This window comes from Scyliorhinus canicula, chromosome 6, assembly GCF_902713615.1.
Source record: "Scyliorhinus canicula chromosome 6, sScyCan1.1, whole genome shotgun sequence".
NCBI lineage: Eukaryota > Metazoa > Chordata > Chondrichthyes > Carcharhiniformes > Scyliorhinidae > Scyliorhinus > Scyliorhinus canicula.
In genome coordinates, this window is record NC_052151.1 from 172,565,713 (window position 1) to 173,018,790 (window position 453,078).

General features: G+C 45.6%; 3 protein-coding genes and 1 non-coding gene across 6 annotated transcripts in view; 2 read left to right on the forward strand and 2 right to left on the reverse strand.

Moving 5' to 3' along the window:
- The window catches only part of eloal (elongin A, like), a 178,526-nt gene extending 108,140 nt beyond the window's left edge, over positions 1-70,386 (forward strand). The window contains exons 2-12 of the mRNA XM_038801049.1: positions 1,547-1,651; positions 5,152-5,208; positions 12,711-12,823; positions 21,494-22,439; positions 30,972-31,077; positions 38,870-39,025; positions 39,962-40,059; positions 55,461-55,641; positions 57,191-57,314; positions 69,152-69,264; positions 70,047-70,386. Of these exons, the coding sequence (XP_038656977.1) occupies positions 1,547-1,651; positions 5,152-5,208; positions 12,711-12,823; positions 21,494-22,439; positions 30,972-31,077; positions 38,870-39,025; positions 39,962-40,059; positions 55,461-55,641; positions 57,191-57,314; positions 69,152-69,264; positions 70,047-70,108 (2,061 nt within the window). The 3' untranslated portion in view covers positions 70,109-70,386. The remainder of the gene's footprint in view (positions 1-1,546; positions 1,652-5,151; positions 5,209-12,710; positions 12,824-21,493; positions 22,440-30,971; positions 31,078-38,869; positions 39,026-39,961; positions 40,060-55,460; positions 55,642-57,190; positions 57,315-69,151; positions 69,265-70,046) is intronic.
- trnav-cac lies at positions 52,636-52,708 on the reverse strand. The gene has a single exon. It is a non-coding gene; the product is annotated as a tRNA-Val (tRNA).
- Positions 70,387-114,200: 43,814 nt separating the features above from the next.
- Positions 114,201-133,259, reverse strand: LOC119967653 (60S ribosomal protein L11-like). Its single transcript, XM_038800458.1, has 6 exons — positions 133,223-133,259; positions 125,684-125,828; positions 123,223-123,329; positions 120,681-120,812; positions 116,039-116,149; positions 114,201-114,275 (listed from the first exon to the last, which is right to left on the reverse strand). The coding sequence occupies exons 1-6, from the start codon at positions 133,226-133,228 to the stop codon at positions 114,246-114,248; spliced, it is 531 nt and encodes a 176-aa protein (XP_038656386.1). The 5' UTR covers positions 133,229-133,259; the 3' UTR covers positions 114,201-114,245.
- Positions 133,260-165,225: 31,966 nt separating this feature from the next.
- lrrc1 (leucine rich repeat containing 1) lies at positions 165,226-446,613 on the forward strand. Of its 3 annotated transcripts, XM_038800454.1 has the most exons (21): positions 165,227-166,548; positions 217,673-217,790; positions 252,882-252,960; positions 259,651-259,740; positions 286,207-286,263; positions 289,101-289,164; positions 307,278-307,352; positions 309,641-309,785; positions 312,431-312,549; positions 325,594-325,677; positions 350,852-350,967; positions 357,330-357,502; positions 363,331-363,467; positions 365,355-365,474; positions 411,888-412,100; positions 418,135-418,380; positions 421,732-421,821; positions 426,987-427,064; positions 434,596-434,877; positions 442,504-442,596; positions 445,670-446,613. In XM_038800454.1, exons 1-21 carry the CDS (start codon positions 166,390-166,392, stop codon positions 445,820-445,822), a joined length of 2,691 nt encoding a protein of 896 aa, XP_038656382.1. In that variant the 5' UTR covers positions 165,227-166,389; the 3' UTR covers positions 445,823-446,613. The 3 variants fall into 3 exon arrangements, with proteins under 3 accessions (XP_038656384.1, XP_038656382.1, XP_038656385.1); XM_038800456.1 differs by lacking the exon at positions 434,596-434,877 and having other exon boundaries at positions 165,226-166,548; XM_038800457.1 differs by lacking the exons at positions 411,888-412,100; positions 418,135-418,380; positions 421,732-421,821; ... (2 more) ...; positions 442,504-442,596; positions 445,670-446,613 and having other exon boundaries at positions 165,249-166,548; positions 365,355-367,046.
- The last annotated feature ends 6,465 nt before the right edge of the window (positions 446,614-453,078 follow it).

A 453,078-nucleotide genomic window follows, 5' to 3' on the forward strand; every position in this document is an offset into this window, starting at 1 on the left:
GAGCTAAATCAGCCCCTTCCTCTTAACAAGACATAATATAGAACATAAAAGCCAAGAAATTGTTCCAGAAATGTATATATTACTGGTTAGACTATTGTGGACAATTCTGAGCACCACATTTCAGTAAAGGCCAAGAAGGGTTCAAAAGGTTTACCAGGATGTCACCAGGGAGGGACGTGAGAGGTCAGAACAGTTACAAATGTTCTCCTTGGAACAGTGATGGGTAAAGGTGATGAGATAAGGGTTTTCAAGATGATTAGAAAGTTTGAATACAGAAAAAAAATAGACCCCGTGGTGAGTGGGTCAATACCACGAGGTCACAGATTGAAAATTATTTGCAAAAGACCTAGAGGGGAGATCAGGTGAAACATTTCCACTCCGTTGTCGGAATCTGAAGCTGAAAAGATAGTGAGAGCCGATTCCATAAATAATTTTTAAAAGGAGTGGGATGAGTATTTACTAAAGTTGTCTGATCAAGACATGTTGACCAAGTTTCTCAACATTCTTTTCAAACTAAAGTGTGCACGTGATATAGTGGTGTACGTGAAACTGGACCCGGGCCCCCGGGAGGCCATATTCAGGGTGTCGCACGAGCCAGGGTTGCAAACGGGCGCGGAGGCAGATGTTCTCGCCTTCGCCTCGTTGATCGCCTGAAGGCGAATCCTGATAGGTTGGGAACCTCTCCACCCTGTGCCCTGGCGTGGCAGGGGGACTGCTGTTTGAATTCTTGACTCTTGAGAACGTTAAATTTGAACTGAGGGGAAGAATGGAGGGGTTCTACAATTCATGGGCACTATTCATTATGCACTTTCAAGAACTGGATAACATTGAACTTTAGTTGGGGGGGGGGTGCTTGGGAGGGTTGGGGGGAGGGGGACCGTGTGTGTTAATGGTGACTATGGGTGATTCCTGATTCCTTTTTGTCATTTGTTTATGTGAACATGCGAGCTAATGATTGGGGTTTGGTGGGAGGATGGGATCGTTGTTATTGATATGGGGATTGACATTTGTTACTGATTATTGTTTATTGTTGGTGGGTGTAAATTTAGGAGAAAATGTGAAAAAGGAGGAGAATAAAAACATTTTTTTTTTAAAAAACATTATTTTCAAACCAATATGAGTGATTGGACCCAACTTCCCAAAACATCCACAAAGCCCTTCATGAAATAATTGACACAGAAGCTGAAAATAGTGGGAAGCTTGAAGTGGGTGACAAATGGACTGAAAGAATGTGAAGGGAAAAGGTATTTGTCAGAGTAGAGGGGAAATGGGTATTTGAGCGGAACACTTTTGGAATCTGTGCTGGGATCCCATCATTTCTAGTCTATATCCATTTGAACTCGGAACTACAGTTCTATGACACAGTACCAGAGTATTTGACCCAGTTGGTCCATGTTGATGTTTGTCTTCCACACGAGCAAGGGTCCTTATTGCATGCGCATGGTCTGGTAACACATCCTTTTATTCTCCCTTTCCTTCAACTACCTATTTTTGCTTCAGTCAATAACTCTGGTGAAAATCAATCCCTGTTGATTATACTCGACAGATGACACTGCATCATCACACAGATGGCACTGAATACAGGCAAGAAAAACAAGCTGATGGAAATAATGATTTCACAATTAAACTACAGATGTTCCACAACTATCCGGTGATCAGTGTGCAAGGTGTCTAATCATTCAGCTTCTGTGTCAATTATTTCATTCAGATCATTCTAATCATTCAGAGAAACAAACCGATGATCGGGTCCGTACATATAACAATCACCTGATCCCGGAGCAGCAGAAAATCAAGTTATGAGGAAGGACTAGAGAACCTTAACATCGAAAGGATCACTAATATCATATATGTAACTTCAATATTCATACAGATAAAGAAGTCAATGGGTGAATTCAGCGCAAGTTAGGATCGTAGAGTGAGGAGCTATATTTAACGTTACTTGATTTTGGCCTTGTGATCATACATATGAACACACAAATTAGGGTCACTCGGCCCTTTGAACCTACTCTGCTATTCAAGTAGATCATGCTGCATTGATTGGAACCGTAACCCCATATTCATGCCTACCCCCCGATTAACCTTTCACCCCATTGTTAGTCCAGAATCTATCAAGCTTCAAATTAAAAATATTCAAAGACTCTGCTTTCACTACCTTTTGAGAAAAAGAATTTCAAAGACTCATGACTCTCTGAGAAAAGATTACTCCACTACTCGGCTTTAAACGAGCGACCCCTATTATTTTTGAACAGTGAACCTATTTTTAGATCTCCCACAAGAGGAAATATCCTCTCCATATCCCCCCTGCCAAGAGCCCACAGGATCTTGGGTTTCAATCAAGTCACCTCGTGCTGTTCTAAATCCAACTGGGTACAAACCTAACATGCCCAACCTGTCCTCATAAGACAGCCTGCCCATTCCCGGTATTAGTCTAATAAAACTTCTCTGAACTGCTTCTATCAGATTTCCATCTTTCCTTAAATAAAGAGACCAGTACTGAACACTAGGGTATCCCAAAGTGGGAAAACCTTGCGTTCAACTGGATACATCCAGGGGTTCTGGGTAGGCCAGGCTGATTTATAGAATTTGAAAAATGGAGAAATTCCAGAACTGGAACGTGAGGAGCGGTGGAGTGTTTGGGTTGATAGGATTAGTTCTGCCTTGGCTATGCTCAAGGAAAGTACCCCCCCCCCCCCCCCGCCCCCTCCCCACCACAGTGAGAGCTAATTTTTTGTTTTGTTTAGCACCCTTTCCTTTTTCAGGCCCATGCAGGCTGTGTGTTATCGTGTTGAAGGCTGGGATTTGTTTGGCTCGAATTGATGCTCAGCAGTGCCCAGTCCCCTCCCCTCGTTCTGCAATTATATCACAGTGATCTGGTCTAGGCCTGGAGAAGAGTTTAATTTGCGCTGAGTGTGTTAGTCGACTTTCCCTTTAGCTCTGGGATTCTCCAGATATCCTTTCCTCCCTTGTTTTGAAGCTATGGATATGATGTGGGTCGGCAATGTTGCCTGCATCCTGTTTTGAGCAGGTCCCATATCCATAAAGGGGATTTTGTCCCTGATTTATCCGATCTTGCTTGTTCCCATTCTTGCGATGATTACTGTTTTACTCTGCACCTATTGTACATTGATACCTATGGCCTACTTTCCTCCTTTTGTTTGTTTTTGAGGCGATTTTTGTAAAAATTGAAAATTCCAATAGGCTTTTTAAGAAATATGTATTTTAGGAATACATGAAACAACTGTCCTGAAGCTGGGAATTAAATATTCTCCCCTTGTCTCAACAAAACCTTATGTGGTTCCTTTCTTTCCAATTTATTTCAAAGTCACACAATCTCAGAAATTGTCACTTGTATACCAAGAATTACAATAATTGTGGTTATGTGGGTTTGCTGGCAGGAAGTTCCCAGTCTTGTTCCTGTTCTCATTCTTTACAAACTATTTGAATATATTTACACCATCCAAAGACGTTTTAAAATGTGTTCAGAGGATGTGGGAGCCGTTGGCTGGGCCAGCATTTATTGGCTATCTCCATTCGCCCTTGAATGTGGTTTTTATTTTTCAAATGTGTCCAATTCGGGGTCAATTTAGCGTGGCCAACTCGCCTACCCTGCACATATTTGGGTTGTGGGGGTGAGACCCACGCAGACACTATGCAAACTTCATACGGATAGTGACCCGGCGCCGGGATCGACCCCAGGTCCTCAGCGCCGTGAGGCAGAAGAGCTAACCACTGCACCACCGTGCCGCTCCAAACTGCAAAGTTTTCTAGGGCATTGAAGAGTCGACCACGTTCTGTGGGTCTGGGGTCACATGTAGGTCAGACTAGGTGAGGACGGAACATTCTCTTCCCTAAAGGACATTAGTGATCAATAATTTCATGGTCATCAGTCGACTTTTAATTCCAGATTTATTGAATTCAAATTTCACCATCTGCCAGAGCATTACACTGGATCTCTTATTAGTGCGGTCTCAATACCACTGCCTCCCTCATGGACCTAAACCTCTGACAAGATTAAACCCTTTGCTGTAAAGGTTTGACCAACATCAGATTGAAAATGTGCATAATAAGGAAGCAAAAGTGAGAATATTGAAATCATAGCTGTAATAAGTCTCTGACAATCCTGTCCTTCTGAGCATGTCCACTTTGAATCCAGCTGATGCGTTTCATATACGCAAGAAATTACATTAGAAGTTGGGCAGGCAGATTCCAGAGTGGCTGCTGTATAGCTTCAGTACAGTACATTTAGAACAATTCGTAGTAAATGGAATGTACCCTGACTTATCTGGTGTCCTTGATGTTTTGTTGCTGTGAACATAACTCTAAGCTTTGAGACTGCACAGATTTCAGCAGCGTATGTTATGAACTTGCTTTTACAGATGATCAGAATTGAAACCAGCCCTGGCGAGGTCATGCTATTTTCTGCTGCGTGTGTAACTGCTGTCATTTCTAAGTTGTTCATTTATAGTATAGGGTAAATGGAGTAGACCAATCCAGCATTCCCATAGATAGGCACTGAGCTCATTGCAAACTCAGCCATTCCATACTTTCAACGGAACAGGGCGTCATTTATCGTACATTGTACTTTCACCAACAAAATTAGAGCTTTAAAATTAATTTTATTAAGCATCACTATTCTGTTTTAAAACTCGGTCTCAGAAACCATGCATTTGTGTTGTACTGTTTAATCCACCTTGTAAAAATGAAATTAAGTACTCCATGGGCAGCACAGCCACACAGTGGTTAGCACGGTTGCTTCATAGCGCAGGGGCCCAGGTTCAATTCCTGGCTTGGGTCACTGTCTGTGCGGAGTCTGCACGTTCACCCCGTGGCTGCGTGGGTTTCCTCCGGATGCTCCAGTTTCCTCCCACAAGTCCCAAAAGACTTGCTGTTAGATAATTTGGGCATTCTGAATTCTCTCTCTGTGTACCCGAGCAGGCGTCAGTGTGGCAACTAGGGGCTTTTCACAATGACCACTGCAGTGGTAATGTAAGCCCACTTGTGACAATAAAGATTATTATTCTTATTTAAGTATTATAACCTGCTGCAAATTGTTTTTCCTCTTTAACATCCATTCAGGTTCTTTTGAGTTAATATCAAGATAATGTGTTCTTTGAGTTCCTTCTAAAGCATCAATTTGTGGATCTCTTTTAGGTTCTGAAACTGTTGAAGCAATTGCAGGAGTTACATATCACGGTGGATATTCTGGTGGTAAGATGTGTAAAACAGTTTTCTCACTTGACACCGTTCTCTGTTCTAGTCAGCAATTCTTAATGTGAACCTGATTGTATTTGTGTAAATTTTTCTACTTTTGCACAAATATGTAAAAGAGATTATATTTCCTCAGTGTAAACTCCGATAATGAACCATTTAAGTTTCTCACTTGCTTGAGATACAGTTTTCAGTTGTTTGGTCAATGCTTCCAAGAGCAAGGAAATGATTGTACAATACTGTGGCATCAATTCTTCCAAAACGGTGCTATGTCTTTTCGTCCGACGTCATTTCGTCCAACGGCACTTCGTCCACGTCTTTTGGTCCAACGTCTTTTTGTCCGCACGTCTTTTGGTCCAACGTCTTTTTGTCCGATGATTTTTTTCGTCAAAGACTTTTTGTGACTTGACTTTTTGTAACTTGCTTAGTAGCACTCCACTCCACTCCCCACATTAACTTTTTGTAAATAGAAATCTTCTCTAATGCACATAGCAAGGTATAATATGCAATAAAGGATTTTTATTACCGGTCTCTTTCCTTTAACGAGCCTCGTTAAAGGATAGTTATTATCGTTCTCTTTCCTTTAACGAGCCTCGTTAAAGGATAGATATTATCGTTCTCTTTCTTAATTCGCCCATCCCGAAATGGCAAAGTTCATTGTGTCAACGAAGAGTAAAAGGAAGGTAGCTGATGGAAATAACTATATCTATGATTTTCATTCGAGCAGTGCAAACCTAGGAAAAGAATACTGGAGATGTGAGAAAAGAAGGCTATGTTCAGTGCGGATTCACACGGTAACGGAAAACAATGAGCCGAAAATTATTTATTTCTCTAATGAGCACCTTCATCCAGCTGATGTTGATTCGTTAAATGCTAGAAAAGCAGTTGCAGAAATAAAGCATGAAGCAGTGGAAAACATAGCAGCAAGTTCGCGTAGCATACTAGCGGCCAAGTTTACGCAGCTATCAGAAAATACCTGCTCTCAACTCCCTAGGTTGCCCGTCGTCTCAAGGACTATTCAAAGGTGCCGACAAAAAAATTCTGGATTTCCCGCTAATCCAGCGGCTAGACACGGTTTTGAAATACCTGACAAATATTGTAAACTTGACAATGGCGAACAGTTTCTGAGATACGATTCGGGCGCCGAGGACCAACAGCGCTTACTAGTATTCGCATCAGAAAGTGCTCTTCAGGATTTAGCATCATATCGTCATTGGGCATGCGATGGGACATTCAAGATTGTGCCACAACAGTGGTTTCAACTGTTCTGCATTCATGTACAAGTTAAAGGAAGCAGTTTTCCACGGGTCTTTGCATTACTGCCGAATAAAAGAAAGCAGACATACGAATTATTCTTTGACCAATTGAAAATTATGCAACCTAATGCAGATCCGATTGATATCATGGCAGATTTCGAAGTTGCAGTTCACAAGGCAATTAATTCATCATTCCTTAATTCATCTGTCGTGGCATGTTTGTTTCATTTGAGCCAATCTGTGTTTCGAAAAATTACCGATTTAGGCCTCAAAGAAAAATACAATACAGACTCTGAATTCTGTCTTAAAATTCGATGTTTTTCAGCATTAGCTTTCCTCCCCGTTGAAGATGTCGAAGAGGCTTAAGAAGATTTGATAGACGATGAAGAAATACCTGCTGAATTCATCGTTTACTTCGACTTGACTTACATAGGCATTGTGAGAGGACGTGGTGCCAGACGAAGGAGAGAAACACCTACATTCCCGACAGCTGTATGGAATGTTAATCAGCGTGTTCTACAAGATCTACCGAGAACAAATAATGCTGCTGAGGGGTTTCATTCTGCGATAAAGCGTTCGGCGGGTGGAGCTCATTTGAATATCTGGAGGTTAATCAAAACTCTGAAGGAAGAGGAAGGGTTCATAATAGGCAAAAAGGCTCAAATTCTTCGGGGAGATCAGTCGACTTCATGTACGCGATATAAAAAAATAACTGAACGCCTCAAAAGATTGGTCGTTGAATATGATTCTACAACAAAAATTGATTTCTTGAGGAATGTTGCTTACAATTTACATCAATTTTAAGTAATTTCGGGAATTTTAAGTAATTAGTAAACTTTTAGATTTTTTAACTGCATTTTTAGATTTTTTAACTGCATTTTTCAACTTGCATTTTACTTGCATTTTATCAATTACTTGCATTTTAGCAATTAAATTCACTTGCTGTATTGTACTTGCATTTTATCAATTAAATGGTTTTATACGGAGTTAATTTGTAATTGGATAATTGGACGAAGTGACGTTGGACGAAAAGACGGGCGGACAAAAAGACGTTGGACCAAAAGACGTGAACGAAGTGTCGTTGGACGAAGTGACGTCGGACGAAAAGACGCGACACCACTACTTTAAAGATGCTACAAACAAGAGTGGATGTTACTAGATTGGTGTTTGCTGAAACGTATCACCTTGCAGAATATGCGTAATTACAGGACAAAAGAATGTGAATTAAAACAGCCATGGCAAAACTTCAAAAACTTTTTTGACATTATCGTTGGTGACTTAGTTCACAAAACACCTTTCTTGGCAAAAACTGAACCAAAAATGTCTACACCGTATGAAAGAAACTACAGTACACTAGCTATCTTGTGTAGGTAAAATCCACTATTATTATTTGAGGGTTTCGTTGTGCTTTTACTTCAAGACAGGGCAAGGAAGCAGACATCAAGTCTAGCTCGACTGGAACAGGGAATGAACTGGGAAATGTTGGAGTTATCCTGCACAACACGCTAGCCAACTAAGTTAAGCGCATGCGCACGATTAGCTACAAGCTACTTAATACTAAAATGTCCTGTTGGTTATGTAAAGTATCAATCATACTTTTCCTACTAAGAGGCATATTGGAAAAAATAACTATGTTAAAGAATTACATGCCACAGAACAAAAAAAACCTTAAATATGAAGTTAATTAATGACTAAAAGGCAGTCAAAAAGCAGTTCCCAGTCACTGAGAAATTATTTCATTTAACCTCTGCAATCTGACACCGGTTGCTTCTGTTTTTGGTTCTCATTATAGTCACAATTCTCTTCTTTAACTTGGGACAGTGTATAGCATGTACTAAGTTACAACTTTCTTACCCCACCATCAATTGAAGCCTTTAAGTTGGTGGGGATCTCGTCCCTCTACTGCTGGCATTCACCCAGCAGCAGGTGTGGGTCTCTTGATGCAGGAAGCCCAAAACCTAAACCCTTTTGGAGTTGCTGCTGGGTTTCTAGGACAGGGTGAGGGTCCCTCATGCAAATACTTTCAATGCCTGTGTGAGAAGGAGGTGCTCACTGAGCACCACTTGCCTGACTTCGCCACCTCACGTGCTCCTTTTCTGCCATCATCCACCTGTGTCCTGAAACCATTGGCACTTCTGGACTTGGGAGTGAGTGCATTAACATTAGCAGCCACCACCTCTCTGTTGGTGTTACCGAGCAATGAAGAGAGGCCGGCAGCTCCCCACAGGCAGAACCTATGTCCCCAGAGCCCTTGATCATGGGAAAGGTCCGCCCTTGCCCTATTTTACGTGTATGATGGTTAGGTTTTGCCCCTTTGGTCCAAAGCCAGCTGCTCTTCCCAAGCATTTTACACTTGCAATGTGGCATTCCAAATTACCACAGACAACGTTTCATAATTTTAATTTTGGAAGAAATCTGTCCAATTTGCATTTGCATTAAATGATAATTACCTCCAGTCACCAGCTCCTCAAGAGTGTGTTTCGTTTCACTCTTCCTGTGTTTTTCTTTTGAGTCCTTGATGATTTCTCTGCATGTCCATCAGTACAAACAAGCAAGATAATATGGCTATGTTTGGAACAGTGAAAATATTCTAGTGCGTGTCAGATGTAAAGTTATGTGCACAGAAAATGTCAGAATACTAAAAACAAATTCGCATTTCAATAATGGAGCAAAATGACAACTGATTAGAATATCATGGCATTTCAGATCTGCTTGAACTTTTAACCTTGTGCATGAAAAATAATTGGAAGCTTTTAGAATGGGTGGAGATTTGTTTTATCTTGAGAGATCATGGAATAGGGTTGTCTATTTTACTGTAACTACACGCAGGTTTTAGTCCTATCCATCCTTTGTTGTCAGCAATCCATTCTTCAGGTTTTGACCCTATTGCTTATAAACCGAGCTCCCATCATAATTGGCTCTTGGACAAACCTGTTTCGACCAGCAAATAAAATTCTCCCTCCTTTCTTCAGCTTCACCTTGCTGAGAAAAGGCACCACAACTTTTAGACCTTTGTACTACTTTTCACCGCATTTCAGTAAGCAGTCACCTCTACTACTCGCCTTGTTGATGCGCATTGTTCTTTTTCATCCGTTTTGCCAGAAGCAGTGTTGCGTGTCAATCATTCATGCAGGAAATACTTGTTTGCTTACATTTTACGAGGCCATGTTCTACAATTTGTGTCTGATGTTGATGCATTCCTCCTATCTAACTGGTTGGCTTACTTTTGGCTGCTTGCTATCGGTTTTGGAGTCCGTGTTGAATCTTGTGGCTATAATGATTTCCATATGTATTAAACGAGTTCTAAACTAGTAAAGTGACTCTTCAAGACTATCTTATTTGTCAGAAACTAATCCTGTGGGAAAAGAGCATCTAATCCTAATTGCTAAAATGTCATATAACTTTTCTGCTCCACCTTTTTATGCTGCCAGTTTAAAGGAGGAATTGTATTCTGGTAAACATGGCTCTCTGCCTTGATTTTAAAATAAACTCATGATTGGGCGATATATCTTGATTCCTAAGGCTGGGAGAAGGCATCCTACTGCTTTCAGGCTTAGTCTCCTTTGTTTCAAACCACATCTGACCCTGGCACTTTCTGCTTTCAATTGGGTTGACCAACATTAATACTGGAAATGCAAAACGGTTTCCACCATCAAACAGCATGAACAGGTGTGCAGCTCATTGCTGACAGAAATTCTGATCAATACCAAAACCAAGCTAAGATCTTGATGACTATTTGGAGCTGTCAATCAAACTATGAACATGCAGCCCCTACCCCAACTGCAATAGGTTGTGAAAGCATAAATAATACTACATTGAAGGGCAGCACAGTGGCGCAGTGGGTTCGCCCTGTTGCCTCACGGCGCCGAGGTCCCAGGTTCGATCCCGGCTCTGGGTCACTGTCCGTGTGGAGTTTGCACATTCTCCCCGTCTTTGCGTGGGTTTCGGCCCCACAACCCAAAGATGTGCAGGCTAGGTAAATTGGCCACGCTAAATTGCCCCTTAATTGGAAAAAATGAATTGGGCACTCTAAATTTGAAAAAATAAAATAAAATACTACTACATTGATAGCACTCAGGCTTATGTCAACAAATCTTTTTAAAATAAATTTGGAGTACCCATTTTTCTTTTTCCAATTCAGGGGCAATGTAGTGAGGCAAATCCACCTACCCTGCACATCTTTGGGCTGTGGAGTTGAGAACCAAGCAGACATGGGGAAGAGTGTGCAAACTCCACAGGGACCTGGAGCCGGGATTGAACCCGGGTCCTTAGCACTGTGAGGCAGCAGTGCTAACCACTGTTTCACCATGCCGCCCCTATGTCAACACATCTAGTGAAATTGCAAGTACGACCTTTTGTTTTGTTGTTTTCAGCTGCCAGCTGGCTATAAGGGGCAGGAGATTTAAATTACTTCACCAAGGCTATCCACATTTTATGCACATCCATAATAATAATCTTTACAAGTAGGTTTACATTAATACTGCAATGAAGTTACTGTGAAAAGCCCCTAGTTGCCACATTCCGGTACCTGTACGGGTACACCGAGGGAGAATTCAGAATGTCCAAATTACCTAACCTGTGTTAGGACCTGTGGGAGGAAACTGGAGCACACGGAGGAAACCAATGCAGACACGGCGAGAGCATGCAGACTCCGCATAGACAGTGACCCAAGCCGGGAATCGAACCTGGGACCCTGGCACTGTGAAGCAACAGTGTTACCCACTGTGCTACCATGCTGCCCTGTTCACTCTTGACAATTCCAAATCCCCTGGTAGGTTCAGACCTTTTTCCCAAATGCATAAAGCCAGTGTATAGATGACCAAAATTGCTTCTGTTTAAATGCAGCTTCACTTTCAAATATTCCGTTACATCCATGAAGCGTGTATGTATGAAATGCGACCCGCTCCCGTTCTTCCCCCAGCGAAAATGATGGGTGCTGGTTTTGGGGGTGGGATTTCCAGATTTAGGGCTTTGGTGTCATTTTGAATAAGACGTGGGACCCATCTGACTTGGTGAAAATTCAGGCTTTAGTATCCGTTTTCGCAGTAAAGGTTAAGGATAAAATAGCAGAGATACGAGGAAAACTAAAAATAAATCTAGAGGATGAACAGGTGAGGTGCAGTATTGCAGCAAGGAAACTGGAGAAGAGGGTTTGGTGCAATGACACAATCTTGTTTAATCCCAGTCTTCATTGAGATAGAGTCTGTGGTGGTGACATGGTGGGCATACATCTCTGTCATAGCTGCACAGTCTCCTATCACTCGTCTGGGAAGAGGAGGCGGTGGGGGCGAGTGCACTCTGGAGGGATGATGACTATGTTCAAGAAGAGAGACCAGTCCGATTTGTGGTAACTATAGAGGAGTCTCTCTGCTGTCAGCATAGGGAAAATCATTGCAAGGGTCCTCCTCAGAATCCTCCTCCCAGTGACTGAGAAACTCCTCGAGTCGCTGTCCATTTTCACCCATTGAGAGCCAGCACAAGCATGATATTCATTGCGTGGCAAAATCAAGAAAAACACAAGGAATAGCACCAATCTCTCTATGTCACCTAATCCGACCTTGTGAAAGCCTTTGACTGTCAACTACGAAGGCTTTAAGGAGGTACTCCTCAAATTTGTCTGCTCTTATCACTGTACTCTGCCTAGTCCATCATGACCTGTAAGGAGCCACAGTGGTAATTTAAAATTATCGGTCAGGATAAAGTTTTTTTTTTACACAATAAATATGGAATATTTTGCTACAGGGAATGGTTAATGCCTGTACGCCATTGTATCTCTTTAAAGCTGCATATCTATTTGAAACATAGACATATACAGGCCTTGGAAGAAGGATTGGCCTTTCAGCTTATTGCACCACTGGTCAGTAAGATCATGGCTGATCTGGTAGTGGTCTCGGAGCTCCACTTTCCTGCCTGTCTGCCTTAACCCTGGACTCCCTTATCTATCAAAAATCTGTCTGACTCTGTCTTGAATAAATTAAATGACCCAGCCACCACTAGTCTCTCTGGGAATGAGAATTGTAGCTGCTAACGACTCTGAAAGAAAATAAATTCTCTTCACCTCCATCTTAATAGGGAAGCCTCTCATACTTAAACGGTTAGCCTGGTTCTAGACAAGACCATGTTTTTATTACATGGCCACTACTTTAAATTTGTAAAATTCTTGAATCCTGAATAAACGGTTTACCCATCCTTTGCTGAAGATTTTCAAGTTTTCCCAAATGACTTTGTTTTTGGTGATTATTGTAGGAAACCGGAATCGGAAAAACAGTAAATGGATTCAGGAAAAATGGGGTGGTTGGTCGCCTTGCCAAAGAGTTGGTGTGCCGGTGGAAAAAATTAATTCCTGAGGAAACCTCCAGGTAGGCTCTCAAATAGAATTTATAGAAGGGGTCTGAAATTGACGCACATGCAATACAAATGCAAATTCTTGTGCTCTGTGATGTGTTACCAAGTTGGTTGCTTCTACCACATGAATTCCAAACCATTTGCACATAGGTGTAAAGTGATTGTGAAAATGTCTGAATGCAAAAACCTAGGCTCTGAAATCCTTGTGGGCCAGAGGGGGTTTTGGTTTCTGCCAGGACTGGGTTAAGAATATGGGCAGAACCTGATTGCGCCAGGAATTTGACCTAAGACACTGACCCTCGGGGATCCAAAGGAAAGGGGTGGGGGTTGGGAGGGGAAGTGGGGTGTGGGGGTTGGTTGCAGCTCTTGGATGGGTGCAATTCTTGGGCTTTTCTGTTAGGCTCCAACAGAATTGATGTAAGCCATTTTCACGATGCCTCCAAACCGTGACTAGGTTATGGTAATTGACCCTGGATGACAGTGGACCATTTAGAACGAACAATTTTCTGGCCATTTATTTCTTCAGCCCAGGAGAGTCTGATGGCACAGCACAATTAGGCCATGTGCTCCTCTGCTCTTTGGCAGATGTTTAAGGCTGGTGCCACTGTACCAATTGCTATATCTTGGTCCTTCAAGGTAAGGTTCTTTTGGTGTCTCTGTCAGGATTGGGATGAATTCAACTGTCAAAACACATGTGTTAAATACTATTGGGTTTATAAGTCTGTTCATTAATATTTTGGAAGTGTTAGGATAAAAGGTAGTTTTTAAGGGATTTATAATTAAGGTATATTTTGAAGTGCGTATAATGTTTTTGTGCCTGGGAGGGTAAAGCCTATAATTAGATTCATGCTGGAGAAAGGTGTTTCTATGTGTGGGGGTTGACTCAGTTTCAACAGTTTTAAAAAAAATTGTGCTAGAAAGGGCATAAGCATGTGGGGGTTGCTTAGCAACTGGGACCCTGTAAGGTAGAGAATCATAGAATCCCTAAAGTGCAGAAGGAGGACATTCGGCCCCTCAAGTCTGCACCAACCCTTTGAAAGAGCTCCCTACCTGAGCATAGTCCCCCACCCTATTGCTGTAACCCCATAACCTAGCCTAACCTTTTGGACACTAAGGGGCAATTTAGCATGGCCTGTCCACCTAACCTCCACATCTTTAGGGAGGGAAACCGGCACACCCAGAGTAAACCCACACAGCCACGGGGAGAATGTGCAAGCTTCACAGTCGCTCAAGGTTGGAATTGAACCAGGGTCCCTAGCACTGAGACACCAGGGCTAGCCATTGTGCCATCACATAGATTTTAAGTTTTTTAGTTTTCACTGAATTTGTGGGCAGTTGGAGACAGGATCCCGGAGTGAACATCTTCATTCTGCTGGAAGAAAGACTGGACAGGGCAGTAGTTTCAAAGAGCCACGCTTCCTAAATTACAAGTTACAGTCCAGATAACCAAGGAATTGGGACAGAAAACGTTTCAAGACGACTGGAGTTAAGAGAACAGAGACCAAGGTATTGTTAGAATTCAAGAAAGAGTAAACAATGTCTTCTGAGTTAGAGACAATTGCAGTGATCATATTTAAAGTGGGACAGCTGACTTCAGAGATAGATTAAATGTAATTTTACTATACTATGAGAGTTAAAGCAAAGACATCCTAAAGGGATTGCTGTGAAATCCCGGACTAGATTTTTTGTTTAAAGTGGAGCATAAGCTTTGGTTTAAGTGTCATTTCTAGATTTCCGAATCCAAACCGCTAAGGGAATGCAGTATTATGAGATGAGAAGATTTTAAAACACGGAGTTTGGAAACTAGCCAAAATTCACCAATGCTTAAGTTGGGTTCAGAGCAGAGTGCTTGTACTTGAACACAGTAATCTTGTTTACTTAAAAGTAGTCTGATTTAACACCATGTCAATCCTAAAACCTGTGCATAATTGTTAAGCCAAGGGCGAGCAAAAAAGTATTGTATTATAATCCAATTTTTACATGCTTAATAAATATTTTTTTCGTGTTGAAATGAATTAGGAGTCCTAAGACTCTGTTCCTTTATGTTTTATAAAGACAAAAGTAGAAAGTTACGGTCTTTTGGCCATGGTTTCATTCTGGGATCTGCCTGTCCAGTTATAACACAGCTGGGATTGTAACAACACTTAATTAAGTCTCCTATTTTTTTGCTGCCCATTGGTGTCCAAATAACGTCTGCGAAAGGTGTTGCGGTGTCTCAGCATCGTTTTAAAAGAGATATTTGCAGTGAAGATCTGTGAATCAATGCCTTCATGGTTGGCATCAGAAGTACTGGATAGAATGGTTCAATTTAAATAATATTATTCTTTATTGTCACAAGTAGGCTGACATTAACACAGCAATGAAGTTTCTGTGAAAGGCCCCTAGTCGCCACATTCCGGCGCCTGTTCGGGTACATAGAGGGAGAATTCAGAATGTCCAAATTACCTAACAGCTCATCTTTCGGGACATTTGGGAGGAAACCCACCCACTTGGCAAGACGGTGACCCAAGCCAGGAATCGAACCTGGGACCCTGGAGCTGTGAAGCAACCGTGCTACCCGCTGTGCTGCCATGTTGCCCACTTTCCCCTTCCCTGGGTGAATGCAGCTTCAACAACTCTCAATATAATTTTTGATTATATTTCTGGAAATGTAGGGGTCCATCGTTTACCAATACTTCTCGCATATAATGGGCAGCAGGGTAGCATGGTGGTTAGCATAAATGCTTCACAGCTCCAGGGTCCCAGGTTCGAATCCCGGCTGGGTCACTGTCTGTGTGGAGTCTGCACATCCTCCCCCTGTGTGCGTGGGTTTCCTCCGGGTGCTCCGGTTTCCTCCCACAGTCCAAAGATGTGCGGGTTAGGTGGATTGGCCATGCTAAATTGCCCGTAGTGTCCTAATAAAAGTAAGGTTAAGGGGGGGTTGTTGGGTTACGGGTATAGGGTGGATACGTGGGTTTGAGTAGGGTGATCATGGCTCGGCACAACATTGAGGGCCGAAGGGCCTGTTCTGTGCTGTACTGTTCTATGTTCTATAACTGCCTAAATTAGTGAGGATGGGTCATATAAACATGTGGACAGATATGTGCTGTGGAAACTGAGGAACTAATTATTTGATGTTTTGAAACAAAGAATGTTTGTAGTATGGTGGTAAGCATATTGGGCGGCATTCACTGTTTCAGAAACAAAGTGTTGATGCTGGGACTGAATCGGTGGACTTCTAAGACAACTAAATTGGTGCTAGTCCCAGAGCAATTCATGATCCGTTAATGGGCTAGCAGCAACGGCATGTGGAACTCGATCGATTCCAATGAAAAACGGTGTCAGATTCGCCGGACTTGGGATTGCCACTCGAGAGGCTGATGAGCTGCAGCTGCATATTAGCACTCAATTCCCCCCACACACCATCCCAGCAAACAAGATGGCAGCACAGGGAGTGGCAGCCCGGTTTGCAGTCGCAGAGCTGGAGTCCTTGCTGGACACTGTGGAGGAGAGGCGGGCTACCCTGTTCTCCGGAGTGGGAAGAAGGCTGCTGTTGTGTTCTCTATTTTGCTTTACCAGGATGGCTCGGATGCGTAGTGTTGAATAAAGAACACAAAGCTTTGTTTACGAACAGAGCTATAAATTTATTACACTACTGACTAAGATTCCATCACATTCCTAAAGCAGAAGGTTTCTCTATTAAACTGTGCTATCTCTAACTCGCAGATTTTCTCAGGTACAATTGCTCTCTCTCTCATGCCTCACTATCTTATCCAGCTCTCGCATAACTCGTGACTCTCAGAATCCCTTAAATCACATGATAGATATAAATGACTGTTCTGTGGTTCCCTCCAGAGGCAAGAAGTATCATCATTAACTTGTTAACTCTTTACATCCCAGTCAACACACATATCATTACAGCTGCCACCCACTGCCATACTCCGGGCCATGGCGCAGGTGGCAGAGGAAGTGAGCGCGTGTGCCCACCACACTCACGACCGGACAGCAATGCTGCAAAAAACTGCACAAGCACCTCCAGGCGGTCAGGGTGAGTAAGCAGCACTGCGTCTCTGACCGTCTCTGTCTGTCCGTCTCAGGCCGTCTTTGTGTGTGTGTCTCGCTGTGTGTGTGCGTGTGTGTGTGTTTCTGTGTGTGAATCTGCCTGTGTGTGAATCTGCCTGTGTGTGAATCTGCCTGTGTGTGAATCTGCCTGTGTGTGAATCTGCCTGTGTGTGAATCTACCTGTGTGTGAATCTGCCTGTGTGTGAATCTGCCTGTGTGTGAATCTGCCTGTGTGTGAATCTGCCTGTGTGTGAATCTGCCTGTGTGTGAATCTGCCTGTGTGTGAATCTGCCTGTGTGTGAATCTGCCTGTGTGTGAATCTGCCTGTGTGTGAATCTGCCTGTGTGTGAATCTGCCTGGGTGTGAATCTGCCTGGGTGTGAATCTGCCTGGGTGTGAGTCTGCCTGGGTGTGAGTCTGCCTGGGTGTGAGTCTCTGTCTGCGTGTGAGTCTCTGTCTGCGTGTGAGTCTCTGTCTGCGTGTGAGTCTCTGTCTGCGTGTGTGAGTCTCTGTCTGCGTGTGTGTGTCTCTCTGTCTGCGTGTGTGTGTCTCTCTGTCTGCGTGTGTGTGTCTCTCTGTCTGCGTGTGTGTGTCTCTCTGTCTGCGTGTGTGTGTCTCTCTGTCTGCGTGTGTGTGTCTCTCTGTCTGCGTGTGTGTGTCTCTCTGTCTGCGTGTGTGTGTCTCTCTGTCTGCGTGTGTGTGTCTCTCTGTCTGCGTGTGTGTGTCTCTCTGTCTGCGTGTGTGTGTCTCTCTGTCTGCGTGTGTGTGTCTCTCTGTCTGCGTGTGTGTGTCTCTCTGTCTGCGTGTGTGTGTGTCTGTCTGTCTGCGTGTGTGTGTGTCTCTGTCTGTCTGCGTGTGTGTGTGTGTGTCTCTGTCTGTCTGCGTGTGTGTGTGTGTCTCTGTCTGTCTGCGTGTGTGTGTGTGTGTGTCTCTGTCTGTCTGCGTGTGTGTGTGTGTGTCTCTGTCTGTCTGCGTGTGTGTGTGTGTGTCTCTGTCTGTCTGCGTGTGTGTCTCTGTCTGTCTGCGTGTGTGTGTGTGTGTGTCTCTGTCTGTCTGCGTGTGTGTGTGTGTGTGTCTCTGTCTGCGTGTGTGTGTGTCTCTGTCTGTCTGCGTGTGTGTGTGTCTCTGTCTGTCTGCGTGTGTGTGTCTCTGTCTGTCTGCGTGTGTGTGTCTCTGTCTGTCTGCGTGTGTGTGTGTCTCTGTCTGTCTGCGTGTGTGTGTGTCTCTGTCTGTCTGAGTGTGTGTGTGTGTTTCTCTGTCTGTCTGCGTGTGTGTGTGTGTGTCTCTGTCTGTCTGTGTGTGCGTGTGTGTGTCTCTGTCTGTCTGTGTGTGCGTGTGTGTGTCTCTGTCTGTCTGTGTGTGCGTGTGTGTGTCTCTGTCTGTCTGTGTGTGATGGAACCATCAATTCTACGGACAGGTGCTTGTAGGATTAGAATAGCGGTTTTAATATAATTACAACAGAGCCAGCCTGTTAGCCGTTGAACTTTCGGTGAACTGGCTGGCTGACTCTGTGGCACGGATCTTTATACAGCAGCTCCAGGGAGAGGAGTTCTGGGCGGAGCCAAGGGGGGAGCCCAGTACAAACTCTCGAGTACTCCCAGAGCTACTCCCCTTGGTGGTCAGGTAGTGCAACTGCACTTACAATATTGATACATATATATACTTGGAACAGAGTGACATTGGTAACTTATAATACCGTGTGAATCTTATTCACCACAGTGTGTCTCTGTCTGTGTGTGTGTCTCTGTCTGTGTGTGTGTCTCTGTCTGTGTGTGTGTCTCTGTCTGTGTGTGTGTCTCTGTCTGTGTGTGTGTCTCTGTCTGTGTGTGTGTCTCTGTCTGTGTGTGTGTCTCTGTCTGTGTAATGAAAATGAAAATTGCTTATTGTCACGAGTAGGCTTCAATGAAGTTACTGTGAAAAGCCCCTAGTCGCCACATTCCGGCGCCTGTCCGGGGAGGCTGGTACGGGAATCGAACCGTGCTGCTGGCCTGCTTTAAAAACCAGTGATTTAGCTGAGTGAGCTAAACCAGCCCCTGTGTGTGTCTCTGTCTGTGTGTGTGTCTCTGTCTGTGTGTGTGTGTCTATGTGTGTCTGTCTGTGTGTGTGTGTCTGTGCGTGCATGCATACGTGTGTGTGTACATGTGTACCACCCTAGTGCCTGGGACTTCCCCCATCGTGGGCCGATAACCCCCTAGATCTGGGGCATCCTGGCAATGGCAGCAAACTCTGTTGCCCAGGCTTCCTGGTGGGTTCGGTCCACATGGAATTTGATATACTGTGGCCTATAGAGCCTCCATGACAGCGTGGATGCACCTGTGCCGTGGGGTATGTGAGATTCTGGACAGGTCCCCACTGAGTTCCTGGAAAACCCTTTGGCATTAAAAATCAGGGCGACCGCCACCTTGACTGCCGCCAGGTGCATGTGTCCTTCCCCATACCTGCATGGTGCCAGGTGCGCCATGATCTGGCAGATTATGCTGTATGGCGTCCCCTACTCAGTCAAAGTATTCGACTGCAAACCCGGTCTGGCGGGTCCTCAAAATGATGGGCACTCCAGTACACACAAGGCTTAATATAGCGCCTTCCTCCCACCTCCTCCTTGACCTGTTAATGGCCAGCTCTCGACCCTCACCGGCTGGCTCCTGTTTCTTTTGGGGGCAAGCTCAACTGTGGCAGGGTCCTCCCGGAGCAGCTCCTATTCATACAGTGCATCCCCCGGGGCTATGGCGACCAGGAGGAAGGCCACCATTGCTGGTTGAATTAGTCCATTTTCTGCACAGGGTGAAACACAGACATGCTAGCACGGTGCATATCCTCCATGTCCAGCAGGTGCATTGTGGCCCTGGCCTGCATTACAGCCCTTGCCCCCGCATGTCAGTGCGGTGTGCAGCAAGGTGGCTGCCTTGTAGGCCGCTGCAATGGCAGTCCGTGCCTGGACACTCCAGTCCCCGTGGGGTGTAGGTGGGGGAACTCCCTCAGCAGCCACGGCGCCCGTTTCCCAATTTTTTAAATCATAAGTGAACCAAGTCGTCGGTAACTCCTGCTGCTGTAGGAGGAGCATTGCTGGAGCCCTGGATAATACCGAGTCAGGTCTGTTAATGATATGCCAGCGGCGGTTACTGTATGTGTGGAGTAGAATGCGTTGATGCCGCTGTCAAGGCACCAGGCGACATTACATCATGGCGCTGGCCACTATTTTCGGCTCGCGTGCTATTCTCCGCCCGATTGAGTAACGCCATTCCAGCGTCGCTGGAGGCAGAATCCCGCGCATTGTCTTTTCACTTCTGAAAATTATTTGAAATTCTTCTCCCTTTGCTTTGAATCTTGTGTGCGAATTAAGTCTGCACTTAAGCCACTTCCCAATGTGAATGGCAGTATAATGTCAAATTGTGTAACATTTTGGGACTGAAAAGGTAAAACGTCATGCTTGTGCAGTCTGAGCTACTCTCGTGTTGTTTGTTGGAACATTGTTGAATCAGAGCTCACGGAATGTTTCTCTGCATGTAACTGTTATCCGACCTTGGGAGTACTTGAGATGGGAAAAGGGTTTACTTTTTCCCAGTGTAACTTGTATCAGCTTCATCGTCCTCGAATTCTGAAGCAGATGTTTTCAAGGATCTGGTTTTCCATGCAATAGCTAAACCGTGTGCCTCTGAAGCATACAGGGCAAGTTGACATCTCGATCTTAGGCTGACCGACAGAAAGCTGCTGCAATTTGGAATTAAATTGGCGCAATATTAGATAGGAATGAATGTGGCCTCAACATCCCTGGGCAAGGGAGTGGAAATATGAATCGGGATTTCAGCTTTTAATAATTATCCAGAGCCTGTACATCTCGTCAGGGTGATGGGCTGATAGAATTGGGCTCAGTCGTGATAGTTAGCCAAATCGAACAGCTTGCCTCATGCCCTGAGAATGTTCAAGCTGTGCAGCCCTGGATGAGTAGCAGTGTCTGGGCAGTTGTGACCCAAACACGAGTCTTGAGGTGAGAAAGGTTAAAGGCAAAATAGAAAGAAATCTACTTTTGACATCCGGTGTTGGCAGGAAACGCTGCCACGGTGAATATAGTGTAATCCGATGGTGTTTGAGAGAGGACTCCTCTGTGCACTGATTATCCTTAACTAATGCTAATGCGTTACGGAATTTTTGTCAGTTAAAAAAAAAAGAGAATTGCCAGAAGCTAGTTTGAACCAACCCAAACATATTTTAATTTGGTATTTGCACAGTTGACAGTTGAATTTAAACTCCTATTTGCACCACCCTGTTCCTAGCTCTACTTTATTATTTTAAGATGTACTTACCAGAAGAGCTGTTCCTCTGGTTCTATTTGAAGTGTGAGGCAATGCTATGTAAGTACATAGTTTTTGATTCAGATTGTTTACACTATACCTTCGCTATGGTAGAGCAATAACTAACTTTATGGAAATGGAGACAGTGAATTATGCATTCAGAGACTTCATTTTACTCGTATTTTTGCATATGATATTTTAATGTATATTTTACATGTTCACCACCCTTCACTGCACAAAGGACTGTTAAGATGATATACTGTGAACATATTCTTGTCATGAGGTTATTTTTGTGAGGTTTTTCTCTTTTCAATTGATCCTTAATTTTATTGGAATGTCATTTTTTTTCTTTAAGGAATAACAGTGAACAAAATGAAAGGATGAGGAATAATGACTATGGCCATTTTGGGAAAAAGGAAAACACGGACAAATCGTCTGGGCTCTCCAGTCATGAAGAGACTTTGCACGTGACTGATGTGAATAAGCCTGCAAAATGCAATGAGGGAGAAAGTCCACAGAAAAGAGAGGGGGCTATGTCTAATCAACAACCGTCTAAGAACAATTCCAATCAGTTAAAGACTGGTAAGCAGAAACCTTCATTGGGGGAGAGAGAAAAATACAGTAATTGTGCATCAAAAAACATATCTCTGCATGATGAACAATTGCCTAAAAATGTTCAGAAAAGTAACCAATCGAAACCATCAGATAAGGACCAAAATGACTTTTCTGGAAAAGGTGAAAAGCCTACAAGTGGCCTTAAAGTCAAAAGGTCAAATAAAAACCGGCACAAGAAGGATTCTTCACTGGAAAACCCTGCTACATCCTCTGTTATGAGTCAGGAAAATTGTCTTTTGGAAAAGGGCACTGGTGAGAATGGGAAAAAGAATAAAAGAAAATCCACGGATGAAACAGAAAATTCGAAATTATCGAGCAAGATGCAGAAATGGTCTTCAAAAGACAAAGAAAGGAGTGGAGCAGACAAATCGCAGGACATGCCTTGTATGGCAAAAGAGAGCATTAAAGCCTGTAAAGTGGAAGATGTATCTGAATTCGAAAAGGAAGAGTTTGAAAAACCAACTATGACATTTGAATCGTATCTAAACTATGAGGAACCAAAAAGAAAAGCAAAACGAATCCACACAAATAAGAATTTGTCTATTCCGGGAAAACACACGGATTCTAAGTTGAGCACAATAAAAAAAGAGAATGCCGGATCTCACAGTAAGGGAAGCAACAGAAGGAAAAATACAGACCGAAGACCGCAACATGAGGAAGATATTTGGCTTGCCACACCTAAAAAGGTATCTTTTTAAAGTAAATTGTAAGCCAAAGGTTTTGGAGGAGAAAGGAAGGAATCAACATTGAGGGATTTAAGAAAGAAACACTAGAGAATAGAGGCATGAAAGCATGATCATCAATTGTATAGAGATGACACTGATCACAAGTAGACCAGTATCAAAAGAGCATGCGCAGATGTGAACTTATCTAGCAAGGTTTCTGTTTGTGTTTCGAATGCTGGATGGCTAAATATCCATCAGTGTTTCACATCTGTTTTCCCTGCTTGCGTTTGGGGCCGAAAGTCAGTGGTTGGATGAGGTGTGACCTTGGAGGCATTTAAAGCTAAGATCAAAAATTTTTAAATCCAATTCTGGCACCTTGACTATCCCTGATTTTAATTGAACCAGTATCAAAGGCTGTGCCTTCAGCTGCCTTTGCTCCATGCTCTGGAATTCACTCCCAAAACCCCTTGATCTCGCTTTTTTCCTTCTTTTAGAAACTGACCTTGGAGCCAAGCTTTTGCCTTCTTTCCTAATATCTTCTTAAGTGGCTTAGTATCAAATTTTGCTTCAGAATTCTCTTGTGAGGTGCCTTGGGGTGTAATGTGATGTTAAATGTGTTGTAAAAATCAAAGTTGTTGTATTTGACATGGGGACAATGCAGAGCATGGCAAGAGCCAGATAGCAGAAGTGTGGAGCTTTAGACACGTAATGTAATGAGCAGCAACGTTCTGAATCCATTATAATTTATGGAATAGAATTGAGGATTTCGGCGATGGAATTGCTGGAGAAATCCGCGTTCGGGTGCCAAAGGCATGGATTAGAATTTCTGCATCGAATGCTTTGGAAGCTATTCTGGGATGGTTTACTAGACTGATATCAGGAATGGGAGTGTTGTCATATGAGGAAATGTTGGACAAGTTAGGCTTGTATCCACAAGTAAGAGAAAATTTGACCGAAACCTTTAAGATCTTGACCAGGTAGATCGGACGAGCTTGTTTTCTCTTGTGGGAGAATCTGCAATAAGGAATCACTATTTGAAAATAAGGGGTCGCTCATTTAAGACCGAGATGAGGGGAGATTATTCCAGAGAGCCATGAGTCTTTGGAACTCTCTTCCTCGAAAGGCAGTGGAAGCAGAATCTTTGAATATTTTGAAGCTGGATTAATTCTTGATTTGATAGCTATCAGAGGTGGGCAGGAATGTGAAGTTGAGGTTACAATCAGATCAGCCATGATATTATTGAACAGCGGAGCAGGTTCGAGGGGCTGAGTGGCCTATTCGTCCTAATTCATCTGTTACGTATCTTAAGAGAGGCCAATTATGTTTGAAGACTGTTATAACCTGCCTGCTTACCATTGGCTGGAGACTAATGACACTCCCACAATCCTGTGGGAGTATGATCTGCCCCAGTGAGGGGAGCGGAGAAATAATTAGCAGACTCCCTGCATAAATAGAGTTGGCCAGTTTGGAACCAGCAGAGAGAGAGAGAGGAGTGAGCTGCAAGGGAAGTTGCTGCTGTTGTATATATATGTTATTGTAAATAAATGTTATTTCTTTGTATCCTGAAGACTCGTGCTGGATTCTTCGTGGCCCTCACAAAAAAGACTTGGAGCGAGACAGTCTTATGGAAGGCAACTACGGGTGTGATTCTTCCAAAGGGGAATAAAGTCCCCGAGCGAGTGCGTTTAGAGTGTGCTTTCCGGCGCAAGCAGTGCCGAGAAACACATGGCTATTCAACGTGACTCGAGTTGTATATGGGGCTGAGGCACATAGCCCCATTTTGTACAGTGGGGAGTTCCGCTCACCAGAACTCCCCAGTGTAGCAAGTGATCAGGACACCATTTTTAAAAGGCATCCTGATCTAAAAGGCCCCTGAAACGATCCCCGACCTCCACCCCAGCCCAAACACACTATGGGAGGGTCCCCCAGGTTCCCCATATCCCTCTCTAGCACCTACGCCAGGCACCTCCGGCCCAATCGTGCGCAGGAAATGCCAGCTTGGCCTCTTAGTGCCAACCTGGCACACTGGCAGAGCCACCTGGATACCTTGGGAATGACAGGCTGGCACCCATATTGCAAAGACCGTGTTGAATCTCGCTAGGTATGGCGAGCCGGGTCAGTCCAGGGAGGGGGGTCACCCAGCGTTCATGGGCTGTGCTGCGCCGTGGCAAACTACTTTTCTGGCGTACCGTGGCCGTTGAATTGCGCCATAAGCCCCTCTGACCAACTCTTTACGATGCTGAACTTTTTTAACTTTCGCCCATTTGTAAATAGGCTCCTAGACAAAGTAAAAAGGCTCAAATTAATTCAAGTAATATATCTACATACATAGATGGCAATTAGTGCTGAGAGAGACTCTGGACTTGATCTGATCTAAGAGGAAGTTCTGGATGTTGGCCTGTCTCCAATCTACTTCTGTTTCTCCAATGTGGTTACCATGTTCAAGGGTGGAAAAACACATAACAGTTCCATTAGGCTTTAATTCAGATCTAAATTTAGATTATCTGGAGAGCAATAAAGAACATGGATTCTCCTAACTGCTAAATTGCATTTGAGGTGAACTTTTTTTTTTCTAGTTATTCTTTCATCTTTTTTCTAATCGTCCTTCTGAGTGGTTTGCTAAGCCATTTCGGAGACCAGGTAAGAGACAACCACATTGCTGTGGGTCGAATCCCAGAGAGGGTAGGGATGACAGATTGCCTTCCCCGCAATGCATTGAGCAGACTAGATTGTTTTGTATGACAATAGATAGTAAAACTAAGTTTGTATTTAAGATTTATTCTTTGAATTTAAATTTCACAAGCTGCCATGGTGGGATCTGAACTCACTTCCCCAGAGCATTATCTGGGTGGCTGGACTATTAGTTGCCGCAATATCGATTTCCTGTTGTACCAGACCTTTTTTAAGGTATGTTTTTTTAAAGTTTCACATGAAACACCGTAAATCAAGCTGAATGTATTCAACTGCCATCGTGATCATTGAGAATTTGATTTCAGTTTTTTGAAATTGGAAAATGAAAAGCTGGTCCAATTTAGTAATAAAAAAAAAGTTGTTGCGTTGTCAATGAAAACAACAACTGGGACTGTTTATTGCAGATTTTACCCAGCTTGGCCCGCATGCAACTCCAGTCCAAGCGACCACTCTTTACAAACCACTTGGTTATATTGAACCACCACAAAGAATTACAATGTTTGAAAAATGGACATTCCTAAAAGTTCAAGAAGATGTCTCCTCACCTCGGGGCAGTTAGGGATATGTAACAAATAATGGCCTTGCAAGCAAAACCCACATCCTGAAGAAAATGCATTATAAAAAAAAGCAAGCTGCAAAACTCTCAGCCACACCACACACTTGTTGCTATAGTGATTCTGAACAAATTTCTTCTTGCACACTAAATTGATGACTCAAGTCACCATCTCCCCATGTAGAGAATTACTATGTTAAAACACTTCCTGATTTTTAAATCTTCTCTGGGCCTTCTCTGCTCAAGTAGAAATAGTTCCAGTATCTTTCCTATGGTTAATTATAGCTTATCCCTGACATTATCCTTCTCAGCCTATATTGTGGTTTTCATTTCATCTTTTTTAAGGATACTCAAAGTACATGTAGTAACCATGAACTAATCTTTCCCTTGTACAAATTGGTCATTACCTCTCTTTTTTTAAACTCTATGCCCAAAGTTATGAAATCCAATATAGGCTTCTTCCACAGTTTTATTTTGTACTCCATTCGCTGTAGAGCTGTTAGTTGTCCAGAAATCATGATAGCAAGTCTTTCTTTCTATCTACCTACACTTGTAATTTCCCTGAGTTATGTATTTTTGAACCCTGAGGTCATAGTTCAGACAGTGAAGATGAAGATGCAAAGAAAGAAAAACTGAAAAAGGCTCTTGTTGCTGAAGAAGTTCTTTTGAAGCAAGTTGAACAAATTTTACAAATCGATGAGCGTAAACGAGGCTACAACAGCATCTTTGAAATAAAGGAACCCACTGAAGATGAAATAGAGGCATACAGAATGAAACGTCAAAGACCTGAAGATCCTATGGCTTCTTTCCTTGGGCAGTAATATTAGATGATTAGATAAATCATCTCAAGCAGCCATTTTGTGCTGCTTCACACATTACCTTTCCTCCATTGCAAGGTCAGAGTGGGATGTTTACTGACGATTGCACCATTCACAAGTCCTCAGATACGGAAGCAGCCTGTGGCTGTGTGCACCAAGGCTTGGATTGGTCAGTGCTAAGTAACATTACCTGGCATCTTTGTGGTATGAATGACCACCAACAAGAAGAGAGGATCAAACCATCTATCCTTGACATGCAAAATAGGCATTACCATTGCTAAATCCCAACCACTAACATCTTGGGGGCCAACATTGACAAGAAAAGAATGGGAAACATACTGAAATGACATGGAAGTAGCTAGAACAGACTTCAGGTAAGTGGAAGGGGATAGCGAGGAGAGAGGTGGAGTATAGGGTCTCCCTGTACATTGATGATCTCATACTTGATGTGACAGACCTGTCCCCACCATGGATGATCTAATGGAACTGCTGAGATGCCTTGGCTCTTTTTTCAGGGTACAAACTAAACTTGAGACTGTTTTCCAGTTAATCCCCTGGGGAGGAGAGTTAATATAGGGGGTGCTAAATTTTTATATAAGACCTATTCCAGCTTTAGGCATCTGGGGGTTCAAGTAGCCTGAGATTAGGCCCATCTCCGTAAACTGAACTAAATGAGGTTGATAGGCGGAGTCAGGGCCCATCTCCAAAGGTGGGATGATCTTCTCCTGTCCTTGGCGGGCAGGGTTCAGCCAGTCAAGATTAATATTTTGTCAAGATTTTTGTTTTTGTCCCAGTGTTTGCCGGTCTTTCCCCCTAAATTTTTGTTTGCGGGAGTTGAAAAGTTGGTCACTTCCTTTATATGGATGGGCAAGACCACGAGGATTCGAAGGACAGTCCTTCACAAGGATATACATCAGTGGGCTTGATGCTGCCGACCCTGATATTTCATTACTGGGCAGCAAATGCGGAGAAGCTGTTGGGTGAGTGCAGTGATCCGGAGCCACGTGGGTGCAGATGGAATCAAAGTTGTGTAGAGAGGGTCTGGTCTGAGGGAATTAGCAACAGTCTGCTCCCTTTCTCACCGACAAAGTATTCGACAAATCCAGTGGCTGTTTCCACTTGGAGACAAGTTCAACAGCATATAGAACATACAGTGCAGAAGGAGGCCATTCGGCCCATCGAGTCTGCACCGACCCACTTAAGTCCTCACTTCCACCCTATCCCCGTAACCCAATAACCCCTCCTAACCTTTTTTTGGTCACTAAGAGCAATTTATCATGGCCAATCCACCTAACCTGCACATCTTTGGACTGTGGGAGGAAACGGGAGCACCCGGAGGAAACCCACGCAGACACGGGGAGAATGTGCAGACTCCGCACAGACATTGACCCAGCGGGGTATCGAACCTGGGACCCTGGCATTGTGAAGCCACAGTGCTATCCACTTGAGCTACCGTGCTGCCCAAAGGGGAGCTCAGTTTAGTGAGCTCAGTTGGCTCTGATTTGTGTGAAACATCTGTTTGAGCCTGCGAGATTGGAAGCCATTTTCGCGGGGGAGGGGGTGGCAGGAGTTGAGGCGTTGGAGAGAATTGGGAATTGGTGATCTGTTCCTGGAGGGCTGGTTTGCCAGTTTGGAGGAACTGGGGAGAGGTTCGAGCTCTCGCAATCTGCCTTATTCAGATATTTATACTCAACTTTGCAAAACATGTTTCCCCAACATTCCCCATGGTGCCACCAACCTGTGTTTTAGAGAGGGTTCTTTGACTCGCAGGTTCGGAGGAAGGGAGCAGCTCCAGTATTTCTGGACCGATTATATCGGAGGATTGGTGGAGGGGGTTAAGGCCAGATGGGAGGAGGAACTAGGGCCCGTTCTGGATGATTTTAGGTGTGGAGTGAGGCCCTGCGGAGGGTGAACTCCACGTCCTTGTGCACGATGCTTGGTTTAATGCAACTCTCGAGTAGTGTTTAGGGTGCACCTGACTAGGTCCAGAATCAGTCGTTTGTTTAGCTTGAAGATAAGTACAAGCGTTGCTCAGGGAATCTGGCAAACCATGTGCACGTGTTTGGGTCCTGCCCCAAGCCCGTGGGTTTTTGGGTTTCCTCCTTTGGCACCATGTCGGCGATTCTGAAAGTTGAACTGGAGCCCTGTCCTTTAGTGGCCATATTTGGGGTGTCAGACTCGCCTGAGCTGTAGACGGGTGGAGGGCCGATGTCCTCTCTTTCGCCTCGCTGATTGCCCAGAGTCGAGTGCTGTTCAGGTAGAGCTCTGCTTCTCCACTCAATGCTTCAGTGTGGTTGGGAGATCCGATGGCGTTCCTATTCTTCGAGAAAGTCAAGTAAACCATGAGGGGTGCAATTGATGAGTTTTACCAGAGGTGGCAGCAATTATTGTGTATTGTGGTCACTGTTGTGCTAAAGGGGGAGGGATTAAGTTTTGTGAGGGATTAGGTTATGTTTTGGGGTTGTTTGTGTGTATTAGTGTTTTATTCTGTTTTGTTGTTTGTATTATTTTATATATAAAATAGCCAGAGTAGAGATGGAAAAATATTTGGGAGTGACACTTATCCAAATTAGTTATTGCGGACTAGGACTTCAAAACATCAAATGAATTATCTGTACAGATCCAAATTAGGATCTGCTGTCTTAATGTAGTATGACACTCAGCATAATGATGTGCAAGCCAGAGGCTCATTTTGAATATCAATGTCAATAGAAAAACGCAACTCTTCAAACTTGCAGTTATATATACTGTACCCGTATATGCTGTACCTCCATAACTTCTTAGAGGTGTATACATATTACTTGGTGAAATAGAAATGAGAAATGCAGTGTTAGTTGAAGTTGAAAAAAACTAATTTGGGAAAGAAAACCTAATTAGAAACTGATTTAAGCTTTGTGTAAAGGAGGCATCTGTGTTCCAGGGAGAGTGATTAATTCCTCGAATGATTTGAGAGTGACATATGAGGTATCTCTTTTTTTAAGATGAAATCTGAGAACACTTCCAAAAGCAAAAGATTAATACATGGATTTACGGAAGTCATTTGATGAGGTGCCACATCAGGAGGGGAGCGTTAAAAATTCTAATACAGTATTTCAGATCAATGCAGTCCTATGAACAGAGAAATGTTTAGGAGGGAAACAACAATAGGGAGGAATTGATGTTTCATATTACTGAATGTGGCCAGGAATCTGTAACAATACTCTTTTTTTTGTTTGACCATTTATGTAAATGACCTGGCCACCGGTCCACAAGGAATGATATTGAAACCTAAAAGATACAATAATTGGGTGACATAGTGAGCAGTCGAGAAATGTGAGGTGGTCCTTGTTTGGGGAGAAAGAGAGTGAAAGGTAACCATAAATTTTACTGACAGTAAAGAATTCTACTTTCTAATCAAAGGCTGTTTAGAAAAATATAAAAAGGGAATTGAGCAAGTGTTTGAAATCCAGAAACGTATAGAACAGAGCAGGGTAATGGAATTAGAGTTTGTAACTTTGGGCGATGAGCTAGCACCAGACAAAAATGGGCTGATTTGACCACCTTCCGTTTTATAATTTCTAGGATTCAGGATGGTATAACTTGTATGCTAAATAACAGTGTACACCAGCTTTCCTTTGTGTAATGGGAGTGTCCCTTTAAGAAATGTGTGTTTATCAAATGGCTTCAGTGATGTCATAATGTTGGTGGAGCTGGGCTGTGGCTCTGGCTTTTACTTTCATTTTGAGCTGGGAGCTGGCTGTGGAACTGAGTTTTACTTTTGGTTTACACAGTTGGAAGCTGGATTCAGACAAAGAAGGCTTCTCTTCTCTCTCTCCCTCTCTCTCTCTCCCTCTCTCTGCATGTTAAAAGGTGTCCAGATCACTTGATAATTTAAAAATGATAACTGTTTTCTGCAAAGAATTCAAACCTACTGTTTTGGTAAAAAGGGTTGTTCTGCTTTTATTGGATGTTGTTATCAAGTTGAAACAGCAGAAAGGGAAGTTATTAAGGGTTATTTATATATATATATATATATATAGTATTGTAGCTGTGTGGGGTATTTCTCTTTGTAGTTAATAAGTAGGCTTACTATGTGTGTTTATATAAATGTTAACTGAATTCATAGAATAAACTTTGTTTTTGATTTAAAGTGCTTAAGGCCTCTGTTGAATAACACCTGAAAGGTAGGCCCTTATGCTCCTCATAACCAAAATCTCTTAAACGTTGTGGGTCAGGTGAACTCTATGATACACTTTGGTGTTCTTTAAACCCTGGCCCATAACACTTGCTGCTGTTAATTTATGTCACTTGTTTCACCACAACCGTGTAACTGAGTTGAATATTCACCTGCTTCTTCCTCCTTTTACTGAATTGCTCCATGGCAATTTTTATACATGGTTCTGTGTGTGCTCGCCATTTGACTAAATTTCTCGGTAGAAGTTTTATTGTTCTGTTAACAAAAGAACAATGCGGTCAAAATGTATTTTACTTGGTTTCTTTTATATTCTACAGGGGAAAATTGATATAAATACTTTGTTAGATATCCCATTGCCTAAATTTCTCCCAGATGTGACTGATATGCCTTCTGATAGTCCACCTGCATCTCCCATCAAGAAATGTAAGTGACGTCGCAAAACATTTAAGTCGGCAATTTTCTCTTTCTCTGTCGTTTTTTTTCTTGTTCTCCTTTCATGGCAACCTTTCCAGCATCTGTTATCTAGCTTTTAAAGACTGATGTCTTCCACCAATGCTCCTAGCTGGGTATCATGTGAGTGAGTACAAGCAGCTCCGTGATACTGGACAAAGCACTGCCTTTACTTCCCCCTACAGTGAGGCACCAGGCCTCCATCTTGAGCTTTCTCGTGATTAGAGATCAAAATCTCGCTCATTTCTTTTGATTATTTGATATGCACTTCAAATGATCCTGCTGGATACTTCCATCAGGCTCCGAACTCGTGGAAGGTGACGGACATTTCAGTTGGGAATTTATTCGGAGAAAGATCAAAATTATCCAAACGTAAATGCTGAATATAAATGCTTTTTTTTATAATATCATCTGACTGGTCACCTCGGGCTGCAAAGTAAGAATGAAGTGACTAATTAACATTAGGGAGCTCTGTGCAATAACAGGGTAAAAAGTAAGAAACTTCTCAACACGCAGTGTTTCAATTATGTGGGTCAGCTGCAAGTAGGACAGTAGGCAGTGTTAACAAAGTACAGTGCAACTGGGAGCTGCCTGGCCCGATAAAGCTGGTTTGTGACTCGGGTGCATTTATAGGGTGAATGACCTGCCAAAGCCCAGCTGGTTACAGTGAGCTTGGAATTCGAATTAAGATCTTTTTAAAATGGCATTTGTTGACTGGGAATTATTCCACATGCTCATTGACCTGGAGATCAGCAGCTCGAGGAGTAAATCCATGGCCAGTGTGAAGAACGGGTTTCATGTCACTGGACGCTACAACCAGCATTATAACAGGAAGGGGATGTACCACTGGGATGGGCTGCACCTGAATGGTTACAGTCCAAACGGAAAGGATAAATAGGAACAGAGAAAATAATTAAAAACAATACAGTGGTAGGTGGCTCTTTGGAATAGAAGCAATAACCAAAAGAAAAAGAGGGGATGAGAAAAAAGTACTGTTAGAGATAAAGGTGATATAAGTGCGCAGAGTACAGAATACAGAGTACAGAATAATAAAATACTTGTTAAAGCAATGGAGGAATCATTAACAAAAAAAACTAAATGACATATTTGGTAATGCACAGAGCATCGGGAAAGAGTGAACCCCTTAGTGCTGTGGGGAGGGTTTAAGTTGATTTTGATGTGGGATGAACAGTAGGTGATCCCAAGGGAGAAAAAAAAATTAGGAGCAATGAACAAGGCAGGAAGTAAATGGAACAGAAAAGGCAAAACTGACTAGGAAGGTGTGAATGTAAGCTGTATTACAAATAGGTTTGATTAGTTAACGGGTGCAAGTTGCTGTGGGGTTGATCTAATGGCTATACTGAGGGCCTATCTTAAACATGGGCAGCAATGGGAGCTAAATATTCCTGGTTACAGGAAAAGACGGGGAAAGAAAAAGAAAGTGGGTGTGGTGGCAGTAATAATTCGAGGATAATATTACAGTTCCACAGAAGGACAATTAACTTCGAGTTCAAACTCTATTTGGATAAGCAACAAAGGAGCGGACATGTTTCTGGGTTTACTATAATCTCCTGAATCACAGAATTATTGCAGCACAGAAGGAGGCCACTCAGCCCGTCAAGTCTGTGCCAGCTCCACAAATAAGCAATTTACCTAGTACCATTCTCCCACTTTCTTCCGTACCCAGGCATGTTCTCCTTTTTCACATGATCAATTTCCCTCTTGAATACCTTGATTTGACCTTCCTCCACCACACTCAGGCAGCAGATCCAGATCTTTTTTTAAAAAAGTATTTTATTACAAACTTATTCAAACAGCTACAAACCATAAATAATCCAACATGCTCCCCCATCTCACAGTCTGTACAGGTTTTTCCAATTTCCTTCCCCCCCCCCCCCCCCCCCCAAAACCCGTGACAAGGTTCCTCGATCATGGCCCACCTTGCCTTGAAGACCTCCGCTAAGCCCCTCAGATCGTACTTGATTTTCTCCAAGTGAAGGAAGTCACACAGGTCCCCCAGCCAGGCCACCACACCGGGCATTCAGAGAGACGAAGGCCACGACATCACCTACATCAGCTCCAACTTCTCCGATATCCCGAAGATCGCCATCAATGGGTCCGGCCTGACCTCCTCCCCCACAATCTTTTGTTAGTGTCCCAGACACTCCCGTTCAGTATCCTCTAACTTCTCACAGCCCCAGACATTAGCACATGGTTCGCTAGTCTCCACCCACACTTCTCACACTCGTCTGCCACTCCCTGAAAGAACCCACTTATCCTCACCCGACTCCTATGCCCCTATGTACCATCTTAAACTGTATCAGGCTCATCCTCGCACACAGGGCTGTTGAGTTCACCCTCACTCAACATTCCCCAACTTCTCTCCCCTCCCAGCTTCTCCTCCTACTTCTCTTTAATCTTCACCTGTTCACCCCCCTGCTCAACCATCCATATATGTCCCCGATCCTGCCACATCCGGAAGCAGCAACTGTTCCAATAGGGGATACTTCGGCAGCAGAGAAACCCTGTTTGCATCTTCTGTAGAAAGTCCCTTACCTGTAAATATCTAAATTCACTTCCACTCGGGAGTTGTACCCTCTCCCTCGGCTCCTCTATGCTTGCAAACCCTTCATCCAGATTAAAATCTCTCGCTCTCACCAGCCCCACCTCTCCACTTCCTAAACACACTGTCCGTCCATCGTGGTTTTCACACAATGCCATTAACGCCAACATCCCCTCTGTCCTGAAATGCCTCCTCAACTGATTCCACACCTTCAATGTGGACTGTATAACTGGACTCTCCGTATATCTCCTTGGCACCAGCGGCATCGCCGCCATCACCATGCCCCCCCCCCCCCCCCCACCACCGCCTCACTTTCTCCATGTTCGCCGCCCAGTAATAATGCAAAGGTTTGTCAATGCCAAAACCCCTTCTGCTTCTGCCTCTGCGACAGGGTCCTCTTCACCCTTGGCACCTTCGCTGCCCACACAAACTCTGAAATAACTGTGTCCAACTTCCGAAAAAAGGCCTTTGGTATTAAAATCGGGAACGTCTGGAATATGAATAAGAACGTTGGAAGGACATTCATCTTCACCACTTAGACCAGAGGCAGAAGCAGCGTATCCCACCTCTTAAAATCCTCTCTAACCTCCTCCACCAGCTTTGTTAGGTTCAATTTATGCAGCGCCGGCCACTCTCCCATCACCTCGAACCCAAATACCTGAACCTATACCTGGCTGCCTTGAATGGTAACCTCCCCTAAGCTGGCTCTCCGGCCCAACTCGTTCACCTGGAACACCTCACTTTTCCCCATGTTCAGCTTCTAACCGGAGAAATCCCCAAACCTTGCTAATAGGCCCATTTATCCTCCCCATGCTCAACAGTGTGCCTGACACTACAACAGCAAGTCGTCTGCATATAGTGACACCCGGTGCTCCCTGCTCCCCCTCCTAATCCCTTGCCACTCTACTGACCCCCTAAAGACCATTGCCAAGGACTCTATTGCTTCCGTGAACAACAGCAGCGACGAGGGGCATCCCTGCCTCGTTCCCCTGTGCAACCCAAAACTTTGTAAATTCATCTCATTGGTTTGTTCGCTCACCACATTCAACAGGCGCACCATGCCACAAACTTCAGCCTGAACCCAAACCTTCCCAGGACCTCGAACAGGTACCGCCACTCCACCCGGTCGAATGCCTTCTCCACAGCCACTATCTCCAGTGCCCATCCTCTCAACAGGGTCATAATCACGTTCAACAATCGCCTTGTATGACTGAAGAGGTGTCTGAACTTTACGAAGCATGTTTGATCCTTCACAACCACCCCTGGGACACATCCTTCCATCCTCCCCGCCTCCAACTTGGCCAGCACTTTTATGTACGTGTTAACAATGATATGGACCTGTATGACCTACATTCTAATGGGTCTTTCCCCTTCTTTGGTGTTAGCGTAATTGTCACCTGTGTCATCATCTCCGGCAGTTCCCCCTTCTCCAGCGCCTCCCTAATCGCCCCCAGCAGATGCGGTGCCAATTCCACCGCAAAGGGCAGCGCAGTAGCACAAGTGGCTAGCACTGTGGCTTCACAGCGCCAGGGTCCCAGGTTCGATTCCCCGCTGGGTCACTGTCTCTGTGGAGTTTGCACGTTCTCCCCGTGTCTGCGTGGGTTTCCTCTGGGTGCTCCGGTTTCCTCCCACAGTCCAACGGCATGCAGTTTAGGTGGATTGGCCATGATAAAATTGCCCTTAGTGACGAAGAAGGTTAGGAGGGATTATTGGGTTACGGGGATAGGGTGGATGTGAGGGCTTAAATGGGTTGGCGCATACCCGGTGGGCTGAATGGCCTCCTTCTGCACTGTATTTTATGTGTTCTCTTTTTCCTCCCCCCTCCCCCATTTCTGTTGTGTTTCATCTAGTGGGATCCTGAACTTTTTGACGAATCGTCCATTTATGTTGCCACATTTGTCTCCCCCCTAATTAGTCCAGCCCTATCATCATGTCCAAAGTGTGTGTTCGGGTCACTGGGGGAATGTCTTTGTCTCTTTACGGAGAAAATCACACAGCTGCAAGCTTGTTCCTTTCAGGAGCTGGAGCTTCTCCGATAGATCCCCCAGGGTCGCAAATCAACCGTCCACGTACAGGTCGTTCACCCTCAAGACCCCACTGTCCTCCTTCCATATCCTAGCCGTGTGAACTTATGGTTATTGCCGATGGGGGCCAGCTATAATTTTGCTCACAAGTCTGTTGTGTGGCGCTGGATCAATGCCTTGAGGAAGGCCATACACCAGATCAACAGCATTGGCGTCATCTATAATCTCTCTCTGTTTCATCTTCAAAAAAAACCTCCCAAGTTAGTTGAACATTATTTGCCCCGAACAAATGCAGCTGGCTTTAACTAATTAACCCTCCTTTTGGGGGAGCCAGAGACCCAGGGTAATGCTCTGGGTTTGGATCCCACCAGGGCAATTGGTGGAATGTGAATTCAGTATTAAAAAAATCTGGAATGAAAAGTCTAATGATGACTGTGAAACTGTTGTCGATTGTCATAAAGACCCATTTGGTTCACTAATGTCCTTTTTGGGAAGGAAATCTGCTGTCCTTACCTGGTCTGGCTTGCATGTGACTCCAGACCCACAACAATGTGGTTGACTATGAAATAGCCGAGCAAACTGCTCAGTTGTATCAAATGATGGACTACCCAGCATCCACCTAGGAAACAATTACAGCAAACTCGACCTTGTCAACCCAGCAAAGGAAGATAGGGTCATGAGTTTTAACAGCACAGTAAGATGCCCTTCAGCCCAGAATCACAGCAAAATGCAGTGCAGAAGAGGCCCTTCAGCTCATTGAGTCAGCACCGACATATGTGAAACAACTGACCTACCTATCTAACCCCATGTGCCAGCTCTTGGCCCATAACCTTGAATGTTATGACAGACTCAGCTGCTCATCCAGGTACTTACTTAAAGAATTATCTTTAAAGATATTACCCCCCTCCCCGCTCCACCCACCCAATAGTCATCTATGTGTTTTATATGAAGGAGACCCAGCACAAATCCCTGTGGTACACCACTGGACACTGGCTTCCAGTCACTAAAGCAGCCATCAGTCATCACCCTCTGTCTCCTATATCTAAGCCGATTTTGTATCCACCGTATCACATTTCCATGTTATCCCATGTACTTCTGCCCATCGTGTGGGCTGGCCATCAAGCACCTATCTATTCTAATCCCATTTTCCAGCACTTTGTCCATAGCCTTGATTGTTGTGGTTGATCACTTCAGTCCCAAGACATCACTGCAGGAGCTCCACAGAGGCTCCTCAGATTAGTGTCCTTGACTGAACAATCTTTAGTTGCTTCATCAATGAGCATCCTTCCAGCATGAGGTCAGAAGTTGGGACATTCGCTGCTAATAGCACAGCACCATTCACGACTCCCTAGATACTGAAACAGTCCACATCCAAATGCAGAAAGACCTGGGGTGCAATTCAACGACCCCATTGCACCTGGCACGGATCCGGGCGAAACAGGTGAATCGTGCGTGAACTCATTAAATCTTTACAAATCCCTTCTTTAAGTCTCAGCTAGAGTATTGCATACAATTCTGTTTTAGAAGATAGACGTCAAGGCCTTGGAGAGATTACAGAGGAGGTTTATCAGGATGAGAGCAAAGATTCTGGCATTCACTTGCATGCAAAGATTAGTGAAATTGGACTTATTCTCCTGGGAGAATATTAAACATTAAAGGGGGATCTAATAGAGATGTTCAAAATACTGAGGTGTTTTCATAGAATAAGTAGAGGAAAACTGTTCTCTGGCAAGTGAGTCACTAATCAAATGCCCTAGATTTAAAATAATTGGTAAAAGCCAATGAGAAGGAAACTGAAGATCAACAAGAGAGTTGTAATGCACCTGAGGATTAATTGCAGGGTTATGGGGAAACTGCTGGGATCTGGGAGCAAATTGCGATTCTCTTGCAAAAAAGAAACAGCGCAGGTATGACCGGCCAAATGGCCTCCTGTTGTACTGTAAAGTTCTGTGAGCATGGCATTTGGGCAGGATAGTGACAGTTATCCAAACAAGGCCTGTCATTGAATGCATGTGACATAAGTATTAAAAGAAATGAGCTGGCAGCACAACATCAGCTTAAAGGATATTACGTGGCGGCTGTTAGAAAAAGTTAACCACAAACTCTGGTGATTGGGGGGCTAAATATTCCAAGCTATTGGACCTCAGAAGTGATCGGGAAATTGGGAAAGGAGAAGGAACAACTATATTTTGATTTTCTTCAAAAGCACAATTGCAATAGTAAAAAGAAATTCACTGTGGACGAAAAAGCAGTGGAAACATTATGGGTATAAAGTAAGAAATAGCAAAGGATGCACGAGATTGCTGAGAGCTGACTGTGGACCTCCTATTAATGTTGTTGGCAGTGTTGTGTATAAATATGAGCGGAAGATGCTAATTGATCAGTGGAACAGGCTCCCGTGAGTGAATGACATATTGGGCGAGATTCTCCGCAAATGCGGAGAATAGTAAAGGCTGCCGTGGGACAGGCCGTGACCCACGGCAGCCTTCACGTCCACTTCCGGGGCCGATTCTCCCCCCCGGGCGGGGCTCGGAGCGCGGCCCCGTGCGTCACGGCGGAGCGGCCTTGACGACGGTCGTCAAGGACGCACGTCAAGCGTCACGGTGGCTGACGCGGCCGATGACGTCAGCCACGCATGCGCAGGTTGACAACGCAAACCCGCGCTTGCGCAGTTGGCGTCTTTCTCCTCAGCCGCCCGGCAAGACGTGGCGGCTTGATCTTGCCGGGCGGCGGAGGGGAAAGAGTGCGTCTGTTTTGGACGCTGGCCCGACGATCGGTGGGCACCAATCGCGGGCCTGTCCCCTCCCGAGCACAGTCGTGGTGCTCCCGTGCCAATCGGGCCTCTAGATGCCCCAAACGGGCATGTGGCGCCCGTTTCACGACGGCAGCAAGCAGGTGTGTTTGCTGCCGTGTTGAAACGGGCGTGAAGGCCCGGCCGCTCGGTCCATCGGTCTTGGAGAATCGCCGCTCGCCGTAAAAAATGGCGAGCGGCAATTCGTGGCGTAGTTCGGGTGTGGTGGGGGGGGAGAATAGCGGGAGGGCGTGAAAAATGTCGGGAGGCCCTCCCGCTATTCTCCCACCCGGCGTGGGGGCGGAGAATCCCTTTGTTCCTAATCCCCACAGTTTGTTTGTTGAAGGTAATTTTCTGCCTCTGAAACTGATATTTTGTTTATACCAGCAGCAACGCCCAATGTTTCTGATGGTACCGTGGAGTTTACTGGTCGGAGGTTAAACTGTAAAATGCAAGTGTACTCTGGCTCAAAAACAACAAACATTTTGAAGATGATGTCCTTGTATGAACAGTGTATTCGAGTCCTCCAGAACAACATTGATTGTAAGGAATTGGGAAAATATTACTTTTTTATATCTTCAGATGGCAGTGGAGAAATAGCAAAGATGCAAATAGATCTCTCTCTAAACAATTTGTACATTTTTCTCTCCCTGAACACAATGTGATCAGGAAATAAGATAATGACATATTTCTTGTTTTGGGACAGTGGTTGTAATTAACAGACAACACCCTTAAGAGCCTACCTTCTTACAATCCCATTGAGCTGAACCGAAGTATATAATCTTATGTACTGCTAATATGCACCAGTAAAACGTTAATTTCACCCAGAAAATATTTTGTGAACTGGTGACTTTTGCAGCTAAGAGTTGTTTAATTACACATTACTGTTGTGTCATTCACCCTGGGGTAACACGGACTGCAACAGGATGCAGTTGGACTGTAAAGCATACACCAAACTTGGGTGTTGGTTTACTACGATTTATTGAACTTCTATAACAATGCACACAGCTGGCTGTGGATTAACACTCAACTACTCTAATTGTGCTAACTCTAACTAACTAGACCAGACTAGCTCTGATCCACATGTAGAAGGTGCTGACTGATATATACACCCTGACTGTCACTACAGTTGTCACCAGTGGAAAGAGGCGGAGTGCTGATGCTTTGTGTGTTTTATAGTTGGAAGCCCCCCTTTGGTGTTCTGTCTGGTGATTGGTTGTGTTCTGTCCTGTATGTTGATTGGCTAACCTGGGTGTCTGTCACTGCCTGTCTTTACCACATGATGTGCATGGGTGCATATTATGACAATTACTAAACAATAAATTGTATTTACGCTGAAGTAGAAGAAATGGTTAAAATGCATCCAGATTTTTTTTGTCTGAAGCAGTTACAGGTAATCTTTACAGTCAAGTGCTTGTATATCACAAAAATTTTGATTATCTCAACTTTTATTCTTTCTCTTTCCTGTCTCCCACCAAGCTATTCATGAAGTAGGTGGGGTGCCATTTGAAATTATCGAGCCAGTGCTTGAACGGTGTACTCCAGAACAGCTCTGTCGAATTGAGGAATGCAACCCGGTGAGAAAGCTCACGATGAGATCTCGGTTTATAATGACAAGTAAATAGCAACTGAGTAGAATGTTTTCATAGTTTGTTCTTAAAATAGGTCATCTGGAGCTCCTCGGGAACAAAGCAAACAATGTTCCATTTTTGTGTTGGATGTAATAATTTTTGCTTCATCTCTGGAGTTTGGAGTGTCAGTCTTCAGAAGAAATTTTGTCCTGAGTTTAGTCTTTTCTTCCAGGTTTCTGCAATTGTTGTGCTTAAACCACAGTGTGTCTTTAACCTGTATATGATGGATAAATGACCACAAGTTGGTTTGTACAATAATATACTTTTATTCACAAACACACAATTGTTACTGTTAATCAATCTCACACACACACATGCAAATTGAACTCTGAGCTAATACCCTCAAGAAAGACCTTAACTTAACTTCCAGGTGACTGGCAAGTACCGGGCAGATATGGGCTTATCTGGGATCTGTAGTCTGGCAGTGCTGGAAGTCTGTTGCTGGTTGTCTTTGTCCTTGGCTCTGCTCCTTCTGTCGATGGCATGGATGGTCTTCCTCTTGGCCAGTGAAGAGTCACTGTTGTTGTTGGCTGTCAAAAGCTGCAGCCGTGAGATCGAGTGGTGGGCTGCGCATCACCTTTTATCCCCGAGAGTTGTCGCACCCTTTTGGGTGGTCTCGGGTGAAAACCCAATCCATCGATCAGGGCTTAATCACTCTGATCAATAATGTCCGATTTCGATTCGCGACCTTGATGGCAGGGCAAGTCCCGACCGGCCATGGCAGTTGGGGTCTGAGGCATGTAGGCCTTCCCAAATAAGGAAAACCGACGCCACCAAGTCTGCCACTTCATGTTAATTTCCATTTTAAGCCCATTGTCCCTGGATAGCCTTTCAACAGTGTTTTTCCTGGAAACGTCTGAGCTGCAGCTTTTTGTTTATTGGCAAGCTGCAGCCTGTCTGTCCCTGAACTTGGTCACTTTTCCCAGTATCCTTTGCAGGAGCCTATTTTAGGTGGCCACATAATGGTTTAGTTTTAATCAAAAAATTTCTATCTTCCATGGTCCATTCACACCTTCATTTCAAAACAATTTATATTTGCACACTAAGTTCAGAAAAATAGTGAAGTAAAAAATTTGTGTTTAAATTGTGACAAGATTTTTATTTATTGGGTTAAATTTCCAACATCTGCCCTTAATGTTGTGGACCATGACTAGTTCATTTAAATTTATCTTGTTCCTCATAATTCTTACCTCAAGTGAACTTTAGTCTCCAAGATATTTTGTTCCTCTTCAACGCAGACTTTTTTTGATGTAAATAATTCTCTTATAATGCATCACCATATTTATGTGATATGTTTTGAAATGCAGTCACTTATTCTGAACAGAATTGCATCATCATAAGGCCATAAAACATAGAAGCAGATTTAGGCCATTTGGCCCATCGAGTCCGCTCTGCTATTCAATCATGGCTGCTTGTTTCTCATTCCCATTCGCCTACCTTCGCCCCATAACTGCTGATCCCCTAATTAATCAAAAACCTATCTATCTCTGTCTTAAAGACACTCAGTGACTTTCACCAGCTCTGGCTGAAGAAATTACTCCTCATTTCAGTTTTAAATTATCCCTCAGTCAGAGGCTGTGCCCTTGGGTTCCAGTCTGTTCTACTAGCGGAAACATCTTCCCTGTGTCCACTGTACCTAGGCCCCTCTGTACTCTGCAAGTTTAAATGAGATCCCGCGCCCCAAGCTTCTAAACTCCAACGAGTATAGACCCGAGCTGCAATCTACTGGCCACTTTAGGCCTGAAAGGCAACACGGCTGGCAGATGCCAGGAGATCCCTCTTCCCGAATCTACCCGGCTCGCCACGCTTTGCAAGATCGTTTCCAGTTTTTAAATCTCACTTGTCTTGATGTGGCACCGTTTATTTCAAATTAAGTCTACAATGGAATAATGACCACATCTCGGTGAATGCTTCATGTTGTACTTTATTTTCGGATGCTTTTAATCAAAGTTTATGTTCATGTTTTTTGAATGTTTGCTACCTTTTTGGGATTATTTTTAGCTTTTTATCTTTGCATGCACATGTTTGTCCTTTATCTGCTCAACCTATCTTTGATAAGCAATGACACCACTTAAGATCGTGTTTCAGATTTTAAATGAAGAAAATATCTTTTACAAAAGCTGTGTGCAAGTAGTTAAAAGTGCTGTATATTTACAGTGTGATCCTTACCAAGCTCCTCCACACAATGTCACCAGTCTGATGTGAAACTGTTCTTAATTCTTCAAAAACCTGCAACTCCTACTGTCTGGAAACATTTGGGAATGGCATCACCTGGCAGTTTCCATCCGAGTCGTTCACAATCCTAACTTGGAAACACATCGGCATTCTTTCATAGTCAGTGGACCAACTGACCTAACTACACTGTGAATACCCTCACTACTCGCTACAGAGATTTAGACGATGACTCACCACCACCTTCTTGAGGCCAGTTAGATGTTGACCATGCCAACAATGCCCATATCCTATGAACAAATTCTTACAGCACTCTCCATCATTACAAGAGCTAATTATAACCCAACAGGTTGTGTGATCTGAACAACCACAAAACCTTAATCAAAATCCAGAAAATGTTTCCATGGATGTTCAGTGCCAACTGTATTCGTAAATAACTGTCCATCATGCCTAACCTAAAAAAGTCACACCATTTGTATTTGGTCGAAAGTAGCTCAACTCCAAGTTTTTTATGGATGAATCTTATGTTTGATACAAGATTTCAAAGATAGCTGGCTCCTTAAGACTTGACTCTTTTCATGATTTGAAAGGGAAGGACCAATACAAAACAAGACAAAAGTACCAAGAACCCCCTCACCAACACCACCACCACACACTGAAAAAAATCCTAAATCTGTCACAGTCTTTGCCTTAATGCAGAATATGTAGACTGAACGCATATAATGGGGTGAATTCTCCGCCGCCGGGATTCACCGTTTCGCCGGCATCGCCCCCCCACCCCCAAGTTTCCCGGTGGTGTGGGGTGGCTACAATGGGGATATACCAGTGGCTAGTAGTGGTATTGGAGAATCCCGCTGCCAGCCACCACCAAGTAACGTACGGCTGGGAAGGTGGTCGATTAGCTCAGTTGGCAAGATTGCTGGTGCATATGTAGTTCAGAATAACACTAACATCCGAGGGTTTAATTCCCATTCTGGATGCGATGGATTTGGGACCTGCCTCATCGCCCTGCCACTGAGAGTGAAAGGCAAACCACGGCTGACAAAAACTGCCATGTATCAGCAAACACTGTCAAAGACCTGCCTTCGGGGAGAACACTTTTGGAATGTAATAATATACTGTTTGTACTTATTTCTACTGCTGTGTATGTTTTAGGAGCCACAATTTATCTCAAATAATGCTGTGAATTATCCTGTGTTCACTGAGTATTGGATTAAATGGGTACATGCATGTCCTTAATAAATAACTGGATAACCTGCACATCAAGGTGTAACAAGCTTACTTTTCAATTATGTTACTCTGCTATAAACTTGGGAATGAGCAACGAAAGTGCAAAGCAGTGTTTTGAAAAAGTGCAGTTTTGGTGTTTAGTTCTGTTTAGTGTTTTAAAAAGGAAGTGGGGATCACAACTTAATTGAACTTTTTGCAGCATTATTTTAAAGGAATACACACATGTAAGTGGGTCTGAAGTTGGATGTTTACATGCTCAAACACTGATAAGATTCCTCTGGTCACTTAGTTTCATGTAATGTCATAAATTTGAGTGTTCTGGGTGCTGCACCCCAATCTCTTCAGCTCTGTTGTTGGACAGGATGCTGCAGGAGAGCAAAACCGGTTTCCCTGCTGACTGCACATTGAGTCAACATTTTGTAAAGGCTTAAGTTAAATGGTTGTAACATTTGTGTTCAATAACAAGTTGCTTTTCAAAAGATATTAACATCAACATTTTTACAGTATGTCCTAAAGGACTTCTTACCTGCCAGATGTGGTTTGCTTTATACTAGCTAATGCCTTACATAGAATTATAAATCAACAGCACAAAAACACATTTCCAGCCCAATTAGTCTGTGCCCTACTGCTGTGTATGTTTTCATACACTTCATCTAAACCTATTATTATATGTTAATATACTCCTTTCTCCATCATGGTTAGCCTGCGTCTCCTTAAATTCAACTGTGCTCTTTGCGTCAACTACTTCCTGTGGGAGAGTATTTCATGTTCGTACCAACCTTTGGGTAAAGAGATTTCTTCTGAATTTTCTGATGACTAACTTCTACTTATGACCTTTTTATAGATTCACCCACAAGTGAAAACATTTGTTTTCCAATGCCAAACATTCCAAGCCCCTTCCTAATTTTAAAGATCTCCATTGAGTCACACATTGGCCTTCTCTTTTTTGCAAAATACATGCATATTCTGTCACATTCTTTGTCAGTGTTACCTACACCTACCCCACCACACTGTTGTTCGCAAGTTCTGAAAATGTACATTCAATTCCCAAAACCAATTTGAACCCAAAATGATCCTCTGAACACACATTCTATCGAATTGTTTTGAGTTGTGAGTGCCAGTGGCCCTACTGTCGATCTCCATGAAACACCACTTCCCACCTTTTTGCCAGTCTGTATTGTTGCCTATAACCCCTTTTCAAAGACCTGTTGCAAGTCAAAACATTGTTGAAAAGACATAAGACATAGGAGCAGATTTAGGCCATTCGTCCCATTGAGTCTGCTCTGCCATTTAATCATGGCTGATTATGTTTCTCTTCCCCATTCTCCAGTCTTCTCCCCATAACCCTTGCTCCCGTAATTAATCAAGAACCTATCTATCTCTGTCTTAAAGACACTCCATGACTTTTGCCACTCTCTGGCTGAAGAAATTCCACCTCCTCTCCTAAAGGATCCCCTCATTCAGTGGCTATGCCCTCCGGGTTCTAGTCTCTCCTAGTGAAAACATCTTCTCCACAACTACTCTCTCCAGGCCCCTCAATATTTTGCAAGTTTAAATTGGATCCCTCCTCCATCCTTCTAAACTCCATACGGTACTAACTCAGGCTGCGAACTACCAGCTGCATTAAGCCTGAAAGGCCACATGGTTGGTAGATGCCGGGAGATCGCTCACCCAGTTCGCGAAATCTAACAGGAAGAAGATTGTTTCTCTCCAGCTTTTAAATCTGACTTGTCTTGATGAGGCACCATTTATTTCAAATTAGATTTTTGTCTTAGACTATCTGGCACGGGGGATGGGGGCCGCCAAGCTAGCTGGGCGAGCTAGCTCTCAGAAGCGCAGTAGGGGGTGTGCATATATTTGGTTTAGTAAGGGGGTTGCGTTACAGGGTGCTGTTACTGGGGGGGGTGTGAAAGTTCTGCTGACGAGGGAGGGACTTGGGCTGAGGGACAGAGAGGAGGTTGGGCTGCCTGGGGATGTACCGGTGGAGGCGCGGAGCACGTGCTGGAGGCGGGCCCAAAAAAGGAGATGGCTGATCGGCGGGGGTTGTGGGGCATTGAGCCCCCCAACTAGGCTGATCACCTGGAATGTTCGAGGGTTAAATGGGCCGGTCAAAATGGCACGTGTGTTTGCGCATCTTCGGGGTTTGAAGGCAGACGTGGTAATGTCGCAGGAGACACACCTTAGAGTTACGGACCAGGTTAGACTGAGGAAAGGCTGGGTCAGTCAGGTCTTTCACTCGGGACTGGACTCAAAGACTAGAGGGGTCGTGATCCTGATAAGCGCGTGGTGTTTGAGGCCTGTAGAACAGTCTCTGGCGTGGGAGGTCAGCACATTATGGTCAGTGGGAAGCTAGAGGCTATGCAGGTGGCATTAGCAAATGTGTATGCACCAAATTGGGATGATGTGGAGTTTATAAAGAGGATGCTGGGGAAGATACCAGACCTGGACTTGCACAGTTTGGTCATGGGAGGGGACTTCAACACAGTTATGGACCCTGGCTTGGACCAGTCAAGATCAAAAACGAGCAGGGTGCCAGCAATGGCAAAGGAACTAAGAGGGTTCATGGAGCTGATTGGGGGGGGGGGGGGGGGGGGGGGGGGGGGGGGTGGATCCATGGAGATTTTGGCAGCCGAGGGTGAAGGAGTTCTCCTTCTACTCACACATGCATAAAGTGTATTTCCGGATTGATTTCTTTATTTTGAGCAGGGCCTTACTGGCTGGATGGTGGACATGGGGTACTCAGCGATTACAATCTCAGACTATGCTCCACTCTGGGGGTTGGATGTGGGACTTTTGGCGGATTAAGGGGTGTGCGAGTGGCTGAGGAAATGTATTCGGAGCTACCTGCAGGTCAATGACGCAGGGGAAATTTCAGCAGCGGTGGTGTGGGAAGCACTGAAGGCGGTGGTCAGGGGGGAGCTGACCTCGATTTGGGCCCAGAGGGAGAAGGTAGACACGGCAGAGACGGACCGACTGGTAAAGGAGTTACTACAGATTGATAGGAGGTATGCGGAGAGGAACAACATTCGCCACTCTCCAATCCTCTGGCACTATCCCTGTGGACAATGAGGACCCCAAAGGCTCTGCAATCTCATCCGTTGCCTCCCAAAGAATCCTTGGATATATCCCGGGGGACTTGTCAACCCTCTGGTTTTTCAAAATTGCTAATAGATCCTTCCTCAGAATATCTACCTCCTCCAGCCTACCTGCCTTATCACACTCTCATCCTCAAAAACATGGCCCCTCTCCTTGGTGAACACAAAGAAAAATATTCATTCAACGCCTCCTATTTCTTCTGACTCCATGCACAAGTTCCCACTACTGTCCTTGACCGGCCCTACCCTCACCCTGGTCATTCTTTTATTTCTCACAAGAGTTTTACAAAACGTTTTCTGGGATATTGGGGCTGGTGTTGAGGATGTTCAATGAGGTAAGGGATGGAGTGATGTTGCCCCGATGATGTCATAGGCAACGATTTCGCTGATTCTTAAGCAGGACAAGAACCCGGAGCTGTGTGGCTCCAACAGGTTGATCTCCCTGTTGAATGTAGATGCCAAGTTGCTGGCCAAAATCTTGTCCTCCAGGATCGAGGAATGTGTTCCGGACGTTATTGGGGAGGATCAGACGGGCTTTGTTAAGGCTAGGCAGTTGGTGGCTAATTTAAGAAGGCTGTTAAATATGATCATGATGCCCCCGGAAGGTAGGGAGGTGGAGGTAGTGATCGCAATGGATGCAGAAAAGGCTTTTGATCGGGTAGAATGGGATTATCTGTGGGAGGTACTTGGACGGTTCGGATTTGGGTGGGGCTTTATTGACTGGGTCAGGTTACTGTATCAGGCTCCAGTGGCAAGTGTACAGATGAATAGGACAACATCGGACTATTTTAGACTGCACCGGGGACGAGGCAGGGCTGCCCCCTCTCCCCACTGTTGTTTGCGCTGGCTATAGAGCCGTTGGCAATTGCTCTGAGAGCCTCGAGGGGCTGGAGAGGACTGGTTCTGGGGGATGGAGCACAGGATTTTGCTCTATGCGGATGACCTGCTTCTGTACGTTTCGGACCCAATAGAGGAAATCATGAGGACTCGTGGGGAATTTGGCCAGTTTTCGGGGTATAAGCTTAATATGGGAAAGAATGAGATATTTGTGGTCCAGGCGAGGGGACAGGAGAGGCGACTGGGAGAACTGCCGTTTAGGTTAGTAAAGGGAAGCTTGAAGTACCAAGGCAACCAAGTGGCGCGGGAATGAGACCGGGTGCATAAATTGAATCTGGCCCGGCTGGTGGACCAAATGAAGGATGACTTTCGGAGATGGGACGCGCTTCCGTTGTCTCTGGCTGGGAGGGTGCAAACTGGTAAAGGTGACGGTCCTCCCGAGGTTCCTATTTGTATTCCAGTGTCTCCCCATTTTTATTCCGCGGTCCTTTTTTAAGCGGGTCAACAGAGTGACCACGGCTTCGTCTGGGCGGGCAAGACCCCGGGAGTAAGGAAGGTAATGCTTGAGCGGAGCCAGGGAGAGGGCAGGATGGTGCTGCCAAATTTTAGCAACTATTACTGGGCAGCTAACATAGCCATGATCAGGAAGTGGGTGGTGGGGGAGGGGTCGGCATGGGTGTGCATGGAAGCGGCTTCATGTAAGGGCACCAGTTTGGGGGCATTGGTAACTGCGCCTCTGCAGTTACCGCCAGCACGGTACTCCACCAGTCCAGTGGTGGTGGCAGCCCTGAGAGTTTGGGGCCAGTGGAGGCGGCATGTGGGAGCAGAGGGAGCATCAGTCTGGGCCCCATTCTGTGATAATCACTGGTTTGCATTGGGGAGTATGGATGTGGGTTTCCGGTTATGGCGGAGAGCGGGGATTGAGAGGATGGGGGTTATGTTCATAGAGGGGAGCTTTCTGAGTCTGAGAGCGTTGGAGGAAAGGTTTGGGTTGGCGATGGGAAACAAATTCAGGTATCTGCAGGTGCGGGACTTCCTTTGTAAACAGGTGTCAACCTTCCCGCTCCTACCACTGAGGGGTATTCAGGACAGGTAGTTTCCAGGGGGTGGGTAGGAGCAGGGAGCGTCTCGGACATTTATAAGGAGCTTATGGGGTCTGAGGAGACGCAGACCGAGGAGTTGAAGCGCAAGTGGGAGGAGGAACTGGGAGGTGAGATAGAGGATGATCTATGGGTAGACGCGTTGATAGAGTCAACACGTCCGCAACATGTGCCAGGCTCAGCCTGATACAATTGAAGGTTGTTCACCGGGCTTGCATGACAGTGGCCCAGGTGAGCAGATTCTCTGGGGCGGAGGACAAGTACGCAAAATGTATGGGAGGACCAGCGAACCATGTCCACATGTTTTGGACATGTCCAAAGCTTCGGGGCTTTTGGCAGGGGTTTACGGATGTCATGTCCACGGTGTTAAAAACAAGGGTGGTGCTGAGTCCAGAGGTGGCGATTTGTGAGGTGTCAGAAGACCCGGGAATCCAGGAGGAGAAAGAGGCAGATGTTCTGGCCTTTGCTTCCCTGGTAGCCCGGAGACGGATACAATTAGCTTGGAGGGACTCAAAGCCCCCGAATTCGGAGACCTGGCTATCGGACATGGCTAGCTTTCTCTGTATGGAGAAAATCAAGTTCGCCTTGAGAGGGTCACTATTCGGGTTCACCCGGAGGTGGCAACCATTCGTCGACTTCTTTGTGGGAAATTAATCGTCAGCAGACGGGGGACGGGGTAGAAGTTTAGATTACAGTAGGGGGTCAATAAGGGAGGGACCTGTACAAAGGTAAATAGCTTTTGCACTATGTTTATGGTTTCATGTATAATGTTTATTTTGTTGTTACTATACCAAAAATACCTTAATAAAATGTTTATTTTTTAAAAAATGTTTGTCTTACACTCATCAGGCCAAATTCAGCAGAATATCAATAGTGGAGGGAACAATAATTTAGACTGCATGAGAAGGACATACAAAATAGGAGCAGAAATAGGGCATTTGGCCCCTCGAGTCTGTTCAGCCATTCAATAAGACCGGCATTTTCAAACTATGTGTCTCGACCAGTGGGTGGGTGGCGGGCCAGTGTGTATAAGGGTCGCAGAGTCATCGATCGCAGTGTTCCTGATCTGGGAAGAAGTGCCCAACGGTCGCAACCAGCTTTTTCAAATGTCGGCCATCCTGCATGTGCATGTCCCTGGAGCCCAGTGAGGCAAACTGCCTCCTCCTGACGTCAGCACGCTGACCCTGGAGCAGATTCTTTTTAAAAATTGATGTAGAGTCTCTCCAGAAGTGCCGGCAGAGAGCAGGGCACGTGAGAGATCCCTCCATTTTGTAGCTGCCAGCCGTGCCAGTGTGAGCGCCAGGACTTCTGGTGAACAATCAGTGAAGAGGAGCTGAAATCTGGAACAAAGCAGCATAAAGATGATTTGAGGTATGGGTTTATTAATTGTGTCAATGCAAATCAGGATCTCAAAAGCTCACTTATTATATGCAGGGAAGTACTGGCAAATGGAAGATTAAAAGCCTCAAAACTTTGAAGTCTAAGCATGGCGAGTTCGTTGACAAACCTCTTGATTTTATTTTCAACGGATGCAGTGAGAACTTAAATCATCAGCTGAAGTCCTCAGCAGAAATGTAACACTGAATGTTTTTGAGGAATGCACTGCCTAGGAGGGTGGTAGAGGGGGATGCCTCACGTTCTTTTAAAAAGTACCGGATGGGTACTTGGTATGCCACATCGCTAAAGGCTATGGGCCATGTACTGGCAAGTGGGATTCGGTGGTCAGGTCAGGGCATTTCATGAGTTGATGCAGATTCTATGGGCCAAAGGACCTCTTCTTCACTATCGTATATGTGAAGTGAGATCGTGAGGACCAAGCAGGCTCGCCTGTCACATTAAAGGTGAGCAAAAATGGCGGATCTCAAAGTACGGCTACATTGTTCCTGAGGTTCAGCTAGCATGGATCACGAAGGTCGGCCTGCGTAGTATGCGAAGGATGGCCGGTTGGTAAAAATGGCAAAACGTTTGAAAAATGCTGCAATAAGATCCTGGCTGATCTGTTTGTGCTTTAGAGTTGTATATTGCCAACTGCCTCGCACATGACGAGGATGCGTTCACCCTCTTCAAAGCTTCCTTCCACACCCCAGCCTCCCCCTCCCTCCTCAACCCACTCTCCCACTTGCACTTCACTACCCCTATCAGGGCTCCCTCCCAATCCATTAACTCCTTATAAATTTCCAAAACTTTACCCTCATCTACTCCTGTTTCTGACACCACCTTGTCCTGTAGCTCCTGGGGAAGCAGGTGAGGAAAGGACGATATCTGCAGATACTGGAACCCATTCCCAACGGGCAACTCAAATTTCTCCACCAAGATCTGAAAGTGGCCCCCAACAAATAGGTCCCCAAAATGCTCAATCCCCACCCGTTGCCACTCCCAATGCCCTCCAGAGCAAACCTATGATTCCCACAGACGTGTGTCCAAACAGAAGCCCCCTCCAGCCTCGGGTAATGCTGCCACTGCCTCCACACCCTCAGGACCGTCACCGGGCTTGTGGAGTACCTGGCTGGCAAGAACGGTAAAGGCGCCGTCAATAGTTCCCCCAAACTTTTATCTTTAACAGAGGCTGCATCTATCCGTCCTCACACCGACCTCTCCTCCACTACCCACTTCCCAACCATGGCTATATTCACTGCCCAATAGTAATTCATAAAATTTGGGAGAGCTAAACTGTGATGAATGTGATTCACACGGGATTATAATCTATATATCTGTGTCTATATTGTAAGTGCAGTTGCACTACCTGACCACCAGGGGGAGTAGCTCTGGGAATACTCGAGAGTTGTACTGGGCTTCTCCCTTGGCTCCGCCCAGGACTCCTCCCCGGGAGCTGCTGTATAAAGATCAGTGCCACAGGGTCAGCTGGCCAGTTCACCGAAACTTCAACGGCTAACAGGCTGGCTCTGTTGTAAGTATATTAAAACCGCTATTCTAATCCTACAAGCGCGTGTCTGTAGAATTGTTGGTTCCAACATTAACCTCTTCCCCCCCCCCCCCCCCCCCCACCACCACCACCACCACCTCGACCCCATTCCAGCAACACTTTCTTCACGCGTGGGGCATTACCCGCCCAGCCAAACCCCAAAATCATTGCATTCACCCTCCTTTTTTAAAAAAAAAAAGCTTTGGAATAAAGATTGGGAGATTCCGAAACTAGAACTTAGGGAGGACTCTCGTCTTCAGTCTTCACCAATTGCACCCGTCCTGCCAGTGGGAGCACATCCCACCTCCTAAGATCCCCCTTCATCTGTTCCACCAACCGGGTCAGATTCAGCTTGTGCAACTGCTCCCACGTCTGCGCCACCTGAATACCCAGATACCGAAAGCTCGCCCCCACCACTCTAAACGGCAACTCCCCAGTCTCTTCTGCCCCCTTGCTTGAATCGAAAAACCTCGCTCTTCACAGTTCTCCAATATACCCATAATCCCCCCAATACTTTCCAAAGGGGTTTGAAACAGCAGATCGTCCACGAGAACCGATGCTCCACCTCCTTCCGCACTATCCCACGCCAGTCCCTTGACGCTCTCAGCACCGTCGCAAATGGCTCTATAGCCAAGGCAAAGAGCAGTGGGGAGAGTGGGCATCTCTGCCCTGTTCCCCAAATGTTGCACCTTTTTCAATGAACAAAAGCTTGGGCGACAGTCATTCTCTCGGGGTTAATACGTTGACCACTCTGGTGCCAACCTGCCTAGTTTGAATTAAACAAAACTTGGATGTTAACTGTTTCCTGGGTGCATTCTCCATGGCAATGCCTCTACCAATCAGAGATTACTTGCCTACCAGACAGCACTCTTCTCATGTAGTAGAAACTGTTGTTCTCTTTACAACTGGTTTTCAAGCGAATCATTGATGAGTGAAAGAAAGGTTCGATTGCATGCCTCTTTTTTTTCGCAATACTTATTGTGGAATAACAAATCCCAGATATATATTGTATAATAGATTACACTGGTTACTTTTTCTGTTACTATTTCAACAAATGGCCTCATTTATGTACAACCTTCTAATGTAATAAAACATGCTAAAGGTTCATTGGAGCAATTTGATACCAAGTGCAAGCTAGATGACTAGCTTAAAGAAGCATTAATAATGTGTCTGCCCGGTTTCGAACCAGGGACCTTTCGCGTGTGAAGCGAACGTGATAACCACTACACTACAGAAACCGCTAAAGAAGCATTAATGAACATCTTTGCCTCTCTGCATCTCTATCCTCCTTAATGGGAGGGGGGCATTTCAAAACTTATGGGCCAGACATCTGAAAACATGGATGCCAAGGTCTGTATGCGGGACAGGTAAGAATTGGAGGGCTGCAGAGATCTGAATGTTTAGGGCTGGAGGGTTCTACCAGAATTGGGAGGGATTCCTAAATGAGGTAGATGATTCATGATCAATCACTACTGAAGCGAGATTGTAGTCAATTGAAGGCTTTAATGAACAAGTAGTTACCCCAGCAGCTCCGGTACAGAATGACTGCTGTGGGTGAAACGCAGACTCTTATGCTCCGCCTGCTGGGCAGAACCAGCAGGCAGGTTCTACCACTCATACTACAGTGTAAGGTACATCCCACCTAGGTACCGTGACACTTCTAATATAGCCTACCACAGTAGAGAATTTTAAAATTATGTTGCTAAACTGAGAGCCAACTGACTTGGGTGAGTGATGTAGCCACCTGGGTTGGCCACTTCCCGATTCCAAAATGGAGGCCCGCAAAGAATACAGGGAAAAGTGGTCAGGCACAGGGAAACAAGCAGGTGCAAGGTTTCCTGTGTATTAAGACTTGCAGAAACCCAGACCGAACCGAAACCAGCAACCATCTACATATTAATGAGCAATCCCCAGAAACAATTAGATACATTGAAACGATCGGGACCAAACCAGACTCCCCGGCGCCAGCGGGAGCCAGGACAAAGGAAGGCCAACGGACACATAGGAACCGCCCAGCGATCAGGGAACAGCTCCAGTATTGGAGAAATCGATCCAAACGATTGGGACTTGGTCCAATTGATTGGGACCAGGTCCGGGGACCGCCCAAAAGTGTGTGAAACCCTGGGGGACTATAAAACAGAGTCCCCAAATTCAATTCGTCCTTCTTGGCAGGGTCTCTCAGCAGCTCAAAACAACTCTTGACCGTGACTCTCAACAAGGAGAGACCTGCCTAGCAGCTGCACCAAACCAGTAAGTCTCCAGTCAACGCACGCTACGAGATAGGTGCTCCTAGCTACTAGTCCACACCAGCTTAAAGCCTGCAGACTCAGAATCGAACGAAAGGCCATTGTTCCCCTGACCTGGTGGGCCATTTCCAAAGCTAAGTATAGGCCTTTTAGTGTTAGAGATAGTCTAGTAAGTAGAGTTTTATGCATGAGTAGTGAATGACTGTGTGTATAGTAAATGTATTTTGATTTGAAACTTACTAACTGGTGTATTGAGTTATTGATCAGCACTTGGCTTTGAACCTCGTGGTGGTATCATAAAGATACCTGGCGACTCTAGAGCAAAGGTTATTAAAACAGAGAAATTAAGTAAAAGCACAATTAGCAACAGTGAGCATTGCGATTGGTGAATAGGGTTTGGTGTAAGTCAAGATATAGTCAACAGAATTTTCAAGGGGCCCAGCTTCTGGAGGGTGGAAAATGGGATACTGGTCAGGTTTAACATTGGCATAGTGGAGACTAGTGATGATAAGACCAAGGATGCACGTATCGGCAGCAGTTAGTTGAGGTAAGATCACAAGCAGGCGATATTATGAAATTGGGAGTAGGCAATTCTTGTAATGGAGTGGATATGTGGTTGGAAGCTCATCTCAAGGTCAAGTGGGACTCGAGCTAAAAACGGTCTGATACAGCCTGTAACAGTTGCCAGGGCGAGGGATGGAGACGGTGACTGATGACAACGGTTTGTGGTGAGGACTGAAGACAACAGCTTTGGTCTTCCCAATATAAATTGGTGGAAATCCCAATTTGGTCACCTAGTACTTGGATACTGACAATCATTATAATAAAATCAGAAACTGTGGAGGGATTAAAGAATTCAATTAGGTTAATCAAGCATGACCATTTGGAAATACACACAAACCTTTTATTTTCATTAGAGTTTTATAAGATATTTTGATTTCTTTTGAGTAAAGCTTCCATTACCTATTCCGACCACCAATGATGAGCTAATCTGTAATTCTCTGGTTTAGTTCTTTAAAGAGATTTAACAGATCTCCATTTGAATTTCCTTTTCGTCTTGCCAGGACAAAATGTTCAAGTTATAACATTTAATGCACTTATTAAACATAATTGTGGGTGAATCACCAAGAGAAGTTCTTCTTAAGATAAGTAAAACATTATGTAATTGATTAGCCAGGAACAGGGGATGGTTCTTGTTTTATTTGTTCTGAAACCCAAACAAACTTCTGTGAAATATTGTTTAACGAGTAATTTAGCTAATTGCTCAAGAAAATTTTTCTCCGACGGTGCTTGGCATAAAAGAGAGAACCATTTGATTGTTTTGTATTAAAGAACATTGCAATACTTAAAATTAATTTTAGTATTCCAAATGACTGAAGAACATGTACGTAAGGGACAGAGGGGAGAGAATAGATTACACAATAAACAATTGTGGCAGCTTAAAACGGCTGAAAGCCGCCATGACTTTAATTTTTTAAAGGTATTACTGAATATTAGTAATAAAACTTAATCAACTTTAAAGACAAACTGAACCATTCAAATCCATGATCCATTCTCTGGTAAAACTGATATCCTAATTCTGTATTTTAAAAGAAACATATTCTTTCAATCCTATATTTAGTATTTTAGTTTACAGGATGAGTCGCAATGATGAATGTAGTCCCAAGTGTAAAACTGGCATGTCAATCATTTGACCCTCTTTTTGATGAGCTCCATGGGTGCTTTGTTTGTTTACCTTAAATAGAGCTTTATTGAACAGACTGACCATTTCTGGATGAAGCACTGTAAAAAAGATTTCAAAAGTGAGGAGCCCGAGGAGTATGAATCATGGCGTGAGCTATATCTGAGACTTTATGACGAAAGAGAACTGAAATTGAAAATGCTGACGCAAAGCATTAGTTCTGCACATGCTAATAAGCCCAAAGGTCAGTGTGAACTTTGTACCCTTTTGAAGTAAAGGCCAACATTTGTATTGGCAAGCCTTTATGGTGTGGCAAAAGGTTCAAACTTAAATTGTTCATAAAGTATTGGAGGTCACTAGACAAGGACCCTTTGGAAATGGGTTCCTTACCTGAAGTTAAATGACATTTTGTATGGTGACAAAAGTGAGTTGCAGTGCTACTGCTTGAAGAATTTCAAACGTCACATTGTAATAGTCTGTCTTTGAAAGTGTGAGTCAAATTTTGAGAGGTATGATAGAGGGAAGCTGTGCAACAAACATGCATTAACTTCTATTTGAAGCCTGTGCCAAATTTCAAAAGTTCCGATGAGGCTCTGTCCACAGCATTAGTCTCTACCATAAAAAACAGGACATAAAAAACTGCGTAGGCAATTCTGGGAATTTTTCTATTACACCCTGTTGAATTTTTGTTCCCAATCTAAATTGAGACTTCACTTGTAACAAATCCAATTTGAAAACTGACGTGTTACTAAAACCATTTCAGTCCAGTAGCCAGAACAATGTAATTCAATAAGATGGCACATAAAAGATCAGTACCTGACATAAGAGCTCATGGAATTGGAGTAAATATGGTTGGAGGATTGTTTAATGGACAGGAAGCAGAGCAGAACATGTGTATTAAAGTGGATTTTGCAAGTGGCTGTTGTGACCAGTGGAGTACTGCGTAGATACTTGCTGGGCCATAGCTAGTTATAATCTGTAATCATGACTTTGACAAAGAGATTTAATGTTGTGTCCAAGTGTGCTGATGCATATTCACCTATTTTTGCAAACAGTGAAGAGGCTACCAGGAGGCTGCAGAAAGGAACAGGTTATGTTAGTGGGCAATAGGGTGGGGGCAGATGGTGTATAATATGGGGAAGTCTGAGGCTACTCGCTTTGGCAGTAAGATGGAAAAGTAGAATATTTTTGGGAAAGTGCAAAATGCTTCATCGTCGTGTATATTTAAGTCTGAGGTAAATGGATTCTTGGACTGAAGGAATCAAGCGGTATGGGGAGTAGTTGGGAAAGTGGGACAGCAGATCAGCAATGGTCATATTGAATGACAGAGCAGGCTTCAGGTAGGGGGGGGGGGGGGTATATGTTCTGTTTGTATTTGTATAATTTCCAGACCCATACCAGAGGCTTGACACTTTCGCTATTGTATCTATAGCGTGTGACTGTTGCTGTGTAGATGTGTATTTTGTTAAGGTCCCCACAATGCTTTTAATCTTGAACATCTACTTGATTCTTGTGACCGACATCATTACGTTTCTACTTCAGCAGAAAAGCACAGATGAATGCAAGTTTGGTTTGAAAATAATTTGACTTTGGACAAAAACCTGACTTACATGTGCCTGCAAATGGAGTGGGGAAGAGAACATGAAATTTCCATAGTCGGTTAAAATGTGTCACCATCATGTCATTAGCCCAGCAGCAGAGAATGATGTCAGTTTTATTGACTCAACAAACATTCAGTATGCTGTTGAAATGTGCCAAAAATGTAATGATTTGATCAATGACTTCATCTTCAGGTCGTCAAGTGAAGTTGGCATACTTGAGTACTTCTGCAAAACCACCAAGAGACATTCTGCGCCAACAAGGAATACATGGCACTGCTGGCTCTGCCCTTCAAAGTTCTCCCTTTGCCAAGCACAAGTAAGCATTTTTTCCTGTTGCATGTGCACTTTAACAGCTGGAACAGAAGACCTTAATTCTCATTTTGTAAATGGAAAATCTAATGTTGGAACAGCATTATGAAAGGATGGCCCTGTGTTTATATACCAGGAAGTAGGAGTGTGCAGGTTAACGCCATTTTTAATTTTTTTATTTTATAAATTTCGAGTACCCAATTAATTTTTTCCAATTAAGGGGCAATTTATCATGGCCAATCCACCTACCCTGAACCTCTTTTGGTTGTGGGAGCAAAACCCACGCAAACACGGGGAGAATGTGCACATGGACAGTGACCCAGAGCCGGGGTCGAACCGGGGACCTCGGCGCCGTGAGACAGCAGAGCTAACCTCTGCGCCACTGTGGTGCCCCTAGGTTAACACCATTTCTAATTTCAGTTTCAATTGTGAGTAACTCACCTCCTGACTTCCTCAAAGCTCCTCCACAGAAACCTGCTTGATTTAGTACCCCATCTACCAACTTCAAACATTCAATCCCTCACCACATAACTCTTGATTTGCAGCTCTGTTCTTTGTACTTTTAGGAGCTGGTTAATTTTGTATAAAAGATGCTCAAATATTTCAATATGTTAACAAATACAGCTCGTGATTACAGTCAGTGCTGTGTCATAATGTTTTTTTTTATTTGTTCATGGGACGTGGGCCTTGCAGGCTGTGCCAGCATTTATTGCCCAACCCTAATTGCCCTTGAGGGGGCAGCATTGCTGTGGGTCTGGAGTCACATGTAGGCCAGACCAGGTAAGGACGACAGATTTACTTCCCTAAAGGACATTAGTGAACCAGATGGGTTTTTACGACAATCGCCAATGATTTCATGGTCATCCTTAAATTTTTAATTCCAAATTTTTATTGAATTCAAATTTCACCATCTGAAGTTGCGAGATTTGAACCTGGGTCCCTAGAGCATTACTCTCTGGATTACTAGTCCAATGACAATACCACTATGCCACCACCTCCCCAGTTTTTGTGCACTTTTGTTCTCCTTATGGTAGTTAGTCAATGGACAGATTGGTGGGGGAGAGGGAGGAAAGATGTATGGCAGAATTTATTTGACCTACTTGTTATATATTGCTTAAATTCCTTTTTATAGGGTGGCACGGTAGCACAGTGGTTAGCATTGTTGCTTCACAGCTCCAGGGTCCCAGGTTCAATTCCCGTCTGGGTCACTGTCTGTGTGGAGTCTGCATGTTCTCCCCGTGTGTGTGTGTGGGTTTCCTCTGGGTGCTCCGGTTTCCTCCCACAGTCCAAAGATGTGCAGGTTAGGTGGATTGGTCATGCTAAATTGCTCTTAGTGTCCAAAATAATGGCTAGGTGGGGTTACTGGATTACGGTGTTAGGGTGGTGTGGGTTTAAGTGAGGTGCTCTTTCCAAGGGCCGGTGCAGAGTTGACGGGCAGAATGGCCTCCTTCTTGACTGTAAATTCTATGATTCTATAATTGTATGATTTATAGGTTTCTAATATACATGATGAACAGGAACTGTTCTGCGGATTGGTGCGGTGGAAGTTATTTCACCTGTTTAGAAGATGAAGTAACTTGAGTTTCATGGAATATGTTAAGTTATTTCATACGTTAGGAAAACAAAGGTAGTTTTAAAGGAATTAGATTTGCATTGGCAAACATTTGAAATCAGGTATACCCCAAGGCATTTTTTAAAGAAAATGAATGTGGCGATCCAGATTTTATATGGGCTGGGAAAGCCCCGAGGGTGAAGAAGGTGCTTCTTGAGCGGGGGCAAGGGGAGGGGGGCGTTGGCCCTTCCGAACTTCATTAATACTACTGGGCGGCTAATATTTTGATGGTGAGGAAGTGGGTAGTGGGGGAGGGGTCGTTGTGGGAGCGGGTAGAGGCGGCATTGTGTAAGGGCACGAGTCTGGAGGCTCTGTTGACGCACCTTTGTTGTTCTTACCAGCTCGGTACTCCACAAGCCCAGTGGTTAGTGGCAGCTCTGAGAGGGTGGGGGCAATGGAGGCAGCATGAGACTGGAGGTGGCGTCGGTGTGGTCACTGATCTGTGACAATCACCGGTTTGCTTTGGAGGGGGGCTGGATGGGGGCTTTAGGTGGTGGCAGCGGGCAGGGATTGAGAGATTTGAGGACCTTTTCATTGAGGAGGGTTTCCCGAGCCTGGAGGAGCAGGAGGAGGAGTTTGAGTTACCGGGTGGGAACAGATTTTGGTACCTGCAGGTACGGTACTTTGGCCGGAGGCAGGTTCCAAGCTTCCCTCGCTCCCTCTAAGGGGACTACAGGATAAGGTGATGTCAAAAACAGAGGTTGGGGAGAGGAGGGTACATCATGTACATATGTTTTGGGCGTATCCAAAGCCAAGGGGATTTTGGCAGGGATTCGCAGATGTCATGTCAGAGGTCCTAGAAGGGAGAGTAACTCCGAGTCCAGAGGTGGCAATATTTGGAATGTCGGAAGATCCGGGAGCTCGAGGTGGGGGGGGGAGAAAGGTTGACGACTTGTCCTTTGCCTCCCTGGTGGCCAGGAGACGGATTTTGCTGGGATGGAGGGACTCGGAGCCTCGAAAGTTGGGGGCGTGGGTCAGTGACATGGCAGAGTTTCTCTGGCTGGAGAAGATTAAGTTCTCCTTGAGGGGTTCAGTGCAGGGATTCACTCGGAAGTGGCAGCCGTTCACCAACTACTTTAAGGAAAACTGACCATCAACAGAAATGGAGGGGAATTGGGGGGGGGGGGGGGGGGGGGGGGGGGGTGGGGGTGGTTGAAGGGGAGGCATGGAAGTGGAGAATAAGGGCAGGGAATCTAATATGTGGGTAGTTAGGAGTTAGGATGGGGGGAAGTTGGGTATGTTACTCTGGTTTTTTTTTAGAAATGTGTTTTATTGGGTTTTTGAACATAGTATATTTACAGTTGTGTACACAGATTGAAATGTATATTAAAAAACTGGTAGGATATTGTACACCAGCACAAAAGCAGCAACTCTGTACAGTTAGCCATATTACGTTTAACATATAAGTAGGTGCATGTTTGTGGGGGGGGGGGCGGAAATTGGGGAGGTAAATATATATTTGGGTGCCGGAGAAACAATTACAGTAGTTATATCCAATGTAGAGGGCAATACGGGAATGGATCTGGTGTTGATGTTGTTACTTGCTTCTCCCAGACGGTTTTCGCTGCCGTTGTTGTTGCGTGTTCATCTCAGCTTCAGCTGTTTGTCCCTTCTTTCTCCAGTATTTTCTTGCTCTCTGTTCCTGTATTTGCTGAGTTTGTTGTTGTCTCTCTCCGGCTGTCATTCCCTCGCCTCCCCTCCCTCTCTGGTTCACCTCTATTGTTCCCTGCCTCCTCCTTCTTCCCTCTTTCCTCCCCCCCCCCCCCCCTTTCTCCTGTGGTTCACCTTTCTTTTCTCTTAGGTTTAGCTGTTTTCCCCCCCACACCCCCTCCCCCCACCATGGGACTTTCCCTCCATCTCACGCCTTAGCTACTTTCCCCTGATTCTTGGCAATTCTTCTGCATGTTTGTTGGCAACAAACGGGCCCCGGAACAGTTGGGTGAATGGCTCCCACGTTCTGTGGAGCCGTCGTCCGACCCTCGGATGGCAAATTTCATTTTCTCCATTTGGAGAGATTCTGAGAGGCCGGACAGCAAGTCTGCAGCTTTGGGTGGTGCGGCTGACCGCCAACTGAACAGGATTCTACGGCGGGCAATCAGGGAGGCAAAGGCAAGGGCTTCTGCCTCCTCCCCATGAATAGATCTGGCTGGTCTGATACCCCGAATTCCGCCACTTTCGGGCATGGCCCCACGCTCATCCCCACCACTTTGGACATTGCCTCGAAGAAGTCTGTCCAGTGCCCATCAAGTTTGGGGCATCCCGGAACATGTGGGCGTGGTTGGCCAGGCCTCCTTGGCACCACTCACGTCTGTCCTCCACCTCCGGGAAGAACCTACTCATTCGAGTTCTTGTTAAGTGGGCTCTATGTACCACTTTTAGCTGCGTCAGGTTGAGCCTTGCGCACGTGGGGGTGGAGTTGACCCGATGCAGTGCTTCGCTCCAGAGTCCCCATCCTATTTTAATCCCCAGGTCTTCCTCCCATTTCTTTCTTGTTGCGTCCAGTATGGTTTTGGCCCTTTCTACCAGTTGTTCATACATGTCGCTACAGTTTCCTCTGTCCAGGATGTTTGCGTCCAGTAACTCTTCCAGTAATGTGCGTCCTTGTCTCCTTTCATAGGAAGTTTTTGAGTTGCAGGTACCTTAGCTTGTTCCCCCTGGCTAGCTGGAATTTCTCCGTCGATTCGTCCAGTGTTGCGATCCTGCCGTCCGTATATAGGTCCCTGACTGTTCGTGTCCCTCCGTCATGCCCCCACTTTTTAAAGGTGGCATCAGTCAGCGCTGGTGTGAACCTATAGTTGTTGCAGATCGGAGCTTTGTCTGACATTTTGGTCAGGCCAAATTGCTGCCGTACACAGGGAGAATGTGCAAACTCCACATGGACAGTGACCCAGAGCCGGGATTGAACCTGGGACCTCAGTGCCGTGAGGCAGCAGGACTAACCCGCTGCACCACCATGCTGCCCTCGGCTTCTGGCTCCTTGATCCATCCCCTTATTCACTCAGCTGTTGCTGTACTGCGGGGTTTTTGCGTGTGTCGGACCGTTCTGTTATTTAGAATGTTAATATGCTAAATGTTAAAAATGTTAAATGTTCTAAATGCCTCAATAAAATGTTTCCTAAACGAAAAAAAAAGAAATAAGGTATAGTTTTAGCTAGGTATAGTTAAAAGTGGAGTGGAAAGAGTGGACTAAAAGAGACATTTGTAAAACCTGGACTAGATTTTGGAATGTAAACTACCAAAGGGAAACATCGAGAGAAGATTTTAAAGTGTATTTTGGGGAGTAGAGTTTGGAAACTCTCATGTGACATCATCTGGGGAGATTCTGAGGAGAAAACCACAGACACTAACTTGGTCAGAGTGTGTGTATTTTCTCACTCATTTTGTGTGTTAAAAAGGGTCTTTGTATTAATGAGACCATTGTAGATTAAGATGTACTTTTTAATTTGTGTTAACGATTGTACAGGTTTCAGGATTAAGCTAAGGGGAGTAAAGGCATATTGTATAATCCAATTTGTACATGTTCAATAAATATAAACCAGAACCTCGGCAGAATATTCATTTTCACCACTTGGACCCACCCCGCCAGCATTAAGTGCCTTGTATCCCAACTCTTAAGATCCTCCCTAGCCTCCTCCACCAACTTTGTTAAGTTCCAATTGTGGAACCCCATCCATTCACTCTTTACCGGAATCCCCAAATACCTAAACCTATCCCTCGTTACCGTAAATGGCATCCCCTCTAAATTAGCCCGCTGTACCAGCTCATTCACTGGGAATACCTCGCTTTTCCCTACATTCAGCTTGTACCCTGAGAACCCTCCAAACCTCCCCAGCAGGCCTATAATCCTTCCCATACTCTCCATAGGAGCCAAAACATACAGCAAGAGGTCATCGGCATAGAGCGACACCTCATGCTCCCTTTGTCCTCTCATAACCCCCCGCCACTCCGCCGAGCCCCTGTGACCCATCGTGAATGGCTCTATGGCCAGCGCAAACAGCAGCGGTGACAGCGGGCACCCCTGCCTTGTACCCCTGTGTAAGTCAAAGCTTTGTGAGCTCATATCATTCATCCTCACCCTCGCCCTTGGTGCCACATACGGCAACCGCACCCATGCCACAAATCTCGGCCCAAATCCAACCCTTGCCAAAACCTTGAATAAGTACCGCCACTCCGCCCCATCAAATGCCTTCTCCGGGTCCATGGACACCACCGTGTCCGGTCACAGAGCTCCCGACGAATTCGTCACCACATTCAGCAGCTGTGTTATATTACCCGTGAGCTGCCTGCCCTTCATGAAGCCTCTTTGATCTTCTGCCACCACCCTGGGGTCACACTCCTCCATCGTCCCCGCCAACAACTTAGCCAATACTTTCACATCTGTGTTCAATAGTGACATAGTGATATGACCGACATTCCACCGGGTCCTTCCCCTTTCTCGGGATCAGTATGATTACTGCCTGCGTCACCGTCTCCGGCAACTCCCCCTTCTCCAGTGCTTCAACAGATGTGGTGCCAGGTCCGTCGGAAATTCCTTATAAAATGGTCCTGTGACTCTGTACCTCCACTTTCTTTATGCGGCATTTGAGCATGGGTTCCATTCTGGGATCTTCCCATTCATTTATAACATCAACTGGGATTGTAACACACATGTCGATATCACTGAATAGGAATGACTTAACTCTAAAAATCCCATATCCTGAAACTTTGACCCCTTAATTTTGGCCCTTCCAGTCTGTCCAGTTTTGTCAACATTTTATATTTTTCTTTTTTTTTAATAAACATTTTATTGACGTATTTTGATATAATAACAACAACAAAATAAACAACATATATGAAACCATAGTGCAAAAGCTTCTCGTACAGGTCCCTCCCTTATTGACCCCTACTGTAATCTAAACTACTCCCCCCCCCCCCCCCCCCCCCCCCCTCTCCCTCCGGGGCGAACCCTAACAGTGACCCTCTCGAGGCAAACTTGATTTTCTCCAAACAGAGAAAGCTAGCCATGTCCGATAGCCAGGTCTCCGACTTCGGGGGCTTTGAGTCCCTCCAAGCTAATAGTATCCATCTCCGGGCTACCAGGGAAGCAAAGACCAGAACGTCTGCCTCTTTCTCCTCCTGAATTCCCGGGTCTTCCAACACCCTGAAAATCGCCACCTCTGAACTCAGCGCCACCCTTGTTTTTAACACCGTGGACATGACATCCGTAAACCCCTGCCAAAATCCCCTAAGCTTCGGACAGGGCCAGAACATGTGGACATGGTTCGCTGGTCCTCCTGCATATTTTGCACACCTGTCTTCCACCCCAAAGAATCTGCTCATCTGGGCCACGGTCATGTGAGCTCAGTAAACAACCTTAAATTGCATCAGGCTGAACCTGGCACATGTTGCGGACGTGTTGGCTCTACTCAACGCGTCCGCCCATAGACCATCCTCTATCTCAACTCCCAGCTCCTCCTCCCACTTGCGCTTCAGCTCCTCGGTCTGCGTCTCCTCCAACCCCATAAGTTCCTTATAAATGTCCGAGACGCTCCCTTCTCCTATCCACCCTCTGGAAACTACCCTGTCCTGAATCCCCCTTAGCGGGAAGCGCGAAGGTTGACACCTGTTAACGAAGGAAGTCCCGCACCTGCAGATACCTGAATTTGTTTCCCCCTCGCCAGCCCAAACTATTCCTCCAATGCCCTCAGACTCTGAAAGCTTCCCTCTATGAAATTATCCCCCATCCTCTCAATCCCCGCTCTCCGCCATAACCGGAACCCCCCGTCCATACTCCTCTGAGCAAACCAATGATTATCACAGATTGGGGCCCAAACAGATGTTCCCCCTGCTCCCACAGCCGCCTCCACTGGCCCCAAACTCTCAGAGCCGCCACCACCACTAGACTGGTGGAGTACGTTGCCGGCGGGAACGGCAGAGGCGCAGTTACCAACACCCCCAAACTGGTGCCCTTACGTGAAGCCGCCTCCATACGCACCCATGCCAACCCCTCCCCCACCACCCACTTCTTGATCATGGCTACATTAGCTGCCCAGTAATAGTTGCTAAAATTTGCCAGTGCCAACGCGCCCTCTCCCCGACTCCGCTCAAGCATTGCCTTCCTTACTCCCGGGGTCTTGCCCGCCTAGACACAGCCTGTGGTTACTCTGTCGACCTGCTTAAAAAAGGACCGCACAATAAAGACGGGGAGACACTGAAATACAAATAGGAATCTCGGGAGGACCGTCATCTTCACCGTTTGCATGGCAGCACGGTGGCGCAGTGGGTTAGCAGTGCTGCCTCACGGCGCTGAGGTCCCAGGTGCGATCCCGGCTCTGGGTCACTGTCCGTGTGGAGTATGCACATTCTCCCCGTGTTTGCGTGGGTTTCGCCCCCACAACCTAAAAACGTGCAGGCTAGGTGGATTGGCCATGCTAAGTTGCCCATTAATTGGAAAAATGAATTGGATACTCTAAATTTATAATAAAGCAAAAAAAAGATCTTCACTGTTTGCACCCTCCCAGCCAGAGACAACGGAAGCGCGTCCCATCTCCGAAAATCGTCCTTCATTTGGTCCACCAGCTGGGCCCAATTCAATTTATGCACCCGGTCCCATTCCCGCGCCACTTGGATGCCTTGGTACTTAAAGCTTCCCTTTACTAACCTAAACGGCAGCTCTCCCAGCCGCCTCTCCTGTCCCCTCGTCTGGACCACAAACATCTCACTCTTTCCCATATTAAGCTTATACCCGGAAAACTGGCCAAATTTCCCTAGAGTCCTCACGATTTCTTCCACCCCCTCTATTTGGTCCGAAACGTATAGACACCGCATAGAGTGAAACCCCCCCCCTTCCAGGACCAGTCCTGTCCAGCCCCTGGAGGCTCTCGGAGTAATTACCAACGGCTCTATAGCCAGCGCAAACAACAGTGGGGAAAGGGGGCATCCCTGACCCGTCCCCCAGTGCAGTCTAAAATAGTCCGATGTTGTCCTAAACGTCTGTACACCTGCCACAGGAGCCTGATACAATAATCTCACCCAGTCAATAAAGCCCCGCCAACATTTTATTTTTTTCAATGAGAACCCCTCTCATTCTTCTAATTTCCAATGGATACAGACCCAGTCAACCCAATCTCAACTAATACTACCATCCCAGGAATCAGTCTGGTGAACCTTTGCTCCACTTCCTCTATAGCAAGTATATCCTTAGATAAGGAGACCAAAGCTGCACACACTACTCCAGGTGCAGTCTCATAAGGCCCTGTACAGCTATCCTTGCCCTGTTCTCGAGCCCACTTGCAATGAAGGCCAAAAGACATTTGTCTTCTCTTTTTTTTCTTTTTTTATAAATTATTTTCTTTTACATTTAAGGGGCAATTTAGCATGGCCAATCCACCTAACCTACACATCTTTGGGTTGTGGGGGTGAAACCCACACAGACACGGGGAGAACGTGCAATCTCTACACGGACAGTGACCCAGTCATTTATCTTTCTAACTGCCTGCTGTATCTGCATTCCTGTAACAGTCTCCCCGAACAGGCGCCGGAATGTGGCGACTAGGGGCTTTTCACAGGAACTTCATTTGAAGCCTACTCGTGACAATAAGCGATTTTCATTTCATTTTCATTTCATTTCATGCTTGCTCCAATGATTGGTGTACAAGGACACCCAGATCCTTTTTGTACATTAACATATCCCAATCTATCTCCATTTAAATAATACTCTGCCATTCTATCCTGTCTACAGTGGATAACTTTTCATTTATCCACATTCTGCTGTATCAGCCCACTCACTTAACTTGTCTCAATCACCTTGAAGCCTCTTAACGTCCTCCTCACCACTCAGTGTCACCAGGATTTGTGTCGTCAGCAAACTTGGAAATATTGGAAATATTACTTTTGCTTTTCTCATCCAAATCATTGATCCATATTCTAAATAGCTGGTGCCCAAGCACAGACCCCTTTTGGACCCACTAGACACAGCCTGCCACTTTGAAAACCTGTTTATTACTACTCTTCCTGTCTGCAAACCAATTTTCAATCCATGCCAATATGTAACTCCCAATCCCATGTTATTTGCCATTGATGCTAAATGGCGGTGATCCCCTGAATGGTTTTGTTGGTAAATTTATTTGACTTTTCTGTGCTGAACTATTGAATCAAGTCCTCTAAATTGTTTTTGTGCATCATGGTGGTCCATACGAAGGTATGAATTAGGAGCAGAAGTAGGCCATTTGGCCTTGCAAGCCTTCTCCGCCATGATGAGATTATGGTTAATCTAATTGTGGCCTCAACTCTACTTTCCCTCCTTTGTTAGTCAAGAACCTATTTACGTCTGCATTAAAAATGTTCAATGACCCTACCTCCGCTGCTCTCTGGTGAAGAGAAATTCACAGCTCTCAGAGAAAAGAATTCACCTAATTTCCATCTTAATCGAGAGCCCTTATTTTGAAGTTGTGCCCCCTCCTGTATGGGGAACACATCCTATTAGCATCCACCCTCTCGAGACCCCTCAATATCTTGAGTTTCAATAAGATCACTTCTCGTTCTTTAAATACCAATGGGCACAAGTCTGACCATCTTCAATCTTTCCTTTTTTTTTAATGTACATTTAGAGTACCCAATTTTTTTTTTCCAATTAAGGGGCAATTTAGCGTGGCCAATTCCCCTACCCTGCATATCTTTGGGTTGTGGGGGTGAAACCCACGCAGACATGGGGAGAATGTGCAAACTCCACACGGACATTGACCCAGGGCCGGGATTCGAATCCGGGTCCTCAGCGCCGCAGTCCAACTGCTATCCACTGCGCCACATGCTGCCCCTATCTTCAATCTTTCCTTATAAGATAGCTATATCCTAGTCTTAGGTGTTCAAATTAAATATAGATTATTTGGCAATGCAGAATAAATGGTGGAAATTCTTAAATTGTCAATATAAAGAAAATCTGTACTGCAGTACATTGCCTTGGTATAAATTAGAAGGCGTAAGCCTTTGGTCTCTATATTGTATGGTTCCCAGTAAACTAGCGTCTTTTATCGTACTTTTTCTTGGTCATTTTCATTTAATATTGTTTGTTTTTTATTATCTTTATTTGTAAACTCAGATTTGATAAATAGGTTTTTATCATTGTATACATCCGTAATTAAGCCAAAGCCATGATGTTTGAAAAGGGGAGGTGCATGGTGTTTCAAAAGGATAATTAATGGTGTGGAATGCGGTTGTGATTTGGAGGACTAAGGCAGAACTTACACCAAGACGTTTGAGGGGACAAGATGTTGGCTGGCTTTCACAAAATATGGTGCGTCTGTCTAGATTGTTGAATTCTTGCATTGCATTGTTGCTATTGCGAACCAGCTTTATTAATCTTCTTTCTGCGAATGATGGGGTGGTGAAAACATTCAGACTTTGTTCATAATTTGAAAAATAGGCAAATTTATATGTACGTGATTCCATTTTGTTTTCAGCGGAGTGTGAGGATATGAAATGGTCGTATGTTTCTCCCTTCCATCAGTGATCTGCACTGAGCTCAGTCAACATTAAGAACTGTGTAAGGAAGACATTCCCCCACCCCCCTGTCTTGTTATGCTCTATGTGTAGCATAAGCGGCTTCCTTGATGTGCACTTGAAAAAGGAAGGTTCAGACGTGGAGATAACTTCAACACGTTTATTAAGCTATTTACAATTCTCTGACTCGGGTTTGCCACTACTGTTAATCCTTCTATAGCTACTCAGACTGACTAACCAGTCTGCTACAATCCACATGGTGTGATATTGAATCAACCCTGTGTCTCTACTCACTGACTGTCTCCACTGGAAAGAGGAAGATCATGTGTGTGGTGTCCTTTATATATGGGTTGGTGTAATGCCCTCTTGTGGTGGTGTCACCTCAGTGTGTATTGTGAATGCCCATTGGTCGTGTCCTATCTAACTGACCTATTGGTTGAATGTCTGTGTGTCATGTCTCTGGTGCTCCCTCGAGTGTCTAGCTAGTCTACATGTATTTACATTATCCCCTTGTGTATTTACAGCAATGCATATCACCACACCCCACCCCACCCACCACCCACCACACACACACACACACACACACACAACCCAAAGATGTGCAGGATAGGTGAATTGACCACGCTAAATTTCCCCTTATTTGGTGGGGGGGAAAAAGAAATGTGTAAAGAAGGATTGCTCACTTTTTCCACTAATTGCATTGGGCATGTTTGATTCATGTTCTCAGCTGCATGTGAAAAACTTTTCTCATCTAGGAAGACGTCCAGCTTAGCTGGAGGAAGTGTGTCCTCTGACAGAACTAAGGGCACCAGTGGCCATGTTGCTGGGAGCAGTCATTCAGGCCCAGAACCAAAGAGGCAAGTTAAAAGTAAGTAAAGTGTACCATTTTCTGAAAAGTACCATTAAATTTTTTTTAAACTGAGGAGATTAAATGATATTTCCCATTGTTCTAAAGCTTGCAGTACTTGATATTAACACAGGAAATAAGTTTGTGGCTTTAACAGACTTTGCTACTGTTTGATGGGGGGTTTTGGTGGAGAAGGGTTGGTGGTAATGAAAGGACAAAAGAAGTAACTCTTTCCTGAAGTACTGATCCATTGGTTGGTTAGGGAGCAGCATTGATACTGGACTAGTTTAGGTTGTGCAACTTAAAATTGTGGGGAGAGATGGAGCAGAGACCCAATTGGGATGGGAGGGGAAGAAAATTGGTACCCGAGTGAAAGTAAAATATTGTTATTTTGAATGGAAGGATTATGGGGGAAAAGCTACCCAGTAACTTTTGCTGTGGTGAATTATAGGAGAGAAATGGGAATAATGGTAGCATGTGACTCATGAGGAAATTTGTGACTAATGTTGCAATGGATTGTGAGGGGTGTTATCTTGAAAAATACATTTTCTTGGCGTGTGGGTGATAGACAAGACGGGTTATATTTTCACTTCTTGAATATTATAGCTTTAGAGGTGTTGATTTTCACAATTTAAGTTTAGCAGTGGAATTGTACATTAAGAAAATGTATTTCTTTTGATATTTTAGCACTTGTATAATGGAATATTTCTAAATGTAAAATGCATTCAAAACTACTGGCTGTTAAGATATCTTTGCAGCCAGGCATGGTTTTCTTTCTTTAAAAAATGTTTTTATTTTTCCAGAGGTTGCCCCAATGATGGCAAAATCCTTAAGGGCCTTTAAGAACAGGCTGGGTCCACGATAAATAGGATTGAGAACAGCTGCTTCATCTGACTACGTTGTATATAAGCTTATTGTTCAGAAGATGGAATGTTTACTTATTATTTTTGTACACAACTTTTTGACCAACAAGTGCATCTTGTACATATTTATTTTCTGGGAGAAAAATGATCATTTGCAAAATTCTGGAGCAAGTGTGGCATGAACTTAAATTAAAAGAAGTAAAGATGCAAGATTGAAATTGCAACGTTTTTCAAACAATTCAAATTGATGTATCACGTTCAGAATAAAAGCTAAAATGTGTTCTGTGCTATAGATTTTGTTACCCTCAGCGTGTTGTAGAATCTAATTCATTTGTTTAGCGAGCGTTTGCATTGTTTTGATGTGGCATTGTAACCAATTGGATGGAATTTTCCCAAAATTGCAGAGTGCTGAATCACGGGAGGAAAAACTTCTCGCCTGATTAAACACTCTGTGCAATTTCAAAGTGCTACTGGAACTCTTTTTTTTTTTGTTTCCCCCCCCCCCCCCCCCCCCCCCCCCCCCCATCGCAGGCATCGGACTCTCCCATCTTGGCACCCGACCCGCACAAGGGTGATTCCCTCTCCCCTAATTGAGGAGGATTGCCCCCTTGACACTGCCCTCTTGGCTGTGCCCCCAACAGTTCCAGTCGGTGACAATGCTGAGCCTTGTCCCTCAACTCCCGGGGCGTCTAGGCACAGTCGCGCTCCCAGTGTGGTCATCACAACTCAGCTTTGCTCTTGAAAGCCAGTAGAGATTTGTGCCAGCATGACATCACACCTCTGGGGCAGTGTGGGGAAGATACATCATGTCAGATCTATGGCATAAAGCCCTTTAATTATGTTAAAATATATTTAAATTCATGGAAATCCAATCCACGCGCTTGCTGAGAATGAACCTCATCACGTCACTGGTGCTGAGGAAGGTCTCAAACTGAGATTTCGCTGGTACCAATCCAGTCTTTGGCTGCTCACCGGATTTACTGTCCATAACGGGTTTGCACCCAAGGCGAACGGGGCTGCTAGATCCTGCCCAGCAAGATCCATGCTGGGTGTTGACAAAAAGATACATTTTGCACTGTGACAGGTATTTGTGGTTATTTTCCAGTTGAGGGACCCTTATTAGAAATAAATTTTCCTGCTGCTCGTAGTTTTCATAAGTGTTTGATTCTGAGGTTATTTGCTGATTGACTAATTAAGAGCAGGATTAGACCATTCAGCCCCTTGAGCCTGCTCTGCCATTTGAGAAGATCATGAGAAGATCGTGGCTAGTGTGATTGTGGCCTCAACTCTACTGTCTACCCCTTATACCTTCTGACTCCCTTGTCAATTAATAATCTAACTCAGCTTCAAAAATGTTCGATGACCTTGCCTCCACTGCTCTTTAGGGAAGAGAAGTCTACATATTAACGACCCTCTGAGAAAATATTTTCCTCATCTCCATTTAAATAGGAGATCCTTATTTTTAAACTGTCTCTTACTTTTAGTCCCTCCCACAAAGGGTAACATCCCTGCAGCGTCCGCCCTGTCAAGCCCCCTCAGGATCTTGTACGTTTCAAATCAGATCACCTCTTTCTTCTAAACTCCAATCGATACAGGCCCAATCTGTTCAACCTTACCTCCTAAGATAACTACCCCCAACCCACCCACCTCTCCCACCATCTCGAGAACACGTATCGTGAACGGTTTCTAATGCAATGATATATTTTCTCAAGTAAGGGGGACCAGAACTGTACACAATACTTCAGATGTGGTCTCTCCAACGGCCTGGACAATTGTAGCAAAACTTCCCTACTTTTGTGTTTTATTCCCTTTGTAATAAATAACAACCTTCCATTCGCCTTCTGATCACCTGCTGTACCTGAATGCTAACTTTCTGGGACACCCAGTTTCCTCTGCATCTCTTGTTCTACAATCTCTATCGTTTAAATAATGTGCTGCTTTTGTGGACACATTCTCCCACATTACACTCCATCTGCCAATTGTCTGTCCACTCACTTGACCTTTTACTCCTACAAAGCTAGCTAGCTGTGGTAATTGCTTTGCAAACCATCTTTGAGTGAATGGTTTAGTTATAACATTCATGACTAGCAGTTGTCTGATCATGCTTCCTGCCATTATGGCCAAATAGATATTTCATTGATGTTGGATGATCAAGGAATGCTTCTGTTGAAGCAGGGTTACAGCAAGGCAACTAGGCTTTCATTGCATACGTCTATGCTAACTAATGTTGCATTGAATTATTTTACGCAGATTGTATCTGTACCTCAGATACGATTTCATCCTTGAGTAGTGACGTGTGTTTCAGACTCAAAAATGGTAGCAGTTTGACAGCATCTGCTATTGCTGCTAGCCTTCCTGTAGTTTGCTGATTTCCACTGCTTCACAAGTGAACAATAGAGTTTCTGGATGCAACTTAATGGTCTTTCCCATTCGTTGAAGAGCCAGTGGGAACTCCACATTGCTTTTCTCAGGGATGCTGCCCAGGCAAGTGCCTGTTTGGAATTAAGTAGTGTAGGGCCTTCAGTCCAATAGTGAAGCCCTGAGAGCTGGCCAATTAGAGGCTGGCAGCTCTCCAGTAATGACAGTGCCACCAGAAATGGTGGACATTGCTGGTACTACAGAGTGGCCTTTAGTGGGGATTGCCGATAGACCGCTGGGGAGGAGCAAGATGAGTCTTGCAGGGCAGGCGGGGGTCACCTGTGATGGGATTTGAAAGCAAGGGCAGTGGGATGGATTCTTGTGATGTCCACCCTCTTCCCAATTTTGGGGTCACTCAAGCAGGCACAAGTTGTCTGTGTGTGAGAGATTCCCTAGTAGGACCCCAAAAGGGTTTATTGGGTGGGCCCCTTGAGTGGTGAGCCCCTGCCTGCTACTGGTTGAATATTACTGGTGGTGGGATGAAGTTCATTGGTGGCCACTCGATCTTACTGAGCGGGTTGGGAGAGAACTGAAATTCTTATACTCTTTTCCTCACTGTAGGTAATCATTTGAGTCATGCTGGATGAGAAAGGTATGTGTATTAATTCACACACAGAGTATGCCGTCAATTTAAATAACAGCAGAAGGCTTTTGTGGTTTTAAATAGAGCTTTTTATTCACTCATTCACCCAAATGGCGGGATTCTCCGATAATCGGCGCGATGGCCGGGACACGGCCCCAAAAACGGCGCAGATCACTCTGGCGTCTGGCCCCCCAAATGGTGCAAATTCTCCGGCCCAGAATGAGCTCGTTGCGGCATGACGCCATTTGCGATGGCACCACCCACCGTGGACGCGCGGCGTCATTCACGCTATACGGTGTCACAGCTCAAAAGACGCGCCCCCTTCCTCCCCCCCCGGAGATTCAACAAGATGGCCGCCCGCCGTGCAGCCTCGAGGTTCCAGGAGCGCGACATCGAGGCGCTCCTGGACGCAGAGGAGGGAGGCCCTGTACCCCGGACACAGCCGCAGGGTTGCCCCACGCCTCAGCAGGCGCCTGTGGAGGGAGGTGGTAGAGGCCGTCAGCGCTGTGGCTGTAACACCAAGGACAGGTGCACAGTGTCACAAGAAGGTGAATGACCTCGTCAGGGCAGCCAGGGTGAGTAACCCTCCCCACCCCGATGTGCGGCACACCCCCAGGTGCAACCAACCCTAATCCTAATGTGCTGCTGACCTATGCCAATATATGCACAACCGCTGTACTGCATGTATATCCCTGCCGAACCGTTGCCCTTTATCTCTGCCACTCATTCCCCCCCCCCCCCCAACAGGAGAAGCATGCACACAACAACAGGGAGCGTGAGAGGACCGGAGGGGGCCCAGCTGATGAGAGACCACTCATGAGGAAAGGGCCCTGGAACTGGCAGGCGGACCCGAGGACCAGGAGGTTGCCGATGCAGAGGTTGGGGGCCCACCACCAAGTGAGACCGCTCCACGGCCCGTCCCCATTCCCCCCATATCCCACTCCCCCCATATCCCCCCTCCCCCCATAAGAACTAGGAGCAGAAGTAGACCGTCCGGCCCTTCGAGCCTGCTCCGCCATTCTATAAGATCATGGCTGGTCTATTCGTGGTCTCAGAACCACTTACCCACATTCTCGCCATATCCCGGATTCCTTTATTTTTCAAAAAAACATCTACCCTATCTTTAAATATATTCAATGAAGTAGCGTCTACGACTCCTTTCGGTAGGGAATTCCATACTTTAACCACCCTCTGAGTGAAGAAGTTCCTTCTTGATTCAGTCCTAAATCTGCGCCCCCTAATCTTGAGGCTATGCCCTCTTGTCCTACTTTCACCTACCAGTGGAAACATCCTTTCTATTTCTATCTTATCCATTCCCTTCTAAATTTTATATGTTTCTATTAGATCCCCCCTCAACCTTCTGAATTCCAGTGAATATAATCCCAATCTACTCAGCCTCTCCTCATACGATAACCCCCTCAACTCCATAATCAGCCTAGTGAACCTCCTCTGCACCCCCTCTAGTGCTAGCACATCCTTTCTCAAGTGTGGAGACCAAAACTGCACATAGTACTCCAGGTGTGGCCTCACCAGCACCTTGTTCAACTGCAACATTACCTCTCTACTTTTAAACTCAATCCCCTTCACAACGAAGGACAAAATTCCATTTGCCTTCCTAATTACTTGTTGCACCTGCAGACCAACCTTCTGTGACTCATGCACAAGTACACCCAGGTCCCTCTGCATAGCAGCATGCTGCAGCTTTTTACCATTTAAGTAATAATCCGTTCTATTGTTACTCCCACCAAAATGCACAACTTCACACTTATTGACATTATACCCCATCTGCCAGACCTTTGCCCACTCACTCAATGTGTCAATGTTCCTCTGTAAGATTTTACAGTCCTCAGTACACTTTGCTCTGCCACACACCTTCGCATCATCTGCAAACTTGGATAACTTACACGTAGTTCCCAACTCCAAATCGTCTATATAAATTGTAAATAATTGTGGTCCCAACACCGATCCCTGAGGCACACCACTCGTCATTGATTGCCAGCCAGAATAGCATTAATTTATTCCCACTCTTTGTTTCCTGTTAGACAACCAATCCTCTATCCATGCTAGTACTCTACCCTTGCATCCTTATCTTATACAGCATACATGGTTAGACCCCCCCATATCCTCCCTCCCCTCATATCCGCCTCCCTCCCCCCATATCCCCCTCCCTCCCCCATATCCCCTATATTCCCCCTCCCTCCCCCATATCCCCCCATTTCCCCTGATCACCGCCTGCGTGTCTAACCATGTATGCTGTATTATGTATTGCAGGACCAAACGTCAATGTACCAATCCCTGCGGATGCCGTCCACCCGCAGGACGCCCCAGGGCAGCCAAGAGACCGGGACAGGCCTGGCCCCTCCGGCATGCGACACCCACACAACGCTCCAGGGCGGTCACGAGACTCGGACAGGCCCAGAGCAGCACGGAGACAGCGCCCCCGTCTCGTGCAAATGCAGCGACTCAGGCGTGTGACACCCAGCGATGAGGGGGGGGCAGCCACAGGCCCCCGTCGCAGCCGAGCCAGGACAGCCCTACCCAGGACAGCCCCTGCCCAGGACAGCCACTGCCCAGGACAGCCACTGCCCAGGACAGCCACTGCCCAGGACAGCCACTGCCCAGGACAGCCACTGCTCAGGACAGCCACTGCCCAGGACAGCCACTGCCCAGGACAGCCACTACCCAGGACAGCCACTGCCCAGGACAGCCACTACCCAGGACAGCCACTGCTCAGGACAGCCACTGCCCAGGACAGCCACTGCCCAGGACAGCCACTGCTCAGGACAGCCACTGCCCAGGACAGCCACTGCCCAGGACAGCCACTGCCCAGGACAGCCACTACCCAGGACAGCCACTGCCCAGGACAGCCACTACCCAGGACAGCCACTGCTCAGGACAGCCACTGCCCAGGACAGCCACTGCCCAGGACAGCCACTACCCTGGACAGCCACTGCTCAGGACAGCCACTGCTCAGGACAGCCACTGCCCAGGACAGCCACTACCCAGGACACCGAGTTGGGATGGCCAACTCCCTGAGCTCCATGGCTTGCAGACCCTTGTCGATACCAGGACAGGTCTCCAGGACTGGCAGTGCCAGGTATAGGGGGGCATTGGATGGCCAGTCCGTTCGCACCCCCGACCCATGTAGAGGCCCGGGGGCCATCGGGCACCCCGAGGGAGGAGGAGGTGCTGGGGCCCGTCCCGGGTCCCCCTGTAGGGGAGGTCCCGGAACACCGCGGCACCTCGGACTCCCCCTCTTCCGTCCCAGGTGCATCTGGTGGGCAACGGGCAGGACAGGATGGCAGCTCGCCATCCCAGTCGCCCGAGCCTTAGCCTGGCCCATTTAGGCCGGGCCGCCCCAGGAAACGGCCGCCAAAGGGAACCCGAGTCAGAGGGCAGGAATCACAGGAGTCTGCCTCCAGTTCTGCTGGACCATCTGGGGAACCACCTCGACGTAGTCATAGGGCCCGTAAGGCCAAACAATTAGACACTGAGTAAATTGGCATGGGTGCAGGGCACAGACGAGTTATAGGGACTAGGATACGTGTACGGACTGTTTGTCATTAAAATCTCTTTCACACATACTAATCTGCCTTTGTGCTCTGTCCGAAGCGTGCGGGGGTGTGGCATGGGCGTGTGGTATGAGGTGAGCGTCAGTGTGTGTGTGAGGGGTGGTATTACGTCGGCCCCAGGTGAGTGTGCCCCCCCTCCCCCCGGGTCGCCCTCACCATCCCCCTGGGCAGAGGACGGGAACGTGCGCTGCAGTGTCACGGCCGCATGTAGGGATGGTCCGGGTGGAGCGTTGTACTGTGGCCATGGGTCAGACATTGTCCAACAATGTAGAGCCAGGAGTTCATCGCAGAGCGGGTCATCATCATCCTCCATGGCCTGCAATAGACACGCTTCCACCGGCGATCGTGTGAGCCCTGCCCATTGTGCCGCAGGTGGATGTGCAATGGAGGGGTGGGGTGCCTGGGGGTGGCTGGTGGTGGGTGGGTGGCGGGGGGGGTGAGGGTGGTCGGCTAGTGCCATGATGTGCGGTCTGTGCCCATACTCGGCGATTCTCACCCCCTCCTAGTTAGTGAACCGGGTGGTTATCAGCCTGTCCCGTGACCGCTGGCCCAGCCGGTAACGGTGGGCAGCCTCCCGCCCATGTCCAGCTGGTCCGTCCAGACCATTGCCCACATCCTCCTCATCTGGGGCGGACTGCGCCTCGTCCTGCTGCTCCTCCACTCCCCCATTGACTGCATCAATACGTATGAGTCATGTACACTACCCGGGTATCGGTCGCAGACGTGCAGGATCATCATGTGGTGGTCGCAGACCATCTGAATGTTCATGGAATAGGTCCCCTTCCTATTGGTGAACACGGCCCTGTTATCTGCAGGTGGCCGCACGGCGACGTCCATCCCATCGATCGCGCCCTGGACCATGGGAAACCCGGCCACGGCAGTGAAGCCTGCTGCCCGGGCATCCTGGCTGGCTCAGTCCATAGGGAACTGGATGTAGCGATCCGCAATGGTATCCTGGCTCGCCCGGTCCATAGGGAACTGGATGTAACGGTCCGCAATGGCATATAAGGCGTTTGTCACTGCCCGGATGCACCGGTGCACCAATGCCTGTGAGATGCCGGACAGGTCCCCACTCGGCGCCTGGAATGACCCCGTGGCATAAACGTTCAGGGCCACCGTAACCTTGACGGCCATGGGGAGTGGGTGTCCTCCCCCAGTGCCATTCGGTGCCAGTTGTGCCATCAGGTGGCAGATGTGTGCCACAGTTCGCCGGCTCATCCGGAGTCTCCTCCTGCATGCCCGGTCTGTGAGGTCCTGGTACGACGAGCGGGGCCGGTACACACGGGGCCTCCTCCGGTGTCTCCGTCGCCGTGGCGCAACCACCTCCTCCTCCTCGTCCTGTCAGGCGGGCGGCCCTCCAGCCTGGGCGGCTGCCACCTGCCCCTCTGCGGCATGATCCTCTACGGCAGCCTGCGCCGCCTCCGTGGCACGCTCCTCCTCCTCCTCCTCCTCCACCCCCAGGGCAACCTGTACAAGTGTGGCTGCCGCCATGGCGACCAACATTGCTGGCTGATCAGCAAATATAACGGCCTGCAGGGGGTGGGGTGGGGGGGAATGACGACATTTCATCATTTCCCGTACCCCCCCCCCCCCCCATAGCCAGGTGCCATGGGCTGCATGGGTGCAACTGTTGGAGGCTGGCACATGGCCAGGTGGCCGACCGCCCTCCTCCTCTCCCCCTCCCCGGCACTCACCCTCTCCCCCCTCCCCGGCATTCACCCTCTCCCCGGCACTCACCCTCTTCCCCCCCTCCCCCCTCCCCGGCATTCACCCTCTCCCCGGCACTCACCCTCTTCTCCCCCTCCCCCCTCCCCGGCATTCACCCTCTCCCTGGCACTCGCCCTCTCCCCCCTCCCCGGCACTCGCCCTCTTCCCCCCTCCCTGCACTCACCCTCTTCCCCCCTCCCCGGCACTCACCCTCTTCCCCCCTCCCCGGCACTCGCCCTCTTCCCCCCTCCCCGGCACTCGCCCTCTTCCCCCCTCCCCGGCACTCACCCCCCTCCCCCCTCCCCGGCACTCACCCCCTCCCCCCTCCCCGGCACTCACCCCCTCCCCCGCCCAGGCCCTCGCCCTCTCCCTCCTCCCCGGCACTCGCCCTCTCCCCCCTCCCCGGCACTCGCCCTCTCCCCCCTCCCCGGCACTCGCCCTCTCCCCCCTCCCCGGCACTCGCCCTCTCCCCGTCACTCGCCCTCTCCCCGTCACTCACCCTCACCCCGTCACTCACCCCCTCCCCGTCACTCACCCCCTCCCCGGCACTCACCCCCTCCCCCCTCCCCGGCACACCCCTTCCCCCCTCCCCGGCACTCACCCCCTCCCCCTCCCCGGCACTCACCCCCTCCCCCCCCCAGGCCCTCGCCCTCTCCCTCCTCCCCGGCACTTGCCCTCTCCCCCCTCCCCGGCACTCGCCCTCTCCCCCCTCCCCGGCACTCGCCCTCTCCCCGTCACTCGCCCTCTCCCTGTCACTCACCCCCTCCCCGTCACTCACCCCCTCCCCGGCACTCACCCCCTCCCCCCTCCCCGGCACTCACCCCCCTCCCCGGCACTCACCCCCTCCCCCCTCCCCGGCACTCACCCCCTCCCCCCTCCCCGGCACTCACCCTCTCCCCCCCTCCCCGGCACTCACCCCCTCCCCCCTCCCCAGCACTCACCCTCTCCCCCCTCCCCCCTCCCCGGCACTCACCCTCTCCCCCCTCCCCGGCACTCACCCTCTACCCCCTCCCCGGCACTCACCCTCTCCCCCTCTCCCCGGCACTCACCCTCTCCCCCTCTCCCCGGCACTCACCCTCTCCCCCTCTCCCCGGCACTCACCCTCTCCCCCCTCCACGGCACTCACCCCCTCCCCGGCACACACCCCGTCCCCCCTCCCCGGCACTCACCCCCCTCCCCCCTCCCCGGCACTCACCCCCTCCCCGGCACTCACCCCCTCCCCCCTCCCCGGCACTCGCCCCCTCCCCCCTCCCCGGCACTCACCCCCTCCCCCCTCCCCGGCACTCACCCCCTCCCCCCTCCCCGGCACTCACCCTCTCCCCGGCACTCACCCCGGCACTCACCCTCTCCCCGGCACTCACCCTCTCCCCGGCACTCGCCCCCTCCCCGGCACTCACCCTCTCCCCGGCACTCGCCCCCTCCCCGGCACTCACCCCCTCCCCCCTCCCCGACACTCACCCCCTCCCCCCTCCCCGGCACTCACCCTCTCCCCGGCACTCACCCCGGCACTCACCCTCTCCCCGGCACTCACCCCCTCCCCGGCACTCACCCTCTCCCCCCCTCCCCGGCACTCACCCTCTCCCCCCTCCCCGGCACTCACCCTCTTCCCCCCTCCCCGGCACTCACCCTCTCCCCCCTCCCCGGCTCACCCTCTCCCCCCCCTCCCCGGCACTCACCCTCTTCCCCCCTCTCCCCGGCACACACCCTCTCCCCCCTCCCCCCTCCCCGGCACTCGTCCTCTTCCCCCCTCCCCGGCACACGCCCTCTCCCCCAACCCGGCACTCACCCTCCTCTCCCCGGCACACGCCCTCTCCCCCCTCCCCGGCACTCGTCCTCTTCCCCCCTCCCCGGCACTCGTCCTCTTCCCCCCTCCCCGGCACTCGTCCTCTTCCCCCCTCCCCGGCACTCGTCCTCTTCCCCCCCTCCCCGGCACTCACTCTCTCCCCCCTCCCCGGCACTCACCCTCTCCCTGGCACTCACCCTCTCCCCCTCCCCGGCACTCACCCTTCCCCCCCCCCTCCCCGGCACACGCTCTCTCCCCCCTCCCCGGCACTCGTCCTCTTCCCCCTCCCCGGCACTTGTCCTCTTCCCCCCCCCCTCCCCGGCACTCGCCCTCTTCCCCCCTCCCCGGCACTCATCCTCTTCCACCCCCCCCCCTCCCCGGCACCCGCCCTCTCCCCCCTCCCCGGCACTCGTCCTCTTCCGCCCCCCCCCCCCCTCCCCGGCACCCGCCCTCTCCCTCCTCCCCGGCACTCGTCCTCTTCCCCCCCCCCTCCCCGGCACTCACCCTCTCCCCCCTCCCCGGCTCTCGTCCTCTTCCCTCCCCCCTCCCCGGCACTCGTCCTCTCCCCCCTCCCTGGCACTCAACCTCGCCTCACCGCCCCCCTTACCCTCCCCCACACAGACTGCGGCTACGCCGTCACTTCTCCTGTGGCCACCCCATGCTGTGACCTACCTCCATGCTGCCCGGCGTCAACCATCAGCACTGGTTGATGCCGTTATATTAGGTGGTTTAATTTACGTCGACGTGACCCATGGTCACATCGGCGGGACTTCGGCTCATCTGGCCGGGAGAATTCAGGCACCCCCGGGGTCCATAGCGTCGCGCTGGTCCCCGCCATTCTCCGAGGCCGGCGGCGCGATTCACGCCTCGCCGACTTTTGGGGTGGTCGGAGATTTCGGAGGACGGCGGGGGCGGGATTTAAGCCAACCCCTGGCGATTCTCCGACCCGGCGGTGGGTAGGAGAATCTCTCCTTAAATAGTCTAAACACTACACATCACATGCAAGCACGCACACACGATACAGTTCAAGAGAAAAGTGCACTTTTAAAAGCTGTAACATGAAAAAAAAGTACATAATCACATGATTGGCTCATGTGGGGAAAACAGCTGTGTTGCTGGAAATGGTGGTGTTTGCACACTGAGAGGGTAGTTTAGGTGGCTTCAATAACTAGTTCTATATCGGGGATTATTGTAGGATTCCCTCGAAGAGACAGACACATGTTCACCACGTTGGAAAGTTAGTCACTCGTAGTTTCTTTTTACCAGGAGGTACGTTTCTTTAGAGGTAGAGTTGGAATAGGAATCAGGGAAAGAGACCATTTCAATGTAACAGTTTCCAGGTTTAAGTACAATTTGTATTTGGTCTCCCATGGTCCATCCAGAATGATCTGAAAGTCTGAAACCATGGAGACACAATGCAATAATGGATGAATAAAGAACTACACTGGAACTTGGACTAATACTTAATTATCTTGTGTTGCTAGGTCTGCTTGTTTAATGGTTATGGCAACTGCTACCACCAAGTCCACATCAATTAATGTCTTTTGGGTTTAATACACTCTGGACGCGCATGAGTGCTTATTGGAGTTCTCTATAGCATTTAATCCATTATCTCTTTCCATCGTTATTGCAAAATGAATTTCTTCTCCAGCTACAGTAGTGTCCACTCAGCAATTCACAATAATTTCTCCCAATCGCCCCCAAGGCTCAATATTACAATTTTAAAAAATAAATTTAAGAGTACCCAATTATTCTTTTCCAATTAAGGGGCAATTTAGCGTGGCCAATCTACCTAACCTGCACATCTTTGGGTTGTGGGGGTGAAACTCACATAGACACGGGGAGAATGTGCTAACTCCACACAGACAGTGACCCGGAGCCGGGCCAATATCATTATTCTGTGCAATGCAAACTGTTTTATTCTATTTAATAATCTCTGACGCTATTTACATTTTGGGTTATGCAGTTAGCCTTTTGTTTGAATGGATTTGTCATTAGACAATCACACCACTGTTTTGTGCAAACTGGCTCATCCAAGTCTTGCCGGCTTTTGGGTATGTTTTAACCTCAATGCTTTTTATAACACATACCATTCAGCTTGTCTTTCTATGCCTCCAACAGTGCTCATTGTTCTTGATGCAGACCAAATTCACAGGGGAAGCACAGTTTAATTTATTTTCTCCAAAAGCTACACTTTATTTTTCTGCTCAGTCACGTTTATAGGACTATACCGGTTTTACTGGTCTTTTGTTCCATTTGCATTCATCAGTGATTATTACCATGTTGGTATGTATTTTGAAGATGTTATCTTATATGGAGTTCTATTTGCCAACTGTGCACAGTCCACAGATGACATTTTTCTTATACTAAAAGGAATATGTTTATGTTTATTGTATTGCATGCAGACTAGATAGTCCAATTTAATAGAATGCATGTTTATTCGCCAAAAGGTGGCTGAATAATGTAATACTCTTCATGTGTTGGATAGTACTTTGATGTCTTTACTGCCTGATTGATGTGGGTTTTTTGATTTACATCAGTTTTATTAACCTTTTTGCCCTGAGGATTTTTTTATTATGTTAAAGCTACTATATAAATGCAGGAAATGTTTCAACAAATATCTCCAAAATATGATGGCTCTAAACTTTGATTATCCAGTTTATCTGCTTAGTTTTTCAAATAATGAGTTCACCTTGCGTTCAAACCACTATGACATATTTGGTAAATCTGGTTTTTCGTGCTCTGCTACCAGAAAAATGGAACCATCGCTCTTTTTAAAAACTCCACTAGTTTATTGATATTCTTCAGGGAAGTGAATTTGCCACTCTTAACTGGCCTTGTAAAGCGAAAAGTGCAGAGGATACTGGAAGTCTGCAGAGGGATTTGGATAGGTTAAGTGAATGGGCTAGGGTCTGGCAGATGGAATACAATGTTGACAAATGTGAGGTTATCCATTTTGGTAGGAATAACAGCAAACAGGATTATTATTTAAACGATAAAATATTAAAGCATGCTGCAGTGCCGACAGACCTGGGTGTGCAAGTGTATGAGTCACAGAAAGTTGGTTTACAGGTGCAACAGGTGATTAAGAAGGCAAATGGAATTTTGTCCTTCATTGCTAGAGGGATGGAGTTTAAGACTAGGGAGGTTATGCTGCAATTGTATAAGGTGTTAGTGAGGCCACACCTGGAGTATTGTGTTCAGTTTTGGTCTCCTTACTTGAGAAAGGACGTACTGGCACTGGAGGGTGTGCAGAGGAGATTCACTAAATTAATCCCAAAGCTGAAGGTGTTGGATTACGCGGAGAAGTTGAGTAGACTGGGACTGTACTCGTTGGAATTTAGAAGGATGAGGGGGGATCTTATAGAAACATATAAAATTATGAAGGGAATGGATAGGATAGATGCGGGCAGGTTGTTTCTACTGGCGGGGTGAAAGCAGAACTAGGGGGCATAGCCTCAAAATAAGGGGAAGTAGATTTAGGACTGAGTTTAGGAGGAACTTTTTCACCCAAAGGGTTGTGAATCTGTGGAATTCCTTGCCGAGTGAAGCAGTTGAGGCTCCTTCATTAAATGTTTTTAAGGTAAAGATAGATAGTTTTTTGAAGAATAAGGGATTAAGGGTTATGGTGTTCAGGCCGGAAAGTGGAGCTGAGTCCACAAAAGATCAGCCATGATCTCATTGAATGGTGGAGCAGGCTCGAGGGGCCAGATGGCCTACTCTTGCTCCTAGTTCTTATGTTCTTGTATACACAACTCCCAACTCCAGGATTAATACTCTAGGAAATCACTGATGAAAACATTCCCATTTGGAGGGCAAATATTCTTAAAAATTCGCTGTGAGAATAGCATGGAAGCCTCCTACCTCATCAGAATCTACATATCTTGCTCTATTTTCATCTCTTTTTTCTGTTGTTTAGATAACCAAAAAAGTCAAAATCAAATACTGCTTTACATACAATAACCACCGCAACCATTGGACCTGCTGTGATACACATTGCTGATGTATTGCATGTGATCTCTACTAGTATTTTGTACCCAGGTGGAATCCAGCACCATTCACAGCTCCTGCCTGTTATTACTGCTTTGCAGTGGACAAGGGTAGTTAATAGTTAATCATCTGAAGCAATAGATTAGCGTTAAGCTAGATGTTGGGGGAGAAAGTTTGAGGGTCGAGGAAAGAGTGCCTCAGTTGTCTGTGAAGCTTCAGACACTTACACCATTTTATGATTCAAACGTTTTATCCAGGCGCACTTATTTACAGGATGAACAAAGGACAGATACAAGTCCAACAATGCAATTTAAGTTTATTTTCAAACACAATTAAACAGTTATCCCTCCAAATTATCCCAACTATAATATGCCCAAGATTCTAACACTACCCATGCTAGATCGAGCTGTTGGTCCAATCCTCTGAGTTTCCGTCTTCTTAGGGACTTCGTATGCGAAGGCGGGTCTCGCACTCTGCTGCCTTCTGACCTCTAGTTTGCTGTTGAGTCTTCGCCGCTGCCTCTGCGTCGAGTCTTCACCAGGGAGGGTCTTTGGGTGCCCCGTTCTTATCCCCCTTTTTGTGCCATTCCAAAACCTTCTCAGGACCTCGGCCAATGAGGTCACAGGGCGGGGTCGCAACACTCAATTGAGTTGCCGATTACAACTCTGCAGGACACCAGGAGCCCATCCCCAGGCATCCATCTTCAGATGAATTGTCTGCATGTAATCTTATCCCATATAAGGTAACGGCAGGAAATTTGGGTGCCAGAAAGTCTGACTTCATCTGCGCAATTCACAACAATTGATCCATTTGAATGGGACCAATTATCTTCCGACGTCTTGTTCACAGGGCAGACCAAACTTCCCCCAGCTGTATGTGTCTGTCCACTGTATTTGAGTTTGGCTGTTTGACTTTCCCATCAGGCCCGTCTGTGGTTCTGACTGTGGATTTAATTTAGTGTCCAATTCTTAATTTAAAGTGTCTAAGTCTGTATAGGGCCTAAAATTCAGGCTGTTGGCCATTTTACTATAGTCTCCATGTATTAAAATATGGGAGCAAAGAGCACCCCTGTCACTGTGAATCCATGAAATCTGTCTTAAAATCAATGGGTTGGATAGTAAGTTTCTGCCAAAAGCACCCGGTATACATAATCACAGAATTGTTTCAGCAAAGCGGGAGATATTATTCAGTCTGCTGTATGAGAGCCGACTCCTGAATGAGACATTCGCCTCGTGCTATTCTCCTGCCTTCTCCCTGTAACCCTGCACATTCTTCTTTTTCAGACAATAATCCAATTCCTTCCTGAATGCCTTGATTGACCCTGCCTCCACCACTCTCTCTCTCGGGCAGCGAATTCCAGATCTTAACCACTTCCTGTGAGAAAAAGTTCTCCTTGTGCCGCCATTGCTTCTTTAGCCTTGAATCTTCTCCGTCCAGACCCCTCATGATTTTGAACACCTCTATAAAAATCTCCTCTCAATCTTCCCTTCTCTGTGGGGAACTGTCCCAACTTCTCTAATCTATCTACACATTGAAGTTCCTCATCCCTGAAACCATTCTACTGAATCTTCTCTGCACACTTTCTGAACCATTTGCATCTTTCCTAAAGTATGGTGCCCAGACCTGGACACACTACTCCAGCTGAGGGCACCATACCCTCCTTACTTTTGTACTCTACACCTTATTAATAAAACCTTGCGCACTGTATCCTTTAACGAATGCACTCTCATTCTGTGGCGTGGGCTCAAAGTGCTGAATGACCTCCTGCTCCTATTTTCTACGTGTCAATCTCTTCTACCACCTTCAATTACTTTTGCATTTATGCACCGGGCCACTCTGATACTGCACCCTCTTTAGAATTGCACCTTTTAAGGGCGGCACGGTGGCACAGTGGTTGGCACTGCTGCCTCACGGCGCTGAGGACCTGGGTTTGACCCTGATCCCAGGTCACTGTCCATGTGGAGTTTGCACATTCTCCCTGTGTCTGTGTGGATCTCACCCCCACAAATCCAAAAAGATGTGCAGGATAGTGGAATGGTCATGCTGAATTGCCCCTTAATTGGGAAAACAAATAATTGGGTACTCTAAATTTATATTTCAAAAAAGAATTGCAACTTTTATTTTTTATTGTCTCTCTCTCTCTTTGCCTTTCCTACTAAAATGAATCACTTTGTACTCGGCATTGAACTTAATCTACCACTTGTCTGCCAATTCTATGGATTTTTGAAGTTCTACACTTTCCTCCTCACAGTTCGGAATGTAACTTTGTCTTGTGAGGGAATCTGGATTTTTGGATTGTGTCTGTGTTTTTCTAAATTAGCACCTGTCGGGGGATGACCTTTGGTTGACGAAAGATTGTGATGTTTAAAGTACAGAATGTTCCCAGCTTGGATACATCAGAATGTGCCTCAGGGCAGGGTGGGATTGTGATGGGAGTTATTAACAGGTCACAGTGAGCAGTGGTTGTTCTGCAGCAGAAGGTTGCTAGTTTTGTGCTGTTGGGGAGATTGGGATTAGGAGAAACCCGGGGTAGTATCCGCCCAGTGAATCTCATGGCAGCCCATTGGCTCTGTGAAGTTGGCAGTCGGCGACAAAGGAAAGACTGTTCTGCTTTTGAGGGCTGGAATCATAATGTTATATGGGGGGGGGGGGGGGGGGGTACAGCCTCATGAACCCAGAGGGATGCAGACTTAAGTGAAAAGATTTAACAATTGGGAGATGTATGGTCATTTTGGGGCAGTCTGAGTTGGAGCAGTTTTCGAGAGAAATCAGAGGTTAGATCTTCAAAATAGAGGAGCTGAAATTCCTCTGGAGGAGGAATTGCATTTTATTTCAAAGTGCTGGCTCGGGTGGGAAAAGCAGAGCGCAACCCATCAGATGCCTTTCTGGCTTGGCTTTTCCCGCAATATTTTCAAGTAGTTCCTTGGAGGAGAGGTGGGGTGGGGCGGTGATGAGGAAATGAAGCCCCCCCCCCCCCCCCCCCGGTGCCTGGGCACTGAGGCATAACCCTCTCTGTCAGCGGCTGGACGTATCAGTGCATCGCCGGCGGGGACCATTCGCAAGGTCCCCATTGGTTCAGACCTGTCGTCAACTCCGCAAATGTAATGTCACGCCAGCAAGGGGGGGGGGGGGGGTTCCTTATGTAGGAGGTAACACAGTTGGGAAGTTTGCTGATTATATTTAAGTGTATGCTAATAGGGTTCCTGCACTTTCGGTGGGAACCCCATTATGAAATTGGTTGGGGGGGGGGGGACTTGCCAACAAGACAAGCCGTTTGTGGGGACGTCCCACCAGCTTTCCTGCCTGCCAAAAAGCGGGCAGAGAATCCTCACCGAAAGTTTTAAAGAACTTTTGTGTTTCACTGATATCTGGGTGGGTTGCTGAGAACATTCGGCAGACCTGGCTCTGGATGTTAGACTGTAGGATTGATGCGAGTGTTTGCTCTGCTGACTTTTGTGCAGAAAAATTCTCGTTTATTTAAAAGCATGCACTCTTGTGACTTTCCTCTCTTCGTAAATATCTGGGATTTCTAATTGTGTCCACCTTAAAACAAAAAGTTACTGATCGTCGAAGTTACCAATGGTAACAAATTTGGGAGTCTGGTCTGCAATTGTAACTATCTGCAGATTTTGAAATTGTGCCTTGTATATTCAGGTCTAGGACGTTAATATATATCAGGAAGTGCAAGGTCCCAACACCAACTCTGGGGGACTCTGCCACTGCATACATTCCTCCAGTATGTATCCATTAACCACCATTGTGTTTTTAAAATATATTTTCATTAAGGTATTGAGGGGGTGGAAAGGGGGGGGGGGGGGGGTGGGGGGGGGGAAGGGGTGTGTGTGTGTTTGGGGGCGAGGGGGGGTGGAAGGGAAAGGGGTGTGGGAGGGGGGGAAGGGGTGTGTGGGGTGGGGGGAAACACCGGCTTAATCGAGGTGTGTCCACAAGCCATGCTCGACACCACTTTTCAGAAGTGGAGACAGGACAGGGGGACGCTAGCGATCAGGGACTTTTACATGGGGGACAGATTTGCAATCCTGGACGAGCTGACGGAGAGACTGGAGCTCCAGCATTTACAAGTCAAATTTCTTTCTCCGCAAGGAAGGACAAGTTACCCTCAGGCCCCGAGAGAGACAATGTTGGAGGAACTGCTGGATGCGGACAGTATGGTGAAAGGGAGCTGTGGGGACATTTACGGACAACTTTTAGAAAGGGAGAGAGCACCTCTAGGTGGAGCAAGGCAGAAGTGGGAGGATGAAATAGGGACTCTGGAGTGAAGCACTAAGTAGGGTTACCTCCACCTCCTCTTGAGCAAAGCTAAGCATTATGCAGTTTAAAGTGCACAGAGCACACCTAAGCCTGAACCCGAATGAACAGGTTCTTCCCGGAGCTGGAGGACAAGTGTGAACGGTGCCATGGACTTATCAGGTTCTGGACAGCCTTCTTCCAGGCGATGTCCAAGGTTGTGGGAGTGAAGGTGGAGCCATGCCCACGAGTGACAGTCTTCGGGGTATTGGACCAGCCAGAACCACATATGGGGAAGTGGGCCAACACCCTTGCTTTTGCTTCCTGAATCGCATGCCAGAGAATCCCGCTTGGCTGGCGATCAGCAGCACCGCCCACAGCTGCAGACTGGCTGGCAGACCTGTCGGAATTTCTCCACCTGGAGATGATCAAATACACCATCTGAGAGTCGGGCGAGAGTTTCCACAAAGCTTGGGGGCAATTCATCAGTCTGTCCTAAGACCTGTTAGAAGCCAATAGCGGATAGGAAGGGAAGGAGGGGCGGGGGGACCAATGAGGGCAGACAGGACCACACAGAGCAGATAGGAACAAGGGGGGGGGGGGGCTGCAAAGGAATCCAGGGAAATATCAGTTGGGGATGCAGAAAAAGACTGAGGGGGCCAGAGCCCTCCCCACAAAGCCATGGGGCAACAGCAACAAACACGAAGCAAAAGAGAGTCTACAACATCTACGATGGAAGAAAGGGCCCAAGATGGTGCTCGAATAACAACACGTGGAGGGGGAGGGAGGGCAGATGAAAAGGGAGTATATAAATTGTACATAAGAAGTGTCTTACTCGCCTATTGTATAGTGTACAGATGTAAAATTCAATAAAAATCTATATTTTTAAAAGTTAGTTTTGTTCTTTAGTAAGGAAACCTGATGTAGGGATTTTCCCAGGATTTTTACAGGTTTTTCTGTTGCATTCTTATCATTAGTAAATGCTGCCAGAATTATTGAGCTTTTACGGTGGGTGATCCTGCCTGATCAGTAACATACGGTGCGACGGTCTCTGCACATCATTCACTGTCCACGCAGGAGGCAACATTTCACAATTAAGTGGGATGTCAACAAAACTGAGCATCTGCATATTTAGTCAACTGTAAAACCAAACATTTCTTTGGTGCATGAACCTTTTTGGCATTTGAATGGGAATTTGAATTTCACCTAATCTCAAAGCCATTCATGCATGTCCTGTGCTGATGTGCTGCATTGTTGACAGTAAGCCCACATTGCATTGTACGAGCCACAGCCCAGAAGAAGGTTTATTCAATTGGTTTCAGTTCTCAACTATTTGAACTGAACATTTGCATCTGGTCCCCATCATTTAATGAAAATCGACGTTACTGTTGATTCCAATCAGTTTAATAGTTCTGAAAGTAACCTTTCCATGGTTTTTCTGCCTTGTGTTCTAATTACTGGGACACTTCCCCTTTGCATTTTTAACAGGTTTTTTTTTTCAAACAAATGTTTAAACAATCCACACTCGCAATAGTTAACACACACACACTCATTGTAACTTGCATCCTAACCAATGTATCATTGAATTTTTTTAATTATTTTTTATGCAGCGATGAGTTATGAGCTGGAGTGCACCACCTGAACAGGTAGTGGGAGATAATTCACAAGTAACTTGGCTAATTGGTTAAAGAGTTGAGAAAGGAAATAGTGCGAATTATAGGTAGCAGTTTCAAAGGGCCGGCAGACACACGATGGATCGAATTCACACTGCCTGTGCTGCACCATTCTATGACTTTGTCCAAATAATTTAAAACTATTTTGAGGTCAATTGTGCAGTCAGAATTAGTAAGTCCGTTTTTTAAAGCTTGAAATCAGCTGCGTGCTTTTATATTTTATTTTGCTTTCGAAATAGTGTAAGTATTGCTTTAAATTATTGAAAGCGCCGTCTCTGGGTCACTGTCCGTGTGGAGTTTGCACATTCTCCCCGTGTTTGCGTGGGTTTCGCCCCCACAACCCAAAGATGTGCAAGGTAGGTGGATTGGCCACGCTAAATTGCCCCTTAATTGGAAAAAATTAATTGGGTACTCTTAAAAAATTTTTTTAATGATTGAAAGCTTGTAACTGTGTTTTCCTTCTTGGCTTCTCTGCAGCACTTATCACAGTCGATCACTTCATTCTCCTTCATTGTCCCTCCTCTGGTTTCCAGCTCATTAGCTCCATCGTTTTTGTGTCGTCGTCCCCCAAGGCCTTCATTTGGCTGATTCATTACATTTTACACTGCAGGTTGGTGTTTTCAGTATGGGGAGATTTTCAGTGTGTGCTGATGATGACATTTGAGTTTTATCCCATCCAAATTTAGCCCTGTCAGGAGTTGGAGCTCCCTGAACCTGCTGGGAGGCTGCCAGCGTTCACCTGCTGATCTCCCCAACATGGTGGTTGGCCAACCTCGCACATGGCAAAATGCCTACCAGGTGTTTGGGGGGGGGAGGGTGGGGGGGGGGGGGGGGGGGGGGGGAGAAGGGGGAAGGCATCGGGTTCCCCTCCCAATGCCTTGCTCCACCCGATGGGCTGGGGAAATTTTAATCCTATATATCAGCAAAACCTAGAGCCTATGGGAGAAATTTGGTAGGTTCAAAAATAAATAAGTATAACAATGAACTGCCATTTGTCTGTGAAGCCCAGAAAGACTATAACAATCTACTTGATTATTGATTACTTATTTATATCGCTAAAGGTATTATGGCCACAGTTGGGCAAAAGTAAACTAAATATTCACTGACAGCGGGGCAAAAGCTGAATACAATTCACTGATACATAGATTTACATATGTCTTCCACTTGACAGCAAATTGAAACCGATTTGCCAAAATCTTTTCATTGAAAAACAGGGTGGCACGATGATGCAGTGATTACAGGGGAATGTTGAGGAACTGGGTTTGATCCTGGCCCCGGGTCATTGTCTGTGTGGAGTTTGCACATTCTCCCAGTGTCTGTGTCCCCACACCCCAAAGTTTTTGTGTCGTTGATTGTTGGCAGGTTTGGTGGATTGGCCACACCAAGTTGCCCCTTTATTGGAAAATAAATTAGGTACTCTTCTTAAAAAAAAATATATAAAGAAAATGGGGAAAAACTTTTCATTGAAAAACTATGGGTTGGATTCTTCAGCCGCGCCCGCCACAAGATCGCCACGGACGGGATGCAGGCCCTGGAAAGGTCCATTGATTTTGGACAGGAATTTCCGGTCATGGGTGGATGCGGCCGAAGAATCCCGCTTTATATTTTTGTAGTGAGGTATGAGGACTATGTGTGGTTGTAGCTTCCCCTGGTGGCTCAATTCTGCATTGCACTGAAAAATAAAGGCTTTGTTCATTTAATCGTGCAACACGTTTAATCACGTAAGAACAGGAGTAGACCATGAAGCCTCTTTATGATCATGACTGATCTGTGGCCTAACTCCATGTTCCCACCTTGGCTGACATCTGTTAATACTTTTGATTAACAAAAAATCTATTGACCTCAGTTTTTAATCTAGCAAAAATTGCCATTCGTGGAAGACAGTTCTGGATGGAAAAGTGTCTCCTAATTTCCCTCCTGAAAGGTCTGGCTTTATTACTTATACTACGTTTACTAGTCCTCGGATCAACAACCATCAGAAATAGTTTTATCTCTGTTTACATTCTTGGTTCCCACATTCTATGTTTCAGACTGTGGTATTTTTCAAGGATAGGCTTGCAGACCATGAAGGTACAAAGAAACAAGAGCTTTGTTGGAAAGGTGTTTTCTCACAGGCTACTGGATTAGACTGACTTAGCCACTGACTAAAATGAATACACAACACTTTCCTCCACCTTTCTATTGGAGGTTCCTGCAATCGAACACAATATAACGTTAACAATATGAGCAATTAGTAAACACAATAGTCAATAGGGGCTGGTTTAGCTCACTGGGCTAAATCATTGGCTTTTAAAGCAGACCAAGCAGGCCAGCAGCACGGTTCGGTTCCCGTACCAGCCTCCCCGGACAGGCGCCGGAATGTGGCGACTAGGGGCTTTTCACAGTAACTTCATTGAAGCCTACTCGTGACAATAAGCGATTTTCATTTTCATTTCAATGAGGAAGACATTTCAGAGGACATTGATTTCTGTGTGATTGTTGGCAAACCTGAGGCATCTGCTTTTTTATGTTTACTGCAACCATTGGTGTTTGTCGTTTAATATGGACGTCATCCATAGTTATCTGGAGTCAGTGTTACATTCACATGTTCACTTGGTGTTGAAGTGCCCTCAACTGGTGTATTGTCTTCCACAGTTGTTTCTGGTATTGTCAGATTCTCAGGAATGTGTAGAAACTTGCCAAAGTTTGTTGCGGACTCGCGGTTGACTCTCTCTCTGGAAAACTAGTTCTAATTTCTAAAAGTTGATCAGTGTGTCTCCTCCACACTATATCATTCCGAATTTGAACATTGTAGGAGATCGATCCTGTCTGTGCTAGGGTGATGGGAGATATCTTACTGGTGGTATAGTTCTTTTCCATACACCTGAACGTTTTGGAAAAATATGGGGCGGGATTCTGTGGGAATTGGCGGGGTGGGTAATTCCGGCGCCGAGGAGTGGCGCGAACCACTCCGGCGTCAGGCCGCCCCAAAGGTGCGGAAACCTCCACACTTTCAGGGGATAGGCTGGCGGCGGGGTGGTTTGCGCCGCGCCAGCTGACGTGGAAGGGGCTTGGTGCCACACCAACCATTGCTGAAGGGCCTCCGCCGGCCGGCGCGAGTTGGCACATGCACAGGAGTGCCAGCATGTGCTGGCATCATCCCAGCGCATGCGCAGGGGGGGGGGTTCATCTCCGCGTTGGCCATTGCGGAGGACCACAGCGGCTGACGCGGACTAATAGAGTGCCCCAACGGCACAGGCATGCCCGCGGATCGGTGGGGCGCGATCGTGAGCCAGGCCACCGTGGGGGCACCTCCCGGGGCCAGGTCCCCCCGCACCCTCCTGAGCACCCCGCAGGCGGCGCAGCCAGGTCCCGCCGGTAAGTACCTACTCTAATTTACGCCGGCGGGACCGGCCAAAAACGGGCGGCCACTCGGCCCATCGCAGGCCGGGGAATCACCAGGGGGGCCGCTGCCAGCGGGCGCTGACCGGCACGTCGCGATTCCCGTCCCCACCAAATCCCTGGCGCCGGAGAAGCCGGCGGGGGCGGGATTCATGCCGCCCCCCCGGCGATTCTCCGACCCGGCGGGGGTTCAGAGACGCCCGTCCATGGTGTTTAGTCCTGTTCTCACGTCGCAAAACCTGACTTTGCCTTTTCCTCTCAACAATTTCTCTTGCCTTTGGCGGGTTCAGCAAATCAAATGCTGTGTGTAACTGACGTTTTACCATGAGTAACGCCAGAGAACTTTGGCTTGTCGAATGTGTTGTATTCCTGTGTGTAATCAGGAATTGGTGTAGTTGTTTAGACAATGATCCTAGCTCACGAGTTACCTTCAATGAATGCTTCATTGTCTGAGCAAACCTTGCAGCCAATCCGTTTGTGGCAGGATGGTAAGGAATAGATTAGATGAGTCCTTTATATAACTTGTGTATTTGTGGGCATTGTCGCTAACAAGTTCTTCAGGGTAACCAAATCTTGTAACAAATCTCACTCAGACTTTCTATTGTTATCTCTTCGGATGCAACCTTAATAATGGCAACTTCAGGCCATTTCAAGTGCGTGTCTACCACAATGAAGAACATTTGTCCTTCCAATGGTCCAGCTAAATCTATACAAACTCTTTGCCATGGTCCTTCTGACCATGCCCATGATGTAATGCGGCTAGTGGCGGTAGGCTTTGAACCTTTGCACAGGCCACACACATGCCTGCTTCTCCTCGATTTCGCTATTGAGCCCTGGGCACTAAAAATTGCTTCTGGCTATCTCCTTCATTCTTACTATCCCACAATGACCTTCATGAAGTTTAGTACATGCTCCCTTAACAATGGCGGAATGATTACCCTTATTCATTGGCAAGATTTTAGAGTCTGTTATTAAAGATGAGATCGCGAAGCACTTGAAAGTGCATGGCAAAATAGGACTGAGTCAACACTACTTTGTCAAAGGGAGGTCGTGTCTGACATCTGTTACAGTCCTTTGAGGAGGTAACAAGCAAGTTAGACAAAGGAGAATCAGTGGACATGATTTATTTAGATTTCCAGAAAGGCTTTGACAAGGTGCCGCATAGGAGACTGTTAAATAAGTTAAAAGCCCATGGTGTTAAGGGTAAGATCCTGGCATGGATAGAGGATTGGCTGACTGGCAGAAGGCAGAGAGTGGGGATAAAGGGGTCTTTTTCAGGATGGTAGCTGGTGACTAGTGGTGTGCCTCAGGGGTCTGTGCTGGGACCACAACTTTTTACAATATACATTAATGATCTGGAAAAAGGTACTGAAGGCACTGTTGCTAAATTTGCAGATGATACAAAGGTCTGTAGAGGGACAGGTAGTATTGAGGAAGCAGGTGGGCTGCAGAAGTATTTGGACAAGCTAGGAGAGTGGGCAATGAAGTGGCAAATGAAATACAATGTGGAAAAGTGAGAAGTTATGCACTTTGGAAGAAGGAATCTTACAATAGACTATTTCTAAATGGGGAAATGCTTCGGAAAGTAGAAGAACAAAGGGACTTGGGAGTCCTTGTTCATGATTCTCTTCAGGTTAATGTGCAGGTTCAGTCGGCAGTTAAGAAGGCAAATGCAATGTTAGCATTCATGTCAAGAGGGCTAGAATACAAGGCCAGGGATGTACTTCTCAGGCTGTGTAAGGCTCTGGTCAGACCCCATTTGGAGTATTGTGAGCAGTTTTGGGCCCCATATCTAAGGAAGGATGTGCTGGCCTTGGAAAGGGTCCAGAGGAGGCTCACAAGAATGATCACTGGAATGAAGAACTTGTCGTATGAGGAACGCTTGCGGACTCTGGGTCTGTACCCTTTGGAGTTTAGAAGGATGAGAGGGGATCTTACTGAAACGTGCAAGATAGTGCGAGGCCTGGATAGAGTGGACGTGGAGAGGATGTTTCCACTTGTAGGAAAAACTAGAACCAGAGAACACCATCTCAGATTAAAGGGACGATCTTTTAAAACAGAGATGAGGAGGAATTTTTTCAGCCAGACTTTGGTGAATCTGTGGAACTCTTTGCTCTGGAGGATAATTCACTGAGTGTTTTTAAGGCAGAGATAGATAGATTCTTGATTAATAAGGGGATCAGGGGTTATGTGGAGAAGGCAGGAGAATGGGGATGAGAAACATATCAGCCATGATTGAGTGGCGGAGCAGACTCGATGGGGCAAGTGGCCTAATTCTGCTCCCATGTCTTATGGTCTTATTCCCAGCCTGTATGGAGAGCTCAAATATTCGGGTAACATATGGCTTCTCCGGGTTTGCTCATGCGGTCTTACCACAAAGTACCATGTCCATAACTTCTGACAGAAGTGGATCATTTCTGTTATACTACTTACACTCCTATAACCGTAGATTAGGTTATCGACTTCTTTGAAATAAAAAACATTACTACTTGAACTATTCAATGGTGACTCGTTAGGTAAAGGTAATTTAAAGAGCCTATCAGTGTTCCCGTGGAGATTTCATTTATGATATTTTATCGTATATTTATGTGCTGACAATGCAAAGGCCATCTCTACATTTGGCTCGCTGCTGGAGCTGGAATACAGGTGTGCACCCCCAGTATCATTGTCATTGGTCGCTGATCTGTTAGCAAAGTAGTTTTCTTCTATATAGGGATTGGTTAAAAACGTTAGATTTTGGAAGTGATGCTTAGAGATTCCTTCTCTGTGCAAAGTTCATTTCTTCTTTGTTCAAGGACTTTCATGTAAGCACTTTTGGCTTCTCGTCACCATTGGGCATTGTGTGAGAAACCACTGCTCACACCCCATAAGGTGAGGCATCACATGCCAGTTGCAAAGGTAACTTTGGATCAACATTTAGCAGGATTTTTAGTAGTGCCTTAGTAGGACTTTAGTAGTGCCCATAGCTTGTACGGATTGTGTAAATGCGTGAAACTAGTTGCTAGATTAGGGACAAATTTTCCACAATAGTTTAATCAGCCCAAAAATGATCAAAGTTGATTTACGTTTTGAGGTGAAGTACCTCAGTTATGGCTTTAACTTTTGCACAGTCCCTTTGCACCTATGACATGCCCCAGATATTCAATAGAGGTTTTGAGGAATTCAGATTTATCCTTCTGTGCTCCCAGTCCGTAATCCTCTAGTCTCTGGAGTGTAGCATCTCAATTTTGAAGATGCTCTTTTCCATTCTTGCCAGTAACTTAAGATATCATCTAAATAGTGCTGGACCCCTTCTAGTTTGCTGAGAATTTGATCCATGGCATGCTGGAATAAAGCAGGTACGGACATGACGCCAAATGGAAACCCTTTGTGTGTCACAATCGTCGAAAATTGTTGTGAATCTGGATCCACGTTTTTCTGGAGATAAGCTTAACTATGATCAACTTTACTGAAAAGCTGGCCTCCATCCAATCCAGCAAATAAATCCTCAATTAAAGGCAGAGGGTACAGCTCTGCACACAGTATTGGTTTGGTATTAACTTTAAAATCATCACAAATTCGTACAGAAACATCTATTCATGTGGCCAAATCACTTTTATTAACCATTTTGAGACCCCTCTCTTGACCAGCCTCTCTCATTTTGCCTCGACCTTCGGCCTGATGGTGTACAGCACAGACCTTGGGCGGGATTCTCCGACCCCACAACGGGTTGGAGAATTGTTGGGGGGTGGCGTGAATCCCGTTCCGACGCCGGCTGCCGAATTTTCCGAAGCCGGTTTTCGGGCAGGGGGCAGGGATCAACGGCCCTCCGGCAATTCTCCGGGCCCCAATGGGCCGAGAGGCCACACGTTCCTGGCCAGTCCCGCCGTGAAATGGACATGGTCCATCCCGGCAGGACCTGCCTTGTTGGCCGTCCTCGGTGGGGGGGGGGGGGGGGGGGTGTAGGGGGGGGGGGGTGTTGGGGGGGTGTTGGGGGGGGGTGTTGGGGGGTGGGGGGGTGTGTTGGGGGGGGTGTTGGGGGGGGGTTGTTGGGGGGGGGGGTGTTGGGGGGGGGGCACCCACGGTGACCTGGCTCGCGATCAGGGCCCACCGATAGGCCTGTGCCGTGGGGGGACTGTTTCCCTCCGCGCCGGCCTTTGTAAGGCTCCGCTGTGGATGGCGCGGAGAACAAACCCCCTGCGCATGCGCAGGAAACACGCCGGCGGTTCAGCGTATGTGCCAGAACACGGCGACAGTCCTGCGCATATGCCAACTCGCGCCAGTTGGCGCGGTGCCAACCCCTCCAGCGTCAGCCTAGCCCCCGGAATTGCGGAGGATTCCGCAAATTCCGGGCGGCCCGACGCAGGAGTGGTTTGCGCCACTCTTGGCACCAGTACAGGTCACCCCGCCAATTGCGGGAGAATCCCGCCCCTTGCCTTTCAGCATCTTGTTTGGCTTTCGCCCTGAATCTTTAGCCTGACTGAGATCTTTCTCATTTTTCCCAGCTCTCCATTAAAGACAATGGCATGTTTCTTTAAAACCTTCAGTTAACCTGCTTCGGACTCTGACATGAGATTCAACTCGGCCCAGTTTAGTTTGATTCTCTCCAGCCAGGTTCTCCCCATTGGGGCTGGATAGTTACCTTTAATAACGTGCAGGGACAAGTCTGCTGTCTGTCCATTTAGCTGCACATTTAATTCGACATGGCCCCCTCAGGGGAACCACTTCCCCAGTATAGGTTTTCAGTATTGTCTTTTGAGGATTTTACAGCGATATGTCAGTTTCTGGTACCAATGAAATGGGTGTGCCAGTGTCGCGCTCCATTTATACCAGTTGTGCAGTAAAGGAGTGACCCAGGAACGGTTTGTTGCACCCGCAATAGCCAATCCATTCAACGACAGTTCATCACCTAACTGTGATTCTGGTGGTCCTTTTTTTTTTTTGCGCCTTTTTTTGTATTACGTTGCTCTTTTTCCCTCTCTTTGGTTTTCCATTTGATACACTTGGTTCTTGCTTTTTAGAAATCGTGTTTGGAATGTTTTTCATTCTCCAACTCCTACATTTTGCACATTTGCACCCTCCATCGTGGTGTGTGGTACTAAATGGGATAGATTTTGAACAGATCAAGTTACTCCAATCTGACATCCATGAGGAGCTGTGGGTCAGCAGCAACAGAATTGTATATAACAACAATCTGTAACCTCATGGCTCAGCCTATCCCCCAGTCTACCATTACCAGCAAGCCAGGGGATCAACACTGGTTCAATGAAGAATGCAGGAGGGCATGCCAGGAGTAGGCATACAGAAAAATGAGGTGTCAACCTGGTGAAGCTACAACACAGGAATACTTGAGCATATGATACTACAAGCTAAGTGATTTGGCAACTAATGGATCAGAAGCTCTGTCCTGCCACACCAAGTCATGAATGGTGGACAACTCTCTGCAGGAGGCCAGTACATCAGTGCGGAAGATAAGGCTGAAGCATTCGCAACAATCTTCAGCCACAAGTGCAAGTGGATGATCCATCTCGCTCTACTCTGGGGTGCCCCAGCATCACAGATGTAAGTTTTCATCCAGTTCAATTCACTCCACGTGGTATCAAGAAACGGCTAAGGCACCGGACACACGACTTCGGGTGGTGACATGTAGGAGGAGGTCGCAAGTTGGGTAGTTCCCGCCGGAGTCTTTGGCCTTTTTCATCCGATTTGTGGGGAGAATTAGTACAGAAACTCATCCCAATTGAGAGTTGTTTCTTAAAGAACCAAAGAAAGAAAATGGGAAAGAAAGGTGCGAACGCTACCCCGCCGGCAGAGCCAAGTGCATTACGGATTGCATTGGGAGGGAAGATAGCGGGGACAAGCTCTCCAGGTGGGGCTGCTCCTATCACAGTGGATACGCTGGCAGAGGTGATGGTGGCTGAATTTGAACAGCACCTCGGCAAACATTTTGAACAGCATGGAGGGAGGGGTGGAGGATGTTGGAGAGTCTCGAGAAAAGAGGCACTTGGAAGGATAGTGGAGTCTGTGCGGGAGCACGGTGAAAAGTTGAGGCATAGTGATCAGCCCGCCTCACTGGAAGCAGAGCTGCTGAAGATAGAGGACAGGAACAAGGGCCTGAGAGTGAAGGTCGAGGACCAGAAAAAAAGGACATGGTGGCGGGATTTTGATTGTGGGGCTGCCTGAGGGGGTTGAGAGCCCGAGGCCAACTCGATTATGCTTGTGAAGCTGTTGGGGGAGGGGGATGGTGTCCCCCCCGCTGCCCGTTTGAGCTGGATAGGACCAATCGGTCACACCGGCCGAAGCCACAGGTGAACGAGACATCAAGAGCTGTGATAGTCTGCTTTCAGAGCTACCAGATGAAGGAGAAGATACTGCGATGGGTCTTTCTCCGGATATAAGTTAAATTTGGAGAAAAGGGAGTGTTCTTCGGTTACCCCACTGGGGAAGGGAGCTAATCTGGGGGCATTGCCGTTTCATCTCGCAAGCACTCATTTTAGGTACTTGGGGGGGGGGAAGAGAGAGAGAGAGATAGCTCGGGATTGGGCTCAGCTTTGTTTATTAAATTTTACGGGTCTGGTGAGTAGGGTTAAGGCTGATCTACAGAGGCGAGATAACCTTCCTTCACCTTTGGCAGGCCGAGTTCAATCTGTGAAGATGAACATTTTATTCCAATGTCTACCAGTTGAATAATAATAATATAATAATCGCTTATTGTCACAAGTAGACTTCAAATGGAGTTACTGTGAAAAGCCCCGAGTCGCCACATTCCGGTGCCTGTTTGGGGAGGCTGGTACGGGAATTGAACCCTGCTGCTTGTTCTGCATTACAAGCCAGTTATTTAGCCCACTGTGCTAAACCAGCCCCAAAAGCGTTTTTTGTGTGGGTGGAGAGATTAATCTCGTCCTTTGTTTGGGCATAAAAATAATGGTCCTGCTGAGGGACCAGCAGTCGGTGGCGGACTTGGTGTTGCCGAGCCAGATATACTATTATTGGGCTGCGAATGTGGAAAAGGTGTTGGGCTGGTGTGGGGATCAGGAGACAGTTTGGGTGGAGTCAGGTTCATATAGGGGGTCAGGACTGCGGACATTGGTGACTGCCTCACTTCCGTTCTCTCCAGGGAAATATTCTGGTAATCGGTAGTGGCCACATTGAAAAAATGGAGTCAGTTTGGCAGCACTTTAAATTAGGAGCGATGTCCCGTGGAGGGCAGTAAGGCCAAATGGGAGGAGAAGTTGGGGGCGGAATTAGAGGAGGGGATGTGGCGTGAAGCCCTGTGAAGGGTGAACAATAGTACTGAAAACCTGAGCAGTAGGACTAGCCATGTCCCTAGCTAAGCTGCCAGTACAGCCACAATATTGGCATCTACCCAGCACTGTGGAATATTGCCCATGTATGTCCTATCCACAAAAAAGGACAAATCCAACTCCATCAGTTCACGCTGGAGAGTCAGCAAAGCGGTAGAAGAGGTCATCAACAATGCTATCAAATGGCACTTACTCTACCACTAACCTGCTAATGGATGTTCAATTTGGGTTCTGCCAGGGTCACTCAGCTTCTGGCCTCATTTAGCCATGGTCGAATCATGGTCAAAAGAGATGATCTCAAGTGATGAGATGAGAGTGAAGTGAAATCCCTTGTCATGAAGGCAGCATTTGACCAAGTGTGCCATTAAGGAACCCTGGGAGGAATCAAGTCAATGGGAATCTGGGGAAACTCTCTGTTGGTTGGAGTCAGACCTGGAACAAAGGAAGATGGTTGTAGTTGTTGGAGGTCAATCATCTCAGCCCCAGAACATCACTGCAGGAGTTCCTTAGAGGTGTGGTTTAGGCGCAACCATCTTCAGCTGCTTCATCAGTTACCTTCCTTCCAGCATATGATCATCGCATAATGTTCAGATTCATTTGTGATTCCATAGAATATAACGTTTTTCTTCTCCTCAGATACTGAAGCGGTCCACGTTCATATCCAACATTCAGGCTTGAATTGAGAAGTGACCAGTAACATTGTCCTACACAATGACCATCTCCAACAAGATAGAATTTCACAACATTCCCTTGATATCCCCCACTATCAATATTCTGGCGGTTACCATTGACCAGACACAAAACTGGACTAGCCATATAAACACTGTGGCTAAAAGTGTCATGATTATGGAGAAATAAACCATGGAATTACACCTAAAATATTAAACTAAAAAATGAAACTCAGCCTTTTTTAAAAGATGGCCATAAACCCCAAAGATAGCTGAGCATATGGGAATTAATACAGGGTCTTTCTCTAAGGGACAATAAAACCCCTTCCTCCAGCCAGGGAAAGTATTTTTAAAACATAAAGACTGATTACCATCTCTGATAAAGACAAACTGATATAACTACCATCTTAGCATAAAAGATTGTGTCTAATGCTCAGACAGACTAGTGGATTCCATTTTCCACTTGGAATATACAAAGAAGGGATTAACAGCTAGCCTAAAGAGCTGCCCTAGTGTATCTGTGTACTCTAAAGATGGGTAGCTGGACATTTCACACAGTAACCGAATCAGCCAGCAGTTCTCCTACAAAAATAGCCATTTTTTTGCAGGTATCCCTTGATTTTCTATCTCTGACTGAGGAAGTCAGCTCAGTCAACAAAACTATCACAACTGGAAAGGGAACTGCAATTTCTCTGCCGAACCACAGAACACTGGAATTAAAGCGACAACTCTATTGAAATCAAATCATAATGGCTGCACACTTCATAAGAACATAAGAACTAGGAACAGGAGTAGGCCATCTGGCCCTTTGAGCCTTTTCCGTCATTCAATGAGATCATGGCTGATCTTTTGTGGACTCGGCTCCACTTTCCCGCCCAAACACCATGACCCTTTATTCCTTTATTCTTCAAAAAACTATCTCTTTATCTTTATTATATACACCATAGAATCCCTACATTGCAGAGGGAGGCCATTTGGTCTATTGAGTCTGCACTGACCTTCTGAAAGGGCTCATTACTTAGGCCCACTCCCCTGCCCTATCCTTGTAATCCCTCCTAATTTATACATCTTTGGTCAGTAAGGGGCAATTTATCATGGCCAATTCGCCTAACCAGCACATCTTTAGACTGTGGGAGGAAACTGGAGCATGTGGAGGAAAGCTACGCAGACACGGGAAAAACCGCAACATCCTCAGCAAGTCAGTCACCCAAGGCTGGCGTTGTGAGACAGTAGTGCTAGCCACTATGCTGTCCCACGAGTCCAGGACTGCTCCATATATCCTTGAATCCCACCCCGCTGCTCTGACGCTGGCTGCCATATTCTCCGGTGCCGGTTTTTGGGCGGGGTCGGGGATCACGCCGCACCGGTCGGGGGCCGTTGGCTGTGTCGTCCCCCCGGCAATTCTCTGGGCCCCAATGGGCAGACCGGCCGTCAGTTTTTGGCCAGTCCTGCCGGCGTGAAATGGACATGGTCCCACACGGTGGGACTTGGTTGGCAGGCCGGCTGGTGCGGTCCTCGGGGGAGGGGGGGGCACGATGACCTGGCCCGCGATCGGGGCCCACCGATCTGTGGGCTGGCCTGTGCCATGGGGGCACTCCTTCCTTCCGCACCAGCCTCTGTAGGGCTCTGCCACGGCCGGCGCGGAGAACAAACCCACTGCGCATGCGCCAGAACATGCCAGCCCATCAGCGCCGGTTGGCGCAGTGCCAACCCCATCACCGCCGGCCTAGCCACCGGAAGTGTGGAGGATTCCGCAACTTCCAGGTGGCCCGATGCCAGAGTGATTTGCGCCGTTCTTGGCGCCGGCTTCGGGCCATCCCGCCGATTGCGGGAGAATCCCACCCATAAAGTTAGCAAAAAAAGTAATAAGCCTGAGGATTAGGAGCATTTAAACATTCAACAAAGAACTAAGAAATGGATAAATAAACTAGCAAGGGACATGAAAATGGACTTTAAAGCTTCTATAGGTATGTAGAAGGGAAAAGCTTAGTAAAGACAAATGTGCACCCATTGCAGGATTGCATGCAGAGAATAGAGAATTTATAATGGCAATAAGGAAATGGCAGACAAACTAAAAATACTTCGGCTAGAATTTTTGTATCTTGAAATGAAAATCGCTTATTGTCACGAGTAGGCTTCAATGAAGTTACTGTGAAAAGCCCCTGGTCGCCACATTCCAGCGCCTGTTCGGGGAGGCTGGTACGGGAATTGAACCATGTTGCTGGCCTGCCGTGGTCTGCTTTCAAAGCCAGCGATTTAGCCCAGTGTGCTTAACCAGCCCCTTGCACAGATGGTTGGGAAAACGATGGGAGAGGGTGGTCTTGTGTACCTTTAGGAATTGGGCAGGGGTCATGGTCACTTCATTAAAACTTCGGCCAAGTGAACCACCACATGAAGTGGCCCATGGAACATTGAGGTTCGAAATGGGAGGACAATCTTGTAACGATTTACCAGGACATTGGGGTCGGACGAGCGAGGAAGGGGTCGGCTTTAACAGGTTTAAGGCTGCCTTGTAGGAGACGGGGGTTTGGTTCGAGGTGGTGATGGAACCATCAATTCACCAGTCACGTATTTCTGATGTGAATCTAGGCTTTAATCGACTTACTTCAGAGCCAGCCTGTTACCTGTCGATGAACTCGTAGTGACCCAGGCTGACTCTGGACAAGGGTACTTATACAGCTGCACTAGGGGGAGGAGTCGTGGGCGGAACCAAGGGTGGAGCTCAGTACAAGTTCCTAAGTGTTCCAAGCGCTACTCCTCCTAGTGGTAGGACAGCACTACTGCGCTTACAACAACCGTGTAAATTAACATATATATTACATTCACCGCATTCACCCCCTTCAAAAAAATCAAGTCCGGCGGGGGTGGTGGTCTAGTGTATAAAGTCAGTCTGTCCGGTGGTCGAATTGTCCGCTGAGATCTGCGGAGCACCGGGGTTGCAGCCTCTTGCGGTGGCTGGATGGGTGTGGTGTGCTGGGGTACAATGGGGGACTCCAGGGAGGGTTGTATCCGAGCTTCATACTCTCCTGGTTCGACCGGGGACGCTGGGGGCTGGCCGGCGCGGGGGCGTGGAACTAGTGGAGCGAGCTCGTGGGCTCGGGAGCGCAAGGGGGCGGCAGCATGGGGTGTAGGGTGAGAGGTCCTTCTGTGGGGGTAGGGGGGACGCTGGATCCGGCGGGTGCCAGATCCCGGATGGATACAGTGTCCTGGCGGCCGTCAGGGAACTCGACGAATGCGTACTGGGGGTTAGAGTGGAGCAGGCGCACATTCTCAACAAGGGGGTCGGTTTTGTGCGCCCTGACGTGTTTCCTCAGGAGTACGGGGCCCGGTGTCCTCAGCCATGCCGGAAGTGAGACCCCCGTGGTAGTGCCTCTGAAAAAAATGAAGAGCCTCTCGTGAGGGGTCTGGTTGGTCGCCGTACACAAAAGGGACCTAATAGCGTGGAGCGCGTCTGGGAGGACTTCCTGCCACTGGGAGACTTGGAGCTTTCTAGACTGGAGGGTCAGTAGGACAGTCTTCCAGACCGTCGCGTTCTCCCTTTCCACCTGCCCGTTCCCCCTGGGGTTGTAGCTGGTAGTCCTGCTCGAGGCAATGCCCTTTTTGAGCAGGTACTGACGCAGCTCGTCGCTCATGAAGGACAAACCCAGTCGCTGTGTACGTAGCTGGGGAAACCAAACAGGGTGAAGATGCTATGCAGGGCCCTAATGACTGTGTGGGAGGTCATGTCGGGGTACGGGATATCGAATGGAAAACAGGAGAACTCATCTACGACGTTTAAGAAGTAAACGTTCTTGTTAGTTGAGGGGAGTGCCCCTTTGAAATCAATCGCGAGGCATTCAAAGGGCCTAGAAGCCTTGACCAGGTGGGCCCTGTCTGGTCTATAGAAGTGCGGTTTGCAATCCGCACAGATCGGGCAGTCCCTGGTTACCGCTTTTACCTCCTCGTTGGAGAAAGGCAGGTTTCGGGCCCTGATGTAGTGGGCAAGCCAGGTGACCCCCGGGTGGCAGAGGTCATTGTGGATGCTTTTTAATCGGTCGATCTGCGCGCTGGCGCATGTCCCGCGGGATAGGGCATCAGGAGGCTCGTTGAGCTTCCCGGGTCGATATTTGATATCGTAATTGTAGGTGGAGAGTTCGATCCTCCACCTCAGAATTTTTTAATTTTTTTATTTTGCCCCTTTGCGAGTTGTCGAACATGAAGGCAACCGATCTTTGGTTGGTGATGAGGGTGAACCTCCTACCTGCGAGGTAGTGCCTCCAGTGACGGATAGCCTCCACAATGGCTTGTGCTTCTTTCTCGACTGAAGAGTGTCAGAGTTCTGAAGCGGAGGGGGTACGGGAGAAAAATGCAACTGGTCTCCCTGCCTGATTTAAAGTGGCTGCAAGAGCTACCTCTGAGGCGTCGCTCTCTACCTGAAATGGGGTGGATTCATCCACCGCCCGCATGGCCGCTTTGGCGATGTCCTCCTTGATGCCGTCGAAGGCCTGGCGTGCCTCGGCTGACAGGGGAAATCGTGTGGCCCTAAAGAGTGGGCGGGCTTTGTCCGCATATTGAGGGACCCACTGGGCGTAGTAGGAAAAAATTCCCAAGCACCGTTTGAGGGCCTTGGGACAATGAGGGGGAGGCAGTTCTAAGAGGGGGTCCAGGTCGAGGCCCAGGACTCCGTTTTCCACGACATAGCCAAGGATGGCTAGTCTGGATGTGCGGAAAACGCATTTCTCCTTGTTGTATGTGAGATTCAGTTTCTGTGCCATCTGGAGAAAACGGTAGAGGTTGGCGTCGTGGTCCTGCTGGTCATAGCCGCAGATGGTGACATTGTCCAAGTACAGTAACGTGGCCCGCAGCCCGTACTGGTCCACCATTCGGTCCATTGCTCGTTGGAACACCGAGACCCCATTAGTGACGCCGAAAGGAACACGGAGGAAATGGAAGAGGCGGCCATCGGCCTCGAATGCCGTGTAGTGGCGGTCCTCCGGGCGGATTGGGAGCTGGTGGTATGCAGACTTCAGATCCACTGTGGAAAAGAGCCGGTACTGGGCGATCTGGTTTACCATGTCTGCAATCGTGGGGAGGGGATACGCGTCGAGGAGCGTAAATCTATTTATAGTCTGACTGTAGTCGACCACCATACGGAATTTTTCCCCGGTCTTAACGACCACCACCTGAGCTCTCCAGGGACTATTGCTGGCCTCTATAACCCCCTCACTGAGTAGCCTTCGGACCTCTGCTCTGACAAATACCCTATCCTGCAGGCTATACCGCCTGCTACGAGTGGTTATGGGTTTACAGTCCTTAGTGAGATTGGCAAAGAGAGGAGGGGGGGGGGAATTCGCAGCGTAGCGAGGCTGCAGATCGTGAGTGGGGGCAGGGGCCCTCCGAAGCTGAGGGTGAGGCTCTTGAGGTTACACTTGAAGTCGAGGCCTAATAAGAGTGGCGCGCAGAGTTCGGGCAAAACGTAGAGTTTGAACTTCGAGTAACTAGCGCCTTGGGTTGTGAGTGTCGCGGCGGTGCGCCCCTGGATCTGGACCGAGTGGGAGCCTGAAGCGAGCGCGATAGTTTGCTGCGCGGGGAAAACGGGGAGCGTCTTACCAGGTCTGGATGTATGAAGCTCTCTGTGCTCCTGGAGTCGAAGAGGCATGGCGTTTTGTACCCGTTGATATGGACCTCTGCCATCGAGTTATGTAGATTCTTTGGTCGTGATTGGTCCAGGGTGACTGCGCTGAGTTGCGGGTAGTCGGCGGCTCGATCAGCTGTGCTGGAGTGGCCCCGTGATGACTGCCCTCTGAGTTCATAGTTTAGTTCGAATTCCTCCGCTGAGTTGTCCGAGTGCGGAGATGCCGATCGGGCCCGTGGATCGCACGTGGCGGGCGGCGAGGAAGATGGCGACCAAGCTGGCGGCCCCCATGAGTCGCACGTGGCCGGCCGCGTGGTGGAGGTTTTCCAAGATGGCGGCCCCCATGGATCGCACGTGGCTGGAGGGGGCGGAGTCAGGGCATAGGCCGCAGCGTTTCGGGCCCCGCGGGGCTGCGAGTGAGGGGAGCGGTTACTGCGAGTCACTGGGGAGTTGGAAGCTGGGGCCCTTTTTGCGAGGCACTCTCTTGCGTAATGCCCTTTTCGCCCACAGCTGCTGCAGGTCGCGTTGCGGGCCGGGCAGTGCTGCCGCGGGTGCTGGATCTGGCCGCAGAAATGGCAGGCTGGAGCAGCAGTGGCTGGCTGGAGCAGCATAGTGGCTGGCTGGGGCAGCATGGTGGCTGGGCGGCCGCGTAGCACAGGCCTGGGGGAGTCACTGGTCGGGGGCCCATGATTGGGTCGCGGGGTCCGCGGGGAATGAGTTAAGGCTGCTGAAGGAGACCTCCATCGTGGTCGCAGCTTGCACAGTCGTTTCTAAGTCCTGGGCCCCCCTTTTCCAGCAGTCGTTGGCGCACATAGTTAGACCTGAGGCCCGCTACAAAAACATCGCGTACCGCTAATTCCCGGTGTTCAGCCGCGGTAACCGCTTGGTAATTACAGTCATTGGACAAATTGTTAAGTTCTCTTCGGAATTCGGCGAGTGATTCTGTAGGCCGCTGACGGCGAGTCGTGAACACATGGTGAGCGTAAACTTCAATAATGGGACTTACATACATTTTCTCGAGAACTGCTAGCGCCACAGTATATGAACTGGCCGAGTTTAGTTGCGTCGAGATTCTGTGGCTCACCCTCGCGTGCAGTAGACTTAGCTTCTGATCCTCTGTAGTTTCGGCTGTGCTTGCTTCGGCCAGGTAAGCCTTGAAGCACCGGATCCAGTGGGAGATTTTAGCCTCTGCATCCTGCGGGTTGAGTTCCAGGCGTCCAGGCTTGAAGGCCGATTCCATAATCGATCTTACTGTTCTTAAGTCGATTAAATTCATGGAACCATCAATTCACCAGACATGTGTTTCCGATGTGAATCTAGGCTTTAATCGACTTACTTCAGAGCCAGCCTGTTACCTGTCGATTAACTCGTAGGCTGACTCTGGACACGGGTGCTTATACAGCTGCACTAGGGGGAGGAGTTGTGGGCGGAACCAAGGGTGGAGCCCAATACAAGTTCCTAAGTGCTCCCAGTACTACTCCCCCTAGTGGTAGGACAGCACTACTGCACTTACAACAACAGTGTTAATTAACAAATATATTAACATATATTTCATTCACCACAGGTGGTAAATCATGCGCGACATATCACCATGAATGAAAAGACTTTTACTTTGACACACTGGAGGAGGCAGACACTTTCATTAAAAGGCAGGAACTTGGTTCTAGTTAACTGTGCTGTGTGGCCTTTGACTGCTGTAGGTTGGGAAGAATGTGGCGGTATCCTGTAGTTATTTGCTGGTAAAATATTGTTTCTGATTTTGGGAATTAAGGTGTTTTTTTGCTTCACGTGTGGTATATTTATTTGGGGGGGGGGGGGTCTAGCTACTATGAGAGGTCCTGTCTCATGTGTTATAGTTGGAATTATATAGCCCCTGTTGAAAATTCAATTTTATAGAGGGACTGTTTGATGAGGTATGTTTTATCTCTGGGATGGGCAATAACGTTTTCTTTTTCTCAATCCTGGGGTGGGCCTACCCCACTAACATTAAATTCAACTAGCAAACGGAAGTGAGATGGGGGAGGAGCTGCAGCCGTTGAACCAGTTTAACTTGGCTCGGTCTGTGTGAGGGATTGGGGCCTGGGGATAAGGGGTTTAGGTCATTTGTATGTTTTCAATATGTATATTTGGGTGGCATGTTATTTGGGGAAGGGGGAGGGGAGAAGTTAGTTCGCTGATGGTGACTACTGTATAAGATTTTCTTTGTTTCGGTCTGAGGGTGTGTTTGCCAGCCATATTGGGTTGGCCTTGGGGCTGTATGTCTTGAGTAAGTACTTGATAATGCCTTGCCATGGAAATGGCAGATTCCAGGATGTGGGTGGGTGGGGGGGGGGGGGGGGGGGTGTTGGAAATCCCCCCCAATTTGGTTGGTCAAATAAGGGGGTTGCGTGGCCTGGTAAAAAGGTTGAGTTTTTGCTCAAGAGTCCAAGTGCTGATGTGGTGTGTTTGCAGGAGACACGTGTTTAAAAACCCCACGGAGGTCAAGGAATAAGGACAATTCAATTCCACAGAATATGAACGTCCCTGTTAACGGGGGAAGGGCTCCTCCTTTACAAGGGGAGCCCTCACTAGTTTAAAAACTCTAACTTGAGTGCAGGTCAGGGAGGGTGACCGTTCAGGGAGTGGCGAGTGATTGTATTATAAATAAACCTCGTTCATTGTTTTCTACCTGCTGTTTCACACGTGCTGCTTGGGTGGATTCAACACTGGCATCAAGATAAAGTGGGACTTCAGTCAGCACCATGTACTATGCACCAGACCTACGTCGTCTAGGCCTCAGAAGGCTTTCAATCCACCAGCCAAATTTCTGCACATTGGGAAATTGGACGCAATACGTTGAGCGCATGCAATATTTATTTTGAACCAAGACAGTGATACTATTAACGGCTTGCAGGGGGCCAACATATAATCTTATCCGAAGCCTGACACATCCAGATATACCAGATTCGCAGTTGTTCGCCGCTTTAGTGGCCCTGGTTGGGGAACATTTTGACCCAAAGCCGCTGCTGATCGCCCGGCAGTTCCAGTTCCACGCGGCCACCCAGGCCCAGGCCGAATCCAAGAGTGACTTCCTGGCCTGATTGAGAAAGTTGGTGGAGACTTGTGAGTTCAGCGCCACACTCAATGAGTCCCTACGCAACTATTTAGTTTGTGGAATGCATGACACAACTATGCAGAGAAAACTTATGGCTGAAATCTTGCCTGAAACAGGGGAATTCATAACAGGGAACAAAGAAATGGCTGAGGAACTCGATTCGTACTTTGCTGGTCTTCAAAAAGGAAGACGTGAATAATGTATCAGAAGTTTTGAGAATCCCATGTTTCAGTGAGGAGCTGAAGGGAATTAGTATTAGTAAAGAAATGGTTTTGGGGAAATTAATGGGATCGAAGGCAGATAAATCTCCAGAGCCGGATTATCTTAATTCCAGAGTACTTCAGGAAGTGGCCCTAGAAATAATAAATTGGTGGTCATTTTCCAAAATTCTTGGTGGACTCTGGAATGGCTCCTACAGATTGGAGGGTAGCCAATATAACTGCACTATTCAAAAAGGGAGGTATAGAGAAAACAGGGAACTATAGACCAATGAGCCTAACGTAGGTAGTAGGGAAGTTGCGAGAGTCCATTATCAAGGATTTCATAGCAGTGTTTGGAAAGCAGTGGTATAATCAAAGTCAGCATGGACTTATGAAAGGGAAATTATGCTTAACGAATCTTCTAGAATTCTTTGAATATGTAACTAGTAAAGTTGACCAGGGAGAACCGGAGGATATGGTTTATTTACTTATAGAAGGATTTTGACAAGGTCTCACAGCAGATTACTATGTAAAGTTAAAGCAAATGGGATTGCTTCAAATGGTTAGAAATCTGGCTAGCAGACAGGAAGCAAGAGTTGGGATAAATAGGTATTTTCCGATTGGCAGGCAGTGACGAGTGGGGTACTGCAGGGATCTGTGTTAGGACCCCAACTGTTCACATTATATACTGATGCATTTGGATGAGGGAACCACGTAGTATCTACAACAGATGGTACAAAGTTGGGAGGGAGGGTGATCTGTGATGAGAATGCAGAGACACTTCTCGGCATTTGGACAGTGAGTGGGCATATGCAGTATAATGTGGATAATTGTGTGGTTATCCATTGTGGTAGCAAAAATAGGAAAGCTGATTATTTGAATGGGTGTAAATTGAGAGGCAGATACTCAGCAAGACCTTGGTGTCCTCATGCATCACTTGCTGAAAATAATTACGCAGGTACAGCAGGCAGTAAAGGCGGCAAATGGTATGTTGGCCTTCATAGCGAGAGGATTTGAGTGTATAGGAATAGGGATGTTTTACTGCAATCATATAGGGCATTAGAGAGGCCACACTTGGAGTATTGTGAGCAGTTTTGGTGTCCTTATGTGGGGCAGAATGTTCTTGCTATGGAGAGACAGCAGCAACGGTTTGCCAGAGTGATTCCTGGGATGGCAGGACTGTCATATGCGGAGAGAATAAATCGTAAATCGGTTAGGATTATATTCATTGGAGTTCAGTCGAATTAGTAGGATCTCATAGAAACTTACAAAATTCTAACAGGATTAGACAGGGTAGATTCAGAAAGAATGTTCCTGATGGTGGGGGAGTCCAGACCTAGGGGTCATAGTTTGAGGATAAGGGGGAAACCATCTACAACTGAGGCAAGAAGAAATGTCTTCGCCCAGAGTTGTGAATCTGTGGGATTCACTACCACAGAAAGCAGAGGCTAAAACATTGCATAATTTTAAGGAGTTAGATATAGCTCTTGGGGCTAAAGGAGCGGGATTAGGGTATTGAACTTAATGATCAACCACAATCACAATGAATGGCAGAGCAGATTCGAAGGGCTGCAAGTCTCCCCCTGCTTTTATTTTCTATGTGTTTTTTAAAATTCCCATCCTTGATTTCAAATCCCTCCCAAGGTCCTCAAATGCCTAAACTTCGATTTTAATCGTTCTACCATTGGTTTGTGCCTTCAACTCCCCGAGTCCTCAGGGTTCCCCAAATCTGCCTGTTTTGTCCTTTAAGGCTCCTCTTGGTAACCAAGCTTTTGGTCATCGGCCCTACTATCTCCTTTTTGTGTTGGTGTCATTGTTGGATTTATAATGTCCCTGTAAAGGATCATGGAACGTTTTATGTTAAAAGCACTGTATAAATACAAGCTGCTGTGTTAAGAAACTTCTTAAAAAGTCAAATCGTGGGTGTTAGTTGGGAAGAATCAGTATATATACACTAACAGGAACAGCAAAGTGCAAATCTGTGACGATCAATAAGAGGACAAAACAGGTGAAGAAAAGCTTTCCCAATATAGTGAGGTATAATTTTTAAGGACCTAAAAATGTGTTCAATGGAATACTACTGGAGACTTTATTATGTTTCCTTCCACCATTATCCATTACAGAGGAATATGTACCTAGTCCTTCCGTAGACCATGCCTCATGTGCCAAGCTTTCAGATAAGAGATTGTAAATGGTCAATTCCAAACATTGCAGACACTTAACTTATATCTCAAGTTGAACTTTACAAGTGATGGGTAATGTGTAGAAAAAGACGCTACACAAACATTTGTGGGGTGTCTACGATGAATGATTAGCTGTTTTAAAAGCATAAATGCAGCTCTACTATTACTATTTTTTATTACAATTTATTGCTAGTTTGTTTTAAGAAACACACTTAATAATAATCTTTATTAGTGTCACAACTAGGCTCACATTAACACTGCAATGAAGTTACTGAAAATCCCCTAGTCACCACACTGTTCGGGTACACTGAGGGAGAATTCAGAATGTCCAATGCACCTTACCAGCACGTGTTTCGGGACTTGTGGGATGAAACCAGAGCACCCGGAGGAAACCCACACAGACACTGGGAGAACAGAGACTCTGCACTGACCCATGCTGGAAATCGAACCTTGGGCCTTGTTGCTGTAAAGTAGCAGTGCTAACCACTTGCCACCCAAGGAATAAATGGAACCAATTGAGCAACACATCACTGAGCTTTCTTCACACTATGATTCTTTTTCAAGAATGCAGGGTTGTAAATGGATTTGGCTGCATCTCCAACAGTAACCTATTTATTTTACTATTAGGAACAACTTTACTGGTTGTTGTTACAAAAAATCTTTCACCTGCATTTTCTGAGTGGTAGCATTCACCAGCAGACGGCCTCTTTGCTCCCACCATTCAGTGTCATTCTGTGGCTCCTCATTTCTGGCTGAAATTTCGATCCCAGCTTCCCCAGAAATGCAGTGTACCTCAAATGGAGCTGCTTCTTCATCGTGCTGGATGTCGGAGGAAAGACGAGCCATAGCCTCACTTTTTAAAAATCTGACTGTCACGATCTGGCAGGAGTTTAAATGTCCCAAAGCTATGTGCAGCAGTGGCACAATGGTTAGCATTGCTGCTTATGATGCTGAGGATCCGGGTTCGAACCTGGAGTTTACACATTCTCCCAGTGTCTGTTTCACCCTCAAAACCCAAAGAGGGGCAGGATAGGTGGATTGGCCTCGCTAAATCGCCCCTTAATTGGAAAACATAATTGGATCCACTAAATTTTGAAAAACAAATGTCCCAAAGCTTCTTTAAAGAGCAACAGAGGGCATAGGGTGGGCAAGGGTGAAGAATAGTATTTGAGTAGGGTGGTGAGGCGAGGTCAGGGGGTGAGTTCAGGTGATTGGGGTGATACATTATCTTAGTTGCCCAGGAGTTAGATTAGGAATTTTCTATCTAACGTTTGCTGGGTAACTATCCAATGAGTAAATTGTAACTGTCTGAAGTCTCCAAATCTAACTCAGAATTGAGAGCTTCTTTGAGGATGCCCCAGAGCAGGAGAATTAGTCATCGGATGTTCAAATCCCCAAGCAATTCCCAGTAATTACGCTGGGATCTCCAAGGGATCCCATAGCATATCTTGTGGGCTAGGTGTGGCTCAGACTATCTGGAGAGTGGAAGACCTGGGTCTTTATGTTGCCAGCCACGAAAGACTGCACAAATAACCACAATCCCTGGATAACGGAGCATTCTCTAACTTAAGTCCACTATCAACATGATTTATATGGTGTCTTTAACATAGTAAAGCATGCCAGGGTATTTTCACTCAGCAGTTTTAAACCATTAAAGCATTACCATAAAGTTTTTTTTAAAGAAACTCTTGACATCGATAGTAGTTATAAATGACTTTTATTGTATGTTTCACGTGCTCTTCAAATTATTTTCCAGGCAGGAGGATACCATCATACTGGAAAAGAAGGAAACAAAGCATTAATAAAGAACTGCACTAAGCAAGTAGTATGTTTGCCAGGGTTTATATGCATCCTCAACATATTAATCCTCACATAACTGCTCTCAAATCTCTGGCTCAGTTCCAAAGTGCTATCCATAATGTTGAAGCTTATGCAATTACTTACAAAAATAGAAGCATGACCTCTATTTAAAAAATTGCACACAAAGTTTACAATATATTCCATCATATTGTTTCCATAATCAGCACCAGTACCAGAAATCCAATACAAGAGACACCACAGTAGACGGTAAAGCTATACTGGGGATCTTATCGAAACTTACAGGATACGGAGAGGCCTAGAGTGGATGTGGAGAGGATGTTTCCATCAGTAGGAAAACTAGAACCCAAGGCATCAGACTAAAGGAACAATCCTTTAAAACTGAGGTGAGGAGGAATTTCTTCAGCCAGAGGGTGGTGAATCTGTGGAACTCTTTGCCGCAGCAGGCTGTAGAGGCAAGTCACTGAGTGTCTTTAAGACACAGATAGATAGGTTCTTAATTAATTAGGGGATCAGAGGTTATGGGGAGAAGGCAGGAGAATGGGGTAAGGAAAACATACCAGCCATGATTGAATGGCAGAGCAGACTCGATGGGCCAAATGGCCTAATTATGCTCCTACGTCTTAAGGTCTATATACAGAGAAATATGCAGGTGAAATTAATGATGCCAAGTGAGTCCCCAATCTCAGACAGGGAAAATGGCAGCACTCCTATGTTAGTCAGTTCAGGAGCAAGTGAATTAGAATAGAGCAACCACATGTAGTACCCATGTAGGTGGTGCACACTGGGGACGGGGAAATTAATCTTTACTAAGTATTTAATTGTTAATAGCTTTATCCATGGGTAGCTGTTGAAAAAGTCACTCATTACCAATTAACAAAATGCTAAATATAGGTTTTCGTCCCAGATTAATTTTAGATCGTTTTTAAAATTGAACGTTTCACTTAATTTATGCCTCCAATATCTGGCTACTATTTTTTTGTCAGTCCTAGTATCTGCAGCTTTAACATTTGATTGCCGGCCAGATTGCAAAAAAGGTCAATGTGGTGCTTTGGATTAATAGGGGAGCAGTGATCCATTTATGGTCTGGTGTATTAAGTGATTTCTGTGACGTCAAAACCCACTGACAGCTGGAAACGCCGAACATTAAATTTTAATGACACTGCTGGAAAAACAATGCACACTGACACGGAGTCATGACAGCCACAACTGTTCACACATGTAGTTCTGGAATTCAAACGGAGGAACCATTTTGTCCTAAAACATCAATCCCAATAGGATTGTATTGATGAGCGAGGCCGTTCCTCCCCCCACCGGCCCACAAAGAGAGGTAAAATCGTAAACGCATAAAATGTAAATCGCACCAGTTGAATTCGAGATCACAATCAACAATCTTTTAGTTGATCCACTATTTTTGGGTGGGGGAAAAGTGAGCGGGCGGAATGCCACACTGAAAAATCATGCCAACTTAGATCAGGAATTGTCGGGTGTAAAAGTTTTGAAACCTTGTTAATATTTTTCCAGCAACACTGACGTCTGCAGTCTCCTTGGAGTCTAACTATTTTATGCAAAGTGAAGATGGAGGCAGAGATGGCAGACAAGTGTACATGATCCAGCTACAAATTGATGGACTGTACTTTCCGCACAACATACAGACCTCAAAGCCAGTCTGGATAAGGGGAAAAAAACCAGAGAGACAGCAAAATCAGACATTGCTTACTTTCTGCTGAAACCACCTCATTGATTCTTCCTTGGAAATTTTGTGTTTAGACCCAATGCGTCCCTTCTTCACCTTTTTATCAGAAATGCTGAAACCAGGCCGCCCCATGACCTGTGAATTACAAAATCATAAAACAGAAATATCACTGGGCAAGAAATAAATTTTCCTCCTTCCTTCTGTTCTATTGCTAAACTTTAAAGGGTTACTAAACAACCACCCATTAACTTGAGAATACATCCATCCATGAAATAGTAACTGTAATATATATATGGAATGGTATTTACCAGTGCAGATATAGAAAGCAACTATTTTACTTTAGTACAATGTTGAGTTGACTGTGCTAAACAGTAATGATGTCAATTTCAATTTGCCTTGAACAGCTCCTAAAAGGTCTTTACTGTGATACTCTTTAACTCATCATCTTAAACTGTTCCCACTGCTATAAGTAGTTACAAGACTGTAACAGCCAATACTTTGCCCTAGCTAAACCTTATTGCGGGAGCTGTCAATTTGAAGGGGGTCATGTGACCTGTTAAGACGTACTCCATGCTGTGGTATGAAGAGACAAAAGCCCTGTTCCCTTTTCACCAACACACCTTTATTTCTCCCGACAGACTCTGCACAAGACTCTACACATCACCTGATCCAGAGGCCACCTGAAGCCCCTTTTCATATCAGTGTCAATCATTGAACACAACATAAATGAGACAATCATTGAACACTTAACATAAATGAGACAACTAATTGCAATAACATTCACAGAAACAGTCGCCCTTCATTCACAATATCCAAAAGTTTGTGTGAACTAGCCCCTCTTTTCGTAAAACAGTCTGATAGTTGATAGCCACTGTTAACCCATTTAATTTTTGTTATTTCCCCCCTGTCCAACATCTGCTTCAAACTTGCAAGGTCTATCCGTAACCTCTTTTCATTGACACTTTTTGTAGAGTGCACATCTTCCCACAGGGATTTATTGTCAATGTGACAGTCAATAGGTATATTACTCAAATCCCCTAATCCCAAAATTTCTGTCAATATCTGATTTATATAAAAGGCCATATCCACCGCTTCCACTAAGCTTAACGTTTCAGCAGCCAAAGTGCTTTTGACCACTCTCCTTATTTTCTTTGTTTCCCACACAGGAGGGCAACATTTACCATTGTTCCCCAAAAGGAAAATTATAAAACCTCCTGCGCTTGAAATGCCATCACATAAATTTGCATAGGACGCATCACTATAAACTATGAGTTTCAAATGCTCTATCATAACGAGTTGGACAGTTGAAAGCATAATGGTATTGAGAGTCACATCGAGAACTTTTAAATTCCTTAACCTTGTTCCGATTTTCAGCATCCAAGGAGTCCAGATAACATTTTAACCAGTCAATCCCCCACACAGTAGATGTGCAGCCACTGTCCAATACAGCACAGTTGAAGGATTCTGCAACCAACACCCTCATTACCGGCGTAAAACTGCTTGTTAATAGCACAATGCCTTCTTTCTGGTCACTATCTTTTTCCTCTTCTGACTCTTCCGTGTCATGTGTCGCTTCAAATACTCTATCATAACGAGTTGGACGTTCAAAGCATAATGGTATTGAGAGTCACATCGAAAACATCGATTTATCATGCCCCGTGCATTTCTGGGGTTCACCCTCCTATTGTAGGTTTTAACTGGGTTTCTGTCTTCATAATTTCCTTGTCTCGGTCTCCTTTTATAGTCTTGAGGCCTGTTCGTAGCCATACGATTTTGCCATCCTGTTAGTAGTGTATCTTCCATATTCTGTCTTATTGCAGGCTGACCTATTTCGGTCATCAGAGCCATTGGAATCGAATGTTTCCCCAGAATTGTTTTTAAAGCTGTTGTCATCTGTTCGAATAAGGTATCGTTATCTGTAAACTGAACTCCTGTCAAAACCAGGAGCCTATCCATGTTGCTCACTCTAGCACAGTCAAGTAATTTAAAGGCAAACACAGACTGGAAATTCCAGCCTGTGTTTCTGCAGCCTTTTATATAGTCTGCCAAATTCCATTATATAGTCTTCCATAGATAAATCCTCCATTTTCTGAAACTTATCAAAATCCGACTATGCTACATACGCACTTAACAAGTCATCTTTCTTATAAATCTTTCCATATAAAGTAATAAAGTCGCCAGATCTTCTTCCGAGTCCAACTCTTCCAATTCCAGCTCAGAAAGCACTTTGTTTTGGATTTTACTGCCATATGGTAAAGAAAGAGCCAATGCAATACCTTGCTTTCTCTTTCCTAAACCAGTCACCTTAGTTCACATAACTACCGCACTTCTCCATTGGTCGTACGATTCCCTTTCAGAAAATAAGGGAGGATAGTCATATCCAGCCATCTTCATCCTGGGCTCAGCCATATATCCCCTTTTTTTCCACTCACTCCTTGGTTTGATCTGGAAAAATTGTATCTTTCAACTCTTCACACTTGCACAGCAACCATTCTCTGCTACCATTGTTAGACGTACTCCATGCTGTGGTATGAAGAGACAAAAGTCTTGTTCCCTTTTCATCGACACACCTTTATTTCTCCCAACAGACTCTGCACAAGACTCTACACATCACCTGATCCAGAGGCCACCTGAAGCCCCTTTTCATATCAGTGTCAATCATTGAACACTTACACTTAACATAAATGAGACAACCATTGAACACTTAACATAAATGAGACAACTAATTGCAATGTCTCTTAACCCATTACTTAACATGACCTGTTCTGAAGTCTGCCTGATAACAGGCCTGGAAAAAATGTTATCAAGTCCATTATAAAGATTGTAATAACAGAGCATTTAGAAATACATAATATAATCAAGCAGAGTCAGCATGGCTTCATGAAAGGGAAATTATGTCTGTCAAATTTATTAGAATTCTTTGTGGTGGTAACGAGCAATGCAGATAAAGGGGAACCAGTAGATGTAATATACTTGTATTTCTAAAAAGCATTCGAAAAGGTACCACACGAAAGGCTACTTAATAAGAGCCCATGATGATGGGGTAGTATTATAGCATGGCAGAGGATTGGCTCACTGATAGAAGGTAGAGTGTTGAGATAAGAGGATGGCAACCTGTAACGAGTGGAGTATCACAGGAATCAGCAGCCACAATTATTTACAATATGTATTAATCCCTTGGACAAGGAAAGTGAATGAACTAGTGGCAAGTTTGCGGTTGACACTAAAATAGTTGGAAAGGCAAGTGATGAGGATGACACAAAAAGTCTATGGAGGGATATAGACCAGTTAAGTGAATGGGCAAAAGCTTGCACAGACGGAATATAACGTCCGAAGTGTGAAGTTATGCACTTTGTTAGGAAGAACAAAGGAGCCACGTATTATTTAAATCGACTGCAGAAAGCTGCAGCACAGGATGCTCCTCATGCAAAAAAAAATCACAAAAAGCTACTGTGCAAGTTCTGCAGGTTATAGGCAAGGCAAATGGAATGTTGGCCTTTATTTCAAAGGGAGTGGAGTATAAACATAGGGAAGTCCTGCTGTAACTATACAAGACCACACCTGGAATACAGTGAACAGTTTTGGTCCCCTTATCCAAGATATACTGGAAGGCAGTCCAGAAAGGTCCACTAGGCTGATCCCAAGGATGGAGGAATTTTCTTTTGGGAAGTTGAGTAGGTTGGGCCTGGACTTATTAGAGTTTAGAAGAACAAGGTGACCTTATTGAGACATATAGGATTCTAAGGGGGCTGGACAGGGTAGATGTTGAGAGGATGCTTCCCCTTGTGGGAGAGTCTAGGATCAGAGGGCATAATCTCAGAGTAAGAGGTCACAATTAAGATAGAGATGAAGAGCAATTTCTTCTCTCAGAAGGTGGTGAATCTGTGGAATTCTTTACCCCAGGGAACCGTAGAGACTGGGTTGTTATGTTCAAGACGGCAGTGGACAAATTTTTAATCAGTAAGGGAATAAAGGGGTATGGGGATACGACAGGGGAATGAAGTTGCGGATTATCACATCAGATAAATCACAATCTCACTGAATGGCGAAGTAGACTCGATGGATCGCCAACTTCTGTGCTACATCGTACGGCTGTTATAGACAGCCCAGATTGTTTTGCTGGAAAGGTGCAAGATGTTCACACTGGAGATGATGGCAGCTGCCTCTGTGTCTACACTGATTATAGTGACAATCTTCAAAAGGATCTCCAAGATATCTCTGCAAAGCACAGTCTAAGATCTCAAGAGACGGCGCAGCTAGAGGCCTAGTCTCTGATTCACTGCACAAGAATGTGGGTTGGAGCTTGCACTTGGGATTGAAAAGACCAAATTAGTGAGGATTTGAAACAAGGCTGGAAGATTGGCCTCGTTTGCGCCAAAAGGGAAAAACCCTCTCCATGAAAGATAGTTCTGAGGTTAAAGTTTATCAGCCCCGGAAAAGGAAAAGAACTGAAATAAATTCTTGGGAGATGATAATCACTTTGGACTATAATCCAGGAAAACCATGCAACTACTTAAGGAACAGTATGAATGAAGTGTGAAGTGAGTTGTTCGGTTGCGTTGAAAAGTGATGTTCTGTAATTTAAAGTACATGTTGCCGATAAAAAGTGTTTAGTCAACAGAGTCCAATTTTGTTTTTACATTTACAAATCTCAGCAGTCACTCACCACATAGAAATCCAGACCATAAATTCCAATACTAGGATCGTACTTGATGCCCAGATCAATGTGTTCCTGGATCCCAAAGCCAAAGTTCCCAGTGTTACAGAAGTTGCTCTTCCTCAGTTCATATTCCCGAACCTGAACAAAATGTTATATTTATATTTAAAGCAAAATTTTAATGAATTATAAGCGAGAAGCTATGAGTGAATGGATCACTTTTACTTCTGCTCCCAGTGTCAACACCAAATAATCGTAGCTCACGTATAACATGGCCAAAGGCTATGTGCATATCTTTTTCTATTTACATATGCCTACCCAAAAGGTAAAGAGTTAAACATGCTGCCAATAGAATATCAAGCCACAAATACATGCTGGATCCCAGATATGAACTCTAATCTGATTCTTCTCAGCTAGTGTGGCTGTGGGGACGACATTGTTAGTCTCCAAGAAGCAAACACCCTACGTCTAACTATTATCTAGACATTCTACACAAAGAGTCAAGGAGTTGGTGACCGCTATGCAACTGTGTCTCAGTGGATTGTTTGTTGGGGCCGGGGGGGGGGGGGGGGGGGGGGGGGAATATAAAACAGATAGGAGAAAGGCTGAATATTCTATCTCAATAGATTTTTTTTTAAAATTACAATTAAGGGACAATTTAGCGTGGCCAATCCACCCACCCTGTCCATGGGCAGCACGGTAGCACAGTGGGTCCCAGGTTAGATTCCTGGCTTGGGTCACTGGCTGTGCGGAGTCTGCATGTTCTCCCCGTGTCCGCGTGGGTTTCCTCCCACAAGTCCCAAAAGACGTGTCGTTAGGTGAATTGGACATTCTGAATTTGCTCTCTTTGTACCCGAACAGGCGCTGGAATGTGGCGACTAGGGACTTTGTACAGTAACTTCATTGCAGTGTTAATGTAAGCCTACTTGTCACAACAATAGATTATTATATTATCTTTATGTTGTGGGGATAAGATCTTTGCAGACATAGGGGAGAAAGCCCAGACTTCACACGGACAGTGACCCAGGCCGGGAGTGAACCCGTGTTATCAGCGCTGTGAGACAGGACTACTAACCACTGCTCCACCCCTTATCTCAATAACTTTAAAAAGCACAATTGCTTATTAATTACATAGACGATCAATACCTGGATATATTCAGGCTTGGGCTGCTAAGTGGCAAGTAGCATTTGTGCCACAAAAGTGTCAGGCAATGACCATCTCCAACAGGAGGCAATTTAACCATTTCTCCTTGACATTCAATGGTATTCCCATTGCTCAATCTCCCTATAAACACCACAGGGGTTACCATTGGCCAGGAACTGAATTGGATGAGTCATATAAATACATTGGCTTCAAAGATCAAATTTGAAGCTGGGAATTTTGTCAGTAACTCATCTCCTGATTTCCCAAAGCCTGTTCACCATTTACAGAGCCTAAGTCATGTGATGGCATACTCCCCCATTTGTCTGGATGAGCGCAGCTCCAACAACACAAGAAGCCCAACACCACTCAGGACAAAACAACCCACTTGATTGACACACTATCTGTCATCTTCAACATCCATTCCCTTCACTGTTGATGCAAAGTGGCAGCAGTGTTCATCATCTCCAAGATGCACTGCAGCAACGGATCAAGATTCCTTCAACAGCACCTTCCAAACCTGCGACATCTACTACCTAGAAACATAGAATTTGCAGTGCAGAAGGGGGCCATTCGGCCCATCGAGTCTGCATGGCCCTTGGAAAGAGCACCCTACTTAAGCCCACGCCTCCACCCTATCTCCGTAACCCACTTAACCTTTTTGGACACCAAGGGCAATTTAGCATGGCGAATCTACCTAACCTGCACATCTTTGGACTGTGGGAGGAAACCGGAGCACCGGAGGAAACCCAAGCAGAAACCGGGAGAACGTGCAGACTCCACACAGACAGTGACCCAAGCCGGGAATCGAATCCGAGACTCTGCGCTAACCACTGTGCAGAAGCAACTGTGATAACCACTGTGCAGCCGGGCAAGGGCAGCAGATGCATGGGAACACCACAACTTTTCAAGTTCCCCTCCAAGCCACACCATCCTGACTTGAAAATGTATCACCATTCCTTCACTTTTCACTGTTGGGTCAAAATTCAGGAACTCCCTAACCACATGTGGCGATTCCTATGACATACGGACTGCAGCAGTTTAAGGCGGCTGATTACCCCACCTTTGCAAGGGGTATTAGAGATGCGCAATAAATGCAGATGTAGCCAGTGACGCCTACATCCCATGAACAAATTTTTTTAAAATTACTTAGAGAAGTGATGTCACTTTGGTCTGGATTCAAATTTGAATCCATTAGTGAAATCACTGCGCGTTCAGCCAACATGCAACAACCCAGTACAACACCACTGACAAATGCTCAAAGCTCATTAAAACTATTCATGAAGAATCATTGTTCTCACGCAACAGAAAGTACAATTGTTTGACTTGTCTTTGCTTCTCCCTCCTATTCCCCCAAGCAGTTGGATTTGGCCATCAAAAATGTAAATTGTGTATTTATAAACAACTCACCTTTAGACCCTTTTCTAAAATTTCCTCAGCTTTGGCTCCACGGATTGTGCAATGAACAGCAATCTTCTCATTTCTTCGAATCCCAAATGACCGCACAGTGTAGCGAGCTGTTGGAAAAAATAAGCGAGTTTGGATATTTGCTGCCTTGATGCTCTCAAAATGCTCAACCATCTTTTCCATCCAGAACAAGGAAGAGAAGTTATTAACCAAAGTACCCTAAAAAAACAGGGTTTATGAAAGAAACAACCTACTGAACTTCTCATTCACTAATAAACATCAAATACATTGGAAAATAATAGAATTTAAAAAAGAATTTAGAGTACCCAATTCATTTTTTCCAATGAAGGGGCAATTTAGCGTGGCCAATCCACCTAGCCTGCACATCTTTTGGTTGTGGGGGTGAAACCCATGCAAACACGGGGAGAATGTGCGAACTCCACACGGGCAGTGACCCAGGGCTGCGATCGAACCCGGGACCGGGGTGCCGTAAGGCAGCAGTGTTAACCACTGCGCCACCATGCTGCCCCTAATTGAAAATTTAGATACAAATAGATTTTGTTGAATTTAAGGTTGAATTGTAGAATCTTGAGCCATGTGTACCAGAAATGGACACTGCTAGAAATTTATAAAGATTTAGAATAGAAGGAGATGGTTGTGCAATGATAATGTAACTGGACAAGTAATCCAGAGGCTCAGGCTAAGCTCTGGGGAGATGGGTTCAAATTATAGCCTCAGTAATGATGACCATAAAACTATAAACTTTTGTAAAAACCCTGGAGTTTGCACATTCTTCCTGTGTCTGCGTGGGTTTCACCCCCACAAACAAAAGATGTGCAGATTAGGTGGATTGGCCACGCTAAATTGCCCTTAATTGGAAAAAAATAATTGGGTACTTTTAAATTTATTTATTTTTTTAAAACAAAAAACTTTTGTAAAAACCCATCTGGTTCATCAATGTCCATCAGGCGTGGAAATGTTCCATACTTACCCAGTCTGGCCTATATGTGTCTCCAGGACTGATGACTACTAACTGCCCTCTGAAATGGCCTAGCAGGCCACTTGGTTCAACGACAATGGGATGGGCAACAAATATTCTGGCCTTGCCCACAAATCCAACCAAGCCAAATCCCACCCTATCAGTCTACTCTCCATCATCAGCAAAGTGCTGGAAGGAATCATCAACAGAGCTGTCAAGCAGCAATTACTCAGCAATAACCTGCTCACGGACGCTCGGTTTGGGTTCCGCTAGGGTCACTCACTCCTGACCAAATTCCAGCCTTGTTTCAAACAGACAAAATGGCTGAATGCCAGGGGCGAGTGACTGCCCTTGACATCAAGGCAGCATTTGACCAAGTATGGCATCAAGGAGCCCTAGCTAAACTGAAGTCAATGGGAATCAGGTTGGTCATACCTGACACAAAGGAAGATGGTTGTGGTGGTTGGAGGTCAATCATCTTAGCTCCAGGACATCACTGCAGGAGTTCCTCAGGGTTGTGTCCTAGGCCCAACCATCTTCAGCTGCTTCATCAATGACCTCCCTGCCATAAAATCAGAAGTGGGGATGTTTGCGGATGACTGCAGAATGTTCAGCACCATTCGAGTCTCCTCATATAATGAAGCAGTCCATGTCCAAATGCAGCGAGACATGGACAATACAAAGTTTGGGGTGACAAGTGGCAAGTTACATTCAGGCCACCCAGGTGCCAGGCAATGACCATCTCCTACAATAGTCGATCTAACCACTGCCCCATGACATTCAGTGGCATTACCATCGCTGAATCCCCCACAATCAACATCCTGGGAGTTACCATTGATCAGCAACTGAACTGGTCTAGCCATGTTAATACTGTGGCTACCAAGGCAGGTAAAAGGTTAGGAATCCTACGGCGGTAACTCACCTCCTAACCATCTCAAAGCATGTCAACCAACTACGAGGAATAAGTCAGGAGTATAATGGGATATAGCCACTTGCCTGGATGAGTGCAGCTCCAACAACACAAGCTTGACACCATCCAGGACAAAGCAGCCGCTTGATTGCTCTCCCTTCCACAAACAATCAAACCCTCCACCACCGACAAACAGTAGCAGCCGTGTGCCCCATCTACAAGATGCATTGTAGTAACTCACTAAGATTCCTTAGACAGCAACTTCCAAATCCATAACCACTACCATCTAGGACAGAGCAGCAGATGCCTAGGAGCCCCACCACCTGGAGGTTCCCCTCCAAATCACTCACCACCCTGTATTGAAAGCTTTTCTTTCACTGTCGTTGGGGCAACATCCTGGAATTCCCACCCTAACAGCACTGTGTGTGTACCTACACCCTCAAGGACTGCAGCGGTTCAAAGCGCCAACTCAAAACCAACTGAAGGGCAACTAGCGATGGGCAATAAATGCTGGCCTAACTAGCGACGCCCACATGTGGTAAATAATTCTTTTTAGTTCTAAAGCGAGCACTAACCTTTAGAAAACACCGGGGTCTGGCCAGTGAGTTGCTCCAGTACTTTAGCAGCTCTGGTGAGTCTGTCACCACTTTCACCTACACAGATATTCAGACATAGCTTCCTAATGCGGAGCTCACGCATAGGATTTTCCTTCTTTTCACCCTGAAACAAACCAATAAAAACATCATGAGCCAGATATGACAAAGTCTGTTACAAACAGCACTATTCCACCCCAGTCCCCATAACCAAACCAATCAGAACGAGGACTCAGTCAAAGTAAAGGATTCACAGTCTCACAATGCCTCACCACATTGTGGCTATTCAAGGTAGCAGAATGTAGGAATTAGGGTCCCACAAGAATCAGAGCTGGAACCACCATTGCTCACAATATATATTAGTGATTACATTTTGAAATCAAAAACCATTTCTAAATTTGCAGACGATACCAAATTGGGTGGGGCAATCAACACTGCGACACTGCAATCAATTTAAAAGACAACACTAAAGAAATCATAGAGACCCCATTCCCGTAACCCGGCCTAACCTGCATACCTTTGGACTGTGGGAGGAAATTGGAGCAGCCGGAGGAAATCCACGCAGACATGGGGTGAAAGTGCAAACTCCACACAGGCAAGTGACCCAAGGGTGGAATTGAACCCGGGTCCCTGGCGATGTGACACAGTAGTGCCAACCACTGTGCCACCGTGCAGTTTTCTTTTAAAACGGACAGGTGTTACACCTCTTTGGATTGTATAAACTAATAAACTTGCAGAATAGACATGCAAAGTGACATGAATTGCAACAAAAATATCAATGACGTATTACACTTTTGACAAAAAAAGATCACTTGGAAAATAGAGGAAGAAAGGGTACAGGAACAAAGGAATCTGGGTTCATAAATACACCAAGTAACTAATTAAAACAGAAAATGCTGAAAAATCTCAGCACGTCTGGCAGCATCCACAGCGAGATAAACAGTTGATTTTGAGTCTGTATAACTTCTTCTGAAGAAGTCATACAAACTTGAAACGTCAACTCTTTGCTGCCAGACCTGCTGAGTTTTTCCAGCATTTTCTGCTTTTATTCCAGATTTCCAGCATCCACAGTATTTGGCTTTTATTACAACTTACCAGTTGTGAAACAGGTCAATAAAAGTCGCTAAAGCAAACAAAGCACTCAGAATGATTTCTAGAAGGACAGAATTGAAAATAATTATGCTAAACATAGATCGAACCTTGGCGCACAGAGAAGATTCAAGGAAAAGGCGTTAAAGGATGATAACACAATTGCAATATTCTAGCTGGGGCTCTTTTCTCTTGAAACGAGGTGACCTAATAGGGATCTTTGAAGTTTTGAGCAGAATAGTCAGGCAATGTTTCTACTTTTGAGGAAGAGCAAAACTAGAGGCTATCAATATAAAATGGTCACCAAGAAATCAAACGGGGAACTCCGAAGAAACCTCTTGGCACAGACAATGGTAATGATGTGCATTTCAGGTCTGTGGGTGTATGGGAACAGGGCAGTGCCAACTGGTGAGGAGGAAGTATCCAAACTGTCCACGTTATTTAGCTACTCTACGAAAGGAGCTTTCATGTGTTGGTTGCAAAATTCCTTACACTGCGTGAGATTACTGGGATAGGGCGAGGGTTCAATTGGGCCTAGGTTGTGTGCTCCCCGCTGCCTTGGGAAAGCAGAATCAAAGACCCCTCCCACCCGGCTTATTCACTCTTCCAACTTTTCCACCGGGAAGTAGTTACAAAAGTCTGAGAACACACACTAACAAATTGAATAATAGCTTCATCCCTGCTGTTACCAGACTCCTAAATGACCCTCTTATGGACTGATCTGATCTCTTCACACATCTTCTCTGCAGAGTAGTACTACACTCCTGTATTCTTCAACTGATGCCTGTGTCTATGTATTTGCATTGTGTATTTATGTATGCCCTATGTTTTTTTTTCATTTATGGAATGATCTGTCTGGAATGCATGCAGAACAATACTTTCACTGTACCTCAGTACACGTGACAATAAACAAATCCAAATCCTTCAGAGGGTCGGTGCAGGCCGGATGGGCCAAATGGCTTCCTTCTGCACTGTAGTGATTCTATGATTCCTCTATTCCATTAGTCCAAGATCTTCGAGAAATATACACACGCGAGAACTTTCTGGGTCAGTTTATTGTGCATTAATCGGAAAAGTAAAGTGTACAGTGGGCGAGAAAATTCCACTGACACCCAAAAAGCTTGATATCATCCAGGGCAAATCAGCCAACTTAATGGCACCCATCCACCAAGTTCAACATGAACTCCCTCCACCACCAACGTAGTAGCAGCAGTGTGTGTACTACCTACAAGATGCACTACTGTGACACACCAAGGCTTCTTTGACAACACCTTCCAAACCCGCAACCTCCACCACCGACAAGGATAGATGAATGGGAACACCACCACCGTTCAAATTCCCCTCCAAGCCACACTCCGTTCAGAATTCCCTAACTTCACAGACACGCAGACTATAATGGTTCACGGTGGTGGCCCACCACCACCTTCAAGAGCAATTGAGGCTGGGCAATAAATGCTTGTCTTGCGTTGACACCCACATCCCATAGAAAAATTGAAAAGCTGCCAGTTGCATTGAAATTGGAGTTCAATAGTTTAATAGTACAAGCGTGAACCAAGCTGAAAATAGAAAGTTCAGGAGGGGAACTAAAAAAGGAAATATGGGGCAAAGAGTGACAGAGAGAAAGAGCTTGCATTAAAAAAAAATCCAAAATAGTAAAACGGTAATGAGGGGTCAGGCCAAATGGGGACAAGCAGAGGGCATGTCTGAGACACTGGATTGAATACTTTTGCATCTGCCACTGCCATGAAAATGCTGCCAAAGCCAAGTGGAGATAGCTGAGACGGTGAATGGGCCACTAAATTGCTAAAGAGGAAGTATTCAAAAGGTTGGCTGTACCTAACGTTGTCAGGTGATCAGGACAAGATAGAATGCATTGTGCGAAACAAGAGTGGATACTCCAGAAGCACCAGCCATACTCTTTAATTCTCAGATATAGGGACAGTGCCAGAGGATTGAAGAATTGTAAATGTAACACACCGTAGTTCAAAAAAATGGGTCACGGACAAATCCAGCAATATCAGGTCATTCCGTTTAACCTCAGTGGTGCGAAAGCTCTTAGAAACAGTAACCAGGACAAAATTCAGTCACTTAAACAAGTGTGGATTAATTAAGGAAAGCCAATACTGATTTGTTGAAGTGTTTGATTTGAGTTTTTTTTAAAATCTGACTTTTTAAAGAATGCAGCCAGTGGCAATGCCCTGGAACTTGTTGCATACGAGGGAGCTGGAAGTGAAGACAAACAATGAATAATTTCAAAAGCAAGTTGAATGGGTCCTTGAGAGAAATAAACTTGCAGAGAACAAGTGAAAAGCCCCTAGTCGCCACATTCTGACGCCTGTTCGGGGAGGCTGGAACGGGAATTGAACCCGCGCTGCTGGCCTTGGTCTGCTTTACACGCCAGCTATTTAGCCCACTAAATCAGCCCAAGTGAATTGAGTGGCTTTTCGTTGTAAAAACTCTATAGGTAGAAAGGTTTAATAAGGCTAAAGGTGTAAGTGTGATGTATGCAGACTTGCAATAGACATTTCATAAAGTGCCACAAGACCAACATGGTTAAAGCCTATAGAATAAAAGTACAGTGGCAATATTGAAAATGAAGTTGGCCAAGTGACAGGAAAGAGGATGAGTGAAAAGTTGTTTTTTGACTTTTTCGGGTGGAGGCGGTGATGGTATACAATGGGGTTCCATGGGATCTATACTAGGACTAGTTTTACTTGATTTATATTCATGACCTAGACTTGGGGGTAAAGGCACAATTTCAAAATTTGCAGGTGACACAAAACTTGGAAGCATTGTGAACCATGCAAAAGATAGTGATCGACATTCAAGAAAACATAGGTTGATCAGTGGAATGCAACGACATGTGGCGAGATCAGCAAAAATGGAGCTGTCTCCTTTGAGGAGAGGAAATCATGAGGTGCCTGGACAGAGATGGGGAAATTGTTCCCATTCGTGGAAGAGTTGAGAAGCAGAAGATTGGTAAAAGAATCAACGACGACATGGGCAAAATCCTTTTGTGTAGCAAGTGGTTACAATCTGCAGTAATGCACTGAGTCTGTGGCAGCCAAATTCAATCAGGCCTTTAAATAGGGAATTGGATAAGCACCTGAACAGGCAAAGTTTTCAGGGCTACAGGGAAAGGGTGGGACCAACTCAAGTGCTCTCGCAGGGCTGCCATGTATACTGAATGATCTCCGTCCATGATTTTATAAGTCCCTAGTTTCCCCACAGTACACAGTTGCCACCAAACAATTCAAAACAAATAACATAGTACAAGACGGAACATAAATTGGTGATTTGTGTATAGGTTCTCTGCATAACACACCCCACCACAAGATAGGCTTTAACTGCCATGCAAGAAGCGCTCAGAGCCTGACTGCAATCTAATTCAAAATCACTACAAAATATGAGCTTTACCACTTGTGGAGTGAACAAATTTGGCAACTTCTTTAGAGAATCCATTCAGCAAAACAAAAATAAACCCAACTAAGAAACCATTCCTGTGCAATACAAAAAAACAACTTCTTAAATGCCTGTTATTGCAAAAACACAAGATGCAACAATGGGTTTTGGGGAAATATTCTTTTTAACATTTGATGCATTAACTACTTCTCAAACTTTTCCAATCAATTATATTTTCAACGCCAATCTTCTTATGAATAGGAGGCTATAATTTGCTATCTGGTCAAATGTGTAATTCAGACAGCCTTTGCGATGACAATAGGCATTGTCATTCAACAGAGACGGTGGCTGTTCGCAAAGAAAGGTTTGACAACAATGGCAAAGTTTCCTTTTCAATGCTAGCGAACATTTAAAAAAAAATTAGAGTACCCAATTTATTTTTTCCAATTTAGGGGCAATTTAACGTGGCCAATCCACCTACCCTGCACATTTTTGGGTTGTGGGGGCAAAACCTACGCAAACACGGGGAGAATGTGCAAACTCCACACAGACAGTGACTCAGAGCCAGTATTGAACCTGGGACCTCGGTGCCGTGAGGCCACAGTGTTAACCCACCGCCACCATGCTGCCTCCAGTGAATATTTTATAAGTGATAATAATTTAGATTACCCAATTAGTTTTTCCAATTAAGGGGCAATTTAGTGTGGCCAATCCACCTACTCTGCACATTTTTGGGTTGTGGGGGCGAAACCCACGTAGACGCGGGGAGAATGTGCAAACTCCACACGGACAGTGACCCAGAGCCGGAATCAAACCTGGGACCTCAGCGCCGTGAGGCAGCTGTGCTAACCACTAGGCCACCGTGCTGCCCATATAAGTGATAATAAAACATGTTGATTTTAGTAGTGGACTAAACACTTAGATGGAATTTTACTGCTGGCTGATTTTGCTGCATGAAAATTTCTTATCCAACAATGGTTTTTCATTGTAGTGAATTTAATTGGTTTTCTAGAATACTGAATTTAAAAGGTGTGTAATCAGCAACCTACGCGATCAATCACAGCAAATGTCAAAAAAGCTCATCTAATGATCGCCGTAGCCCGTCCTGCCAACATTGCAAACCACTTTTGAAGTGTCATTGTTGTACTTACAAAAGCTGAAGTTAACAGGCACAACAGGATCCCACTGAGATGAATATTGGCCAAAATATCAGAACTCCCTGCACTTGTGCAAATTGTTGTGGGATTTTTAATATCCACATGAACAATAAGAGCAAGACGAGGCTTCAGTTTAATACTGCATCTACAGATATTCTACAAGTCAGCACTTCCTCAGCATTGAACGGTTACCTTCGATTACATGCTTAATCCCAGAAATATCCAGCACAAGAAGCAAGAGTGTAAGTAGCAGTCGACGTTAAAAAAAATTCTTTTCAAGTTTGTTGCGGTCTGGGTGTTGCTCAGCAGTCCTGCCGTCATAATGATCAAACTTATACGAGAAAGCTTAATAAAACCAAAGCCATGTGAAGGTAAGTGGTAGTGATCAGACCTCTTTTCTACATTCTCTATAATGTATTTTCCCCAAGCTTGATTTTCAACTTTGAAGCAGTAGAAAACTGGGAGGTCAACTGCCCCATTACATGTTTCTTTCTTTGATGCTTTCTGCCCCTGAAGTTCAAGATCAGCCTCGCTGACTGCGGTACACTTCCGAGGATGGCAGCTGCTTTAATGCAAATCAGACAAATCTGGAATAGTAAATATCAACAGGCTGTGAGTGAGGGCTCAAAGAGTGGTGCCGAAATAGGGAAGGAGGCAGAGAGTTAGGAGTCAGCTTTGCTCAACTTCCCATCTGGGTCAGAGATTGAGGGTTCAAATGCCATCTCAGAAACTGGTTAACATTGAAGTTCTGTACGTTGACCACAACATCAATCTGTGAGATGCAAGCTATTTGCCGCTCAAGTGGAGTAAAGGATCGCTGAGCAAATCTGCAGTCAGGTGCGGGGAGTTCTCCCCATTTCCTGAAAAATGTCTTCCAGCCAAGATCACTAAAAAAATTGATGTAACCATTATATGTTGCTGTTTGAGAGAGCTTGTTGTGCACAAATTAGCTGTTACATTGTCCAAAACAAATGATTACTTCAGAAGTGCTTAATTGGGTAGTGAGCACTTTGGAAATTTCCAGAGATTGTAAAAGGCACCACATAAATCATAGAATTTACAGTGCAGCAGGCCATTCGGCCAATCGAGTCGACACCAGCCCTTAGAAACTTCGGCCCACGCCTCCTCCCTACCCACGTAACCGAGACCCCACCTAACCTTTTTGGACACTAAAGGGCAATGTATCATGGCGAATCCACCTACCCTGAACATCTTTGGACTGTATGAGTACCCAGGGAGAACGTGCAGACTCCGCACAGGCTGGGAATCAAACCTGGAACCCTGGAGCTGTGAAACAAGTGTGCTACCCATATGCAAGTTCTTATTTTCCTCTGAAAGTTCTCCTCTAGACCAATGTTATTAATGTTACAGATTTAATAAACCGAAAATCTCCAGTAAAATCAAATCTACCAGCCCGAGGACAAGGAATTGTATCATTTAGGCATTTCTTCAAACAGTTTCAACAAGTGCTTCCAGAGCAAAAGTGGATGTAATGAAAACACTGATAAACTCTGGGGAAGTGACTTATATCATTCTTGCACCGAAATACAAAAAAGTGTCAACAACAGGTTTGCAAGAATAAGCGCTGGGAGGCAGCGTGTGTTGGCCGGCCCTATGAGCTGACACAGGCCGCGGCCTTGTCCATCGTCCCCAAGTAGCAGTGAAGAGGCTGGCAGCTCAGGCCGCGGGCCTGCTCCACCCCGGTTCGCCGATAAATCTATTATCATCGCTGCCTCGGGTTATAATACATGGCAGGCTGATAGCTCCAACCCGTTCCCCGTCACCCCGGCCCACCGCTAACACACAGACAACTATTACGGCGGGCGATGGCGGCGGATTCAGTTTCAATCGCCGCCAGCAGCAGCAAACTCACCGCCATTCCCACAGCAGCTCAACAGCGAAAGACGGAATGGGATGATGGGTAATGATATCTCCGCCCATCACCACCGGCCCCGCCCACCACCACCGGCCCCGCCCACCACCACCGGCCCCGCCCACCACCACCGGCCCCGCCCACCACCACCGGCCCCGCCCACCACCACCGGCCCCGCCCACAGGCCCAACTGGCTCTCCGACATTCCAGCGCCCAGCCCAGTCCTCCCAGCGCACAGACCAGTCCTCCCAGCGCACAGACCAGTCCTCCCAGCGCCCAATCTAGTCCTCCCAGCGCACAGACCAGTCGTCCCAGCGCCCAGCCCTCCCAGCGCACAGATCAGTCCTCCCAGCGCGCAGACCAGTCCTCCCAGTACTCATCGCCCAGTCTTCCCAGCGCCAAGACCAGTCCTCCCAGCGCCAAGACCAGTCCTCCCAGCGCCCAATCTAGTCCTCCCAGCGCTCAGCCCAGTCCTCCCAGCACTCATCGCCCAGTCCTCCCAGCGCCAAGACCAGTTCTCCCAGCGCCCAAGCCATCTTCCCAGCACCAAGACCAGTCCTCCCAGCGCTCAGCCCAGTCCACCCAGCCCTCATTGCCCAGTCCTCCCTGCGCTCAGCCCAGCCCTCCGAGCGCCCAGCCCAGTCCTCCCAGCACTTATCGCCCTGTCCTCCCAGTGCACAGCCTAGTCATCCCAGCACTCATCACCCAGTCCTCCCAGCACTCATCGCCCAGTCCTCCCAGCACTCATCGCCCAGTCATCCCAGCACACAGCCCAGTCCTCCTAGTGCTCATCCCAGCACGGTCAGCAAGACATTCCAGCACTAACACCCTAGACCTCCTAGTGTCCAGAGATGTGCAGTTTGGATTATGGGATAAGGCGGGGTGGACATGGTTCGAGTGTTCTTTCTAAGGTCGATGGCAGCCTCGATGGGCCGAAGGCCTCCTTCTGCACTATAGGGATTCAAGGTAATTCTAAGTAATACAGTGGCAAGACAACTGGTGCATTTCACTCATGTGATGCTGTCATCAAGCCAAAAAGACATTCTACCTACGACACTGATCTGTAACGTGGTATATAAGTTTCAAGTCAGTGCAATGCCAGATATGTGGCCGCACAATCCAATGACCAGTGGATCATATCTTACAGCGCAACCCTACCCTTCATACTCACCCAACAATGGTTGCAAACTCAGAACATGATGCCAGATGGGATTCCATGATTTCATAGAATTTACAGTGTGGAAGGAGGCCATTCGGCCCACCGGCTCTTGGAAAGAGCACCCCACTTAAGCCTACACTTCCAACCTCTCCCCTTAACCCAGCAACCACACCAAAACTTATTGGACACGAAGGGCAATTTAGCATAGTCAGTCCACCTAACCTGCACATCTTTGGACGGTGGGAGGAAACCAGAGCACCGGAGGAAACCCACGCTCACACGGGGAGAACGTGCAGACTCCACACAGACAGTGACCCAAGCTAGGAATCGAACCTGGGACCTGGAGCTGTGAAGCAACTGTGTTAACCACTGTGCTACCGTGCTGTCCTTGATTGAGAAGCATTTGCTGAACAACCTTGAGTGTGCTAAGAAATTCACCAGCAGCTAATTTAAGATTATCAATCAGCCTCAACTTGTAGATCATTAGATTTGCTAGAAGTTACATATTCATATGCAGGGACTTGTCTTCTGCACGGGAAAGATATAAATCTGGGTGTTGCACCATTTTGAATTAACTAAAGAATGGGGGAACAATAGCTCCCTGGTGCATTGACCATGGCAACACCTCGACCAATCACAGCTGACTTGACGATCAATCAGTACCCCATTGCTCTTGCAGTATAATTGTTTCTTTTTAAACTTGGAATTCTTGAGTGTATTCTGTTGACAGCACGTCCCTTTCTTCTGCAATAATTAGGCTGGGAAAGGATTAAATTCAGTGACTTGAAAAAAGATCTGGCCAGGTGAAATGGAAGCAAACGTTTGGCAGGTAAAACAATAAGTGAGCAATGGGAAGCCTAAAAGGACGAGATAGTTCAGGTACTAACTCCACATTCCAAAGGTGGGGAGTGGGAATGCATCCACAGCTGGAACTCCTTAAATGATTACAGGTCGAGTATCCTTTTTCTGAAAACTGAACACATTAAAAAAAATACTTTTTTGAACCCCGTCGACCTTTAGCGCAGGAAGTCTCTGACCCAAGTCGATACGACCTGAGCCGACATGAACCTCACTGATCACACACGACCTTTAGCACGGAAAGTCTCCCAGTAGAGCGCAGCGACATCCAGAACCCTCTCCTCCAAGCAGAATTGCAAATGGCGCCATGGGTGGGAATTTATTACAGGTACTGGATTTATTATTCAGTGGTGCATCCTACATTTCAAGCCATTTTATTGACTTTAGACAATAACTAGCAGAGGCTTCAGCCATATTAACGTAAGTACATGTGGTATCCGAAAACCAGAATGATCTGAACTCCAAAATGCAATCGACCCCAAGGTTTTGAATAAAGGATACTCAACCTGTATAAAATTTGAGAATAAAATGAAACAAAGCGGCTTTTGAAAAATGTTCGGTTCATAGGATAAATTTAAGCTGACAACAGGAAGTGCAAGGAGAAATTAGAAAAGAGAAAAAGAGTGTGTGGAACAATATAAGCAGGTATAGAAGGGAACATAAATGTCCTTTGTAAACAAACAGAAAGCAAAATAATAGTCAAAGCCAGCATGGGGCCAATTAGGAAACATAAAGGATTGTCCTGTGGAGGAAGAGGGCACGGCTGCAGTTCTAAAGGAGCACTTTGCATCAATCTTCTAAAAGGAAGAATATGCTGTCAATGTCACAAGCAAGAGGGTGATACTGTGAACTACAATTTTCTGTCTGTTCACGGCAACAAGATTCTTCAGTCCAGCTCCAGTGAATGCGGTATTTGTACCAAATTCTCTGTCTTCACTAAAAACTGTCGTGGGGCAGACTCACAATGGAGAATCCTGGCCATAATCCAGACTGCATGACCTGGAAGGGTACGCAAATCAGATTAACCTGTAACTTTCAAAGGAATTTTGGATATGTACTTGGAAAGAAAGATTATGCAGGGCTCCCAGTATGGAGTGCAACTCATTGGCTCAATCATTGAGTAAATTTAAGGAGGAGATAGATAGATTTTTAATTAGTAATGGGTTGAAGGGTTATGGAGTATGGGCAGGAAGGTGGAGTTAAGGCCAGGATGAGATCAGCCATGATCGAACTGAGAGGGTGCGAAGGGCTGATTTGACGATTCCTGCTCCGAGTTCTTAGGTTCTTTCTTAGGGAGGTGGATATTAAAGTGGGTGCAGGGGTGTAGGTAGGAATTTACAAAGCAAGGAGCTGGAAATATTGGAGCGAAGAGTGGGCAGGCGACGGACATACAAGAGGCTAGAGTTAGAGAAACAGGGAGCTCCAGGTGGGGAGGCTGTGGACCTGGAGGGGATTGCATATATTTTAAAAATATCGAAAGAAGAACAAAATCACAGCTGATTATAGAAATAGCCTAAATCTCCATTCAGATGCCGCCTGTTTTGTTTTATTCCATTGACTTTGTGGAATAAGCTAGCAGAATAATTCATGGAAAACAGGAGCTGGATGATGTGGTGAGCAAATAATGTTGTATCAATCAGAAAGAATGTCCCTTTGGATCAAACAATCTTTTGCGTTCCATTTTTCCTTGTCTCTTTGGTGGGCAGTGAACATTTACATAGAACATAGAACAGTACAGCATAGAACAGGCCCTTCGGCCCTCGATGTTGTGCCGAGCAATGATCACCCTACTGAAGCCAACGTATCCACCCTATACCAGTAACCCCCCCCAATTAACCTTATTTTCCAGGACACTAAGGGTAATTTAGCATGGCCAATCCACCTAACCCGCACATCTTTGGACTGTGGGAGGAAACCGGAGCACCCGGAGGAAACCCACGCACACACGGGGAGGACGTGCAGACTCCGCACAGACAGTGACCCAGCCGGGAACTGAACCTGGGACCCTGGAGCTGTGAAGCATTTATGCTAACCACCATGCTACCATGCTAATTTAATGCAGCTTTCTTCATTGAAGGATTTTTATAGTCATATTAATTTTAATGACATTTCAAAATGCATCACCCAAGACTACTTTGTTCAGATTAAAATATGACACAAATGATTTTAACACGTCATTGTACTATCTGAGCATTAACAGGGGCTATACTGCATTATCTGGATTATGCTGTGGGGATATTTTGTTCTTTTTATAATATAGATATGTCATTTTTTAACATTAGTTTTTATTCATACATTTTGGTCAACAGAATTAACCTGAAACAATTTTTTGCACAGATTTTTGTTAACAAGACTATTGTACACAAGAACATTTCAATGATCTTTTCCCCTCACTTAAATTGAAAAATAAAATTGTAAAATAGCACCATGTTGATGGAGCCCAAGTATTTTGATTTTATGGCACTATTCCTACCTTGTACTCTAAATGATGGAAGAAAACAGAATGAAAATGTTATATTAATTTTATATTTATATGAATATAAACCAAGGTCTACTCTTACCAGTTAATACTGGTAAAGTATTATTTTGTTGTTTTTGCCCATCAATTTTCTAGCCTCCATTTCATTCTTGAAGGTACAGTCTATCTCGATGAGGTCTGGTTCCATATTCAGCAGCTTTTTTGTTATTTGTTCATGGGTCCTGTACGAAGGCAGAATTTAGTGCATTGCCTATCCATGATTATCCTAGAGAAGGTAGTATGAGCCACTTTCTTGAACTGCTGCAGTCCACGTTGTGTAGTTACACTCACAATTCTGTTAGGGAGTGAATTCTAGAAATTTGACCCAGTGACAATGAAGGAATGGTGATGCAGTTCCAAATGAAGCAGTACAGCTTGTAGACCCCAAGCCTGCTCTGACATTTAAACAATCATAGCTGATTCTCGACCTCAGTGCCACTTTCCCACCTGGTCCCCATATCCCTTAATTCCCTGATTGACCAAGTATCTGTCTATCTCAGCCTTAAATATTTTCAGCGATGGAGCATTCACTATTGTCCTCTCCCCCATTGCCCTATAAGGTAGTGCATTCTAAAGATTCACAACCCTTTGAGTGAAGAAAGGTACCCTCATCACAGTCCTAAATGAACCGCCCTGATTCTGAGACTGCGCCCACATGTTCTAGATTCCCTAGCCAGGGGAAAAACCTCTCAAGTATCAACCCTGTCAAGCCCATTCAGAATTTTGTATGCTTCAATGTGATTACCCCTCACTCTTAACTCCAGGGAATATAGACCCAGAAAAAGTTAGAAGAAGTAAAACCACTTCTAGCTTCTGGATAACTATTGTACAGGCCCATGGGAATTTGCTTCTGTGGCATAATGTTCCCTCAACACCGTTCACTAGACTTGTACACTTCGCTCCTATGCCTTCTCGCGAGACATCAACACTTGCTTCACCATGAGATCATGCAGGACGTTTGTGAATGGTTGAACTCAAACTCTTATGTAGCCAGCATTTTTAACCGGCAGCCCCACCCATTCCCATTTTGTGATGCCGCATAATAGAAATGAACTCTTGTGTATCTGAATAAAAACTGAAGCAGTTTGGCTTCCAAAGTAATTCTTCTTAAGTGGCATTATCCAGAAATCAAAACATTGGTGCTTTGGATGTTGTGGGGAGAAGGAAGGATAATTGTTCATCCGTCTTCTGCACTAGTGTTTGCTCCCAAGTGAAACTCCCCAGCAGTAACATAATAAAGGTTATATTGGCAAAACATTTAAAATGATTGTGTTTTGTTTAAACGCTGACAGCAGTCTGTGTTGTGCCTCGCAAAAGAAATACCTCCATGAAAAGCAACATTAAAAATGTAACCACTGAACACTTTGATCTCTTGAACAATTATCCCAAAATCTGTAGCCACGTGCAGTTTGAAAATTAAATCTCAATTTTCTTTTTTGTTTACAATTTTATTTTATAAGTTTAGAGTACCCAATTCTTTTTTTCCAATTAAGGGGCAATTTAGCGTGACCAACCTACCTACGCTGCACATAGGTAGATTGGATTTGTGGGGGTGAGACTCACGCAGACACTGGGAGAATGTGCAACCTCCACACAGACAGTGACCCGGGGCCGAGATCGAACATGGGTCCTCAACGCCGTGGACAACAGAACTAATCACTGCACCACTGTGTGGTCCAAATCTCAATTTTCAAGTGTCCATTTTGGTACTTTTAGGTATAGTGTAGAGTGCTGGAAGGACCTCAGGAGAACTTGACAATATCCAGAGATTCAAAAGGAAAAATATGAAGCAAACTTAGACAACTGGCATCAAGAGGAGGCTCCGACTATACTTTTTATGGTTGTGTACCTAGCCAAATAAGGGTTGGCCAAGCAATCCCTGGGAAGGTGGCAGCTCTTTCTTGTATATTTTATTTTTAATATTAAAGCTGAAGATTGAAACAGGCTTTGCCATTGCATCTTTGCGCTTTCCCAAATATAATTCTACAATTGAGATAAATGTCAGATGAAAACCGATCAGCATTTCAGTGCAAATTAAACGTCAAGAAGCCCAGTAGTTCCAACCCATCACTGTCCCACGAACCATCTGACACTGAGGAAGGTTAAGCAAAGTTTATTTCACTAAAGCCACATAAACATTAGGGGGGAACGCCTAGACTATTTCAAATACTATGAACAGAACTAAACTGAAGGGGTACTTCAAGATGAATTACTTCAACAGAAACTAACAAACCCCCTTAAGAATTTGTATTCCGTGCTTAAGATCACAATTTATAAATCAAAAGCACGTTCCTCAAATGACTTAACTAAGCACCTCCAGGACAGCTACGTTCAATTCTTTTGTCTAGTTAAGTTGCATTTCTGTGGAATTTTATAACCAAGTATAACATGAAACACATGTACATCAACAGACTTAGCAAGCAGTGTATTTTGCTCTGTGGGCCCATAGCCAGTAGAAATTGGATAGAGACTACCAACCTGGGGGGTAGGCACCGCAGGGCAGGGAAAAAGCTGCTCACTGCTGTAATTTTATGCTTCAATGACATAGTCCCTCATCCTGGGTACATGTGAAAAGTTGATTATATCATTTAAAAGCATCAGACAGTTTTTTTTTTGCCACAGCGCTGCCACACCATGGCTATTGCCACCCTAGATGACTGTCTAGTTCAACTCATGATTTCACTGTCCTGGTTGTTTGGAGGCTTGTGCACTCGCTCCTGCAACTCAGCCTCACCTCTGCATCTTCCTAACAATACATAGAACATAGAACAGTACAGCACAGAACAGGCCCTTCGGCCCTCAATGTTGTGCCGAGCCATGATAACCCTACTCAAACCCACATATCCACCCTATACCCATAACCCAACAACCCCCCCCCCCTTAACCTTACATTTATTAGGACACTACGGGCAATTTAGCATGGCCAATCCACCTAACCCGCACATCTTTGGACTGTGGGAGGAAACCGGAGCACCCGGAGGAAACCCACGCACACAGGGGGAGGACGTGCAGACTCCACACAGACAGTGACCCAGCCGGGAATCGAACCTGGGACCCTGGAGCTGTGAAGCATTTATGCTAACCACCATGCTACCCTGCTGCCCTGTGTTGCCTCCCTGATGGACTGTCTCCATTTATAATAATAATAATCTTTATTGTTGCAAGTAGGCTTACATTAACACTGCAATTAAGTTACTGTGAAAAACCCTTAGTCGCCACATTCCGCCGCCTGTTCGGTACATGGAGGGAGAATTCAGAATGTCCAATTCACCTAACCTGCACATCTTTGGACTGTGGGAGGAAACCGGAGCACCCGGAGGAAACCCACGCAGACACAGGGAGAACATGCAGACACCGCACAGACAGTGACCCAAGCCGGGAATCGAACCTGGGACCCTGGCGCTGTGAAGCAACAGTGCTAACCACTATGCTACTGTTCCGCATTTTTTGCTTGGTCACAGATCAGGAACTTCCATAAATTTTCAGAACAGCGTGACCTCTTCAGGAATGCTTTGAGAACATCCCAAAATTGTTTTCACTGTCCTCCTGGAGGTCTGCTCCTACGACTGAGATCTGAGCAGCGGAGTTGTTTCTCTGGTGTCAGGAATATGTCCTGACCAGTGAAGCTGGTTTTGAGTGGTTAGCAGCTCGATGCTAGACATGTTGGTATGGGAGAAGGTGCTGCTATTGGAATACCTTTCCTGTCATTGGATTTGGATGATCTTGTGAAGCCACCACTGATCGTAGTTCTCCGGTGCTTTGAGATGTCTACTGTCGGTTGCCAACATCCCCGAAGCATATAGGAGCACAGGGATCACTGCTGTCCAGTAAGTCATGACAGTTGTCTCCGGTTTGGTTTGGGATCCTGGTCCTCAAGTACTCTTTTGCTCGACTTCCGGTGGCTGTGATGGATCAGTAAGCCACACATCTGGGAGCTCCCGTTTTAAAGAGATTTTTCGGCTCTTTTGAGAGCCCAAAACGGAAATTTTTCGACGTCTCCCGGTGGGGGAAGGTGTGCTGAACGACTTTCCCTGCAGTCCATGACTCGAACTCGGAGTGGAAAGGGGGAAAAAACAGCAGCAGCTCCTCAGAAAAAACGGGGGAAGGGATCCAAGATGGCCGCCGACAGAGCTCCAGAGGAATGGAGACTCTGGGCCCAGGAACAACAAACTGATCTCCTGCGCTGCTTTAAAGAATTCAAGGATGAAGTACTGAGCTCTCTGCAGGAAACGAACAGAAGGCTGTCAGAGATTCAGTCCACCCAGGGTGCTGCCATCAAGAAGTTGCAGACGCAGGCCATTGAACGAGAGGAGGAGGCCGTGGTCCTCGTGAGTAAGGTGGAGGGGCACGAAGCACTCCACAAGAAGTGGCAGGAACGCTTTGAGGAGCTGGATCACCGCATGAGGCGGAAAAACCTGCGGATCTTGGGCCTTGCAGAGGGGCTGGAGGGATCGGACCTGACAGCCTATGTGGCTGTAATGCTGAATTCGCTAGTGGGGGCCGGATCTCTCCATCTGCCCTTGGAGCTGGAGGGAGCGCACAGGGTGCTGGCCAGGAGGCCCAAGGAAGATGAACCCCCGCGTGCGGTGCTGGTGAGGTTCCACCGGTTCAGTGATCGGGAGTGCGTGCTGCGCTGGGCCAAGAAGGTGAAGAGCAGCAATTGGGAGAATGGGGTAGTGCGGATCTACCAGGACTGGAGTGCGGAGGTGGCTAAGCGGCGGTCCGGATTTAATCGGACGAAAGACGTGCTTTATAGAAAAAAGATAAAGTTCGGAATGTTGCCGCCCGCGCGCCTGTGGGTAACTTATTCGGACCGGCATTATTATTTCGATTCCCCGGAGGAGGCGTGGGCCTTCGTGCGGACGGAGAAACTGGACTTGAACTAGGGGTTGGGGGTTGCGAGGTCGGCTGTAAGATATTAGTGCTGGATTCTGCTGTTGCTGTGTTCTCTTTTTCTTCTGTTGTTTTCTTCTTGTTTTAGTACTTTTGCAATTTTGATATGGTTATTTACGGGGGGGTTGTTCTGCTATGTTTTTGTTTTTGTGCTTGAGGCATTGTTTGGGCTGTGTATCTTGCGGGGAGGGTCGGGGGGGTATGTTGTATTCTATGCCGGAGTGGGGGTATGGAGTGGGGCTGATATTTGGGAGCTGCGTCAGAAGGGTGTGGTGGGGCAGTGCAAAAGCGCGGGCTTTCCTCTGGTTTCCCGTGCTGCGGGGCTGGGGGGTGGAGATGGTGACGGGGAGGCGGGGCCTTAACTGGTTCTTCCCCGCGCTGGAGCGGTGCCAGGAGGAGGGATAGATTGGGGGATGATCCCACTTCGGGAGGGGTCGGGCTATTGGCGGGAGTTTCCGGGGTCAGCAGAAGTTAGCTGACCCACGGAAGTACAATGGAGGACGGTTCGCGGCAGGGAGGGTTCCTAGCCTGGGGGGGAAGGGAGGGGGGGAAAGGGGAATACCGGGTTGCTGCTGGTAGGGTCAAGAAGGAGCTGGTGGGGGCTGGGGGGACAGAGGTGAGGGGTTGTCGCTATGGGGACGGGGTCGAGCAGGGGGTGCTGGCCTGGGGCGGGCAGTCAACGGGCTATGGCTAGCCGACGGGGGAGGGGGGCGGGACGCCCTCTGATCCGGTTGGTCACCTGGAATGTGAGAGGGTTGAATGGGCCGGTGAAGCGGTCGAGGGTACTGGCTCACCTGAAGGGGCTAAAGGCGGATGTGGCAATGCTTCAGGAGACCCACCTGAGGGTGGCGGACCAGGTCCGCCTGAGGAAGGGATGGGTGGGGCAGGTTTTCCACTCGGGGTTGGATGTGAGGAACTGGGGAGTGGCGATTCTGGTGGGGAAAAATGTGTTGTTTGAGGCATCGGAGGTGGTGGCGGATAAGGGGGGTAGGTATGTGATGGTTAGGGGCAGGCTACAAGGAGAGAAGGTGGTACTGGCTAGTGTGTATGCCCCAAATTGGGACGATGCGGGCTTTATGAGGCGTATGTTGGGACGGATCCCGGATCTGGAGGCGGGAGGTCTGATCATAGGGGGGGACCTTAATACGGTGTTGGATCCTTCACTGGATCGGTCCAGCTCTAGGACGGGTAGGAGGCCGGCGGCGGCCAAGGTACTGAGAGGGTTTATGGACCAGATGGGTGGGGTGGATCCATGGAGGTTTGTAAGGCCGAGGGCACGCGAGTACTCTTTCTTCTCCCACGTACATAGGGTCTACTCTCGGATAGATTTCTTCGTGGTGAGTAGGGGACTGATTCCGAGAGTGGAGGAGGCCGAGTATTCGGCCATTGCAATCTCCGACCACGCTCCGCATTGGATAGAGTTGGAGATGGGAGAGGTGCGAGACCAACGTCCGTTGTGGCGGTTGGATGTGGGGTTGTTGGCGGAGGAGGAGGTGTGTAGGAGGGTCCGGGCAAGTATTGAGGGGTACCTTGAGGTGAATGATACGGGGGAGGTTCAGGTGGGGATGGTCTGGGAAGCCCTGAAGGCAGTAATTCGTGGGGAGCTGATATCCATCCGGGCACACAGGGAGAGGAGCGAGAGGAGTGAGAGGGATAGACTGGTGGGAAAGATGCTGGAGGTGGACAGGAGGTATGCAGAGGCACCAGAGGAGGGACTGTTGGGGGAGAGGCGCAGCCTGCAGTCTAAATTTGATTTGCTGACCACTAGAAAGGCGGAGGCACAGTGGAGGAAGGCACAAGGGGCAGTGTACGAACATGGTGAAAAGGCGAGTAGGATGCTGGCTCATCAGCTGCGTAAGCGGGATGCGGCTAAGGAGATTGCTGGAGTGAGAGATAAGAGTGGGAATGTTGTGCGGAAGGGGGTAGAGGTGAATGAGGTCTTCAAGGATTTTTACGGGGAACTGTACCGGTCGGAGCCAACGGGGGAGAGGAGGGGAATGGAGAGGTTCCTTGACGGGCTTTCTTTCCCGAAGGTGCAGGAGGAGAAGGTGGAGGGGTTGGGTGCGCCGATTGAGCTGGAGGAGCTAGTTAAGGGGATCGGGCAGATGCAGTCAGGGAAGGCACCGGGGCCGGATGGGTTCCCGGTGGAATTTTATAAAAAGTTTGTGGATCTAGTGGGCCCCTTGCTGGTGTGAACACTCAATGAAGCGTGGGAGGGGGGGACTTTGCCCCCGACGATGTCACGGGCGCTGATCTCGTTAATTTTAAAGAAGGACAAGGACCCCCAGCAGTGTGGTTCATACAGGCCCATATCTCTCCTCAACGTGGACGCTAAGGTGCTGACAAAAATCCTGGCCACCAGGATAGAGGACTGTGTGCCAGGGGTTGTGCACGAGGACCAGACAGGTTTTGTGAAGGGAAGGCAGCTGAACACGAATGTGCGGAGATTGCTGAATGTCATTATGATGCCGGCGATTGAGGGGGAGGCAGAGATAGTGGTGGCACTGGATGCGGAGAAGGCCTTCGATAGAGTGGAGTGGGGGTACCTATGGGAGGTGTTGGGGAGGTTTGGATTTGGTGAAGGGTTCATTAGATGGGTAAGGCTGTTATATGAGGCCCCGATGGCGTGCGTGGCTACGAATAGGAGGAGGTCGGAGTACTTCCGGCTTTACCGAGGGACCAGGCAGGGTTGCCCCTTGTCCCCCTTGTTGTTTGCACTGGCAATCGAGCCGCTGGCGATGGCATTGAGAGATTCAGAGAGGTGGAGAGGCTTGGTGCGAGGTGGAGAGGAACATAGGGTGTCGTTGTATGCCGACGACCTGTTACTGTATGTGGCGGACCCGGTGGGAGGGATGCCGGGAGTGATGGAGTTACTAGCCGAGTTTGGGACCTTCTCAGGTTATAAATTAAACTTAGGCAAGAGCGAGGTGTTTGTGGTGCACCCTGGAGACCAGGAGGAAGGAATTGGTAGGCTCCCGCTTAGGCGGGCAGGGGAGAGCTTTAGGTACCTGGGGGTGCAAGTGGCCAAGGACTGGGGGACTCTCCACAAGCATAACTTTACCAGGCTGGTAGATCAGATGGAGGAGGAGTTCAGGAGGTGGGACATGCTGCCATTGTCGTTGGCGGGGAGGGTGCAGTCCGTCAAAATGACAGTGCTTCCGAGGTTCTTGTTCCTTTTTCAGTGCCTGCCCATATTTATCCCCAGGACCTTCTTTAGGAGAGTGACTAGCAGTATTCTGAGTTTTGTGTGGGCACATGGGACTCCGAGAGTGAGGAGGGTGTTCCTGGAGCGAGGAAGGGATGGAGGTGGGCTGGCACTGCCCAACCTTCTGGGGTACTATTGGGCAGCCAATGTGTCAATGGTGCGTAAATGGGTGATGGAGGGGGGAGGGGCGGCGTGGAAAAGAATGGAGATGGCGTCATGTAGAGGTACGAGCCTGGGTGCCATGGTAACGGCACCGTTGCCGCTCTCCCCTAAGAGGTTTACCACGAGCCCGGTGGTGGCGGCGACCCTAAGAATCTGGGAACAATGGAGACGGCATCGGGGGGAAACAGGGGCCTCGATGGAGGCTCCACTGGGTGGCAACCATCGGTTCATCCCGGGGAACACGGATGGGGGATTCAGGGGGTGGCAAAGGGCGGGCATCAGCAAATTGAGGGACCTGTTTATTGGCGGGAGGTTTGCGGGCCTGGGGGAACTGGAAGATAAATTTGGCCTTCCCCAGGGGAACATGTTCAGATACCTGCAGGTAAAGACGTTTGCTAGGCGACAGGTAGAGGGATTCCCTTTGCTGCCCTCGCAGGGGGCGATGGACAGAGTGCTTTCGGGGGTGTGGGTAGGAGAGGGGACGGTGTCTGACATCTATAAGGTAATGCAGGAGGTGGAGGAGTCGTCAGTGGAGGAGCTGAAGGCTAAATGGGAGGAGGAACTCGGGGAGCAGATAGAGGACGGGACTTGGGCGGATGCCTTGGACAGAGTCAACTCTTCCTCCTCATGTGCGAGGCTTAGTCTCATCCAATTTAAGGTGCTGCACCGGGCCCACATGTCCGGGACTAGGATGAGTAGGTTCTTCGGGGGTGAGGACAGGTGCACCAGATGTTCGGGGAGTCCTGCGAACCACGCCCATATGTTCTGGGCATGCCCAGCACTGGAAGAATTCTGGAAGGGGGTGGCGGGGACGGTGTCGAGGGTGGTTGGATCCAGGGTCAAACCAGGGTGGGGACTCGCGATTTTTGGAGTTGCGGTAGAGCCGGGAGTGCAGGAGGCGAAAGAGGCCGGTGTCCTGGCCTTTGCGTCCCTAGTAGCCCGTCGAAGGATTCTGTTACAATGGAAGGATGCAAGGCCCCCAAGTGTGGAGACCTGGATCAGTGACATGGCGGGATTTATAAAATTGGAAAAGGTCAAATTTGCCCTGAGAGGATCAATACAAGGGTTCTATAAACGATGGCAGCCTTTTTTGGACTTCCTGGCTCAGAGATAGGTAACTGGGTCAATAGCAGCAGCAACCCGGGGGGGGGGGTGCATTATTGTAGTGTTTATTCTGTAACTTTATAGTGTGTTAATATGCGTTGTTAAAATGCTGGGTTGTTCATGGGGATGGGGCGAATGTATATGATTGTTAATATTATTGTTATTTTCGGTATTTTACTAAGGTGCGTCAATGTTGTATAAAATCAAAATTTCTCAATAAAAATGATTAAAAAAAATAAAAAAAAGTACTCTTTTGCTCAGTTGGCCGAAGGCTGAGCTGGCACATTGATGATGGATTTTGCTGCCAATGTCTGCCTTCATCGAGAGAAGGCTCCCATGGTGAGGAAAATGGTCCACGTTTTCCAGGATCTTAACCTCAATCTTAATTGATAGGGGGACTTGATTCGATGTGGGGGTTGGTTGGACGAGAACCTTAGTTTTCCAGGTAATTAGTAAAAGGCCAATTTTCTCATATGCTTCGGAGGAGTCCACAGTGACCTGAAACTTAGTTTCTCAGTGAGCACGCACACACGTATCATCTATATACCTGTCTAAATGCAGAGTGGTTTGGATTTTGGATTAAAGGATGCATTGGTTGAATAGTTCCCTGTCTGTGTTGTAAATTAACTCCAATCCTGTGATTAGATTTTTGGGTGTGAGGTGCAGTATTGAAGCGAGAATTGGTGCAATGACACAAACTTATTTGACCCCAGTTTTGACTTACATGTAATTATGGAGTAGGGAGAGGATGGTGACTAATTTCTGAGGACAGCCAAATTTGAGGAAGATTTTTCATAAGTTGGATGGTTAACAGTTGGATAGGTGAGGTAAAAGAAAGGCTTGACACACTGGCTGGCGTTATTCCTTGCACCTTTCTTGAAGATCAATGCCTGCGATGGGCTGAAACTATACTGTGACTCTCAAAGGAATTCCTAGACAATTGAGGGGGAGGCAGTTGAGGAGGATCGTTTCATTGATCTTCCCTGAGCCAACAGCAGGAAGACTCCTCTGCTGCAGTTATTGCAATCAGACTTGTCTCCTTTCTTGAACATAGTCACAGCGTCCCTTGGATTCCCCCGGCAAGCACTCCTCTTCCCAGATGAGGGCTAAGAGGCTGTGAAGGAGTAAAACTCTCCCTTGTTTAAGAATTTCAGCAGGGATTCCATCTACAGCGGGGTCTTTATTGTTTTCCAATAAATATCGTTTTCAACTTCGCTCTGGACTGAAGTAGCACCAAGACTGAGCTGGACAGAGTATTAAGGAATGGAGTTGAGGACATTTGAGTTAAAGGCAGAGTCTGGGCCCAGAGTTCTTCAAAATGCTCTCTCAAGGAGCACTGACTGCTTCCCAATCCTCAAAGTGCACCTTTCCATCCGTACATCTGAGTGGGAGGCCCATGAGTGCCTGGGCCGTAGTTTGATTTGACAGTGCTGAAAAATCTGTTCATATTGTCGGTGTTCAGAAATAATTGAATGTCTGAACTTTTTCTACTTACCATTTGTTCTTTATGTTGTGTGTTTTGTGTTGTACCCCTATCTCCAGCCGCCTGTAAGAATGTTATTTTTCTCTTGCGCTGGGGGAGTTTGCCACTCAATGATAGCTCTGCGCTTAGCGGCTTATGCTCGATTAGTCCCTGGATCTCTTAGCTGTTTCCAGGACTCTAGGAAAAACTGATGGGGCCAGTCCTACCTTGAAGAAGTATACCCTCTGGTGGCCAATCCTGAAACTATTGAAAGCATCTTGGGAGGAGTTTGTGTCACTGATCATCAGATGATTTAGTTTGGTGGAATAAAAAGAGTGGTTAATAATAGAACGGGTGATGCCAACTGAATCTACCATGGAAAGAAAATAATTGAGTTTTTAAAAAATAAATGAATAAATATGTGTAATACATTACGTTTAATATAAATCAATTGATTTGAATGCTGTGAATCGAATGGACAAACAAAATTGTGACTATCACAAAATAACACAAGTACCATGATGTGTGCTGTCAACTATCATCAACAAGAACTCAGCACAGATATTGGAGTGAAATACCTCCAATCAGAATTACCTTGGAAATGTTTGCAAAAGTATTTCTTGTCTGCTTTGGTATTTGTCTCTTCCTTCATTTACAACAACAAACATTTGCATTTATATAGGGTGTTTAATGCAGTAAACTGTAGTAACCCCCACGAGAATGACCCTATTGATCTCCCATGGAATATGAGCTCCTCCGCCAAGGGGTGGAGGCCTAATAGAGGGGCTTGTTGAATTGGACAGTTAAAAGCCAGCCAAGATTGGAACCTGCATCTTAGGATGGTCTCGGCTGGATCTGGTGTACTGCTCACTGCATTGCAACCTTACTTTTCTTTAACTCAATAAACCCTGTGTTTAAATCGTTTCGCAATGCCTGTGAATATTATATTAACGATGGGCGAAAACAGAACTTCAGGCTGCAATACTGGATGTCAGCACCACAGTTGAATTTTGCTACAAGGGAGCAAGGTCAGAACAAGTTTTAAAATGCTGCTCTTCGGGAGGCTTGATGATTTTGATGCAGGTGTAGAAATTGACTGGGCCGAGTACGCTGAGCGGATGCATTACCTTTTTCAGGCAAATGCCATTACAGGAGAAGACCGACAAAAGGTGATACTTCTGACTTCCTGTTAAGCCCCAACTTTTAGCACCATTAAAAGCTTTACCTACCCTGCGGCCCCAGATTCAAAGACCTTGGATGAGCTGCTAGCACTTGTGGCGGACCATTATGACCCCAAACCGTCTGAGTTTGTACAGAGCTGCAGGTTCAACATGGCCGGATGTACCCCAAGGGAGTTGGTCATGGAATTCTTGATGCATCTATGCCAGCTGGCCGAGCATTGTGACTATGGGCCATTGCATCCAAAGGTGCTGAGGGACTGCCTCATGTGGCGGAAACAACATGGCGACCGAACATATGTTGCTGGTAGAACCTTCTTTGGACTTGAAAAAGACCATGGAGGTATCCCTCTGGCGTGTAAACGTGGAGAAGAGAGTCCAAATACTCACGGGCTCATTGATATGGAGGTGGATAGCATTGGATGCCCCCATTCCAACGAGCAATGCCCCCTAAGACTGTAGGACTCAGCCACTGCCTGAGCAGCATCGGAGCCAGATCCATTGGTCGAGGGCCTCTACAGCCCGGCAAGACACCTTCCCTGAGCTCGAGGAGGATGCTTCACAGGGGTGCTGCACTGTGGTCGGAGGAACCATGGGGACTAGGAATGCCAGAACTGTCAGCAAGTGCGTCGCCCTGATTGGGGGACATTCCCACCCAGAACCAGTGTTTTACACATAGCACAACTCGAGGAGGACGAGTACATGTAGCTAAACTGCATCGCCACACCAAAAGTAGTCCCTATCAAAAGCACCATCCAGGTGATGAAAATGACACAGGGGCTGCTGTCTCAGTTATAGGACAGTAAACCTACCATAATGTCCGTGTAGGGATCCTGAGGGACACTAAGGTGTTTGCCAATATATATGAGAGAACCGCTGGCCATCGCTGGCACAACAATGAATCCGATTGTCTATGGGCAGCAATCCATTTATTTGCTACTGATAGTGGTACAAAGGCCCGGAACTAGTCCAATTGGGCGCGACTGACTGCAGAGACTCCACCTGGATTGGCAGAAGATTTTTAAAATGGGCGTTGGGGGAGGGGAGAGGGTGGGGGGGGGGGGGGGGGGGGGGGGCGTTTGTCGTACGTAATCCTGGGGAAATTCTTGGAGGATTTCCAGGATGGCTTGGGGAAAATAAAGGGAGCCGTGGCCAAAGTCCACGTGGACCCAGAAGCACAGCCAAAGTATTTCAGGGCCCGCACAGTTCCCTATGCCTGTTGTTGAAAGTGGACGACGAGCTCAGTCGGCTGGTAAGCCTTTTTTAAAAAGCCATTTTATTGCCATTTTCAAAATTCATAAACAGTTATGTACATTGTTGGCCGTGTTTGTATTATACAGAAAGGTTTGTCTTGTCCTTCCCTTAATTTACCATATTTACATTCTGCCGCCCTCTGGCTCGGCATGGGGTCCCTCTCGCTCTCCCCCCTCCCAGTCCACCCCTCCCTGCCCCCTTGTGTACCCGCCCTGGTTGGTTTTGAGGGGCATGTTTCCTCCCACCTTTCTCTCCCCTTCCTCCCCCTCTTTCTTTTCTTCACTTCAACTTTGGCTGTGTTCCCCCTGTGATTGCGGGGGGGGGGGGGGGGGGGGGGGGCAGGGGTGATGTCCCCTCCCTCCCGCGTGGTTCCCTTTTGTGTCTCTCCAGCCTTTTTTCCCCCACCCCCTCCCCCAGGTTGTGTATTCCGATGGTCCCCGTCCCCGGTCTTTATTTTTTCTTTTTCCTCTCCCTTTTCTTTCCAAGTTTCCCATTTTCCCATCTTATTCATTGTTGCTGGCCATCGTACAGGTTCTGCAATAGGCTGATAAACTGCCCCCATGTGTTTAGAAAGCCTTCCTCTAACCCTTGCATGTTGTACTTAATCTTCTCCAGGTGGAGAGATTCCGAAAGGTCAGCGAGCCAGTCTGCAGCTGTGGGTGGTGCTGCTGATCGCCAGCTGAGCAGGATTCTCCGGCGTGCGATTAGGGAAGTGAAAGCCAGGGCGTCGGCACTCTTCCCCATGAGTAGCTCTGACTGCTCTGATACCCCGAAGATTGCCACTTTTGGGCATGGCTCCACCCTCACAAACTTGGACATTGCCGAGGATAAGGCTGTCCAGAACCCAGCAAGTTTGGGACATGCCCAGAACATGTGGGTGTTGGTCTGGCACCGTTCACATTTGTCCTCCACCTCCAGGAAGAACCTGCTCATTCGGGTTCTGGTCAGGTGAACTGCATGAGGCTAAGCCTTGCACAGGAGGAGGTGGAGCTAGCCCTGATCAGTGCTTTGCTCCAGAGTCCCCCGTTCCCCCCCCCCCCCCCCCCCCCCCCCCCCCCCCCCACACACACACTTCTGTCCCCAGTTCGTCCTATTTCCGTTTCCGTCTGGTGTCATCCAATGGTGTTCGGGCTCTGTCCAGTAGCTGTCCATACAGATGGGAGCCATGGGAGCCATCCTAGTCAGCCCGAAGCGCTGCCTTAATTGGGCCCACGTTTACAGTTACTACTGGGCTTGATGTATATTTTGCCGAGGGGTTGGGAGTGCGACTGTAGCCAGGGCATGGAGGGTCGTTCTCTTGCAGGGGGCCTCCTCCATCTGCACCCACTCTGAGTTGAGTTAGTTTACCCATCCCCTCACTCTTTCCGCCGCTGCTGCACAGTGGTAGTACTACAGGTTTGGTAATGCCAGGCCATCTTTGATTTTCTTCCTTTCAGTAACAGTTTGGGAACTCATGATGAAACTGTCTATGTTTTGGAAAAGGCTTTAGGGATGAAGATCGGTATGGATCTAAACAGGAAGTGGAACCTTGGCAGCAAGTTCACCTTGACTGTCTGCACTTTCCCCACCAGGGAGAGTGGGAGTGTGCCCGACCTCTGTAGGTCCTTTTTAACTTCCTCCACCAGGCAGGTCAGGTTCCACTTGTGGATCTGTGTCCAGTCTTTTCCTATTTGGATCCTCAGGTATCGGAATCTGTACTGTTTTAAATGGGAGTCCCTCCAGCTCTGCTCCTCCCCCGTTTGGGTTCACTGGGAATGCCTCACTTTTGCCCAGGTTGAGTTTGTAACCCGAGAAAGTTCTGAACTCTTTTAGGATTTGCAGAATTGCCTTCAGTCCTTCCTGCGGCATCGAGACATACAGGGGCAGGTCATCCGCATAAAGTGCTCTCTCTCTCCTCTCTGGGTGCCTTCCAGATTTCCGCGTCCTTCAGGGCCAGCGGTTTGATTGCTAGTGCAAACAGGAGCGGGGACAACGGGCATCCTTGCATTGTGCTCTTTGTAGCTGGAATTCGGCCGGTAAGCTTGGGGATTAATCTTCCTGTGGGGTTTGCAGAGTGGGCAGCACTTGTAGTCCTGGTACTGAAGCCAGACATAACTGTCCATTTGTGTGGCAATTACAAATTTACAGTGAAGGCCTCCCAGTTGGACGGGTACCTAATGCCGTGCATGGAGGACCTCTCTGCAAAGTTGGCTGGGGGTCACTTCTTCTCCAAATTAGACATGAAGCATGCATACCTCCAATTGAAATGAATGTGGTTTCCAGGAGATATGTGACCATCAATACCCACAGGGGTCTTTATGAATACACCAGGTTCCCATTCGGGGTATCGTCCACCTGTGCAATCTTCCAGCGGGTTATGGAGAGCATCCTCCAAAGGCTCCCAAGGGTGACAGTTTACTTAGCTGACGTCCTGATTACCGGAGTATCTGAGAAGGAACATCTAGATAATTTAGAGGAAGTCCTCCGTCATTTCTCTGAGTCAGGCGTCCACCTGAAAAGGGACATGTGTGAATTTCACTCGACAGAGGCTATGTACCTGAGGTACCGGGTCGACAAGGACAGCTTGTACCCGATGGAGGAGCAGGTTCAAGCTATCAAGCAGGCCCCCATGCCTGAGAATATAACTGAACTATGGTTGTCTCAGACTCGTAGATTATTACAGCATATTCATCCTGAACTTGGCAACCATACTAGCCCCACTACATGCACTCCTAAAAATGCATCAGAAATTAGCATGGTAGGTGCCGCAAGAAGAGACGTTTGCCAAGTTTTAGTGACAATTGACGTCCTACAGGTGCTCATACATTATGATTTTCAAGACTATTCCTAATCATGTTGATGCCTCCCCATATGCCAACAGGGTGGTGTTGTCCCATTGGATGGATGACGGGACAGAGTGAGCAATAGCCTATGTATCAAGGACTTTGACTGATGCAGAGCTTAGGGTACACTCAGATCGAAAAGAAAGGACTGGCCGTAATCTTCGCGGTCAAGAAGTTCCACCAATACTTTATGGGCGGCACTTTGCAAACTTAACAGACCACACACTGTTGCTCGGCCTGTTCAAGGAAGACAATGCAATCCAATCAGCCAGGATCCAACGATGGGCGCTATTATTAGCAGTATATGAGTATGCTTTCCAGTATCGCCCAGGGGCACAAATAGCGGATGCCCTGAGCAGGATCCATTGCTGACACACACTCTGTCCCGTCAGTGGCAGCCAAAGCTCTAATTGGCTCCAAATGTTATGGACACTTTGCTGGTTACTGCCTTCCAGGTTCGTGAGTGGACACAAAAGGAAGTTACGCCACATCATCCTACAAGGGAGACAGCAGGGGACACTGCCTGAGGAGCTGCAGGTTTTCATGACTGGGCTACAGGAGTTTAGCATTGAGGATGGCATTCCCCTGTGGGTTTCCTGCACACTGGCCCTGAGACAAGGCAGGAAAGCCATATCTCAGGACCTGCACAATGGCCACCTGGGAGTATCCAAAACAAAGAGGCTCACCAGAGGCTACATATGGCCAGGACTTGATAGTGACATCAAGAGGTTGGTGCATCAGTGCACTGCATGTGAAGAGCATCAAAAACTCTCGCTAGCAGTGTCTTTTCACCCCTGGGACATGCCAGGCTGGGCCTGGGTACAGTTACAAGCTGACCTTGCCAGACCTTTTCACAGCTCAATGTTCCTGCTACTCGTTGATGCCCACTCAAAGTTGTTGGACGTTTACCGGATGCCGTCCACCACTTCCTAGACAACCATTGAGAAATGACGCTCATCATTTATTACCCATTGCATCCCGGAGGTGCTTGTTACTGATTATGGCACCTTTTTTACTAGCGAGGAATTCTCGCACTTCATGCAGACAAATGATGTGAAACACATTTGGACCGTCCCGTACCACCCCTCTTCAAATGGCCTGGCTGAGTGGGTGGGGCATAAATAAATAAGTCATGTGGTCCATCGAGACAGAATTGACACGGTTCCTGTTCAGCTATCGGATCACACAACAAATCACGCCTAGGCTAGTGCCAGCAGAATTGCTGATGTGCCGAAGACTAAGGACCCGCCTTAGTCTGACATTTCCTAATATAGGCAGGAAAGTGGTGAGAAAATAAGAACTCCAGAAAAAGCAACAGGCCATGGACAAGGTATAGGTCCGAAATTTCAGAGACTGTGCCCAGTGGGTGCCAGGGATCGTAGAGGATAAGACTGGAGCGGTCTCTTATGTGGTAAAGACCAAGGAGCAGATGGTATGGAAGAACATGGTCCACCTTAAAGGCAGGAAGCCCATACCAGGACCGGCCCAGCTGGATGAGTCAGCTTCTCTTCCATTCAGACCATCATTCAGGGGCCCAGGAGCAACTTCCCAAGGGCCAGCGCACAGATATGTGTGAGAAAGAAGATTCAGTGTCAGACATGGAAGTATCCATAGTCTCGGATGACAGTTTGACCAGGGAGAGATCGCCAACAGCAGCACCCCAGACGATCGGCATGGAAGTGGCACTCCCCGACATGTCACACACCCCTCGACACAGCTGCCCAACTGCTGGAAACACAGCAGTGGGCGAAGCAAGGAAGGAGACCTCCTCCCCGTCAATGACATATAGACTTGCTGACTTCCGGGGGGGGGGGGGGGGGGGGGGGCGGAAGGATGTGACGACACTTCCACGAGATCCTATTGATCTCCCCATGGAGCTCTTGGAATTCGAGCTCCCCGTTGAGTGGAGGCCTAATAGGGGGGCTTGCTAAATTAGACTGCTAAAAGGCAGCCAAGATTGGAACCGGCATCTTTGGATGGTCCCAGCTGGAACTGGTGTACTGTTCACCACATTGCAGCCTTGCTTTCCTTGAACTGAATGAACCCCTCTGTTTAAACCTTCTTGGGGCTCCTCTAAATATTTTACGAACTATCCCATGAGATTCAAGGGCAGTGTTGTACCCTGCCACATAATGAAAAATGAAATGAAATGAAAATCACTTGTCACAAGTTGTTGCTCGTATGCTTTCCCTTAATTTGCTCTGTTTTAATTACCTTTGCTCAAGAGTCGCCAGGTATCTTTCTGATACCGCCACAAGGTTCAAAGCCAAGTACTGATCAATGACTCAATACACCAGTTAGTAAGTTTGAAATCAATAAACATTTATTTACACACAGTCAATTATTACTCATGCATAAACTCTACTCGCTAAACTACAACTACTACTAAAAGCCTATACTTAGCTTCGAGTGGCTCACCCAGTCAGAGGAACAATGGCCGTTGTCGTGTTCTGATACTGCTGGCTTCAAACTGGAACGGAATATTAGCTAGGAGCGTCTATCTCGTAGCGTGCGTTGACCTTAGACTTACTTGGTTGGTGCAGCTGCTAGGCAGGTCTCTTCTCGCTGAGAGCCAAGGCCGAGAGAGTGAACTGAACTTGGGGTTTCGCGCCCTTCTGGGCGGACCCCGGACTTGGTCCCAATTAATTGGATCATGTCCCAATCGTTCCTATTGATTTTCTCCAATACCGGAGTTGTTCCCTGATTGTTGGGCGGGCACTATGTGGCCGTTGGCCTGCCTTTGTTTTAGCTCCCACTGGCACCGGGGAGTCTTTCCTGGTCTCGGTTGTTTCAATGTTTCCTTTTTGTCTCCGGAGATAACTCATTAATATGTTAATGGCTATTGGTTTCAGTTCTGTCTGGGTTCTGCAAATCTTAATAAACAGGAAACCTTGCACCTGCTTGTTTTCCCTGGCGCTGTCCAATTTTCCCTGCACTCTTTGTGGGCATCCATTTTGGAATCGGGATGTGGCCACCCCAGGTGGCTACAAAATAGGCTTCAAATGAAGTTACTGTGAAAAGCCCTAGTCACCACATTGTGGCGCCTGTTCGGGGAGGCTGGTTTGGGAATGGAACCGTGCTGCTGGCCTGCCTTGGTCTGCTTTAAAAGCCAACTCTTTAGCCTTGTGCTAAACCAGCCAGATAATAAGGCGTAGGGTCATAGAGCGAAGTTTTAAGGAGAGCCTTGAAGGAGGAAAGAGAAAGGGACTGAGATGTTTAGGGGAGGAATTTTAGTGGTTGGGGGCTTGGCAACTGAAGGCATGGCCATCAATGATGGATCAATTAAAAATGTTCAAGAGGTCAGAATCAGAGAAGCACAGATAACTCAAAGGTTTGAGGGTCTGGAGGAGATTTCAGAGTTTAGATAGGGTGAGGCCATGGCCGGATTTGAAATGTGAATTTTATAATTGAAGATTTGCTTAATGGGGGTCAATGTACGTTAGTAGGCTTGGGGAGTTGGGTGAATAGAATTTGGTACTTGTAGGAGATGGGCACAGATATCAAGTTTAAAGAAGATACATTGCGGGCTGCTGGCCAGCAGGTATTGGAATAGCTAAGTTGAGGTGTTAAAAAGGCAGGGATGAGGGTTTTAGTAGCAGATGACCTGAGTCAGGGGGCTGAATTGAAAGATGACATGGAGGTTCAAATAGACGGTTTCAATGATGCCACACATATATAATCAGCAGCTCATTTTGGAGTCACCAGAGTTATAGACAGTCTGATTCAGCCACTCACCGTTTCAATTGATGTGAATGGAGACGATGACGAAAGAATTGAGTTTCTGGAGCTCCAGTCTTCTAAATATTTTAAACAAAAATTGGTGTAAACGTATGGCATGGTGGATAAATGCACTTTGCCTTATATGCATCCACCGACGTCCCAGACTCCATCATAATACCCGGATATGAACGGACAGGGGGTTTTGCAATAAGTTGCGGTCGGTACGTGGAGTTGAACCAGAATGGGGAGGTATGGCGGTAACATACTGAGAGGCATTGACGGCAGTGGTTCGGGTGGAGATTATCTTGTTCAAGGCGGAAGGAGATAGGAAAAGGAGAGAGGAATACAAAAAGGTTACTGGGCGAGATAGTTGAGGTTGACAGGGAGCATACGAGGGCCCCCACCATGGAGGGATTGGCAAAGAGAAAGCAGTTACAGGGTCAAGGCGAGCCGCATGGTAGTCTATCAGCTAAGGAGGAAGGCTGCATCTAGGGAAATCTTGAAGGTACGGACAGGGAAGGAGTGGTAGTGTCAGAGCCGGGGAAGATAAATGAGGTGTTCAGGGAATATTATGAGGAATTGGACAGGGTGGATCTGGCGGGGGGGGGGTGTGGGGAGGAGGAAGATGGGGATATGGGGCGGTTGTTGGATGGGTTGGAATTCCCACGGCTGGATGAGAAGAGGAGGCAGGTGCTCAAGGAGCCTCTCGGGCTGAGGGAGATAATGGAAAGCATAGGAGGGTTGTAGTATTGAAAGGCCCTGGGGCCAGATTGTTACCTGGCGGAATTTTATAAGGGGTTTGTGGCAGAACCACACCTACTAGTAGCCTTTAGCGAGGCATTGGAAAAGGGGAGCTGCTGAAGTCAATGACACAGGTGACGATCATGCTAATACCGAAGAAAGGGAAGGACCCATTAGAATATGGGTCACACAGGCCCAGATCACTGTTTAGTACTGATGTGAAAGTGCTGACTAAGTTAGTGGCGAGGAGGATGGAAGGAGGCGTTCTGGGGGTGGTTGCAGAGGACAAAACAGGCTTTCTGAAGGGCAGGCAACTATTGAATGTGATCATGACCCCATCGAGAGGACGGGCACTGGAGATAGTGGTGCCTATGGATGCGGAGAAGGCATTTGATTGGGTAAAGTGGTTGTACTTGTTCGGGTTCCTTGGAAGGTTTGGGCCAGCGTTTGTGGCATGGGTATAACTGCTGTACGTGGCTCCGGTGGCGACTGTATGGACCAATGAGATGAGTTCACAGAGTTTCGGGTTGCATAGGGGAACGAGGCAGGGGTGTCCGCAGCTGTTTGCGCAAGCAATAGAGCTTGGTGCGGCCTTTAGGGGGTCAGCAGATTGGCAGGGTTTAGGAGGGGGTGTAGGGAGCACCAGCAGTCGCTATATGCGGATAACCTGCTGTTTTACATGTCAGAGTCACTGGAGAGTATGGGGAGGATTATGAACCTAGCAGAGAGTTTGGGACTCGGGTTATAAGTTGAACATGGGGAAAAGTGATACTTTCACGGTGGATGAGTTGGGTCAGGGAACTAATTTAGGGGTGTTGCCATTTTGGGTAGCCAGGGATAGGTTTAGGTACCTGGGGATCCAGGTGACAGGGCAGTGGGAGACATTGCACAAGTGGAACTTAACAAAGTTGGTGGAGGAGTAAAGGAGGACTTTGGGAGGTGGCATACCCTACACCTGAGGCTGGCGGGGAAGGTTTGTGGTGTTGCTCGTTCTACTGTTAATGTGATTTAACACGCCTCCATTTAAAGGACATGTGCTTAACACTGGTTTGGCTCTGTATCTATGCTCAGGAGTCGCCAGGTGCCGTAAGAGACACCGTCACAAGTTATCAAGGTCAAGTTCAAAGCAATAAGTCTAAACACCGATCAGTAAGTCTAAACAATTAGTGTTTATTATAACAGATATAATAAATACTCATGCACACGCTAAAAGACTAATACTTATTTCTACTATTAAACGACTAAATACTTATCTAAGTAGGGACCAGCAAGGTCAGGAGACAAGGCCTTTGTTCCTTTCTGGTCTGCATCTTCTGTTCACTAATAGTCGGCAAGAGTATAAGCAATGCCTGGGTCACGTAGCGATCGTTGTTTTGGCACTTACTGATAGATGGCTGATGCTCAACGGCCGGTGATGAAAGACAGGATCTGGAGGCTGGGGTCGGAGTCAGGAAGCAACAGACCGAATCATGTGCTTGACCTTCTCTTTATAGGTCCCAGGAGGTTCAGGCCCCCTTGGGGTGGTTCCCTCATCGATTGGGTCTTTCCCGATCAATACGTTTTGAACTCCCCTATCCTGGAGTCGTTTCTCGATGGTTGGGGCGGTCCCTAGGGCTCATTGTTCTGTTTTCTCTGGCGACATCCTGGCTGGGTAGCTATAGAAAAGTATTGATTGATACTTAAAATGTTTCTATTGTATCTGGGACTGGGCCGGTATCATCTCATTAGTATGCAGATCGCTTTCCTATTTGCACCTTTGGCTGGGTTTCTGCAACTGCCTTGAAACCGGTTTTGTTCGTGCAAAATGCTAAATGCTTCTGCAAGATGTATGTCCTTACTATGGCTGTTTTTCCCTGTATTCCTTGCGGTTCTCCATTTTGTATACTGGTGTCCATTTTAGAGGGCTACAGTGGTGAAAATGAATGTCCTGCCCAAGATTCCTATTTATATTCCAGATGCTCCTGATTTTTATTCCAAAGGCCTTCTTTCGGAAGTTGGGCATAGTCATTTCAGGTTTACATGGGTGGGGAAGGTGCCAAGCATGCAGAGGGTGTTGCTGCAGAGGCGGGGGGGGGGGGGGGGGGGGGGGGGTTGGCATTACCGAACCTGCTCCACTACTATTGGGCAACGAATGTAGAGAAAGTGAGGTGGTGGTGGGAAAGAGAAGGGTTAGAATGAGTCAGGATAGAGGAAGAGTCCTGTCGAGGGTCCAGCCTGAGGGCCATGGTGACGACGGCACTGCCGCTGGCACCAAGGAGATACATGGAGAGCCCGGTTATACAGTCCAACAATGGAACCAGCTGAGGAGGCACTTTAGGATGGAGGGGATGTTGGTGTTCACATTGTTGTGTGAGAACCACAAGTTTAAGCCAGGGGAGGAGGATGGTATGTGCAGGAGGTGGGGGGAGGTGGGTTGTTGGGGGCGAGGGATTTGTATTTGGAACAGATTCGCAAGCCTAGAGGAGCTGTGGGAGAGGGTAGAGCTCCCGACGGGTATCTACAAGTAAGGAACTTTGTACACGGTCGGGACTGTTCATGACCATGTTTGAGGAATTGATTGTTGAGGGGCAGGGGTGGTGGGGGGGGGGGGGGGGGGGGTGTGTGTGTGGCTGGGTGAAAAAGAGGAAACACTTGTACAGACTGTAAAACTGTGAATTGGAGGACAGAGTCCTCCGGATTATTTATGTTTTTATACTTTTTGAAAAGGTGTGGAATAAAACACATTAAAAAATATACCTGGGTATGTTCTGACCGACAGGATAGAACCACCAGAGGCCACAGAGGTCACAGATGTCAAAGGGTCATGGCAATGGGAGTCTACAGTATTGACTCTGGAACCTGTTCAATCTCATGGCATCAGGTCAATAATGGAAATAAGGACACATCTTTATTGTAGATTGCGGGGACTTCAATGTCTATCATCAAGAGTAGCTTACTAGTACCATCCTTAACTGAGCTGGCCAAGTACTGAAGCAGTGAGACTTGGCTTGCACCTGAAAATAAGGGGCCCAGCATAAAATCTGTCTGCTAAAGATGGCATTGGTAGGAGTGATGACTGTCCTTGTAAAGGCAAAGCCTCATCTCCACTCTGCATCATATAGTGTGACACTGTCATCATGCTAAGTGGACTCAGGACAGATCTACAGTGAAAAACTTGGCAATCATGAGGTGCTGCATGAGCAGTAAAATTACATATCACCACAATTTGTAACCTCAAGGCCCAGCGCATCCGGCATTACTCCATCATTATCAAGCTTGGAATGTAGCAGAGCATGCAAGGGCCATAATCAAGCATACTTTAGAAGCATGAATCAGTCTAGTGAAACAACAGCACAGGACAATTTTTCATGCTAAATATCAAAAGCAGAATGTTATCGACGACATTAAGTGATTTCACAATAAATGGGTCAGGATAAAGCTCTATAGCTCTGCCCTATTTATTCCAAATTGGTGTTACATGGTCAAGTACCTAATGGGTAGGGCAGCACGGTGGCGCAGTGGGTTAGCCCTGCTGCCTCACGGCGCCGAGGTCCCAGGTTCGATCCCGGCTCTGGGTCACTGTCCGTGTGGAGTTTGCACATTCTCCCCGTGTCTGCGTGGGTTTCACCCCCACAACCCAAAGATGTGCAGGGTAGGTGGATTGGCCAGGCTAAATTGCCCCTTAATTGGAAAAATCTATTGGGTACTCTAAATTTATAAAAAAAAAAAAGTACCTAATGGGAGAAGCTGGCTCCATGAATAAAAGCATCTGCTGTCACAGCAGAACCCAGATGATGAGTGTGAAGCAAAAAGCTGATGTATTTGTAGGCATATTGAAACCAAAGTGGCAAATGGGCAGTCCTACTTCACCTCCTTACAAGGAGCCCAGTATCGTTGACACCATTGTCTACCTCACTTGGTTCAATCCATAGCCAATGCACACATGCAATAGACACAACAAAGGTGATGACGTCTGACAGCATTCTACCGGGTGACCTATGTGCATTAGCCAATTCCCTAAGCAAATGTCATAAGTAGGCTTACATTAACACTGTAATGAAGTTACTGTGGATATCCCCTAGTTGCCACACTACGGAGGTTCAGTGTTTAGGTACACTGAGGGAGAATTCAGAATGTCCAATTCACCTAACATGCACATCTTTCGGGACTTGTGGGAGGAAATCAGAGCACCCGGAGGAAACCCACGCAGACACAAGAAGAATGTGCAGACTCCGCACAGACAGTGACCCAAGTTGGAATCGAACGCAGGACCCGCTGTGAAGCAAGTGTTAAACACTGTGCTACCGTGCCACCCATAATGCTGGCTTCTACCCACTTAGGTAGAAACATGTTCAGGTGTATTCTATTTATAATAACAGGAGGAAACTAATCCAGCCTTATGAGCTAGCCTTCATCTTGTCAACAACAGTGATGAATGTCATCATACATGGTCTATCAAACGCCGCAAAAATCAATCATTTCATCAAGACTCAGCTTGAAGCATATAGCAGCAGCTCCTCGATTGGACTGATTCTATGGCTTAATGGGAATCCTGCTTCTTCCAAATGAAAAGGTAATGGGAGTTTAGAAACAGTCCTTATTCGTGAAGACTAGAACTCCACCTCTGTTTAATAACCAGCAGGATTCTCATGTCCATTCAGTGTGGGCAGGTCGCTCAATTGTTCTGTGGGTTGTGGGAGCATATCAAACATTCCTACCGATGTGGGACTGATTACCCTATCAGCTACTATAAAGGTGGTTAGTTCAAGGAAGGAGTATTCATAACCTTTCAGACTGCTAGACCACAAATCCTGCTTCATCTTGTTTTTAAAGGAAATAGTATGAACAGCCTTGCTCCAGATATTAGTGTTAGCACTCTTGACTCTGAGTCAGAAGGTTCACGTCTCATTTCAGAGATCTGGGCACAAATTGAGGTTGACACTGCAGTCCTGAGGGAGCACTGTCTGAGGTGCTGTGCATTGGATGAGATGATAAAGCTGGTTTCCTCTTCTACCTTCTACCTTCTCGGGGTGCTTTTTCGAGGAGCAGCTGGAGAGTTCGCCTAGGTCTCCTGCAAATAATGTGCTTATATATTACTTCTGTTGGACCTTGCTGTGTACAAATTAGCTGCAAGCATTTTCGACATCATGACAGTGATTGCATTTCAGAAGTACTTTATTGTATAGTTCTTTGGGAATGAGGTCATGAAAGTTGCTGCACAAAAGGGCATAAGTATAGCAAATGTAGTTCAATGTGGAGAAGTATGAAGTGGTGCACTTTGAAAGGACTAATATGGAAAGATACAGTTCTATAAATTATATGATTTTGAAAAGTGCTATTGAGCAGAGAGGCCTTGGTTCCCATACAGGCAAATACTTAAAGTTGGCAGGGGAATGGTGACAAGGTATTTTAAAAAAGGCTTGTGTGTTACTTGAGCTTAGAAATAAAGCAACAGGATATAAAAGCAAAGAGAGCTTGGTTATGTCTCAACTGGAGTACTGTGGACTATTCTGGTCACCACACTTCAAGGAAGAAATAAAGATCTGAGACTGGGTGTTACCAGGCTTGGGTGATTTCAACTACAGGAGGAGGTTGGATAAGTTAGGAATGTTCTCCTTGGAACAAAAAACATTAGGAGGTTTTTAAGATGACGAGAGATTTTGGTAAATTAGATAGAAAAAAAACTATTCCCTCTGGAGAGTGGGTCACTATCTAGAGGCCACAGATTCAAAATCATTAGTAAAAGATGCGGAGGGGAGATAAGTATGGGTGGCACGGTAGCACAGTGTTTAGCACTGTTACCTCACATGACCCGGAACCCAGGTTCAATTCCGGCCTCGTGACTCTGTGTGGAGTTTGCACATTCTCCCTGTGTCTGTGTGGGTTTCCACCGGGTGCTCCGGTTTCCTCCCACAGTTCAAAAGTGTGCAGGTCAGGCAGATTTGCCACGCTAAATTGCCCCTTCGGCAATCCAAAGGTTAGGTGGGGCTATTGGGGAGGCATGGGCCTAGGTAGGGTGCTCTTTCTAAGGGTTGGTGCAGACTCGATGCACAGAGTGACCTCCTTCTGCTCTATCGGGATGCCATGATAAGGAGAAACAGGTTTTTCATTCAGAGATTTGTTGGGACCTGGGATGGTCAACCTGGAAGGTGGTGGCAGCTGATTCGAAAGAGAATTGTCTGGTATTTGAGGATCTTACAGGGGTAAGGACAGAGGAAATGTGGAGTCAGCACAATTGCTCTTTCAAAGAGTCAGCACTGGTAGGTTGGACAGAATGAGCTTCTTCTGGGCTGCAATTATTTTTAATTTCAAGATGAGAGATAAGAAGAACTGCCCTTATCAACATTGGGTGGATAATGACATGAATGACTTCCAGTAAGTCTGTGTTCAGTTGAAAAATTCCCAGTGGTTGAAGGCCTGACTCACAGATAGGTGTGGTTGTTAAAAGGCAATCATCATTTTACAGTGAGCAACAATAAAAAAAGCAACAATCATATCTACATTTTCAATTTGGTGTGTTCTGGTGAGTTAAAGATCAGAATCAGAGTTTTAACTTCTTCATTTTCTAAACTTGTATTCTTACATTTGTGTTACACTTGTATAATAAATCACCCATTTGATGTTCTTTGTGAAGATTGACCGACTATAAGATTGCCCTTTCAAATTGTCCTTTCGTAAATGTCTCTGTCTTTTTTCGCTACTCACGGGGTTCTGCAAGAGTAATAAAAACAGAATGTGCTGGGAATGCACAAAGCCATATCCAGAGGATAGAGAAAACATAGGTTAATGCTTCAGCTGGAATCATTCCCCAGTGCCTGCCCCCTTGCCGATTGTGTTCTACAAGCAGCCACTGGGAGGCGCAAGAAAGCAGCCAGGAAAGCCTGGTGCTGTGGCGACAGGGAAACATTTTACTCAACATGCGGCCGGTGACCCACTGATGTTCAGAAAGGAACAGAGAAATAAACCAATGTCCAACATGATGCACTTTACTGGAAAATGTGTAAAGCATTTAAATGCAGCTTTTTTTTTCTGTCCAGGCACAACCTATAATGCCTGACTGCACACTATTGTGGATTAGCATACTGTCCATTATCTGGGGTTGCGAAGCAAGCTCTCTATTGTTTCGGATAGTTGTAAGGACCCGAACTTAAACAGGTCCTCAGTGGTGTCAATTTAGCATTAGGTCGGAGTCTTTCTCCGGAGTAAAATAGAGTTATTGTTGTGGGAAATAAATGGGGAAGGGGGAAGAGGATATTCGTGTCAAGCACTTCCGAATAGACGAACAGAAGTGGGAAGGCATCCTTCACTTCGAATAGAACAGGTTAACCTTTATATGCATACAGTCTGTACAAGTTGCAACCTCAAGAGGAGCATTGAAATCTGGCAATATTAAAACTGCGACAGTGAAAAAGAGGTGGGAGGTGTGTCGAATTGGAGGTTCGGAATTCCGGTAACCCTTTTTTGGGGGGTTCTTTATTTTTGCCAATAGCCAGGGTGAAGCGGTTCACTTCTCCGATCAACAACCCCCAAAACCAGCCGCCCCGAACAACAAAGCAGCTCCCCAGCGACCTACGCTCGCTTCATTCTTTCCAACCTTCCCCACTTCACTTCTAACACGGGCCGCTGGGAATGTTGACGTCAACTAGAAGGAGGGAGTGTGGGTTCCGGTTTAGGAACTGAAACCAGAGGAAACAGTGAAGGAGAGGGAGAGGGAGAGAGGAGAAAAAAAAGAGAAAAAATAAAAGAGAAATGTAGGACAAGGAGAATGGAAAACAACATAGAGCGGACAGAATAACCTGATACAAACTTCTGCTGGCTGGGATACCAAGATTTAAAGCAGCCAACAACAGAAGGAAGAGGATCGAGGCTGGCTTGGTTTTAAAAAAATACTTATTTAAATGTACATGTAATTGAATGTGTGGTTTTTCTCTGCTCCTCTCTTGTTTGTGCTGCGGGTGCAGACAGAAGGTTGGAGGCGGCCGGGTTCTAGAATCAGAACACTGAGTAGCGAGAGAGCGTTCCATTGGAACCCCGAGACACTTGCATTGGAATCCCGTCCCTCTCCGGAGCGTTCCATTGGAACCCTGAGCCCCGTCCCCTGGAGCCCGAGACATGTTCAACTGCATTCCTCTGTGGCGGTGCAACCGGCACGTCGAGGCCGTAGACAAGAGGCACTGCTCGCTCCTCGCCGTTCCCGACGAGGTCTATCGTTACAGCCGGAGCCTGGAAGAGCTGCTGCTCGACGCCAACCAGCTCCGAGAGCTGCCCAAAGTGAGTAAGAGCCCCCAATTTCACCCTTCAGTGGTGGGGGGGTTTTGCGCGTTTCATTTTCCTACTGAGCTGTATTATTATCTGCTCCCGGGGGGCACTTAACCTTAACACCCCAGGTTGCATTTTTATACCGCACTAAAATTCTCCTTGTGCAGGAAAGAAGTTGCTCCGGGCAAAAGAAGTTCTAAGTGGAGGGAAAACGATCGAAATATCAGTTCATGTTTTAAGGGATTTAGCGCTATCGCCCGCATTTGTCACTTACAAGAAATCCATTGGCCACTCAAAATGATTTGTGGGGTTGGTGGTTGTGGTAGAGGAAATCCTGAAATGTCAAAAGACCTGGTAAGGTTTAGTTTTAATTGGCAAATGGGATTGACGAGTTAGCTCTCTTGTCTGGCTTTTCACTTCGATTCTACATTGATTTGTACAATTAGTGGGGCGTCATTCGTTTTGCACATTGATGCAGAATCACTCGGTTACACGAGTAGAAATGATTTTGTATTTAATTACAGAATGGTCACTCGCTATGATGCCAGGAACTAGAGGTGTTGTTGTTCCAGGAACTAGATGATAACAGGCAGACCTGCTGCTACCTGACTTCTGGGACTGGGCGTGAACTTCATTCTGACCAATGGGATCAAATCTCTGTTCATTTGTTGTTTTTTAATATATTAATCTTTATTAGTGTCACTAATAAAGTGACTCGAGTTATATAGGCTTGCATTAATACTGCAATGAAATTACTGTGAAAATCCCCCAGTCACCACACTACGGCGCTTATTCGGGTACACTGTGGGATAATTCAGAATGTCCAATTCACCTAACAAGCACATCTTTCGGGACTTGTGGGAGAAAACAGGAGCACCCGGAGGAAACCCACGCGGACACAGGGAGAACGTGCAGACACCGCACAGTGACCCAAGCTGGTAATCGAACCCGGGTCCCTGGTGTTGTGAAGCAACAGTGCTAACCGCTGTGCTACCATTGCCACCCCATCACTGTTCATTTGTTGCAAAGAATCCATATACATTTCTTCACTCGCAGCCTCAGCCCTCAGCCTAGTTCCGAAGAACAGAGATCAAAGATGTATCTAGTTTGGCACGTTTTGCTCAGACGTCTCTGGGAGGGTTTGTATGGGAGAAGGTAACTTTAATGCAATAGGTTTATTCATAAGGCCAAGTGGGGGGAGATTTACTGTGCATTTAAAATATGTTTGATCTTGATGCTGTTTTCCCAAAATGTTCAATATCTCTGGACTGACGGCCTTGTGAGAAAATTTATCCTAACTGAAATGAATTTTAAATTTTAAACAAAAATGTTTAACTGTATTGAGGCTTCCAGTATACCATACCTCCAAATGAAGCCAACCAGTTTGCTGAAGTAAATTTGTGTTCCGGGCAATAGAAACCAGTTTGATTAATGTGGATGATGGTAAAGATGCCATTATATTTCCTCAATGATGCAAGTTTTAAAAAAAAATTACCTAGCAAAATATAATCAAATGTCAATGTGGATAGGGGCAGCACGGTGGCACAGTGATTGGCACTGCTATCTCAGGGCCCTGAGGATCCGGGTTCGATCCCGGCCCCAGCTGACTGTACATGTGGAGTTTGAACATTCTCCCTGTGACTACGTGGTGTCAGGGTAGGTGGATTGGCCATGCTAAATTGGCCCTTAACATGGATAAGGCCAAAGGTATTGCATTATTTGAAGAGGTAACAGAGATTGTAGACCGGTGTAATGCAGCAAATGGAAACACATGGAATTTAAAAAGCCTTCAATAAAGTATTGTGTGTGGCAGAATGGATAACAAGCTGACTACAAAACAGAAAAGAGGAAGTCTGGGCATTAAAAGTAGTTCCTCAGACAAGTGGAAATTAAGAAGAGGCATTCTCCAGGCATTTCTGCAGGGGCAACCATTATTCATCATTTGCCCAAATGATTTGGGAATGGGAAATCTGTCAATAATTGTTGAATGGCCCAAAATTGCCGCGTATAGTCAACAACGCGAAAGATTGTGACAAAATATATGAAAGGCTCATTGGCCTGAAGAATGGTCAGATCTGCCAGGATGCATTTGAATGGTGGAGCACATTTCAGGGGTTGAAGAGACCCCTAACCCTAACCCTAACCCTAATCCTTATCCTACCCGGCAGCACGGTAGCACAGTGGGTAGCATTGTTGCTTCACAGCACTAGGGTCCGAGGTTCGATTCCCGGCTTGGGTCACTGTCTTGTAGAGTCTGCATGTTCTTCCCGTGTCTGCGTGGGTTTCCTCCGGGTGCTTCGGTTTCCTCTCTCAAGTCCCAAAGACGTGCTGTTAGGTAACTTGGACATTCTGAATTCTCCCTCGGTGTACCCAAACGGGAATCGGAGTGTGGCGACTAGAGACTTTTTACAGTAACTTCATTGTAGTGTTAATGTAAGCCTACTTGTAACAATAAAGTTTATTATTATCATTATTATGTTCCTAGAATGGGTTCACAAATGGTAAATTTATTTCAATTTTGATCTAAGAGACGGTGCATTTTGGTAGGAAAATTCAGGAGGTCACCTTACTCCTTAGAAAAGAAGAGTGAAAATGGGGCAAAGTTGCAAAGTGATCTGTAGGCGGAGATTCACCAATCACTGAAAGTGGCAATTCGGGCAACAAAATAATTTAATTTGGTGCTTACTACGCTCCCGGTTACATTTATTTTCCCTTTGTCCCTGAGTCCATTGTGCCAAATAAATCTCTAGTATAATTTAGATGATAAGTAATTTTGGTTGAAGATGTAGGCTGATATGTTGTTAATTCCGTGTAATGCACAATATTTATTCTGGATCCAAGCCTCTTTAAAGCCACAAGGATTGAGCAGGGACTATTGAGAGTGCAATAGGTGTTTGGTGAGAAGACTTGTAGGTTGGGATTTGTAGGTTTGAGGACTTGTGAACCAAGAGAAGTTCAAGATTGTTGTGCATCTGTAACAAAGTATGTTTGTGAATCATGTAATGCCATTTTTTTTTACCTTTTGCATAGAATGCAGATCCATAAAGAGGTTGTGCAATAGTGAACGGCGGTGATAAGTTTAGGTATCATTTGTTTATTTAAACAAGGTCAGGGAGGGTATTGTTGCTCGTATTGATTCACGGATGCTTCTGTAACTATGTACGTTGTGACTCTGAAAATCCCTCAAGGGAATATGAGGCATAACATTTGCTTGCTGGTTTTTGTGTCAAATGCATCTATGGTCATATGGGCTATGTTGCTGGTGTGAGTATTTAGCTGAATGCTTCTAAATGAAAGCGAATGAGTTGTTGAAATTTTCCGTTCACTGTTGTATCGACAGCTGTTAAATAAAAAAAGAAACTCATTAGTTTGGGCATGTTTTAAAGTGATGCCATTAAGGTTCATTTCATTTTGTACAGATATATGAAGTGGCAGGACTGAATTAACTCACAGCAATTGTAAGCGAAAGAGGCGAGTGGGTGCACAAATATAAGAGTAAAGTCACTCCTCTTTTTCTCTCTCTCTCTAGCATTCTATCTCTGCCTTGGCTTAGGGCCAGGGCTACACTTGTCAAATTCAGTGAATGCTCCAGGAGATTGCCATGCTGTAGAAAATAGTGATCAGTGTTATATAATTATTAAAATGGTGACTAGAAAGGTAAATAATTCATACATGTTTGAAACAGTTAGATGAATTTGATAAACTGCATTTCCATTCAGAAATATATATACCCCTAGCAATACAACTGAAGTATATGCATAGGCAGATTTGTAAGACATTGTAGACTTGTTATCGGAGTCAAATTATACCGATAACTACACATTTGCATAAATACCAGGAAAATGCATGGATTTATTTTTTTTTATAAATTTAGATTCCCCAATTATTTTTTCTATTAAGGGGCAATTTACCGTGGCCAATCCACCTACTCTGCACATTTTTGGGTTGTGGGGGCGAAACCCATGCAGACACGGGGAGAATGTGCAAACTCCACACGGACAGTGACCCAGAGCCGGGATCGAACCTGGGACCTCAGCGCCGTGAGGCGGTTGTGCTAACCACTAGGCCACCGTGCTGCCCAGCATGGATTTATTTAAGATCACAGAGTATTTTAAAAGTGAATTAAAATTGTGGAGGAGGGAGATACCTTGCTCGGTTGACAGAACAAAAATTAAACTTTAAAAAAAAAAATTCATTTTATGGTTAGGCCAGCATTTATTGCCCATCCCTGGTTGCCCTTCAGAAGGTGGTGGTGAGTTGCTTTCTTGAGCCGCTGCAGTCCTTGAGGTGTAGGTACACCCACTGTGCTGTTAGGGAGGGAGTTCCAGGATGTTGCCCCAGCGACAGTGAAGGAGCGGCGATATATTTCCAAGTCAGAGTGGTGAGTGACTTGGAGGGGAACCTCCAGGTGGTGGGGTACCCAGATATCTGCTGCTCTTGTCCTTCTAGATGGTAGTAGTCGTGGGTTTGGAAGGTGCTGTTTAAGGAACTTTGGCGAGTTACTGCAGTGCATCTTGTAGATGGTACACACGACTGACACTGTTTGTCGTTGGTGGAGGGTTTGAATGCTTGTGGAAGGGGTGGCGATCAAGCGGGCTGCTTTGTCCTGGATACTGTCAAGCTTCTTGTGTGCTGTTGGTGCTGCACTCTTCCAGGCAAGTGGAAAGTATTCATTTCATTACACTCCTGACTTGTGACTTGTAGATGGTTGACAGGCTTTAGGAGGTCAGGAGGTGAGTTTCTCATCGTAGGATCCCTAGTCTTTGACCTGCCCTGGTGTTTGAAGAAATAAACTGAGCTAAAACAGAAAATGCTGGAACATAAACTGAGTTGTTTTTGCTGGATGCAACTATAATGGCTAAGATCAGTTGACCCACAAATAAAATGTCTATTTTAACCCCCCCCCCCCCCCCCCCCCACCCCGTGCTGCCCTGCTAAAAGTTTCCGATAAATGTCACTCAAGGCTAGATTATTGAATGGGAGTTCAGTATTCTGTTTCCACACTTCCTGACGTCCCTATAATAATGATTTCTGGGGCGGCATGTGGCACAGTGGTTAGCACTGCAGCCTATGGCGCTGAGGACCCGGGTTCGAATCTTGGCCCTGGGTCACTGTCCGTGTGGAGTTTGCACATTCTCCCCGTGTCTGCGTGGGTTTCACCCCCACAACCCGAAGATGTGCAAGTTAGGTGGATTGGCCACACTTAATGACCCCTTAATTGGAGAAAAAAATAATTGGGTACTCTAAATTATAAAAAAAAAGGATTTCCCCCATGCTATAAATGTTTTACGATTAAGCCACATATTGTGCGTGAATGAAACGTTTGATGCTGACGTTTTACTGTGGAAGTAAAAGGAAACCCTTAATTTCTCCAATGTCTTCTGAACTAGTGCACCCCTCGGTGCATCAAAAGCTTAATCATTCCTTAGCTTTATCTGGTCTTTTCCAGAAGTAATTATTCACCTATTGGAAAGGTTGACTCCTGAGGTGGAGGAAGTAAAAGTAAGAGGGAAAAATTGGGCCCAATAGTTGGTTCCATCAAATGCTGTGTAAAATTTCACCCATTGCTTCCTTTCCTCCTCCTCCTTTCCTTCTAATAATAATAATAACCTTTTTATTGCTGCAAGTATGAAGTTACTGTGAAAAGCCCCTAGTCACCACATTCCGGTACCTGTTCAGGTAAGCTGGTACCCACGCTGCTGGCCTTGTTCTGCATCACAAGCCAGCTGTCTAGCCCGCTGACCTAAACCAGCTAAAGGCAATAGGTCATGTGATGTATGAATAAATACATGCTGACAACCCTCTTATCATATTTCTCAAATATGTCTTATCCAGACAGTAAACATCTCTGGGATTGATGTTCAATTTTGTTGCATAATGCTCCTGTGAAGTGTCTTGAGGTGTTTTTTATATCTTCAAAAAGTTTTATATAATAATGCAAACTATTGTTATTGACAGTAGGTTACTTAATGGCGAAGCACGTGACAACTGAGCAATGACCCGCTTACTGATGCTCAGGTTGAGTTCTGCCAGGGCCACTCTGCTGCTGATTTCATTGCGGCCTTTGGTCAAACATGGTCAAAAGAGCTGGGCTCCAGAGGTGAGAGTGAATGCCCTTGACATCAAGGGCATTTGACTGAGTGTGGCATCAAGAAGCCCTATAAAAACTGGAATCTATGAGAATCTGGGGGGCATCAAGAAGCCTAGTAAGATTGGAGTCAGTAGGAATCTGGGGCATCAAGAAACCTGGGTCAAATGGGTATTTGGGAAGGGGGGGGCATGGAGGAAGATATTTCTGGTTATTAGTGGCCAATCATCTCAGTCCCAGGACATTAATGCGAATGTTCCTCAGATTCTGTCTTAGACCCAACTATTTTCAACTCCTTCATCAATGACCTTCCCTCCATCATAAGGTCAGAAGTGGGGACATTTGCTGATGAATGTTCAATATCCTTCGCGACTCCTCATAAATTAATGTCACCCATGTCCATATGCAGGAAGATCTGGACATCATTTAGGCTTGGGCTTATCAGTGGCAAGTAACATTCATGCCCCTCAATGTCAAGCAGTGACCACCTCTAATTTGTTGATGTACTTTGTCGATTATTCTTCTTGTCTACTGTGTAAGTTTCTTTGGCCGCCGAAAAATACTTTTCACTGTACTTCGGTACACATGACAATCAATCAATCAGGAGAGAACCTATCATCCTTTGACATATTATATGACATTACCCCCTACGATCAGAAATTGAACTGGACCAATTGTGGATACAAGCACAGGTCAGAGGCTTCTTCACCATCTACATGACAAGACAGGAGTGTGATTGAATATTCTCCGCTTACTTGGATGAGAGCAAATTGGCAGGAACTGGAAGCCAAGGTCACCGTTTGCCTGAATTGCTGAGCAGGACAGCTCCCTGTGCCATCTAACAGAGGCCGAGTTCAGGCCATAAACCAGCTGATCACCTCCATCTTGTGGTACTGGTTGGTCACTTTGATCCCTCCCCCTGAATTTGTCACCAATGTCCAGAGAATGCTTTTACAGTTCCTCTGAGACAAAAGTTTGTCAGGGAGCCGCTACTCAGGAATTCGCACCTCCACCAATGTCACTTCCGGTGATTGGCGGAGGGTCGGGCCATGGCGTCCGGGGTGACCATGGTCAGGGATCTGCTGGGTGGCGGAGGATTGGGCTGGATGACAATCTATGATTTAGTACGATGCATGGCAGTGAGTGTCTGGCTCGCGACTGATGCCATCCATGACCTTAAAACATGCTTGAGTGATGGCACTCAGTCTCAGTTGTGCCGTGGACTCCCATCTGAGCGAACCCCTGCTTGGACTGAATTCCACATTGGCCCAAAGGCCTGACCCCCATAACCCCACACCCCCCTCGTGATCCGGAACCTTGCAGCCTGAGCCGCCTCACGGAAATACTCTCCCTGCCCTTTCGTACTGCACGGAAGAGTTTCATGTCTGGGCTGTTGCTGCACACACTTCACTTCCTTACCATCGCCTGGACATGCCTTGGTATGTCTTGTTGCCGTCCAGCGGGGGTGTCCCCGGTTGATGTCCCGCTATGGAAGAGTCCTCCCTCTTAACATTGGGGACCTGGGGTAGAGGGTGTTGCATGCAGCAGTTCCAAACAACCGTACAATGCATTGGTTTACGGACTCCGATGATTCTTGCCCATTTTGGGGAAGGTCATACTCCCATAGGATTGTGGGATTGTCATTAGTCCCCAGCCAGTGGTAAGCAGGCAGGTTATAACAAGTACCCAATTCATTTTTTCCAATTAAGGGGCAATTTAGCGTGGCCAATCCACCTAGCCTGCACATCTTTGGGTTGTGGGGGTGAAACCCACGCAAACACGGGGAGAACGTGCACACTGCACACGGATAGTGACCCAGAGCGAGGATTAAATCTGGGACCTCGGCGTCGTGAGGCAGTGATGCTAACCACTGTGCCATCGTGCTGCCCTGGGTTTTATTGACCCTGTTGATCACATTTTGATTAATGTTTTAAGTCTCCTTTGTGATTTGATTTTTGTGTACAGCAGTTTCTATTTATCCCTTTCATTTATCCCCTAGTTAATTTGATCTCGTTTACTTGGCTCTTTTGTGCTATAAAATAGTTGGAAGTTAAATAGTTCTCATTGGGACACAGGAATTACAACCTGTTCAAAAAAGGGGAGAAAAGATTAACCTGGCATTTTGCAGATCAGTCATGTCAGAGTTGGATGCTTTTAGAAGTAATTTTCTCCTGGGTTAACAGGCGCCTGGACTAATCAATGAGAGGCTGTAAGGCACAGGTTTATTCTGGGAAAATCATGTTTCACCAACTTGATTTTTGTGTTTTCTGAGGTTATTGAAAAGCTGGATGATGGCAGTGCAGTTTGAGAGGCTGGATGACGGCAGTGCAGTTTATGTTGTGTATATGGACTTTTGAAAGGCATTTGAGAAAGTATTACCTATTAGCCGCCTTATTGAATTGAAGCCCATGGGATAAAACAAGCAGCGGCATGGATGCAAAATTAGCTGAGGAGTAGAAAACAGAGTAGTGGTAAATGGCTGTATTTCAGATTGGAGCGAGAGAGAGAGTTCCCAAAGGTTCAGTACAAGGATCGCAATTGCTTTTGGTTTATATTGGCTTGTACTTGGGGAAAATGGGCTCAATTTCAAAATTTTCAGATGGTATAAATCATGAAGTAGATGGTAATGGATTTCCAGAGGGAATAGACAAGCTAGTGGATTGGGAAGACACATGGTAAATGCCAATCAGTACAAGTATTAGGTGATACGTTTTACTGAGTGAAGAATGAAGAGTGACAATACAGGCTAAATAGTGCAATTTTAAAGGGATGCAGGAAGAGAGTGACCTGGGGTATTTTTGCACAAATCCTTTGGAGTGGCAGCACAGGTAAACAGATCAGTTGAGAAAGCAGATGGGATCCTGGGCTTTATAAATAAAGGCTTATACAAAAGCCAGGAAGGTTCCTTCAGCCTTTTGAAAACACAGGTTTGTCCTCCAGTTACGGTGTTGTGACCTTCTGGGCACAACACTTCAGGAAGGATGTAAAGGCCTTGTAGAGGTGCAGTTGAGATTTAATAGATTGGCTCCAGGAATGAAATACTGCAGTCATTTGGATAGACTGAAGAAGTTGACTTTGATCCCCTTGGAGCGATAGAGATGTTTAAAATCATGGAAGTATTTAGTCGGGGCTAAATAAAGATGAACTGTTCCCAATGGCTGAAGAGTCAGCAAAGGTTAAGGAACACCGATCGAAGGTGATTGACAAAAGAACCAGAGGGGACATGTGGAAAAATAATTTTCCTCAACGGGTGATTAGGATTTGCAATGCACTGCTTGATAGGATGGTGGATTCCAATTCAATGGTAGCTTTCAAAAGGCAATTGGATAAATAGTTGATGGAGGGAAAAAAGGCATGGAGTAGAACAAGAGTTGGGGGAGTGACATTAACTGGATTGCTCTTCCAAAGAGTAGGGACAGACACGATGGGCCGAATGGCCTCCTTCTTTGTAATCAAATTATCATTAATGCAGAGCAGTATAGGGAGTCAAATTCCAGCTTCCGAGCTTTCCATTCCTGATATCTTTCTGCCAATCTGGTAACAGTCTAGGATTTAATGGAACATCTAGTCATGGTTTTGCACTGTTACAATTCTAACTTTGTTTTTCCTTGAAATTTGTGACTTCACAAGGTGCTTGTGACAGAGTTAAACGGCATCCAGTGTGTTCCAACTAAAATGCAATTTAATTCATAATTTCATGGTACCTGCTTGAGCTCACCACGTGCTAGGTTGTTCCATATTAGGTGAATGAGTTGAGTGAGCAAAGGAGTTGTGGGAATGATGGCTGGCTGGCTGTCACCAGCACTTCATTTGTTCTGAGGTTATGTTCCAGGTCCTCATATAAAGTCACTGTACCCAGTTTGTGAATCATTCTCAGAAAAATTACACTTGAAGCAGGAAGTTTGTCAAACACAACAGGAAACACAATTTGTGCCAATAACATCTTGATGATAAACATGTCCACCACTTGACCAAAAAGGTGGGTGACTTGGAAATTGAAATTCAGCACTTGCTGCAAAGGTTATTGGATAGAATTTATGGCTTGGCTCTCTGGAACAGGGTTTCCCACACTGTGGGTCACGACCACTGGAGTCGAGACAAAACTTTGGAGTTGCAAGCTCCGAGGCAGTAATGGCAGTCATGGAGCTTGGGCTGAATACAAAAAGCTATAAGCCCCCTTCACAACCTTTGTGGTATTATCATAAATGTAAGAACTGCAAGGGTTAATGAAATGTCTAGAATAGCCACTAGAGGGAACTACCAAGTACATAAGGCATTGATGCTAAGCCTTGTGGGAGAGATTAGTGCAGGAGTTAACTAGAGGCATACAGAAGTACAGATAGTGTGAGTAAGAGCATATCATAGTTTATATCAGTATAAAGATTAGTTGTAGATGCGTGTTGTGTATCTATTAATAATCAACTGTGAGGGCAGCACGGTGGCGCAGTGGTTAGCATTGCTGCCTCACGGCACCGAGGTCCCAGGTTCGATCCCGGCTCTGGGTCACTGTTTGTGTGGAGTTTGCACATTCTCCCCGTGTTTGCGTGGATTTCACCCCCACAACCCAAAGATGTGCAGGCTAGGTGGATTGGGCTTGGTAAATTGCCCCTTAATTGGAACAAATGAATTGGGTACTCTAAACTTTAAAAAAATATATATCAACTGTGTATTCTTTAGCAGTATATGTCGAATTTAAATTAGTGGTGTTAATAAATTTATAGCTGGGGCAGCATGGTAGCGCAGTGGTTAGTTTTGCTGCCTCACGGCGCCGAGGTCCCAGGTTCGATCTCGGCTCTGGGTCACTGTCCGTGTGGAGTTTGCACATTCTCCCCGTGTTTGCGTGGGTTTCACCCCCACAACCCAAATGACGTGCAGGGTAGGTGGATTGAACATGCTAAATTGCCCCTTAATTGGAAAAATGAGTTGGATGCTCCAAATTTTAATTTTTTTTTATAGCTTTGTTCAAGTTCAAGCTATTTTGTGGTCTTTGTGAACACTGCACCAACCATCCTGAAATAAGCAACACAAAGAACACCGCAACCTTGTGGGTTGTTTTCTAATTTGCGGGCAGATTTTGGGCGTTGATTTGTACTGCGTCTTTGCTGTAAAAAGATCCGTATTTCAAAAAAGTGCGGTAGTTTAAATAACTTCCACCGCACTCAGTCTAAATCTACCCCACATAGCAGCTGCAGGCAAACCCCCTCCCCCTCCCCCCTCCCCCCACCCTGCTCAACAACTCAGTCTCAAATTTCCAAGGATCAATGTGAAGTTTGGGGCTTTTCACACCAGGGAAACAGTTTCGGAAGCACTGCTGTAGAATTTATCATGTTGGCGGGTGTGGGGTGAATTGTGGCCGGAATGCAATTTCTGCAGAATGGCATGGATACATTCAGACTTTGCTTTGATTACCTAAGGTAGATGACCGTAATTAAGCCATAAATGCAAATAAAACCAAATTATTTTTGAATTTCGAAGTTAATTATTTAAGGCTTGTCCTCAATTATGCCTTAATTTCATTTTAAGGAAGTGTAAAGGTTTGATTTTAATTTCCCAATTTGTTAACGCTTTATGGAGGAGAGTAGTATTTTACACCAACATTTATGCCATCTGTTGCAGGGGTCTCCTCCTGGCTCAGTGGGTAGAGATGGTGTTACAGTGTGCTGCTCCAGAAAGATCAGGAGTATGAATTGGTTAATGAGTTCATTGGGATGACCTTAGAGGCACTTCAATGACTCTAACCCCAAAGGATGGGTGGAGTAGAGCTAGGAAATCATTCAGGATTCCAATCTGGAGCTGCAGTACATGAATGATGACTTGACAACATGAGTAGGTTTGCATCTGCCCTAAATGAATAGCCCACCAACACTCACTACCTATGTTGATACAAGGTGTAGCCATTTAAGCACTGGAGCAACTTTTGCCTGCCATTATATCCTGCTATGTCATCAGGCTCATCCTGCCCTTCACAAAACTGCATGGCTTTCTTTCCTTTCAAGCCTCAATAACTGGAGCATTGCAGTAGTAACCAAGAGTTGCACAATAAAGTTCAAATTGATTTATTTGCAATAGCACTTTTTATTGATGCAATATTGCAACGTCATGCATTGAAACAGTAAGTGTCAACATAAATGTGAATATTGGGATACTAGTGTTGCGTGCTTCAGGGTTGGTATTGGCATGGAGAGTTGAGAGGGAGGTTGGGAAGAGGTAGCTGGATAGTGATACACAAGGATGATTATGACATGTGGGATGGTTTCATTGGATTATGTTGCTGCTCATAGAAGAAAAATCAGGAGTTCTGAGAGCAGTCCATCGTTGAGACGTTCCGGTCTTGTGGGAGGGCCCCCAGGTTCAGGAATTCTGTGACCAAGGTGTGGATGACTGCCCTTGACCTGGATAGGCCCGGTAAGAGGCTCTGCTTCAGGCGAACTATCAATAAACACACAATATGCGAGGAGGTTGTTCTTTCCTCAAAACCTGTTTCCAAATGGACATGTGTAAATACATTCACTGAGTTTTCCATTTCCTCTTCTATCCATGCTAGGCAAGTGCTTTCTCTGTAGGGTTTCTCACGGAGGGGTTATATAAGTTTTCGGTTTGAGGAAGTAAAATTTCAAATTAACAGATCCTGTGTATTCGCATATCCCTCTACTTTAATGGCTATATCCTCTAACTACGTTTTCAAGGGCAGTTAGGAATGGGCAATAATGCTGGCCTTGCTGGTGACTCAAATATCGTGTGAATTATTTTTGAAAAAGATGAAAGCTTCATATATTTTCTGAGCGAAAACATTTCGGATTCAAAAGGCCAATAAAGTGTCTCAAGCAATACCCTTGGCCCATGCTCCATTACTGCGAAGTGTTATGGGTCCTGTACACACTTGGGAAATAAGGGGCAGAATTCTCTGATCCTGAGGCTAAGTGTTGATGCCGTCGGAAACGCCATCGCGTTTCTCGGCAGCGTCAACATGGCCTCAGGATCAGCAATTCTGGCCCCTACAGGGGGCCAGCATGGCACTGGAGCAACACTCGCCGCTCCAGCACTGATCCCCCTGTCAACTGAGGGCCGCGGGGTCCGTGCATGCGCAGTGGGATCGGCACCACCGTACGCGTGCGCAGTGGCTCCCTTCTCCGCGCTGGCCCCGACGCAACATGGCGTAGGGCTACAGGGGCCGGCGCGGACGAAAGAAGGCCCCCAGCCCCCGAGAGGCTGCCCCGCTGATCGGTTGGCTACGATTCTGGGCCAGGCCACAGCGGATGCCCCCTGGGGTCGGAATCCCCTCCCCCCTCACAGGAGGCCCCCGGACCCTTCCATGGTGAGGTCCCGCCAGGTAAGACCACACGTGGCTGGCACTCCCGGGACTTGGGTGTTTTTGCTGTGGCTGCTCGGCCCATCCCAGGTCGAGAATCGGCAGAAGGGGGGCTGATAGAGCGGCCCCCAACTGGCGCCGCGCCGACCACACTGGCGCCGATTCTCTGCTCTGCGTAGAATCGCATCCTGGCGTCGGGGCGGCGTGGCATGATTCGGGCCGGTCGCGGCGATTCTCCGGTCCGGCCCCGGGCTGAGAGAAACCCGCCCAAGATATCTTTGCATGAAGCTGTGTTGGGAATGATAGTTTGGATTTGTTTGAGGAATTGTATATGTGGAATACAATAACTAAAACAATTGTGCAGTCTCTATTCTTTTTCTCTCCCCACTTATTTCCCTTTTGTGAGCTTGAGCTCCATTTGTAATAGGAAATGGGCTGGGGGTAGCCCATCGTAAGAATAGGCTGATTCCCACTCCTTTTTGTGTAAGTATGGTGAGTAAATGAGCTTTTCTGCCACTGGTGGCAATCTCAACCTTTCCCCTTGGCTGAGGTGTGGTGGTCCTCAGGTTAAATCATCACCAGTCACCTCTCCCCGTCAAAAGGGTAATCTGGGACTATGACAACCTAATGTCAATGCAGTCCCCCAATGATGATGCACTCGCTTTATGAAATGTACCCGACTGTACCTTCCCATTCCTTAGTGCAAATTTATCTCTATCTAAAACACATGTGCATTTCTGCAAAGGCACAGGCTGTTTGTACAGATAATCTACAGCTGTATTTTTAACCTTATTTTTATAAGTAGGTTCACTTTTCACCGATAAATTCACTGGAATTTTGATCCCTTGAAACGCACAATAATGGGAGAGTCAACGCTGGATCTTCCAAGGTTGTTTGGGAAGTTAGCTGGCACTGACCCAAGTGCATCGCTTGCAACATATTTTTCTCACTGTGACAGAGACCTCCCCATTGCAAATGCTCAAAGCCACTTTGCAACAAAGCTCTGCAGTTTAGAAAATGAACCGACAATCCACGTTTAAACTGAGCTGTTAGTAAGTTAATGACTTGTGAAAAACCCTGGAATTGCCACATCTATGAAATGGCAAAGTACCTACCTTCATTTAAATTACACTGTGAAATGATGACAACTGAAATTGTTGTTTTCAAAGGTTTAAATGTGTATCGATAGAACATCCTATCAGAATATGTCCATCAAGTCCAAGGGTTAAATACAGAACATAGAACATAGAGAACATAGGGAAATACAGCACAGAACAGGCCCTTCGGCCAACGATGTTGTGCCGAACTTTTGTCCTAGGTTAATCATAGATCATAGAATTTTGGACACTAAGGGCAATTTATCATGGCCAATCCACCTAACCTGCACATCTTTGGACTGTGGGAGGAAAACTGAGCACCCAGAGGAAACCCACGCACACACGGGGAGGATGTGCAGACTCCACACAGACAGTGACCCAAGCTGGAATCGAACCTGGGACCTTGGAGCTGTGAAGCAATTGTGCTATCCACAATGCTACCGTGCTGCCCTTAAGAACAAATTAATCTACACTCCATTATTGTACCATAACCCATGTACCTATCCAATAGCCGCTTTAAGGTCCCTAACGTTTCCGACTCAACTACTTCTACAGGCAGTGCATTCCATGCCCCCACTACTCTCTGGGTAAAGAACCTACCTCTGACATCCCCCCTATATCTTCCACCATTTACCTTAAATTTATGTCCCCGTGTAATGGTTTGTTCCACCCGGGGAAAAAGTCTCTGACTGTTTACTCTATCTATTCCCCTGATCATCTTATAAACCTCTATCAAGTCGCCCCTCATCCTTCTCTGTTCTAATGAGAAAAGGCCTAGCACCCTCAACCTTTCCTCGTAAGACCTACTCTCCATTCCGGGCAACATCCTGGTAAATCTCCTTTGCACCTTTTCCAAAGCTTCCACATCCTTCCTAAAATGAGGTGACCAGAACTGCACACAGTACTCCAAATGTGGCCTGACCAAGGTTTTGTACAGCTGCATCATCACCTCACGGCTTTTAAATTCAATCCCTCTGCTAATGAACACTAGCACACCATAGGCCTTCTTCACAGCTCTATCCCCTTGAGTGGCAACTTTCAAAGATCTATGAACATAGACCCCAAGATCTCTCTGCTCCTCTACATTGCCAAGAACCCTACCGTTAATCCTGTATTCCGCATTCATATTTGTCCTTCCAAAATGGACAACCTCACACTTGTCAGGGTTAAACTCCATCTGCCACTTCTCAGCCCAGCTCTGCATCCTATCTACCGTATGTCTCTTTGCAGCCGACAACAGCCCTCCTCACTATCCACAACTCCACCAATCTTCGTATCATCTGCAAATTTACTGACCCACCCTTCAATTCCCTCATCCAAGTCGTTAATGAAAATCACAAACAGCAGAGGACCCAGAACTGATCCCTGTGGTATGCCACTGGTAACTGGGCTCCAGGCTGAATATTTGCCATCCACCACCACTCTCTGACTTCTATCGGTTAGCCAGTTCGTTATCCAACTGGCCAAATTTCCCACTATCCCATGCCTCCTTACTTTCTGCATAAGCCTACCTAGGAGGTGTGTTTCATTTTAAAAATGTATTCTCGGGATGTGGGCGTCACATTTATTGCCCATCCCCGACTGCCCTTGAACTGAGTGGCTTGCTACGCCATTACAGAGGGCATTTAATAGTCATTGCTTTGGATCCGGGGTCACGTGTAGGCCAGGCCAGGTAAGGACGGCGGATTTCCTTCCCTAAAAGAAATGGTGAACCAGTTGGGTTTTTATGACAATAGTCATCATTAGACTTTTAATTCCAGATTTTGAAAATTAAACTAAAATTTTGCCATCTGGCATTGTGTGATTTTAAACCCAGATCCCTAGAGCATTACCCTGGGCCTCTGGATTGCTAGTGAAAATACCAAATGTGCCACCGCTGTCGCCCTCCTGTGTTGCTACCAGATTTACCCTGTTATCCCATTTAATTAAAAAAGCAAACAAAAATCAAAAGAACTGTCACACTGCTGTAGTCTTGAGTTGATTGTGCTAGTTTTTAAAAACATTTTTTGATCGCATTTTATTCTTTGGAATGCTGTTTGACACAATGGTTTTTCTGACGACCCACATTTCTCCCTGGCCAGCTGATGGGAGTGCTTCAGTGCGGCTGAAGGTGAATCCCCATGGCTCTCTCCTGGCACCAAGGCAAAGTGCCTTTGCGCTAAGCTTGTTGACCCATTTGGGAATATTTACTCACCATCTGTGTTTCATTGGAAGCTGGAATTTAAACCCACATTTCCTTGTTGATGGCTGTTTCACTGCACCCATATGCTGTGTGATTTTAATTGTTCACATGTTTGCCCTGATCAATTGTGCCTAGTGGGCTGTTTGAATTAGATTACTTGGGTTTTAATGCTTGCGCCAAGACCGTGGTCCACTAATTGGTAAAGTCTGATGAGGACACCGTGTACATTGCAAACTGAGAGCAATTCGTTTTGGTATCTTAAATGGGGAAATCTTATCTTGCAAAACACTTACAATGCAGAGGAAATGTGGAATCTTATTTACACGGGAGTGTAGAATTTGCTTCTAGATAGTGTTCAGTATTTGTGAGCTCTTGTACATGACTTGTATTTTAAACATACTGGCCACTAATTGTATGTCTCGGGACATGTAAGGCAGCAAATTTGAAAGTGTATCGGATGGAAACAGGCTGAGAGATTTTATAGAATTGGCAGATCCAACAAATATTTCAGTGAACTGGCAACAGACTACACTTCCCTGCTGGTTGTTTAGTCTGGAGACTGAACAGGACTCTTGTGGCATTGGTGTCACTTTACAGACTGTCTCCTTAAAACTAGGTAAGATACTCCACTTCCACAGGAGTCCTGTGTATGCTGTGTACCTGCTGGGGAGGGTGGTAGCGAGAAGCAGTGTATGTGTACGAAAGAACTTTGCCCATCGCTTCCATACTGCTAAACAGTAATGGCCATGGAATGGGAACATAACATTTTGAGGTAGAAATACTCCAATGTTTCTTCCTTAAAAATCCACATTAATGAGGAAAGCTGTCTCTTCTAAGACAAATCAAGAATTAATGTTGGGTTTTCTATTGCAATCTTTGCATGTGCCTGTGACAAACAAAACAATTTAAGAATGGTTTTGACACCATTTCTGGAATATTCCCAGCTCAGTTGTTGCTTTTATTTTAATGTGCACAACAAGGGGAACAAATGGAAATTAGAATAGCACACAGAATAGCTGTTGGAGGAGAAATCACAGCTGAGGCAGGGAGTGGGAAAGATGTTCAGGGACAAACTCCCAAAGGGAGCAAAAGAAATTGAGCTAGAAGGAGGATAGCCAAGGGCGCCCATCCAATCATGGCATGCTATGCACCAACAAAAGCAGACAGTGTTTAGAGTCTAAAATTAAAATCTTTAAAAAATATATTTTTATTCAACATTTTTGCACAAACAGTACCTGCCATCCCCTCCCCGGCAGCAACCAGGTTTCCCAAGTGCAAAATGAACAATCCACATCTCTGGTGGAACCCTTCATCTGTCCCTCTCAGTGCAAATTTGACTTTTTCCAAGGCCAACACTCCAACAGGCCCCCCCAGTCATGCTGAGGCACTAGAAGCTGACCTCTATCCCAACAGGACCCATCTGTGACGATCAGTGAGTCTGTCCCTGCTCCCATTTACAACTCCGGAACGCCCAACACCCCGAATGTGGCCTCAGGGGGATCTGGCTCCAATTCATGCAGAACCTCAGACGTGGTGCGAAAAAATGACCCCCCAATATCTCTCCAACTTCGGGTGGGGACCAAGACATATGGACATGGTTGGCAGGGCCCCTCCCACACCACTCACAACTATCTCCACACCCCCCCCCCCCCCCCTCAAACAGCTGGCTCATTCTCACCTTTGTTAAGTGCGTCCTATACATCTCTTTTAGCTGAATCAACCCCAGTCTCGCACATGAGGTTGAGGCATTGACCCTTCACAGAACTTCGCACCATAATCCTTCCTCCAGCCCATCCCCAACTATACCTCCCACTTCGCCTTAATCCCTTCCATAGACTCCTTATCCTTCTCCATAAATTGCTGAGGCAACCTCGCTCTCCAACCACCCCGACTGACAGCACCTCCAGCATCGAGGAACGAGGAGCCATCAGGAAACTCGGAAAAGTCTTTCTTGCAAAATCCCGCACCTGCACATACCTGAAGCCTTCCTCACGATGAAGCCCGTACTTCACCCCCAACTCCTCTAGACTTGCGAATCTCCCTTCCAGAAACACATCCTTCATCTCTTTCACCCCTTTCTCCTCCCATCCCCGGACTCTTGCATCCATCCTTCCCAGCTCAAACCCATGATACCCTCTTAACGGCATCATCCTCGACCCCTTCTTCAACTTGAATTGCTGTCAAAATTGCCCCCAGCTCCTCAGCGTGGCTACCACTACCGGATTCCCAAAACACTTCCCTGGGGCTAGTGGCAGTGGTGCTATTGCCAGCGCCCGCAACCCAGACCCTTACAGGACCTCTCCTCTATCCGCACCCACAAAGACTCGGACTCCTTCCTCCAGCCCCACACTTTATCAGCATTCGCCGCCCAGTGCAACAGAATTGGAAGCACCAAGCCCCTTGAGTGCCACCCACTCTGGAGCACTGCCTTCCTTATCCTTGCCACCTTCCCTCCCCACACAAACGACGAGACCAACCTATCCATCCCTCAAAAAATGCCTTAGGCAGACACTGGAACAGGTGCAGGAACAGAGACCGTGGCAAAATATAAATTTTGACTGCCTGTCAATGACAAAGTGAAACCATTCCACCTCCCCAGATCCTCCTTCACCGTCCCTACCAGGCTCGAGAAAAGTAGCTTACGGAGTTGCACCCCGTTCCACGCTACCTGCACCCAAAAGTACCTAAAGTGAGTTGTTGCCACCCTAAATAGCAACCCCTCCACCCAAAGGAGACATGATGAAACATTCACTCTTCCCTAAATTCAATTTAAAACCCCAAAAGGGCCCAAATTGCCCTGGCAACCCAATTATGTCCCTCAATGAAGAGGCCGGGTTTGGGATATACAGCAATAAGTCATTTGCGTACAGTGACAACCTATGCTCCACCCATTCTCACTGTCTCCTTCTATAAGCCCAAACCCTTCAGTGAAATTTCCAAGGGCTCAATCGCCAACGCGAACAAGAGGGCACATGGGGCACCCCGGCTTGTTTCCTGGAATAATGGGACGCACTCCGACTGCACCTCATCTGCCTGCTCACAAACTGTCGGATCCTTGGCTATCAATTTTACTCAGGCCACAACTTAGGCCCAATCCCAAACTTCTCCAGTACCACAAACAGGTACCCCTACTCCACTCTGTTAAATGCTTACTCAGCATCCAATGCCACCACCACTTCCCTCGCTTTACAGGAGAAAGCACCACATTCATCAGCCACTGCATGTTCGATGACAGCTGCCTGCCCTTGACTAACCCTGTCTGATCCTCGCTTCGGAAGACACCCCTCCAGCCTCACCACTAACACCTTCACCAATATCTTGGCATCCATATTCAGTCGAGAAATGGGTCTAACAGATCCACACTCCACCGGGTCCTTATCCTTTTTCAGTAGCAATGAAATTGATGCCTGCCTCATAGTCTCCGGTAACCCCCCTTTCGCAATCGCATCCTCAAACATTTACACCATTCAGTGGTGCCAACATGTCCTTAAAACTTTTATAAAACTCCACTGGAAACCCATCTGGCCCCGACACCGTACCTGATTACATCTTCCCTATCGCTACCGTTACTTCCTCCAACCCTAATGGCTCCTCTAACCCGGCCCTTACACCTCTCACAACTCGGGCCACTCCAGTCGCTCCAAAAACTCCCTCATCCCCGACACATCGTCCAGTGGCTCCGACTTGTATAACCACCTATAAAAATCCTCAAATGCCTTGTTCACCTGCCCCGGAGCCACCACCACCTCTCCTGTCCCATTCCTAATCCACACCTCTGGCTGCCGATGGAGCTGGCCCGCCAAAAATTGACTGGCTTTCTCACCGTACTCGTACATAACCCCACGCGCTCGTCTCAACTGCTGAACCACCCTTCCCATAGACAGATAGCTTGAACTCCTTCCTCCTCACCAACAGCTCCGGATCCTCCTGATATCTTCTGTCCACCATCAAAATCTCCTCTATGGGCTGCTGCCCCTCCTCCCGCACCTCCCTATCCACCTTCACCTTAAATGTGATAACCCTCCCACTACCGCCTTTAAAATAAAATAATTAATCAACCCCACAGGACGTCAGGATATATATATATATGCTGAACACAAAGGATATGTATTGTATACCACATCCACTGTTAATCTCACCAAAACTTAGAAAAGCCCTTTCTCACCTTCAACTCGAAGGCAATTGATAATAGTTGGATTTAGGACATTGAATGATTTCCACCAAAGCCAATTAGAGCTGGTAATTCATATAATTAATGGTTCTGTTGCTGTCATGATTTATGGTCCCAACGTGTAACTCCACCTTTGGCTATGAAGGGATTGATGAATCTATGGAGGCTCACTTCAGCAGATAATTAATTGTTCCGAGAGTGTGAACAAAAACCTGCCATCTGTCTTTTGTGCCAGTCTTGCCATCAACTCAGCTTTTTGTGTCAGAAGGCAATCATTTACCGATTGCACAAATGTTTTGACACGCAAAAGCAACTTAGACTTCTTTCAGAAAGAAACATTTTGAAATGCAGTTTGAGTGACTTGAGACGTGGTGTGATAAATATGGCTTGTTTGGGAATAAAAAGGTTGCTTAGGAAACGTGAGACGTTGGTTCCCAACACTTTCCACCTCTCCTTAGATGGGGATTATTCTTTACCCGGAAGCCAGTTGGTGAAAGGTAGAACTGAAGCCAACATTTACACACTTTGTTAGATAAATTTACAGTTACAAATTACAAGCGCAGACCTCCAACCACCCTGTGCCTATTTATCAGGACATGATTCTCCGGTCAATTAATTCCCACCGCCTGTCTACAATTAAACACAGTAAATATAAAATGAACATGGTTCTGTTCTAGATTGATTGATAAAGATTGATAGTCACATTTAAGTCAACAACTCCATTCTCGTTGTATCATATGAAGACAAGGATTGCAGATAGAGAACTAAGTGCCCGGTGATCTTTTCCCATCAAATAATTCCTTGTGTTCCAGTGAAAGCAGCACAGTTACATACCAACTGAGTGTTTCACAATATTTTTACCTGTGCAATGACAGAGGTGCCAACTTACATCTGCTTAATGAAACCTAACTCCATCCCTGTATCAACTCATCTGCTAAGACTCTCCTCATGCCTTCGCAACCTCTATATTTGACTATTCCAGAACATCCCTGGATAGTCTCCCATGTTCCCTCTGTAAAAGGGAGGACATCCAAACTTTGCCCTTGTCCTGCCTCGCACCACTTATCGTTCACACATTTAGGGAGGCTGGCAGCACAGTGGTTAGCACTGTTGGTTCACAGCGCCAGGGACCCAGGTTTGATTCCGGATTTAGGTCACTATCTGGCGGAGTCTGCACGTTGCCCTCATGTCTGCATTGATTTCCTTTGGGCGCTCCAGTTTCCTCCCACGAGTGCAGAAGACGACCTTGTTAGGTGAATTGGACATTCTGAATTCTCCCGCAGTGTACCCAAGCAGGTGCCTTAGTGTGGCGACGAGGAGATTTTCACAGTATCTTCAGTGTTAATGTATGCCGACTTGTGACAATAATAAACATTATTATTATTACTACCGCATTGCTTGTTGTCCAACATCAGCCTCTGTTTATGCAACGTCTTCCCAGCATTATTGGATTTCTCCTTGCCGTCGCCTCTTTCCCACCTCTGTAACCTCCTCCAGCCCCACAACCCACCAATATATTTGTGCGCCCCTAATTCTGGCTTCTAGAGTGCATCCAATTTTAATTCCTCCGCCCACCATTGGTGGCTGTGCCTTCAACTGCCAAACCTCTAAGCACGAATTCCTTCTCTAAATCTCTCCATTTGGCTGCCTCTCTAACCTCCTTTTAAGATGCTGCTTAAAACCTTGGTCTTTGACCAAGCTTTTGGTCTCTCTCTTAATATCACTGTGGTAATTATGCTTTATGATGGCCCTGTGAAGTGCTGTGGATATTTTATTACATTAAAGACACTATATAAATAAAGCTGTTGTTGTTGGTCACCGATTAACCTGTGTTCGAAGGAGAACAAACCAAATTTTGCCGATCTCTTGTCAAAACTGATGTCCCTCATCCCAGCTCAGTTATAGATGTATTGAGGGGGTGGCATGTGGCGCAGTGCTTAGCACTGGGACTGCGGGGCTGAGGACCCAGGTTCAATCCTGGCTCTGGGTCACTGTCCGTGTGGAACATAGAACATAGAACAGTACAGCACAGAACAGGCCCTTCGGCCCTCGATGTTGTGCCGAGCCATGATCACCCTACTCAAACCCACGTATCCACCCTATACCCCCAACAACCCCCCCCCTTAACCTTACTTTTTAGGACACTACGGGCAATTTAGCATGGCCAATCCACCTAACCCGCACATCTTTGGACTGTGGGAGGAAACCGGAGCACCCGGAGGAAACCCACGCACCCACGGGGAGGACGTGCAGACTCCGCACAGACAGTGACCCAGCCGGGAATCGAACCTGGGACCCTGGAGCTGTGAAGCATTTATGCTAACCACCATGCTACCGTGCTGCCCCGAGTTTGCACATTCTCCCCATGTCTGCGTGGGTTCACCTCCACACTCCAAAGATGTGGTGGTTAGGTGCATTGGCCACGCTAAATAGCCCCTTAATTGGAAAAGAACAATAATTGGCTACTCTAAATTTAATTTAAAAAATAGATGTATTGAGAAGAATGGCTGTTTTTAATTAGATCTCCAGAACAGATTATTTTTATAATAAAGGTAGTGAGTCAGTTTCATCATCTGGTCCTGGGCGCAAATAACTAGAAACAAATGTGCATTAACTGCACATTTTGGGCAATGGCCCATAACCATAGGACAGTCGGGAACTATAAATAACTTTTCACTATAATCTTTACTTTGCATACTGAAGCCTAGTGAAGAAGGTTTGGATTTTATACTTCAAAGAATAAAACACTGAAATGCTTCATGCAAGCCTTTTGCACACACATTGCACTAGACTATTTGGTATTTTCTCTTCAAGATCAATGCTTTCACTGCTCTGTGAAAAACTATTGGACTTGCTGGTAATTTTTGAAATCTTATTTGTGGAACAGAAGTGACATATTGTGGTTGCTGGAAATCTGAAACACAAAAACCCGGAAAATATTGGAAAGACAGGGCCAAGCAGCATGCATGGGGAGAGATGGTGCCTGGCATTATTTCTGAATCTATTCTGCAAATACTCATTCGCTGTAGTTATACATTCGGACAATATTAAATATTCCAGCCAGTTACGGGAGTTACCATTGTATTTCATGATTCTGTCAACTCAGTGGACATAACTGGAAGTTGTCCTGGTTTCAGGGGTGCAACAATTGAGAAATGTCCCAATGGGCATTTTGCCATAACTGCCTTCATTTGCTCTTTTCCCCATTCATAAAAAAAATAGGCCTGACCTTTATGTTCCTGGCAGCAAATGTGGTTCTTTTGTTGGTGCCTGGAAGCACTGCAGGCTCTTCAGTACTGTGTAGAGGACAAGTTTGGGGTGGGGGGGGGAGGGGGGGGGTGGGGGGAGGCGGGGGGAGGCGGGGAGTTCGGATAGCTTTGATTTTATTCCTCATACCGCCTGTTCTTAAGCAGAAGGTGTTTGAATTTTTTTTGTTTGAATAAGCGTATTTCTTGACCCTTTGATTTTTGTGTGATCTGATTTTTCCTGTTAACTCCACGGCAAACTCAACTTACGATTAGCCCATCAGGTTAGTTTATGGTGCACATTCAATTAAAAAAAAATACATGGAATGTCCGCAATGCACTCTGCGTTCGTACAGTAAAGGGAGGGATAGAGAAAAAGAGGTTATATAACACCATTCCCACCGAGAGAATGTATGTTGATTCACTTTGATTCTGGACACAGGATCCCATGTTCAATGAGGAATTCTTTTGCAGGCATCACTTGGCTGAAGATCGATGATTTAAGATTCACCTTTCCGGTGATATTGAAGTCACACAGTGAACTCGGCATACAGAGATAGAATCAGTTGTGTAGGCAACAGTACAAAATCATTCCAGCAGTGGCAGGTTAGGTGGGGGCCAGAGCTTATTTCTGTGTGGCCAGCCATCGGATGTTAAACAGCAGACCAGGGTATGCAACTCTGAGTGATATTAACCTGTTCATCAAGCCAGGTATTGGGTCATTGGGGCGGCACGGTAGCACAGTGGTTAGCACTATTGCTTCACAGTGCCAGGGACCCGGGTTCGATTCCCGCTTGGTCACTGTCTGTGTGGAGTCTGCAAGTTCTCCCTGTGTCTGCGTGGGTTTCCTCTAGGTACTCCGGTTTCCTCCCGCAAATCCCGTAAGACGTACTGTTAGGTAATTTGGACATTCTGAATTCTCCCTCTGTGTGCTGTAACTTGACGACTAGGGGATTTTCACAGTAACTTCATTGCAGTGTTAATGTAAGCCTGCTTGTGACACTAATAAAGATTATTCTTTTTTTAACACCCCAAGAACAATACCCACCCAACTTCAAGAACAACTACAAACAAAAGAAAAAAACAAAAAAAAACAAAAGAGCACCCAAACAACAAAAGGGAAAGAGATAGCACCCACCACATCCCACAAACCCATGTACACAGTTCTCCCTCCCGCCGATCCAAACCCCCCCCCCCCGGGTTGCTGCTACTGCCGGCCTATTTCCCTACCGATCCGCCAGGAAGTCCAGGAAAGGCTGCCACCGCCTAAAAAACCCATGTACTGATCCCCTCAGGGCAAATTTCACCTTCTCCAATTTAATGAACCCCGCCATATCCAAGATCCAGGCCTCCACGCTTGGGGGCTCGCATCCTTCCATTGGAGCAAGATCCTCCGCCGGGCTACTAGGGACGCAAAGGCCAGAACACCGGCCTCTTTCGCCTCCTGCACTCCCGGCTCCACTGCAACCCCAAAAATTGCGAGTCCCCAGCCTGGCTTGACCCTGGATCCCACCACCCTCGATACCGTCCTTGCTACCCCCTTCCAAAACTCCCCCAGCGCTGGGCACGCCCAAAACATATGGGCGTGGTTCGCTGGGTTCCCCGAGCACCTAGCACACCTGTCCTCGCCCCTGAAAATCCTACTCATCCTTGTCCCAGTCATGTGGCCCCTATGCAGCATCTTGAACTGTATGAGGCTAAGCCTCGCACAGGAAGAGGAGGAATTCACTCTCTCCAGGGCACCTGCCCATGTCCCCTCCTCAATCTCCTCACCCAACTCCTCTTCCCATTTACCCTTCAGTTCCTCCACCGAGGCCTCATCTACCTCCTGCATCACCCGGTATATGTCCGAAACTCTCCCTCCTTCAACCCACACCCCCGAGAGCAACCGATCCCGCACTCCTCGTGGGGGCAGCAAGGGGAACCCCTCCACCTGCAGCCTGGCAAACGCCCTCACCTGCATGAACCTAAACATGTTCCCCGGGGGGAGCCCAAACTTCCCCTCTAACTCCCCCAAGCTCGTGAACCTCCCCTCCACAAACAGGTCCCTCAACCTCCTAACCCCTGCCCTGTGCCAGCCCAGAAATCCGCCATCAATGCTCCCTGGGACAAACCGATGGTTCCCCTGTATCGGGGCCTACATCGAGCCCCCCACTTCTCCCCTATGCCATCTCCATTGCCCCAAATTTTGAGGGTAGCCGCCACCACCGGGCTCGTGGTATACCTCGTTGGAGGGAGCGGCAACGGCGCCGTTACCAGCGCCTCCAGGCTCGTGCCCACACGTGACGCCGCCTCCATCCTCTTCCATGCTGCCCCTTCCTCGTCCATTACCCACTTACGCACCATCGCTGCGTTGGCAGCCCAATAGTACCCACAGAGGTTGGGCAACGCCAACCCCCCCCTATCCCTGCCTCGTTCCAGGAACACCCTTCTCACCCTCGGAGCCCCATGCGCCCACACAAATCCCGTGACACTCCTGTTGACCCTCCTAAAAAAGGCCTTCGGGATAAGGATGTGAAGGCACTGGAACAGGAACAAAAACCTCTGGAGCACCGTCATCTTAACGGACTGCACCCTCCCCGCCAGTGACAGCGGTAACATATCCCACCTCTTAAATTCTAATAAAGATTATTCTTATGTGACTGTACTTCTCCACAGTGACTTTCACAAAAGATTGTTATGCATTGTCTAGAAATTGGCTGTGTGTCTCAGACTGATAATGTCTCAGCCATTATGTGGTTGAATAGGGGTGTCACTCGTTGAGGGTCTGGTGCTTGTGAAGTCATTGTATCTGTAGACACACTGACTCTGCTAACAAGCTTGGCTTATCAAATGCCAATTGCTTTTGTGCAGCTATCGTTGAAATTGGTCTGCGCAGTTCAAGTGGTCTGTTAGAAGTTCCTCAGACATAATGAGGTGTAACATTTCCAAAAGTGAGAAATGAAAACTTTGTTCTGGCGACTTGCTGACAACAAAATCAGCCATTTTAATTGTCTTTGTTCAGCAGAAAAGTCCAGTTTAAAAATAAGAAATAGCAATAAGGTAAGTTTCTTTCTTAAGGATATTTGCTGGTTAGGCCAACATTTATTGCCCATTCCTAATTGCCCTTGAGAGGGTGGTGGTGATCTGCCACTAAAAACCACTGCAGTCCTTGTACGTGAACACACAGTGCTGTGAGGGAGGGTGTTCCAGTATTTTGACCCAGTGACAGTGAAGGAACAGTGATATATTTCCAAGTCGGCGTGTGGATGACTTGGAGGGGAACCTCCAAGTGGTGGGTCACCCAGGTATCTGCTGCTCTTGTGTTTCTGGATGGAAGTGGTTGTGGGTTTGGAAGGTGCTGACTAAGGAGCATTGGTGAGTTCCTGCAATGCATCTTGTCGATGGTACAGCACTACTACTGTGTATCAATGGGAAGGGGTGAATGTTTATTCAATGGGTGCCAATCAAATGGGCTGCTTGTCCTGGAACAGTGTTGGATTCTGTTCCGTTCGATTAGATTTTCCGATTGTTTTGGTTGAGGAAGTTGCTGGTGCCTTTGTTTTGGCTGCTGTGTTTCCCACCTGCTTTTTATCTCTTTAACTTAGCCTTATCTTGTGTCATCAGACAAACTTGGTATCAATTGAGCGATGCCATTGCCTGGTTTATTTCTCCTATGTATCCTTTCCAATAACCAATGCCCACATCACCTACCATCTTCTGTAAAATTGGCATGTTCTTCAATGCTAAGGAACCTTCTTGTTCCACAGATTTAAAAAAATGGTTGGATCTGGTGTGAAGCCTAAGGACGAGTGACGAATGTTGGAACTTCCAGAGTATCTGACGTTTCAAAGTTTTCACCGCTTGAATTGCAAAAACGTCACCAATTCTACAGATATTAGTGTGCACTGGTGCAGCGCTTTGATTCTCATCAAGAATTTTTGGCGTACTGTGACCGAGGATTCGCTTTCAGGGCAAAGGAATCTAACTGAGAAAGCGGATTGTTAACTATCTCGAGGAATACCTGAAAGTCCTCCTCCATCATTTTAATTCTGTCATGGCATGTGTTATTTGAGCATCGACCAAGATATCTTCCTTGAAATATGCACTCAAAAATGTGCCTTTACTTCAGACAAAATGCCTAGTTCTTTGAGTACTACTTGAATCACTCTGGACGATGGGTACCGTCGTCTTTAGGCTCGAGTGTCATTGGCATTCTCTGGTAAGAGTGATTTACCTCCTTGTAGTATTAAAGAGAGGGAATAAAAATCCCCCTCCCTGTGCCATTGTTTATGGACCTAGTGCCATATTCTCGGACTACTCTGAACATTGTCGAGAATCCATCCAGAGCGTGTTTGAGTCACCCATTCATTCTTCCATCTGAGCAGATGGTGAAGCTAGGATTACATTGACCAGAAAATGTCATAGATAATCTTGTGGCTAATCTCCTACATGGTTGTGCAGGTAGAAATTTAGTTGGGAAAATCCCCATTGGAGAAATACGTTACCAGAAAAGGAATCCAAAAAGTTAAATAACTGGGGCAGCATACTCAAAAATTGTTCTGAGACAGGAATAGTTGTGTTTCTGTGGGCTATGGCGTTACTCATTCTTTAATCCTCTCCTTTATTGCGCTTACTCAGCCCATACTTACCAAATCTGGGAGTATGTACTCCATGTTATGTCCCTGAAACATTTCTGGCTAAGATTTGGTGACAAATGCCGGAGAATCCTAAGAAATGAAAATCGCATATTGTCACAAGTAAGCTTCAAATGAAGTTACTGTGGAAAGCCCCTATGCGCCACATTCCGGCGCCTGTTCGGGGAGGCTGGTACGGGAATATTGTTGACAAAAGGGAGCAGTCAGAAAATGTAACTTCCTCGGCTGAGGTCTACTTGCAATCCTTAGAAAATCATGGTATGTCAGAATTCCTGGATGATCTGGAAAACTGAGGCCAGAGGGAAAATGTCCAGGTTGTCGATTTGTCAGGATATATGGAGGGAAAAGCACACTATTAAATTTGTTGAGAGCTGTTGCCTTGTTTTCTTAAGCTGGGTGTATTTGGATAGCACGGTAGCATTGTGGATAGCACAAATGCTTCACAGCTCCAGGGTCCCAGGTTCGATTCCTGCTTGGGTCACTGTCTGTGCGGAGTCTGCACATCCTCCTTGTGTGTGCATGGGTTTCCTCCGGGTGCTCCGGTTTCCTCCCACAGTCCAAAGATGTGCAGGGTAGGTGGGGTGGCCATGATAAATTGCCCATAGTGTCCAAAATTGCCCTTAGTGTTAGGGTGGGGTTACTGGGTTATGGGGATAGGGTGGAGGTGTTGACCTTGGGTAGGGTGCTCTTTCCAAGAGCCGGTGCAGACTCGATGGGCCGAATGGCCTCCTTCTGCACTGTAAATTCTATAATGATTAAGTTGGACAGGGTACATCATACCCTGTCTTTGAGGCTAAGGGACAGTCAGCAGCCCGTAATGATGCATTTGCATAACTTCTGAGATTGCCAAAGAGTATTGGAAGCAGCGAGGTGTGATGGGGCCTTGCTCTATGAGGGAGTAAAGGTCACTTTCTTCCAAACTTTCTCGGCGACGAAGCAACAGAAGCACAGAGGCTTCGATGAAGTTGCAAAATGGCTCAAGGTTATCGGAATGCATTATGCTCTGCTTTATCCTGCTATACTGAGGATGGCATCTGACAACTCTGTGATGACATTTGACACCCGTCCTTGGCCTTTGTGAACTCCGTGGAAAACCAGAATCTGCTGTAACAATCTGCAGTTCACTGTAAACTCTAGACTCCATCCTTTGTCATTATAATTCTTTCCTGATTCTATGTTGTTATTTATCATGCTGTTAGGTATGTGTTTGTAATTCAGCACTACAGTGAATGCTTCATTTTTAAGGGACATCAGTTTGTTTTAAAAAAAATTTAGAGTACCCAATTCATTTTTTCCAATTAAGGAGCAATTTAGCGTGGCCAATCCACTCACTCTGCACATCTATGGGTTGTGGGGACGAAACCCACGCAGACACGGGGAGAATATGCAAACTCCACAGGGACAGTAACCCGGGGCCGGGATCGAACCTGAGTCCTCAGTGCCATAGGTGGCAGTCCATTTGTTTTGAATGGAAAAACCCCTCTGCATGTTCCTTCAAGTTAAGGAGTGCGCTATGTAGGTGGTATCACACCAGGGCTGTGTGATAGATATCCGTCTCTTTTGATCCATACATTTCACAAGGGCATTGGCTAGTCACCTTTATTATGGCATATCTTACCTTTTTTTTGAGGAGAAATGACTCCTTGATGTAATGATGGAAACATGGCCTGACAGATCCTCGTTTGCAGTGAGTAACACCCTCTTATACCTTTGTCTATTTTGTTTATTTTGGGGTTAAAGAGTTGTTGACTGATTCCTGCAAGGGTACAGGCAGGTGTCATATCCTAGGAAAAGACTTTATAATATATCACTGGTGCCTCTGGTATAACTGGAGATGGAGTATGTATGTTTTGGAGTCCAGCCCTATCAGAAAAATTCAAACTTAGCAAACCCAGGACATAGTCTGCATTTAGTTTTTTCAAGGGTTGAGTGGTAAGGACCTTTTGAAGAATCAGGGTAAACTTCAAACGCTACATTGTCAGGAACCAGTAACAAAATAAACAGCATCAGACATTCTGTTGGCCTAGATTCACCAAGTGTATGGGCGTGGCAGACAGCGCATGAACGTGACGTGCTGCTGCTAATAAAGAAGCAATGTTTTTTGGTCAGATTTACCATGGGTACCTCTACAGGTACCATTAAAGCAGGGAATCCTTCGGATTGTAGTCCAAATTGAAGATACAATGCTTTGTGCATGGTAGTACACTAATTAGCACTGTTGCTTCACAGCGCCAGGGTCCCAGGTCCAATTCCCGGCTTGGGTCACTGTCTGTGCAGAGTCTGCACACTCTCCGTGTGTCTGCGTGGGTTTCCTCCGGGTGCTCCAGTTTCCTCCCACAAGTCCAGAAAGACGCACTGGTAGGTAATTGGGACATTCTGAATTCTCCCTCTGTGTACCCGAACAGGTGCCGGAATGTGGCGACCAGGGACTTTTCACAGTAACGTCATTGCAGTGTTAATGTAAGCCTACTTGTGACAATAAAGATTACTTTTTTTTTAATATAATTTTTATTTGAATTTTTTACAGAAAATATAAAACATAACATTGGGCCTCACGGTAGCATGGTGGTTAGCATCAATGCTTCACAGCTCCAGGGTCCCAGGTTCGATTCCCAGCTGGGTCACTGTCTGTGTGGAGTCTGCACGTCCTCCCCGTGTGTGCGTGGGTTTCCTCCGGGTGCTCCGGTTTCCTCCCACAGTCCAAAGATGTGCGGGTTAGGTGGATTGGCCATGTTAAATTGCCCGTAGTGTAAGGTTAATGGGGGGATTGTTGGGTTACGGGTATACGGGTTACGTGGGTTTAAGTAGGGTGATCATTGCTCGGCACAACATCGAGGGCCGAAGGGCCTGTTCTGTGCTGTACTGTTCTATGTTCTATGTTCTATAACAACAATGAAATGCAACAAAATAACCCATAATAACTGTAACACCCCCAGACCGTATCGACGCATGTATCACATCCCCCCACCCCCCCCAACCCCAATGAACAACAAAAAAACTTAAAAATAAATTAAAATTAAATAAACAAACAAACATAGTCATTGTCCGCCCCCCCCCCCCCCCCCCCCCTCTTTCCCTCCCCCTCCCCCCCCCCCCCGGGTTGCTGCTGCTACTGTCCCTGTACCCTATCGTTGAGCCAGAAAGTCGAGAAAAGGTTGCCACCGCCTAAAGAATCCTTGTACCGACCCTCAGGGCGAATTTGACCTTCTCTAGCTTAATGAAACCCGCCATGTCATTGATCCAGGTCTCCACGCTTGGGGGCCTCACATCCTTCCATTGTAGCAAGATCCTTCGCCGGGCTACTAGGGACGCAAAGGCCAGCACACCGGCCTTTTTCTCCTCCTGCACTCCCGGCTCCACCCCAACAACAATAAAGATTACTAATATTATTATTTCCCTCCACTCTTCTCCCCTTTTCTTAACATTTTGACTACCACAGGGAGGCTTTCCCATCTTGTTCCTTTCCTTCTGGCTGTTATTCATGCATGAATATCAACAGTTAAGTGCTGGAGCTTTGGGTAATATCACAACTGAGTTAAATCCTGTATTTTCATCTGGCAGCCACATGCACACAGCTTTGGGGAGGGTGGTGCTGCTCTTTATTGTTCAGGAGCAGGAACTCTCCTCCCCTCCTGTTCCTTAATCCCACTGTTGATATTGCCTAAGATCAATTTCCTCAGCACAGATCAGGCACCACGCATGAGACTTTAAGGTCTGTGGGATTCTAAGACTAATGTGACAAGTAAATTCTAATCTATCGAGTTCCTTATCATCTTTGGCTGTGGCGATAAATTCTACCATATATTGGAATTGCTGTGTCCCATCTATCAACCCGGGCAGTTATTTCAACCAACCTACTTGACTGTAATTAATCTTCTTGACGGTCATTTCTGGCCTATGACCCATTCCATGGTATTCTGAGGGTACAAATCTTAATCCACATGGTTTATTCCTTCCAATCTTAGTGTTAGGTTACTGTATGGAAACTCATTACCACCAAAATGTCTTCTCTGTGACATGCCATGATGTGTCACTAATATCCAAATTAGGGTGACACGGTAGTACAGAGGTTAGCACTATGGCTTCAAAGCGCCAGGGTCCTAGGTTCGATTCCGGGCTTTGGTCACTGTGTGTGTGGAGTCTGCACATTCTCCCCGTGTCTGCGCAGGTTTCCTCCGGGTGCTCCGGTTTCCTCCCATAAGTCCCGAAAGACATGCGATTAGGTAATTTGGACAAACTAAATTCTCCCTCTGTATCCGTACAGGCGCCGGAATGTGGCGACTAGGGGCTTTCCACAGTGACTTCATTTCCGTGTTAATGTAAGCCTACTTGTGACAATAAAGATTATTGTTAAATTGGTTTACATATCTTCCTCGCTCTGTGCACTTGTATTATGGAGAAGGACTCGGAAGCTTTGTAATGCGACCATAAAATAAATGTTTGCATTTATATAGTACTTTCCATGAACTTGATGTTGCAAAGTGCTCTACAGCCAAATAAACAACAACTCTGAAATCTAATTGCTGTTGTATGCAAGAAACCTCAACCATGAACAAATAATGAAAAAAAAATTTAGAGTACCCAATTTTTTCCAATTAAGGGGCAAATTTAGCATGTCTGATCCACCTAAACTGCACATCCTCGGGTTTTGGGGGTGAAACCCATGCAGACACTGGGAGAATGTGCAAAATCCACACATACAGTGACTCAGGACCGGGATCGAACCTGGGTCCTCAGCGACGTAGGCAGCAGTGTTAACCACTGCTGCCATCCTCAACCATGAATAAGTAATGGCCATAATCCTTATCATCATTTTCCAATAGAAATCGCTCACTATCCAAAGGTGTGACCTTGTACACTAACGTTAGTTGAAAATCTCTTGCACATGATACAGATAAATGGTGGATACTTTCTGAAACAGCTGCCACTTCGACCCCAAAGGTTGACATTCTGGTATGAATTTATCAGGCATTTTCTAGGTTTTTGCACAGTATTTGAAAAGCAGTAATTTAAGTTTGTTGGAAGAGATTGCTGAGAATGTTGAATTGCAGAAGGAGACCCACACCTGCTGTCCATCCAGGACATGGTTGGATGTTGCTTTTGCCATGATGTTGCCCTATTGTAGATGTTGGCTATTAGTTGGACTATCTTGCTTCAACCGGTATGGTGTTCTTTTTTCAGTTTATTAAGCTGATCATGACAACAGCATATTTTTCTCTCTCGCTCTCTCCATGCTGTTGCTCATTATGCTTTCCCTTAATTTGCTCTGTTTTAATTACCTTTGCTCAAGAGTCGCCAGGTATCTTTCTGATACCGCCACAGGGTTCAAAACCGAATACTGATCAATGACTCGATACACCAGTTAGTAAGTTTGAAATCAATGCACATTTATTTACACACACAGTCAATTATTACTCATGCACAAACTCTACTCACTAAGCTACAACTACTACTAAAAGCCTATACTTAGCTTCGGGCACCCACTCAGTCAGAGGAACAATGGCCGTTGTCCGGTTCTGATACTGCTGGCTTAGAACTGGTATAGAATAGTAGCTAGGAGCATCTATCTCGTAGCGTGCGTTGACCTTTGACTTACTTGGCTGGTGCTTGGCGGGCCTCTCGTCGCTGAAAGCCAAAGGCCAAGGTGAAGATGGAGAAAATAAGAGAGCGAACTGACCTTGGGAACTCTGTTTTATAGCCCCCAGGGTTTTGCGCCCTTCTGGGCAGACCCTGGACTTGGTCCCAATCGTTTGTATCGATTCTCTCCAATAACGGGGTTGTTCCCCAATCGCTGGGTGGGCTCTAGGTAACCGTTGGCCTGCCTTTGTTTAAGTCTCCATTGGCGCCGGGGAGTCTGTCCTGGTACCGATTGTTTCAATGTTTCTTTTTGTCCCCAGAGATAGCTCATTACTATGCTAATGGCTTATAGTTTCAGTTCTGTCTGGGCTCTGCAACTTCCAATCCACAGGAAACCTTGCACCTGCTTGTGTTTCTAGTGCTGTCCATTTTTCCCTGCACTCTTTGCGAGTATCCATTTTGGAATCGGGACGTAGCCACCCCAGGTGGCTACAATACCCCCCCCCCCCCTCCCCTTCTCTCTCTCTCTCTCTCTCCATACTCCTCTCTGTATCTCCATACAAGATTACTGGTCTAATGTTTCTGCCCATATTGCACACTATTTTATCAGATGGCCAATTATGTGAAGTGTGCATAACTATGAAAAGGTTGCTTTTCATTTTGCTTTTTTTAACCAACAAATGCACAAAGGTATTTACTGAGATCACCAGGCTCAAAGAACTACTTCCATGAAAAATGCAATTTGCCACTTTCAGGTATCCAATGAGCCACTGCACTGCTGTAGGTATTGTGTCTGGAGCCGTTTGCTCAGTATCAGTCTTTTTTTTTGTAATAAATTTAGTACCAATTATTTTTTCCAATTAAGGGGCAATTTAGCGTGGCCAATCCATGTACGCCACACATCTTTAGGTTGTGGGGGTGAGACCCACGCAGACACGGGGAGAATGTGCAAACTCCACCTGGACGGTGACCCGGTACTGGGATTGAACCCAAGTCCTCGGCGCCGTAAGGCAGCAGGGCTAACTGCGCCACCATGCCGCCTGCCATAGACCTTTTGAGCATGAGTATGCTTTGAATTGTGAACTGATTGCGAACTAGATGTGATACAGGTACTGGACAAGCTGGAAAAGGTCTTCCTCTTCGTTGGTAGAAATGTTTGTGTTGTGGCATGTTCAACTTTTTAAAGCTTTCAATGTGAAATGGAAGAGCTTTGTCGACGAGACTGAAAGGTATCTTGCCTGCATCTGTGTGGACAGAGAGACCCTATATGATGCATGCAAATTACTCACCAATGTCCCATCTGTAGGAAACTGGGAAATGCAGCGTCACTCTGGTCAGGCGTCGTAAGCATGGATGCAAAGCATGTCTCGTGTCTAATTGGCATTCTTGTACAATCAGTCCTGTCCAGATATCTGGTTGAAATGTCAGACTGTTGGTGCATGGTATTGCGTTGAGATTTCTTCTCTGGATGAGATCACATGTTGCATCCTGGCACACAGTTGGAGCTTGTAGCAAATAGCTAAATGTATTTTGGTTGCAACTGTGTGAAGTCATTCAGCAGAAGTGGCACATAACCATCAGTAATGTATTTCCTTATTCAATCCTGTGTGGAATTCACTGCCTCTGTCAAAATTAAGATCGAAGAAAATAATTACATATTTTTAAAACTGTACTATACATTAATAGTACCAGCCGCAGCACTGTTTCAACACTGCAGTCTTTATCTTTCATAATTATCTGTTCTGCTTTGATTTTGGGTCTAAATTTAAAAAAAATATATATCTCTGGAAACCAATAATTGGCGTCCTCAAAGGAAATGGGTACGATGTCATTTGGGGGAAAAAAAATTGGGGGAGAAGGATGGGAGGAAACAAAGGAACGAATTACACGTTGAGTCTTTGGAGTAGATTTATTGTGGGCATTTTTCTGAAGTATTTCTTATTGGCCCTTTTAATTTTCAGAATCATCAATATGATAGCACTAGTTTTACAAGCATTATAATCCTGTATCTAAAATTGATGGGTTTAAATCTCCATAGTAGTAACATTAAACCTCCTGCAGAAGATGAAATACAGATATATTGACTACATTAGGGAGCTATAACCTTAAGACTAATGACCCAGAACAGTGTGTCGTACCACCAAAAGCGAAAGGTTCAGTCATTTTGCAAGGTCACTCCTATACTACACAATGCAGTGCATTACTTCATGGCCTCAAAGAACATCATTTGTTATACTTTGGTAAAATAACAAACCCAATAAGACATGACAAAGAATTAGGATTGATGAAGTGAATGAAGCTGGTTCTGTGGGGCAATTTTCTCCCAAGAATTGAATATAGGATACTCTTCAATGTTTGTACTAACGATGCTGCCTGTGTGTTTGTTTTCTTTCTGCCCCTGAATTAGAAAGCTGTTTTCTGCTGAAAGTTTCACTGTTAATGTTCCCAGTGCTTTAATTCACTGCCGTCGTTTTTAAACCCTTTTTCTATAGATTTGAGAGAAGACCTGTTTGAGTGATTTAATAATATGTTTCCAATATGCTTTGTGCAGTTGTACTTTTTTGAGTTTGAATAAGCAATATATAATCTTTCTCGGAAAGTAGAATGCAATGGAATCAGAAAACTTGAACAAACTGGTAAATCTTCTGCAGCACTGGTCCCAACTAGTCTGGGACAAGTCTTGCGGTTTTGATGTTTATCATGGTCTTGCTGAAGCCTAAATAACAGCAACCACAGTAGTGCCTTTAATGTAGAAAAACTCTAGCGAGCGCGTCATGTAAATGTAAGCAGACCAAAATGGATGCCAAGTAAAAGGAGGAGACATTCGATTGCGACTTGAAGCTTGACCAAAGAGCTGGGTTTTAAAGAAGGTGTTAAAAAAGAAACGGAAGACAGCGGTGTCGGGAAGGAATTCACAAGATTGGAATTTCAGCAAATGAAAACACAAAAACACCAATCTAAAAGAGTTTAGAGTCAGGAACAGAGGCCATGAGTGCATTTAAACCTAAGCTTGAGAATTGGTTAAAAATTGAGACATTGATGGACCAGGAAACAGTATAGGCCAGTGAACACAGCTGGTGAGCAGTGAAAGAAAGAAATTGGAAACACCTTGCATTTCTATGAATTTTCACAACCTCGGGATGTCCCAACATGGTTTGCAAGGAATAAAATACTTCAAAGCACTGTCAATGTGGTAATATAGGTACGATGATGGACGGATTGTGCACAGCAATATCCCACTACCAGCAATCAGACGATGACAGAGATAATCTGTTTCAGTGATGTTGGCTGAGGGATAAATATTGGCCAGGGCACCTGGGAGAACTCTCCTTTTGCAAAATAGTGCTCTATGATTTTTTAAATCACGAGAGGGCAGACTGGCTGGTTGTTTGATATCTCATTCCAACGACTTGCGACAGTGTAGCATTATGGAACATAGAACATACAGTGCAGAAAGAGGCCATTCGGCCCATTGAGTCTGCACAGACCCACTTAAGCCCTCACTTTCACCCTATCCCCGTCCTCTCAGCATTGCACTCGAGTGTCAACCTAGTTTATCCTCAAGGTCCTGAAGTGGAACTTGAACTCACAACATTCAACTTACTTGAAAGTTTTACCACTGAGGTGTGGATGACACCTAAAAAGTGCAAGAAAAGACATGGGTAGTGGAGTTCTGGATGAGCTGAAATTCATGAGGTTTAGAAGATGGGAGACTAGCATAGTGAATATTGAAATAAAGTCGAGAGATGACATGGGTAAACATTTTGACATCAGATGGGCAGAGATGGGCAGAGACTGGCAATTTAAACAAGTGGAAATAGCCATCTTGGTGACGGAAAACAAAAAGGGGTCAGAAACCTGAGGTACGATGTCCAGCATAGGAAAAGAAAGAAGGACAGAACTTGCATTTATATGGTGCCTGTCATATCACTGGGGGTAAATTAAAGTTTTGTCAGTGAACCGTGCAGCCAATTTGTGCACAGCCAGGTCCCATAAGAAGCAATGAGACAAGGTCAGCAGATAATTAATTCCGACAAAGGGTTGGTCATCATTGTAATGCAACAACCTAGTGATGCATAATCTACATGACTGAAAGGAGGTGAAATATTTGTAATATTACTTCCACATCCTCAAGATGCAAGCATTTTGAGTTTTTCCTTCTCTAAAACTTAGTCTGGTGCATTTGCTCAATTTGCAAATATTTCAGTATCTTTTAGTTAATTCCCCTTCCTTTGATCTTGCTTATTTACATGGTAGATATCCTACTGTGCAGCAGTGTTGCCTTGGGAGAGTGTCCCACTTGCCAAGCTTCGAATGGTACCTGAATGGAAAGTCTCCACAGTCTGGGATTGCCTGATTAGCCGACTGGTTGAATTGGAGGACAGCACTGAATACCTTGCATAAAAATTCTTACTCTAATCAAGATCAGAACTTTGATTTGATGACAACTTGTATAAAAAGACAAAAAAGCGTTTTTGAATCTTATCTATTTATTTCTCAATGCTGTTGGTTGTTTTGTGCATGGTCTCACAATTCACTCTGCGTATTGCACCTTGCCAGGACTCTGGAAACTCTAACTTTTGCAATGCGTCTCTCTTTCCCTGTCGCTTTCTTGCACGCGCTTACTCCGGCAAAATATCTCCTCTGGACGGAACTCCGCAGGTTCCTTTTTACATGGTTGTCGTGTGATGTGGGTTGTGGTGCAGTCTGAAGGCTGGAGTTTCCACTTGACTTCTATGGAAATAAAAATTCCATGATGCATCTCGCACGCACAGTTTTTCCGCACCAGATGAGAATCTGCAGCGCCAGGTGTAATTTTCAACTGGAGTCTCGGGTTGCATTCACAAGAGGAGGCCCATTTAAGGGAAACCTACGGCAGGCATTTTTTAATGGTAAATGACCAGTTTTGTGCAGGAGTAGTTGAGTGCCGTTTTAGAAAATAGCGTCATTCCATTAATTATGCATAAGTGGTGTTTGGAGTTGCACACTGGCTGGACTGAAGAAGAAATTTAAGAAGTTTGTGAAGATTTGCTGGTAGTGATAAAGTTTCAAAAATCAATTGTTCTGTTTGGTTTGCAAGCTGATCGTCTTATCACAGAATGATATAGTACAGGAGGGGAGTCCCTTTTACCCATCATGCCCTTTATGGAGCCATCCATCTAGTTTCACTCTCCTGCCCTTTCCCCATAGCTGTGCAACTTTTCCCCTTCAGGTATTTAAAATTCCCGTTTCAAAGTTACTATTCAATCTATTTCCACCAACCTTTTCAGGCATTCCAGATCATCATAACTGCTGCGTGTTTAAAAAAAAAAAAAAAATCCTCATGTCACCTCTGGTTTTATTGCCAATATCTTTAAATGTGTCCAGTAGTTTTTGACCATTATGCTCCTGGAAACAGTTTCTCCTTATTTATTCTATCTCAAATTCTACACAACTTAGAGGATGCCTCTCAAATCTCCTCCTAACTGCTTTGCCCTATGGAGAACAATCTTAATTCTCCAGTCCTTGCATAGAACTGGAATCCTTCGTCTGTGCTAGCATTCTGTTAAATCTCCTTTGCACACTCTTCGAGGCCCAGCATCCTTCTTGAAGTGTTGGTCTCTGAATTGGACACCGGATTTCAGCTGAGGCCTGTAGAGTGATTCATAACGCCTTTGCTTTTGCACTCCATTAATAAAGACAAGAACCTGTGTAGCTTCTCAACAAAGGTTTGTGCTCCTGCATATTTGTATAAAAATAAAATATATGAATATATAGCTATATATAATTGTACATAAATAAAATACTATGGAAGCTGGAAATCTGAAATCAAAAATAGAAAATGCTGGAAATACTCAACAGGCTTGGTTGCAGTCCGATGGAGTTGATGCTTCGGGTCAGTAATCTTTTATTCAGAACTGGGAAACCTTGCAGATTTAACTGGTTTTTAAGAAAGTACAAAGGCTGGGCAAGTGGGGAGGGGAGGAAAAAAACAATAGGTCTTGTCATAGAGTAGAAGGCAGCAGTGATTAAATGCCAGGTTTACAATGTCCCTTCTTATGCTTGCTATCAAAATTAATCACTTCGTACTGGGTTGAATTTCATCTGCTGTTATCACCAGCCTGACTACATCCCCCTCATTGTTTACTACATTTCAGTTTCAACTTTGAGAAGATGTACTGCATACCCAGGTTCACGTTATTTATACATACCAAACACAGGTCTCATCACCAATCCCTGGGGAACATGGCTGTGCATTTCCTTTCAGTCAGGAAAAACAACCACTTACCATTATTCTCACCTTTATGTACCTTTACAAATTCATTATTCATGCTCTTTAATCCCACGGGTTTTGATTTGATTTAATTTAATTTTTTTTAACTTTGAGTACCCAATTCATTTTTTCCAATTAAGGTGCAATTTAGTGTGGCCAATCTACCTCTCTTGCACATCTTTGGGTTGCGGGAGCAAAACCCACGCCAACGCGGGGAGAATGTGATCCAGAGCCGGGATCGATCAGTGCCGTGAGGCAGCAATGCTAACCACTACGCCACCGTGCTGCCCTGGGTTCTGATTTTATTAACAAGTCAAATATACCTCAGCAAATGCTTTTTGAAAATCCATGGGCTGAATTCTCCGTTCTGGAGACTGAATTCTCCGTTCTGGAGACTGAATTTTCTGTTCTGGAAACTATGTCCCCATGCTGGTGTAAAACTCCTGAAATCCGTGCAAAAACGTTAATCGAATTCCAAGCCCTGCAGGGGGCTAGCAGGGACCTGCAGTGAACCTCACAGCTTTTGATGCAGACACGGGCCCCTGCACTTCCAGGTTCGAGGCCGCGCATGCGCACGTCGGCGGCCTCCAGCCTCTGGAGAAAGACCTCTGGCAATGGCCCCCTGGCGGCGTGGCGTGCTCCACGGTGACGGCGATTTCCGGTGCCCGGAGAATCGCCGAACTGGCGGTGTGTCCGATTACAGTGTCAAATTCGGTTCTCTGCCCTGGCTCCAGCTGCGATTTCAGCGTCGGGCTGCGGAGACTCCAGCCCCATGTATGCATCAACCTTATTCCCCTCATCCATCCTCTGCATTACTTCATCAAAGAGCTTGGATCAATTTAGCCAATCCATGTTGACTTTAATTTATTAGTCCATATTTTGCCAAATGCTAATTTATTTTATACCTGGAAACTTTCCTCATTGACTGACCTGTGGTTGCCGGGTTTATCCTCTACCCTTGCTTTAAACAGAGGTGTAATATTTGGCACCACGCAGACATTGATCAAATGGCCACCTCCTGCACTATAGTGCATCTGTGATATGTTCACATTGAGAAATTATGCCTAGAACCGCCACAATTTCAACCCATATTCCCTCAATAACCGAGGGTGAATTCCATCTGGACTGGGTGACTTTTCTACCTGGAAGACTGCTTGCATTTTATCTACTTTTATCCTGTCCATTATCTTTGCTGCTTCCTCCATGACTGCTATATTGGCTGTATCCTCTTGTTCAACCGCTGCTGAGCCTTCTTGATTGATTCCCACTCAAGTTGAAAGAGTTTATATGTTAAGGTGTTGATAGATTTGTTTTCTGCCCCATGACAATGAACCCTTTCGTTAGATATAATTGCTGTAAATGTGATGTGATGGCCAGATTCCAGATACATGCCTTTGAAGTATAAAGTGATTATTGCAGCAGTTGAATAAATTCAAACTTATTACACTCTTGTCACCCCCACACCCTCTTTTATTGATTTTATTGTCTTTCGTTTAATCAAAAAAATAAGTTCCTGTATCTTGTCAACTTCTCATCCTAGAATCGTAGAATGTACAATGGAGAAGGAGACCATTTGTCCCATCGAGTCTGCACCAGCCCTTGGAAAGAGCACCCAACCCAAGCCCACACCTCCACCCCCGTAACCCAGTAACCCCACCTAACGTTTTTTGAACACTAAGGGAAATTTAGCATGACCAGTCCACCTAACCTGCACATCTTTAGACTGTGGGAGGAAACCCACGCAGACATGGGGAGAGCATGCAAACTCCGCACAGACAGTGACTCAAGTGGGAATCAAACCTGGGACCCTGGTGCTGTGAAGCAACAGTGCTAACTACTGTGCTATTGTGCCGGACCTGTACTTTTCTCTTAATGTTAGTACCTCTGCTTCCATCGGCTATAATCATTTTGAACTTCCATGACAAAGCTTCTAACTGAGGCTAATAATTGTGCAGCATTCAATAAAGTTATATCAACATTTGCAGCGATTTGTTGACTGCATTAATGTTTTTGAAGTAAACATTTCCACAAAAGAGTAAAAACAGCACTATTGTACTTTTCAACCTTTTATGCTAAGAATTTTCCTTTGGCTTTCACACGCGCTTTTCTGAATTTGATACCGCTATGTCTAATAAGGTGTCCTTTATATCAACAAAGTTTAATTCCATAGCCAACGCACAATCTGCAGAAGTAGACCATCTGCTGTCACAAATTATTTTGATTGCAAATGTTTTCCATTTGCCTGCTCCAAGCGTGATTGCAGCATAATCCACCAATGCGTGGAAACCGAATCAAATGCATACACGTTTTGAACAAAGTTTAAAACAAAATGTACAGATCCCCCACAGCGTTCGGCTGCAGCGTTACAGATGAAATTCAAGGGGTGAGTGTAACATGGGATGAATAATGCACAGAGAATGGCATTGTTCTGTCTGGCTGGGTGGCATTGTTCTGTTTTGCTGGGTGGCATTGTTCTGTCTTGCTTGTAAATATGAATATTTTCCCGCGATATTTGCGGCATTATGACAATTCTGCCCATGACAATTTTTGATGTCCAAACCTAAATTTGCAATGATTTCTAAAATAGATGTATCCAGACACTCAAAAGTGTGGGATTGTAACTGGACAAGACAAATAAATTGTTCTATAACTTCCCCATCGTCGGTCGCACATCTTAAAAATAATAATTGGACCACGTGACTCACATCTAGTGTTGAATCAGTAATTATTTAATAGTATTTGGCATCTTAGTGAATTAGTTTCTGACTGCTCTGCCGTTATGGTGGTGAAGTCATCATAGGTTCTGTGCCTTTAAAAGTTGGTCTTCCCTGAGCCGTAACATTGATAACTTTTCAAATGCTCTTTGAGAAGCTCATCAAATTCACTGAGATATTCCAGGCTAAAAAATTCTCTCTCCGAATTGACAATGATGATTCATCGTGTCCTCTTGGAGGTCGAGCCATAGAAGACAGTGGTTTGATTGTGGCAACAATGCATCTCAATACTTTCCTCCAATAGGAAGTCGCCTTTTCAAATTGAGCTGAAAATGCAGCATCAATTCTTCCAGATAAGCTACATCTTTGAATGAGCTTTGGAAGTTTCATGATCAGCAATATCTCTTCCAACATTTCTCCACTTACTACTCGTCGATGAATGCTTGTTTCCCTTTACTAGGGGCAGAGAATCAGTTGCAAACATAACAGTGGACTGCCATTGAGGTTTACCGAGAAATTCACCAGTTTCAAATTTTTGTCATCCCACTTCTCTTCAACCTCAGAAAATATGACTTATGAAGACTTCTGACCTCAAACTCTTTTCTCAACTCTTTTCTCAAATTTTCGATTTTACTTATGCCTGGGGCTGGTTTAGCACAGGGCTAAAGAGCTGGCTTTTAAAGCAGACCAAGGCAGGCCAGCAGCACAGTTCAATTCCTGTAGTAGCCTCCCCGAACAGGCGCCAGAATGTGGCGACTAGGGTCTTTTCACAGTAACTTCATTTGAAGCCTACTTGTGACAATAAGTGATTTTCATTTCATTTTCATTTCATGTCTTCTGGTTTATTTAGTATGGAATATTCTATATCATACCCAGAGGAACAGATTATGGCCGTGAGACAATGTCTTCTGGGTAGGTTTCTTCCCTCACTTCAACGCAAGAAGTATCTTGTGGTTCCATTGCCATTTCAGATTCCACTTCTTTTTCAGGCAATTTATATTCTCTGAAATCGGCAAGTCTAATTCATCAGAAAATTCACCCATTCTGTTGCAAACAAGGGTGGCAATGAGTCCAGAGGTGGCGATTTTTGGGGTGTTGGAAGATCCGGGAGTCCAGGAGGAGAAAGAGGCAGATTAGAACAGTACAGCACAGAACAGGCCCTTCAGCCCTCGATGTTGTGCCGAGCAATGATCACCCTACTCAAACTCACCTATCCACCCTATACCCGTAACCCAACAACTCCCCCTTAACCTTACTTTTTAGGACACTACGGGCAATTTAGCATGGCCAATCCACCTAACCCGCACATCTTTGGACTGTGGGAGGAAACCGGAGCACCCGGAGGAAACCCACGCACACACGGGGAGGACGTGCAGACTCCGCACAGACAGTGACCCAGCCGGGAACCGAACCTGGGACCCTGGAGCTGTGAAGCATTGATGCTAACCACTATGCTACCGTGATGCCCCTTGCTACCGTGCTGCCCCCAATGTTCTGGCGTTTTCTTCCCTGGTAGCCCGGAGACAGATATTATTAGCTAAGTCGGGGGCCTGGTTAACCGACATGGCGCGCTTTCACGGCCTGGAGCAGATTAAGTTTGCCTTGAGAGGGTCAGGAGATGGCAACCATTCATCGACTTCTTTGCGGAGAATTAATCGTCAGCAAGGGGAGGGGGGCGTGGGAGGGACGGGTGTCGGCTTTTGCACTATGTTTATTGTTCTTTGTACACTGTTTTCAAACTGTTGTTTGTAATGCCAAAAAATACCTCATTAAAATTATTTGTTTTTTAAAAAAAAAGAAAATTCACCCATTCATTTGGTGGATGTAGATGAATGTGCAGTTTGTTGCACTGTTCAATACTTTGAACTTTTAAAAGTAAAATGACAAACTTTTTTTTTGGCCTAGGTTAGTCCTCTTGCCTCGTCTTCAATTTGCTGTGTTTTTGAGTCAGAGTCATAGGGTTTTAATGAATATGAAAGGCTTTTTGCCTTTCTCAGCCCTGGGGGTCGAGTCATCCCTGCTCCACTCGCTGCTCGGCGATGGCTATCCAGTCCCGACTGGCTGGCTGGCTCACCTCTTGTCTCGTGGCTTTATTTGCCAATTCGCCTGGTCCCAGCACCTGGTGCATCTCACCTCAACAACCTTGCCTCGTGCTGGCTGCCTGACTATGGCCTGCTCAGCCCTCCAAAGCCCTAGTCTGATGGAACCTCCTCTGCTCTCCATGATGATAGCTTGCTTCTGAGTTCCAACCAGCTGGCTGGCTCACCCACCACTCCCCTCGCGGATTTTCCAGCCAAACCGCCCAGTCCCAGGGGTGCCTTGCAGCTCACCTTGATGACCTTGCCTCACTGCTGGCTGCCTGGCTATGGCCTACCCAGCCGCATTCATCCCCGGCCTGGGGACCGAATCGTCACTGCTTTCCCCACTCCCACAATGGCTTGCTTCTGAATCTCTGCTGGATTGCTCACCTCTCCCCTCCCGCGTGACTTGTTTTGCCAATTCGCAAAAAATTAGTTAAATGAATACAGATCTTCACCTTGATTGCTACCTCTCTCCCTCCTCGTCACGTCAACATTCTCCAGTGTTTTCCCGCTTTAAGGGGACATAAATCAATTGGAGTCTGACGCTGTTCTGCATTGCCTGCTGATATGCTCAAATTCCCCTATTGATCAAGGCCATGTGCCTAGGCACGGTATGTTTTATTATAAATCCACCTCTGGCTAAGAGAATCATAGAAATAGAGTTTACACTGCAGAAGGAGGCCATTTGGCCCATCTAGTCTGCACCGGCCTCTGGAAAGAGCACCCTACTTAAACCCACACCTCCACCCTAACCCAGTAACCCCACCTAACGTTTGTTCGGACACTAAGGGCAATTTAGCATGTCCAATCCACCTAACCCACACCCGTACGGGCTGGTTTAGCTCACTGAGCTAAATCGCTGGCTTTTAAAGCAGGCCAGCAGCACGGTTTGATTCCCGTACCAGCGTCCCCGGACAGGCGCCGGAATGTGGCGACTAGGGGCTTTTCACAGTAACTTCATTGAAGCCTACTCATGACAATAAGCGATTTTCATTTCATCTTTGGATTGTGGGAGGAAACGGGAGCATCCGGAGGACACCCACGCAGACACGGGGAGAACGTGCAGACTCCGCACAGACAGTGACCCAAGCCGGGAATCGATCCTGGGACCCTGGAGCTGTGAAGCAACTGTAAATAGAGTTTACATTGCAGAAGCAGGCCATTTGGCCCATCTAGTCTGCACCGGCCTCTGGAAAGAGCACCCTACTTAAACCCACACCTCCACCCTATCCCTGTAACCCAGTAACCCCACCTAGCCTTTTTGTAAGGGCAATTTACCATGGCCAATCCACCTAACCTGCACATCTTTGGATTGTGGGAGGAAACCTAACAATGGGCTGAATATCCTTGACCATCCAGAAATACCTTGTGCACCCACTATCCTTTGATTCAGCAAGAGCACTGCTGTGCCCCACTTTTTACTCACAAATGCCTGTCCCAGAACAATGGAGAGGGTAATTTTGGATAAATGAGTTAGCTCTTTGTAAAATGATATTGTACTCTGCAACGTCAGATTTACCGTCTTTTAAATTCTCTCAACACCAGTGAAAACTAATCTGATTAATGCCCACACAGCCTTGAAAAATATACTTCCCAAGGGACTTTGCACTCTGTGAGGCCCAGAGTCATCCTTTCACTGTTATCATGCTTCCTGTGTAGACAAACAATTCCATTGAAGCAGCTGGTGATTTTACATGCGTCTTTGCAGGATGCAAGTTTTCGAGCCACTTGACTGAATGTCTGCTTATCATCATGGATTTTACGTTACGTTACCTTGATTAACTCCATTTGGACCTTGCTTGGTTAGAGCACAGTCATGGTGTAATCTGTAAAATAATAAGTATTAATTAGTGAAAGAGAAGTGAAAAGAGATGTAGGTCATGTACCATTATACATGAACAAACAGAACCCCAAAGTTGAATGGGATGATAATTGGTTCTCATGCAGTGATTCGGGCAGAAAAATCCAGATGATGAATGGATGTTAATACTTTTTTTCATTTTGGCAGTTGTTTTAGTTAACACAGCCTGACATAAAGGATTAATTGTCTCCTTCATAGCTTTGAAACTAGATGCACCAAAAATCTGTTAAAAAGCACGGTTAATTCGCATTTGTCTGTTTTAAAAATAAAGTTTTGTTTTTGCTAACCCTGTGAAATCTCCAATGGTATTTCGTCCAGTTTTAACCGGTTTTGATGTTTAATGCTCTTGTATCTAAGTAATCAAAGCCTTCACAACAAAGCTGCCTTGCAGTATACCCAGTGGACTGAGCCAGACAATTTGCTTATTGGATGGAAAAGAGCAATGGGGACCGTTTGAATTGATTTTTATGCCAATTGAGTCTGCAGTGTATGTAGCAAGTGTGAAGAGATTTTGCTTGCCGAGGCAGTGCCGTATCTAGCTAGCTGATTCTTGGGCTCGTGACCTGATTCTTGAGTTCTTACACGTTATTTACTTTCAATCTGAGCACGAGGCAATACTTGGCAGCGATTTTTCCTTTGAAAGGCTTGAAACGTTTAATACAAAAAGCAAAATACTGCAGATGCTGGAAATCTATAATAATCTTTATTGTCACAAGTAGGCTTACATTAACACTGTGATGAAGTTACTGTGAAAATCCCCTCGTCGCCATATCCTGGCGCCTGTTCGGGTACACAGAGGGAGAATTCAGAATGTCCAATTCACCTAACAAGCATGTCTTTCGGGATTTGTGGGAGGCAACTGGAGCACCCGGAGGAAACCCACGCAGACACAGGGAGAGTGTGCAGACTCCGCACGGGCAGTGATCCAAGCCGGGAATTGAACCTGGGACCCATGCGTTGTGAAGCAACAGTGCTAACGACTGTGCTACTGATTAAAATAAAAAGAAATGTTGCAAATTCTCAGCCGACCGGGTTTGCATCTGTGGCAAGAGAAACAGTTCGACTGTTTCTGGGCTGTGACCACTCTAACTTCTTGTTCTTTTGAAATGTAACCAGGTTTTGAGCATGTGAAAAAGGGGGAGGGGTGATGTTGGAAGAAGAACAAAAGAGAAGGTCTGTATTAAGATGGAGGGCCAAAGAAATTAAAGGACAAAATAATCGGAATTGCTTGGCCAAAAGGAATGATAATAGGACAAGTAAAGAAACAAAAGATGTGTCCAGAGCAGGTGTGACTGGCAGGATATCAGCCATCCGGATACAAGAGAAACAAGATAAGTGCGAAATGAGAGAAAATAAAATTTGTAAGCATGTGGCTGGGATAGAAAGGTATTGGATTTCAGAAAACAGAGTTTGAAGAAAAATTAAAGGTAAGATGAAAACCAAATGATGTGGGTTGGATTTCACGGTTCTCTGTGTATCACTGCGTCATAAAATATTTGTAGCTGGCGTGCCAAGGGAGGGATGCCAATTCTCAACATACAGCAGGATGCATTATGAGGAATCAGTGAATTGCTTGTTGGGGAATATATTGGGCGCTCACTATGCCTCCTTTCAAGAAAATATTTGTGAATTAACAGATAACAACATGTAGTGATGCTTTTACACTTCTCCTGACTCCCTCCAAATTGCTATGCAGTTAAATCTATTGCGAATTGTGTGCAAGGTCTGACGTTCTTTTTATCGAGTAATGTATCATTATTGCTTTGATGTTTAGCATAATCAGGTGTGGTGGGGATGCAGTTGTCAAAGAGCTTGCTGAAACTTCAAAAGGGATCACCATCATGTCATTGCAAGAATGGTTGGATTTTCAGCTTCTGTTCTCCGTGGCATTCGAGGTGGAGTTGAATAGAGCTCCATAAGTTTGACAAGAGTCATTGAACTCTAGCTCTTTTCTCTCCCGACAGGTGCTGCCAGACCTGCTGAGATTTTCCAGCATTTTCTCTTTCGTTTCAGAGCTCCATAAATCATGTCCACAAACACTGGAGATGATATCAGAACAGAGTACCGTTAATGTCGTGCATTTGACTACTTGCACCTCACGTTTTATACCTTATGCTCTTGCTTCTGAAGATCATTATATTTATAAACCTATTTACACAGCTCTGTACAAAGTGTAATATTTGGTGCATTTTGAATTTACTAATATGCAGTTCTTCAGTGACCAGTTTATCATGATCAGGATTAATTATTAGGTTTTGTTTACATTAAATCATGATAACAGATAGTTAAATCTGTTTATAAGAGCTTACGGAAATAGGCTTGTTGTTCGTGTCAGGCAGGGGTGTTTAAGAAGACCTGAAAGGTAGCAATAGATTAATGGCATGTCTTTGATGCCATAAATATGGTTAATGAAAGCCAAATCTGTAATTGTACTGAGAGGCGACATTGAGTCTTGGTTTAATGTAATGTACGTTCTTGGAGCTTAATTAAAGGATCCGTGTTCTGCGTGTAGTTTGTACTAATTCTGATCCTGGCGTGCTTTATTTACCACTGGATGTTGAAAGTTGAAATTGTGCCATTTCCCATTGCCGACATCAAGAATGAAATCCAGGGAGACGCCTTTGAATTTGGGCATGCTGAAGAAATAAGTTTGAGGAATGCTGCTAATTATTTTGGGCATGTAAACAAATTATTAGCAAGCGTACATGTGACGGCTGCCAACTCTCATCAAACTGGAAATAGTGCTGGTAAAAATCCCCACAAGTGGTAGTATTAGCAATGTATGTTTTGTATGTGCTTATTTTAAGTGTAGCAGGGTTGCTGTGTTGTCATTTGGGAGGTATGACACCATGTAGGAGCATAATAGAATATATGGAATTTGTGGGTGGGTGCTGCTCGAGTTGGCAATGTACTATTGCCAGAAAGATCAAATCTGAACAGGTCTGACAGCATCTGTGGAGAGAGAACAGAGCTTAGGCTTCGAGTCTGGATAATACTTTGTCAGAGCTCTGATGAAGAGTCATCGAGGCGTGAAACACGAGCGTTGCTCTCTCTCCATTAATACTGCTGAGATTTTCCAGCATTTTTTGTTTTTGTTTCAGATTCCAGCATCTTCAGTAATTTGCTTTTATGCCATAAAGATAGTTGGGTGTCAATTGTGACACAGTTAGTAACTCCTGGGGCAGCAGGTTTGAGTCCCATTCCAGAGATGACTTCGCAAAAAGCTAAACTATGAAAATCCAGTGCTGTGCTGACGGATTCATAGAATTTACAGTGCAAAAGGGGGCCATTCAGCCAATCAAGTCCCCACCGGCTCTTCGAAAGAGCACCCAACTTTTTTTTTTAAATTTAGAGTACCCAATTATTTTTTTTTCCAATTAAGGGGCAATTTAGCATGGTCAATCCACCTGCTCTGCACACCTTTTGGGTTGTGGGGGTGAAACCCACGCAGACACGGGGAGAATGTGCAAACTCCACACGGACAGTGATCCAGGGTCGGGATTCAAACCTGGGTCCCCGGCACCGTAGGCAGAAATGCTAACCACTGTGCCACCGTGCTGCCCTAGAGCACCCAACTTAAGCCCACACCTCCATCCTATCTTTGTAACCCAGCAACCCCATCTAACCGAAGGGCAATTTAGCATGGCCAATCCACCTAACCTGCACATCTTTGGACTGTGGGATTGCTGCACTGTCAGACGTGCTGTTTTACAGATGAGTCATTAAATCGAGGCTTCAACCCCTCTGCCACGTGGACGTCACAGATCCCATGGCGCTATTTTGAAGATGAGCAAGGCGATCTTTACAATGAACTGGCCAACTGGGTTTTGAGCGTTTGGAAACAAAAGCATACTTTTATTTGGTTACAATTTTGTTTGTTTTTTTTCAAATTATTCATATCTTTTTTTCTTGTCATTTCAGCCATTTTTTCAACTTGTGAAGTTACGGAAACTTGGACTAAGTGACAACGAAATCCAACGACTTCCTCCAGAAATAGCAAACTTCATGCTGTTAGTCGAGTTGGATCTGTCCCGAAATGGTAATCTATAGGAGTGAGCTCTGTATTTTTAACAATATTGTGCTGTCGTCCACGTTCGTTGAACATTTGGACTGAGTTGGTCCTTTAATCTTTAATTTTCGATCTTCCCTGCTTCCTTGTCTTCATTCCATTCGTTTGTTCCCTGGTTTCTGTTTCTTCATGTAAAAAAAATATTTCGTGCAGTTCAGTTACAATGAGGTGACAAGACTGTTAGCTTTCCGTCTTTACTATTATTTAGCATTAGTAAAACATGTACACAACCTGAACTCCAAGGGTGAGGTAAAAGTGACTACTTTTGACATCAGGGAACTCTTTATCTAGCACAAAGGAAGACGGTTGCGGTAGGTTAAAGTGAATTATACCTGCTCCTGGACACTGGTTGCAGGACTTTATCAAGGCAGTATCCTAGGCTCAACCATTGGTGGGTGTAGGAGCAGACGAACATTGGGTTATATGTGCACAAATCATTGCCGTTGTCGGAGCGGGTTGAGAAAGTAGTTAATAAAGCATACAGGATCCTGGAACTTGTAAATAGGGGAATAGAGCAATGTTTTTTAAAGTGGGGGTCCCAGCCCCCACGGGTGGGTCGCAGGATGATGCAAAATGGGTCCAAAAGGTCTCCAAAAATGATCCCCAGGATCATTTTTCCCCCCTGGGTGAATTCTGGCTGCAGTGCAGTGTGTGGCCACATGAGGCTGATGTAGAGGCCAGTGCCGTGGACTTTCTGCCTCCCCGAGTCACTTTTATAGTCACCGTCACCGACAGCAACCACTCCCATTTCTGCAGCAGCTCATCAGCCAGGTTAGTCAGCAGTTGTATCTACAACTGCATCTCCCACCCAAAACCAAGTGACTGCTAACTGGAATATGCTTCCACAAGCACGCCAAGTCAGTAACTCATAGCAGGAATACTCCCTTACACTGGTTCAAGCAGATAATTCCTGTGTATCCTGTGGGGATCTCCCCACCTTTCAATTAGCCCATTGTCACAAAGCTGATTTATGTTTAATACCTAGGGCGACGGGTGTGGGTTTGGGAACTTCATCCATCCCAGTCAGTGGGGAAATGCATCTGTTCAAGTACAGCTCATGGGAAGTCACTCACCTGATGAAGGAGCTGTGCTCCGAAAGCTCGTGATTCTAAATAAACCTGTTGGACTTTAACCTGGTATTGTAGGACTTCTTGCTGTGCCCACCCCAGTCCAAAGCCAGCATCTCCACATCATGACTACTAAGGATGTGCAGGTTAGGTTACGGGACAGGGCAGGTTGTGCAGGAGAGTAGGACTAGGTAGAGTGCTCTTTCGAAGGGTCGGTGCAGACTCGATGGGCCGGAGGCCTCCTGCATTGTAGGGATTCTATGATTCTGTGATCTTCTACAGTGAGGACAAACACACATTACCTGTTCAAAACTTCTGCCATTTCCTTGTTTCCCATCATGAAATGAAATGAAAATCGCTTATTGTCACGAGTAGGCTTCAAATGAAGTTACTGTGAAAAACCCCTAGTCGCCACATTCCGGCGCCTGTTCGGAGAGGCTGGTATGGGAATTGTACCGTGCTGCTGGCCTGCCTTGGTCTACTTTAAAAGCCAGCGATTTAGCCCTGTGCTGAACCAGCCCCTTTCCAGTCTCATCCTCTGAGGAACCAACGCTCACTTTAGTTACATTTTTCCTATTTAATTCTTGTAGAAAATCTTACTATTTGTTTTCGTATTTCTCTCTAACCTTCTCTCATTTTTTAACTTCTTTCTCCTTATTTACTAATTCTTTGCTAATTTCAAAAATGTTTCTAATCTCTGATCTATGACTAAATCTTTTTTATAATTTGTTACTATCTTTAACTTCCTTAGTTGGCCAGAGGGGATGGGTGTGTCCTTTTCCTACAGTCTTTCTTTCTTACCAGAAATATGACTTTGCTGAGAGTTATGGAATATCTCTTTAAATATCTGTCACTGTTTCTCTACTGTCCTACCGTTTAACCTATTTTCAAGTTCACATTTGCCAACATTGTCCTTCTTTGTAATTGCCGTTATTTCAGTTCAAGACACGAGACACGGACCCACACTTCTCACCCTTCTCTCTTTCACTCTGCATGCGAAATCCAATCTTGTTATGATCACTGCTACTGAGAGGCTCTTTTACTAAACTGTAATTAATTAAACCTAGTGACAGTGTACACGGTGACGTTAAAGGTCCAAAGAAGACAAAATCTTTATTCTACCAGTATGTGAATGGGGAAGCAGCTCAAGAACGATTGTTCAATCAACAACATTTGCTGTACATATTTGTACATTTTCAATGTGCTTGTTGCTCAGGTATCCAGTTTGTCATATGACACAAATGATACTAGACAATTGCAATATCAATGCCTCGTTAGAAGACTAGACTGGTCTCTATTCGGAATAAACACTTCCTTTGTAAAGCGAATCACACCCATGTTAGAGTGACCCTATTTCTTTGTGAATGCAAATCAAATTTCTATTCACAGCAATGATCTCTTTTAACTCTTAACGAGTTTTCAGATTACATACATTATTACAGTTATGCCTCTTTGTGTAGCTAAATTGGTCTGAGCAGATATGTTTTTAGCCCTTTGAACCTCTCCAGCTTTTGTCACCGGTACACTGAACTCCCAGCCTGCTGTGTACCTATATACCTTTCGCATATCTGTCTAGTTGTCTAATTAATTTCTGTGCTAATGTAGAAGTCCCCATTATTTCTTCTTGTACATCCCATCCTACAGTGTAGTTATGTTAGGAAACCTATAAAACTACTCCCTCGAGCGACCTTTCGTCTTTGCTATTTCTTATCTCTACTTCACCCAATTCTACATCTTGATCTTTAAACTAAAATTTCTCTCACCATTGTACTGAAGACCTTCTAGGCTGGCATTGTAGTGATGACTGAGGGGGGAGGGGAGGGGAATGGGCAGCAGCAATTGCAGTGTAAAACAGCAGAGGGGAATTCTGCAGCAAATTGTGCTTGGAGACTGTTCCTAGATCCTCTAGCTGACAGTACCTCTGAGGCTGACGGCTAATGTGCTCTTGATGATTTACAGGGAGCTCCTTGATGATGCTAAGTCTCTCGAGTTGATTCAAAGAACAAAGAAAAGTACAGCACAGGAACAGGCCCTTAGGCCCTCCAAGCCTGTGCTGACCATGCTGTCCGTCTAAACTAAAATCTTCTACACTTCCTGGGTCCGTATCCCTCTATTCCCATCCTATTCATGTATTTGTCAAGATAAACATCTCTATTGTCCCTGCTTCCACCACCTCCTCCGGCAGCAAGTTCCAGGCACCCACTACCCTCTGTGTAAAAAAACTTGCCTCATACATCTCCTCTAAACCTTGCCCCTCGCACCTTAAACCTATGCCCCCTAGTAATTGACCCCTCTAACCTGGGAAAAAGCCTGTGACTATCCACTCTGATTATGCCCCTCATAATTTTGTAGACCTTTATCAGGTCGTCCCTCAACCTCCAATTCGAGAAGAACTGCAGCTGAAGCAGAGCTCCATTGACACTGATCTGAACCAAACAGTGGTCAACAGCACCAGTCTTCCTGAAACATTAAGGGGTTGGTTTAGAGCAGTGGCCTAAACAGCTGGCTTGTAATGCAGAACAATACCAGCAGCGCGGGTTCAATTCCCGTACCGGCCTTCCTGAACAGGCGCTGTAATGTGGCGACTAGGGGCTTTTACAGTAACTTCATTGAAGCCTATTTGTGACAATAAGTGATTGTTTTATTATTGACATGAATCAGTAGCTAGTGACACCAAGTGGGAAAAATGCCAGTCCACTTCAGCTATCTGTTGTGTTATTCTTGAAGGAGGAATTGGAGGTGACGTTAGTGAGGCAAAACAACTTTTGTGAATGCGCTTTGCCACTCTTTTGAAGTCTCTTTGTTTGAGTTGTTTTGTTGAAGTTCTTGATCGGAAGTTTCAAAGAAGCAAGGTATCTGGTGTATCTTTGTCGATGATGTCTCATGACTGTTTATTGCTCGCAAGAGTTGAGTGTTATCCAAATGAACTTATTTCTTGCAACTGTTTTGACTCTGGTTTGTGTTATGCAACACTGCAGAAACATGTACCTTTATTCTGGTTCCTTCTCCCTTGGACCAGTTTTTGACAGAACACCAAGGTTGATGGGATTGTTGGCTTTAAAAATGCTGGTTCTGCTCCCAAGTTCAGTATTATACATAGTTCTGGGCATCGCACATTAGCAAGGATGATAAGGCATCAGAAACAGAGTGGAAATAATTCACAAAAATGGTTTCAATGTTGAGTAACTTCAACCACATGGATAGATTGGAGAAGCCGGGTCTGTCCTGTTTGGAGAAGAGATGGCTGAAAGGAGATTTGTTCGAGGACTCTGGACAGGGTAGAGATGGAGACCCCGTTCTCAATGGTGGAAGGATCGAGAGCCAGAGGGCACAGATGTTGAGGTAATTGGCAAAAGAAGCAATAGCAACATGAGGACTTATTGTTTTCAATACAGCATGTGGTTAGGATTGGGAATACGCTGCCCAAGAGTGTGTTGAAGGCAGGTTCAATCAGGGCTTTCATTATCTGAAGAGGAAAGTTTTGCAAGATCACGGGGGAAGCGCAGGAGTGTGGCACGAGGTGAATTGCTCTTGCAGAGCGTCAGTAAAGACTCCACCTCCTTCTGCCTGTAACAATTACTGTAACAGCATTAAATAAGAGGACAGCAAGGTAGCACAAGTGTCTAGCACTGTGGCTTCACAGCACCAGGGTCCCAGGTCCGATTCCCCGCTGGGCCACTGTCTGTGCGGAGTCTGCACGTTCTCCCCATGTCTGAGTGGGTTTCCTCCGGGTGCTCTTTCCTCCCACAGTCCAAAGATGTGCAGGTTAGGTAGATTGGCCATGATAAATTGCCCTTAGTGACCAAAAAGGTGAGGAGGGGTTATTGGGTTACGGGGATAGGGTAGAAGTGAGGGCTTAAGTGGGTCGGTGCAGACTCGATGGACCGAATAGCCTCCTTCTGCACTGTATGTTCTATCTTTAATGCCTAAATAAAAATACTTTGAATTTCTTTTGTGTGGGAAAGTTTTTTGTGATTACACAAGCTAGATAGTAAAGAAAATTGTGAAGAGGGCATACGGAAGCTACAAAAGGATATAGATAACGTGAGTGGGCAAAGATCTAGCAAATGGAATATAATGTGGAAAAGGGGGAAATTCTCCATTTTGGCAGGAAGAATGAAAAAGAGGCCTACTTATCTAAACGGTGAGAATTGCAGAGGTCTGAGATTCAGAGAGATCTGGGTGTCCAAGTGCATGAATCAGAATTGGTTAGTATAGGGGTGGCACAGTGGTTAGCATTTCTGCCTACGGCGCTGAGGACCCGGGTTTGAATCCCGGCCCTGGGTCACTGTCCGTGTGGAGTTTGCATGTTCTCCTCGTGTCTGCGTGGGTTTCACCCCACAACCCAAAGATGTGCAGGGTAGGTGGATTGGCCACGCTAAATTGCCCCTTAATTGGAAAAAATAATTGGGTACTTTAAATTTTTTAAAAAAAGAAAAAAAAAAGAATTGGTTAGTATATAGGTAAGGCAAGTAATTCAGAAATCTAATAGAATGCTACTGTTTATTAGTAAGGACATTACAGGGCATTGGTGCGACCACACCTGGAGTATTGTGCAAATCAGAGTTTCCCAAATATTTCCCAAGCGTATTGACGGAACCCCGAGAAACATTCTAATTGTGTTCAGGCGTTGAACCACACAAAAAAGATTATTTCACAGTAGCTACAAAAATACCAAAACAAATTTATTAAAATATTTTGTATTTCTTGTAAGTGTACATTTACTATAATGAAAAAGTTATTATATTCAACAACTTTTATCTTTTTAAAAATATCCATTTATTGCGATTTTGCAATATTTTACAAAATCTGCAACACACAAACAAAAGCAGAAAGCTAGCTGTAGGTATTAATACAAAGAACAAAGAAAATTACAGCACAGGAACAGGCCCTTCGGCCCTCCCAGCCTGCGCCGATCCAGATCCTTTATCTAAACCTGTCTCCTATTTTCCAAAAGAACAAAGATAATTACAAATGTACAATACAAAATAATAATCATTATATACTTATAAACAAATCAACACTGGACGAATCAAGGACAAAATCCCCAACATATTCCCTTCATGGATGTAGGGCCCCACCAAAACAGGCTACAGGCAACACCGCAGATCGGGGGCCTCACGGTAGCATGGTGGTTAGCATCAATGCTTCACAGCTCCAGGGTCCCAGGTTCGATTCCTGGCTGGGTCACTGTCTGTGTGGAGTCTGCACGTCCTCCCCGTGTGTGCGTGGGTTTCCTCCGGGTGCTCTGGTTTCCTCCCACAGTCCAAAGATGTGCGGGTTAGGTGGATTGGCCATGCTAAATTGCCCGTAGTGTAAGGTTAATGGGGGGATTGTTGGGTTACGGGTATACGGGTTACGTGGGTTTAAGTAGGGTGATCATTGCTCGGCACAACATCGAGGGCCGAAGGGCCTGTTCTGTGCTGTACTGTTCTATATCATATCCATAGCTTGAAAACAGAGGAAAGAAAAGAATATCCTGAGAATCCCAGAACTAACAGGGCAAATTAAACTCTTCTCCAGGCCTAGAACAGATCACCGTAATATAATTACAGAATGAGGAGAGGACTGGGCACCACCGACCATCAATTCCAGCCAAACAAATCCCAATTTAACGCGACCAATCCACCTACCCTGCACATCTTTGGGTTGAGGGGGGGGTGAGACCCACGCAGACACGGGGAGAATGTGTAAACTCCACACGGATAGTGACCCAGGGCTGGGATCGAACCCGGGTCTTCTGCACCGTGAGGCATCAGTGCTAACCACTGTGCCACCCATTTGTCATCCGCTTCTAAAAAAGCTTTGCTGAGGCCGTCTACGATTTTCAGCTCCTGTGACAATAGTTTCATTAAGGGCTTTGTGGGTGTTACGGGAAGTTGAATGCAATCACCCCTATTGGTTTGAAAAGAATGTTGAGGAACTTGGTCAACGTGTCTTGATCAGACAACTTTAGTAAATACTCATCCCACTCCTTTTAAAAATTATTTATGGAATCGGCTCTCACTTCAGCTTCAGATTCCGACAACGGAGTGGAAATGTTTCACCTCATCTCCCCTCCAGATCTTTTACCAATAATTTTCAATCTGTGACCCCTAATTATTGACCCACTCACCATCTGTGACCTCTAATTATTCACCCACGAGGCAGCACGGTGGAGCAGTGGTTAGCATTGCTGCCTCCCGGCTCTGGGTCGTTGTCCATGCGGAGTTTGCACATTCTCCCCGTATTTGCATGGGTTTAGCCCCCACAACACAGGGTAGGTGGATTGGCCATGCTAAATTGCCCCTTAATGGGATAAAAAAATTGGTTACTCTAAATTTATTTTAAAAACATTATTGACCAACTCACCATCTGTGACCTCTAGTCGTTGACCCACTCAACGCAGGGTGTTTTTTCTGTATTCAACCTTTTTTTTTTAATAAACATTTTATTGGGGTATTTTTGGTATTGTAACAACAACAAAACAAACAATGTACATGAAACTAGAAACAGTGCAAAAACCGTCTCCCTTCCTTACAGGTCCCACCTTTATTAACCCCCTACTCTAAGCTAAACTTCTGCTGACGATTAATTTTCCGCAAAAAAGTCGATGATCAGTTGCAACCTGAAATGAAAATGAAAATCGCTTATTGTCACGAGTAGGCTTCAATTAAGTTACTGTGAAAAGCCCCTAGTCACCACATTCTGGCGCCTGTCCGGGCGCCCTCCGGGCGAACCCTAACAGTGACCCTCTCAAGGCGAACTTGATTTTCTCCAAACAGAGAAAGCTAGCCATGTCTGATAGCCAGGTCTCCGTCTTCGGGGGCTTTGAGTCCCTCCAAACTAATAGTATCCGTCTCCGGGCTACTAGGGAAGCAAAGGCTAGAATGTCTGCCTCTTTCTCCTCCTGGGTTTCCGGGTCTTCCGACACCCCGAAAATCACCACCTCTGGACTCAGTGCCACCCTTGTTTTTAACACTGTGGTCATGACATCTGCAAATTCTTGCCAAAATCCCCTAAACTTTGGACATGTCCAAAACATGTGGCATGTCCAAAACATGTGGACATGGTTCACTGGTCCTCCCGCACATCTTGCACACCTGTCTTCCACCCCAAAGAATCTGCTCATCCGCGCCACTGCCATGTGAGCCCGGTGCACAACCTTGAATTGTATCAGGCTGAGCCTGGCGCATGTTGCGGACGCATTGACTCTACTCAATGGGTTCGCTCATAGACCATCCTCTATCTCTCCTCCCAGCTCCTCCCCCCACTTGCGCTTCAGCTCCTTGGTCTGCGTCTCCTCTGACCTCATAAGTTCCTTATAAATGTCAGAGACGCTCCCTTCTCCAACCCACCCCCTGGAAATTACCCTGTCCTGAATCCCCCTTAGCGGTAGAAGCGGGAAGGTTGACACCTGTTTACGTAGGAAGTCCCGCACCTCCAGATACCGGAATTTGTTTCCCCTCGCCAACTCAAACTTCTTCTCCAGCGCCCTCATACTCGGAAAGCACCCCTCTATAAACATATCCCCCATCCTCTCAATCCCTGCTCTCCGCCATATCCGGAAACCCCCATCCATACTTCCCGGGGCAAACCGGTGATTAATACAGATTGGGGACCAGACCAATGCTCCCTCTGCTCCCACATGTCTCCTCCATTGCCCCCAAACTCTCAGGGCCATCACCACCACGGGGCTGGTGGGATACCGAGTCGGCGAGAATGGCAGAGGCGCAGTTACCAACACCCCCAGACTGGTGCCCTTACATGAAGCCGCCTCCATACGCTCCCATGCCGACCCCTCCCCCACCACCTACTTCCTGATCATGGCTATATTCGCCGCCCAGTAATAGTTACTAAACTTTGGCAGCACCAGTCCGCTCTCTCCCCCATTCCGCTCAATCATTACCTTCCTTACTCGCGGGGTCTTGCCCGCCCTGACGAAACCCGTAATCACTCTGTTGATCCGTTTAAAAAAGTACCGCGGAATAGAGATGGGGAGACACTGAAATACAAAAAGGAATCTTGGGTAGACCGTTATCTTCACCGTCTGCACCCTCCCAGCCAGTGACAATGGAAGCGCATCCCATATCCGAAAATGGTCCTTCATTTGGTCTATTAATCGGGCCAGATTTAATTTATGCAGCCGGTCCCATTCCCGCGCCACTTGAATGCCTAGGTACCTAAAGCTTCCCCCTACTAATCTAAATGGCAGCTCCCCCAATGACCCCTCCTGTCCCCTCGCCTGGACCGCAAACATCTCACTTTTCCCCATATTTAGTTTATACCCCAAAAACCGGCCAAATTCCCCGCGAGTCCTCATGATTTCTTCCATCCACTCTATTGGGTCTGATACATACAGAAGCAGGTCGTCTGCATAGAGCGAGACTCTGTGGCCCCCCCTCCCGGACCAGCCCCTTCCCGCCCCTTGAGGCTCTCAGCAATTGCCAACGGCTCTATAGCCAGCGTGAACAACAGTGGGGAGAGGGGGCATCCCTGTCTCATCCCCCGGTGCAGTCTAAAATAGTCCGATGTTGTCCTATTCATCCATACGCTTGCCGCAGGAGCCTTATACAGCAACCTGGCCCAGTCAATAAAGCCCATGCTCAATTCCAAACCGTCCCAGTACCTCCCACAGAAAATCCCATTCTGCCCGATCAAAAGCCTTTTCTGCATCCATTGCGGTCACTACCTCCACCTCCCTATCTTCCGGGGGCAGCATGATCACATTTAACAACCTTCTTACATTGGCCACCAACTGCCTACCCTGAACAAACCCCATCTGGTCCTCCTCAATAACGTCTGGAACACAATCCTCAATCCTGGAGGACAAAATTCTGGCCAGCAATTTAGCATCCACATTCAACAGGGATATCGGCCTGGAAGACCCACACAGCTCCGGGTTCTTGTCCCGCTTCAGAATTAGCGAAATCGTGGCCTGTGACATCGTCGGGGGCAGCACCCCTCTTTCCCTTGCCTCATTGAACATCCTCATCATCACCGGCACCAATATCCCAGAGAACGTTTTATAAAACTCCACTGGCTACCCGTCCGGCCCCGGGGCTTTACCCGACTGCATGGCTTTAAGACCCTCCACTATCTCTTCCAACCCGATCGGGGCCCCCAGCCCTTCTACCAGCTCCCCGTCCACCTTCGGGAAATTCAGTCCCTCCAAGAAGTGCCTCATCCCCTCTGGCCCCGTAGGGGGTTCCGACCTGTACAACCTACTGTAGGAATCCCGAAACGCCTTATTCACCCCTGCTGAATCTCCAACCAGGTTCCCATCTTCATCATTTACTTTCCCTATCTCCCTGGCTGCCTCCCTATTTCTAAGTTGCTGTGCAAGCATTCTGCTGGCCTTCTCTCCATGCAAGAGCTCGTCCCCCTTGCCTTTTGCAGCTGCTCCACCGCCCTCCCTGTGGTTAACAAGCCGAACTCCGCCTGTAGCCTCCGCCATTCCTTTAAAAGCCCTGCCTCTGGGGTCACCGCAGACCACCTATTGATCTGTAGTATCTCCTTTACCAGTCGGTCCGTCTCTGCCCTGTCCACCTTCTCCCTGTGGGCCCGTATTGAGATCAGCTCCCCTCTGATCACCGCCTTCAGTGCTTCCCAGACCACCGCTGCTGAAATTTCCCCCGTGTCGTTGACCTGCAGGTAGCTCTGAATACATTTCCTCAGCTGCTCGCACACCCCTTTGTCAGCCAAAAGTCCCACATCTAACCTCCATTGCGGGTGCTGGTTACTGTCTTTATTAACCTGCAGGTCAACCCAGTGCGGAGCATGGTCTGAGATTGTGATCGCTGAGTACCCTGTGTCCACCACCCCTGCCAGTAAGGCCCTGCTCAAAATAAAGAAATCAGTCCAGAAGTACACTTGATGCATGTGTGAGTAGAAGGAGAACTCCTTCACCCTTGGCTGCCCAAGCCATTGCTGGCACCCTGCCCGTTTTCGAGCTTGACTGGTCCAAGCCAGGGTCAATAACTGTGTTGGAGTCCCCTCCCATGACCAACGTGTGCGAGTCCAGGTCCGGTATCTTCCCCAGCATCCTCTTTATAAACTCCACATCATCCCAATTTGGCGCATACACATTTACTAATACCACCTGCACCCCCTCCAGTTTCCCACTGACCATAATGTACCGGCCTCTCACATCCGTAACTATTCTATTCTACCCGCCTCAAACACCACCCGCTTATTGATCAGGATCACGACCCCTCTAGTTTTTGAGTCTAGTCCCGAGTGAAAGACCTGACTGACCCAGCCTTTCCTCAATCTAATCTGGTCAGTTACTCGAAGGTGCGTCTCCTGCAACATCACCACGTCCGCCTTCAGTCCCCTAAGATGCGCGAACACACATGCCATCTTGACCGGCCCATTTAACCCTCGAACATTCCAGGTGATCAGCCTAGTTGGGGGGCTCAATGCCCTTCGCCGATCAGCCATCCCTTTTTTTGAGCCCGCCTCCAGCCCATGCTCCGCGCCTCCACCGGCCCGCCCCCAGGCAGCCTCCGCTCCCAACCTCCTCTCTGTCCCTCAGCCCAAGTCCCTCCTTCGTCAGCAGCACATTTACCCCCCTTTCCCCCCCCCCAGTAACAACACTGTAACCCAACCCCTTTAATAAACCGAACCCCCCACTGTGCTTCCGTGACCTAGCTCGCCCAGCTATCTTGGTGGCGTATTCAACCTTTTTAATCACTTTGAAAACCCTTATCTCATCACCTTTACCCATCACTGTTCCAAGGAGAATAATTGTAACTTTTCTGACCTCTCATGTCCCTCCCTGGTGACATCCTGGTAAACCTTTTGAACCCTTCTTGGCCTTTACTGAAATGTTGTGCTCAGAATTGTCCACAATCGTCCAACCAGTAATATATACATTTCTGGAACAATTTCTTGGCTTTTATGTTCTATATCATTGTTTATACACCCAAGAAACCCATGTTTTTTAAATTTGCTTTACCACCTTGCCCTGCTACCTGTAAGGACTTGTGTATATGGATTCAAGCCATTTAAGTTTACCAAGGGTTTAAGACATGGCAGGAGATCCCAGACCCGTGTCATGCTCCTCGTGTGCGATGTGGGAGCTCAGGGACACGTCCACTGTCCCTGGCTCCTTCACGTGCAAGAAGTGTGTTCAGTTGCAACTCTTGTTAGACCGCTTGACGGCTCTGGAGCTGCGGATGGACTCACTTTGGAGCATCCGCGATGCTGAGGAGGTCGTGGATAGCACGTTTAGCGAGTTGGTCACACCGCAGGTGAAGTTTACTGAGGGAGATAGAAAATGGGTGACCAAAAGAAAGAGCAAGAGTAGGAAGGCAGTGCAGGTGTCCCCTGCGGTCATCTCCCTGCAAAACAGATATAACACTTTGGATACTGTTGAGGGAGATGGCTCACCAGGGGAAGGCAGCAGCAGCCAGGTTCATGGCACCGTGGCTGGCTCTGCTGCACAGCAGGGCAGGAAGAAAAATGGCAGGGCTATAGTGATAGGGGACTCGATCGTAAGGGGAATAGACAGGCGGTTCTCTGGACGCAATCGAGACTCCAGGATGGTATGTTGCCTCCCTGGTGCAAGGGTCAAGGATGTCTCGGAGAGGCTGCAGGACATTCTGGGGGGGGGGGGGGGGGGGATGAACAGCCAGCTGTCGTGGTGCACATAGGCACCAACGATATAGGTAAAAAACGGGATGAGGTCCTACAAGCGGAATTCAGGGAGTTAGGAGTTAAACTAAAAAGTAGGACCTCAAAGGTAGTAATCTCAGGATTGCTACCAGTGCCACGAGCTAGTCAGAGTAGGAATTTCAGGATAGATAGGATGAATGCGTGGCTTGAGAGATGGTGCAAGAGGGAGGGATTCAAATTCCTGGGGCATTGGGACCGGTTCTGGGGGAGGTGGGACCAGTACAAACCGGACGGTCTGCACTTGGGCAGGACTGGAACCGATGTCCTAGGGGGGGTGTTTTCTAGAGCTGTTGGGGAGGGTTTAAACTAATGTGGCAGGGGGATGGGAACCAATGCTGGAAGTTGGAAGGTAGTAAAACAGGGACAGAAACAAAAGGAAGTAAGGGGAAAAGTGCAAGGCAAAGAAGACATAGTCAGAAATCCATAAGGGCGACAGTACAAGGTACAGTGACTGAGGGGAGCACAGTGAATAGGCCCAGTAATAACAAAAGGAATAAAACTGGAGATGTTAAGATTCAAAACAGAGGTAAAAAAACCAACATAAGTGTACTTTACCTGAATGCTCGTAGTATTCGGAATAAAGTAAATGAGTTGATGGCACAAATCATCGTAAATGACTATGATTTAGTGGCCATTACTGAAACATGGTTAAAGGATGGTCACGACTGGGAGTTAAATATCCGAGGGTATCAAACTATTCGGAAGGACAGAGTGGATGGTAAGGGAGGTGGTGTTGCTCTGTTATTTAAGGATGACATCCGGGCAATAGTAAGGGATGACATCGGTGCTATGGAGGATAAGGTTGAATCCATTTGGGTGGAAATCAGGAATAGTAAGGCGAAAAAGTCACTGATAGGAGTAGTCTATCGGCCACCAAATAGTAACGAGATGGTGGGGCAGGCAATAAACAAAGAAATAACTGATGCATGTAGAAATGGTACAGCAGTTAACATGGGGGATTTTAATCTACATGTCGATTGGTTTAACCAGGTCGGTCAAGGCAACCGTGAGGAGGAGTTTATAGAATGTATCCGCGATAGTTTCCTAGAACAGTATGTAATGGAACCTACGAGGGAACAAGCGGTCCTAGATCTTGTCCTGTGTAATGAGACAGGATTGATTCATGATCTCATAGTTAGGGATCCTCTCGGAAGGAGCGATCACAATATGGTGGAATTTAAAATACAAATGGAGGGTGAGAAAGTAAAATCAAATACTAGGGTTTTGTGTTTAAACAAAGGAGATTACAAGGGGATGAGAGAAGAACTAGCTAAGGTAGACTGGGAGCTAAGACTTTATGGTGGAACAGTTGAGGAACAGTGGAGAACCTTCCAAGCGATTTTTCACAGTGCTCATCAAAGGTTTATACCAACAAAAAGGAAGGACGGAAGAAAGAGGGAAAATCGACCGTGGATATCTAAGGAAATAAGGGAGAGTATCAAATTGAAGGAAAAAGCATATAAAGTGGCAAAGATTGCTGGGAGATTAGAGGACTGGGAAATCATTAGGGGGCAACAGAAAGCTACTAAAAAAGCTATAAAGAAGAGTAAGATAGAGTATGAGAGTAAACTTGCTCAGAATATAAAAACAGACAGTAAAAGTTTTTACAAATATATAAGACAAAAAAGAGTGGCTAAGGTAAATATCGGTCCTTTAGAGGATGAGAAGGGAGTTTTAATAATGGGAAATGAGGAAATGGCTGAGGAACTGAACAGGTTTTTTGGGTCGGTCTTCACAGTGGAAGACACAAATAACATGCCAGTGACTGATAGAAATGAGGCTATGACAGGTGAGGACCTTGAGACGATTGTTATCACTAAGGAGGGAGTGATGGGCAAGCTAATGGGGCTAAAGGTAGACAAGTCTCCTGGCCCTGATGGAATGCATCCCAGAGTGCTAAAAGAGATGGCTAGGGAAATTGCAGATGCACTAGTGATAATTTACCGAAATTCACTAGACTCTGGGGTGGTCCCGGTGGATTGGAAATTAGCAAACGTGACGCCACTGTTTAAAAAAGGAGGTAGGCAGAAAGCAGGAAATTATAGGCCAGTGAGTTTAACTTCGGTAATAGGGAAGATGCTGGAATCTATCATCAAGGAAGAAATTGCGAGGCATCTGGATAGAAATTGTCCCATTGGGCAGACGCAGCATGGGTTCGTAAAAGGCAGGTCATGCCTAACTAATTTAGTGGAATCTTTTGAGGACATGACCAGTGCAGTAGATAACGTGGAGCCGATGGATGTGGTATATCTGGATTTCCAGAAAGCCTTTGACAAGGTGCCACACAAAAGGTTGCTGCATAAGATAAAGATGCATGGCATTAAGAGTAAAGTAGCATGGATAGAGGATTGGTTAATTAATAGAAAGCAAAGAGTTGGGATAAATGGGTGTTTCTCTGGTTGGCAATCAGTAGCTAGTGGTGTCCCTCAGGGATCCGTGTTGGGCCCACAATTGTTCACAATTTACATTGATGATTTGGAGTTGGGGACCAAGGGCAATGTGTCCAAGTTTGCAGATGACACTAAGATGAGTGGTAAAGCGAAAAGTGCAGAGGATACTGGAAGTCTGCACAGGGATTTGGATAGGTTAAGTGAATGGGCTCGGGTCTGGCAGATGGAATACAATGTTGACAAATGTGAGGTTATCCATTTTGGTAGGAATAACAGCAAATGGGATTATTATTTAAACGATAAAATATTAAAGCATGCCGCTGTTCAGAGAGACTTGGGTGTGCTAGTGCATGAGTCACAGAAGGTTGGTTTACAAGTGCAACAGGTGATTAAGAAGGCAAATGGAATTTTGTCCTTCATTGCTAGAGGGATGGAGTTTAAGACTAGGGAGGTTATGTTGCAATTGTATAAGGTGTTAGTGCGGCCACACCTGGAGTATTGTGTTCAGTTTTGGTCTCCTTACTTGAGAAAGGACGTACTGGCGCTGGATGGTGTGCAGAGGAGATTCACTAGGTTAATCCCAGAGCTGAAGGGGTTGGATTATGAGGAGAGGTTGAGTAGACTGGGACTGTACTCGTTGGAATTTAGAAGGATGAGGGGGGATCTTATAGAAACATTTAAAATTATGAAGGGAATAGATAGGATAGATGCGGGCAGGTTGTTTCCACTGGCGGGTGACAGCAGAACTAGGGGGCATAGCCTCAAAATAAGGGGAAGTAGATTTAGAACTGAGTTTAGGAGGAACTTCTTCACCCAAAGGGTTGTGAATCTATGGAATTCCTTGCCCAGTGAAGCAGTTGAGGCTCCTTCATTACATGTTTTTAAGGTAAAGATAGATAGTTTTTTGAAGAATAAAGGGATTAAGGATTATGGTGTTTGGGCCGGAAAGTGGAGCTGAGTCCACAAAAGATCAGCCATGATCTAATTGAATGGCGGAGCAGGCTCGAGGGGCCAGATGGCCTACTCCTGCTCCTAGTTCTTATGTTCTTATGTTCTTATAAGCCATTCAAAATATGCTGCCTTTCCGTGTTAGTTCATCCAAACGGCATTACTTCCTCTGCGTTAATTGACATTTGCCATGCTTCTGCCCATTTCATTAAGTGTCTGTTATCTTGAAACCTGTGACTAATCTCAGCACAATCTACTGCTTTGCCAAATTTTTATCATTTGGAAAGTTTAGAATGCAGCGGTCCACACCCGAGTCCAGGTCATTTATAAAGAAACACGAGTATTGGACCCAAAACTAACCCTCAGAGAAGCTGAGTGCAAATCATTTTTTACTCTCAAACATCCCTCCACTTCCTTTGCTTCTGTCACAAAGCCAATTTGGTATGCGTACCGCCACTACTGCTCCGATGGGGTTGTGCTCGTGATCGGGGCCCACCAATCAGTGGTGTCTTTTCCAATCTGACTGTGTTCTAAGTCACTGAAATCAGCTTCCTCCTCGGTTGAGTGTATTTACTTTCAATATCTTCTGCCCTCTTTCTGTATTCCATCCAAATAATTTGTGGTTACTCTACTTGCCCAACTTCATTCCCCAGGGATATCCACATCGCCTCCTCCTTTGTTAGACTGAAGACATTTTGGTCACGAAAATTCTCCTTCCCTGCCCTTAGCACTGTTTTTACCCGTCTACGACTCTTAATATTGCTGCTCTATTTTCTTGTTGCACGCCTTTGAAATTGGAGGGCAGATTTGCTTGTCAATCACCTTGTCACTGTTTAGAACTGTATATATATCTCATATTTAATCACTTACTCCAGATAGATTTAGTCCTTGAATGATCTAATAAATCCTTTCAATTGAAAACTGTAACATTCTTAATCAAAATTGCCACATTTCTTTTTCCTTCTTGATCATTCCTGAGTACTTGGTAACCAGGAATATTAATGAACAGTCCCTGGTTTTGCTTATCTCGTGTCTCTATTACTGAATTCATTTCATTTCATTTCATTTCAGTTGAATCCATATCATAATCCCATGTAATGATTTGTGCCAGCAACTCAATCTTATGAGTTACACTGCGGACTTTGACACACTTGCAGTTTAATGCCTCCTTCATCATTTTTGCTGCTGTCTTCAATTTACTAATTTTCACGCTGCTTGTATCTCATAACTGCGCCTTTCTGGCTCCTCACCACCTGAACCAATGTTTAAATGCAACCCATCTCTCTTTTTTGCTAGTGTCCATCCCCCCCCCCCCCCCCCCCCCAATCTCTCCTTTTATACTGGTGTCCATCCCCCCCCCCCCCCCCTCCCCCCAACACACACATACATCTCTCTTTTGCACTGGTGCCCCTTCCTCCAGAACCTGTTTCAATGCCAAAGAATCTGAAACCCTTCCTTCCTGCACCATTTCTTCAGTTTTGCATCTATCATGTTTCTACATTTAATGGCACTGTCCTTCACCTGATTGTTGAAGGACTCACCTGATGAAAGGGCTGCGCTCCGAAAGCTAGTGATACCAAGCAAACCTGTTGGACTTGAACCTGGTGTTGTCAGACTTCTTACTGTACCACTGGCATCTCCACATCATGCCTTTCAAAGGTCAGTTCCTTAGAATGTTATAGGTCACTGCCTTAGGCTTCACTTTCTCTGAAAGCTAGTGATACCAAACAAACCTGTTGGACTTTAACCTGGTGTTGTAAGACTGCTTTGAAAGACAGAGGTACTAAAATAATAAAAAGGTAACTTAAGTGCTCTGGAAATTAGCTATAAATCTAAATCACAGTAGGATGCAGCATCAAGTGTGCATCAATGAAACAAATGTAATTTAACCAAACAGGAGTGACAACTCTTCAATTTTGTAGTTTTTTGCGTTAAGCTCACACTTTCATTGAACATTTGGACTCTCTGCCACCAGATCTCCCTGTTGCTCATTCACACTGTTTCCCCTCGGATTTGCTCTCATGTTGAGGAGTAGAGAATAAAACGCTTTATTCCAACATCAGCATCAAATGCTCTCACAGCTGGAGTAGTTAGCACTGCTGCCTCACGGCGCCAAGGTCCCAGGTTCGATCCCGCTTCTGGGTCACCGTCCGTGTGGAGTTTGCACATTTCCCCCGTCTTTGTGTGAGTTTCACCCCCACAACCCAAAGATGTGCAGGGTAGGTCGATTGGACACACTAAAATCTCCCTTAACTAGAAAAAATTAATTGGGCAGTCTAAATTTAAAAAAAAAATCCGTCACTCTGCCCTGCACAACAAAGTACATTAATGCTAATTTCCCAAAGGCAACAAACTGCATTTTCCACATCCGTCACCTTCAGGTATGTCAAGTGACTTCACCAATTAATGGAGAGCAGATTAGAAACTGAATTGGGGCCGTCTTAACTTATTTCACAGAAGACCTCAAATAGGCAAAGGAAACTTTTCATCCCATCGGTTTTGTATGCTTTGCAAACCAGGTTGTAGAATTGTGAGGCTGGTGTCTCAAACACTGCACCAGCCATAGCTTTAAAGAATATTCAAAATAAGAAGAGCTTGATTGTTTAAAGGAATGGCGTTGATGAAACTCCCTCGAGTCCTCGAATCGTGGTTTAAAGGTACACAGTTTGGACAATGTGACTTCAGAAGTTATTAAGATTCAAATAGAATTCCTACAGTGAAACAGGAGATCATTCAGCCCATCGATGTCTATGCCGACCCACCCAAAGAGCCCACTCCCCCGCTCTATCCCCATAACTCCACCCAAACTGCACATCTTTGGATTGTGGGAGAAAACCGGATCACCCGAAGAAAACCCACGCAGACATGGGAAGAAGGTGCAAACTCCACACAGTCACCCGTGCCGGAATTGAACCCGGGTCCCTGGCACTGTGTGGCAGCAGTGCTAGCTACCATGCCGCACATCATTGTGTTTTGTCTCAATAACTGTTAATACTGTAGCAAATAAATATCCCAAATCAGCTCTTTGCTACTAGTTACATTCTATTTAAGTAACAATACTGCACAACCTTACAGAAGAGGCTACTGAAAATCTTTTTCCACCACAGATCTGTTTGAGGCAGAAGTACTGCCAAAATTCTCAATCTATCCTCCCGCCTGTCCCTTGTAGTAAAGGTTTTTTTTTCCTTTGCCAACAACTTTTTGAACAGAACGTGGGAAATGCAGGCTGAACAGCAATTATATTTGGGATTTTGTACGGCTAATGCATTGTGTAACAGAAGAGCTCCATATTATTTGCAGAAACTGTTACCTTTGGGGAACTGGTGTAATTATTTTTGAATGCGAAGATGGTGTACAGTGAAAAACCAAATCTTCTTGAAAACTTTTTACTTTCTTGTGTGCGCGTGGAGTAAAGTCTATTGATGTACAGCAGTAGTCAACAAACTTCGCAACTGCTTTTCAATTGGAGTTAGGGAAGAGTGGAGTAGAAGTGCATGGTGGCACAGTGATTAGCACTGCTGCCTCATAGCACCAGGGACCCGGTTTGAATCGACATTGGGTAACTGTGTATTTGCACGTACTCTCCATGTCTGCGTGGGTATGTGCAAGTTAGGTGGATTGGCCACACTAAAGAAATGGCCCCTTAATCTCCAAAGGCTGGATGAGGTTACGGGAATAAGTCCTGAATGGGGCGTTCTTTCAGAAGGTCAGTGCAGACTGGATGGGCGAATGGCCTCCTTCTGTACTGTAGGGATGCTGTGATTCTAATCCCTACTTCACACAGCTCTTTCCCTTTTCAATAAAAAAAAACTTGTCCTGCAGCTTTATCACATCGAAGACAGGTTATGATTTTTAGATATGATGCAATTGAGTTATGTCCAGCAGAAAGTCAGTGTTCCACAATAATAATAATAATCGCTTACTATCACAAGTAGGCTTCAATGAAGTTACTGTGAAAAGCCCTTAGTCGCCACATTCCGGCACCTGTTCAGGGACCCGGCACGGGAATTGAACCGTGCTGCTGGTCTTGTTCTGCATTACAAAGCAGCTGCTTACTCCACTGTGCTAAACCAGCCCCTGTCTACATATATCTCAAGGATGTCTTGTGGAAAGAGAGATCTGTAGCTGCACTAATCAATCCCTTACCTGAGACACTTCAGAATGTCAAGATGTGACTTTGTTTTTCATAAATCAAGAAGTTAAGCATAATAAAGGAAAATTGTGGAAAGAAAATGTTAAGTGATGTGAAAATTCTGATTCATTAGGATTCCGTTAGCTGCCGGACTGCTTTAACTAGATCATTTTAAAATCTCATAGAACATAGAACATTACAGCGCAGTACAGGCCCTTCGGCCCACGATGTTGCACCGTCCTGTGAAACCCTTCTAAAGTCCCTCTACATAAAGTCCCTTATCGTCCATATGCCTATCCAATGACCATTTGAATATGTTTAGTGTTGGCGAGTCCACTACTGTTGCAGGCAGGGCATTCCACGCCCTTACTACTCTCTGAGTAAAGAACCTATCTCTGACATCTGTCCTATATCTAGCTCCCCTCAATTTAAAGCTATGTCCCCTCGTGCTGGACATCACCATCCGAGGAAAAAGGCTCTCAATGTCCACCCTATCTAATCCTCTGATCATCTTGTATGCCTCAATTAAGTCCCCCCTTAACCTTCTTCTCTCTAACGAAAACAGCCTCAAGTCCTTCAGCCTTTCCTCATATGATCTTCCCTCCATACCAGGCAACATTCTTGTAAATCTCCTCTGTACCCTTTCCAATGCTTCCACATCCTTTCTATAATGTGGCGACCAGAACTGCACACAATACTCCAAATGTGGCCACACCAGAGTTTTGTACAACTGCAACATGACCTCATGGCCCCGAAACTCAATTCCTCTACCAATAAAAGCTAACACACCGTACGCCTTCTTAACAACCCTCTAAACCCGGGTGGTTCAAGTCAAGTTTAAACTTTTGTTTTTTTGTTATTCTTTCACCGGACGTGGGTGTTGCTGACTTGGATAGCATTTATTGCCCATCCCTAGTTGTCCCTGAGAAGGTGCTGAGCTTCCTTTTGGAATTATTGCTCTCCATGTATAGTAGGAACACCCACAGTGCTGTTAGGATTTTGACCCGGTGACAGTCAACGAATGGATTGGATTGGATTTGTTTATTGTCACGTGTACCGAGTGAAAAGTATTTTTCTGCAAGCAGCTCAACAGATCATTAGAAAAGGGAATTAAACAAAATTCAAGAAAATACATGAGAATACATAATAGGGCAACACAGGAATGCCGATATGGTTCCAAGGCAGGATGGTGTGTGATTTGTAGGGGAACTTCTAAGTGGTGGTGTTCCCATGCATCTAGTGTCCTTGTAGGTGGCAGAGTTAGCGGTTGTATATTGCAGTGTGTATTATAGATGGGTGTTACAGTGTATATTATAGATGGGTGTTGCAGTGTATATTGTAGATGTTGCACCAGTGCTGATACGGTGCGTCATAGGGGGAGGAGTGAATGTTGAAGGTAGCAGATGGGGTGTCAATCAAGTGAGCTGCTTTGTCCTGGATGGTGTCGAGCTCCTTGATTGTTGTTAGAGCTGCACTCATCCAGGCATGTGGGGAGTATTCCATCACACTCCTGAATTGAACCTTGTAGATGGTGGACATGCTTTGGAGAGTCAATAGATGAGTTACTCGCCACAAACCCCCAGCCTCTGAACTACTGTTGTGGCCACAGTATTTATATGGCTGGTCCAGTTCAGTTTCTGGTCAGTGCTAACTGCCTGCATGTTGGATGATGGGGATTCAGCAATGCCATTGAATGTGAAAGGAAGATAGTTAGATTATTTCTTGTTGGAGGTGGTCATTGTCTGGCACTTCAGTGGTGCGGATGTCACTTGCCTCTTGTCAGCCGAAGCCTGGATATTGTCCAAGTCTTGCTGCATATGGACACAGATTGCTTCAGTATCTGAGCTGTGAATGGTGCTGAACATTGTGCAGTCATCAGCGAACATCCCCACTTCTGCTCTTGTGATGGAAGGGAGTTCATTGATAAAGTCCTGAGGAACTGAGTTTAATGATCTCCGTATTATTTGTCCTAAGTATGACTCCGACCAGCAGAGAATCCCCCCCCCCCTTCACCCGATTCCCATTTCCCTCCAGTTTAGCTGGCTGGGGCTCGTTAATGCCATTGAACACCTTGATGGTGTTCAGCTCTTTGGTGCATGTTTGAACCAAGGCTGTATTGAGGTCAGGAGCTGAGTGACCATGGCTGAACCCAAACTGAGCGTCCGTGAGCAGGTTATTGCTGACGAAGTGCCGCTTGTTGGTGCTTTTGATGACTCTTTCCATCACTTTGCTGATGGTCAAGAGGAGGGTGATAGGATGATGATTTATTGGGTTAGATTTGTCCAGGACACACCTTGACAATTTTCTACATTGCTGGGTAGATGCCAGTGTTGTAGCTGTACTGGAACCATTTGGCTAAGGGTGCAGCAAGTTCTGGAACACAAGTGTTCAGTACTGTTACAGGGATATTGTCAGGGTCCATAGTCTTTGCAGTATCCAGTGCCTTCAGTTGTTTCTTGACATCACATGGAGTGATCAGATTTACTGAAGACTGACATCTGTGATGTCGGAGACCTCAGGAGGAGGCTGAAATGGATCATCCACATGACGCTTCTGGCTGAAGATGGTTGAAAATTCTTCAGCTTTGTCTTTTGCACTGATGTGCTGGGCTCCCCACCATTAAGGATGGGGATATTTGTGGAGCCAACTGATCCTAATATCCATATCCTAATCACTGGATATGGCAGCACTGCAGAGCTTAGATCCGATCCAATGGTTGTGGGATCGCTTGTCTATTACCTACTGCCTGTGCTGCTTGACATAAAGTAGTCCTGAGTTGTGGCTTCGCTAGGGTTGACGCCTCATTTTTCGATATGCCTTCTGTTGCTCCTGGCATGCCCTCCTGCACTCTTCATTTAATCAGAGTTGATTCCCTGACTTGGTGCTAATGGTAGAGTGTGGGATATGCCTGGTCATATGGTCACATATTGTGTTGGAGTACAATTCTGCAGCTGATGACCAAGCGACTCATGGTCTTGAGCTGTTAGATCTGTTCGAAGTCTATCCCATTTAGCATGGTGGTTGTGCCACACAGCACGGTACAGTGGACAGCACTGCTGCCTCACAACGCCAGGGACTCGGGTTTGATTCCGACCTTGGGTGACTCTGTGGAGTTTGTCCATTTTTTCCCCTGTCTGCATGGGTTACATCCGGGTGCTCCAGTTTCCTCCCACAGTCCAAAGATACGCAGGTCATGTGAGGTTACGGGATTATGGGGATAAGATGGGGGCGTGGGCCTAGGTAGGCTGCTCTTACAGAGGATTGCTGCAGACTCGATGGGCCGAATGGCTTCCTTCTGCACTGTAGGGATTCTATGAATTCAATGGAGGGTATCCTCAACGTAAAGATGGGGCATTCTCTCCACAAGGACTGCGGGTGCCACTCCTACCAATGCTGTCATGGACAGATGCATCTGCAACAGATAGTTTGATGAGGTGAGGTTACATAGGTTTTTTGTTATTTTTGGCTCCCTCACTACCTAGCAGCTGTATCTCTTCAGACTCTGTCAGCTCGGTCAGTGTTGTTGCTACTGAGCCACTCTTGGTGATAGACATTGAATTTCCCCACCCAAAGTACATTCTGTGCCCTTGTTACCCTCAGTGCTTCTTCCAGTTAATGTTTAACATGGAGGATTACTGATTCATCGGCTGAGGGGGCACGGTTGGTGTTAACTAGAAGTAGGTTTCCTTGACCACGTTTGACCTGATGCTTTGAGATGTCATGCAGTCCAGAGTTGAATATGCATGATAACTCCCTCCCTACTTTATCCCACCTTGCCACCACAGCTGCTCAGTGTGTTCTGCTGGTGAGACAGGACATACCCATGGATGGTGATCGCTGTGTCTGGGGCATTGTCTGTAAGGTAGGATTCCTTGGATGTGATCGTTCATCTAGTCTGTGGGATCATTTTCACAATTTTGGCACAATCCAAAGCAAAGTCGACAGGGTTGTCCATTGCCCAGGTTGATGCCAGATGATCTGTCTGGTTTATGCAAAGAACTAGATTGAAACAACACACAACCTCAGCTGGACTAGATTTTCTTGCTGCATCTTTCTTTGTGTTTATTTTCCATATTAACGGCTGAAATGGTTCATCGTACGCTGTACCACCCTTTCCCCATCTCTCTCAGTTATGGTTAGATTGCTTTCACGGAGTTACAATGTTGTTTGCTTCTGGTGTGCATCAGCTGAATTTGATGCGCACACACTCCTAGGTTGGCATAAACATTCTGTACTCACGTCAATAGATCACCATCAAATTGTTATTGCAGATGTTCTGTTTGGAATGCTAATCTTCCAGTAAATCGTATTGAACAGCATGTGCGGAGAGCCTCTTATTAAATAAATGAATTGGCTCAATGGTTCTCACTCATGGCCAATCTAGGGCCGTGTAATCACTGATTTACTATTAATTACTGGCTTCTTTAGGCGGAAAAGGGAGCTATCAAACACTCCTCGATTAATTCAAATGTATTCTCATTAACAGTGTACGCAGGGAGTGAGCTGCAAGTGATATGATTGGAACCTTCACTGAGGTTGGGTTTTATAAATTGTGGAGCATTTAAAATATTCTTCAGTCAGGTATTACTGCGAAGTGGAATAAAATGAGCCTTTCACGTTAAAGTGATGGTTCACTTATTGGGAAAAGAGAACAAGCGATTAGGGCTTCAGTTACGTGGAGAGACCAGTGAAGTTGGGCACGTCTTTACTTTGAGCATAAAAAGTTAAGGCGAGTTTTGATGGGGGATTTAAAATGACAAAGGATTTAATAGATTCAAGAAGAGGGTTTCGACTGACAAGAGGGTTAACTCAAGGACACAGACCTGGGATAAAAAGCCAGGGGGGAGGTAAGAATTTTATTTTATGCAGTGAGATATGATTTGGAAGTGCGGCATCTTGAAGTGTGATGGAGGCAGGGTTAACTATAACTTTCAAAAGGGAATTGGATATAGACCTGAATTTGCAGGGCTTTATGGAAACAGGAGATAAGTGGGTTCGAAAGAGCCAGCAAAAATCATGCTGGATTGAATGGCCTCCGTTTCAGTGCTGTGTGATTCTGTGAAGGTTCAATCTTGTTGTTGAGAGTCAGGACTGACCCACGGTGGCAGGAACTCCACTATGGCGAGAGCAAGGAGGCAGATCCTGTTTTGTTATGCTTTTGACGTAGCATAAGCTGCTTCCTTGATGTGCACTCTGACAAAGGAAGGTTCAGACTTGGAGATAGCTTTAACACATTTATTAAACTGTTAACAATTCTCCCACTTGGATTCGACTCTCCTGTTAATCCTGCTATAGCTACTCAGACTGACGAACCAGTCTGCTACAATCCAGGTGGTGGGTGTGATGTGTTTCAAATCAACCCTGTATGCACTCACTAAGAGTCTCCACTGGAAAGAGGAAGATCATGTGTGCTGTGTCCTTTTATATGGGTTGGTGTAATGCCCTCCTGTGGTAGTATCACCTCTTTGTGTGTCGTGAATGGCCATTGGTTGTGTCCTATCTTATTGACCTATTGGTTGAGTGTCTGTGTGTCATGTCTCTGGTGCTTCCTCCAGTGTCTATCTAGTCTACGTGTATTTACATTAACCCCTTGTGTATTTACAGTGATGCATGTCACCACAGGTCCCAAATCCACCCCAGCAGGAAAGATGATCAAACCCCATGCTGTTGGCATGAATCTGATCCAGACCGACCGTTGAGCAAACTGAGCCAACCGGCCCCTAAGGCGTCCGGGTCATTCTGGAAACATACAGTATGGATAGTAATGGTAGAGGCTCTAATTAACTTCAGTCCATGGCTGACCAGGAATGCCTCCACTCCCTGCCGACCATTAGCATGTGCTGGAAGAATTCATAAGTTTTTTTTTTATAAATTTAGATTACCCAATTATTTTTTCTATTAAGGGGCAATTTAGCGTGGCCAATCCACCTACTCTGCACACATTTTTGGGTTGTGGGGGCGAAACCCACGCAGACACGGGGAGAATGTGCAAACTCCACACGGACAGTGACCCAGAGCCGGGATCGAACCTGGGACCTCAGCGCCGTGAGGCGGTTATGCTAACCACTAGGCCACCGTGCTGCCCTGAAGAATTCATAAGTTGATGATCAACCTGTCTGGCCATGTTACGAATTCACCTTCCTTGGCCATCAAGTCCTGGAGTGAAACCTGGAGCTTTCAGCTCAGATGCAGAGACACCACCCATTGTGTCACAAGACTGCTTCTATTTTTTTTTAAATTTAGAGTCGCCAATTATTTTTCTTTTCCAATTAAGGGGCAATTTAGTGTGGCCAATCCACCTAACCAGCACATCTTTGCACTGTGGGAGGAAACCGGAGCACCCAGAGGAAACCCACACAGACCCGGGGAGAATGTGTAGACTCCGCACAGACAGTAACCCAAGCTGGGAATCGAACCTGGGACCCGAGGGCAGCACGGTGGCGCAGTGGGTTAGCACTGCAGCCTCACGGCGCCGAGGTCCCAGGTTCGATCCCGGCTCTGGGTCACTGTCCGTGTGGAGTTTCCACATTCTCCCTGTGTTTGCGTGGGTTTCGCCCCCACAACCTAAAAATGTGCAAGCTAGGTGGATTGGCCACGCTAAATTGCCCATTAATTGGAAAAATGAATTGGGTACTCTAAATTCATTTTAAAAAAGAACCTGGGACCCTGGAGCTGTGGTCTGTGCTAACCACTGTGCTACTGTGCTTCCCCCTTTACAGTACATTTTTTTGTAGCTGCCTTTTGCTCCGTCGTGGAATAAATGGGCACAGCAAAGAAGGAAGCCATTTGGCCCGTCTGGATTGTGCCAGCTATTTGCGAGTAACCCAGCTGATCCCTTTCCTCCTTTGTCTTTTCTCCATTGCTCTACAATTCTTTTCTCTTCAGATAATTGTCCAGTTCACCTTTGAAAGCCACAATTGGTTTTGCCTCCTCCACACCCTAAGGCAGTGCATTCCGAGCATTTTCTCGCCACTTAGTTGCGCAAAAAAAGTGTCTCTCGTGTTAGCTCTGGTTCTTTTACCAGCCACATTAAATCTGTATCATAAGAATATAATGAAGGGCAGGATTAGGCAATTCAGCCCCTCGAGCCTGCTCCACCACTCAATATGATCATGGCTGATCTCCTCTCTGCCTCAGCGTTGCCAATCTATCCACAGAACTGCTGAAGTCTCTCATCCCTAAAACTGTCCTCAAATCTTTTCTGCATCTTTTTTAATAGGTTCATATCCTTTTGAGTGTAGTGCTCCGAATTGGACACAGTACTCCAGTTGAGCCCCAACCAATGTTTACTAAAGGTATATCATAACTTCCATAACTTCCATGAATCCTGTATGTATCAACCACTTTAGAACATACATACATATAGTGCAGAAGGAGGCCATTCGGCCCATCGAGTCTGCACCGACCCACTTAAGCCCTTACTTCCACCCTATCCCTATAACCCAATAACCCCCTCCTAACATTTTTGGACACTAACGGCAATTTAGCATGGCCAATCCACCTAACCTGCACGTCTTTGGAATGTGGGAGGAAGCCGGAGCACCCGGAGGAAACCCACGCAGGCACGGGGAGAACGTGCAGAAATAAGAACATAAGAACTAGGAGCAGAAGTAGACCGTCCGGCCCTTCGAGCCTGCTCCGCCATTCTATAAGATCATGGCTGATCTATTCGTGGTCTCAGAACCACTTACCCGCATTCTCGCCATATCCCACAATTCCTTTATTTTTCAAAAAAACATCTACCCTATCTTTCAATATATTCAATGAAGTAGCGTCTACGACTCCTTTCGGTAGGGAATTCCATACTTTAACCACCCTCTGAGTTAAGAAGTTCCTCCTTGATTCAGTCCTAAATCTGCTCCCCTAATCTTGAGGCTATGCCCTCTTGTCCTACTTTCACCTACCAGTGGAAACATCCTTTCTATTTCTATCTTATCCATTCCCTTCAAAATTTTATATGTTTCTATTAGATCCCCCCCTCAACCTTCTGAATTCCAGTGAATATAATCCCAATCTACTCAGCCTCCCCTCATACGATAACCCCCTCAACTCCCGAATCAGCCTAGTGAACCTCCTCTGCACCCCCTCTAGTGCTAGCACATCCTTTCTCAAGTGTGGAGACCAAAACTGCACACAGTACTCCAGGTATGGCCTCACCAGCACCTTGTTCAACTGCAACATTACCTCTCTACTTTTAAACTCAATCCCCTTCGCAACGAAGGACAAAATTCCATTTGACTTCCTAATTACTTGTTGCACCTGCAGACCAACCTTCTGTGACTCATGCACAAGTACACCCAGGTCCCTCTGCATAGCAGCATGCTGCAGCTTTTTACCATTTAAGTAATAATCCGTTCTATTGTTACTCCTACCAAAATGCACAACTTCACACTTATTGACATTATACTCCATCTGCCAGACCTTTGGCCACTCATTCAATGTGTCAATGTTCCTCTGTAAGGTTTTACAGTCCTCAGTACACTTTGCTCTGCCACACACCTTCGCATCATCTGCAAACTTGGAAACCTTACACGTAGTTCCCAACTCCAAATCGTCTATATAAATTGTAAATAATTGTGGTCCCAACACCGATCCCTGAGGCACACCACTCGTCACTGATTGCCAGCCAGAATAGCACTCATTTATTCCCACTCTTTGTTTCCTGTTAGACAACCAATCCTCTATCCATGCTAGTGCTCTACCCTTAACACCATGCATCCTTATCTTATGCAGCAGCCTCTTGTACGGTACCTTGTCAAAGGCCTTTTGGAAATCTAGGTAAACCACATCACTGGGTCCCCTTTGTCTACCTTGCTCGAAATATCTTCATAGAATTCCAAGAGATTCGTCATGCATGACCTGCCCTTCATGAATCCATGCTGCGTCCGTTCAATGGGACAATTTCTATCGAGGTGCCCTCCTATCCCTTTCTTGATAATAGACTCAAGCATCTCAGACTCCGCACAGACAGTGACCCAACGGGGAATCGAACCTCCCTGGCGCTGTGAAGCCACAGTGCTAGCCACGTGTGCTACCATGCTGCCCTTTCTCAACCTGTCCTGCTACCTTCTCCGATTTGTGCACACATACCGCTGAGTCCCTCTGCTCCTGCACCCTCCTTAGAATTGTATCTTTATTTGATATTGCCTTTCCTGATTACGTCAGGGACCTGGTTTCAATTTCGGCCTTGGGTGACTGTGTGGAGTTTGCACTTCCTCCCTGTGTCTGTGTGGATTTCTTCCGGGTGCTTCGGTTTCCTCCCACAGTCCAAAGATATGTAGATGAGATCAATTGGCCATGATAAATTGCCCCTTGGTGTCCAATGAGTTGGATGGGATTACGTGGATGTGGGCATAGTGCTGGGGTGCTCTTTCAACGGGTTAGTGCAGACGCGATGGGCCTAATGGCCTCCTCCTGTACTGTAGGAATTCTATGCTTGATTCTTGCTCCAAAATGTAAAATTTCATTGCATTAACTCCTACATTAAATTTCATCTGCCACATATCCATACATTCCATCAGTCTATGTCCTCTTGAAGACGAACACAACAGTTCACAATCCTTCCAAGTTTTGTTTCATCAATATCATTTTTTAAAAGACATTTAGAGCACCCAATTCATTTTTTCCAATTAAGGGGCATTTTAGCATGGCTAATCCACCTAGCCTGCACATCTTTGGGTTGTGGGGGCAAAACCCATGCAAACACTGGGAGAATGTGCAAACTCCACACAGTGACCCAGAGCCAGGATCGAACCTGGGACCTCAGCGCCGTGAGACAGCCGTGCAAACCACTGCGCCACCGTGCTGCCCTCCTCAATAACATTTGAAATTCTGCTCAGTGCACCCAAGTGTAGATCATTAATATACACTGGGATAAGCAATCAACCCAATACTGATCCCAGGGGAACTCCAGTAAATGTTTTCCTCCAGTCTGTACAACAACTGTTCACCACTACTGTGTTTCCTGTCACGTGGCCAACTCGATATCCATGCTGCTACTGTGCCCATTATTCTTTGGGGACAATGGTGCTTTATCCCAAATGTTGAGTGAATTTTCTTATTCGTTTTCTGACTGACTCTGAAGTATGTGGAACCATGACGAGTTGGTGGATGAGCAGCACAGAGATGTCAAAGAAATAGCCAGATATTTGAATGTGCCAATTTGAACCTTTGTTTACTGAAATTGTTTTTCAATTTTGCTGTTCCCAATCCTCCTGTCGTTTAGTATTTGTACACAAACTAAAGTACAAGATTTGCAATACAGTTTGGATTATTTTGAATTGTAATTGTTTCAGGACGAATGAATCGCAGTTTATTTTCCCCCAGAAATGCTGCTGCAATAGTCAACTACTTTTTTTCCTTGGTTTGGATTACAGGCAAAAGGGGGTTTAGTGTTTGGGTTGTTTGGAATTGGAAGGTGTATTGTAATATTGATTGAAACGTTATCATTGCCAAGCCATTACAAATCTACTTTTGTATCTTTCAAGTGGAACATTTTGCTGGACAAATGTTTTCATTCAGAAGCCTGTACATTAAATCTTCAGGATGCAAACTAATTCAGTTGACAGTATAGTTCAGTTTGCAATTCGACTTCAAGTTTTTATTTTTTACCAATTTTCTTTTTCTCCCTTGTCCTCATTATTCCACATCAGTTGGACCAGGTGGTCAAAACTCAGACACCTTCTGTCCTTGCCCAAAGACTATTCAAACCTATGTGCAACAAAGGTAACTGAAAAGTGATTGAGAAGGCGGAATGACTTTCACCTACCTGGTCCTGAGGCCTTCTGAGGCTACGTTTGTAATAATATGGCTATTGTATGGGAGATAAAGGGTTAACACTTTCATGTAAATACTACTTACCACTAGGTGGTGATCAAAAGCAGTCACATACGTATCACGTGACGACCCTTAATTCTAGGAGAAAGTGTTTAGGCGTGAGATAGAGTACTTGTGTATTTGAGAGTTCTGCAGTTAGAGTTATAACATCATTTATTTTAGTAACATCATTTATTTTAGCAACCCTATACTTAGGAATACGTTTGAATCTTATTTAAGTAGTGTTAATAAATCAGCTTTGTTACTTTACTTAGCTTGATGTTCAACACTACACATTTAAGACATCCAGACAAAGAAAACAGAGAATATCACATGGTACCAGGGATGGTTCCTAATGTATAATAGTAAGGTTTAGTGAGAAAGAAAAGATCTCCGTGTAGCAAAAAAATCTTGCGATGATCGAAGAATAAATCTCAACCCGACTCCGATCGCGACGACCTTGTGGAAGCCAGGAACATCGAAAAAAAATGGCCAGTCGAAGCTTCATGGAGGGTTTGCAGACTCCAAAGCAATTCCGGGCATCGGATAAAGGAAATGTAAACTGGAAAAATTTCAAGCAACAGTTTGAATTGTAAATCTCAGCCACAGACCTCGAAGTGGCCAGTGATCAGGTAAAGGTAGTGCTGTTCCGAACAATGTCTGGACCCCAGGCTTTAGAAATGTTCAACACACTCCATTTTGAGAATGAGATTGACAAAAAAATATATAATACAGCTATAGAAATGTTCATCAGGCACTGTGTGCTTCAAATCAATGAAACTTTCAAATGATATATATTCTGGAAAAGAGTACAGAAAGCAGTTGAAACACTTGACTGTTTCACTACAGATCTAGGCTCAAAGTGCAGACCTTTAATTTTTCAAAATTATTCGATTCTCTTCTGCGTGATCAGATTTAATTCGATGTAAAAAATGAAAAGCTGCATGAAAGATTGCTCAGGCAACAGAAGTTAACGTTAGATGATGCTGTTAACTTTAGTGAACTTGCTAAAAATCAATATTCTGAAATGTTGGTCCGTGAAAGTGGCATGAAAACGAGCAATGTAGCCGATGCCATTGATGTTGTGGCGCACTTGAGAAAACATTGCGCTCCAGATGGTAGCCATTTTACCCATGACGCAACGAATGTCATGGCATCCAAACGTTGTGGCCACTCCCAACCAGTATAAAAATCCCCTTTGGTAAAACCTGTGCGAAGTGTCCCAGACTTAATCTTTTTGCCTCGCAGTGTAGAACAGAAATGAAATGCAACAAAGAGCTGTACAAGAAATATGCAGCAGGAAATATGAAATTGAAGCGAGTAAACCTCGCACTGGGGAAGTGAACCAGACTTGGAAGATGTATTTGAGTTAGATGACACAGCTGAGAAAGTAACTGAATCTCCACAGGCAATTTCCGAAGTGGACGATTTCAAACCAATCTCGATTGTTCACAATCAAGATGAGTGGACAATTCCATTAAAGATTAATGGAACCAACAATACACAAATAAAACTGAATACCAGTGTGACATTGGATCTCAGTATTTAACCAGATGATGAGCCAAAAGAAGAAGGAGATGACCCTATAAGTTTAGTTAGTTTATTTGGCATCAGTATCGAGCTGATATCAAGTAGCATTCAGTCAGTGCAGGACTCGGAATGTACGGAGGCTAAAAATGAGAGTGCAGCAGCAGACAAATCAGTGGCTGGCACATCAATTGTGAACAGCCAACAGGAAACTGAAGAGATAATCCCCATCTTGGAAAAGTTGACTCCAGGTAAGAAGCACAAGACTACAAATGATGCACCCTTATCGCTTTTTATTGAGAACGTGAACTCTGAGGAGAATTCTGAAGAACTCAAGAAAGCATTGATAGTTTCTTCTGTGTGAAGAAGTCAATCAGTCATGAATGTCAGAATTGGGTCCAGCAGGAAATTTGGTGATGTCGACTTTGAAACCAAAGAATAACTAACCAACGCATTGCAATTCAATGGAAACGAAGTATGTACAATATCCAAACATCTTCAAAGGAAAAAGGGATGTAACAATATGGATGTTGTATGGTAGATAAAAGGTTCACAATTTCATGTAAATACTCCTCACCACCGTGGGGATTTGCAGTCAGACTTGACAAAGTATGCAGTCTGGAAAACAATCCAGATAGCCAACGAGCAAGGGACTACAGGACATTGCTTGAAACAATCTCCCAGCAGACATACAGACAGATGTATGTCTAGATCATACCAAGTTAATGTATGATGGCGCTAAAGCCAGGAAGAAAAAGATGCAGAAAAAAGCCTCATTCCAACAAATTGATAGAGTTGATACTTGCTCAATGGCCAGAAAGAAAACCAGTTTTCCGGGCACAGGAAACAAGAAATCAACACCATGAGCACAGGAAAAAGACCAATTCAGGCAACGAAGGTGATTCATCAGCAGAATCAGCTGGAAGTCTGATCGATTGCACTGATGACTTGTTGGTTATGTACCATATTTCCACAAACAACAAATATGGACAGGCTCAACTTGTGAACTGTAAAAAGTTGAAACAATTGTTAACTGTGATGTGTTACCTGTGTTGGTCTAACATTGACTGCAACTGGATGCAGTAAAACGAGAAACAGGCTTCCGACACAGGAGATGGTCCAATACTGTTTTATTGAACCTGTTGATTGCTGTACATAATCTGCTGTAGGTTGACACTCTATTAACCTAACTGATCACCACCTACTGGCTTGACCAGACTAGCTCTCTATCACATGGTGATGATGTTCATTGGCCTGTGCACTGCGACTATCTCCCTAGCCGTGTCCTGTGAGAGAGAGAGAGCTGTAATACCATGTGGGCTTTATAGTGGTGGTGTCCTGTCTGGTGATTGGTTGTTCTGTGTCGTGTATGTTCATTGGTTATCCTGTATATCAATCACTGCCTGTCTGCATCACATGATATACACGAGTGGATATTATGACAAACTGCTGTGCAATAACAATCATTCACATGTTACAGAACATACATTGCTTACCATGTATAATGTACAGTCTCCAAACATCTTCAAAGGAAAGGGATGTAACAAAACGGATGTTGTATGGTAAATAAAGGGTTAACAATTTCATGTAAATACTACTTGCCATCAGATGGTGATCAAGAGCAGTCACAAGTCACGTGTCGACCCTTGATTCTGGGGCATGAGATAGAGTAGTTGCGTATTTTAGAGTTCTGCAGTTAGAGTTATAGCATAGTTTATTTTAACAACCTTATACTTGTGAATACATTTGAATCTTATTTAAGTAGAGGTAATAAGTCAGCTTTGTTAATTTACTTAGCTTGATGTTCTCTGTTCAACACTACCCATTCAAGATGGTAGCATGAGAGCACACATGGCTAGCACTGTGGCTTCACAGCGCTAGGGTCCCAGGTTCGATTACCTGCTGGGTCACTGTCTTTGCGGAGTCTGCACATTCTCCCCATGTCTGTGTGGGTCTCACCCCCACAGCCCAAAAATGTGCAGGTAGGTGGATTGGCCAGGCTAAATTGCCCCTTAATTGTGAAAAAAATAATGGGGTACTATAAATTAAAAAGAGTTATAACATGAAAGAGCTGTAGGCACAGTTTGTGTCACTTTGGTAATGAGCGGTTGATCAACAATTGCCTCAGGTCGCGTGCTTGTCCATTTATTCTGTTTGCAGCAGACTGCAATGTGCTGCTAATCATTGGCTCACAATGGCCAATATCACCACTTTCAGTTTGGCATACTCCTGTCTTTGAGCTTCACAAACAGAAGTATGACATTGTTAAATTGCATTCTATATCATCAAGCTTCACACACTGATGTGTTGGAGCGTTATACCACATGTTTGATATGGAAGACCTGCATCAGATGTGAATTGTGACCCGATTTAAATATTGTGCAGTATTGGACAAATGGTGTTTTTGGGGCACTTTGCAGTCGTGCAATAAAGGCTGCCGATGCTGCGACCATTGGTTTGCAAGTGTGTCAGTCACACAATACTATGACCAAATACCTGACTAATTTAATCTTTTTTGTTGCAGATATTACGGAAATTCCAGAAAGTATCTCATTTTGCAAATCATTACAAGTAGCAGATTTTAGTGGCAATCCCTTGACCAGGTAAAAAAAACCTTTGTTGCAGGAGCAAGCATGTTTTGTTGCAACTTTTAATGCAGATTGTATCAATCTCAGCTGTTTGCTTGTAGATATTAAGAACTGCCATTGACTATGTCTCATATTATTATCATAACTTACATTATAACTTGTAGGCATTGTTAGTATTTTTTTAATTAAGGCAAATTTATCCAAAATTTATGAAGTGGGTGAGCATGCGTTTGATGTTATAATTTTTTGAAGCATAATGTACAAATCAGATTATTATATTTGTCAGTCGAATAACTTGGTTAAAGCAATGATTATGGAAGGGAGTGTGGAGCTCCGCAGTTTAACATGTTTTGTACCTTTGCAAAACTGGATTTTTAAAGTAATGGATCCCCTCCAATACCATGTGCCTTATAGATTCTCCAGGGCTGTAATGTACAGAATATTTTGGATACATAATTGTATCATTGTTAATGCATGTATTACTTTTACGGGCTTAAAGAAAAACTCGAGCGGTACGCGTGGGCGGTGCTGTCTCTTCACAGCGCAAGAGACCTGGTTTTGATTACCGTCTCGGGTGACTGTGTGGAGTCTGCACGTTCTCCCCGTGTTTGCGTGGGTTTCCTCCGGTGCTGCAGTTTCCTCCCACACTTCAAAAGGGGCAGGTCAGGTGAATTGGCCATTCAAAATTGCCCTTGGTGTACAAAATGATTGGGTGGGGTTGCTGGGTTAAGGGGATAGGGTGGAGATGTGGGTTTAAGTAGGGCGCTCTTTCCAAGGATCAGTGCAGATTCGATACGCCCAATGGCCTCCTTCACTGTAAATTCTATGATTCTGGGCAGCATGGTGGTGCAGTGGTTAGCATTGCTGCCTTACGGCGCCGAGGTCCCAGGTGCGATCCCAGCTCTGGATCACTGTCCATGTGGAGTTTGCACGTTCTCCCTGTGTCTGTGGGGGTTTCACCCCCGCAACCCAAGGATGTGCAGGGTAGGTGGATTGGCCACACTAAATTGCCCCTTAATTGAAAAAAATGAATTGGGTACTCTAAATGTAAAAAAAAAAGATTCTACAAGTAGGTTACCAAGGAACTTTGTAGAATATCCTCAACCGTCCCAAACGGATATTTTGATAGATGTGTGCACCTGTGTGGGCGTGTGTGTGTGCACACATACAGGGGTATGTACACCTGCGTGGACGTGGCCAGTCACCCATTTCTTGACTGGGCAGACAACCTCTCGAGGTTCGTGTTGGCAGGAGGTTCACAAAGGAACAGCAGGGTAGCATGGTGGTTAGCATAGTTGCTTCACAGCTCCACGGTCCCAGGTTCAATTCCCGGCTTGGGTCACTGTCTGTGCGGAGCCTGCACGTTCTCCCCATGTCTGTGTGGGTTTCCTCTGGGTGCTCCGGTTTCCTCCCACAGTACAAAGATGTGCGGGTTAGGTGGATAGGCCATGCTAAATTGCCCTTAGTGCCCAAAAAATGGTTAAGTGGAGGTTACTGGGTTACGAGGATAGGGTAGAGATGTGGGCTTGAGTCTGGTGCTTTTTGTAAGGGCTGATGCAGAATCAATGGGCCGAATGTCCTCCTTCTGCACTGTTGATCTATGATTCTATGATCAACAATAATATATCCAGGACTAGGATCTGTGCCTTACGGCGTAGAACGTAGGAAGAAAAATGGTCGTGATACAGGTATCGAATTCTCAGGGAAATATATGAATAGAATCATTGAAACTTATGACGCATGAGCAGGCCCCTTTTTGTCTGTGCTTGTTCTTTGAATGAGCAGTTGTGCTTCATACCGCATCCCTGCTTTTTTGTCTGTGTTCCTTATCCTCAAGTCCCTGCCAAAATTCTCTTAAAATTGTTGATGAGTCAGCTTCCATCATCCCTTAAGGTAAAGAGTTGCAGATTCCGACCACCATGAGTTAAAAAAAAAAATTGATCACCCCTCTAGACGTTTTGCAACAGTTTTAAATCTATGAACTCTGTTATTGACCCACATGCCGGAGGGAAGTTTTTCGCTTTTTACTGTATCAAAATCTCTCATCATCTTGAAATTTTCCATTAGTTAACATCATAACCTTTTTTAAGGTGAACACTCTTAACTTTTCCAAACTCTTCTCGTAACTCAAGGTGCGCATCTATGGTAACATCTGCTGAACCCCCTCGCCACCAACTCCAATATTTTTACATCTTTGCTCAACTGTGATGAGCCGAATTATCTACAATATTCCAGCTGAGGCCTAGTAATTATAAAATTCCAGCAAGATTTATTTGCTTTTGTATCTTATTCCTCTGTTTGTTAACCCAAGTTACCCACCACCTGATCAGCTTCCCAGGTACTTTTAAGGATTTGTGTATATGGACACCAAGGTGTATTTGTTCACTTACATTTCAAAACATTTGCTGTTTATAGTATTCCAAGTCATACCACTTCTCTTCCCCGCATTTAATATCATCTGTCACGTGTGCCCATTTTGCCATTCTGTCTGCGGTCTTCCTGAAGACTATAACCATCCTCATCACTGCAGACATTTTACGAAGTTTTGTACATCTACAACCTTTATAATTTTCCTAAATCTGATTCTTCTTGGAGGAACCCCACTGCAACGTACCTCCTACTCAGAAAAACATTCATGCAACACCACCCTTTGCTAACTGTGGCTGAGCCACTTTCTCCTTTATTCCATGGGCCACCACCTCCTTAATTAGCCTCTTTTCTGGCACTTTGTTGAATGCCTTACAAAAGTTCATATGTGCACTACCTGGATCAACTATAGATTGCCTCATCAAAGAATTAATGACGCTAACTCGATGTTATTTCCCTTTCCAAATCCATACTGGCTGTCCTTGATTAATTTGGGATTTTCCAAATAAACGTTTGCTGCTGATATTTGCCAATAACTTCCTTACCACTGAAGTTAGGCTGTCTGATCTGTGGTTTCCTGGTTTAACTCTCTGCCCTATTTTTGAATAACATTAACAACTTGCAGTCTGTTGGAATATTTCCCTTGGGATCCTTAATAGATCTAACTTTTTCATTTGCTAACTGCTTGCACTTCACATGTTTATGAAATGTTTTGGGGTTCAAATTAATATTGCCTGCCAACCTTTTTTCTTTAACTTCTCTTTGCCTCCCATTTTCAGTTTTTCAACTGGATTGTCACAAAGAAAATATCTGATTCACTGATGTCATTTAATGAAGGAAATCTGCCACCTATATCCATCCTGGCTTTTATGTGGCTCCAGACCCATAACAATGTGGTTGACTATAAACTGCCCACTGAAATGGTCAAACAAGCCACTCCTATTCACACCATCACCGTCTCAAGGGCAATTAGGATTGGACTATACAAGAACGGAAGGCTTGGAGCTGGAGTAGATCATATGGCCTGTTGAGCCTGCTCTGCCATTCAATACTATCATGGTTGCTCTTGGATTTTCACGCCACTTTCCCACCCGTTCCCCATATCCCTTGATTCCTGAGAGACCAAAAATCTGTCTATCTCAGCCTTAAATGTATTCAGTGATGGAGCAGCCACAAACAACCTCTGGGGTAGAGATTCATGACCCCCTTAAATGCCCTTCAATGTGTACTTCTGAGGCTTTATAAAGCACTAGTTAGGCCCCATTTAGAATACTGTGAGCAATTTTGGGCCCCATACCTCAGGAAGGACATACTGGCACTGGAGCGGGTCCAGCGAAGATTCACACGGATGATCCCAGGAATGGTAGGCCTAACATACGATGAACGTCTGAGGATCGCGGGATTATATTCATTGGAGTTTAGGAGGTTGAGGGGAGATCTAATAGAAACGTACAAGATAATGAATGGCTTGGATAGGATGGACGTAGGGAAGTTGTTTCCATTAGCAGGGGAGACTAGGACGCGGGGGCACAGCCTTAGAATAAAAGGGAGTCACTTTAGAACAGAGATGAGGAGAAATTTCTTCAGCCAGAGAGTGGTAGGTCTGTGGAATTCATTGCCACAGAGGGCGGTGGAGGCCGGGACATTGAGTGTCTTTAAGACAGAAATTGATAAATTCTTGATTTCTCGAGGAATTAAGGGCTATGGGGAGAGAGCGGGTAAATGGAGTTGAAATCAACCATGATTGAATGGTGGAGTGGACTCGATGGGCCGAATGGCCTTACTTCCACTCCTATGTCTTATGGTCTTATGGTCTTAAATGGGGAGACCAAAATTGCAGGTAACAATAATCATAATCTTGATTAGTGTCACAAGTCGGCCTACATTAACACTGCAATGAAGTTACTCTGAAAATCCCCTAGTCGGCACGCTCCGGCGCCTGTTCGGGTACACGGTGGGAGAATTCAGAATGTCCAGTTCACGTAACAAGCATGTCTTTCGGGACTTGCGGGAGGAAACCGGAGTATCCGGAGGAAATCCATGCAGATATGAGGAGAACGTGCAGACTCTGCACAGACAGTGACCCAAGCTGGGAATTGAGCCCGGAACCCTGGGGCTGTGAAGCAACACGCTGCAGATACTGTATACACCTCCCGCTGCCTCAGGAAGGCAGCCAACATTATCAGAGACCCCTCCCACCCAGGCAATGCCTTCTTCCAGACCCTTCCATCAGGCACAAGTCTGAAGACCCGCACATCCAGACACGGGAACAGCTTCTTCCCCACAGCTACAAGACTCCTTGAAGACCCCCTTGGGCTGATCTGTTCCCTGTAAGAACACTTTTCACTACACCCTATGCTGCTCTTGCTCATGTATTTGTTTTGTTTGGCCCCTTGTTCCGCACTGTAACCAATCACTGTTTGTCGATGTGCCATTTGTCAACGTTGTCTGCTGTTTATTCTTTTTGTCTACTATGTATGTACTGTGTACGTTCCCTCGGCTGCAAATAAATACTTTTCATTATACTTCAATATAGTGACAATAAATCAAATCAATTATGAACTAAAATCAGAAAATGCTGGAAATCCATATCAGGTCAGGGAGTATCTGTGGAAAGTGAAACAGAGTTAAAGTTTCAGACTGATGATTTTCATCAGAGACGAGTTCTTGATTTCTGACGCTGGGTCACTAACTTGAAACTCTCTCCACAGATGCTACCTGACCTGCGATTATTTCCCACATTTTCTGTTTTTATTCCTGGGATTAGACTAGAGATATATTGATAGAGGACATTTTCCAGTACACATCCTCTGCACTATGACTTTTCCCAGTCTATATTTGATAATTAATGTCTCATCACCAATATATTTTAGTTACCCACTGTTGAAATTTGCTAACCGATTTGCTTGTCTAACTCCTTCTAACTCTCTTTTGAGCTCCAGAAGAAAAAGACGCGACCATATCACTGCAACCTCTCCGTTTCCGAACCTGAGCCAAATGGATCGAGTTATTTATAACTGTAGCGGCATCCTCAATCAGTGCCGCTGTGCTCCTTCATGGTTGCCTTCTCTTATTGTTTCTGAATCCTTAATAACCAGGAATATTTAACCCAGTTCGTGTCTGGTTTGAGCGTCATCTCTGCTAATGATTAATGAAATCAGCCTTTGAAATCACAGATTAAACCCCCCCCCCCCCCAAATCCGTTCTGTGGTTCCATCTGGATTTCAATTTCTTGGCATACTCATCATGACTTTCACCATTTTATTCATGACAGATTCAAACTACTTAGCAATTTTATTAAACACAACATCAAACTATTGTGAGGAGTAAAGTATTTTGCATACAGGTAACTCATTGATGAGATGCTATTAATTAATCAGTTCGTAAGGTAAAATATATATGTTGCAGAGAAATTACACTGCATGATGCTGTAATTTACTTATTTGGAGTACTGAAGTAAGTTCATGTCTTGTTGCATTGTTGATGAGGTTTTGGTGTCTCTGGATGTCTTTAAGATTTCTGAGATGAGTCCGATCATTTTGTGACGATCTGGTATGTGCTCACTTATGATGAAGCCAAACAAATAGAAGAAAATGATTTTTCTTCTGTGTGCTAGTTAAACTTCCTCGGTGAGTTTGTGCCTATGGAGTTAAGTAATCAAAACCAAGTTATAATCCTCAGAGGAATGATGGCTGAGGGTGGGGACCATTTGAACCACCAGATGCCATTCAGTGTCCATCATTGAAAGATGTGCAGGTTAGGTGGATTGGCCATGATAAATTGCCCTTAGTGTCCAAAGTTGCCCTTAGTGTTGGGTTACTGGGTTATTGGGATGGGGGGTGTTGACCTTGGGTAGTGTGCTCTTTCCAAGAGCTGGTGCAGACTCGATGGGCCGAATGGCCTCCTTCTGCACTGTAAATTCTATGATTAATTATGCCCTTTTTAGAATATTTTACTTTACGTTTTTTAATCCTTTTAAATAACAAATGTTACATCAGTTTGGGAGACATTTGACACACCATTTTCCCTGCAGTAGTCTGAAGAGCTGTGAAATGCAAATCTGAGGATATATGCTGGCACCCACTAGCGGGAGGATGTACTGATAGCGTGACAGGTTTCCATTACAACGCGGGCAATTATATTTATGATGGAATGTGTTAACCCAAGTGTTGACAAATGTGACATCAGGAAGTAAGGTTTTGGGGATGGATAATGTGTGTACAGATTTAAGTCTTATTATACATTATGTAGGTGAGGTGTATTGAGGCTCGATACCCAAATCTACGGACAGTCGATGTGTATAGAACAATCTAGTGACTCTCGATGATCTGTCTGCAGGTTGCCTGAAAGCTTTCCTGAGTTGCGGAACTTGACATGCCTCTCCCTGAATGATATCTCACTACAGGCGCTTCCTGAAAATATTGGAAAGTAAGTTTGATTGTGTTCACAGTGCAGTTTCTTGACTCTTAAGTTTAAAAACAGTCAAATAAATTTGCAGTTGTAATTTATTTCTTAGAAATGTTATTGCTACAACTGTATGCTACCTCCATGCAATGCAAAATAATGAAAAGAAATTAACTGGAAGTAGTCACAAAATGCAAATATTTTTTCCTTTTGAAATAAATGGTTGGGCAGATAAGAGACCAAAACCAAAAATATTCCTGTGGAAGGCAAGGGACATGCCTGAGGGATTGAATGGACATTTGTCCTGTCTTCTCTATAGAGGAGGATTGTGCTAATGCCGCAACACAAGATGAGAGGATAGAACCATTGCATAGGGTATAAATAGATCAAGAGGAGATGTTGGCAGTGCTCAAAGTAGAAAAGACATCTAGTCCAGAAAGGGTGCCACACACGAACAGCTTCTTCCCCGCTGATACCAGACTCCTGAATGACCCTCTTATGGACTGACCTGATCTCTTCACTCAAAGTCTCGACAGTTGTTAGCCCTATACTGCGTATGCTTCATCTGGTGTCCATGTCATGTATTTACATTGTGCATTTATCATGTCCTATGTTTTTTCATGCATGTAACGATCTGCCTAGACGGTACACAGAGCAATACTTTTCACTATACCTTGGTAACGTGACAATAAATCGAAGTCTAAAATCTAAGTTGTTGAGGGAAGTAAGTGTAAAAATATTGGCCACTATGGCCACAGTTCTTCAATTCTCCTTTGATTCCCGTACCAACCTCCCTGAACAGGCGCCGGAATGTGGCGACGGGGGGCTTTCACATTAACTTCATTTCAAGGCTACTTGTGACAATAAGCGATTTTCATTCATACTAGAGTGGTACCAGCAGACTGGAGAAATACAAATGGCACACCACTGGTAACTATGGACCAGTAGTGTGGGTGATTGGGCAACCTCCAAGACCATAATCCGGGTCAAATTTAGTTTAACTTGGAAAAACACATGATATCAAGCAACAGCCAACATGGATTTGTTGCAAGAAAATAGTATCCGGCATACTTCAGTTCTTCCAATTAATAACAAAGAATTGTTGACAGTAGTGTAGTTGATGGGCAAAGGAACTTTTATAAGGTTTGACACCTGGGATAGGAGGCTTAACTTATGAGGAAAGGTTAGGCGTGTGGTGCCTGTATCCTTTGGAGTTTAGAAGAGTGAGAGGTTTTCTTATTGAAACATATACACTCCTGAAGTGACTTGGCAAGGTAGACACTGAAAGGATGTTTCTGTTTGGGGGAGTGACTGGAACAAGGTGACACAGTTTAAAAATAACGGTTCTCCCTTTTTAGAGGGCGAGCAGGGGAACGTTTTCTGAGGGTAATGAATCTTTGGAACTCTCTTCCCCAGAGGCCACTGGAGGCAAAGTTATTGAATGTTTTTAAGCAGAGGGAACAACTCCATTGTTAGTCCAGAATCTTCTCGGGGCTAGGTGAAATGTGATGTTTAGGCCATAAACAGATCAGCCATGATCTTACGGGATGGCGGAGCAGGCTCGAAGGCGCCGGATTGCCTACTCCTGCTCCTAATTCATATGCTTGTATGTATTTGATAAAGTGCCAGATAATAGATTAAAGGGGCAGTGTGGATCTGGGATTGCATTTAAGAGACAGGGAGCAAGGAATAATGTTGAACGGCTGTTTATCAATCTGGAGGGAGGTGTACAGTGGCAACCCCAGTGATCAATATTTGTTCTGGTGACCCTTTCATTATCAGTGACCTGGTATAGGGCATAATTTTGAAGCTCACAGATGACCCGAAGCCTGCAAACATAAGAATCAGCGAGGAGGATCGTAGCAGACTTCATGAGACATGAGCAGACATATGGCAAAAGCAATGTAATGCAGAGAAGTATTGTAGGGAAAATGAGGACAGTTCATGTAAACTAAATAGTGAAGTGGTTGCAGGATCAGAGAGTTGGGGTTCAAGTGCATGACGCCTTGAGAATGGTAGGCCGTGTTGATGAGGCTGTTAAAGCATGTGAGAGGCGTGTACAAAAAGCATGGAGGTGATGGCAAACCTTTATAAATCACATGATTTGTTTAACAGCCTCCTTGAGTATTATACGATGCTATGCCTTTCCTGGTAACTAAGTTGTTACAGCCTATAGTCACAGAGGAAATTTTAATTCAGTACTTCAGCCGACATTTGACATCCACCGGACTAGCGGACATTAATCTCAACATTATTTGGTAGTGCAGGGTTTGGGAAGGCATGCTAACTTGTTGGTTCAGGCAGTGACGCAGATGATTTTATGAGCATACGACTTCTCTGATCGTTATTTCTCTAATGACTGCCTTTTCAGTGGTGCTGACATCCTTTGTGTTGGAGTAACCATTGCCAGCTGGGTAATGAGGTGTAGGTCTGTGTTTTTTTTTGATGGTGACAATTGCTGGGAAATTGCAAATAAAGGAAATCTATTGATGAGTCATAAGAATCGATTGAATTATCCAATTGATAGACTGGTGGACTGTTCTACACCAGCAAACAATACCTTTATGAAGCGGTAATATTGTATTTTCAAGTGTACTGTTTTAATTCTTTAAGAAAAGGAATTGTCAATATGGTACCCAGCAAAATAAATGGCCTTTTCTGGATTTCTGTGGCCCTTGCAAAGCACTGCTGCTGTATGGTTTCCATTTATCAAAGTATATCTAGCTTCAGGATATATTGATGCGTCACGCAAGCACAACAGGGTCATTTGACAACGTCACCTTGTGTGAACAAAACAGGGAAATGAGCTGACTCAAAGAACAAGATTTCAGACATCCAAAGATTAGTACAGACATGCATGCTGCAGTATTGCGCTTAATAAATTTACAACAATTCTCCTGCACTGTGACCAGAATCTGTTGGTACTTTGGCAATTAACCTCTCGCGTCTTAGAAGCCAGTGTCGTAAATTGTTGTTCTTCACGTGGAGCAAGGAAGACAGTTTGTATTCTCCATGTATTCTCCATCATTTTCCATGGCGTGACTTGTATATTTGTATACCACACCCTTGTGCGCTTGTCAGTGCCAAGTCAAAGTCTATTTAACTAATAGTTATCTTCAGAAAAATTTAATTGGCAGATTCTGAGGTAATGGGTGAGCACAATTAACTTTTCTCTGCTGATCTTAATGATTTGATGTGTAATGAGTTGGGGTAGCGCTGATTTGGTTTTGACTGAGTCTCAGCAAAAGTGAAGCAAAATGAGAAAACAAAATCAAATAACATGCTCCACTGGTGCAGTAAGGAGTGCTCTTCTGAAGTTGACATTAAGGCAGTTTGGTACGGTAGAATTGAAGAAACGGCTAAGGTGCATTCGCTGTTATTCTTGCCTTGCAAGTGAATATACTAAACTGGGTGCCTGAAATATGATGTGGTCAAATCTCCACCGGTATGGACTGCACAGTAGCACAGTGGTTAGCACGATTGCTTCACCGCGCCAGGGTCCCAGGTTCGATTGCTGTCTTAGGTCACTGTTTGTGCGGAGTCTGCATTTTCTCCCCATGTCTGCGTGGGTTTCCTCCGGGTGCTCCGGTTTCCACCCATAAGTCCCGAAAGACTTGCTGTTAGGTAATTTGGACATTCTGAACTCTCCCTCTGTTTACCCGAACAGGCGCCGGAATGTGGCGAGTAGGGGCTTTTCACAGTAACTTCATTGCAGTGTTAACGTAAGCCTACTTGTGACAATAAAGATTATTATTCTAGAATAGGGAACAGTAAGATCTCGGGTGTGGTGATTTCTCCACTATTCTCCAAATCTCAATTGGTTCGGATGCAAAGCTGTTTTCCTGTTTTATCTGTTTACTTTAATAAGCTTTATCTTCTTTGCATAGTTTATCTAAGTCTGTCTCTTTGATCTCTGACACCAATGTAGGCGGAAGGGTAGGAATCTGTGTCTGCAACCTTCTTCTCATGAGTAACGCATAGAGCCAATCGATTCTTCAAAGGTGAAGAAGATCTATGACTCAGCAGCACTAATTGAAAATCCACCCTTTTCTTTAAAAAAAAATGATTTTATTACAAACATGTATCAAAACAGGTTACAACAAATAAACACTCTGGGAAACATACTTCGCAGCAATCAACTATATAGTCTGTACAATTTTGTCTCCCTTTTTTACCCGCTCCCCACCCCGAGACAAACAGCTCCTCAAAGATGGTCACAAACATTCTCCACCTTTTCTCAAACCTCTCTACAGAAATATTTTTATTAAGGCATATATCATTTTAACAGTTTTCAAGAGGAAAAACAACAAAATAATTAACACCCACCCAGCCAACAACCAAACCCAGCCAACATGGCTTACATACACAATTCCCCTTTCCTACTAACTATTTCCCACTCTACCATCCCCACCATGCCTCCCTCTTTCCTTTTACCGACCTCCCCCCTTCCACCTCCTGCTGACAGCTTAATTTTCCTCAAAGAAATTGATAAACAGCCGGGCAAACCCTAGCATCGATCCTCTCAGGGCGAACTTGATCTTCTCAGGCCTGAGAAACCCGCCCATGTCACTAACTCGTATCCCGATTTTGGGGGTGCCGTGTCCCTCCACGTCAATCAGGTCTGTCTCCGGGCTGCCAGGGACGCAGAGCCAAAACCTCAGCCTCTCTTGCCCCCTGGACTCCCGGGTCTTCCGACACTCCAAAAAATCGCAACCTTTGGACTCCCTCGCTTTCCACTTTCTATCTTTTCCTGGCTATTTAACCCTGGCTCCCAGCTACTTACTTATTTATGTGTTGGCCACAAACAGGTCCCGGCAATCTACCACTATTACCAATGTTATGCCTTTATGCTCAAATAAATCCATTCCTGGTTGTCCCCATGGCCTTGGAGAAAAAAAGGATGACAGTGATTCTTTTGATTCCGATTTGTGAATTGTACAGATGATACACCTGGATATAATTTCTTCCAATAATGTTGAGAAACCCGGTCACCAAACCAATTACCATGCTCCGGCTCCATATTGGTAATATGACCTTGATCCAGGCGCTGTAAAATTTCAAGTTTGAATGCTCTTGGAATTACCATTCTTTGATCATCGTACTCCAGTAAATGATTGAGCACTGACTGATGTACCCTCTGCTTGAAATATGGTCTCAAGGCAGGACTATGTGGTATATATTTTGGCCATCCTTCAATGCAAAACTCACTGGTCATCTTTCATTCCTCATCTGATTGTGGGCAGCACAGTGGTTAGCTCTGTTGCTTCACAGCGCCAGGGTCCTAGTTTGATTCCTGGCTTGTCTGTGCGGAGTCTTCACGTTCTTCCTGTCTACGTGGGTTTCCTTTGGGTTCCTCCCTCAAGTCCCAAAAGACGCGCTGTTAGGTGAATTGGACATTCTGAATTCTCCCTCTGTGTCCCCAACAGGCGCCGGAATGTGGTGACTAGGGGATTTTCACAGTAACTTCATTCTAGTGTTAATGTAAGTCTACTTGTGACAATAAAGATTATATTATTATGATACCTGTGTCTCGTTGATTTAATTAATTCCCTGTCTAGTTTCCAGTAATGTGGCTGGATTGTCAAACTCCTCAACTTCGTCCACAAATACGGTATTGCATTTTTCTGAATTCCTCTCTTTCAATGCGTCTGCAGTGATGTGTTTCCCTTGAATATGTATTGAATGAATATCGAACCGCATCAATTTTAATTTAAACCTTCTTGATGGTAGCGCTGCAAGCTCTTTTGAATTCAGTCCTGGAACTGCAGGTTTATGGTGTGTTTCTATCATAATGTAAAACCCTAAGACTTGTTGCACGTTTTACTTGAGTGTATTACGCGTTTATTGGAGTGTATTAACACGCCTCCGTTTAAAGGCCGTGTGCTTAACACTGCTACAGCTCTGTGTGTGTATTTTCAGCTCGGAGTCGCCAGGTGCCGTATTTAGACATCTCACAAGTATTTCAAGGTCAGGTTCAAAGTAATAAAACTATACACCGATTAGTAAGTTCAAACGATTAATATTTATTATACAAATATAATAAATACGCATGCACATGCTAAAGACTAATACTTATTTCTACTATTAAATGACTAAATACTTATCTAAGTAGGAACCAGCAAGGTCAGGGGACAAGGCCTTTGTTCCTTCCTGGGCTGCATCTTCTGTTCGCTAATAGTCGAATAATGTATAAGCAATGCCGGGTTCACGTAGCGAGCGTCGTTTGGTACTTACTGAACGATGGCTGGTGCTCAACGGCTGGTGATGGAAGACAGGATCAACGGCTGGAATTGGAGTCAGGATACAACAGCAGATCTGGGCTGGAGTCAAAGCAGCAGTCCAAGCCGGAGCACAAAAACAGCGAGGCCGGAGCAAAACAGCAACGGAGCCGGAGCACAACAGACAGAACCATGTGCGGGGCCTACCTTTATAGGTCCCCCAATGTCCGTGCCTTTTCGGGGCGGGCCTTTACCTGCCATGTATCGATTGGGTCATTTCCCAATCGATGTCTTACAAACCCCCCAATCTGAGGGTCTCTTCTCGATGGGTGGGGCGGTCTCTAGGGTCTTTTGTGATGGATACTTCTGGTGCCGTTTCGTCTGGGCGTCCACTCAAAGTATCCATTCAAACCCAAATGTTGCTATTGTGTGTGCCCAGATCTGGATTGCCTCATTACTATGCAAAGCGTTTTGCTATTTACACCTTTGGTTGAGATCTTTCACCTGGCCATAAACTAGTTTCGATATGTGCAGAATGCTAATTAGCCTTTGCAGACTGCTTGTCCTGGCTAAGACTGTTTTCTCCCTACAGTCTTAGCAGTTCTCCATTTTCTTAGCCCAGTGTCCATCTTAGGTGGCTATAGACTACTCAGTGAATTTATTGCATGCCCAAGTAGCTGTTACTGCTTCCTTTTTGATTATTTCATATCTTTTATCTGTAACTGTTAATGAACGTGATGGGTAATTGACTGTTCTGCTCTTTCCATCTTTGTTCCTGGAAAAGCACTGTATCCAATCCTGCTGTTTTTATTGTCAGTCATTCCAGATAATGATGTACTAACATCTGAATGAGTTTTGCTGGCGTAACAACTGGCACAGTGGCTCCTTGAGCTATGTTAAGTTTATAAAGAGATTTTGCCACTGGATTCACCATTCTCATGAACCATTGTAGCTCTGTGATGTTCCTTGGAGCTTAAATTCTTTTCCAACTCTGGTCTTCAATGGATCAATCTCTGTTCCTGATGCACTCAAAAGAACAGATGTGACCAAAAGAACAGATTCTTGGCTGTGAAAATACACACTTATGTTGAGCGTCCATCCTGCCTCTTGTGATCGTCTTGGCACTGCTCTCACCCGTGTGTCATGCTTGGCTCATGTGAACCCATGTAGCAACATGTCATCCATGGGACAAACATTTCTGTGTAAACCCTTTCAAAGATTTGACTTTGTTCTTTGAAAGATCTCTGGTGCTGATTAATTCCAAAGGGTAACCTGTTAAAACTGAATTTTCCAAATGGTGCGATGAAGGTTGTGATATGGTATTTGCCAAAATCCGCTATTGGCAACAAATGTAGAGATTATTGAGCTCCTCCCTAATTGAGCTAAACTCTCATCTACTGATACCATTGGATTAATTCTTTTTGAAGCTTTACTGAGTTGTGTGGGACCAAAACATATTCCTATGTACTGTTTGGTTACAGAACTGGCACTATCCCTGAGCACCTACTCATTGGCTCTTTTAAGGGTGAAATGACCCATTGGCTTGCCATTGAGCCAATCTCCTGCTTTCCAGTTGGAAGTGAAGGTTGTGAGATCTTTCTGGGTGTACACCCAGCATATTGGTTTCACTTCTAGGCTTACTGTCATAACACATGCTATTTATCAGCTCTCCCAATGCTGGAAAGAACTTTGCAAATTCTGCTCTGAAGTCTCCTGGTTGACCTTCACCATTTTTTATTCCAGCTATTCTGTGAACTGGATTCAATTCCATACATGTCTTTCTACTTAAAAGTGAGCAACTCTGATCTTGAATTACATACAGTCGTTCAGTAATTATTTTCCATTTTTCAGGATGGTTTTTAAAAAATAAATTTAGAGTGCCCAATTTTTTCCAATTAAGGGGCAATTTAGCATGGCCAATCCACCTATCCTGCACATCTTTGTGGGTTGTGGTGGTGAAACCCATGCACACACGGGGAGAATGTGCAAGCTCCACACAGACAGTGACCCAAGGCCGGGATTCAAACCCGGGTCCTCAGCGCCGTAGGCAGCAATGCTAACCACTGTGCCACCATGCTGCCTTTTTTAGGATGGTTGAAGTACTCTCTTGATTAACCATGGTTCAGCATGTGAAAAAAACAGAAACGTCTGCTTCAGTATCTAACTTAAAGTGTGTTCTGTAACCTTCTACCAGGATCTCTGCACTCCAATAGTTCCAACTTATTTTTAAAAAATCTCTCCGAAGAAGGGAATCTGTAATATCTTGTGAATCCTCAGCTACATGGCTGTTGTTTCAAATGTGCCAATTTCTCCACCTTCGACATACTGCCTGAAAATGCCTCATCTTTTTGAATCAGTGACATTGTGCGTCTTTGGTGGGACAAATCCTGCGCTCGTGCCTTTCTCTCCACCAGCAATGGTTAGTCTGGGCAACCGACTTTAAATGATTTTCATGCCACTCGTCACGTCTTCTCTCTACTTTCGCTTTTTTACATCTGACGAATGCAACTGTATTTGTTACTTTGGAATTTGGGCTGTCTTTCTCGCTCTGTCCTCTGACAACCTATTAGTTTTGCATCCTGATTCTGGCTTGATGACTTTAGAAGAAATGCCTTTGCCAGCATCAAGCCACCTCTGCACTGAAAACTATCTGATATGACATCTTCCGCTACTTTGCCAGCGTCAAGCCACCTCTGCACTGAAAACTATCTGATATTACATCTTCCGCTACTTTGCCAGCATCAAGCCACCTCTGCACTGAAAACTATCTGATATTACATCTTCCGCTACTTTGCCAGCATCAAGCCACCTCTGCACTGAAAACTATCTGATATTACATCTTCCGCTACTTTGCCAGCGTCAAGCCACCTCTGCACTGAAAACTATCTGATATTACATCTTCCGCTACTCCAACAACTATCCTGTCGTGAATTAGTTCCCTCTTTCAGATGATCATACTCTGTCTTCTGTTAATTAATAAATACATATTAATAAATGCGTTGATGCTTTCACCGTGATTCTGGGTATACTTATTGAACTTTGTGCATTTCACGATGGTGTTCTCGCAGAGATTGAATTATGTCTCCAATACATCAATGACTTTGGTATATGTGGCTGATGTATGTGGCTTTTCCCTCATCGGTCCCCAAGTTAACTAAAATGTCGCCTGCACAGACGCCCATTGCATACACAAGTGTACTGACCCGTTCACAGTCTGCCTTCGCTATGGGACCTGGTGCGATCTGAAATTGAGCTAATCTCTTGTCCCACTTTGGCCTGGCCTGACTTAGGCCTGCGACTGTCTTGATACTCTCCAGTAGAGGTAGAGATATTTCAGGTACCACCTTTTTACTGCTTGCCACCACATGTGTTGTGGGGTTGGAATAGTTTTAATAACTCTTGAAGGTTGCCAGCGGAGGTGACGTAGACCAGGAGGGTTGCCGGGTAGGTAAATGATCCTATATATTTGGGCGGCGGCTAAACCCGAGATACTACACGTGTAGTGTCTCCCACTCACCCTCCTCCTCTAATCAATTTGATAAGGTAAAGTTTTTTTACTCTTACTTGGTATAAGTTTATTATTGAGTATTATAGTAGTTGAATTAAGCTTTTATTTAGCAGAGAAGTACTAGAAATTATTTAACATAAATTTGTAAATGTTAATTAAATAAGTAAGAAGTCTTACAACACCAGGTTAAAGTCCAACAGGTTTGTTTCAAACACGAGCTTTCGGAGCACGGCTCCTTCTTCAGGTGAATGGAAAGGCTTGTTCCAGAAATGTTTATATAGACACAGTCAGAGATGCCCCGGAATGCGAGCACCTGCAGGCAATCAAATCATCAAAGATGCAGAGAGAGAGGTAACTCCAGGTTAAAGAGGTGTGAATTGTCCCAAGCCAGTTCAGTCGGTAGGCCTCTGCAAGTCCAGGCTTGTTGGTGGGGGCCGAATGTAATGCGACATGAATCCCAGATCCCGGGATCTGGGATTCATGTCGCATTACATTCGGCCCCCACCAACAAGCCTGGACTTGCAGAGGCCTACCGACTGAACTGGCTTGGGACAATTCACACCTCTTTAACCTGGAGTTACCTCTCTCTCTGCATCTTTGATGATTTGATTGCCTGCAGGTGCTCGCATTCCGGGGCATCTCTGACTGTGTCTATATAAACATTTCTGGAACAAGCCTTTCCATTCACCTGAAGAAGGAGCCGTGCTCCGAAAGCTCGTGTTTGAAACAAACCTGTTGGACTTTAACCTGGTGTTGTAAGACTTCTTACTGTGCTCACCCCAGTCCAACGCCGGCATCTCCACATCATAATTAAATAAGTAGAATGGGCAGCACGGTGGCCTAGTGGTTAGCACAACCGCCTCACGGCGCCTAGGTCCCAGGTTCGATCCCGGCTCTGGGTCACTGTCCGTGTGGAGTTTGCACGTTCTCCCCGTGTCTGCGTGGGTTTCGCCCCCACAACCCAAAAATGTGCAGAGTAGGTGGATTGGCCACGCTAAATTGCCCCTTAATTGGAAAAAATAATTGGGTAATCTAAATTTATAAAAAAAAAAATTAAAAAAAATTAAATAAGTAGAGATGGCTGGACAGGTGATGTGTTGTAGCTGTATGATGTGGGAGCTGGCTGACCCCATTGTGAACGGCAGTGACCACATCTGCAGCAAGTGTTGGTCGCTGGAAGAACTCCAGATCAGAATTGATGATCTGGAGCCTGAGCGTCAAACTCTGCGGCACATCCGTGAGGGGGAGAGTTACCTGGACACTTTGTTTCAGGAGGCAGTCACACCTGGGAGATTATGTAATTCAAATTCAGTAAGTGTTCAGGAAAAACAGGGTGTGATTGTAAGTGAGGCAGGTAGGGGGATTCGGAGTGCAGGAGCCTCAGCCCTTGACCTTGCCCAACAGGTATGAGATTCTTGGTGTCCCGCATGGTGTGTTGCATGCCCGGTGCCAGGGTGCGGGACATCTCCGACCGGCTTGAAAGGATACTGGAGCGGGAGGGGGAGGATCCAGTTGTTGTGGTCCACGTTGGGACTAACAACATAGGCAAGGCTACGGTGGAGGACCTGTTTGGGGATTATCAAGCACTAGGAAGGAAATTGAAGAACAGGTCCTCGAGGGTCATAATCTCCGGATTACTGCCCGAGCCATGTGCTAATTGGCATAGGGATAAGAAAGTTAGGGAAGTAAACATGTGGCTAAGGGATTGGTGTGGGAAAGAGGGATTCCACTTCATGGGGCATTGGCACCAGTTTTGGAACCGGGGGATCTGTACCGTTGGGACAGTCTCCACCTGAACCGATCTGGAACCAGTGTTCTAGCGAAAAGGATAAATAGGGTGGTCAGTAGGACTTTAAACTTTGGAGTCGGGGGGAAGGGAAAGGGAAAGCGACAGGGAGTAGGGAGTTAAATGGAAGGATAAGCAGCAGGTTAGCATGTGTGCAGGTGGGTTTAAGTTCAAGGCAGACTAGGAATGAAGCAAAAAGGAAGGATAACTTAGGACATCTCATGATGTCCAATTTCTCTAATAATGATAAGAAAGTCAGCATTAAGGCACTTTACCTGAATGCTCGTAGCATTCGTAACAAAGTTGATGAATTAACGGCACGAATCATCGCGAATGAATATGACTTGATAGCCATTGCGGAGACATGGTTGCACGATGGTCACGACTGGGAGTTAAATATCCAGGGGTACCAGACGTTTCGGAGGGATAGACAGGTATGTAAGGGAGGTGGAGTAGCACTAATAATCAAGGACGACATCAGGGTGGCATTGAGGGATGATATAGGTTCTGTGGAGAATGAGGTTGAATCCATTTGAGTAGAAATTCGAAATTCTAAGAAGAAAAAGACACTGATAGGCGTAGTCTATAAGCCACCAAATAATAGCATCACACTGGGACGGGCAGTAAATGAAGAGATAACTAATGCCTGTGAAAAGGGTACAGCAGTTATCATGGGAAATTTTAATCTGCATATAGATTGGTCAAATCAGCTCGGTCAGGGTAGCCTTGAAGAGGAGTTTGTTGAATGTATCCGGGATAGTTTTCTGGAACAATATGTAATGGAACCGACGAGAGAGCAAGCTATCCTAGATCTGGTCCTGTGTAATGAGGCAGGAATAATTAATGACGTCATCGTTAGGGATCCTCTTGGGAGGAGTGATCACAGCATGGTTGAATTTAGTATGCAGATGGAGAGTGTGATGATAGAATCCAATACCAGGGTCCTATGCTTGAACAAAGGGGACTACGATAGAATGAGGAAGGACCTCGCTAAAGTATACTGGAAACAAATATTTTATGGTAGGACAGTTGAGGAGCAGTGGAGTACTTTCAAAGAAATCTTTCATAGTGCTCAACAAAAGTATATTCCAGTGAGAAGGAAGAATTGTAAGAAAAGAAGTAATCTACCATGGGTGTCTAAGGAGATACATGAGGCTGTCAAATTGAAAGAGAAGGCTTACAAAGTGGCCAAGATCAACGGGAAACTAGAAGATTGGGAAAACATTAAAGGTCAGCAGAAAGCCACGAAAAGAGCCATAAAGAAAAGTAAGATAGAACACGAAAAAAAACTGGCACAGAATATAAGGACAGATAGCAAAATTTTTTATAATTATATAAAACTAAAAAGTGTGGCTAAAGTAAACATTGGTCCGTTAGAGGATGAGAGTGGTCATTTAGTTATGGGATATGATGAAATGGCGGAGGCATTGAACAAATATTTTGTATCGGTCTTCACAGTGGAGGACACTAATAACATGCCAGCAATTGACCGAGAGAAGAAGGTAGGTGAGGACCTGGAAATCATTACTATCACGAAAGAGCAAGTGTTGGGCAAGCTAATGGAGCTCAGGATAGATAAGTCTCCTGGCCCTGATGGAATGCATCCCAGGGTACTGAAAGAGATGGCTGGAGTAATAGCAGATGCACTGGCGGTAATTTTCCAAAATTCGCTGAACACTGGGGCAGTCCCAGAGGATTGGAAAACAGCAAATGTGACGCCACTGTTTAAAAAGGGAAGTAGACAAAAGATGGGGAATTATAGAGCTTAACCTCTGTCGTGGGGAAGATGCTTAAGTCTATTATCAAGAAAAAGATAGGAGGGCACCTCGATAGAAATTGTCCCATTGAACGGACGCAGCATGGATTCATGAAGGGCAGGTCATGCTTGACGAGTCTCTTGGAATTCTATGAAGACATTTCGAGCAAGGTAGACAAAGGGGACCCAGTGGATGTGGTGTACCTAGATTTTCAAAAGGCCTTTGACAAGGTACCGCACAAGAGGCTGCTGCATAAGATAAGGATGCATGGTGTTAAGGGTAGAGTCCTAGCATGGATAGAGGATTGGTTATCTAACAGGAAACAAAGAGTGGGAATAAATGAGTGCTATTCTGGCTGGCAATCAGTGACGAGTGGTGTGCCTCAGGGATCGGTGTTGGGACCACAATTATTTAAAATTTATATAGACGATTTGGAATTGGGAACTACGTGTAAGGTATCCAAGTTTGCAAATGACAAAGGTGTGTGGCAGAGCAAAGTGTACTGAGGACTGTAAAACCTTAGAGGAACATTGACACATTGAGTGAGTGGGCAAAGGTCTGGCAGATGGAGTATAATGTCAATAAGTGTGAAGTTGTGCATTTTGGTAGGAGTAACAATAGAACGGATTATTACTTAAATGGTAAAAAGCTGCAGCATGCTGCTATGCACAGGGACCTGGGTGTACTTGTGCATGAGTCACAGAAGGTTGGTCTGCAGGTGCAACAAGTAATTAGGAAGGCAAATGGAATTTTGTCCTTCGTTGCTAAGGGGATTGAGTTTAAAAGTAGAGAGGTAATGTTGCAGTTGTACAAGGTACTGGTGAGGCCACACCTGGAGTACTGTGTGCAGTTTTGGTCTCCACACTTGAGAAAGGATGTGCTAGGACTAGAGGGGGTGCAGAGGAGGTTCACTAGGCTGATTCGGGAGTTGAGGGGGTTATCGTATGAGGAGAGGCTGAGTAGATTGGGATTATATTCACTGGAATTCAGAAGGTTGAGGGGGGATCTAATAGAAACATATAACATTTTGAAGGGAATGGATAAGATAGAAGTAGAAAGGATGTTTCCACTGGTAGGTGAAAGTAGGACAAGAGGGCATAGCCTCAAGATTAGGGGGAGCAGATTTAGGACTGAATCAAGGAGGAACTTCTTCACTCAGAGGGTGGTTAAAGTATGGAATTCCCTACCGAAAGGAGTCGTAGACGCTACTTCATTGAATATATTTAAAGATAGGGTAGATGTTTTTTTGAAAAATAAAGGAATTACGGGATATGGCGAGAATGCGGGTAAGTGGTTCTGAGACCACGAATAGATCAGCCATGATCTTATAGAATGGCGGAGCAGGCTCGAAGGGCCGGACGGTCTACTTGTGCTCCTAGTTCTTATGTTCTTATGTTATGAGTCCACTCCTTGCACTAACTTTTTCCTAGGCTACTTTCTCCTAGATTGAGATCGCATGAGTATATGTATGTTCTTCTATGACTATTGCAGTTAACTATTTGTGGGGTTAAGTCGAATATATTCCATCATGCGGCATGTATCCTCCTTTTAGCTCTAGAATGAAAATGCTTCAACAAAGAAATGAATGAGGAGAAGCAATTTGGCACAAATGAGGGATTGAGTCGGAAATTTGCTGCATTCACAGGTGTTCATTGCTGAATCATCAAAACAGAAAAGTAGATTGTTATCCTGAAGGATTTTTGTTGAGGGTGTTTGCAGTCCATTAATAATTGCCATCCTATTTATTTCCCACTCTGATCTCTTATTATTAAGAAATGTGAAGGTCATGGCATGACATGCTGTTGCCTCAAATGATTTACTGATTTCTCCATTCGGCATGACTGTAGAAATTAGTAATAAGATGTCTAAAATGATGTAATACAATGCAACCATTTACCCATATTTCTGGAACCCAGGTCTGTGTCCTAACCGTACCTCGGTCAGTTTCGGGAAGTCCAAATGTGCCATTGGGATAACATAATCATCTCTCTCTGTATTATACCAGCTGCCTTCTTGACTTCAGCTGTGAGTCTCATACCAGCACTTGAGTGCATCAAATGATTGCAGTACTAAGGGGTTGGAATGCTGTCAGACCTGGTGTCCATTGCGTAAGCAGTGCTTGCCTGCCTGTTCCGATGGTTCAGATCATTGCAAAAGATCGTATGACATTGTTGGAAGGTCAGGAAGTTTTCTGGAGACCCTGATGGAAAATATCTGCTGAGTCTGCCCCAGTAAAAATGGAAAAATGGGAGAAATACATCAGCAGATGTAACAAAAAAGCCTTTAAGTTTGCAGAACTTTTGATGACCTGAAATGTGAACTCTGCTCTCGCTCTACGATGCTGCCTTCCTGCCGAGCATTTCCAGCATTATCTGTTATCAGATATCCAGTATCTGCAGTATTTCGCTTTTTGTTAAAGCACACACCCTGCACCTGGAAGAAGTACTCTGCCGTGGAAGAAGTTTCTTATCATTTTAACTGGACTATACACGTGTGCAAATATATTGAGCTAGGATACTATTTCATTTACAAACAAATTGCTTTGCCTTTTTACAAAAAGACCACTTGAATCCACCATTGGCCTAATCATTGTTTTTACTTCATGACTGTACTTAATTGAGACTTTATTTGAAAATAAAGTGAGAAATGCCTTTGAGAGGCTTGCACTGCACAGGCCTCTCTGCCTGCCTCTTTGGAACCCTATTGCATAACTGACCGCCTTTGAATATTTAACCTCATAGTACATTTCCAGAGTACATCGGTATCACGCTGAGTATGCGAGAATGATGACAACCTGAAGATATTCTGAAGGATATGTGGATCCTATACTTGCCTCTTTTATCACTCCCTCCTCCCTTTGCAATTTTTCTGATGCAGTTGGGCACAGCTAACATAGGATGAACCAAATTACCAAACAAACAAATGTAATTTAAGATTGCTGCATTACGGTGTGAATGACAGCAAAAAGGAATGAAAGTGTAGCATTTCATTGTTCCTGCAACATAGAAAGATTAACTTTCAACATTGTTCAAAGGTTTTATAAGGCAGCAAATGCAGATTTAAAACCTTGTTATTTTTGAAGCATACGGCAGGAAATTAAGTGTAAATCTCTTTTCCATGAGCCCCGGAGTTTTGCTTGCCATTGGTTTCGGAGTTTGTTATGCCAGCTCCGAATTGGGGAAAATTGAATAGAAACTTCTACATTTGCTATCCCTGTTCCCCTTCCCTTCCCACCACTGCAAACAAAATGGGTCTGAGTAAAATGCATTTGCCGATCCCAGCGACAATGATGATCCAACAAATTAGGCCACCTAGTCCCAGTTGCTTTCTGATATGTTGCCAGAATTGAAAATTGAGATAATATAAAAATAAAATGCTGTGGATGCTGGAGATCTGAAATAAAGACAAAGTTCTGGAAAAAACGCAGCAGGTCTGGCAGCATCTGTGGAGAGAAACGGAGCTGATCCTTCAAATCCAATATGACTGTCCTTTCACGCCTGAAAGGCCTCTGATGAAAGATCATCAACCTGGAATGTTTATGGCTTCTCTCTTCACAGATCCTGCTTGATCTGCTGAGGATTTCCAGCATTTTCTGATTTTTATTTCAGATTTCCAGCGTCCACGCTATTTAGCTTTAGAATGATATTTTCCCCCTATTGGCACGGACTGATTTTCAATCTATTCAAATATTTTACGACTTGTGTGTTCATGGGGCAAAATGAGGCTGAGTCACAACTTAATTCTCTGACGGTTCCAAAACTAATGAATCAAATTTTTGAACTCGATTGGTGCAAGAGCAAGTCAGGGGCTAGGAATTCTGACTGGGACACCTCCGCCTGTTGACCATCTACAAGGCACAAGTCAGGAGTGTGATGACGTAAAAGTAGGGTAACATTACCATAGGCTACTTTCCTTGAGGGGGAGAGCTTTGGAAATCACTTTGGTGGTTTGACCTGAGGATCACCACACCTCTGGCGAGGGGCAAGGTTGAGAAGGCAGGGCTGTCATGAGTAAACCTTAGCCGGTCTGGGAATTGAACCCACCGCTGCTGGCCTTGTTCTGCATCACAAAACAGCTGTCTAGCCAAGAGAGCTAAAAAGGCCCCCCACAGTTATAGTCTCCACTTGCCTGGATGGGTGCAGCTCCAATAACACTTGAGAAGCTTGACACCGACTGATTGGCACCCCATCAACCATCTTAAACGTTCACTCCCTCTACCACTGACCCACAGTGACAGCAGTGCATACCATCTACAAGACGTATTGCAGCAACACATCAAGGCTCCCTGGATAACATGTTCCAAACCTACAACATCTACCACCTGGAAGGGCAAGGGCAGCAGATACATGGAAACACCTGCAAGTTATCCTCCACGCCACACAGCATTTTGACTCGAAACTATATCAACCTTCCTTCACTGTCCCCGGGTTAAAATCCTGAAACTCACTCGCGAAGAGAACTGTGCATGTTCCTGCAACACATAGATTACAGCGGTTCAAGAAGGCAGCTCACCACCAGATTCCGAGGGCAATTGAGGATGACCAATAAACGCTGGCCTAGTCAGTGATGCCCACATCCCATGAATGAATTTTTAAAAAATGCAATTAAACATGTGATTCAGAATTGCAGAGTAACTTGGAGAATGGATGACTGATGGCTACTGTGTCGAACAAATCTAAATTGTAGCAATTTCTGAATGTCTGCAGAATATAGGGATTGAATTGCTGCCAAACAGCATTGTGCAAAAGAGCCGTATGTTTAAAATTTGGGGAAAAAAATGTAACCTTTAACATCACAGACAAATTATCTCTTGATGGATCAGATAAGTTCTGTAGTGTTGATATTCCTATGCAAAAGCCATGCCAATGTTGACCCAGTTACATGTGAACCTGTCATGTCAATCTTTATATAACTTGGCTCTGATTGACCGAGTGAGCTGTCTGCACTTGTTTCTCGGCCAATGTATACCAATTTCTTTTGATGCTCTCCAGCTTTAAAATGGGTGATGGAACCAGAGGCAAATAGGGAGATGTTCTAAAACTTTTTCAAAAAAACAGATCGTCAGTTTAAATATAAATACATTGGTATGGGGAAGGAACACTGGGTGTCTAGGAACATTTTGCTTCAAACATTTAATACTGGACCAATTTTGGGGTTAATAACAATGGCAATTATGAAATTATAGTCCAGGGAATTGTAATTCATTTATGCTGTCAGTACTGTTAAAGATAAAGGCCCAGGAGCAGCACGGTGGTGCAGTGGTTAGTGCTGCTGCCTCACAGCGCCGAGGTCGCAGGTTCGATCCGGCTCTGGGTCACTGTCCGTGTGGAGTTTGCACACTCTCCCCGTGTTTGCGTGAGTTTTGCCCAACAACCCAAAGATGTGCAGGGTAGGCGGATTGGCCACGCTAAATTGCGTCTTAATTGGAAAAAATTAATTGGATAGTCTAAATTTATTTTTAAAAAGATAAAGGCCCAGGCTTTGCAGTTAGTTGTGAAGTAATGGCGCTTGCTGCACCTCTTAAGAATGCATGCCCACAAAAATGTAGTATTCTTGGTGACATGAATTTCCCCTTTTCTGACAATTTCTATTCGTCTTGAGCAACGGTACCGCAAACCAGTGAGTAAAAGGCATGGGCTGGGATTCTCCGATCCCGTGGCCAAATTCTGACGCCGGCGTCAAAGCAGCATGAACCACTCCGGCGTCAACGGGCCTCCAGGCCCAGATATTCACCCCTTCTGAGGGAGCTAGTACGGCGTCGGAATGGTGTCCGCTGCTCCGGGGCTTGAAAGCCGGCGTGCCGCGGTTGGCGTGGGTCCGCACATGCACGCCATGGCCGACGCAAGCCCGCGCATGCGCGTGGTTTCCCAACTCTGCGACGGTCCCCGGGCAATATGGCGGAACCCTACAGGTGCCCTGCATGGAGGAACATAGGCCCCCCCACGAACTAGCCCGCCGGCCGATCGGGGGCCAGGCCACTGTGGAGGCCCCCTCCTCGGAACCGGATCGCCCCCCCCCCCCCCTCCTCTCCCCCCCCCCCCCCCCCCAACCAGGACGGCCCCCGCAGCCAGAACTCCGAGGTGCTGCCAGGTGGGACCAATCATAGCCCATGCTGGTGGGACACGCCTGACCTTGGAGGGCACTCGGCCCATTGAGGCGCGGAGAATCGCTCGGGGGTGGGGGGGCGCTTTCAACAGCCCCCGACTGGCGCGGCAGCGATCCTGCGGGCGCCGGAGAACCCCAGCCATGGAGTGGCTTTTATTTTGTTAATCATTTTAAGGACTGTGGAAGTTGTTACGACAGAGACTAGGAGTGCCTAGTTGATCTAGCACCACTACTCCACAGGTCACAATATTAGTTTAAATGTTCAATTCATTCACCATAATGGCCAATTATTTACCTTCGCTCTTGTCACCAGAATGGAAAGAGACTTTAAGATGGCTTCTTTTAATCAACAAAAAACTAGTTTATTATAAAAGCAGTCTGATTGAATCAAGAAGCAAAGCTTATCAGCACACCATATGGAAGATGAAAGTATACAACGTATTCGTTTGGAATACCTGAGGTGTCTATCTCTCTCTCTCGCACCCAAAAAAGGAACTCTGTCAAAGGTTAAAAGTCAATGGTTCACCCATCGCCACCGGAGATAGCGGCTTGGTTGGGTGACCTGTACAACTTCCTGCCATTAGAGAAGATAAAGTATGAGTTAAGGGACTCTTCAGGGGGGTTTGAGGAAAGGTGGGGGTGAAAAAGGGTCTCCCCCCCCCCCCCCCCCCCCCCCTCCCCCCGGGTCTTCACATAGCCCACCAAGGTCAAGAGGCTTCAAATTTTTCCTTTCACCATTGCATAATTAACTTCCTTGTAAAAGGATGTTTTGTTTTCCCAGAATTGCAATCAGTCTTGCTATAATCCTTTAAGAAGCAGTATTTTTTGAAACACAAATTCTTCTAGAATGTTCTTAGCCCTTGAAGGTGAACTGTTTCCGGAGATTAAATTGTTTGTGACAAAATAAAGATTGGGGCATGCACGTGGGATGAATGTAGTCGTTGAAATCAAACCACTTTAGTTTTTCAAAAATGATTTTAATCTGTGGAGCGTTTTATCATCAGGGAGAAATTTGATATTTCATAATTATGAGATTGGTTTTCCAGGCCCTGAGAGGATGTTAACATACAATTATACAATTTACAGTGCAGAAGGAGGCCATTCAGCCCATCGAGTCTGCACCGGCTCTTGGAAAGAGCACCCTACCCAAGGTCAACAACTCCACCCTATCCCCATAACCCAGTAACCCCACCCAACATTAAGGGCAATTTTGGACACTAAGGGCAATTTATCATGGCCAATCCACCTAACCTGCACATCTTTGGACTGTGGGAGGAAACCAGAGCACCTGGAGGAAACCCACGCACACACGGGGAGGATGTGCAGACTCCGCACAGACAGTGACCCAAGCCGGAATCGAACCTGGGATCCTGGAGCTGTGAAGCGATTGTGCTATCCACAATGCTACCGTGCTGCCCCCAAGCAATAATTATGAACTCAACGTGCCGTTAAAACTGAGCTACACCTCAGCTAACAAGGTATAACTCTTTTTTGGGACTTTTTAACAGTGTGACCGATCATACAAAAAGTGTCAGTTCACAGCAAATTAAGTGGTTTCTGAAATTCCCACGTCTGGAGGCGAGAACCTCACATGTGGAGGGGTAGAGATTTACTGGCAGCAGCCTCTGGATTTCCGCATTTAACTGCGCATGGGCAGATACCAGGAGCCACTGTCGGTACGAAGCTGCTGCTTTGACGGAGACTAAGAGGTTGCAACGCATGTGGTATCACACAAGAAGCTCATGAGATGAGGGAAACATTTGTGGCTTGGCCTAGTGCATCCCCATCACCCGCATCCCCATCACCCACCTTCTATCCCCACCCCCAGTGAGAATTGCAGAATCCAGTTGTGTTATTGTAAAATGATTCCAGAATTTTCGATTCAACAGCTCTACTGTTGAGCAATTGCTGATTGCTCTTCATATGAAGACGTTAATGAAATCAAACCCGTATTTTGCCAATGTGAATTTTAAATATTGCACAGTGTAAAGATCCTCCTGTTAATCCCTGTCTGTCCCTTGTTTTTATTTTCCCTTTTAATTTCTCTTATTCTGCTATTTCAGTTTTTGTACCTGGTCACTTAATGGGATCTATGCCTTTAAGATGGACTTCACCTTTAATTTAAAAGAAAAGACACTCCAGCAAGATGTGCTGTTTGATCTGACATCAGTGATGACACCTCTTGATGGACTTGGATGGCAGCCAATCGGCTGGTTCTGATTGCCGGGGCTTAGCTGATAAACTATGTTGATTGATGTTAAACGTTCTGGAATATTTCTTCTTCTATGAGACTGTTCCAGTTTTGAGTTTTGTTTTGAATTCAGAGCTGAATGAGGTTCTTGTGAGTTTCACTCTCTCCCTGAAAAGGTAAACCTCTCTCAAAACACTCGGTTGGAGACTCTATTTTCTCCTCAGTAAAGCTGGAGGACATTCTAGTGAGTCTGGAAACCAAGTAAGAGTCAAACCCAGGCTGAGAACTGGGTTTGAGGAGAGACAAAAGAAAATCTTAAGGAAATCCAGACAAGCTACCAGCTGAAAACAGGACCAGTGATTTAAAAAACCTTTTAAAATCTCGTGTGGAGAACTGTTCTTGTCTTAGTAAGGTTGTTGGTCATTCTGGTGGGAGTTGGAAACAAATGAGAATTACACAGGGCTGAGGCTATGAAGGACTCCTTACAGATGGGGGTTCTGACTGATACTCCTGCCGGAAGATCTTGTTAGCGATCCAACCGCTGGTTTCAATCATTTCCTCTTTTGGAAGGACAGCCTGCTGCTGCAACAACATCCTAAGCCAGGACACTCTTCTTCTATTTCACATTCATCCTATTATTTTTACCCCTCCCCATCCCTTTGTCTTGTGTGTGTTTGGGTAGAGGGTGGGATGGTAGAAGGGCGGGGGGTTGCGTAGAAGATTAGCTGGCCGTTATTCTATTATAATTATTGCATATCTCTGTTTTTGTTCTAAATAAACAGTTGTGTTTCACTTACTAGCCTGGTGCCTCCAAGTCATGGGGGCAGTCAAGGGCCAAAGATCTCCAAAGCTTTATACAACTTATTGGTTAATTCACTTGTTTTTTTTAAATTTTAGAGTACCCAATTCATTTTTTTTCCAATTCAGGGGCAAATTAGTGTGGCCAAACCACCTACCCTGCACATCTTTGGGTTGTAGGGGTGAAACCTACGCGAACACAGGGAGAATGTGCAAACTCCACACGGACAGTGACTCGGAGCTGGGATCGATCCTGGGACCTTGGCGCCGTGAGGCAGCAGTGCTAACCACTGTGCCACCGTGCTGCCCTGGTTAATTCACTTGTGTTGGGCTTGTGGGGCTGCAACTGACCACGCACTAACCCAGGGTATCGTAACAACAGTTATTGTAAACTTCTCATCTGTGACAGAGACTGATCTGAGTACGTAGCATCTGTCTCAACTTTGAGGTGCCTGTTTTATGGTTTTCACCAAACTGCCTCTCCTCTTGACTTTCAGATACCTTGTTAATTATCCAGTGTGGTGAAAGTCTTGGAATTGATATGTTAAATGTTGCAACATGATCCTGCATTTTTACTCTTCTGTTTTGTTCTCTTATTTCTAATGCTTTTTTCTTTCCCTATTTCAAGTCGCCTAGCCTGAAGCAACAAACATCACTAATTAGTAATTTAAAGGCTCACGGGGAAGGAAAGTGCTTTGTGTGGAACAAAATAATGTGGTGTGTAATTAATAGATCATTGACTTGTATTCTGTTGAATCGAGGCTTGTTGAAAGGACCAAACAAAGCAGTGAGAAATATCTGCATGGTTTACTTTACTGATATTGCATGGTGTCAGTGCTTGACATAATCACAATCCTGTAATCTGCTTAAAATCTGATCCACATCAACAAAATCCATTGTTTTTCCTCCAACTTTCTCCTTTTTTTTTTGCTGACCTATTCGGGTATATTTTTCCGCAGACATCTGTAGCCTTGCGTTACATTGCTTAAATGGCCATTTGTTTTTCACGAGTGCTTTTTCGGGGTTAAACCAGTAGTTGAGTACCTGAGTTTTAAAAAACAATTTTAAAATTTGTATTTGCGAATTCAGTGGCTGTGTTCAACTAAGAGTGCATTGCAAAAAGGCACTCGATTTGATTTTATTCGCTGATCACATTGATGAATATGTATTGCAGAATGCATTACTGGAACAGAGGGGGAACTTTGGTTTTGCCTTTGTATCCACCTTGAGCATTTACGCTCTCTTCCCTACCCCTTTCTAGTTAATAACTAGTGCCTAATGAAGGCAGTTTGAATGTCCCTACCCCTGCTGAGATCATCTAACTTGAGGACTGAGAATCAAACTCCAGAGCACACCAGATAATGAATCTGCTCAAAGACATTGTAAGGAGATCTGTAAATTACATGCATTGTTGAACAGTTGAAAAATGTTTCCCTTAGGTAAGCTCAGCAAAACTTGCTTGTAACAATCCATTTTGTGCACAGATGTGTTTACTATATTTAGAAGAGATACTGCAAAGGATTTATTGGGATTTTAAGCAGATTATAGGTTTTTGGTAATGTCAAACTCATTGAAATTCAGTTCACTCATTCTAAACAAACTCATTCTAAGTGTGGTTGTTGCAATAATAATTGTCATCAAAGTCTCTTTTAACGATTGGGTAACTTAGTACATTAAGAAAATGAAAATCGCTTATTGTCACGAGTAGGCTTCAATGAAGTTACTGTGAAAAGCCCCTAGTCGCCACATTCCGGCGCCTGTGTGGGGTGGCTGGTACGGGAATTGAACCGTGCTGCTGGCCTGCTTAGTCTGCTTTAAAAGCCAGCAAGTTAGCCCAGTGAGCTAAACCAGCCCCTCAGTTATAACATTGATAGTTACTGGATAGTTGGACACTGTGTTTGCATTTGTTGTCAGCTTGAAGGATTTTACAGCTTAGGCGACTTGGAACATCACTGTCAGCATTCAGCAAGAACTTGCATTTATATAGCACCTTTAAGGCACATTGCAGGAGCTTTAATCAAATTTGACACCAAGTTGCACTGAGATATTAGCGTGAGCGTCCTTACCCTAGCTTAAAGCAATAGGTTTTAAGGTGCGAGTTACAGGACGAAGTAGCAATAGAGAAGCAGTGAGGTTTAGGGAGGGAAAGGCCTTAGCAGCTGAAAATATGGTCACCAATGGTGGAGCAATTAAAATAGGGGATGCAGGGTAGCACGGTGACGCAGTGGTTAGCACTGTAGTGTCACGGTGCCAAGGTCCCAGATTCGATCCCGGCTCTGGGTCATTGTCCGTGTGGAGTTTGCACATTCTCCCTGTGTTTGCGAGCATTTTGCCCCAACAACACAAAAATGTGCAGGGCAGGTGGATTGGCCACGTTAAATTGGCCCTTAATTGTAAAAAAATGAATTGGGTACTCAAAATTTATTTTTTAAAAAGGGAGATGCTAGAATTGAATGAGCAGACATCTTGGAGGATTGTACTGTTGGAGGAGAGTCCCTCAAGATTGAGAATGACTTGCTTCGCCTCCAGTTCGATGGGTTCTGAGGTGGCATGCAAGACCAATGTGTGATCTGCAGACTCTGCCAGTTGTGCTTGAAGGGTCAGTGGAGTGAGTTGTTTGAAGGTATCGGTGCTCTCTTGATGCCTCAACTTTACCCCTGTGTATTCTCAACAAAGTCTCTCGATGTGTTTGGTGTATTTCTAAATTGACGTCATCCATTTTAGTCAGTCACAGACTAGGGCCTCCCATGAGTTGGCAGAGATGTTTTGAGGACATCTCTAAAGCTTTTCTGTTGTCAGCCTGGGAGTCTGCCTTGGTCGAGAGGAGGTTTCCACGACATGGAAAATGGTCCAGAATCACGCTGTTGATTTTAATCAAGGTAGGGATGGTGGAGATTCCAGAGTTGGAAAAGGTGAGCGAGGTCTTGGAGAGATTTCAATTAAAATTTAGCCAATGTAGCCAAAATGTGGTGCAGAGTAATAAATTATAGGTGGGTATAACGTGGGGGCCATCCCTCCAAGACCAGGAAAGCTTGCTGTGCCTTTCCCCAACAACGTGCCTCAGCTCCATGCTGAGTAAAGCAACCCCAGATGCACCTGTAAGCGTTTTCCTAATCGCACGCCTGCCGTCCTCCAGCATTCCTGGAGTGTAATTGCTAACTTGTTGCCATACCAGTGGTTGCGAGTTTCTTTGAAAACTCATTCCCCACCTGCACCCCTGGAGAGGCGGTGGATGCAAATCTGAGAGAGCTGCTGGAGAGCTCTTTTCAGAGTTTCAACATAACTGTGGTAATGGAACTTATTTACAACATTTCACCATCAGCTGCTGCGGCACCTGATGCTCGTTAGTCCCCGAGCTTTGTTTGGGCGACGATAATGCCGTTACCTTTTAGGAGAATGGAGTTGTTCCCGCAGTAGTAATCTTAAATGTCACTTGGAATTGGTTACTTTATTTCTGCGGCCTCAAGCGGTTGCTCGTCAAAAATCAACATTTCAGTTTTTTTTAGTTTAATTGACGGATGGAAATTATTGCCGCAGTACACTCTATGCAATAATAATTGTGATTGAGCCCATCTGCAGCACCCGAGAGTTTCCAAATTTAGATGTATTCTGGTAGATTATTTTAATCCCCTTCCAAAAGATATGAAAAACATTTTAGATGAGTTTACATGTTACTGAATGGTTAATCATCACTCAAATCAGAGCGGCTGAGCACTCGAACCAGAACTAGCTAATCAAAACAAGCCACCATGGAAAGTCAGACTATTTCAGAATAATTTGGTCGGATCTTTTTGAGAATGTCATATTTAGGGATGTTGCCCATAAGGATTTCCAGCAAGCATTTGATCAGGCTCAGCACAACAGATCAGCAAAAATAAAAACACTCAGTTGGAGATAATCTGGCACTGTGAACCAGTAATTGGGAGCAGGAGACTTGAGTTGGGATCAGAGGAATCAACTCTGATTAGACAGGGTGAGACAAGAGGTGTTGCCAGGAGTCAATGACTGGGGATCCCTGCATTTCACCACATATTACAATGCCTGAAGGAATTTAAGTTGTACATACAAGTTAAAATGATTTTATTGTCTTAGTTTGTCCGTCATTGTGTTTCTTCTCACTGTTTCAGTCTTATAAACCTGGCGTCACTTGAGCTAAGGGAGAACCTGCTGACCTTGCTACCAGAGTAAGTTGAATGGATTTTTGTTCTCTTATTTTTATAAATATACACCAATATAAGAATGTGAATGGGAGAGGGTGGGCGAGGACAAAATTAACTCTCTTTTTCTTTTAAAACGGGGCTCTCTGTTGCGATCCCAGTTGATGTTGTAACTGGAGAGAAAGATCCCAGAATGAAACCCTGGTTCAAAAGAATGTAGCTTTAACTTTTGTTCATATAATGTGGAGAGACAGTCACGGGACCACTAATCAGTTTTAACAAGAAAAAATATTTATTAAACATGGAAAAATGTGATTATAATACAATACTTTACTTCACCCACCCCCCTTTTAGATTAACAAATACACAGAGGTTTTTAGATTAACAGCGATTACAAAGTATATCTTACGCTACAATGATCTTATTAGTACAAAGTCCCTTTTAAGCACAAGTGATGACTGTGGTCAAATATACTCTCCACTCTGAACTCCAAGTGAATGTCTGTGGATGACGTCTCAGAATCCATTAGATGATTGTGACATGACAGTTATCATACTCCACTCCCCGAAAACACACTTTAAAATCTTCTCTGACAAAAATGCTTCCCTCAGCGGCTGGCATTCTGCAATTTGGTCAAGGTTTTCCAAATGACACCTCTAAGCAAAGCTTTCACTCCACTTTTATCAGTGAATCCAGTCCAGGATCTACCCCAACCCCATTAGGAATGTCTTGACTGCTGTACATATTGTTCACAATTGCTTTAACTCTCAATTCCCAGACTGTATTAAAATGGCAACAGGCGTTTGATTTACCTCTGAAGCCTGCTGCCCCACTTTAAATCTGATTTCTGCAATTGTCTCTTTAACTCTGAACACTTTGTTTCTTTGAATTCTTCTTAACAATACATTGGTCTGTGTTCTCTTAACTCCAGTCATCTTACACACTATTTCTGTCCTAGTTCTATATCTGAACTGTGACTTGTTCCTTAGGAAGCCTGCATCTTTACAACTCCCTTGTCCTCTCCAGCAGCTCCCAGCAGAGTTGAGAGATGTTCACTCCCTGGTGTTGTGTCTGCAACTGCAAATATCCAGCTAAAATGAAGACTTGAAAGCTTTTCTGTCTTTGACGTCTCCAGCTGCTAGTACTATTTATTCTTCACACTGGAACCCTCCCTAGCACGCTGTAACTCTACCTAAACACAATAGAGTTGCAGTTGGAGGGCAGCACGGTGGCGCAATGGTTAGCATGGCTGCCTCATGGCCCCGAGGTCCCACGTTCGATCCCAGCTCTGGGTCACTGTCCGTGTGGAGTTTTCACATTCTCCCCGTCTTTGCGTGGGTTTCGCCCCCACAATCCAAAGATGTGCAAGGTAGGTGGATTGGCCACTTTAAATTGCGCCTTAATTGGAAAAAATGAATTGGATACTCTAAATTTATAATTAAAAAAAGGAATCCAGTTGGAATTAAAACCAACCCACACATATACAAACACCTGTGTCCAACATGGATCTAACTATAGGTTTACTCTTCCAGGCAGAGAAACATTAAATTAAACACACTTAAAGTGTAGCTTATTTCTAATGTTTACCAGTAGAAATATAAAACCCTTAAAACTACCTTTCCTTTCCTAACATTCTGTTGTAGGTCAAGATATGTCACTTTTCTACGTAAATTCTTACAGAAATATTTGAGTCAGGGAAAAAAAAGAAGCTATTCTGTGAGATCTCCCTTCCTACCTAGCCGCTGGATTCCTCATTTCGGATTAAATGATTTTTTTTAGTTCCTGCTCGCAACTGTTTGTTATCCCTGCTAACGGAGAGCCAGGGAACTTACTCGAAGTTGGGATTTTATAAAATGTATTTTCAGCTTCTTTGCCTGGGGTAATGATGGCCAACTCGAATTTGGAGGGATAAGGTCTGGCTCTGATGGTAGCCTGTGGGCAAAGGATCTGCACTGGAAATAACCGGGGGAACCTTAGTTTGATTCCTAGTCTGTGGTGATCCTAGCTAGAGGTGGGGCTGTGCGATTGACCTCTGCTCGAGTTTGCTGACTCAGGAAAAATTGCGCTAATGTTCCCACTGCAAATGAAAAGTACATATGTGGACATCTGTGGGGTCAGTTATGATGCCTCTGTCACTGAATAGATTTGACAATACTGGCCGATGCTCATCCATGAATAATGGTCATATGGGCAGAGCACACTGAAAGGCTATTGATGCATATGTGAATTGTGTCGTTAATTGCTGTTTTGGTTTGGGGTGATGCTAAATTGGGAAAATCCACAGGGCAGGAGGCGGAAGAATAATTTGAGATCGTCATTTGTCCCCTGAAAGCTACTTCTAGAACGATAAATATTTGAGCACATGGATGCCTGGCTTTCACTTGCCGAAAATATTGTGCAAGAATAGCTGGTCCTAAATAGCCAAGCTTTTAAAGTTTGAATGTATGAATTGTTCTTCCTCTGCACTGTCGGATTTGAAACCCAATATTAACTGGATGTACCAGAGATAGATTTGAGTGCGGATTGTGAAGAATTTAAACTTTACATTATTATTTTACTACTGCCCTACGTTTTACCTCTGCTCCCTTTTGACAACAGTGCAAAGCAGATTTAGAATTTGTTGCATCAAAAAGTGGAAACTTAAATTTAATTCAAATGACCTTTGTGTGGAACAATTATTTTCAAAACTGGTGTTTCCAACGTCAATAAATATAACCTTTGTTGATGACAGATGCATAACTTAGATGGTGTGGCCTTTGTCAAATCCCGTTTGGTGCAAAGATATATTAATTGTTGTGAAAAGTTTAGTGTGTAAATGATGTAGCATTAATAATTTGATGTTGAGATACTATGTTCAATTACAGATCACTAGCCCTTCTTTGCAAATTGGAAGAACTGGACCTCGGAAACAATGAGCTATATAATTTGGTAAGAATTGTTTTTTCTTTCTCTGAAGGGTAAGGTGAAGAATTAAACTAGAGTAGCGCAAGTCTCACAATTTCATTCATGAAAAATAATTTGTGGTGATATAAAGGATCACAGAGCACTGGGTTTTGAGTACTCCACTGATCATCCTATTCTTGTTCTATCGGGGGTTACTGATCATCCCATTCTTGTTCTATCGGGGGTTGCTCTGGCACTTTGAGTAAAGTATTGCATAGCTATTTTAGGACACCTTGGCTTGGGTTTTGCAGTCATTCTGTTCAGAAATTAAGCCAGTGATGGGGCATCATGTTGAATAATTAATGACTGTTTTCAAATGCTTACCTACAACATTGTTTCACTTTCTCCATTAAGCATAATTATTCATGGTAATGCAATGTAGTGTCACACTAACATGTAGCAGTATAGAAGGTGCAATCACAGCCTGAATATTTCTTGCCACTCGACCTGTTAATATGGGCTCCCAAGTTAATAGTGGCATTGTGGAAATCTTTCTCCTGTTGGGAGTGGAAAAGGGCACATCCTTTCCAGAATTAGGTCTGAGAAATAAAGAATGATCTTGTGTTTATATAACATCTTTCACATCACAAGGATATTCCAAAGTACTAATGAATCACCTTTACAAATATGGCTGGTATTATAACATACAAAGTGTTGCAACCAATTTACTTTAAGTGAGATAACACAAAAAGCTGTGGGAAATGACCAGATTATTATTTTTTTAACATTGTTCATTGAGGCACTTAAATGTTGCTTGTGACACCAGGGGAACTTACCTGATCTTCAAATCGTGGCGTGGGATCTTTGACATGCAACAGATGTGGCTAATAGGGTTCAACTTCTCATCTGAAAGATGGCACCTCTGACAGTGTAGCACTCCTTCGACACTAGACTGAAGTGTTAACTTAAATAATGTGCTCAAGTTGCTAAAGTGAGCCGTAAACCCATATGGCATGACCGAAGAGCGAGAGTTATCACTGAACTGTCCATGAGAATGATCGATTTGAAAGTCAACGGTCGCCATTGTATGATCTGAATAGACCATGCAAAGTGTACGCAGAAGAGGATTTCTTTGTTTAGATGTGTAAAATCATGACAATTATGACAACTAAATCTTTAAAATGACTCCTTTTGTGAAGAATTTCCAAATTGGAACTTGCTCTTCAAGCTTTACTGCAAGTTGAAGACCAGAGCTGTAAACTAATAGTAATAGGGTTTCGTCTCTTTAGTTTCTCCTTTTTGACCCTTGTCTCCACTTTTTATTTTTGGAACTGAGTCCATTTCTCAATGAAGGGATTGAATGGTATTGGAGCTTACATGGAGGGAAGTAGAAAGCACAAGAAATAATTTTGGCTAGGGAGTCTATCACACCAGTAAACTTTAGCAAAGCAGAGGCCATACAGAATTATATGAGTTAAAGTGTCCAGGCCAGTTGGACGCAGTTCAAAATCCTCAAGAAAATAGCTAAAGCTTTGGTCATTGTTTTTAATGATCACCATGAACACTAAAACTCGACCTGAGGATTGGAGGTAATAATTGTATCTGCAGAGGAGAAAATACATTGTTGAACATTGTTTGAGGTGCTGTATAGCCTTATCTAAGGAGAACCAAAGATATAAGGAGTAATTAGTTTGCATTTAAACACATGTTCTAAAGTTGTATTTATATAGTGCCACATCATATTACATTATCGGTGTTCTGCACACAAGTTTTTTACTGGAATGTAATGCCCTTAGTGTTGGGTGGGGTTACTGGGTTATGGGGATAAGGTGGAGGTGTTGACCTTGGGTAGGGTGCTCTTTCCAAGAGCCGGTGCAGACTCGATGGGCTGAATGGCCTCCTTCTGCACTGTAAATTCTATGATATCTATGACATATTTAATAGCAATAGGTCATGTCTCAGTCCCCTTAATGGATGAGTTAGAGATAGATAGATAGAGAAATACAGCACAGAACAGGCCCTTCGGCCCACGATGTTGTGCCGAACTTTTGTCCTAGGTTAATCATAGAAGTTGTAGGAGATATTGAAGGAATATTATATAAATATAACTTACTTGAATTTTTCAGAAGGTGTTAGGTTACATTCCATGTGAGAGATTAAAAGAAGTTTAAAATCAGTTGATGAATGTTGATATGACTAACTGATTTGACATTGGGAATACAGTGTGATTGGGAATACAGTGTGATGATGATAAAAGCTGTAGTTTCCAAGTGACTAACAACGACCCAAAACGACCCACACTGGGTCGTCTGTTCACGTATGTAAATTACGGAGGAGACTGCTAATAGCAAAATTTACTGATCCAAAACTGCAGCCAAGTGACAAATTAAACTTACATGAACAGCATTCAAAAACCTTTTTGGATTAATTGAAGTACATGCCCTAAGGAATGGCAAATGAGCTGGAATACAAGTTCAATAAATCTTTTTGGATTGAAACAGCAAACATGTACAGGAGTGAACAGTGCCTATTAATAAAATTGATGAAGGTAATAGAACCGTAGAAAGGTTATGGTGAGGAAAGAGGCCATTCCGCCCATCACATCTGCACTGGCCAAAAATAAACTAGCCGCTCATTTTAATCCCAGCTTCCAGCCCCCTGTCCTCAGCCTTGCAGTTTGCAGCACTTCAGATAAAGATCCAGCTAACTGTTAAATGTGTTGAGCATCTCAGCCTCAACCACCAACTTAGGCAGTGAACTCCAGACGCCCACCACCTCTGGGTGAAAACACCTTTTCTCATGTTCCCTATAATCTCCCTTCCAATCACCGTAGGTCTATGCACCCTGGTAATTGACCCCTCAGCAGGGGAAAATCAGTCTTTCCGCTACCCTATCTATGTGTATGGTAGCATGGTGGTTAGCATAAATGCTTCACAGCTCCAGGGTCCCAGGTTCGATTCCCGGCTGGGTCACTGTCTGTGTGGAGTCTGCACGTCCTCCCCGTGTGTGCGTGGGTTTCCTCCGGGTGCTCCGGTTTCCTCCCACAGTCCAAAGATGTGCGGGTTAGGTGGATTGGCCATGATAAATTGCCCGTAGTGTCCTAATAGTAAGGTTAAGGGGGGGAGTTGTTGGGTTACGGGTATAGGGTGGATACGTGGGTTTGAGTAGGGTGATCATGGCTCGGCACAACATCGAGGGCCGAAGGGCCTGTTCTGTGCTGTACTGTTCTATGTTCTATGTACCTCATAATTTAGTCAACCTTAATTAGGTCACCCCTTAGCCACCTCTGTTCTAAGGAAAATATCCAAGCTATCCTCGAAGCAGCAATTTTCAAGCCCTGGCAACATTTTTGTGAATCTATGTATTATGATCTCTGTGGAGTCTGATACTGTTTATAAACTCCCAGTTGATAACTGAAAGAATGACCGAGTAAGATTTCACGTCATGAAACTTTTACTGTAACAAATGCACAAAACACTATTTTCTTTTTTGGCAACTAATATTTAATCTACGGAAAGTGATGTTCCCTTCTATACTTGCCACACATCTCACTCCATGGAGTTAGTGTTTTTAGCAATACTCCACGGTTATTAACAGCTCCTAATAGATTCCCGTATTCTGGTTTCTCCGAGCAGTAGTGTCATGTGAGAGTACCTTTAAGAAATTGTGTTTATCAAATAGCTGTAGTGGATGTACCTTTAAATAGCTGCAAATAGCTGCAGTGATGTCAGAGTGTGGGTGGAGCCGAGCTATCTGTCTGCTTTTACTTTTGTTTTTGAGCTGGCAGCTATAGTGTGTGTTTAGTTTAGTTTTCAGAGTTGGAGCTGCATCCAGCCAAACAAGGTGTAATTTTGAACTCTCTCGGCATGAAAAGAATGTCTTCAGATCACTTGCTAATTTAAGTGGTAACTGCTCTCAGTAGAGAATTTAAACCTGCTGTATTTGCTAAGAGGGTATTTGTCTTATGGATGTTGCTGGGAAAGATTAAGGGTTACTTATAGAGTACTGTATTCTTTGGGGGAAGTATTTGAGTTGATAGTTGCTAAGATGTTTACTGTGTGTTTATAAAATGTTAACTGGATTCATACAATAAACATTATTTTGTTTTAAAAGTACTTTAGTTCTCTTTGCATCATGTCTGTAGAGTGGGTGCTTGTGCTCTCCATAACCAAAATCTATTAAAAGTTGTGGGTCAGGTGAACTCCATGATATACTTTGGGGTTCTCTAAATCTTGACCTGTAATAGTAGCTTTGAGTGTCCATCTCCAGGCGGTTTCCTCAGTTTTCAGAGAGTTTCTTAAATCCAGCACTAATAGCCTGTTCTGATTATTATATAGTTCTTCCCCCCCCCCCCCCCCCCCCCCCCCGACCATGCCAGGATAAATCTCCTATAATCCTTAGATGGCTGCAGAATGCAACTCTTCAACTCGAGAATGTCTCCCTTCTGCACATGTCTGTGGTAGCTTTGAAAGTCAAGCAGTAAATGTTCTCTATGCTGCCTGTGATATTTGCAGGGAAGCTGGTAATCTCATCTCAAAAATGGCTTCCTGCCCCTCTTCCCCGTATCAATGACGAACAGTCAGACAACTCAAACTTATTGTCAAGCACACTGCAGAGCAGGGCCCATGACTGCTTTAATTTACCTAATTTTAAAACTACAGTCCCAAAATCTAATAATCTTATAAACCTCATAATTCTCACCAACGAAAATCATTTAAGGGTGAAGAGTAATTATTGAAAGCTTCCATTCAAAATTAAAGATATTCTTGAAGTGGATCAAACATTAAACTGTGCTTTAAGAGTATGTGATTATGTCCAAGTTATCTATACAAACTTTTTTTTAAGTACAGCTAAAGCAACATTTTCAGATATTGTGTGCAGTTTTTGGAAACCTAAGTGAGTGACTGGGATGTTATCAATATAGAATGTAATCAGGCTTCCGACTTAACCATAAAATCCTTGGGAATTTCATGATCTGCTAACACCAGCAGAAGATCAGTGGAAACAAAACGCTATAAAGGGCAGTTTCTATGAGGTGTCCACCAATCTTCTAAATTATGGTGGGCAATCGGGAGAGCTCTGTAGAAATTACTGACATTAGGCTGTAAAAATAGACTTGGAGTATACAAAGTTAGTTGGTTACAAGTGAGATTTCCAAGTGGAATAATTAACTCTTTGGGGATCAGTTGGTACCTACAGAAAATCTGATCCCAGGGAATTAAAAGTTGGGGCAGACTATATGGAGTGCTATGCAGAAGGAGCAATGTGTCGATGAACCAAAAGGATTTGTTTCTTCCTAAGTCACGTTTCCTTATTACGAAATGCCACTTTCTCTGAAGCTGATTATAATGGGGAAGATGATCAGTCGTCTTGAGAAGCAAATTGTTGAACAATAAAGGTTTTACAAGTTTTCTCATCCAGAAAAATGAAAACAAAGTCACTGTTTAAGTAGGATTGTTTGTAGCACATAATAATGATTACAGGATTGCGAGAAGTAAATTGTCATGGCGCATCTGGTTGTGATTAGTCACGCAAGGTGGCTGCATGTGTACATTTGTAATTCATCACAGAGTAGTCAGTATTAAATAAAAAATACACTTCCTCTTCCCACATACCACATTGTGAGGTTTTGTTGAGTTGCACAACTGGATGGTGTCAGTCATTAAGCCTGATGTTATGTGAACCAGAAACCCATGTTGGGCACACACAGGCGAATTAATATTCTGACATGCATGTAGTTAGCAGAGGTATAATTTTCCACAGCTGATGTGATGGTAAATGTTGGGGAGCTCCGTAGATCAGTGAGCAGGAGAAACCTAGGTATGTGCATCGGGAGTTGGTCTTTGAAAGATTAGAACTTCACACAAATAACAAAATGTAAAAGTAACACATTTTGGTTTTCTTTCTTCCCTCGCACTTATGCTGATTGTTGTCTTGCAAAGCATCTCATGTGCCATTCCTTAACTCGGCACTGCCCCTACACCTGGCCTGATGCCAAGATGATAGGGTTTTAGATGAGACTTGATTGCATTACTGTGTCATTTGCATTTGCTGTGGAGAAATATTTGATGACCGTCAATTAGCATGGGGCTAGTGTCACTTATTGCATCTCTGTAATCACTGATGCAAAGCTGTGCAACATACCCTTTCCGCACTGCTTGGAAAAGGGGGGGGGGGTGCGGGGGGTTCACTTTTTTTCTCTTCCCTATTTGCTATGTTTTTCGTGAGGCTGTTTGATTATCTGGAGGATTGGTGCCTTTTCCATTATCTGGAAGATTGGTGTCTTTTCCATTATCTGGAGGATTGGTGTCTTTTCCATTATGAGTTGCTAGTATTTTGTAAAGAAATCACTCGTACGAGACTTTCTTTTCTTTTCAATTATAATTAGCTGGAAGTAGTTGAGCACGAGTAGGTCATCCAGCATATTGAGCCTGCTCATCCATTTTGTCAGCTGCTTTTTAAAATCTGAATCCCCTGTCCTTTCTCCATATCACTTGACACACTTGTCTTTCTTTTGAACATTCCAACTCCTGTTGCATCGTCAGGCCATTATATGTCAATCTTTTGTGTGAATGATTTTTCTTCCTTGATTCATTTTTAACTGAGTTATTCAGTTTTTATGCTACTTTTCTTTTAGCTCTCCCACTAGGAGGAAGATTATTTCAATCTCCCTTCGCTATTTTCAACTATTCTATTCACACAGTGAGCCATCTCAACTCTACAATATCCAGCTAATATGTCCACGTTCTCCTGGCTTAATGCTGGAAAATGTTCCAAGGCATCCGAGAAAAATTGATGCCAAACCAAAGAATTACATGTTGAGGATGGCTAAAGGTTTGGTCAACAGGTGGGTTTAATGAGGGTCTGGGAGGGTGGTGTGGTAGACTGACTTGCAGGAGAAATTCCAGAGTTCAGCGCTGACTATACAGGTGTGAGTGGAGGTTGCAAAACATAGGGGAACGTGGTTGTTCTGGGATGGTTAGGGAGCTGGAGAAGGATGCAGTTTTTTTAAATCCATTACTTTATCAGAGTTACAAAGCCAGAGCTCAGAGTGTGGACAGGGGCAAACCCCTAATCCAGCCCCTTGCCTGTTCCAAAAACCAATTCAAATCGAATCCAATTCATGGTCTCCACAAGAGACATTCCAGATCCAGGCATTACACCTGATCCCACGCTCATCTTAGTCAAAAGACCGAGAAGCGATGAAGGATGCAGAGTTGAGGAAGATTGAAAGACGTGAAGGCAATTAAGCGGAAGGATAAGAATTTTAAAGTTGATGTCTAGGGGGGGAGGAATCAATGTGGGCAACATGTAGGAATGAGAGGAATGCTGTGAGTTTCATTGAGAGAGTGGCCAGCATGACGATGCAGTTGGTTGCAGGGATTTTTGGCAGGTGCCAAAGACAGTAGCTTTGGTCTTCCCTATATGCCTCGTTCTCCAGTCCTCCAGCTGCATGGAATTAATACTTTCCATGATTGCTTCCATCCCTAGCAGTGATTCCAGTCCCTGTATTCTTTCCTTCCCTACGACTGATATGTCCAGTTCGTCGTGGAACTGTTTCATCCTCAAGTCCCCCTCCAGGGACTCGGAGGTGTACAGTCCCCGGTAAAAGTTTGTGAAGCCTCCACTGATCTCGCCGGGAGCTGTGGCCACCTTACCATTCCCGTCCCTTACCTTTCCCGTCCCTTACCTGTGCTAGCTCTGTTGAGGCAGCCTGTTTCCTCAGCTGGTGTGCCAGTAGACAGCTGCTCATAAAAAGCCCCGTGTGTCTGGTGGAACTGGTACACTGCTTTCCCAGTGGAAAGCAGGTCAGATTCCATTTGTAGTTTTTTTCCTCTCCGCCAGGAGCTCCATAGCCTGGGCCATGGAATACCGCCAATCCACTTCAAAGATGGAGTCGATCAGCTGCTGCCGAGCCATCTCCTTCCCATCTCTAATTGCCCTATATGCTATTATTCCTCCTCTTATCACTTCTTTCAGTGCCTGCCAGAACGTGGCGGAAGGTGCGACCTCCCCGTTTTGGTTGCAGGTTACGTATCCGCCAATGGCTTGTGCCATTTTTTCACAAAATGCCTGGTCGGTGAGGAGGGCTGGTGTGCAGCCTCCATTGGGGGTGCTGGGCCCAGCCCATCTCCAACCTCACATCCATGTCGTGTGGTGCATAGTCCAAGATTACTATCGTGGAGTATTCCGCCTCTACCATCCCTTGAAGTACCGACTTACCCACTACAAAGTCTATGCGTGAATAGGCTTTGTGTACGTGGGAGAAGGAGGAGAACTCCTCCTCCCTCGGGTGGCTGAATCTCCATGGTTCCCTGCCCCCATCTGTTCTATGAAAGTGGTTAGTTCCCTCCCCATGCCTGATTTGGCTCCTGTTCTGGGGCTGTATTTGTCCGTTTTTGGGTCTTGCACACATTTGAAGTCCCCTCCCATGATAGTTGGTCGGAGTCTAGGTCGGGGATTTCTGCAATTGTTTGTTTTTACAAACTCTGCATCGTCCCAGGTTGGTGTGTATATATTTACAAGTATATCCCTGCCCAATAATCCGATGGGACGTGTTTTCCTGGTCATCTACATTTCCCTTCAGTTCCTTCTGTGTCGTCACCTAACTTACCACCTCGGCTTTCAGCGAGGCAACCCGCTCCCCCTGGTCCAAGGCTGCTTTTTCCAGGTCCTGCACAGTTGCTTCTTGGTGCCCCAGTCTCTGCTCTGCTTGTCCATTGCCTCCTTTATGGGGCCAACGTGACCTCTACTGCTGACCTCATTGCCAAGATTAGGTTCTCTTTCATCGGTTCTCTGTGCTTCTGGAGTTCTGTTGTGTTGAACTCCATCAGCTTCGCCATCATCGGTGTCAGCGAATCAGTTGGGTCCATCATTTTTAGATTTAGATTTATTGTCAGGTGTACAAAGGTACAGTATTGTTTTGAGTACAGTCCAGGCAGATTGTTCCATAAATGAAAAATATAGGACATATGATAAATACACATTGTAAATACATAGACACAGGCATCGGGGGAAGCATACAGAGTATAGTGCTACAACTGTAGAGAAGTTGTGTAGAGGGATCAGTTCAGTCCAAAAGAGGGCCACTCAGGAGCAGGGAAGAAGCTGTTTTTGAATTGGTGTGTGATCTCAGATTTTTGTACCTTCTGCCCGATGGGGGAGGTTGGAAGAATGAATAACACGTGTGGGAGGGGTCTTTGATTATGCTGCCTGCTTTCCCAAGGCAGCGGGAGGTGTTGACAGAGTCAAAGGATGGAAGGCGGGTTTGCGTGATGGACTGGGCGGTGTTCACGACTCTCTGTAGTTTCTTACGGTCTTGGGCCAAGCAGTTGCCATACCAAGCTGTGATACAGCCAGATACAATACTTTCTGTGCTGCATCAGTAGAAATTGGTAAGGGCCAATGTGGACAGACCGAATTTCCTTAGTTTCCTGAGCACCCCTTGTGCTTCCTTGATCGTAGTGTCATAGAGCCACCATTGTTGTGACCGCTCCCCTCATGGCCACCAACGGAAGTCCTACGCCACCAAGTTTGACTGTCCAGTTGACTACAACTTGCCCTGCAAAAACCCCATGACAAATCTGTGGACAAGTGCAAGTAGAACAAATGGCTGACGGAGGTCAAAACAAATTCCAGCCCAAGGTCTTTGGGACAATAAATAATTTGAGTTCATGGGAGTGGAGGTAGTTAATAAATTTGCATGTGAATGTTTATTAAAATGCATAAATCAGCTGAAGCTTGAAGCACAAGGGGTGTATTTTTGTTTAGGCATCAAAAATAAAGAAATAACATTGTATCATAAAATTACTCAGGGCAATATTAAATATCAAGACACGCTGTGTCCTCATGGATCAACGGCATTTTGACAGTGTTGAACTTTTGGTTGCTTATTTAGTGTGTTTTATGCTCTGTTTTCATAATGGACTGTTGTGTGGGAGGCACATGCTCACTGCACCAGAATTAAGTTGAATGTTGGACATCTGTAATTAACATCAGGATAACCACAGAGTGCTGTATCGTGCTGTTGATGAGACTGCAAGAAGCTGACTGATCAGTCTTTTTAAAACGATTGTAACGGGAATGGCTGAGCTACAACAACTTGTATTTCTGTGGCACCTTCACTGTCAGAGAATGTCACAAGGTACTGCGTAGGAGTGTTCGCAAACAAATGCTGACACAGAGTCACACAGCAATATTAGGGCAGATGCTCTTTGGGGAGTAGATAGGCTAGGGGGGGCTAATTCCAGAACTTTGGACCTCGGCAGCTGAAGGCACGGCTGCCAGTGGTGGAGTGATAAAAATCAGGGATGCACAGGAACAGGAAAGCAAGGGACGGACGACTGGCAAAGATTACGCAGCTGGGGAGGGGCGAGGCCATGGAGGGATTTGAAAACAAAGGTGAAAATTTTGGAAGTCAAGCGTTGCCTAACTGGGAGCGAGCACAGGTCAGCAAGCACTGGGGTGTAAAGTAAGCCAGGTTAATTGTGAAGCAAGAAGAGGGGAAGCTGGAAAGTGCCAGCAGGTCTGGCAGTATCTGCCATTAGTAGAGAAGAAAAGTGAACGTTTCAAGTCATGGACTATTCGTCAGGAATGAAAGGAGAGAGAATGTGCTGGAGCTGAAGAAACTGCAAGAAAAAAGTAGTAACTTTGAGGGGGTGTTTTGTATTGAGGTAATACATGCATGGAATATTTTTTTTTAAAAAAAAGAGAAGAGAAAGGTTAAAAACCTAAAGTTGCCGAACTCAACTTTGAGACCTGGGAGCAGCAACGTGGCCAACCGGCAGTTGAGAAGCTGCTCCTCCAGCTTGTGCCGGCTTCCCTGGAGCATTGCAGCAGGCCAAGGATGGACATGGAGCCATGAGAGCAAGTTACTGAGTTAAAATGGCAGGTAACAGGAAGGTTGGGGTCATGCTTGTGGACTGAGTGAAGGTGTTCCACAAAGCGGTCACCCAGTCTGCCTCTACTCTCTCAAATGCAGGAGACAGCATCGGGAGCAGTGAATACAATAAACCAAATTGAAGATTATGCAAGTGAAACACTGCTGAACCTGAAACGGGTCTTTTGGGCCTTGAATGGTGGGGAGGGAGGAGGTAAAGGGGAAAGTAGTATACCTTCTGCGATTGCAAGGGTAGGTACTTTGGGAAAGGGATGGGGAATTGAGCATGATGGAGAAGTGGACCAGGGTGTCACAGAGCAAGTGGTCCCTGAGGAATGCTGATGGAGGGGTGAGGGGAAGATGTCTTTAGTGGTGGCATTATGCGGGAGCTGGCGGAAATGTCAGAGGATGACCCTTTGAATGTGGAAGGTGGTGGGGTGGGAAATGAGGCCAAAGAGGATCCTTTCGTAGTTCTGGGTGGATGGAGGGGAAGGGGTGAGGGCATCGGTGCAGGAAATAGGTTCAACTGGTTGAGTGCCCTGTTAACCTTTGTTAACCAAGGGAAACCTTGGTTAAGACAAAAAGCAGGTATGTCTGAAGCACCATTTTCAAAGGTGACAAACTGGGAGAAGGGGATGGAGACCTTACAGGGAGCGGGGTGTGAAGAGCTGGAGTAGAGCTAGCTGTGGGAGTCTGTGCGCTTACAATGAATGTCAGTGATCAGTCTAACTCCGGCATTGGAGGCTGAGGCGATGGAAGAAAAGTTCAGCATCGTGCCGAGACCAGAATTCATTGAGGTGAAGACATAAGGAGAATGAAACTCCTTGCTGAGTAGAGAGCATTCTGCATCAGAGGGTATGATGAATACACAGCAGGGGCTGGGCTTACAAGAAGGAATTGGGTCAGAGGGATGGCAAAGTGTGGAGGGTCCAGAATGGGTAAGTTGAAGCTTGCGTTCCGGACGACCTGAAAGGTAGTTAAAAAGCTTCTTGTTGAGGCCTCCGATGAGATGAAGAGGAAAATGATCTGAGAGCAAGCATAGCATTGAGAGAGGGTGAGTTGGTGCTGCTGGAGGGACAGGTTGAGTGTGTACATATGGCGGTGCAGGCACTGTGCATGAACCTCGGAATGCAGTGCGAACAACAGTCTGTGAGGAACAGTCCCGGAAATACTTGTAAACCTGGGCGGATTCAAAACATGAGGGATGGAACTTGTTGGAATCCATGCAGGGTGAGCCAGAGGCAGAGATAGTCGCCGAGGAAGGAAATAACCCACGTGATGGGTTTACACGGGCACAGTCGGAGGTTATGTATAATATTCTGTACGGAATTGCTTTATGCATATCCTCACAAGCAACAGCGAGTTGAGGCAGAAGGAACTATGGAAACCAACGAAGGTGAACATGGTAAAAGAGACAAAAGGAAATCCCGTTGGAGAGAAGAGCAGTACTTTTTCAAGGAAGGCAGTCCTGGAAGAGAATGATATGCTAAAATAAAGAAAACATTGCAGACGCTGGAATCTGAAACAAGAACAAAGGAAGCTGGAACAACTTAGCATCAGGAGAGAAAGTTTCGAGTCATGAACTGATCGTCAGAACTGAAGGGAGTGAGAATATATTAGAGCAAAAGAAAGTACGACAAATAGGAGCAACTTTAAGAACAAACGACAGGTGGTTAGGTGTGAGAGGGGGTCGTTAGGTGTGAGGGGAAGCATGTTTTGAATTGAGGCAGTACATGTGTGAAATATTTTTTCCAAAGGCAAAGAGTAGAAAGAGGGGTTTAAGATGGAGGAGAAAGGTCAGAATGTAAAGCTGCTGAACCAGACTTGGAGTCCCTTGGACTGCAGCATGGCCAAATGGAAGTTGAGATGTTCCTCCAGCTTGTGCTGTCCTTCACTGGAGCATTGGCAGTATCTTGCTTATTTTAAGATTTAGTGTGAGTTGGGATGTGGGCGGCAGGATTTCGGATCACCTCAGGCTTATGGAAGGTGGATGACAGGCCAAGGGTTTGTCGGAATAGTCGTATTTAGAAGTACGAAAAACATGTGCAAGGGTTTCAGCACAGTGAGCTGAGGCAGAGGCAGTGTTGAACGATGCTAAGGAGGTGGTACAGGCAGTCTTGGTAATGGTGCGGATGTGTGTTCGGGAGCTGTGTTCGTGAGCTTATCTCGATTCAAATTCGGTTCGGTCTCGGGCGGTTGACAGGGAGATGGACTGAGACAATAGCTACGGAATACAGTTTGTGATGGGAAATGAAGTCTTTGGTCTTTCTGTGCTTGTTCGGTGAATTGGACCTTCTGAATTCTCCCTCCGTGTACCTGAACAGGCGTTGTAGTGTGGCGACTAGGGGATTTTCACAGTAACTTCATTGCCATGTTAATGTAAGCCTACTTGTAACACTAATAAAGATTATTATTATTATCAGAGGCGTTTTTGCATTTGCTTTTGGAGGAGCTTGCATTGCCTATTTTTAAATGATAGTTGTAATAATTTGGCCGAGTTGTAACTGTGAGTACAATCACCACAAAAACTATATCAAGATCAGCAAACACTATTTGATTGCCGAACAGCAGTAGTCAGCAGATCTACATCATTCTTACAACTGGGAAAACTGTTCAGAATGTAGGTTGACCAGATCCTCATGGATGAGAGCCTGGGAATAATTTCCAAATTGATTCTTCCGTGTTATCTTCATGCGGCCTCTCTTCCCAGTTGCACGGTTCGTTGCCTTTGTATACAGTTTTGAAGTAAAACCGGTTTGCACTGTCCACGTCATGAGCCTTTGCTGTTCTTTGCCTTGTTTTCTGTTCTTTTCTTGAGCAGTAGACAAAGGTCTGTGACTTGTTGCTGTTCAAGTTCATCTTTTGCTGTTTTAGCAGCAAACAAAAGTCTGTTGTTTGTGACTAACTTATAGTCTGGGTTTTTCATTCGTCAAAGAGTCAGAAGTTCATGACATTTAAATGAACCCAAAAACACCCTGTACCCTGCACTAATATACCTTGATACCAGTTTTAGATACTTCTTCAAGATGTTTTTGCTATCGGCTTGCTGATGCCCGTTTATCTGATTTAGGCGACGTTTTTGGTATGACGCCATTGCCCGAGGGAACCTGAAATGGACAGCATGAAAGATTCATTCATTGTTTCACCCAATGACTTTCCCTTTTCTGGTACTTAAAAAAAATAAATTTAGAGTACCCAATTCATTTTTTCCAATTAAGGGGCAAATTAGCGTGGCCAATCCACCTACCCTGCACATCTTTGGGTTGTGGGGGCGAAACCCACGCAAACACGGGGATAATTATGGAGTTTGCACAGTGACCCAGAACCGGGATCGAACTTGGGACCGTGGCGCCGCGGGCAGCAGGGCTAACCCGCTGCGCCACCGTGCTGCCCTCTTTTCTGGTACTTTTCAGCATTCTCTGTTACTTGGACATAAGACGATGTGTTTGAGATTTTAAGATATTTAACAGGACAGTAAAAGACAAATATAGAAAGGATAGCGAACGTACATTATTTGATGGATATTCATGACTCCAACAGTATTCCAAATGGCTAGAATGAGTGAAATGTGAATATATAATCCATGTTTTGGGTCAAGCACAGACCAGTGGAGCAAACAAAATGCGATTGGTAACTTCATGGATAGTCATGTGAGCCAATTCAATATATTGACCTCTTATGAACTTGAGAAAAGTTTAACCAGTAGGACAAGGTATCAAAGAGGAGTGATTTAACCAGAAGAAACTGCTTAATGGTTTTCTGAACTGATCATTCAAGAACAAAGTAATATAAACTTACTTTAAAATAAATTATAAGGCGTATACATCTTGTTCCAATATCTTCTGCAGGGTAGATTGTCTCTGAGCCACTGACTGTCATGTCCCAGGTTTTCTTAATACATCTGTCCTCTCGTTCATAATTAAATTGCTGGTGCTCGTTTTTCCTCAGTACAAAATCCGGGAGGTCATCAGAGGACTTTATAGCCGGTAAGCTATATACAATAGCTAGGGTTGAATTTCAGCTTTGGATGATGCTACTGCACTGGAAGATGCGAAGGTGTAAGGTCACACCGTTCATTCATAAAGAAGTGAGAGTTCACCTACATGAGTCACCCTTGACACTGAGCATGAGTGGCAGACAAAAACTAAGCACAACACTGATGCCCTATTGCTTTGTAGGGATGGAACTCGTTTTTCCATTAACTATCTCCATATGGAAATCCCTGCTGACCTCCACTATCTTTATAATTCCTGGGTCATTACCGGAACGCAGTGGGCCACCCAGCCACGGTGTTGAGCTGAACCAGGTCTTGGAAAGGAGGACTGTGACAGTTTGTTAGACTTGTTTGTCTACAAGTTGTCTGAAAAACTGGATAAGAGCATTAAAAAAAAATATTGTTTCTGTTGGGACTTGCGCACAGCAATACACTGTAAGAGTTTGCATATAAAATCCTGTGAAAAAAACCTCTCGAGACTCCTCTCCATTCAATTTTCAGTGCTTGAAGGTAGGACCTAACATATGCTCATGCGCCCCATGTTGAAATGGAGCTATTTCTCAACGTGTTCCATCTGTTGGCACTGATGCTGCTATCTTTAAACCTGCCAAGCAAGCTATTCTTGGCAATGTCTTGTTCTGTGTCACTTCAATAAATAAAATTGAGAGGTTGTGCGGCCCAGTTTTTGCCTCAGATATCCACTGTCAACAGAAATATAGTCCGGTATTGAGCAGCATTTAATCTACCAACATATGGATCACAGTTCGAATCAATACAAATAGCTCATTCTAATTCAGACAGAACTACATCCCGGCGCTGCTGGCATTCTCCCTCTTCCCAGGCCTGAGTTTTTTGCTCCTCCCAAAACGAAGCCTTAATGTGCTTTAATAAAAACCAAATTCTGCAGATACCAAAAGTCTGGAATAAACGTAGAAAGTGCTGGAAAAACTCAGCAGGTCTGGCAGCATCCGTGGAGACAGAAACAGAGCTAGTGTTTCGAGTCCAATATGACTTTTTCGGAACCAAAGAAGTCAGAGCAGACACTCTGTCTACAGATGCTGCCAGGTGGCTGCGTTTTCCCAGCACTTGCTGTTTTCACTCGGACGTGCTTTCTCTTGTGTGAAAGTGATGAGGTGACACATAGTGGAACCCCGGATGTCACGCACATGTGAGATTATTTCAGTGGCTGTTGAGATTTTGGGCAGATGTATTTTTGTTTACCGCCAAGCAAAAAAGTACACGAAACAAATATCTTGCTTTGCTTTCTTGTGGAAAAGTAAGCTCATTAATTAAATACTCTCTAACATGGGAATTCTCCACAGCACTTCCAGATTCAATTTAACTAAGTTTTTCTTCCAGTAAGATTATACATTCTTACATTTGGAGTGTTAATATACTTGCTAAAGAGTTGAAAAAAATTAAAAGGGCATAATTGAGACTGAGGTGTTTTGTGATGAAGAACTGGAAGTATCAAGTATTGCATTACAGCGTCTGTCTGACACAGCCTCACTGGCGGGATAATCAGTTCAGGAACATGATTATACATGAGATGTGGAGAAAGAAATAATCAAGAAGATGATGGAGTTGAGGGACACTCGACTCATCCCCCAAAGCCACTTTGTGGCCAGAGTTTGCCACTGCAGCAGGATGGAAAATCTAATAGGAAATATTAACTTAGCAATTTGTAATTCACTGTATCATAGCGCAATAGCTGTCTATGATTACCAACATGTACCTGTGGCACACTGCTGCTTATTTGTAATTCTTTAAAAATCTGTTCTCTCATCTATAATCTAAATTGCTGGTGCTTGTTTCTTCACCATTATATAAAATCTGGGAGATGGCGGGAAGACTTTTATATCCAGTAAGCTCAGTACAATAACAAGGGTTCAATTTGAGCCCTGGATGCTGTCGCTGCACCGGAAAGTATGCCGGTGTAAGGTCACACTTTTCATTCATAGAGTAGCGAGAATTCGCCTATGTGAGTCACCCTTGACATAGAGCATGAGACAAGTACCAGAGTGCAACACCGATGTCCGACTGCTTTGTATGCGGCTTCAGAAATTTTTGTACAAAAGTGCTTGAAGCTTGGGTAATAGTAACTACAGCTTTGACTTCAGTAAGAGTACTAATGCAGTCTTTCTGCAGCTTTTTAGAATGTTGCGCAGTCAAAGAGATTTTCACTTGAATGACTTTTCTTTGGGATGGCTCAAAACATTCATTCAGGACATTTATGAAACAATCCTTTATTCCAGTCGGCCAATTCTGAATAGAACTCATAAGCTCACTGAATTAGACAGTCTCTGAATTCCATTAAGGCCAATGTTAAAAAAGGTTGCGCCACAAGGGGTATTTGGGGGAGAGAGGGCAGCACACTAGCACAGTGGTTAGCACTGTTATTTCACAGCTCCAGGGTCCCAGGTTCGATTCCTGGCTTGAGTCGCTGTGCGGAATCTGCACGTTCTCGGTGTCTGCGTGGGTTTCCTCCGAGTGCTCCGGTTTCCTCCCACAAATCCCGAAAGACGTGCTGTTAGGTGAATTGGATATTCTGAATTCTCCCTCCGTGAACCCGAACAGGCGCTGGAATGTGGCAACTAGGGGCTTTTCACAGTAACTTCATTACAGTGTTAATGTAAGCCTACTTGTGACACTAAAGATTATTATTATTTATTGACTTTCTCTGCAAATTGGTCCAGCACATGGATCGCAAAATTGTTGAGTGGATTGTTTGTATGGTCCTTGAATAATTTGGCCCTTCATTTGCACCAAGGGTGAAGTAATTGGTTGCGAGATTGCTTCTATTCTTTCCATGACTGCGACATCCCTCCAAAAAGCAGCGCTGCTCCAATGTTCGACTTGCTTCAGGGACGAGCCGCATTTCCCAGCATAAGAGTCGTGTTGGCAGTTGTTTACTGCTTCCTTAAAAGAATATTGTGAAAAATGTAAATGTTAAATGCCATCACCCCCCCCCCATCAATGCGGCCTCAGTTGAGACCCCAGTTTTGCAATGTTCTTTAATCTGTGCTCCGATGCGCGTTTCAGCTGCACTTCGCTTATCCAGTCCTTGCATGTGAAAGTTAAATGGCACTTTGCCCTCAGCCAATACTTCCAGTCATTAAAACCTGCCATGAATATTTGCCAGAATCGAGAGGGTAATGTTTCTGAAACGTTGTGTCGTGTTTCAAGATTTTTTTAACGTTTCTGAATTTTTTCATGTGAAGTGAGCAGGCAGTTTTCACCGTCGTATGGCAGCGACGAGTCAATTTTTAACTTTCTTCCTTGCAGCCAGAAACTACAGGATCACTTTCAAACCTAAAGGATTTGTGGCTGGATGGGAACCAACTAGTGGAATTGCCTGCGGTAAGCTTGTTCTGCAATTACTGTCCATTCTTCAATGCTGCAAATGTGCTTGTTGATCGGAATTGCCCTACTTTTGGTCTTTTGATTTTTTTTTTCAGGAACTGTTTCTTGGCTGTTGTTCAGTTAATTACAATCTTGGTCCTTCTACTATTTAAGTGTAGTTTATTCAAGCCTTTGATTTATCACCCAGCTGTACTTCCATTTGAAGAATGCTTGGGCTGAAAAACGTCCACATTCATAATGTTTTCCCATCAAATCCTCGAGGGTTGCTTTACCTACTCCAAATTTTGGAAAGCTTGATGGTGAACGATTGAGATTTATGTGGCTCGTAGCTAAGTTTGTCGTCATCTTTGTCAATATTACTTCCTCATTTTTACATAGGCAATTCTGTGTTTTCTTTGTTGACAGGCGTGGAGGCAAACATGACTTGTGAGCCTTTCCATGATCGTCACAGCTAAAAGTCGGCATGTTTTTCAAGGTTGGCCAGACAAGTGTTTTCCTCGCTCAAGGCATTAATGCTCTTTCAACATAAAGTAATTGTTTCATTGCCTTCACAGGTATCACCTGGTTGTTGCAAGCACTTAGTAAAGGCCTTGAAATGTTTTTCTCTTGGTGACACCTTAACACTCACCACCCACCAACCAGAAACCCCTCTCCTCATTTCTGAAAGAGTACCACTACCCTATAAAAGCAGGGCTTGCACATAGGCAAAGATGTTTTAGTTGGTCAATAACAATGCAACTAATGGACATGGAAGTCAGTTACCACAGAGATCTAGAAGACTGTGTTCGCCTTTTGGCATCCCTTCACACCCACCTAATATTCAAATGCTGGCGTGGAAGTGGCGAGAGAGGGAGCATTAAGGCAGTGCTGGGGAGGTGGGGTGGCACGGTGGTTTGCACTGTTGCTTCAAGGGTCCCAGGTTCAATTCCCGGCTTGGGTCACTGTCTGTGCGGAGTCTGCACATTCTCTCCGTAAGAAGTCTCACAACACCAGGTTAAAGTCCAACATGTTTGTTTCAAACACTAGCTTTCGGAGCACTGCTCCTTCCTCAGGTGAATGAAGAGGTATGTTCCAGAAACATACATATAGACAAATTCAAAGATGCCAGACAATGCTTAGAATGTGAGCATGTGCCATTGGGGAGATTTCAGCTAGTTGCTGAGATAGGAGGGGCGATCATAATTTAGGCTATTCTGGGGGTTGACTAGAAAGTGTCAGGTTCCATGGTGTATCACCACCAAAAAAAGTGTAAGCAAATGTGATTGCTGGAGGGGTATCTCCCCTTCCCGGGGAGGTAAGTGAAATGAGGCCTTCCAAAACTTCAGGTTAGAAAGGTGAATTTACGTTTTATTGAAATATTTTGATTTCAAAAGGTAGCTATTTGGGTGCTCTGTGGAATAGGCAAGGAAATAAGCAGCCAAAAGTTTGAGAAGTAACGCAGCCAATCGCTGGAGTCCAAACGTCAATGTAGGGGAGCCATTTTGAAATGAAGCAACAATTAGAGAGATGTGAACATTGTTGCATTTTAAAAGAAGTGCTAAATACATTAAAAACATCAACTTCCCATATGAAAGTGAAACTAATCAGTGAAGTTGGCAGCCAAGCTGGTCTAGTGTGTTCAAGGAGCTGGTTATACAGTCACGTGATTGCACAGTCCATATGACAAAGTTCCATAGGGTCCCATAGTAAAAATGGGTGGAGAAATATGTTGAGCTTTTTGAAGGAATTGTGGAAACTCAGTGGTCATATTGCCCTCAGAGTGCTAACTCTAGGTATGTATTTTCCACTTAAAATGCAGCATTAAAAAATTGTTCAACATAAATGCATGATACAATAGCACAAAGTCAAATAGTACAGATGGGAAGTGCATGCGGACAATATTTGTCGCTTAGATTTAGTTGTTGTTGGGTAAACATTAATGGATGAGGTCTAATCTAAAGCTGAAGAAACTTTGAAGTAACTTTTCACCCAATGTGCAGGCGCATTTAAGATGCAAACGTAAATTTGTGTTTTCGAATGAAATTGAGAAATTAATTTTAAAAATATTTAGCTAGCTGAACGTTCCCTTTCTCTTTTCCTTTGCGTAATCTCTTGGAAGCTAAATTAACAAAACCTCACTTTGGAATTTCAGAAATGGCTGACTACAAATACAGAAGCTTTTTGTTTGGGGGAAAAAAAAGTGTTTGTAATCAGCGGGAGAGAAATTGCTCTTCTCAGCAGTACATGCTTTACCACTCGACTTTCATGTAAGGACACGAGTTTTGTTTTCTTTTTAATTAAAACAGGAAATTGGAAACCTGAAGAACTTGCTGTGTCTAGATGTGTCAGAAAATAAACTGGAGAAACTTCCGGAAGAGATTAGTGGTCTTGGTTTGCTCACTGACCTGCTGGTTTCACAGAATCAACTGGAAGTTTTGCCCAGTGGAATTGGTAGGTCCAGTTTTGTGAAATTGGTGCAGTATGTATGGGAAGATTATAATTTGCCACAGCCGTTTAATTTCCATGCAATGTATTTCCATCCTGATTTAGGTCTATCAATTGAACAAGTATGTTCTTCTGGTGAGAGAATATGTTGATCTCCCAGGGATGTCTGCTACCTCCATATGTGACTGACAGCTCACAGCAAAGCACTAAACACTTTTCTTAAATGCCCATCTGCAGTAGGAGTCCGAGAGTCCCCATTACAGGCAAGATGAGCTGTGTGAGAGTCCCCATTACAGGCAAGATGAGCTGTGAGAGAGTCCCCATTACAGGCAAGATGAGCTGTGAGAGAGTCCCCATTACAGGCAAGATGAGCTGTGCGAGAGTCCCCATTACAGGCAAGATGAGCTGTGCGAGAGTCCCCATTACAGGCAAGATGAGCTGTGCGAGAGTCCCCATTACAGGCAAGATGAGCTGTGCGAGAGTCCCCATTACAGGCAAGATGAGCTGTGCGAGAGTCCCCATTAAAAGGAAGATGAGCTGTGCGAGAGTTCCCATTACAGGGAAGATGAGCTGTGTGAGAGTCCCCATTACAGGGAAGATGAGCTGTGTGAGAGTCCCCATTACAGGCAAGATGAGCTGTGTGAGAGTCCCCATTACAGGGAAGATGAGCTGTGCGAGAGTCCCCATTACAGGCAAGATGAACTGGGTGAGAGTCTCCATTACAGGGAAGATGAACTCGATGAAAGTCCCCATTAATGGGAAGATGAACTCGATGAAAGTCCCCATTACAGGGAAGATGAGCTGGTTGAGGGTCTCCATTATAAGCAAGATTAGCTGTGTGAGATTCCCCATTACAGGCAAAATGAGTCGAGTAACCCCCTCCTGTGCTGAAAATTTATATGCCTGTCCCACTGTTTGGTACATTGAGGAAAATGTACAGTTCCTTTTATTAATTTGTGGTGATCTTATTGAAACATACCAGACATTGAGTTTGCTGACAGGGTAGATGCTGAGATTTTCCTCTGTGGTGCTGGGGTTTGGGGGGCTGGGGTGGTGGGTGGTAGGTGGTGGCAGTGAGGTGGTGGGTGTTATGGTGAAGGAGTCTAGAACTAGGTGGCAAAGTTCCAAACGGAGTGGTCTCCCATTTAAGAAGCAGACAAGGAGCAATTTTGTGTCTGAGGGTCATTAACCATTGGCATTCCTCTGAGAGAAATGGGGTATTTGGGTCATTGAATATATTCCAAGGCTGAGGATGACTCATCCTTGATCAGAAAAAAAGTCAAAGTTATGGGGAGGAGGAATGAAAGTGTGGTTGAGAACATTATCAGATCAGCCATGACCTTACTGAATGGTAGAGCAGGCTCGAGGGCTTACTTGTGCCCCTACTTCTTATTACTATATTTCTTTAAGTATTTTGAATTTGGTGAAAAAAATGATTCCCTCCAAACTCATTTTGGAAATACATTGCTAACTTTTGTTGTGGTGTAGCTGTCAGTTTTACTTGGCTTTGATTTCTGGTTTCCTTGGTTGCCTTACCATGAATAAATGGTAAATAATAAATATATTGCAAGGTTTTTCTCCATTCCATTGTAACACATGTGGAATGTGACTTTGGTAGTGATTTCATAGCAGGTTTGAGGGTAGTTCACTATCCCAATAGAATGGTTTAGAAAGAAAATACCAGGCAGTGAATTTTATTCTTATCTCATCCAGGTTCTCATTGTTTCTTTCTCTTTTTCTATTGTCTATGAAGGGATTGGTGTGGCATGAAATTTCCTTTATACAATTAGATTGACACCAAGTTGTGTGATGTAGACATTACTTGTTGAACATCTTGGGTCACTGTGCGGAGTCTGCACGTTCTCCCCGTGTCTGCGTGGGTTTCCTCCGGGTGCTCCGGTTTCCTCCAACAAGTACCGAAAGACATGCTTGTTAGGTGAATTGGACATTCTGAATTCTCCCTCTGTGTACCCGAACAGGCGCTGGAACGTAGCGACTAGGGGATGTTCACAGTAACTTCATTGCAGTGTTAGTGTAAGCCTACTTGTGACAATAAAGAGTATTAACCCATGCCAAACTTCTTGGTTCCTTAATTAAGATTGTTACATTATTTGCACATTGGTTAGCACTGCCGACTCAGTGTCAGGGTCCAGGGTTTGATTCCGGCCTTGGGTGACATCTGTGTGGAGTTTGCATATTCTCCCGGTGTCTGCATGGGTTTCCTCTGGGTGCTGTGGGTTCCTCCCACAGTCCAATGATGTGCAGGTTAGGTGGATGGCCATGATTAATGCGCGCGGGTATAGGACAGGGGAGTGGGCCCAAGTAGATTGCTCTTTTGGAGGGTCGGTTCCACTCGTTGGGCTGAATGGCCTCCTTCTGCACTATAGGGATTCCATGAAAAGAGATGAGAACTAAATGTCTCCAGCGATCTGAGTCCAAAGAATGTTAGCTTTGTGTTTGTGTTACACTGTTATAGAGTTTATAAATCTCCACCACACTCGGAGGGATGCCATTGTCGGCCCTGAAACGTCTAAATATGAACCTTCCCTGAGAAATGGGATTTCAAAACAAGTTGATACGCAAAATAACTTCTCAACAAATCTTCATGTTAAAGTTTCCTTCCTTATTTTTCCTCTCTTGCCTTCCGACAGGAAAACTGAAGCACCTTTCCATTCTGAAGCTTGATCAGAATCGTTTGGTTCAGTTGACGGACACTATTGGCGAATGTGGAAACCTTACAGAGCTGGTGCTCACAGAAAATCAGCTGGTGGTCAGTATTCCCATTCTATCATTCTTGCTGCATCAGTAAGTTCAGAATAAACTTTCTGTCTGTCTGACTCTTCTTCCCGTCCTTTGTCTTCCCAGTTCAGTTGAGGCAAGAAGACATTGGGAATGTTGTCAGAGGAATTGGGATTTGCAGCAGCCTAACTGGTCTATGCTGTTTTCATTCTCCATATGCGTCTTCTGCCCCACCTTATCTGATCGAATCAGCCGAAACTTCTATTTATTTATTCCTTGTGGTTATCTAGCTTTCCCTTAAAGCATATCAACTATTCGTCGTGTTGCTGTGTTCTCTACACTTGCATTTACATTTCTCACCTTTAATTTTGGATTGTCCCACAAGTGGAAACATTTCCTTTTGTCTGCCCCATCAACGCCTTTCATTATCTTAATCAGATCACACCTCGGCCTTATTTTGTTTTTAATGAGAGAGAGCCCCAGTCTGCTCAGCATTCCTGATAAATGTCTCCCCTCAGTTTTGGTGAATATATCTTGTGCCTTCTCTAATACCTCTTTCCTTTTTATAGCACCGTTACCAGAATTGTGCACAATAACTTCAAGTTTGTTCTAACCAAGATTTTATTCAAGTTTAATACGACTTCTTTGATTTCAATTCAGTTGCGCTATAAATGAACCTCAGTAATTTGTTTCTTTTTAATGACCTGTGTTCACTACCTTTATTGGAGGTCTTGTGGCGCAGTGGGTAGCCTCCCTGCCTCAGAGCCAGACGTTCCGAGTTCAACTCCCACCTCAGGACTTGATGGCCAAGGAAGGTGCATTCGTAACGTGGCCAAACGGGTTGAGTGTCTCCCTGCAAATCCTTCCGAACACGCCAATGGCTGGCGCTAAGAGGGGGAGAGATTGCTGGCCAGCCACGCTAGATGTGCAGTAGCACCCCTCAAGCTATAAGCCCCTGGTGACAGACTCACGACCTGTTCCAGGAATTACTAGCCATAGACAGTCCAGCCTTGGGTGACTGTCTGTGTGGAGTTTGGATGTTCTCCCCGTGTCTGCACGTGACTTCCGGGTGCTCCGGTTTCCTCCCACAGTCCAAAGATGTGCAGGTTAGGTAGGGTTTTGGGTTATGGGGATAGGTCAGGGGAGTGTGGATAGGGCGCTCTTTCAGAGGGTCGGTACAGACTCGGTGGGCCAAATGGCCTCCGTCTGCACTGTAGGAATTCTGTGGTTCTATAGGAACACGAAAGTCTGCCTTAGTGCACCAATAGGTGTGGGAAGAGAATTAGAATTGGAGCTACCTTTACTGACTTGTGTATCTGTACCCAAGATTCCTTTTACTCCTCTGTGCCATTTGGACACATACTGTCCAAGTGACATGTGACCTCCTGATTCATTATAATGAGACTACACTGGCTTATACTTTGATATGATTAAATTTATTTGCCAATTACACTCCCACTCCATACGTTTATTAATGTCTTCCTGTATTTTGTCACTTTCTTCTTTGTATTAACTATGTCTCCAAACTTGGTGTTTTTTTTAATGTATTGATTCATGGGACGTGGACATAGCTGGCTAGAACAGCATTTATTGTCCCATCCTTTGTTCCCCTTGAGAAGATGGTGGTGAGCTGTATTTTTGAAGCACTGCAGTCCATTTGGTGTAGGTACACGCACAGTGCTGTTAGGGAAGGAGTTCCAGGATTTTGACCCAGCGACAGTGAAGAAACGACGATATAATTTGAAGTCAGGATGATGAGTAACTTGGAGAGGAACATTCAGGTGGTGGTGTTCCCATGCGTCTGCCATTGTCCTTCTGGATGGTAGTGGTTATGAGTTTGGAGGGTGCTGCCTAAGGTGCCTTGCAGAGTTCCTGCCGAGCATTTTGTAGATGGTACACGCTGCTGCCATTGTTCATCAGTGGTGGAGGGAGTTAATGTTTAAGGTGGTGGATAGGGTGCCAATCAAGCGGTGGTTGGTAAGAGGTGGATGATGTTGAGTTTCTTGTGTGTTGTTGGAGCTGGACTCATCCAGGCAAGTGGCTAGTATTCTTTCACATTCCTGACGTGTGCCTTGTGGACAGGCTGTGGGGAGTCAGGAGGTGAGTTACTCATCACAGGATTCCTAGCCTTTGATCTGCTCTTGCAGCTACAGTATTTATCCATCTAGTCCAGTTCAGTTTCTGATCAATTGTAACCAAATTGCTTTGGAACGGGGGTCTTATAAGGTAGAGAAGCTTTCAAATTTTAGTTTAACTAATTTGATTGCATTTGCAGAAAGGTAGTGAGAGAGAAGGCAGTTCTTACCGCTCTGCTACAAGCATTTGGCTTGAGGCTAAAGCCTTGCTCGCTGAAAAGCCACACTTTAGAGTAACGGTGAAGAAAACGGATGTCAGAAATCTGAAGCCCAGTTAGTTCACATTTGTTGAAAGCCCTTTGTACAGTTACTAATTTAATGGACCACGCAGAACTACGTGAAGTCAGGGCTGGCAGTATGGCACAGGGACTTTGAAACATTGACCCACTTGTCCTTGATGAGAACATGACGGACAGATTTAAACAGAAATGGATCATCTACTGTGGCGCAGCTCTGTCTAAAAAAACAAAACAAAAGGGTATAAGCCTATTATACTCTGCTGAATTTTGCAGGTCCTGCAACGGTCGCAAAGTTTAGATTGTTTGAATTAATTTCCGAAGAACATGAAGAAGACCCTGCAGTTATCCTACAGAAATTAAAGGAAATCTGCTCCCCGCTTTAAAAAAATTCCATTCTGCTAATCTGGAACTGTTTGAATCAACCCAGTCCTACATGGACACACTAAAGGTCCTAGCAGTGAAATGTGCTTTTTGAGCATTTACTGACTAAATAGTTAAGAGATCAGCTGGTAGGGGGCACAGAAAGCGATGCACTCCGAAATCAGCTACTGAAACAGAAAGACCTGACTTTACAGTCTGCTTTAGAAATGTGCGTTTTAAACGAACAGTCCGAGAGATTGAACAGAGCATTCAGGTGGGAACAGCATGGTTTAGGAGGGAAACAGTGCAGTGCAGGAGGCGCTCTGCATCAACTGCATCAGCTAGCAGCCTGTGTGCACGATTGATGAACGTTGCATAATGATTTTTGGTGGGAAACGGCACCATTTTGGTGGGACAATGAAGTAACCTGCGGGGGGTGAAGCTGCTATGCTTCACCTTTGGAAAAAGTGGAATCACTGTTGCAAGTGGAATCACTTTGCCAAATGCTGTCGATTCAAACAGCGGCAGTCTTTCTCCCATCCTTGCAGTTCCCCTGCCAGTTGCTTTCCCAAGGACTGGCATGTAACAGGGATTAGTGCGTTGTCGGGTCTTCTGAATTAAATTATCGAGGCGCCATCAACAAAATCATCCATGCGATATTGTGAAAGTGTGGAATCGGACACTCAAAAAGGAGAAATATTCACTGCAGTACAGATAATCTCAACCGATGACAAAGGTTAAAATTGAGATGGGGCAAAGTGCAATGTTCTATCCCAGAAACAGACTGCGGAGGTAACACCGGATCCCATTTGCAGTCCAACCCCGTGGCTTACTGTGTACAATCACCACCGATGGCATGACCACACTTCAAAGTGTACAGGGGAACTTAGATTTCCACATTGTGGCCCGATCTCTCAAGCCTCCACTAGGACTCCTGGACTCCATCTCGTTCGACTTGGTCTAGAAGTCCATGCTGTGCAACTTCAAGCCCCTGAGATAACAAGGTACGGTGACATTTTTGATTGGCAGACAATTGGGGCAAATTATCTATTACATACTACAGGAGATTAACTGATTTGGTCGCACCAACAATATGTGCACCTAGCGGGAGACGATTGGGATGAAGCAAAAGGTCATCAACAAGCTGTATCAAATGACAGAAATGGGTTTAATTACTCCTGTGGAAGAGGCCACATAATGGATTTCAGCAATGGTAGGCCCGGCGAAAAAGAATGGTACAGTCAGGATATAGAACATAGAACAGTACAGCACAGAACAGGCCCTTCGGCCCTCAATGTTGTGCCGAGCCATGATCACCCTACTCAAACCCACGTATCCACCCTATACCCGTAACCCAACAACATCCCCCTTAACCTTACTTTTATTAGGACACTACGGGCAATTTAGCATGGCCAATCCACCTAACCCGCACATCTTTGGACTGTGGGAGGAAACCGGAGCACCCGGAGGAAACCCACGCACACAGGGGGAGGACATGCAGACTCCACACAGACAGTGACCCAGCCGGGAATCGAACCTGGGACCCTGGAGCTGTGAAGCATTTATGCTAACCACCATGCTACCCTGCTGCCCCGTATGGACACCCCACATTTAAACCAAGTGCTACTCAGGACACATCACCCCATGAAGCCAGGAGAACAGGTCATCTCAGACATGCTGCAAGCAAGAGTGATTAGTGTCTTTTGGCAAATTATACTGGATGTGGCATCCTCAAGATTGACCACATTCATGTCCCTGGTGGAGGCAGATACTATATATATATATATATATATATATATATATATATATATATAGTATCTGCCTACAAAAGCAGCCATATATGGCCACAGTCCAATCAACTCAAATGAGAGAACTGTACGCTCCACCACATCTTCCGGAAAGGTGTGTGTGGGAAAACGCTGATTTCTGTGCTGAACTTCTAAACCTGCCGAATCTTCCTCGACAGGGCCTGCCCTCAACAGCTCAACGGCTCTTCTCTAGAAACACCAGGACCATGATCCCGACTGCCAAGGCCATGTTGCAGCCAGAACTTGCACTCACAGTGCATGAAGCACTGATACAACCCAGATTAAACAACAAGGCGCACTATGACAAATACGCCAAGGCTCTCCTCTAGCACTGGGCCAAATGGTCTGTATGGAGACTGCACAAGGGTACAGCCAGTTAGCAGGGGCCAACAGCAAGGCCCTGCAGCCCAACAGCTATATGGTGGCCTCCAATGGTGGCCAATATGCATGCAATTGCCAGCAGCCAAGCCAGCTGCTGATTACTCAGATTGATCACTTTTCCTGCCTCGGGCCCCACACGCCTCCCTCAATCCGGATGCCGTTGGAGTCTTGGGTGCAAGTCCAAGGCTTGCACACCTCATGACCAATGTGCCTTGCATGCCCACCGCAATGCACACTGCCGATAGGACAGTCCCACCTGCACCTGTTGGTGTCTATACACGTTCCAGGCCAACACATGGTATTGGAACTTTGTCATGTCTCAAATTGTTTGGACTGACCAAAGTAATTCTGCCCATTTTACTTTTGGCATTCGTCCACCTTATCCTGAAAGCAGGGGGATCAGTGCGCACAATGGGCTATGCACTAGTTGCAAGAGCCAAGTTGGAGTTCTATTGGTCAAGTGCACACAATAGGCACACAACAGACTGCAACTATAAATTGGTATTTAATTGTTTGTACAGACTTGTATGCTTCTGTAAATTCATTGTTCTGTTTGCACATACTTTTTTTTTTTTAAATTTAGATTACCCAATTATTTTTTCCAATTAAGGGGCAATTTAGCATCGCCAATCCACCTACTCTGCACATTTTTGGGTTGTGGGGGTGAAACCCACGCAGACACGGGGAGAATGTGCAAACTCCACACGGACAGTGACCCAGAGCCGGGATCGAACCTGGGACCTCAGCGCCGTGAGGCGGTTGTGCTAACCACTAGGCCACCGTACTGCCCCTTGTTTGCACATACTTAGTTGTACATAGTTACATGTGTACACTGTTACATCTCACACTGCTGTGGGCCCAAACTAAATGGGGAGGATGTAGAGCAGGTGATCACGTGACTACATGATAATGTGGTCATGTGGAGAGTCACGGGGGTGGAGCCTGCTTAGCAGGAGACCTGGGACGTCGGGCAGTGTAGGTGTGTTAATGAGGGCTTTTATGTTTAGTTACGAAATCTCCTGTTTGTTGAAAACCCCTTGTACAGTTGTTGATTTAACACAGAACTACAGAGGTGATATGATAAAACCAAGGAGAGTTGCATTGGATAGGAACAGGTGTCTGATGTTAGCATGACCATTTCTGTAGTTTCTCAATATTAAAAAGTTGTGCTTTCCTCTCCCTATTTCCTGCAATACTCCCTCTGCACTTTGGGATGCCAACTTCCCATCTGATATTCCATCACTCACTTGCCTGTAAAGTGTTATTTGACCCAGTCTGTGAGCTAAGAATTTGCGTGCATGTGTATTTACTTTTAATTTGAGTAGTTCGATTTAAAGATAAACCAACAGACAAGTTTTAGCCTTTTTAAAAAAAAAGTTAGTTTATTACAAAAGGTACTGCTGGACGTTACTCGAGTAAACATGATGAAGTTATTAACTAAAATACAGATGCAAAGATTAAAATGCAGATCAAGATTTTTTAAAAATACTTCAAAATGAAATTTCAGATCCATCTCTGTGAGATATCTTTGCTGGCCTTTGTTTGAAATTCCTTTTTCCAAAGCAAAGGGGTTGAAACCAAAGGTTCAGTTTAGCTGCTGCAATGGCTTCTGCAGTTGAAGACTTTGCCTTTGCACCAAACTAAATAAGCCCTGCAGGTGGTGGATCGTGGTAGCCTGATTTAGTACAGCAGTCCGATAGCTGTTTCTGGAAACCTTCCTCAGTTTCTCCCTGCTGAGTAGCAGTTTCTATTTCAAGTTGTCTCTCTTGTGATTTTCAAGATGGCTGTTCACAGCCAGACCATATGTGGCCATAGAATTCTTGCAGTTCAGAAGGAGGCCATTCGGCCCATCGAATCTGCATTAAACCTCTGAAAGAGCAGCCTACCCAGGCTCATTCCCCCATCGTCCTATCCCTGTAACCGGACCCAACCCAGCCGGTTTAGCTCAGTGGGCTAGACAGTTGGTTTGTGATGCAGAGCAAGTTAGCAGCACGGGTACAATTCCCATACTGGCTGAGGTTATTCATGAAAGCCCCGTCTTCTCAACTTTGCCCCTCGCATGAGGTGTGGTTAAACCACCACCAGTCAGCTCTCTCCCTCAAAGGGGAAAGCAGCCTGTAGTAATCTGGACTATGGCGACTTTACCTTTTACACATCTTTGGACACCTTTGCAAAATCAATAATACTACAGGGGCTGGTTTAGCCTAGTGGGCTAAATAGCTGGCTTTTAAAGCAGTCTAAGGCAGGCCAGCAGCGCTGGTTCAATTCCCGTACCAGCCTCCCTGAACAGGTGCTGGAATGTGTCGACGAGGGGCTTTTCACAGTAACTTCATTTGAAGCCTACTTGTGAAAATAAGCGATTTTCATTAAGGAGCAATTTAGCATGGCCCATCCACATAACCTGTCCATTTTTGGACTGTGGGAGGAAACCATTGCACCTGGAGGAATCCTACGCAGACATGGGGAAAACGTGCAAACTCCATACAGACCGTCTCCCAAGGCTGGAATTGAACCCTGGTTCCTGACTCTGTGAGACAGCAGTGCTAACCATTTGTTAGAAGTTAAAATAATTGCTATCAAACTGTTCAATCATGCTTCCACATTAGGTATTGGGTTAGTCTGGGGTGGGGGGGGGGGGGGGGGGGGGGAATAGGTCCATCCATTGTCTTCGTAGCTGTGGTAATTAATCTTTCAAAGCTCTTGGCCATTAACTTCAATAGTTCCAGGAGATAAGAAAAAGCTATTCACACCTCCAGGAAAGCCACAATGAATTTTTGTTTACCCCGAGGAAATAAGAATTGAATTTCAAGTATCTTCACATGTCTGGATATGTCTACATGCAATCCACTCGGAGCTTTCTGGAAGCTTGATGACATTGCAGTAAAAAGATTCAGGTGACCTTTGGGAGCCATCTATAAGGTTTCTTCTGTGCGTTTAAGCAGGAAGATGAAATGAAGTGAAAATTGCTTATTGTCACAAGTAGGCTTCAAATGAAGTTACTGGAAAAGCTCCCAGTCGCCACATTCCGGCGCCTGTTTGGGAAAGCTGGTACGGGAATTGAACCCGTGCTGCTGGCCTGCCTTAAAAGCCAGCTATTTAGTCCTGTGCTAAACCAGCCCCTGCAAAGATTAGCTTTGCAAAATCAATAATACTACAGCTACACCTTTGTGACAACTATGCATCCCAGTATTTTGGACACTGCTTTGACTTGAATTACATTTTTAAAAATTCCAAAAACTGCAATTCAACTTAATTTCATTTGGTTGTTAATGATGAGGTGTTGTGAAGTAATCATGTGAACAGCTATTTGCACAACTTGGGACACATGTCCTGTTTAATGTTAGTTTGAACTATTAAATATTTATTCAGAAGGAGAGGAGCAAAGATTCACGATTCTTAAACTGGTGTGGTTTATAATGTCAAGAAGGAAAGGAAATATTTATATATGAAAGAATGTTAGTGTATATTGAAAGAGTCTGAAAAGAAGTGGCTAGTGCGATAGTTGTTGTGTTGGTACATTCCATAGATTTGGGAAAAGTCCCACTAGATTGGAAAATAGGGAATGCAACTCCTTTATTCAAAAAGAGAGGGAGACAGAAAGCGGGAAACTATAGGCCAGTTAGCTTACCGTCTGTCAGAGGGAAAATGTTACAAGTTGTTATTAACAATGTTATGACACTTAGAAAAAAAATCAAGGCAGTCAGGCAGAGTCAACATGGCTTTGTGAAAGGGAAACCCTGTTTAACCTATTTATTTCTTTGAAAGAATCACAAGTGCTGTGGGTAAAGGGGAACCGGTGGATGCATTGCACTTAGATTTCCAGAAAGTATTTGATAAAGTGCCACATCAAAGATTATTGCGAAAAATAAAAGCTCATGGTGTTGGGGGTTATATATTGGCATGGATGGAGGATTGGCCAGCTAACAGGAAACCAAGAGTAGAGAAAAATTAATTTTTTTGAGTGGCAACTTATATCATTGACTTTGAAAAAGGAACCAAAAGTATGTTTGCTAAATTTGCTGATGGCACGAAGATAGGTAGTGTTGCTTGTTATGCTTTCCCTTAATTTGCTCTGTTTTAATTACCTTTGCTCAAGAGTCGCCAGGTATCTTTCTGATACCACCACAGGGTTCAAAGCCGAATACTGATCAATGACTCGATACACCAGTTAGTAAGTTTGAAATCAATACACGTTTATTTCACACACAGTCAATTATTGCTCATACATAAACTCTATTCGCTAAACTACAACTACTACTAAAAGCCTATACTTAGCTTCGAGTGGCCCACTCAGTCAGAGGAACAATGGCCGTTGTCCAGTTCTGATACTGCTGGCTTCGAACTGGTATAGAATAGTGGCTAGGAGCGTCTATCTCGTAGCGTGTGTTGACCTTAGACTTACTTCGCTGATGCTTGGCGGGCCTCTCGTCGCTGAGAGCCAAATGCCAAGGTGAAGATGGAGAAGCTAAGAGTTCTCGAGAGCTTCTAAGAGCGAACTGACCTTGGGGACTCTGTTTTATAGCCCCCAGGGTTTTGTGCCCTTCTGGGCGGACCTTGGAATTGGTCCCAATTAATTGGACCATGTCCCAATCGTTTGTATCGAATCTCTCCAATAATGGATTTTTTCCCTGATCGCTGGGCGGGCTCTATGTAACCGTTGGCCTGCCTTTGTTTTAGCTCCCACTGGCACCGGGAGGTCTGTCCTCGCACCGATTGTTTCAATGTTTCTTTTTGTCCCCAGAGATAGCTCATTACTATGCTAATGGCTAGTAGTTTCAATTCTGTCTGGGCTCTGCAAGTTCCAATCCATAGGAAACCTTGCACCTACTTGTTTTTCTAGTGCTGTCCATTTTTCCCTGCACTCTTTGCGAGTATCCATTTTGGAATTGGGATGTGGCCACCCCAGGTGACTACAGTAGGAGAAGTTGTAAAGACAACAGAAGATGGTGAAAAGGGACATAGATAGGTTAAGTGAGTAGTATTATGATCCCAGACCAGACTCCAGTCATTGCTAGGATATGGAACAGAAACCCAAATATTTGATTTCATTTGTAAGAATGTGAGAAAAGTAATTTCTCACATTTCACGCACAAATAGGGACATGGTATATTAAAACAAACTTTAAACACAGTATTGTTAACTTTAACATCATATAGAAAACAGCTTGCAATTACCCATTAAACAATGCTTAACAATACAATGAAACAATTCTAACTGCAATTCTTGATGATAATCATCTTTATTGTCACACCTATCTTTTTTTTAAATAAATTTAGAGTACCCAAATAATTTTTGCCAATTAAGGGGCAATTTAGCGTGGCCAATCCACCTACTCTGCACATCTTTGGGATGTAGGGGTGAAACCCACACAAACTCGGGGAGAAAGTGCAAACTACACACGGACAGTGACCCAGGGCTGGGATCGAACTTGGGACCTCGGCGCCGTGAGACAACTGTGCGAATTACTGCGCCACCGTGCTGCGCCACATCTATTTTTATCTCCACACAAACAACGTCCATCTCAGGTCAAAATCCACTTTCAAATACAGTTGATGAACACAGGTTTGCTGTCTGAACACTTGAATAGAGCTCCCTTTAAATGATTAATTGGAGAGAGAGATAAGTTATGTCAGCAAACAGCCCACAGTTTCTTGTTTAGGTCAGACCATTGTTTAACATTCCAGCCTTTAAGAAAACTGCTCCTGCCCAGTTCACAGGCAATTCCTTCACTCAGTGTTTTGAGTAGCTGCTTGTCTGGTCTGTCCCCAGTCAAATCTTAAACTTAACTGAAACCCAAAACTGAATACCTGACTGCTTCAGTCGCTGTTTCCTCCCATTAACTACATAATATTACTGAGCTGAAACACAATGGCCGGAGAATGTGATTCTCTTTTCTGCCGGAAGTGCACCCGCCCGCTTGTTTCCTGGCAGTATGTGGTGGCTTCAAAGGGAAGTTCCATTGATGAGCAGCGGGAGTATAGAATCCCACAGCCATGTGGGATGGAGGACCAGACAATCCGGCCCATTGTCTCTAATTATCTACTCCCCAGGGAACCTTCTTCAAATAAACATAACTCAATTAGCCTAACTTTTACGATGCTTTAATTGCACCTAGTAAACACAACGCCTGGCTGCCTTGCAAACCAGGATTTTAAAAAACATTGCTGCAGCAATCGTACACACATTAACCCAGGCCTTTTTTTTTTTTTTTTTTTTAATTTTTTTATTGGAATTTTTTGCAGAAAATATAACAAAAAGTATAGCAAAAAGCAGTAATATGCAACTAACAGCCCCATAACACCCACAATTCCCCCCATACCGTAACATCACATGTATCACATTCCCCCACCCCCCCCAAACAAGAGAACTTAACCATAAATTAAAATTAGATAAATCAAATTTAAATAAAATAAGCTAACATAATCAACGCCCCCCCCCCCGGGTTGCTGCTGCTACTGTCCCAGTACCCTATCGTTGAGCCAGAAAGTCGAGGAAAGGTTGCCACCGTTTAAAGAACCCTTGCACCGATCCTCTCAGGGCGAATTTAACCTTCTCAAGCTTAATAAAGCCCGCCATGTCATTGATCCAGGTCTCCACGCTTGGGGGCCTCGCGTCCTTCCACTGTAGCAAAATCCTTCGCCGGGCTACTAGGGACGCAAAGGCCAGCACACCGGCCTCTTTCGCCTCCTGCACTCCCGGCTCTACCCCAACCCCAAAGATCGCGAGTCCCCATCCTGGCTTGCCCCTGGATCCCACCACCCTTGACACCGTCCTCGCCACCCCCTTCCAGAACTCCTCCAATGCCGGGCATGCCCAGAACATATGGGCATGGTTCGCTGGACTCCCCGAGCACCTGGCACACCTATCTTCACCCCCAAAGAACCTATTCATCCTCGTCCCAGTCATGTGGGCCCTATGCAGCACCTTGAATTGGATGAGGCTAAGCCGCGCACACGAGGAGGAAGAATTTACCCTCTCCAGGGCATCAGCCCATGTCCCGTCTTCGATCTGTTCCCCCAGTTCCCCCTCCCACTTCGTTTTCAGCTCCTCTACTGACGCCTCTTCCTTCTCCTGCATAAGCTTGTAGATATCGGATATCTTATTAACCCAGGCTTTTAACCCTTGCTGCACCAGATGCATATAATACAATACACCTGAAATTCCTACATTTATCACAGTAGGCAAAGTTCTGGCAAATGGAGTATCATGTGGGAAAATGTGAAATTGTCCATGGGAGAACAATAAAAAAGAAGCATATTATCCCAATAGTAAGGGATTGCCGAGCTTTGAGATGCAGAGGGATCTGGGTGCCCTTGTGCATGAATTACAAAAGGCTAATATACAAGTACAGCAAGTAATTAGGAAAGCCAATAGAATGTTTTCATTTATTGTGAGGGGAATTAAACATGAAAGGAGGGAGGTTATGCTTCAGTTGCACAGGGCATTTATGAGACCACATCAGGAATAATGTGTAAATATTAGTTGCTTGGTTCAGGAGAGCTGTAAATACATTGAAGCAGTTCAGAGAAGATTTACTAGACTAATACCTGGAATGAGCAGGTTGTCTTGCAAGGAAAGGTTGGGCAGGTTAGGCTCATATTGAATGGGGTGTCGAAGAGTAAGAGGCGACTTGATTGAAACTATTAAGATCCTGAGGGCTCTTGACAGGGTGGATGTAGAGCGGATGCTTCATCTTGTGGGAGAATCAAGAACTAGGAGTCACTGTTCAAAAATAAGGGGTTGATCGTTAAAGACAACGATGAGAAAAAAATGTTTCTCTCAAAAGGTTGAGAGTATTTGAACCCTCTTCTTCAAAAGGCAGTGGACGCAAAGTCTTTGAATATTTTTAAGGTAGAGCTGGCTAGCTTCTTGGTAATCAAGAGAGTGAAAGGTTATTGGGATAGGGAGGAGATTACAATCCGATCATCCATGACCTTATTGAAGGTCGAGGGGCTGAGTGGCCTACTCCCTCACCTAAATTGTATGATATGTTGAAAGTTTTTATGAAAATAATTTGATTTATAACTCTAATTATTTTTTTAAAACATAGATAATGATCTTATCCTTGGAAGATCCTTCTTAATATCTGAACAACATGAATTGGATAGATTTTGATGTATTTAGTAACAGTTGGAAATTGTTTTTTTTTAAGGGTTTGCCACGAAGTATTGGAAAGTTACGGAAGCTGACAAATTTTAATGTGGACAGAAATAGATTGGCTTCCCTTCCTAAAGAGGTAAGGCTGTGTGATTTCTTCATTCTGAATCAAGGAGACTGATGTTTAAAAATCATCTCAATTAGTGCTTCTTGAGTGAGCAGATGTTGCAGTTTCTGCTTACACTAGAATTGGATTAAAACTCCTCTTCGACACCTTTAGACTTCTTGGAGAGTGATTTCTTATATTGCAGTTATGGGATCTTGTTTATTCTTGAGGAGTTGTTTATTAGTAAGAAAACGCCTCGAGCAAACCAGGTTCCGCATTAAAAGGAAAGATTTTCCAGAGTGACATCCACTTGGATGCGTCGAGACCAAATGGAGCTCAAATTCCCTCGGCTTTTCCTGAGTAATCAATATATTGTGCAGTTACTTGGGCTGTTATTAAAAAGAAAATTGTTGAAATAATCTGTTGCAAAAAAGTATTTTGGCTCAAAGCCTCTGATCTCTTTGGGGGCTTACACCCCAGACGTGTTGGGGAATTCCCCCTACCCACGGGATGTCCCTAGACAAAGAATGCAAAGGAATTGCCTGGGAAGTTCAAACTTCCGATGCCAATTATCCTGCACTGGGACCATCCAATACCCCGATTTAAATCAAAGATTGCAACTGTCTTCCAGAGATAGTTACCCAGGAGAAGTTAGGAGAAATAAAACCACTTCCAACTCTCGGGTAATTATAGTACTAAACCCCTCCCATAATCTCCCCCCAGACCCACCCAAATACTCACTGCTGGCATCCCGCACACCTGTCTGGCCTCCTTCAGCATAGTAGTTAGTACAGCTGCCTCACAGGCCAGAGACCGGGTTCGATTTCGACCTTGGGTGACTGTGTGGAGTTTGCACATTCTCCCCGTGTCTGTGTGGGTTTCCTCCGGGTGCTCTCATTTCCTCCCACTGTCCAAAGTAGCATGTTAGGTGGATTGGCCATGCTAAATTTCTTCAGTGGATAGGGTGAGACCCACCTACAGGTAAGAGACCAGGTTAGGCTTCAGAAAAGTAGGGTTAACCAGGTACTTCACTTGGGCTTTGATAGCAGGGCCCGGGGGTGGCAATACTCATTTATTTTTTTAATTTAAAGTACCCAATTCATTTTTTTCTCAATTAAGCAGCAATTTAGTGTGGCCAATCCACCTACTCTGCTCATCTTTGAGCTGTGGGGGTGAGAACAACACAGACACGGGGACGATATGCAAACTCCTCATGGACAGCAACCCTGGGATGGGATCAAAACAAAATGGGAAGAGGAGCTACGGTCCAAGTGGAGGATGAGGGTGCAAGATTCTCTGAAGAGTGATAGCGATATCATCATGTGCGAGGTTTGGGCTGATGCAGCTGAAAGTAGTGCATAGGGCCCATTGGACCAGATCGAGGATGAGTAAGTTGTTTGTGGGAGAGGAGGATGAGTGCCGGCCCACATTGGCCATCAAACTTTTTAAATGAGAGAAAACTCTTGCACATTTCATTGGGCCCCATACATCCCTCACTTTCCATGTAATGAATCAAATCGGCGGTTCCTCATTCCTGAAATCAGAGCCCACAACTGACAACCCCCCCCCCCCCCCCCCCCCAAAAGCGGATACTCCCTTCAAATCTCGAGAACCCTGGAGGGCTCAAAGAATCTAGGACAAAGGGAGAGAGAAGACCCCACACTAACCACTAACCAGCAGCCATTTTAAACCTAATCAACTGTATCATGCAAAGTAAGAAAGGAGAAAGGGAGCAAAGAGCATAGAAATACAAACACCCCTAACAGAGCAGTCCAAACCACCAATCAAGTCTCATATAAACCCCCTCCGTTCAGTCCAAGTCCTACAGCTTTGATACACACCTCTGCTGCCTCAAAAAATCATCTTTGGCCTTGTGCGCAACCCCTCAGCCTCGCCAGGTGTGTCACGCCAAACTGCACTCCGCTTCGATAAAGCGGCAATTTTGCTCTATTGAAGGTCTCTTGCCAACTCTGCGGCATTATCTTAATATATGTGGATATTTCTACCTTCTCATCGAACCTCCCAATTTTCGTTGCCCCATTTTAGGACCCCCTCCTTCGACCGATAGCTGTGCAAACACGCAATTTCTGAGCGACGTGGCTCATTCCCTGATGGCTTCACCCGAAGTGACTTGTGGGCCTGACCAAGCACGACGGAGGCCGCTGCTCCCACCAACCTTTTCAACATCATACCCTTATTTACCAAAATATTCAGTCGACCTCCGACCCTCCACCCCCTGCAGCAGCCTCATGATCCTCAGGTTCTGCCACCTCGACCTGTTCTCCAGGCCGTTGGCATTTTATTTCGCTCTTCCGCCCATTACAGCTCAGCATTTAGTGAGGCCAGCTGGTCATTGTGCCGCGACAGCGGCTCCTCCCCCTCCTTCAACAACTCACCATGCTGCCACACTGTAACCGACGTCTTTTCCACTGCCTCCTTTATAGATGCCTCATCCACCGATTTTCTGAGGGTCTCCATCATTATTGTCCATGTCGCCCAATCAGCAAGGCTACACCCGATATACCTGCCTCCGCCATCTTAGGCCTCCCTGGGCTCCATGCCTTGTTCAATTCCTCTGACGGATTGCTGCTTCCCCCTTTTTTAATTAAGCTTTTTTCGCATTCTTGGACGTCCTTAACCCCACAACTCTCGATTGGGTTTGCGTCTGTTCACTAAATACACCCGAAAAAAGAATAAAAAATCAATGGCTCTGGCGGGAGCTACCTTTCGTACGGCCACTCTCCTGTTTTGATACATTTATGTTTTAACTTTATAAGAAAAAGTCTCTACTCATCGGATCGCTTCCTTTTTTTTTAATAAACAATTTTATTGAGGTAGTTTTTGGCTTTATAAACAGTTACAGACATCATCAGAAAGAAAGCAAAAAAGGCAAAAATGTGCAAACATCCACGTACTTTCAATACTTCCTTCGTAACGTATTGCACAAGCCCGCTCCCCTCCCACCGGTACTACCCGCCATATTTTCCCTCCTACTCTACTCTACCCCCCCTCCCCCCACCCACCCACCCTGCTGACGCTCACTCTCCCGCAAAGAAGTCAATAAATGGTTGCCACCTCCGGGTGAACCCCTGCACAGATCCCCTCAAGGCGAACTTAATTTTTTCCATCCCCAGGAAACTTGACATGTCCGCAAGCCACCACTCAGTCTTCGGGGGCTTTGAGTCCCTCCACGCCAATAATATTCGGCGCCGGGCTATCAGGGAAGCAAAGGCCAACACATCGGCCTCTTTCTCCCCCTGGACGCCCGGGTCTTCCGAAACCCCAAAAATTGCCACCCCTGGACTCATCACCACCCTTGTTTTTAGCACCTGGGACATGACCCCCGCAAATCCCTCCCAGTACCCCCTCAGCTTAGGGCATGCCCAAAACATGTGAACATGGTTCGCTGGTCCTCCCGCGCACCTAGCGCATTTGTCCTCTATCCCGAAAAATTTGCTCATCCGAGCCACCGTCATATGGGCCCGGTGAACGACCTAAATTTGGATCAGCCCGAGCCTAGCACATGTCGCGGTCGAATTTACCCTACTCAGAGCCTCTGCCCACAGCCCATCCTCCATTTCCCCGCCTCGCTCCTCCTCCCATTTAAGTTTCAGTTCCTCTGTCTGGGACCCTTCCTCCCTCATGAGCACCTTATATATACCCGAGACTCTGCCCTCCCCTTCTTCCCTCCTAGAGACTATTCTGTCGAGGATCCCCATTGGCGGGAGGTGCGGGAAAGATGGGACCTGTCTACGAACAAAGTCCCGCAACTGTAGGTATCTAAAATCATTTCCCCTTACCAACCCAAATTTCTCCTCCAAGCTCCTCAAACTCGCGAAGCTCCCTTCCAGGAACATATCACCCACCCTTGCCGCCCCTGCTCGCCGCCATACTCGGAACCCCCCATCCATACTGCCGGGGGCAAACCGATGGTTGTCGCAGATTGGCGCCCAGACAGACGCCCCCATCTCCCCCACGTGCCTCCTCCACTGGCCCCATATCCGCAGGGTCGCCACCACTACCGAGCTGGTGGTGTACTTGGCCGGCGGCAGCGATAGAGGAGCCGTGACCAGGGCTTCCAAGCTGGAGCCCCTGCACGAAGCCGCCTCCACCCGCTCCCAAATAGACCCCGTACCCACCATCCACTTCCTTATCATAGCGATGTTGGCCGCCCAGTAATAATTGACCAGACTCGGCAAAGCCAGCCCTCCCTCGCTGCGGTTCCTCTCCAAGATCGCCTTCTTCACCCGCGGGGATTTTCCCGCCCAGACAAAGCTCATGATCAGCCCGTTAACTCTTTTGAAGAAGGACTGTGGGATAAAGATCGGGAGGCACAGAAAAATAAACAAAAATTGAGGGAGGATTGTCATCTTTACAGTCTGCACCCTCCCTGCCAGCGACAGCAGGAGTGCATCCCATCTCCGAAACTCTCCCTTCATTTGCTCCACCACCCTGGCCAAATTTAACTTCTGCAGCCTGCCCCAGTCTCGTGCCACCTGGATTCCCAAATACCGGAAATTTTCTTCAACCAGCCTAAACGGTAGCCCTCTCAATCTGTTCTCCTGGCCCCTTGCCTGGACCACAAACATTTCACTCTTGACTGTATTTAATTTGTATCCTGAGAACTGGCCGAACTTCCTCAGCATTCCCAGTATAGTTCCCATCCCGGCCACCGACACGTACAGGAGCAGGTCGTCTACATAGAGAGAAACCCTGTGTTCAACCCCGCCCCTCACCATCCCCTTCCAACCCTCTGCGGCTCTCAGCGCAATCGCCAGCGGCTCTATGGCCAGCGCAAACAGCAGCGGGGAGAGCGGGCAACCCTGTCTGGTCCCTCGGTACAACCTAAAGTACTCCGACACTTCTCTGTTGGTCCTGATGCTGGCCCTCGGGGCCTGATATAATAATTTGATCCAATCCACCAATCGCTCCCCGAACCCAAACCGTCCGAGCACCTCCCATAGATAGTCCCACTCCACCCGGTCAAAGGCCTTCTCGGCGTCCATTGCCACCACTACCTCCACCTCTCTACCCACCGGGGGCATCATTATCACATTGAGCAATCTCCTCAGATTGGCCGCCAGCTGCCTACCTTTCACGAACCCCGTTTGATCCTGCCCAATCACCTCCGGTACACAGTCCTCCATTCTACCCGCCAGTACCTTTGCCAGGAGCTTGGCGTCTCCATTAATCAGGGAGATTGGCCTGTAGGACCCGCACGTCTCCGGGTCCTTACCCCGCTTCAATATCAGAGATATGGTGGCTTGTGACATTGTCGGCGGCAGGGTCCCTCTGTCCCTTGCCTCATTGAAAACCCTCGCCAAGACCGGGCCCACTAGCTCAGAGAACTTCCTATAAAACTCTACTGGGTATCCATCCGGCCCCGGGGACTTCCCCGACTGCATAGCCTTAAGGCCCCCCAATACCTCCTCTACTCTAATCGGGGCCCCCAGCTCTTCCACTCGCCCGCCACCAACTGTTGGGAATGTTAACCCGTCCAGAAACCTTTTCATCCCCTCCGGTTCTTCCGGCGGCTCCGAAGTATACAGCTTACGATAGAAGTCCCGGAATACCCTATTCAATTCTGCAGGGTCCTCCACTTTGCGCCCCCCCCTCGTCCCTCACTCTACCTATTTCCCTGGCCGCCTCCCTCCTCCTGAGTTGCTGCGCTAACAGTCTGCTAGCCTTTTCCCCATGCTCGTACACCACTCCCCTCGCCTTCCTAAGCTGTTCCACGGCCCTGCTCGTGGATAGTGCCCCCAGTTCCGCCTGTAGTCTCTGCCTCTCCCTGAGTAAAACCTCCCCCGGGGACTCCGCGTGCTCGTCATCTATCCGACCCATTTCCCTGACCAATCTATCCATCTCTGCCCGGTCTGCCTTGGCTCTGTGGGCCCCAATTGAAATCAGCTCCCCCCGAACTACTGCCTTTAGCGCCTCCCACAAGGTCGCCGCTGAGACCTCCCCCGTATCATTCACCTGCAGGTAATTTTTTATACATTTCCGAAGCCTCTCGCGGATCCCCTCCTCCGACAGCAGTCTTACATCTAGCCTCCATTGCGGGCGTTGATAGCTCGCTCCCCCGAACTGCAGGTCCACCCAATGCGGGGCATGGTCTGAAATGGTAATTGCTGAGTATTCCATGTTCTTTACCTCCCCCATACAGTCCCTGCTTAGTACAAAGAAATCTATCCTGGAATATACTTTATGGACGTGCGAGTAAAACGAGTAGCCCCTTCCTGTTGGCTGTCTATCTCTCCAGGGATCCACTGCCCCCATTTGCTCCATAAACCCTTTCAGCTCCCTTGCCATTGCTGAGAGTCTACCCGTTCTGGGACACGACCGATCCAAAGTCGGGTCAAGGACCATGTTAAAGTCCCCTCCCATTATTAGCCTGCGAGAATCCAAGTCCGGGATCTTCCCCAGCACTCTTTTAATGAAGTCCACGTCATCCTAGTTCGGGGCATATATATTCACCAGCACCACTCTTCTCCCCTCCAGTCTGCCCCGTACCATCAGGTATCTGCCCCCCCTGTCTGCGGATATGCCCTCTGCCTCAAATTGCACGCGCTTGTTGATCATGATTGCCACCCCTCTGGACTTCGAGTCCAAGTCCGAGTGGAAGACCTGGCTAATCCAGCCCTTCCTTAGCCTGGTCTGGTCCGACACTTTCAGATGTGTTTCCTGCAACATAATTACGTCCGCCCTCAGGGCCCGCAAGTGCGCGAACACCCGCGCCCTCTTAACCGGCCCATTCAGTCCCTTGACATTCCAGGTGATCAGCCTGGTCGGGGGGCACACCCCACCCCCCCCACCCCGCCGGTCAGCCATAGCCTTTCTCAGGCCGGCCCCTGGCCCGTGCGTCGCGCCATTCCTGGCCCGCCCTTTGGCTGCCTCCACCCTCGACCTCCTTTCCAGTGCCTATTTCAAGTCCCTCTCCCGTCAGCCGAACAACCCCCCCCCCCCCTCCCCTAACCCCATCCCCCGATACCCCCACCCCTGCCATCTACTGGCTGTAACTTTCCCCCCCCCCCATCTGACTCCCTTGACTAGCCAATCTGCTAGCCCGGTGACTCAACACTCCGGCGCCTTCCTGTCTCATTCCCATTGTTTCCTCGTCCTCCTCCCCACCCACTGGGGCAAGCCGTCTCCAGTGTCTTCCGCGAGCTGCACAAAAAGCACAAACCAGCCCAAACAGGAAAAAAAAAACACAGAAAAAAGAGAAAAAGCACATAAATGTCCATGAACAAAGGAAAGAGTCTCAAATGTTCCTCTTGGCCCCTTTGGCCCAGCAAACCGTTGAGCAGCAGTCCAGGCGCATTCGGCGTTCCTTCCCACAGAAATCCTCGGGCCCTAACTCGCGTCCTTGGGGCCTCCCTTCGGGACCAGCCCCAGGTCCCTCACAAAATCTATCGCTTCTTCGGGCTCGGAGAAGTAGTGGTGTTGACCCTGGTGCGTGACCCATAGCCGAGCTGGGAACAGCAGACCAAACTTCACGTGCTTCTTGAACAGCACCTCCTTGACATTCTTAAAGGCTGCTCGCCGCCGAGCCACCTCCTGGCTTAGGTCCTAATAAATGCGGAGAACACTGTTGTTCCACGTGCTGCTCCTGACGCTCTTTGCCCACTGCAGCACCCGCTCCTTGTCCACGGACCTGTGGAACCTAATCACCATCGGGCGGGGGGGGTCAGCCCGGCCGCCCCTGCCTTGCCTGCACTCTGTGTGCCCCCTCCAGCTCCAGCGGTCGCGGAAAGGCTTCGGCCCCCATCAGCTGCTTCAGCAGGTCTGCTACAAACGCTGCAGCATCAGCTCCCTCAGCCCCCTCCGGGAGGCCGACCATCCTCAGATTGTTCCTGCGGACTCTATTCTCTAGCTCCTCCACTGTGTCCAGCAGTCTTCTCTGCCGCTCTTTCAGGCCGTCCACTTCTAGCGCTGTAACCGTTTGCGCATCTGCCTGCTCCTCCACCGCCTCTCCCAGCTCCTTAACTTTAACATCCTGGGCGTCCAGCCTCTGGTTCAGCTGATCCACCGCTTTCTGGATTGGGTCCAAGCTGTCCCGCTTCAGCGCTTCAAAACTGGACTTCATTACCTGGAGCATGTTATCCAGCGCCTGCTGGATTGCTGAGTCCGGGGTCCGTGTGTCCGCCATCTTAGGTCCCAGGTAATTTTCTTCAGGTCCTTGTCTCTGTCCCTTTTTCTCCTTCTTCTTCTGCCTTCTGGAATCCCGCTGTTCCATGTGCCGCAGCCCGCTCCTCAGCACCTTCGCTGCCGCCTTCCTTCGCCCAGCTCCTTAAATTTTACCTCCTGGGCATATGAAGTGGGTCCAAGCTGTCCCTCCTCAGCAACTCCAAACTGTTTTTTCTTGTCCTGGAGGAAGGAAGGTCCGTGGGTCCGCCATCTTACCCTTCAGGTCAGTTTCCTCCTTGCCTCCGTCTCTCTCTCTCTCTTTCTTCCTCTACCTGCTGGCCTCCCACGATTCCATCCGCTGCAGCCCGCTCTCCTCTTCCTTCCACGGCAGCCTTTTTGCCGCCCCCGTGGTCCCGCTATCGCGGGGAATCAGCTGCTAAGCCCCGCCGGAGTGAGAGCCCGCCGAATGTGCGGCTCACTCGTACATCGCCGCCACCCATCGGATCTCTTTCTAACCTTCTGGCTATGTATACAAATGTGACCCGAAGTAACTTACTCAATGAACCGTACCTTCCTGGCTCCCCAGGATATGTTGGGGAATCCCTGTGGGACATTCCCGGGTCAGCGTTTACCTGGCAATTGTCCAGAAGCGTTAGCTTCCACTGGACAGTTTTGCTGGGCTGGGTACCATCTGTCAGAACCGATATAAATCATTAACTTCAGATGGTTCTGCCAGTCATATACTCATAATAGTCTTTATTAATGTCGCGAGTAGGCTTACATTACCACTGCAAATGAAATTAATTGGAAAAGTCACTCTGAAAGAGCTAGAAGGAGGAGTAAAAGCACTTCTAACTTCAGAGTAACTATTTTAAAGAACTCAACCGACCTCCACACGGGGTCCCCCCCCCCCCCCCCCCCCCCCCTGCCCCCGACCTGATCATCCTCTCCTGAGTGACGCCACCCTCCTGACGTGACACCCCCACATCCCATTCATTTACTTAGGAAGTTTACCTTTTCCTTTTCACTGGGACCTTTATACTCACATGCTGTACAGCAGCTAGTGCTGTAAAAAAGGCGGTGTATCCTACTTCTGACCTCCTTTTGCACTGTCGGGAAGGGGGGGGGGGAGGGGAGGGGGGGGGGGGTGTGCTTCGCTTCTTCCGTCACATCTGGCCTGAGTCAGGAAGGTCCGGAGAGACGGGGGCTTTGCGTTTCAAGAGCTGCAAAGTCGCTGCAGAGTGACAATCTGCAGCTGATTGCCACTGCAAGGAAGTTACGGACCAATTGTTCCCTCTTTTCCCATGCTCTCCACCCTCCCTGGCCATATGAATGTATACCTTGCCTCTGCTCGCTGAAACGATTGCCACTCAGGCTGTTGATGCAGGAGTCTGATGTGTAATATTTGTTAGCCGTATTGCATCCCTGCCATATTTTGAAAGTAGCATGTTGTAATTTTTGGGAAAGCATGCTGACACTTACGTTTGTTTGCACTGTACTTCAGAATAAATGAAGTTGTTTTAATTAAGGAGGTTGAGAGTGGTTCAGTTAATTACAATGTAATTTGAATTAAATGTCACACTTCTAATAGACGCAAAAAAATTATGTGCCTTGTTTAGTAATATTTCTTCAAATTGAATTGATGATACAAGTGAGTCTGATGATCATTTTATATGGCAAAGCAAGTTATGCCCAAAATATGATCAGCAACCTGATGGTATCCTATTCAGCCAATACAGTACTCAAACTGACTTCATAAAGATTCTGGGTAAAGTAAACTTTTTTTTCTTTCCAAGTTACTATTCATTTTTTTTTTGGAGGGTTCAACCTGGGCTTAGCTTGTGCTGCAGGAGAAAACAACTTGACGAGGTTAATTATTGCCAGCAATGACTTAGCCTAATTGCAGTAGAAAATTGCCAGAGGATTTGAAAGCTTAATGTTTTCATGTTTTTATTTTCTGTGAGCGTTCCCTGCTTGAGAAATGAGTGAAATAGGAATGTAAACCTATGAGTATGTTTGTACGTGAAGCCCATCGGTGAGATGGGAGAAGCAATTGTGAGATGCTGTATTCTGGTTTGGGAGCTTTGTTTGCTTTGCGATTGCTTGACTTCAAGCTTCGCATTTCATGTCCGGCTTGGATTGTTTACTTTGATTTATTAACAAAGCTGAATGTTCGACTGAAACAGCATGAGCATGCCAAAATGCTTGTGTTTTCGATGGTGGTGGAATGTTTCCGGCAAATGCATATATTATGCCAATTTATAGGGTGATTAATGTCCAGCATCATGGTACAATTTTTGTATTCTAGTTCTCACGGATGAATACCGGAGATCACTCTTTCAGTGTCAAGACAGTTTGCTGTAAATAATATCAGGTCATTTAGAAAATATTCTTGGAAGTTCTGTTTTTTATAGTTTAAAAATAGTTTTCCTGTTGGCTGTCCTTTGTTAGGAAGTTCAGCTCCTGATCGTAAACATTGTGGCTGGTTGGACTGGGATTTGGGATGTCCGGTGTCACATCAAACCATTGGTATCTGGGGAGCCAGGGGGCTGGGTGGTTTGGTGGGTCCCCTGGGGGGGGTCTGGGAAATGGGAGGGACCGGGGGGGGGGGGGGGGGGGGGGTACCTGTGTGGGACTCGGTCTGGGTTTTTAAAGTATCTACTCTGAAGTTATAAGTGATTTGGTTTCCTTTCTAACTCTTTCAGAGTAACTGAGGTAAAACTAATAGAATCTTCTGAAGTTAGCAGTTTTAATCATGTTGTCGGATGGTTCCCAGCCCAACACAATTGTCCAGGGTAAATTAGCCCTTCTGGACAACTGCTGGGTAAACTCTTACATGGGAACTTCCGAGAGGGATTCCCCAGTGCATCATTGGGGTTCCCTCAGATGTGATGCGGGGGAACCAAGAAGTTATGGCCCTCTGTTTTTTGGGCACACAATCTCATAGCTGGTATAACCATTGAGATTTGCAATGATGAAGAAATCTTGGTGGTGGTATTCGTTGATAAACTGCAGCAGTGAAAATTAAAAAGGACGGAAGAGGAAATGTTAAAAATATCCATCTAGTTTGTTGTGTTTTAAAGCTGTAACTTCAGATTTGAATTAAGTGTATAAATGCAGGGGCAGCACGGTGGCCTAGTGGTTAGCACAACCGCCTCACGGCGCTGAGGTCCCAGGTTCGATCCTGGCTCTGGGTCACTGTCCGTGTGGAGTTTGCACATTCTCCCCGTGTCTGCGTGGGTTTCGCCCCCACAACCCAAAAATGTGCAGAGTAGGTGGATTGGCCATGCTAAATTGCCCCTTAATTGGAAAAAATAATTGGGTAATCTAAATTTAAAAAAAGAAGTGTATAAATGCATCTAAAGTTGTTGGGGATCTATAACCTGCTCAGATTACATCATCTCTGTAAAATGCATGCAACTGGTATTTGTTTACGTGGGAGATAGGTAAATACTAAGTTATGCCAAATGAAGCCATATGTGCTGCTTTATTGGACGTCTCATATATCACCTGTGACATGCTCATTTTCTCTATTTGTTTTATTAGTTGATATCTGTCAGTGTGTGTTTGTGTGTGGCGGCTCATATGCACTGAATCACTGGTAGTGACTTGAAACTTAAAAATGTGGTTTGTGCAAGCTAAATTGGATAGTTTTATTCGTTTGTGTATCATTTCTCTTCTAGTGTAACTTCTTGTCCAGCAGTGTTTTTGGGATTGTGTCGGAACTGGGGCTGGATTCTCCGCTGGCAGGATTCTCTGTTTCGCAGTCAACGCAGCCGCGCCCGGGGATTTTCCCGACGCGTGGGGCTGCCCACAATGGGAAACCCCATTGGCCGGCTGGCGGGACGGAGAATCCCACCCCTAAAGTTTTACAGTCTCATTTGTAATAGAAGCTAGGAGCAGGAGGAGGCCATTCGTCCCCATGAGCCTGCTCTGCCATTCATTAAGATCATGGCTGATCATCCAACTAAGTAACCTGTTCCTGCTTTCCCCCCATATCCTTTGCTCCTTTTAGCCCCAAGTGATGCCTCTAACTCCTTCTTGAAAATATACAATGTTTAGGCCTCAACTGCATTCTGTGGTAGAGACTGCCATAGGTTCACCTCTCTATGGGTGAATAAATTTCTCCTCCTCCTCAATCCTAAAGTGTTTACCCTTAGACTGTGACCCCTGGTTAGAGGCTGCTGCATTCCTGAGGTGGCACAGTGGAAAATCTTTGAGTATTTTTTTTAAACAGTGCTGATTTGCTTTGTGGTTTTGATTTTCGACCACATCTCCAATCTGTCATCAGTGTCTGATACTGTACACCTTGTGTCATTGTAAGGCATTCATAGAATCATCGAATCCTTACTGTGCAGAAGGAGGCTATTCGGCCCATCGTGTCTGCTTTGACTCTTCAAAGGAGCACCCTGGCCCATCCCCGTAACCTAACCTGTTCATCCCTGGACATCAAGGGATAATTTAGCACGACCAATCCACCTAATCTTCGGACTTGTGAACATTTTTGGCATGCCTCATGTTCGTGATAGAAGATGAACACTTTGTTTTGGGTCAGTCGATGGAAAGAAAGCAGTCATGCATGTGACTTTATCTATATGCTGTTTATGTTGTAATCAACCAAAACAGCCTTCAACTTGTATAGAAAGAATCCAGGCAGTCACCATGGACACCTTTATATCCCTAATGTTTAATAAAAGCTGACTTCCTGCTGAACTACTTACAAGACAGTAACCAGCAATTGAAGGCTAGTGAACAGAGCTCCGCATGTATTTTAAATGCACCTGTACAGATAGTTTCCATTGATAACTCCACTGTAACCCATCAGTTGAGGCCCACTAGCAGTGTTCTAGTTGGCGGTGTTAGTTGAGAGATTAGAATGATTAACATTTGTGAAGGTACTGAGACGCTTCCTGTTTTTACAAGCTTTCTAATTGTACATTTTAAATGAGCTTCATAGTGGACAGCCCACATTCAAAATTTACCAGTTGAATAACTGGTTTACAAATGGCACAAGATATTACCTTGGGTACATGCATAATAAGATTTTTGTGCTCAGGTTGACATTCAGTGCTAGTTGAATCATAATTTCACTTTGGACAACTAATGTATGCACCATCAGGTACAGGAACCTGTTCTATTTTGTCCAACAACAGCATCCCACTAATGCATCAGTATTCTGTATGCACTTATTGCATTGGTGAAAGCTAAAAAGGCCGAGTTAGATCACAAGCTCCAATTTAATGTTTTTGTATGTTACCAAGCTTTACCCTGGAGAAACCTCACATACGGCAGGGCTTATTTCCTGCTCTAAATGGAGTTGATTTTAGAAAGCGATGAGGTACAGAAATAACAAGAAAAATCGGTAGAACATTATTATGGGTTTAAAAACGCTGTCCCATTCTGGCATGCGTCTCTCATCCTCTGAAGGAACTAGATTTCATTTTCGATCCCATTTCCTTGCAAGTAATTTGCTAACATGCCCTTTATGTCCAGTTTATTCTTGGATCTAGTTTGGCAATGGGAGAGAAATTGCATCTTCGTTTCAGAAACACAGCACTTGTGTTCAGGGATCAAGAAGGCATCCAAGTACGCTTTTATGGTCAAGCCCACCAGAAGGTTTCTGAAACTTGTTCTTTCGAGTGCAGTTCAAGATGGTGTGAGCTGTTATATAGCTATTTTCAGTCAGAAGTTCAATTAATCATTACCAGCAACATTTGAGGTTTCACTTGCAGATTTCTCCCATGTTAAACTCCTAAAAAATCTGTTGTTGGTTTATGGGTAACAATATTGAGTGTAATCTCCCAGATAATTATAGCAGGTTAAGACTGTTTTATAGGCTGTTTATTATTTTAATGTTCACTAAATCTTTAGGACTGACAGCAAAAGCAAACATTTGAGAAGGGTAACCAGACATTGTTTAGCATTGCGGGGAGGTTTGTGGTCACTTTAAGCTGACTGTTAAAAGTATTTGTCTTTGAGTAGCTCAGCCATAGGAATCCTGTAAGCAAGTGAAAGGCAAGACAGTCGTGCAGGCTGAACAGATTTCACTGCCAATTCTGAGAAAATTATCAAGCGATCTGGAATGTTTTGGCTCATTGTGGTTGTTCGAAGTCTGCTGAAAGGCAAGATTGCTGTCTGGCATTATCTGCAAAAGGCTGATTCCACAGGAACCCAACCCCTTCTGGAGGTTATTACCCAAAATATTTTAGGTGCACTCTGGATTGCAGGTGTGGTGGTATGACTAGGAGGTTTACGGTACCTCAGAGTAGTGCTGCCATTGGTGCAGAGGACTCGCTGCCCATTGGCTCAGGCAGGTCATGTGTCTCTCTGCCAATTGGCTAAGGTCAGTCATGTGACTGCTCACCGATTGGCCGAGAGGCCAGTAGCCCCTCCTACGAGGCGGGGTATAAGAACCCGTAGCAGCCAGCAGTCGGCCTTTCTCTAAGTCGACTGCCGGGCACACAACTAGTTCATTAAAGCCTGATATTTGGAACTTCTTCACGACTCGAGTCCAATTAATGGTGCATTAGCAGGTGACCTTTGTTGGACCTTGCCTTAAGCAGCAGTCATAGAATTAGGAAACTTGAATGAAGAGTCGAGTGAGCCATTGTGAATAATTGCAATAAAGGCAATTGTTGAATTCTGATGTAGAGAATTGTGAGAGACATTGTTTTCCACGTTTTTATGTCATACTGGCTTGCTTTTCACCTACCTGCAGCCGCCTGGAACAGAAGCTCTAGGGTTCCCTGCCCGAGCATTCAAGTCTCTTTATCTTGCTCTCCTCCTCTAAGATGCTTAACATATCCTTGCGTAGCTCAGTGGCAAATTTTGTTTGATATTGACCATATGAGGTATTTAGGGACATTTTACTACGTTAAAGGTGGAATATAAATGCAAGTTGTGAGTTTAGATGCATTTTCTTGAACTATGCATGTCTCTACCATCAGAGAGATCTTTTTCACTTTAGTAATACATATTTCAACACTGAACAAACTAAATCAATAATAATCATTTGAAGTGAAAAACTTTTAATTTTTCTGAATCTTAAACCTGTAGAAAAGCGAAGGGTGGCCTTCAATTAATAATAATCTATCTGGACAGATATAAGAATGTCAAACTTCAAAGGGAGCCACAAGTTATGTTGTTTGGGAAAGGTTGCTAATTGGGTGTCAGGTTGACTCTGGTTGAGGCATTACCATGGAGATTGCATGAGGGAATTATTGCCCCCAAACTTAATTCACAATAAGCGCAATGCCTAGATATGTTCTTCTGCATAGCAATGTCACTTCTAGCAAGACTACGTGAGCCACATTGTGTTGCTAATTGTGTTAAGTGTGCTTTACACTTAATTTGCTCTGTTTAATCACCTTGCTCTAGAGCCGCCAGGTATCTTTATGATACCACCACGAGGTTCAAGTTCAAGTTCAGATCAATGACTCAATACACCAATTAGTAAGGTTCAAATCAAAACACATTTATTATGTACACAGTCAATCGCTACTCATGCATAAAATACCACTCACTAGACTATTTCTAACACTAAAGGCCAATATTTAGCTTTGGAAACTGGCCCACCAGGTCTGGGGAACAAATGGCCTTTCGTTCGATTCTGGATCTGCAGGCTTCCAGCTGGTATGGACTAATGGTTAGGAGCGCCTATCTCGTAGCGTGCGTTGACTGGAGACTTACTTGGTTGGTGCAGCTGCTAGGCAGGTCACGGTCAAGGGTTGTTTCGAGCTGCTGAGAGACCCTGCCAAGAAGAACAAATTGAACTTGGGGACTCTATTTTATAGTCCCCAGGGGCTTGGCGCCCTTTTTGGCGGACCCCGTACCAGGTTCCAATTGATTGGACCACGTTCTAATCGATTGGTTTGATTTCCCCAATACTGGGGCTGTTCCCTGATCGCTGGGCGGTTCCTAAGTGTCCGTTGGCCTTCCTTTGTGTTGGCTCCCGCTGGCGCCGAGGAGTCTGGCTTGGCCTCGATTATCTTAAATGTTTCCAATTGTTCCCGGGGATCGCTCATCAATATGTAGATGGTTGTTAGTTTCAGTGTTGTCTGGGTTTCTGCAAGTTCTAATATACAGGAGATTTTGCACCTGCTTGTTTTCCTGCATTTGGCCATTTCTCCATGCATTCTTAGAGGATCTCCATTTTAATAAATGGGAAATGAGGAAATGGCTGAGGAACTGAACAGGTTTTTTGGGTCGGTCTTCACAGTGGAAGACACAAATAACATGCCAGCGACTGATAGAAATGAGGCTATGACAGGTGAGGACCTTGAGAGGATTGTTATCACTAAGGAGGGAGTGATGGGCAAGCTAATGGGGCTAAAGGTAGACAAGTCTCTTGGCCCTGATGGAATGCATCCCAGAGTGCTAAAAGAGATGGCCTGGGAAATTGCAGATGCACTAGTGATAATTTACCGAAATTCACTGGACTCTGGGGTGGTCCCGATGGATTGGAAATTAGCAAACGTGACGCCACTGTTTAAAAAAGGAGGTAGGCAGAAAGCAGGAAATTATAGGCCAGTGAGCTTATCTTCGGTAGTAGGGAAGATGCTGGAATCTATCATCAAGGAAGAAATAGCGAGGCATCTGGATAGAAATTGTCCCATTGGGCAGACGCAGCATGGGTTCGTAAAGGGCAGGTCATGCCTAACTAATTTAGTGGAATTTTTTGAGGACATTACCAGTGCAGTAGATAACGGGGAGCCGATGGATGTGGTATATCTGGATTTCCAGAAAGCCTTTGACAAGGTGACACACAAAAGGTTGCTGCATAAGATAAAGATACATGGCATTAAGGGTAAAGTAGTAGCATGGATAGAGGATTGGTTAATTAATAGAAAGCAAAGAGTTGGGATAAATGGGTGTTTCTCTGGTTGGCAATCAGTAGCTAGTGGTGTCCCTCAGGGATCCGTGTTGGGCCCACAATTGTTCACAATTTACATAGATGATTTGGAGTTGGGGACCAAGGGCAATGTGTCCAAGTTTGCAGATGACACTAAGATGAGTGGTAAAGCAAAGCATGCAGAGGATACTGGAAGTCTGCAGAGGGATTTGGATAGGTTAAGTGAATGGGCTAGGGTCTGGCAGATGGAATACAATGTTGACAAATGTGAGGTTATCCATTTTGGTAGGAATAACAGCAAACGGGATTATTATTTAAACGATAAAATATTAAAGCATGCCGCTGTTCAGAGAGACTTGGGTGTGCTAGTGCATGAGTCACAGAAGGTTGGTTTACAAGTGCAACAGGTGATTAAGAAGGCAAATGGAATGTTGTCCTTCATTGCTAGAGGGATGGAGTTTAAGACTAGGGAGGTTATGTTGCAATTGTATACGGTGTTAGTGCGGCCACACCTGGCGTATTGTGTTCAGTTTTGGTCTCCTTACTTGAGAAAGGACGTACTGGCGCTGGAGGGTGTGCAGAGGAGATTAACTAGGTTAATCCCAGAGCTGAAGGGGTTGGATTATGAGGAGAGGTTGAGTAGACTGGGACTGTACTCGTTGGAATTTAGAAGGATGAGGGGGGATCTTATAGAAACATTAAAAATTATGAAGGGAATAGATAGGATAGATGCGGGCAGGTTGTTTCCACTGGCGGGTGACAGCAGAACTAGGGGACATAGCCTCAAAATAAGGGGAAGTAGATTTAGGACTGAGTTTAGGAGGAACTTCTTCACCCAAAGGGTTGTGAATCTATGGAATTCCTTGCCCAGTGAAGCAGTTGAGGCTCCTTCATTACATGTTTTTAAGGTAAAGATAGATAGTTTTTTGAAGAATAAAGGGATTAAGGGTTATGGTGTTCGGGCCGGAAAGTGGAGCTGAGTCCACAAAAGATCAGCCATGATCTAATTGAATGGCGGAGCAGGCTCGAGGGGCCAGATGGCCTACTCCTGCTCCTAGTTCTTATGTTCTTATGTTCTTAAAGTCGGGAAGTGGCCAACCCAGGTGGCTACACTTGCAAGTCTGACTGATGATCTTTAATTGGTTGTTAGTTTAATTCTTAGCACACTGAGCATTGTTCAGGAAGTACTGCCCAATTGCGGACTCGCATCTAATTATAGAAACTGGTCCGACTTTTCTGGTCATTCGTGCCAACAGGATTATCTTGTTCCACTGGCAGCGCACTCCCTCCTGCATGTTTCCCGGCGGCTTGGGGTGGCTTTACTTGTAAGGGAATAGAGTATAAAAATAGGGCAGCCCTGCTTAAACTGTTCAAGGTGCTAGTTAGACCACAGCTGGAATAGTGTGAACAGTTTTGGTCCAATTATCTAAGGAAAGATATACTGGTATTGGAGGCAGTCCAGAGAAGCTAGGTTGATCCTGGGTCTGGAGGAGAGACTTTCTTATGAGGAGAGGTTGAGTAGGTTGGGCCTCTATTCATTGGAGTTTAATAGAATGAGAGATGACCCTATTGAGACATATAGGATTCTCAGCGGGCTTGATAGGATAGATGCTGAGGGGATGTTTCCTCTTAAGAGAGAGTCTAGGATCAAAGAACAATGCAGCACAGGAATAGGCCCTTCGGCCCTCCAAGCCTGCGCTGATTGCGGCCTATCTAGACCAACTGCCTGTATCCCTCAATACCCCGTCTGTTCACATGTCTATCTAAATAAGTCTTAAAGGTCTCTAACATATCTGCCTCAACTACCTCACTTGGCAGTGCATACCAGGTCACCACCACTCTGTGTATATAAAAAAAAAATTCCCGCTCATCTCCACTGAACCTATCCCCCCTCAACTTGAACTTGTGCCCCCTTGTAATTCCATCCTGGAAAAAGCCTCCAACTGTTCACCCTATCTATACCCCTCATAATTTATAAACTAATATCAGACCGCCCCTCAGCCTCTCTCTCACAAGTAGGCTGACATTAACACCGCAATGAAGTTACTGTGAAAGTCCCCTAGTCGTCATATTCTGACACCTGTTCGGGTACACAGAGGGAGAATTCAGAATGTCCAAGTCACCGAACAAGTACATCTTTCGGGACTTGTGAGAGGAAACCAGAGCATCCGAAGGAAACCCACGCAGACACGGGTACAATGTGCAGACTCCGCACAGACAGTGACCCAAGCCGGGAATTGAACCCAGTTCCCTGGCGCTGTACATGGACCTTGGGAACCGTGAGGTCGAATCCTATAATATATGCTACAATGCAGCTTGTTACTCTAATGCAAGCCGAACAGATGTTTCTGTAATATGCCTTCAAGCAGAGCTGTTTGGCCATGCTTAGCAGTGGGTCCAACAGACAGGGATTTGGTCCTGTCATTAAGAATGATGAGTATTTTGTCAATAAAGTCACGCTTGTTGCAAATATGGGTTGGTTGTGTGGCTTTCCAATGCCACCAGACTTTTGTGTTTCTTTTTTTTAGAAAATATTTTATTAAGGCATTTAATACTTTAAACATCAAATTCAACAAAAAATTGGTGTGCAATTTTACAGGGGGTGTAAGAACAGAGGTCTGTGGGTTCAAATAGACAGATCTTTGAATGCAGCAGGTCAATGGGTAGCACAGTGGTTAGCACAGTTGCTTCACAGCTGCAAGGTCCCAGGTTCGATTCCAACTTGGGTCACTGTCTGTGCGGAGTCTGCACGTTCTCCCCGTGTCTACGTGGGTTCCCTCCCACAGCCCAAAGATGCAGATTAGGTGGATTGGCCATGATAAATTGTCCTTAGTGTCCAAAAAGGTTAGGTGGGATTACGGGGACGAGGCGCAGGCTTAAGTGGGCTGCTGTTTCCAAGGGCCGGTGCAGACACGTTGGGCTGAATGGCCTCCTTCGCTCTATAAATTCTATGATTCTAAATTGAGAAAGGTGTTTTTTAAAAAAAAAGCATGCAGGCGTAGAGTGCCTATTGGTTCGGCCTCCGCTCTACTATTGTCCCTTTCTGAACACCGCATCATAAAAATGGTAAAAATGGTGCAATCACCCAGAGAAGCTAGGTTGATCCTGGGTCTGGAGGAGAGACTTTCTTATGAGGAGAGGTTGAGTAGGTTGGGCCTCTATTCATTGGAGTTTAATAGAATATGCGATTTATTAGAATGGTACCAGGACGAGAGACTTCCGGCTATGTGATGAGACAGAATAGGTGGGGATTCCACTTGTTGTGGCTGTGTGGTGGAATTCTCGTCTGAGTTGGAGGGTTTGGGTTCAAGCCCCACTCCAGAGACTTGAGCATAATCTTGGCTGCTGCTCCAGCTGTAGTTCCTAGGGAGTGCTGCACTGCAAAAGGTGCCATCTTTTGGATGAAACATTAAACCAACGCCCTGTCTGTCTTGGATATTTGTAAAAGATTCCATGGCACTGCTTGAAGCAGAGCTAGACTCTTGTGGCTCAGTGGTAGAATTCTCGTCTGAGTTGGAGGGTTTGGGTTCAAGCCCCTGGTTCTTGGCCAAAGCTTATCCTCCAACCAACATCACTAAATTACATTATCGGGTGATAAACTCATTACAACACATTGGAGCTTTCAGTCCGCATATTGGCTAACCCTGTTTCCTTCATTATAACAGTTACTAAACTTCAAAAAGTACTTAAATCAAAGCTAAATACTGCGGATGCTGGAGATCTAAAGTGCTGGAAAAAGGCACCGCTGATCTGGCAGCATCCGTGGAGAGAGGACTAGAGTTAATATCTCAAGCTGACTCTTTAACAGCTTGAAGAAGCGTTATCCACAGATGCTGCCATATGTGCAGAGTTTATTTCCCACCATTTTCGGTTTCCGTTTGATAACAGTTGGCTGTAAAGCACTTGAGGGTATCCTGAGGTTATAAAGAGGAACTTTAGAAGTGCAAACCTTTTTAATTTCGAGCAGAGAACGTTAAGGGGAGATTTATTAGAAGCGTTCAAAATTAGGGAGTCTTGTCAAAGTACATGAGAAACCGCCGTACAACAATAGGATCAGGAACCAGAGGGCACAGGTTCAAGATAATTGGCAAAGAAATGCAGGGGAGATGAGAAATATATATATAAAGAGTGAATTGCAATGATCTGGAATGCATTACCTTAATGGATGACAGTGTATTCAGTAATAACTTTACAAGGTCTTTAAAAGAAGACATTTACAGGACTATGGTGAGATGAACAAGCGATTGGATGTAATTGGATAGATTTGCCAACGAGCTGACGCAGGCGCAGCAGCCCAAATGCTGACCTTCTGTGCTGTGATTCAGTGTTCTTTTGTTTGCTTTATAATGCACAGTGGAAGGATTTAGTTATTGGGTCAGCAGTGTAGCCTGTGTACTGCACGTTTATGCATGCGAACATGACATAGAGGCACTTTCATCGATGCCACATTCATTAAATGATAGTCCCCAGGATATTGCTGTGCAAGAAATCAATCTGAGCTCACCAGGCTGCGTGGCGCGCTATAATGACTGCCTTTTTAATCACTTCCTGAGGTCAATTATCTGAGCATTGGAACAGGTGGAGGCCTTATCGCCCCGAGAGCCTTTTCTGCCGTTTAATCAGATCACGATTGATCGATTATGTTCACAGTCTTAAATCCATTTCCCTGAATTTGCTTACCTGTCAAAAATCTGTCCACCTTAATCTTTACAGTTTTCATTGCCCCCTTGCATCCCCGCCATTTAGGGGGAAGAGATTTCCTCTTTTCCACTAATATGGAAAAGGTGCATTTTGATTTTATCTCTGAATAAACTATTTCTACTTTAAGATGGTGCTAACTTGTTTTGGATTCCCTCACCAAAATAATAGTATCCCCCTCAACCATCTACACTTAAGGACTACTAGCCAATTTTATGCAACCTGTCCTCTTGATTTACCAGTTTTACAGTACACAATTCATTTTTTTCAATTAAGGAGCAATTTATTGAGGCCAATCTACCTACCCTGCATATCTTTGGGTTGTGGGGGCGAGACCCACGCAAACATGGGGAGAATATGCAAACTCCACACGGACAGTGACCCAGAGCCGGTAACGAACCTGGGACCTCGTCGCCGTGAGGCAGCAGGGCTAACCCACTGCGCCACCATGCTAAGATTTAACAGTTTTAGCCCTAGTATCATTCTGGTGAATCTGTGCTGTGCTTTCCACAAGCATATTTTGGTTGCGAAGTGAGGTCATCCGCTGAACTGAAGGCACTGCAGATGAAGACTGACCAATGTTTCTTCCTTTATACTCTGCCCCCTGGAAATAAAAGGCAATCCTGTTCTATTGCTTTTAGCCATTGTCCTCGAGGTTTTAGTGATCTGTGTACATAGGTGCTTTCACTCCTCTACAGTTTAACGTTTCTGACCATGAAGAGCATGATTCAATTTATTTTGAATCCAAAGCGGATGACCTCACTCTTGTCTACCTTGAACTCCATTTGCCACAGTGTTGTCCAGTCATTTAATCTGTCTCTGTCCCATTATCGCTTCCTGTTCCCCTTCCTGGTCCCCCCTGCACAACCTAATTTCATGTGCATACTTGGACATACAATACTCCTGTGTGTTATTGTCTGAGAGAGATATGTATTATATCTAATAGCTGAGGCCTCAGTACAGATCCCTAGGGAACACCATCTGTTATATCTTGTCAATTTCCCTTTATCCCTGCTCTCTGTGTCGTACCTCCCAATCAGTGTTGCAAGGTTACCTCCAATTGCAAGTGCCTTAATTTCTGTTCATCTTTTACGCAGCCTTGGTGATGGTGCAGATGTGTGGTTGGAAACTTAGTTCAGTACAAGCACATCATCGAGGTTGTGAATAGTCTTCCTCAGCTTCAGGCAATTGTGACAAATCAAAATGGTGGACAGAATATGAAATTTGTGAGGCTGACTAAAGATGAAGGCTCCTGTCTTCCCCATATTTAGTTAAAGGAAAGTTATTCTGGGGAAAAATCATTGCATGTTCATGGGGTGTGGATGTAGCTGGCTAAGCCAACATTTACTGCCCATTCTATTTGTCATTGGGAAAGTGATGTTGGTGGTGAATTGCCTTCTTAAACTGCTGTAGTCCATGAAGAGTAGGTACACCCAAAGTGCTATTAGGAAGGGAATTCCAGAATTTTGACCCAGTGACCGTGAAGAAATGGCAATATATTTCTAAGTTGGGATGGTGAGTGATTCGGAGGTGTGGGCGATCCCATGGATCTGCTACTCTTTACCTTCTAACTTGTAGAGGAGCTGTCAAAGGAGCCTTGCTCAGTTGCTGCAGTGTTTTTGTAGATGGTACACACTGCTGCCACTGTGCATTGGTGGTGGAGGGAGTGAATGTTGAAGGCGATGGAAAGGGTGCCAATCAAGTGGCTGTGTTGCCCTAATGGGGTCGGGCTTCTTCAGCATTGTTGGAGCAGTACACATCCAGGTAAGTAGGGAATATCCCATAACACTCCTGACTTCTATCTTGTAGATGGTGGACAGGCTTTGGAGCCAGGAGGTGAGTTACTTGCCGCAGAATTCCCAGCTACTTACCTGCTCTTCAATGCATATCAAAAGTATCTTCTGATCAGCTTAACTGCACTCTGTCCAGTCCAGGGCCGGGAGGTAATAGAAGCTTGACATCGCCTATACTTTTGGAAGTGTCAATCCTAGAGTATCAACAGATCCTCATTTTATTTCTGGCAGAGAGCAATTAATCATTCAATAATGTAGGGGCTTTTCACAGTGACTTCATTGAAGCCTACTTGTGACAATAAGCGATTATTATGTTTGTTTCAGTTTTGTGGCCTTACCGTTTCATTTTCATGCTGCCCTTGAACTGGGAATTTGGTAAAGTGACTTGTTTCCTGGACTTTTGTCAGCACTGCTCCATTAACAATTGTGAGTGCATGAGGAAAGCATGCTTTTTCTTTCCTTCTCTCTCTCTTCCACCCTCTCCTGCAAGAATGCCTTTCCAGTGAGGAATTGACTGTGAGGAAGTGACTTGTTCCATCTTGCTGTTTCCCAGCTTTCCAAGTTGCCCCCCCCCCCCCAACATGATGAATTACACCAAGTTTGACTGCATTGTCAGGGGGAGCAGCACGTTGGATTATTTCCTATGAGTGGGGGAGGGGGGGGGAGAAAGAAATAAACAGGTCACTTAAACCTAATGTGTTCTTCACAGCTTGATCAATGTTGGTGCTGCTAGAGAGGTCGGGGAGTTACTTGCCTACCTAGCATGGCAGAATGATGGGTGATCAGAGGATCAAGGAGGAGAGAAGACCAGAGATTGCTTTTTCCTAAAAAAAAATCAAAAATTGTTTAAATCCAGATGGTGATTATTGTGAAGGTTAAAGCTGTGTCTATTTTGACAGTCACACCAACTGCAGTCACTTCAGAAGGCTGATCAAGTTTCTTTCCACTGTTCGACCTGACTGCTTTGTACACTAAATCACCTGACAGTTTCAGACATCATGAAACTCGATCACCTACCAATGTTTACAGCTTTTCTGATTCAAGCAGGCTTCACATTTTGTTCAAAATTGGCTGCTCAGCATTGGTAAATTCTCCAATCGTTATTTTCAGTTGGACTTGGTTGGACTGTGGATGAATACATTACCTTAAAACTAGCCAATCTTGTCTCCTGTTTAAGCTTGCAAGTAGTCAGTAAAAACCTTGACTCAAATCTATGGTGGTGAACTTGATTGGCTTTCTGCTTGCTCTGGTGTCTGTGGGGCAGTAGTTGGGTTGACGTGTGGCTCTGTCTGAGACAGGTAGTTGAATAATGCTCCACAATGTGAGATGACTTTATATAATTCCAAGACTTCAGTGTGATTGGAGGCTTACCTTGCTTGATGACATCACTGCTGAGTGCATAGAGATCCTCTTGACCTGGTGCCAGATTTAAGCTGACATTGGGAAAGGAGAATACAATGCCACAGTGTTCGCTAGATCTTTACGGGCAACTTTCTTCAAGGTTCACGGTTAGCACCTGCACTTCACTGCTGCCCACAACATTTGGGCCAATTATTAATTTATATTCAGTCACTGGTATTGGTTGCGGGCACTGTTATTGTGGCCCAGCTATTTGTGCTTGTTATGTGTCATAGTAAATTGAAAATTCTAAATTAGGATCACAATGAAGAAGGTAAATTCTAATCCTTTGAGACAGCAAAGAAAATGGAGGTTTTCCTAACCTTTCTGGTTTCAAATGCAGATTGGTGGTTGCTGTAGCCTTAACGTCTTCAGTCTACGAGATAACAGATTAACAAGAATCCCGGCAGACATTTCTCAGGCTACTGAGCTTCACGTGTTGGACTTGGCTGGAAACAGGTAGGTGTATTTTGGAGGTAACGGGTTCCCACATTTGGCATGCTTACTTGTATTGTTGCTGGAGTTGATAAGAACAGTACACAGTGAAAATTAGTACACTCTTTCAGACGACAATGCTGCTGGTGAAACACAGAGCATTTATGTGTCAATTTATGTGTCAAACACAGGTTTAAAAAGTGCACAGACCTAAACAGTAAATAAATTGTCTTGAAATTCATTGTGCAGTGTCTGGGAGCTTTAAAAATGCATCTGTCACCTTAATGAACACGGATATGAGTTCTATAGCAATCACTCTCTCTTAAAAATCCAATATTGCTGTAGTCTCTAAAATCCAACAAAGAGTGACCGTTACAACCGAGCTCTCCTGTGAACAAACCTTCCTTTAATCCATGCAGTTTTCCATGACAACAGCAAATGCAGAGACCAAGGTCACCCAATAATGTGAGAAAATGACTGCCATCGCTCGCTTTCATTTGCAACATAATGAGAGGGGGTGTAATCGTGTATCAAGCTGTCTCACGCCACAAAATGCTGGATAAAGTGGAACCAATTAAGTACTTTATTGCACACAGTCTGGAAATGCCTCAGTCTCCCGTTAGACACCTGATTGTTGATCATGCAGAGACTTCCGGGCTGTGAGCAACCTCACCACGCCTTTGAACCTCCACGCCTGCACCATTTAACCGACTCCCAACAAGAGGAGGAACAATTCTTTGATAAGGAGCCACTGCAATCTGACATCTTCTGTCAATAAATGTGGACAAAGCAGCAGTGGGGCATTTGCTAATCTGAACGATAACACAGGCAGTGCATTGAGCAGGGGGAATTCTAAGACATAGGCCCTTTTTCTGCAGCTATTCTGTACCTCTGCATCCTTCCCAGCTCAACTCCTCCACAGATCAGCACACCACAAACTGCTGCCTGGATGGCGAGACCCTGGCCCCTCTGTTGGTCCCGCTGGTATCCAGGCAGACAAACTCTCCCTTATTTTAAGGATAGGGTATGTTTTGGATCGTATGTGAGCGGGGTGGGATGTATGTGTGTGAGTGAGTGGGGTGAGGTGTGTTTGTTTATATATACGCAGGTACGCGAGTGGGATGTGGGTGTGTGTGCGTGCAAGTAGTGTGAGTACGCGCACGTGAGTGGGGATGTGTGTGTGTGCATGTACGAAGGGGGTGTGTGCGCATGAGTGGGATGCATATGTCTGCGTAAACGCATGAGTGGGGTGTATTTGCATGCTCAACTGTGGGGGGGGGGTGTGCACGAGTGGGGGGGGTGCTTGAGAGAGGGGTGGGTGTGTATATGTGTGTGTGAGAGCAAAGGATGTGTCTGTGAGCGAGGGGTATTTGTGTTTGTGTGAACAGGGGGTGTTTGTCTGTCTGTGTGTGCGAGGGTGTTTGTGTGTGAACGAGGGGTGTTTGTGTGTGTGTGTGAACGAGGGGAGTTTGTGTGTGTGTGTGAACGAGGGGTGTTTGTGTGTGTGTGTGAACGAGGGCTGTTTGTGTGTGTGTGTGAACGAGGGGTGCGTGTGTGTGAACGAGGGGTGTTTGTGCGTGTGTGTGTGTGAACGAGGGGTGTTTGTGTGAACGAGGGCTGTTTGTGTGTGTGTGAACGAGGGGTGTTTGTGCATGTGCGTGCATGAGCATGGGGTGTTTGTGAGCAAGGTGTGTTTGTGGGTGTGTGTGAGCAAGAGGGGTTTGTGTGTTTGTGTGCGTGAGTGAAAGGTGTGTGTGAGTGGCTGGGGTGTGTGAGTGGCTGGGGTGTGAGTGGGTGGGTGGAGGTGGGGTGTGAGTGGGTGGGTGGAGGTGGGGTGTGAGTGGGTGGGTGGAGGTGGGGTGTGAGTGGGTGGGTGGAGGTGGGGTGTGAGTGGGTGGGTGGAGGTGGGGTGTGAGTGGGTGGGTGGAGGTGGGGTGTGAGTGGGTGGGTGGAGGTGGGGTGTGAGTGGGTGGGTGGAGGTGGGGTGTGAGTGGGTGGGTGGAGGTGGGGTGTGAGTGGGTGGGTGGAGGTGGGGTGTGAGTGGGTGGGTGGAGGTGGGGTGTGAGTGGGTGGGTGGAGGTGGGGTGTGAGTGGGTGGGTGGAGGAGGGGTGTGAGTGGGTGGGTGGAGGCGGGGTGTGAGTGGGTGGGTGGAGGCGGGGTGTGAGTGGGTGGGTGGAGGCGGGGTGTGAGTGGGTGGGTGGAGGCGGGTTGTGAGTGGGTGGGTGGAGGCGGGGTGTGAGTGGGTGGGTGGAGGCGGGGTGTGAGTGGGTGGGTGGAGGCGGGGTGTGAGTGGGTGGGTGGAGGCGGGGTGTGAGTGGGTGGGTGGAGGCGGGGTGTGAGTGGGTGGGTGGAGGCGGGGCTGTGGGTAGGTGGAGGTGAGGCTGTGAATGGGTGGAGGTAGGGGGTGAGGTGGGGGTGAGTGAGGGGGTGAGGGGCTGGGGGTGAGTGAGGGGGTGGGGCCTGTGTGAGGGGGTTGAGGGGATGGGCTGAGTGTGGGGCTGGGGGGCAGTGACGAGCTGGGGGCGGGTGAGGGGGTGCGGGGTGAGGGGGTGGGGGGTGAGTGAGGGGGGTGGGGGGTGAGTGAGGGGGTGGGGGGTGAGTGAGGGGGTGGGGGGGTGAGTGAGGGGGTGGGGGGGTGAGTGAGGGGGTGGGGGGGTGAGTGAGGGGGGTGGGGGGGTGAGTGAGGGGGTGGGGGGGTGAGTGAGGGGGTGGGGGGGTGAGTGAGGGGGTGGGGGGGTGAGTGAGGGGGTGGGGGGGTGAGTGAGGGGGGTGGGGGGTGAGTGAGGGGGTGGGGGGTGAGTGAGGGGGTGGGGGGGTGAGTGGGGGGGTGAGTGAGGGGGTGGGGGTGAGGGGTTGGGGGGTGAGTGAGGGGGTGGGGGGGTGAGGGGTTGGGGGGTGAGTGAGGGGGTGGGGGGTGAGGGGGTGGGGGGTGAGTGAGGGGGTGGGGGGTGAGGGGGTGGGGGTGAGTGAGGGGGTAAGGGTGAGTGAGGGGGTAAGGGAGTGAGGGGGTAAGGGGGGGTGGGGGTGAGTGGGGGGTGTGAGGGGGTGGGGGGTGGGTGAGCGGGGGTGGGGGGCTGGGTGTGGGTGAGGGGGTGGGAGCTGAGTGAGGGGGTGAGGGGGGTGGGGGCTGAGTGAGGGGGGTGGGGGATGAGTGAGGGGGATGGGGATGAGTGAGGGGGTGGGGGGTGAGGGAGGGGGTGGGGGGTGAGGGAGGGGGTGGGGGGGGGGTGAGGGAGGGAGTGGGTGGGGGGGTGAGGGTGGGGGGGGGAGAGGGGGTCCGCGAGAGAGGAGGGGGAGAGGGGGTCCGCCAGAGAGGAGGGGGAGAGGGGGTCCGCCAGAGAGGAGGGGGAGAGGGGTCCGCCAGAGAGGAGGGGGGGAGGGGGTCCGCCAGAGAGGAAGGGGGAGAGGGGGTCCGCCAGGGAGGAGGGGGAGAGGGGGTCCGCCAGAGAGGAGGGGGAGAGGGGGTCCGCCAGAGAGGAGGGGGAGAGGGGGTCCGCCAGAGAGGAGGGGGAGAGGGGGTCCGCCAGAGAGGAGGGGGAGAGGGGGTCCGCCAGAGAGGAGGGGGGAGAGGGGGTCCGCCAGAGAGGAGGGGGGAGAGGGGGTCCGCCAGGGAGGAGGGGGAGAGGGGGTCCGCCAGGGAGGAGGGGGAGAGGGGGTCCGCCAGAGAGGAGGGGGAGAGGGGGTCCGCCAGAGAGGAGGGGGAGAGGGGGTCCGCCAGGGAGGAGGGGGAGAGGGGGTCCGCCAGAGAGGAGGGGGGAGGGAGTCCGCCAGAGAGGAGGGGGGGAGGGGTCCGCCAGAGAGGAGGGGGGGAGGGGGTCCGCCAGAGAGGAGGGGGGAGGGGGTCCGCCAGAGAGGAGGGGGTCCGCCAGAGAGGAGGGGGTCCGCCAGAGAGGAGGGGGTCCGCCAGAGGAGGAGGGGGTCCGCCAGAGAGGAGGGGGTCCGCCAGAGAGGAGGGGGTCCGCCAGAGAGGAGGGGGTCCGCCAGAGAGGAAGGGGGTGAGGGGGTCCGCGAGGGGAGGAGGGGGTGAGGGGGTCCGCGAGGGGGTGAGGGGGTCCGCGAGGGGGGGAGGGGGTCCGCGAGGGAGGAGGGGGAGGGGGTCCGCGAGGGAGGAGGGGAGGGGGTCCGCGAGGGAGGAGGGGAGGGGGAGGGGGCCCGCGAGAGAAGAGAGGTGAGGGGTCCGCGAGAGAGGAGGGGGTGAGGGGGTCCGCGAGAGAGGAGGGGGTGAGGGGGTCCGCGAGAGAGGAGGGGGTGAGGGTGGGGGTGAGGGGGTCCGCGAGAGAGGAGGGGGTGAGGGGGTCCGCGAGAGAGGGGGCTGGTGAGCATGTGTGCGAGAGAGAGAACGGGTGTGAGCATGAGAGAGGGAGGGTTAGCGCATGAGGGCGGGGGGGGGGGGGGGGGGGGGGTGAGTGCCCTTGAGGGAGAGTGGAGTGGAGCACGAAAAAGTTAGTTTGGGTGGGGGGTGTCCGATATAAGAATCCGCTATCCAGCATGAATCCTCCCATTGAAAATGACAAAGTTAAACTTAAATATACCAGATTCCCCACAGCAAAAGTGGGTCCTACTTGCAGCCGTGAATATTAAGGGACCATGGGAGGCTGATTTGGCCAGGAGTTAAAGTCTTTGTGACTGTTTGTCCCTTCCTAATTCCTAATATATGCAAAGATATAGCAAGAAAAGACTTGTTTTATTTGATTTCTCTGCTTGCACCTATTTGCGGCAAAAGAGGGACGTTGACATTAAGAGAATTCTTGAGGTTCCCTGATGCACTTGGGAAGTGCCTGGGGTTCTACGGCCGGAGAGGTTAGGAAACCCTGTTTTGGGTAATGAAATTTGAATAGCTATCTCAAAAAGTGTGTCTCACAAGTGCCATTTATTGCTACCTGAACCCTACCACCAGTTAGTAATCTTGCAAAATTTGTTGACTTTGATTTTTTTTAAATGAAGGGAAAGTGGGATTGCTGCTGACAGTAAGCGTTTAGAAATACATTGCCTGGTCAGAACTGAGATTTTACGTGGGAGGAATCGACATGAGGAGCAGCGTTTAAAATGAAGTCAAATTGAATTAAGGTTGAAGCCTTAAATCAGCCTTAAATTGGTGCTTGATTCAGTTTATGATGCATGTTGAGTGATTTTCTGCTGGGGTGTGTACCTGTCGAAGGTGTGAGGCCTCCACTGGTTAAATAGTATTCTGACTTTCACCATCTTAAGTTCACACTAAAGTAATGGCGGATGAAGTAATGAATGGCTGTCTCCAGATGCATTACTGCGGTAATATGTGGGGCTTTCAGGAAAGGGGGGAGGAAATTGTTGGGGAACTGGCTTTGTATTATGTACAAGTATTTGCTGCCTCATCTGGTGTGTGAGGTATGCCCTGTACAATATGGCAGATTTACAAGAAGCGAAACTTATTGTAACCAATCCATTGCAAGGAGGAGGATTTATGGTGTGTGGAACCACTGGCTTATAGTCAGAATTCATGTGTTCACTTTCGATTATTTTCTTTTTCAATGCAGAACTTTACACATTAAAATTAAAACAAAAGAACTCTTCAAATAATTCATGAAGATCAAAGCAAATGACTGCAGATGATGGGATCTGAAACAGAAACAGAAAATGCTGGACAATCTCAGCAGATCTGACAGCATCTCGCGCTTTGACAGCGCATCATCTCGACTCGAAATATTAGCTCCCCCTCTCTCTCTCCCCGCAGATGCTGTCAGCCCTGCTGAGATTGTCCCGAATTCTCTTTTTGTCTTAAATAATTCAAGTCCCCTAGTAACTTTTGAGTTGCAGCTTGTGATGAAGTATTAGTCCACCGAAATGTGAACTGTTAATTATCATTTCATTTTATGAAGCACACGACAGTGCCCAGGTGAGAGAGATGACTCCCAGTGTACATCTATGGGTACTTTGGCACCAGTTCCTGAAACACTGTATGGCTGTGTTTAAGCCTGCTTTTCCCATGTGAACTTTTCCCCTAGTGGCAGATTACACTTGTCTCTGCTTGTCGCTTCTTCCTGACGCTCCAATAGATGATTTGCTTATTAACCAGCTTAGGGGCTGATTTAGCACACTGGGCTAAATCGCTGGCTTTTAAAGCAGACCAAGGCAGACCAGCAGCACAGTTCAATTCCCGTACCAGCCTCCCCGAACAGGTGCTGTAATGTGGCGACTAGGGGCTTTTCACAGTAACTTCATTGAAGCCTACTCGTGACAATAAGCGATTTTCATTTTCATTTCATAGAAGTTGAGAACTCTGTCACGTGAAGAAAGAAATACGCAAAAGTGATTGAAATGGCACTTCAGAACAACTGAGGTGCTGTCCCACTGAACTGTCAGAACGTTTTATTTACACTGTATTGCCACCTTCTTTTGTTCAACACAGGCTCATGTACTTGCCGTTGTCACTGACCACCTTGAAGTTGAAGGCCCTTTGGCTGTCTGAAAACCAGTCCCAGCCTCTTCTAACTTTCCAGACTGACATTGATGTGGAAACACGCGAAAAGGTTCTCACCTGTGTACTGCTTCCTCAACTGCCTTCCGAACAGAACAACCACGGTACGGTATCTGCCACTAGTAAAACAATAATGTTCTCGGCACAAAAAAGAAAGATTTTTAAGAGGCTAGATGCATTTCTGTTAACTTTCTTTCAGATCTAGATTGCTTGCAGCATAGAGGAATCATTTTTTACATTTGTTTATGCATCTCGACCTCCTTTCCTCTTTCCACTTGCTCAGTATCCCGTTTCAAAGTCTACGTCACCCTTGATCTGCTCCCCCTTCTGCTTTTGCTTTGTGGCGATATTGAAAAGTTATGCGCAATTCCTTGGATTAGATCCGTAAAATGTCACCGGGGGGGGGGGAAAGGGAAAGTCAGCTGGAATTGCCTCTCGAGCCCATCATGACACTATATGTTGTTGCTCGGGTTTCACTGCACTCTTTAGTGTTACCTAACAATTGCTCAGCAATGCTTTTGGGTTACAGTCACGCCCCTTCTTTGTGGGCAATCTGTTTCAAAAACATTCCAAATGTGAATTTGAATTTCTGTACTACACTGCCATCGTTGATACGTAACCTGGAATGTTCAGCTGATTTCTCTCTCTCACCTCTGGGTCAGAATATTATTGATACAAGCCCCCCCCCCCCACAAATTCCATTGTTGTAGATAGTCAATATCACATATGATGGGCCTGATTCACAAACCCAACACTTGATCTGAGCTGCATTCAACATAAGTTACTTGGATGCATTGAGGTAGAAATGAATACATGTTTCACCCGTTGTTTGGGAACACAATAGGTACAATGTGTACCAATTCCTGGATGCAAGCTCCTGCACCCGTGCTGCCAACTAGGCCATGTTGGCCCTTTGGAGCTTGTAGGCCTCCCTAGTGAGGAGGACTACGCTGACAGGGGGGTTCTGTCTTTTGGACAAGATGCCAAACCTGTCTGTTCAGAGGTGTTGCTCTGCTGTCTCAGATAATATTTATCTCTTGACCATCATCACTAAAACAGCGGTCATTTACCTTGTATATGGTCGTGGTAGTTTCCTGTGTGCAAATTGGTTGTCACATTTGCCTTTGTTACGAAAAGGATTACACTTCAGAAATACTCATACCGTCCCTCATTTCCTTCCTGTTCTTCATCGTGACAGATGATTAGAGATTTTGGCAATGACCCCTCTAACGCCATTCCCCATTTCAGTATGGGGAAGAGCTTTGCTTCCGCGTGGAACCTCTGTGGCCCGGCTGAGGTTCTCAGTTCACTGTGTTGGGAATACTCGCTGCAAACCAATATTCTGAAAACTATAAGATGAAAATTTGCTGAGCTCATAAGGTCCAGCAGTATTTTCAGGTAAATTGTACTGACTTCAAGTCAGTAATACATGGATTGATACTTCAGCAAGGCATAGCAACTTAACTGCATCTTCAGTCAGTAGCCTTAACTTTTCTGTGCAGCCTTAATCATGGAATGGTTACAGCACAGAAGGAGGCCATTTGGCCTGTCGTGCCTGTGTCATCTCTCTGCAAGAGCAGATCATCTAGTCCCACTGCCGCACCTTTTCCCCTTGGTTTACTCTCAGTACATTTGAAAGCCTCAAGTTGCTCTTGCTTCTTCATCCCCATAAATCTGTGTCTTCTGGTTCTTCAACGAATATCTATTCAGTTCGGATGCCTCATAATTTTGAACTCCATTAAGTGGGTAAATAAGCAAATGCACAGGGGAGGGGAAGGAAAGGCTACTTTGAAGTTCAATGTTTTTGTTGCAATTTTGTTGGCTCATGTTGAGCAACTTAAATACCAGGCACGCAGACTATCAGCTATCTTATCTTTCTGTGATCTGGAAACATTCCTGGTATGCTGCTGAAATGCACCCTCCACCTCGTTTTCAATTAGTTTCCCTCGCACTCAACAGTGAATTCAGCCCATGTGATTGGAAGCAATTAAATGAACAATGACTTGCAATCGTGCATCCCATCCAGTAGCCAAAATGTCCACTCCCTCCACCACCAGCAACTGAAAAGGCTCCTTCTGTAGTGCCTTCCAAACCCCTAATAACCCATGCCAACTTGTTCACAGGCAGTGTTGCATAGGAATTTCCAAGTTGCCCTTTTAAGTCACCAACCTGGAGGTACCGTCGCTATTCCTTCATCGTGGCTGGATCAAAATCATGGATCTACCTATCCAGCAGGCTTGGAGGCCTACCTTCGCTGCAAAGACCACATCACTTCAACAAAAAGGCTCACCACTGCTTTCTTGAGAGCAACTAAGGGATGGGAATAAATGTCAGTTTTACCAGTGATATTCCAAACAAAATGAAAGAAGAAAACTTTCACTGCCTGGGCTCTTTCCGCTTCTATTACACTGTCAGACTTTCTATTTAACTTGAAATTTCTTATTTATTTCACTGAAAAGTGTCACCGACCCAGTTGCTGTTCTTCTATTTCCACTTCCCCTGCTTAGATGATATTCTTTGCAACACCTTGAGATTTCTGATGGTTCTTTTTCTTTTGAGGGAAGGGGTTTGTGTCCAAGGGTTGTATTTTAGAACACAATCAATTTGCAGAGGGTTAAAAATAAAGGCCACGGGTTGGAGAATTAATGTTAAAACCAGACAAACCAGTACGATCAGGGGCGTTGAGCAATTCATCCTGTCTCAGGTGACTAAATAAATATTGTGGTGGGTATGATTCTGTTCAAATTAACCTGCATCATGTGTCGATGGAGGGCATAACTTTGGGAAGACAAAATTTGTTTTAAAACTGCATCAAAACTGGGTCCTAATGTTGCAGCCTTGACTTATGTTGAGACTAATTGGGCAGTAGCAACAGACTCCTGAATGTAAGGTGCTTAGTCCACTTATGGTGACTAGCATCCCTGTACCGAAGAAAATATCAAGACACCCTGTACTTGTAACCATCTGATTGAGACTGACTAATGTGTCTTCCAGGTATCATCTTTCCCAGTGATCAGAATCCTTATCACTGCTCATGAAGGAGTTTCAGAAGTAACCTCAGTTTTTAGCTACTGAGGCAAAAAGATAAATTAATCTCTTTGCCAATTGCAGCCAATGCTTTTGTTCATGTCTATGAGGTTTCCCAATCCATGAACTGAACAAAATCATATTGTACCTCCTAACCCATTCATCTCCTCTCACTAGCTTAATTTATGTACTGGCTAAATGGTTCTCCAGTCTATAAATAATGGTTTTAATGAGACCGTAATCATGTATGGTACATATATAAATAAACAATTTATTACATCTGCCCAGCTGCATGACCTAGAAGAAGGGCATAATCACTCTCAAATTGCTGAATTTAAATAGACGCTCTTCCTGCATTCCACAGGAAATATGTTAAGCTGCATTTATCAACATAAGCAAACACACTTTCTTGACCTGAGGGGCTGTTGGGGTTGGGAAAAGGGAGAGGAGAGGGACTAAAAATGGAAGAATAAAGTAAACACCACAGACACAAATGAAAATAAACACAGGAACTAGGAGTATGTTCAAGGAAGTGAATAAATTATCAACATCCTGGGGATTACTATTGACCAGAAATTAACTGGACCAGATATATAAATACTGTGGCTGCAAGAGCAGGTCAGAGGCCAGGAATCCTGCTGTGGATAACTCACCTCCTGACTCCACAAAGCATGTCCACCACCTGCTAGGTACAAGTCAGGAGTGTGCAGGAATATTCTCCACTTGCCTGGACGAGTGCAGCTCCAACAACACTCAAGAAGCTCAACACCATCCAGGACAAAGCAGCCGCTTGATTGAGATCCTATCTGCAAATAGTCACTCCCAGTACCACCTTAGCTCAGTAGCAGCAATGTGTAGCATCGACAAGATGCACTACAGGAACACAACAGGTTTGTTAGACACCACCTTCCAAACCCATGACCAATACCATCTAGAACGACAAGGGCAGCAGACATATGGGAACACCACCATCTGAAATTTCCCCCTCCAAGCCACTCACTATCATAACTTGAAATATATCGGCATTCCTTCACTGTTGCTGGGTCAAACTCTTGGAACTCCTTCCTTAACAACACTGTGGGTGTACCTACACCACATGGACTGTAGTGGTTCATGAAGGCAGCTCACCACCACCTTCTCAAGGAAAATTATGGATGGGTAATAAATGCTGGCCTAGCCAGCAGTGCCCACATTCCATGAATACAGTTTTAACAAGTTGGAAGTGAAATGGATGGTTAGACAATCAGCGCTAACTGATAAATCAACTGTTGCAGTTTTATTTCATAAGGTAACAGCGTGGTTTGCGTAATATTGTGTAAAATGTGCAATTAGTTCATTCCACGTGAATATTTGAACTGGCTAAAAACACATATTTCTGTGATGTATATAGTTATTAATTACATTTTAGAGTTTAAATTCCGTTGCTTCTCAGAACGTATGAATATTTTCTTTCAATGCATTTTGTTGGAATCTCCATTTTCTTTCTCTGTACTTTTTTCAATTTACTTTGTGCCTGTGTAAGTTCCATTGTGCACTTTTTCAATAGCTTCTCTCCACTATTTCCAAGTCCCATTGTGCACGTTTACCCTACACTGCACTTTTTTTTCAACCCTGCTCACATTTCTTTGTCACTTTCCCATATCTTTTCCCATATTGTTATCAAAGCTCATTGGGTTTTTCTTTATATATTTTAAGTCCCTCTTTCGTGCTTTTCCCCCATTCCTAGTCTTTTAAAAGGCATTTTTAAGGGGAAAAAAAAACTCTTGTCATGCAAGCACTTTAAAAAAAAAAAAATTAAAAATCTTTGTACCATGTTGACTTTTTTCAAACACTACTATGATCAAGTCACTCCTGTATGTATTTTTATTGGTGTCTGTGATGTTTACTTTACTACTTCCTTTTTTGATCCCCCTTCTCCCTTCTCCGAATCCCAACGGCCCTTCAGGCCAAGAAAGTGTGTTTCCTAATGTTGAGAAATGCAGCTAAATATTTTCCATGTGGAATGCAGAAAGAGTGTTTCATTTAAGTTGAGCAACTTAAGTGTAATTATTCCTTTCTCTTTCCGAGGAGTAGCTTTTAAAAACTGCAATATTTGAACAAAACAATAGGTGAAATTATGTAAACTTTAACCCTGTCCTCTCGCATCAAAGTCCCATTGCATTTGGATAACAGTCCAGTCTTAGTCATGTAGCACAGTGGTTAACACTGTTGCTTCACAGTGCCAGGGTCCCAGGTTCGGTTCCTGGCTTGTGTCACCCTCTGTGCAGAGTCTGCACGTTCTCCTGAGTCTGCGTGGGTTTCCTCCGGGTGCTCCGGTTTTCTCCTACAAACCCGAAAGATGTGCTCTTAGGTAATTTGGACATTCTGAATTCTCCCTTACTGTATCCGAGCAGGCGCCGGAATGTGGCGACTAGGGGATTTTCACAGTAACTTCATTGCTGTGTTAATGTAAGCCTATTTGTGACAGTAATAAAGATCATAGATTACTGTTGCCTCTGCTCTATTTGGACCAAAGATGAGGAATAAATTTTATATTTAAAATGGATGCTTTTCTAATTTCGTCAGTTTTATAATCAATTATCTACCAACGATCAGATGAAAAGCTGTGAGAAAGCACTAAATAAAGATTTAAGATGCTCAGCAACATAAAACTGGATCAAAAGTCCCAAGGTAACTTTCAGAGGAGCAAAAGGTTCCCCTCATATTATTTTCTCTTTCATAAAGACAAATGTTGAAAGGGTGATCATGCTTTCCTTTTGGATTGCCTTCATTCTAAAACCGAGCAGCTTATAAATAATTTTAAATTGTTTAACAAAAATACAAGGAAGTACAAATTTATAATCAATTTTGGATCCTTTTTATGCAAATTTGTTTCCGTCATTAACTGTGCTAAACCAATTTGCAGCGGATAACTTGCCACGCTGTGGAGCATTGGAAAGTTTGGTGAACGACATGTCTGATGAGATGTGGAATGAACGCGCAATGAACAGAATCAGTGCAATACGTTTCTTAGATGACGATGATGATGACGATGAAGAAAAGGTAATAGACGAAGAGTTAATTCCCAAATGGTGCAGGAACATCTTTTAAAGCAGTCGAGGAAACCAGTGGTGTTTTCCACAAGTCTGAACTTTTGTTTAACCCTTATGACAGCGAGTGCCAGGGAACCTGCGGCTAAATCCACTTGCTCTTTGGACTTTGTTTGCATTTAGTTAAATCCCGACCAATATCGAAGCAGTGAGAGATTGCAGAGCTCTGAGATGCAGAGGGATCTGGGTATCCTAGTGCATGAATCACTACACATTAGTATGCAGGTGCATCAAGTAATTAGGAAAGCTAATAGAATATTATTGTGTATTGTGAGGGGAATTGATTACAAAAGTAGGAAGTTTACCTTCAGGAGACAGGATATTGGTGAGATCACGTCTGTTTGTGTACAGTATTTAAAGTACAGTCTTTATTTAAAAGAAGGATGTAAAGACATTGGAAGCAGTTCAGAGAAGATTTACAAGACTAATGCCTGAATAGGCCGGATTGTTTGATGAGGAAAGATTGGACAGGCTCGGCTTGAATCCACTTGAATTTAGAAGGGTCAGAGGTGACTTGATTGGAACATCTAAGATCCTGACAGGTTTTGACGGGGTTGATGTGAGGAGGATGTTTCCTCCTGGAAGAATTTTGATTGAAGGGTTACTGTTTAAAAATAAGGGGTCGCCCATTTAAAAACAGGATTGAGGAGAAATCTTTTATCTGAGGGTTGTAGGTTTTTGGAACTCTCTTCCTCCGAAGGTGGTGGAAGCAGAGCCTGTGAATATTTTTAAGGCAGAACTAGATCGACTCTTGATAAGCAAGGGGGTGAAAGTTAATTTGGGGGGCAGGCATGAAAGTAGAGTTGAGGTTACAATCTGGACGGCACAATGGTTCCCGCTGCCTCACAGCGCCAGGGATCCGGGTTCCTCGAGTGACTGTCTGTGTGGAGTTTACACACTCTCACCCGTGGGTGTTCCGGTTTTCTTCCACGGTCCAGGATGTGCAGGTTAGCTGGATTGGCCATGAAAATTGCCCCTTAGTGTCCAAAGGTTGCGTGGGGTTACGGGAATAGGGCAGGGGATTGGGCCTTGATGGGGTGGTCTTTCAAAGGGTCGGTCCAGATTCAATATACTGAATGGCCTCCTTCTGGACTGTAGGGATTCTGTGGTTCAGATCAGCCATGGTCTTATTGAATGTTCGAGAGGCTAAGTGGCCGTCTCCTGCCCCTAATTCATAAGTTTGTATGACCTCTCTTTCCTCCTTTAAAATGCTCCTTAACATCTATGTCTTTGTCCAAGATTTTGGCAATCTGCCCTTAATGTCTCCTTATGTGACGACTTTGTATTTTTATATTCCTGTGAAGCACTGCAGATGTTTCACTACATCAAAAGGTGCTATAACTACAAATTACTGTTGCGATTTAATTTGGACAAACTCGCAGAACTGTAGGGTTTGTGGGAGTTCAGCATCACCGACCCTGCAGAAAATACTTCTCACATACTCAAGCAGAACTGCCTCTTGGGGGACGGCACGGTGGCGCAGTGGTTAGCACTGCTGCCTTACGACGCTGAGGACCAAGATTGGATCCCGGTCCGGAGTCACTATCCGTGTGGAGTTTCCACATTCTCCCCATGACTGCGCGGATGTCACCCCCACAACGCAAAGATGTGCAGGGTAGGTGGATTGGCAATGCTAAATTGCCCCTTAATTGGAAAAAAAAACAATTGGGTACTCTAAATTTAAAAAAGGACTGTCTCTTGGTATCACAGTCAGTAAGAAAAGAAAAAAGTTCACTGGAATCAGCACACAATTTAATTTTATTGGGTTAATTCCAGTGTTCCAAATGAGATACTGTTCGTTGGACACCTGCTGTTTGCTTATTGTGCATTTTATATCAAGGGCACACTTCTGAGGAGAGCCACTCCGCACCCAGGAGAACTGAAGACCTTGAAGAAGACAGCAGAGAACTTGAGGAATGACATGAATGCTGCTAAAGGACTGGACTCCAACAAAAATGAGGTCAATAATGCCATTAAAAGAGTGACCACTTCTGTATAGAGTTTTACCTCAAACTCTCACCTCGTGTGTCTCCCTGACTGTGTAAACATTAATGTTAACCCATCCTTGGAACTGTTCCAGTCTGTGTGTACACACCAACCCCACCTGATTTTGTTTCTTCATGTCAACAATGTTTATATTAACTGCAACCTGGAAGAAAGTGCCTTGTTTTCACCAGTGATTGCACCCATCTGCCCATGTTTTATCATGTCATTTTTTTTTCTGAAAGAACTATTCCATCTTTTTATATATATATATTATATATATATAGGTAGATGCACTATTGTATAGAATTAGAAATCCTTGCATATAATTTTGTTATACACAGGGTGAATGCATTTTTTAAAAAAAGTATATTTTTGGGGGTTGTTTGCCCAGGTATTTGGACCTGCTGAAAAATAATTGTACAGTTTTATGTGAAATTTGATACTTTTATACGGTTTGGCAGCTTGGATTGTGTAAATTTTAAAATTTTTGTATAGCCAGGTTAATAATAGCTAGTGCAAGTTTTTGAACCTCACCGCGAGCTGTGGTACACATTTTTAGTAGCTTAGAACTCAATTCTTTGTTTCCCAAATCATCTGCATTCTGTGTTCAAAGTGTTGAACTACTCACTTGTGTCTCTCTTCCTCCACCCTCCCCGCTCCATGTTGTAAGCTAAGTCTTTGGTGTGATGTACTAATAATACAAAGCAATTTTTCTCCTTGGGGTGGTCTTACAGTGGTTAGACACTTTTTTTTTGAGGGGCACAGAGATAACACTACACCGGAGGTGCACGCATCGGAACTCGAAGGTTTGTTGTTTTAGCTCTTGCCCTGCTGAATAAACAGAATTTGCACCAAACGAATATGCTGTGATGAGCACTCAACAGGGTTTATTCTAATTAACGTAACCCCCGTCCATCATGTTCCTTTGCCTAGCACTGCATTTTCTTTTGACTGGAATTTTAACAACTGTTGCATAGCTGCAAACAGTTTTATAATAAGTGAAACTTGGGGGTTCAGTCTGGACTTCTTTTTTTTTGTTAATCACATACTGCACAAGAAACTTGATGATTTGTTAGACAATAAGTGAAGACTTTGCGCTGGGCAGAAATAACCACTGACAGATAAAGTTTGGCGATACTCTTTTCAAATGAGCAGGTCGCTTCCTACTTTGATCCATTTCCGCTGGTGCTGAGACAAATCCAATTGATACCAGGGTTGTGTAATCTTATTTTGAACCGCCCAGTTGGGAAAACTGTAAAAGTAGAGTGAGAGTGTTTATGATAATTTTGGCCATTGTCTAAAGAGATTGTTACGGGTTTGAGGTCACTCCTTGCTGTAGAATGTACCCTGACCACTTTCATTGACGGCTTTTTTTGTTCACTTTGGTCCTGTACCTGAAAATTGGTAGGGGAGGGTTTGTATTGATTCAGTGATCTGTTTATTTGATAAACTAAATACACTTCATGTATTTTTTGCCCAATAAACGTGATTAATTTTTGTAAGAATCTATGAAGAAAACAAATGTTTTAAAATTAATGTGATTTGACAAAGCTACATTCGGTGTTTTGTAGTCTGCATGTTGAACTGTATGTTTCCCTGCAAGGAATTTACCACCTTGACTTTTATTTATCCTGCATTAGCTTTTGCTGTTTGCTTTTTCTGTTTCTCCAGCTTTTCCGTAACCACAGAATTTGTTTTCCAAGGATTTATTTTTCTTTTGGTAGTTTTGACAGTTGCTTCAGATCTTTAATTGACGCAGGAAAATTCTGTATGTGGTACATGTTGTAATTATATATTTCAGTTGCATAATTTAACTGCCTTTCAACTTAATTGGTATTTGTGGACACCTGTTGTTGACACCAATTTGCTCCCTTGCTGCAGTTTTGCTAACTTCTTCAAAGAAGAAATTTGAGTTCACATAATCATGGTTTTCATTTGCATATCTCAATAATGGGAAAATGATTGAACAAATTGTTCCGCTATTGTTGGGTTTTGCGTTCTGAAATTTGCAGGAAATCCATTATTTTCCCCAGATGCTTTATTTTACATTAAAGGTTGCTTACTGACTTGCCATCAGCACTTGCTCCTCCCCAAGGTTAGCAGCGCTATCACCTCTGGCTTTCGGCGTGAATATCGCGCTCAACTGTTCTGTCCCTACTATGGTCATTTAAAAAAAAAAAATTCCAAATAAGAATCAATTTAGTGTGGCCAATCCACCTACCCTGCACATCTTTGGGTTGTGGGGGTGGGACCTATGCAGACACGGGGAGAATGTGCAAACTCTACACGGTGAGTGACCCAGGACCTGGATCGAACCCAGATCCTCGGCGCTGTGAGGCAACAGTGCTAACCATTCCTCTACCATGACACCCCTACTTTGATCATCTTGTCCTGGTTGAGCATTTTTGGCATGAATCCTTTCATTGGGGCTGTTGGTTTTGGTTTGAAAGAAAATTACCACCATGCATCCGGAGCTTCAATATATGAGAGTTGCTAAGTTAAGGAGAATTAACTCGAGGCTGCTTCATATACGAGGAGTCTGTCTCAATAATTGAATCTAAATTGCTGCTCAGGCAATCCTAAATAAAGGAACAATTTGTTTGCACAGGTGGCCATTGTATTTGGCCGCTAATTCATGACGAGGTGGACTTTTTATAGTGTATTGTCTTCTATAGTTAGGGAGAAATCGTCAAACGTGCTTCAAAACAAGTAGACTTCCTTTAGCTTGTGTACCCGAATCATATTGGTAGTTGCTGATGGGTCTCTTGTATTTCATGGTACTGGGACATCTGCATCGGTGTCTAATGAAACAAAGGCAAAAGCCTTGGCATGCAATTCAAAAGATTTACTATCCTGATCATAACCCTTTCATGTAGTATCTTTACCTAAACTAGCATTCCTGACAGATCGTTATGGTTGATGCCACTGTACTGTTATGATTGAGACAATAGTCTTTAAATTCTCATTTTTCAGTGTTTATTAACACACTCCGCCCAAACCAGAATTCAAATAGAATTACATATAAATTACAGGACGGAAATAGGCCATTACCCCACCTATAGTTATGCTCTAAGTGAGCCCCTAAATCATCAAACCATATTAGCGGATCCCTCTATTCCTTTCTCCCTCATATACTTATCTAGGTTCCCATTAAATGCACCAATGCTCTTTATCTCAACTACTTGTGAGGTAGCAAGTTTCACATTCTGACTACTTCTGTTTACAAAAACAAAATTATTGAAGTGCTTCTTGAATTTTGTAGCTATCTTTCTACTTCTAGCCCCTAGATTTGAACTCACCCATAATTGGAAACATCTTCTTTACAATTGTGTCAACCTCTTCAAAATTTGAAAGTTCCTTCTCACGTCAGCCTTCTGTTCTTGAGAAAAGAGTCCTACCTGTTCAGTCTTTGCTGATGAGTACAATCTCGCAGACCAGCATCATCCTTGTATATATTTTCCTTCCACCTTCTCTGGTGCATCTATATCCTTGTTGTAATATCAAGGCCAGAACTATGCATATTGATCCACATGTGATCTATATAGGTTTAACGTAACTTCTGTTTTTCAGTTCTCTTCCTCTGGGAATGGTCTTCAGCGCTTTGTTTGCATTCTTTTGATTTATTAACCTGCATGCTGCTTTGAATGATTTGTGATTTAAAAAAAAACTAGTTTTCACTCTATTTCTGTAACCCATTTGGACCTTTATTTTCCAAGGAGTATGCAGTCTCCTTATTCCTCTTAGCAAAGTGCCATTATTGATATCCATTTACCACTTATCCATTTTGTAGTAGTGTTCCAAAATATTAACTGCCTTCCCCCTCAAACTTTGAAATTGTACTTCCAATTCTCAATTCTAAATCATTTATGTAAATGATAAACAGTAGTGGCCCCTGCACTGATCCCTGTGGAACACCCCAGGGAGTTCTCACTGCAATTTTGAGTAACTACCTTTAAATCGTACTTTCTGTTTTGCAGCCAACTTGCCATTTATTCGGCTACTTGCCCCCTGAGTCCATATTCCCTCACCTCATTAATTTATTTTATGGCACTTTGGTCGAAAGCTTTTTGAAATTCCAAGTTTATTACATTACTGCATTACCCTTGTCTATTCTTCCTGTTACTTCCTCTGTAAGGTTGGTCAAGCATAGTCTATTCTTCTGAAATCTGACAGAATATTGCTGACTATTCTATATTAAAAAAATTTACTAGATGCTTTTCTATTCCATCTTTGAGTAAGGATTCCGATACCTTTTCTGCCACCACTATTGAGTTAATTGGTCTAATGGTCCCTGGATATGTTCTATCTTCCATCTTCCTTTTAGCTGTCCACAGATCCTCGGGCAACATATGCATTTCTAATGAATTTTTAAAATATATGCAATAGTGCTTCTGCCATCTCTTCCTTAAGTGGTACAATCCATCTGGAACAGTTATTTATTGGCCGAAATCCGGTGGAGTCAATGTGGTCTCAGCTGCATCTTGTGGTCTCGGGGCTGGTTTAGCTCACCAGGCTAAATCGCTGGCTTTTAAAGCAGACCAAGCAGGCCAGCAGCACGGTTCGATTCCTGTACCAGCCTCTCCGGACAGGTGCCGGAATGTGGCGACTAGGGGTTTTTCACAGTAACTTCATTGAAGCCTACTCGTGACAGTAAGCGATTTTCATCTTGGAGAGCAGGTGAGAGCCCGTGCCACCAATTTTCGGTAAGGCCTGCCACATCTTGTTCACTCCGGCATTTGACCTGCCTGCAGCAAGCTTTCCTCTGGGATCAAGAACTCTGGTGACAGATCTAACCTGGAGATAGCTGCTGGCCATTGAGGGGTCAGCAGCTCTTTGGCAACGCGACCAGGGAGGTGGTGGTTGTGGCTGGTATGACACCCACTCGAGGCTGAGGATCATTGCTAGATTCCAGGCCTGAGGTGAATGGTCAGAGAGAGGGTGACTCTCTGTGCCCCCCTATTGATACTGGGACCCCAGTCAGGCAACACTGAGTGACTTTGAACGAAACACCACATATAATGTGCCTGCAAGCAATCCTGCACAGAATTTCTTGTTGTGCCCTCGCACAACACCTGCCGTATGAATAATGGCGGCAGCAGGATGAGGTGCTAAAATGGGCATTAATTGCCCACTTAAGGACCTCAATTAGCAGGTAGGGAAAGTTGTCCATGAACCTTCCATTGTCAGATCTAATCAGGGTGGAGACAGGAAGATGCCGGGCCCCCCTATCTGCCACCACCTTGCCTGATGATTGCATCCTCCACCACCAAACCTGCCAGAGGAGGAGCTCAAGATTCTGCTTATCCTCCAAGTTTGACTAGTTTGCCAATTATCTTACCATCGATCTACCTTAAATGTGTTGATATCTTTTTTTGATTTCTTACTGAAACATCCTGAATCCCTGTTCGTCCACCTGGTAAATACTGGAGCAAGGTTATTGACATTTCCCTCATAACCACTTTGTTTCATAACTTTGTGGCAAACCTCTCTGCCCCTCTTACGGCAAACTTGATTTTTTTTCTAGGTGAAGGAACTCTGCCAAGTCACTCACCCATGTCCCCGCTTTCAGCAGCTCCAAGACCTGCCAGCACAATAAGATCCGCCTCCGGGCTATCAGGGTGGCAAAAGCTACCACATCAGCCTCTCTCCCCACCTGCACTCCCGGATCCCCTGACTAATGTGACAATTCTACCTGAATTTTTATTTGACTTCTGATTATTTCCTTCGTTTTGGAGCACTTTTTGTTAATGTGAGGTTTATCCATTTCTGCAATGATGTAAAAATACTTCTAGCCTTGTCGCTGAAACTCTTCTTGCCGATAAACTATATATTTGTATTGCTCAATTCTAGACCCTCTTGTATTTTATTACAAATGTGTATCAAAACAGGTTACAGCATGTAAATACCCTGGGAAACTATACAGTTTGTACAACTTTTCCCCCTTTTTCACCTCCCTCCCATGCGACGAACAACTCCTCAAACACGGTCACGAACATTCCCCCACCTTTTCTCAAACTCCTCTGTTGAGCCCCTTAACTCCTACTTGATCTTTTCCAACCCCAGGAAGTCGTACAAGTCACCCAATCATGCCGCTACCCCCGGTGGCGATGTCAACCGCAGCTCCAGCCGAATTTGCCGCCGGGCTCTCTTGAATAATTCTGCATATTCTTTCCATATAGTATCAAACAGTGCAGACTGTGGGTCATGTCACTGCCTTTTATAGGTTAGACTGGTGTGTGCTTTGTCACTGTCCATGCAATATTCGGTTTTCTCATTTTTATCTGTATCCAGTCACTAGATAGGTGGTTTAAATATTTTACTGTTTTTGTTCATGCAGTTCGATTTAATATCTATGAATGAATATGCTCCTGGATAGGGCCTCAGAAGTTCTATGATTTGAAAGGTGTTTTACAAATTCAAGTCGTCTTAATTTCCTAATCATCTTTATTGAAACATCCCTCATGCTCTCTAGCAACCTGTCCAACTTTCTGCTTCTGAAATTGGCAAAATTTATATATTTTTTTTAGCGTCGTCCTTCATTAGCCTGTTAAAGTGAGAAGTTTTCTTATTACCGGCTGGAGTTGGAAGGGATGGCACGGTTGAGAATGGGGCTTTTCAACCAGCTATGTTTCAGTGATGAGATGGGTTTACACGCAGGTTAGGTGGCAATTAAGAGCCAGTCATAATTCAAAGACTGTCATGCAGTGGTGCAGGTGGGGAGAGAGGCTGATGTGGTAGCTTTTGCCACCCTGATAGCCCGGAGGCGGATCTTATTGTGCTGGCAGGTCTGGGGGAGGCTGACCATTGTTCAAACTGTATTTCTTCCACTGCAAAAATTGGATTGTTTTTCTGAACGGGACTCTGAAATGTAAACTTGTGAAAGGAAAAATGGTGTATCCATGATGACGTGAAACATCCAAACCTTTTAGGGACCCAGGTTTGTTCTGGTCAGGACCAGTCTCTCATTCACTTCTCCCTATCTTACAGATGCCAGTCAACCTGCGGTAGCAAGAAGCTACTTCAAAAAAAGCATTGCAATCTTCTTTCATATTACTAACTAGCCTACACTCATGTTTCAGCTTCTCCCCCCCCTTATTGTTTTTTAGTTTACTTATCTTGCTTTTAAAGGCTTCCAAATCCTCTGGCTTCCCACTAACACTCACCACCTTGTATGACTTTTATTTTGCTTTTATGCTGTCCCTGAATTCCCTTGTCAGCTATTATCTTCCCCTTAGCATATTTTCTCCTTCTTGGGATGAATTCCTGTTGTGTCTTCCCAATAACTCCCAAACATTTCTGCTGTTGCTGTTCCACTATCTTTCCCTTCCAGTCAACTCTGGCCAGCTCCTCCCTCATGCCTTTGTAGTTGCCTTTGTTCAATTGTAATACCGTTACATCTGATTCCAGCCCCCAGCCCCCCCTCCCCCACACCTCCTCAAACTGCAGGGGTGAATTGGTGATCATATTGTGGTCACTGCCCCCTAAGGATTCCTTCACCTTAAGTTCTCCAATCAAGTCTGCCTCATTACACATCACCAAATCCAGAATTGTCTGTTACCTAGTGGGCTCTACCACAAACTGCTCCAATAAACCATCTCGGAGAGATTCCACAAATTCCTTTTCTTGGGATCCGCTACCAACCTAATTTTCCCAGTCCACCTGCATTTTGAAGTTTTGTAATATTGCCTTTCTATCTCCTGATTTATTTTCTGCCCCACATCGTGACCACTGCTAGGGGGCCTGCATATAATTCCCATCAGGGTCTATCTTCCTTTGCGATTCCTCAACTCTACCCACACAGATTATATGCCTTCTGAACCTATATCGCTCCTTGCTATCGATTTTAATTTAATTCTTCGCTAACAATGCAACCTGTCCCCTTTGCCTATCTGTCTGTCCTTTTAATAGGACATATATCCTTGGATATTTAGATCCCCTTGCAGCCTCTGTTTGATGCCCACAACATTGTACCGGCCAATTTCAATGCGCTCAACAAGCTCATTTGTTCTGTAAGCGGAGTGCATTTTGGTACAACACTCTCACTCCTTACTGACCGTCCCCTTCTCAACTATGCCTGAAGTTAGATTCCTGCCACTTTCCATATTCTCTGATCTGTTACCTGTTCTGGAAACTTTACTAATCTCTCCTGAGCCCTTGACCCCTTTAACTAGTTTATAGTTCTCGGCATTAACCTGCCCTTCTACCTTATCTTTTATTTTTAAATTTTCCATACAACTGAAACCCCCCCCCCCCCCCCTCAATTCAGTATAAAGCCCTATCTACAACCCTTGTTATGCGATTCACCAGGACTGATCCCAGCATGATTCAGGTGAAGACCACCCCGTCGGAGCAGCTTCCTCCTTCCTCAGTATTGGTGCCGATGTCTCATGAATTTGAAGCCATTTCTCCCACACCAACCTTTTAGTCATGCATTTACCTCTTTAATCTTATTGACCCTGTGCCAATTAGCTCGTTGCTCGGGTAATAATCCAGAGATCATTACCTTTTTGGTTCTGCTTTTTAACATAGCTCCTAGCTGCTCATATTCATTCAGCAGAACCTCTAACCTTGTTCTACCTATGCCATTGGTAGTGACATGGATCACGACAACTGGATCTTTACCCTCCCACTCCAAGTTCCTCTGCAGCCCAAATGAGATATCCCGAACCCGAGCACCAGGCAGGCAACACAACCTTTGGGACTTACCATCCTGGTCACAGAGAGCAGCGTCTATGCCCCTCACTATACTATCCCCAATTACGACTACATTTCTTTTCTCTCTCCCCACGTGAATGGCTCCCTGTACCATGGTATTGTCAGTTTGCTCATCCTCCCTGCAGTCCCCATTCTCATGCATACAGGGAGCAAGGATCTCAAACCTGTTGGACAAGGACTGAGGCTCCTGCAACCCTAGCTCCTGAATCCCTCCACCTACTTCACTCAAAGTCATACCCTTATGACCCTAACCACTGGCCAAATTCAAGGTAACTAATCTAAGTGGTGGGACAGCCTCTTGAAACACAGCGTCCAGGTAAATATCCCCCTCCCTGATGTGTCACAGCGCCCAAAGCTCAGACTGCAGCTTATCAACTCTGAGCCAAAGTTCCCCAAGCAACCAACACTTGCTGCAGATGTGTTCATTGGGAACCACCAAGGGTTCCTCTCACCTCATGCAGGTACAACACATCGCCTGGCCCTGCATCTCTGTTTTATTTAATTTGTTTTTAATTGTTTTAAAATTATATTTCCAGCTGTTTTTAAGTCTTTCTAATCTGTAAAATATTTTCCCTTGGTACATTTAGAATAGGCAATGCAAATTAGCAGTAACTTACCAGCCAATGAACTTATTGCTTTCCTATGACGTCACTCTTTGTTAATCTCTGTCGCTCTCCTCACGCTCTTTTATCTTGTGTCTCTGCCGCACTGCTTGCATCCTTTATACTGCCATTCCCTTTTGAAAGACACGATTGAGTTTGTTTCAACAACCCTTTCAAGCAACAAGCAGTACATTCCAGATCATAACCACTTGCTGCTTAAAATGGCTTTTTCTCATGTTGCCTTTGTTTCTTTTGCCACGCATCTTAACTTGGTGTCCTCTAGTTCTCAAGAAACCCGAATTCAGTTAGTTAAAGATAATTTGTCATTCCTCCACTGAGGTTCGACCTACTGACCTCTAGTTGCTGGCTTTATTTATCCTTACACCCCTTTGAACAAGGGAATCATTTGCAATTCTTCAGTTTCTGGCATCAACCCTCATTTCTGAGGAATATTGGAAGATTATGGCTAGTGCTTTTGTAATGTTCACACTTACTTTCCTCCACATCCTCAGATGCACCCCCTCTGGTCCTGGCTACCATTGAATACAACCACTTTATCTAATACCTCTTTATCAATTTTTAGCCCATGCTATATCTATACCCCATGCAAGATCTACACCACCTCGTCTTTCATAATGACTTTGGTAGGATCTTCCTTATCAAAGGCAGACGTAAATTACTTGTTTTCTACCTTAACAGGCTCTCATTCAGCCTCTTAGTTGGTTCCTAGTCTGCTCCACCAATTCCTTTGGGAGCTGACACAGCAGTTGATTGAACTCTTTGATGGTTGACCAGGGCAGAATTGTTGCTGAAAACCTCAGTGGTAATTTAATAATTAAATAAGAAAGGGTGTGGCAGACCTGGGAAATTTGCCAAAGACACCAAACTGCAGGGGATTTCCAGGTTGACTTTTTTTGCCCAAGATAGTATCAATTCCAAACCCTTTCAAAGGATACAGATAATTTGAGTATCCAATACATTCTTCATCGGCACACTCAAACTGGGTTTCCCTGTTAGAGAGCTGCATTATGCTTGTTACATTGAGTGACTTGTTACATTGAAGTTCTTCCAGCACTTTGTTTCCACTTATTTTGGGAGAAATGGTGCCCCCAGGTATTCGCAAGATTTCACAATAATGACATTACCTTCCGTTATTAAATGTCCTCTGAGATTAAGGGCCAACCTGGTGTGTAGCTGCTAAAATAAAAGGCTTTGCTTCTGTTTGTTGTCTCCCGGTCTCTGGACGGTTGGAGACCGGATGCACCCCAGAAGATGCAATACGGGACCCCCTCAAAAGTCCCAGTACCCTGCTCTAACTCCGAGTTGGAGTCCTTTTCGGAGGGTGCTAGGGAGCAGGGAAATTGCCCATTGGAAGGTCAAATTTCCCAGATAATTCCCAGAGAGCAATGACTATGGGAATTGACTGGGAAATTTGACCTTCCAATGGGCAATTTCCCTGCTCCCCGGCACACTCCGAAAAGGTCTCCAACTCTGAGTTAGAGCAGGGACTTCCAACAGCGTCATTAGCAGGGAAAAAGGGGTGAACTGGCTCCCCTCTCTGTAGTCTCCTCAATTGATCACAACAAAGGTTTTAATTTCTTCTTCATAAGGATATGCCAGAATATACTTTACTAATTGGGCAGCACGGTAGCACAAGTGGATAGCACTGGGGCTTCACAGCGCCAGGGTTCCCGGTTCGATTCACCGCTGGGTCACTGTCTGTGCGGAGTCTGCATGTTCTCCCCGTGTGTGCGTGGGTTTCCTCCGGGTGCTCCGGTTTCCTCCCACAGTCCAAAGATGTGCAGGTTAGGTAGATTGGCCATGCTAAATTGCTCTTAGTGAGCAAAAGGGTAAAGGAGGGGGGTTATTGGGTTACGGGGACAGGGTAGAAGTGAGGGCTTAAGTGGGTCAGTGCAGACTTGATGGGCCAAATGGCCTCCTTCTGCACTGTATGTTCTATGTTCATACTAATTAAGTTGTGAGTAATAAGGAGCCAGTGAGTTAAAGAAAAAGCAAATTTGTTAACTACCAAACTTGCGAAAAATAATAAAAATACAACATCGTACACATGTTGGAATGCTCTGTTAAAGTGCAGTGGTGGGCAGCTCTGGAGGCATCTTTTGCGCTGGCCATAATTGCTGTATACTGAGCCGGATTTTCTGCTGGAACCGCATAAATTGTGCACGGATGAATTCTTCCCTAAATCTCCTGACGGGCTGGCAGCTGATACGCCTGTCCATCAGTCTCGTACAATTGTGTCGCTATCTCTAGCCTATCATTTTCACCAGAATGTGCAGGACGTCAGCAGCTTTGTGGAAAAAGGTGAGCAGCCGCAATACGAAGTCTGTTCCTCGGTTCAACCATCCTAGCCTGCCTGGTTTTGATAGCTGTTGAGGGGAAAACTCACCCGCTGGTTGGAATCATATCTGGCACAAAGGAAGATGGTTATGGTTGTTGGAGGTCAAACATCTCCGTTCTGGGTTATCACTGCAGGAGTTCCTCAGGGTAGTGTCCTAGGTCCAACCATCTGTAGATGTTTCATCAATGACCTTTCATCACAAGGTCAAAAGTGCGTTTGTTCATTGATGATGTTCAGCACCATTCATGACTCCTCAGATACTGAAGCAGTCCATGTTCAAATGCTGCAAGACAATATCCAGTCTTGGGTTGACAAGTGTCAAGTAACATTCACACCACAGAATCGCCAAACCATGTGCTCCAGTGGCGCAATTGATTAGCGAGTGGCACTTATACAGAATTGTAAAACAATGATCCAACAAGAGAGGATCTAACCATCGCCTCTTAACATTCAATGGCGTTGCCATCACTGAGTCCCCCACTATCAATATTCTGGAATGCACTCCTCAATAAACCAGGGTTTATCCTGAGGCTTGGTGGTAATGGGCGAGTGGGGGATACGCTGGGCCTCAAGTTTCTAGATTTTGGATGAGTACAATCCTGCTGCTGCTGATGGCCCACAACACCTCCTGGATGCCCAGTCTTGAGTTGCTAGATCTGTTCAGAATCTATCCCATTTCACACGATGCTAGTGCCATATAACATGGAACTTGTCTCCACAGGTCACTCCTACCACTACTGTCATGAACAGATGCATCTGAGGCAGGCAGATTGGTAAAGATTGGATCTATTATATTTTTTCTTGTTGGTTCCCTCACCGTCTGTCGCAATCCCAGTCTAGCAGCTATGTCCTTTAGGACCTGGCCAGCTTAGTCAATGTTGAGGACTCCCCAGGACAACTCCCTCCCGACTGTATACCACTGTTCTGCCACCTCTGCTTGGTTTGTCCTGTTGCTGGGATGGAACATACCAGGCATGTCCAGACGTTATCTGTAATATATGATTCCGTGAGTCTGACTTTGTCTGGCTGTTGCTTGACTAGTCCGAAAGACCGCACAAGCCCAAGATGTTGGTAAGGTTCAATAGGGCTGGGTTTGCCAATGCTGTGTGGTGCGTCACTTTGTAGCAGTTTTTGGGCAATAGAGTGACTAGCTAGGCCATTTCAGGGAACACTTAAGAGTCAACCATTTTGTTGTGGATCTGGACTCAACAGACAAGGTGAGGACTGAAGATTTCCTTCCTTCAAGGACATGAGTGAACCGTCTGGTTTTTTAATGACAATCAACAATGTTTTCATGGTTATCTGCCATGGCGGGATTTGAACCCAGGTCCCCAGACCCTGGGTCTCTGGATCACCAGTCCAGTGACAATACCACTATGCCACTGCTTCCCCTGGCAGCCTTACCTTAAAATACTTCACCCATTGTGTATTTCCAAGAGGTTTTGGATGTGTCTACCTGGGCAGCCATTGTTTCAATATTCAGGTATTTTCATTTTTAATGTCTCCTCCTTAAAAGTGGAGTTTTGACGGGTGTCTGGATTATAGGACATGTCTCTCTTTTCACACTCCAATGAAGGTGATTTGTTTGTTTCACACTTCTTGGAATGCAGCCTTGAATCTTTGAGCAGTTTACTCTGTCTTATTTCAAATTGCAAAAATTCCAGTCAGTTGAAATTTGAAAAATCATATTTTCAAAAGTAACAACAATTTGAAACCACTTGCTTGCATAATTAGTTACCCAGGAAATGTTTCTCGTGTAACTCCTGGTTAACTATACAACTGAACATCCCCACCCCGCCACAATCACTCATAATGGCCCCCACTATGACCTCCTAATCACTCCACCCAACGCGCACACCCCAACCCAACCTGACCCCAGACTAGATAGCGGGAAACCAATGGATTTGGCACTGAGTATGTTTAAGACCGAGATTTCTAGATACTAATTAAATCATGGAAAATAGGAACAGCATGAGGAAAATAGTTTCAGGAGATAATACAATAATCACCTATTGTCACAATGAAGTTACTGTGAAAAGCCCCACATTCCGACACCTGTTCGGGGAGACCGGTATGGGAATTGAACCCGCGCTGCTGCCTGGTTCTGCATTATAAGTCAGCTGTTTAGCCCACTGTGCTAAACCAGCCCCAGATAATCAGCCATGATCCTATTGAATGGCGGAGCAGGCTCGAGTGGTGGAATGGCCAACTCCCACTCCAGTGTTCCTATATCCACTACGGGATTCCTACCCCTTGTTAACCTGACCTGACCTGACCCCACCTCCTGATCCCTCCCCCATACCACAATCCATCACGGCAGCACCGTAGCATTGTGGATAGCGCAAATGCTTCACAGCTCCAGGGTCCCAGGTTCGAATCCTGGCTTGGGTCACTGTCTGTGTGGAGTCTGCACGTGGGTTTCCTCCGGGAGCTCCGGTTTCCTCCCACAGTCCAAAGATGTGCAGGTTAGGTGGATTGGCCATGATAAATTGCCCATAGTGTCCAAAATTGCCCTTAGTGTTGGGCGGTGTTACTGGGTTATGGGGATAGGGTGGAGGTGTTGACCTTGGGTAGGGTGCTCTTTCCAAGAGCCGGTGCAGACTCGATGGGCCGAATGGCCTCCTTCTGCACTGTAAATTCTATGAAAAATAAATCCCCTGAAGCAACCAAATCCCCACCATATGACACTTCTCTGGCCCCCGGACCCCGTTTGACCTGACTAGCCCCCACCATCTGACTTCACCCCACCTGACCAGCACCCTACCTAGCCTGACTGGCCACTACTACCTGCCTCCCCACCCACCCCCCACCTGATCTGAGTAGCCTCCAACCTGACCAGGCTAGCTCTGTCATCCACATAACCAAAATACCTGCTACCTGACACCATCCCTGTAACCCAACCCTCACCCACCCTACCTCCTCACCCACCCTAACCCCTCACCCACCCTAACTCCTCACCCACCCTAACTCCTCACCCACCCTACCTCCTCACCCACCCTACCTCCTCACCCACCCTACCTCCTCACCCACCCTACCTCCTCACCCACCCTACCTCCTCACCCACCCTACCTCCTCACCCACCCTAATTCCTCACCCACCCTAACTCCTCTCCCACCCTAACTCCTCACCCACCCTAACTCCTCACCCACCCTAACTCCTCACCCACCCTAACTCCTCACCCACCCTAACTCCTCACCCACCCTAACTCCTCACCCACCCTACCTCCTCACCCACCCTACCTCCTGACCTACCCTACCTCCTGACCCACCCTGCCCCTTGCACACAAACCTACTTTCTAGTTTTCTGTAGCTTATCAAAAAAGCTTTGGGGCATTAAAACTCTTCACTTCCCAGAATATGTCAGATAGTGCTGTTGGGGGGGGGGGGGGGGTGCGTGGCTTATCTTTTGACGATCCAGCGATATGAAGAATCAACTCTGTTTCAGGTACCCTCCACATTTCACGAGATGTGGCAGTCTCAGCCACAAATGCGGAGCTCTGGCAGGGCGCAGAAAGGTAATGGTGGAGATGCAACCTGGTGGCGATTGGTGCGGCTCTGAAGATTTGGCCATTGTATGAAAAACAAAACCCTGATGACCTTTGGCTCAAATTCATGCCGTACAAATTAGGGCAATTTCTGAGGCCAGAGAAGCATGGGGATTGACCATTCACCTGAACTTGACATATTTTCACATTGTCATTCAATCCTGCAACAATAATTTCATTTTCAGCTGTAAGTTACCAGTGCAGACTTCACCCTATTGTTTACCCTGGCTTTCAACAGTCTTTACCATGTACTTTTTGTTAGGAAAAGGGAAAAAAAAAAGGACTTTGATTTAGATGGTGCTTTTCATGACCACTGGAAGTCTCAAAGCCATTTAGAGCTGATATGTACTTATTTTGTGTATTTTGTTATTGTATGTCAGAAATGTAGCCGCTAACTTTACACACTGAAAACTCCCAACAACCAAAAATGTGAAAAGAACCAGGCAATCTGTTTTGATGGAGGGATAAATATCGGCCAGGACACCAAGGGAGAGCCTTGCTCAACTTTGGAATAGTACCACGAGATATTTTTCCTCTACCTGAGGGGGTAGATAGGGGCTGGTTTAGCACAGTGGGCTAAACAGCTGGCTTGAAATGCAGACCAAGGCCAGCAGCGCGGGTTCAATTCCCGTACCAGCCTCCCCGAACAGGCGTCGGAATGTGGTGACGAGGGGCTTTTCACAGTAACTTTATTGTAGCCTACTTGTGACAATAAGCTATTATTATTATTAGATGGATCGTCAGTTTAACATCTCATCTCGAGGACGGCACCTCTGACAGTGTAGCATTTCCTCAATACTGCACTGAATCCTTGTACTGCACTGAACTATCAGCCTTGGCTTTTGTGCCCGGGACTGGATCCCGCAGGGAGGCTTGTGACTCAGAGAAACGGGTGCTGGATGCTGAGGAACAGCTGACGGTGCACAGACAGTCCATGGTGGCACAGTGGTTAGCATTGCTGCCTCACAGTGCCAGGGACCCGGGTTTAATTCAGGCCTTGGGTGACTGTGTGGAGTTTGTACCTTCACTCTTGTGCCTGCGTGTGTTTCCCCTAGGCTCTGGTTTGCTCCCACAATCCAAAGATGTACAGGCTAGATGGACTGGCCATGCTAAATTGCCCCGTAGTAGAAAGATGTGCCGGTTCGAATGGGGATAGGACGGAGGATTGGAATTAGGTAGGGTGCTCTTTCGGAGGGTCGGTGCAGACTCTGGCTGAATGGCCTCTCTCTGCACTGTAGGAATTCTATGATCTCTCTGAATCCACTACATACCTATATCTATGGCAAATTGATATATTCCCAGAGATAAGCAGCTGGTTATTCTGAGCTTCAGCCACACTCTGCCTGCAGTGTAGTCAAGTAAGTTAGTGTGCATTTTGTAGCATTTGGTCAGTTGGATGGAATTGTAATCTGACTTTCTTTTTGGTGGCCAACATTTTCTACTCAATCACAGGGTGTGCTGTGACGCATTTGTTTGCTCAGGGACCTAATATTCACCTGATTTCCTAAAAATCCGCTTTCAATATTGAACCTGAGGGCAGCCACCAATTCCCTGTATGACTATTGTAGAACTCTTTGATTTAATCAGGCGATCATGGCCTCGGTAAAATCCTTGAGCTGTTTACTTTGTGTAGACGGGGTATTAATATAAGGTCTTTGATGTTCGACGCAAGATCAACAAGATCTAGGTTAAGATTTCACTTCAGGAAATTCTTCTTTCAAGTCATAATCACGCAGGACTGATGATGGGGGAGCTACTGTTCAGGGTAAATAGGACCAAAGGGAGAACCAAAATGCTTGCAATTTTCATTCTTTGCTACTTGTACCCGGAAACCAACAATAACTCAATCATCCTTTCCATCAGTAAGCAGGAGTTGATTTGTTCCCAATTGATGGGTCAAGGCCCAATGAAACCTAAACTCGGCTGCACCTGATAACAAGAGCGAATTGATCTGTGCACTGGTCTTGCATATCGGACGAGGGAGAATTCTTAAACTAGCCTCCTGGGCCTCATTGATATGAATCCGGGGAGCTGCGGTCACTGCTTTAGCTCTGCATTTAGACTGGACAGCAGCAGATTCTGGGGAAAGAGGGTCAAATAAGCTGGAGGTCAAGCATAGGGTTTGAAGCATCTACATTTTTAATGAGACTGGAGTATAGCTCGCCTGCCCCATCTGAGCACACGTAAACATACCTTTTGAAACTGATCCACCTGTTTTTTTTATACAAAGTCTCCTTAAGGACTGCTGTTTAGGCTGCTGTAGAGGCAGAACGATTAGAGTTTGCATTGCGCAAGATTTACCTAATGAGTCTTAAATTTCACAGAATTGGTTGTTAAGACTTATTTAAATATTAAAATAAGGCCTGTGCACATTACAGGCAGTGTTATGATTGCTTTATAAAAATCCCTTGATGGATTTAGCGGCGGTCCAGATGAAGCAGGTGTGTGTGGACTGTCGACCTGCTTAATTTGTCATTGTTGTACTTGTGATGGTCATAACCAATTGCAACAGTGAATTAAGCGCATAGAAGAACCTACAGACTGGGTAAACTATAGGTTGTGTCAGAGTAAAGAAAGAAACCACCAAAGACACAGTCTTGCAAAAGGCGATAACACATCCTCCACGAGGGATGGCCCAAAAGTTCCTGCTCAAGTTTCTAGAATGTACGAGCAGTGTTAAGTGATGCAAATGGACTTTTGCTGCGACAACAAAGAACTGTAATTTTGTAATCATTGAGGCCATTGATTCTCAGCAAAATCTATGAAGAGCACACGGGAAGAAAAAGAGCTGAAGACACAGTCTATTGGCCGGGCATCATCCGAGAGATTGAAGCAATGGTAAAAAACTGCACACAGTGCAGGAGAGTAAACAGCTACACACATTGCGGGAAGCTAAAAAAACTGCACATGGTGTAGAAAGCTTCAGTTCACTCAGCCAAAATAGTCTGTTACCCCACATTTAGAGAGGAAACTGATCTCTCGAAAAGAGGCAAAAAAGATTTTACGATAAATCGGCGAAAAGACTCCAACCATTGCAGTGTAGAAGTCAATATTTTTCCCACTTCTGGACTGTGGTAGAAAGATGCAACAATGCTCGTTATGGAAAAATAACATGACTTTATTTACAAACAGAATGCATGCAGTAATGGCTGTAACTTGAGGTCAGAGAGCAGTTAGTATTACTGCTGATTCCGTCCTAAGTTCGCGCTTTCAGAGAATCAGCTCAGTATTTATACATTATCAGAATCAGGATTACGTGACTATAGCTTAGTCAGGAATTCAATCAGAAGTATAAACATAAGCAATATCATAAAACAGGCGTCACCTTGCTGACCCTCCAGGACTCTTTGTCTCATCACTCATATCTTGTCCTTTGATGGAACATTAAAAGGTTAGAGGAGACTTGTTCCTTCCTGACCTTATCTTGTCTTATTTAGACTGCCTTGGGTTATGACGAGTTAGTCGTATCAGAAGTTGCGGAGGTCAGGCATTTCGGAACGACTTGACCTTCTCCAATCTTATTCAGGCTTTAAGTCATGCAAAGTCAGCTTTTCTTACATTGTACCAAGTAGTTGACCAGTTTTCCCATCATGCCATTACTTATTTCGTACAACATCACAGCAGCCAGATGACACCATCAGATTGGAAGATTCCAAATGGAATGGGTGGTCAAAGCATGTGAAGGTACTGCGACAAGCAGGTCCAAATTTGTATCTCATCATCACGGACGATGGCATTGTATTAAGGAGAAATAGAAGAGCTCTGCTGAAAGTTCAGCAACCTCCAGAGGAAGTAGGTAGCTGCCCTAAGACAGCTGAAGAAGATACAGTGCAGCATACAGAGCCACAACAACAAGATAAAGTCACAATACAAGAAGAACAATGAGCACAGTAAATGTTATAAATGTTCAGTCCATGTGTAGACGAGAGCAAGTGTACTGAGAACAGTGTTCCAGATCTATTTAATGAATTTGTGATGAACTGTAAATAGTTGAATATTTAAATGATTTATGCATAAGCAATCTTGGCTAATAATGTACATGACCTCCGACCAACAGGTGGCAGTATAAACCTACCATGTGAATCTGTGCGGAGGGGAATTGGGTGTAATTCATGTTGGTGGATAGACGTATTTTGCAGTAGCTCTAGATTAATTAGTTAATGTTCGTAGTTTGTATTATATTTATTCCAGTTATCTTTACCACACATTTGTTTCATAATAAATTATTTTAACAAGTCAAGAACTAGATGTTCTGTAGTGGATCATTCATCCAGGCCAGTCTACATTACATGACACTTGTCTTACACTCAGGAATTTGTAATTTAAGCTTCAATATGACTACCCAAAGGGATATCTATCACGGTCCTTGACTTGGTAGAAGTGAGCAACACTAGGGCAAAGTTTCAATCATCACAAGTGGAAGGTCTTTCCAATGTTGATGAAAAGAATATTCTGCAATTGAAGGTTGACCTGTTGCATCCTCAGAGAATCTTTAGCACTGTTCCTGAAATAGGAGACAATTCATGTAGAAGCCTTTAACTTTGAAGTCTCTGTACGTGTTCCCTCCAATTCCCTGACTATCTAATTAGGACAGAGCAAGCACGTGGGGGTGGTTATCTGATTCACCATCTGGAATTTATTTGATTGACAGCATGGTTATATTGCGCTCTAGCAACATGGTGTGGAAGGGAGGTCTTTGTTTAAAGACAATAAAACAGGGTTAGCAATTTTTTTCAATGTTTGCTGCCATATTCATTCATTTGTCTTGAGCTGTGAATCCTACCATGTGGCACAGTAAATGTTGTAAATGTTCAGTCCATGTGTAGTGAGAACAATGTTCCAGATCTATTTAATGTTCAGATTTCAAAAGAAAAGTGAAAGGGTTGCTTTTATATAAATGCACCACAGCCTCAGGATGTCTCAAAGTTCATTACAACCAATTAAGCATCTTTGCTGACGTGTAGTCACTCTTGTAATGGAGGGAATGTGGCAGTCAATTTGCAACAATGATAACATGAGACTCTGTTTCAGTAATGTATCGTGAGGGACAACTATTGGCCAGGATATGTTGTAAAGCTGTCACTATGTACTCAAGCCTCTGTGAGGGGGCTCACTTTCCGATTTCTGTTGAAAGCAGAAGCAATTCCACTGTCCATGTTTATCCTGCTTACAAATATACATTATCCAATCTTCTCCACATTGGAAAAAAAACATGCGGCCAATCTCCTTCATCTCTTTCTGAGCTTTTCTTTGGGTGCTCTCTCTCTCTCTCTCTCTCTTTGTCAGCTCGAGGAATGTTTGCTGTCTTTACAAGCATACTCACACCCATAAGTTATAGGAACAGAATTTGGCCATTCGACCCATTGGGTCTGCTCCGCCAGTCAATCATGGCTGATATGTTCTTCATCCCCATTCTCCTGCCTTCTCTCCATAACCCCGATCCCCTTATTAATCAAGAACCTATCTATCTCTGTCTTAAAGACATTGAGTGACTTGGCCTCCACAGCCTTCTATGGCAATGAGTTCCGCAGATTCATCACCCTCTAGCTGAAGAAATTCTTCCTCATCTCAGTTTTAAAGAATCGTCCCTTCAGTCTGAGGATATGCCCTCAGGTTCTCTTCTCTCCTACTAGTGGAAACAATTTCTCCACGTCCACTCTGGGCCTCTCAGTATTCTGCAAATTTCCCATCCGTCCAAACACTTATCGAGTACAGTCCCAGAGTCATCAACCGCTCCTCAAATGACAAGCCCTTCATTCCGGGAATCATTCTTGTGAACCTCCTCTGGACCCTCTCCAAGCCAACACATCCTCCCATAAATATGGGGCCCACAATTGTTCATAATATTCCAAATGGGATCTGACCAGAGCCTTATACAGCCTCAGAAGTATATTCCTAGTCTTCTATTCTAGTCCTCTTGATATGAATGCTAACATTGCATTTGCCTTCTTAACTGCCGACTGAACCTGCATGTTAACCTTGAGAGAATCCTAGGTCCCTTTGTGCTTCTGATTTCTGAAGCCTTTCTCCATTTTGAAAGTAATCTATACCTCTGTTCTTCCTATCAAAGTGCATAACCACACACTTTTCTGCATTATAGTCCATCTGTCATTTCTTTCCCCCTCTCCTAGCCACCCCGCTTCCTCAACATTACCTGTCCCTCAACATATCTTTGTATCACCTACAAACTTAGCAACAGTGCCCTCAGCTCCTTCTTCCAGATCGTTAATGTATATCGTGAATAACTGTGGTCCCAACACTGACCCCTGCGGGACACTATTAGTCACTGGCTGCCATCCTGAAAAAGACCCCTTTATCCTCACTTTCTGCCTGTGCCAGTCAGCGCCAATCCTCTATTCATGCCAGTACCGTGCCGCTAACACCAATGGCTCTTATTTAGCAGCCTCCTGTACGGTACCTCCTCAAAGGCTAAGTTCTGTTCACTCATCACCCCTTTGCTCGTTGACATATATTGGCTCCCAGTTTCCAATGCCTTGGTTTAGAACAACTCTCACACTTGTTTCTCAAAGCCTCCATGGCCTCACATCTCCCTAACTCTGTGATCTCCTTTCAGGTGTCTACATTCCTCTAATTCTGGCCTCCTGAGCAGCCCCGATATTAATTGCTCCACCATTGGTGGAGCTGTTGATCGTAATCTAAACCTTCCTAAACGTCTTCACCTCTCTTTCATCCTGTAAATCTGTTCCTTCTAACCTACCTCTCTGACCAAGCTGCAAACTTCTTAAAACAAAATACTGCAGATGCTTGAAATAGAAACAGAGCGGCCCGGTGGCACATTGGTTAGCACTGCTGTCTCACACTGCAAGGGATCTGAGTCCGATTCTAGCCTCGGGTGACTGTGTGGAGTTGCACGTTCTCCCGTGTCTGCATGGGTTTCCTCCAGGTGCTCTGCTTTCCTCCCATAGCTCTTGGTTGTCCATTATCAATGCGCGGGGTTATGGGTATAGGATGGGGGGAGTGGGCGCGGGCCTTGGTACCGTGCTCTTTCGGAGGGTCGGTCCAGATTCGATGGGCCAAATGGCCTCCCACTGCACTGTAGGACTTCTATGAAAATGCTGCAGATAGTCAGCAGGGTCTGGCAGCCTCTATGGAGCTTTCATAGGATCATAGAATTTACAGTGGAGAAGGAGGTCAATTGGCCCATCGAGTCTGCACCGGCCCTTGGAAAGAGCATCCTAATTAAGCCCACGCCGCCACCCTATCCCCGCAACCCAGCAACCCCACCTAGCATTTTTTTTGGACACCAAGGGCAATTTATCATGGTCAATCCACTTAACCTGCACATCTTTGGACTGTGGGAAGAAACTGAAGCACCCAGACGAAACACACACAGACATGGAGAGAACGTGCAGACTCCGCACAGACAGTAAATCAAGTCGGAAATTGAACCTGGGACCTTGGAGCTGTGAAGCAACTGTGCTAACCACTGTGCTACTGTGCTGCCTCATCTGAACTGATGTACTAATTATGTGCTTCAATGTCAAATTTTGTCTCGTACTTCTCTGTGAGGCACTTTGGAACATGGGTGTCCCAAAGTTAAAGGGTGCTCTTTGAATGCAAGTTGTTGTTGCTTCTCTTCTCGTGTGCCAGTGTCATTTTGCCACAAGATAACTGAACTTGCACATTCCAATATGGCCTCCCCAGTGACTTGTGCAAGGTGAGAATATTTTTTTTCTTCCACTTAAACGGATTAAGGTTCAGCCAAGTAACTGATTCACCTAATTTCATGGTTTTGCTGTTGCTGGAAACTGTTGCATGTACCCAGACATTTTCTGACTTTGCTGCTTCCTTCATTTTGTGCAGGTTTTCTTTTTCTAGTGCTATGTTGAAATCCAGCGCCTTTCTTTATTTGCTTCTTACACTTGTCACACATCTTGTATCATCAGAAAATCGTAGAATTTTATGAGAAGTGCTATTGCAAATATTGGAAGCAGCAGGGCCCTATAGTAGAAACCTGTAGAATTCCATCAATCAAATGTTTCCAAGGGGGGCACAGTGGCGCAATGGATAGTACTGCTGCCTACGGCGCTGAGGACACTGGTTCGAACCCGGGTCACTGTCCGTGCGGGGTATGCACATTCTCCCCGTGTCTGCGTGGATCTCACCCCCACAACCCAAAGATATGGAGGCTAGGTGAATTGGCCACGCTATATTGCCCCTTAATTGTAAAAAAATAATAGGGCACTCTGAAATTTAAAAAAATTAAAGGTTTCCAAGCTGAAGAGAAAATGTTAACACAACTAGTGAAGTCTAATTGCTGGCCAGCTATTTTGGATTGGCTAAAAATGAACACCAATTTGCATCAGGCGTCACCATACTTTTCGTGGAAATAATGAATAACATCTTTTTATAAATTTAGCATACCCAATTTTTTTTCAATTAAGGGGCAATTTAGCATGGCCAATCCACCCAGTCACCCAATGCTGGAATTGAACCTGGGTCCCTGGCTCTGTGACGCAGCAGTGCTAACCACTGTTGTGAAACATCCAGCGGAGGCGATGGCATAGTGATATTGCCAGGCGATTATAAAAATCTGGAATTAAAAGTCTAATGATGATCATTGTTGATTGTCGTTCACTAATACCCATTAGGGAAGGAAATCTGCTATCCTTACCTGGTCTGGCCTACATACGGTTGACTCAATTCAATAAAGCCATGCTCACAACCAATGAATTAGAAAATAAACATCTATATGAAATGAGAAAATGAAAATCGCTTATTGTCATGAGTAGGCTTCAATGAAGTTACTGTGAAAAGCCCCTAGTCGCCACATTCCGGCACCTGTCTGGGGAGGCTGGTACGTGAATCGAACCGTGCTGCTGGCCTGCTTGGTCTGCTTTAAAAACCAGCGATTTAGCCCAGTGAGCTAAACCTGCCCCTGTATGTTACAAGGCCTTTTTTTACCCTCCTTATTGACTATCCATAAATCTGCTGCTGTGCTTGCCCCCACTGCTGCTGCTGCTCCTGTGGTGAAGGAGTAGTTCGCATAACTTTTAGTCCAGCAGAAATCATTAAGGTGTGAACCTTTGGAGGTAACTTTGAAAGCAAAGACACAAAGTGCTCTGTCGATATGGTTGGTTAAGCACAGCAGGAGGCAGACATGTAGATGCAGCTGAATAAAATGGGAAAAGAGAGGAACTTTCTATTTTACAATGGTTACAGTAGCCATCTTTGTTTTTAAGTTCTCAGTAGAAACTCAATTTGTGTTTTGCTCCATTTCTGGGCAGTAAATCAGCTTTCTAAGTTTCGCAGTAGGACACCTTGCATCACAAGAATGTATAAAATCATTTTTTTCCCCCGCACACTTACCTTTACCCACTCAATCACTTTATAATATTTTATAAGTTTATACATGAAATGTTAGTTTTACCCATAAAGTTCCAACTGAATGAAGGAAATTATGGTTATGCCAAAGATTTGCGTGAGCCAGTGCAGCACAGGAAATTATTGTTTTGATAAATGATGGGTGACAGGAAATGTATGCAGTCTTTTTAATACGTCTATGAGTTGGTGAGTTTGCATACATTTCCTACATTTCCTATCACCCCAGCATCAAGCCATGTTGATGAGCGCAATGATCAATCAGGATCAAGAAGCTGGTGAATATGCAAAATTAAAAGGTATGGAAGTGCCAGAGAGGATGTACCAAAATGAGCAGTCTTAAAAAAAGCACAAGCTATCAGCAGATTGAATCTTTGTCACAATCAAACTTGTTCAAAATGCTACATGAAGCCATTTCCCATTCTCGGGCTTAAAGGTGGCAGTAAAAACATTCAATACCATAACATTAGTAACACAAGACCAATTTTATGGTCAAGTTTTTTAAAATTCATCTATGGGATGTGGCTGCCACTGAGGTTAAGAGTCAGCCACATTGCAGTGAGTCACACATCGGCCAGACCAGGTGAGGATGGCAGATTTCCGTCCCAAAGGACGTTAATGAACCAGATGGGTTTTTATGACAATGGATGTTTAGACTTTTAATTCCAGATTTTTTTAATGAATTCAATTTTCACAATCTGCCAGAGCAGGATTCGAACCCAGGTCCCCAGATCATGACTCTGATTCTCTGGGTTACTAGTCCACCACTGCCTCCCCTAATTGCTGTGTATGCTCGTTGAGGGCCTTTCATTGTAGCTATCATTCTGTTCATCGAAGGGAGCTCTCACAATCACAGTGTGCAGTTTGCGAGTGCAAGTGGTGGGACAATATATCTATTGAGAGTGTAAGGAGATTTCTGAGCTTTGATTTTGTTTTCCTCTGCTAAAGTTTCGTATTTTATCATCAACTTCTTAATTTTGAATTCAGTGTGTATGTGTGTGTGTGTTAGAACTAGGCCAACATCTTGTTTGTTGAAATTCAAAGATAACTATTTTTATTGATGGTTTCCTAGCATTTGAGATCAGTGATAGAATGTTTTATTTTACCCACTGCAACGTGGCGGTGGTCTGTGCACGAACAGAAATCCAGTGACGTCACTCCACTGCACACAACCTACCAGTATCACTCCGTGCTCTCACAGACCTTTGCACATGCGCAATTATGGCCCGTCTGTGCTGGGCTGCACAGGTTTTGGTGATGTCAGAGCATTGTGTATGTGTGAATTTGAAGATTCCCAGGGGAGCGGATGTCAATAGGGACCTGCATCCTTGAGGAGTATTGGGCAGTATTTATGAGGATCCCCATCCACTCCACCTCATCCTCACCCCGCATTTCCGTCCTCCTCACCCCCTTTTCCCTCCAAGCGACAGGGTGTTAAGGAAAAGTATAAAAGATTCTTCTGCATACAGGGACATAGGGGTGGCACGGTAGCACAGTGGTTAACACTGTCGATTCACAGCACCAGTGTCCCAGGTTCGATTCCCGGCTTGGGTCACTATCTCTGCGGACTCTGCACATTCTCCCCGTGTCTGCGTGGGTTTCCTCTGGGTGCTCCGGTTTCCCCCCATAGTCCAAAGATGTGCAGGTTAGGTGGATTTGCCATGCTAAATTGCCCTTTGTGTCCAAAGAGGTTGGGTGGGAGGCGTGAGCTTAAGTGCGATGCTCTTTCCAAGGGCAGGTGCAGAGGCGACAGGCCGAATGGCCTCCTTCTGCACTGTAAATTTTATGTCTATGACTTAAAAAGCTGAATCACCAGTCATATGTCTGCCTTCCTGCGTCCACCTTAATCTATTGGCAATATTTTCTGCAAACTTGCAACTCATTGAAATAAAGTAATATTTCAACACTTACTCCTCCTCGATACTTTGGAGTGTCTTTGCTCTTTAAAGTCCGAGTGCCTCCTCAAAGTCAGTTGTGGGTGGGCAATATCATCGAATCCCTACAGTGCAGAAGGAGGTCATTCGCCCCATCGAGCCTGCACCAACCCTTCGAAGAGCACCCTATCCCCGTAATCCCATTCAACTGTTGGACACTTGGGGACAATTTAGCATGGCCAATCCACCTAACCTGCATATCATTTGACTGTGGGAGGAAACCGGAACACCCGGGGGAAACCCACGCAGATACGGGGAGAACGTGCAAACTCCGCAAAGGCAGTCACCGAGGTAGGAATCGAGCCCAGGTCCCTGGCGTTGTGAGACAGCTGTGCTAACCACTGTGCCGCCCCAGTATATGGTTGCCATGTCAGCAGCACCCTCATCCCATGAGAGAAAGGGGCAAACTGGGGTACACAAGATACCAAATTCATGCAGAAACCATAAGACATAGGAGCAGAATTAGGCCACTCGGCCCATCGAGTCTGCTCCGCCATTCAATCATGGCTGATATTTTCTCATCCCCATTCTTCTGCCTTCTCCCCATAATCCCTGATCCCCTTATTAATCAAGAACCTATCTATCTCTGTCTTAAAGACACTCAGTGAATTGGCCTCCACAGGCTTCTGCGGTAAAGAGTTCCACAGATTCACCACCCTCTGGCTGAAAAAAATTCCTCCTCATCTCTGTTTTAAAGGATGGTCCCTTCAGTCTGAGATGGTGTCCTCTGGTTCCAGTTTTTCCTGCAAGTGGAAACATCCTCTCCACGTCCCACTCTATCCAAGCCTCGCAGTATCCTGTAAGTTTCAATAAGATCCCCCCTCGTCCTTCTAAACTCCAACAAGTACAGACCCAGTGTCCTCAACTGTTCCTCATACGACAAGTTGGTGGTTTGCATTAACAGAATGGGAGCAGGGGAATGTTAATGTTGTTGAGCTGCTTTGTGAAGATTGGAACTTTGGAAAATTTAGGCTGTTCTGGAGAAAAGCAAATGCTCCTTGCAGCTCGTTAGAGACCTGAATCTTTGGATTTTTAAATGTGAAGGTTTTAATGTTGCAGCTTAAGCCCAGCGAGTCAACCAAAAAGAAATTTTAATTCACTGCTCACTGTGAGACTCAGCTGCCCAGCTGTGATTTTAAAAAATAAATAAATTTAGAGTGCCCAGTAATTTTATTTTCAATTAAGGGGCAATTTAGCATGGCCAATCCACCTACCCTGCACATCTTTGGGTTGAGGGGGTGAGACCCACGCAGACATGGGGAGAATGTGCAAACTCTACACGGACAGTGACACCGGGCTGGGATTCGAACGCGGGTCCTCAGCGTCATAGGCAGCAGTGCTAGCCACCGTGCTTCCCCTGCCCAGCTGTGATAATTTGAGAAGCGCCATCTTTGGTCCTGGCTGTTGCATATACCGTCCCCTCAATGACTGAGTAAAAGAGTTGAACTGTCCAGGCATGGCGTTCGCAGCATTTTACTTTCCTCGTGCTTTGAAAGTTATTTCTTGAGTTTCTTTTGAATAAAAATAAATAGGAATCTAATTGTGAAAACTTTCCAGATTCACAAAGATTGATTACAGGCGAACCAGGAGCAAGAGTGACAATTCAGCCCCTCAAGCCCCGCCTGCCTTTTAATAAGATCATGCTTGATCTGAGAGTAACCTCACGATAACCCATCATCCCCTTGCTTACCAAGAATCTATCTAGTTATGTGCAGCTGTACTTTGTTTTACTTGGATTATTATTGTAGTAGTATGACTAGGGGTATTACGGTACCTGGGAGTGTGAGCTGCCATTGGTGCAGAGGACTCGCTGCCCATTGGCCCAGGTATCGTGTGCCTCTTATCCCTATTGGCTAAGAGGAAGGTAGCTCCACCTAAGAGGCGGGGTATAAGAACCCATGTACCCCAGCAGCCAGGCCATTTCCTGTACGTCTGCTGCCGGGCTCACTTCTTGCTAATTAAAGCCTTTCGTTTCGGACTTCACCTACGTTTCGTGTCCATTGATTGTGCATCAATTATTTTATTAAATCTCAATGCAGCTCGCCTGATGAAGAAAAATGCATTTTCTGACCAAGTTCTGGGCCAGGATTCTCGGACCCCGTGCCAGGTGGGAGAATCCCCGGGGGGGGGGGGGGGGGGGGGTGTAAGTATCGTGCCCCAACGAAAGCTTCTGGATTCCCCCTCGCCGATTCTCGGGCGCCCGCGGGATTCCCGTGCGCCGGTCGGGGGCCATTGAAAGCGGCCCCCTCTGGCGATTCTCCGAGCCCCGATGAGCCGAGCGGCCGACGAGTTTGACCGAGTCCCGCCGGCATGGGTTACTCTGGTCCCACACGGCGGGACCTGGAAGGTGAGTCTGCGGAGGCCATCCTGGAGGGGGAGGAGGGGGGGGGCGGGAGGATCCGACCACAGGGGAGGGGGGGTGGCCTGACCCGCAATCGGAGCCTACCAATCGTTGGGCGGGCTGGTTCTCTGGGGGCCTATGTTCCTCCACGCCGTGCCCCTGTAGGGCTCCGCCATATTGCCCGGGGGGGCTGGCGCGGAGAAGGAATGCGCGGAAATACACCGGTTGTAGCACGTATGCGCGAACCCGCGCCGGCTGGAGTTGCAGTGACCACTCCGCCGCCGATCTACCCCCCTAGGAAGGGGAGCACTTGCCATTATCGGGGACCGTTGATGACGGAGTGGTTGGTGCCGCTTTTCACGCTGACGTGGGGACATAGTCCCATTATTGGAGAATCCCGCCCCTGGATTTCAAAAATTGTGATTATTCATTGGTAAAAGAACATTTGATGGTGATAATGACCAGATTGCAGACTTCAACATATAATCTAAACTGGCATTCCATGCAGGACTGAAGGAATGCTGCAATGTGGAAGGTGCTCTTTGCCAGATGAGATATTAACTGGAGCCCTATTTGTCCCCTCGGGTGCTATTTCAAAAAAAGAGAGGAGTTTTTCCCCTGTTGTCTCGGCCAATATTCATCCCTCAAATAACATCATTGAAGCAAATGATGTGATCATTTATTTAGTTGCTTTTATGGGATCTGCCTGTGCACAAATTGGTTGTCCCTGTTTCCACAGCAGTGTCTAGACTTCGATAAGTACATCATTGACTATAAAAAGCTGTGCGGTTATGAAAGTGGTAGAAAAGTGCAAGTCCTTTCTTTCCTTAATAAAACAGAATTTAACTTGTTCAGTCACTTTAAACCAGTGGTCTCAGTACAGTGCTGTATGTCACAGTGCACAGCATCCTCCTTGCTCATCACAATCAGTGCCACGGAGGATTTCCAAATTTCATTTGTTGATTCTGCCATATTTAAAGATTTTTTTTATAAGTTAGAGTATCCAATTCATTTTTTCCAATTAAGGGGCAATTTAGCGTAGCCAATCCACCTACCCTGCACATCTTTGGGTTGTGGGGGCAAAACCCATGCAAACACGGGGAGAATGTGCAAACTCCACACGGACAGTGACCCAGAGCCCAGATCGAACCTGGGACCTCAGCGCCGTGAGGCACTATAGTAAATCTGCGATACAATCAAGCATGCCTTGTTGACAGTAGTTAACAAGTTTACACAGCATTTTGTGGCCTCCAGAAGGACAGGCCAATTTAGGCGGCGATTATTATTTTAGCAGCAGGGTAAACATGTTAAGATATTCATACTGCAAAAAAAATGATTAATTACACAATCTGCAACAGCATGGGAGACCTATTGATGATGAGTATTTTCAGCATTCCTGTAAATTGCCAGAACATCTGTAGACAGAAAATATGCAAAAGTCTTAGGATATCTTATTTCCACAGCAATGTTTTAAAATGTTGGATGTAGAAATCTTTCTTTCAATGAACTCTAACACAATACAGTTATTGTGTATTTGTTATTCCTTTTCCTTCATTAGTTATGGGAGAGAGATTTTGAAATGTACCAAAATGTCAAGTGTGTGTATAGAGAGTTTTTGTGATTTTGCTGCAAGCTTCCCGAAGTGACTCATAGCTGCCTGATTTTGAACAATTGACACACAGCGTACCTTGTGACATGAATATTTAACCTAAATTGCCACTGCTTGAATTCAATACACTGCTGCTTGAGTGACCAGGCACAAGAAAATGTGGAATGGAAAAAGTCCAGGCAGCAAGACTAGTTCATCACAATGTGTTAATTGTTGTTTGTTGCGATTGGAGCAGTGGAACGTTCTAAGGTTTCACGGTGGCAGTCATTTCCATAAGTGGATTCCACATCTATTACATTGTGAAGTTGACTCAAGATGCCTGAATACCTCCTGTTACAATTGTGTAATTCAGGACATGTAACAAGGCCCCTCATCCCCTTTTGTATATCAATTGGGTATCATGTTTCATGCAGGTGCCTTCATATGTGCCTTGCCAATCTTTGAGCTGGGGGCATGTGCGTATATTAGGTTTTTTTTCCAATTAAGGGGCAATTTAGCGTGGCCAATCCACCTACCGTCCACATCTTTGGGTTGTGGGGGTAAACCCACGCAGACATGGGGAGAATGTGCAAACACCACACGGACAGTGACCCAGGGTCGGGATTCGAACCCGGGTCCTCAGCGGCGTAGTCTGCACCACGTGTCACCTCTGTGTACGTTAGTAAGCGAGAAAAGCTGGTGTAGTGTTAATCAGGTCAGTCCATAAGAGGGTCATTTAGGCGTCTGGTAACAGCGGGAAAGAAGCTGATTTTGAATCTGTTCATGCGTGTTCTCAGACTTTTGTATCTCCTGCCCGATGGACGAAGTTGGAAGAGTGAGTAAACCGGGTAGGAGGGGTCTTTGATTATGCTGCCCGCTTTCCCAAGGCAGCGGAGGTGTAGATAGAGTCAATGGATGGGAGGCAGGTTCGTTTGATGGAGTGGGCTGTGTTAAGGACTCTCTGAAGTTTCTTGTGATCTTGGGCCGAGCAGTTGCCATACCAGGCTGTGATGCAGCCAGATAGGATGGTTAAGTGGGTCGGTGCAGACTGAATGGGCTGAATGGCCTCCTTCTGCACTGTATGCTGTATGTTCTATGTTCCTATCTTCGCATGGCCAAGATACACCTGCCTCCAGCAGTCTCCCGCTGCACCCCTCGCACACCCCCAACACCTCCAAGGTGATCTATCCCTGAGCCACCTCACAAGTTGTCAACACCTAACTGGTCCCCCCTACCTCCTCCAGTCCCCATGGTGCCCCACAATAGCTGTTCTGCTCCTCATATCCCCACTCCCAGTCAAGTTGCACGCATGTCACACCTCATCACCATCTGCGGGATGCCCACCTACTCTATCCCTATTTGTTTAATTGCAGGACAACCTCGAGAACAACAGGCGTGAGTGATAACAGCTGGCCGGAGTGATGCTGGGACTTGAGACCCTAATTCCATTTGAGCAATAAGCCCATGAGCTTGTTTCTGAGCTGGACTGCACCCATGCAGAGGGCAAGATCAGGTCAAAAGCACAAGTGAGAACCTCCAACACATCCAGCCATGGCGCAAGCCTCACATGGGTAACCTTTCTCCTATTAGTGTTCCCCTCTCCGCACTAAAACCCTTCCATTGCAGGTCAATCAGCAGAACAGCCTGGACCATCCTCATGGCCATAGACCAGAGCAACTCCGAGGGAGACATATTGGAGACCAGCATTGAAGAGACATCGCATTTGTCACCACACCCTCCAGCAGCGCAGATACTCGCGTTTTGGTGGGATTAACTAATAAGCAGGCTCTGGGTCACTCACTGGTGAGCACCTCGCAGATGAAGATCCACAGCAGGTGGAGGTTGGGACCCGGCACTCGAATGGACACCATGATGCCTGGGTACGGTCGTCCAAGAGCTGCAGGTACTGCATAGGCAGAGTCGTGAGCACCTGGAAGGGATGACTGCATCCCTCCTCTGCCTGCAAGGCTGATTGGAGCAGTCCCATTACCTGCTATCCGAGCAGATGGTGCCGACACTCTGATGCAACGAGGCCAACCCTGCAAGGGTGTAGTGGAGACCTTGGTGCAGGATGTGCACTCCATGCATGGGCATGTCTGCTCCATGGTTCAAGTCATGACTTCCATAGCTGAGGTCATGAGCTCTATGGTGCAGGGCCATAACTGCATGGTGCAGACACTCATGGGAAACCATCAGCGCCGGAGGATGGCGGGGCTTCTGGACCATGGTGATGCAGAGCCACATGGATTCAGTCTATGTAGGTGAAGCCCATGGCCCTGGTGTCCTGGTTTGCCAGGTCCCGGTCTAAGTTGATGAACAAATGGTCCTCGTAAATAGCGCGTCTGTGACTTTCCGTATGCACTTGTGTGCGGCAGACTGGGAGATGCTGCACTGGGCACCCACGCAGCCCTGAAACTCTGGCATATAAGTTCAGAGCTACGGTTACATTCAGTGCCATAGGCAAAATGTGACACCCCAGTCCATCTGGCAGCAACTCTCACAGCACTTGGCACAGGTGCTCCGCTGTCCCCCAGGGCAGATACAACCTTCTCTGGCACTGGGCATCGGATATCTGGAGGTAGGGAGTTCATCGGCAGTATACCAGTGACCGGTAGTGCCTCCACGAAGGCTTCGCAATCTATGGCCCTGCTCCCGGACGATCAGCAGACCCAACCTCCGCCTCCTCTGCAGAACGTTTGCTCTGGCCGTGTGCAGCGGTACGTCAAAATCACTGCTGCTACTCCACACTTATCAATAGAACTGCCAGCTCAACTGGAATCTCAAATCAATAATTGAAAGGAAGAGAACATTAAGGTGAGCGTTGAGGCATCCTGACAGTTCCCCGACCCAAAGTCCCCTCAGAATCTGGGATATCCATCCATGCACATCCCCCAATGCAAGCACCTTTCCAATGACCTCACGCACTCTTCTCTCACCCACAGTTGCCCCTCTCAATTCCATTTGACAGAAGTGCCTCCACTCTTCAGAACCACAGCAGGCCACGTGCCCCCATCCCACGGGTGAGGACTGAGGGCAGTTTACTTGCATTCAGTCGACCTGCTTTCTTGTTTTTTTGATTACAAATTTAGAGTATCTAATTATTATTTTATCAATTCAGGAGCAATTTAACGTGGCCAATCTACCTAGCCTATACATCTTTTCGGTTGTGGGGGCTGAACCCACGCACACACGGGGAGAATGTGCAAACTCCACACAGACAGTGACCTGGGGCCATGATCGAATCCGGGTCCTGAGGGTCATGAGGCAGCAGTGCTAACCATTGCACCACCATGCCACCCTAATCGACCTGCTTTCTAACTTCATGGGCGAACGAGATGCTACCACCCGCCATGTCCTGATTGGGTGGATGATGAGCACCTCTACTTTCTTGCTCTGCATTGGGGTGCCATGCGTGATATCTTTCCGTCAGGGAGAGGTGGATATAAGCCTTGATGTTCAATGATTAGGGGCTCAGTTCCCAAAGGGTTAACCATTGGATGCCAATACGTGGCACACTCTAGCATTGCAGAGCTGACTAAATTGGCACAATTTATTCATCAAGGAAGGAACAGAGAGCTGATCAGGCTCTGCTAGTGCTGGTGAGGGATTCTTTGTTCATGTTGAAACAGCAATTTGCAGTCACCTTCATCTGTAGGTGGCACCCCCATTCTCCCAACTCTCATGGAATGTGGACTACAAACTCTCATGGACTTGAACAACAAGCCACCTTGACTTTATTCCTGGCCAGGCCTCCATAACCATTGGCTTTTCCCTTCCAGATAGCTCATGCCCTGAGGATGCACTGATGGCTGAGGGTTCATTCTGACTGCACTCATGCTCCCTCCTGTATGAGGGGTCTTCTGCCCTCATGCAGCAGCTCAACACCCCTTGTCAGAGTCCCCCACTCTTCCCATCCAGCCTGGCATTTCACAGGACCCCACCCAGGGACCTTACGGTCACTCCATGTGCCGACCCAGTGATTGCACCCACTCCCACTATCCTCCAGTTGCCACTCTAGAAAGGCAATTCCCACAGTGGAGCAATGGCCACAAGGCCCAGCAAGGGAAGGGGGGGGGGGGGGGGCTGAGAGGTGAAACCATACACGCTGCGAGATCCTTTGAGACCTGGAGGACTAAAGCAGTGATGGGCCGTTAAGGCCTGCGATTGACCCCGAAAAATACTGAGACGCTGAGACACAATCGCTCCCCCCTCCTGCCCAGCACCGGACCCAGGTTCCACTTATCTGGTTCCCCCCTTGCCCTCTGTGGTGCCCCTCATTTACACCCTGTGGTTTGTTGGAGTTATGCCCTTCGGAGGTGCACAATTTAGTAAGGGGTGACGTCCATGTGGGAGGGCTCGCTAATTATGTATTTAAATGAGGTTCCCGACCTTTCTGTGCGGGTACCTCATTACGCCATCAGCAAGGGCGGCACAGTAGCACAGTGGTTAGCGCTGTGGCTTCACAGCGCCAGGGTTCCAGGTTCGATTCCCTGCTTGGGCCAATGTCTGTTCAGAGTCTGCAAGTTCTCCCTGTGTCTGCGTGGGTTTCCTCCAAGTGCTCTGGTTTCTTCCCATAAGTCCCGAAAGATGTGCTGTTAGGTAATTTGGACATTCTGAATTCTCCCTCCATGTACCTGAACAGGTGCCCAAGTGTGGCGACGAGCGGCTTTTCACAGTAACTTCATTGCAGTGCTAATGTAAGTCTACTTGTGACAATAAAGATTATTAAGATTAAGGAACATGGAAATTGGGGAACGTCATCTTGCCAGCGGGAATTGCTTTTCCCAACTCTCATGGGATATTGTGCCCTGTCTCGCTGACTAAATTCTGCCCACTATTTCTCACAGCACGTGAAGCAATATGTTTTGTTCGGTTGTCTCCATTGAGGTGTGCATTGCTTAGGCACCATTGAGCAGTCTTGTGGAAATTACCAGAAAGTCTTTATTAACATTACTAAACTGTGTGCATATTTGCAGTAGGCACAGGTATAGTGAGGATTCCATGGCATGTCTTTACATGTTACTCCGTGCTCCACACTGCCAACCGAAGCTCTAGGTCAGGTGTCTTCTTACATCACAAGTGGGCAACACTATACTTAGTTTCAGGTTAACCCTTAATGTACCAGATCCTTCTGCAACACCTCTCCCCAAGTCTTCATAGACTTGGATGTAGACTGAGAATAGTTGCAGTTTGAGCCAAGTATTGTGTTGTACTTGGTCATGTGTACTTGACTTCAGTGTTACAACCGTAACTCCTCTAAACAAATTTGTGATTAACATTACAACATTAGCAGCATGGATTGACAGAATTCCATACAATCCCTACAGTGCAGAAGGAGTCCATTCAGCCCATCGAGTCAGCACAGACCCTGCCAAAAAAGCACTCTATCCAGCCCCTCTCCCCCATCCTATCCTCATAACCCCTTGAATTGATCGTGGGCCAATCCACCTAACCTGCACATCTTTGGACTGTGGGAGGAAACCGGAGCACCCGGAGGAAACACACGCAGACACAGGGAGAACGGGCAAGCTCCATGTAGACAGTAACCTGAGGACGGAATCAAATTTTTGTCCTTGGCACCGTGAGGCAGCACCACCAACCAATGTGGCATCATGCTTCCTATATGACCCCATCTCCCGCCATCCACCCCCCCCCCCCCCCCCCCCCACCCCCTTTTAGTCTTTAAAATCAGTGTTTGAGATGGTTTGGAGATCATGTTCACCTGCCCTGTCTCACTTGCTGTGCTGTTTGGGAGAATGGTAGGATCTCGGGGCTGTTGATCTTGATGGTGGATCATTGGTTATAGTTGGCAGGTGTTGCGCCACTCCTGGTCAGTTGGGTTATTACAACAGTTGTTTGGCGCTGTAAGTGGTAGTTGTTCCATTCTGGGATGACCGGAGTGGTATCCATCCAGCTATCGGTTGCATTCAAAGAGAAAATGCTGGAAAAATCTCAGCAGGTCTGGCAGCATCTGTAGGGAGAGAACATTTTGAGTCCAGATGCCCTTTGTCAAAGCTAAAAGACCGAGAAAGTGGGAAATATTTATACTGTGGAGTGAGAATGAAAGATGAGCCATAGCCACAGAAACTCAGGGAAACAGGTGCTAATAGCACAGAAATCGAGGGGAAAGAGTGCTAATGGCAGTCCCCAGGAAGAACAAAATGCATGAAAGGCCAAACAGCAGAGAAACTAACATCAGAGGGTAAACTGTGACAGATGGAGATGGGGGAGGGAAAGGGGAGAAAGGGTAAGGAAAGGTGAATAAAATAGGGTGTGTTAAATATATATAAAGAAAGACAAGAAAGAAAGAAATGGTAAAAGACAGTTAAAATGTAATGTCATGAAAACAAATGGGTTGAGGTGGGGTAGAGCTAATCATCTGAAGTGGCTGAATTTGATGTTGAGACCGGAAGGCTGTAGCGTGCCTAACTGGAAGATGAGATGTTGTTCCTCCAGTTTGCGTTGAGCTTTGCTGGAACATTGCAGCAGGCCAAGGACAGACATGTGGGCATGGGAGCAGGGTCTTTTGTTAAAATGGCAAACAACGGGAAGGTCAGGGTCCTGAATGCGCACAGACCGAAGATGCTCAGCAAAGAGATCACCCAGTCTGCGTTTGGTCTCTCCGATATAGAGGAGACCACATTGGGAGCAGAAAATGCAGTAGACCAAATTGGAAGAGATGCAAGTGAAACGCTGCTTAACCTGGAATGAGTGTTTTGGGCCTGGGATGTTAAGCATGGAAGAGGTAAAGGGGCAGGTGTTCCATCTTCTGCGATTGCATGGGAAGGTGCCATGGGTGATGGGAGAGGTGTTGGATATGATGGAGGAGTGGACTAGACTATCTCGCAGGGAACGGTTTCTGCGTTTGGGGGTGGCATCACGCTGGAGTTTGCGAAAATGGCGGAGAATTATGCTTTGCATACGGAGGCTGGTGGAGTGAAATGTGAGAACGAGGGGGACTCTATTCTTGTTCTGGGAGGGAGGGGAGAGGATGAGGGTAGTGGCGCGAGAGATGGGCAGCACACTGTTGAGGGCCCTGTCAACAACTGTGGGTGGGAAATTATGGTTGAGGAAGAAGGAACACCCTTTCGAAGCACCATTTTGGAAAGTGGCACCACCTGAACAAATGTGATGGAGGCGAAGGAACTGAGAGAAAGAGGTGGACTCCTTACAGGGTTTAGGGTGCGAAGAGCTGCAGTCCAGAAAGCTGGGGGAGTCAGTGGGCTTGTAGATAGTCTATTGCCGGAAATGGAGACAGAAAGATCAAGGAAAGGAAGGGAAGTGTCTGAGATGGACCAGGTGAAAGTGATGGAGGGGTGGAAACTGGAAGCAAAGTTGATGAATTTTTCCAGGTCCGGATGAGAGCACGAAGCGACACCAAAATAGTAATCAATATACCGGTAAAGGAGTTATGGGAGGGGACCAGGGTAGGCCTGGAACAAGGAATGTTCCACATACCCCATAAAAAGACAAGCGTAGCTAGGACCCATGTGGGTACCCATTGCTACACCTTTGATTTGGAGAAAATAGGATAAATTAAAGGAGAAGTTATTGAGAGATAGAACGAGTTCAGCCAGGCGGAGGAGAGTGGTGGCAGATTGGAATTGTCCAGGCCTCTTTTCGAGAAAGAAGCGAAGAGCACCCTGGGCATCGTGGTGTGGGATGGAGGTGTAGAGAGATTGCACCACGATGGTGAATAGGATGCGGTTAAGGCCCGCTAACTGGAAGCTGTCAATGTGACACTGGCCATCAGAGAAATTCCGTATGTAGGTGGGGAGGGAATGGACTAGAGGAGTGAGGATGGAGTCAAGATAAGAGGAAATAGGTTCGGTGGGGCAAGAGCATGCTGACACAATGGGCCTGCCGGGACAGTCCTTTTTGTGGATTTTGGGAAGTAGGAAAAGCGGGCTGTCCTGGGTTGGAAGACTATGAGGTTGGAAGCCGTAGGGGGAAGGTATCCAGAGGAAATGAGGTCGCAAGGGTGTTGGAGATAATGGTTTGATGTTCAGTGGTCTGGTCATGGCCCAGGGGGAGGTAGGAGGAAGAGTTGGTATCTGAGAGTTGGCGCTCAGCCTCTGCGATGTAGAGGTCAGTGCGCCAGATGACAACAACATCCCCTTTGTCGGCAGGTTTGAGGACAAAGTCGGGGTTAGACCTGACGGAGTGAAGTGCAGAAAGTTTGGAAGGAGAGAGATTGGAATGGGTGAGGGGGGATGAAAAATTACGACGGCCGTCGACAGTTCTCATTGAAAAGATGGAGGGCAGGTAATTGTCCCGGCGGGGGTGCCCACTTGGAGGCAGTACGTTGGAGGCTCATGAAAGGATCAGTGGAACGAGAGGACTCTTGCCCAAAGAAATGGGCACAGAGACGAAGGTGACGAAAGAAGAGTTCAACATAATGTCGAGCCTGGAATTCATTTAGGTGGGGGCGTAAGGGTACAAAGCTGAATCCTTTGCTGAGAACAGCACGCTCAGCCACAGAGAGGGGAAGGTTGGAGGGTATGGTGAATATGCGGCAAGGGCTTAGTCTGGGAGAAATGGGGTACGAGGGATTGGGATTGGTGGAGGGCCTAGGATGGGCAGTGGTGTTGATAGGTTGTTGAAGCTTGCGTTCCTTAACATTTGCAAGAAACAGGAAAAGATTCTTGTTAAGGCATCGAATGATGCGAAGGATGAAATGAAACTGGGGACAGGGACAGCTTTGAGAGAGAGTAAGATGGTGCTGCTGGAGAGAGATGTCGAGTGTCTTCATGTGGTGCCGCATGGCACTGAGTGTGGCTTTCAGGATATAGCGAGAGCAGCAATTGGAAGAATGTTGTATATCCTGGAGGTACCTCAACATCGAATTCAACAACTTCAGATGATTAACTCTACCCCACTTCGGCCCATTTGTTTTCATCCCATTTTATTTTAACTGTCTTTTACCATTTATTTCTTTCTTGTCTTTCGTTATATATATTTACCCCCTCCCCATCTTATCCACCTTTCCTTACCCTTTCTCCCCTTTGCTTCCCCTCTCCCCACATCTACATCTGTCACAGTTTACCCTCTGCTGTTTGGCCTCTCACACCTTTGTTCTCTCTGGGGACTGCCATTAGCGCTCTTTCCTCTTGCTTTCTGTGACTATTCGCACCACGCTTCCCTGGGTTTCTGTGGCTATGACTCATCTTTCATTCTCACTCCACAGTACAAATATTTCCCACTTTCTCTGTCTTTTAGCTTTGACAAAGGGCCATTTGGACTCGAAACGTTAGCTCTTTTCTCTCCCGACAGATGCTCCCAGACCTGCTGAGATTTTCCTGCATTTACTCTTTGGTTTCACAATCTATGATTGCTCTTCTGCCAATTGGTTTTACAAGAGCTCCCGCTCTTCGGTGAGAAATTCGACCTTTGCTTGCCATTTAATATTCTTGATCTTCATTTGTTTGTCGACCTTTTTGGGGATGTAATGTTGTTCCAATGTTCCTTGTAGATGTTTCATTCAAAACTGCAGTCTCGTTGTTGTCCCTCTTGGCTTCTTCCCAGAATAGTGAACATTCTTGAATCTTCCATGAAACTGGTTGGTCATTCAGAGTGGCAGTAAATTTATTTTGTCTTGCTTTGTGATGTTCCCAAGGGACATATTGAGGCCTGAGGGACACTTGTAGCATGTGAAGGTCCTCCAACAGATTTTCCTTTTCATTGCGTGGCTCAAGTACTTTGTGTTGAGTCTTGTAATTCAGCAGAGTCTCATCGAGCCTCTTTTGCCATTCTGTTGCGCAAGCTGTTCTATATTTAGTCACATTGCCAAGGGGGAATGGACTATATTTGAATCTGCTCTTGAAGGACAAGTAGCTACTCTTTCAAATGTTTATTCTCTCGTTCTGCTCTTGATTTCTTGAGCTGCATATCAGTCAGCTCCAATACAGCTTTCTCTGAAGTTGCCTTCAAGGGCTTTGCCAACTCTTCATGTTTTTCAAGGGATGCATATCAGTTTGTCCAAGAGTCTTTCAAGCCAAGATGTTTGGTGAGTGCCTTTCTTGTCTGCTGCTGTGCCTGATATTTCAGCCGGCTTTGAAACAAACATTTTTAGCTTTATCTATGTTTTCTTCTGGCCCACCTGGTGCAAGGCTTTTTTGTTCTTTTTTTAAAATGTTTTTATTGACTTTTGGGTTTACAGAGCAGATCTATAAATATGAGCATAAATTGGGAGATGAAACAAAAACAAAGAGAGAAAGAAGCGAAAGAAAAATACAAAGTAAAACTATTTACACGGCTTCACCTATTTAAAACATACGTCAGAGTTTCCTTTCTTTTTCCTCCTTACGGTATTAGCAGTGGCAATTGTGGTCCCCTGTGTTTTCCCTCCCATCGGTTTTCTCTTTGTCTTTACCACTCCCCCCCCCACCTAATTTGGTTCAGGTTGTTGCTCCTCCCACCCCCGCCATCTTGTGTCTCATGTTTCTCTTATTGGACTTGGTTGAGTTTCATGTTTCCCTGACCACCCCCCCCCCCCCCCCCCCCCCCCCAATCTTCCTTACTGTGTCTTGGATACCCCCTCCTGTTCTTTGGATTCTTAGTTGTTGGGCACAAACAGGACTTGGAACAACCCAGTGAATGGCTCCCATGTTTTGTAGAGGCCTTCTTCCGTCCCTCGGATGGCAAATTTAATTTTCTCCATTTGGAGAAATTCCGATAGGTCGGACAGCCAGTCCTCAGCTTTGGGTGGTGATTGCTAAAAAGCAATCCAGCCGAGCAGGATTGCCCGGCGGCCGATTAGGAAGGCAAAGTAAAGGGCGTTGGCCGTCCTCCCCATAAATAGATCTGCCTGTGACTTTTTTCTTCTTGTCTACTTCCAGCCATTGGTTTGGATCAGGAAATATGTCTACTTCGTCGGCAAATAAATCATCTGTGTTTTTTGGCCCAAGATCCCAATAAAAGGTGTTCTGGCCTGTTGTGTGTCACTTTGGCGCCTTTATATGGTTTGTTTGGGTGTAGTGTTTTGCTGGTTCTTCAGCTTGAAGATTAAAATATCCATCAAAGGGTCTTACCCGTTCCCTGAGACTGATATTGGATTCATTAATTCACTGGATGATCATTACACAGTTCACAATATCACCAAACCAGTAAAATATAAAGCACAAATCTGCTGTTGCTCTCGATTTTTGCTGATACCTGATGCGGTCAAATTATGTGATAAATCGCTTCTCAAGGATGGCAAATGTCCTGTTAGATTTTGTGCACTGGAATTTTGATGCATGATTGATAAGCTTTGGACATGTGGGTGTCCCTTTAAGAGATCAGAGGATTTCAAAATGGCTGGCGCAACTTTTAAAATGGCAGTGATGGACCAAGAGGAGGAAGAAACTGTAAAATGGTTGCATGTCAGATCGCAACTATGAGGCCAATAGAATGGTGGCAGTCTGCTGCAGGTTGGGAGGGCAGAGGCTTCGCTGGCCTGGAGGTCAAAGGTTTTGCCAGTCCCTTGGGCCGACGTTTAAATGGGGGTTCGGTGCGTTTGATTTGTTTTTCTTTTGCATTCTGGACTCGGGTTCCATGTGGAGGGGGCATCGTCTCCAAGGTTGGGCTAGAGACGAACATGCAACTATGTTTCCTGCCTGACTGCTCTTTAGCCCAGTGTGCTAAACCAGACTGGGGCTGGTTTAGCACACTGGGCTAAATCGCTGGCTTTTAAAGCAGACCAAGGCAGGCCAGCAGCATGGTTCAATTCCTGTACCAGCCTCACCGAACAGGCACCGGAATGTGGCAACGAGGGACTTTTCACAGTAACTTCATTTGAAGCCTACTTGTGACAATAAGCGATTTTCATTTCTTTTCATTTCATTTCATTTTATTTAAGATAAATACTTCACAGGACTGGCTTCGCTGAAACTTTAAAAAGGTTGTATCTCACCCTCCTGGTTGCAAGTTGCTAGCTCTGTTGAAAATCCGCTGGAGATTTTAGCTTGAGCTTAACGTCTGTCTTTTCTGCCATTTCTGGATCATTTCAAGTGAGTTTTAACAGCATCTTGCTTCTTGAGTGGGAATTTTTCAGAGCAAAATTTGTCAAATTGTCAAATTGAACGGTCTTAGTGATGTAGGGGATGGGTAGATGCTGGCAAGGACAACCATGGGCCAGGACACTGGAACAACTTTGAACAGTACTATGGGAGCTAATACATCCAATTGAAAAGTTTAATGTCTCATCTGAAAGATGGCATATCCAACAAATCAGCACACCCTTCGTAGTGTACTCATGTGTCAGTCACATGCTCAGATTTACAGAGTGGGAGCTTGAATCTATGACCTTCTGACTTGGAATGTCACCACTGACCTATGGCTGACCTTCTTTGCGTAATAATGAATATGTTCCCCTCCCTATTATCAGTGAATTGCCTCCAATAAAATAACTTTTAACTTCCCTTGTGTAGCATAACCTTCTCAACCCCTGTAAAAACCATGCCTGGTCAACATTGTGTTTCAAAACCTGAAAATCTCTGTCTCTCTATTATTTTGGTGTGTTCACCACCAAAGGGTAGGGTGTGTAGCAGATGATCCTGGGACAATGGAGTTCCCAATGCAATGGTTGTGAGATATTTTAGCAATTAGACAGAATAACAAAGTGCTTATTGTTTACAGACTTCAGTAGCTAGATGAATGCTCCTTTAATTACTTTTTTAAAACCCAGTGCTGCTTAAAATATAACTTAGTGTGAATGCAGTTTGCCTTAAGCTCCAATATTTAAATGTAACAATTTGCTAAATCGTTTCTCTGTAAAAATGCTTTGCAAAAATCCCAAACATGGCAGTACCACCATAATACTACTTTGAATTAGTTAGAACGGGTGCTCAGAAACAGCAATATGCAGCGCGCGAAAGTAATTCTCTCAGGGGCTGTGAGCCAGTTGTGGGACAGAGGGCAACGAGCGGGCTATTGGAGCCCAGGGATTTTCAAATTTTAAAATGTGAAGCAAGAAAGCAGCGAGGCTCCTGTTCTTGAATTGCAGAGTCCATAGTTTCATGTCTTGGAGAAAGGTTGCGGAATTGCTAAGCTAAAAGGCTAAGGACCTCCAAGGTCTTAGACCTTGGATAATAGCTGGGAATGCTGAAGAGGATTAAAGTGAATTCCAGTGAGTTGTGGCATACCTTTGGTTTGTTCCAGAAAAACAAGTAAACAAACATTCAATAAAGTATTGGGCAGCATGGTAGCACAATGGTTTGCACTGTTGCTTCACAGCTCCAGGGATCCGGGTTTGATTCCCGTCTTGGGTCACTGTGTGGAGTCTGCACCTTCTCCCCATGTCTGCGTGGGTTTCCTCCGGGTGCTCCCGTTTCCTCCCACAAGTCCCAAAAGATGTGCTGTTAGGTGAATTGAACATTCTGAATTCTTCGTCTGTGTACCCGAACAGGTGCCGGAATGTGGTGACTAGGAGATTTTCACAGTAACTTCATTGCAGTGTTAACATAAGCCTGGTTGTGACACTAATAAGGATTATATCTTGAGGGGAAGAAAATAGAACTAGGTTTATAGCCTTAACGTTTATAAACTTTAGTGTTACGATTTTGGTATTGGCTTTGTTTAACTTTCCGTTTTATATACAGTAAAGCTTATCTTTCTTTAAAAATGTGAAATTTTGTTTCGGTTCAGAGAAATTATGGCTTAGTGGTAATGTCACTGGACTAGTAATCCAGACCAAAGCTAGTACTCTGGGGACATGGGATCCCATCGTGATCAGATCCCATCGTGGAAGCTGATGTAATTAAATTAAATTGGAACTAGTCTCAGTAAAGATGACCATGAAACTATCATCGATTATTGTAAAAGCTTATTTGGTTCACTAATTGCCTTAAAGGAGGAAAACCTGTCATCCTTACCTGACCTGACCTACATGTGACTCCACAGCAATATGGTTGACTCTTAATTGCCCTCTGAAATGGCTGACCAAGATACTCCATTCAAAGATAATCAGGAATGAGCAACAAATGCTGACCTTCCCAGTGGTACCCACATCGCATGAAAGAATGAAAGAAAAAGCTAATCACAGGGTGTTTGAATGTTTCTCTGAGTGATAATTGCTTATTGTCACAAGTCAGCTTCAATGAAGTTACTGTGAAAAGCCCCTAGTTGCCACATTACGGCGCCTGTTCGGGGAGGCTGGTATGGGAATTGAACCATGCTGCTGGCCTGCCTTGGTCTGCTTTTAAATGCCAGCGATTTAGCCCAGTGTGCTAAACCAGCCCCTACTGTTAGCCATCTCTTTTTTTTGGGTTTAAAAAAAATTTAGAGTACCCAATTATTTGTTTTTCCAGTTAAGGGGCAATTTAATGTGGCCAATCCACCTGATCTGCACATCTTTGGGTTGTGGGGAGACACAGGGAGAATGTGCAAACTTCACACGGACAGTGACCCAGGGCCAGGATTCGAACCCAGGTCCTGAGCGCCGCAGTCCCAGTGCTATCCACTGCGCCACATGCTGCCCTAATGTTAGCCATCTCTAATGGCGAGCACTAAATTAAAAAAAAAATCATAAATTTACCACGTCGGGGGCAGGAATTTATCTGACCCTGAGGCTAAGTGTTGAAGCCGTCGTAAACGCTGTTGTGTTTTACGACGGCGTCAACAGGCCCCCAGGAGCAGCGATCCTGTGCCGCACAGGGGGCCTGCAAGGCACTGGTGTGCTTCACGCAGCTCCAGCTGCCGATGCCGGCGTCAGAATGGGCGCTGCAGGTTCGCACATGTGCGCTGCAGCCGGCGCGAACTCAGGCATGCGCGCTATGGCTGGCGCTAACACGTGCATATGCGCCAATTGCCTTCTCTGCGCTGGACCCGACGCAACATGGTGGAGAGCTACAGGGGCCCGACACAGAGGAACATAGGCCCCCACCAGGAGAAGCCTGCCCACTGATCAGTAGGCCCCGATCGCGGGCCAGGCTATGGTGGTGGCTTCCCGCAACATGAACGCCGAGGTCCCGCCGCGTGGGACCACACGTGAACGGCGCCAGTGGGACTCGGCCTAATTCGGCGGGCACTGAGCCCATCACACGCGGAGAATCGCCGAGGGGCCCGCGTAGAGCGGCCGCCGACCGCGCTGGCGCCAAAGGCATCGATTCTCAGTTCACCGGAGAATAGGCGAACCAGCGGCGTCGCGTGAATCGCACTCCCCCCCCCCTGCCGATTCTCCGACACGGCCCAGAGTTGGAGAATCCCGTCCAGGATGTTTGAACGTGGCACAAACAGATGAGATAGAAGCATACTTTGGGGGTATGTTACACTAAGTAAGTTTGGGTATGCTCAACAGAGAGTCAAGTATGCTTGGGCCAACATCAAAAGCTGCCTTTAAATTGGCATCAATTGGGAAGGTCTCAGCTTTTAATAGATAATGTGAGCAAAAGGATGAAAAAACATCAAATCTGTTCAGTATGTGTGCGCTATCAGGCCACAATAAACATGGGGTTTATTTGGCATCCAGTTATTTTGTAGTTGGAGTACTGGAGGTTGGCATGTGATACCAAACACGGAAAGCATTCCTGATGATCCTACCATGCACTAGAGCGATACATTCCAAATCATAGTGTTTACGAAGGGGAATATTCTAAACTAAATATTGATCAGACACATCGTTAAATTGTTCTATTAATGGAGATAACTGTGCAGTAATGCTTTGAATCCTCCAATAACTAAATGCCAATTTGTTGTTGAAATAATTTGAATGGGATTGTGAACTATTTGCTTTTGATTACTGTATCTTGCGTTGCTTTTTTGCTGAGTGAAATGGCTTCAATTACTGGATGAGGACAATGTAAAAAGGACAGTGTATATCAAATCAATATATGCAACGTGGTCATTGAAACCTTTGGCAATCATTTCCTTAAGCCGTGTGGTATGACATCTGCATGTATTCGAGAAACTTGTAATTGAACATTTTATTTCTTGGTTCTCTACATGCGTAGTCACTACATTTAAGCCCAATTTCTTGCTGATAGGATTCCTTAAACTCCCAATCTCAATCACCAACAAACTGTGCTATTATTGGCTGGGACTCAAATGATGTATACTGGGCTTCTTCACTCTCTGAACAGCAAATCCCTTCCTGTGAACAAGAATCCAAAAGACCTCCATGCCGCAACAAATGGAGCAGTTGCAGAACCACTCCCGAACAGGAGGCTGAGGAGGAAATAGAGGACCACTATGAGGATGTAAGGAGTGTATAGTAATTGCAATACTGATTGAAATATTATTGAGTGTCTGTATTATGTGCTAAATTACAGAGGTCAAAAAGATCACTTCTGCTATACTGAAGTGTGCATTAGTGATTACCTTGCCCGAATCATTATTAGAGATCATCTGACTTCACATTTGAAAATGACATGTAAAATTCTTCTTTCACGTAACCTTTGACCATAAGAGTATTGTTAAAGCTACTTGTTGCCACACACACCTACCTTACCCTTGCTTCACCTCAGTATAGCAGTTAAGGTGGCTACATATTTGCCTGAATATCATCTTGTGTAGGTTTTAGATTTTGATTTGTCTTTAATTTATTTTTAGAACGGTTAAACATGGAAGCTTATTACCTCACCAGTTCTGTTAAAATCCTGAACTGCACTGTTTTGTGTTAATTTTACTCAATTACGTGAAGTCACCCAATCATTCGCATGTTGCCTCATGTTCTACTTTGATATCATAATTTCTAACTGTTCATTAGGCTTGAGGCATGAATGGCAACGAGCAATAAACTGAAGCAATTCCAATACATTGCAGCAGAACTAGGGCACGTCATTCAATCCAAGTGCGATACAGAGATTGGAGCGGGTTTGTTGCAAACAAAGATGAACTTTATTGAGCACACAGGTTGAGATATTTACAGGCTTGACACCATCTTACTCCCTGCAGTACAGCACAGGCACTCCCCAATGGTTGCTTGGCAGAAGGAAGGGGCAACCACTCCCATTACCATACCAAGCAGTAGCACAAATTCGTAAATTAAATGGTCCAATTTTAAAGTGCATGGAGATTCCAGAAACCTGGTGGTTCACCAACACAAATCTTCGAAGGTGGTAGGACAAGTTGATCAGGTGAAAAAAAGCAGTCAGAGTCTTCATAAATAGAGGCGTAAAGTACAAAGGCAAGTTATGCTGAACATTTCTAAATCATTGGTTCAGCCTCAGCTGGAGTTACTTTTTTTTTAAGGAGCAATTTAGCATGGCCAATCCACCTACCCTGCACATCTGTTGGGTTGTGGGGGCGAGACCCATGCAGTTTCGAGGAGAATGTGCAAACTCCACACGGACACTGACCCAGAGCCGGGATCGAATCTGGGACCTCGGCGCTCTGAGGCAGCAATGCTAACCACTGCGCCACCGTGCTGCCCCTTATTGTGTCCAGTTCTGGGTGCCACATCTTTACGGAGAATGTTGAGGCCTGACATTGTGTGGAAATTTAATGAAATGATTATCAAGGATGAGGGACTTTAGGGATCTGGAGAAACTAGGAATGCCCTCTTTTTTCACTAAAGGGGCAATTTAGCGTGGCCAATTCACCTACGCTGCACACCTTTTGGCTGTGGGGGCGAAACCCATGCAAATACGGGGAGAATGTGCAAACTCCACACAGGCAGTCACCCAGAGCCGGGATTGAACCTGGGAGCTCGGCGCCGCGAGGCAGCAATGCTAACTGCTGCATCACCGTGCTGCCAATATGTTCAAAACTAATTGGGTGGATGAGTGGGTATGAGGCGGGGCGGGGTGGGGGGGGGGGGGGGGGGGGGGGGGGGGGGGGGGGGGGGGGGGGGGGGGGGGGGGGGGGGGGGGGGGGGGGGGGGGGGGGGGGGGGGGGGGGGGGGGGGGGGGGGGGGGGGGGGGGGGGAGGGGGAGAAAGAGGGTGGCGGGGGGTGTTTGGGAAGGGTGCAGATTGATAGATTCAACAGGTGCGTTCGTCACCAGATGGGACAGGTTGATTGGCAAAAGGATCCGAGGGGAAATGAGGAATGTTTTAATGCAAAGTTGTGATCTGGTGCTGCCTGAAAGGGCAATGGAGGCAGATTCAATAATGACTTTCAACAGGGAATTGGATAAAAACTTGAATGGAACAAAAAAATGCTGAGAGATGGGGGAAAGAGTAAGGGGGTGGGTGGGTGGGGGTACAATGGGACAAATTGGATAGCACGGACACGATGGGCTGAATGGTTTCTTTTGTGCTGCATGTTTCCAGAAAGTCAAGAATAAAGCTCAAAAAAGTTAGCAGGAATCATCCTTGCATTGAACATTTTGTTTTTCATTAAAATTCAAAACACCTTGACAAAGACTGCAGCCTGAAAAATCAGGGTGTTGTCAGCAGATGAACCAGTCAGCACAATCCCATTGTATTCGCCTGTCGGCAGCAGCGACCGCAGCTTGTGACCTCTGCTGCCACAAGGAGGGGGTGGGGGGGAGGGAGTGTGGCAGCATATCCACGTTTCCCTCCCAAGTCTCACACAGCCCTGATTTCATAGAATTTACAGTGCAGAAGGAGGCCATTCGGCCCATCGAGTCTGCACCGGCCCTTGGAAAGAGCACCCTACTTATGACTCCACCCCATCCTCGCAACCCCGTCTAAACTTTTTTGGACACGAAGGGGAATTTGGCATGGCCAATCCACCTAACCTGCGCATCTTTGGACTGTGGGAGGAAACCGGAGCACCCAGAGGAAAGCCACACAGACACGGGAAGAAAGTGCACGCTCTACACAGACAGTCACCCGAGGCCGGAATTGAACCCGGGAGCTGTGAGGCCACAGTGCTAACCACTGTGCCACCGTGCCGTCCACCTGATACATTTTGACATATATGCTCCTGTTCTGTAATCCTGGAACTCCTTACTAAACATCAGCACATGAGCAACATCACCAAAAGATCCTCATTATTTCACAAGGCTCACCCCATCTACTAATTGCAGCTTGGGAAGGGCAATAGTGTTGGATCATCACTAGTGTTAACCCAGTAGCAAGTGCAAATAAAGTAAATGTACTAATGCTAATGGTGTGACTGCATTATGCAGTCAATAGTGTGCACCAATATAATGTATGCCTTTGCAATTCATAGAATCATGGAATTTACAATGCAGAAGAAGGCCATTTGGCCCATCGTCTGCACCGGCCCTTGGAAAGAGCACCCAAAATATGCCCACACCTCCACCCTATCCATACACAACATATCTCCGTAACCCCACCCAAACCTTTTGGACGCTATGGGCAATTTAGCATGGCCAACCGACCTAACCTGCACATCTTTGGACAGTGGGAGGAAACCGGAGCACCCGGAGGAAACCCACGCAGACACGGGGAGAATGTGCAGACTCCGCACAGACAGTGATCCAAGCCGGGAATTGAACCTGGGACCCGGGAGCTGTGAAGCAACTGCTAACCACTGGGCTACCGTGCTGCCCCAATTGATGGGATACTGAAGCAGAATGGAGCATCAATTAAGCAATCATTTAATGATTATGTGTGATCAGAATATGCCCCAGAAGCACAGCACGGTGGTGCAGTGGGTAGCACTGCAGCCTCACGGCGCCGAAGTCTCAGGTGTGATCCCAGGTCTGGGTCACTGTCCGTGTGGAGTTTGCACATTCTCCGTGTGTTTGTGTGGGTTTTGCCTCAAAACCCAAAAGATGTGGAGGAGAATGCTGAGACCCAGGCTATTAGAATAGATGGCATTGAGGTGCGTAGGGAAGAAGTGTTGGCAATTCTGGACAAGGTGAAAATAGATAAGTCCCCGGGGCCGGATGGGATTTATCCTAGGATTCTCTGGGAAGCCAGGGAAGAGATTGCTGAGCCTTTGGCTTTGATTTTTAGGTCATCATTGGCTACAGGAATAGTGCCAGAGGACTGGAGGATAGCAAATGTGGTCCCTTTGTTCAAGAAGGGGAGTAGAGATAACCCCGGTAACTATAGGCCGGTGAGCCTAACGTCTGTGGTGGGTAAGGTCTTGGAGAGGATTATAAAAGATACGATTTATAATCATCTAGATAGGAATAATATGATTAGGGATAGTCAGCATGGTTTTGTGAAGGGTAGGTCATGCCTCACAAACCTTATCGAGTTCTTTGAGAAGGTGACTGAACAGGTAGACGAGGGTAGAGCAGTTGATGTGGTGTATATGGATTTCAGTAAAGCATTTGATAAGGTTCCCCACGGTCGGCTATTGCAGAAAATACGGAGGCTGGGGATTGAGGGTGATTTAGAGATGTGGATCAGAAATTGGCTAGTTGAAAGAAGACAGAGAGTGGTAGTTGATGGGAAATGTTCAGAATGGAGTTCAGTTACGAGTGGCGTACCACAAGGATCTGTTCTGGGGCCGTTGCTGTTTGTTATTTTTATAAATGACCTAGAGGAGGGCGCAGAAGGATGGGTGAGTAAATTTGCAGACGACACTAAAGTCGGTGGAGTTGTAGACAGTGCGGAAGGATGTTGCAGGTTACAGAGTGACATAGATAAGCTGCAGAGCTGGGCTGAGAGGTGGCAAATGGAGTTTAATGTGGAGAAGTGTGAGGTGATTCACTTTGGAAAGAATAACAGGAATGCAGAATATTTGGCTAATGGTAAAATTCTTGGTAGTGTCGATGAGCAGAGGGATCTCGGTGTCCATGTACATAGATCCCTGAAAGTTGCCACCCAGGTTGATAGGGTTGTGAAGAAGGCCTATGGTGTGTTGGCCTTTATTGGTAGAGGGATTGAGTTCCGGAGCCATGAGGTCATGTTGCAGTTGTACAAAACTCTAGTAAGGCCGCATTTGGAGTATTGCGTACAGTTCTGGTCGCCTCATTATAGGAAGGACGTGGAAGCCTTGGAATGGGTGCAGAGGAGATTTACCAGGATGTTGCCTGGTATGGAGGGAAAATCTTATGAGGAAAGGCTGATGGACTTGAGGTTGTTTTCGTTAGAGAGAAGAAGGTTAAGAGGTGACTTAATAGAGGCATACAAAATGATCAGAGGGTTAGATAGGGTGGACAGTGAGAGCCTTCTCCCGCGGATGGAGGTGGCTAGCACGAGGGGACATAGCCTTAAATTGAGGGGTAATAGATATAGGACAGAGGTCAGAGGTGGGTTTTTTACGCAAAGAGTGGTGAGGCCGTGGAATGCCCTACCTGCAACAGTAGTGAACTCGCCAACATTGAGGGCATTTAAAAGTTTATTGGATAAGCATATGGATGATAAGGGCATAGTGTAGGTTAGATGGCCTTTAGTTTTTTTCCATGTCGGTGCAACATCGAGGGCCGAAGGGCCTGTACTGCGCTGTATCGTTCTATGTTCTATGTTCTATGTTCTATGTGAAGGGTAGGTGGATTGGCCACACAAAATTGCCCCTTAAGGGTCAGCATGGTAGCATGGTGGTTAGCATAAATGCTTCACAGCTCCAGGGTCCCAGGTTCGATTCCCGGCTGGGTCACTGTCTGTGCGGAGTCTGCATGTCCTCCCCGTGTGTGCGTGGGTTTCCTCCGGGTGCTCTCCCACAGTCCAAAGATGTGCGAGTTAGGTGGATTGGCTATGCTAAATTGCCCTTAGTGTCCTAAAAAATAAGGTTAATGGGGGGGGTGGTTGGGTTACTGGTGTAGGGTGGATACGTTGACTTGAGTAGGGTGATCATTGCTCGGCACAACATCGAGGGCCGAAGGGCCTGTTCTGTGCTGTACTGTTCTATGTTCTAATTGGAAAAATGAAATGGGTACTCTAAATTTTAAAAAAAGAATATGCCCCAGTCTTGCCTCAGTGGTAGCATTCTCATTTCCACATCAGAAGATTGTGACTCCAGACCCACCTTAAATGCACAATCTAGGCTGGCACTGCAGTACGGCGCTGAGAGAGTGCTTCACAGCCAGAATTACTGTCTTTTGATTCAAATGTTAAATTGAAGCCTCACCTGCTCCTCCAGGTGGAAAGTAAAATCCCATGGCAGCATTCCAAGAAGAGCAAAGGAGTTCTCCTGGCGCTTGGTCAATACTTTTCCCTCAACCACACTTGCAACTGATGATTTAGTCATAAACAAGTTGCTGTTTGTCGCACCTTGTTGGTCACAGATTGGTTTCTGCCTTTCGTACATCACAATAGGGTCTATACTTCAAAAGTAAAGCATCTTGCCATGTCTGGCGACCATGAAATGAATAGCCTAAATAAAAGTGTCTTTCTTCAAATAGAACTTTTCTCAGCTCTTCAAATTTATTTTAATTGGTTTCTGGTATGTTACTTTAACTTCAGGAACCTATATCTAAATTTTCTGGCAGTCTGTTTGACACAGAAGAAGGTTTTCATCGGAAGCGACACATGAGAGCTTTTCTACATGATAACCAAAGGCAAACCAAGCCAGCCAATGCTTCAGACAGCAGCAAGCAACAGGTCTGTAAATTGGAAAACCCCACTGGCAGAGAGAGTAAGAGTCCCGAGCAAAATGAGAGCCAAGCAAGACTACTCATATCCACTGGATTCAAAGGAACTTGGACAAAGGTAGCATAAAAGTCTCTTTAATCATTTCGCAGATAAAAGATATCACATATTTATATAATTAGTATTAGCATGACTTGGTTAGCAGCTTTCTTCTCCATAAATCAGAACGGACTTGATCACACAGCCCAGACTGCCACTGCCGTGCATTATTGAGGGAGTACTGCATTATCCGACCTCCTGTTTATGCTGAGACATTAAACAGAAATCCTATCTCCTTATTCAGGTGGGCATGAAAACTCTCATCTTACGAGCTGAAGATGATCTGGGAGTTTCCTGGTACCCTGTTTGACATTGTTCTCTCCGCCAATACAAGCAATAGCAAAAAAAAAGGAGAGTAGCTGGTTATTCACCTCATTTACCCTTCTGGGATCTTGCTTTCTGCAGATGAATTATCTCGATAGCCACAGTAACTGTTCAGTGAGATGTGCGGAATCCCTACAATGGAGAAGGAGGCCGTTTGGCCCAGCTAGTTTGCACTGACCTTCTGAAAGAGCACCCTACCTAGGCCCGGTCCCCCGCAAACCCACCTAACCGTTGGACACTAAGCGCCAATCCACTTAACCTGCATATCTTTGGACTGTGGGAGGAAATCGGAGCACCCGGAGGAAACCCACACAGACACGGGGAGAAAGTGCAAACTCCACACAGTCACTTGAGGAAGGAATTGAACCCGGAAACCTGGAGCTGTGAGGCATTAGTGCTAACCACTGTGCCACCGTGCTGCCCCACAGTGGCACAAGTATGAGATGCAAAGTGCATTGACACACACTGGGTTCCTAATGAACTGGTACCTGAATTTGATTTGTTTGTAAAAGTCATACAATGCACTTGTAAGATGTTTATTTGGCTGTAGCATTGAAACTAAATTAGGTGTCAGACTTTTCCCATTGCCTCAGATCTTTTGTCCACATTAAGGGAAAGAAATAAACACATGGATAGACCTTATATTTAAACTAACCACTTTGCAGAATCTATGTATTCTACACGGTCCTCACCAATGCTTCAGAGCATTAGAGCTGCAAAAAAACCCAGAAAAACACTTCATTTCCCATAGACTCATTAAGACTCTCCATATATTTGGCGAGATGATGTCCTGCATTTCAAGGCCATTGTTTATATTTCCAGACGTGTGACCTGCTCTGTGTGGTTTGGGTTTGAGTTTTGTTTTAGCCACAGGGTCAGACATTCCATCTGTGTTTTGAACAGGGGATTTCCAGGTCCTGTGAACAGATACCCCGTGTAAGTGTGTGATTCATTAAGCGATTTGGAATTTAATCCTGCTGCTACAGAACCAGAAGATCAGAGTAGGTCACAACCAGCCACAGCATTGGGCAACTAGGAAATGGCTCATTCAGCTGGGCTGTTGCAGCATCTGTTAAGAGATTTAAAGTGTGTGAGAAGAGATACATCATGGAAAAAATTAATATGTGAGGGAGAGAGAGGCATTTCGTGGGGAGTATTTGATGATTGGGGAAGAAAGCGAGGCACCCACACACAGAGAGCACGACACAGCATGGAGGTTATTCAGTATGTCTGAGTGAGAGAGAGAGAGACACACACACCCAGGGCATTGACACACACACATCATGAAGATTATTCAATGTGTGTGTATGTCTGTGACACTCGATGTGTGTGTGAGAGAGGCACACACATCATGTGAGAGAGAGAGAGAGAGACATACACACACCCACCCCTGGATATTGAGTGAGTCACAACATGAACATTATGCAATATGCCTGATTTGGTATTACTCAATGTGTGATAGGGAGCCATACCATAAACATTACTCACTGTGTGCGAGAGAGACAAACATCATGGGTATTATTCAATGTTTGTGAGAAACAAGTGTTGGCACATATAGGGTTAATGTGGGACTGAGCACAATACCGGCCACACAGTAATGTAAGAGAACACATAATCCACATCTAGGGATCAGTTTAGTTTTGGACAGAGTTGTGTGCACAAGCAAACCTGGGTACAGCTCCTAGTTTGAACCCTCCACTGTATATACGTACAAAGTTCTTATAGTTAACAAATACACACGGCTGACCTACTTGAGACTTCATAAATACCGATTGAACATTATCCAGAACCGCACAACACACGTCATGGAAATTATTCAATGTTTGTGAAAGAGATTGCATGGCATTCAAGGTTTCATCCTGCTCCCGTGGAACTACAACACCCAAAGTGCACAATGACAATCTCTATCACATGATCAGGCAGGAACTTAAAATTAATAATGGTAAAACAACAGATAAAATTGAGTTCCATGTAGTTTCACCATTTAATTAAAAGCAATGGTGCTCAAGATATTATTTATATTGTGCCTCGTCTATGTTGTTGAGAGGGGCTGGTGCTTGCCCTGGGGTGGAAATGTTCTTCAATACTGAACGTGGTCTTGCAGCTGGAATCAGCAAGGCTTGTACCATGATGAATTACTGAGCACCCATTGCAAGTTCTGGTCACTTAGAGACTCAACAATGGTGAGAAAAGACCAAAGTGGTGCAGTGCAGCACTAACAGTGTCTTCACCAATGACTAGACCTTCACCGTGGGAAGTAACGAAGAGAAACGATTTTCACTGTGATCTGAATAACTGGAAAAAGATGGTCTCAGGGTAAGGGAAAGGTCAAGTGAATAAAATAAATGACATGTTAAACAAGTAGATCAAATCCACTGCTGCAGAGTACAACAATGGGAAAGTTTCACCTGAGGAGTTAATGGGGTGGATACAGATTAGTCTAATGGTCTTTACTTTCTTCTTCCTTTATGTTTGCTCATAGTTGTTGCCAATAACATTGATATTGACCTTGGTTAACCCATTGGACTTGTTCTCACATGCCAACTTTCAAGCAATTGAGAGAAAAGTATCTGATTACCCCCATCCTTCCCCTTTCTGGAGGATCTGTGGCCACTTATATTGCAGCTAGTATACCTGTCTGTGTATAAATTCTTCACAAAAGGGGCGGCATGGTGGCACAATGGTTAGCGCTGCTGCCAGGGTCCCAGGTTCAATTCCGGCCTTGGGTGACTTTGTCCAGTTTGTACGTTCTCTCCATGTCTGCGTGGGTTTCCTCCGGGTGCTCCGGTTTCCTCCCACAGTCCAGAGATGTTCAGGTTAGGTAGATTGGCCAGGCTAAATTGCACCTTAGTGCCCAAAGATGTGTCAGTTAGTTTAGTTTATTGGGATAGGGCAGGGAAGTGGATTTGGATGGAGTGCTATTTCAGAGGGTCAGTGCAGATCGATAGGCCGAATGGCCTCCTTCTGCACTCTAAGGATCTATGATTCTATGAAAAATGCATTATCTAACGCAGTGCCAGTGCTGATTGTGTTCTCATCTTTTTAAAGCTCAATGTTACCGTGCGCAGCCAGATGGGAAGTCTGGGGATCAGCATTGCTGGAGGGAAAGGGTCAACTCCATATAAAATCAATGATGAAGTAAGTTTTTGTGAGTTAAACATGATCAAAAAGTATGAAGTTAGTTGACTTGCCATCTCTGAGAAAATGTTTGCTTTTAATGGTGAATTTTGGAAGATAGCTTTGGATGAATATTATTACTGGAAAAGCGGAAATATATTTTACCATGTATTTGGTTATTCAAAAATATTCCATATTATCAATTATATTTCCACAGCTGATTTCTGGCACCCTTGAATGGAGCCAGCGCAGAATCATTAACTCACACCCATAAATCATAATGGGTGTGAAAGGAGTATATTGCCTGCTATGTGTGACTGGAATAGGTGTCAATTCAGAGAGACCTTTATGATTTCTGATTATTAATATTTTATACACGATATTTGGAAACACAGATGACTATCTTGCCACACCTTGGTGTATGATGGTCTCTGGAGTTCAAAGTAATGACCACATTAAAGTTTCCTCGCTACATGGCACAATTTTTAAAAATCATCTCTTGTCCCTATATCATTTACTCTTTCTCATTGAAGAAAGTTGTAGGCGATGTGTGCTCAGACCTGTTTGAAATGATTGGACAGCAGCAAGATCAGGATGGGTAGGCGTGGTGGGCCTAAAATCTTCCTGACTGCTTCATAATGGTCGGCTCAGTGACACAGTGCTCACCACTGCTGCTTCACAGCGCCGGGGACCTGTCTTTAATTCTAGCCTTGGGTGATTGTGTTAAGTATGCATGTGCTCCCTGTGTCTGCGTTGGAGTGGGCCCAGGTTGGATGCTCTTTTGGAGGACGGGTGCAGACTCAATGGTCCGAAACGCCTCCTATTGCACTGTAGGGATTCTATGATCCGAACGCTCCCACTCTCACATTCGTGACGAACTTTTATCTGTTGTGACTTCCCAAAGCTTGCTGCTTTTGTCTGCCCTGTTAACTTTTTCTTTCAGCTTTATTTTTCACTGGGGCTTTGATAGGGGTGGCACGGTGGCACAGTGGTTAGCAATGTTGCCTCACCGCGCCAGAGACCCAGGTTGAATTCCGGCCTTCGGTGAGCGTCTGTGTGGAGTTTGCATGTTCTCCCCGTGTCGGTGTGGGTTTCCTCCAGGTGCTCCGGTTTCCTCCCATAGTCCAAAACATGTGCTTGTTAGATGGATTGACCATGGTAAATTTCCCCTCAGTGTCCAGGGATATGTGGGTTACGAGGCTAGGGCAGGGTGAAGTGGGCGGTGGATTTGGATGGAGTGCTCTTTCGGAGGGTCGGTGCAGACTCAATGGGCCAAATGGCCTCCTTTTGCACTGTAAGGATTCTATGATTCCATTCTATGATTCTTTGCGATTAATTTGGCCTTGTCCAAAGATAATGGACATATCAGTGATCTGGTGCACCTACGAAATTGAGAATTGGACAGAAAGTACTGCTTTATAAAGTTGACTCCTTGTCTTAAATAAACATTGCAAATATACAGCAGCGGTGCCAGCCTCTGAGAAGGGAAGTCTAAGGTTTTGGGCAGAGAACCATGTGCTTTGGTTTAAAACATGAGTCTATATTTTCTTCTCTTTAAGATGCTGATGAATCTGCTATGTACGAAGAACTTGTTTTTTTGCTGCAGAAGTATTGGCAAACAATTTGAATATTTTTCATGAGAAAGATCTACTGTATGAATCACATTGTTTCAAAATGTGAGGGTAGAGCAACTTCAAGGGCAGCTTTGGAGGTTAGGGTTAGGGTTAAATTAAAAGACAATTTTTTTTCAGAAACGCGGTTACAAATCCCATAATCAATAGCTTCTCAGCATTTAAACATCATTCATGAGCTGATAGTTGTCACACTTTTTAATAAAAAAACTTGCATGTAGGCACATACAAAGAGAAAGGATAGATGGCTGTGCTGTGTGGGAGATGTACTTGAGCTCTGATGTTGCAATCTTCCCCTCACAGCGCCGCGTTTCAGTTGGTCTGGTGAAGCTTCCAGGGTTTGTTACGCGGGTTTGATTCACTGTACACCGTTTTATGAGAAAGTACCATTCTCTTTGGAATGTGCTAATTACAGTAATCAGCTCCCAAAATGAATGTTGCATTATTCCGGTGAACACTGCCCCTGGTGATTGTCAACCACATATAAAATGGGCACATCGTCAGTTGAGATTTGATAGTTAAGTTAGCTTCCGGTTGGAAAAATTGATTGTAATCTTACTTTTTTTTGTTGAATGAGAATACAGGTTAAGTTCGATTTTGCTTTGTGCATTAGTTACTGTTGCTGCAAGGGGCAGTATTTTTGCAAAGTTGTTTTTTGTGAGTATAATCGAAGTTGCAGCAAACAAAGAGGACTGAGTTGTGGGAATTCTTTAAGAAGTTTGCAGATATATTATATAATATATATATAATTGCTTTCACATTTGGGAAGAATGCATCAGCCAATAGTTCTCTAGCATATTGCTGAGTGTAGGGTAGAGTAGATGACACCACATGTTGGTATCTGGCTTCCTTCGCAATCAACATCAGCAGTGAAGTATCATTGAATTAATCTTCCAATGGTTTCTGACGATAGAGATATCATCATTTAAATAGATGCCCATTATGCAAGAAGCACCTTTGTTACACAGCAGTTATGTTGCCTTCATTGCTTGAGGGAACATACACAATGAAGAATAAAATAAAAATAAAAATTCAAGTGCTGGAAATATTCAGCAGGCCTGGCAGCATCTGTGGAGAGAGGAAACTGAAGTAAAGTTTTGAGGTGAATATGACTCTTCAGAACTGAAGGTTGGAAGAAATGAGATGGGTTTATGCTGTTCAAAGTGGGGGGAGTAAGGAAGAATAAACTCAAACATCTGGGATAGGGTAGAGGGCAGGAGAGATTGTTTCTTTGTTATAACCATTTTCACTCGGTTGGCTTTTTGTTCCTGATATCTTTATCATTTAGTTTCTCCCGCCCTCCACCTTATTCCAGACTACCCCTCTTGTTCCAACCCACCGTTTCTCCCTTTCAACGGCATAAAACCTATCACATTTCTTCAGAAGTGAAGGAAGGCAGAAGAGACATACTGGACTCAAAACATTGGGCACGATTTAACGCCCAAACAAAGTCCCATTTTGGGCATGAATAGTGGGGTGTTTCTCGCTACCCGCGGCACTGAGGATGATCCCGGTATCAAACGGAAATCATTGTTTGCCTCGGCGAAGAATACCCCGACGATGTTGCACTTACTTTGCTTCCTGAACTCGTCAGGGCAGGAAGAGATGGGGGTGCCATTTTTAAATGCCGCCCCAATCTCTCAACCCTCCAACTACGGCCTCTGGCCACCCCCCTGCAACGCCCCAACATACCTATTAGGGTGTCCTTGGGGCCCTCACCCCACCTCATAAGGGAAGGGCACCAAGGGTGACACTGCCAGGATACCTGGGTGGCAGTGCCAAGATGCCAGCCGGAGTGCCAGGATAACACCCTGCCCAGAGCCTGACCACAAAGGGGCCTCTCTGGCCTGGGAGACCACTCCCAGCTGCCAGTAGACATGGTCCACATTTATATGGACCAATGTAAACGGCAGCATAGCGAGGTCTCCCAGGTGCAGGCATTTGTTCCTGGGCCTTGGGAGTATCGGATGCAGACATATTTACATGAGCCTAACTGTTCACTTATATATGTAAATCTGGATCCCGCCCAGTGAGGGCGAAATCCGGATCACAACATCCCGAAATATCGTGAAGTGATCCGAGCCTAGCACATTTTGCGAGGTTTAACGTCTCGTCGTTGTTTCACGGAACTGCTGTGTATTTCCAGCACTTACTGTTTTTATTACACAGAAGAACTACTGCTGAGATCTGCAGTGATGAGGACTAACCACTAACAAACTCTCGAATTGTAGTGGAACATAAACATTAGGCAAAAACCTCAACCAAAATTACTGCAACACAAATCAATGTTTAGCCAGTTCAGGTAGTGTGCAAAAACGGGCAAGCATTCAAGACAATGATTATGGACAGAGCTACAGCAGGGCAACAATAAGCGGAGATCCAGCAAGAACTCAAGAATGCAAGACTGTCAGACGTTAAAAGGTCGACTGAGCTATGGAGTTCAGCAAGGCACTATTTCTTGTTCCAAAGGCAAGAGGTCAATGTCATATGACTCCCACCTCTCCACCATCTTTGACAAAAGGATGTGTATCTATCGTCTGGATTCCAAAGAGTTTTGGCCACTAAGAATCGAAAGGGAGGTTGCAAGGCCTTTGTCTTAGCAGTCAATCCATCCCCTTATGGCCAGTCCGGAATAGAAAATGTAGATGGTATTTTTATAGCTGTTCAGTCCACCAGGAGTTATTAGTGGCTCCCAGAGATAATGGGGGTGTGGGTTTTATTAAAACTGCCAAGTTTCTTCTTCTGTTCAGGGAGCCACAACAGCTGAGATCAGAGCAGACTGGTGATCAGATATGAAACACGGTAGCACAGTGGGTCCTGTGGGTCCCAGGTTTGATTACCCGCCGGGGCACTCTGTGCCGAGTCTACACGTTCTTCCCGTGTCTCCGTGGGTTTCCTCCGGGTGCTCCGGTTCCCTCCCACAGTCCAAAGATGTGCAGGTTAGGTGGATTGGCCATGCTAAATTGCCCCTTAGTGTCCAAAAAGGTTAGGAGGGGTTATTGGGTTACAGGGATAGAGAGGAAGTGAGGGCTTAAGTGGGTCGGTGTAGACTCGATGGGCCGAATGGCCTTCTGCACTGTATGTTCTATGAAACCTTCCTGCTCTGCAGGGCTTAATACTGTTAATTTGTACTGGCAGTGACTCTGTGTTTTGAAATCTCCTGATGGAGGTGACTAATCAGAAATTTCAAAATTGAAACTTTGAAAAACCTCCCCCATCTTGCGTATGATTGGGGTTGAGTACTCCAGGCTGCTGAAACTAGAATCCGAAGAATAAAGAGCGAAATTTCACACAATTGTAAGAGCCTGCTTGTGAACAGCTGCTGGGGATGAACATGCTGCTTTTGTTACCTGCGGGGAAACTGAGAAAAACACTTTTGCATTTTGGGAAAGAGAGCTCTAATCTTTATAGCCTTCCGATGTAGAAAATGTTTCCCATATTTACCTGGAGAGTTTTGCAAGTGGCATGTCTGCCTTGGAGAGTTAGCTAACTTCTGAATTCAAAACAAAACTAATTAATGTGACGATTAATTATTCCTAATGTTGTCTGTGCCAGGGAGTCTTCATTTCAAAAGTATCGAAGGGGGGTCCTGCTGATCTCGCTGGTGTACAAGTTGGGGACATGGTCCTGGAGGTAAGGTTCTGCAACTCCTTGTAACCAATTCAGGTTGATCCCTTCTTATGAATAGCAGAATGTGAGAAATGCTGCAGATCTCTCTTTGTTTATATCCCACTTTGAATCTATCAAGACAATTTGACAAAGATGAAGAAAAAGAAAGCAGGACTGCCCTTTACCATAGTGCCTTTCACCGCCTCGGGACATCCTAAAGCACTTGACAGCCACTGAAATACTTTAGAAGTTGTTGCAACCACAGCAGATGCTATTTGCTGAATAAGCCAAAACCCAAAGGGAAACTTGTCTTACTGACCATAACCCTTTTTTCGTATTCAGAAAAATGAGGAGAAACCTACTGATGCCAGGAGCATAAGATTCCAGGAGCACGTCTGGGATTTTAAAAATGAAAAGATTTATAATAATAATTACTTATTGTCATGAATAGGCTTCAATGGAGTTACTGTGAAAAGCCCCCAGTCACCACATTCCGGCACCTGTTTATGAACAAGAAGGAAAGAAAACTCAAGCATACAACTTAAAACAGTCTTACAAAACATCCACTTAGTCAGGACACACAAGTGAACTCCTTCTTGGCAACAATCCCTTCAAGATTTTTTAACTATAAATCCAGTAATATTATTCAAGGCAAAACTGCTGTCACTAAAAGTAACTTCTTAAACTCAGCTGGGGAAATCCAACAGAAATCAGAAACAAGACTGCTTTCTGACACAAAGGCCAGAATTCCCCGCCGTCGGGACTCTCTTTTCCTGCTGGTTTCCCGGCGGCATTCCCATTGACAAGTGGCGGAAAGAGAGAATCCCACCACCAGTGAATGGCACACCGCCGAGGAACACATGGCTGAGGGACCGGAGAATCCCTCCCAAAGACATTACTGGTTTCTCGGCGGCTACTTCTGACTTTGCACGCTCTCTCAGCACAGAGCTGTCCCCCGGATATTTTCCCTACACAGCCAACCCAATTCAGCTCAACATCTTTCTTTAAATATCCTTCTTTCTTTTCATCTTTGATCCGTTCAACTTTTCGAAAAAATCTTTTATGTCTTGCTATTGCCTCCTCCTTTTGAATCAGTTCAAATTTACTAATAAGAACATAAGAACTAGGAGCAGGAGTAGGCCATCTGGCCCCTCGAGCCTGCTCTGCCATTCAATGAGATCATGGCTGATCTTTTGTGGACTCAGCTCCACTTTCTGGCCCGAACACCATAACCCTTAATCCCTTTATTCTTCAAAAAACGATCTATCTTTACCTTAAAAACATTTAATAAAGGAGCCTCAACTGCTTCACTGGGCAAGGAAGTCCATAGATTCACAACCCTTTGGGTGAAGAAGTTCCTACTAAACTCAGTCCTAAATCTGCTTCCCCTTATTTTGAGGCTATGTTCCCTAGTTCTGCTTTCACCTGCCAGTGGAAACAACCTGCCCGCATCTATCCTATCTATTCCCTTCATAATTTTAAATGTTTCTATAAGATCCCCCCTCATCCTTTTAAATTCTAACGAGTACAGTCCCAGTCTACTCAACCTCTCCTCATAATCCAACCCCTTCAGCTCTGGGATTAACCTAGTGAATCTCCTCTGCACACCCTCCAGTGCCAGTATGTCCTTTCTCAAGTAAGGAGACCAAAACTGAACACAATACTCCAGGTGTGGCCTCACTAACACCGTATACAATTGCAACATAACCTCCCTAGTCTTAAACTCCATCCCTCTAGCAATGAAGGACAAATTTCCATTTGCCTTCTTAATCACCTGTTGCACCTGTAAACCATCTTTCTGTGACTCATGCACTAGCACACCCAGGTCTCTCTGCACAGCGGCATGCTTTAATATTTTCTCGTTTAAATAATAATCACGTTTGCTGTTATTCCTACCAAAATGGATAACCTCACATTTGTCAACATTGTATTCCATCTGCTAGACCCTAGCCCATTCACTTAACCTATCTAAATCCCTCTGTAGACTTCCAGTATCCTCTGCACTTTTCGCTTTACCACTCATCTTAGTGTCATCTGCAAACTTGGACACATTGCCCTTGGTCCCCAACTCCAAATCATCTATGTAAATTGTGAACAATTGTGGGCCCAACACGGATCCCTGAGGGACACCACTAGCTACTGATTGCCAACCAGAGAAACACCCATTAATCCCCACTCTTTGTTTTTTATTAATTAACCAATCCTCTATCCATGCTACTACTTTACCCTTAATTCCATGCATCTTTATCTTATGCAGCAACCTTTTGTGTGGCACCTTGTCAAAGGCTTTCTGGAAATCCAGATATACCACATCCATTGGCTCCCCGTTATCTACTGCACTGGTAATGTTCTCAAAAAATTCCACTAAATTAGTTAGGCACGACCTGCCCTTTATGAACCCATGCTACGTCTGCCCAATGGGACAATTTCTATCCAGATGCCTCGCTATTTCTTCCTTGATGATAGATTCCAGCATCTTCCCTACTACCGAAGTTAAGCTCACTGCCCTATAATTTCCTGCTCTCTGCCTACCTCCTTTTTTAAACAGTGGTGTCACGTTTGCTAATTTCCAATCCACCGGGACCACTCCAGAGTCTAGTGAATTTTGGTAAATCATCATTAGTGCATCTGCAATTTCCCTAGCCATCTCTTTTAGCACTCTGGGATGCATTCCATCAGGGCCAGGAGACTTGTCTACCTTTAGCCCCATTAGCTTGCCCATCACTATCTCCTTAGTGATAACAATCCTCTCAAGGTCCTCACCTGTCATAGCCTCATTTCTATCAGTCGCTGGCATGTTATTTGTGTCTTCCACTGTGAAGACCGACCCAAAAAACCTGTTCAGTTCCTCAGCCATTTCCTCATCTCCCATTATTAAAACTCCCTTCTCATCCTCTAAAGGACCAATATTTACCTTAGCCACTCTTTTTTGTTTTATATATTTGTAAAAACTTTTACTGTCTGTTTTTATATTCTGAGCAGTTTACTCTCATACTCTATCTTACTCTTCTTTATAGTTTTTTTAGTAGCTTTCTGTTGCCCCCTAAAGATTTCCCAGTCCTCTAGTCTCCCACCAATCTTTGCCACTTTATATGCTTTTTCCTTCAATTTGATACTCTCCCTTATTTCCTTAGATATCCACGGTCGATTTTCCCTCTTTCTACCGTCCTTCATTTTTGTTGGTATAAACCTTTGCTGAGCACTGTGAAAAATCGCTTGGAAGGTTCTCCACTGTTGCTCAACTGTTCCACCATAAAGTCTTTGCTCCCAGTCTACCTTAGCTAGTTCTGCTCTCATCCCATTGTAATCTCCTTTGTTTAAACACAAAACACTAGTATTTGATTTTACTTTCTCACCCTCCATCTGTATTTTAAATTCCACCATATTGCCTTGTTTACTTATGAAACCATTGCAAGTTATAAAAAAATCCTTAGTTTGAAACTTAACAGCTTAAAAGCCAAGTCCCTTTCTATCTTTGAATGCAAATTTTAAAACTCAACCTATTTACCTATAAATCCACTTAACCACAGCTTCCTCTTATAGTACATTTGCCCCTTTCACCTCTGTTCCTGTGTTCTGTTTGCCTTGCAATCACAATACTTTTACGAGTATTAAATCCTCTCTTATCTATCAAGGATCTGCTAATGCTTTATTTAGAACCCCAACTATGATTCTGTCGTGAATGAGCTCATCCTTTAAGATTCCATAATTGCAGTTCTCTGTCAGCCTATAGAGATCGTTGATGAGTACTTGTTTTTGCTTTCTCATATTAAATTTAACCCCCTCTGTATTAAATTGCAACAGACAGTGAAATAAGAGTCAAAAGATTGTAAGATATCTTCATTAGTTCATTTGAAGTTGCGTCAAACCCCTATCCTACTAGTATGTTGCCAGCGACAGCAAGAAGTAATGTCCTGACTTGGTGGTGTTGATTATTTGTGTAATCCTGAAGTAGTTCTGTACCTTTTGAACCTTGAAAGTTATCCCAGTTCTGAGTCTATTGCAAGCCTTCTTCCCAATGAGATCATTCTGTGAGTTGTATTGTGGATTTCATGCTTCTTCTAAGCCCGAGAATTGTTTCTGTTTGTGTATTTCTGCTTGCTATTTTGGGCCTGTGCTCACTGATGTCCGGTCTCTCGGTCTGTGTCTCAGCATGTATCTGTTTGCTCCCGTGATGTTCCGATGACATCTTAGTGAGCCTTAATTTGTTTTCTTTGCTCCATCCTTTGCCGATCTGCCTTCTTGCCAGCCCTGCATCTTTTTAAGGCCTGTTGTGTGGTCGGGGTCGGCACTGGGGGTTTGAGGATTGTCTATGTGCCCAAAGTTTGCCGCTTGAGCCTGTAGTTACTCAAAATCATTTCTCTTTATTTACAGCAAGTTTGTGCACTTTCGTATCTCTACATGAAGTTGGAGCTTCTCCTCCGTCCACACCTCTCTTTCTTCTCAGCCATGTGATCGGCATCACTATTACATCAGCATTGTGCATGTTTCTGATGTTAACCCTTTACTCTTCACTCATATGCTTTTTAAATTACCCTCTCAACATGCCCTGACACTGTTAATGGTTTGTGCATGTGTTAAGGTAAAGGTAAAGTCGCCATAGTCCCAGGTGACCATAGGCTGCTTTTCTCTTTGAGGGGGAGAGCTGACTAGTGGTGATTTAACCTGAGGATCACTACACCTCAGGCGAGGGGAAAAGGTTGAGAAGGCGGGGCCTTCATGAATAACCTCAGACGTTACGGGAATTGAACCCACGCTGCTGGCCTTGCTCTGCATCACACACCAGCATATACCCCTGATCCCTTTGCTCCTGCGCCCTCCTTTATCCTTTATTTTATATTAGGTGGGATTCTCCAGTCTTGTCCCTGGTGGGACCTGTTGCGAGCGAGGGATAGAAAAGTTGGTGTTCCAGCCAAAACTCCGTTCACTTTCACCGGCACCGGGAAATTCCCGCCGTGAACTAAGACACAAGAATTCGGCAATTATATCACCCCATTCTTCCTACCAAAGTGAATCACTTCACACTCCTTTACATTAAATTCTGCCCCTTTCCCCAAACTGTCTATGTCCTCTTGAAGTTTAACACAGAAGCGGGAACCTTGGGATACGGAGGAAAGTCAGGTGAAGGGCAAAGGATTCTGGAATAAGACTTAAAGAGTGAATGGTACAAAGAGACACATCAGTAGAGGATCACTGATAAAAGTTCCCGACTCTGAAATTTAACAGCTAAAAAGCCATGTGAGGAGCAGGTAAATGGGAGTCAAATTAGTTTAAAGTGGACATGTGCCATATCCATGAGCATCACTCCACTTGCCATCTGCCTCATCTCTCCGCTCATACTCGGAAGGGAAGGGAATTGGAAGTGTTCAACTTCTTCCTGGCAGGACATGTTAGCACATGTGCGGTAAGTGTTTTCCCGGTGTTCAGAGTGACTCAGGTTAGCTTCAGGTGAAAACAAATGTTAGGCTTGTGGCTTGCCCTGGCCTTGATGGTTCCTCCTGCCAAGTTTTTAGGTTTTTTTTCCGCTGTTTGTTTTATTGAATTAAACAAAGCAAAAAGAATGCAACTCACCCCTCGGGCAGCTTCTCTCACATGTCTTAAAATGCGGGTTCTTCAAATTTTGTCTGACCCAGTTAAATGATATTCCAAGTAGTTAATATACCCATAATACAATATTCAAAGGGCACCTTAAGACAAACCAAATATTTGTTGTAAGAGTTCCCTCTATAGGCCATGAAGTTGACTTGTATAATGTCGTTGCTATTACGTAACTACAAATGATTCCCAAATTAATCTCTGCAGCGAACTTTGACTACTGTTAGTGCTGGTGGCCCAGAACAAAATCTGACACATTGCTGTTATCTCACACATGTGGAATGTGCCATTTATTCCACTTACAGTTTGTAAGACAACACCCAAGTGAAAAAGCCACAGGCAGTTTAATATACCGTAAAAAAAAACACCCTCCAACCGCTGGCTTTTGACTCTCCTCACCAGCACACTATTACCTGTAGCCATGGCAATATCCTTGCAGTAACTGCCACAGAGCATTGCGGAATGTTCATTGTGCAAATAAAAAAACTTTTGTTGTTGCTACATGGCTGATTTACAGAAAAGAAAGTGCTTGCATAATCCCCATAGAACTTCAAATATCAACTGCTGAGTAAAATTGAACTGAAGAGACCTGCAAAGAAATCACATTAGAACAACAAGCATGCATACACAGACCTATGCGGCCTCCACTTCCATATTTAATCATCAACTTGTAAAGTCACATCTAAGACCCAACAGTGGTGCCGATGCTGAGTTGTTACTCCACACAAATTCATATTGTTGTCCTTTCACAATGTCCACGCCCAAATCAAATACCAATATTTTTAGCTGGAAAATGGTGCAGGTGTAGTTGTATGTTTTTTTTCAACCAGTCAGGAAACCTGTATCACTCAGTTATGACATTTGCAAGTTTCATAGGTCACCTTCACTATTGAAATAAGTGTGTGTGGTGGTGGAGTGGGGGGGGGGGGGGGGGGGGGGGGGGGTGGTAGAGAGAGGTTGTTGCTTCCTGATTACCACAGTGAGGCTTAAAGGCGTGAGCCCATTTTTGATCCAAGCCTCATAAAGATGCTGCCGAAGAGCTGTAAGCGCCGAATGTTGCTTTAAGGCAGTTTGCTGATCATAGAAGCTGGGTAATTGGCCAGTTAAGGTTGCTGCTGTACAGATCTGGATGAGTGGGGGAAGAGGGCCCTGAGGGATGCCGTTCAGACACTGGCCAGAAGGACACTCCTGCTCCATCTGATGGCACAAGGTGAGGGAAAAAGGAATGAAAAAGGGCCTTTTGTGGAGTTATGTAGTGGCCCCCTTAAGGACAATGGGGAGGCAATGACGCAGTGGTATTGTGACTGGACTAGCAAACCAGAAACTCGGGGTAATATTCTGGGGTCCCGGGTTCGAATCCCCCAACTGCAGATGGTGAAATTTGAATTCAACAGAAGTCTAAAGGTGACCATAAAACCATTGTCGATTGTCGTAAAAACCCATCTGGTTCACTAATGTCCTTTAGGGAAGGAAATCTGCTTTCCTTGCCTGGTCTGGCCTACATGTGACTCCAGATCCACAGCATTGTGGTTAACTCTTAACTGCCCCCTCAAGGGCAATTAGGGATTGGCAATAAATGCTGGCCCAATCAGCGACACCCACATCCCATGAACAAATAAAAAAAAGGACACTGGTGAGATAGCTCCAGACGATTGGTTAATGAGTGGGGCTTGCACATGTGACACCAGTTGGTCCATAAAAAATCACATTGGGTTTGATTTAAGTAAAGCTCCCACAGGGTTTCTGAATGGCTTTCTCGAGGCCCACCCACCCACCCAAAGCAGTTTCAGTGAGATCTTATCCTTGTCATATTTTGAGAAGCTGCTGCTTGGTTCCACCCAGGAAGAGGTGGAGAACCGACAGACATTGGCTTAATTGTATTTAATAATGTAATATTCACCAACCTCTAATCTTCTGAAATGAATAATGATAAATGCCAACAAAGTATCTGGTTTTTCAGGTCAATGGAATAAGTCTTCAAAACGTAACCCATCATGAAGCAGTGAATACCCTGAGGAATTCAGGGACTGTAATTAAGATACTAGTTTTGAGGGACAGGGCATTCACAGTTGACGACACGGTTGCCTCCAACGTGAACAGTGGTAAAGCAGACAACGTTCGACCTCATCAGACTGAGTGGCCGTGCTTTATAACTCAGCCAGCTGCCAGCTCCGAGCAACCGGAATCACGGAACGCCTTTCTTGAAGGAAAGATGACAACTACATGCAACGGAAATAGCTCGGTAAATAAAACTCGTACATCTGAATTTGACCTTAGCTTTGATGTCATCGTTTCCCCCCCTCCCCCGCCATTCCAATTCTGCACACTTCTCTTCATCGCCTATGATTTTTTGAGTAAAGCCAAATGGCCAGTGGCTTGCCTTATCATCTGCACATGGGAAACAATAATATCTTCACAAGATAAATAAAAGCAAACACTTTTGATGCTGGAAATCTGAAATATGACCAAAAAACGCTGGATAAACATGGTCTGCAGATCTGTGGAGTGCGTAAGAGAATTACCATTTCTAGTCCATATGACATTTTCAGTTCTGAAGAGGCCATACAAACTTTTTGTTTTTCTGAACAGGAGTAGGACGTTCAGCCCCTCAAGCCTGCTCTGTTATTCAGTCGGATTATGGCTGATCCGACATTCCTCACGTCCAGTTTCCTGCCCTTTTCTCATAACCCATGATTCCCTTACTGATCAAGAATCATCCACCACCCTTAAATAAACACAAGGACTCTGCCCCCACAGCTCTCTGTGGCAAGGTGTTCCAAAGACTCTCAACCCTCTGAGAGAAAAATTCCTCTTCATCTCAGTCTTAAGTTAGCACCCCTTTATCCTGAGACGATGCAGCCTGGCCCTAGACTCTCCCATGAGGGGAAACATCCTCTCAGCATTTACCCTGCCAAGCTATTTAAGAATCCACTATGTTTCAATGAGATCACCTGTCATTCTTCTAAATTCCATAGAGTAGAGTCCCAACCTGTTTAAACCTTTGCTCTTAAGACAACCCCTCCATCCTGGGGATCTTCCATTGAACTGCCTCCAATGAAATAATGGATAAAATTCTCCGCTTTGTGCCTCCGGTAGTGGGGTTCCTAGTGAGGCGGAGAATCCAGCATCAGGGAGAAAATGGGATCGGGGCAGGCATTGATTCACTTCCTATACTCCAGCTCACCACTGATGTTGGGATCAAGATTTGTACCTCTGTGCCAGTGGGAGGATCTTTAAGACCCAATTGCATCTACTTAGCGAGCTGGGAACCATGTTTCCCAGGCCTGCATGATTCTCCAGTCCTCTGGGCTGGGAATCATGTGGCGGGAATTAATACTGGTATGGACAAGCGTGTACCTGACGTGGAGTACCTGACGTGGAGTACCTGACGTGGTGTACCTGACATGGAGTACCTGACGTGGAGTACCTGACGTGGTGGACCTGACGTGGAGTACCTGACGTGGAGTACCTGACGTGGAGTACCTGACGTGGAGTACCTGACGTGGTGGACCTGACGTGGAGTACCTGACGTGGAGGACCTGACGTGGAGTACCTGACGTAGTGTACCTGACGTGGAGTACCTGACGTGGAGTACCTGACGTGGTGTACCTGACGTGGAGTACCTGACGTACTGTACCTGACGTGGTGTACCTGACGTGGAGGACCTGACGTGGTGGACCTGACGTGGTGTACCTGACGTGGAGTACCTGACGTACTGTACCTGACGTGGTGTACCTGACGTGGAGGACCTGACGTGGTGGACCTGACGTGGAGTACCTGACGTGGAGGACCTGACGTGGTGGACCTGACGTGGAGTACCTGACGTGGAGTACCTGACGTACTGTACCTGACGTGGAGGACCTGACGTGGAGGACCTGACGTGGAGTACCTGACGTGGAGTACCTGACGTGGAGGACCTGACGTGGTGGACCTGACGTGGTGGACCTGACGTGGAGTACCTGACGTGGAGGACCTGACGTGGAGTACCTGACGTGGAGGACCTGACGTGGAGTACCTGACGTGGAGTACCTGACGTGGTGGACCTGACGTGGAGTACCTGACGTGGTGGACCTGACGTGGAGTACCTGACGTGGAGGACCTGACGTGGAGTACCTGACGTGGAGTACCTGACGTGGTGGACCTGACGTGGAGTACCTGACGTGGTGGACCTGACGTGGAGTACCTGACGTGGAGTACCTGACGTGGTGGACCTGACGTGGTGGACCTGACGTGGAGTACCTGACGTGGAGTACCTGACGTGGAGTACCTGACGTGGTGGACCTGACGTGGAGTACCTGACGTGGAGTACCTGACGTGGAGGACCTGACGTGGAGGACCTGACGTGGAGTACCTGACGTGGAGTACCTGACGTGGAGGACCTGACGTGGAGGACCTGACGTGGAGTACCTGACGTGGAGTACCTGACGTGGAGTACCTGACGTGGTGGACCTGACGTGGAGTACCTGACGTGGAGTACCTGACGTGGAGGACCTGACGTGGAGGACCTGACGTGGAGTACCTGACGTGGAGTACCTGACGTGGAGTACCTGACGTGGAGTACCTGACGTGGTGGACCTGACGTGGAGTACCTGACGTGGAGGACCTGACGTGGAGTACCTGACGTAGTGTACCTGACGTGGAGTACCTGACGTGGAGTACCTGACGTGGTGTACCTGACGTGGAGTACCTGACGTACTGTACCTGACGTGGTGTACCTGACGTGGAGTACCTGGCGTGGAGTACCTGACGTGGAGTACCTGACGTGGAGTACCTGACGTGGAGTACCTGACGTGGTGGACCTGACGTGGAGTACCTGACGTACTGTACCTGACGTGGAGTACCTGACGTGGTGGACCTGACGTGGTGGACCTGACGTGGAGTACCTGACGTGGAGTACCTGACGTGGAGTACCTGACGTGGAGTACCTGACGTGGAGGACCTGACGTGGAGTACCTGACGTACTGTACCTGACGTGGAGTACCTGACGTGGTGGACCTGACGTGGAGTACCTGACGTACTGTACCTGACGTGGAGTACCTGACGTGGAGGACCTGACGTGGAGTACCTGACGTGGAGTACCTGACGTGGAGTACCTGACGTGGAGTACCTGACGTGGAGGACCTGACGTGGAGTACCTGACGTGGAGTACCTGACGTGGAGTACCTGACGTGGAGGACCTGACGTGGAGTACCTGACGTACTGTACCTGACGTGGAGGACCTGACGTGGAGTACCTGACGTGGTGGACCTGACGTGGAGTACCTGACGTGAAGTACCTGACGTGGAGTACCTGACGTACTGTACCTGACGTGGAGGACCTGACGTGGAGTACCTGACGTGGTGGACCTGACGTGGTAGACCTGTCGTGGTGGACCTGACGTGGAGTACCTGACGTGGAGTACCTGACGTACTGTACCTGACGTGGAGGACCTGACGTGGAGTACCTGACGTGGTGGACCTGACGTGGAGTACCTGACGTGGTAGACCTGTCGTGGTGGACCTGACGTGGTGGACCTGACGTGGAGTACCTGACGTGGTGTACCTGACGTGGAGTACCTGACGTGGTAGACCTGTCGTGGTGGACCTGACGTGGAGTACCTGACGGGGAGTACCTGACGTGGAGTACCTGACGTGGTGGACCTGACGTGGTGGACCTGACGTGGTGGACCTGACGTGGAGTACCTGACGTGGTGTACCTGACGTGGAGTACCTGACGTGGTAGACCTGTCGTGGTGGACCTGACGTGGAGTACCTGACGTGGAGTACCTGACGTGGAGTACCTGACGTGGTGGACCTGTCGTGGTGGACCTGACGTGGTGGACCTGACGTGGTGGACCTGACGTGGAGTACCTGACGTGGTGGACCTGACGTGGAGTACCTGACGTGGAGTACCTGACGTGGAGTACCTGACGTGGTGGACCTGACGTGGAGTACCTGACGTGGAGTACCTGACGTGGTGGACCTGACGTGGTGGACCTGACGTGGTGGACCACACGGTGAGCCAAGGAGTTGTTTCCAAAATGCATCTGAGGCCCACCCACCCCCCACCTCCCCTTCAAATCCTCACAATGCAAGACCTTGCCAGACCTCCCCGAGGCCCTCAAAATAAAGAGATCCCTCCAGAAACACCCTAAGTAAGGGGACTCCACCAGAGACCACCTAAATAAAGAACCCCCCCCCCCCCCCCCCACTGACTCCCCAGAGAAGAGATCCATGTCAAGAAGCCCCCAGAAAAGAGAGACCTGTCTAAAACCTAGAGCGCAATCCAGACTGAGGCAGTGAAAACAAATACCCTTGTAACACTCACCTGGACAATACACCTCCTGGCTCAGACAGAGGAAGCACCACATGTCAATTCCTGGAAAGAGAAACCAGACTGTTGTGTTTAAAGCCCTCAGATCCTTAAGCTGCAAACAATTCATCCATTTCTCTTACTGGGCTGTGATTGACAGCTTCCACACACAGACACAGCTGTCAGCCTTGGTTAAGTAACTCTCAAGTGCTCTATGGCATCTAACCACAATTTTTATAAACAACAACCACTTCAAACAGAGTTAAGTGCTGTCAATTACCAGCTGACCATATCAAAATCACTCAAGTGTGAAAGGTGATTGGAAAGCACTTAATTCTGTTTGAAATGGGCCAGGACCTGTCAATCAAAGAAGATGTTTATAAACATTGGTTAAACATTTCAGAGTTACTCAACCATGAAGGACGATGAATGGAGCGAAGCTGGCAGCTGTGTGTGTGGAAGCTGCCAATCACAGCCCAGTAAGGGAAATGAATGAATGGCTTGCAGCTCAAGGATCTGAGGGGTTTCAACACAGCTGGCTGTTTTTCTCTTTCCAGGAATTGACATGTGGTGCTTCCTGCATCCTGAGCCAGAAGGTGTATGCCCAGGTGAGTGTTACAACAGGTAGGAACAGGTTACTGAGTAAGATAATCGCCATGATCATAATGAATAGCGAGCAGGCTGGAAGGGCCTTCTCCTATACCACAATCCCCTTGAAATAAGGGCCAACATCTCATTAGCCTTCCGAATTACCTGCTGCACCTGTGTGCTAGCTTTCTGTGTTTCATACACAAGTACCCCCAAGTCCCTCTGTGTTGTTGACTTCAGGAAGCAAAGTATCGTACACACCCTGTCTGCGTCAATGGTGCTGATGTGGAGATGGTTGATAGTTTCAAATTCCTAGGTATGCACATCACCAACAATCTGTCCTGGTCCACCCATGTCGACGCTAATACCAAGAAAACACAACAGTGCCTATGCTTTCTCAGGAAACTAAGGAAATTCGGCATGTCCACATTGACTCTTAACAATTTTTACAGCTGCACCATAGAAAGCATCCTATCTGGCTGCAACGCAGCCTGGTATGGCAACTGCTCGACCCAAGACAGCAAGAAATTACAGAGAGTCGTGAACACAGCCCAGTCCACCACGCAAACCCGCCTCCCATCCACTGACTCTGCCTACACTTCCTGCTGCCTTGGGAAATCGGGCAGCATAATCAAAGACCCTCCCACCTGGGTACTCTTCCAACTTCTCCCATCAGGCAGGAGATACAAAAGTCTGAGAACGTGCACCATCAGATTCAAAAACAGCTTCTTCCCCGTGTTACCAGACTCTTAAACGACCCTCTTATGGACTGACCTGATCTCTTCACACATCTTCTCAACTGAGTAGTACTGCACTCCTGTATGCTTCACCCGATCCCAGGGCGGGATTCTCCAATAATGAGGCTATGTTCCCACTCCAGCGTCAAAACGCAGGAGTTTCATTCTGGACTTTCCCGAAGAAAGTCCAGAGTGATTCTCCTACATGAAGGGGCTAGCAGGGCCCCGGATTGCTCCTCGCAGCTCTGGCTGCAGATACGGGGCCCTGCACCTCCGGTCGGGAGTCCACGCATGTGTACGCCGGCGGCCTTTGGCGGTCACCCCATGCGACATGGCGGACTCACACCACGAATCAGCCCCGAAAATATAGACCAACCCGAGATCGCATGCACCCGCGGATTGGTGGCACCTGATCGTTAGCCCGGCCGTCCGTGAGGCCCCCCCCCCCCCTCCCACGCCTATGAAGGATCGCCCCGACTCCCACTAGGGCGGCTGCCGCCACTGGCCCTTCCCGACAGGCAAAACGTGGTGAGAACCATGCCGTCGGGAACTCGGACAGTTTTCGTCGAAGAATTGCCGCGGGGGCCTCTGTCAATGGCCCCCGACCCACTCGCCATAGACCACGCGCGTGTGATTTGCGATGATTCTCTAGAGTCCGATCGAGATTTTAGCGTGGAGGCTTGGAGAATCCTGCCCCCTGGGTCTAGGTATTTACTTTGTGTACTTATATTTGCCCTATGTTTTTTCTTTCATGTATGGAATGATCTGTCTGGACTGCACGCAGAACAATACTTTTCACTGTACCTCGGTACACGTGACAATAAACAAATCTAAACCCTTATCCCCACTTGTTGTTTCCTGCTCGTTAGCTAGTTCTCTATCCATGCCAACATACCACCTCCAACACCACGCACTCTTAACATGACTCAAGATGTTGACTCTGTTTCTCTCTCCACAGCTGCTGCTAGACCTGTTGAGTTTGTCCAAGATTTTCTGTTTTTATTACATTCACAGGTGTGAATATTAGGGGTTATTGGATCACAGTTGAGCTGTTGTCCTTTTCGGTTCTTAGCTTGAAGGTGTTGAGGACAATTTTACAGAACACTGCCGTCAACACTGAAAACAGAGAACTCAGAGATAGGTGGCGGGATTCTCCGTTGTCCGATGCCGATGGCGTAATCGGCGATCGGGTGGAGAATCCCTGTTTACGACCGATTCGGGGACGTCGCCTGTTTTCGGACGCTTCCCCCCACCTCCCCCAAACGGCATCATGGAGGAGCACGACACACGCTGTTGTGATGCCTCCAGGATGTTACCTGAAGGCCCTCACCCGATGCTCCGCCCCCGTTGGGTTGAGTTCCCGACGACGCTGAACACATGTGCTTTCAGTTTTTGTGAACGCGGTGTGGCGGTTGCAAGGTGTGTCCAGCACCGCCACAGTCTGGCGGGTGCCATGCTGCTGGCCGGTGGGGGGGGGGGGGGGGAGAGGGGGGCCTTTGGCAAGGGCTGGGGGGACTGGTGGGGGGTGGCCTGGGGTGGCGAGGGGGTTTCCTGGGGAACACTATCTGGCAGGTCGACTCCACCCGCGGCCGGCTCCATGTTGTATGGCGCAACCGATGCAGGTCAACGTGTGCGCATGCACGACCACGGACCTGGCAATTCTCCAGGTGTTTATATCGGGAAGGCCGTGTGTTTTATGTGGCGCACCTGCTAGCCCCTGACTGGTCAGATCATCGGTTCTGGGGCCTCGCCGATTTTCCTCGTCGTAAAACCAGACACTTCTTCCAGACATAGCCTCAAAATCAGAGAATCCAGCCCAGGATTTGTGCCTTTCTGGTCATTTTGGCTGACCATCTCAATGCTTTCACTCATCAGGGGAAATCAGAGTTAGTGACCAGGGGAAAAGAGAAGCTCAGCATTGTTAAATAAATGGGTACAGTTTTACAAATTCTCGGTAGTTAAACTAGTTGCTGTTGCTGTCTGCGAACACAGCTACTGGAGTTAAAATGTTCTCCTTTCTGTCAATTCCCTGCTAATTCCACAAGGTGGTGCTGCAGACAGCCCAGTCTTCCTCGCGTTTGTCCTTTACCTCTTGTTCCTCCTCAATGTTGGGACAAAAAGGGAAAAAAAAAATCTCCAAAATTATAACAGTGTATTGAATAATGCAGTTTGTTTTTACACACTCTGATGTGTGTGTGTGTGTGTATATAATATATAAACAGCTCAATCGACTTTTCCTCCTTTAAATTTAGGAATCTATGACATCGAAGAACATCACTGTTAACTCTGCCAGTGAAACACTGCAAAAAAGTACCTCATTCCGTATTGTGAGCCGTGCAATGCCAGTGAGTAGCAGCCTTTTCCTAAGATTGTGGGACATTGTGCTTTGGAGATTTAAAAGAAGTGTTGAACTACAGAAATATCCATTGGTCATCACTATAATAGTAGATTTTGTTCTGACTTTATGTGCCTGTGGAAGGCCAGTAATTCTTGACTAAAATGATTTGCTTGGAACTTAATTTGTTTAAGTATACATTGCACAATCCGGTAATGAAAAGGTCTTGCTAGGTCATGTATCGAGAATAGTCCAAGCTACAATTTTCCCCATGACAATTTGTACTTAAAAAAAATAATTTTTATTTAGAAAAGCTTTTCAAATATAACACCATCACAGCTATATTCAAACAACAATTACAATATTTCAACCATCCTAACACCCCAAACCCAAACCCTAAAAATATAGAAGCCAATCCCCCCGCTCTGCATCGATCCCCCCTCCCCCAGCACCCAACATCTAATGGTGACCAGCTTCTTGCAATGGGAAATGAATGGCTGCCATCTCAGATCAGACCCCTCCATTGACCTCTCATGATATACTTAATTTTCTCTAAGTGTAAGAACTCCATCAGGTCACTTAAACACGCTGCCGCATTGGGCGGGACCAAAGACTTCCATCCAAATGAGCTATTAGCGAGGCGAAGGCCAGCGCATCTGCCTTCGCCCCTTGTCTGAGGCTCCGGTAAGTCTGAATCCCCAAATATAGCCACCAAAGGGCAAGGCTCCAACTCAACCCCCAGAATTCCCGACACGGTGCTGAAGAAAAAGACCCAAAAGCTCAATTTGTACTTTTCAATCAATTGTTAAATGATCATCATGGTCAAGTTTGGTTCATGCCGTAGGTTTCACCCAAGATCCAGCAGTCCTCACGTGTGAATTTAAACTCTTGTTTGGAAATCATGGGACACCATAGCCAGAATCCAATCTTGTCCTTTAATCGAGTGCAAAGAGTTGCATTTTTCAGCCAACCCACCGGTCTCCACCACCACAGCTCAGGATTATTAAGACCATAACTGCATTTATCCCACTGACATCCCAGCTAAGGGAAGCTACTTCAGCAGAGACTGTGGTTTCAACCTGAGAGCCCCTCGATGTCCATCAAACAACAGGAATCTCTGAGCCGGTACATCGCTTCCCGGGTGTTTCTGGTGGCTGAACAGTCTGGCCAACAACAGCACTTCAAATCCACTCGGTAGACACTACACTTAAATTCTGTGATTTAGATCGGATGGGGAAAGTCTATCTTTTAGAGGAAAAAAACTATTCTTTCAATTGCACCCGCAACAACACCAGGAAATGAAAAATCACTTTACAATATTTGAAAACTAAAGCAGAGAAAGATTCTCGCAGAAGAAAGGTTAAGATGGAGAAAGCAAGAACCATATTAGCAATTTATAACTAGTGGGGTATTTTTTGCCTACTTTGCTCTTAGTGAGGATGATTTCCCCGTGCAAAGTGAAACTATAAACCTGTTCTTTACAAATAGCTTTCTGGTTTTGTTACATGAATCCATCCATTTCCCATTCTGGTAATAAAAGGAAAACTCTGTGGTAAAACAATTTAATGATATTTTGTGCGGTTCCCATACAAAGTGGCCCGACACTTTTGGGAGTCTAGTGCATTTTTGTCTCAGCCTCAAAGTTGAAGGTCTAATTCACTGCCAGCTCGGCCTGCATCTTCTGGTACACTCTGGTCAGTCCTTGGCCAGAAAAATGTACCTGGATCCGGAATTCTCACGGTGAGGGTGGAGGTGGGGAGAGAGATGAGCAATAATTGACACCAGCTTGAATTGCATTGGGTGGTCACACAGCAGCATCTGATTGGCTGGACAAATCTTCTCTTCCAACTGAAGGAAGAAAGGGATTTAATGTTTGTGCTGTAGATCTCTTTAACCTGGCATGAGGAAATCACAGGATTACAGTTCAAACCTTGATATTACTGATGCGTAACCCTATGCCATTTCGATGTTGTTGCATATTGCATGCTGATTTTAGATACGTTTTTATCATCAAACAAGGACATCTTCAGTGTTCCATTCTTCAATACAGATCCCCAAAATCAGTCTAAACTGAGGAGATAAGAATCTCTGTCAGCTACAAAGTCTCAATCCAGTTACTTGTTAGGGGTAGTTCGCAACACATACCTTCCCATAATTCAGAACCAATCTGAGCAAGCTCGCACAACATGGAAATTAATATACCGAATATACCCATCTAATGTTTGGTGCTGTTGTTGGGCCCTAAACAAGCTGTTGGCAATATCTGGAGAGAGCTCTGAACTGGGATTAGTCTGTAAAATAAATTAATTAACCTGACTTGTGTGGGTACTTGATAAGGGATCCTAGATGGGAATGGTGGCAATTTTCAGCATTATTCGCCCAAATCAAAGCAAATCGAAGTCACTATCCTTTCCACAATGCTTTTGTTTATTAGTAGGTTCTCAACCAGCGATAACCCTGCACAATTTTACGAGTGTAATGTACTGGATACCAAAATGATTTATTCCCTTTTAACGCTTTAAAGTGAGAAAATAGGGGACTATATTACTGCAAACTACTAATGTCGGTTGGGGGGGGGGGGGGGGGGGGGGGGGGGAGGGGGGAGGGGGAGGGAGGGGCGGGGGTGGAGGTGCAGTTTGAATTGACCTCAGCCAATATTCCATTTTCACGTGAGTTTGTGTTTTCCCACAGTTTTCATCCATTTTGCGTTGTTTTTGTTTCAAAGGTCAGATTTCCCTCCACCCCACTCACCTTGGTCAGTCTTACGTTCCTCAGCAGGGTCTAGTAGGAATGGAGATGCCTTCAATAAAGGTTATTGGTATATAGTTTTAAAAGCAATGCAGAAGATCTTCAAAGTGGATGCCAATTAAAAAATATTTCTTCACCTGCCTCTAATTTTGCATTATGATTTCAGTATTTTTGATGTGATTATTCATGTGTTAAGTATGTCGTTTAAATATAATCTCCTGAATTTTATGTTTTTTTCTTTCTTTCTTTTGTGTATTTCATTTTTTTCCTTAATGCTTGTACCTGATTTTCGTGCTTTTCCATTTCCTGTCCTGATCCTATCTCTTGTCCCCAAGATGCCGAAGATTATCCTTACTTGCCCTTCATCTTCAGATGAGGAATTGGAGCAGTTAACATTAGAGCATGACGTCTACTATCGGGAACAATTTGAAAACTCAGGCAGCAGTTATTATTCAGATTATTTAAGTAGTGCATTTTGTCCCTTATAAAATTACACCCCCCATCTCCAGTAAGAATAAGCATTTCACACCGTGATTCACCATTTTTCAAGTAGACAAAATGGCCTGCCTTATTTTCTGAACCATTAGTCCCAGAAGGCGAGTTTAACACCTGTGACAGTATAACGGGCGGTGACATTTTTGCACTGCAATGATGGTTTTCGTTCTCTGCAAATTCAGTCATTGCCTCTCATATTCAAGCAACGAAAATGAAAATCAGAAAGTTAAAGCATGTGACTGACTGAAAAGTGATGAAGTGCAGTGCAAACATTTTTTACACTGAGCGTGTGCCACTTTCCTTTCAAACAGGAAAGCCACTATGGCTGGGAAGTTCCCTGGTCTGTGCTTATTTGCAAATCTCAGGGCAGGGTCTTGGATGAGTTAGCTGGTCTTTGCCACTTGTTTATGAGGGAAAATTTGCCTGAGTTCCTCTCGTTGATTGTTGACCTTTGCTGGAAACTGTTGCTTTGAATCCATCAGGTAAAGACAGAATTAATTCTGCTGCCGTTTCTCCATTCTCCCCCCCCCACTATTAAACACCCTGCCAATGCTGGCTAATCTCATACCTGAAGAATGGTTACTATTGAGATAGGGAGAAACTTGAAGAGGTAAAAAACTTAGAAGGAACCCCAATAAACCACATATGAGCAAATATGAATTCAGTGAGAATTGTACACTATCCTTCATTTCTTTCATTCTGGGACATTTTTGCCCTTTTAATATTTCACCAAAATCGAATGTTTTTCTTTCTTTCAATAAAATGTAAGTACCTAAAACAATGAGTCTGTCTTTTGCATCAAGTCATTTGGAAATTATTTTTTTCTCCAGTTATTTTATGATGGATCTTCCAGCCATCTGTACAACAAGCTCCTTTCTTACAGAAGTGATGTGTGTGCAGAGTTCAAAGCTGCACTGGACACTGTGTGCCTTTGACTTTAAAATTTAGAAGCGACTCACTAACAAAAGGTAAATAGGCTTGTGGCTGCCGAATCAGGGTAAGGGAATTAAAGGGCGTGAAATAAACAATTGAAGACTGCCAGCTAAATTGAACTGAGTAGTGTCTGTGCACTGCTACGCCACAGCTACTAGCATTTAGGAGAAAACTCAGCTCACTGCTGTTTCACCGGGGTGTGGGACAGGGGAAGAGATAGAAAATTAGTTGGCTCAGATCCTGAAACAGGAGCTGCAAGAAGGAGCAGAGTGGATGAATTGAATTAGCCTTTCTCATTCCTCTGCTCTTGCGTTATGGTTTAAATCCAGCTCGTAACCAACCATGTATACACAAACACATGTTGGCAGCGCTAAATAGCTGGCCAGATTTTACTTTTATGTGTTCCGAGAATCGTTTCTCATCGCATGAAGCATGCCATGAAATGAAATAACTTGAGAGTAATGGCAGAGCAATTGCCGTCCTTCTCCAGAGGTGTTGTACAGGCTGGATGTGGCACTCAGCTACACTGAACAGAAAAGCGACAGTCTGTTCTGCAGTCGGCGATGTAACTTATGTCAGAGGGGACAATTGGTCGCAGTGCCAATGAAATGAAAAATGAAATGAATGGGGATGGCAATGGGGATGTGGAAGCGAAATGAACCAGAGTACTTGCTCTTTTGAAAGCCGGCCATTGGTTTGGGCCCTGATGAAATATGCTCGTGTGCATATGAACTGGGTGAGGACGGAATTGGGCTCAGTTATGACGCTGCACCGTCAGATAGCATGTGATCTTTACTGTAGACAAGTCCCGCTGTACACGGCCAGCAGACTTCAGAATAATTCAGCCAATTGCATTCATAAAGAAAAATGAAAGTGTCAGAAAAATGGTTAACAGAAAATCTGCTGACTTGATTCTGACCTTTATACTGATGTTCACAAAATGAATAATTTTATTCTCCATTGCAAAGGCCAGTCGGCTAATTTATACAAATGTGTCTTTTTCCTGGGTTTGGGCAATTACATTGAGGACGGTGTTCTCTCCTCCCTTTCTGTCACTTCACCCGTTTCATGTTCCACCTCAAGCCTTTTCAATAAAATATGAACATCGTAAAACAATTGTGCTGTCATTTTGCAAACTAATATTTAAAATGATATCCCTCTCATCTGTGTTTTTTAAAAAACATTGTACTTCCCACAGCCCATGTGATGATCTCTTTTCTTGGCAGAGGCTGTGGGGTTGGGGTGTAGGGACGCAGGATGCTGTGCGATTCAGGGTAATGAAGTGAGTCACTAGCATGTGGAAAAGAGATACAATTTGTAAAATCAGACCAGGAGAATCAAGACTGAGAGTAGAATCTAAAGTAGCCACAGCAATTGTCAGCTTGGAGGCTTCATCTCATATTTTGATTTATGCAATAAGGGGTACTTAAGTGGGAAGCGGATTCATTCTGAAATCATCAGGGATATGGGTGTGGGATAGGGAAAAGATGGAAAATATCCAGTTTAGGCCCATAAACAAGAGTTGGAGGCAAAAACAAAAGCTGCTCTTATGTTATTGTTCAAATCCAGCTGGTAACCAACCAGGCATCCACAAGCATGTGTTGGCAGCAGTAACTAGCTCACCAAGTTTTTCTTTTATGTGTTCTGAGAATAGTTTTTCATTGCACGAAGCATGACATGAAGTACCTGAGAACAAAGGCAAGGAAACAGACCTTCCATGAGGATAAATATACAGGCCTGCTGTGGAACTTTGCCATGCCGAACAAAAAAAAGCCCACAGTCCAACCTCCAGTCCAAGATAGCTGATTCAGGCGGGGCAATTGGCTGCAGTTCCACTGGAGGGGCGAGGGTGGGGCGGTGTGGGGGTAGAACTAGTCTACACACTCTTCGATGATCAAATTCTGATTCCCACTGAAATGTGCATGTATGTGTGTGGATTCCGGGTGAGGATAGAACTGGGATCAGTTGTGGCACCCATTGCTGAGATAGTCTGTAACTTTTACAGTGGAACCTCACATACGGACAGTGGCCAGCTGAGCAAAATAGGTGAAGATTGCCACCCCCGAGGGGATCGTAAACCTGCGCAAGTCACTTTGGATGACCGGATAATCTAAACAATTGCTGTTATTAAAATAGTGGTAATTAAAAACAAACTTTCCGCCAACAGAAAATTTACGAATGTTCACAAACTTGGCTTTGATAATGGGAGCGATTTAACGCAAACATTTCTGAGGATCACTTCGGTCCCAGTTGGCGGGGTGTTTCTTGACAGCTGCATTGGCGAGATCGCGGCCCGTATTTAACGGCACTTAGTGCCGGAAATGAGCCCCCATGAGCTTCTCCCCATTACTGGCTGTCTCGCTGTCTGATTTGCCAAGGCCTCAGCTGCTTGTCGTTTACAAGGGGAGCTGCTCCCTCATCATGACTCCCAGTAGTGCGCAGACCTGCTCCTCGCTTTGAGGATGCCGACCTGGCCAGGCTTCTCGATGCTGTGATGCGAGACAGGATATCCTGTTCCCCAGAGGGGGTCATCCGATCTTCATGCTTGTTCCTCAACACCTCTTAACACCCACCAGCACAACTCCTTCATGTCCAGTTGCGGTACCCACACATGTCACTTGCTATAGATCCCCCTGATCCATCAAGCGCGTGTCTCACAAAGTCCTCTCTTTGTCCTCGCAGCAGAAGATAGCCCATAATAAGCGGGAAAGTGCCAAGATTGGGGGGGGGGGGGGGGGGGGGTGCAGAATACCGGCGATACGAGTCCGCACCCCTTTTGACGAATGGGCCCTGGAGATTGCGGGTTGATCACGAGAGAGCAGTCTGCGACAGTGAGGTTGGCTTGCATCGCAGAGGTGAGAATCCCCTTCACTCAGGTGACCTGTCTCAAGTGACTTGTTCATGTCAGACAAAATGATCCCTCTGTCTCACTGACCATATGTCAATTCTCTCGTAAGATCTCCATCTGAATGGCCGGTCCATCTGGAGTCACTCCCCAGCCCTGCCACCCAAGTGACCAACTCAGAGGAGAGCTTCGAGAAGACCACCACTGAGGTATTACAGCTCTCACCCCCACCTTCCACCAGCACAGAGACACACACCTCGGTGGGTGACAGACTTCTGGGGCACAATCTGCTGAGCACCACACTGTCGCTGATGGACATCATCTGGAGGTAGGAATATCCCAGGGAGTCAGTAGTCGGAGGTCTGCTGGATCCCAGGACTCAGCTGAGTCCCAGTCAGTTGCCGAGCCTCTGGACAAGGTTATTCCAGAGCTGATGTAGATGCTAAGACATGGCCATGAGATTCAGCGACATTGCAGACAATGCATAGAAGATTGGAGGAGTCCCAAATGCTATAGGCACTGGAGGTGATGCCGACAATGCGTGGTAGCGAGGCCAACACTGCTAGGGTGGCGACCGCAGTGGAAAACCTGGAGCATGAGATCAGCAACTTCAGTGGTGGTGCCCAAGGCATATCTCAGACTGCGATGACCATGGCTGAGGGCCTCATGTCCATGTCGTTGAAGGACTAGTCCCAGATGCAAGTGGACATTTCTGAGGCTCTGCATAGCATATCCCAGTCGCTGAGGGCCGTGTCTCAGATGCAGGTGGACATTGCCGAGGCGCTGCAGAGCCTGATCTGTTATTGAGGAACATCACTGAGGGTGTCGACACCATGGTGCAGGAACGGTCAGGCGCCAGGACAGGAAGAGCTGGATGACGCAGAAGCCTCTGGAGCTCACTCCAGCTGTCCCCAGGGCTTTACATTCGCTGTCAGGGAGGAGGAAGCGCTGGAGGACAACCTGGGGTCTGTCACCAAGGAGATGCCGGCGGTGTCCAGTTCTTCTGAATCCCCACCTCCTGACACCAATGCTTCTCAAGGACAGCAAGCAGAACAAGGTGACATGACGACGCCTGTGAAACCGGTAAGTCGGCTGGGGCCCTGCAGTTCTGGGCCTTCCAGAGGATGTCTGCCAAGGGCATCAAAGGCCACAGGACATGGAAAGCAGCAGGCTGCCTGGACCTCTGATGTGCATCCTGGGACACACCTAGAGGTAGCATGCGACCAGGTAAGATCAAGAAGAGTGAGGATCACTGGGCATTGGGGGTTTAAGAGCCAACATGTTACACCTCATACATGTATGTGAAACCTCTGTCACTTATCTTCGCAGTGGGCCTGCCTGCACCCCAAAACCCTATTGCCCTCCTCTCCCCTCAACCCCAGCACAGTGGTCCAAGATCAAAAGTCCCCAGTGCAGACCCCATTCAGAGAATGGCTGTGCACGCACTGTGAACAGAAAAACAGGAGTCAGACTTTGGAATTATCAGAGGAGCACCAGAGGTTATCTCATTGCAAGTTATCATCACTCTGCTGCCTCGTGCAATGACCCACTGACAGTGCCAACACAGGCCCATCACACTGGGGTGATATTACATAGACCCTGGATGGAAGGGAATGGGGGGGGGAGGAGGAGGAGAATGGGGGAGGGGGTGGTCAGATGGACAACGTCTCGTCTTTTGAGAAGCAGACGAGGTTGAGGATCTTCCTAGTATTTTCTGCATGCCAAATCCTTTCCGCCGCCTGTCCCCCATCGTCCGGCTTCTTAGGTCTATCCTAGGCTCATCCTGGTCCGGTTCATCTTCCTCAGATGAGGCCGCATGTCCCTCCTCCTCCAGCATGTGTCCGGTTGTGGAGGGTACAGCAGACCACCACAGAGTGGGAGACCCTGTACTGCATTGTACACCAGAGTAGTCCAGGCATTGGAACCACATTTTGACAAGTCCACTCAATGACAGCATGGGTGGTAGCGTGGGCCTCGTTATATTGAGTCTCCACCTCATCTCCGACCTCCACACTGGCGTCATCAGCCAGGACCTCAGCAGGGTACCCCTTATTTCCCAAGAACGTGTCCCAGGATGTAGCTGTCATGCATGCTCCCTGGGAAGCGTGCACACACGTGCATGATCCAAAAGTGGTGGTCGCACATGAGTTAAACATTCAGGGAATGGAACCCCTTCCTGTTAATGTAAGGCACTCCCTGATGCCCCGGGGAATGACTGCCATCAATTACAGCACAGTGGCGCAGTGGGTTAGCCCTTCTGCCTCACGGTGTCGAGGTCCCAGGTTCGAACCCGGCTCTGGGTCACTGTCCGTGTGGAGTTTGCACATTCTCCCCGTGTTTGCGTGGGTTTCGCCCCCACAACCCAAGGATGTGCAGGGTAGGTGGATTGGCCTCAATACATTGCCCCTAAATTGGAAAAAAAAAGGGCAGCACGGTAGCATTGTGGATAGCACAATTGCTTCACAGCTCCAGGGTCCCAGGTTCGATTCCGGCTTGCGTTACTGTCTGTGCGGAGTCTGCACACCGTCCCCGTGTGTGCGTGGGTTTCCTCCGGGTGCTCCGTTTTCCTCCCACAGTCCAAAGATGTGCAGGTTAGGTGGATTGGCCATGCTAAATTGCCCTTAGTGTCCAAAATTTCCCTTAGTGTTGGGTGGGGTTACTGGGTTATGGGGATAGGGTGGAGGTGTTGACCTTGGGTAGGGTGCTCTTTCCAAGAGCCGGTGCAGACTCGATGGGCCGAATGACCTCCTGCACTGTGATTCTATGATAAAAAATTACCCTTGGACCTGGGGCATCCCGGCAATGGCACAGAATCCAGCAGCCTGGGCATCTGGGTAGACCTGGTCCAGCTCAAAGTTGATACAATTAGCTGCCTGGGTGTACACGGCATCAGTCATCTCACGGAAACACTTGTGGGCTGTAGCTCGTGAAATGCACCGCGAGGGTAGCCTCTGTGGGACCGACATAATCAGCCATATTGTTATATCTGTAAGGCATTGGAGAAGGAGAGAGACCGACAATCAGTTAGGGCCTCCACCCTCAGATCTTCAAATCCCCCAAACCACCTCTTACGTGTCCCTCCATCTCTGAGTGCCATCCAGCAAGCCAGATGTGCTGGAGAACTTCGCTCCGCACATTGACCCCCAGCCACATCAGGATCTTCTAGACCCTAGACCTGAGACGCCTGCTGGGAATATTATGGAGACGGTGCACAGGTGCCCTCCCCTGATCCACACACTTTAGAGGATATCCCTAGTGCTAAAGCCAACCTCTTGAGTGTTTGATTGTTGGCTGCAGCCTCTATGGTTCTGACACATCTAAAGGTCAGGCAAACTGTTTGGGCTTTAAAGTTTGATTGAAATGCAACGCAAAAATCATCGTCTGAGACTTAGCACGTGTATCCACGAGAAGCCACGAGAAAAGTTTTGTTTATTAAATGGTCAACAGTAACAAAGATTTGAAAATCAATTA

What these genes read in the sequence shown, in the direction of transcription:
- LOC119967653 (XM_038800458.1), bottom strand. An exon ending in TTTTAGAAAAGGGTCTAAAG is followed by an intron (nt 120,813 to 123,222) that starts GTGAGTTGTTTA and finishes CATTTTGTTCAG; the next exon opens with GTTCGGGAATATGAACTGAG. An exon ending in ATGGTCTGGATTTCTATGTG is followed by an intron (nt 116,150 to 120,680) that starts GTGAGTGACTGC and finishes TGTAATTCACAG; the next exon opens with GTCATGGGGCGGCCTGGTTT.
- lrrc1 (XM_038800454.1), top strand. Translation starts at nt 166,390, where the DNA reads ATGTTCAACTGCATTCCTCTGTGGCGGTGCAACCGGCACGTCGAGGCC. An exon ending in CATATAAAATCAATGATGAA is followed by an intron (nt 421,822 to 426,986) that starts GTAAGTTTTTGT and finishes TGTCTGTGCCAG; the next exon opens with GGAGTCTTCATTTCAAAAGT. An exon ending in TTGTGAGCCGTGCAATGCCA is followed by an intron (nt 442,597 to 445,669) that starts GTGAGTAGCAGC and finishes CTTGTCCCCAAG; the next exon opens with ATGCCGAAGATTATCCTTAC.